At 44.2% G+C, this 576,716-nt stretch overlaps 2 protein-coding genes and 1 pseudogene across 3 annotated transcripts; 2 read left to right on the top strand and 1 right to left on the bottom strand.

Moving 5' to 3' along the window:
• Window positions 1-188,618: 188,618 nt before the first annotated feature.
• Window positions 188,619-285,423, top strand: CEP57L1 (centrosomal protein 57 like 1). Its single transcript, XM_033939520.1, has 11 exons — window positions 188,619-188,777; window positions 212,796-212,964; window positions 228,253-228,432; window positions 229,193-229,314; window positions 252,989-253,105; window positions 253,338-253,415; window positions 267,167-267,259; window positions 269,928-270,008; window positions 270,747-270,940; window positions 273,305-273,449; window positions 284,833-285,423. The coding sequence occupies exons 2-11, from the start codon at window positions 212,799-212,801 to the stop codon at window positions 285,049-285,051; spliced, it is 1,395 nt and encodes a 464-aa protein (XP_033795411.1). The 5' UTR covers window positions 188,619-188,777; window positions 212,796-212,798; the 3' UTR covers window positions 285,052-285,423.
• LOC117357729 lies at window positions 233,195-236,233 on the bottom strand (annotated as a pseudogene).
• Window positions 285,424-299,731: 14,308 nt separating the features above from the next.
• LOC117357639 lies at window positions 299,732-569,216 on the top strand. 2 transcript variants are annotated; one of them, XM_033938504.1, is made up of 49 exons: window positions 299,732-299,788; window positions 305,697-305,859; window positions 310,985-311,057; window positions 316,730-316,840; window positions 320,813-320,926; window positions 323,511-323,705; window positions 327,836-327,962; window positions 335,332-335,489; window positions 340,063-340,215; window positions 356,063-356,164; window positions 359,336-359,476; window positions 368,487-368,596; window positions 375,115-375,250; window positions 377,750-377,956; window positions 378,052-378,247; window positions 380,632-380,762; window positions 382,562-382,762; window positions 383,638-383,759; window positions 393,445-393,673; window positions 398,544-398,746; window positions 400,890-401,045; window positions 408,317-408,410; window positions 427,078-427,218; window positions 428,425-428,552; window positions 431,926-432,037; window positions 437,242-437,291; window positions 448,258-448,434; window positions 449,784-449,901; window positions 452,037-452,199; window positions 462,141-462,279; window positions 466,030-466,183; window positions 469,836-469,931; window positions 479,621-479,785; window positions 482,976-483,190; window positions 485,520-485,658; window positions 488,679-488,799; window positions 493,967-494,076; window positions 495,118-495,267; window positions 500,116-500,175; window positions 502,240-502,407; window positions 506,228-506,380; window positions 513,489-513,620; window positions 514,757-514,909; window positions 539,603-539,812; window positions 547,334-547,451; window positions 552,917-552,982; window positions 553,412-553,545; window positions 558,756-558,784; window positions 568,826-569,216. In XM_033938504.1, the coding sequence occupies exons 2-49, from the start codon at window positions 305,723-305,725 to the stop codon at window positions 568,866-568,868; spliced, it is 6,540 nt and encodes a 2,179-aa protein (XP_033794395.1). In that variant the 5' UTR covers window positions 299,732-299,788; window positions 305,697-305,722; the 3' UTR covers window positions 568,869-569,216. The 2 variants fall into 2 exon arrangements, with proteins under 2 accessions (XP_033794395.1, XP_033794394.1); XM_033938503.1 differs by lacking the exon at window positions 558,756-558,784.
• The last annotated feature ends 7,500 nt before the right edge of the window (window positions 569,217-576,716 follow it).

Below are 576,716 nucleotides of genomic sequence, written 5' to 3'. Positions count from 1 at the left end.
CTCTGTTTCCTACCCACTAACCAATTTCTGATCCATCTATGCACATCTCCATCCACCCCATGGTTCTTCAGTTTCCGGAGTAGACGTTCATGAGGCACCTTGTCAAAGGCTTTCTGGAAATCTAGGTATATGATGTCTATGGGGTCTCCTCTGTCCATCTGTTTGTTAATTCCCTCGAAGAAGTGCAATAAGTTGGTCAGGCACAATCTCCCCCTGCAGAAACCATGTTGGCTGGTTATCAGAAGTTCATGTTTTTCAAAATGTTCATCGATTTTTTTCTTTTATCAGTGCTTCCGCCATTTTCCCCGGAACAGAGGTCAGACTCACTATTAGGAACCTTAGTCACACCACGGAGAAGAATATTCAGGTGCCTGCTCCGGGGCCTTCCTTTTGCCGAGTCCGTCCTTGATAGAACTTCTGGTTTTGTGCTGGAGTTTGCAGCTTTATTCACAAGAAAAGATAAGTGCACAATTGATAAATTTACAAGCATATGATCTAGACCAGGTGTAGGCAATTCCGGTCCTCGAGAGCCATAGGCAAATCAGATTTCCAGGTTATCCACAATGAATATGCATGAGATAGATTTGCATCTCAAGGAGGCAGTGCATGCAGATCTATCTCATACATATTCATTATGGATATCCTGAAAACCTGACCTGCCGGTGGCTCTCGATTACCAGACTTACCTACCCCTGATCTTGAAGATAAGTGTTTCTTTCAATTATTGACAACAATTGTTTGTGGAACTTTTTGTGCTATGATTAGAACAGAAAGTGAACCACTGGTTTTTGTAACCGTTATGGTCGTTCCTGTGAACAGCCAGTCTATGAGCCAATCAAGATATTTATTAAATGTTGTGATTATTATTATTTTTTTTGTAATTTTGGTTAGATTCTGCTGCACGACTCATATTCCGTGAGAGCTGCTATTCTCACATTACCCCTCTCCTCAAGTCGCTTCATTGGCTCCCTGTCTATTTCCAAATACAGTTTAAACTCCTCTTGCTGACTTACAAGTGTGTTTACTCTGAAGCTCCCCCCACCCCGATATCTCTCTTCACTTATCTCCTCCATGCTTCCTCCCCCCCCCGTGATCTCCGCTCATCGGGCAAGCCCCTCTTATTTGTACCCTTCTCTTCCACTGCCAACTCCAGACTCCGTCCCTTCTTTCTTGCAGCACCGTATACCTGGAACAGGCTGCCTGAATCGTTACTTCCCTGGCAGTTCAAATCCAAGCTAAAGACCCACTTTTTTGAAACTACTTTCAACTCTTAACTCCCACTCACTGCTGTTAGATACCTAGACCCACTGTATCATTTCCTCTACCATAATCTCCCCAACCCTGTAATGTCCTGTCTAAATTAGATTGTAAGCTCTTCTGAGCAGGGACTGTCTATTGTGTGTTAAAATGTACAGCGCTGCGTATGCCTTTTCAGCGCTATAGAAATAAAATAGTAGTAGTAATTTTCATGTGAAGCGATTCTATTATTTCCTTTCAGATGGTTTTTTTAATCAATTTCCCCTAATTGGTTTTAGCTATTTTCACAGGTCTGCTTCTTTTTGTGGGTTTTCTCTTCTTTTTATACAAATGCTGTTTGAAGTAGTTTGTATTTTTTGCTTTTTAATTTTTTCCCTGGCCGTGACTGGAACCCACGTCTGTTTCTCTTCCCAGAAGCGCATCCCTCCCTTGCACTGATAAACACTGCCACTTCTGCCCAGATTTCTGTTTGCCACATGCTTAAACTGCTTTTTCCAGTTTGTTAAGAATTTGAGCTGATTGCCAGCAGCAACACAAACAGCCCACGGATGACGGAGGCTTTATTTATGCCTCTGTTGATCGTTCAGAGTGTTTTGGCCTTTCGAGAACTTTACAAAAACAGCTGCAGTACATATCCATTTTAATTTTCCCTTCAGTAAAAGGTGCTGGATGCAGCTCAGGAGAAGATGCCGAACCCTGAGGCCTTGTTTCTCAGTTCAGGCTATCCAGAAAGCAGTTATCGTTCAGTTTTAAACAGAAGCAGCTTCTTCAGGGATTAACCCAGAAAAACCCTTAGCTTGAAGGAGGAATTAGGGGTGTAGCCAGACATCCAACTCTGGGAGGGCCTCAACCCAAGTCGGATGGGCAGATCTCTCCCTCTCCTGCACAGGCAATCCAGCTTTTGCCCTTGCACTCTTGTACATAAGAACAGCCTTACTGGGTCAGTGGCCAAGCCAGGTCACTAGTACCTGGCCAAAACCCAAGGAATAGCAATATTCTATGCTACCGATCCAGGGCAAGCAGTGGCTTTCCCCAATAACAGACTATGGATGTTTCCTCCAGGAATTTATCCAAACCTTTCTTAAAACCAGTTACGCTATCCGCTCTTACCACAATCTCTGGCAATGCGTTCCAGAGCTTAACTATTCGAGTAAAAAAAAAAAATTCCTCCTATTGGTTTTAAAAGTATTTCCCTGTAACTTCACTGAGTGTCTCCTAGTCTTTGTAATTTTTTATGGAGTGAAAAATCGATCCACTTGTACCCGTTCTACTCCACTCAGGATTTTGTAGACTTCAGTCATATCTCCCCTCAGCTGTCTCTTTTCCTAGCTGAAGAGCTCTAATCGTTTTAGTCTTTCCTCATTTGAGAGCAGTTCCATCCCCTTTACCATCTTGGTTGTTCTTCTTTGAACCTTTTCTAGCACTATATCTTGTGTGTAGGCCATCCACTCCTGCCCTGGTGATTCACCCCTTTAGTGTCTCTAGGTGCCCCTATTTCACCCAGATGATCCACCTCCCTGGCACTCTGGCATCTCAAGCACGCTGCTGCATACCTTATAGAGAGCTGATTTTCACAGGCAGCTAGCAGTGTGAATGATACATGCTCCTCAATCCTCCCAAGCCTTCAATCTGATATACTCCGTCTATGCATCAGAAGGAAGGCTTTGGGGCTGGCGCAAGCAGCATGCATCAGTCACTGCCGACACAAATTGGCTCTCTAAAGCAGAAGAGATTTCAGGCGTTTTTAGCTGGTGGGCCTTGGAAATCTCCACCAAGTACATGTTGTTGGGTAAAGTTAATTCTTGGGCACAATGCTTTTTAAGAAACTTTAATTTCATATCATCAAGAATTATCCTAACAGTTGTGTGGCTTATTTCTGCTTCTCTTGCTATTTAGCGAGTTGTTCAGCGTGTTTGCGGCGCATCCTCCTGGCTCAGTACAAGATCATAAGATCATAAGAATAGCCTTACTGGGTCAGATCAATGGTCCATCAAGTCCAGTAGCCCGTTCTCACAGTGGCCAATCCAGATCCCTAGTACCTGGCCAAAACCCAGAGTAGCAACATTCCATGCTACTGATCCAGGGCAAGCAGAGGCTTCCCCCATGTCTTAATAACAGACTATGGACTATTCCTTCAGTGAAAAAAAAATTCCTCCTATTGGTTTTAAAAGTATTTCCCTGCAACTTCATTGAGTGTCCTCTAGTCTTTGTAATTTTTGATGGAGTGAAAAATCGATCCACTTGTACCCCGTTCGATTCCATTCAGGATTTTGTAGACTTCAATCATATCTCCCCTCAGCCGTCTCTTTTCCAAGCTGAAGAGCCCTAACCGTTTTAGTCTTTCCTCTTATGAAAGGACTTCCATCCCCTTTATCATCTTGGTCGCTCTTCTTCTTTGTGTGTGAATCGAGCGTGGTGGTCTGCTACCTGGCTTACGATCCACAGTGCCCATTGCTCGGATCTTGCATAGCAGTAGAGAATGATACAGAAACCATTTATCGTGGTAAATCGTGGTCACCACAGTAAATCCACAGTAATCGGGGACATTTGCAACTGGTTTACTGCAGGAATGGGGACAAGATCTTTCACTGCCCCGTGGAAGCGATGAAAAGACTCGCTTCTGTGGTAAAAAAAAAAAAAAAAAAAAATTGCGCACGTGTCAAACTCGGCATCTTCTCCCCAGCATCTTGGGCCTATTTTACTTTCAGGAGCCACCCATGCCACGATGAAGACAGAAGGAATCCAAAACCAAAGCCTGAGACCAATGTGATATGAAGAATAAAATTACCAGACAACAAAAGATAGAAATTAAAAAAATATATATATATAAAATATTTCAGATTTGAAATATGTATCCTGCTAGAGCTGGTATTAGACATAACTGGGAACTGCAAAGCCCAGGCTGTGCTTCTTTAGCTTCCAGCTGGCTTAGGGCTCTCTCTGACCAGTGGGCAGTTGCCCTAGTTGCTCTCCCCTAACACTATTCCTGCCATGTGTGACTGAAGTATTCTGTTAGCTTGAATTTTCTATGTAGCATTCTGTAGTAATTTGCTTTGTTCAGTTTTCACAATAGTGCAGGGGATATTTGTGAAATGAAGCGGAGACAGGGGTTTTATTGATACTTGCTCTGTATTATTTCTGTTTATAAAATGACAATTGTACAGAATAGTCTCTTTTTATACTTTAATAAAATAAGTTCAGTATAAAATCATAACTATTCGAGGCTTGGGCTGGTGGGATCTGGCAATCTGCAGGGCGGGGATGGGGACTGAGCTCGTGGAGACGGGGTGGGAACGGTGATAAACATTTTCCACGTGTCATTCTCTATTATGTAGCAGCACATCAAGGCTGTTTGTATTCAAATCTTTCTGTGGAAACTCTTTCAACAAATGACCGCTGTAACCTTTTAGCAGTACCAAGTTCTTTATCAGAATTCAGTCTTCTGCAGTGAAAACAATTTTGATACAGAGACTGTTTACAACCTATTGTCTGTTTCTGCGTGTATCCCATAGCAACAATTCATTTTCACAAGATAGTGTGGTATGGTGGGAAATATATCAACTTCATTCAGGGCACAACGCACTAAATTTCATAAGAATCGGACGAATTCTGTGGAAATGCAACAAAAAAACATTTTGTTATGGGTTTTTTTCAGTTCACATTATAATCTATCTATCTATCTATATGTACATCATTATTCATTTTAATTTAATGTATTTATTTGTACAGTTACCTCAGTGGTAATATAGTAAATGACAGCAGAAAAAAACCCTGAGTGGTCCATCTAGTCTAACCAACAGCCAAACACATTAGTAATATAAGAGAAGTTACATAGTAGGAAAGAGAGAGGATTTTTGGATTTAGTTCACATTTTTCAGTTATAGCTCAAGGGTTTAGTAAATATGATGAACACCACCAACTGTTTTAGTAACCTGCGTAAATTGCTTCATGTTTATGCTCTTTGTTGAGTGCTAAAAATATTTGAGACGCATATCATATGGGGAAACCACTGCTTGCCCTGGGTTCAGTAGCATGCAATGTGGCTGCTCTTTGGGGATCCACATGGAATGTTGCTACTATTTGGGATTCCAGAATCTTGTTACTCTTTGAGATTCTGGAATGTTGCTACTATTTGGGATTCCAGAATCTTGTTACTCTTTGAGATTCTGGAATGTTGCTACTATTTGGGATTCCAGAATCTAGTTTCTCTTTGAGATTCTGGAATGTTGTTTCTATTTGTGATTTCAGAATCTTGTTACTCTTTGAGATTCTGGAATATTGCTTCTATTTTGGATTCCAGAATCTTGTTACTCTTTGAGATTCTGGAATGTTGCTACTATTTGGGATTCCAGAATCTAGTTACTCTTTGAGATTATGGAATTTTGCTTCCATTTCGGATTCCAGAATCTAGTTATTTATTTATTTAATTAATTTGATTTCTATCCCATCCTCCTAGTAGCTCAGAACGGGTTACAAGCAAACATTCACAGTGGAATACATTTGGACAGTACAAAGACTATACAGCAACTTAAATACAGGTCAGGAAAGATGAGGAGGGCACAGAAAGGAGAGGGAATATAAGGGATGATTGCAGTTGGGATTTTAGTTGAAGAGGAGGGTCTTTACTGCTTTCCGGAAGATCATCAAGGAGTTCTGTGGTCTGATTTGCAAGGGGAGTTGGTTCCAGAGATGGGGCTTGAAGTAGTTGTAGGAGCGCTTGCAGGCGGTTTCTGATAGGAGGGACCTTCCTGTGGGGATGCATAAGCGTTTCTCCATTTCAGAGCGGAGGAGGCGGGTGGGGGTGTACAGGATTAGTTACTCTTTGAGATTCTGGAATGTTGCTTCTATTTGGGATTCCAAAATCTTGGTACTCTTTGAGATTCTGGAATGTTGCTACTATTTGGGATTCCAGAATCTAGTTTCTCTTTGAGATTCTGGAATGTTGCTACTATTTGGGATTTCAGAATTTTGTCACTCTTTGAGATTCTGGAATGTTGCTTCTATTTGGGATTCCAGAATCTTGTTACTCTTTGAGATTTTGGAATGTTGCTTCTATCTGGGATTCCAGAATCTAGTTATTTATTTATTTATTTAATTCGATTTCTATCCCGTCCTCCCAGTAGCTCAGAACGGGTTACAAGCAAACATTCACAGTGGAATACATTTGGACAGTACAAAGACTATACAGCAACTTAAATACAGGTCAGGAATGGCGAGGAGGGTACAGAAAAGAGTGGGGAATATAAGGGGGTCAAGGGATGATTGAAGTTGGGATTTCAGTTGAAGAGAAGGGTCTTTACCGCTTTCAGGAAGGTCATCAAGGAGTTCTGTAGTCTGATTTGCGGGGGGAGCTGGTTCCAGAGATGGGGCTTGAAGTGGCTGTAGGAGCGCTTGCAGGTGGTTTCTGATAGAAGTGACCTTTCTGCGGGATGCATAGGTGTTTCTCCATTTCAGAGCGGAGGAGGCAGGTGGAGATGTACAGGATTAGTTACTCTTTGAGATTCTGGAATGTTGCTACTATTTGGGATTCCAGAATCTAGTTTCTCTTTGAGATTTTGGAATGTTGCTACTATTTGGGTTTCTGCTAGGTACTTGTGACCTAGATTGGCCACTGTGAAAACAGGATACTCAATATAGCTGTTCTTATATTAAGTTGTTCACCAATGTTTCTCCATATTTAGAAGCCTGCTTTCTTCACTGGCTTTGGTCTTTCCACTATGGACAGAAGTTCAACATGTAAGAGTCAGGGGTGTAGCCACAGGTGGGCCTGAGCAGGCCTAGCCTGCCCAATTTGGGTTCAGACCCACCCACTCAGCAGCGGAGGACTTTTCCACACTGGCGTTGGGGGAACAGGCTGGGCTCCTGCTGTCGCTGCTCCACCCTCCGTTTGCTTTCTGGCTTCAACAGGTCAGTGGCAGCGATTCCTACAGGCTGTCTATTGCTAACCTGGAATCCTCCACTCTGCCACATCCCACCCCATCTGTCATAACTTCCTGTTTCTGCCAGGAGAGGACGCAACAGAGGAGGGGCTTCCAAGTTAGTGGCAGGCAGCCAGTAGGAATAGCTAACGCTGACCCATTGAAGCCAGAGAGTGAAGGGAGGGAGGTGCAGAGATGTTTTCCCCCGATGCCGGCAAGAGAAAGAGTTAGTTGTATGGTAGGGGAGGGATGAAAGGAAAGATGCTGGATACCAGTTGAGAGGGCAAGAGGAGGAGGACTGTAGGACATGGGGTGGAGGGGAGGAAGAGAGAGATACTACAAAGGGATGGAGAAGGTGAGAAAGGGGAAATGTTACATATGGGATGGAGGGGAAGGAGAGATACTGCAAGGAGAGGGGCAAGAGAGGAAGAAATGTTGGGGATTAGGGTTGGAAGGGATGAAGAGATAGTGCAAGGGGAGAGAGGAAGGAATGTTAGAAATTGTGCCCTGGGTCAAACATCTCTCCCTTCCACCATAAGGCAAGGGGAGCGAGATGGTGGATAGTGGAAGTGGCAGTGAAAGGGAGAGAATGCTGCATGGGGGAAGGGCAAAGGCAGCACATTACATCTCCTAAAAGTCATTGTTGATAATCTGAGTACATGAGCACAGATAAACTTTCTCAGACTTAACCAAGTAAAGACCAAGGTGCTGTGGTTTGGAGACTATGACTCACTACCTTGCAAGGGACTAGAGTTGTCCACAGATGAGAAACCTATGATAGAGAAATCCTCCAAGGCATTACGTTAGATTCCACTCTATCCTTCAGTGACCAAATTATGACCTTGGTAAAGAAATTATTTTTCAGAATAAGACAACTGAGAACAATCAGACCAACTCTGACCCAGGTCCCAGGACAGTTTTAGACTGGTAGTTCAGGCTGTTCTCCTACCATACCTAAAATATTGCAACTCCTTGTACTACGGCATTACAGAGAGGGAACTCAAGTGACTGCAACTACTCCAAAACACAGCAGCCAGACTAATTCACTACTGAAAAGTTACATTGGTTACCAGTGAAAAAGAGAATTCACTACAAGTTAGCTTGTATGGTTTACAGAGCTATCTATGGAGAGAACTCTAATGGACTAGTGCCCAATATTAAGATCTCACACGCTTTCCTCAACTCAAGATCTACACATCGCTTCAAGATACCCTTCCTGTCTTCTGAACAGGTATGCTGAAAAAAAGATGTTCGAATCCACCTTTGAGTTTCAAGGACCATTCATTTAGAACATGACACGGTCCAGGGGTACAGTAGACATCCAGTAGAAGGCAATTGTGTAACAAATAGACACGTATATCACAGAAGAGCAGAAATAGCATCTCTCCTGCAAAAGAACATGTGCAGTGTTTCCATTTAAAAGTGTCAGGTCTGCAACATAGATTGGTTTCAACACTTTGATCCAACACGAAACATAGACTGTTTTTAATTGTTCCTTCCCCACTTTGTCACGTTGCTTGCTTATCTTGGAGTCAAAAGCTGGAATGGATATGTCCAGGTCGGCATTCATACAATTCCAGTACTATTTTAGAAAAAAATCTGCTGATATAGAGTCTTATCTAAAATACAAGCCAGGAGTGGACGTGCAGTGGGAGCAGCCATTTCACAAAGGTACATGTTGAAATATTGAATGAAAGAAAATGGTTGACAGTTGAAGAGGCTGCCTTGGACTGGCACACTGAGGTAAAAACCCTATACAAAGGGCTAGTACTGGTCAAAGAGATCAAATACTATCCCCGCAAATACTCCTCCACCTGGTTTACCAACGACTTAAGAACTAAGAAAGCAGAACACCCTAGAGGCTAAAAAGATTTACTACTCCCAACAACTATTAAAGACCTCCAATAGATCAAAAAACCTTTTCAAACTAACAAAAAAAGATACTCACAATATCACAAGAAGACAATCGGTGCCTTAACACTGAACTTGACAGGGAAATGCTCTCAGACTACTTTGCAAACAAAGTAAACAATACAATCTCACCTCAACTCCTCTGCGCTACAGATACCATCCCCCCGTGACTCAGACAAGATAATTAAAACTACAACTGGAAACCTAACTCACTTCGAAACTGTCTCCCACAACGACATCACTGAGATACTAGACACTATTCGTCCATGTTGCTCAAACCTACACACCTGTCCACCAAGCCTCGTAGTGGTTGTGGAAGATGCCTTTGAATACTACATCCTTCCTCTCAACACTTCTCTACAAATAGGCAAAGTGCCCACAAACTGGAAGTTAGCAGTCATCAGACCGATCCTGAAAAAAAACACACTCGACCCTAACATGCCCTACAACTTTAGACCTGTCTCCAATATCCTGGAAAAAAACTGTTAAACCAATTACACTTTCATCGACAAACAATGAACCTTATTCGCCTTCCAATTGGGATTCAGGAAATTCCACAGTACCGAAACCGTCCTTCTTGACATCATCGATGACTACTGGAAACTCATGGATAAGGGTAATGATGTCCTTCTAGTGCAGCTGGATCTCAGCTCAGCGTTCGACACTATTGACCATCCTCTCCTCCTTGCACGGCTCTCTGAAATTGGTATTCAAAACATTGCATTCTTTCTTGATTAATAGAGCCCAAAGCATATGGCTCAATGATGTGCTATTGAAACCAAAACCGATCAAATACAGTGTTCCGTAGGGAGCTCTACTATTCCCCCTATTATTCAATCTCTATATTAGACTTGTCCTAGACATAGCCTGCAAATACCAAATACAGATTCATTCCTTTGTGGATGACATCCAACTATACCTACCACTAGGAGAAATCCATGATGCCCAGATCACAAATCCTAAACTGCCTCTCGAAAATCAAAAACTGGATGTCCGTCAACAAATTACAACTAAACTAAATGCCTCCAAAACAGAACTCTTTTGAATCCGCAAAGAACACTGTAATTACATCTGTCCCTCTCTACACTGGGACTCAACTACCATAACTGCAAAAGACCAAGTGCACAGCCTAGGAATACTCCTTGACTTCAACCTATCACTTTCAAACAACATCTCTCAGGTGGTATCTTCCTCATTTTACTACCTATGTCAACTCCATAAAATAAGGAACTACTTTTCTGAGTCTGACTTCACCCAGCTACTCTACGCCTTAGGATTACTGCAATGCGCTGTTCAACGGCCTCACGGCAAAGAACACACAACATTCAATGTGTACAATCAGATCTCTAAAAAAACCTCCATCCCCATGACCCTGTCTCCCAGATTCTATCATTGGCTCACTGGCTCCCCGTAGCCAGACGTTGTGTCTTCAAGGGCCTGATTCTTGCTTTCAAATCCTTACACGACATGGCGCTGGGCTACATGATGACTAACAAAAAAGCTCCTTCCGTACATGCCGAACAGGCCCCTCTGCTCCCAGGATGAAATACACCTCAAAATGCCCAGTTTGTGCCCTTCATCTGCAAACCCCTGAATGATATTCCTACTCCCACTTCATACTAAGCCAATGGAATTGACTGACCCTGCAGATCAGATCCCTTGAAAGACTCCTCAAGTTTAGGAAAGCAATAAAAACACACCTCTTCACTAACTCCCCCCGCCACGACCGATGGATTACAAAGAAATGTATATTGGTACTAGAGCCTCGGTATGTGTCACTATGACAAATTTAGCCTGTAAACTGTATATTATGGATCCCTAGTAGTTAGGATAAAAACTTGTACCAGACAAAAATTTGTACTGTAACAATGGCAAACTGTAACCTGTTCCAAAACTATATGCTCGCCAGGGCTCATAAGAGCTATATTGTTATGACCTTATTGGAAATAAGACGCCTCCATATAATACAAAATACAGCGATTAAAATCATCTTCAATGCAAAAAATATGATCATGTTTCCCTTCTTCTGTTCAACGCACACTGGCTACCCGTAGAACACAGAATCAGTTAGTAACCAGCCCGAGTTTATCGACAGACTTATTCCATATAACCCATCCAAACTCTTCGCTCTATGTCTCTGAATCTCCTTACTATACCATCACTGAGGCTAATTAACACCATGAGATCTAACAATTTCACTGCTACAGCACACACCCTATGGAATTCTAAGCCTAATCATCTACGAGCAATATCTGTATTGGATCGTTTTGGTTTTTTTTCCAATTCTTTATTCATTTTTTCATCCTACATCAAGTATACAATATTACATCAATTGAATCATACACATCACTTAAAATTCTTTCTATTGTCATTTTAAATACATAAAATATCTTCCTCCCCACCCACCCTTTTCACAGATATTATAATCAAAAAATAACACACATGTGCTATATTCATAGATATTGATTAAACCTATATTATAACTATATAACACCCCCCTCCCATAATTATAATTATACTTTCAATGTAAAAAGACATCTAATCATTACAATATTGATTTAAATCTAATCTAAAAACCTTTTAGTTCCAGGATGCATTTGGATAAAAACTGCCCTTCTAAGGACAAAACAATCCTCCTCTGATTTTACCCTCCCTATCATTCTTCCCTTCTGTGTTCTTTTTGTAAATATTGTAGTTCTTGCCCATTTCCTTATGTTTGGTGTATGTCCGTAAGTCAAGTAATTTGTTGTACTAACATCCCCTAGTATTGTCCATCTTTGTTACTTTTATAATTTGTTTTTATAGTATCTATTCTCTGTATTATTAGTATTATACACCGACTAGAAGCCTGAATAAGCGGTATAAGAAATTTGTAATAAACTTGAAACTTGTGCTTTCTATATTGTTCTTGCACATTGCCTTGGTATTCTTTTTTTGTACGGCTTATTTTGTCATCAATAAAATTGTTTTCACCTTAATCAAAACAGAAATATGTTTAAAACATGCCTAAATCGGCACTTGGACGACCTAAAACACAGGTCGTCCAAGTGTCAATAATCGAAATGGATTTTAGATGTATCTAGAGGCAGCTTAGGCCTTTTGACTGCCACTGTGTGCCCAGAGCGAAAAGGGGCATTTTTGGAGGAGTGGTTAGGGCAGGATATGGGCTGACCAAACTCACTCCAGGAATCTCAAAAACCTTAAAAAGCGACGGTCTGCTAATGCAGCTGTTTTGATAGCGAATCTAAAAAAAGCAAGACATTCTCAAAAAATCACGTATGCAAATGAGGTTGGCGGACAGCAGTGAAGATTCGCTAAATTTGCATGTGCCCATCGCTGGTGATAGCAATGGGCACATGCACAGAAAAATGTGTCAAGAAACCCTTCCCCTGCAGCGAGAGAGATGGCCACACTCTCCCGCTGCCCTAAAATCCCCGCCGTGACCCGACCCCCCTCCCCTTGCAGCAGGAGAGAATACCCACACTCTCCCACTGCCCTAAAATCCCCACTGCGACCTGCCCCCTGCAGTGGAAGAGATGCCAACACTCTCCTGCTGCCCTAAAATCCCCACCACAACATGACCCAACCCCTTCCCCCTGCAGCAGGAGAGATACTCACTCTCCCCCGCTGGCAAGTGACCCCCCCTCCCCGTCTCTGCTGTCCCTCCCCTTACCTCAAATAGATGCCCAAATTTACTAATAACCTTCTTACCCCTTATAATCCTTCTAAGATCGACAGCCAATAACCTTTTTTCTATTCCGTCACTGAAATATATAAATACAATGAGGTCCACTATCTTCTCTGTTACCGCCCCTTCTCCCTGGAATAGTATCCCAAATTACTTACGCGAAGCATCAATTCTTAATAATTTTAAGACGAAACTAAAGATATTTCTTTTTCTTGATGCCTTCAAGACCTAACTGTCCTTTTAAGAGCAATTGAGTTTAACATTATTTATAGCAACCCCTCTTATTGTTTTTTCCCTAATTGTTCTTTTTTCTTTGACTATTATAGTTCTTGTCTTTTTACCTTTTGTTCATGTTTGTCTTAGTTTTTAAAAATTTTTGTAAGTTATTGTTATTGTTTGGTGATGCATTGTCAGCTTAAACTTGTATTTTAGTTAAAGTATCTTTATGTTTTTATGATTTTGCATACCGCCTAGAAGGTTGATTGGGTGGTATAAGAAATTTTAAATAAACTTGAAACACGGAATCCCTTCTCCCAGTTGCCTGTGTCGTTTAAAATGGGCCTTCCCCTCCCCGGTGCATCTTGGGATGCACTGAGGAGGGGCCTGAGGCTCTGATTGGCCCAAGTTATTTAAGGCCCCTGGGCCAATCAGAGCCTCATTCCCCTCCCTGGATGCACCGGGAAGGGGCCCAAGGCTCTGACTTGCCCGGACGCCTAAGTCCCCGTCCCGGTGCATCCAGGTTGTGGCAGGGATTTTAGGGCAGCGGAAGAGTATGGGCATCTCTTCTGCTGCAGGGGGGGGTGTCTCTGCCATTCCGGGGGAGGGAGTGTTCACCGCCGCTGCTACAGGGAAGGGTGTTATGATGCAGTAGAGAGAATGGGCATCTCTCCCACTGCATCACAACACAGGGGCTTTCTATAGTCTCTGACACTGATCGGCACCCCTGGACCAGTCGCTTATTTTTGTCCTCAAAAGCTGACGCTGCTTCTTGAAAATGGCTCAGTATTTTTTAAGAATCTACCGGAGGGCTCATATCAATGTTGAAGAGCACATTTGCATGTCAGTGTTGGAGACTGCTAGACACCTCACTAAAGACAGAGATAATCCCTTTTGATAATCCGCTGCTAAACTGCGTACAGGCTAAACTGCCGGAAAGCAGTTTAGTGACGGGGTTAAAGTTTTGAGAATCTGCGCCTTAGTCATCCTGCATCGATAATCGAAAGTTTGACGAGACTGCCTAGACAAATCATATACATTGTGACTTAGGCAATCTAAAAACAGGTCTAAGTAACCAGAAGGTATCAAAATAACCAGATAACCCCTGCAGACATAAAGAACAGACCCCCAAACATTCCCCCAGGGATCACTGACCCCCACAAAGATCGGAATAAAAATGTACATACCTGCCTCCAGAACATCAGCACCTGGCATAGGAAAGCCTAGTAGAGCTGCACAGAGATGGCTTAAGTAGTCCAGGGGCTGGGCTAATGAACCATAGAGAGGAGGACCCAGGCTCATAAGCCACTCTAACCAGTATATTTATGGTGAAAAATGTGAGGCCACCAAAACCCTACTCTACTGCCATACAGGTGGCACCTGCAGCCATGAGGGCTATTGGGGTTGTAGACAGGTTGGGTTGTGGTGAGATGTTTATGTGGTACCCTTTTTGTGCCCCACTACTCTTTTGCCATGTCTGGGTGGCCAGTCCATCACTTTGCTGACCCCTGTCACGTTCAAAAGGTCTTTTTCTAGGGGTTTAGGACTTGGATGATTTTTTGGGTGAGAATGTCAAAATTTCACTGGCTTCCGGTGATTTCTAGGATTCACTTTAAATGTACCTGCCTACATGGCATTCTTCCTCCCCTAATCCCACTATCCTGGAATTCTTCGAGCTCTGACACTACCAGATCCACCCACATACTCAAACTATCTTTCCCCTCGTTAAAAGGTGTCATGTATGCAGGTGAATTAGAGAAATCCCTTTTCTTCAAATTCACTAAGCTTTGGAATAACCTCCCTGTCCCGCTGCGGAACCTAGGCTCATTCCAATTATTCTGAAAGCATCTGAAAACCTGGCTTTTCTCCAAAACGTAAAGCTAGCTATTTAAAATGTAAAGATAGCTATCCTCTTCATAACCTCTAATTTCTTATTATGTCCTTCTCTCATTTGTTGAATTTACCTGTAAACCGTGCTGAGCTCTATCATTATGGATGTGATGCGGTATACAAACTTAAAGTTTAATTTAGTTTAATGTGGTATAAAGATAGATGACTTAGCGGTCTGGCCAATCAAACGGTTGGATGTATAATTAAACGATTCTCGAAAAAAAAAAAAAATATATATATATATATATTTTGGATGTATTTTTTGAGACGCTGCAGACTTTGGGCAACTAGTGCTCTAGGTCCAAAATAGACTTTGACGCTTTTTTATTATGCCTCTCCATGTATGTTAACTTGTAACCCCCGTCCGGAGTTGCTGAAAGAAAGAAATGACTTGAGTAACGTTTTCATTTTGTATGCATACAGATGTCCAGAAAATTCCATACTTCACATGTACATCTGACATCACAAGAACCTTTGCCTACTACTACTTATCACTTCTATAGTGCTGAAAGGCGTACGCAGTGCTGTACAGTTTGACATTTATAGACAGTCCCTACTTGGAAGAGCTTACAATCTAACTTGGACAGACAGACATGGCATATAGGGTTGGGGATGCAGAACCCAAGGTGAGAGAAGTTAGGAGTCAAAACACTTTCAAAGAGGTGGGCTGACATTTATAGATGGTCCCTGCTCAGAAGAGCTTACAAACCAATTTGGACAGACAGACATGACATAGAGGGTTGGGGATGCAGAACCCAAGGTGAGAGAAGTTAGGAGTCAAAAGCACTTTCAAAGAGGTGGGCTGACATTTATAGATGGTCCCTGCTCAGAAGAGCTTACAAACCAATTTGGACAGACAGACATGACATAGAGGGTTGGGGATGTAGAACCCAAGATGAGAGGAGTTAGGAGTCGAAAGCACTCTCAAAGTGAATACTCTGAACAGAACAGAAATTTGCAAGAAACTGTCTTCCTGCCCTGTTCTTTCTATCCCCTTTCCCAGTTTTATTGGAAAAATGAGAAAACAAACTAATCTGAGGGGATTTCCATCACAAATAAATTCAAATTTTTGGACATGTAAACTGCTCTTCTTTATACAAGAGCTGCGTCCTTTCCTCTATCATTCTGAGCCTCCTCTTTCATATATGCCTCATGGAGAGCAGAGAACAAAAATAAACTTAAGTGGAACTAGGTCACAACCTAGAAATGTGAATTAACAGGATAGAATCCATTCAGTTTTCACTTGGCAAACGCATTGCTGTGTCTCAGATTACAACTTTTGGAACAGAGTACATGAACATCTGATGAACACTGATGTCCCAGCATTTAACCCTCACCACAAGCATGCTAAGCTTTATTTCTGTCAGAGCTGCTCCCATTCCTCCCCCACAAATGTTCAAAGGCATGGGGGGGGGGGGAGGAGGTATAGATAACTGGCATTATTGGCGATCCTCCCAGCATTTTATTTATTCCATTTTCTATACTGTTCTTCCAGGAGAGCTCGGAATGGTTTACATGAGCTTATTCAGGTACTCGGGCTCACAATCTTTCTAATGTACCTGGGGCAATGGGGGGGATTAAGTGACTTGCCCAGGGTCACAAGGAGCAGTGTGGGTTTGAACCCACAACCCTAGGGTGCTGAGGCTGTAGCTTTAACCACTGCGCCACACTCTCCCCTGGACACACTCACAGGATGCTTCAATAAATTAGAAGGCTTAGAGGTTTCTGAAATGAGCTTCAGTGTTAACAAGTATACAGTATGTAAAAATTCATTGACAACATCTCTCTTCGCCTTTCCCCCTTGCAGCTTTCTCTCCCTTCCACTGCCATGTCCAACATTCCTGCCTCTCTCCCACTATTCCTAGAAGGTCACAAGCTGGAATCCACCCAGCAAGAACTATGAGCGTAATCATCTCAAATGACCTCAAGGAGTATTCCTAACCACACATTAGGAAAGTGAAGGAAGTTATGCGATATGACACCCACCGACAAGCCTTCTCCGAAATAGCCCCCGCACTTTGGAATGCACTCCCTTCATGCAAGATTATCTTGCAAGCGAAGACGTAGCTCGTCTCCCGAGCCTTTAATGGAAGAAGCAAGTACTGGAACTAGTTATACACACACATAATGTAAGGCAGGATTTGCGTATCAACTCCTGCTCTAGCTGCTGTCATTTTGAAGCGCCTTCTCTGAGTTCATTTGCAATCTCTCCTGAAGTTAGTAACCCTTATTTTTTTATCTAACGTATGTTACCTTGTGTGTGGGGGGGGTCAATGAATTCAAAGCACTTAAATTGCCTGTGTGGGTCTATCAACTGACACTGAGTGGCAATTAACTGGGTCGTGCCACTGAATATCACCATAGACCACCAAACTGAAAGCCGACTATTATATCAGTGGTCCGGAGGCAGAGTCGGCCATTATGCAGTTAAGTGTCGATATTAAGCACTTAATTGCCTAAGTTAAGTAGCTAAAATAAGACCACATAAAACTCAATCCCATCTTGAAGTGGTATCATTTAGGTCAGTGGTTCTACAACTTCTCCTGTGGGACCTCCAGCCAGTTGGGTTTTCTAAATATCCCTAATGAATATGCATGAGGCCGATTTGCATGCCTTTTACCTCTATTATATGCAAATCGACCTCATGCATATTCATTAGGGATATCTTGCAAACCCGACTGGCTGGGGGTCCCCCACGACAGGTTGTAGAACCACTGGTTTAGGTGGCTAATTGTTGAATATCACATGTAATTGCATAAGAGTAATGAAGCAGTCGGTGGTGTAGAAAGAGGGGCAAGGGGCAGAGCGCTCCAGGTGTCAACTTGGCAGGGGTGCCAGCACATAACATTGTACTTATATACCACATAACCGTTAAGTTCAATGCGTGAACAAAAGATTAAAAATAACATAACCTAAGGATGATTTAAATTAGTTCGCTAAATATTTTGAAAAAAGATGAGTTTTCAATTGAGTTCTAAAGTTTCAAGTTTAATAAAAAATTTGATTTGATTGCAAAATCTTAATTTAATACAATTTACAAGTACTAGTAAAACTGGGGTAAAAAAAAGAAAAAACACATTACTCAAACCAAACAATTAAACAACTGTAGACCAGCCAAACACAAAAGGAAAAAATAAAAAAGGATTACCGGTAAATACAATTTGTAAATCAAATCAAGAAGGGCAAGGTGATGAAACAAAAGGATGGGGAAAAGGTTACCACTCAATTTGCGCTAATCAACCTTACTATTACTCTCACAAGCATACTGAGAATATAACATATGCATAAATCAATTAAAAGCCAGCTTTTCAGGAGACTTTTAATTTTTCTTCCCTAATATTGATTGGGAGCGAATTCCACATTTGAGGGACCTTGACGGAAAAGATCGTATCTCTCCTAGAATAAATGACTCTTAATGAGGGGACTAGGAGGAGCAATTTCTCTTCCGATCTTAAAGATTTTATAGGAATATAAGGAATTAAGAGTCTTTCTAAAAATGCAGGAGCTTTGTTCGTTAAAATTTTGTGTGAAAGTAATGCTATTTTATATGTGATTCTATGGTTAACCGGTAACCAATGCTTTTCCTTGTAAGAGCAAGCACTACGCAACTGTGGCATAAATTCCCTGAAATGCTAGTGTATGTTCCAAGGATTTCTTGCTCTTACAACCTTGAGCAGATGGAAAATTAAACAATGCATGTGATTTTCTCCTATAATTATGGAATGCTATGAGAAATCTATTGGTCATATAGTTTGGAGCAATACCATACGCAACTTTGTAACAAAGACAACCCAGCTTAAAGTGACTAAAATGGTTAAGGGGTTGGAGGAGTTGCCGTACAGTGAGAGATTAGAGAAACTGAGCCTCTTCTCCCTTGAAAAGAGGGGACATGATCAAAACGTTCAAGATAATGAAGGGAATAGACTTAGTAGATAAAGACAGGTTGTTCACCCTCTCCAAGGTAGGGAGAACGAGAAGGCACTCTCTAAAGTTAAAAGGGAATAGATGCCATACAAACATAAGGAAGTTCTTCTTCACCCAGAGAGTGGTAGAGAACTGGAAAACACCCTCCAGGGATTCAAGACAAGGTTGGACAAGTTCCTGCTGAACCAGAACGAACGCAGGTAGGGCTGGTCTCGGTTAGGGCACTGGTCTTTGACCTGGGGGCTGCCGCGTGAGCAGACTGCTGGGCGTGATGGACCACTGGTCTGACCCAGCAGTGGCAATTCTTATGTTCTATCTCCCCAGAACATCAGGACTTTAATTAGGCTTGGGAGTAAACAGAAATGGATGAGTGAGGGGGTTCTTTAGAAGGAGGGCTGCTCTTGTGGGGGTTAGAGAAGGGGTAAGTTCTTGGGTGGTGTTGGGAAGGGGAGGTTTGAAGTGACAGTGTGGGCTATTTCTCTTATTTTCACAACAATTCATCACTCAGACGGGACATGGGTAACACTACAGTCATCTACTAAGTTTTCTTTTTAAATTCAAAAAATGAGTTCTGAAGTCAGAAAAATCTACTCACAAGAAATCACACCCATAGTATAAGCCTTCACATCTATATATTAAACTGAGCAAATCCTTAACCTTAAACTAATAGTAACAGGGTAGGGAAAAGCCTCAGAATGGGGTCATGCAAACTGTCAGACCCTCCCCTTTTTTATAACTGGCTCCAAAAATCTTTGTCCAGTTTAAACACTGATGCTAATATTCTTCAATGCTGGGTCATGATGCTGAAAATAGGGTTATCAGATTTGTTGAAGCCAAAAAGAGGACACATAGCCCTGCCCAACCCCACCCCCAAACAGATCTCATCTCGTTTTCACTGAGCTCAGTGGTCATGTCTAGAGGGCCTCCAAGCATGCGCAGGTGCAATGTAATGACATCACATCATAAGAACATAAGAATTGCTGCTGCTGGGTCAGACCAGTGCTCCATCGTGCTCAGCAGTCTGCTCACGCAGCGGCTCTTAGGTCAAAGACCAGTTCCCTGAGACTAGCCTTACCTGCGTACGTTCTGGTTCAGCAGGAACTTATCTAACTTTGTCTTGAGTCCCTGGAGGGTGTTTTCCCCTATAACAGACTCCGGAAGAGTGTCCCAGTTTTCTACCACTCTCTGGGTGAAGAAGAACTTCCTTACGTTTGTACGGAATCTGTCCCCTTTCAACTTTAGAGAGTGCCTTCTCGTTCTCTCTACCTTGGAAATGTCATCGCATCACAGCACCTCCAGACGTGGCTCCAAGCTCTTGACAGAGCTAGGGCCTTCCAAAACCCAGACAAACGGCCAGGTTTCTAAAATCCATATGGACACCTGGACAATCCTCTAAAAGGTGGATATGTCCGGGTAAATCCAGACATCTGGTAACCCTAGCTGAAAAACAGCTCAGCATAATCAAAATAATTGGAAGGCAGCTTAATGCCACTTGTGGCTCATTTAGAGCACATTAAACAGCCTTCCAGATACTTTGATTATGCTGAGCTGCTTTTCAGCATCACAACCCAGTGGAAGCGCGGATTATTTTTAAATTTTGTTGTTTTTGCTACAAAGGAGTGTGTGGTGCAGTGGTTAGAGCTACAGCCTCAGCACCCTGAGGTTGTGGGTTCAAATCCCTCACTGCTCTTTGTGACTTTGGACAAGTCACTTAATCCCCCCATTGCCCCAGGTACATTGGATAGATTGTGATCCACCAGGACAGACAGGGAAAAAAGACTGAGTACCTGAATAAGCTCATGTAAACCATTCTGAGCTCTCCTGGGAGAACAGTATAGAAAATTGAATAAATAGTGTGAAAAGTTTCAACCTCCACAGATCCCGATGCATACTACTATTAACCATGTATTCTCCCTGGAAATGCCCAGGCCAACTCTTGTTGTAAACCGCCTAGAATTGAAAGGTATTGGTGGGATAGAAGACACCAGTGTAATGTAATGTAATAGAGAATTGCAAGATTCCGGAATCCCAGAGAGTAACAAGTTTCTAGAATCCAAAAGAGTAGCAACATTCTATGCTACCGATCCAAGGCAAGCAGTGGCTTCCCCCATGTCTTTCTCAATAACAGACTATGGACTTTTACTCCAATAAATTGTCCAAACTTTTCTTCTTCAATATAAGGCCTGTAGTAAAATGATCAGGGCTTCCAGTAGTTCTCTTTCCCTCCCTCCAACCCCCTCAACCCCACCCGTGGGTACTTTTCTTACTCTCTCTCCCCACAACTCCCCCCCTCCGGGTTCTCTCTTTCTCCCTCCCATGAGTTCTTCTCTGTCTTTCTCTCTTCCTCCCTCTAACCCCCACCCCCACCACAGGACAGTTTTTGTCTCTCCCCTGTACCTCACCTACCTCTGACTCTGCTGAAATATAATCTTCACTAGTCTTTAAGCCCGTTACATTAACAGGTGCTAGAGTAGATGTCTGTCTGTCTGCTTTTATTTTTTTCTTTGTCTCTCTCTCCTTGCACGCTGCCTGTTTGTCTGTCATTTTTTTCTGTCTGTGTCTCTCCCCATGTCCTTAGTGCCCTCAGTGCCTCCTTCCTATGTCCTTAGTGCCCCCAGTACCTCCATCCTGTGTCCATAATGCCCCAGTGCCTCCTTCCCATGTCCTCAGTGCCCCCAGTGCCTCTGTACTGTGTCCTTAGTGCCCCAGTGCCAGCATAGTGTCCTTAATGCCCCCAGTGCCTCCTTCCCATGTCATTAGTGCCCCTAGTGCCTCTGTCCTGCTTAGTGCCCTCAGTGCCCCTTTCTATGAACTTAGTGCCCCCAGTGCCTCCTTCCTATGTCCCCATCATTATCTTCCAGACTTTGTCCCCCCCACCCCCGATGCCAGCCTGCCTGCCTCCCATCCCCCTGAGCAGCATGTTTCAATTAACCCCCCCATGATGCCTGCCTGCCTCCCATCCCCCTGAGCATGTTTCCATTGAAACCCCCCACCCCTCCGATGCCAGCCTGCCTGCCTCCCATCCCCCTGAGCAGCATGTTTCCATTGAAATCCCCCACCCCCACGATGCCAGCCTGCCTGCCTGCCTCCCATCGCCCTGAGCAGCATGTTTTTAACCCCCCCCCCCCCGCGCCGACCCTACCCGGCACACCAGAAACCCCTGTTGACCCTCCCAGCTGACCCTACCACTGCTAGATCGCTGACAAACTTCGCAGCTCCAGCAACGTCCCAGGCACAGTAAACACGCTGCTTCATGGTCTTCTACTGGCCTAATTTCCTCTGCTGCGTCTCTGATGATGTCAGGTACTATGTGGAAAAATGAACTGTTCACTCTGTTAAGGTATGAATATTTAGATGTTAAGAACTGGGGGCCTGGTCGTTGGAGAAAGTTCCTGGCCATTTAGGCTCCTGCTTGGGATTGTCCCATGGAGCCTGAAATGCCCTGTTAAATTTTTGATTTTTTTGGTGTTTTGACATTAGAGTGCTGGGGAGGGTGGGAGGGGTGGGATTGGGGTGGGGGGATGATTTTTGACTTGTCTTGTTGAGTTTTTTAGTTTTCATGCAGAACCCCGCGGATGACTACCTTATCTTTACTTTTGTACAAGTTATCTACGGGTTCCGACTGTTGTATTTCCTTTGTATGTGACTTTGTTAAAATAAAAAATTTTTTGGGGAAAAAAAATCCTAATAAATTTGAAACCCAGACAAGGATGAAAGCCGTCCACACATCTGGATAGTCCTGTAAAAAGAGGACATGTCTTGGTAAATCCGGTAACCTTACATTATGATGCCATCATTTCACCTTCTGCTCTGAGAGAAGGGTGTTTGGTGATGTTTTCATGCTCATAGGTTTTCTCCAAGCTGTCTGCAGAACTGCTGCTGTAGCCTAACGTGGGCTAACGCTACAGGCTGGGACCTAGTGCTGTTTCCGTGCACAAACAATCTCAATATCAACTGCTGAAGCAGACAAAGCTAGGAGAGGCGGTGGTAGTCTTTGACAAGTCCCACTCAGGCTGCTAAGGGACTTCCCCAGTGCTGTTAAAAAGGTTACAGGAAGGTGGCAGAGGATTGTCTTTCTGGACTTTGTTCTTGGGTTGCAAAATCAACAATTATTAGTGCAAATAAGAACATAACATAAGAACATAAGCAGTGCCTCTGCTGGGTCAGACTAGAGGTCCATCATGCCTAGCAGTCCACTCACGCGGCGGCCCATCAGGTCCAGGACCTGTATAGTATTCCTATATCTATACCCTTCTATCCCCTTTTCCTTCAGGAAATTATCCAATCCCTTCTTGAACTCCAGTACCTGTCCTATCACCCCCTCTGGAAGAATATTCCAGGTGTCCACCACCCTTTGGGTGAAGAAGAACTTCCTAGCATTGGTTCTGAATCTGTCCCCTCTTAACTTTTCCGAATGCCCTCTCATTCTTGTAGTTTTCGAAAGTTTGAAGAATCTGTCCCTCTCCACTTTCTCTATGCCCTTCATGATCTTGTAAGTCTCTATCATGTCCCCTCTAAGTCTCCGCTTTTCCAGGGAAAAGAACCCCAGTTTCTCTAATCTTTCAGCATATGAAAGGTTTTCCATACCTTTTATCAAACGCGTCGCTCTCCTCTGAATCCTCTCGAGTATCACCATATCCTTCTTAAGGTACGGCGACCAATATTGGACGCAGTACTCCAGATGCGGGTACACCATCACCCGATACAACGACAGGATAACTTCTTTCGTTCTGGTTGTAATACCTTTCTTGATAATACCTAGCATTCTATTCACCTTCTTAGAGGCTGCTGCGCACTGTGCCGATGGCTTCATTGTCTTGTTCACTATTACCCCCGAGTCCTTTTCTAGGGTACTTTCACCCATTACCAGCCCTCCCATCGTATAGCTGTACTTCGGGTTCCTGTTTCCTACATGCAATACTTTACATTTCTCTACATTAAACTTCATCTGCCATCTCGTCGCCCACTCTTCTAGTTTGTTCAGGTCCCTTTGTAAATCCTCACAGTCCCCTTTAGTCCCAACTCCACTAAATAGTTTGGTGTCGTCTGCAAATTTTATTACTTCGCACTTCGTCCCTGTTTCTAGATCATTTATAAATACATTGAACAGCAGCGGTCCGAGTACCGACCCCTGTGGAACACCACTCGTGACCCTCCTCCAGTCAGAGTATAGATCCTTCACTCCTATCCTTTGCTTCCTATCCGCCAACCAATTTTTGATCCATCTATGTATGTCTCCTTCCACCCCATGGTTCTTCAGTTTCCGTAGTAGGCGTTCATGGGGTACCTTGTCAAAGGCTTTTTGGAAATCTAAGTATACGATGTCTATGGGGTCCCCTTTGTCCATTTGTTAGTTTATTCCTTTGAAGAAGTGTAATAAGTTCGTTAGGCACGATCTTCCCTTGCAGAATCATGTTGGCTTGTTTTCATCAGTTTATTCATTTCTAGATGCTCATTGATGCTGTCTTTTATCAGCGCTTCCGCCATCTTCCCTGGAACCGAAGTCAGACTTACTGGTCTGTAGTTCCATAGGTCACCTCTCGATCCTTTTTTAAAAATGGGCGTAACATTAGCTACCTTCCAATCCTCCGGGATCACGCCTCTTTTCAGGGATAGATTACAAACCTGATGTAGTAGTTCCACTATTTCCTCCTTTAGTTCTTTTGATATCCTAGGGTGGATTCCGTCAAGGCCTGGAGATTTGTCAGTTTTTAATCTATCTGTCTGTTTATGTACGTCTTCAAGGCTTACCTCCATGGATGTTAATTTTTCTGCTTGATCTCCTTTGAAGATTTTTTCAGGTTCCAGCATGTTTAATGTGTCCTCTTTTGTAAATACTGACGAAAAGAACATGTTTAGTCTATCCGCCACTTCTTTTTCCTCCTTCACCACTCCTTTCCTATCTCCTTTATCCAGCGGTCCCACCTCCTCCCTTGCCGGCTGCTTCCCTTTAACATATCTGAAGAACGGTTTGAAATTTTGTGCTTCCCTGGCTAGCCTCTTTTCATATTCTCTTTATGGTCTTCTAACCACGCGGTGACATTCTTTTTGATGCTTCCTGTGCTCTTTCCAGTTCTCTCCGGTTTTGTCCTTTTTCCATTTCCGGAATTAATTTTTCTTATCTCCTATCGCTTTCTTCACTTCTTTAGTTATCCACGCCGGGTCTTTTGTTCGGCTCTTTTTGCATCCTTTTCTAAATCTGGGGATATACAGATTTTGCACCTCGCTCACCGTGTTCTTGAATAAAGACCAGGCTTGCTCTACAGTCTGCGATTTCTTTGAGCTGTTCCTAAGTTTCTTCCTTACCATTACTATCATCACTTCGTAGTTTCCTTTTTTGAAGTTAAAAGTTGTCGCTGTGATCGCTGTTTCCCAACGGTTCCACTACTTCCACTTCCTTTGCAGGTCCTCTTAGCCCATTAAGGATTAGATTCAGAGTGGCATTCCCTCTCGTCGGTTCTCTGACAAGCTGCTCCATGAAGCAGTCTTGTATAGCCTCCAGGAATCTGGTCTCCCTAGCGCATTGGGAGTTTCCAAGACTCCAGTCTATCCCAGGATAGTTGAAGTTTCCCATAACAATTGTGTTACCGCTTTTGCATTCTCTCTTCATCTCGGCTTTCATGTCTTCATTGTTTGCTTCAGTTTGTCCAGGTGGACGATAGTACAGGCCCATCTTTATCTCGGGCCCTTTCCTTCCTGGTATTTTAACCCACAGTGATTCCAATTTGTTGGTCGTCGCTGCTGTGTCCACTCTGGTCAAATGTATGTTTTCCTTTATATATAGGGCTATTCCTCCTCCTTTCTGTCCTGACCTGTCTTCGCGATAAAGTTTGTACCCCGGCAGTGCTATGTCCCATTTGTTTTCTTCATTCCACCATGTTTCAGAGACCTCAGTGATGTCCAGGTTCTCTTTTTTGGCCATGACTTCTAATTCTCCCATTTTATTTCTTAGGTTCCTTGCATTAGTATACATGCAATTTAAGTCCTGGTATTTTTTTGTCTTCATTTTCTTATCCTGTGCTACGATCTTTATTTTCTTTTCCTGTGCTACGATCTTCTTATCATCCTCTTCTTGATCAGTCAACTCTTGTTTTTTGCCTGTTGTGTCTTCCCAGCATTTTTCCCACTCAGTTTCCTCACGGGATACCTTCTTCCGAATCGTCGACACTTGGTCGACTGTCGGCTTTCCCCTTCTTCTTAGTTTACAGCCTGCTCTATTCCTCTCCTGACGTTGTTTGCTAGAAGTCTAGTTCCCTCCACACTCAGGTGCAGTCCATCTCTCCTGAAGAGCTTGCTCTTGCCCCAAAACGTTGTTCAGTTCCTCACGAAGTGGAACCCCTCTTCCTCACACCATCTCCTCTCCATGCATTATTGATTGTAGTTCTGTCTGCCTCTTCACATTTGCCCTCGGTACTGGTAGGATCTCTGAAAACGCTATCTTCTGAGTCCTCATCTTCAACTTTCTTCCCAGAAATTAGAACTGTTCGATCAATGCATTCCTACTGTAGTCTCTCCTGCTGACATCATTTGTCCCGATGTGGATCATTACTGTAGTCTCTTCCGTCTCTGCTCCTTCTAGGATCTTTTCAATTTTGTCGACGACATCTTTTGCTCTTGCTCCTGGGAGGCAGGTCACTAGTCGATCCTCCCTTCCTACTGCTATGTGGCTATCTACTTGCCTTAGGATTGAGTCTCCCACTAGGATCGCAGACTTTCCCTTCTTCAGTTTTCGCTCCGGTCGCAGGTCTATGTCCTCGGTGTGCTTCGCTGCTTCCTCATCTAGGTATCGGCAAGATCTTGCCTCCCCTTCCTGCGGGATTCCTCTGTGGGTTTCTTCCTTGAAGTCATCTTCCTCTTGCTTTCCATTCCTAGTGGGTATATCTTCATCTTTCCTCTGATGTTCGTGTTCTTCCACCTTTCTCCGGTAGGCCTCCTCAATGAACTCCTCGAGCTCCCTGACTTCCTCCTCAATGTGTCTCTCTCTCATGAAGTTTTCAGCTGTCCTGATTGGGTCTTCTGTGATGTGAAGTCCTTCCAGTTCCTGTATCCTGTCCTTCAGTTGCCTAACTTCCTCCTTCAAGCTTTTCAGCTCCTGACACCGAGGGGAGGTAGTCAGTGGCGTACCTGGGGGGGGGGGGGAGGTCCGCCCCAGGTGCATGCCCCAAGGGGGTGCACAGGAGAGAGCTGGACAGGGGGACCCGCGGAGTTAAATACATCTTGAGCCGTGAGGCTTGTCTTCTGTTCCTACCTGCCCTGCTGCTCACATATAGCCGATCAGAAGTCTTCTCCAATGTCAGCGATGACGTCGGAGGGAGGGCTTAAGCAAAGCCTGCCCTCTGACATCAGCGCTGACGTCGGAGAATACTTCCGGTCGGCTATTTGTGCGCAGCATGGCAGGCAGGAAACAGAAGACAAGCCTCGCGGCTCGAGCTCCGTTTTGCTGAGAAAGTTGCAAAGATGGGCTGGGAGGCAAATGCGGAACACAAAAGGGGGGAGGGAGTACGTTTTGGAAACAAGGCATGAACTTGGGAGAGAGGAAGGGAGGGAAAGAGATGCTGAGGTGGGGGAGGGAATGTGTTTTTGGACACAAAAGGCATGGACTTGGGAGAGAGAAAGGGAGGGAAAGAGATGGTTGTGTACACGGGGAATAGAAGAAAGGAGAATTTTTGGTCATAGGGAGGGAGTGAGGTACAGATAGTGGCATACCAAGTTGGGGGGTGGGGGGGGAGGTGGTCCGTCCCGGGTTTACATCCCAAGGGGGTGCACAGCTGGTCACCCTCCAGTGTTCTCCCTAGGCTGGCAAACTGCAGCTCTTTAGCCACTTGAGTGCCATTGCTGCCATCGGGAACAGGCCGGCGCCGAGTTCTTCCTGCTTTTCCCTGTGGGGCCGACCAACTCTTGCCACCCACGTCAATTCTGACGTCAGAGAGGACGTTAGAATTGACGTCGGGTGGCGAGAGTTGGTCGGCCCCGTGGGGAAGAGAAGCAGGGCAAACTCGGCACCGGCCTGTTCTTGATGGCGGCAGTGGCAGCCTATTCCCCAGTGGCGGTGGCAGCATTTTCCCAATGGTGGTGGCATAGGGGAGGGCAGGAAGAAAGAAAGAAAGGGGGGACAGGGAGCCAGAAAGAAAGAAAGGGGGCAGGGTGAAACAAAGAAAAATGAGGCACGGAGAGAGAGAGAAAGACAGACATACAGAACGAAAGAGGGTATGGAGAGAAAGAAAGAAGGGGGCAGGGTGAAACAAAGAAAGAAATGGGGCACGGAGACAGAGAGAAAAACAGACATACAGAAAGAAAGGGGGTATGGAGAGAGAGAAAAAGAAAGAAGGGGCAGGGTGAAACAAAGAAAAAGTTTGGGGAGGGAATGAGGTCTGGAGGAGAGGAAGCATACAGGAGGCTGAAAGAAGGGAAGAAATATTGGATGCACAGTCAGAAGAATAAAGTGCAACCAGAGACTGATGAAATTACCAAAGGTAGGAAAAATGATTTTATTTTCAATTTAGTGATCAAAATGTGTCTGCTTTGAGAATTTATATATGCTGTCTATATTTTGCATTATGGCCCCCTTTTACTAAACCATAATAGCATTTTTTAGCGCAGGAAGCCTATGAGCGTTGAGAGCTGCGTGGGGCATTCAGCGCAGCTTTCTGCGCTAAAAACCGCTATCGCGTTTTAGTAAAAAGGGAGGGGGAATATTTGTCTATTTTTGTATAGTTCTTACTGAGGTGACATTGCATAAAGTCATCTGCCTTGACCTCTTTGAAAACCCGCGGAATATAAATGATAATTAACATTTTCCTTGCATACAGCGTGCTTTGTGTTTTTAAAATTTTATTGTTGGTAGATCATTTTGACTTGGCCACAAAGGTAAGGGGGAGGGAGGGAGGGGAGCTCCTGAAAGACATCTAGTAATCCTTGCAGGCTTGACTGTGCAGGGAATTATTTTTGTAAAATCATGTTTTGTTATGTGACTGGCATTATTTAGACTTTAATTTCTATGAATGAATAGAATGAAAATGATATAAATTACTTGCTTGTTTTTATGTGAGAGAGTGGGCTGAGGACGCTGAAGGGAAATGGGGAAGAGAGAGTGGGGAGAAGACGCTGATTTATAAATTGACAATTGTACAGAATATTGGAAATCCCTCCATCACTGGGAGGGGGGGTGGGGCAGAGAGGAGGAGAGGCACCAGCCAGCGCCTGTGCTGGTAGTGACAGGCTTGTATCTTGCCAAACGGATAATCTGGACACCTAGACCCATTCAGTTCCACCCATCCCCGCCCCATTATGCCAAAGTCCCGCCCCCAATCCTGCCCTAGCCCCGCCCCAGTCCCCCCCCCACCTGTACTCATCAGGCAGGAGGGCGTCTGCACATGCGTGGATGCCCTCCTGCCCGACGGTGATTTGTTGGAAGGCGTATTTTTATGCATATGATCTGGAGAGAAGGTTGGCTATATCTGGTGTGGTAGTCTTGATATTACGGGTTCTGGTATGGGTGTCACTTTCCCGCTTTGTAGGGAGCTTGGTCATTATATGCTTCTTTATAGCTGCTTACGGGTTGAATATCTGTGTACCCAGAAATTCAACGGTGGAACCCGGACATGGCTCAGCACTGAATTTTCAGAAATAATACCAGTGGTCATCAGCAAAATGCTAATCGCCGCCAACTGTTATTTTTTTCATGTACAAATAGTGGTACAAGAGGCCTTCCATGGACTGGCCCAAGAGTAGTGTAGAGGGAATGCCAGCCAGTCAAGGAATAACCCTTTTGACACGCCCTTTCATCATTTTGATGTTCACAAACAGGCGCAAAGTCTTTGTTTTTACAGAAACCACCAACACAGGAGCAGAAACTAGAACAGAAAGCACACACATATCATTTCAGAGCTTTAAATAAGGGATAGAAACCTCTCAGCCTTTAAAAAGTATCTCCTGGTATGTCTTAAACAAAACAAGTTAGAACCTAGGCAACATGATCCAAATAATCGCAATTAAACATGACATACTGTATAGGCTGAAAAGGCCTGAACTCTCATACAATGACGAAAGGAGTCCACTGACTCTACAGAGCTGGCCGAGGATGGGAATGCAGTTCTGTTTCTCTGGTGTTGAGTTGCAGGCAGAACCTGGCTTGGCAGGCAGTTGAGCTCCTACCAGGATTCCCTTAAGAGGTGAAGTTGTGGGGCTCTTCTGAATGGTCTCGAATCTCATGAATGGAATTCACAGACACATCACCTGCCAAATGCACAGCATGTGACATTGTCAACAGAGCAGGAACTTTATTTACAGTAACCTTTTACATAGTAACAGAGGACTAGATTTAGTAAGTGGTGCTGGTAAAAGTCCTAGAAAAACGATAAGGGCCCTTCATAGCAGTACACCTAATGGGTAGGGTTATCAGATGTACGGGAAAACACGGGCATGTCCTATTTTTACAGGATCGTCCAGGAGCATAATCACAACATACATCTAAGTATGATTTGGATGTAGGGCGCTAGTCGCCCAAAGTCGGCAGGGGACAAATGTCCAATCTTGAAAAATACATCTAAAATCGTCCATTTGTACGTCCAGGCGTTTGATCTTCCAGACCACCACTGCATCTATCTTTATACCACATTCTCGTCCAAATATTCATCCAAGTCCCAAATGCTCAGAACAAGACCTTTGGGACATGGGAAGGGCCAGCAATGTGATGGACTGGCCACCCAGACATGGCAACAGAGCAGTGGGACACCTTACAGGGCAATGCTGTGAACTTCACGAAAAGGGTGCGACATAAACATCTCACCAGAACTCCCATACAAGTAATGTTGAGCCCCCAAAATCCACTATACCCAAATGTCTACAACCCCAGTAGCCCTTACGGTGGCAGGTGGCATCTATATGGCAGTACAGTAGGATTTTGATTTTTTTTGGTGGGCTCACATTTTCCACCATGCATGTAGTGGTTAGAATGACTTATGGGCTTGGGTTCTCTTCTCTAGCCTAAACTAAACTTTAGGTTTGTATACCGCATCATCTCTACATTCGCAAAGCTCGACACGATTAACAAGAGTTAGGGTAGAAAGGAACTCCAGAGGAGGGAAGGATGAAGAGGAAATTTAGAGGACTAGAATAATCAGAGAGGGAGGAAGAGTTACATTTTTGAGAATAACCAGGTTTTCAGATGTTTACAGAAGAGTTGGAGGGAGCTCAGATTCCTAAGAGGGGAGGTAAGGTTGTTCCAGACTCAGTGATTCTAAAAGGGAGGGAGGAACCTAGTTTTCCTACAAGGGAGATGCCTTTTAGAGAGGGAAAGGAGAGTTTCAGTTTTTGGGTGGATCTGGTGGAATTGGGGTTAAAGGAATTCCAAGAAAGAGGAATAAAGGGGGGGAGGATGCCGTGTAGGATCTTGAAAGTAAGGCAGGCACATTTGAAGTGGACTCTAGAGATTATCGAAAGCCAGTGGAGCTTGGACAAAAGCGGTGAGACGTGGTCGAATTTGCTTTTTGCGAAGATAAGCTTAGCAGCGGCATTCTGAATCCGCTGGAGTCTTTGAAGGTTTTTCTTTGTTAGGCTTAGGTAGATAGAGTTGCAATAGTCCAGTCTGGAAAGGATGGTGAATTAGACAAGGACGGCAAAGTGTTTTTGATGGAAACAGGTTCTCACTTCCTCAGCATGTGAAGGCTGAAGAAACATTTTTTTATTAGGGAGTTGAGGTGATCATTGAAGGAAAGTGTAGAGTCAATGATGACTCCCAGAATTTTACTTGATCATTCAAGATGCAGAGTGGGGCCCGAGGACAGAGGTGGGCAGTTGGTCCAATTTTGGGCCGAGCCAGAGAAGTTTTGTTTTGGATTCGTTCAGTTTCATCTGCACAGAGTGGGCCCAGGATTGAAGGTTCGATATACATGAGGATATGTTCGCAGAGAGGTTGGTGAGGTTCCGGTCGGACTTCACAGATCGGATTCCAGGGGGAGGAAGAAGTGCCCTTCATGTTGACTGTGTAGGAGCGGGAGCGTAAGAACTTCGAGAACCAGTCAAGGACTGTGGAGTTAATGCCTATCTTGGTGAGTTGGTAAAGTAGGATATCATGATGGACGACATCAAAAGCTGCAGAGAGGTCGAATTGAAGAAGGACGGCGAACTTGTTGCGAGAATGGAGATGTTGAACTTTTGAGATTAAGGAGGTCAGAAGGGATTCGGTTCTGAAGTTGGGACGGAAGCCGTATTGGTAGGGTAGCAGAATGGTGAATTTTTCAAGGTAGAAAGATAGTTGAGTGGATATGATGGATTCTAGAATCTTGGTAAGGAGAGGAATGTTTGCTATTGGATGGTAGCTGGAAGGTATAGAGGGGTCTAGATCAAGTTTTTTCAGTAGTGGGGTTAAGGAGATATGGCCCATTTCTGGGGAGAATAGACCCAAATGGAGGGCGGAGTTTATGAGAATGGTAAGAGATGAGATGGCCTGAGGGGGAGTGTTCTCGTAAAGGTAGGCGGGGAAAGGATCCAAGGTACAATTTCAGGATTTCAATTTGAGGCAGAGATTATGGACCAGGGATTCAGAAACAAGTTCGAAGGAAGATCAGGATCTGTCAGCTGGGATAGGTAGGAGTCTGCAAGGATAGGGTTGGGGTCGATTGCAGGAGGGAAGGAGCGCCTCAAGGTGGAGACCTAGTCGCTGAAGAACTTTGCCAGAGAATCGGCTGAGGGGGAGGAGGGGAGGCTGGAGGCATTTTTGGAGGTTAAGGAATGCCAGATATTAAATAATGTGCTAGTCTGGTTATTAGATTTGGAGATTTTGTCACCGTAGAAGTTTTTCCCTGGTTTTTTATAGAACAGTATTGTAGAATTTAATATTGACCCTCCAGAAGTATCTGTCTGTAGGGGATTTAGATTTTTTCCATTTTCGTTCCAGAGTTCGGCATTTCTGTTTCAGTTCTCTGTGGTATGGGAGGTACCAAGGGGCTTTGTGGGAATAGGAGATGGTTTTAGTGGAGAGAGGGGCAAGGGAAAGGAAGGTGGACTCGGAGAGGGCGACACAGTTTTGCCAGTTTGTTTCTGGTTCTGCAGGTTTAGGGATGGGGGAGAATTTGTCAAGAAAATTGGTCCAGAACAGATTGCTTGAGATTTTTTTGCGGAAGGTAATAGAATTTGAGGTGCGGGATGGGGGCCCAAAATGTGACATGAAGATTGGGAGACAGAAAGCCCACCTCCCAGGCTACTTAAGTGATCTCTATTCAACTCTACCAGGCTTTCCTTTAACAGGTGCTGATGTTCCAGAGACAGGTATGTACGTTTTTCTTCCGATTTTTATGGCAGTATGAGGGGGTCAGTGATTACTGGGGGAGTGTGTGAGAGTCTGTACTTTGTGTCTGCAGTGGTTTTCTGGTCACTTTGGATACCTTCTGGGCGTTTAGACCTAGTTTTTAGATCGCCTAAGTCACAACATATAAGTTCCATGCAGGCAGCCTTGTAAAACTTTCGATTATCCCTGCAGTAAGACTAAGTCTAGGTCAGCCCACGTCCCACCCAAATCTCACCCTCACCACTCCTCCAAAAATGCCCCTTTTGGCTCTGGGCGCACAGCTACATTAAGAGACCTAAAATGTCCCTGGATAGGCCGTTTCGATTATTGGCACTTGGACGACCTGTCTTTTAGGTCGTCCAAGTGCCGACTTGGGCAGGTTTTTAGACGTATTTCCGTTTTGATTATGAGCCCCATAATATACAATAAGAACATCATCCACATAACCATAATTACTGAGTCCAAACAATTGAATTATGGTCAGTAGTGGAATAAGATAAAAGTTAAATAGGATCAGAGATAAAATTGATCTTTATGGGATGCCTCTATTGAGGTTGTAAGAGTCAGAGAGTGTTTGATATTGAAACCTTAAAAGAATGATTGGAGAGAAAAGATGAAAACCAATCAAAGTCTGCTTAACCCTTTAATTGGCAGATGGTGAAACGACTGCCTAACTTGATGTTGAACAGTGCCAAGTAACAGGCATTTGGAGATGCAGATCTCCCATAAGAGCCATTCAAGACACATTTTGCTTCTGAGCAACAATGTCAAATAAAGGGTTAATAAAAGATTGTGAGGCAGCACTAAGGTCAAGTGATTCACTCATAGTGCTACAGTCTTCATTGATTTTCTTGTATATTTTGCTCAATAGAGATGTTATGTGTTCAGATCTAAACCAGGGATGCTTCTAAATGAGATTGTAGTTGAAAAAAGACCATTCTTTCGATAACTTTGGATAAGTATGGAAGGTTGGAAACAGCACAGTATTTTGCAGGTAATGAAATATCGGTATGGGGCTTCTTAAGAACATCTGGAACCAAGCCAGTGGTTAAGCATTGTATAATAATATTGTAAACAAATGGCATGGATCCTAAGTTAAGCATTTTGATCTATTGTGATGGAATAGGGTCTGACAAGCAAGTGGTAATATTCATACTTGATAAGGATCTAACAAATTAATTGAAAGAAAGGATATGAAACGAGGACCAACGTGTGCTCAATGAAGATACTGTTGGAGAAGATGGAATGTTCAGTGTAGAGGATCAGCTTATGGAGTTAAACTAGATACTTGAGATTGACTAGGTGTGGTAAGACTGAAAATAAACAGAGAACAGTGTTTGATTAGAGTCAGCAGCTTTTTGAATAAGATTTGAATAGTAGGATCTGTGACACAGTCAGGATGAAACATGCCTCGGTCCAAGCTCCTGCTGTTCACAGGTCTCAGTATGAAAAGAAGGATTCTGCTTCACAACATCCACACTAGCTGACAAATGGCTCTTGGCTAGCTCTGGCCAGATTCTAAAACTTTCTTGGGAGGACACCCTTCCACCCTTTTTTATGGATCCTTTGGTTTCTCATTTTGGATTTGGAAACTCGCCAGTGCCTGGCAGGTTGTAGGTCATGGTACATTGGGAGGGAAATCCCCGGACAAGTACATTGTTTCCAAGTCTATGGCACCAAGCCCTGTCATTGTTGGGATGTCAAGCATGCCTTCCTGTGAGCTGGGAAATGCTGATACTGCAGAAAGCACTGCAGATTGATGTGAAGGACACATACAGGCCTGTCAGGACTTAACGGGGGAGGTGAAGTTTTCAGCAAATTGATTCATTTTATGAACTGAATGTAAAATCTCTGGTTTTAGGCATTTGCAACACTGTCTGCCTTGGATAACATAAAAATGAATATGTCTGCAAAATTACCCTATGCAAAAGTTATCTTAAGCAATGTAAGAAGCTGTCCTATGTCCACTCTTATCTACCAACTGTTTTCACAGAGACCACAGCTTGGAGACACCCTTCCTCTTTTTGTGCTATTCCTTGTTCTTCTCCAGTGGTGATTTTGTGCCAGGTAAAGTCGGGTCACTGACTTAAAACTTTTTAGTGTGATTAGCAGCATGGGCCAAGGTAAGAGGAAATAACAAAATCATGGGTACAAATTGCCACTAAAATGACTTGTGATATCACCTCCTCTCACATCGCCTCTAATATGGCTGTAATATCCAGACTGTCCTGTCCTCTTCCAGCTCTGCTATATCTTGAATCACCTCCAGATGAGCAATACCTACAAATTCTATGAAGCTATGTGCCCAAATTTCTGACGAGTGTAGTGTGCAAACTCGGGCATACGCATTATGCACGGTGTTTGGGTAAAAATGGGATTCTGGGATAGGCACGTGGGATATCTTAGAGAGCGGAAGAGATATAGTAGTAGATGACGGCAGATAAAGACTCGAAAGGTCCATCCAGTCTGCCCAACCTGATTCAATTTAAATTTTTTAATTTTTTCTTCTTAGCTATTTCTGGGCAAGAATCCAAAGCTTTACCCGGTACTGTGCTTGGGTTCCAACCGCTGAAATCTCCGTCAAAACCTACTCCAGCTCATCTACACCCTCCTTGAAGCCCTCCCCAGCCCATCCTCCACCAAACGGCCATACACAGACACTGACCGTGCAAGTCTGCCCCAGTACTGGCCTTAGTTCAATATTTAATATTATTTTCTGATTCTAAATCCTCTGTGTTCATCCCATGCTTCTTTGAACTCAGTCACAGTTTTACTCTCCACCATCTCTCTCAGGAGCGCATTCCAGGCATCCACTACCCTCTCCGTAAAGTAGAATTTCCTAACATTGCCTTTGAATCTACCACCCCTCAACCTCAAATTATGTCCTGTGGTTTTACCATTTTCCTTTCTCTGGAAAAGATTTTGTTCTACGTTAATACCCTTCAAGTATTTGAACGTCTGAATCATATCTCCCCTGTCCCTCCTTTCTACAAAAGGGCTGTACCCATGGATGGGACATGTCTTGTGATTGCATGCATAAGCTAGACCAGTGGTCTCAAACTCAAACCCTTTGCGGGGCCACATTTTGGATTTGTAGGTACTTGGAGGGCCGCAGAAAAAATAGTTAATGTCTTATTAAAGAAATGACAATTTTGCATGAGGTTAAACTCTTTATAGTTTATAAAACTTTCCTTTAACAGTTAAAAGGAAAGATATATAAACTACCTCATGCAAAATTGTCATTTCTTTAATAAGACATTAACTATTTTTTCTGCGCCCTCCAAGTACTCTATTTTTTCTGCAGCCCTCACATTTAAAGTTTAATATCTTTTCTTTCTCAAAACTGGCACATTTCAATCACTAAATTGAAAATAAAATCATTTTCCTACCTTTGTTTGGTAATTTCATCAGTCTCTGACTATGCATCCAATATTTCTTCTCTTCTTTCAGCCTCCTGTATGCTTCTTCTCCTCCAGACCTCATTCCCTCCCCCAACTTTTTCTTTCTTTCTCTATGTCTGTCTTTCTTTGATTCCGTGTCCCATTTTTTGCTTTGTTTCTGGCTCCCTGTCCCCCCCTTCTTTCTTTCTTTCTTCCTTCCTTCCTGCTCTCCCCCACGCCACTGCTGCCGGGGAATAGGCTGCTGCCGCTGCCGCCATCAGGAACAGGCCGAGATCTCCCTCTTTCTCTTCTCCACAGGGCCGACCAACTCTCGCCGCCTGACGTCAATTCTAACGTCGGAAAGGACGTTCCGGGCAGCCAGGCAGCGATTGGCTAGCTAGAACGTCCTCTCGATGTCAGAATTGATGTCGGGCGGCGAGAGTTGGTCGGCCCCGAAGAGAAGCAGGGAGATCAAATAACACGGTGCCAGCCTGAGAAGGGAAGGGAAGCAGGTTGGGCACCACTGCTCTAGACGAGCCGCACTCTAGGGAGAACAGTGGACCGCCCCCCCCTTGGTACGCCACTGGAGCAGCAGTGTGTCTGGCCGGCTCTTCCGTGGATAGCGCAAGGAGCCGCCAACCCGTGCCTTTGAACGGAACGAGCCGGTCAGACCACGCTGCTGCTCCAAAAGGAAGATAATGATCCAGTGTAGACCGCGGGCCACAAATAAAATCTGGAGAGCCACATGCGGACTTTGGGCCGCGTGTTTGAGACCGCTGAGCTAGACTATCACTTACATGTGCACACGTGTTATCTGTAGGCACCAACATGGTATACTAGCCTTTGACACGGTGTTAATCGTACTGAATCTACAAACTCTCCTCACAGTTTATGGTTATCAGTGTTAATCTTTTTTACAGCTTCTCTTCTTGATGAAAAATATTTGCTAACACGTGTTCTAAGCACAGTTCGAGACACCCTCTTTTGCTCCAAACACCTCTTGTGCCACACACAGTTTGCCTTGTTTTCTCCTTGCAATACAGACCAATCGCTTGTTCACTGGTCTGTGGAATCACATGATGTTTTTCAGTTTGGGATGGTAATCCTCTAAGAACTGGATTACAGACCACTGAGCTCATTAAATCAGAGCCTTTTACATATCCCCCTCCCTTTTTCTCAGAATTGCTTTTTTTCTTAGCATAAATCTAGGTTGTTGAAAATGGCAGGAGGGAAGCGAAAGAACAAATAAAAAAGTTGTTGGTTTTTAAAAAAAATTTATTTCTTTTTACCACAGTCATTTTTTTAGAAGTTGGAAATGCAGATGCAGGATACCAAGTTACTAACCCTCCAGAAATAAATCATGCTTCATTGAAAGTTTCTTCTGTCTTTTCAAGGACAGAGGTAAGACTCAAAGAGTTCTGAGAACGCTGTAACCCCCCCCCCAAGTCTGTTATTGAGAAAGACATGGGGGAAGCCACTGCGTGCCCTGGAGTAGCATGGAATGTTGCTACTCTTTGGGATTCTAGAATCTTGTTCGTCTCTGGGATTCCGGAATCTTGCTATTCTTTGAGATTCTGGATGGAATGTTGCTACTCTTTGGGATTCTAGAATCTTGTTACTCTCTGGGATTCCGGAATCTTGCTATTCTTTGAGATTCTGGATGGAATGTTGCTACTCTTTGGGATTCTAGAATCTTGTTCGTCTCTGGGATTCCGGAATCTTGCTATTCTTTGAGATTCTGGATGGAATGTTGCTACTCTTTGGGATTCTAGAATCTTGTTACTCTCTGGGATTCCGGAATCTTGCTATTCTTTGAGATTCTGGATGGAATGTTGCTACTCTTTGGGATTCTAGAATCTTGTTACTCTCTGGGATTCCGGAATCTTGCTATTCTTTGAGATTCTGGATGGAATGTTGCTACTCTTTGGGATTCTGGAATCTTGTTACTCTCTGGGATTCCGGAATCTTGCTATTCTTTGAGATTGTTCCTACTCTTTGGGTTTTGGCCAGGTACTAGTGACCTGGCTTGGTCACCGTGAGAATGGGCTACTGGGCTTGATGGCTCATTGGTCTTACCCAGTAAGGCTGTTCTTATGTTCTTATGAGCTGATCTTGCTGTACAGTAGAAGCTCAGCTGCAAAGTGTAAGAACTGTCATATTAGCTCCAAGGTCCATCAACCAAAGTATTCTGGCTTGAAGAAAGGTGAAATATTGCTTTAAAAGGGAGTCACCATTTGCCCAGAGTTCCTATATTGCTCTAAATATTGCAAACGGAGTTGTTTTTGAAAAGTGACTTGTTTCTAAGCCTGTGGTCGGTGTATTCTTGGGTTCCTTGCTGCCTCCTCCCTGCTGATGCCCTGGAATGTTTTCCCATATATATACTGATATTTGCCATATTTTTTGCTCATTTCTGACCCAAAGTTAAAGGCATTGCCTTCAAAAGCTAGTCAAAAATGTTATTAATGTCCTTTTACAAGCATTTTTTAGCGCAGGCCAGCTTCCGATGCTCATTGGAACTCTCCCCTCCGTTTGCAAAAGCGTAGCGTGGTTTTTAGCGCCAGCAGCAGCAGTAACAGCTCAGATGCTCATAGGAATTTATGAGCGTCAGAGCTGTTACTGTGCTATGCTTTTGTCTGTGAGTGTCGGGAGCAGCACCAGAGCATTCAGCGTGATGGCCTGCACTAAAAACCACTTCCGTAGTTTTGTAAAAGGGGGTGCAAGTTAGTCCAGTGAAAAAGATCATCTTATCTTCTTTTTGGTTTCATTTTTATATTCTGCATGTAACTATTTACTAAACCAGAATTATCCTGCAGCCTGAAAGATGAAGTTCTCATCAGAAACTAAAACTTGAGTTTATAACGATAAAGCTTGACTCGGTTTACAGTAAGTAAGATTGAAAAAGAGAGACAGTTGAAAAAGACTTTACAATTTGCAGAATAACCAAGTTTTTGAGTGTTTACAAAAGATGTGAAGTGAACTTAGTCCTCTCAGCCCCAAAGGGATATTATCCTATAATTCTGAAAGAGGACTTCCCCAGTTTGTGTCAGGGTTCATTGGCTCCTCAAGAAGGAAAATAACCCACAAGCAGGACTCGGGCTCTGAATCTATTGATCGGTGCTACAAAAGTCACTCGGCAGAGAACAGCCCTTATTTCAAGCTCCTGCGCTCCCCTCCCAGAAAAAAGAGACGAGATTGAAGCAGACGGAATCAAACTCTGCATTATGGCCCTGATACAGGGAGCACAGCCGTTTACTCCTGATTTAGTAAGAAATTGTAGTGTGGGAAGAGGTCGAAGTCTGGCTTCTGTGCTAAGTAAATGAAACACTTTTAAAAGAGAGAACAGTGATGTTTCTGGAATCAAGTGGATTGCAGCAGTGGCATAGCGAGGGGGTACGATCCAACCCAGGCGCCGGCACCCTTTCTCCTCTCCTCCTCCCATTCCTCCCCTCCACGCACACGCTCCCTTCCCTTGACCATACCTCTAGTTAAAGTTGTTGTTCGCGGCGTTCAATAACGTGCTCTTCGCAACCCCGTCAGCTCTCCCACTGACATCACTTCTGGGTGCCGCACATAGGAAGTGATGTCAGAGGGAGAGCCGACGGGGTTGCAAGGAGCACGTTGTTGACCACTTTGAGCAACAGTTTTAACTAGAGGTACGGGGGAAGGGAAGGAAGGAGCGTGCAGGGCAGGTGGGATCAGGGAAGGAGCGGGGAGCAGAGATGAGGGTGGGGGAGGGGCGCCTCTCACCCTCACTACACCACTGGATTGCAGGACCGGAGGCAACATGGATTCATTAGAGTTAGGTCTTGTCAGACAAATTTGATAACTTCTTGAACTGGGTGACTAGAGAATTGGATAGAGGATGTGCACTAGATGTGGTGTATTTTAGATTTTAGCAAAGCCTTTGACAGTGTTCCACAGATATCTGATAAATAAACTGAGTGCCCTCGGGATGGGTCCCAAAGTGATGGGCTGGGTCAAGAACTGGTTGAGTGGAAGACGACAGAGGGTAGTGATCATTTTGAAATCGCTCTGAGGAAAGGGATGTTACCAGTGGTGTGCCTCAAGGTTCTGTTCTTGGGCCTGTTCTTTTTAACATTTTTATAAATGATATTGCTGAAGGGTTGTCGGGTAAGATTTGCCTCTTTGCAGATGATACCAAAGTCTGCAATAGAGCAGACACCCAGGATGGTGTGAATAACATGAAGAAAGACCTGAGGAAGCTTGAAGAATGGTCTGAAATTTGGCAGCTAAAATTTAATGCTAAGAAATGCAAGGTCATACATTTGGGCTGCAAAAATCCGAGGGAATTGTACAGATTAGGGAGTGAAGAACTTATGTGCACAACAGAAGTACGGGACTTCGGTGTGATTGTATGTGATGATCTTACGATGACCAAACAGGTTGGAAAGGTCATGGTGAAAGCTAGAAGGATGCTAGAGTGCACAGGGAGAGGTATGGCTAGTAGGAAAAAGGAGGTATTGATGCCCCTGTATAAGACTCTGGTGAGACCTCATTTAGAATATCGGGTACAATTCTGGAAACCGCACCTTCAAAAAGATATAAAAAGGATGGAGTCGGTCCAGAGGAAGGCTACTAAAATGGTGCATGGTCTTCGTCATGAGGCGTATGGGGGCAGACTTAAAGATCTCAATCTATATGCTTTGGAGGAAAGGCGGGAGAGGGGAGATATGATGTTTATGTTGATTAAAAATCTGATAACCCATTATTGCTGCACACAGATCAAGGTGGCTCACAATTAAAAATTATACAACAAATATTTTTAGGATAGGAACGCAAATGTGTGATAGACAAAAAAAGCGCACATCATTCACAGACCGACAGACAAAGCTCTCACCTTGGAGACTGCCAAACACTTCAGATCAGCAACAGATACTCAACTTACAGAAATTGATAACACCTAATACAGGTGAATTGGGATACTAAGGCCAATTCAAAAAGTGGGGTTTTAATAATGCCTTAAATTTCAAAAAAATAACTTTAGCTGAAGGTAAGTCAGCAAGCAACTCCAAAGGATGGAGCCAGAGTGTGTTGATTCATAAGGAGCCTATTTAGGTGACGGTAGGACTAGCCCAGTGGTTCTCAACCCTGTACTGGGGAATCCCCAGCCTGTAGGGTTTTGAGGATATCCCTAGTGAGACAGATTTGCATACATGTCACTTCCATTATATGCAAATCTCTGTCATGTATATTCATTAGGATTAAGGATATCCTGAAAACCCGACTGGCTGGGGAGTTCCCCAGTACTGGTTTGAGGACCACTGGACTAGACGATTGGAGTTGATACATCGTAGAGCTCGTGATAATGTAACATAAGAACAGCCATACTGGATCAGACCAATGATCCATCTAGCCCAGTATCCTGTTTCTAACAGTGGCCAATCCAGGTCCCAAGTACTTGGCAGAAACCCAAAGAGTAACAACATTTCATGCTACTGATCCAGGGTGATGACAGATAGATAGGAGGGAGTGCCAAGGTCTCAAGTTTTATTAAAATTTTGATTCAATCGCAATATCATGATTTCAAAGCGATTTACAAATAAAAGCAGGGGGTCCATATTATTTAAAATACATTGGAGACAAAGACATTAGAAACTTACATGTAAGGGAAGTGGGAGAAACTAGAATAAGTGTAGAAAAGAAAAGAAGAGGTATACCCTAGAGGATAGGAGAGACAGGGGAGATATGATTCAGACGTTCTAATACTTAAAGGGTATTAACGTAAAACCAGAGGACATAATTTGAGGTTGAGGGGTGGTAGATTCAGGGGCATGGTTAGGAAATTCTACTTTACGGAGAGGGTGGTGGATGCCTGGAATGCGCTCCCGAGAGAGGTGGTTGAGAGTAAAACTGTGACTGAGTTCAAAGAAGCGTGGGATGAACACAGAAGATTTAGAATCAGAAAATAATATTAAAGATTGAACTAGGCCAGTTACTGGGCAGACTTGTACGGTCTGTGTCTGTGCATGGCCGTTTGGAGGAGGATGGGCAGGGGAGGGCTTCAATGGCTGGGAGGGTGTGGATGGGCTGGAGTAAGTCTTGACAGAGATTTCGGCAGTTGGAACCCAAGCACAGTACCGGGTAAAGCTTTGGATTCTCGCCCAGAAATAGCTAAGAAGAAAAAAAAAAAAAAAATTTAAATTGAATCAGGTTGGGCAGACTGGATGGACCATTCGGGGCTTTATCTGCCGTCATCTACTATGTTACTATGTTTAAAAACATGAGGAGGGTAAGACTTTGTTTTAGAAAGATGCACTAGGAAGTCTCGTATAGGTCAGAACAATGGAAGGATAAAAGCTTCTTTGTCACCTTGTTATTCCTCCCCAGATGAAGGACCTTGACCTAAATCTACTATTGAATTTCTAAATTTCTGCTAAGCATCCCAATTTGCTGAAATATTGTGACCTTCTTTAATGCGTTTCATATTGTTAATGTCAGTAACAATGACAATCACAGTTTTGATTTCTTCTTAAGAAGGTAAGCTGTAGCATTCTTGAATTCTTCTGACAGCCAAATCTTCACTATTTACTCAACCTTCTGAGTGCTGGTGGCATGCAGCTTCTCCTTGTGCATACCTTGAATCAACTGTTTTGATAACACCAAACAGTTTTTTGGGAGCTTTGCATAAGCTTTCAGCCTTGTCCAAACTTCCTTCTGGAAAGTGCTGTGAGGGAAAACTTCAGTCTTTGTGGATTAAATGGAGGGTTTTAAACTTGCACCTAAATTGAACTGGAAGCCAGTGAAGATGGATGTGGTGTTATATGATCCAACCAAATCTAGCAGAACAATTATGGAGTGTTTGTAAATGATGAATGAGGGAAGCTGAACGCCCACAATAAATGGTATTGGAACAGTCAATGCGTGAAATCTCAAAAGCATGAATAAAAGTATGCAGCGAATCAAAATCCAGAAAACGACTTGTTGCACGAATTCTCCTTAACCAAAAGAAGCCAGTCTTAACTATTTGAAATACCTGATGTACAAAAGTAAGATTGGAATCAAAGCTGACCCTCCAAATACCAGAACATTTGAACCGGCATAATATCTATGCCAAAGAGTGAAATGGGAAATGCTGGAACGGAGAGAGTGCCTTAAACCCTACAAAGAGTGGTTTTAGTAGGATTTAGGATGAGTTTGTGCATGTAAACAGGACTGAAGAGGAAACAGCTTAGGAGAAAATGGGTTGGCTGGATAAATCAGGAGAATAATAGATGAAAAGTTTAATGCCAAATGATTGAATAGCAAGGGTGACAAAACAGAACCCTGAGGGACACCAGAGCTTAAACATGGAAACAAAGAAATATGATGGCAGATAAAGGCCAAATGGCCCATCCACAATATTCATTATCTCCTCCTCTCCCTGTAGGCTAAGGCTCTTAACACTTGCATTGTGAGGTCATAGAGCTTAATGGTTATAGGCTAAGGGGCTCATAATAATAATAATTTAAAAAAACGTCCAAAAAGTGGCCTAAATCGGTACTTGGACGATCTAGTTCCGATAATCAAAGCTGGTTTTAGATGTAGGCCTTTCCCATGCCTCTGAATGCCTAGAGCGAAAAGAGGCATTTTTGGAGCAGGGGAAAGGGCGGGAGGTGGGCCAACCTAGACTTAGTCATACAGCAAGTATAACCAAAAGTTTAATGAGGTTGCCAGTCAGAACTTATACATTTTGACTTAGACCAAGTCAAAACAGGTATAAGTTCCAAATAGGGGCCGCTGAGCTGATCTCAGCTGCCCTAATCAGCTCAGCAGCCCTGGCAACCTGCCCACCTCCTTTCACGATTGCGATCCCCTCCCCACCAAACTGCCCACTCTCTCCTGCTGAGGCGCACCCCCGACACCCCCACCCCCTCAAATAAATGCAGGAGGGATTCCAGGCCCTCCTGCCCACGGCACACCCCCCACAAACCCCCAAACAGTCCCCCCAAACCCCCAAATGCCCCCTACTACCCGGCCCCCCCCTAACACAGGCCCCCCTAAATTACCTTAATGTTGGCCAGATGGACGGGTCCCCAGTCTGGCCGGCAGGCCCGTCATCCTCGGAATGGCGAGCCTAGGGCCTCATTGGCCCAGTTGCCTTAGGCCTCTCCTGTGGGCGGGGCTTTAGGCACATAGGCCTTAGGTGGGGGGTGTGTGCCGTGGGCAAGAAGGTCTAAGATCCCTCCTGCCCTTATTCGAGGGGGGTGGGGGTGTCGGGGGTATGCCGTGAGCAGGAGAGCTTAGGATCCCTCCTGCCAGTTTGGGGTTTTGTCAAGGGGGGGGATCGCGATCATTGCGGTAGGGGGTGGGCCAGTTAAAGGATTCTGTAATCAGCGTTGTTTTTTGACAGACGCCGGTTACAGAATCCAGCTTTTAGGCGAAGGACTGGCCCCTCCTTTGCCTAAAAGGTCTGGGTTTGGGCATTTGGGCGATTTTTTGGTCGGGAATGTGGTGTAGAGATAGACGTAGTGGCAGTCTGGGCCAGTAGATTGCTGAACGTGGAGGTAGGCCATTCTCAAAAAAAACCTCAATTTGGATGGTTTTTAATTTTTTTAGAATGGACATTTCCCTGCTACCCACTTCAGCGTCTACTGACTTAGGCCAAAAGGGGACTTTGATGTTTTTTTTATCTTGCCCCTCTATGGCTCTTTACACCTGCATTGTGAGGTCATAGAGCTTTATGGTTATTGGCTGAGGCTCTTAACACTTGCATTGTGAGGTCATAGAAGCATTGTGCTTATTGGCTGAGGCTCTTAACACTTGCACTGTGAGGTCATAGAGCTTTATGGTTAGAGAAACATGATGGCCCATCCAGTCTGCCCATCCACAGTAACCATTATCTCTTCCTCTCTCTAAGAGATCCCACATGCCTGTCCTACACTTTCTTGAATTCAGAAACAGTCTTTGTCTCCACCACCTCTAACAGGAGCCTATTCCACGCATGTACCACCCGTTCTGTGAAAAAGTATTTTCATAGATTACTCCTGAGCCTATCACTTTTTAACTTCATCCTCTGCCCTCTCCTTCCGGAGTTTTCCTTCATTTGAAAAAGACTTTCCTCCTGTACATTAACGCTAGGGAGATATTTAAATGTCTCTATCATATCACGTCTCTCCCGTCTTTCCTCCAGAGTATACATATTGAGGTCTCTAAGTTAGTTCCCATATGCTTTATGACAAAGACCACTAACCAATTTTGTAGCAGCCCTCTGGACCAACTCCATCCTATTTATATCTTTTTGAAGGTGGGGTCTCCAAAATTGCACCTAGTATTCTAAATGGGGCCTCACCAGAGACTTATACAATGGCATTTTCACCTCCCTTTTCCTACTGGCCATTCCTCTCCTTATGCACCCAAGCATCCTCTTGGCTTTGACCATTGCCTTTCTACCTGTTTTGCTACTTTGAGATCATCAGGCACAATGTGTAGAAAGAACACAAAAATTAGAGACAATACGGTAGTGTTTGGGTAGATTCAGATCTAAAGATGACACCTCTCCCTTTCCTCCATGCTCTATTTCTGTGAATAACACTCTCATCCTCCTTGTCTCATTGGCTTCCAACCTCCGGGTCATCTTTGACTCATCTCTTTGCATATTCTACAGACCGCCAAAATCTGTCATTTCTTTCTCTACATCAGGGGAGCCCACACTTTTTTGGCTTGTAAGCTTCTTTTAAAATGACCAAGTCAAAATGAGCTACCAACAATAAAATAAAAAAAAACCCCACAAAGCACACTGTACGCAAAGAAAATGTTAATCATCATTTGTATTCTGGGTTTTTTTCAGATGTCAAGGCAGATGACTTTAAAATATGCAATGTCACCTTAGTAACAACTATACAAAAATAGACAAATATACTTCCTCCCCTTTTACTAAACTGCGATAGCAGTTTTTAGCGCAAGGAGCTGTGCTGAATGCCCCTCGCAGGCTCCCTGCTCCGTCCCAGGAACTCCATTCATTGAGTAAATCTCTCTTGTTGTTACTCCTGACTCCATCCCTTCTACCTTGCAGCTGTATGCCTAAAACATCCTACCTGATTCAGTATACCGGGCTCCTTCTCTGGTAGTATTCAAATCCACTTTTTAAATAATAATAACAACTTAATTTTTATACCGCAGTAACTCACAGTCCCATGCAGTTCACAATAAAAAGAAAACTGTAAAACACAGCGACTTTACATCAAAGATACATAATTCATAAGATCATATTATAAAAAGGATTAACAGATCTATGTATACAAATTTATCAAACAAATACGTTTTTAATGATCTTCTGGAAGCCTGATAAGAAGAAGAAGTCAAGATCAAACCACCAAAGCTTTTATTCCATTTCCCTGCTTGAAAAGATAGAGTCCTATCAAGAAATCTTTTATATATGCAACCCTTTGACGATGGAAAGGAGACACCACGTATAGTATAGAAATAATGATTTCTAAGATAGTTTGGAGCACAACCAAAACAATGTTTTATAACATTGACAGGCAAATTTGAAAATTATTCTCGCCTCGACCGGGAACCAATGCAACTTTTGGCAATAAGGCGTTATGTGTTCCGATTTTTTCAAATTGAAAATGAAAGGTACTGCCGTATTTTGGATAATTCGTATCCTCTTGATAATTTTCTTGTAAGATCCTAATTAAACTAAACTAAATTAAACCTTAAGTTTATATATCGCATCCTCTCCATGAATATAGAGCTCGGCACGGTTTACAAGAGCTTAATAAAGGAAAAGAATAGCACATTGTTTGGTGGATTGAGTATAGGGGGGGAGGAGAGCGTTACGTTTTTGTGAAAAGACTGGTTTTCAGATGCTTACGGAATAGTTGGAAGGAGACCTGAGTCCGCAGTGGGGTAGTAAGGTTATTCCAAAGCCCAGTAATTCTGAAGAAGAGAGATTTTCCTGCATAGAGGATACCTTTTAGTGAGGGGAAGGGAAGTTTAAGTTTTTGGGTGGGCCTGGTATTGTCGGGACTCGGGGAGTTTCAAGATAGAGGGATTAGAGGAGGGAGGATGCCGTGTAGGATTTTAAAAGCTAGGCAGGACGCTGAGTTTAAATCCTAATCCAACCAACTTGTAAAGCACCCACATCTGTTTGTCATTCCCTCTATAGCTTCCTAACCTATCTATCTCTTCTTTCTGCTTGTAAGTCCCTACCTGAGCAGCGTTTATAGATTCACCCTATCATAATTAGATTGTAAGCTCTTTCGAGCAGGTACTGTCTCTTGTGTGTTTGTCGTAGAAATGCATCTCTTTCTATTTCCTTGTTTTTCTGCTACATGCAAGGCTGGCTTCTTGAAGTTTCAATTTAATTTCTATCTACATATTTCTATTTATAGTTTGTGGTCAGGTATTCTGTCTTTGGTATCTGTGTTCTGTTTGTGTGGCTGGGACTAGGTATTCTGCAAGCTTACATTTTCTATTTAGCAATCTGTAGCAATTTGTCTTGTTCACATTTCTTAAGAACATAAGAATTGCCATACTGGGATAGATCAAAGGTCCATCAAGCCCAGTATTCTGTTTCCAACAGTGCCAACCCAGGTCTCAAGTACCTACCTAGATCCCAAGTAGTAAGGAGAGTGTGGCGCAGTGGTTAGAGCTCCAGCCTCAGCTCCCTAATGTTGTGGGTTCCAAACCCTGTGCTGCTGGACAAGTCACTTAATCCTCCACTGCCCCTGTTAAATTACATAGATTGTGAGCCCACTGGGACAGATAGGAAAACAGCTTGAAGTACCTGTATGTAAACTGCTTTGAGTGTGGTTATAAAACTACAAAAAGGCAGTATACAATTGTATCCCTTCCCCTAAAACAGATTTTATGCTGCTTATCTTAGGAATAAGCAGTGAATTTTTCCAAGCCATAAGAACATAAGACTAGCCTTATTGGGTCAGACCAAAGGTCCATCAAGCCCAGTAGCCCGTTCTCACGGTGGCCAATCCAGGTCACTAGTATCTGGCCAAAATCCAAAGTGTAGCAATATTCCATGCTACCTATCCAGGGCAAGCAGTGGCTTCCCTCATGACTTCTCTAAGAACATAAGAAGCGCCATCTCCGGATCAGACCTTCGGTCTATCAAGTCTGGCGATCCGCACACGCGGAGGCCCAGCCAGGTGTACACCTGGCGTAATTTTTAGTCACCCATATCCCTCTATACCTCTCGTAAGGAGATGTGCATCTAGTTTGCTTTTAAATCCTAGGACAGTCGATTCTGCTATAACCTCCTCTGGGAGAGCATTCCAGGTGTCAACCACTCTTTGCCTGAAGTAGAACTTCCTGATATTTGTCCTGGACTTGTCCCCCTTTAGCTTCCCTCTTTATCCAAAACTTTTTTAAACCCTGCTAAGTTAACTGATTTCACCAATGAATTCCAGATTTTAGTTACATAACATTAAGTGAAGAAATATTTTCTATGATCTGCTTTAAATCTACTACTTCATTGCATGCCCCCTAGTCCTAGTACAGGAAAGACAAGAGGAGTGATACCAAGGAGCCGCAGAGTGGATACACCCACAAGCCAGCAAGAGGAGCACAAACTGCACGTGGAAACAGACAGGGAGCCAGTGAAGCAATCCAAGGAGCGGAGCAACGCGAGTATAGCGGCCCTAGCTTTAGCAGCTACTCTCAATGTAAGTGCGCCTAGGTTTCTCATTATAGACCGACCTTTCTGCATTAGCCAGGTATTTCTATCTTCTATGTTTGCTTGGGCTTAGTTAGGGCCTTCAGGCTGGACAGCTTTCTCCTCACAGGTACATCATTCATTCAGGAAGGCTAGCAGCCAAAACCAGATTTGAATTGTGCTCCAGACAGAGAATAACACCCTGCAGGAACTCAATTTTCCCATCCCCACAAGTTTTGCTGCTGTCCCTGCCCCATTCCTGTAAGCTCTGCCTTAACCGCACAAGCCTCAAACACTTAGGATTTTAAAGTGTTTGAGGCTTGTGCAGATGAGGACAGAGCTTGCAGTAATGGGTCAGGGTCAAGAAAAAGAACTGACCGTGAAAATGAGTTCCCGCGAGGGACGGGGGAAAATGTGTCCCCGTGTCATTCTCTAGCTCAGGACTTTATGCTCCTGGCTGGCTCCCTCAAAAACAAGCTTCCTCCTCCTCTAATGAGAACGCTAGTCACAGGGAAAAATACTTCTCTCTAGCATGTAGTGATGTCAGTCATGTAAACGTAGTTCATTTTAGTACAGCCACTAGGTGTCAGTCACTGTAAGCGGTGTCCTGAAGCAGAACCCTAGTATCTCGGGACCACAGCATCTCTCCATTAGTCTGCTGCAGTGCATTAGCCAGTCCAATACCTGTATTTTTCTGTGTAAGGATGCTGTGTGTACAACTGCTCATTCTAACTAAAGATCAGACTGGGGGGAGGTGGGAGATGTATTGCTCCCTCACAAAAACAGACTAGGCTCTTATGATTTCCACTTTATCCTCCACAGCTACTACAATGTGAAAACAGATCTGAAAGATGCAGAGAGTGGAATTATCACACATAGCAGCGTAGAGTAATTTGGAAACATCTGACGGCAAGGCTGAAATTGTTTTAATGTTTCCATGTAATCTAACCTATATCATTATGGGACGCCAAAAAAACAGAGTCACAGAAACATCAAAATCCACAAGACCATTGATAATGTCTCTATCCTTGGCGTGAACTTCACTACCTTAGGTGGTCGATCACCCGCTAGTTTACCAGGTTTGGACTGCTCGGTTTGTTAATGATTTCTCCAGTTTAGGAGAGCATCGAAAAACCAGGCCGAAATGAGGGCTTACTCCCAACCCCCTGCTGCGCTGATGGAAATTTTATCCATGGAGGCTCATCACATTTAAGATATGAGCAGATGCATTTGCGCAACCAGAATTTCTTTCTGGATAATTTAACTGGAAAACATTCTATTACCCTTTGAATGTCTGGAACCCTTTATGGTGCTGAATTCAAGGAAATGGTACAGTGTGTTCTTGTGGTATTTATGTGGCCTGGGACCCAAGACACATTTCACATTATACCAAAAAAAGACTGGGCAAATGCCACAAATAGCATTACTGAGGCAGGAAGCCAAAAGGTCAGAGAGTGTATGACCAGGAGAAAAAGCAATATTCACGATGTCCAGGGAGTGAATACAAGAGTAGCCTGCAATCCAACAGAAGGAAAAATAGCACCAAAACAATATTTTAAACCTGTCAGTGCACGGAGAGAGCAATTTTATTTTTTTTTTGTGGCTCTTTTTAAAGAAGTTTAGGGCTGATGTTCAAAAGCACTTTAAGCGGTCAGCAAGGGGACAATAATTTAAGCACTAAAAATAATAATAATAATCAACTACTTGAATGGATAATTCTGGACTTACAAGTCTTAATATAGACAAAATTATCCACCTAAAGGAGGTGGGTTTGGGAGTATACAGGGGGCATTAATACTTTATTTAGGGGTAATTTACAAAAGCCATATTTGAGGGAACACAAGGGCTCTTTTACTAAAATTTAGCACACGCTAATGGAATTAGAGATTCAGGGGTTTTTCTTCCCCAAAGCTGCAGTTATACCCCTGGGTAGCAGGGGGCGTTAGGCAAGCTGGGGAAAACTACATGTCCCAGAATGCTCTGAGCTTTGCAGCTCAGGGCTGAGATCCATTAAGGGATAGTTGTCAGGTCCACGGTTTTCTCACCCAGTTGGGCTACTTTGGAATGCTGGTTGCGGGAAATTTTGAGTAATAACTTTATAATAATAATAACTTTATTTTTGTATACCGCATTACCATGGAAGTTCTATGCGGTTAACAGATGAAGAGACTGTACATTACAGCGAAGTTACACATTTTTTTTTTTTTTTTGGCATAGCTACATTTACATTTTCGGCAACGCTACATTTACGGTGAAGTTATTTTTCAGGTCAGTTACAATTGCAGAGAAGTTACATTTGCTGTAAGTTGCATATATATAGCGGAGTTCATAGAGTAGTGTTACATACGGCGGTGATATATACTGCGGAGTTCGATAAAGCAGAGCAGAGGCATTTAGTAAGGGAGGAAACGAAGAAGAGGTGATTAGTTGGATAGGTTGATCCATTTTGTTAAGCCATTTGGTGGCTGACAGGATTGGAGGAGTCGAGAGTCTGAGGTAAGTCAAGGTCCGAGGAGGAGGCAAGGAAGAGGGGGGGAGAAGTTAGAGGAATTTTATCAAAAAGGAAGGTTTTGATTGACTTCCTGAACATTTGGTAGGGGGGGGGGGAATTGGAGATGAGTGCTGTGAGGCATTTGTTCCATTTGCCCGCTTGGAATGCAAGGGATCTGTCGAGAAATTTCTTGTAGAGGCAGCCTTTCAGGGAAGGAAAGGAGAACAGGTAGGTGTTACGAGAGGATTTGAAATTCTGTGACCGAGTGCAGTAATTGAGCCTTGATTTTGAATGTCCTGGTGGCCCTGACGCAGCGGATGGTCTTTAAAAAATTCCCGCGAAACGCTGGCCGCGTCAGCAAACAAACACTAGTGACTGTATTTCTCTGTAAAGACAAGTCAGCTACAAGCTAAGTCGTTTTTCTGGTCTATGTTTTTCATATCCTGGCTTGCACTTACATAATGTAACCCTGTAGGGGTTGTATCTATAGCTTCATTTAAATGCTTTTGAAAATTTCCTAAAAAAATTTATGTGTTGGCCAATGATTGGAGCAGGAGCGATTTCACTACGCAGATTATCCTCAGTTTGTGATTGTCACTGCTGTGCGTAGGCTCCAATTCTGAGGCCATTGCCCTTCAATTTTGTTGGGCTAATAACACTGATGTGTATTGCTGGTTATTAGCAGTATTTAGGTCTGCTTTCTACTATATCGTGTACGAGAGGGGCCAGCAATTTCAAGGTGCTCGGATAGGTAGATTGGAGAAGAGCCTGCTAGGGTTTTGAAGCAGAGGCAGGCGAATTTGAAGATGATCCTTGCCTCCACCGGCAGCCAGTGGAATTTAGTGTAATAGGGGCTAACGTGGTCATATTTTTTGAGGCCGAAGATGAGGCGGACAGCAGCATTTTGAACTATTTGGGCTGGTTTTAGAGTTTTGATGCTATAATTTGGGCTGCATCATGGCATGATATTCTCGACAAATCGGCTCAGCATTCAGCAAATCAGCACCTAGTGCAGACCATGTGTTCAGTATCCCACCAATGACGGCCTTTGCCCGCCCTCTCCCCACAGCCAATCATAATCAGAGCTTAGCCTTCTCCCTAGCTGAGCCCACGCACACTCTTCTTGTCATTTGTAGCTGTGGACGGAGCACAGAAGCCATGCGGACGCTTCCCTTTCCTTGCCTTGGTGCCTGCACATAGCCCGGAGCTGCCTGAACTGGTAGGGATCAAACAATGGGACCTTGGGGTGGCCTCTTGGTTGGGGCCCTGTGGGGTGTCGTTGGTGACTGAGCCACAATGGGGGAGATGAAGATCATTTACCACCTGGATGAGCAGGAGACGCCCTACCTGGCTACTTAAGACATTTGTGTGATGCTCTACCAGGGTTTCCCATACCAGATGCTGCTTTTCCAGAGACAGGTATGCACTGTTTTATTTAGAGTTTTGTGAGTGGGAAGGGGTCAATGACTACTGGGGGAGTTTGGGGAGTCATGATTTAATCTCTCCAGTGGTCAACGGATCAGTTTGGGTAACTTTTTGGCACTTAAGACACTTCTAAAACAGGTCTAGCCTAAAACGTCTAAATTCCATCCAGGACATTTTGGAAAAGGCTTGATTATCCCCACATGACGTCCAAGTCTAGCATGCCCACAGTCTGCCCACAGCTCGCCTAATGCACACCCATAATACACCTCTTAACATGCCCCTTTAAACTCTGGACACACAGCAGACAAAACACCTCACTAGACATTCAGGAAAATGGTTTTGATTCATCAGCACTTGGACTTCCAGGTGATTAGGATGTCCAAATGCTGACTTATGATGGTTTTTTGGACATTTTAGATTTTAGATTACTTATTCATTTATTTTGGCCCATCTTCCCAAAAGAGCCCTGAATGGGTTACAGGAGTACATACACAGTATAGTCAAGACAAATACGGACAAGACGTATTTGGAAAAGGAGTGGTACAATGACCGAGTTATGGTAAATAGAGAACATCTGAGATACATTAGGTAACTATACATGCTATAGTAGAAATAGACAGCCGAGGTACATTCATTAACTATGAGCCCCATAGTCTACCTCCCCTCTTGGGAATGTTACTGGCCTTATCTCTTGACATTGTCATGTAGAAGGGGTGTGGATAGTTTACTTCTCACCACATACCTGCCATGTCACAAAGCAACATCCAGCTTATGAGAATAAAGTCTAGAAAGAGGAAATGTCTCCAAGTAATGCTCACTGCTCAGACCATCTAGATTAGAGGAGATACTCCAGCCATTTCAAAGTGCAAACTTTTCTAACAACTCATCACTTGGAAAATATTATAGTAAGATGAATGAAATAATGATAATATCTTGTCTGGCCCACTCTACCTTTGGTATCAGTTCTGGAAAGATTCATTACCATTCACCTTTAGTATCCTGCAATAATAATCTAGGAACAGATACAGAGGGATTCAAATTAAATTGCATATATCTGTCCTGTCCAGGATCAAAATAGATTATTATAATGTTGAGAGCCTTCCAGCATGTACAAATATCCCAATTCTGAAAATGATCTCCTGTACAATGTACAAGCTGTTACAACCTAAATAATTTTGTCCAAATGCCAAAAACTGGCCTTCTGCTCACTGTGTGGCCTTGAACCAAAGATGGAATGACATACCATCTGTCGCTCTAGTGGGTTTGTGCAAATTGACTAGGCCAAGTCGCTTGGCAAAAAAAGATATAGAGCAGATACTGTGTTACTAGGCCTCACTCTGTCACACAGGACGTGCACCCATGATCATCAATCAGTTGATGAAATAAAGAAAACCTGCAGTGCATGCTGAGGAGGAATAGACTTCCTCTTTCAACCCAATTCATACAAATCTGTACTTATATTCATCTCAACTACTAAGTGCTGAACCTTTCAGTCAGGAAAAGAATCAGATACGTTAGTACATACATAGTAACACATTAAATGATGGCAGAAAAAGACCCTCATGGTCCATCCAGTGGCCAGAGTCGAGCCTGCCACTATCTACAGGCCCCAGTCACCCATGTTTGAGTGCCAGTGGTGAAGTCACTACCACGCCAACTATATAGGGGGCAAGAGCCAAACATGATGATGATGATGATGATAATATCTAAATATAATCAAGACTCCAAGTATTGATGACAGTATTCAATTTACCAGTCAACATAAGAATAGCCATACTGGGTCAGACCAATGGTCCATCTAGCCCAATATCTTGTTTCCACATTGACAAGTACCTGGCAGAAATCCAAATAGTAGCAACATTCCATGCTACCACTCCTAGGGCAAGCAATGGCTTTCCCCATGTCTGTCTCAAGAACTTGTCCAACCCTTTATTAAACCCAACTACGTTAAACGCTGTTATCGCATCCTCCTACTGGTTTTAATATTTCCCTGTAACTTCGTTGAGCGTTCCCTAGTCTTTTACATTTTTGATGGAGTAAAAAAATCGATTCACTTGTACCTGTTCTACATCACTAGAGGTTTTGTAGATCTTAATCATACGTATCTCCCCTTAGCTGTCTCTTTCCCAAGCTGAAGAGCCCTAACCTCTTTAGTCTTTTGTCATATGAGAGGAGTTCCATCCCCTTTATCTTCTTGGTCACTCTTCTTTGAACCTTTTCTAATTCCACTACGTATATCTTTTTTGAGATATGGCAACCACAATTGAATGCAATATTCAAGGTGCGGTCGCACTATGGAGCAATACAGAAGCATTATAATATACTTAGAGGGACATTTTCGAAAAGGATGTCTAAGTCTGAGTTTAATATTTCCCGCTAAACGTCCAAAGTTGGAAGCACAGAAACATCCATTTTTCCCCCGAAAATCACCTACTTGGACATCTTGGTCACCATAACATCTAGGCCAGTGTTTCTCAACTTCTTCAAGCCAAGTACTCCTTAAGCCTAACAAATACCAACTGAGTACCTCCACCCAAACTCCACCCCTGACCCCACCCCCATAATAATAGTACTGCGGATGGGCAGACTAGATGGGCCATTTGGCCTTTATCTGCCATCATGTTTCTATAATGGTATCCACAAAATTAAAAAAAAACACAAAGCACACTGTATGCAGAGAAAATGTTAATTATATTTGGGGGATTTTCAAGGAGGTCAAGGCAGATGACTTTAAAATATGCAATCAGTACCAACTATAGAAAAATAGACAAATATAGAGCAAAATATAGACAGCAGATATAAATTCACAAAACTAACACATTTTGATCACTAAATTGAAAATAAAATGATTTTTTCTACCTTTGTTATCTGGTGATTTCATGAGTCTCTGGTTGCATTTCCAATATTTCTTTCTTTCTGCCTCCTGCATGCTTCCTCTCCTCCGGACCCCATTCCCTTCCCAACCAACATCTCTCTCTCTCTGTCCCTCCATGAGTCCAACTTTTCTTTCTCTCTCCTCCACCCCTATTGGCAATATGTCTCCCTCTCTCTCTCTCTCTTTGTCCATCTGTCTTGACAGATCCAGGCATCTATCCCACTTCCTCTACTGTCACATCCAACATTTCTCCCTCTCTCATCCTCGGATCATGTGCAGCATTTTTCACCACTGCCCATCAGCTCCATGCCCATTTTTCCTTCTATCACCCCTCTCCAGCACCATGCCACATCTCTCCCTCCATCACTATGTCCAACAGTCCTCCCCCTTGAATCTGCCCTCTCCACCACCATATCCAACATTTCTCCCTCTCATCCTTCTATTCCCCATGCATCTTTACTTCACTCCTCTCTCTCTATGCCCAATTTTCCTTTCTTCCTTTCCCCATGTACACCATCTCTCACTCACACACTCATGCCCATCAATTATCCCTTTCTATTCCCTCCCTTGTGTCCAATGTTCATGCCCCTTCCCTTCCTTCTGTGTCAAGTTTGTGTCCCATCCCCCTCCCTGCCTTCCAACTTTGTCCCAAAATTAAGTTGCACGCCAGGTATCCCTGCCTGCCAAGCACGCACCCCCCCTTCCCCAAAGCCGACCCGTCCACAGAAGCCGCAGGTGCCGCTGGGAAGTATGTATCAGCAGATGAAACCTTCTGCCCAATGTGCGGCAGTGGCCAAAAAGCAAACAGGATGCTAGGAATTATTAAAAAAGGGATGGTTAACAAGACTAAGAATGTCATAATGCTCTTGTATCGCTCCTCATCTGAAGTATTGCATTCATTTCCGGTCTCCTTATCTCAAGAAAGATATAGTGGCACTAGAAAAGGTTCAAAGAAGAGTGACCAAGATGGTAAAGGGGATGGAACTCCTCTCGTATGAGGAAAGACTAAAACGGTTAGGGCTCTTCAGCTTGGAAAAGAGACAGCTGAGGGGAGATATGATTGAAGTCTACAAAATCCTGAGTTGAGTAGAACGGGTACAAGTGGATCGACTTTTCACTCTGTCAAAAATTACAAAGACTAGGGGACACTCGATGAAGTTACAGGGAAATATTTTTAATACCAATTAGAGGAAATATTTTTTTACTCAGAGAATAGTTAAGCTCAGGAATGCATTGCTAGAGGATATGGTAAGAGCGGATAGCATAGCTGGTTTTAAGAAAGGTTTGGACAAGTTCTTGGAGGAAAAGTCCATAGTCTGTTATTGAGAAAGACATGGGAGAAGCCACTGCTTGCCCTGTATTGGTTGCATGGAATCTTGCTATTCTTTGAGATTTTGTGTGGAATGTTCCTACTCCTTGGGTTTTGGCCAGGTACTAGGGACCTGGATTGGGCACTGTGAGAACGGGCTACTGGGCTTGATGGACCATTGATCTGACCCATTAACCCTTTCAGGACCATAAGGATCGTAGGCCAATTTTTGTGGTTTTGACGACATTTTTATGGTAAAAAGGGCTTGCAGATGCCAAAAAATTGATTTTTTTTGTGAAATATCATTATTTTTATTTAAAAAAATCACACTTCTGGCTTATGGACAGTGTGGCAAGTGAATCTTCTCGTCAATCTAGCAACGACGCTAATGAATGAATGTCGGAACCAGTTTGTTTACATAAAGGTAGTATCATATGGAATCCGTACATATCAAATTTAGAACTGTAGACTATCCCAATCAAAATTTATAGGATTTTAAAGTTATGGGACAAATATGTCCCTTGGTCCTGAAAGGGTTAAGGCTATTCTTATGTTCTTATGAACCTTTCCCTCACGAGTGGAGTGCCGCAGGGTTCAGTGCTTGGACCCGTGCTCTTCAACATATTTATAAACAACCTGGAAATTGGTACGACGAGCGAGGTGATAAAATTTGCAGACAATACAAAGTTATTCAGAGTAGTGAAGACACAGAAGGATTGTAAAGACCTGCAATGTGACACAAACACGCTTGGGGAATGGGCTGTGACATGGGAAATGAGGTTTAACATGGATAAGTATAAGGTGATTCATATCAGTAACAAAAATCTTATACACGAATAAAGGATGTCCAATGCAGTACTTGGAGAGACCCCCCAGGAAAGAGACAGGAGTACTGGTAGACAAAGTCAATTAAGCCATCCGCGCAATGTGTAGCAGCGGCAAAAAGGGTGAACAGAATGCTAGGAATGATTAAGAAGGCGATCACAAACAGATCGGAGAAGGTTATCATGCTGCTGTACCGGTACCATGGTACGCCCCCACCTGGAATATTGCATCCAGCACTGGTCGCCGTACTTGAAGAAGGACACAGTACTACTCGAAAGGGTACAGAGAAGATCGACTAAAATGGTTTAAGGGGCTGGAGTTGTCGTACAGTGAGAGATTAGAGGAACTGGGCCTCTTCTTCCTTGAAAAGAGGAGAGGGGACATGATCGAAACATTCAAGATAATGAAGGGAATAGACTTAGTAGATAAAGACAGGTTGTTCACCCTCTCCAAGGTAGGAAGAACAAGAGGGCACTCTCTAAAGTTAAAAGGAGATAGATTCCGTACAAATGTAAGGAAGTCCTTCTTTACCTAGAGAGTGGTAGAAATCTGGAACGTTCTTCTGGAGGCTGTTATAGGGGAAAACATCCTCCAGGTATTCAAAACAAAGGGCTCCTTTTAAAAAGGCGCGTTAGGGCCCTAACGCACAGAATAGCGCGCACTAAAATGCCATGCGCACTAGCCGCTACCGCCTCCTCTTGAGCAAGCGATAGTTTAACGGCTAGTGCGCGCTAATCCGGTGCATGCGCTAAAAACGCTAGCGCACCTTCGTAAAAGGAGCCCAAAGTTAGACAAGTTCCTGCTGAACCAGAATATACGCAAGTAAGGCTAGACTCAGTTAGGGCACTGGTCTTTGACCTAAGGGCCGCCGTGGGAGTGGATGCTGGGCATGATGCACCACTGGTCTGACCCAGCAGTGGCAATTCTTGTATTCTTAGAATCTCATTCTGTACAGATTTTAAAATTGCTGGAGAACAGTCATCCAAATGACATTGAGAAGTATTTCAATTTTTCAATATATGTTTCACTTGCTCGTTAGAAACATCCGAACCGCTGTTAGTTTTACTAACAGTTTCAGCAGGAAGATCCATGACCTCAAAAGAGAAAACATTATCCTCATCCTTCTTCTGAAAAAAATCAGCAAAATCTTGAAAATCTAAATTCAATTTTAATATATCAGATTAAGGAGATGTCAATTTCTTAACTAAGGCAAATCATTCCTGAAAAGATGAAAGTGCGTTAGAAATCATCTCCTAACTAACAAAGACTCACGCAGCGGGAGCGAATGTAGTCCCACATAATGCAGGCTCACGTCGGATAACTTAGATGCAGCAAGCAACGGTGTTCAGAAGCGGCAAAGAGTGATAAAAATGAAGTTGTCCAATAATGAAAGGTATAAGCTTCCTGATCAATGAAATTATTTGGAATTGAAGTAAAAGCTGCCGTTTCTGTGCAAAGCAGTCTGTGAAGATATATATCACCGATAGTTCTTTTACCGTCCTCAGTTTTCAGTCCTTAGTTGTTGAAAGAAGAATTGAATGAAGAGACTGTGAAGAATTTTAAATAATTTAAAAAATAGAAAAATAAAAGGAAAAGAAGTAAATTGATAGAATAAATTTAGAAAGCAAATGAGTTTTCAGTGTAGATATATTAGGTGGTCGGTTGGTAGCAGAGCCTGTGACATAAACAGGAGTGAGTGAACAGTGTTCACAAAAGGAAAACCCATTGTGGGTAAAATCAGCTCCAAATTCTGAGGCTCTCTTCCAATTAAAAAATAAATAAAAATAAAAGAAGTTTTCACTTTTTGGTTTGCAAAAAAACACCTGGGTCTTTGTTAGTTAGGAGATGATACTTTATAAGTTTTAGAAATCATCTCATCATAACACTTTCTTTTTTTCCTCAGATGTCCTTTTCTAAGTTCATCAGTAAATCAAGGAGCAACATTCTTACATCTATGAGCACAAACAACCGTACGCAACAGAGCAATTTGATCTGAACTATACATTGGAAGCCAGCTTACAAAACTGACCTTAAAGTGTTTGCTGTGAGAACCTACAACTTAACAAACAAATTGGATTTAGGTAGCAAGTAGAAATGATAGGACATAATGACAGGTAAAAGCTAAATGGCTCATCCAGTCTGCCCATCTGCAGCATTCACTATCTCCTTCTCTCTCTGAGAGATCCCACGTGTCTATCCCAGGCCCTCTTGAGTTCAGACACAGTCTCTGTCTCCACCACCTCTTCTGGGAGACTGTTCCATGCATCTACGACCTTTTCTGTAAAAAAGAGCCCATCACCTCTTAACTTCATCCTATGCCCTCTCATTGCAGAGTTTCCTTTCAAATGAAAGGCTCAACTCATGCGCATTTACATTATGTAGGTATTTAAACCTCTCTATATTTCCCCTCTCCCACTTTTCCTCCAAAGTATACAAATTGAGATCTTAAGTCTGTCCCATTCACCTTATGATGAAGACCACACACCATTTTAGTAGCCTTCCTCTGGACCGACTCCATCCTTTTTATATCGTTTTGAAGGTGTGGCCTCCAGAATTATACACAATATTCTAAATGAGGTCTCACCAGAGTCTTATACAGGGGCATCAATACCTCCTTTTTCCTACTGGCCATACCTCTCCCTATGCAACCTAGCATCCTTCTAGCTTTCACCGTCACCTTTTCAACCTGTTTGGCCACCTTAAGATCATCACATACAATCACACCCAAGTCCCACTCTTCCAACATGCACATAAGTTCTTCACCCCCTAAACTGTATCGTTCCCTCTGGTTTTTGCAGCCCAAATGCATGACCTTGCATTTCTTTTTAGCTTCCAAATTTCAGACCATTCTTCAAGCTTCACCAGGTGATTCTTCATGTTATTCACACCATCCGGCATGTCTGCTCTATTGCAGATTTTGGTATCATCCACAGAGGCAAATCTTACCCAACAACCCTTCAGCAATCTTCTATATATATATAAAATCGGAGGTATGTATGTGTGTATGTATGTGTGTGTGTATGTGCCGCGATCACGCAAAAACGGCTTGACCGATTTGAATGAAACTTGGTATGCAAATCCCTCACTACCTGGGGTGATATGTTCTGGGGGTCTCGCGGCCCACCTGCACACGTGGGCAGAGCTACAAACAGAAAATCAGATTTCACCCATTCAAGTCAATGGAAAAAATGTAAAAAGCTGTGGGACCGATTTGAACGAAACTTGGTATGCAGATCCCTCACTACCTGGGGTGATATGTTCTGGGGGTCTCGCGGCCCACCTGCACACGTGGGCGGACCTACAAACATAAAATCTGATTTCACCCATTCAAGTCAATGGAAAAAATGTAAAAAGCTGTGGGACCGATTTGAACGAAACTTGGTATGCAGATCCCTCACTACCTGGGGTGATATGTTCTGGGGGTCTCGTGGCCCACCTGCACACGTGGGCGGAGCTACAAACATAAAATCTGATTTCACCCATTCAAGTCAATGGAAAAAATGTAAAAAGCTGTGGGACCGATTTGAACGAAACTTGGTATGCAGATCCCTCACTACCTGGGGTGATATGTTCTGGGGGTCTCGCGGCCCACCTGCACACATGGGCGGAGCTACAAACAGAAAATCAGATTTCACCCATTCATGTCAATAGAAAAAATGTAAAAAGCTGTGGGATCTCCAGTTATTTTACTTAGCAACCTTGACCCACCAAAACTTTGCAATGGCACAAGGCTTTGTGTAAAGAGGTTACTGGCCAATGTAATTGAAGCGACTATCTTAACCGGAAAGGGACAGGGTGAAACCGTATTTATCCCGCAGATACCACTTATTCCAACAGATCTTCCTTTTCAGTTTAAGAGATTGCAAATTCCAGTGAGACTTGCATTCTCTATCACAATCAACAAATCACAAGGACAGACTATTACATACTGTGGAGTAGAGAGTTGCGCGGGGACAGAAATCCCAACCGTCCCCACCAAAGTCCCACCCGTCCCCACCCGTCCCCGTGAGGACTCCCACCCGTCCCCACCCGTCCCCACGAGGAATCCCTCCATCCCCACCCGTCCCCGTGAGGAATCCCTCCGTCCCCGCCCGTCCCCGCGAGGAATCCCCTACGTCCCCGCCCGTCCCTATAAACTACAGAAATAGTTATTTCATTTAATTATGCTACTGAATTAAAGGCTCTGGTAGAAACCCATTTAAAAATAAGCAAAAAGACTTTATTAATTTGGAAATATTAATTGGGAAGAATACATACTTTGTAAACGGGTTTCTACCAGAGCCTCTAATGTTTATAAATTTTTATCAACACAACTAATATACTACTTTATCCTTAAGCAAAAAAAAAATAATAATTTTTTTCCTACCTTTGTTGCCTGGTTTCTGCTTTCCTCATATTCTCATTCAATTCCTTCCATCCACTGCCTCTCTTCTCTCTGTGTCTTCCATTTGCTCTGTTACTGTGCCTCTCCCTTTCTCCCCCCTCCCAAATTGGTCTGGCAACCATCTTTTTCCCTCCACTCCCCCCATAGTCTGGCACCTCTGTCTTCTTCCCTGCCAGGGTCTTCTCCCCATTCCCTCTTCCCCATTTCCTTCCAGTGTCCTTCTCCCCCACCATCTTCCCCATGTCCTGTCAGGCAGCATCCTTCTCCCCCCTCTGCCTTCCCCATGTCCTTTCAGCGTCCTTCTCCCCTCTCTGTCTTCCCCATGTCCTTTCAGCGTCCTTCTCCCCCCTCTGTCTTCCCCATGTCCTTTCAGCGGCCTTCTCCCCCCCTGTTTTCCCCATTTCCTTTCAGTGGCCTTCTCCACCCCTGTTTTCCCCATGTCCTTTCAGTGGCATTCTCCACCCCTTTGTCTTCCCCAGTGCTTTCAGGGTCCTTCACCCCCCTGTCTTCCACATGTGCTTTCAGCATCCTTCCCCCACTCCTCCCGTTTACCCCATGTCCTTTCAGCGTCCTTCTCCACCCCTTTGTCTTCCCCAGTGCTTTCAGCGGCCTTCTCCCCCCTTAAGCGTCTTTTCTTCTCCACTCCACCTTTCCTCCCTCCCTGCCCCTTACCTTTGTGGCGTTTCCGCACCCGACTGACAACAGAACAGGCCCGGTCGGTCAAATCTCCCTGTCCTGTAGCCGCGAATCTAAATTACCTTCTTACAGCAGCTGGAGTATTGAAGCTGCTGTAAGAGGTAATTTAGATTCGCGGCTACAGGGCAGGGAGGTTTGTCGGCCGGGCCTGTTGTCGGTCGATCGGGGGACCTGATCGGCTGTGCACATTCTTCGGGGCGGACCGCCCCCTCCCCCCTCTTTCGTTCGCCATTGCCTTCTTCCTACCTGCCCTGCCGCATACAGCCGACCGGAAGTCTTCCTGATGTCAGCGCTGACGTCGGAGGAAGGGAGGGCTTTGTTTAAGCCCTCCCTCCGACGTCAGCGCTGACATCGGGAAGACTTCCGTTCGGCTGTGTGCTGCGACAGTGCAGGTAAGGAGGAGGAGAGTACCCTCGCGGCTCGAATGCACTGCGATCCAACCCCGCAGGAACCCCGCGACCCTCGGAGGTGTCCCCACGGGATCCCCGCGATCCTAGGGGGCATCCCCATGGGATCCCCGCGACCCTAGGGAGCGTCCCCACGGGATCCCCGTGACCCAAAGGGGGAACCTGCGGGTCCCGCGGGATTCCCGTCATCCCCGTTCCCGTGCAGCTCTCTACTGTGGAGTGGATTTAAGATCCCCCTGTTTTTCCCATGGACAACTCTATGTTGCTTGCTCAAGGGTGGGTTCACCCAAGAATGTATATGTTCTTGCTCCTGGAGGTGAAACTAAAAATGTTGTTTATAATCAAGTTTTGTGTTAGTTGTATTGTATTCATTTTGTCAAATATTTCACATTATAATTTGAATATTGTACTTTTTATAAAGCTGTAAAAAAATAATTTCATTCACCACTATAAAGTATCTTTATTTGAATCCATTTACAGTGTTATTGCTATAATTAAATACCCGTGCAACGCCGGGGCATCAGCTAGTATGTTTATAAATAAGGTGACAGCAAACACAAGTCCCAAAAAGCACGGTTAGCAAGATCTTACACAATCGCTTGCACTTTCACCCTTATAAGCTGCAATTGGTGCAGAAGTTACAACCTTCAGGCACTGCAACGCGACAAAATGACCAGGTGTTCCTCAAGTGGCCCCTGAGATCATTGAACATTACTGTTTGTGGCTTGGATGATCTGCAGGAACACATCACTGAAGCTAGAAACGCGATCACGCCGGATATGCTTCGGAGAGTCTGGTCCGAGTTCGATTATCGCGTCGATATTTGCCGAGTAACAGGTGGGGCGCACATTGAGTGTATGTAATCACAGATACCATATGAAACTTTATGAGCTGATGAAACTGTAGCCTCAAAGGTAAAAGAATATGCCAATAAATGTTGGGTTTGCAACCATTTAAAATCAAGTTTTTGTGGGCACCCTGCGGATTTTATGATGTCCATGTATGTCCTGGGCAGAGACACACATATTCACACCTTCTTTGTAGCAGGTGTAAAATTGTGCGCGGTCAGTGGGGATAGTGGTGGGAATCTATTAAATACAAACCTATATTAACTTTATAATAAACATGAAACTTGGCATAGGCCTCCTCATAAAATTACTGTCATAAGTAACGTGTGAATGAAAGCAGAGATGAAAATGGATCACACTGCCTATAATTTTGGCTAGCACATTTCTATAAGGATTATAAGCATCAGCTGAAAGCCTGAGAGTGTTCACAGCCAATATCAAAGACTGGTCCAAATCTTTTTCCCATTGCTTCTGCCAAGCAGAAGTCATCTTACAGGCTTCTGTATACAAAGGTCATAAATAGATTTCTCTTTTAATGTTTGATTGATTTATACACATTTGCTTCCACTCTGCTTAGCTGTTTTGATGAATGGATTCTAAAGATTTTTAAATAAATAAGTGTTCCAGCTGCCTTGGATTGCCTCTTCCTCTTTTGTCCGTAACTGAGAAATGTGTCCAAATCAGCCCGTTACCCATGCCAGGATACCTTGCAAAGCCCTGCAGCACATGCAGATTTGGAACACGGCTCTGCCATCGTTCTGTGCAAGCTGGATTTATCTCCCCTGGTAAGCCTTTTTTTACATATCTTGTCCAACAACCTGATCTCCATTTGTTCTGTTGAATAAAATCTAACAGCAGATAATGAACAGAAGGCCTGTTTGACCTGCCTATGTGCCCTTCCTGTCATATTACTGTAGCTCTCGCCCACTGAACAGACGGCATCTCTAAGACACCTATTCATTTTTCGTTGTCAGCTTATTTGGTTTTGCAGGTCAGGAACCTTGCAAAAAAATGTTCCACTCACTATTAGTGTATCGACAACAATATCTGGTGCTGTAACCCCCCAGGAGTGAGTAAACGTGTTATTTTCGGTGTCTGTGGCTATAAAATCAAAATCTCCAGCACCATCCTCTTCCCAAGCCCTCAGATCATGTATAAAGAGTCCCTGGGCAGGGACATGCGATCTACACCGGACAGAGGGCTAGATGCATGAAAGTCTCCCATCGTCTAACAATTGTTGCGAAACCGGTTTGACTGCTTTAGCCAACCTGCTGCACAAATTGCCTCACCACGTGGTTTTCCGTGCAATTGCTCATGCTCTGATTCTGGGATGCAAATGAGGGCATTAATATTAAAAACAGCCATCTGAATGATGCCCTAGCTCTGCATGCAGAATTGAATTGGAAATCTGACACTGACAGCTGATAGGTCTGCCTGGTTCTTCTTCTTTTTTTCTATGGGCACAACCCCAGTACCAAAAGAGGCAGGAGGGATCAATGGCATAGTAAGGTGGGGCGGAGGGGTGGTCTGCCCTGGGCGCCCTCTTGGTGAGGGCGCAGGCATCCGTCCCCCTCCTTCTCCAACCCCCACTTCGAAACCGCTTACCTTCCCCTGTACCTCTGTAACATTCCTGGTGCGAGCAGCAACCCCCAACCTGCTGTCACGCCAGCATCGGCACTTCCTCTGCCTAGGAAGTGACATTAGAGGAAGAGCTGACACTGGCACAACAGCAGCTTGAGGGTTGCTGCTCACACCAGGAATGTTATAGATGTCTAGGGGAAGGGAAGCAGCGTGCAGTAGGAGGGGGAGGGGAAGGAGTGTCTGGAGGTGGGGAGGGGGCAGAGAAGGGGCAGGGAGGGGCGCTTCTCACCATCACTACACAACTGGGAGGGATACATCGGCAATCTCCCCCATGCCAAACTTACTACCCCACCAGGTTCCTCCAACAACCCTCCCACGACCCCAGTACTAAAAGTACTCCTATCGCAGTGACTCACCCCCCACACCAGGCCCCCCAACTGATCCCAACCCTCCCTTTCCTGCTCCCCTTTGTTTAAAAAAATTTGGCAGGAGGAATGCCCACTCCCTCCTGCCACCGGATGCATCCCGGCCCCTCTGAACCCCCCCAGTACTTTGAAATTAGTTGACAGCAGGAGGAATGCCCAGTCCCTCCTGCTTCTCAGGCCCGCCACTGCAAAATGGTGGGCCTTCCCCTTTCCAGTGTATCCTGGATTGTACAGGGAGGGGCCTAAGGCCCTGATTGGCTCAATCACCTAAGGCCCCTCCCAGGAGGGCTCAGCCAATCAAGGCCTTAGGCTCCTCCTTGTGCATTACATACTAAGTTCAACAAAAAGAAAATCCAACGGAGTCTGCAGTGTACCAAACAGCAAGGAAAAACCAAACAAAAACTGCAGGCTATGTACAGGATGCAGGCAATGTTTATTGTACCAATGATAGAATGCAGTAAATATACAACCTTATTACCAACCAAGAGATCCGACACAGTCCGTGTTTCAGATAACATGCCTTCCTCAGGGGTCCATGGTAAATAAGGTATGAAACAAACCGCAAGAAATCCTCAGGATTTTATTTCGTGGATCGATTCATACAGGCATTTGTTTGTTATCCCCTTTTTTTGCGGTTTGTTTCATACCTTATTTACCATGGACCCCTGAGGAAGGCGTGTTATCCGAAACACGGACCATGTCGGGTCCCTTGGTTGGTAATAAGGTTGTATATTTACTGCATTCTATCATTGGTACAATAAACATTGCCTGCATCCTGTACATAGCCTGCAGTTTTAGTTTGGTTTTTCCATACTAAGAGCCCATACAATTGAAATACTTTTTCCACTTACCTGTTTGAAGATCTCAGAAACCAATATTCCCCCACTGCAAAAGATTTATTTCCTAAAAAAGACATTAAAAGACCAGAAAGATGGAGGCGAAGAAATGGAAGTTTCAGCTTTGTTAGAATCATCAGATTATAGAACTTTCCGGATGAGCTACACTTATGGTGTCTTTTCTGTTTCACCAAGGAGATGGTATTAAAACTTTATTATAACTTGAAACAAATCTCCTTTATAGGAGAATTTATATATTTCCATATGTCCCGAACTGGACACAAGTGAAAATGAAGGAATTTCTAGTACCATAATAAAGAGGAGACTGAGAGGGGACATGATCGAAACATTCATGATAATGAAGGGAATAGACTTAGTAGATAAAGACAGGTTGTTCACCCTCTCCAAGGTAGAGAGAACGAGAGGGCACTCTCTAAAGTTAAAAGGGGATAGATGCCATACAAATGTAAGGAACTTCTTCTTCACCCAGAGAGTGGTGGAAAACTGGAACGCTCTTCCGGAGTCTGTTATAGGGGAAAATACCCTTTAGGGATTCAAGACAAAGTTAGACAAGTTCCTGCTGAACCAGAACAAATGCAGGTAGGGCTGGTCTCGGTTAGAACACAGGTCTTTGACCTGGGGGCCGCCGCGTGAGCAGACTGCTGGGCGCAATGGGCCACTGGTCTGACCCAGCAGCGGCAATTCTTATGTTTTTACTTCTCTGGGTGCAGTATACCAACTGTAATTTCCATTTAAATGTTTCATTTCCTATCAGGATAATAGATATATTTTCTTTGGCCCAGTTCAATTGCGGGTTTTTTAGAACAGTGGTCCCCAACCCTGTCCTGGAGGACCACAAGGCCAATCGGGTTTTCAGGCTAGCCCTAATGAATATGCATGAGAGAGATTTGCATATAATGGAAGTGACAGGCATGCAAATCTGCTCCATGCATATTCATTAGGGCTAGCCTGAAAACCCGATTGGCCTTGTGGTCCTCCAGGACAGGGTTGGGGACCACTGTTCTAGAAGGTAAAGGGATCTCAATGACTACCCAGGAAGATGTGGTGTAACTTAAGTCCATATTTAATCTGCTCAATTTCTGTACTTGAATTGTTTTTCTAATTTCCTTTTCCTAGGATTTTTCTTTCTCTTGTCCTCTCATAATTGTGGACTGTATGAAAGATAAATAGTTTCCTATGTGTTACTTTTCCTTTACCAAATGTAATTGGTTGTAACTTTTCTTATATTTCTTGTCAAAAAATATACTTTGGATGTTAATTGAAAATTATAAATAATAAAAAGACTTTCCATTAAGGACCTTGACATAATCAGCCCGTGCTATAATTACAAACTATGTAATGTAGGAGGATTTTGGTTGCACCTCTGTTCCTGAAGGAAGAGGATCCAGCACCTCTCACTTAGAGATCATTGTATGCTGTGAAGATAGAAGACTTAAAAGTAGCCATAGGGGTTTCTGCTTCTTTGGGCTCAGGGCCTCCCAAAACTGCAGTCCTGCTCATTGCAATGGCTAGTAGGGATCCCCATGCTCCAGTACGGAAAGAGTTCTTCCTCCTCCAGTGGTCAGTAATTGTCCCCTGAGCCACTGCTGTGGCAGCAAACCCCCCCCGCCCCCATTTTGGATTCATTGCTCCCTCCCCCAAATTGAACATCTGGTTATGCAACTATAGGAGAGAGATTTGCTCACTTCTGAAGGATAGGAGATCAGAGTTTTCCAAATAGGGGCTCTGGAAGTGGGCTCCACTGAACCATCTCCCTCAAGTGGTGAAATAGTCTCCGTTGTTTTGGGTGCCATTGGCTTGATTAAAACAGAATTTTCAAGCACACCTGGATAAATTGCCTATTCTTTACAGTGAACCTTTTGTTGGGATGATGCAATACTGCAGCAAGTGTTAGCAGCAAATTTGAGAGATTGAGATCACACTCCACATACCCTGGCTTAGGAGTGATGTTCATTTCTGTCATGGGCAGCACACTGTATAAACTCAAACACTGTGTTTTTACAAGAATATGCAGTGAAAAGTTACTTCAAGGTACTTTTGGAATCACATTGCCTTGGTTTATTACCGTAGAGACTCCTGAGGCAGGCCCTGTGGCCGAAACCCATGCGTGTCAAGTCTTTGAAGTAGCAAAGTTCAAATTCTCTAATTGGTCATCTCCACTACTCTTCTCTGTGTGATATCATCTTCTGTTTGTGTGATTGCAATTGAGAGGCTGAGGAAATGGGAGAGATTCATTCTGTGTGATCCTCCTGTCCCAAAGAGCTTAGCTGAGTGTGGGGATCATTACAAAGTATGTGTCCTGTTCTTGCTTAGAAAATAATAGGTGAAAAAAAAGCAGGCTCCCTGGCCACCCTGTTTCATGAGATAAAAATGTTTCAAAACTGTTGCTTAGCTCAGAGCTGACCTTCTCAATGCAAACACATTACCTCATAGGGAGAATGGGTTTTATTTGAGCTTCAGAGAAAAGCAGAGGAAGAGACTCTGCTCTCAGTAAAAAACAAACAGCTGTGTGTGTGCACGTCCCATGGGTAGGGACGCTGGCATGTAAGAGGTTAACTCTGACACAGCTATACAGTCACTGAACAGTTCATCCAGAGACAATCTCTTAATTTAGGAAATAAACAGATTCCAGGGGTGTGTATGGCTTAGCCAATGGCAAGGCTCCTGCAGAATGACACGAGGTCCAGAGGGGGCAGGCTGTTTTTCTCTGCTCCTCTCTGGTACCAGTGATGGATGGCTTTTTCAGAGAAGGCATCAAGCTGCGGTCAACCTCAGGTTTGTTCCTAACGGCTGCTCTGGTGACTAAGCACACTCCCTGGTAAACAGGGCAGACGCCTTTCACAGCCCCTACTGGAGGGTCTCTGTTCTCCAGATCAGCTCTGAACTTCCTCTTGACTGTGAGAGCAAAGAGGCAGGCGGGGGAAAAAATAATCTTCTGAGATGCTGAAATACTGATCATGTTAGGGGAAAAGAATGCAAGCATTCACCTATTTGCCTGTATGTCTGATAGAAAAAAAAATACCAGAAGTGCAGAGGAAATCTAGTGATGCTGAACAAGCCAAAACATTCCTGTAGACTCTCTTCAAGTACAAATAGCAGCTCACTATAACCTCTCTTAGACCTCATAGCTTTTTCCTTGTGTATCTTGTCATAAAATCAGTGATGAGGTACCATGGCCCCTGGAAGTGCAGAGACCAGTCCCTGCTGGCCAGAGCTAATTTGAACTGGTGACCTCGAGCTGAAGGGGTCTGTAAGAATATACTTGAGATATCCTGTCTAGCCTCACAAGAGATGGACACTGTTTAAACACTCAGTGGAGCCCAGGAGGGAGTTATCTGCACATCCACTAACTCCGAGAATTTTAACAGTGATGTCAAATTTATGGGGCTTAGAAAAGTGCCTTACATATGGAGTCCAGAGCTATCAGAGTATCGCTTTGATTATGTGAACGTGGGATATTAAAACGGACAACAGGAGCTTTATTGGGAATTGCTTACCTGTAACTGAGGTTCTTCATGACATTTTGTGCTTAAATCTTTTTATGAAAGAATGAAAAGCTTACATAAAAAGCACAAGAAAATATTACTGATTACAAACTTTTCAGAATATCCTATAATCATTCCATCTGATATTACATATCCTTATTTATTGTCATGTCTGCCTATACAGCGGGTTCCATGGCATTTTAATAAGATGTTGTAATCTCAGACCTCTTTGATTGCCCCTGCCCAAATTCCTTAAGGTCACCAGAATCACAGATGTACAGTACACTGGGGAATCCCTTTGGGTAAATTTGGCCAGAGGGAAGGACAAATGCCTGTATCTTGCATAGTGTACAGACCCCCAAAACATCAAGATGACCTAGATCTAATCTAATCTAATCTAAACCTTAAATTTATATACCGCATCATCTCCATGAGTATGGAGCTCGACACGGTTTACAAGAACTTAAAATAGTAGGTAGAGAGGAAGAAAAAAAAAGGATTACATGAATTTATATGAAGAAGGGGGGGAGGGGAAAGGGGGTGAAGGATAGAGTTACAATTTGCTGAAAAGCCAGGTTTTCAGTTGTTTGCGGAATAACTGAAGGGAGCTCAGGTTCCGCAACGGGGAGGTGAGGTCGTTCCAAAGACCTGTGATTTTGAAGAGAAGGGATTTTCCCAGTTTGCCTGCATAGTGGATGCCGCGTAGGGAGGGGAAGGCTAGTTTATACCTTTGGGCAGTTCTGGAGGAGTCGGGACTGGAGGAGTTGAAAGACAGTGGGATAAGAGGAGGGAGGATGCCATGAATGATCTTAAAAGCCAGGCAGGAACATTTGAAATGGATTCTGGGGATTATTGGGAGCCAGTGAAGTTTGGCAAGGAGTGGGGAGGCATGGTCAGATTTGCGTTTTGAGAAGATCAGTTTGGCTGCAGTATTCTGGATTAGCTGGAGTCTTAGAATACTTTTTTTTGATAGATTTAAGTAGATGGCGTTGCAATAATCTAGTTTGGAGAGGATGATGGATTGGACAAGGATGGCAAAGTGTTGTTGGCTGAAGTAGGATCTAGCTTGCCTCAGCATATGGAGGCTGAAAAAGCATGATTTTGCCAAGGAGTTGAGGTGGTCATTGAGGGAGAGGGAGGAATTGATAATGATACCAAGGACCTTGCATGAGAATTCGAGCTGGAGTGTATCGCCTGTGAGTAGTGCGAAAAGGGTGGGCAGGTGTTCGAATTTTGGGCCGAGCCAAAGTAGTTTTATTTTTGATTCGTTTAGTTTCATCTGTACCGAGAGGGACCAGGCACGGAGTCTCATTATGCAAGCTGTAATGTTTTCGTGGAGGTTTGTGAGGTTCTGGTCAGTCTCAAGGAGGACAAGAATGTCATCTGCGTAAGTGTAGATTGTTTCCAGGGGGGATAGTTGAAAGAGTTTCAGGGAGGACATGTAGATGTTAAAGAGAATAGGGGAAAGGGGTGATCCTTGAGGGACACCGCAAGATGGAGTCCAAGGATATGGAACTAATTGGAGATATAGAGAATATCACCTTGCGGGGGGATACAATATTGGTAGGTGACTTCAACATGCCTGATGTGGATTGGGTCACACTTTCCTCTGCTTCCGGCAGCAGCAGGAAGCCATTATACTCTTTGAATGGAGCAAGACTCAGGCAACTGGTAATTGAACCAACAAGGGATCAGGCAATTCTGGACCTGGTACTTACCAATGGAGAAAGTATCACAGAGGTCTCGGTGGGTGAAACTTTGGCCTCCAGTGACCACAATATGATATGGTTCAATCTCAGGAAAGGATTCACGAAATCTACCACACTGACCAAGGTTCTCAAATTCAAGGACACAAACTTCCAAGACATAGGAGACTTCGTTCACCAGGCACTACAAAGCCAAACAGACACCGACAGTGTGGAAGAAATGTGGTCAACTTTGAAAGCCACCATACAGGAAGCAACAAACCGCTATGTTAAATCAGTAAGCAAACGGAGTAGGAACAACAAGCCACAGTGGTTCTCTACGGAGATCTCGGACCTCATCAAAGAGAAGAAAAAAGCATTCATTTCTTACAAACAATCAGGGATACAGGACTCTAGAGTAGAATATCTGGCCAAGTCAAGAGCCGTCAAAGCAGCAGTTAGGGAGGCCAAATTCCGCATGGAGGAGTCTCTAGCAAAGAACATCCAGAAAGGAGATAAATCTTTCTTCAGGTATATCAGTGACAGAAATAAGAACTCGGGCGGGATAGTATGTCTCAGAAAACCAGACAGAGACTATGTGGAGACGGACTTGGATAAAGCCCAACTATTAAATAAATACTTCTGCTCAGTCTTCACCCGCGAGGCGCCGGGAATCGGCCCTCAGCCACAAACAAGGGTTAAATCAGTTGACCCGTTTAGTAATTTCAAGTTTACACCCAGCAGCGTCTACTGCAAGCTGTCAAAAATCAAGGTCAACAAGGCAATGGGGCCTGACAACCTACACCCTAGGGTGCTCAGGGAGTTGGGTGATGTCTTGGCGGAACCGCTATCTGCGCTCTTCAATCTCTCCCTTAGTACAGGTAACGTCCCGATGGACTGGAAGACGGCTAACGTCATTCCACTCCACAAGAAAGGCTCCAGGATGCAGATGGCAAATTACAGACCAGTGAGCCTCACATCAATAGTGAGCAAACTAATGGAAACCCTAATCAAACGCCAATTGGATAGGATCATGGACGAGGAGAATCTACAGGATCCCCGCCAACGTGGATTTACTAAAGGGAGATCCTGCCAATCCAACCTGATCAGCTTCTTTGACTGGGTGACGAGGAAGCTGGATGCTGGCGAGTCCCTGGACATCGTCTACCTGGATTTCAGCAAAGCATTTGACAGCGTACCTCACCGTAGGTTGCTGAGCAAGATGAGTTCTTTAGGATTGGGCGACACATTGACCAAATGGGTTGGGAACTGGCTTGGAGGTAGGCTTCAGAGGGTAGTGGTGAATGGCACCCCCTCCGAAATGTCAGAGGTGATAAGTGGAGTGCCACAGGGCTCCGTCCTGGGCCCGATCTTGTTCAACATCTATGTAAGAGACTTGATAGAAGGGCTCTGAGGTAAAATAACATTATTCGCCGATGATGCCAAACTAAGCAATGTAGTGAGCAAAAGCACAACAGACAAAAATTCAATGGCAGACGATATGATGCATGACCTACTTCTACTGGAGCGCTGGTCTAGGTCCTGGCAACTCAGTTTCAATGCCAAAAAATGCAAAGTCATGCACCTGGGGAGCCGAAATCCATGCAAGGTTTACACCCTAAATGGCGAGATCCTGACAAGAACTGAAGCAGAAAGAGACTTAGGGGTGATTGTCAGGGAAGACATGAAATCTGCAAACCAAGTGGAGCAAGCTTCATCCAAAGCAAGGCAAATCATAGGTTGCATACGCAGGAGTTTCGTCAGCCGTAAACCGGAAGTCATTATGCCACTGTATAGATCCATGGTGAGACCGCACCTGGAGTACTGTGTGCAATTCTGGAGGCCGCATTACCGCAAGGATGTGCTGAGACTGGAATCGGTCCAGAGAATGGCCACCAGGATGGTCTCAGGACTCAAGGAGCTCCCATACGAGGAGCGGTTAGGGAAGTTGCAGCTCTACTCACTTGAGGAACGTAGAGAGAGGGGAGATATGATCGAGACATTCAAGTATCTCAAAGGCCGCATCGAGGTGGAGGAAGATATCTTCTTTTTCAAGGGTCCCATGGCAACAAGGGGGCATCCGTGGAAAATCAGGGGCGGGAAACTGCACGGTGACACTAGGAAGTTCTTCTTCACTGAAAGGGTGGTTGATCGCTGGAATAGTCTTCCACTCCAGGTTATTGAGGCCAGCAGCGTGCCAGATTTTAAGGCCAGATGGGATAGACATGTGGGATCTATCCGCAAAGATAAATAGGGTGGGTCATTAGAGTGGGCAGACTTGATGGGCCGTGGCCCTTATCTGCCATCTATTTCTATGTTTCTATGTGTTATCCCTCCAGTCATGGTACATGGGCTTGTCATGCCACTAGGGCTTGCGCATCAAATTTATACTGCCTGGCAATATACTGTGCAGTAAAACCTTGGATTGCGAGTAACTTGGTGTGCAAGCATTCTGCAAGATGAGCAAAACATTTTTCTAAATTTTAACTTGATAAGCGAGTGTTGTCTTGCAATATGAGTACGTACAGTATACATGCATGACAACTGAACCGATGGTTCTTCTCTCTCTCTGACGCTGCAGGAGTGAAGTGGCTGTTCCAAACGAGCAAGGTCTTGCAAGTGCAGGTTAATTTGTTTACTGCAGTGGTCTCAAACTCGTGTGGCCCGCCAGGTCCTATTTTGAGGCCCTCGGTATGTTTATCACAATCACAAAAGTAAAATAAAAGAGTTTCTTGATCAAGTGTCTTCAGCTATAAATTACAATATTATTATTAAGACTTAGCCAAAAGGGAAGATTTGTAAACTATAAAGAGTTCTACCTCATGCAAAATTGTCATTTCTTTAAGAAGACATTAACTATTTTTTTCTGAGGCCCTCCAAGTACCTACAAATCCAAAATGTGGCCCTGCAAAGGGTTGGAGTTTGAGACCATTGGTTTACTTTATACAGTACAGTACAGTATTTTGTATTAAAATTTTGGGGTTGTGGAATGAATTGTCTGAGTTTCCATTCTTTCTTATGGGGAAATTGCTTTGATATACGAGTGCTTTGGATTACAAGCATGTTTCCGGAACAAATTATGCTCGCAAACTAAGGTTTTACTGTACTTCTGTATTCTGCCAAGAAAACTTGAGGATGATAGTCCCCTAGGTTGGAAGGGAAGAGCTGATCATCACCCAGAGTATACCCAGTGTTTGTGAAGCTGACAGATCAAAGCAGTCACGATGTCCTGATACTGATGTTGCTGGACAGAAAAAGGAGATCAGAAGCTGTGACGTTTAGTGCTCTAATGCACCTTGATAACACCCCCCCCCAAGTGCTAGCTCTTAACAGTGCCTCTGTTGATGTTTAGGGTTCATAGTTACAAAATGGGTTCTGTTGCTGGATGCAGTTGGAATACATATGTCCATGGGTCCAAGTGGATCAATTTTTCACTTTGTCAAAAATGACAAAGGCTAGGGGACACTCAATGAAGTTACAGGGAAATACTTTTAAAACCAATAGCAGGTTGTTGTATGAGCGGATAGCGTAGCTGGTTTTAAGAAGGGCTTGGACAAGTTCCTGGAGGAAAAGTCCATAGTCTGTTATTGAGAAAGACACGGGGGATGCCACTACTTGCCCTGGATCAGTAGCATGGAATATTACTATACCTTGGGTTTTGGCTAGGTACTAATGACCTGGATTGGTCACTGTGAAAACGGGCTACTGGGCTTGATGGACCGTTGGTTTGACCCAGGAAAGCTATTCTTATGTTCATTCCTGCATGTATAGATGCTTTCCTAAAAGGAATGACACACCCTGACCTACACACCTGAATTCCAATTCATACATTCTTTCTAAAATCTGCCTTATAAGAACAAGAATTGCCGCTGTTGTGTCAGACCAGTGGTCCATCATGCCCAGCAGTCAACTCACGTGGCAGCCCTTAGGTCAAAGACCAGCGCCCTAACTGAGACTAGCCCTACCTGCGTATGTTCTGGTTCAGCAGGAACTTGTCTAACTTTGTCTTGAATCCCTGGTGGGTGTTTTCCCCTATAACAGCCTCTGGAAGAGCGTTCCAGTTTTACACCACTCTCTGGGTGAAAAAGAACTTCCTTACATTCATACTAGAGAGCTGCACGGGAACGGGGATGACGGGAATCCCGCGGGACCCGCGGGGATCCCGCGGGTTCCCCCTTTGGGTCACGGGGATCCCGTGGGGACGCCCCCTAGGGTCGCGGGGATCCCGTGGGGACGCCTCCGAGGGTCGCGGGGATCCCGTGGGGACGCCTCCGAGGGTCGCGGGGTTCCTGCGGGGTTGGATCGCAGCGGGGTTGGTCGAGCCGCGAGGGTAGTCTCCTTCTCCTTACCTGCCCTGTCGCAGCACACATCCGAACGGAAATCTTCCCGATGTCAGCGCTGACGTCGGAGGGAGGGCTTAAGCAAAGCCCTCCCTTCCTCTGACGTCAGCGCTGACATCAGGAAGACTTCCGGTCGGCTGTGTGCGGCAAGGCAGGTAGGAAGAAGGCAATGGCGTACGAAAGAGGGGGGAGGGGGCGGTCCGCCCCGGAGAATGTGCACAGCCGGTCAGGTCCCCCGATCGACCGACAACAGGCCCGGCCGACAAATCTCCCTGCCCTGTAGCCGCGAATCTAAATTACCTCTTACAGCAGCTTCACTACTCCAGCTGCTGTAAGAAGGTAATTTAGATTTGCGGCTACAGGACAGGGAGATTTGTCCGACCGGGCCTGTTCTGTTGTCGGTCGGGTGCAAAAGCGCCACAAAGGTGGAGGCAGGGGGGAGGAAAGGTGGAGTGGAGAAGAAAAGACGCTTAAGGGGGGAGAAGGCCGCTGAAAGTACTGGGGAAGACAAAGGGGTCTAAAAGAACGCTGAAAGGACATGGGGTAAACGGGAGGAGGGGGGGGGGAAGGACCCTGAAAGCACTGGGGAAGACAAAGGGGTGGAGAATGCCACTGAAAGGACATGGGGAAAACAGGGGTGGAGAAGGCCGCTGAAAGGACATGGGGAAGACAGAGGGGGGAGAAGGCCACTGAAAGGACATGGGGAAGACAGAGAGGGGAGAAGGACGCTGAAAGGACATGGGGAAGGCAGAGGGGGAAGAAGGATGCTGCCTGACAGGACATGGGGAAGATGGTGGGGGAGAAGGACACTGAAAGGAAATGGGGAAGAGGGAATGGGAAGAAGACGCTGGCAGGGAAGAAGACAGAGGTGCCAGACTATGGGGGGAGCGGAGGGAAAAAGATGGGTGCCAGACCAATTTGGGAGGGGGGAGAAAGGGAGAGGCACAGTAACAGAGTAAATGGAAGACACAGAGAGAAGAGAGGCAGTGGATGGAAGGAATTGAATGAGAACATGAAGAAAGCAGAAACCAGGCAATAAAGGTAGGAAAAAAATTATTATTATTTTTTTTTTTTGCTTAAGGATAAAGTAGTATATTAGTTGTGTTGATAAAAATTTATAAACATTAGAGGCTCTGGTAGAAACCCGTTTACAAAGTATGTATTCTTCCCAATTAATATTTCCAAATTAATAAAGTCTTTTTGCTTATTTTTAAATGGGTTTCTACCAGAGCCTTTAATTTAGTAGCATAATTAAATGAAATAACTATTTCTGTAGTTTATAGGGACAGGCAGGGACGTAGGGGATTCCTCGCGGGGACGGGTGGGGACGTAGGGGATTCCTCGCGGGGACGGGTGGGGATGGAGGGATTCCTCGCGGGGACGGGTGGGGACGGAGGGATTCCTCGCGGGGACGGGTGGGGACGGGTGGGAGTCCTCACGGGGACGGGTGGGGACGGGTGGGACTTTGGCGGGGACGGGTGGGGATGGGTGGGATTTCTGTCCCCGCGCAACTCTCTAATTCATACGGAATCTATCCCCTTTTAACTTTAGAGAATGCCCTCTCGTTGTCTCTACCTTGGAGAGGGTGAACAACCTGTCTTTATCTACTAAGTCTATTACCTTCATTATCTTGAATGTTTTGATCATGTCCCCTCTCAGTCTCTTTTCAAGGGAGAAGAGGCCCAGTTTCTCTAGCCTCTCATTGTACGGCAACTCCTCTAGTCCCTTAGCCATTTTTGTCTCGCCTCTCTGGACCCTTTTGAGTGTCCTTCTTCATGTACAGCGACCAGTGCTAAAGATGTACTTAAGTATTTATGTTATGCTGTTTAAGTGTGCCATGGTCTATAAGCCCCATATGGGGTACAAATTATACCATAGGAAATTGATCGGATTTCTTTAAAAAATATATATTTGATTAATATATCAAGAAAACTTGATCCATCAAAAGGCAATATAGTGATCTGAAAAGGAGATAAATCAAGGAGAAACAAGAAGAAGCATAATTAACAGATCACTGACAATAGTCCAGTAATAAGAGGAGAGGGGTGGAGAAGAGTCACAAAACACTGGAGTATGTACTAAGGAAAGAAAAACCAAGTGGCAGTAAACTCTCAGGAAAGTCCAGAGTCAGTCTGACTCAAATGTTTAATAACCAACACCCATGTATTAGCAGACCAAAAGATATATCTTAACCCTGACCTGCCTGTTAAGTCTACTTAGCGTCTTATCAGTGCTTTATTATGACACTTGGATTTTATCCAGTATCCCCAGTTTTAATATGTTTTTATGTAAATTTTATATTGTACACCGCTTAGAAACCTGATTAAGCGGTTTAAAAAATCTTTTAATAAACTTGAAACTTAACTTGCCACTGCCTCAGGTAAAAGCTAAAATTGTAATCCCTCCAGGAATATATAAATACATACTTTACATGAACATACACCATTTCAATAGCTTGCAAGCAAAACATAACATAAAATTTTATTTGTATACCGCAGAGACTCTAGCAAGCCTGAAAAGTCCAAACTATTCATTGCTAGTTGCCCTTGATATTGGTCTCTTAACATAAAATGGTCTCTTCTCCCCTCATGAAGAAACTCTATCGTATTCATAGGGGAATTGCTTCTGCAGGCACTAACATCTCCTAAAGACATTTTTTGCTTGATTGTCTAAATTTCTATCTTAATGTTGTAATAGTGACAGTTCCTGATTAAAGTTTCACTGAGAGCCTTTACAGCAGAGGTTACTCCCTCTAAAGCAGTTTTGCTGAATACAGCGATTTATTGGAATTTAAACCACTTGTAATGAAATTGGAAACACTAGCTACAGTGGCATCCTTGAAGAGTGAGTAGGAGGGTGCAAATGTCAATTCATTTCCGAAGAAGAGAAGGGATGCAAAGGATCCCCAAGGTCTTCTCCTCAAGAACGGCGGAGTCACCAATGACTAGGGAGCTGCTTGACCTGGTCAGTGGGACAGGAGGGAAATTTTCAGTGTAAGCCTAAGCCTCTTCTTCTAAAGTAAATGATTCTTAGCCTGCAGCTTCAAATTAATCAGACACAAAGACTATATTTGATTTATTAATCAAAATGGTAAATAAAAAGATTGTGTTTGTGCCTGGGAGTATAGTTACCCTTTTCTTCTGTCCCTATACTCTTAGGTTGAACTTTCAGACTATTATATTTATAGGTTTTTTTAATATCATATTTGCTATTTAACAATGTTAAATAACAGAGTAGCAAGACAGATCACATGATCTTAGCTAAGAACTGATTGTTGGAAAATGCACATCTGCAATATTTCCACTTCAAATTCCATATTAACATAAGCTTTTAATTATCTTATCTTTTATTTTATCTTGCCTTATATATTACTATAACTTATTACTTCCATAGCATTACAAACTTGTACATTATCACATCTCTTTGTTAGAATATTCTGTGTACACATGTGGAGGGGCATTTTTGAAACAAATGTCTAAGTTCAACTTGGATGTTTTCAGCTGAATGTCCAAAAGTTAGAAGAACAAAAATGGCCATTTTCGAATGGCAAACTGCTGGACATATAAATATTATTTTTTTAATTGTCTACTTAAGACATCTTGGCCACCGGGACATCTAACTTTATACCTCATTTTCAATTTAAAAAAACCCCAAAAACATCCAGGTTGAAAATGTCCTAATCCTCACCATTTGGATATGAGTAGGGCCAGGATAGTAATGGACTGACTACATAGACATCCCAACAGAGCAATGGGGTACCTGCTGTGAACTTCACAAAAAGGGTGCCACCTGTATCTCAACATAACCACCTTATAATTGAGGGTGAGCCCCCCAAAACCTACTATACCCTCCTGTGTACCACCCCAATAGCACATATGGCTGCAGGTGGCACCTTTATGGCAGTACAGTAGGGTTTGGAGGGCTCACATGTTCTACCATAAATGTAGTTGTTAGAGTGGTTCACTAGCCCACACACCAAGCTACTTAAGATACCTGTGTAGGCTTCCCCATACCAGATGATGCTCTTTTAGAGACAGGTATATACACTTTTGTTCTCACTTTTGTGGTGGAAGGGGGGTCAGTGAGCACTGGGGAAGTGTCTTACCTTGATGCATGCGGTGGTCATCTGGTCAGTTTGGGCACCTTTGTGGCACTTAGATTCTTCTAAAACAGGTCTCGTTCTATATGTTAAGTTCCATCCAGGATGTCTTGCAAAATGTTTATTGCTGCAAGACATCCATGTCTAACCCACCCTTGGGACTGCTCAAAGCCCGTCCATAACACACCTCCACCACACCCATCTCATGCTCTGGACATGCAAAGGCTGGAACACATACAGAAAGACAGTTTTGATTATTGGCACTTGGATGTCCTGGTGATTAGGATGTCCAAGTGCCGATTTAGGATGCTTTTTGGACGTCTATGTTTTTTGATTATGAGCCTGATAATCTTATACGAATGTAGATTAAAAAGTAAAGGCAAAATACATTTAATGGCTTTAATAGAAGTAATTGTGAAAAACGGAACATATCATGTTTCCACTTAGTCCTCATGCAAAACAACGCATTTGTTGTATTGTTCAACTAGCTTTTGCATTTCTACAGAGAAGAAAATTTTTGGCTGCCCTGAAGCCCGTTGATCACTGATTCCTTTACTTCATCATCAGAGGTGAATCTCCGACCTTGCAGTGTCTCCTGCGGTGGACCGAAGATGTTCAAACCCAGGCTGTTGCACTGTCTCTTCTGTCACTGCTGCTGTATGAGGACATGCAGCAGTCATGGTGCAGCAAGACTGTTTTGGATAACATTCCTCTTCTTTTGCTGCAAATTGCAGGGTTAAGTTTTTTGCAGTAATTTTCACTGTTTGCCCATGCGCTTGGAAATGCACAATAGGCCCCTTCATGTCCCAAAAGAATGTTAACATGATTTTCTTGGAGGAAGGCTGACGTTTGAATTTCTTCTTTACTGGAGAAGATAGATGTCTCCACTCCATGCTTTGTCTTTTACTGTCTGAGTTGTAGTGATGCACCCATGTCTCGTCGCTCATGACAATTATCTACAGAATACTCAGATCTTCTTCATACCATTTTAGGAACTAGGTTACAACCTCCATATGATGTTGCTTGTGCAGATCAGTAAACTGTTTGGGAATCCATCATGCGCAGACTTTCCTGTTTCCCAAGTCATCATGCATTATGGCAAATGCAGATCCATAGCCGATATCCAAATTTGCAGCCAAAAGAGACACCATTATCCGTCGGTCTTCTCTAATCAAGGCATCTGCCCTGTCAATATGCTCTTGTGTGCACAATGTTGATGGGCAACCAGAATGACGTTCGTTAGTTGCACCTGTTCTTCCCACTTTAAAACTTTTTACCCACTCATAAACCTTTCATTGATTCATGGTGCTATGTCCATACTGAGTCAATATCCAATGGTGAATTTAAGAACATAAGAATTGCCGCTGCTGGGTCAAACCTGTGGTCCATCGTGCCCAGCAGTCTGCTCATGCAGCGGCCCCCAGGTCAAAGACCAGTGCCCTAACCGAGACCAGCCCTACCTGCGTTTGTTCTGGTTCAGCAGGAACTTGTCCAACCTTGTCTTGAATCCCTGGTGGTTTCACTCCCTCTGCACAAAGTGCACTACTGCATGTTGTTCTTCGATGGTGCAATCTTGCAATGGAGCATCTATGCTTCTGACCTCATGGCTGCTATACGACTAAAGGCCAAAAACTGCAGTGTGTGTGGATGAACTATCCAACAGGCAATGTACGAGTACTTAAGAACATAAGAATTGCCGCTGCAGGGTCAAACCCGGAGTCCATCGTGCCCAGCAGTCCACTCATATGGTACCCTCTGGTCAAAGACCCGCGCCCTGAGACTAGCTCTACCTGCGTACGTTCTGGCCCTACCTGGGTACTACTACTACTACTAATAATAATAATAATTTTATTCTTATATACCGCCAAAGCCGTAGTAGTTCGAGGCGGTTTACAACGAAGAAGAGCTGGACAATCAGCGAATGTAGGTACAATGTAAAGTCATCAAAATACAGGTAAGCAGGATACAGAGGGTAAGGCATAAGAGATCTTGGGAAACAATTTGATTAGAGTTGAAGAGATGAGGCTTAAGAGGTCTTAGGCTAAAAATCGGTTAAACAAGTTTGTTTTTACTAATTTTCTGAAACTTAGGTAGGATGAAGAGTGCGTGATAATATTGCACAGCCATTCATTCAGTTGACCTTGGAAAGCAAGTATTCTGTTTAGGTATCTTTTGTAATGGCAGGCCTTTAGTGTTGGATGGTTAAACAGATGTACTCTGTGTGTGGGTCTGGATGAGCAATCTAAGTTAAAATGGGGAACAAATACATGGGGGCCGAACCAAGAATGGATTTGAAACAGAGACAGGCAAATTTGAACAGCACTCTTGCTTCAAGGGGCAGCCAGTATTTTTGGTAGTAGGGCGTTATGTGTTCCCATTTTTTTAACCCAAAAATCAATCGGATTGCCGAATTTTGGATGATTTAGAGTCTTTGAATGGTTTTTTTGAAAGACCCCAAATAAATGATATTACAGTAGGTCGAGTAAGCTTAGAATGGAGGATTGCACCAGTAAACGGAATGAGATTGCATCGAAGTACTTTCTGATGGTTCTTAGTTTCCATAAAGTTAAGAACATAGGAACTGCCATCTCCGGATCAGACCTTCAGTCCATTAAGTCCGGCGATCTGCACATGCGGAGGCCCAGCCAGGTGTACACCTGGCGTAATTCTAGTCACCCATATTCCTCTATGCCTCTCGTAAGGAGATGTGCATCTAGTTTGCTTTTGAATCCTAGAATGGTGGATTCCGCAACAACAGCTGCAGACAAGGGATAGCTCGGTAGACCCATTTCGTAATTTCGAGTTTACGCCCAGCAGTGTCTACTGTGAGCTGTCTAAACTCAAGGTCAACAAAGCAATGGGGCCAGACAACCTACACCCCAGGGTACTCAGTGACGTCTTGGCAGAACCGCTATCCACGCTCTTCATTCTCTCCCTTAGTACAGGTAGAGTCCCGTTGGACTGGAAAACGGCTAAAGTCATTCCACTCCACAAAAAAGGATGCAGGACGGAGACTGCGAGCTACAGACCGGTGAGTCTCATATCAATAGTGAATAAACGAATGGAAACTCTAATCAAATGCCAAATGGATATGATCCTGAATGAGGAGAATCTACGAGATCCCCATCAACATGGATTTACAAAGGGGAGGTCCTGCCAATCCAACCTGATCAGCTTCTTTGACTGGGTGACGGGGAAGCTGGATGTTGGGGAGTCTCTGGACATCGTATACTTGGACTTCAGCAAAGCATTCAATAGCGTACCACACTGCAGGTTGTTGAGCAAGATGAGTTCTATAGGATTAGAACATAAGAACATAAGCAGTGCCTCTGCCGGGTCAGACCACAGGTCCATCCTGCCCAGCAGTCCGCTCCCGCGGTGGCCCAAAAACAGGTCAAGACTTGTCTGAATCATCAGAAGGGGCTCCCTTGCCACCTTGGTTTCTCATTTAAGTCATGCCTTCCTATCGAAGTCCTAGCCCTCCGGTCTTGCACATGCATGACCAGGTTGGTTTATACTCAATACCTGGTTAACTTCCTATACTTGTGTTACATCCCAGCTCCTCCCTCAGTATCCCACGATCCCTTTATCCCTCAGGAATCCATCCAATCCCTGTTTAAATCCTTGTATCGTACTCTGCCTGATCACTTCCTCCGGTAGCGCATTCCAAGTGTCCACGACCCTTTGGGTGAAAAAAAACTTCCTTGCATTTGTTTTGAACCTATCTCCCTTCAGTTTCTCCGAATGCCCCCTCGTACTTGTTGTCCCCTTCAGTCTGAAGAATCTGTCCCTATCCACCCTCTCTATGCCCCTCATGATCTTGAAGGTCTCTATCATATCTCCCCTGAGCCTCCTTTTCTCCAGAGAGAAGAGCCCCAGCCTATCCAGCCTCTCGGCGTATGAGCAGTGTTCCAGCCCTCTTACCATTTTCGTTGCTCTCCTTTGGACTCTCTCAAGTACCGCCATGTCCTTCTTGAGGTGCGGCGACCAATACTGAACGCAGTATTCCAGATGTGGACGCACCATCGCTCGATACAATGGCATGATGACTTCCCGTGTTCTGGTTGCTATGCCCTTCTTTATGATGCCCAGCATCCTGTTGGCTTTTTTCGAGGCTGCTGCGCACTGTGCAGATGGCTTCAGTGATGCATCCACCAGCACACCCAAGTCTCTCTCTAGTCTGCTGTCTCCCAACAAAACCCCCCCTACTTTGTAGCTGAACAACGGGTTCTTTTTCCCTATATGCATGACCTTGCATTTGTCCACGTTGAAGCGCATCTGCCATTTGTTTGCCCAGTCTTCCAGCTTGTCTAGGTCCCTTTGTAGGTCCTCACACTCCTCCCTGGTCCTAACTCTGCCGCACAGTTTGGTATCGTCTGCGAATTTTATAACCTCACACTTTGCCTCCTTTTCCAGGTCATTGATGAATATGTTAAAGAGTAAAGGCCCCAGCACCGATCCCTGTGGCACACCGCTCGTGACTCCCCGCCAGTCAGAATATTGACCCTTTACTCCAACCCTCTGCAGTCTACCCGACAGCCAGTGCTTGATCCATCTGTGCACATCCCCTCCCACCCCGTGGTTCCACAGCTTCTTAAGTAGCCTCTCATGTGGCACCTTGTCGAAAGCCTTTTGAAAGTCGAGGTAAATTATGTCTATGGGCTCACCATTGTCCACCCGACTGCTTATTCCCTCAAAGAAGTACAGAAGATTCGTTAGACACGACCTTCCCTTACAGAATCCGTGCTGGCTTGTTCTCAGTAGGCCATTCCTCTCGATGTGCTCGCAAATGCCGTCCTTGATCATAGCTTCCACCATCTTCCCTATAATTGAAGTCAGGCTCACCGGCCTGTAGTTCCCGGGGTCACCCCTCGATCCCTTCTTGAAGATGGGTGTGACATTTGCCAATTTCCAGTCCTCTGGCACCTCACCCGTTTTCAAGGATAGGTTGCAAACATGTTGGATTGTGCCCGCTATTTCCTGTCTTAGTTCCTTCAGAACCCTTGGGTGGATCCCGTCCGGGCCCGGTGATTTGCCGCATTTTAACCTGTCTATCTGTTGGAGGACATCCTCCCTACTTACCTCTATGTGCTCTAATTTTTCAGCCTGTTCCCCACTCATGAGCTCCTCTGAGTCTGGTATATTAGATGTGTCTTCGCTCGTGAAAACCGAAGAGAAGAACGTGTTCAACCTCTCAGCTACCTCTTTATCCTCCTTAATCACTCCCTTCCTGTCCCCATCGTCCAACGGCCCTACCTCCTCTCTCGCTGGTCGCTTCCCCTTAATGTAACTGAAGAATGCCTTGAAGTTTTTCGCCTCCTTGGCCAGCCCCTCTTCGTATTTCCCTTTTGCTATTCTAACCTCCCGGTGGCATTCCTTTTGGCATTTCCTGTGTGCCTGGTGATTTTCCTCTGTTGGGTCCTTTTTCCATCTCCGGAAAGATACTTTTTTGTCCTTTATCGCCCTCTTTACTTCTATTGACATCCAAACCGGGTCCTTTGATCGCTTGTTCTTGCAGCCTTTCCTGAAATTGGGGACGTACATTCTCTGTGCTTCCTGCAGGGTGTTCCTGAATAGGGTCCAGGCGCTTCCCACAGTCTCCATCCTAAAGATGTTTCTGAGCTTCCTCCCCACCATTTCCCTCATAGCAACGTAGTTCCCTTTCTTGAAGGTCAGCGCAGTTGTTGCGGTCCTCCTAACTATGGGTGTCCCTCTTTCTAATGTGAATCTGATCATGTTGTGGTCACTGTTGCCTAGTGGTCCTCCCACTTCTACCCCTCTTGCAGGCCCCCCTAATCCGTTTAGGATGAGGTCAAGAGTAGTACCCCCTCGCGTCGGTTCTTTGACTAGTTGCTCCATGAAGCAGTCCTTCACAGCTTCTACAAATCCTGTCTCCCTAGTGCAGTTGGAGTGACCCGTACTCCAGTCTATCCCTGGGTAGTTGAAGTCCCCCATCACTGTTACACTTCCAGTCCTGCACTCCTGTCTCAATTCCGCTTCCAAGTCGTGTCCGACTCCCTCTGGCGTACCAGGTGGTCGATAGTACAGCCCCAGTTTTATGCCCGCACCCTTGTTTCCCGGTAATTTGACCCACAGCGATTCCAGCCCCTCTGCCTTCGTTGCCATATCCATCCCGACCGAGTGGATAGAGTCCTTTATATATAGTGCTATGCCTCCCCCCTTTTTGTGGGTCCTGTCCTTCCTATAGAGCTTGTACCCCAGCAGCGCTACATCCCATTGATTTTCCTCTGTCCACCAGGTTTCTACAATTCCAATTATATCTAGGTCCTCCCCTTTGGCGACGACTTCTAGTTCACCCATCTTGGCCGTGAGGCTTCTTGCATTTGCGTATAAGCACCGCAGGTCCCGTCGTTTTTCTTCCACCTCTGCATTTACCTGGGCCACTTGCCCTTGGATTTCTGGCAGTTTTCCCGCTCTCTGTGTTTCTGCTTTACCCTCAGCCTTTACCCTCTTAGCTTTCAGCTTCCCCACATTCCTGCCACCCCACTTTCCCGCCACCCCACTTTCCCGCTTTTCCTCTGGGATTTCTATCCCTACCGGCCCCCTCCTGGGCTGTCATCCCTTGAGCCTCTGTTTGATCCCCCTCGCCTTGTGGTACCTCTATATTACCCTCGGCTTTCGCTCTTATGCCACCCAGTCCCCCTGTGTCCCCATGCCCCTTTGTCTTCTCCCAGCAAGCTCCCTTTACCTGATGTTTCCCTCGCTGTCTGATTTGTAGATCTTCTGGTCCCTCTGTTTCCTCCCTGCAGTCAGCCCGTTCAGCATCTGTTCTGGATGCTGTTGTCCGAAGCGTCAACATCAGATCAGCTGTCGGCTTTCCCCCTCTCTTCAGTTTAAAGCCCTCTTGATCTCCTTCCTCAAATTGGTTGCCAGTAGTCTGGTTCCCGCTGTGCTCAGGTGCAGGCCGTCCCGCCGGTAGAGCTTGCTCTTTCCCCAGAAGGACGTCCAGTTCCTCACAAAGTGGAAGCCCTCCTCCTGGCACCATCTCCTCAACCATGCATTCACAGCTTGGAGGTCTGGGTGACACATTGGGTGACACATTGACTGCATGGGTTGGTGACTGGCTTGGGGGTAGACTTCAGAGGGTGGTGGTGAACGGGACACCCTCCGAAACGACGGAGGTGATCAGTGGAGTGCCACAGGGCTCGGTCTTGGGCCCAATCCTGTTCAACATCTTCATAAGGGACTTGGCTGAGGGGCTTCGAGGTAAAATAACGTTATTCACTGATGACGCCAAACTTTACAATATAGTAGGCAAGAGCACGACAGACAAAAGCACAGTGCCTGACAAAAACTCAATGCCCGACAGTATGATGCATGACCTACTCCTACTGGAGCATTGGTCAAGGACCTGGCAACTAAGTTTCAATGCCAAAAAATGCAAAGTCATGCACCTTGGCAGACAAAATCCATGCAAGACTTACACCCTTAATGGTGAGATCCTAGTGAGGACTGTAGCAGAATGAGACTTAGGGGTGATCATCAGTGAAGACATGAAGACTGCCAATCAAGTGGAGAAAGCTTCATCTAAGGCTAGACAAATTATAGGTTGTATACATAGGAGTTTCGTCAGCCGTAAGCCCAAAGTCATAATGCCATTGTATAGATCCATGGTGAGACCCCATCTGGAATACTGTGTACAATTCTGGAGGCCATATTACCGCAAAGATGTGCTGAGACTTGAGTTGGTCCAGCGAATGGCCACCTGGATGGTCTCAGGACTGAAGGATCTCCCATATGAGGAACGCCTGGATAAATTGCAGCTATACTCACTCGAGGAACGCAGAGAGAGGGGAGACATGATTGAGACGTTCAAATATCTCACGGGCCATATCGAGGTGGAAGAGGATATCTTCTTTTTCAAAGGTCCCACGGCAACAAGAGGGCATCCGTGGAAAATCAGGGGCAGAAATTGCATGGTGACACCAGGAAATACTTCTTCACTGAAAGGGTGGTTGATCGCTGGAATGGGATGTAGTCTTCCACTACAGGTAATTGAGGCCAGCAGCGTGCTTGATTTTAAGACAAAATGGGATCGTCACTTGGGATCTCTTCACAGAGAAAGGTAGGGGAGGGTCATCGGCGTGGGCAGACTGGATGGGCCGTGGCCCTTATCTGCCGTCAGTTTCTATGTTTCTAACCTCCTCCGGGAGAGCATTTCAGGCGTCTACCACCCATTGCGCAAAGCAGAATTTCCTGATATCTGTCCTGGACTTCTCCACCTCAGCTTCAGTCCATGTCCTCTTGTCCATGTCACATTGGACATTGTAAATAATTTTTTTTCCTGCTCTATTTTGTCGATTCCTTTCAGTATTTTGAAAGTCTCGATCATATCCCCTCGCAGTCTCCTTTTTTAAAGGGAGAACAATCCCAGTCTCTTAAGTCGTTCCTCGTATTCCAAGTTCTCTATACCTTTTATTAGCTTTGTTGCTCATCTCTGTACCCTCTCCAGCAATTTTATGTCCTTTTTTAAGTTTGGAGACCAATGTTGGACACAGTATTCCAAGTGTGGTCTGACCATTGCTCTGTAAAGTGGCATTATAACTTTCTCCGATCTACTCGTGATTCCTTTCTTTATCATGCCTAACATTTTATTTGCTTTCTTTGCCGCTGCCGCGCATTGTGCTGACGGTTTCAGGGTCCTATCTATCAGTACACCCAGATCCTTTTCTTGTTCGCTCTTACCCAGAGTTGCACATGACATTCTATAATCGTGTACCTTGTTCTTTCTGCCCAAATACATTACTTTGCACTTTTCCACATTAAACTTCATCTGCCATTTCTCCGCCCATTTCTCTAAATGACACAAGTCACTCTGGAGTTCCTCGCTATCCTTCTGTGATCTGATTGCCCGGCATAGCTTTGTGTCATCTGCAAACTTGATGATCTCACTGGATGTTCCTTCTTCTAGGTCATTGATAAAATATTAAATAAGATGGGCCCAAGTACCGAGCCCTGGGGCACACCGCTAGTCACTTTCTCCCAGTCTGAGAACTTCCCATTTATGCCCACTCTCTGCTTTCTGTTTTCCAGCCATTTGTCTATCCATCTTAGTATATCTCCCTCTATTCCATGGTTTTGTAGTTTCCTGAGAAGTCTTTCATATGGAACCTTGTTGAACGCTTTCTGGAAGTCCAAGTATGTTATGTCCACCGGTTTTCCACTATCAAAAAATTGAAGTAAATTTGTCAAACATGATTTTCCTTTCCTGAAGCCATGTTGACTGGCTCTCATCAGGTCGTGTGTATCCAAGTGCCAGACTATGCTATCTTTAATCAGTGCTTCAACCATCTTTCCAGGGACAGATGTAAGATTCACAGGTCTGTAGTTGCCCAGTTCTCCTCTTGATCCTTTTTTGAAAATTGGCGTGACGTTCGCTATCTTCCAGTCGTCCGGTATCTGTCCAGTTCTAATTGACAGGTTGGCAAGTTTTTGCAATAGTTCTCCGATTTCAACCTTCAGTTCTTTTAAGACTCTCGGGTGAATTCCATCTGGTCCAGGGGATTTGTCACTTTTTAGTTTGTCAATCTGGTAGTATATCTGGTCTAAGTCCACTTCTACTGTGGTGAGGCTGTTCTCTATTACTCCTTTGAACATTTTCACTGCTTCTGGTATTGTTGTGGTGTCCTCCTTTGTAAAGACAGACGCAAAGAAGGAATTTAGTCTGTCTGCGATTTGTTTGTCTTCCTTGATGTACCCTTTTATTCCCTGGTCATCCAGCGATACCACCGCCTCTTTTGCGGGTTTTTTCCCTTTTACGTATCTAAAGAAGGGCTTGAAATTTTTGGCCTCTTGCGCTATTTTCTCCTCATAGTCCTTTTTGGCATCCCTCACCACCTTGTGACATTTCTTCTGATCATCTTTGTGTTTGTTCCAAGCTTCGGTTGTTTTCGTGCATTTCCATTTTTTAAAAGAGTCCTTCTTTTCTTTTTTGGCTTCCTTCACCTCTCCAGTAAGCCATGCTGGTTCTCCCTTGCCTTTAGTTGTCCTTTTTTTGGAAATCCGCGGAATGTAGATGTTTTGTGCTTCCGTGATAGTATTTTTCAGTAGGGACCATGCATGATCTACTGTTTTAACTTTGTCTATCTTTTTGTTGAGCCGTTGTTTCACCTTGGCTCTCATGCTATGGCATCTTCCCTTTTTAAAGTTTAAGGTCGTGGTTAAGGTTTTGGTACGTTTCCCTTTCCCGATGTCAAGTTTAAAGTTGACCTAAACAATCGCCTAAATCGAAACCTTTCACCAAGAATTAGGAGAACCCAGACACCATTCTTGTTTAATTTCCTCTATCATTTCTGAGTCTGTCTCCTCCGTTTGTCCTGGGGGTCGATAGTAAAGGCCAATTTTGTGTCTGTGCCATTGTGTCTAGGAATCTTAGGGACTCCAGCTTCTCTTTCCTTTCCGTCGTAGTCTCTGTAACAGATTCTACTCCTTCTCGAACATATAGGGCAATACCTCCACCTTTCTGCCCCACTCTATCTCTTCTGTATAGTTTGTTTCCCTGTAGTACTGTGTCCATTTGTTTTCATCATTCCACCATGTTTCTGTAATGCCAATGATTTCCAGTTCATCGTGTCTTGCTATTGTCTCTAATTCTCCTATTTTGTTTCTCAGACTTCTAGCATTCGTATACATACATTTGAGCTCCCTTTGTGTTACCTTCTTGGACTTTCTAAGCTTAGCAGTCTCTACTGTTTCTTTCACGGTATCCTTTTCTGCTCCTGCGTTGTCTCCCTTATTTGCTTTGTGGTCATCCCCTCCTGTGTCTGAGTAGTTATCCGTAGTTCCTTCTTCAGGGCATCCTGTCTCCCGGGCCATCGACTGGTGGTCGACTGTCGGCTTTCCCCTGTCCTTTAGTTTAAAGCCTTCTCGATGGCCTTTTTCATGTTGCCTGCCAATACTCTTGCTCCTTCCTTGTTGAGGTGCAGTCCGTCCTTTCTATAGTACTTGCTTTTTCCCCAGAACGCCATCCAGTTACGCACGAAGTCAAAGCCTTCCTCTTCGCACCATCCTCTCATCCAGGCATTGAATGCTTGCAATTCCCCTTGTCTCTTTCCATCCGCTCTTGGTACCGGGAGGATCTTGGAGAAAGCCACCTTCATCTCCCTGATCTTCAGTTTTCTTCCGAGTGAGCAGAGCTGGCCCTTCATCTCTTCCCTGTCATACTTCGTGCGCTCACATCATTGGTTCCCATGTGGATAAGCACAGCAGTGTCCTCTCCCCCTGCGCTGTCTACAACATAACATAACATAACATAAGCAGTGCCTCTGCCGGGTCAGACCACAGGTCCATCCTGCCCAGCAGTCCACTCCCGCGGTGGCCCAAAAACAGGTCAAGACCTGCCTGAATCATCAGAAGGGGCTCCCCTGCCACCTTGGTTTCCCATTTAAGTCCTGCCTTCCTATCGAAGTCCTAGCCCTCCGGTCTACACATGCACGACCAGGTTGGTTTACTCATTTCCTGGTTAACTTCCTACACCCGTGTTACATCCCAGCTCCTCCCTCAGTATCCCACGATCCCTCTATCCCTCAGGAATCCATCCAATCCCTGCTTGAATCCCTGTACCATACTCTGCCTGATCACTTCCTCCGGTAGCTCATTCCAAGTGTCCACGACCCTTTGGGTGAAAAAAAACTTCCTTGCATTTGTTTTTAACCTGTCTCCCTTCAGTTTCTCAGAATGCCCCCTCGTATTTGCTGTCCCCTTCAGTCTGAAGAATCTGTCCCTATCCACCCTCTCTATGCCCCTCATGATCTTGAAGATCTCTATCATATCTCCCCTAAGTCTCCTTTTCTCCAGAGAGAAGAGCCCCAGCCTATCCAGCCTCTCGGCGTATGAGCAGTGTTCCAGCCCTTTTACCATTTTCGTTGCTCTCCTTTGGACTCTCTCAAGTACCGCCATGTCCTTCTTGAGGTGCGGCGACCAATACTGAACGCAGTATTCCAGATGTGGACGCACCATCGCTCGATACAATGGCATAATGACTTCCCGTGTTCTGGTTGCTATGCCCCTCTTTATGATGCCCAGCATCCTGTTGGCTTTTTTTGAGGCTGCTGCGCACTGTGCAGATGGCTTCAGTGATCCATCCACCAGCACACCCAAGTCTCTCTCGAGTCTGCTGTCTCCCAACAATACCCCCCCTAATTTGTAGCTGAACAACGGGTTCTTTTTCCCTATATGCATGACCTTGCATTTGTCCACGTTGAATCGCATTTGCCATTTGTTTGCCCAGTCTTCCAGCTTGTCCAGGTCCCTTTGTAGGTCCTCACACTCCTCCCTGGTCCTAACTCTGCCGCACAGTTTGGTATCGTCTGCGAATTTTATAACCTCACACTTTGCCTCCTTTTCCAGGTCATTGATGAATATGTTAAAGAGTAAAGGCCCCAGCACCGATCCCTGTGGCACACCGCTCGTGACTCCCCGCCAGTCAGAATATTGACCCTTTACTCCAACCCTCTGCAGTCTACCCGACAGCCAGTGCTTGATCCATCTGTGCACATCCCCTCCCACCCCGTGGTTCCACAGTTTCTTAAGTAGCCTTTCATGTGGCACCTTGTCGAAAGCCTTTTGAAAGTCGAGGTAAATGATGTCTATGGGCTCCCCATTGTCCATCCGACTGCTTATTCCCTCAAAGAAGTACAGAAGGTTCGTTAGGCATGACCTTCCCTTGCAGAATCCGTGCTGGCTTGTTCTCAGTAGGCCATTCCTCTCGATGTGCTCGCTAATGCCTTCCTTGATCATAGTTTCCACCATCTTCCCTATTATTGAAGTCAGGCTCACCGGCCTGTAGTTCCCGGGGTCACCCCTCGATCCCTTCTTGAAGATCGGTGTGACATTTGCCAATTTCCAGTCCTCTGGCACCTCACCAGTTTTCAAGGATAGGTTGCAAACATGTTGGATTGTGCCCGCTATTTCCTGTCTTAGTTCTTTCAGAACCCTTGGGTGGATCCCGTCCGGGCCCGGTGATTTGCCGCATTTTAACCTGTCTATCTGTTTGAGGACATCCTCCCTACTTACCTCTATGTGCTCTAATTTTTCAGCCTGTTCCCCACTCGTGAGCTCCTCTGAGTCTGGTATATTAGATGTGTCTTCGCTCGTGAAGACCGACGAGAAGAACGTGTTCAACCTCTCAGCTACTTCTTTATCCTCCTTAATCACTCCCTTCTTGTCCCCATCGTCCAACGGCCCTACCTCCTCTCTCGCTGGTCGCTTCCCCTTAACGTAACTGAAGAATGCCTTGAAGTTTTTCGCCTCCTTGGCCAGCCCCTCTTCGTATTTCTCTTTTTCTTTTCTAACCTCCCGGTGGCATTCGTTTTGGCATTTCCTGTGTGCCTGGTGATTTTCCTCTGTTGGGTCCTTTTTCCATCTCCGGAAAGATACTTTTTTGTCGTTTATCGCCCTCTTTACTTCTGTTGACATCCAAACCGGGTCCTTTGATCGCTTGTTCTTGCAGCCTTTCCTGAAATTGGGGACGTACATTCTCTGTGCTTCCTGCAGGGTGTCCCTGAGTAGGGTCCAGGCGCTTCCCACAGTCTCCATCCTAAAGATGTTTCTGAGCTTCCTCCCCACCATTTCCCTCATAGCAACGTAGTTCCCTTTCTTGAAGTTCTATGATCCTGGAGATCCTTCACTCTTGCTCCAGGCAGGCAGGTGACGATTCTATCCTCTCTCCCTCCTGCGGTGTGGCTGTCCACATGACGTATAATGGAGTCTCCTACGATGATCCCCATCTTCTTTATTTAGGGGTTCCTTGGGAGTCATAGATCCATGTCCATGGTGTAGGGCCAATCTTCTTCCTCCTGCGATATGCTTGAAGTTGTTTTCAGCTCTTTGTGTGCGGGGAGTCTTCATGCATTCTTTCTCTTTCTCCTGGTGTACAGTCATCCCCTATCTTAGCTTCAGTCTCTTCTGAATTTGTAGGGGTGTCTTCTCTCGTCTCATCCCATACTCATGATGTTGAAAAGCCTTTTCTGACCAGTGAGTCAGTGTGTGCTTCAAGGGTAAGGTAGCAGTCCAGAGTCACTCCCAGAATTTTTATGGAATCTGTAATAGGAAAGACTTGACCATTCAAGGAAATTGATGAATCTTTGATTTTGTTGTTCGGATTCGCCAGGAAGAATTTGTTTTTTTCTGAATTGAGTTTCAATTTGAATTCAGCCATCCATAGTTCGATTTGCTTTAAGATAGATGCCAGGTGATTCTTCGTCTCGGCAGTTAGGTTTGTTATGGGTAAGACTATGGTGATGTTGTCAGCATAGATGTAAAATTTGATTTTTAAACTTTGCAATATATTCCCCAGTGCGGCCAGGTAAATAAGGGGGAGCCCTGCGGGACTCCACACGAGTTTACCCAGCTGAAGGAATGAGTATTGTTACTGTAAACCTGGTATGATCGTTTACTCAAAAAACCCTGGAACCATTTTAACACATTACCAGAGAGACCAATTGACTCCAAACAGTCCAAAAGAATAGCATGATCAACTAAGTCGAAGGCATTACTTAAATCAAATTCCAGGACTAGTGCACTTGTTCCCTGGCTAAATAAGCTATGGAGGGAATCTAGCAGAGAAGCAATAATAGTTTCAGTGCTATACCCGGAATGAAAACCTGACTGGCTATCATTTAGTATGCTGAATTTATCCAGATAGGTTACTAAATCCTAGTTGACCAGACTTCCATCAGCTTTACAAAGAAGGGAATGCTCGCGATGGGTCTGTAATTTGATGTTAGCTTGATAAGATTCTTTGGGATTGTTTTTATAATCGGTGTGATCAGGATCTGGCCTGCATACATTCTGGCTCAGCAGGAACTTGTCTAACTTTGTCTTGAATCCCTGGAGGGTGTTTTCCCCTATGATAGCAGTGTTCTCCCCAGCGTTTTTCAGCCGGGCGCTCCGCCTAGCAAATTTAGATGCCCGCCCAGCTGTCATCTGCCGAATCCTGCTGCTTCCACTGCTTTACACGCAGCGTGAAGAGCCGCCAAAAGACTCCCGCCAGACTTAAAACAAAACCCAGCAAGCAACTCGAACCTGGCTTCCCTCCCGAAACCGGAAGTTACATTGGGGGGGGGGGGTAGGGAAGAGAAGCCGGCATGGACCATTAGAGCCCCGGAGCATGCGGGAGATAGGCCAGCCATGGAGGGAAGCTTACTTGCTCTTGCTTACTTCAGGCATTTCTCGCTGCCGGGTCCTGTCTACTTTCTGTTTCCGCGAAGGTAGGACCCGGCAACGAAAAAGGCCAGAAGTAAACAAGAGCAGCATGTTGTAAGCTTCCCTCTGTCGCTGACCTTTGGGAGATAGGTCAGCGACAAAGGGAAACTTGCAACTTGCCTTTGTCTGTAGCGAATCTGCCGGGTGTGTGAGACGGGGGGGGGGGGGGTGAATGGGAGGAGAAAAGCTGCTGTACCCAATTAGAGGGGAGTGTGAAGAGAAATGCTGCTTCTGCTGTACCCAATTGGGGGGTGGGGGTAAGAGAAATGCTGATAATACTGCTATACCCAATGGGGGGAGGGGGAAGAGTCTGCTACTGCACCCAATTAGGGGGGAGGGTGAAGAGAAATGCTGCTTCTGCTGTACCTAATTGGGGGGGGGAAGAGAAATGCTGATAATACTGCTGTACCCAATGGGGGGGAGGGGGAAGAGAAATGCTGCTGCACCCAATTGGGGAGAGAGAAGGAAAGAGGGAGAAGGAAGATCAGGAAAAGGAAGAAAGAGATGCAAAGACCATGGGAGGGAGGGAAAGAAGATACCATACCATGGAGTGGAAGAGAGAGATGTCAGGGCATATGGGGGGGGGAAGCAGGGCCGGATTAAAGGATAGGCCCATTAGGCAATAGGCACAGGCCTAGGGCCCAAAATGGTCAGGGGGGGCCCCCCAGTATTGTGCTTTGGGGCCTTACCCTTGCTGGATTCGCTGGCAGCAGCAGCCTCATCATCATCCCAGGCGCCCCCCCAACCCGATCTGACCCTCCTTTACTTCCTTCCCTCATCAGTGACGTGCCAGATGGAATCATGGCAGGAGAAAGCCCTGAGTAGAGCAGTGCTGTTTAGAGTCTCGTGATGGGAGGGAGGGAGAGATAGGAGGGTCGTGGGGGGGGGAGAGTAGCAGTCTGCCCCGGGTGCTCGGCCTGGTGTCATGAACTTCTTTGGCTAGCAACAGCATTTACAATTCACTGCTGTTGCCAGCTTCAGGCCTTCCTCTCTGCCGGGTCCTGCCTACTTCTGTTTCCATGAAGGCAGGACCCGACAGAGAAGAAGGCCCGAAGCTGACAACAGCAGTGAATTGTGAATGCTGCTGCCTGAAGAAGTTCATGATGCCAGGCCTTGGGTGACAGAAGGAGGAAAGGGAGCAGAGGGGGAGAGACTTGCTGCACCCAACTGGAGGGAGAAAGAAGATGAGGGAGGGAATGAAACGTGATGCCAGGGATTGGAGGGAAGGGAGGGAGGAAGAGATGCCAGGGCATGAAGGGAAGAAGGTAAGTATGCCAGACCAAGAGAAAAGGAAGGGGGAAAGGAAGGAGGAGATGTGAAAGCATAGAGGGGGAGGGAGAGATGGAAGAAAAGGAAAGGAGTGAGATGCCAGAGAATCAGGGAAGGGAAGATACCAGACTGTGGGGTGCAAAGGAAAGAAAGGAGAAGAGAGAGATGCCAGGGCATAGGGGACGGGGTGGTGACAGAGAGAGAAAAATGGAGAGGTGGCAGAGCAGAAATCAATCATGTACAAAGGAGAAGAGAAGGGGCACAGGATAGACAGTTTATTGAAGGAGCATAAAAAGAGGGAAGATGAAACGGGGAGAGGGCAGAGTGGATGGAAGGGGCTGATTCTACATGGAAGACAGAGCGGACAGATGCTGGCTAGAAAGAAGAGTGAAGACAAGATGATTAAAGCAGAAACGACAAAAGGTAGAAAAAAATTTTTTTGTTGCTTTACGTAGAATCAAGTAGTATTGTATCTATTGATTAAAGTTTATAAATAGGAAATGGAAATAAGGCAGTTTTTGGGGGACTAAACCCCTTTCCTCAGGTCAGAACAGGATACCATAACAGCAGGGGTGCCCAAATGGTCGAGTGCGATCGACCAGTAGATCGCAAAGGCAATGTGAGTCGATCACGTTGCCTTGCAATCTTTTTCTTCCTGCCTCCCTGAGCCAGGCCAGGCACGTACAAGCACCGGACTCACAAGACTTCACCTCCGACGTCAATTCTGACGTCAGAGAGGAAGTTCAGGGCCAACCATTCGCTGCCTGGCTGGCCTGGAACTTCCTCTCTGACGTTAGAGTTGACATCAGAAGTGAAGTCTTGTGAGTCCGGCGCTTGTACATTCCTGGCCTGGCTCGTGGAAGCAGGGAGAAATCGGCATGGTGGCTTAGGGGGTAGAGAAAGAATTGGGAAAGTGGAGAAATTGGCGCGATGGCTTGGGGGGGGGCAGGGGGAGAGAGACAGAAAGAAAAGGGGAGGGGCAGAAAGAAAAAAAATATTGGATTTATCGTCAGAAGAAGGAAGTGCAAACAGACTCATGAAATCACCAGACAAAAAGGTAGGAAAAATGATTTTATTTTCAGTTTAGTGATCAAAATGTGTCTGTTTAGAGAATTTATATCTGCAATAGCGTTTTTAGCGCAGGGAGCCTATGAGCATCGAGAGTAGCGCAGGGCATTCAGTGCATCTCCCTGCTCTAAAAACCGCTATTGCGATTTAGTAAAAAGGGAGGGGGTATATTTGTCTATTTTTGTATAGTTGTTCCTGAGGTGACATTGCATAGAATCGTCTGCCTTGACCTCTTTGAAAACCCAGCGGAATATAAATGATAATTAACATTTTCTCTGCGTACAGTGTGCTTTGTGTTTTTTAAAAAATTTTATTGTTGGTAGATCATTTTGACTTGGTCATTTTAAAAGTAGCTCACAAGCCCAAAAAGAGTGGGCACCCCTGCTGTAGAGCCATTTCTTGTATGACTGGGCTATATTTATGAAATATAAAAAACCCCAAGAAGAGGAGAGCAGAAAGGACTACAGGGTGAAACTGAAAGAAGCCAAGAGAGAGATACGTTTGGCGAAGGCACAGGCGGAAGAACAAATGGCTAAAAATGTAAAAAAGGGAGATAAAAATTTTTTCAGATATATTAGTGAAAGGAGGAAGATAAAAAATGGAATTGCTAGGCTAAAAGATGCTAGGAACAAATATGTGGAGAGTGATGAGGAGAAAGCAAATGTGCTAAACAAATACTTCTGTTCTGTGTTCACAGAAGAAAATCCTGGAGAAGGACCGAGATTGTCTGGCAAAGTTACACAAGAAAATGGAGTAGATTCTGCGCCGTTCATGGAGGAGGGTGTTTATGAGCAACTTGAAAAACTGAAGGTGGACAAAGCGATGGGACCAGACGGGATCCATCCCAGGATACTAAGGGAGCTCAGAGAGGTTCTGGCGAGTCCTATTAAAGACTTGTTCAACAAATCTCTGGAGACGGGAGTGATTCCTGGGGATTGGAGGAGAGTGGATGTGGTCCCTATTCATAAAAGTGGTCACAGGGATGAAGCAGGAAACTACAGGCCGGTGAGCCTCACTTCAGTTGTTGGAAAAATAATGGAAGTGTTGCTGAAAGAAAGGATAGTGTATTTCCTTGAATCTAATGGGTTACAGGATCCGAGGCAACATGGCTTTACAAAAGGTAAATCGTGCCAAACGAACCTGATTGAATTTTTTGATTGGGTGACCAGAGAGCTGGATCGAGGACATATGCTAGATATAATTTACTTGGATTTCAGCAAAGCCTTTGATACAGTTCTTCATAGGAGGCTGTTGAACAAACTTGAAGGGCTGAAGTTAGGACCCAAAGTGGTGAACTGGGTCAGAAACTGGCTGTCGGACAGACGCCAGAGGGTGGTGGTTAATGGAAGTCGCACGAAGGAAGGAAAGGTGACTAGTGGAGTTCCTCAGGGTTCGGTGCTGGGGCCAATCCTGTTCAATATGTATGTAAGTGACATTGCTGAAGGGTTAGAAGGAAAAGTGTGCCTTTTTGCAGATGATACCAAGATTTGTAACAGAGTAGACACCGAAGAGGGAGTGGAAAATATGAAAAAGGATCTGCAAAAGTTAGAGGAATGGTCTAATGCCTGGCAACTAAAATTCAATGCAAAGAAATGCAGAGTAATGCATTTGGGGATTAATAATAGGAAGGAACCGTATATGCTGGGAGGAGAGAAGCTGATATGCACGGACGGGGAGAGGGACCTTGGGGTGATAGTGTCCGAAGATCTAAAGGCGAAAAAACAGTGTGACAAGGCAGTGGCTGCTGCCAGAAGGATTCTGGGCTGTATAAAGAGAGGCGTAGTCAGTAGAAGGAAGAAGGTGTTGATGCCCCTGTACAGGTCATTGGTGAGGCCCCACTTGGAGTATTGTGTTCAGTTTTGGAGACCGTATCTGGCGAAAGACGTAAGAAGACTTGAGGCGGTTCAGAGGAGGGCAACGAAAATGATAGGAGGCTTGCGCCAGAAGACGTATGAGGAGAGACTGGAAGCCCTGAATATGTATACCCTAGAGCAGGGGTGTCAAAGTCCCTCCTTGAGGGCCGGAATCCAGTCGGGTTTTCTGGATTTCCCCAATGAATATGCATTGAAAGCAGTGCATGCAAATAGATCTCCTGCAGATTCATTGGGGAAATCCTGAAAACCCGACTGGATTCTGGCCCTCGAGGACCGACTTTGACACCTGTGCCCTAGAGGAAAGGAGAGACAGGGGAGATATGATTCAGACGTTCAAATACTTAAAGGGTATTAACGTAGAACAAAATCTTTTCCAGAGAAAGGAAAATGGTAAAACCAGAGGACATAATTTGAGGTTGAGGGGTGGTAGATTCAGGGGCAATGTTAGGAAATTCTACTTTACGGAGAGGGTGGTGGATGCCTGGAATGCGCTCCCGAGAGAGGTGGTGGAGAGTAAAACTGTGACTGAGTTCAAAGAAGCGTGGGATGAACACAGAAGATTTAGAATCAGAAAATAATATTAAAGATTGAACTAGGCCAGTTACTGGGCAGACTTGTACGGTCTGCGTCTATATATGGCCGTTTGGAGGAGGATGGGCAGGGGAGGGCTTCAATGGCTGGGAGGGTGTAGATGGGCTGGAGTAAGTCTTAACAGAGATTTCGGCCGTTGGAACCCAAGCACAGTACCGGGTAAAGCTTTGGATTCTCGCCCAGAAATAGCTAAGGAAAAAAAAAAAAAAAAATTTAAATTGAATCAGGTTGGGCAGACTGGATGGACCATTTGGGTTTTTATCTGCCGTCATCTACTATGTTACTATGTTATTTATCTTTTTTTTTAGTTGTTTAAATTCATGCAGAAATAAATGGCTAGATTGAACCTAATGACTTCATTAACGCCTTTCCCTTTTTAACCTCTATACCATTTGAAAGAGGGAAAATACTTCTTAAATTTAGTAAAAATATTCTGGCACAAGTGTCAAACCTTAAAAAAGGAAGTCATATTGAGCATTGGAAAATAATAATAATTAACTAATAAAAATATTACACATTTAGGGCTCCTTTTACTAAGTTATGCTAGTGGTTTTAGCGTGCGCTTAGCGCGCGGAGGAATTGCCACGCGCGCTAGATGCTAATGCCAGCATTGAGCTGGCGTTAGTTTTCCCACATAGCGCAGGGGTTTGCGTGCGCTAAAAATGCTAGCGCACCTTAGTAAAAGAGGGGGTTAATTTTCCCCACCACCAAATTTCCCCATCCCGCCCCACCTGGCTACTTTTTCATGCCACCCGGCTGGAAAACATTTCTGGGGAGAACACTGGATAGACTCCGGCAGAGCGTTCCAGTTTTCCACCACTCTCTGGGTGAAGAAGAACTTCCTTATGTTCGTACGGAATCTATCCCCTTTCAATTTTAGAGGGTGCCCTCTCGTTCTCCCTACCTTGGAGAGGGTGAACAACCTGTCTTTATCTACTAAGTCTATTCCCTTCAGTACCTTGAATATTTCGATCATGTCCCCTCTCAATCTCCTCTGTTCGAGGGAGAAGAGGCCCAGTTTCTCTAATCTTTTGCTCTACGGCAACTCTTCCAGCTCCTTAACCATCTTAGTCAATCTTCTCTGGACCCTTTTGAGTAGTACCGTGTCCTTCTTCATGTACGGCGACCAGTGCTGGACGCAGTACTCCAGGTGAGGGCGTACTATGGCCCGGTACAGCGGCATGATAACCCTCTCCAATCTGCTTGTGATCCCCTTCTTTATCATTCCTAGCATTCTGTTCGCCCTTTTCGCCGCTGCCGCACATTGCGAGGACGGCCTCATCGACTTATCGATCAGAACTTCCAAGTCTCTTTCCTGGGAGATCTCTCCAAGTACTGCCCCGGACATCCTGAATTCGTGCATGAGATTTTTGTTACCTACATGCATCACTTTACACTTGTCCACGTTGAACCTCATCTGCCCTGTCGATGCCTATTCCTCGAGCCTGATTATGTCACGATGCAGATCTTTGCAATCCCCCTGCGTCTTCACCACTCTGAATAACTTTGTATCGTCCGCAAATTTAATCATCTCACTTGTCGTACCAATGTCCAGATCATTTATAAAGATGTTGAAGAGCATGGGTCCAAGCACCGAGCCCTGCGGCATCCCACTGATGACGCTCTTCCAGTCCGAGTCCATTGTCCATTTACTCCCACTCGCTGTTTCCTTTGCTCCAGCCAGTTTTTAATCCATGTGAGTATTTCACCCTCGATTCCATGGCTCGCAATTTTCCGAAATAGTCGTTCATGAGGAACCTCGTCAAACACCTTCTGAAAATCCAGATACACAATGTCTACCGTGTTGCTCTTGTCTATCTGCCTGTTTACTCCCTCGAAGAAACATAGAAAATGACGGCAACAAAGGGCCATAGCCCATCAAGTCTGCCCACTCTAACAACCCTCCCCCAAGCTACACTCTATCAATCCTCCCCAAGCTGCCTTCCTCTACGCTACCCTCGTAGGGATCCGACGTGGGCATCCCATTTATTCTTAAAATCTTGTATGCTGCTGGCTACGATCACCTGTTCCGGGAGCTCGTTCCAATGGTCCACCACTCTTTCAGTGAAGAAGTACTTCCTGGTATCCCCATGAAATTTCCCCCCCCTGATTTTCAGCGGATGTCCCCTTGTGGACGAGGGTCCTTTTAGAAGGAAAATGTCGTCTTCCACCTCTATGCGACCAGTGATGTACTTAAATGTCTCTATCATATCTCCCCTCTCCCTATGTTCTTCGAGAGAGTATAGCCACAACTTGTGCAGCCTGTCTTCGTACGAGAAATCCTTGAGCCCCAGGATCATCCTGGTGGCCATTCGCTGAACCGACTCAACTCTCAGCACATCCTTATGGTAGTGTGGCCTCCAGAATTTCACACAGTACTCCAGATGAGGTCTCACCATGCTTCTGTACAATGGCATAATGACCTCAGGCTTCCGGCTAACAAAGCTTCTACGGATACAACCCAGCATTTGTCTAGCCTTGGATGAAGCCTTCTCCACTTGATTGGCTGATTTCATGTTTTCACTAATGATCACCCCCAAATCCTGCTCTGCTGCAGTCCTGGTCAAGGTTTCACCATTCAGTGAGTATGACCTACATGGATTATTGTTACCAAGGTGCATGACCTTGCATTTTTTCGCGTTGAAGCCCAGCTGCCAGGTCATGGACCAGTGTTCTAGTAAAAGCAGGTCTTGCTTCATGCTGTCAGACAAATCATTATTACTTGCAGTGCCACTCACAGAGTTACATAATTTGGCATCGTCGGCGAATAATGTTATTTTACCTTGAAGCTCCTGAGTCATATCTCCTATGAATATGTTGAAAAGGATCAGACCCAAGACTGATCCCTGTGGTACTCCACTGGTCACCCTCAATGTTTTAGAGAGGGTACTGTTAACCAACACCCTCTGAAGTCTTCCACTTAGCCAGTTGCTGACCCATGCAGTTAGTGTTTCACCTAATCCCATTGATTTCATCTTGCTCAGTAATCTACGGTGGGGGACGCTGTCAAAAGCTTTACTGAAGTCCAAGTACACGATGTCTAGGGACTCTCCCAGGTCCAGCTTCCTAGTTACCCAGTCAAAGAAGCTGATAAGATTGGATTGGCATGACCTACCCTTGGTGAAACCGTGTTGGTGGGGGTCGCGTAGCCTCTCCTCGTCAAGGATCGTGTCTAATTTGCGTTTGATTAGTGTTTCCATGAGCTTACTCACAATCGAAGTGAGACTCACCAGTCTGTAATTTGCAGCTTCAGCCTTGCAACCCTTTTTGTGCAGAGGAACGACGTTAGCTGTTTTCCAGTCCAAAGGGACTTTTCCCATACTTAGAGAGAGATTGAAGAGTATGGCTAAAGGTTCCGCTAGGACATCACACAGCTCTCTGAGCACCCTCGGGTGCAGATTATCCGGTCCCATGGCTTTGTTCACCTTGAGTTTTGATAGTTCACCGTATACGTCATTGGGTGTAAACTCGTGGTTCAGAAACGGATCTCCCGAGTTATGCTTCTGCTGTAACTGTGGGCCGGACCCTGGCGCCTCGCAGGTGAAGACTGAGCAGAAGTACTCATTTAGTAGTTTGGTTTTATCTGTGTTCGATTCTGCATAATTCCCGTCAGGTTTTCTGAGGCGTACTATTCCATCCATGTTTCTTTTTCTATCACTAATATACCTGAAGAAAGATTTGTCCCTCTTTTTAATGTTTTTCGCTAAGTTTTCTTCTACTCGGAGTTTGGCTTCTTTGACTGCCAGTTTGACAGCTGAAGACTTAGTCATATATTTTATTTTAGCCTCTTTACCCTTTGAGTGTTTGTAGTGAATGGATGCTCGTTTCTTGTCTTTAACGAGGTCTGATATCTCTGAGGTAAACCATTGAGGTCTGTTTTTTCTTCGCTGTTTACTTATGGATTTTATGTAACGGTTTGTTGCTGCGTGTAGGGTTGACTTAAAGGTTGACCACATAGCCTCCACATCGTTGGTCACCGCTGTGTGTCGCAGTGCCTGATGGACAAAATCTCCCATGCCTTTAAAGTCAGTGCCTCGAAAGCTGAGAACTTCTGTTGTCGTGTTTGATCTAGTGAAACCTTTTTTGAGGTTGAACCATATCATGTTGTGGTCGCTGGAGGCTAGCTTGTCGCCCACTGATACCTCCGAAACACTTCCTCCGTTGGTACCAAATCCAGTATCGCCTGGGCCCTAGTAGGCTCCAACACCAATTGTTTCAGTCGTGCTCCCCTTATGGAGGACAATAGCCTCTTACTTCCGCTGGTTGATGCTGAAAGTGTGTTCCAGTCTGCATCGGGCATATTGAAGTCCCCTAGTAGTACCATATCCCCCCGTAAAGTGATATTCTCAATGTCGTTGATTAGTTCTGTGTCTTTGTCTTCCAGCTGTCTTGGAGGTCTGTATATTACACCAAGGTACAGGAATTTTTCGTTGCCTCTGGCTAGGTTAACCCAGAGGGATTCCCCGGTGTACTTGACATCTGTGATTCTTGTAGGTTTGATGCCTTCTCTGGTGTATAGTGCCACCCCTCCCCCTACCTTACCCTCTCTGTCTTGATGAAGCAAGTTGTAACCCGGTATAGCCATATCCCACCCATGAGAGTCCGTGAACCAAGTCTCAGAAATTGCTACCACATCCAGGTCAGCAGAAGTGCAGCAAGTTCGTCAAACACGAACTGCCTTTGCTAAAACCGTGCTGACTGGTTCTCATCAGCCTGTGTCCGTCAAGGTGATCAATGATGCGGTCCTTTATAAGTGAGTCTACCATCTTTCCCGGTACCGAAGTAAGACTCACCGGTCTGTAGTTTCCCAGATCTCCCATCGAACCTTTCTTGAAGATCGGCGTAACAATCGCCACCTTCCAGTCTTCTGGAATCTTTCTTGATTCGATCAACAGATTGGCTATTAGTTGAAGCAATTCAGCTATAGTCCCTTTCAGTTCCTTGATGACCCTCGGATGGATGCCATCCGGTCCTGGGGATTTATCGCTCTTAAGCCTATCAATCTGCCTACACACCTCCTCTAGACTGACCGTCAATATTGTCAGCTTTCCGTCTTTGTTTCCAGCTTATAGCCTGATGGGTTCTGGTATGCTGTGTAAATCTTATATTGCATTTCACTAGCTTTGGTCTGATTATTGCATAATTTAACAATTGCCTTTAATTTTTGATTCACCCTCGTATGTTAGCTCCACCCTGGAAACTGATAAATGTTATTTATTTTATTTATATATTGCTTATCAATGTTGATTGTCTAAGTGGTTTACATTCAAGTACTCAAGCTCAGATTTCTAACCTATTCATTGCAGAGATACCCAAAGCAGGCCACTATTATTTGTCTAGTTTCTTCATTAGCGGATGCTTATCACTTGACTAAGCCAATCAATAGCAGAGTTAGATGTGATGTGCAAAGCTGTAAAATCATCAGACAGACATGTGAATGGGTATGCACTGAGGTGTGTTCCATTGTCTGACTGACTCCACAGAAGCAATGCAGATCACCTGTAAAAACGCCCCAATGTGTACAGACCACAGCCTGACTGATTTTGATTTAGCCATTACTACAATCAAAATGGAAACTGAAGAAACTTTAACTAGCTGAATCCCGTACAAGTCCAGAGTCATGAGTATTCATTGTTGACCCTCTCTTGTGCCCAGGGATGCACTAAATATTGAAATATTTATTTATTTGGTTTATAGCCTGTCCTCCCAGAAGATCTCAGAACGGGTTACATTGTTACATATATAATACCCAAACTATGAACCACATCCCCCATCTATCAGAGAGCTGGACGACCTATGGAACTTTTAGGAAGGCCATGAAAACCTTCCTCTTCAAAAATCCATCTCCATGAAAAGTCAAAGCCTAAATGATCTCAGATAATCTCATCAACCAGGCCATAATGCTAAGTTCCTCATCAACCACAAAATACACTCCAAAAGAAACTGCCACAACCTAAATTAGATACTCCAAAAGGCAGAATAGTCACAGGTTCAAGAAAGGGGTCGCTCAGAGGAAATGTTGTACCCCACAACACTAAACAGCAAAATAGTAAAATACTTTAGGGTGCCCTCAGCGTGAACGAGCAGCAACGGGAGACAAGCTCCAACGCTTCACAAGACAGGCAGAGGTCATAAACTCCCACCCGCACACCATCACTGGGCACCCAATGTGTGCAATAATTAAATAAAGTGAAAACACTCACAAGTCAAATCAAAAAGTCAATTAGGGTGAGAAACAAGTGAAACCTCTGAGCGGCCCCTAGCAGAACCAGTCCAGCCAGCTCCCCAGCAAAAATTAAAGAACCAAAAATGAAAAGCAGACTTGGTAACTGAATGTGATAAACATATCTGAAGCACAAAAATAAAACGCAACAGCGACCCCTTTCTTGAACCTGTGACTATTCTGCCTTTTGAAGTTCCTCATCAAAGCATGTATACTAAATTAGAGTATCTCGGATGTTTATAGCTACCAAAATATGTATACTTTACCTAATGTATCTCATATGTTCTCTATTTACCATAATTTGGTCATTCTACCACTAGCTTTCCAAATATATCTTGTCCATATTTGTCTTGACTGTACTGCATATGTACACCTGTAACACATTCTGGGCTCTTTTGGGAGGATTACATTACATTAGTGATTTCTATTCCGCCATTATCTTGCGGTTCAAGGTGGATTACAAAAGGAGTTATCTGGCCATTTCCAGAGGAATTGAGTAGAACAGGTTGCTTCAGAGAATTGGGACGAGTGTTAGTTTGTCTTCAAGGATTTCTTGAATAGCATGGTTTTTATTTCTTTTCTTAATGATTTGTAGTCTGGGGTCGTTATCAGTAAATTGGAAAGTTGGTAAAGAAGTTATGCTGCTTATGTGGCTGCAATGCCATCGTACAATTTTTTTCATTTGACGTCTCTGGGGGATGCGTAAATGGTGTGTGGGTTCTCCTATGTCTGGTTGTGGTAGTTTGGATTAGGCGATTGTTTAGGTAGGCTGGGCTGTCTCCGTTTATGGTTTTAAATAGTAGGATGAGCTAAATAAATACAGGTAGTCGTTGACTTATGACTGCAATCGGTTCCAACTGATAGTGTGGAAGACTGGTGGTGATCAACTGAGGAGTGAAGTAACTGGAGGGCCTAGTAAAGCTTGGGGTGACAAGGAGAGTACCCCAGGCTTGACGGCTGGCAGAGGGGCACGGTAAAGAGTATCCGGACCAGTGGGGACCTAAAAGGCCAAGGGACCGGTGTTGGCCCCCACAAGCAGTGGAAGAGCTGGAAGAGTTTAAGGCACAAAGGCTGAGGGGGACTGGCAAGTGACCCGCAGGACAGGTGGCAACCGATAAATGGTACCGGGAGCTGTCTGAGCACCCCTAAGAGGCAGCCTGATAATCCAGAGTGGTGGCCTGAGAGTGAGTGATTGGTGAAGAGATGGCCCAAGAGACCAGGGAGGTCATGTAGGTGTTAGAACAGTGTCCGGAAGAACAGAGCTGACAAGAAAGAAAATTGGAAGTGCCTGGGGAGTGGAGAGGTGATGGGTAATGACCGATCAGCCCAATCACAGTAACACAAATTATCTACACTGTGGAATTTAGCTGTGCATATACACAAATGCAAATTGGGCCCAGACTGATGCATAGTAGTTTACTACAGTATAACAGAACATTAGAGCACACACCCTCAAGGTATTCATAAATTCACCCTTTTGTTACCACCAACCTTAAGATCAGGTAGTTACATGACTTTAGTTTGTCAACTTCCAGAAGTGATTTTGAAAATGAAGGTGCAGTCTAAAGTGACCCCTAAGTACTCTGAATTTGGCTTACAGCACAAGAAAAATGTTAAGTTCTTTTGCTTCATTTGTCTCACTAGATGGTGCCATTTCATCACTTGCAAACAAGGACCTAGCTAAAGTTTTCCAGTCTGCCCAGAAAAGTGGCTAGGGTTGCATCTGCCACTCCGTGTGAGTTCACCTCGTCATACCCCCCATCAGTTTTTTTTATTTTTAGTAAGTCATTTATATTTTAATTGAGTGAAAATATTTCATACTTTTATTCCATCCTCTTCCTCATAAAGGGATCCTCTGTGCTCTTTTGAATTCCTTCACCATTTTCATCCCCATTAACTCCCACGGAAGAACATTCCAGGCATCCAACACCCTCTCCATGGAAAAGTATTCCCTGATGTTGCTTTTTAGTTCCCCCCCTCCCCTTTGTAACTTCATTTTATGTCATCTAGTTTTATAACCTCTCCATTTAATATGCAGAGACCACCCCCTGATGAGAGGCAATTGGCTAGCAGAATAAGACGCACAAAAAAAATCAAGCACGGGGAGAAAGTGATGTCACATGTTAAGATGGCAGCTTGAAGACAGAGCTCCGTCATAGTGCAGTTACAACTAATTCAATCCTTGTAATATTTGTGAAAATTTTTTTCCTTACATGGAGAAGAACAAGGCAATGTGGTCGACTCGAAAGATACTTGAGAAATACAAGATTGTTGCAATTGTCCAGGTCTCACCACATCTGGGTAGGAAGAACCAACATTTCAGCCATCATGCTGAAACGTCAGTTCTACCTACCTAGATGCAGCGAGATCCAGACAACTGCAACAATCATGATGCCAGCCCCGGAAACCAAAGAGAACATATAACCCAGCTCTACATTGTGAAATACATGTTTGTAGCGGAGAATGGAGACTGGAGAAAGTGGACCTGTCAGCAATCTCCGGAGATCAGAGGAAAAAAAATGGCAGTGGAGCATACTGCCTCTGAAGGCGAGGATACAAGCCAACTTGAGTCTCCTAATCAGGACATTTCTAAACAGGAAATCCTACAGTGGTTTCGGGAATTGAAGCAAAATATTTCTGGGGTACGTTGTGATGTTCAGAATGGTTTTGCTGAACTGAGATGGAAAAACTCCGTACTCTGATGAGCAAGCAGAAGGACAAATCGGAAGGATTAAGGAGGACCTGCAGGAAGTCAACATGGATTTGAGATATGACGCAATAGTGATTATGCAGGATCAAATAGAAGATCTTGAAAATAGTTCCAGCGGAATAATTAAGGGCTCATGCACTTAGACACACAAAGTACCATAGGTTTCTATGGTACTTTGTGCGTCTTAAGTTCTTTGAAAATGAGCCCCTTTATGTTTTAAAGGTAACCCAAAGGTGTCTTTGTATAAGGATTGCAGATCCATGGTTGAGATCTGTGTTGACTTGTTAAAGGAAGATCTTGAATATGGGGGTTTGGAATTTACTACCTTGTGGGCTCATTGCAGACTTGGTCAGCAATACAAGGGGGTCCCAAGAAACATTGTGGTATGTTTTGTAGATTACCTTACCAAAGAGAGAATTTTGAAAAAGCCCACCAATTGAAGGACGTGCAAAGGAAGGATTTGAGACTGGGAATTTTTCAGGATCTGGTGTGGATCACCCTGCTTAAATGGCGATCATTGTGAGATGTTACTCAGTACTTCCGTACTAATGGATATAAGTACAGATGGCTTTTCCCTTTGCTTTAAGGATCAAAGTAGTAGGAAAATCACGCAAAGTTAATACAGTGGATGAGGTCTGAGGTGTGCTAAAAGATCTGGGCTGCAATAATCTCCCAGCAGATTCCCAGCGACCTGCAGGGTTGCTCAAACCACCTAAGAACTCTACCTGGCAAAATGTTGTGGGGTCTCGTAAAAAATCCACCAAATATTTGGAATAATGTATTGGATCTGCCATTTGGATAAGACAGAGAATTTGGTTTTCTGTGGATTTTGAGTGAATGGGAAAGACGAACTCAGCTGCTCCTTGTCCTGAAGAGGTGCTGAGGATCTGCTAAGGGAAAATTAAACTCCATTGGACTATCCTACCTGCTGGCATTCAGATTTGGAAAAAGGTAAACTTGGGCTTTGGTAGGTTATATCATTGTCGTTCTTTTTTAGTTCAGTACTCTGGTTTTTCAGCAAAGTCAGTTTAGGCAACAGTGTAGCCTTTAGAGCAGTGTATCGCAAACTTTGTGCCCTGAAGGATTCCAGGTGTGCCCCAAGATGCTGGTGAGGAGAGGTGCCAGCTGACTGCTTACAGGCGAGAGGCACGTACTGTACCTAGTAAGCCAGCACCTGTAACTCTCCTCCTTGCCGGCGCCTCTGCTCCTTCTCGTCACCTCTGTTTCTGCAGCATTCCCCCCCCCCCCCACTGGCAGTAATAGGAGGCTTAGGGCTGCAGCTGGAGACACATCAGTGCATGTGCAGACATTGATGTTGTGACATCATGTCAACGCCTATGCATTTATGGGTGCCCTCCAGCTGCAGCCCCGAAATTAGTGTACCAGCAGCTTAAAAAGTTGGTGACACACTGCTTTAGAGGCTCTGTTAGGGCTTTATATAAAGAGAGGGTCATTTTCAAGTACGAAGTCTAAATCCAACTCGGTACATCTAGACTAGGAAGTCTAAAAAATAAAGATCATAATAAAAAAAAACTACAAAAAACAAGCCATTTTGAAAATCTAAGAAGTAAATATCTCTAATATATCCATTTAAAACACATTCTGTTGGATGTCCAAAAGTTTTGATAATAGGGAAAGTGATTTTGATGTTATAGTGGGTAATTTGGCATCCAGTAATCACCATATGGTGTAGTTTAACATTAACCAAAGATGACTCAGATATAATGAAAAAATCAACAATATATAATAACATTTTCAATTTCAATTGATGCTTAAATGTCCAATGGTATGATGTAAGAACAGCATAGGCTAATACCTAATTCAAACTGAAGGAAAAAGCCTCAGACAAGGGCCCTCCCACCTTCACCGAAGTGATTTGCTAAAGGTGGTTAGCAAAATATCTGGAAAGTTAAGAGAGGCTGGTCAAGTAACATACAAACATATGACGGCAAAAAAGGGCCATCGGCCCAACAAGTCTTCCCACTCTAAGAACTCTCCCCCCAAAGCAACGAGTCAAATGTAAGACAAAATATCAGACACAGTAAAACATAAGGACAGGATTGACGGTCAGTCTAGAAGAGGTATTGTAACAACCCTAGTCTTAAGGCTAGGCTTGTTACAGTCAAATCTCCTCCAAATCCTCCCCTTCTCTTGAAAAGGGCTGATCACTGCAGCAGGGTAAACTCGGATAGACAAACTGGGTCTCTGTTTCCTTTGAAACATCAGTCTACAGAATCCCAGGGAGTAGAAGAGGAGTGGGAGAACCGCCTGTTGCAGAGGGAGGAGACTTATTCAGAAGGACAGCCCAGGAGTCAGTGTCAGAGAACATCTAAGGAGCCTCTGCTGGGGCCAATTAAGGCTAAACTGAGAGGCCAGCAGAAACAGCAGGTTAGCCCTCCCCCTTCCAGGTCAGGGCGTGGCCATCTCAGAGCATTAGAGGCTGTGCTGAGGAAGAACAAATCAGTCTTCCCTGGGTCAGCCCAGGAAGCAGTCTCCAGGGACTGGGCTCCTGACTTTCCTATGAATGAGGATGTTGAAATGGCAGAGGTTTCCACTGTCCCTGGGGTGAACCAGCCAGCTTGCCAGGAAGCCATGGAATTTATGGATACTATTCAAGAACCAGAGGAAACTCAGATGGACCAGAGCTAAGTTAAATCACCTTTTTGATTGTGTGCTTTTGGAATCTGGTTGGCTCTGAGTTTGTTTGTTAACACCAGTCAAGTGCTGACAGGCTGAGCAGTGCTGAGCTAACTGCTGCAGCTGTACCTTAGGCTGGGACCAGAGGAAAAAGTGTGGAGTTTTTTTTTGTGTACATTTTCTCCTTTTGTTTTTTCTTCCCCTAATTTTGGGGGTATGAATGTATGGACAAGGAAGTAGTGGGGAGAATCCACAGAATATCCTCAGGGAGGGTTTGTGGGGCCAATTTTGTTGGCAAGCTTTTAAGCTAAAGTGGATTCAGCTACTCCCCTCCCCCACCAACTGTTTGTTAGGTTGGCTGGGGAGGCCTGTTAAGCCAGGCTTAGGCAATACATTCATTTGAGGGTGCAAGACATTTGGGAACAACCAGCAGAAACACTGGGTGTTCCAGTAGCCGTAGTACTTTGGGCCCTTTTTGGACTGTGAGACTGTGAGGGCAAGGCTACAACAGTACCAGTTTAAACTTACCTGCCAGAAAGGTGTATAGGCTATGTTTTTGCAAGCCTGGATTTTTCTTTGTAGTGATTTAATTCAAAGACTATGACTGTAGCAATTGCTACTTTAAGAATAAAGTCAGACACAAGTTACTCTAAATTTTGATTGTTCCTGACATTTATTTTGCTTATTATTGTGATGAGAGCCAGCAGGACCTTCAACATCCTTTGAAGGCACGGCGAGTTCGGCGTTGGTGAGCATTGACCGGTGGTCGGTTACAAAACCCGGCACTGGCAGGCTCACAGTATGCAGGCAGATCGATAGTGGGAAAGATGGTAGAGGCACTGATAAAGGACCGCATCATTGATCACCTTGACGGACATGGTCTAATGAGGACCAGCCAGCACGGTTTCAGCAAAGGCAGATCTTGTTTGACGAACTTCTGCACTTCTTCAAGGGAGTAAACAGGCAGATAGACAAGGGCGACCCGGTCGACACTGTATATCTGGATTTTCAGAAGGCGTTCAACAAGGTTCCACATGAACGACTACTTCGGAAAATTGCGAGCCATGGAATCGAGGGTGAAATACTTATGTGGATTAAAAACTGGCTGGAGCATAAGAAACAGAGAGTGGAGGGGGGGCGGTAAATGGACTGGAAGAGCGTCACCAGTGGGGTGCTGCAGGGCTCGGTGCTTGGACCCGTGCTCTTCAATATCTTTATAAATGATCTGGACATTGATACGACAAGTGAGGTGATTAAATTTGAGGACAATACGAAGTTATTCAGAGTAGTGAAGACACAGAGGGATTGCGAAGATCTGCAATGCGACATAATCAAGCTCGAGAATGGGCATCGACATGGCATATACCTGGACTTTAGCAAAGCATTCGATAGTGTACCACACCGCAGGTTGCTAAGCAACATGAGTTCTATAGGATTGGGCGAGACATTGACAAAATGGGTTGGGAGCTGGCTTGGAGGTAGGCTTCAGAGGGTAATGGTAAACGGCACCCCCTCTGAAATGACGGAGGTGTTCAGTGGAGTGCCCCAAGGCTCGGTCTTGGGCCCGATCCTGTTCAATATCTTCATAAGTGACTTGACAGAAGGGCTCCGAGGTAAAATAACATTATTCGCCGATGACGCCAAGCTAAGCAATGTAGTGGGCAAAAGCACAACGGACAAAAACTCAATGCCCGACAACATGATGCACGATCTACTCCTACTGGAGCGCTGGTCTAGGACCTGGCAACTCAGTTTCAATGCCAAAAAATGCAAAGTTATGCACTTGGGTAGCCAAAATCCATGCAGGACTTATACCCTTAATGGTGAGATCCTAACAAGAACGGTAGCAGAGCGAGACTTAGGGGTGATCGTCAGTGAGGACATGAAGGCTGCCAATCAAGTGGAGAAAGCTTCATCCAAGGCAAGACAAATCATGGGTTGCATACGCAGGGGTTTCGTCAGCCGTAAGCCGGAGGTCATTATGCCATTGTATAGATCCATGGTGAGGCCCCACCTGGAATACTGTGTGCAATTCTGGAGGCCGCATTATCGCAAGGATGTGCTGAGGATGGAGTCAGTCCAGAGAATGGCCACCCGGATGGTCTCGGGACTCAAGGATCTCCCGTACGAGGAACGGTTAGAAAAATTACAGCTATACTCACTTGAGGAGCGCAGAGAGAGGGGAGACATGATCGAGACGTTCAAATACCTCACGGGCCGCGTCGAGACAGAGGAAGATGTCTTCTTTTTCAAGGGTCCCTCGGCAACAAGAGGGCATCTGTGGAAAATCAGAGGCGGGAAACTGCGGGGTGACACCAGGAAGTTCTTTTTTACTGAAAGGGTAGTTGATCGCTGGAATAGTCTTCCACTTCAGGTGATTGAGGCCAGCTGCGTGCCTGATTTTAAGGCCAAATGGGATCGACACGTGGGATCTATTCACAAGGTAAAGGTAGGGGAGGGTCATTAGGGTGGGCAGACTGGATGGGCCGTGGCCCTTATCTGCCGTCTATTTCTATGTTTCTATGACAAATGAGGTTCAACGTGGATAAGTGTAAAGTGTTGCATGTCGGTAACAAAAATCTCATGAATGAATACAGGATGTCCGGGGCGGATGTCCTGGAAAGAGACTTGGGAGTTCTGATCGACAAGTTGATGAAGTCGTCCTCGCAATGTGCGGTGGCAGCGAAAAGGCGAACAGAATAAGATTGAATTGCATAACAAATATTTCTGTTCTCTGTTCACAGCTGAAATGCCGGGAACAGGACCACAGAAAACAAAGGAAACGGGAGTGGACTAGAGGTGTGTTAGACCCTGATTAATTTTCAGAGGATTGTATTCGTAAGGAGCTCACTAAAGGTGGATAAAGCAATGGGTCCAGATGAAGTACATTTGAGAGTACTAAGTAGGGTTACCAGACATACAGATTTTAGAGGTCATGTTCAGGCGTCTGGATGGCTTTTCAAAACCCAGCACTTTGTCTGGGTTTTGGAAAAGCTGGTGGGATTAGGGCCGGAGCTGGAGTGCATCTGCGCATGTGTGGATGTGATGATGATGCACTCCAGCTCCAGCGCAAAGAGACAAGGTTTGTGTGTGGCTGGGTTTGGAGGGCAGATTGGGGCAGGGCTGAGGACAGAGTGGGGCCATGACGTGTCTTTTACTAGATGGAAAATCTGGTAACCTGAGCACTGAGGGAAGTTCTGGTGGCTTCTGTAGAGATGAGAGTTTTACCAGAGGATTAGAGAAGAGTAGATATGGTCCTTCTCAACAAAAACAGAAGAAGTAGAGAACTACAGGCCAGTAAATCTAAGTTCTGTGGTAAGTAAATTAATGGAAGCGCTTTTAAACAGAGAATAGTGACATTTCTGGAAATTAATGGATTATAGTACCCGAGACAATATGGTTTCACTAGAGGCAGGTCTTGTCATAATCTGATAAATTTTTTTGACTGGGTGACCACAGAAATGGATAGAGGGTGTATTTAGATTTTAGCAAAGCCTTTGATAGTGTTCCACACAAGCGTCTAATAAATAAACTGAGTACTCTTGGGATTGGCCCCAAAGTGACAGACTGAGTCAGGAACTGGTTGAGTGGAAGGCTACAGAAGATAGTGATCAGTAGAGATCACTCTGAGGAAAAGGATGTTACCAGTGGTGTACCTCAAGCTTTGGTTCTTGGGCTTGTTCTTTTTAACATTTTTGAAAGTGATATTGCTGTAGGGTTGACTGGTAAGATTTGTCTCTTTGCAGATGTTACCAAAATCTGCAATAGGGTAGATACTCCAGATGGTGTGGAAAACATAAGGAAGGACCCAGTGAAGCTTGAGGAATAGTCTGAAATTTGGAAGCTAAGTCTTAATACTAAGAAATGCAAGGTCATGCATTTGGCTGCAAAGAAACCCGTAAAGGGGGTGAAGAACATTTGTGCATGAAAGAGAAATGCGACTTGGTGTGATAGTACGTGATGATCTTAAAGTGGCCAAACAAGTTGAAAAAGCAACAGCAAAAACTAGAAGGATGCTTGGATGCATAGGGAGAGGAATAGCCTTAGGAAAAAGGAGGTATCGATGTTCCTGTATAAGACTCTGGTGAGACCTCATTTAGAATATTGTGAACAATTCTGGAGACCGTACTTTCAAAAAGATATGAACAGGATGAAGTCGGTCCAGAAGAAGGCAACTAAAATGGTTGGTGGTATACATCATAAGCTGTCTGGGGACAGACAAAGATCTCAATATGTATACTTTGGAGGAAAGGTGGGAGAGTGGAGATATGAGGCATTTAAATACTTATGTGACATAAATATGCATGAAGCAAGTCTCTTTCAATTGAAAGGAGACTCCTGGGTGAGAAGACATAGAATAAGTTTAAGAGGTGATACTTCTTTAAAGAAAGGGTGGTAGATGCATGGAATAGTCTCCCACAAGAGTAGCTAAAGACAAAGACTGTGGCTGAATTCAAGAAAGCATGGGACAGGCACATGTGTCAAACACAAGGCCGAATCCAGCCCGCCTGGCCATTTTATGTGGCCCACAGTGACTGTACCTCAGCACAGGGCCAGTATTAGGGGGGCACAAACAGGGCAACTTCTATCCATGCTGGTCCGATGTCTTCTTCTCCTGGTCTTGAAGACACATCCATTTTTGTTACAGGGGGATGCCGTCCCTGGCATCGATTCTCAACTGCTACTTGCGGCCCCTCTCTATGCTTTCCTTTTGCCAAGGTTCATCCAGGTGGAAACAGGAAGTTGCGACATTGGGGACTGACCATGGCAGAAGGAAAGCACAGAAAGTTGCAGCAGCAGTTGAGAATTGCTGCCGAGACTAGTGGTCCCCTGCAACAAAAATGGATGTGTCTAAAAGACTGAAGGACGACATCAAACCAGTGCGGATAAAAAGGGGAGGAAATGCCAAGCAGGAAGTCCCCTGTACCAGCTTTTTAAGTAGAATGGGGGAGGCTGGGGTGGGAGAGAGGGAAAGGGGAAGAACTTATGATGCTGGAAACAAAAGGGAGAGAGAGAACGATAGTTGGCAATGGTGCAGAGTAGGGATGGAAATGAAGGGGAGAGAGATATGAGACTGCGAGGAGATAGCAGACCACAGGGAGGGTGGGGTGGAGGAAGGAAAGGAGGAAAATGAACCAAGGGAAGAGGGAGAGAAGGGAAGAAGGTGAGAGATATGCCAGACTGCAGGAAGAAGAGAGTGATTCCAGATCAGGGATGGAAGGAGAGAGATGCCAGACCACAAGAAGGGGGAAGAAGGAAAAGGAAGGGATAGAGATGCCAAACTGTAGGAAGGAGAGAAAATATATGCCAGACCATAGGAAGGGGAAAACAGAGATGTCAGAACATAGGAGGGGGAGAAAGAGGGAGAAGATGGTGCACAAGGATGGGAGGAGTGGAGAAGGGAAAAGAGATGGAAGAAATGCTGTTTAGGATTGATGGGAATAGAAGAAAAGGAGGAAGGAGATGGTGCACATGTATGGAGAGGAGGGAAAGACATGGAAAAATTGAAAAATGGAAGAAAGTTGAATGTTACAGGTTAATGCCAAATATGGATATAGAAATATATAACGTTTCTCCTATAATTCCAACCCAAAACCTCAAAGACAGTCAAGAATTACACATTACCCTGGCCTAATCATTGTAAATATGGATATAGGACAGAAAGTGAAGGAGAGAAAATCTCCAAATGGATAAGGTTTTGAAACAGAGTTAAGAGCACAGACAAAAGGAAGTGTAGCCAGACACTGGGAAAAGCTGGTTAAAAAATAAAATCAGAACACAACAAACAAACCGCAGACTGATATGTACAAAGATGCAGGCAATGTTTATTATACCAGATATTAATGCAGTTGATAGTACCACCTTATTACAAACCAAGGGACCCGACACGGTCTGTGTTTCAGAGAACACACCTTCTTCAGGGGTCCATGGTAAATAAGGTCTAAGATAAACCACAATAAAAGGTATATAACAAGCGCCTGTAGAAAACAAAAGTAGGAAAATGATTTTATTTTCAATTCAGTGATTCAAATGTATTAGTTTTGAAAATTTACATCTGCTGTCTTATTTTGCACTTTTCAGGTAGAAATTCATTTGTTTCTATTTCTCTGGTGTTCTACTGCATGCGCTAGATGTGGTGTATTTAGGTTTAGATTTTAGCAAAGCCTTTGAGAGTGTTTCACACAGACATCTAATAAAATAAACTGAGTGCCCTCAGGAAGAGCCCCAAAGTGACAGACTGAGTTAGGAATTGGTTGAGTGAAAGATGACAGAGGGTAGTGGTCAATGGAGTTTGCTCTGAGGAACATGAGAACGTAAGAAGAGCCATACTGGTCCATCTAACCCAGAATCCTTCTATTAAAACTAAGTATCTTAATAAAAAAAACTTCAGCCCGTGATTTAGCCTGTTTTAGATTTTGGCCTCTTATGTGATTGAGTTTGATACCCCTGTCTTAGGAAGAGGAGAAAGTGGATGCTGTGGATGGGCAGACTGGATGGACCATTTGGCCTTTATTTGCTGTTGTTTCTATGGATGGATGTTTTATGGTAATTTTTGGGACTGCCAATATGATGAGATGCCTTTTTCCTCTAGGGCAGCGGTCTCAAACACGCGGCCCACAGGCCGCATGTGGCTCTCCAGGTTTTATTTGCGGCCCGCGGTCTGGAGGCCATCATTCTCTTCCTTTTGGAGCAGCAGCCGGCTCGTTCGCTCAAAGCCGCAGGTTGGCGGCTCCTTGCGCTATCCACTCCTGCATCGGAAGCCTCTCTGATGTCACAACATCAGAGAGGCTTCAGACGCAGGCGTGGATCTCGCAAGGAGCCGCCACCCGCGGCTTTGAACGAACGAGCCGGCCAGACACGCTGCTGCTCCAGTGGCGTACCAAGGGGGGGGTGGTCCACTGTTCTCTTCCATGCAGGGCCGACCAACTCTGGCGGCTCGACGTCAGTTCTGACGTCGAGAGGACGTTATGGCTAGCCAATCGCTGCCTGGCTGCCCGGAACGTCCTTTCCAACTTTAGAATTGACATCGGGCAGCGAGAGTTGGTCGGCCCCGTGCAGAAGAGAAGTAGGGAGATGGCCTGTTCCCGATAGCGGCAGCAGCAGCAGCCTATTCCGCGGCGGCGGTGGCATGGGGGAGGGCAGGAAGGAAGGAAGAAAGAAAGAAAGAAGGTGGGGTGGGGACAGGGAGCCAGAAAAAAAAGCAAAAATGGGGCACGGAGGAAGGAAGAAAGAAGGAGGGGGGACAGGGAACCAGAAACAAAGCAAAAAATGGGGCACGGAATCAGAGAAAGACAGACAGAGAAAGAAAGAAAAAGTTGGGGGAGGGAATGAGGTCTGGAGGAGAGGAAGCATACAGGAGGCTGAAAGAAGGGAAGAAGTATTGGATGCACAGTCAGAAGAATAAAGTGCAACCAGAGACTGATGAAATTACCAAACAAAGGTAGGAAAATGATTTTATTTTCAATTTAGTGATTGAAATGTGCCAGTTTTGAGAAAGAAAAGATATTGAACTTTAAATGTGAGTGCTGCAGAAAAAAATAGAGTACTTGGAGGGCCGCAGAAAAAATAGTTAATGTCTTATTAAAGAAATGACAATTTTGCATGAGGTAAAACTCTTTATAGTTTATATATCTTTCCTTTTAACTGTTAAAGGAAAGTTTTATAAACTATAAAGAGTTTTACCTCATGCAAAATTGTCATTTCTTTAATAAGGCATTAACTATTTTTTCTGCGGCCCTCCAAGTACCTACAAATCCAAAATGTGGCCCCGCAAAGGGTTTGAGTTTGAGACCACTGCTCTAGGGGGATCTGATCTAGGGAATGGGTGATCGACATATTTCAGAGCAGAAGTGGGGGGGATGGAGAAGAGGGAGGGGAATGGGTGGCTTATCTTAATATGCTGTTAGTGGGAGGTTGTAAAATGCTGAGGAAGTGTAGCTACACATTCTAAATTGGTGGTGGGGTCGTGGAATGTCAATTGGCTCAATAATGCAGAGAAAGAGTAGGGTATTTTGGGATTGGCTAGATAAAAATGAGATATCATCTTTTTACAAGTAACCAATTGGAGTGTACGGGATTTTCATTTGTTCATCACAATAGATTTGGTCAAGTCCCATATGGGGGAGTAGCGATTTTATTTTGAAAAGGAATATGCAGATGTAGAGGACTGATGTTTGACAATTTCAGGTTTATATCACGGACAGGAACTGACCCTGATTAATCTCTCTCTACACTGAATACAGGACAGGATAGGATTTTTTCAGTAAGTCCAGAGTTGTCCAGACCCAATTGTTGAATTTTGTGAGGAGGAAGGTTATTTTAGGGGGTGTCCTGAACATTGCCCTTCTTGTCAGGCTGGGCCATTCTAAAGGGGGGGGGAGAATGAAAGCACAGTTACTTACCATAACAGGTATTATCCAGGGACAGCAGGCAGATATTCTCAACATATGGGTGACATCAACTTTGGAGCCCCGATGTGGACAGCTTTACAAGCAGACTTGCTTGAAGAACTTTTAGAAAGTTCGTGACTGCTGCCACCACGCATGTGCAAGTGCCTTCCCACCCGACGTAGGGCGTGCGTCTCCTCAGTTCACATAGCTAGCTAAGAATCCAACCAGGGGAGGCGGGTGGGTTGTGAGAATATCTGCCTGTTCTCCCTGGATAACACCTGTTACGGTAAGTAACTGTGCTTTATCCCTCTGACGTTAGAGGCAGGATCGCAGTGGAGGAAACAGCTCAAAGCACTGCAAAGACGCTGTAACCGCGATCTTCGGCTACAGGCTAAAGGTATAAGGTAAACGGTTCGGGGAGGCCAGGGGGAACACGGAGGCCTTCCCGGGGAGGGGAGGGGAGGTTGCGCAGTCTTTCGGGGGAGCAGTCTTTTGGGGGGCAGTCCTACAGGGAGTGGGGCAGGCCTTAGGGGGTGCATGCCTTCAAGGGGGGAACAGGCCTTTAAGGGGGGGGGGACAGGCCAGGGATGGTGACATAGGCCTTCAGGGGGGACAGGCAGGCCTTCAGGGGGGGACAGGCAGGCCTTCGGGGGGGAGGGGGGCAGCCCTTCAGGGGGTTGGACAAGCCTTGGGGGGGTGCAGGCCTTTAAGAGGGGGGACAGGCCTTCAAAGAGGGGACAGGTCAGGGATGGTGGCATACGCCTTCAGGGGAGACATGCAGGTCTTCAAGGGGGGGGACAGGCCTTCAGGGGGGAGGTGCAGGCCTTCAGGGAGGGACAGACCTTCAGGGGAGGGGGGCCCTGGTGTAGAAGTACATGGAGGGAGGGAAGGGGGGTTCAAAGAGACGTGCATATGCCGGACTTTGGGGGGGAAGAAATAATGGATTTAAAAATAGAGGAGAGGTAGAGAGATGATGGATAATGGGATTTAGGGAGAGAAGTTGGACACAAGGGATGGTGTGGAGGGGGGATAGAGATATTGGATAGAAGGGTAGTTGGGAAAAGAAAGGGAGAGATGGTGGACCCTGGAGTGGTGGGGAAGGAGGGAGAGATGCTGGATGAAAGGGTATTTAAGAAAAGGTGGATCTGTGGATGGAGACGAAAAAAAAGAAAGATGCCAGACCACCGGGGGAGGGAAGGGAAACGGAAGTGGAGGACAGAGATAGCAGATGGATGGTTAGAACGGAGAAAGAAGAAAGAAGGAGACCCTGGCAAGCAAATTATCAGAAGACAACCAGAGCCTGGGACCAACAAGATTTGAATAATGATCAGACAACAAAAGGTAGAAAAACTAATTTTATTTTCCATTTTGCAATTACAATATATCAGATTTGAAACGTGTATCCTGCCAGAGCTGGTGTTAGACCACAAACGTGGGCTAGGATTTAAGAAAGAGAGAGGAAAAGTGTTTTTTTGTTTATTTTGTTTACACCACAGCGCCATTGTGGTTAGGAGAAGGCAAAGGGGGTGAAGAGGCTATAAAATAAACCCACCAGGATTTTTGAAAAAAACACCTAATTGGGCAGGAAAATCGAATCGAATCAAAAAGCTAATTCAGTAGGCTGAATCAAATCAAAATTTTTTTTCCTGAATCGGTCAGCACTAGTATAAAGCCAAAGCACGCTTGAGGTCCAGAATATGAAGAGCTGTTTCTCCTGGGTGAGAATGAGGCTTTGGCAAAAACACTGGAAGTACAATGGATTGATTGAAATGAAATTCTGAAACAACTTTTGGTAAGAATTTAGGATGAGTACGGAGGACCACCTTGACATGATGGAATACTATGATAGGAGGGTCCGCTACTAAAGCTTGTAGCTCACTGACACTGCGAGCAGACGTGAAAGCAATGAGAAAAACCACTTTCCAAGTGAGATATTTGAGATGAGCTGTAGACATTGGTTCAAAGGGAGGCTTCATCAATTTAGCAAGAACCACACTGAGATCCCAAACCACTGGAGGTGGTTTGAGAGGTGGTTTGACATTGAAAAGTCCTTTCATAAATAGGGAAACCATAGGATGAGCAGAAAGAGGTTCCCCCTCTAGTGTCTGATGAAAAGCAACAATTGCACTGAGATGAACTCAAATGGATATTGATTTGAGGCCTGATTGAGATAAATAAAATAGGTAATCCAAAACTGAAGATAAGGAGGTAGACTGAGGCTCCTTGAGATGAAGGTTGCACCACACAGAAAATCTAGTCCATTTTTGGTTGTAACATTGTCTAGTGCAGTGGTTCCCAACCCTGTCCTGGAGGAACACCAGGCCAACTGGGTTTTCAGGCTAGCCCTAATGAATATGCATGAAGCAAATTTGCATGCCTATCACTTCCATCATATGCAAATCTCTCTCATGCATATTCATTAGGGCTAGCCTGAAAACCCGATTGGCCTGGTGTTCCTCCAGGACAGGGTTGGGAATCACTGGTCTAGTGGTAGGTTTTCTAGAAGCTTCTAAATTGTCTGCTACAGATTGAGAAAACTGTAGGTTGGCAGTTACGCTGAAAGCTGTCAGGTGCAGAGACTGCAGGTTGGAATGAAGCAGAGACCCCTCACTGTGTAAGCAGAGACGGAAAAACTGGTAGAAGTAGTGGCTCCCTGCTGCTGAGATGAAGTAGAAGGGAGAACCACGGTTGTCTGGGCCACCGAGGAGCTATCAAAATCATGGTGGCATGTTTGAGTTTTACGAGTGTCTTGAGAATTAGAGGGAATGGAGGAAACGCATACAGAAATTTGTCCATTCCAGGAGAAAAGCATCTGCCTCCTGGCGGTGAAGTGAGTATATCCTGGAGCAAAACTGAGGCAGTTTGTTGTTTTGGGAAGATGCAGAGATTTATCTGAGGGGGGTTCCCCACTGAGAAAAAATGTGATGGAGAGGCGACGAATTGAGTGTCTATTCGTGAGGTTGTAGAAGGCGACTCAATTTGTCCGCCAAAAAGTTTTTCTCTCCTTGAATGTAGACCGCTTTCAGAAAGATGTTGTGAAGAATTGCCCAATTCCAAATTTTCTGAGCTTCCTTGCAAAGGGGAAGGGATCCTATTCCTCCCTGCATGTTGACATAGTACATGGCTACTTGATTGTTTGTACGAATTAGGACTACTTGATTGTGAAGATGCTGAAAAGCTTTGAGAGCATTGCAAATCGCTCTGAGTTCCAACAGATTTATGCGACTCTGACGATCTATGCTGGACCAGTGCCCTTAAGTATGGAGTCCATCGAGATCAGCCCCCCAAGCATAGGTCAAAGAAGCTGTCATGAGGACCTTTTGATGAGGAGGCGTTTGAAACAGTAAACCTCTGGAGAGATTGGAAGAAAGCATCCATCAGTGGAGAGACTGTTTGAATGAAGGAGTCACTGCAATGTGCTGAGAGGATCGGAAGCCTGCACCCATTGAAACGCCAGGGTCCATTGAGGAATTCTGAGGTGAAGTCTGGCAAAAAGAGTCACGTGAACTGTAGAGGCCTTGTGACCTAGGAGAACCATCATGTGTCTCACTAATAGTGAAGTGAGGGTCAACACTTTTTGACAAAGTTGTATGAGAGTATCCTGACGTTGTTGAGGAAGGAATGCTCTGAGTTGCACAGTGTCCAGTACAGCTCCAATGAACTGTAGAGTCTGAGAGAGTTGTAGCTGGGATTTTGGAAAGTTTACTTTGAATCCCAAACTTTGGAGGAACCAAATAGTCCGTTGGGTCGCTACAATAACCCCCTGAGAAGTTGAATCTTTGATGAGCCAGTCCTCCAGGTACGGGAAAACCTGAAGACCATGGCTGCGCAGAGCTGCTGCTACTACTATTAGGCACTTGGTGAAAACTCTGGGAGATGATGCCTGGCCAAAAGGTAGCACTCTGTATTGAAAATGATGATTTCCCACCCGAAATCTGAGAAACCAGCGAGAGGCTGGATGAATGAGAATATGAGTGTAAGCCTCTTTGAGATCCAGAGAGCATAACCAATCGTTGTGATCCAGAAGAGGATACTAGAGACAGCATCCAAAATTTTTCTTTGACAAGAAATTTGTTGAGAGCTCTGAGGTCCAATATAGGCCGTAAATCTCCCGTCTTCTTTGGGACAAGGAAGTAATGGGAATAAAACCCCATGCTCTGCTGTTCCATAGGAACCTCCTCGATGGCTTGGAGATGAAGCAGAGCTTGAGTTTCCTGAAGAAGGGTGAGCTGCGATGAAATGGAAGAATACTTTCTTAAGGGGGAGATCTGGTGGAATCTGAAGGAATTGAAGAGAGTAACCCTCCCTGATTATTGTGAGGACCCTATTCCTGTAAACTTTTATGTAATCTCTGAAAACTTTTATGTAATCCGCCTTGAACCGCAAGGTATTGGCAGAATAGAAATCACTAATGTAATGTAATGATAAAAATGATGGAGACGACCCCTGATGGGAAGAGGGGAGGACAGAGGCAGAAAGACTGATGTTATGCTCTATGTTAGATGGTCAAAAAGGCTGAGTGGACTTGGGCGCAGCAGGAGTCTGAGGTTTAAGCTGCCGTTGTTGTTTTTGCTGTTGTTTCTTAGAAGGCGGCCTTGAATAAGGTGCTGACTTCTGAGGATAACGCATCTGATAAGATGGAGGAGGCCTATAACTCTTAGCAGTGGAAGGCTTCAGCCTAACCATAGAGGCAAACGATTTCTCATGCTCAGACAAGCGCTTTTTGGCTGCCTCGATAGAGTCATCAAAGAGCTCATTTCCCTGACATGGAATGTTGGCCAGTCGATCCTGCAGGTTTGGATCCATGTTCATAGTGCGTAACCAGGTGAGACGATGCATAGCCACCGAGAACGCAGTGACTCTGGAGAACATTTCAAAAGCATCATATGCAGCCTGAACCATATGCATGTGAAGTTGACCTAGAGTAGAATGCATATGCTAGAACTCTATTAGCTGATGTTTTGGGAGATACTTGAAGAAAGTTGACCCAATGCTTGAGATAGGATGTGAAAACAAAATTATAGTTTAAAATCCAATTCATCATAGAATTTTGATACAGACAACGGCCAAACTTGTCCATAGTCCTTCCCTCTCGACCAGGAGGGACTGACATAAACTTTGGCAGGATTGGATCGTTTTAAAGACTCCACGAGAAGAGATTGATGGGACAATTGAGACTTCTCAAATCCTTTACAATGAACCATCTTATAACAAGATTCTAGTTTTGCTGGCACTGCAGGAATTGAGTATGGAGTATCCAGATTTCTCTTGAAAGTCTGACAAAGAATGCCATTCATGGGTAATTTGAGAGAATCCCTAGGAGGATTAGGCATACCCAATTCTTCCAAATACTCCTTAGAGCAGGGGTGCCCACAATTTTGGGGCTTGCAAGCTACTTTTAAAATGACCAAGTCAAAATGATCCTTGCAGAACTTACACCCTGAATGGAGAAACTTTAACCAGAACTACGGCAGAACGAGACTTAGGAGTAATCATCAGTGCTGATATGAAAGCTGCCACTCAAGTGGAGAAGGCTTCATCTAAAGCACGGCAGATGATAGGTTGTATCAGGAGAAGCTTCGTCAACAGGAAGCCTGAAGTCATGATGCCATTGTCAAGAGCCATGGTGAGACCTCATCTGGAATACTGTGTGCAATTTTGGAGGCCACATTACCGTAAAGATGTGCTCAGAGTTGAATCAGTTCAGCGGATGGCCACCAGGATGGTCTCGGGGCTAAAGGGTCTCCCGTACAAGGAAAGACTGAGCAAATTGCAGCTTTACTCTCTCGAGGAGCGTAGGGAGAGGGGAGACATGATTGAGACATTTAAGTACATCACGGGACGGGTTGAGGTGGAAGATGATATCTTTCTCCTGAAGGGACCCTCGACCACAAGAGGTCATCCGCTCAAACTCAGGGGAGGGAAGTTTCGTGGAGACGCCAGGAAGTACTTCTTCACGGAGAGAGTGATTGAGCACTGGAACAAGCTTCCAATGCAGGTGATCGAGGCACGCAGCGTCCCAGACTTCAAGAATAAATGGGATACCTATGTGGGATCCCTACAAGGGTCAGCCAAAGGATAGGATCACTAGGGTATAGACTTGAAAGAGCGGATCAGTAGAATGGCAGTATTACAATTCTACTTAAAGGGGACATTAGACTTAAAAGGGAGGGTCGATGGTGTGGGCAGACTTGATGGGCTGTAGCCCTTATCTGCCGTCATCTTTCTATGTTTCTACCAACAATAAAATTTAAAAAAACACAAAGCACACTGTACGCTGAGAAAATGTTAATTATCATTCCTATTCCGGGGTTTTTTCAAAGAGGTCAAGGCAGATGACTCTATGCACTGTCACCTCAGTCACAACCATACAAAAATAGACAAATATACCCCCTCCCTTTTTACTAAACCACAATAGCAGTTTTTAGTGCAGGGAGCTGCGCTGAATGCCCAGCGGTGCTCTCAACGCTCATAGGCTCCCTGCGCTAAAAACCGCTATTGTGGTTTAGTGAAAGTGGGGCCATAGTGTAAAATATAGACAGCAGATATAAATTCAGACACATTTTGATCACTAAATTGAAAATAAAATCATTTTTCCTACCTTTGTTGTCTGGTGATTTCATGAGTCTCTGGTTGCACATTCTTCTTCTGACTGTGCATCAAATCTTTCTTCCCTTCTTTCAGCCTGTATGCTTCCTATCCTCCAGACCTCATTCCCTCCCCCAACTTTTTCTTCCTCTCTCTGCCCTTTCTTTTTCATGCCTCCCTTTCTTTTTTTTCTTTCTTCATGCCCCCTTTCATTTTTTCTGTTTCCCTTCTTTCCTTCTGTCTCCCTACCTGCTCCCTTTCTTTCTTTCTCCCTGCCCTCCACCAAGCCACTGCTACCACCATCAGGGAACAGGCCCCCAAGCCGCCACCACCGCCCCAAGTTCTCCCTGCTTCCCTGTGTCGGGCTGACCAGCATTCCTCTCCCCAACGTCAATTCTGCCATCGGAGAGGAAGTTCCGGCCCAGCTAGGCAGCGATTGGCTGGCCCGAACTTCCTCTCCGACGGCAGAATTTACGTCGGGGAGAGGAAGGATGATCGGCCCGGAAGATCGCCAAGGCAAAGTGAGTCTATCACGCGATCGACTCACTTTGCTTTGGTGATCGACCTATTGGACACCCCTGCCTTAGAATATTTCGAATCAGACTCCAAGGCAATGTTGAGATCTTTACTCATTTGAGAAAGGAACTTAGTAAAGGACACCGGATCAGAAGATGGATGACTCTGTTGAGGAGAAAGTGAACGAGAGCCCCTCGAAGTTCCCCTTACAGCAGAAAAAGAAGGCCTCTCTGGAATATTGGTAGTGAAGTACTGAATCCATAGGCAAAGATGTGGAAGAAAATCCACTCCTGGAATGAGGGGAAGCAGAACGCTTTCTTTTTGAGGAACAAGCCGGTGAAGAAAATCTCACAGAAGAATTCAATTGGCAAGAATCCTTTGGCTGCCGAGTATGAGGTTCCAAAATAGATTTCCTCGACAAGGGAGTTGTTGGCTTTGAAGAAACTGGATGCCTCGAGGAACGAGGTCTGCCTTGAGAAGACCTGGGTCTAGACCAGTAGACTCAAACTCGCAGCCTAGGGGCCACATGTGGCCCGCCAAGTACTATTTTGCGGCCTGCAGTCTGTACTAGTGCTGCCCGCTCTTTAGGGCATCCTCCGGCTTCCCCCCTGGTCTCCCACTCTTACCTTCAGATAATTACCGCAGCTTGCAGAGAGGATTGCCGGTGCTGTAGCGATCATTGCAAGCTGCCGTCGTCCTCAGCAGCACGTTTCCTCTGCCACGATCTTGCCCCCAACGTCAGAGGAGGGGCAGGACCACAGCAGAGGGAACATGTTGCGGAGGCTGATGGCAGCCTGCAAGGAATGCTACAGCACCGGCGTTCCTCCCTGCAGGCTGCGGTAATTGACTAAAACTAAGACCGGGAAGCCATGGGGGAAGCTGGAGGATGCTGCAAAGAAAGGGGGGAATATGCAGGCCTTCAGGGGGGAGAGAAGATTTATAAACTATAAAGAGGTTTACCTCATGCTTTCTTTAATAAGACAACTATTTTTTTCTGCAGCCCTCTAAGTACCTATAAATCCAAAATGTGGCCCTGCAAAGGGTTTGAGTTTGAGACCACTGGTCTAGATGAATGCCTCGACAGATGGTGTGGAGATGAACTATGCCTCGAAGAACGGGGCATTATCGAATCCAGCCTCGATGAGGAATGTTGAGGTGTCCTCGCCCTGTGCCTCGAAGAAGGCAATGCCTTATGCTGAGAGGTAGGACTGGAAGCTGAAGATCGAGACACTTGCAAGGACGCAGCTCCTTGTATAGGGTGTTCAGATTGACCTTCTTAAGACCTCTCAAGGACTCGACTCCTTGTAATACTGCTGAGTGCTCAGGCTGGACTGTAGGAAGCAGGGTCGAGGCAGGAGTCAATTTGGCAAGCATGTTACCAAACTACTAGGCAGAATAGTTTCCAACATATTCTGCAAAGCCGGCACCGAGACCACTGGAGCTGGTACAATTGGTGTGGCTATAGACTCTGAGGAAGACGACCTCGAAGAAGAGTGCTTCCTCGATTTTGAAACCCGCTTCTTTGGAAGCCTTGAAGCAACCCGTTCGAGCAAGGTTGTTGTTGGAATGGGCTGTGACTCCTGAAGGAGTGGCTTAGCTAACTGACCTGATGGAGACACTGAGGATAATGGCTCCTCCGGAGATGATTTTGCAGATTTCGCCAAGGATGAGGACTTCCCCATCAAGGAAGGCTTTAGCGAGGTTGAGGCTTTAAGCCCCGCAGAAGACATTGACAAAATCAAGGTCGAGGTCACAATCGGGGTTGAGGATTTGGCTGGAGGAAGATCCATGGCCTCGAAAATTTTTTTGATTTGAACACGTCGATTCTGAAGTGTAGCACAGTGGGAGCACGACTCCGGACGATGGTCAGGTCCTAAACACTGACACACCACTTAAGTGGGTTGACACCAGCTACACTTCTTGAACCGCGTGACCGGCAGGGACATGGAATAAAAAACAGCCACGACTAAATCAAAGCCCGCAGGCTGAGGCTGCGTAGTAGGCCCCGCCTATTTTTTTTTTTTTTTAAACACGTGTACACAAACGACCCTATAAAAGAAAGAAATAAACGAGCCGCGGTGTAGGAAGGTACAAGTTAAGAACTAACTTTCACGCAGAGCTTCGAAAAGAGGGCTTCTCAGCTCTGCGGAAAACTTAGAACTGAGGAGACACGCCCTACATCAGGCAGGAAGGTACTCGCGAATGCACGGTGCAGCAGTTGCAAACTTTCTAAAAGTTCTTCAAGCAAATCTGCTTGTGAAGCTGTCCACATTGGGGCTCCATGGTTGACATCACCCATATGTTGAGAATATGCTATCTGCTAGTCCTGGGATAATATAGTAAATCCCATAGGAAAGCCCTATCAGATTTAATAAGGCAATTAAGAACATAAGAATTGCCACTGCTGGGTCAGACCAGTGGTCCATCGCGCCCAGCAGTCTGCTCCTGTGGCGGCCCCCAAGTGAAAGACCAGAGCCCTAACTGAGATCAACCCTACCCACGTACATTCCGGTTCAGCAGGAACTTGTCCAACCTTGTTTTGAATCCCTGGAGGGTGTTTTCCCCTTTAACAAGCTCCGGAAGAGCGTTCCAGTTTTCCAACAAGTTCGTCAAGCAAGCTGGTGGATACTTGAAGGTCTCACCACCATAAAGTAACAGCAATTTGTTTGGTAGATAGTTTCAGTGTCTTCTCCAGACCAGGAAACAACTGCAAGTTCCAGGTTCACCGCTGATGCTGATCCAACATTCTCCCAACTCTTAAAAGAAGAGTGACCAGCTCATTCCTCCTAGCTTCAAACTGCATCACCACTGCTAAACTGATCCCATTGGCAGGGCTCCTCACTGTCTATATGCCTCTAACTGCATCCATGCCTCCAGATCTATAAGCTTGCAATGCAGCAGTGTGGAAAATCATTGCTCTGGGCTCAAATTGACCTCAACATTCATGGTCATCTTGAACTCCTATCTGCTCGCTCTTTCCTCCCAATGAGGATGCCAGAGTGGGGCTATGGTGCTAGGCTAAGTGTCTGTCAGCCTTGGACCCATGAAGGGGCAGGTGGAATCACCAGTTAGCAGTCCTTGCATTTTCTTTCCATAAGTAAAATTCAGGATTGCTGCCCATAGAACATTCCACTCACAGGCTTCTGCCATCTCTATCTTATGCTTATTTCCAAACCCCTCTAAGTTTAATGCAGTTATGGACTCAGCGGGTTTTGGAAATAAGACCTTCAATTACTGTCACATTAATATTTTTTTCAATAACCTATTTTTTTAAAGTATTCTTTGTTTTTATGGAGCGTGTTGCATTATAAGAAGTTGAGATTAGGGAGGTAGTATGAGCTCTGAACACCTGCCCTATTTCTGAGGTCTGGGAGTGTGGATAAGCATTTTTATCATGGTAGTATGAAACAGACGGGTGCACAGAGTCCCTAGAGAACAGGCTGCTGATAAATTCACCATGATTACAGCAAGAACATTTTGTTTTTAAACTGCTATCAGGGAAAACAAAAGATTAACCGTGGGCTGATGGGAAATTATTTAACCACACGTACTATATATGGAATAACTGATCTAACCACAGTTTTACCACTAACAATAATCCCTTCACATGGTTTTCTAATTTATATATTATCTTCATCTGCAGCAAGCTTCAGGAAACCACTTGATTTTGATTACCATGATCTGTGTTCATTACAGCAAACAGCCACATATCTGCCCTCAGCTTTCATTCTGCTTGTAAGAACTCAGGTTTTGAACAATTATCAAGGGAGTTCATATATCCCTTTCTTGCTTCTGACACAATTGCAAGTCTAATGTAAATTCAAGACAGAAATAAACCCTCTTAAACCTTCATTTATTCTGGGAAATCGAACACTGGTCATGACACTGGAAAAGATGGTATATAAAAAGTATCGTTCTGTTCGGCCCCAAGAAGCATTGCAGCCTGCCCTGGAAGTCACTGCACTGCTTAACTAAACTCTGGAAAATACTCATATGTAACAGACAGATGAATGCATCACTAGAAATGGATTGGTGCGGCAGGATTCCTTCTTGTGTGGCCTGGCTCCCTGAAACACAGATTACTCTATCTCTTTCATCAGAAGGAGCTGAGGTTCTTTATCTTACAAATTTCCTCCTCCCCTTGGATCTCAGAAATACTTACAAACGGGGAGAGCGTCTCGGAGGTCTCGGTGGGTGAAACGCTAGCCACAAGTGACCATAACATGGTATGGTTCAACCTTAGGAAAGGCTTCCCTAAATCACAAACAAAAACGAGGGTACTCAATTTCCGAGGCACTGACTTCGCACGCATGAGAGATTTCGTCCATCAGACGCTGCAGGATTTCAATTGAAAGAAGCAACTGATAATGTGGAAGCAATGTGGTCAACCCTGAAATTGACCCTACACGAGGCAACTATCCGCTACATAAAATCGGTAAATAAACAACAAAGAAACAAAAAACCACAATGGTTCACTGATGACGTTTCATACCTCGTCAAGGAAAAAAAAAGAGCATTTCTTTCATACAAACGCACGGGGAAAGGAGAAGCTAACATTGAATACAGGACCAGGTCTGCAGCAGTCAAAACAGCAGTCAGAGAGGCCAAACTTGCAGTGGAAGAAACTCTAGCAAAGAACATTAAGAAAGGGGACAAATCCTTCTTCAGGTATATTAGTGACAGGAAAAAAAACACAAACGGGATAGTACGCCTTAGAACACCGTACGGGAACTACGTGGAAACTGATTCCGATAAAGCCAAACTACTGAATGAATACTTCTCCTCGGTCTTTACCTGCGAGGCACCAGGGCACGGGCCACATCTGGACCCAATGTCAAGCGCGGAAGACCCATTTCAGAATTTTGAGTTCACACCAGCTGACGTCTACAGCGAACTGTCAAGACTCAAGGTGTGCAAAGCCATGGGCCCAGACGAATTGCACCCGAGAGTGCTCAGAGAGCTGTGCAATGTCCTGGCAGAACCATTAGCCATGCTCTTCAATCTTTCCCTAAATACAGGGAGAGTCCCCCTGGACTGGAAAAAAAGCTAACGTCGTTCCTCTGCACAAAAAGGGTTGCAGAGCAGAGGCTGCGAACTACAGACCAGTGAGTCTCACATCGATAGTGTGTAAACTCATGGAAACACTAATTAAACGTAAATTGGACACGATCTTGGATGAAGGGAATCTAAGGGATCCAAATCAGCATGGATTCACTAAGGGTAGGTCATGCCAATCCAATCTCATCAGCTTCTTTGATTGGGTAACAGGAAAGCTAGACTCGGGAGAGTCTCTGGACATAGTGTACTTGGATTTCAGCAAGGCTTTTGACAGCGTTCCACACCGCAGGCTTCTAAACAAGATGAAATCGATGGGGTTGGGCGAGACAATAACTGCATGGGTCAATGATTGGCTTAATGGTAGACATCAGAGGGTGGTGGTCAACGGCACCCTCTATGAAGCATCGGAAGTGACCAGCGGAGTGCCGCAAGGCTCAATCCTGGGTCCACTCCTTTTTAACATATTCATAAGGGACTTGGCACGAGGGCTGCAGGGTAAGGTAACATTATTCGCCGATGACGCCAAACTATGTAACATAGTAAGTGAAGGCTATTTGCAGGATAATATTACACAGGACCTTCTTGCGTTGGAAAACTGGTCCTCAACATGGCAGCTGGGCTTCAATGCTAAGAAATGTAAGGTCATGCACCTCGGTAGCGGAAATCCATGCAGAACTTACACCTTGAATGGAGAAACATTGGCTAAGACCTCAGTAGAACGAGATTTGGGAGTAATCATCAGTGCAGACATGAAGGCTGCCAAACAAGTAGAAAAGGCCTCATCCAAGGCAAGACAGATGATGGGATGTATCAATAGAAGTTTCGTCAGCCGGAAACCAGAAGTCATAATGCCATTGTACAGGACCATGGTGAGACCTCATCTGGAGTACTGTGTGCAATTCTGGAGGCCACATTACCGTAAAGACGTGCTTAGAGTCGAGTCGGTTCAGCGGATGGCCACTAGGATGATCTCGGGGCTCAAGGGTCTCTCGTACGAAGAGAGACTGAACAGATTGCTGCTCTACACTCTAGAAGAACGCAGGGAGAGGGGGGACATGATTGAGACATTTAAATACATCACAGGACGTGTCGAGGTGGAAGATGACATCCTTTGTCTCAGAGGACCCTCGGCCACAAGAGGGCATCCGCTTAAACTTAGAGGGGGGAAATTTAGTAGTGACACCAGGAAGTATTTCTTCACGGAAAGAGTGGTAGATCACTGGAACAAGCTTCCGGTGCAGGTGGTCGGGGCCACCAGCGTGCTTGACTTCAAGAATAAATGGGACATCTACATGGGATCCCTACGAAGGTCGAGTTAAGGAACTGGGTCATTAGCATTCAGACTTATTGGGGGTGGGTCAGAAGAGTGAGCAGACTTGATGGGCTATAGCCCTTTTCTGCCGTCATCTTTCTATGTTTCTATCTTTCTATGAGGTTTTGGATGGAGACCATATTTTGAAGAACCTCACAAGAATAGTTCTAACATAACAGAATCATGGGATAACTCTATTCACTACCACAGGAGTGGATGCTCTCATGACAGCAGTGACCAGGAAGCTGATTTCTTTGATGGAGAGATTGTTTTGAAGAACTCTTGGGATAGAAAGGTGGAGGTTCTCCTAAAGCCAGGCTCTGTGTCCAGGCAACAATATATGAGGGTTATGTGGCGGCCTCTCATGCTGCTTCGGCAGATCCATCAGCTACTGCAGAGTCCCAGTGTTGCATGTCTGTAATCAGGGGCAGGGTTGTATTTTTTAAGCAGATATTATCTGCTTCAGTTCTAGGACTATAAGTAGTGGTGAGAAGGTGGTTGTGGCTCTCCAGTCAGTAAGGTGAGTCAGCTTCCAAGGCATGTCTTAGTAAGAAAGCCTTGTTTTCTTGAGTTTTAAAAAAACACAGCCAGACTACAGTTTAAAGGTAAGAAAAATCTTTTCTTGTGTAGTTCAGATCAAAAACACAAAGGGGCTCATTTTCAAAAAAGATACACGTCTAAAAGATGGCATAAACTGATACATGGACATCTTACTAGTCAAAATGTCCAATTGGGCATTTATGAAATTGACTTTTTAGATATCATTCTGGTCATTTTGTCTCCAGTGTGTCTAATAATAATAATAATTTTATTTTGTATACCGCCATACCCAGGGAGTTCTAGGTGGCTCACAACAGTTAGATGAAATACAAACTATGCAATTGAAATAAAAGATATGAACAATGCAATCATAGAAGTCAAACTAGTTATATGTCTACAATTTAGAAGGGAAAAAAATACATAAAAGCCATAAGGAGGGAGCAACAATCTTAAAAGAATGAGAGGAGATAGTAATGAAGTACATTAAGGATTCGGTCTGTTGAATAGTTGAGTTTTAATCTGGTTTCTAAAATTGAGATATGAAGAGGCATCAAGCACAATTTGGGCGAGCCATGAATTTAGTTTAGCCACCTGAAAAGAGAAAGTTCTTTCGAAGAATCTTTTAAGATGACATGATTTTAGAGAGGGAAAAGCAAACAGATGTAAATATTCTAAATCTTAAGGGGGCATGTTAGAGACATGGTTTGGGTGGGATTAGGACAGGCTTAGCACTTGAACATTTTACAGTGATAATCAAACATTTTACAAAACTTCCAGGGCACAATTTGGACGTTTTGGCTATACCTGTTTTTAAAACAAATAAGAGCCAAAAAGGTACCCAAACTGACCAGAAGACCACTGGACAGATGAAAATATGCCCTCACACATTCCCCCAGTGGTCAATGACCTCCTCCCATCTCCCAGATATCTACATAAACAGTATACCTGGAAATTGGAACGACGAGTGAGGTGATTAAATTTGCAGATGACACTAAACTGTTCAAAGTTGTTAAAACGCATGTGGATTGTGGCAGACCATAGGAAATTGGAAGACTGGTCATCCAAATGCCACATGAAATTTAATGTGGACAAATGTAAAGTGATGCACATTGGGAAGAATAACCTGAATCACAGTTGCTGGATGCTAGGGTCCACCTTGGGGTTTAACACCCAAGAAAAGGAACTGTGTGTCATCGTAGACTATACGATTAAACCTTCTGCCCAATTTGCAGAGGCGACCAAAAAAGCAAACAGGATGTTAGGAATTATTAAAAAAGGGATGGTTAACAAGACTAAGAATGTTATAATGCCCCTGTATTGCTCCATGGTGCAACCTCATCTGGAGTATTGCATTCAGATCTCCTTATCTCAAGAAAGATATAGTGACGCTAGAAAAGGTTCAAAGAAGAGCAACCAAGATGATAATGGAACTCCTCTCGTATGAAGAAAGACTAAAATGGTTAGGGCTCTTCAGCTTGGAAAACAGATGGCTGAGGGGAGATATGATTGAAGTCTACAAAATCCTGAGTGGAGTAGGACAGCTGAAGACTTCATGAGCGAGAGACACATCGAGGAGGAAGTCAGGGAACTCGAGAAATTCATTGAGGAAGCCTACAAGAGGAGGGTGGAAGAGAACGAACTTCAGATGAAAGAAGAAGTTACACCAACATCGAAGGGAGAACAAGAAACAGAAGACCACAAAGAAGACACCCCCGGAGGAAAAACGCACGAGGGGGAGAAATTGGCCAGTTGATGCCCAGAAGAAAAAAGAGTGAAGCACACCGAGGACATTGACCTGAGACCAAAGCAAACACTGAAGAAGGGAAAGTCAGCGATCCTAGTGGGGGACTCGATCCTGAGGCATGTGGACAGCCACATAGCAGGAGGGAGAGAGGACCGACTGGTGACCTGCCTCCCGGGAGCGAGAACCAAGGACATCGTGGACAAAATTGGAAAGATCCTGGAAGGAACGGAGACGGAAGAGACCACAGTAATGATCCACATCGGGACGAATGATGTCAGCAGGAGAGACTATAGAAGAAACACACTGATAGAACAGTTCAAGATTCTGGGAAGGAAGCTGAAGATGAGGACCCAGAAGATAGCGTTCTCAGAGATCCTACCGGTATCGAGGGCAGATGTGAAAAGGCAAGAGGAACTACAATCAATAAATGCGTGGATGAGGAGATGGTGTGAGGAAGAAGGATTCCACTTCGTGAGGAACTGGATGACGTTCTGGGGCAAGAGCAAGCTCTACAGGAGAGATGGATTGCACCTGAGCGCGGCGAGAACTAGACTTCTAGCAAACAACATCAAGAGAGGAATAGAACAGGCTTTAAACTAAGAAGAAGGGGAAAGCCGACAGTCGATCAAGCGTCGATGATTCGAAAAAAGGTATCTCGTGAAGATACTAAGGAGAAAAAAGGCTGGGATGAAACAAGGGACAAATTGCTCTTCAAACACCAAATGGATAGGATCATGGACGAGGAGAATCTGCGGGATCCCCGCCAACATGGATTTACTAAGGGGAGATCGTGCCAATCCAACCTGATCGGCTTCTTTGACTGGGTGACGAGGAAGCTGGATGTTGGTGAGTCCCTGGACATCGTCTACCTGGATTTCAGCAAAGCATTTGATAGCGTGCCACACCACAGGTTGCTGAACAAGATGAGTTCTTTAGGTTTGGGCGACACTTTAACCAAATGGGTTGGGAACTGGCTTGGAGGTAGGCTTCAGAGGGTGATGGTGAATGGCACTCCCTCCGAGATGTCGGAGGTGATAAGTGGAGTGCCACAGGGCTCCGTCCTGGGCCCGATCTTGTTCAACATCTATATAAGAGACCTGACAGAAGGGCTCCGAGGTAAAATAACATTGTTTGCCGATGATGCCAAACTGTGCAATGTAGTGAGCAAAAGCACAAAAGACAAAAAAGCAATGGCAGACGATATGGTGCATGACTTACTTCTGCTGGAGCACTGGTCTAGGTACTGGCAACTCAGTTTCAATGCCAAAAAATGCAAAGTCATGCACCTGGGAAGCCAGAATCCATGCAAGATCTACACCCTAAATGGCGAGATCCTGACAAGAACTGTAGCAGAAAGAGACTTGGGAGTGATTGTCAGGGAAGACATGAAGTCGGCAAACCAAGTGGAGCAAGCTTCATCCAAAGCAAGGCAAATCATAGGTTGCATATGCAGGAGTTTCATCAGCCGTAAACCTGAAGTCATTATGCCACTGTATAGATCCATGGTGAGACCGCACCTGGAGTACTGTGTGCAATTCTGGAGGCCGCATTACCACAAGGATGTGCTGAGACTGGAGTCGGTCCAGAGGATGGCCACCAGGATGGTCTCGGGACTCAGGGAGCTCCCGTACGAGGAGCGGTTGGGGAATTTGCAGCTCTACTCACTTGAGGAGCGTCGAGAGAGGGGAGATATGATCGAGACATTCAAATATCTCACGGGCCGCATCAAGGTGGAAGAAGACATCTTCTTCTTCAAGGGTCCCGCGGCAACAAGGGGGCATTCGTGGAAAATCAGGGTCGGGAAACTGCACAGTGACACTAGGAAGTTCTTCTTCACTGAAAGGGTGGTTGATCGCTAGAATAGTCTTCCACTTCGGGTTATTGAGGCCACCAGTGTGGCGGATTTTAAGGCCAGATGGGATAGGCATGTGGGATCTATCCGCAAAGATAGATAGCGAGGATCACTGGAGTGGGCAGACTTGATGGGCCGTGGCCCTTATCTGCGGTCTATTTCTATGTTTCTATGTTTCTATGTAAATTACAGGAGTCGACTAACAAAGAAGAGGAAGTTAGAAAGATCGTAGCCAAAGAGAAGAATCTAAAGACCAAAGTACAGGGAAAGGAAATAAAGGCAACAAAATTCCAGGAGCTAAATTGCATATATACTAATGCAAGGAGCCTAAGAAACAAAATGGGAGAATTAGAAGCCATGGCCATTGCAGAGGACATAGACATCATTGGAATCTCTGAAACATGGTGGAATGAGGAAAGCAGATGGGATACAGCACTGCCGGGGTACAAACTCTATCGCCAAGACAGATTAGGACAGAAAGGCGGTGGAATAGCACTATACATAAAAGAAAGCATACAATCGACAAGAATGAACACAGCAGAGACGGCTAACAAGCTAGAATCGCTATGAGTTAAATACCAGGAAGGAAAGGGCCTGAAATAAAGATAGGCCTATACTATCGTCCACCCGGACAAACCGGAGATATCGATGAAGAAATGGAAGCCGAGATGAAGCGAGAATGCAAAAGCGGTAACACAGTTATTATGGGAGACTTCAACTAACCTGGGATAGACTGGAGTCTTGGAAGCTCAAGATGCGCTAGGGAGGCAGAATTTCTGGAGGCTGTACAAGATTGCTTCATGGAGCAGTTTGTTAGAGAACCGACGAGAGGAAATGCCACTCTGGATCTAATCCTAAATGGGCTAAGGGGACCTGCAAAGGAAGTGGAAGTAGTGGGACTGTTGGGAAACAGCGATCATAATATGATCAAGTTCAAGGTGGAAATAGGAATACTGAAAGGAAAGAGAACCATAGCGACAACTTTTAACTTCAGGAAGGGCAACTATGAAGAAATGAGGGGAATGGTAAAGAAGAAACTTAGGAACACTTCCAAAAAATGGCAGACGGTAGAACATGCCTGGTCCTTTTTTAAGAACACAGTGAGCGAGGCACAAAATCTGTATATCCCCAGATTCAGAAAAGGGTGCAACAAGAGTCGAACAAAAGACCCGGCGTGGATTACTAAAATAGTGAAGGAAGCGATAGGCAATAAGAAAAATTCATTCAGAAAATGGAAAAAGGACAAATCTGAGGGAAACTGGAAAGAGCACAGGAAGTATCAAAAAGAATGTCACCGTGTGGTTCGAAAGGCCAAAAAAGAATATGAAGAGAGACTAGCCAGGGAAGCACGAAATTTCAAGCCGTTCTTTAGATATATTAAAGGGAAACAGCCGGCTAGGGAGGAGGTGGGACCACTGGATGACGGAGACCGGAAGGGAGCGGTGAAGGAAGAGAAAGAGGTCGCAGAAAGACTTAACATGTTCTTTTCGTCTGTATTTACAAGCGAAGACACAACCAACATATCGGAACCTGAACAAATCTTCAATGGAAATCAAGCACAAAAGTTAACATCCATGGAAGTGAGCCTTGATGATATGCGCAGGCAGATAGAAAAACTAAAAACTGACAAATCACCGGGTCAGGATGGAATCCATCCAAGGGTTCTAAAGGAACTAAAAGAAGAAATAGCGGAACTACTACAGCAAATTTGCAACCTATCTCTGAAAACAGGTGTGATCCCGGAGGATTGGAAGATAGCCAACGTTAAGCCCATCTTTAAAAAGGGATCAAGAGGTGACCCGGGAAACTACAGACCGGTGAATCTGACCTCGGTTCCGGGGAAAATGGCGAAAGCACTGATAAAAGAAAACATCGATGAACATTTTGAAAAAAACGAACTTCTGATAACCAGCCAAAATGGTTTCTGCAGGGGGAGATCGTGCCTGACTAACTTATTGCACTTCTTCGAAGGAATTAACAAACAGATGGACAGAGGAGACCCCATAGACATCATATATCTAGATTTCCAGAAAGCATTTGACAAGGTGCCTCATGAACGTCTACTCCAGAAACTGAAGAACCATGGGGTGGACGGAGACATGCATAGATGGATCAGAAACTGGTTAGAGGGTAGGAAACAGAGGGTAGGGGTGAAGTGCCACTACTCAGACTGGAGAAAGGTCACGAGTGGTGTTCCGCAGGGCTCGGTGCTCGGGCCACTGCTTTTTAACATATTCATAAATGATCTAGAAACAGGGACGAAGTGTGAGATAATAAAATTTGCGGACGACACCAAACTATTTAGTGGAGCTCGGACAAAGGAGGACTGCGAAGAATTGCAAAGGGACTTGGACAAACTAGGGGAATGGGCAGAGAGATGGCAGATGAAGTTCAATGTTGAGAAGTGTAAAGTATTGCATGTGGGAAGCAGAAACCCGAGGTACAATTATACGATGGGAGGGATGTTATTGACTGAGAGTACCCAAGAAAGGGACTTGGGGGTAATGGTGGACATGACAGTGAAGCCGACGGCACAGTGTGCAGCGGCCGCTAAGAGAGCGAATAGAATGCTAGGTATAATCAAGAAGGGTATTACTACCAGAACGAAAGAAGTTATCCTGCCGCTGTACCGAGCAATGGTGCGTCCGCATCTTGAGTACTGCGTCCAGTATTGGTCACCGTACCTTAAGAAGGATATGGCATTACTCGAGAGAGTTCAGAGGAGAGCGACACAACTGATTAAGGGGATGGAAAGCCTTTCATACGCTGAGAGATTGGAAAAACTGGGACTCTTTTCCCTGGAGAAGAGAAGACTTAGGGGGGATATGATAGAGACTTACAAGATCATGAAGGGCATAGAGAGAGTAGAGAGGGACAGATTCTTCAAACTTTCAGAAAATAAAAAAACAAGAGGGCATTCGGAAAAGTTGAAAGGGGACAGATTCAAAACAAATGCTAGGAAGTTCTTCTTTACACAACGTGTGGTTGACACCTGGAATGCACTTCCAGAGGACAATATAGGGCAGAGTACGGTACTGGGGTTTAAGAAAGGATTGGACAAATTCCTGCTGGAAAAGGGGATAGAGGGGTATAGATAGAGGTTACTGCACAGGTCCTGGACCTGTTGGGACGCCGCGTGAGCGGACTGCTGGGCGCGATGAACTTCAGGTCTGACCCAGTGGAGGCATTTCTTATGTTCTTATGTTCTTAAGTGGATCAATTTTTCACTCTGTCAAAAATTACAAAGACTGGGGGACACTTGATGAAGTTACAGGGAAATACTTTTAAAACCAATAGGAGGAAATTTTTTTTCACTCAGAGAATAGTTAAGCTCTGGAATGCGTTGCCAGAGGTTGTGATAAGAGCGGATAACATAGCTGGTTTTAAGAAAGATTTGGACATGTTCCTGGAGGAAAAGTTCATAGTCTGTTATTGAGAAAGACATGGGGGAAGACACTACTTGCCATGGATCGGTAGCAAGGAATATTGCTACTCCTTGGGTTTTGGCCAGGTATTGGTGATCTGGATTGGCCACCGTGAGAATTGGCTACTGGTCTTGATGGACCATTGTTCTGACCCAGTAAGGCTATTCTTATGTTCTTATCTGTCTCTATGACAGCTGCAGATACTATGGCTAGTCCTTGTAGAGCTACAACAGGTCTCTGGAGCAGCCTGGTGGGCAGTGCAGTGGACTGCAGAGAAGGGCACCTAAGTCCTTATGCCACTCTAACTAGTACATTTGTGGTGCAAAGTGTGAGCCCACCAAAAGCAACCAAAAACCCACTGTAATGTTATATAGATGACACCTGCAGGCATAAGGGCTATTGGAGTGGTAGACAGGTGAGTACAGTAGGTTTTGAGGAAGTTTTGAAGCGCTCACCAAATAATGTATGGGGTTTATATAGATATGGGATGGAGGAGTAGCTCTCTATGTAAAGATCGATATCCAAGCTACTGAAATGCAAGGGACCTGGGGAGAGGAAGAAGCAACATGGATCGCTTTGAAAAGACAACATGAAACTTCTATTTATGTGGGTGTAGTCTACAGACCTCCGACTCAATTGCAGCAAATTGATAAAAATCTGATTGCGGATATCCAAAAGTTTGGAAAGAAAGAGAAGGTGCTGCTGTTGGATGACTTCAATCTGCCCGGTGCGGACTGGTATGTTCTGTCTGCGGAATCGGAAAGAAGTAGGGAGATTGTGGATGCCTTTCAAGAGGCTCTGCTCAAACAAATGGTGACGGAACCCACAAGGGAAAAGCGATACTGGATCCTCACAAATGGAGAGAGTATCTCTAATGTTTGAGTGGGTGCCCACCTGGGAAATAGCAATCATCAAACGGTTTGGTTTGATATAACAGCTAAAGTGGAAGGCAGCCACACAAAACTCATAGTCCTAGATTTCAAACGTACGGACTTTAGTAAAATGGGAGCGTACCTGAAGAAAGAGCTGTTAGGATGGGATGACATAAGGGAAGTAGAAAAACAGTAGTCTAAGCTGAAAGGAGTAAAAAAATGGCTACTGACCTTTATGTGAGGAAAATAAAGAAAATAAGAAAAAAGGAAACCGAAATGGCAGTGGCGTACCTAGGGTATGTGGTACCCGGGGTCCATCATTTTTTTGATACCCCCCATGTAAAAAAATATTTTTGGTAATAACCATGAAAGGAATAAATGGTCAGAATAGAAACAGGCAGTGAAAATTTTCTTTTATTGAACCTCATATATGTAACCATTATTCCAAACATAACATAACATAAATTATGTCTGAATTGTTATGACATTAGAAGTACATATGGAGTAGTTGCAGGTGATGCTTGGGACATTTCTGATTGAGTTAGTTCGGTTTTATGTGGTTTTTGAATAGAAGGGTTTTTATTTCTTTTTTGAAGGTTTTCTAGTCTGTGGTCGAGGTCAATAGGTTGTAGAGTTGGGGGTCGAATGTTGTAGCTCGAGGGGCTAGGTCACAGGTGTCAAAGTCCCTCCTCAAGGGCCGCAATCCAGTTGGGTTTTCAGGATTTCCCCAATGAATATGTATTGAAAGCAGTGCATGCACATAGATCTCATGCATATTCATTGGGGAAATCCTGAAAACCCGACTGGATTGCGGCCCTCGAGGAGGGACTTTGACACCCCTGGGCTAGGAGGTTGTTGTACACTTTTTTCTTTTGACGTTTTTGGTTGGAGGGTGTGTGAATGGTGTGTGGGTTCTCCTATATCTGGTTGAGGTGGATTGAACTAGTCGATTGTTCCAAAAGGCTGGGCTGTCTCCGTTTATTGCTTTAAATAGCAAGCAGGAAAATTTGAAGTGCATTCTCGCTTGTATTGGGATCCAATGTGAGTCATGGTATGCCTCTGTGATGTGGTCGAATTTCTTCAGTGAGTAGAACAGTCTTAGGGCTGTGTTTTGTATTGTTTGTAGTTGTTTTATCATGGTTGTGGAATCTTGACTGTTTTTCCTCCATTTTCTTTCTAGTTGTCTGCATTGTCTTTTTAGTAGGAGTAGTTCATTACTCTGGGAGTTGGTAAGTATGAGAGAGAAAGATGAATGTAGGCAAACTTGTTGGAGACAAAAGACTTTTCACAGGGTATATGAGAAAGAGAGGAGGAATAGAAATAATATTGGAAAGATGGCAATTTGAACCAGTGGGGTAAGAGTTAGGATTGGGACTGATAGCCCAAGCAGAGGAGAACAAACAAGAGAAAGAGTATGGAGAACAGAACGGAGATGGCTGAAAGAAAAGACCAGTAAAAGCCATCACATTGTTTCAGATCAACTGTGAAAAATATGATCTATTCTTTGGTATTTGCCAGCTACTTGTGATGCAGACTGCCCAAGGAACTTGGCTTGACATAGCATGGCTTATCTTAAGAACATGTGAGGATAGTGGATACTGGGAGGGGTGAAAGAAAGAGGAAGATAGGTAAAAAAAAAGAGACATTAAAAAGTCTGGGAACCTCTATTCTAGGGATCCTATACTGTTAGTATATCCATTTTTAATGGCCTGGCTTCTGAACACCACAGTAAACTTATTTAGCTGAAGAAATTAGTTACCCCCACCCCATTCCACACACATTAATTCTCTTCCATTTTTGTTCCCATTATAAAAAAAACATTGATAAATTCCCAGAAAAAGAAATACATTAAAATAAGAAGTGAAAACAAAGGCCCCTACAGATGAGAACATAAAATAAGAATAGCCTAACTGGGTCAGACCAATGGTTATGCTCAGTAGCCCATTCTCATGGTAGCCAATCCAGGTCACTAATACCTGGTCAAAACCCAAAGAGTAGCAACATTCCATGCTACTGATCCAGGGCAAGCAGATACTTCCCCCATGTCTTAACATACTATGGACTTTTCCTTCAGGAATTTGTCCTCAGGCAGATAGACAGACTAAAGAGCGACAAATCGCCAGGTCCGGACGGCATTCACCCAAGGGTACTCAAGGAACTAAGGAACGTAATAGCAGAGCCACTTCGCCAAATATGTAACCTATCCTTAAAGACTGGAGAGATCCCGGAGGATTGGAAAATTGCAAATGTCACACCCATCTTCAAGAAGGGTTCAAGGGGGGACCCAGGGAACTACAGGCCGGTGAGCTTGACCTCGGTCCCGGGAAAAATGATGGAAGCACTGATTAAGGACAGTATCTGTGAACACATAGAAAACAATGGACAGCTAAAGTCGAGCCAGCACGGCTTCTGCAAGGGTAGGTCATGCCTCACAAACTTATTGTACTTCTTTGAGGGAGTAAATAGACAGGTGGATAGGGGGGAATCCATTGACATCATTTACCTTGACTTTCAAAAAGCCTTTGACAAGGTACCGCATGAAAGATTGCTTAAAAAACTGTGGAGACACGGGGTGCAAGGGGAGGTCCACCGATGGATCAAAAACTGGCTGGCAGACAGGAAACAGAGGGTTGGAGTGAAGGGCCATTACTCAGACTGGCATGGGGTCACGAGCGGAGTTCCGCAGGGGTCGGTGCTGGGACCGCTCCTGTTCAATATATTTATTAATGACCTGGAGGCGGGAACAAATTGCGAAGTTATTAAATTTGCGGATGACACCAAACTCTACCGCAGGGTTGAAACCATGGAAGACTGCGAAGATCTGCAAAGGGACCTAACGACGCTAGAAGAATGGGCCAAAAAATGGCAAATGAACTTTAATGTAGGGAAATGCAAGGTCATGCATGTAGGGAAAAAGAACCCGATGTTCAGCTACAAAATGGGAGGATCACTGCTAGGGGTAAGTAACCTTGAAAGAGACCTGGGAGTGATGGTGGACACGTCTTTAAAGGCGTCGGCACAGTGCGCCACAGCCTCAAGAAAAGCAAACAAAATGTTGGGTATCATTAAGAAGGGTATCACGACCAGGACAAAGGAGGTCATCCTGCCACTGTATCGTGCAATGGTGCGACCGCATCTGGAGTACTGTGTCCAATATTGGTCGCCATACCTCAAAAAGGACATGGCGGTACTTGAGGGAGTCCAGAGAAGAGCAACTAAACTGATAAGAGGTATGGAAAACCTCTCATATACTGACAGACTGAAAAAGCTGGGGCTGTTCTCCCTGGAAAAGCGGAGACTTAGAGGAGACATGATAGAAACCTTCAAGATCCTGAAGGGTATAGAAAAAGTAGACAGGGACAGATTTTTCAGATTACGGGGAACCACAAGTACAAGGGGGCACTCGGAAAAATTAAAAGGAGACAGGTTTAAAACAAATGCCAGAAAGTTCTTTTTCACCCAGAGGGTGGTGGACACATGGAACGCGCTCCCGGAGGCTGTGATAGGCCGGAGCACGTTACAAGGCTTCAAAGAAGGTTTGGATAGGTTCCTAGAGGATAAAGGAATTGAAGGGTACAGATAAGAGTAGCGGTAGGTTATAGGGATAGTCTGGGACCATTGCTCAGGCAATGGGCCTGATGGGCCGCCGCGGGAGCGGACCGCTGGGCGAGATGGACCTCTGGTCTGCCTCAGCGGAGGCAACTTCTTATGTTCTTATGTTATGTTCTTTCTTAAAACCAGCAACGCTATCTGCTTTTACCATAACTTCTGGCCACTTCATTTTTAAGCTTAGATCTTTCCTTCCAAACAGAAACCTTGCTAGATGTCAAATTCAGAACAAGGCAACTTCACACGGACTTAGCTGTGCAGGAAATGTGAATCTCCTCATACACCCACCACATAGTGCAAAAATGTGCAAAGGTTTGTTTGTTTTTTCTTTCGATCACTACATAGCTTAATGCCACACAAACAGCACTGTTACAAACATATTCTGAAGGTCAATGATAAGGTTAACAAAGTTTCCTTTCTTGGACCATAAGGAGATACTGACAAACCACTGGAAGAGATCCCAAAACAACTACCTAGGCACAACACCCAAAGACCCACTTAGTGTGTGAACCAGTTGAGTGGAGTGGACTAACTGGGGTGTGTAAATGGGCCCGGAGTTTGCTCAGCAGAATTTCCCAGACCACCTCTTCCTCTCAACACATTGACACGCTGCCACCACCACTAGGAACACCTCACCGGGTAGGCCAGCAATGCTTATAAACTTTATAAAATGCATTATTATATTTTCTTATAAAGCACATATTTTAACTGAACTCTCTGACATCCTCAGCCTTGCCATTCACAAAAACAGAAGGAAGAAAATTTCCCATTTCCTGCTGTCTCATGTCCCCAGCCTATACAATATTTTTCTTATGCAAACCCTTCAAAAGTCTGACCAAATCCTCGTTTCACTTGCATTATCAAGTACTGAGGATGCCATCTCTCCCCATTCCCAGATCCTAAAGTCTAAGACAGTAGCGCAAACTAGTGCTGCCCGATTCAGGGAAAAAAATTTCGATTCAATTCAGCCTATTGAATTGGGTTTTCAATTCGATTCGATTTTCCTGCCCAATTGGGTGTTTTTTTCAAACATCCTGGTGGGTTTATTTTATAGCTTTTTCACCCCCTTTGGCTTCTCCTAACCACACTGGCGCTGTGGTGTAAACAAAATAAAAAAACAAAAAAGACTTTTCCTCTCTCTGTTAAATCCTAGCTCACGTTTGCGGTCTAACACCAGCTCTGGCAGGATACACGTTTCAAATCTGACATATTGTAATCACAAAACAGAAAATAAAATTATTTTTTCTTCCTTTTGTTGTCTGGTCAATATTCAAATCTTGTTGGTCCCAGGCTCTGGTTGTCTTGCTTGCCAGGGTCTCCTTCTTTCTCTGTGCTAACCATCCATCTGCCATCTCTGTCCTCCACTTCCGTTTCCCTTCCCTCCCCAAGAGGTCTGGCATCTTTCCTTTTTTTTCGTCTCCATCCACAGATTCACCTTTTCTCAACTACCCTTTCATCCAGCATCTCTCCCTCCTTCCCCACTACCCCAGGGTCCACCATCTCTCCCTTTTTATTCCCAACTATTCTCCTAACCAGTATCTCTATCCCTCCTCCACACCATCCCTTGTGTCCAACTTTTCTCCCTTTCTGTTCCTTCCCTCCCTAAATCCCATTATCCACCATCTTTCTCCCACTCCTCTGTTTTTAGACCCATTATTTCTTCTCCCCAAAGTCCAGCATATGTACGTATCTTTGAACCCCCCTTCCCTCCCTCCCTCCGTGTACTTCTACACGGAGGGAGGGACAAACCTCCCCTGGAGGTTTGTCCCCCCCCTAAGGCTTGTTTCCCCCCCCCCCGAAGGACTGAATCTCACCCCTGAAGGTCTGTCCCCCCTGAAGGCCTGCACCCCACCCCTGAAGGCCTGCACCTCCCCCCGAAGGTGTTGTCGTCCCTCTGCATCGGTCCCACCTCTTCTCTGATATCAGAGGCAGGATCGCGGCAGAGGGACGACAACTCCGGAGGCCTATGGCAACCTGCAAGGATCACTAAAGTACTTGCGATCCTTTCTGCAGGTTGCCTTCTGCTGCAGTCAGGTAAGCGAGGGTCAGGCCATGAGAAGGGAAGTTCCCGGGCCATGACTCCAAGGCCGGGAGCACCCCCCTCATGGCTTGCACCCGGGGCGGACCGCCCCCCCCCCCCTTGGTACGCCACTGCGAAATGGTTTTTTAAACTTATTGCGGAGAAAATAAAGGCAAAAGAGCTGGCGTTCATGAAATATAAAAATACCCAAGAAGAGGAGTACAGAAAGGCCTACCGGGTGAAACTGAAAGAAGCCAAGAGAGAGATACGTCTGGCAAAAGTGCAAGCGGAAGAGAAATGGCTAGGAATGTAAAAAAGGGAGAGAAAATTTTTTCTGATATATTAGTGAAAGGAAGAAGAAAAATGGAATTGAGAGACTAAAAGATGATATGTATCAATATGTGGAGAGTGATGAGGAAAAAGCAAACATGTTAAAAAAATACTTCTGTTCTGTGTTCACAGAAGAAGATCTTGAAGAAGGACCAAGATTGTCTGACAAATGGAGAATGGAGTAGGTACCCTGTCATTCACTGAAGAAAGTGTTTATGAACACCTTGAAAAATTGAAGGTGGACAAAGCGATGGGACCGGACAGAATCCATCCTAGGATATTGTGGGAGCTGAGAGGTTCTGGCGGGTCCTATTAAAGATTTGTTCAACAAATCTTTGGAGAAAGGCGTTGTTCCTGGGGATTGGAGAAGAGCGGATGTGATCCCTATTCACAAAAGTGGTCGCAGAGATGAAGCCTCACTTCAGTTATTGGAAAATTAATGGAAGTGTTGCTGAAAGACAGGATAGTGAAATTCCTAGAATCAAATGGATTACAGGATCCGAGGTAACATGGTTTTACAAAAGGTAAATCGTGTCAGACGAATCTGACTGAATTCGTTGATTGGGTGACTGGAGAATTGGATCAACGGCATATGCTAGATGTAATTTACTTAGATTTCAGCAAAGCCTTTAGCACGGTTCCTCATAGAAGGCTCTTGAACAAACTTGATGGGCTGAAGTTAGGACCCAAAGTAGTGAACTGGATTAGAAATTGGTTCACGGAAAGATGCCAGAGGATGGTGGTTAATGGAATTCACTCGGAGGAGGGAAAGGTGAGTAGTGGAGGCCCTCAGGGATCAGTGCTGGGGCCGATCCATTTCAGTAACTTTGTGAGCGACATTGCCGAAGGGTTAGAAGGAAAGGTTTGCCTTTTTGTGGATGATACCAAGATTTGTAACAGAGTAGACACCGAGGAGGGATTGGAAAACATGAAAAAGGATCTGCAAAAGTTAGAATAATGGTCTAATATCTGGCAACTAAAATTCAATGCAAAGAAGTGCAGAGTAATGCATTTGGGGATTAGAAATCAGATGGAGCCGGATGTGCTGGGAGGTGAGAGGCTGATATGAATGGACAAGGGAGAGGGACCGTGGGGTGATAGTGACTGAAGATCTAAAGGTGAAGAAACAGTGTGACAAGGCAGTAGCTGTTGCCAGAAGGATACTAGGCTGTATAGAGAGAGACGTGACCAGTAGAAGAAAGAAGGTGTTGATGCCCCTATACAGGTCGATGGTGAGGCCCCACTTGGAGTATTGTGTTCAATTTTGGAGACTGTATCTGGCGAAGGATATAAAAAGACTTGAAGTGGTCCAGAGGAAGGCGGCGAAAATGGTAGGAGGTTTGTGCCAGAAGACGTATGAGGAGAGATTGGAAGCCCTGAATATGTATATCCTAGAGGAAAGAAGGGACAGGAGAGATATGATTCAGACGTTCAAATACTTCAAAGGTATTAACGTAGAACAAAATCTATTCCAGAGAAAGGAAAATGGTCAAACCAGAGGACTTAACTTGAGGTTGAGGGGAGGTAGATTCAAGAGTAATGTTAGGAAATTCTTCTTTATGGAGAGGGTGGTTGATGCGTGGAATGCGCTCCCGAGGGAGTTGGTGGAGAAGAAGACAGTGACAGAGTTCCAACAAGTGTGGGATGAACACAGAGGATCTCTAATCAGAAAATAATGGATATACATTGAAGGAACTAAGGCCAGTACTAGGCAGGTTTGCACAGCCTGTGTTCTGTATATGGACATTCAGTTGAGGATGGGTTAAGGGTTTCGATGGCTGGGATGGTTAAGATGGGCTGGAGTGAGATTTGATGGAGACTCCAGTAGATGGAATCTAAGCACACTACTGGGAAGGGCTCTGGGTTTCTGGCCCAGAAATATCTAAGAAAAAGGACCATTTAAACTAAATCAATTATGGAGCATGTATGGTTGGGCAGACTGGATGGACCACTCGGGTCTTTATCTGCCGTCATTTACTATGTTACTATGTGTATCTGGGATCCTTAATGTGAAATTCACAGCAGTGCCCCCTAGAGTGCCCTAATGCTCTACTGGCATGTCTGTGTGGCCAGTCCAATAAAAATACTAGCCCTTCCTATGTGCAAATGGCTTGTTTTGGACTTTTTTTTTTTTTATAATGGCAAAAAAACTTAAGACATCATGTTGGACAAAATGTCTAGCTGGGCCATTTTTGAAAAAAACATAGGGTGTCTATCTGAGCCTTTAAAAAAAAAAGAGAGAGATATCATGCGGATCCGAAAATGGACATTTTCTCTACCAGATTTTTGGACTTTTTTTTTTCTCAAATTGTCTAAAATCAGACTTACCCCCTCTTCTACAAAGCCACGCGGCAACAGCTCCGAAGCCCTTTAAGTCTCTATGGGCTTCGGGGCCGTTACTGCGTGACTTTATAGAAGAGGGGGTTATGCTTATTTTGAGGAGCATTTTCAAAAGGAAGTCTATCTTCCAAGACTGGCTGTCAGCACAATATCTGGCCAAGAGCTAGTCAGCAGGAGTAAATCAGATAGGAGCCGCTCAATATTACACGCTACATCCCAGGATTTATGAACCTCTATATTCTTAATTTCCCAAGGAGTATTCATAAGAACATAAGCAATGCCTCTGCTGGGTCAGACCTGAGGTCCATCGTGCCCAGCAGTCCGCTCACGCGGCGGCCCAACAGGTCCAGGACCTGTGCAGTAATCCTCTATATATTTCTTATATTTTAAAGATCTCCCTGGATAAGGCGTTGGTGCGAGGAAGAGGGTTTTGACTTCGTGCGAAACTGGAATACATTCTGGGGAAAGAGCGGGTATTATAGAAAGGACGGACTTCACCTAGCCAAACAAGGAGCGAGAGTTCTGGCTGAGAACATAAGGAAGTTCATTGAGAAGGCTTTAAACTAAAGATCAGGGGAGAGCCGACAGTCGACAGCCGGTCGATGGCCCGGACACCAGGATATCCTGAGGAGGAAACTCCAAGCAATCATACAGATATAGGGCATGAATATGAGGACACTACAGGAGGTAATGAAAGGGATCAATTGGACACAAGAAAGGATGTGTGGACCACTAAATCCAGTAACTTAGCACTAACTGAACTTAAATGTATGTACACGAATGCCAGAAGCTTAGGAAACAAAATGGGAGAGCTGGAAGAGTTAGCAAGTAGACAACATCCGGATATCATAGGAATAACAGAAACATGGTGGAATGAAGAAAATGAATGGGACACAGCATTACAAGGATATAAACTATACAGAAGAGATAGGATAGGGCAGAAAGGGGGAGGCATTGCCCTATATGTCCAAGAAGAAATAGAGTCTGTTAGAGAAGGAGAGACAGAAGTAAATGGAAAACTAGAATCACTCTGGATAAAGATTACTGGACATAAAGAGGCTGACACACATATTGGCCTCTATTATCGTCCACCGGGACAGACTGAGGAAACAGATAAAGAAATGATGGAGGAAATTATTCGTGGATGTAAATCAGGCAATGTGACGATCATGGGAGACTTTAACTTTCCGGGGATAAACTGGAATTTGGGAACATCAAACTGCGGCAGGGAGATAAAATTCCTGGAAATGATAGGAGATTGCTTCATGGAGCAAATGGTAGGAGAACCGACAAGAGGAAATGCAGTCCTGGACTTAGTCATAAATGGAATTTCTGGAAGAGCGACTGATGTAAAAGTTAAGGCCCGATAGGGACAAGTGATCACAATATGATCTATTTTACCATTAGCATCGGAAAGAAGAAACCAATCAAGAATAAAGCCACGACCTTTAACTTCAAAAAAGGCAATTATGACGGCATGAGATCCATGGTTAGAAAACGGCTCAAGAAGAACAAAGCAGAAATCCAGACAGTTGATCAAGCATGGTCTCTGCTGAAAAACACCATCACAGAAGCACAGAATCTTCACATACCGAAGATATCTAAAGGAAGGCGAAAGAAGAACAAAGGAGAACCAGCGTGGTTATCAAAAGAGGTGAAAGATGCAGTGAGGGAGAACTCATTTAAGAAATGGAAACGAGAAAAAACATCAGAGGCTTGGAACTGTCACAAAAGAGATCAGAAAAAGTGTCATAAAGTGGTAAGAGACGCCAAAAAAGTCTATGAAGAAAAGATAGCACAGGAAACCAAAAGCTTCAAGCCCTTTTTTAGATATATAAAAGGTAAGAAACCAGCAAGAGAGGCAGTGGGCCCTCTCGACGATCAAGGAAAGAAAGGGGCAATTAAGGAGGATAAACAAGTTGCCGATAGGTTAAATTCATTCTTTGCCTCTGTCTTCACAAATGAGGACATTTCAACAGTGCCAGACACAGGAAAGATATTTACCGGAGGCATAGAAGAAAGACTCACAATAGTAAATGTGACGTTGGACATGATATACTTTCAGATTGACAAACTGAAAAGCGATAAATCCCCTGGACCGGATGGAATTCACCCGAGGGTATTAAAGGAACTTAAGGTCAAAATTGGTGAATTGCTACAATCTGTGGCTAATATGTCAATTAGAACCGGGCAAATACCAGAAGACTGGAGGATAGCAAATGTTATCCCAATTTTCAAAAAAGGATCAAGAGGTGTTCCAGGGAACTATCGACCTGTGAGCCTCACTTCGGTTCCTGGGAAGATAATTGAAACACTGATTAAAGACAACATTGTACAACATTTGGAGGATTACAACCTAATAAGGGCTAGTCAACATGGATTCAGGAAAGGGAAGTCGTGTTTGACAAATTTACTACAATTCTTTGAGAAAGTGAACAAACAAGTGGATAGTGGAGATTCAGTGGACATAGTTTACTTGGACTTCCAGAAAGCGTTTGACAAGGTTCCGCATGCAAGGCTTATGAAGAAACTACTAAGCCATGGAGTAGGAGGAGAAGTGCACAGATGGATCGGCAAGTGGTTGGAGAACAGAAAGCAGAGGGTTAACATAAATGGGAAATTCTCGGACTGGGAGAGGGTGACTAGCGGAGTGCCCCAGGGCTCGGTTCTTGGGCCTATCTTGTTCAATATTTTTATAAATGACCTGGAGGAGGAAACAACTTGCAATATAATAAAGTTTGCAGACGATACAAAACTATGTCGGGCTGTTGACTCTCAAAGGGACTGCGAGGAACTCCAGAAGGATCTGAACAAGCTAGAAGCATGGGCAACAAAGTGGCAGATGAATTTTAACATAAACAAATGCAAGGTGATGCATCTAGGAAAAAAAAACAAAGAACACAAGTATAAGATGTTGGGGGTGACATTAGCAAAATGTGAACAAGAAAGGGATTTGGGGGTACTGATTGACAGAACCCTAAAGCCTTCGGCACAATGCGCGGCAGCGGTGAAGAAAGCAAACAGGATGTTGGGCATGATTAAGAAGGGGATCACGAGTAGATCGGAAGATGTAATAATGCCACTTTATAGAGCAATGGTCAGACCGCAATTGGAATACTGTGTCCAACACTGGTCTCCATACCTCAAGAAAGATATAATTCTGCTGGAAAGGGTACAGAGGAGAGCCACGAAACTTGTCAAGGGATTGGAGAATTTGAGCTACAAAGAGCGCCTTGGGAAATTGGGACTGTTTACCCTCGAGCAGAGAAGACTGAGAGGGGATTTAATAGAGACTTTTAAATTAATAAAGGGATTTGATAAAATAGACCAAGAAGAAGCATTACTAACTTTTTCGGAGGTGACACGGACAAGAGGTCATAGACTGAAACTGAGAGGCAGCAGGTTCAGGATGGATATCAGGAAGTACTTTTTTCACACAGCGCGTGGTGGGAATTTGGAATGCTCTCCCGGAGGATGTTGTGACAGAGATTACTGTTCTGGGATTCAAGTGCAAGTTAGATGCACACCTTCTTGCAAATTGTATTGAGGGCTATGGTATATCTGGGTCTCCAATCAGGAGTACTTAAATGGGCCGCCGCATGTGCGGATCACCGGACTGGATGGACCTCGGTCTGATCCGGTGAGGGCTTTTCTTATGTTCTTATGTAGGATATGAAAGAATTAAAGAATCCTTTGAGCATGAGCATAAGGAATGGGTTATTAGAGATAACTCAAATAAAGTATCTTGTGGCTTGACCTTGTAAAATTCTGAGTACAAAAGTCCAAATTTTTTTTTTAAAGTAACACCATGTTTCACCGAGAGCTAGAACAAATTCATCACGAGATTACCCTAACAAATCTATACTCTTGAAATAAAGTTGTGATAACGTCACTGCTAGAAAAACCGGGCAAACATTCAGCCTCCTGTTGATCGCCACTCACTTCAGCGCCTCCCCCAGCTGTATTATCCATGGGAAAGTCTTCGGCACCCCAGCCGGCACCTTTGCCACTGTCCGGTGTCTAGTGTTTATCATTCCATTTTCCATGCTTTTCTCTGGCTTGTTTTCCTATTCCATGTTCCACTGTGATAAAACCCAAGGCTAATCTGACCCAGGTTGTTCTAATTTGAGACTCTTATGGTTTATCTTTTGAAAGATTGAAAATTATTTTCCTACACTCTCCACTCTTTTAATGGAGTTCCTTTGGTATTTTTAATTTGTAAATAACCTTGATGTTTGTTGAAGGGTGGTCTATACAAATTTTAATAAACATGAAATTACTTGCATTGTTCATTCAACCAGATAATCCTGCTAGAAAGGCCTGGAAGATATGAAGACCAGCATTTGATTTTTACACAGTAGCGTACATTAATAAATATGTACACCAAGTGAATTACTGTATAGTCATTTTTCAAAAGCTGGTGCAATGGGCAGGAGTGAGTGGGCATCACTACTACTCATTTTCCTACTGGACCACTAGGAAATGGGCAGGCAAGCCTATTAATGTGGGACCAGTGGCGTAGTAAGAGGGTTGCAGGGCAGTCCTCCCTGGGTGTGGTCTTCCTAAGGGCACGGCATTCCTCCTCCTCTCCGCCCCCCCTCCTCTCTAGGCAGGAGCACCCTTTGCATTCCCCCGTACCTTTTTTACTTCCCTAGCGCATGGTTGCTGCCTGCCTTGGCCTCAGCACTCTCTCTGACATAACTTCCAGGACCCGTGCCTAGGAAGTGACATCAAAAGGCCAGCAGACACTAACATAGACATGCTGCTCACACTGGAGAAGTTAAAAAGATACAGGAGAAAGGGAAGGGGAGCGCGCACGTGGCGGGGGATTGCCACTCACCCTTACTATGCCACTGCGTGGGAGAGTTGCATTTCTGGAGAGTAGGGAAAGAGTCTGAACAACAGCCGAGGATCACAAAAGCTCTGGTGGCTAGCACATGCTGAATTAGTCTCAAATATTCAATACTGGTAGCCAGCTATAACCCTACATTGAGTATTTTATTCAATTTTTTTTACCCGTCCTTCGAAAGGAGCGCAGAACATGCTACAAATCAGGCACTCAAGCATTTCCCTATCTGTCCCGGCAGGCTCACAGTCTATCTAATATACCTGGGACAGTGGAGAATTAAGGCTGAATTACTTAAAAAAAATTTCTATTCTGTGTTCACACCGAAGAAATGCTGGAAGCAGAACCACAGAAGACAAACATGAAAAGGGATGGAGTAGTGGTAGATCCTGATCGATTTTCAGAGGATTGTGTTCATGAGAAGCTAGCTAAATTAAAGGTAGACAAAGCAATGGGGCCGGATGGTGTACATTTGAGGGTGCTGAAGGAACTTAGGGAAGTTCTGGTGGCTCCGCTGACCTTTTCAATGCTTCTCTAGAAAATCGGGAGTGGTACTGGAGGACTAGAGAAGGGTAGATGTGATCCCTCTACAAAAAATGGAAGAGGTAGGGAATTACAGGCCAGTAAGATTGACTTCTGTGGTAAGCAAATTAATGAAAATGCTTTTAAAACAGAGAATGGTAAAGTTTCTGGAATCCAATGGATTACAGGACCAAAGGCAACATGGATTCACTAGAGGTAGCAGCTAAAATCTAATGCTAAGAAATGTAAGGGTTATGCATTTGGGCTGCAAAAATCCAAAGAAACTGTACAGTTTAGGGGGTGAAGAACTTATGTGCACGACAGAAGAGCAGGACTTGACTGTGATTAAATGTGATGATCTTAAGGTGGCCAAACATGTTGAAAAGGTGACGGCAAAAGCTAGAAGAATGCTAGGATGCATAGGATGAGGTATGGGCAGAAGGAAAAAAGAGGTATTGATGCCCCTGTATAAGACTCTGGGGAGACTTCATTTAGAATAATGTGTACAATTCTGGAGACAGCAACTTCAAAAAGATATAAAAAGGATGGAGTCGATACAGAGGAAACCTAAAATGGTGTGTGGTCTTCATCATAAGGTGTATGGGAGATCTAAATATGTATACTTTGGAGGAAAGGCCAGAAAGGGGAGATAAGATAGAGAAGTTTAAATATCTACATGATGTAAATGCGCATGAGTAACTTCATTTGAAAGGAAGCCCTGGAATGAGAGGGTATAGGATGAAGTTAAGAGGTGATAGGGTCAGGAGTAATTTTTACAGATTCTGCGCCGTTCACAGAGGAGGGTGTTTATGAGCAACTTGAAAAACTGAAGGTGGACAAAGCGATGGGACCAGACGGGATCCATCCCAGGATACTAAGGGAGCTCAGAGAGGTTCTGGCGAGTCCTATTAAAGACTTGTTCAACAAATCTCTGGAGACGGGAGTGATTCCTGGGGATTGGAGGAGAGCGGATGTGGTCCCTATTCATAAAAGTGGTCACAGGGATGAAGCAGGAAACTACAGGCCGGTGAGCCTCACTTCAGTTGTTGGAAAAATAATGGAAGTGTTGCTAAAAGAAAGGATAGTGTACTTCCTTGAATCTAACGGGTTACAGGATCCGAGGCAACATGGCTTTACAAAAGGTAAATCGTGCCAAACGAACCTGATTGAATTTTTTGATTGGGTGACCAGAGAGCTGGATCGAGGACATATGCTAGATGTAATTTACTTGGATTTCAGCAAAGCCTTTGATACAGTTCCTCATAGGAGGCTGTTGAACAAACTTAAAGGGCTGAAGTTAGGACCCAAAGTGGTGAACTGGGTCAGAAACTGGCTGTCGGACAGACGCCAGAGGGTGGTGGTTAATGGAAGTCGCTCGAAGGAAGGAAAGGTGACTAGTGGAGTTCCTCAGGGTTCGGTGCTGGGGCCAATCCTGTTCAATATGTATGTGAGTGACATTGCTGAAGGGTTAGAAGGAAAAGTGTGCCTTTTTGCAGATGATACCAAGATTTGTAACAGAGTAGACACCGAAGAGGGAGTGGAAAACATGAAAAAGGATCTGCAAAAGTTAGAGGAATGGTCTAATGCCTGGCAACTAAAATTCAATGCAAAGAAATGCAGAGTAATGCATTTGGGGATTAATAATAGGAAGGAACCGTATATGCTGGGAGGAGAGAAGCTGATATGCACGGACGGGGAGAGGGACCTTGGGGTGATAGTGTCCGAAGATCTAAAGGCGAAAAAACAGTGTGACAAGGCAGTGGCTGCTGCCAGAAGGATGCTGGGCTGTATAAAGAGAGGCGTAGTCAGTAGAAGGAAGAAGGTGTTGATCAAGTTTCAAGTTTCAAGTTTATTATGGGACTTGATAAATCGCTTAATCGGATATTCTAAGCGATTTACATTTAAAATTTACAATGTAAAAACGAAGAACAATAACAATGCAATACATTACAATACATACAATTTAAATAATGGCTAAAATACTCTAAATTTGAACATTGTTAAACAAAGGGAAAGGAGGGATGAAATACAATTTTAAAGTAAAGAAGAAACATTGAGGGAAAATACAAAAGGGATATAGTTAAAACAGGTTTAACCAAATAAATATAATTCATGAAGTATAAAATTATGTAGAAAAGGCATCTTTAAAAAGGAAAGTTTTTAACTCAGTTTTAAATTTTCCAAGGTCTTTCTCCTCCCGTAAAGTAATAGGGAGGGCGTTTCATGTTTGCGGTGCCGTACAAGAAAAAATAAATTGCCTCCTTGTATTAATAATTTTTAATGATGGGATCGTTAGCAGATTTTGTTCGCTAGAACGTAAAATTCTCTTTGCAGAATATGGAATAAGCGATCTATATAAAAAAGCAGGGGTCTTGTTAATCAAAGTTTTAAAGATAATGCCCCTGTACAGGTCATTGGTGAGGCCCCACTTGGAGTATTGTGTTCAGTTTTGGAGACCGTATCTGGCGAAAGACGTAAGAAGACTTGAGGCGGTCCAGAGGAGGGCGACGAAAATGATAGGAGGCTTGCGCCAGAAGACGTATGAGGAGAGACTGGAAGCCCTGGATATGTATACCCTAGAGGAAAGGAGAGACAGGGGAGATATGATTCAGATGTTCAAATACTTGAAGGGTATTAACGTAGAACAAAATCTTTTCCAGAGAAAGGAAAATGGTAAAACCAGAGGACATAATTTGAGGTTGAGGGGTGGTAGATTCAGGGGCAATGTTAGGAAATTCTACTTTACGGAGAGGGTGGTGGATGCCTGGAATGTGCTCCCGAGAGAGGTGGTGGAGAGTAAAACTGTGACTGAGTTCAAAGAAGCGTGGGATGAACACAGAAGATTTAGAATCAGAAAATAATATTAAATATTGAACTAGGCCAGTTACTGGGCAGACTTGCACGGTCTGTGTCTGTGTATGGCCGTTTGGTGGAGGATGGGTAGGGGAGGGCTTCAATGGCTGGGAGGGTGTAGATGGGCTAGAGTAAGTCTTAACAGAGATTTTGGCAGTTGGAACCCAAGCACAGTACCGGGTAAAGCTTGCCCAGAAATAGCTAAGAAGAAAAAATTTAAAAAAAAAAAAAAAAAATTTAAATTGAATCAGGTTGGGCAGACTGGATGGACCATTTGGGTCTTTATCTGCCGTCATCTACTATGTTACTATGTTATCATGTTTCTATTGCTGGGAGATGCAAACATATCTATTTGCAGGGTTTCCCAAATTGAAAAGATATGATGGAGAGTCAAACTGAGTGACTACTTGTGAGACTGAAGGAATCTGCTTAATTTGTCTGCAAGAGCATTTTGTTTGCCCGCTAGGTAAACTGCTTTCAGAAAAATGTTCCAGGGGCTCGCCCAAAACCTTATCTATATTGCTTCTTGGCAGAGAGCCTGTACCTCCCTGCTTGTTGATATAGTATATGGCCACTTGATTGTCCATTCTGATTAGAATGACCTGATTGAGGAGGCGATCTTGAAAGGTGCAGAAAGCATTGCGAATGTCTTAGAGCTCTAATAGGTTGATGTGGAGGGATCTCTCTTGAGTACTCCAGCCATTCTGATTGCAACGGCCGTCCAGGTGAGCTTCCCATGCATAATAATAATAATAACTTTATTCTTGTGTACCGCATTGCCATGGAAGTTCTATGCGGTTAACAGATGAAGAGACTGTACATTTACAGCGAAGTTACAATTTCGTTAATGTTACATTTACATTTTAGACAATACATATTCGGTCAAGTTACCTTTACATTCTAGACAATAAATATACGGTGAAGTTATTTTGGCAGCTAGATTATATGTTCAGAGTAGTTACATTTGCTATAAGTTCGATACAGCGGCGTTACAGATGGCGGTGTTACATGAGGCGGTAAGGGTCTAGGGGGGGAGAGGTCAGAAGAGAAGGGAGGAGGAGGGAGGATGAATCAGATAAAATGTCCTGTTTATTTGGCTTAACCTTTTCATTTCCAGATCTTGATTCCTTCTTTTGATCTGCCACCGCAAAGCGGTGGCGCTACAGATTCCACCCACTCCCGCAGGTTTGACCCATGATCTTTAAATTCTACTCTTCAGCGGTGCATGCCAAAGAAGAGAGCTTAAGGAGCAGGTATTGCTCCTTTATGCGCTCCTTCATGCAAATTTATATCACATTCTAAACTAAGAGCTTCTCATAAATATTGGAGCAAATTCCTTTCTCCATCATTTTCTACATTAGCTATAATCTTCTTGTTTCATATTAGTCTTATGGCCTATAATCCTTCCTATATCTCAACTTTCTGGGATTGGCGTCCTCAATCATGCTCAGCAAAAGTCATTTGACCCCCAACACTTATTGATATTAATCCAAGCAAAGATGCAACTAATCCCTTTAGAAGTACAAGTACTTAAAATTAGGGCTAATTAATACCAGGTCACTAAAGGAAAATACCACTTATTAAGATACATACTTAGCCTTAATCTAAACTTATGTTGTATAACTGAAACCTGGTTAGCGGAAGGCGAGGAAGGTTATCTATCCTTTTCATGTCCTCCGGGGTATTCTTACTTCTATAATCACCGACATGGACGCAAGAAAGGCGGACTTGCAGTGATTTATCGTGACACTTTAGTGGATAAAGTTAAGTACTCCCCTATCGGAGCTAATATCAAATTTTTACAACTCATCGTCAAATCCAACCCAGAACTTGACCTTCTACTACTCTATGCCCCTCCACCAATTACCCAGATTACGCTCACTCAGATCCAATCTTTGATTTATGACTTCAGTTCATCTGTCATTAACCCTATTATTCTCGGGGACTTCAACGTTCACTTTCATAACCCAAACTGTTCAAATACTGCTGAACTCTTTCTAACCACGGATCTTAACTTAACTCCTTTAATCTCAGGTACAACACATACAGCTGGACACACTTTGGACATGATCGTCGCTCTACAATCTCAAGTAATAACATGCTCAGACCATTCGGTCACTCTAGTTCCTTGGTCAGATCATTTCTTGATCACCCTAACCTTTAAATTGTCACACAAAAAGAATAATTCTCAACTAAAGAAGGTCTCTTCGCAATTTCAGTAAACTTCATTTAGCAACAGTCTCCAAACTTATTCCGCCCAATTTGTTGGAACAGGATCTAGCGACTTCAGACGAACAACTCGCTGACTGGGACTCTGCAACCCAAAACCTCTTAGATATTGCCGCTCCCCTGAAAACCAAAGTTTTCTCAACTCGTAAAATCCAAAATCCGTGGTATACCTTACATTACATTAAGGATTTCTATTCCGCCTATACCTTGCAGTTCAACTCAGGAACTTTTAATGTTAAAAAAACAACTGCATTCACTAGAGAAAAAATAAAACACCTATAAATTTGAAAAAATACTGTGATTAACATGTCAAAGAAAAACTATTATACTTCTAAAATACTGAAAGTAAAAAAACCATCAATTCTATATTCGATTCTTAAATCTATAGCCCCAAACGATCAAAGCTTGCACACAGAGACTATTTCTACACCAACGGCCCAAGAACTCTCCGACTACTTTTGTGAAAAAATTGAGACTATCAGACAACAATTTAATTTCTCTCCTACTACCGACTCTACTAGCACCTCTTTTCATCATTCTTTACTAACTTCAAAATGTGCCACATTTCATCACTGTCGGACATAGAGCGCATCTTTACGAGTCAATTTAAAGGGCTCTCAAACAGAAATTATACCACCTTTAGTCCTGAAGCGTCTTTTACCATCATTTGGTCCTTGTATACATAGGTTGATACTTAGCTTAAAAATTGGAATTCTACTCAAAAATTGGAAAAAAATAATAGTACATCCGATCTTGAAAAATTATTCTGTCAGTTCAAATTTAACCTCAAACTATTGTCCCATCTCAAATATCCCTTTTCTTGCCAAGCGGACTGAGAAAATCATCTTTAATCGAGTATCTGACTTTGTTGAATCCATCAATGTTTTACACCCCAAGCACATAGGCTTTAGGAAATACCATTCAACGGAATACTCTCTACTGGGAATGATCACTACTATCTTGTACCATCTAGACCAGACATAGGCAACTCCGGTCCTCGAGGGCCGGAATCCAATTGGGTTTTCAGGATTTCCCCAATGAATATGCATGAGCTCTATTTGCATGCACTGTTTTCAATGCATATTCATTGGGGAAATACTGAAAACCTGGCCTGAGCCACAAGACCACAACATAGAGCCACTTGGACCCCAAAGGCAGAAAAATCAAAATTCTGCTTAAGAAGGGCCTCCAACTTACGCTCCTCAGAGTCTTATAAAGCTGAGCCGCCCTCTACGAGCACCGTATGCTGCTTGGCGATAGCTGAGACCACTGTGTCCACTACTGGCGACTTTAAGATATCCTTATTCCCCTCTGGGATGGGATACATACGAGCCATGGAGCCCGCAAAATAAAAAGGCGCCTCCGGCATCTTCCACTGTGCCAGGACAATATCCCGAATATCATGATGCATGGGAAAGGAGCGGGATGCAGAGCGGATCCCCCGAAGTAGAGGGTCCACTACACGCGGGGTCTCCTGCATCTCTTCCTCAAAGTGCAACACCAAGGAGACTTGCAGAATCAACACCAGGAGCTCATCTTGCTAAAAAATGCCCACCACGGACGCATCCTTGCCGGTAGATAGAACTGCAAAGGCCCTGCTACCAGCATCCATCCCCCTGAGAGGATCCTGGAGGTCTCCCAGAAAGTCCAGGTCCTCATCCACTGAAAACTGTTCCTCAGAAACAAAATCTTTTCCAAGCGACCTGCGGCCGCTTGGAAAAGGGAGGACACGACTGGCGCTGAGGGGGGCCGAACCGGAGTGGATGCGGAGGGAAATCCCCCCAAAACCCCTGGGTGGGAGCAGGACCCCCAACCACTTGGAAGTAAGCCTTACACAAGGCAATAAGAAAATCAGGGGGAAAACCCCCTGGTGGCCCAATGGGACTCACTGCCAAAGCAGAGGTCCCACTAGAAACCTGCCCCTATCTTTCCAAACAGGGGAAAGGGCACCTGAGGCTGCAGACAAAATGGAGGTGCTTCCTGCCAAAAATTGAGAGGTTCCCGCCAAAAACGACCCCCTTCAAGGCCTGTAGCATCTGGGAAGCCTGAACTGTCCCAGACACTAAAGCAGACAATCCTTTTTACTCTGACTGTCAGTGGCTGGGGAAATCCCTGCGTGAGCGGTGAGGGAAGCCTGGGCTTCCCCACTCTTGGCTGCCGACTTGCGAAGCACTCACGAAGGGGAAGCCTGAAAACCTAATGCTGATGAAGTTTCCCCTTCGCAGCAGCCTGCACATTGCTTGCACAGGCCAGCCCAGTAAAAGTGCTCATTGTGCAATATGCGACCTAGCTGTAAAACAAAGTGCCAGTTAACAAAAAATACAATTACTCAGCACTGAAGAACCGCTTCAGACCAGCACTGCCTCAGGATTTTTATTTTTTGTTTTTACAGAACAAATTCCACAGGCTCTCAAAGCTATATGCCTTGTCTGTATTGGTTACAAGGCTTGCAGCTGAGTCACCTCTTCAAAATTTTGGGGAGGTAGAGGAAGGGGGGAGGGACCCTGCACGAGACCTACTGGATTTGACACCCCCAGGTCTGACAGATCCCTAAACAGGGTCCTTCCAAGCTCAGTCCAGCACCAGAACGATGACAAGGAGCTCTAAACAAATTCCAACAGCCCTAACAAGAGGAAATGGGTACAGTTCACCAAGACCAACACCTGCTGGAGATGGAGTGAAGACTGTTAGATAGAGAGAGGGACAGCTATTAAATACTATAACCAAAAGTTTGGTCTCAGTCTCCACCTGCTGGTCATGATGAGCTATTACCCATCAGTGAAGTCTGTACCGGTCTGGAAAGGTTGACAAAGAACGCTAATTCCTGTTTAAGCAGTTCTTGTGAGGATTGCAAAGGTACTGTGGCGTTGGGGACCTCAATGTAGAGGCACGCTTCAAGGGTAACAATCACTGTGTACATGGAGATCGAGACTGCTTTCAACGCCTTTTGGCATGCATTAACTTACTTGATGCTGGAGATGCCTGCGATGAATGTCGAGGAGAAGGACGAGAGTGTTTCTTAGCTCGTTTACTAGATAGTGCTGGTACTGATGATGCTGAAGTTGAGCGAGGCTGGGACACCATAGAAACATAGAAATAGACGGCAGATAAGGGCCCACGGCCCATCTAGTCTGCCCACCTTAATGTCCCTCCCCTACCTTTGCCCTGTGAATAGATCCCATATGCCGATCCCATTTGGCCTTAAAATCAGGCACGCTGCTGGCCTCAATCACCTGTAGTGGAAGACTATTCCAGCGATCAACCACTCTTTCAGTGAAAAAGAATTTCCTGGTGTCACCTCGTAGTTTCCCGCCCCTGATTTTCAACGGATGTCCTCTTGTTGTCGTGGGACCCTTGAAAAAGAAGATATCTTCCTCCGCCTCGATGCGGCCCGTAAGATACTTGAACGTCTCGATCATGTCCCCCCTCTCTCTGCGCTCCTCGAGCGAGTATAGCTGTAATTTGTCAAGCCGTTTTTCGTATGGTAGATCATTGAGTCCCGAGACCATCCGGGTGGCCATTCTTTGCACCGACTCCAGTCTCAGCACATCCTTGCTATAATGCGGCCTCCAGAATTGCACACAGTATTCCAGGTGGGGCCTCACCATGGATCTATACAATGGCATAATGACTTCCGCCTTATGACTGACGAAACCCCTTCGTATGCAGCCCATGATTTGTCTTGCCTTGGACGAAGCCTGCTCCACTTGATTGGCAGACTTCATGTCCTCACTGACGATTACCCCCAAGTCTCGTTCTGCTACCATTTTTGCTAGGATCTCGCCATTAAGGGTATAAGACTTGCATGGATTCTGGCTGCCCAGGTGCATAACTTTGCATTTTTTGGCATTGAAGTTGAGTTGCCATGTCCTAGACCATCGCTCCAGTAGGAGTAGGTCGTGCATCATGTTGTCGGGCACTGAATCTTCGTCTGTTGTGCATTTGCCCACTACATTACTCAGTTTGGCGTCATCGGCGAATAATGTTATTTTACCTCGAAGCCCTTCTGCCAAGTCTCTTATAAAGATGTTGAATAGGATTGGGCCCAAGACTGAGCCCTGTGGTACTCCACTAATCACCTCCGTCATTTCGGAGGGGGTGCCGTTCACCACCACCCTTTGGAGCCTACCTCCAAGCCAGCTCCCAACCCATTTCGTCAATGTGTTACCTAATCCTATAGAACTCATCTTGCTCAGTAACCTGCGGTGTGGTACGCAATTTTTTGATGTCCGACACAGTTGACATCGTGGAAGGCTTAGAAGACCTGAACAACTTATAAACATCAAGCATTCAGGGAGCATTTTTGAAGAATGGAACAATGAGCAAAAGGGTCGACTCCTGTTGCACCGGCCACACCTCTTGAAACCTGTGGAAGGCTTCAACATGGCTAGGGACACCACTGATGCTAAGTTAAAGGTCTCAATGGATACCGATGGTCGAGTAAAAAATAGACAGAAAAATGTTTGAGGCACCCCGCAGGACACATGGGCCTAGTCACGGAATAGTGGAAAAACTGAAAATCAAAAATTTTTCATAGGAAATCAAAGAAATTACAATTAAGAAATGAAAGACAAAGAAAATCATGGGAAGGCACAAAAATTGAAGGAAAAAAAGAGCACTTTGGAAGAACTCCAAAAAGTACATCTTGTTAGCTCCATGGAAAACTAAGAACTGATGGTCCCGCGAGTCATCAGGCAGGAAGGCATTCGTGTATGTGCGGTATGGGCCATCTTGAGACTTCTCAAGAGTTAAAGTGATACTATACTTTCAGACTGTCTGTACCAGGCTCTGCGGATGATATCATCCACATGTGACAATATACTGCCTGCTTGTCCTGGGATCTGGCATCTTGCAATCTGCTCGGGGGGGTCAACTTGCTTGGACAGCCAAACCTGGGCATGTTGGCAGTTGTTTGGAAAGTCCTCCACTTGTACACTATTTTCCAGACCGTGGAATGGCTATTGTCAAATTATTTCAAGATCTTTTTAAATCCCTTATCAGACCTATAAGCTGCTACAATCTTCCTTCTGAAGGCCTAAGACAGTTCTTTTGATCTCACCATGGTGTCCACTCACTGCAGCAATCATGAGCACACCAAACTAAATGTCTGAATTTAAGTAGGGCAAAAACCTTCTTCAAAATGCTGAGTAATGATATTCTAATCATGTGCACCTGATGTGATACACCTGTGTGTGATTTGAGCCACTTTAAGGGGGAGGATATGTGGGGGGTGTCCTAATTTATTCGTTAGAATAGATATTTTTGTGGCTATCTTTTGTTTCATGAGTAAATCAAGGAAATTTTTGTTGTTTACCTGCAATTACATCACTTTCTTTTCCATAGATAAATAAAAAAAGATTTGACATTGAAATGTTAACATTTCTTAAAAAAGAACTGAATATTTAATGGAGTGTCCTAATTTTTTCAGATAACTGTATACTACTGAATGCTTATCTCTGATAAAGCCCATCTGTTCCTCCACATTTAGTTTAGGAATAAACATGGCTAACCTGTCTGCAAATACCTTCACCATAAGCTTTGTTAAATCTCGACATCAAGATAATAATAATAATAATAACTTTATTCTTATATACCGCCAACAATCTTGCGACTTCTAGGCGGTTTACAATAAAAGAAACTGTAAATACAATCAAGTGAATACAATCAAGTGAATACAATCAAGTGTATATTTCGTACAACGAATTAGAGAATATAGCAGTGTACATCTGATAACATTAATCATGTTAACGTCAATTTGTGTGTTGCAAGGCCAGGAAGTGCCAAGTTGTTTACACAGAAGTGGAAATATTCCGTAAGTTCATAGAGTGTTCATATTTAGCGAATAGGGGTTGGGATTAGCAGTTTGCACGTTCCGGTATGTGGTGATGTTATGAGGGGGGTTGATGTTCCGGTTCGTTACCTAGGTATTTCAAAAATAGGTAAGTTTTTAGGTGTTTCCTGAATTCTTCATAGTTGTTTGTGTGCATAATTAATTTTTCTAGGTCTTTACCCCATATGGCTGCTTGATATGATAGCAATAAGACTTCTGGCAGGGTAAAAAACTTACTTGGTTTTGGAATCAAGGTTATCAAGGCTACATTTGTTATCAAATGGAAAATACATCCTGTTGCAATACCTGCTCTTTTTAAGATTTACAGTAACCCAGCAAGTTTTAATTGCAGAATTTTATAAAATCCAGCTGTTAGGCCATCTGAGCCAGGAGGTTTATAAAAACACAAATGTTCAATGATTTGCTGAGTTTCTGTAGCATGGATAGATGCACCTAATATTGTGAACTGAGCAGGGTCTAATTGAAAAAGAGTCATGTGTTGGAAGTAATCATTAATTTGAGTCAGAGACCATCATTCTGGGATTCAAGGGCAAATTGGACGCACACCTTCTTGCAAATCACATTGAAGGATACGGGTAAACAGGGTCTCCATCAGGGAGCACCTAGCTTGGCTTCCGCGTGTGCGGGTCGCCGGACTAGATGGACCTAAGGTCTGATCCGGTGAAGGCATTTATTATGTTCTTATGAGTCAGACCCATAGCAGAATCCTCAGTATACACCCTCTGAAATTTTTTTTTAAAGAGATTTAACAATATCCTACGCACAATTACTCTAATCTAATCTAAATCCTGGACTTATATAGAGTCATCCCTGAAAAAACAGCTTGACTTGGTTTACAATGGTTAAATGACATCATTAAAACTTATCTGATAAAAAACGCTGAAACAAAGCAGTTTTCAAGATTTTTCAGAAAATGTTTGCCAGTCTTGTTTTCAGGTGGACTTCCTGGGACACCAGGCCGCTCAGTGGTATAAATTAATATCTGGATTTTTGAATAAGAAACCAAAGATTGGTCTGCGTAACATCTGCAGCATTGAGATAAAGCATCAAATTACTGAGTCTCAATGGCCACGAATTTGGGCTTGGAGGATGAGATGTACGGCGTCGGCATCTGAGACAAACTTGGTTTTTTGTTACATAGAGCAGTTTGGACCCCAGTTTGTTTACAGAAATTAGATAGCTCTAAGACTAATAGATGCTGGTACTGTTATCTCGAAGCCGGGACATTAGATCATTTAATATTCTATTGTCCGTTGATACTTAGTTTTTGGAAATCCATTTGGGGCCAAGTGAATAATCTACTGGAAAATCCGGTGGCATTATCATATGACACTGTGTTATTTGGTATTTCCATGAGAGCCAAGAGTCAAATCTCTTCTAATAATAATAAACTTTTGCTCATCATGAGAAGGGTTGTCATTCAGCAAATTATGAAAAATTGGGATCTGCAGAATTATAATTTTTGGTGGAATTCGTTATGCCAAATCTTTAAAATGGAGCGGGTAATAGCCATACAGCAGGAGCATTTTAAGAAATTTAGGGATGTTTGGGAGCCATTAACAAAATATTGTACAGAATGAATATTATTTTCTCCCTTTGTTCATACACATCTATGATTTATTATGCTTAAGTACAATAGTTGGGCGGAGGGAAATTTGATATGAGTTAAACTTTGATGGTATATTAAGTGATGTTAAAGTATAAAATGATTGTATCTTATGCTACACTTGTTGAAAGTTTTAAAAATGAATAAAAACTTTAAAAAAAAAAGATTTTTCAGAAAACAAGATTTTAATACAGATCCATAACAACTTCCCATCCAATTCTTAAGTCTGACTCGCAGGCAGCTTCCCTGCTCTATTGCCAAAGCAATGAAAGTAGTATTTACTGTACATAATAATATTTTTCTCAATTTGCTAATGAAACAAAGAATTTAAGAAAATTTGAGTGGCCAAAAAATTGCCTTTATTGGCCTATGCAGGGTGAACAATAAGGTGCTTTATATTTTTTTGAGCTGAAATTCTAAGCAAATAATTTCCTGAGCTGCACTTTTTTCTGAGACTTACATAAGCTATTATACCCCTACACAGCACCACCTTAGCAGTTTCCCAGAAAATTATAGGATCCTCTACCTATTGGTAATTATTTAAATAAAAAATTTCTCATTTATCATAGAGGTATTTATGGAATCTAGTATCTCCACACAAATATGAAGGAAAATGCCAGCCACAGTTATTTCCTATAACCCAGGGTCCCTCCAACTCAATCCATAGCAGAGGATGGTCTAAGATTTCCAGGAGCCCAATTTCAGCTCATAAAATTTGAGCAAAGAAAAACTTGTCACAAAATAATGTAGTTAATGTGCAACAGTGATCTGGACAAGTGAGTTTATCTGGGCATTTGTATTTTTGGAACATGATTGATAACCCTTTTGATTTCCTCATGTTGCTTTTATTCAGCTTTTTCATTTTTGGAGATCACCAATAAAGTTGTTTTAATCTACAGCACTGTTCTTCAACTGCCGATCAGTGGACCGGTGTCGGTCCGCAGGAAATTTCTGCCAGTCCACGGAAGGTCGGCAAGATTGCTGCTGCTGCTACTAAACCTGACAGGAAATCTTCTTTCCGACGTCAATTCTGACGTCGGAGAGGACGTTCTGGGCCAGCCAATCGCTACCTGGCTGGCCCAGAACGTCCTCTCCGACGTCATAATTGACGTCGGAAAGAAGATTTCCTGTCGGGTTTAGCAGCAGCAGCAGCAGCAGGGTGGTAAGAGCAGGGGAAAGCAAGGAGGGAGGCTTTTTTTTTTTTTTTTGCCGGGAAGGAGGTAGTCAGGCAAGCAGGCTGGCTTTGGCCAGGGAGGGAGGGAGAGAGGTAGACAGGAAGACAGGCTGGCTTCGGGGGTGGGACAAAGTGTGGAAGGCAGTGAGAGGGACATAGGAAGGAGGCACTGGGGGCACTAAAGACAGGAAGGGGCACTAAGGACATGGGAAGGAGGCACGGGGGCACTAAGGACATGGGAATGAGGCACTGTTGGCACTAAGGACATGGGAAGGAGGCACTGGGGGGCACTAAAGACATGGGAAGGAGGCACTGGGGGCACTAAAGACATAGGAAGGGGCACTAAAGACATAGGAAGGGGCACTAAGGACTTGGGAAGGAAGCACTGGGGGCACTAAAGACATGGGAAGGAATGAGGGAGGGAATAGAAAGGGACAATTGTTGGGCCTGAGTGCAGAAAGAAAGGATACACAGACAGAAGGAAACACAACCAGAGACTCATGAAATCACCAGACAGCAAAGGTAGGAAAAATGATTTTATTTTCAATTTAGTGATCAAAACGTGTCAGTTTTGAGAATTTATATCTGCTGTCTATATTTTGCACTATATTTGTCTATTTTTCTATAGTTACTTAGGTGGCCGAGCTCGCGGAGATGGGGCGGAAACAGCGTTTTTAAATTTTAGTCCTAGTAGTGTGCCGGTCCATAAAATAATTCTTTTATTTCTGCCGGTCCACGGGTGTAAAAAGGTTGAAAAACACTGATCTACAGTACTGTAGAGACCCCTAGTGGCTTTACCAGGTAAAGGGGTAACCTTTTAATGCCATCCAGTACGTTACAGAATGAGTCCTCATGGTAGAAATGGCTGGTTGCTTACTTACAGCAGTGTTTCTCAACATGCTGTACACGTAACCTTGGGGGTACACAGTCCACTTGTTGGGAGTAGACGGCCTGGCCACCAATTCCCACCCGTCCATAGAGGCAGCCGCTGCCAGGGATCCCTCATTCCTGAAGCTGCTTCTGGTGATTTCTGCCTGCCCCCCACCTCCGAAGCCCACAGTTACCACCTTCTTCAAGCCGCACTCACTCCTTCGGTCTTCAGCAGCACTGCTTGCATGGACCGCACACACAGCAATCCACATGCTGCATGTAAGTAGCTGACCCAGAAATCTTCTCTCCGACGTCAGAGTTGACGTCAGAGGGAAGGCTTGTGGGTCAGCCACGTGCAGCGTGCGAATCACTGCTTGCGCTGTCCCCGCTGAAGACAGAAACATAGAAACATAGAAATAGACGGCAGATAAGGGCCCACGGCCCATCTAGTCTGCCCACCTTAATGTCCCTCCCCTACCTTTGCCCTGTGAAGAGATCCCATGTGCCGATCCCATTTGGCCTTAAAATCAGGCACGCTGCTGGCCTCAATCACCTGTAGTGGAAGACTATTCCAGCGATCAACCACTCTTTCAGTGAAAAAGAATTTCCTGGTGTCACCTCGTAGTTTCCCGCCCCTGATTTTCAACGGATGCCCTCTTGTTGTCGTGGGACCCTTGAAAAAGAAGATATCTTCCTCCGCCTCGATGCGGCCCGTAAGATACTTGAACGTCTCGATCATGTCCCCCCTCTCTCTGCGCTCCTCGAGCGAGTATAGCTGTAATTTGTCAAGCCGTTTTTCGTATGGTAGATCCTTGAGTCCCGAGACCATCCGGGTGGCCATTCTTTGCACCGACTCCAGTCTCAGCACATCCTTGCGATAATGCGGCCTCCAGAATTGCACACAGTATTCCAGGTGGGGCCTCACCATGGATCTAAACAATGGCATAATGACTTCCGCCTTACGACTGACGAAACCCCTTCGTATGCAGCCCATGATTTGTCTTGCCTTGGACGAAGCCTGCTCCACTTGATTGGCAGACTTCATGTCCTCACTGACGATTACCCCCAAGTCTCGTTCTGCTACCGTTTTTGCTAGGATCTCGCCATTAAGGGTATAAGACTTGCATGGATTCTGGCTGCCCAGGTGCATAACTTTGCATTTTTTGGCATTGAAGTTGAGTTGCCATGTCCTAGACCATCGCTCCAGTAGGAGTAGGTCGTGCATCATGTTGTCGGGCACTGAATCTTCGTCTGTTGTGCATTTGCCCACTACATTACTCAGTTTGGCGTCATCGGCGAATAATGTTATTTTACCTCGAAGCCCTTCTGCCAAGTCTCTTATAAAGAAAGAGCAAGTGTGGCTCGAACAAGAACTGTGTCAGCTTCGTGAGGTTGGGGGGATGGGCAGGAATGGAGGGATCACCAGTAGCAGCAGGAAGGCGGGTTCCCTGGAGATAACAGTGGATTTTACGGACAGGCAGCTATTTACATGCAGGGAGGGGGCATGAACTCGACACAGATGAAAGGGAGGGGGCATGAACATGGGACACAGAAAAGAGAGACGAAGAGGGCACTAACTTGGAACAATAGTAGGGAGGGAATAGAAAGGGAGAATTGTTGGGTTTGAGTGTGTGAGAGGGAAAGATGGTGACACGTGGGGAAAGGAAGAAAGGAAAATTGGTCATAGAGAGACAAGAGGGAGATGGCTGGGGGAGAGAAGAATGAGAGGGAGAAATTTTGGATATGGTGGTGGAGAGGGACAGACTGAAGGAGATGCAAGGGTGAAGAATATTGGACATAGTGATGGAGGAAGAGATGTGGCATTGTGCTAGAGAGGGGTGATAGAAGGAGAAATGGGCATGGGGCTGGTGGGCAGTAGGGAAAAATGCTGCAGGGAATGAGAGAGGGAGAAATGTTGGATGTGACAGTAGAGGGGGTGGAAGATATGCCTGGATCTCTCAAGACAGCTCTGACGTGCGAGAGGTTTCTGGGTCATCTATGTTCAGTGTGTGAACAGCTGCCGGCTGCGCATCCCCCCAAAAAAACACTCAAGGCTGAAGGAGCAAGTGCGACAAGAAGGTAACTGGGAACCTCCCCCCCACACACACACCCACATACTGACCCACATCAGCTCTGACATCGGAGGGAAGCCCTGTGGGTTGGCTTAAGGAGGGAGCAGGCAGGGATTCCCGGCAGCAGTTTCAGCAGGTGGGGTGGGCAAGGAGAGATCCCTGGCAACGGCAGCAGGGCTTTAATGGATTGGCGGGCAGGGAATATTCTCTGCGGTGGCCATAGCACATACCCCCAACAAGCGGCCTATGTACATACGTACTGCGTGTTGAGAAACACTGTACTATGGCAACGAATTCCAGAGCTTACCTATTCTTTGAGTGAAACAATACTACTACTATACATTGTTGTGTCCGACCCTTGGATACTCTGTAGGCCAGTCCTCACCATGCTTTCCTGTTTTCCCCAACTTCCCTCAATTGCTTGATATTCATTTCCATGTCATTCTTGATGGTATCAAACCAATGGGCCTTTGGTCTTCTCCTGTTTTAAAAATATTTCCATGTAATTTTATTGAGTGTCCCTTAGCCAGTAAGGAAGCCCCTCAGCGCCTAGCAGCAGTGCCAAATCATGCTCCTACTTGGTGCCACTCAGCAGCTGAAGAAACCTGATCTCGCGGCAGCCGTTTAGCAGCAGGGTAGGAGCTCAGAAAGCTCGCTCTTCCCGCTGCACCTCTGGATCACCAGGGATCAAGAGAGAAGGTACAATGGGCAGGGTGCAGAGCCTGGTGGCGGCCTGCAATAATTCTGAGAGGGAGCGCTGGTTCAAATATAAACCGGGACCCCCATTTTTAGGCCCAAAAATCCCGGTTTATATTCGGGTAAATATGGTAATTAAATTTGATGTCACAAAGTTGTTAATCGCAAGAGGATTGTGAAAAATTGCAATAGGACCTTGGGAGACTAGGCATCAAAATGGTAGATGACATTTAATGAGAACAAGTACAAAGTGATGCATGTGGAAAAGAGGAACCTGAACTATAGCAACATGATACAGGGCTCCATGTTAGGAGATACTGCCCAAGAAAAGGATCTAGGTGTTATCATTGAGGATACGTTAAAACCCTCAGCTCAATGTGCGGTGGTAGCTAAGAAAGCAAATAGAATGTTAGAAATTATCAGGAAAGGAATGGAAAACAAAGATGAAAATGTTATAATGCTCTTGTGTTGCTTTATGGTATGGCTGCACCTTGACTATAGCAGAATTAGAAAAGTTACAGAGAAGGTCAATAAAAGGGATGTGATGACTTCCCTATGAGGAAAAGTTAAAGCGACTAGGGCTCTTCAGCTTTGAAAAGAAATGGCTCAGGGATGGAGGTCCGTAGAATACTGTGAGGAGAGGAAAATGTAGATGTAAATCGCTTGATTACTCTTTCCAAAAATACTAGGACTAGGGGGCATGCTACTAAGTAGATTTAAAACAAACTGGAGAAAATATTTCTTCACACAATGTATAATTAGAAACATGACGGCCCATCTAGTCTGCCCATCCACAGTAACCATTATCTCTTTCTCTCTCTGAGAGATCTCACGTGCCTATTCCAGGCCTTCTCTCCGAGATCCCACGTGCCTATCCTAGGCCCTTTTGAATTCAGACACAGTCTCTGTCTCCACCACCTCTTCTGGGAGACTGTCCCACGCATCTACCACCCTTTCCGTAAAAAAGTATTTCTTTAGATTACTCCGGAGCATATAGCACAGTTACTTACCGTAACAGTTGTTATCCAGGGACAGCAGGCAGATATTCTCAACAGTGGGTGACGGTCACCGACGGAGCCCCGCAGCGGACAGCCTCGAAAACAGACTTGCTTGAAGATCTTTGTAAGAGCATCCGAGTGCTGCACTGCACATGCACGAGTGCCTTCCCGCCCGAGTCAGGGCGCGCGTCTCAAGTGAGGAACCTCAGTTCAGATACCTAGCTAAGAAGCCAACCAGGGGAGGAGGGTGGGTTGTGAAAATATCTGCCTGCTGTCCCTGGATAACAACTGTTACGGTAAGTAACTGTGCTTTATCCCAGGACAAGCAGGCAGCATATTCTCAACAGTGGATGACCTCCAAGCTAAGCCTAATGGGATGGAGGGAGAGTTGGCAAGTTAAGAAAAAAGATTTTGCAAAACAGATTGGCCAAAATGGCCATCCCTTCTGGAGAAAGTATCCAGACAGTAATGAGAGGTGAATGTATGAACCAAGGACCAAGTGGCAGCCTTGCAGATTTCCTCAATAGGAGTTGATCTGAGGAAAGCTACAGATGCCGCCATAGCTCTAGCTCTGTGGCCCGTGACTCGATCCTGCAGAGGGAGACCAGCCTGAGTGTAGCAGAAAGAGATGCAAGCAGCCATCCAGTTGGAGATGGTGCGCTTCGAAACAGGATGCCCCAACTTATTTGGATCGAAGGAGATGAAAAGTTGTGGGGCTGTTTTGTGAGGTTGAGTGCGTTGCAAGTAGACAGCCAAGGCATGCTTGCAGTCCAAAGTATGGAGAGCCACTTCTCCAGGTGCGAATGAGGCTTTGGAAAAAATACTGGAAAAATAATAGATTGATTGATGTGAAATTCTGAAACAACTTTAGGTAAGAATTTTGGATGAGTACGGAGGACCACTTTGTCACGGTGAAAAACTGTGAAAGGTGGATCCGCAACCAAAGCTTGTAACTCACTGACCCTTCGAGCAGACGTGAGGGCAATCAGGAAAACGACTTTCCAAGTAAGGTCTCGAGATGAGCCTTATCAATTGGTTCAAAGGGAGGTTTCATTAATTGAGCCAAGACAACATTGAGATCCCAGACCACTGGGGGTGGTTTAAGTGGTGGATGAACATTAAAAAGTCCTTTCATAAAGTGGGAAATCACAGGATGTGCAGATAGAGGTTTCCCATCAAGAGGTGATGAAAAGCAGCAATCACACTGAGATGGACTCGGATAGATGTAGACTGAAGTCCAGATTGTGATAAGTGAAGTAAATAATCCAAAACAGAAGCCAAGGGGTAGACATTGGCTCCATATGGCGAGTGGAACACCAAGCAGAAAATCTAGTCTATTTCTGACCGTAACACTGCCGAGTGGACGGCTTTCTGGAAGCTACCAAAATATTTTGTACTGACTAAGAAAACTGTAGAGAGTCTGTTAGTTTGAAAGGTACCAAGCTGTTAAGTGTAGAGACTGCAGGTTGGAATGTAGCAAGGATCCTTGACTCTGAGTAAGCAGAGAGGGAAAAACTGGTAGAAGCAGAGGCTCCCTGGTGCTGAGTTGAAGTAGAAGGGAGTACCATGGTTGTCTGGGCCACCGAGGAGTTATCAGAATCATGGTGGCATGTTCTGTCTTGAGCTTGACAAAAGTCTTGAGAATCAGAGGGAATGGAGGGAAGGCATAGAGAAAGTGACCCGTCCAATCCAGGAGAAAAGCATCTGCCTCGAGACGCTGGGGAGAGTATATTTGAGAGCAGCTTGTTGTTGAGGGGAGACGCAAACAGGTCTATCTGAGGGGTCCGCCATTGAGCAAACACCTGACGTAGAGGCGAGGAATTGAGGGTCCATTCGTGAGGTTGCAAAAGACGACTCAATTTATCTGCCAGACAGTTGTGCTGACCTTGAATATATGCAGCTCTGAGAAAGATGTTCTGATGGATTGCCCAATCCCACAGCTTCAGAGCTTATTGACAAAGGGAGTGAGATCCCGTACCCCCCTGTTTGTTGACATAGTACATGGCGACTTGGTTGTCTGTCTGAACAAGGACTACGTTGTCGTGAAGGAGGTGTTGAAAAGCTTTGAGAGCATTGAAAATCGCTCTGAGTTCTAACAGATTGATGTGAGAAAGACGGTCCGCAGGAGTCCAATGACCTTGGGTACAGATTCCGTCGAGATGAGCTCCCCATGCATAGGTAGACGAGTCTGTTGCAAGAACCTTCTGATGAGGGAGATTGTGGAACAGCAAACCTCTGGAAAGATTGGAAGAGAGCATCCACCAGTGGAGAGACTGCTTCAACAAAGGAGTTACCGTAATTTGTTGAGAAAGCGGGTCGGTAGCTTGTTGCCACTGAGATGCCAGGGTCCACTGAGGTATGCGAAGGTGAAGTCTGGCAAAAGGAGTCACGTGAACTGTAGAAGCCATGTGACCGAGCAGAACCATCATTTGTCTTGCTGAAATTGATGTGAGATGAGACACTTGATGGCAAAGGCGAATGAGGGTATCCCAATGTTATGGAGATAGAAACTCTGAGCTGGACAGTGTCTAGAGTGGCCCCAATGAATTGGAGAGACTGAGATGGGGTCAGCTGGGATTTTGGAAAGTTGACTTCGAACCCCAGACTTTGGAGGAACATAATAGTCTGTTGGGTTGCTGCAATAACCCCTTGTTGAGAGGGGGCCTTGATAAGCCAGTCGTCCAGGTATGGAAAAACTTGAAGACCTTGGGCACGGAGGGCTGCAGCCACTACACCAGACATTTTGTGAAGACTCTGGGGGATGAGGTGAGTCCGAAAGGAAGAACTCTGTATTGTAGATGAAGATTCCCCACCCTAAATCGAAGATATTTGCGAGAGGCTGGATGAATCAGGATATAAGTGTAAGCCTCTTTGAGATCCAGAGAGCATAGCCAATCTCCCTGATCCATCAGGGAATATAAGGTTGGTAAAGATAGCATCCAAAACTTCTCTTTGATTAGAAATTTGTTGAGGGCTCTGAGGTCCAGAATGGGTCGCAAATCCCCCATCTATTTTGGGGCTAGAAAATAACGGGAATAAAAGCCCTTGTCCCGTTCGTTCAGAGGAACCTCCTCGACAGTTCGAAGGCAAAGAAGAGTCTGAGCTTCCTGAAGAAGAAGGGGAAGTTGCGACAAATTGGAAGGACACTCTCTTGGAGGGCGGTCTGGAGGCACCTGAAGAAGTGAAGTGAGTATCTCTCCCGAAGGATGGTGAAAACCAAGAGATCTGAGGTGATAAAATTGGTGAAGACGACCTCCTATGGACAGAAGAGAATTTTGATGCAGGGAGGTTGGCATGCTCAGACTGGGAATGTCAAAAAGACTGAGCTGGTTAGTCGCAGCAGGAGTCTGAGCCTTCTGCTGTCGTTGTTGTGGAGGTCTACTAGGCGGAGGCCTGGAGAAAGCTGGTGTCGTTTTTTGGGGATAACGACGTGGTGGTTGCTTGTATGGCCGAGCAGGAGGAGTCTTAGGCTTCAGCCTAATCAAGGAAGCAAAACAGCACTCATGTTCAGAGAGGCGCTTTGTAGCAGCTTCAATAAAATCATCAAAGAGTTCTTTTCCCTGGCAAGGCAAGTTCGCTAGACGGTCCTGCAGATTGGGATCCATATCAACAATGCGGAGCCAGGCGAGACGGCACATGGCTACCTCAAAGGCCGAAACTCTAGAAGAGAGCTCAAAAGCTTCATATGTGGCTTGCAGCACGAAGAGGCGAAGTTGAGACAGAGTTCTAATGATCTGTTTGAATTCTGGAAGACTTTGTTCCTCAAGAGCCGGGTAGAATTTAAGCAGTAATTTGAGGAAATGGTTAAAATAAGCCGTGAAAATGTAGTTATAATTGAGAATTCTGTTTGCCATCATGGAATTCTGGTATAATCTGCGGCCAAACTTGTCCATGGTATGGCCCTCCCTGCCTGGAGGGACCGCAGCGTAAAGCTTAGATGGATGAGTTTTCTTTAAAGAAGATTCCACCACCAAAGACTGATGGGATAATTGAGATTTCTCGAAGCCTTTGCAAGGTACCTGGATTCCAGCTTGGATGGAATGGCTGTGATGGAATAAGGAGTTTCCATATTCCTTAAGAAAGTTTGCTTCAATACTGGAGTCATAGGAAGCCTCAAGGTCTCCTTGGGAGGATGAGGCAACTCCATATCGGCCAAGTATTCAGGTGTATACTTGGAATCAGAGTGGAGATCCAGTTGAAGAGCTTTTCTCATGTCGAAGACGAACCTTGCAAAAGAGGCAGACTTCGAGGTCGAGGCATCTTCCGTAGAAGGAGTGCGAGACCGAGGAACTACTGAGTAGGAGGGAGAAGCCTCTCTGGAATACTGAGACAGAGGCTCAGAGTTGAGGCGCACAGTGATTGAAGAAGCTGCGCTACCTGCGTGAGGAGGAGTCAGTGAGTGTTTGCACTTCAAAACCCTCAAATGGTGAAGTTCCCGGGGTTCGAGGAACAGATTGGGTCGAGGCAGGAGGAGAAGGCTCCCTCGGAGGCAATCTCGATGGAGGAGTCCTCGACCTCGATGGATTTCGAGGAGAAGCTATTCGGTGTAATAGCTTTGCGAGACTTATGTTTAGATTTGGAAGAAGTCTCAGTAGCCTTGGATAAACGAGGCATAGAAGTCTCAGTATCCAGAGAAGGCGAAGGTTTCTGTTGTATAAATGTCTCCTGAGAAAGCTTGGAAGTGAGGTGCCTCGAATGCCTCAAGCGATGCTTCAGTCGAGGTGGAGGAGACTGTGTCCGAGGAGTAGGTGAAGAGTCACTGGATGAGAACCGGCGAGACTTCCGAGGCTTGCCTCTAGGTGCTTCCACTGGGGTCTCAGACTGCCGCTCAAGCTGGCTCACAGGAAGCAGGGAGGAGTTGAGCCATGACCGAGGAAATCTGCATGGTCAGAATGGCTTTTAACATGTCCTCGAACATGGGCACCGAGACAAAAGGATCAGGTCTCGATGGTGCAGCAGTGCGCTCCAAGGAGGGCGACCTCGAGGTTGAGTATTCCCGATGCTTGGAGGCACGCTTAGCTGGAGGTCTAGTTGAGGCAGGTAGGCCGGCAGATATGACCTGGGATGCCTGTGACTCTGGAGGCTTCTTAGGAGTAGTACCTGAAGGAGAGACTGGAGACTTACCTGTCGAGGTCTTCAGAGGAGCTGCTGCCGAGGCCTTCGAGGCCGGAGTCGAGGTCGAGACCTTGGTGGAGGCAGAAGCCGGGGTCGAGGTCAAGGACTTAGAGGTCAAGGCTGTCCCCGAAACCGAGACCTTGTCAGTCGGCTGGTCCATCGTGCCAAAAAGTTGAAGGAGCTTGGCACGGCGCTGACGAAGGGCCCGAGCACAGCGTGAACAAGCGTCGGGACAATGTTCAGGACCCAGACAAACAATACACCGACTATGAGGATCGGTGATTGAAAGGGTCTTGTTGCACTGGCTACACTTTTTGAACCCAGTTAGAGGCCGGGACATAGATAAAACGAAGTCCGACGTACCGAACAAGGTAAGCGGCCAGACCTAGGCCGTAAGGCCACTGCCGGAAGAAGAAAAAATAAAAAATAAAAGTTTTTAAAAAAATTATTGGATAAGAAAGAAAGAACAATAAAACGCGAGCACAGCGACTAATAAAAATAACAAAAGCCGCGATGAGAGAAGGCAACGAAGGCTGCAGAGCTAAAAGAAGAGGACTTCTCGGCTCCGTGGAAAACGTTGAACCGAGGTTCCTCACAGGAGACGCGTGCCCCAACTCGGGCGGGAAGGCATTCACGCATGTGCAGTGCAGCACTCGGAAGCTCTTACAAAGATCTTCAAGCAAGTCTGCTTTCGAGGCTGTCCGCTGCGGGGCTCGGTCGGTGACGTCACCCACTGTTGAGAATATGCTGCCTGCTTGTCCTGGGATAACACCTCTTAACTTCATCCTATGCCCTCTGGAATTTGTTACTGGAGATTGTGGTGAAATCAGTTAGCTTAGCAGGGTTTAAAAAAAGGCTTGGGGAAATCCACTGCTTACTTTTAGGATAAGTAGCATAAAATCTGTTCTACTACTTGGGATCTTGCTAGGTTCTGTACTTGGGACTTGGGTTGGCCACTGTTGGTCTGTCCCAGTATAGCAATTCTTATGTTCTTATGATTGTCAGCTTCCACCACCACCTCCCCATCTTAGCTTAAAAGCTGCTGTATCTCCTTTTTAAATGTTAGTGCCAGCAGCCTGGTTCCATCCAGGTTAATGGCAACATGTTTCCTGGGTTTCCCAGGTTGGGACAGGAGCACCAGTGGACACACTGCCTTATCTTTGCTTACAGACTTGCAAGAATAAAAAACCTGTGAAAATATATCTGGGAAGCACACAGAGCACTCAAAGCAACAGCAAAGCAGGTAATTCTAATAATTAATGTTTTCTGCTCAGAAATAGAAAAATTTCCATTCCATAAAAAAAAAATAAATGGCAGGCTCAGCTCTTTTCCAGTTGTAAACAACCAATGTGAATCACGTATGGGTAACATCATCTGTTTTTTCATCCCAAAATGTGAAACACTCTGTATCCATATGAGAAGGACGTTTCTGTCGTTTCTGTGCCCTGTTGTACTTTTCCACTAGGGTCAGCAGAAGGCTAAAAGGGAAGCAGCTTAGCATCTGCCACAGGGCAGTATCTAAAAATAAAAGCATGGTATTTAAGCTTTTTTGACCCTCTCTAAGAGCAGCACCAGAGTTAACACAACATTAGATATCAAGCTGGGGGAGAAGGGGAATATTTGTTAGCTCTCTCTCTTGCCAAACAATGTCAATCATAGTAACAATGGGGATATTCTTCCTGCTTCTCACCAGTGAACTAATGATCTGCACAGTATATCAGAACTACCTCAGTGATCATTTTCAATAATACAATAGCTCAGAGAGGTTCCCAAATTTTTTCAGTTCACCACATCTAAGTAATTTTTTCACAGCACCCCTAGACCTAACCAACCTAACAAGCAGATTAACCATTCCCCTTAACTGTTTCTATGGCATCCTGTTTGTCTGTTTAGATCAGTGTATCGCAAACTGTATGCCCCGGAGGATTCCAGGTAGAGAATGACACGGTGACAAAATTCATTACCGTTCCCGTCCCCGCGGATAACCGCGGGAAACCATCTTCATGTCATTCTTTAAGGAGAGAGGGAAGAATCAGAGTATGAATGGCCACAACCACTGACCCGCAAGCTTTGCTTTGAAGAATGCTGGTGTAGAAGGACCGAGGTTGAAATAGACACTAGAAAATGACATGGGATTATTTCCCGCGGTTATCCGCGGGGGCGGGGACAGTGATGAATTTTGTCACCGTGTCATTCTCTAATTCCAGGTGTGCCCCAAGATGCCGATGAGGAGGAGAGGGGCCTGTGCCAGCTGACTGCTTACAGGACGTGCCTCTTGTAGTCAGTCAGCCGGCACATGCGCCTCTCCTCACCTCTCTTTCTGAAGCAACTCCCACTGGCGGTAATGAGGCTCAGGGCCATGGCTGGAGAACATCTGCGCATTTCCAGGTGCCCTCCAGCCGCAGCTCTGAGATTAGTGTGCCAGCAGCTTAAAAAGCTTGCGACATACTGGTTTAGACAGTCCTTGCTCGAAGGAGCTTACAGTCTTCTTCGTGACTCTATAAAGCACTGCATACATCTGGTAGCGCTATAGAAATCGTAATAGTAGTAATAGACCATACATTTCCTCAGTTTTTCTCCCCTCTTTTCCCCCACCCCAAGGCAGCACTGAGTCCTACCTATGGCAGGGATGCCCAAGCCCCTCTAGCTAAAGACATCTGCTGCTCAAGCTTCCCTGCCATACTGCCTGAGTAGGGAGAAAGTTGGGTTGGGGGGGGTTGTCCTATGAAAATGGAGTTCTTTTCTATAGATGTTACTAAGATGTGTCTGTTGTAGAAAAACTATTCCAACTTTATTATGACAAAGAGATGCAATTTCTTCCTTTTAACTGGGGAATTGGTGCTACAAATATTCCAACTTATCACTGTAATGGCACTTATTTGAATGTAAAAAAAAACCCCACACCAATAGTCATTACTAATACTAGTATTGCACAGAAAAAGGGCAAGCAATTTACCAAAAGTTGGCCCATGAACCAAACAAAAATCTTTCAGCACTGGATGCCTATGTGCTCTCACCCAGGGAACAACTTCTACGATGGTCATCATCGAGCCCAGTACCTGAAGATAATGTTAGGCCGTGGGCATAACTAATGCTAAGATCTCTGTGGTCTGCTTCCTGAGCTTCAGTTTGCTTGGCTTGGGAAGGAAGACATGGACTCTCACTGTGTTGAAGTGGACTCCCAGATATTCCAAGGTTCCAAGGACTGAGTCAGCTATAGTTGACTCTTCCTGAAGTTAACTATTCAACTGAGTCCCTGAAGAAGATCTACCACCTGCTGCACTGCATGCTCACCCTCCTGTCTTGAGTGGGCTCCGATTAGTCAATAGTTCAGGTATGGATGAACCTGTATGCCCATCCTGTGAAGGCAAGCCACTACTACCACCATCACCTTGGTAAAGCTGTGCAGGGCCGTGGCCAAACCGAAAGGCAGCGTCATAAATTGGAAGTGTCTCTGGAAAACAAGCAGGATCTCTCCCATTGACTGGGATTTTTGAGGTTCTCCTGTACTTAAAAACTTTTAAGGAAGCTAAGCTCAAAGCCCCCACCCTTTCCTCCTGCACCACATAGAACACAGCAGCTCTTCTGCCGACAACACTACGCAAAAGAGGCATGCAATAGGGGCAGATTGACCTGAGGAATCCATTACAGGTGATCCCTAGTCAAAATGAGGGCTTTTGGGGGGAAAATAGAAGCTTTTGAGAATAAAAAAGATTGATAAAAAAGCCAAGATGGCCACCACCAATAACATCACACCAAAAATGACCCATGGGAGCATTCCTGAAATCCAAAAAACTCAAGAAAGAAAAAGGTGTTTTAGAGGTGGGGGAACCTAACCCTAACCCCAACCCCAGAAACCCTCAGAACTACCTTTTGCTGAACACCCCCCCACCCCAATTTTCCTCATAGAAAATAATGGGAGTACTCATTGTGACTTCTTTGGTGCCTCTCAGCTTGTAGTATTCTGCCTGCATGGAAAGGATTTCTGCCTCAGAAACTGCTGGAAACTAATCCAGCACTCGACATCATCTAGCTGCTGGCCAGGAGGACTCTGACCAAAAACTCCAACCCTTGATAATCCATGGAGCACATTGGGGGGATGACACACAGCTGTGTCCCTGATATCCAAATAGCTGTTATACAGGGGCCCCACAGCCTACGTTCAAGCCTTTGATAAATCAGCAGGCGAGCAAGCTCCCAGACAAATGGACTCTGAGCTTCTTGATGGATCACAAAGCAGGCTGGCTCCATATATACTCCAAGAAATTGGCCTGCGAGCAGCAGCCCGCCCTCGCGGGTCTGCAACCTTTCCCCAGCGAAATAACTCCAAGGAGACCTCCAGGCACCAAAGCCAAGCAGAAAAAAAGAACTGATGGACAAAAATACCCGAAAATAATAAAATGAAGCAGAGCAGATCAGGACACACTTTCCCACCCAGTTCGCTTGCAAAAGGAAAAAATGAAGAAGGAGCTATTCTCCACTGGTAAATGGGAGGAGTTGAAAGATACAAGTGACAGAACTGCAAAATTAGCGACTAAAGGACGACAACATCTCTTCAATACAGAATCCTATGTCTTTGCAACAGAATTAGTCCTGCTATACAACTTGATACCAGTGTGTAGATGCAGCACCACCTTAATTTGAACATGATAATCACTGATCTGTTAGTAAATTTGCTGATGGTGGGTATGCAGGATGAAAGTGTCAGAATTATAAGAACAAAAGAATAATCTTAGTGGGTCAGATCAATGGTCCATCAAGCCCAGTACATTCTCATGGTGGCCAATCCAGGTTACTAATACCTGGCCAAAGCCCAAAGAGTAGCAACATTCCATGCTACTTATCCAGAGCAAGCAGTGGCTTCACCCATGTCCTTCTCAATAACAGACTATGGACTTTTCCTCCAGGAACTTGTCCAAACCTTACTTAAAACCGGCTAAGCTATCCGCATTTACCACAACCTCTAGCAATGCGTTCCAGAGTTTAACTATTCTCTGAGTGAAAAAGCACAGTTACTTACCGTAACAGTTATTATCCAGAGATAGCAGGAAGATATTCTAAACATGTAGGTGACATCCCCGTAGTGGACAGCCTCGCAAGCAGACTTGCTTGAAGAACTTTCAAAGAGTTTGCGAGTGCTGCACTGCGCATGCGCAAATGCCTTCCCACCGAATGTAGGTCGTGCGTCTCCTGTGAGGTACCTCAGTTCAGATAGCTAGCTAAGAAGCCAACCAGAGGAGGTGGGTAGGTTGTGAGAATATCTGCCTGCTGTCCCTGGATAACAACTGTTTCGGTAAGTAACTGTGCTTTATCCCAGGACAAGCAGGCAGCATATTCTCAACATGTGGGTGACCTCCAAGCTAACCAGAAAGGGATGGTGGGAGTGTTGGCAATTTAGGAGAATAAATGTTGTAAACCTGCCTGGCCAAAATGGCCATCCCATCTGGAGAAAGTATCCAGGCAATGAGAAGTGAATGTATGAACCGAGGACTAAGTGGCAGCCTTGCAGATTTCCTCAATAGGAGTTGATCTGAGGAAAGCTACAGACGCCGCCATAGCTCTAACTTTATGGCCCGTAATTCGACCCTGCAGAGGGAGACCAGCCTGAGCATAGCAGAAGCAGATGCAAGCAACCATCCAGTTGGAGATGGTTCCCTTGGAAACAAGAGGAGCACCTGTAGGGAGAAGGATTGGAGGAAGGGATAAGAGAGAGAGGAGCACTCATAGGAGAGAGTGATTGGAAAGAGAGAGAAGCACCTGTGGAGAGAAGGGTTGGAGGAAGGGATGAGAAAGAGAGCACTCATAGGAGAGGGGGATTGGAAGGAGAGAGAAGTACCTGTGGGGAGGAGGGTTGGAGGAAGGGTGAGAGAGAGAGGAGCACCCATAGGAGAGGGGTTGGAAGGAGAAAGAAGAACCTGTGGGGAGGAGGGTTGGAGGAAGGGTGAGAGAGAGAGGAGCACCCATAGGAGAGGGAGGGTTGGAAGGAGAGAGAAACATCTGTGGGGAGGAGGGTTGGAGGAAGGATGAGAGAGAGAGGAGCACCCATAGGAGAGGGAGGGTTGGAAGGAGAGAGAAACATCTGTGGGGAAGAGGGTAGGAGGAAGGGATGAGAGAGAGAGGAGCATCCATAGGAGAGGGATTAGAAGGAGAAAAAAAGCACCTGTGGGGAGGAGGGTTGGAGGAAGGGTGAGAGAGAGAGGAGCACCCATAGGAGAGGGGGTTGGAAGGAGAAAGAAGCACCTGTGGGGAGGAGGGTTGGAGGAAGGGTGAGAGAGAGAGGAGCATCCATAGGAGAGGGGTTGGAAGGAGAAAGAAGCACCTGTGGGGAGGAGGATTGGAGAAAGGGTGAGAGAGAGAGGAGCACCCATAGGAGAGGGGGCTGGAAGGAGAAAGAAGTACCTGTGGGGAGGAGGGTTGGAGGAAGGGTGAGAGAGAGAGAGAGGAGCATCCATAGGAGAGGGGGTTGGAAGGAGAAAGAAGCACCTGTGGGGAGGAGGGTTGGAGGAAGGGTGAGAGAGAGAGGAGCACCCATAGGAGAGGGGGTTGGAAGGAGAAAGAAGCACCTGTGGGGAGGAGGGTTGGAGGAAGGATGAGAGAAAGAGGAGCACCCATAGGAGAGGGAGGGTTGGAAGGAGAGAGAAACATCTGTGGGGAGGAGGGTTGGAGGAAGGGATGAGAGAGAGAGGAGCACCCATAGGAGAGGGGGTTGAAAGGAGAGAGAAACATCTGTGGGGAAGAGGGTTGGAGGAAGGGATGAGAGAGAGAGGAGCATCCATAGGAGAGGGGTTGGAAGGAGAAAGAAGCACCTGTGGGGAGGAGGGTTGGAGGAAGGGTGAGAGAGAGAGGAGCACCCATAGGAGAGGGGGTTGGAAGGAGACAGAAACATCTGTGGGGAAGAGGGTTGGAGGAAGGGATGAGAGAGAGAGGAGCATCCATAGGAGAGGGGTTGGAAGGAGAAAGAAGCACCTGTGGGGAGGAGGGTTGGAGGAAGGGTGAGAGAGAGAGGGGCACCCATAGGAGAGGGGGTTGGAAGGAGAAAGAAGCACCTGTGGGGAGGAGGGTTGGAGGAAGGGTGAGAGAGAGAGGAGCACCCATAGGAGAGGGGGTTGGAAGGAGAAAGAAGCACCTGTGGGGAGGAGGGTTGGAGGAAGGATGAGAGAGAGAGGAGCACCCATAGGAGAGGGAGGGTTGGAAGGAGAGAGAAACATCTGTGGGGAGAAGGGTTGGAGGAAGGGATGAGAGAGAGAGGAGCATCCATAGGAGAGGGGTTGGAAGGAGAAAGAAGCACCTGTGGGGAGAAGGGTTGGAGGAAGGGTGAGAGAGAGAGGGGCACCCATAGGAGAGGGGGTTGGAAGGAGAAAGAAGTACCTGTGGGGAGGAGGGTTGGAAGAAGGGTGAAAGAGAGAGGAGCACCCATAGGAGAGGGGTTGGAAGGAGAAAGAAGCACCTGTGGGGAGGAGGGTTGGAGGAAGGGTGAGAGAGAGAGGAGCACCCATAGGAGAGGGGGTTGGAAGGAGAAAGACGCACCTGTGGGGAGGAGGGTTGGAGGAAGGGTGAGAGAGAGAGGAGCACCCATAGGAGAGGTGGTTGGAAGGAGAAAGAAGCACCTGTGGGGAGGAGGGTTGGAGGAAGGATGAGAGAAAGAGGAGCACTCATAGGAGAGGGAGGGTTGGAAGGAGAGAGAAACATCTGTGGGGAGAAGGGTTGGAGGAAGGGATGAGAGAGAGAGAGGAGCATCCATAGGAGAGGGGTTGGAAGGAGAAAGAAGCACCTGTGGGGAGAAGGGTTGGAGGAAGGGTGAGAGAGAGAGGAGCACCCATAGGAGAGGGAAGGTTGAAAGGAGAGAGAAACATCTGTGGGGAGGAGGATTGGAGGAAGGGATGAGAGAGAGAGAAGCACCCATAGGAGAGGGGGTTGGAAGGAGAGAGAAACATCTGTGGGGAAGAGGGTTGGAGGAAGGGATGAGAGAGAGAGGAGCATCCATAGGAGAGGGGTTGGAAGGAGAAAGAAGCACCTGTGGGGAGGAGGGTTGGAGGAAGGGTGAGAGAGAGAAGAGCTCCCATAGGAGAGGGGGTTGGAAGGAGAGAGAAACATCTGTGGGGAAGAGGGTTGGAGGAAGTGATGAGAGAGAGAGGAGCATCCATAGGAGAGGGGGTTGGAAGGAGAAAGAAGCACCTGAGGGGAGGAGGGTTGGAGGAAGGATGAGAGAAAGAGGAGCACCCATGGGAGAGGGAGGGTTGGAAGGAGAGAGAAACATCTGTGGGGAGGAGGGTTGGAGGAAGTGATGAGAGAGAGAGGAGCATCCATAGGAGAGGGGGTTGGAAGGAGAAAGAAGCACCTGTGGGGAGGAGGGTTGGAGGAAGGGTGAGAGAGAGAGGGGCACCCATAAGAGAGGGGGTTGGAAGGAGAGAGAAACATCTGTGGGGAGGAGGATTGGAGGAAGGGATGAAATGGAGGAGCACTAAAAGGGTACATGGGGTGTGGGCGGGGTCACGTGTCCTCTTTTTTTTTTTTTGTCTGCTACTATTAACGTCTATGTGAAGCGTTAGTTGTTACCTCCCTCCCTTCTAACACGCCAGAGTGCGGAGTAGGCATTCTCCTCTCTAACTCAAGAGCAGCTCGACGGCCCTTCTGATCGGCGCTCTCGGTTGCTCTTTCTCGTGGGGTAACGGTAGCCGTCCGTCACGAAGCCACAGCCCGCCACCTGCGGCACGCGCGTGGCACTCAGCTCGCGCCTTTTTTTTTTTTTTTTTTTTTTTGCAAGGCCTAGTTTCGGCGCATGCTCCGTCGACTGGGGGCGCACTGCGCACACTCGCGACTCTAAAGCCGGCGTCGCGTTGCGTGAGCGTCGTTGCTCTGGTTGCCCGCGGTTTTTTGAGAGGCGTCGGCGGGCTCTGGAGGTCTTGGATTGGGCAAGAGGTTCCTCAGCGGCCAAGGTATTAAGTTGTTTAATTTGAAAGGGGGACGGGAAGACGAGCTCCGCTGGAGCAGGGGCGGAGGGGCTTATTTTAGAACTTGTCGAGGCGCCTCATTGGCTTCGCATGAAATAGAATCGACTCAGGTGCGTTTTGGAATATTCGTATTGATGTTGCAACATTTTGCTTCCGGTGGCCTAGGCAGCTGCCTAGACTATGCGTGGGATCAGGGCCGCCATCAGAAATTTCTGGGCCCCTTACTGAGCAATCCTATTGTGCCCCCTTCCCCCCCCCCCTCGACGCCCCCCTTCTTCCATGGGCCGAATACACATACTTTTCTGCTAATGTTCCACCTAAGCTAGTCCCGTAAAATCTTCTCACGTCCATTGGGTGATTTGGCATAGAGGAGATATTCATAAAAAGAACGTCCGTCAAGATCTTTACTCATAGACTGTGCCATTTGCTTTAAATCATCTTCCATCATTAATCCAAATTGCACAATTCTTTCTCTGTCTTTGTCCTGAATGGCATCTGGCCACATTGCTGGATCCTTCCAGTCAATAAATTTATGAGCAGGCGCGGAGAACGCATTTTTAAACAAATGTAGTTTATCCTTGTACTCCTTATGTAATTTTAATCATCTATGGATATGTTTATATGTTTATTGTTCAAATGGTTTTATTTATTTCCCCAAATTTATTTTTGTTATACGCATTGAAAATATTTGATATTGCGTTTAAATCAAAATCTCAATAAACTTGAAACGAGTGCCCGTGAGATTGTGGGAGGGTTAAATACTCAAAACTTAGAAGAATAACAATTTACTTAAAGTTTTTGCTACGCTAGCTTTCTGGTATCTTTACATACAGTGGCGTACGCAGCGTATGTAACACCCGGGACCCATCATTTTTTGCCCCCCCCCCATCTGTATGAAAAACATGATTTTTAGTAACAAACCACACGTCACACATGAGTACCTAGGAAAAGGCAGCATCTTACATATTGCAGTGAGCAATACATCAATACACCCATTGTAAAACTAAACAAGCCAGACCAATCAATCCTACACCGTCAATCCTAACAGAAAACCATGTCTTTCGAACACACAGAACACAAAAAATACCTTTGCCTAGTATGGAATATGTCATCACAAACTAACCCCTCACCCTTTTACAAAACTGTAGTGTGGATTTTAGCCACGGTGGTAACAGCTCTGACGCTCATAGAATTCTGAGCATCAGAGCTGCTACCACCACGGCTGGCGCTAAAAAACGCTCCACAGTTTTGTAAAAGGGGGGATAAAATAGAAATACACAGTTTCAACGCTCTAGCTCAGAGGTGCCTAATCTTTTTGAGCTTGTGAGCTACTTTAAAATGACCAAGTCAAAATGATCTACCAACAATAAAATTAAAAAACACAAAGCACACTATACGCTGAGAAAATGTTAATTATCATTCCTATTTTGGGTTTTTTTCAAAGAGGTCAAGGCAGATGACTCTATGCATTGTCACCTCAGTAACAACCATACAAAAATAGACAAATATACCCTCCATCCTTTTTATTAAACCACAATAGCAGTTTTTAGCGCAGGGAGCTGCGCTGAATGCCCAGCGCTGCTCTTGACGCTCATAGGCTCCCTGCGCTAAAAAACACTATTGCGGTTTAATAAAAGAGGACCATATTGTAAAATATAGACAACAGATATAAATTCAGAACTGTGCATAGTAAGTGAAGAGAAGTTTTCATCTCTGGGAATTTACCCAGTTAACTATTAAGTTATTTGAGCAAATTCCTTTGAAAACTGTGGTAATACTGCCTCCACTTTGCTAAATTTAAAATAAAATCATTTTTCCTACCTTGTCTGGTGATTTCATGAGTCATGAGTCTCTGGTTGCACTTTCTTCTTCTGACTGTGCATCCAATCTTTCTTCCCTTCTTTCAGCCTGTATGCTTCCTCTCCTCCACACCTCATTCCCTCCCCCAACTTTTTCTTCCTCTCTTCATGCCCCCTTTCTTTTTTTCTGTTTCTCTTCTTTCCTTCTGTTTCCCTGCCTGCCCCTTTTCTTTCTTTCTCCCTGCCGTTCCCCAAGCCACTGCCGCTGCCATCGGGGAACAGGACCCACCAATGGATAACAGGCCCCAAAGCCGACGCCGACGCATGCTCTCCCTGCTTCGGGCCGATCAGTCTTCCTCTCCCCGACGTCAATTCTGCCGTCGGAGAGGAAGTTCCGCCCAGCCAGGCAGCGATTGGCTGGCCCGAACTTCCTCTCCGACTGCAGAATTGACGTCGGGGAGAGGAAGACTGATCGGCCCGATAGATTAGATCGCCAAGACAAAGTGAGTCCTGGGTGATCGACTCACTTTGCCTTGGCGAGCTACTGGCGCCCCTGCCTTAGAACACTTCCTAGGACCCTGGGGGAGCCCGGGCCCCCTGTCAGCTCTGGGCCCCTGAATGCAGGACTGGTAGTACTGCCCTGATGGCGGCCCTGTGTGGGATAGTTGGACAAGGCGGGAAGGGGTAAAAAGCGGACCTAACGGATCTTCTAAACTTTTGTTTATAATAATGGGGGTTGCCATGCAGCTTACTTTAAAGAATTGGAAAAATTGGGATAGATTAAAGTTTAAACTATTCATTCTAGTGGGAATCCCTATGTTATGTCTTTAAAATGGAAAAGTTTATGGCTATTCAAAAGGGATATTATAAAAAATGTATGTAAGTTTGGGAACCATTAACTAAATAGTGTAAGGATTGATTTATTTATGTGAATGAGGAAACATACACATCCCGAGGGGAGGTAGGGGGGTATGTTTTGGCACTGGTTAAGAGGTATAGATAGGTTGTTTACAGGTAATTTTATGAGTTGGTCAATTGTAAAATTGGGATGATAGTGTCCGAAGATCTAAAGGCGAAAAAACAGTGTGACAAGGCAGTGGCTGCTGCCAGAAGGATGCTGGGCTGTATAAAGAGAGGCGTAGTCAGTAGAAGGAAGAAGGTGTTGATGCCCCTGTACAGGTCATTGGTGAGGCCCCACTTGGAGTATTGTGTTCAATTTTGGAGACCATATCTGGCGAAGGACGTAAGAAGACTTGAGGCGGTCCAGAGGAGGGCGACGAAAATGATAGGAGGCTTGCGCCAGAAGACGTATGAGGAAAGACTGGAAGCCCTGAATATTTATATCCTAGAGCAGGGGTGCCCAATACGTCGATCACGATCGACCAGTAGCTCAGGAAGGCAACGTAAGTCGATCGCGGAGCCCATCCCGGGCTCCGTGATAGACTCGTGTTGCCGTCCTGATCTACGGGACGATCAGCCTTCTTCTCCAGTGTTCTCCCTAGGGCCTTTTAGCTGGGCGGTCCGCCCAGCTGTCATCTGCCGCTGCTGAACATTAAAACCCCAAAAAAAACCGGCTTGGAGATTTCAGCCCGTAGCGAACTTATGCTCCGGGCTCTAATGTGTACGTGCCGGCTTCTCTTCTCTTCCCTCCAAAACCGGAAGTTATGTCCGGGGGGGGGGGGGGAGAAGGGAAGCCGGCATGCACATGTTGAGAGCCCTGAAGCAAGCGTTCGCTACGGGCTAATGCAGGAGACAGGTTAGTGAAGCATTTGTTCTTCTTGCTGCCGGGTCCTGCCTACTTTCTGTTTCCGCGAAGGCAGGACCCGGCAGCATTTCCCCCAATAGGTTGATCATGATCTTGGGCTGATCAGCCTTCCTCTTCCCGACGGCAGAATTGACGTTGGGGAGAGGAATGCTGGTTGGCCGAAGCAGGGAGAGCTTGGGGCCTTTTATTGGTGGCGTTTGGGTCCTGGTCCCCGATGGCAATGGCAGTGGCAGTGGCTTGGGGGAGGGCAGGGAGAAAGAAAGAAGAAGGGCAGGTAGGGAGACAGAAGGAAAGAAGAGAAACAGAAAAAAAAGAAAGGGAGGCAGAGAGAAAGAAAGGGCAGGGAAGAGGAAGGAAAAGTTGGGGGAAGGAATGAGGTCTGGAGGAGAGGAAGCATACAGGCTAAAAGAAGGGAAGAAAGATTGTATGCACAGTCAGAAGAAGAAAGTGCAACCAGAGACTCATGAAATCACTAGACAAGGTAGGAAAAATGATTTTATTTTACATTTAGTGATCAAAATGTGTCTGAATTTATATCTGCTGTCTATTTTTTACACTAAGGTCCCCTTTTACTAAACCGCAATAGAGGTTTTTAGCGCAGGGAGCCTATGAGTGTCGAGAGCAGCGCTGGGCATTCAGCGCAGCTCTCTGCACTAAAAACTGCTATCGTGGTTTAGTAAAAAGGGAGGGGGGTATATTTGTCTATTTTTGTATGGTTGTTACTGAGGTGATAGTGCATAGAGTCATCTGCTTTGACCTCTTTGAAAAACCCTGGAATAGGAATGATAATTAACATTTTCTATGCGTACAGTGTGCTTTGTGGTTTTTTTTAAATTTTATTGTTGGTAGATCATTTTGACTTGGTCATTTAAAAAGTAGCTCGCAAGCCCAAAAAGTGTGGGCACCCCTGCCCTAGAGGAAAGGAGAGACAGGCGAGATATGATTCAGACGTTCAAATACTTGAAGGGTATTAACGTAGAACAAAATCTTTTTCAGAGAAAGGAAAATGGTAAAACCAGAGGACATAATTTGAGGTTGAGGGGTGGTAGATTCAAGAACAATGTTAGGAAATTCTACTTTACGGAGAGGGTGGTGGATGCCTGGAATGCGCTCCCGAGAGAGGTGGTGGAGAGTAAAACTGTGACTGAGTTCAAAGAAGCTTGGGATGAACACAGAAGATTTAGAATCAGAAAATAATATTAAATATTGAACTAGGCCAGTACTGGGCAGACTTGCATGGTCTGTGTCTGCATATGGCCGTTTGGTGGAGGATGGGCAGGGGAGGGCTTCAATGGCTGGGAGGGTGTAGATGGGCTGGAGTAAGTCTTAACAGATTTCAGCAGTTGGAACCCAAGCACAGTACAGGGTAAAGCTTTGGATTCTTGCCCAGAAATAGCTAAGAAGAAAAATTTAAATTGAATCAGGTTGGGCAGACTGGATGGACCATTCGGGTCATTATCTGCCGTCATCTACTATGTTACTTTGTAAAATGTGTGGGGGAAAATAAGTATTGTCATTATTTCTATTAAGTTTATTGTGCTATAATGTTTATATTTTATGTAAATGTATCATCTTTTATGCACAATTGTAATTTTAAAAGTGAATGATAGAATTAAAAAAAATAAAAACCTTAATTTGTTGACAGCGGAGGTTTCCGATTTCATGCCTGCAGCCCCTCATTCCACCACTGTCTCTGACCCCACACATCTGTGCTGCCAGTCTTATTAAGAATAATTAATTTGAAACACTTCACAGCTTATTTTTATAAACATTTTTGAATACAGCTGAAGACTTATCTATTTTCCAAGTATTTGATTAATTAATGTTTATCATTAATAGTCTTTTGTAAACTGTGTTGAACTTGTGGTTACGCAGTTAACAAGCACAATGTAATGTAACTTCAGCTAAAGGAGATCTGCGTTTTAACCCAGAGCTATGGTAGGAAAATGTATTTTTGCTTCGTTCAACCTGGTCTTGAACTCAGATCAGCAGGGCCCAACCTCTAGGCTACCTTCTTAGTTTGTGAAATAATAAAGTTTTGCCACTTTTAGTCTTTATTATTCAAGCCCTTTCCAGCGCTCCTCTCTAAGTCACTTCATTGACATCCTATTCATTTATTGCCATTTAACATTTCTATAGCCCTGATAGGCATAATTAGCGCTGTACAACAACATATTTGAGAGACGGTCCTACAATCTAAATTAACAGACAACAGACCAAGTAGGGGCTTAGGAAGCTTCTCGGAGTGCTTAGGATGAAAGGGTTACGAGTTAAATGCATTCTCGAAAAGGTGAGTTTTTGGTCTAGTTTTGAATACTCCCAGGGATGAAGCCTGATGTTTCCAAGTTTTATTAAAAATTTGATTAAACACTTATATCATTTCTAAGCAACTTACATTCAAAATAAGTCAGGCCAGTGGGTCAGGCCAGTGGTCCATCGCGCCCAGTAGTCCACTCCCGCGGCAGCCCCAGATCAAAGACCAGAACCCTAACTGAGATCAACCCTACCTGCGTATGTTCCGGTTCAGCAGGAACTTGTTCAACCTTGTCTTGAATCCCTAGAGGGTGTTTTCCCCTATAACAGGGATCTCAAAGTCCCTCCTTGAGGGCCGCAATCCAGTCGGGGTTTCAGGATTTCCCCAATGAATATGCATTGAAAGCAGTGCATGCACATAGATCTCATGCATATTCATTGGGGAAATCCTGCCCTATAATAACCTCTGGAAGAGCGTTCCAATTTTCCACCACTCTGGGTGAAGAAAAACTTCCTTACATTTGTACGGAATCTATCCTTTTTAACTTTAGAGAGTGCCCTCTTGTTCTTCCTACCTTGGAGAGGGTGAACAACCTGTCTTTATCTACTAAGTCTATTCCCTTCAGTATCTTGAATGTTTCTATTATGTCCCCTCTGTCTCCTCTTTTCGAGGGAGAAGGGGGAAGAGAAATGCTGGTGCTTCTGCTTACCCAATTGGGGGGGGGGGGGTTAAGAGAAATGCTTATGATGCTGCTGCTGTACCCAATAGGGGGAGGGGGAAGAGTCATGTTGCTGCACCCAATTAGGGGGGGAGGGTGAAGAAAAATGCTGCTTCTGCTGTACCAAATTGGGGGGGAAAGAGAAATGCTTATGATACTGCTGTACCCAATGGGGGGAGGGGAAGAGAAATGCTGCTGCACCCAATTGGGGAGGGAGAAGGAAGATTAGGAAAAGGAGGAAAGAGATGCAAAGACCATGGGAGGGAGGGAAAGGAGATACCATACCATGGAGTGGAAGAGAGAGATGTCGGGGCATATGGGGGAGGGAAGCAGGGCCAGATTAAAGGATAGACCTAGGGCCTGAAATGGTCAGGGGGGCCCGCCAGTGCTGTGCTTTGGGGCCTCACCCTTGCTGGATTCGCTGGCAGCAACAGCAGCCTCATCATCATCCCGGGCGCCCCCCCCAACCCGATCCGACCCTCCTATCTCTCTCTCCTTCCCTCATCAGTGACGTGCCAGAGGGAATCACAGCAGGAGAAAGCCCTGAAGCAGCCTGCTTAGAGTAGAGCAGTGCTGTTTAGAGTCTCGTGATGGGAGGGAGGGAGAGATAGGAGAGTCGTGGGGAGGGGGGAGAGTAGCAGTCTGCCCCGGGTGCTCGACCTGGTGTCATGAACTTCTTCGGCTAGCAACAGCATTTACAATTCACTGCTGTTGCCAGCTTCAGGCCTTCCTCTATGCCGGGTCCTGCCTACTTCTGTTTCCATGAAGGCAGGACCCGACAGAGAAGAAGGCCCGAAGCTGGCAACAGCAGCGAATTGTGAATGCTGCTGCCTGAAGAAGTTCATGATGCCAGGCCTTGGGTGACAGAAGGCGGAAAGGAAGCAGAGGGGGAGAGACTTGCTGCACCCAACTGGAGGGAGAAAGAAGATGAGGGAGGGAATGAAATGAGATGCCAGGGATTGGAGGGAAGGAGGAAAGTATGCCAGACCAAGGGAAAAGGAAGGAGAAGATGTCAGAGCATGGAGGGGGAGGGAGAGATGGAAGAAAAGGAAAGGAGTGAGATGCCAGAGAATCAGGGAAGGGAAGATACCAGACTGTGGGGTGCAAAGGAAAGAAAGGAGAAGAGAGAGTTGCCAGAGCATAGGGGATGGGGTGTTGACAGAGAGAGAAAAATTGAGAGATGGCAGAGCTGAAATCAATCATGTACAAGGGAGAAGAGAAGGGGCACAGGATAAACAGTTTATTGAAGGAGCATAAAAAGAGGGAAGATGCTATATGGAACGGGGAGAGGGCGGACAGTGGATGGAAGGGGCTGATGCTGCATGGAAGACAGAGCGGACAGATGCTGGCTAGAAAGAAGAGTGAAGGAAAGATTATTAAAGCAGAAACGACAAAAGGTAGAAAAAAATTTTTTTGTTGCTTTACGTAGAATCAAGTAGTATTGTACTTATTGATTAAAGTTTATAAATAGGAAATGGAAATAAGGCAGTTTTTTGGGGACTAAATCCCTTTCCTCAGGCCAGGACAGGATACCATAACAGCAGGGATGCCCAAATGGTCGAGCGCGATCGACCAGTAGATTGCAAAGGCAATGTGAGTCAATCGCGTTGCCTTGGCAATCTTTTTCTTCCTGTCTCCCTGAGCCAGGCCAGGCGTGTACAAGCGCCGGACTTGCAAGACTTCACCTCCGACGTCAATTCTGACGTCAGAGAGGAAGTTCTGTGCCAACCAATCGCTGCCAGGCTGGCCTGGAACTTCCTCTCCGACGTAAGAATTGACATCAGAGGTGAAGTCTTGTGAGTCCGGTGCTTGTACATTCCTGGCCTGGCTCGTGGAAGCAGGGAGAAATCGGCATGGTGGCTTAGGGGGTAGGGAAAGAATCGGGGAAGTGGAGAAATTGGCACGATGGCTTGGGGGGCAGGGGGAGAGAAAAAGAAAGAGAGACAGAAAGAAAAGGGGAGGGGCAGAAATAAAAAAATATTGGATTTATAGTTAGAAGAAGGAAGTGCAAACAGAGACTCATGAAATCACCAGACAAAAAGGTAGGAAAAATGATTTTATTTTCAGTTTAGTGATCAAAATGTGTCTGTTTTAAGAATTTATATCTGCTGTCTATATTTTGCACTATGGCCTCCTTTTACTAAACCGCAATAGCGGTTTTTAGCGCAGGGAGCCTATGAGCATCGAGAGCAGTTCAGGGCATTTAGTGCATCTCCCTGCTCTAAAACCAAGTATTGCTATTTAGTAAAAAGGGAGGGGGTATAGTTGTTCCTGAGGTGACATTGCATAGAATCGTCTGCCTTGACCTCTTTGAAAACCCACGGAATATAAATGATAATTGACATTTTCTCAGCGTACAGTGTGCTTTGTGTTTTTTAAAAAATTTTATTGTTGGTAGATCATTTTGACTTGGTCATTTTAAAAGTAGCTCGCAAGCCCAAAAAGTGTGGGCACCCCTGCTGTAGAGCCATTTCTTGTATGACTGGATGAGCTATATTTATCTTTTTTTTTTAGTTGTTTAAATTCATGCAGAAATAAATGGCTAGATTGAACCTAATGACTTCATTAATGCCTTTCCCTTTTTTAAACCTCTATACCATTTGAAAGAGGGCAAATACTTCTTAAATTTAGTAAAAATATTCTGGCACAAGTGTCAAACCTTAAAAAAGGAAGTCATATTGAGTATTGGAAAATAATAATAATTAACTAATAAAAATATTACACATTTACGGCTCCTTTTATTAAATTACGATGGAGGTTTTAGTGTGCGCTTAGCGCGCGGAGGAATTGCCATGCGCGCTAGATGCTAACGCCAGCATTGAGTTGGTGTTAGTTTTCCCACGTAGCGCAGGGGTTTGCGCGCGCTAAAAATGCTAGCGCACCTTAGTAAAAGAGGGGGTTAATTTTCCCCACCACCAAATTTCCCCATCCCGCCCCACCCGGCTACTTTTTCATGCCACCTGGCTGGAAAAAATTTCTGGGGAGAACACTATGTGCATGCACTGCTTTCAATGCATATTCATTGGAGAAATCCTAAAAACCCGACTGGATTGCGGCCATCAAGGAGAGACTTTGAGATCCCTGCTATAAGGCTAGTAGTTTCTGGTATTTGTTAAATCTATCTGAATATCCCTGTAATTAAATAATTTCAACTGATTCTGAACTTAATGCTAAAAGGCATCATTAAATAGAAATGTTTTAAGAGCAGTTTTAAGTTTATCTAATTGTCTTTCTCCCCTTATGAAAGACGGAAGTTGATTCCAAATTTGTGGGGCTGTTACAGAAAAAAATCTCTGTTTGTCTCGTATTTATGATTTTCAACGATGGAACTGTCAAAAGATTTTGTTCCACTGATCTAAGCCGCGCTAGCGGTTTTCACATGCACCAGATTAGCGTGCACTAGCTATCAATCTACTGCCTGCTCAAAAGAAGGCGGTAGCTAGCGCATGTGCCAAGTTAGCGCACGCTATTCCGCACGTTAAGGCCCTAGCGCGGTGTTCTGCCACGTGTTTATCTAACAAGGGTATGTAGAAGTCACCTCCAACAAAGCTTCAGAGTAATATGATTCTTTATTGCATAAACATCAGATAATGCCAAATAATGCAGATAGACATCAGATAATATACAGGATATAAGCAAGATAATATCTTTATACACCAAATAGAATATTTCACTATGTCTGCCACATTCCGCCTGATCCTGATCGGGAATTTGAACGATTAATAGGTCGGTACAGTACATAGTTCCCAGGGCCAGGGCTGAATTCAAATTCTAAGATGTGACTCTCAGTCTTATATAGCACAAAGTGCTGAATTTTACCAGGCTGTCTCTTTCTCACAGACACTGCTGCTTCTGCAATAACAGGTGTCTCCCTTATTACATTACATTAGTGACTTCTATTCCGCCTATACCTTGTAGTTCAAGGCGAATTACAAAAGAGCTGACTGGACATTTCCAGTGACGTTACAATAGTTTGGTTTTTTTGGTTACAAAAGAGGTAAAATAGCTGGATAATTTCCAGAAGAACTTACAATTGGATAGTAAGATGACTGGACATTTCTAGGTAATATTACAAATAGGTTACAAATAAGATTACATTACATTTCAGGGATCTGTATTCTTGGTTGGTATTTTGAAGAGGAGGAGATTACCTAAGTGGAGGCTTTAGGAGGGGAATTAACCTGGGAGGAGGGGGAAGGGGGGGGAGGGTTATGATGGCCCTTCCTAATTGCAGTACCATGAGAAACTTTCCTCGGCAAGACATGAAACAGTATAAGAGATCTGATACAAGTTGATAAACAACTTGCTCTCAAGGAAATGCTGCCTAAATGTCTGGCACATATGTAAGGCAAAGATTGCAGCTAAAAAGTAAGCAGTCATGAAGATTCACACCTAATAGCCAAAGTGACCACTTGCCATGGCCTAGCCAGCCATGGGCATAACACGCGGCTTTCTAAAAGAAGCCCTAAGTGTTTGTGAAGGAGCATAGGGCAATAGCAGTCTGTCAAGAAAGATAGGTTGTTGTGTTTGCCAAATTTTAAATGTCAAAAGTGCTAATTTATAAATTATCCTGTGTGGAATTGGTAGCCAATGGGCACTTTTAGAAGGGGTGTGACATGATCAAACTTTTTTGAGTTGGTAATAATTTTTATTATCGCAGGACAAGCAGGCAGCATATTCTCTACATGTGGGTGACGTCATCTACGGAGCCCCGAGCGGACAGTCTCACAAGCAAACTTGCTTGAAGATCTTCAAGCTTGCGAGTGTACCGCGCATGCGCCTTCCCGCCTGAGTCAGGGCATGCGTCTCCTCAGCATGGCCTCAGTTCTTAGTTTTCTGCGGAGCCAGAAGCCCTGTTCCTCTGCTTTGTGTGATCGCTAAGTGCCTCTAGCACCGCTGCTTGCTCCTTTTTTGTTTTTAATAGGGTGAGTGGCTGTGCGGCGCGTTTCTTAAAAAATAAAACCCAAAAAACACAACTTTTTCTCTAATTCGTCCTTGACTCGGGGGCTCCAGGTCCGGCCGCAGCGGTGTTTTTGACCTTATGTCCCGGCCTCTTACCGAGTTTAAAAAGTGCATTCGGTGTGGTCGGATTATTTCTATCACCGACCCTCATCGTTGGTGTATTGAGTGCCTGGGGGCTGATCACCGAATTGAATCCTACCCGCGCAGTGCTACTTTCCAGCCACGGTACTTCGTAGAAGGCGGGCAAAGATCCACGATCTCTTTGGGGCCATGGACCCTTCGACCGGTACGGCCTTGACCCCGGCCTCCACTTCGACCTCGGCCTCGACCAAGAACCCACGAAAACAGCATGGAAAAAAACTAAACCAACAATATAAATTGAAACTAAAAGAAAAAAGAAAAACACACTACTCCAACCTAATAGGCAAAGAAACCCAAGACACAAAAAAATTATTCCTAATATTAAAAGAACTCACAGACACCAAACCCTATCTGGCCAACAACGGAATCCCTCCTCCCTCAGCTACACTTTTAGCAGAATACTTTAAAAACAAAATCACAACTGCCAGGTCCACCCTCTCCGGAAGCCCAACTGCCAGGTCCACCCCTCTCCGGAAGAGATCACAATGACCCCCACAGAAAGAGATTCTGCAGCGGCAGATAGAACTCGGTCCCACTTCCCCACAATACAATGGTATGACCTAAACAAACTCTACAAAAAATACAGCAATGCAACTTGCGATCTCAACCACTGCCCACCATACCTATTAAAAACCTCCAGCACCAAATTCCACGCTCTCCTCTTACAATGGATACAAACCATGCTCACAGATAATAATTTTGCTGAGGTCTTGCAGGAAAAGGCTGTCAGCACGATCCTAAAAGACCCTAAAAGGTGCAACAGACCAACTATCCAACTACAGACCCATAGCCTCAATACCACTCTATGTCAAACTAATGGAAGGCCTGTTAACCAAACTCTTCACCAACTATCTAGAAGACCACAACATACTCCATCCTACACAATTGGGCTTCAGAACCAACTACAGCACAGAGACTCTACTAGGTTCCCTCCTGGACACAGTTAGACAACACCTCAGCACAGGTAAAATAAATGCTGATTATACAGCTGGATCTCACTGCAGCATTTGACCTGGTAGACCACAACATCTTATTACAAATACTAGAAACAATAGGAATCACAGACAAGGTTCACACATGGTTTCAAGGCTTCCTACAATCAAGAACCTACAGAGAAAAGTTGAACAAAGAAAAATCAGAACCATGGTCCAATTCCTGCGGTGTACCCCAAGGATCTCCACTATCCCCAACTCTCTTCAATCTCTACATTGCATCCCTCGGCACCTGCCTGGACAAATTAGGCTTAACCTCCTATAGCTATGCAGATGACATCATCATTCTCCTTCCTTTTGACAAACCAACATCCTCCATGACAGACACTCTACACAGGACACTTGAAACAGTTGCAATATGGATGAATAATCAAACTAAAGCTGAACCCAGACAAAACAAAACCCATTCTCGAAAATAATAAAACCCCAACTATAACAAATCTAGTTATAAACTCAATCACATACCCTATACAACCCACTCTAAAACTTCTAGGAATGACAATTGACAGATGCTGTACCATGCAACCACAAATCAACAAAACAATACAAAAATCTTTTGGGGTCATGAGAAATTTAAGAAAGGTTCGAAAATTCGCGACCTAGGGGTGATCATTAGTGAGGACATGAAGGTTGCCAATCAAGTCGAGAAGGCTTCCTCCAGGGCAAGACAAATGATGGGGTGTATCCGCAGAGGTTTCGTCAGCAGGAGACCTGAAGTTATGATGCCGTTGTACAGAGCCATGGTGAGGCCTCACTTGGAGTACTGTGTTCGGTTTTGGAGACCACACTACCGAAAGGACGTGCTGAGGATCGAGTCGGTTCAGCGAACGGCCACCAGGATGGTCTTGGGGCTCAAGGATCTCACGTATGAAGAAAGATTAAAAAAATTGCGGCTGTACTCACTTGAGGAAAGAAGAGAACGGGGAGATATGATTGAAACATATAAAAGTACATCACGGGACACATCGAGTCAGAAGATGATATCTTCTGGCTCATGGGACCCTCGACCACCAGAGGGCATCCGCTGAAAATCAGGGGAGGGAAGTTTCATGGCGACTCCAGGAAGTACTTCTTCACCGAAAGAGTAGTGGATCATTGGAACAGACTCCCACTCCAGGTGATAAAGGCCAGCAGCGTGACGGATTTTAAGAGAAAATGGGATATTCACGTGGGATCTTTAAGGGAGTAAATTCAGGGGAGGGGATACTTGGAATGGGCAGACTTGGTGGGCTATAGCCCTTTTCTGCTGCTTTTTTCTATGTTTCTAACACAATTCCAGCTCTTGGTCCAGTCCCTAGTCCTAGGTCTTCTAGACTACTGCAACATACTCTTATCTCCCCTGACCCACAAGCATGATAAAACAACTACAAACTGTTCAAAACACGGCGCTAAGACTTATCTATTACCTGAGGAAACACGACCACATCACGGCGGCGTATCTAGATTCACATTGGCTCCCAATATAAGCAACAGTACAATTCAAATTCTACTGACTACTATTTAAAATCATAAACGGAGACAGCCCAGCCTACCTAAACAACTGCCTAATCCAAACTACCTCAACCAGACACAGGAAAACGCACAAACCGTTCACTCATCCCCCAATCAGAGACGTCAAATGAAAAAAACTGTACGACGGCCTTCTAGCCACTCAAGCAGCAAAACTAGACTACTAACTCTCCAATTTACTGATAACGACTTACAGACTACAAATCGTTTAGAAAAGAAATAAAAACCATCCTATTCAAGACATCCTTGAAGACAAACTAACACCACAAGACTCAGCCCAATTCTCTGTAGCAAATCGCTCTGCTATTCAATTCCTCTGGAAATGGCCAGATAACTTATTTTGTAATCCGCCTTGAACTGCAAGGTATTGGCGGAGTAGAAATCACTAATGTAATGTAATGTAACTTCAATGTTGAATCTTAAAGAGGTGGCCCACTGCTGGTGAGTGACATTTTTTGTAATTTGGGGGGTTTTACCGTCACTACTTTTTGATCTTGAGAGATGTTTAAATACCTACATAATATAAATGTGCACGAGTCGAGTCTCTTTCATTTGGAAGGAAACACTGCAACGAGAGGGCATAGGTTGAAAATAAGAGGTGATAGGCTCCGGAGTAATCTGAGGAAATACAGAACTTTTTTTTTTTTTTTTTTTTACAAAAAGGGTGTTAGATGCGTGGAAGTGTGTCCCGTTAGAGGTGGTGGAAACAAAGACTGTGTCTGAATTCAAGAAGGCCTGGGATAGGCATGTGGATCTCTGAGAGAGAGAAAGAGAGAATGGATACTGTGGATGGGCACACTAGATGGGGCATTTGGCTTTTAACAGCCGTCATGTTTCTATGTATTGTAACACCTCTACAGAAGCTCAGGCAAACCGCTCTGAATTGACTCCCCAGTCATTAGTAGTGGTATAGAAGCTCACAATAAACAATGCTCCAAGTGATCTACAGGCAATAGAGCAACAACCTTCATAACAAAATTCTCACTTTGGCGCAAACATCTTCCTTCCCTGGCCAGATCATTCTTTAATAATTTTCTCAGCTCCACAAAATAAAACCAAAAACCCAAAAACCATAACATAGAGATTATAATAAAATAGAAGAGATCTCAATACAAAAAAACCTTCACCTTAAACTTAGGAATATGTAGATTCCTTAGCTTAATTGAACAAACTACACTTTGGAATACAACCACTCTTAGACAACTTAGCCCCATTACAACAACTTACAGTCCCTGACAATTATACAACCCCTATATTACCTGAAATAAAACGTATACAAAACATGAACATCCAACGCAATAACTTAGAAACCATCCCATTCTTCTTACAAAATCTCTCTCATAACATTTAAAACAATTCATTCTAAACTGCCCCAATTTATTGATAAATATCTTATCCCATATGACCCACCCCCTCAGTCTTAGATCATCTAATCGTAAATTGCTGACGGTCCCCTCCTTCATATAATAGTAACCAAAAGGCATGACATTTTCTCAGTCGTAGCCCCTCAACTTTGGAATACCCTACCAGCTCTTTTTAGAGAAGAAGCTAATCTCGAACATTTCAAAAGCCTACTCAAGAAGCATTTATTTAAAGAAGCTTTTAACATTTGATTTAAATTTTACAAATATCCTTTTTAACTCCCTTAAGGAATTTTGCAGCAACGAGCCCTTTCCTTATTTGTCTTTCGTTCCTATACAAATTGTATTTCTAACCCTATTTCCTCTTGTCTCCCGTCTGTCTCATTTATCCCTTTTTAATATGCCAATTATTAGTTGATGTTTCTTTGTAATTGTTTTCTTTTTGTAAGTATTAATTGTATTGTTAATGGCATTTTTATTATGTTCATGCTCTTTTTTTTAAAAAACAAAAAACCCGAAACTCATAAATGATAATTAACATTTTCTCTGTGTTTCAGTGTGTTTTTAAAAAATTTTATGTTTACCATTATGAATAAGACAGTGTGTACATGAAAATTGAATGGAAAAAAATTGGGGGCGGGGCTAGGGTGGGATTGGGGGTGGGCTGAATATTAATAGATGTCCCGTTTTGATGAAAAAAATAAATGGTCACGTTAAATATACCCCTTCCCTTTTTACTAAACCGCAATAGCGGTTTTTAGCGCAGGGAGATGAACTGAATGCGGTTTAGTAAAAGAGGGCCAGAGTGTAAAATATAGACAGAAGATATAAATTCTCAAAACGGACTCATTTTGATCACTAAATTGAAAATAAAATCATTTTTCCTACCTTTTTGTCTGGTGATTCTATGAGTCTCTGGTTGCACTTTATTCTTCTGACTGTAAATCTAATATTTCTTTATCTCTCCCCCCTGCCCCCTCTCTTTATTTCTGCTTTTCTTTCTCTCTCTCTTCACCCTGCCTGTCTTTCTTTCTCTCTCCCCCTGCTCCCCCAAGCCATCGCGCCAATTTCTCCCTGCTGCTTCCCCGAGCTAGGCCAGGCACATACAAACGCCGGACTCACAAGACTTCACCTCTGATATCAGTTCTAACGTCGGAGAGGAAGTTCCAGGACAACCAGGCAGCGATTGGCTGGCCCAGAATTGACGTCGGAGATAAGTCTTGTGAGTCTGGTGCTTGTACGTGTCTGGCCTGGCTCGGGGTGGCAGGAAAAAAAAAAGATTGCAAAGGGAACGCGATTGACTCACATTGCCTTTGTGATCTTCTGGTCGATCACGATCAACCATTTGGGCACCCCTGCTGTTATGGTATCCTGTCCTGACCTGAGGAAAGGGGTTTAGTCCCAAAAAAACTGCCTTATTTCCATTTCACATTTATAAACTTTAATCAATACAGTTACAATACTACTTGATTCTATGTAAAGCAGCAAAAAAAATTTTCTAGCTTTTGTCATTTCTGCTTTAATCATTTTCTCTTTGCTCTCTTCTTTCTATTCAGCGTTTGTCCTCGCTCCCTTCCATGTAACATCTGTCCTCTCTATGCCCCTTCCACCCAGCCTCTGCCCCTTGCATCCATTGTCCACCCTCTCTCTGCCTCTTGCATCCACTGTCCACCTTCTCTCTGCCCCTTGCATTCAGTGTCCCCCCCTCTCTCTGTTCCATATGGCATCTTCCCTCTTTCTATGTCCCTTCAATAAACTGTATATCCTGGGCCTTTTCTCTCCTTTGGACATGATTCATTTCAGCTTCACCCCCTCCCCTATGCTCTGGCACCTCTCTCTTCTCCTTTCCTTCCTTCCTTCCCACTCCACCCCATGGTCTGGCATCTCCCTCCTCCCCCTCCCCCCATATGCGCTTGACATCTTTCCCTCCTCCATGGTCTGGTAGCTCCTTTCCTTTCCCTCCCTGGTCTTCCTTCTCCCCTCTCCTCCCCAATTGGGTACTGCTGCTGCAGCACTTTTATTCCCCTCCCTCATTGGGTGCTGCTGCAGCTTTTCTCTTCCCCCTCCCCCCCAAAAATGGATACAGCAGCGGAACATTTCTCTTCCCCCCTACCTTCCCCCATTCAGTGCAGCAGCAGCAGCATTTCTCTTCCCATCCCTCCCAGCTCACACACCCGTCGGCAGAGTCACTAGGCAAGTTGTAAGCTTCCCTCTATCGCTGACCTATCTTTCATAGGTCAGCGACGGAGGGATGCTTACAACTTGCTGCTTTTACTTGCTTCGGGCCTTCCTCGTTGCTGAGTCCTGCCTACTTTCTGTTTCCACGAAGGCAGGACCCAGCAGCGAGGAAGGCCCAAAGCAAGTAAAAGCAGCAAGTTGTAAGCTTCCCTCCGGGGCTCTAACGTGTGTGTGCCGGCTTCCCTTATCTTCCCTCTGAAACCGGAAGTTACGTCCCATTAGGGGGGGGGAAGAAGAGAAGGGAAGCTGGTCTAACAATGTATGCTTATGCAGACAATATACAAATTCTGTATCCAATAGACACCGAAAGCCCAAATGACATTTGATTTGAATGCAAAACTTAATCAAATTAGTTATTGGTTGAGAGATAATATGCGGGCTCTCAATCTCAATAAAACAAAAACAATGTTAATCCCTTGGAAGGATGGCCTTACACAAAAAAGTTCAATTATAATTGATAATTCTACTATTCAACCTGTTAGTTCAGTCAAAATCTTAGGCATCATTTTAGATTACAAATTAACCTATTATGATCAGACTAGTCTTATAGCCCGTTACATTAACGGGTGCTAGAATACATGTGTGTGTGTCTGTCTTTATTTCTTTCTCTCTCTCTCTCCTTAGCCACTTTCTGTATTTTTGTCTTTCTTTCTTTCTGTCTTTCTTTTTCCTTGGCTGTCCAACACCACCCCTTGCCTGCTCCCCCTGTCCATTCTCCCTTCCTTTTACCTCCCCTGTGTCCACCACCACCCATTCACTGCTCCCCTTATCCAGCAGCAGACCTTCTCCTTTTGTTTTACCTCCTCCCTATCCATCATCACCTCTTTCCTGCTCCCACTGTCCAGCAGTAGGCATCCCTTCCTTCCCCCCCCCCCCCCTGTCCATCAGCACCTCTTTCCTGCTCCCCCTGTCCAGCAGTAGGCCTCCCTTCCTTTTTCTCCCCCCTGTCTATCAACACCTCTTTCCTGCTCCCCCTATCCAGCAGTACGCCTCGCTTTCTTTTTCTGCCCCCCCCTGTCGTCAGCACCTCTTCCCCTGTCCAGCAGCACCTCTTTCCTGCTCCCCCTGTCTAGCAGTAGGCCTCCCTTCCTTTTTCTCCCCCCCCTCTCGGTCCAACAGCACCTCTTCCCCTGTCCATCAACACCTCTTTCCTGCTCCCCCTGTCCAGCAGTATGTCTCCCTTCCTTTTTCTGCCCCCCCCCCTGTCCAGCAGCTCTTCCCCTGTTCAGCAGCACCCTTATCTCCTCTCGCGTCTGCCCTCTGCCGACAGCCGCTTCAAGCCGCTGTGGCCTGCAGGCGCCGACAGCCGCCTCACCTCGAAGCCCTCCTCCCGGCAGCCAGCACCGCTCCGTGAAACCCTCCTCCTGGCAGCCGCCGCTCTGTACCGCCGCATGCGCCTGAAACCGACAGCCGCCTCTCTAACGTTTCCGCCATCCCTGCCACCGCGGAACCGAAGGCGTCCTGGTGTAGTGCATGTGCACTCTTGCCGCCACAGCCCGACAGATCAAGGATCAGGGAAACACGTCGTAAGATTGCGCATGCACGCTTAGCATTTTATTATATAGATTAGCTCTACCGTTAAAAATTGCTTCTTTAAATTAAAAATGATAAAATCTCTAGCATCCCTTAATGTGTTAATACATCCTTTAATGTGTTAATACACTGATTATTTCTAAATTGGATTACTGTAATGCTTTATACAATAAACTTGCCTCAAAAGGAAATACGTTTACAAATTATTCAGAACACAGTAAAGCACAGTTACCGTAACAGGTGTTATCCAGGGACAGCAGGTAGATATTCTCTACATGTGGGTGACGTTATCTGCTGAGCCTTGAGCGGACAGTCTCGCAAGCAAACTTGCTTGAAGATCTTCAAGCTTGCGAGTGTACTGCGCATGCGCGTGTGCCTTCCCGCCCGAGTCAGGGCATGCATCTGTGGCCTCAGTTCAGATAGCTAGCAAAGAAGCCAACCAGGGGAGGTGGATGGGTTGCGAGAATATCTGCCTGCTGTCCCTGGATAACACCTGTTATGGTAAGTAACTGTGCTTTATCCCAGGACAAGCAGGCAGCATATTCTCTACATGTGGGTGACCTCCAAGCTAACCAAAAAGGGACGGTGGGAGAGTTGGCAATTTAGGAGAACAGATTACGCAAAACTGACTGACCAAACTGGCCGTCCCGTCTGGAAAAAGTATCCAGACAGTAGTGAGAGATGAAGGTATGAACCGAGGACCAAATGGCAGCCTTGCAGATTTCCTCAACAGGCGTTGATCTGAAGAAAACTACAGACGCCGCCATCGCTCTGACTTTATGCCCTGTGACCCGACACTGCAGAGGGAGACCAGCCTGAGCGGGGCAGGAGACCTACCCCATCGAGGCGAGTCCCTCGGCCGCTTAGAGGGCGGATGCCTCAAGGACGAGGCAGACTTCGCCAGGTGCTTCGAACGAGGCTCACGGGTCAGGGATCCCAGCCTCGAAGCAGCAGGGGAAAATCCACTGGAAGACAGCCAGTGAGACCGATCCTGAGGGGCCTTAGGCGGATGCTCAGGCTGGCCTGCCGAGAGCAGAGTTGAGGCAGGGGTAAGCTGTCTCAAGTCCGATGAGATTTGAGTCTTCAGGATGGCCTTGAACATGTCCTCGAACATCGGCACCGAGACCAATGGATCTGGTCGGACAGGTGCAGCAGTGCTCTCCAACGAGGGTGACCTCGAGGAAGAGTATTCCAATTGTGTGGAGCACACTTGGAGGAAAGTCTCGACGGGGCTTGGACCACCATACCCACCTGAGACCCCAGGGAAGGCTTCTTCGGTAGCGCACCTGAGGGAAGAAACGGAGACTTACCCAATGCCGAGGGTCTCATCGGAGCAGCCACCGAGGCCTTGGTGGAAGATTAAATTTTTATCATGCAAACATCCAAGAACTCCTGTTATCTACTTTGTTCCGAAAATACATAAATCACTCTTAAACCCTTCAGGCAGACTGATTGTGTCGGGCATAGGGTCTATCTAGAACCACTATCCGCTTTACTAGATACTTACTTGAAAGACAGAGTTCCTTTAGACTCCTTCTTATGTACTTGATTCATCTAATATGATCAACATCCTAACACAATATCAGGATGTACCTTCACATGCTATTATCACATTAGATATATCAGCTCTTTACACTAATGTTCCACAAATGGAAGCACTGGATGTTTTATCAAATGGGAGAATGTTTGATTTTTCACGACTGCAACAATTTTTTGGCATTGCAAAGTCTCAAATTTACAAATGATTGCAGTTGAAGCAGGTCATTCAGAAGGGGTTCCCTGATTGAGGTAATCTAAAAAATCATTATAGCCTGCAGGTCCTGTGCTTCCAGACAGATTTCCTAGGGTATCAGGCCGCTCAATGGTATAAATTAATATCTGGTTATAAGAATAAGAAACCAAAAACTAGTCTTAGACATTTGGAGCATTGAGATAAAGCAGCAAATTTCTGCTACTCAATGGCCATGAATTTGGACTTGGAGGATGAAATGTACAGCGTCAGCATCTAAGAGACAAACATGGTTTTTCTTGTTACATAGAACTTTTTGGACCCCAAGGGTTCTAAAAGAGCTAAGAAACGAAATAGCGGAAACACTCCGACAAATTTGTGACCTATCCTTGAAAACGGGGGAGATCCCAGAGGACTAGAAAATAGCTAACGTCACACCTATTTTTAAAAAGGGATCAAGGGGTGACCCCGGGAACTACAGGCCGGTAAGCTTGACTTCAGTTCCGGGCAAGATGATGGAAGCACTGATAAAGGACAGCATCTGTGAGCACATAGAAACAAACGGACAACTGAGAGAGAGCCAACATGGCTTCTGCAGGGGAAGGTCGTGCCAAACAAACTTACTGCACTTCTTTGAAGGTATAAACAGCAAGTTGGACAAAGGGGAACCCATAGACATCATTTACCTCGACTTCCAAAAAGCCTTTGACAAGGTACCCCATGAGCGACTACTTAGGAAACTGCAAAACCACGGGGTGGAAGGGGATATATACAGATGGATTAAACACTGGTTGGCAGGCAGAAAACAAAGGGTTGGGGTGAAGGGACAATACTCGGACTGGCGGAGGGTCACGAGCGGTGTTCCACAGGGGTCAGTGCTCGGACCGCTGCTGTTCAATGTGTTTATAAACGACCTGGAAATGGGGACGAAGTGTGAAGTTATAAAATTTGCAGATGACACCAAACTCTGCAGCAGGGTTAGGACCGCGGAGGAATGCGAAGACCTACAAAGGGACCTAAACAAACTGGAAGAGTGGGCAAACAAATGGCAAATGCGATTTAATACAGAGAAATGCAAGGTCATGCTTATAGGGAAAAAGAACCCGATGTTCAGCTACAAAATGGGGGGATCGGTGCTAGGGGAAAGCAACCTTGAAAAGGACTTGGGTGTGCTAGTGGATACAACAATGAAATCAACGGCACAATGTGCAGCAGCCTCAAAGAAAGCAAATAGAATGTTGGGTATTATTAAGAAGGGTATCACAACCAGGACGAAGGAAGTCATCATGCCGCTGTATCGAGCGATGGTGCGCCCGCACCTGGAGTACTGTGTCCAGTATTGGTCGCCGTACCTCAAGAAGGACATGGCGATGCTTGAGCGGGTCCAGAGAAGAGCGACGAAAATGATAAAAGGCATGGAAAACCTTTCATATGCAGACAGGTTAGAAAGGCTGGGGTTCTTCTCCCTGGAAAAGCGGAGGCTCAGAGGAGACATGATAGTGACTTTCAAGATCATGAGAGGTATCGAGAAGGTAGACAGAGATAGATTCTTCAGACTAATGGGGCCCACAAGTACAAGGGGACACTCGGAGAAGCTAGGAAGTTCTTTTTCACTCAGAGGGTAGTGGACACATGGAACGCACTGCCGGAGGCTGTGATAGGACAGAGTACACTACAGGGTTTTAAAGAAGGATTAGATAAATTCCTGAAAGATAGGGGGATTGAGGGATACAGATAGAGGTAGAGATGGGATATAGAGAGAGTATAGATAGAGACCAAGGGGATTTAAGGGTTCAGACAATGATCACCGTACAGGTCATGGGCCTGATGGGACACCGCGGGTGCGGACTGCTGGGCGCGATGGACCTCTGGTCTGACTCAGCAGAGGCAACTTCTTATGTTCTTATGTTCTTAATAGAAGCTGGTACTGTCATCTTGATATAGGGATACTGGATCATCTGCTAATCTATTGTCCTTTGATACTCAATTTTTGGAAGTTGATATGGGGACAGATTAAAACTATACTTGAGTCATCAATTCCATTGACATATGAGTAGTCATATGTGGGATGATATTACATCTGAAGCCCTCATTGGACAGATATAAAGGTCAGCTTTTCCTTATTATGACCGGGATAGCCATGCAAATGGTTACTCGCAATTGGAAGAACTGGGATCGCCTTAACTTTACTTTTTGGTGGGCAGATTTATGTTTAAGTTATAGATATGAAAAGATGAATGTGGATATGCTGGGGCATACTAAGAGATTCAAGTTAATTTGGGACCCATTGACATCTTTTATGGATTCATTATAGTTGTCTTTTTTCCTTTATTTCTGTTGGTATAATACACACACACCCAGGGGGAGGGAGAGCGGGAGGGGAGTATTTCTTTTGTATGGTTCTATTCCCTTATGAAAATGTTGGTTGGGTGGGGTTTTTTAATGTTGTATAGATTCCGATTGATTATAAGTGCATATATGATGACTCTTATTTGTATAAATGTTGTATTATATTTTTGTTAGCTTTAGAAACTCAAAGATTAAAAAAAAAAATCATCACCAAGCCTACCCCACTATTCACTATGCTAATGGTATTCACTCCTAGTTCTCAAGGGCTCCTAAGGGGTCGGGTCTTCAGGCTATTTTTAATGAATATTAGTGCTTCAGTTCACCTTTCCCTTCTCTTACATTTTTGTGCTCACTTCTGATCTGCAAAATGAGCCAGCAGGAGATATTAACCTCCCTCGGATTGTGAGCTCCACTGTTGGCCCACAGCAATTCTGGGATTGGAGTTGATTGGAGGAGAGAGGCCTGCCCTGATGGCTTCTCTATTTCCATTAGCTTTTCTAAAAAGTATACTGTATTCTTGTGCTCCTTCGTGAGACTAGTAAGGAAGGATAAAACTACAGAAATCCCTTTTAATAGCAGTAGTACTGCAGTGAAGTATGCTTGACACCAGTGGCCATTATTTTATATTTAATTTCTTTTTTATTTTTCAACAGAGCATGGATTCCGAGTTAAACAGTTTTGTGGGGAGTTTCCATCAACCTCCAAACAGAATTTCTTTCTCAAACTTTGCCAGCTACAAGTGTTTTCAGAAGCCAGAGTCAATTGGCTTGGAAAGTCGAGCAGGTGCCACTTCTAACCTGTCTTCTGCATCAAATAATAAAGGTGATGTAAACACGCACAGAGAAACCCAAAATAAAAGTAGTCTAGTGCTTTCATCCTGTATAACTCAGAATAAGGACCACTTTATAAGGACCTTCACACTAATGTTTTTGGGAGTTTATTGATGATAGCTCAGATTTTTTCATATTTTTCTATATTTTCTTTTATTAATTTTCATTGTGTCTTCTCCCTTGATGGTAATGTTAATAAGGCATTTATCTTGTATTCACACTGATTAGAGTGATTATATTCAAATGGACTAAATGATGTATGGGGCAACTCTCATTTAGACTTATGCCTGGTGCTAGTCACCCATGAGGTACTGCCCGAGCCCATATCCTCTCGTTTATTTATGAAAGGCTCATACTGATGTCCATTATCTAAATGACTAGTTTCTAGCCCTTACATTCCCTTCAAGGGGTGAAGACCGTTTAGCCAATTCTTTATTTATATAACTCAGAATAAAGCATCTTAGGTAATGAAATGTGCTTTAATAGGTCTTTTGAAGAGGGCCTCTAAATCAAATTTCTTTAGGCTGCAAATCCACGATCATAGCTGCAATGACTCTTGTAACCTTTCCACGTCATGAAATAATGACATGTCTATATGTAGTGCCTTTCTGCCAAGCTCCTGACCCACAGTTTGGGAAATGCTGCTTTAAGACTTAGGTCAAGATGTTTGATATGTGTGCATGTGTAAGTGAGAGAATGAACTGTACTCATTTTGACTCTATAACTTGCCTTTTAAAGCAATATCAATGGTTACCTGTACAACAGCAGATAATATTACAGCATTTCTTCCCTTTAAGGCTTTTAGATTCAGTGCCCCAGACTATTTAGCCTAACAATTCCATACTGCTCGAAGTGGTTCACTACAGAAATCTCGGACCTTGTTAAGTTTCAAGTTTATTCGAAATTTGATGAATCGCTTATACATAAAATACTTAGTGATGTACATTAAAATCCAAATTTGAATGTGCAATAAAATACAAAATAATAATAACAAATAAAACACTAAGCGAATTACTATAAAATCCAAATCTGAACATACGTTAAGATACAAGGTAATAATAACAATAAATTTAAAAAAAGGGGGATTGATCTACAGACCAACAGACTCAACTGGATGGAAGGGAAGAGGGATTCAGGTTACAATATTAATCATTTTAAAAAGAGAGAAACATGAATGGAGAAAACATTAGGAGGGTTTTTTTTTTAAAAAAAAAAAAGACTGCTGCACTGCAATTATTCTATATAGGAGGTAAACGCATCTTTAAACAGAAGGGTTTTTAAGTTAGTTTTGAAACGACTGATATCTTTTTCGTCTCTAATATATTGGGGGAGAGAATTCCAGGTTTGAGGTGCAACTACTGAAAATATATCGTATCGTCTTTCAAAGAAGGGACTACCAAAAGACTTTGGCTTGATGAGCGAAGGGAGCGAGAAGAGTTGTATGGAATGAGTATCCTGTTTATGAATTGCGGTTCGTTTGTGGATAAAGTTTTAAATACCAAAAATAAAATTTTGAAGATGATGCGATGATTGATGGGAAGCCAATGTGAGGCAATCAGAAAGGGGGATACATGGTCATATTTTCTCCCGTTGTGAATTAATTTAACGGCAAGAAAAAAGCATTTGTTTCCTACAAACAATCAGGAAGAGGAGAGGCAAAAGAAGACTATCTGCAGGTCCAAAGCTGTCAAAACGGCAGTCAGAGAGGCCAAGCTACGAATAGAAGAGAATCTAGCAAAGGACATTAAGAAAGGGGATAAATCCTTTTTCAGGTACATCGGTGATAGGAAAAGAAACACAGATGGGATAGTATGACTTAGGAAAGCAGACGGGACTTATGCAGAATCAGATTCTGATAAAGCCGGACTACTAAACGAATACTTCTGCTCAGTCTTTACCTGTGAGGCGCCGGGGTCCAGTCCACAGTTGCAAGCAAGGCAAAGCTCAGAAGACCCGTTCTGGAATTTCAAGTTTACTCTCAGCAACGTCTACTGTGAACTATCAAGACTCAAGTGAACAAAGCCATGGGACCGGACAATCTACACCCCAGGGTGTTTAGAGAGCTGTGTGATGTCCTGGAAGAGACGTTATCCGTGCTCTTCAATCTTTCCTTGAGTACGGGGAGGGCTGCAGGACAGAGGCTGAGAATTACAGACCGGTGAGTCTCGCATCCATAGTGACTAAACTCATGGAAACACTAATTAAGCATAAATTAGATACAATCCTGGACGAGAAGAATCTACGGGATCCCCGCCAACATGGATTTACCAAGGGCAGGTCCTGCCAATCCAATCTAATTAGTTTCTTTGACTGGATAACAAGGAAACTGGATGTGGTGGAGTCCTTAGACGTCGTGTACTTGGACTTTAGTAAAGCTTTTTTGATAGCGTCCCACACCGCAGACTATTGAGCAAGATGAAATCAATGGGACTGGAAGAAACATTAACTGCATGGGTCAATGATTGGCTAAACGGTAGACTTCAGAGAGTGGTGGTGAACGGTGCCCCTTCAGAAACGTCAGAGGTGATCAGTGGAGTGCCGCAGGGCTTGGTTTTGGGCCCGATCCTCTTCAACATATTTGTAGGAGATCTGACTCGGGGGCTTGAGGGTAAAATCACATTCCCTAGCAACAGCAGCAGATGAATCCAGAGACCAATGGGATAGCTCACATCTACCAGCAGGCGGAGATAGAGAAACTGATTAACAGGTGGTCTTATTGGCTGGCACTCCTCCTGTTTATCCAGTATTCTCTATCTCCCAGCAGGAAAATGTCGCTATTCAACTAGCTCCTGAATTCTGGCTGTGGCTGGAACTTTATTTTCTCCTGTTGAGGTTTCTCTTCAGTGAGCTGGCAGTGCTATTTCTCCTGTTGAGATTTTCTCTTCAGTGAGACAGGGGTGTCTGGCTGAACGGTGCCGGCTTTAGAGGTTACACTTGGGCCCCCCCTTGTCCCTGCCTCACCCTCCCTCCATTGCTAGAGGGTCTGACTGGGTCTCAATTTTTTTCTTCTTTCCCTTCTCTGTAAAAAAAAAAAAAAAAAAGAGACCACAGTTGTTACATTCTGCCATGCTTTTGCTGCAAACTGGCTTCAACTGGCCCTAACAACTAGCTTGTGAGTATGTCTGGCTTTTACGGTTGTTTGAACTTCAGGTTCTGTTTGGGAGTCTTAGTACTGTGGGTTCGGTCATCATACATTTAAGATATGGATATTTTATTGAGGCTAAGTTTTATGACTAGAAATCCGTGGAGGGAGCCGGGACTTCCCGCCCTTTGCATGCACGCGCTTTGTTTCCTTGTTGGTTACAGCGCAGCAGTAGCGATGCGATTTCATGCTCGTACTTGTTCTCATTGTTGGGTTTCAATGCAGCAGTAGTCCTGTTTATTCTGAGGCTCTCTTTCATCAGTGTTTGTCACGGCCATGTGCAGCTGATTGTGCAGGTGCTGGTTTATAGCAGCGCGCATGAGATGGGATATGTTTTTTCCGGCGCTGTGGGCCGTTCTTCTGGTTATTCCCCGAGTCTGATTTTCTTTCTATGCAAATCGCGGCAGGGTAAATTTTGCGGGGCTCGAATCCGACTATGTTTCTAGGAGCGTTGATGCAGCGGCCACATGTCAGCTAGAATCAGGCATGCGCATGGGTCTCCGGCGATGGCGGGAGAGCTGCAGCGTTCCGGTAGTTTGTTTCCAGCTGACTTTGGTCAGGGTATGCCGGGGCTTCTCTCCTTTCCGGTTCAGACAAGTTGTATGTGTTTCACCAGCTTTGGAACAAGCTTGGGCAGCTTTATATGTCTATGTCTGTGTTCCTGCTGTACTCCCTTGAAGGAAGCTGCTTGTTTAATCGGACTCTGGGGTTAGCACTCAAGGGGTTTACCAGAGAGACTCTGACCTGTGCTAGGTCACCCAGTCTCGGTTTGTCTCCAGACTGGGGCGACATACGGCAACTCACGGCACAGTGAGATCAGCAGTAAGATAGTGCCCTGTATTTCACACAGGTATCTCATTGTCTCTCTTGGGGTCCCTGCAGATTGAGCCTTTGTCTATTGGTAACTGTCCTTATTTGGGCCTCTATGCTGAGCTGCATGTGTCTAGTAGTGGCACAGGATATATATGCCTAAAGGTAGTACAAGCAGTTTCCAAGTTCGGGCTGTCTCTATGGGCATAATGACACTGCGCATATTCCTGCGGCCAGGACTCTCTTTCTCTATTTCTGAGGAGGCCTGGACTTCAGATTTCCATACTTATCACGCTGGTTTCTCCTGTCACCATTTTCTCATGGCACATGCTAGACGGGCCCCCCGACCAGACAGAAAGGGCTGTACAGCTCCTTTTAACCAGGAGCCAGTTACCTATTCTATCAAACCCGCGGAGGATCACGCACTATGTGGCTGTTAGCCTCATCCCTGAAGCTCTCATTAACGATGTGAGCTTTGTCTGATACCTGTAAGGATGCTGTTGTTTTCCACGGGGCGGTAGATGCAGCATCTTGATTGAGTCTAGTACGTATTCACTTTAAAGGACATACGTATTTCGCTCATGTTGCATGGGGTTAGTACTGTTTTCATGGTTCCAGTATATTCCTCTTTACATTGTGAACCTTGATTTTTCCTAGGAGAATCTTCTTGCAGATCCTACAGTCTCATTCTGCCATTCCCTGACCTTCTGCACTTCATTCTGAGGGGATCTTGACTTCTTCCAATGACTCTTCAGGCTTTCTCATGAGGGAGAAGACACTATAATGTCAGGTCAGAGGGCTGTGAAGATTTTTCAGGATGCTTGCATCTTTGCATTCTCCTCAGGTTTTCCAGTTCGTTCTTGGAGTCTCTATGTTTTGTGTTTCCCTTTTCAGTATTACTGGTCCTCAGGACAGTTCTTGTAGTTCTTCGGGAACTAAGGGACGTTGTTCCACTTACTGCATGGTGCCCAAGATGGGGGTATTGGGCAGGCTGGATCCCATTCTGCTGAATTAGTTTCTCGGGGTTACACATTTCTGCAGACAACCTGGGAGTATATTTACATTTTCTCTAAGGACTCCAAATCGGCACTTGGTTTGCCTGCCTCTCTTGGAGCAGCGCTTTCGGTTTTGGCACATGCCATTTCGTCTACCCAAGGCTTCACGAACGTTTTAGGTGATGTGGGCGGTGGTACCGTTGTGGCGCTACCAGGCAATTCATCTAATTTCTTCTTGACTGCCTGCTTGATTCGGATGACTTCCAGTCGGGCCATTTGACTGACACGAAAAGGGTGGTATCTTTTCCTCAGTTCTTTACACGTGCATCTTCGAATTTGCACAGCGCTCTTTTCTCCTGTACTATTTATAGGTATATCGGGGTAATGTTTTTATTCATATAGGAGAGACATGTGTTTCTTTCTGGAGACTGGGGCGTGGGGTCTCGGTCTCAGATTGGTATTCTTCTTCGCTTACCATGACCAAGAGTATGGGATTCTGTACAGTTTCTGGGATCCATATTGCTGACTCCACTGGGAACTTCGGCTTGCTTTCCCCTTCTTACGCTACAGCAGTCGCTTTTGTTCCGGTGGTTCCCAGTATCTCAGGGCTCCAATTATTTGGTATGCTCCTCCTGCATCGCTCTGTATGATTTGGTGGCTCAGCGCGATTTCTCTTTTCAAGGCATGTCTCGGTCTTTGCTGGACTAGCTCATGACCACCGACCATCCCTGGCTGTCGGGTTGGGGGGCTCGGTGGCTTCCATCCTCAGCTCCAGGATTCTGGTCTTCAGAGGCAACTCAGTACTTGTTCATTCTTCTACTCTTGAGCAGGGTCAGGCTACCTTTCTGGAGCTTCAGATCATTCTTCCGGATTGCCGCTGAGGGTCCTTTTGGTCAGTATTAGGATGGGGGTATTTCTCTACAGCTTGAGCAGTAGGTGTTGTACTCAGTTGGCAGGTGAAGTTGGTCTGCTTCAATGGGTGGACTCTCATCTTCGTCTTCTGTTGGCAGATCCTTTTATGGATCAGGATAAGAATTTGGATAGACTTTCTCTCGGCGGAATCTGAGCATGGCCCATTTCTTGTATGTTATGCTCTGGAAAGTGTGCATGTTAGTAATAGTGTAATCTTCTGCATCCTGGATATTGAGATTTGTGGCTCAGGCGTTCTAGCTCCTTTTATGAACGTGAGATCTCCTTGACCTAGACCTCATGGTCTCGTCTCTCAATTCTAAGCTTCCTAGCTTCTTCGGCGGGCCCAGGGAGTGGGAGTTAGAGGGGGTAGCTGCATGGCTCCTTTCTCGCCTCTGCCTTCTCTTTTTCAGTGTTTTCTGCTGGCTGATGATGGCTTGGATTTGCCATCTCGAGCTCGTTTTCCGGGCACAGTATTCGTAGAATTTCTGGATTGGCGGCGCCATCCTTACTATGCGGATTTGATGAGTCTTTCGACAGCCGGACTAAGAAGTTTCCGGGTATCTCCGGCTTTGCTCGCCTAGGGTCCAATCAACATGGATATTTGTACTACTTTAGTATTACGACCTAGTTTTTTGAAAAATCTTGGCTGACGTGTAAGGGTTATGCGAAGCAGGTTGTTTCTTCTCTTATCCAGGTGCTACGGACGTCTTCTCCTGTGGCTTCTGCTTCCTTTTGGAGGTTTTTCCTTTCTTGGGTGCTTAGTTTGAACCACTCCAGAGTTCCTTTTTGGCACAAGTGTATTGCCGAGGGCTTAGCGTTCAATTCCCTTCAGCTTCTGGTGCCAGTCTTGGCTTGTTACAAGGGCTAGGTATATTGCTCTTTGCTTACTTCTCAGCTTCATGTAGTTCAGTTCCTAAACAGAGTGCGGTATATTCATGCGCCTCTTAGAAAGCCCGGTTTGGAGTACAATCTTCACGTAGTTCTAAGTTTACCGAAGGCTTCATTTCATCCTTGTCTTTTGGGACTCTAAAGGGCTGTGCCGTTGAACATGGGGTTTCTTGTGGCCATGGCTTCAGCTCTGCAGTTTTCTATGTTGCAGGCCTTGTGCAATGGGGATTCCTATTTCTGATTTCCGAAATATTGGATATCAGTTCGGATGGTACCACTATTTCTTTCTAGGGGGGTGTCATCCTTTCTTTTATGTCATGCTCGCTTTTCCTTCCTTCTTCCTAGGAGGAGAAATTGGGAGCAGTGCTTTTATTCACTGCATTTTTTGATATGTACGTAGCGTTCTCCGCGAGCTCGGTTTCTAACGACTTTTAGTTGTTTATATCTCCTTTTTGTATTCTTCAAGGGACGCCTCAAACGTATGGCGGCGTCCGAAGCCTCCATTGCTCAATGGGTCCAGGAGGACATTCTTTATGCTTGCTTGCTGGCAGGGAAGCGGGTGGCGAAAACTTCATGACCATTCTGCCGGAGCGATGGCTACTTCTTGGGCTCGGCCCAGAGGTTTTGTTTTTTTTTCCTTGGAGGAGATTTGTCTCGCGGCTAATTGGTCTTCCGAGAGTGCTTTCTCTCCGCATTTCTGCTTGGATGTGGGGGCGCATGCGGTAGGGACGTTTTGTGCTTCGGTTGTTGCGGAGGCAGCGTTTGCTTCCCACCCAGATTGAGGATTGCTTTGCTACATCCCATTGGTCTCTGGATTCATCTGCTGCTGTTGCTAGGGAAGGAAAAATTATGTTCTTACCTGTTAATTTTCTTTCCCTTAAGACGCAGCAGATGAATCCAGAGCCCCACCCTTTCTGGATATTGTCTCTCGGTTTTTTCTTTTGCAACTTTCGCAGTTTGTTATTATGGCAGGTTGTTTTCCGTATTATTGCATTTTGAGATTTGTTATGGGAAAGAAGTTTTTTACATGCTATGCCTATTGATGGTTACGGATGCTTGGGCAAGGAGCTATACTGGATAAACAGGAGGAGTGCCAGCCAATAGGACCACCTGTTAATCAGTTTCTCTATCTCCGCCTGCTGGTAGATGTGAGCTATCCCATTGGTCACTGGATTCATCTGCTGCGTCTAAGGGAAAGAAAATTAACAGGTAAGAACATAATTTTTCCTTATTCGCCGATGACGCCGAACTATGCAACATAGTAAGTAAGAGCACTTTGCCAGACAGTATGACGCAGGACCTACTTCTATTGGAACATTGGTCCTCGACTTGGCAGCTAAGCTTCAGTGCTAAAAAATGTAAGGTCATGCACCTTAGCAGCAGGAATCCGTGCAGAACTTACACACTAAATGATGAGACCTTAGATTGGACCAAGGCAGAACGTGATTTGGGGGTGATCATTAGCGAAGACATGAAGACTGCCAATCAAGTGGAGAAGGCTTCATCAAAGGCAAGACAAATGATGGGTTGTATCTGTAGAAGTTTTATCAGCCGGAAGCCCAAAGTTATAATGCCGTTGTACAGATCCATGGTGAGGCCTCATCTGGAATATTGTGTACAATTCTGGAGGCCACATTACCAAAAAGATGTGGTGAGAGTTGAGTCGGTTCAACAAATGGCCACCAGGATGGTCTCGGGACTCAAAGATCTCCCGTATGAGGAAAGGCTGAATAAATTGCAGCTATACTCGCTCGAGGAGCGCAGAGAGAGGGGGGACATGATCAAGACGTTCAAGTATCTTACGGGCCGCATCGAGGCGGAGGAAGATATCTTCTTTTTCAAGGGTCCCACGACAACAAGAGGGCATCCGTTGAAAATCAGGGGCGGGAAACTACGAGGTGACACCAGGAAATTCTTTTTCACTGAAAGAGTGGTTGATCGCTGGAATAGTCTTCCACTACAGGTGATTGAGGCCAGCAGCGTGCCTGATTTTAAGGCCAAATGGGATCGGCACATGGGATCTATTCACAGGGCAAAGGTAGGGGAGGGACATTAAGGTGGGCAGACTAGATGGGCCGTGGGCCCTTATCTGCCGTCTATTTCTATGTTTCTATGTTTATTGAGGTGGAGGATGATATTTTCTTTCTTAAAGGTCCCTCGGCCACAAGAGGTCATCCGCTGAAAATCAGGGGTGGGAAATTTCATGGCGACACCAGGAAGTTCTTCTTCACCGAAAGGATGGTTGATCATTGGAATGAACTTTCACTTCAGGTGATTGAAGCCAGCAGCGTGCTAGATTTTAAAAGGAAATGGGATACACATGTGGGATCTCTAGGGAGGTAAAATCAAGGGGGCTGGGTCATTAGGGTGGGAAGACTTGATGGGCTATGGCCCTTTTCTGCCATCATCTTCTATGTTTCAGGCTTTAAATGATTATCATCTGGTATTCCTGAACCCAAATTGGTGATACTAGATGCCACTGGACATAGTGTGTTTTATTTTTTGTCACCTTATATCTGGAATAATCTACCCTACCTATTTGTAGTAACCTCTCTTAAAAGTTTCAAAACAGATCTAAAAACTTGGCTATTTAGACAGGCATATGACAGAAAAGCCTAACTAGGGTTGAAAACTGTTAAAAAATCTAATACCTCTTCCCGTCTCCCTCCCCCTTACCCGTATCTCTTTCCATTTTAGTTTCCCCTTCTTCTGTCCTATTGAAAATGGCATTCCTTCTCTATTTTCTAATTTAGATTGCACACTGCAGTATAGAAAGTCTCAATAAAACTGAAAACTGCATTTCCTAGTAGCCTTGCAACCACAAACTTTGCTGTTTATATCTCTGATGGAACATTTTTTATTAGCAGGAAGAAAAATATCATGCATAGTAATGAACAGGAATGCATCATAATGAAATGTACACTATATTGGAGCATTCCTGTATGATTTATTTAGATTTTTATCCCGTCCTCCCAGTAACTCAGAACGGTTTACAAGTAAACATTCACAATGGAGTGAATTGGACATACAAGATTATACAGTAGATTTAAATACTTGGACATATGAGACTCTGCAGCAATGTAAATATAGGGACTATACAGCAAATTAAGAACAGTAGTTTAGATCTGTCTAAAGCTGCTTAAGAAAGGCTTTTCTCTCAGGCCTACTTTGTGTACTAAACAAAATTCATCCTCCTCGAAAATAACAAAATCCCAACTATAACCAATATAGAAATTAACTCAACCAATTACTCCATTCAACCCACCCTGAAACTACTAGGAATGACAATAGATGCTGCACCATGCAACCACAAATCAATAAAACAATACAGAAATAATTTGCAGTTATGAGAAACTTAAGACAGGTTAGAAAATTATTTGATAGAACACAATTCCGGCTCTTAGTACAATCCCTAATCCTAGGCCTTTTAGACTACTGTAACATTCTCTACCTCCCCTGCCCAGCAACAATGATAAAACAACTACAAACAATCCAAAACACAGCACTGAGACTCATCTTTTCATTAAGGAAACATGACCACATCACAGAGGCATACCTCAACTCCCTGTTCGGCAAGAATACTATTCAAATTCTACTGTTTACTATTTAAAACCATAAACGGTGACAGCCCAACCTACCTGAACAACCGCCTCATCCAAACTACATCAACTAGACATAGGAAACACCACACTCCATTCATGCACCCCCCAATCAAAGAAGTCAAATTGAAAAAACTATGATAGCCTCCTAGCCACACAAGCAGCAAAACTTGACAACCAAATCTCCAATCTACTAATTATAACCCCAGACTACAAAACATTCAGAAAAAAAATAGACTCTACTTTTCAAGAAATTCCTGCAAACGACATAACGCTAGCTCCTTCCCACCTCACCAATACCTTCCCGACTCCCCAAAACAACCTCATCTACTCTTTATCTCCTCTAGAAATTACCAGATATCTTCTTCATGTAATTCGCTTTTTGTAATTCTTTTGTAGTCTGCCTTGAGCTGCAAGGCAATGGCAGAATAGAAACCTCTAATGTAATAGTGATTGGAGTTCAGTATTTCCACTATGCTGGGCAGTGGGTAGTACTTTTGGGGGAGCCAGTTGGTTGCAGAACTCGATATAAAGCTTACTTCTAAATGTGTTTCTCTTCAAACAGCTGCAATGCAAACTCTGTATCACAAACCATATGACATGATTGGCCATATGCTTAAAACAACTGACTGGTTTCTGTACGAGCTGTCAATGTGGATGCTCTCAGAAGAGCCACAGTTCACTTTTTAGAATTTTAGTTTGTCCAAAGTTACCTTCATGGATGTTTAACAGAGCCGACTACCATCATTATCTGGGTAACTCCTGGCCTGCCCATTCTGTCCAGTGCTGATAAATACTCAGGAGATTGGCTCTGGCATTTAAAATGGATGCTAACTGTTGTGGCTTAATATTAGTGAGTCAGTAAATAACAGCAGATAAAGACCAAATTGGCCCATCTAGTTTGTCCAGCAAAACTTCTGTTTTGTGCCTCAAATTCCGTCACAATTTGTGTTCACTGTTCATTTTAGGAGAGCATTCCAGGCATCCAAAAATTCCTGCATTTGTATTTTATAATTTAGGCTTCATCTCCTGACATACATTTAGAAAGTGTTTTTTTTCCCAAATTATTTATTTATTTTATCATCTTACAACAAGTACACAGTATTACATCATAAAAAATAAATACATCACTTGAATTTCTTACTAATATCATCCTAAATATATAAATTAAACCCTCCCCACCCACCCTTCCCTTAAATATTTCAATCAAAAATATCATATAAATATTATAAACTTATTTAATAATTAACCTTTAAAAATAAATTTATACCATCCCCCCACCCCCCTATGTATAAATATACTATCAGTGAAAAATGTCTAATCATTACAATAATTTGCCAGTGGACCCCAGATCTTTTTAAAATTGTTGTTATTCCTATTCTGCAAAGCAATTACTCTTTCCATTTTATAAATGTGGCACAATGAATTCCACCAGAATGTATAATTAAGATTGTTATAATTTTTCCAGTTACTAGTGATATGTTGCATGGCAACTCCTGTCATTATCAATAAAAGTTTGTTATTACTTGATGATATTTGACTCTTTGTTCTCATAGACATACCGAACAAAATGATATCATTTGATAGAGCTACATGGTTTTCTAATAAACAATTTATTTGGGACCAAATTGATTTCCAAAAAGCCATGATATAGGGACAGTAAAATAATAAATGATCTAAGGTCCCTGCTTCCAGATTACAATGCCAGCATCTATTAGACTTAGAGCTATCCAACTTTTGTAATCGAACAGGGGTCCATAATGCTCTATGTAACAAAAAACACCAACCAAGTTTGTCTCATAGATGCTGACACTGTACACTTCATCCTCCAAGACCAAATTCGTGGCTATTGAGATGCAGAAATTTGATGCTTAATCTCAATGCTCCAAATGTCTCTAAGACCATTCTTTGGTTTTTTATTCATGAATCCAGATATCGCTTTATACCACTGAGCGACTTGGTGTCCCAAGAAATCCGCCTGAAAGCATAAGAACTCCAAACTATACTGATTATTGAGACTTTTCCATTCAGGGAACCCCCTCCTTCAGTTGCAACCATTTAAAACTTTGTTTTTTATTAAGACCAAATTTATGTTGCAACTGTGAAAATTCAAGCAGTTTACCATTTGAAATAACATTATTTAAAGTCCGTATACCTGCAATAATCCAATGCTTCCAAACCGATTTTAAATCCGCCAATTTGAATCTTGGAGTTTATCCATAACGATTGATTTGTTGATTTATTTATTGGGTTAGGAGTTAAATTACTAACACATCTCAATGTTTTCCATGTATCCATCAAAATTCTGTTTTCTTTATATTTCCTAGGCATATTGATACTGAGAACATGAGATAAATGTAGAGGAAACAAGAGTCGGCATTATAAATACAACCAATCCAGAATATTTTCCATGAGTTCTGGGAGGACCCAATACATACCCTGGCGTAAAATATAGGCTTGATGATGCCTATAAAAATTTGGAAAATTTATCCCACCCTCCGCAATTGACTTTTGTAAAGATACTAAAGCAATTCTCGGCATTTTACCCAGCCAAACAAATTTTGTAAGAATACCGTTTAGTTTTTTATAAAAGGACCCTTGAAAAAAAACTGGTATCATACTCGTTTGATAACAAACCACAGGCAATATCATCATTTTAATAGTTTGGACTCTCCCCCACCAAGAAAGATGTAAAGGACTCCATTGCTCACACATTTCTGTTACTTTCTTTAATAAAATTTTTTCATTCTCTTTTATTGTGTCTTCCAATGTATATTTTATTTTAATACCTAAGTATTTTAATCCATCTTCCTTCCATACAAATGAGAAAGAATCAAATAATCCTTTAGTACAATGCACATTAAGAGGAAGAATTTCTGACTTACTCCAATTTATTTTGTAACCTGAAAATTTTCCAAATGTATCAATCAGTTCTAACAAGCATGGAATGGTAGTTTCTGGATTTCTCAAATAAAGCTTAAAGAAAGTTTAAATCAGCCTTGACCATTTCCTACTGCTTGATTATCTTGTCCCATATTTCACAGTGCACTCTGTATTGCTGTTCTATGTGTTGCTGTGTTGTGGTTTTTTCCTGCCCGTCCATCCAACTCTACCTTTTTGATTTAATATTAGTTTCCCCAGTTATCTCGATCTGCTGAAAAACACATTTTTGCTTACTTGTAACCTAGGCTGCTTGTGTGCTAGTCCCATAATGTTGCTTCCCTTGAAGGTTTAATTTTTAAACCTCCTAGATTTTTAGCTTAGATTTGCAGTATGTAAAAAGTGAACTGTGATACTGTTTCAGCGTTGGCCTCCCAGCATCATATGTCCCCTAGTTCAAAAGTACTTTAATAACCTTCATGTATTTAAATAAATATTCTAGCTCTCCTCTCCCTCCTTTCCTTTGCATAGACATATTAAAAGTCCTCAAGTCTCTTCCCACAGATCTTTTCATGCAGACCACCATTTTTGGTTGTTTTCCTCTGGATTACCTCTAAACATACTGAAGTACAACCTCCAAAACACAACAGTGAGTTTGAGGCGAGGCCTCACCAATGGCACATAAAGAGACATTATCATTTTCTCTTTTCCGCTGGTTATACCTTTCTTAATGGAACCTAGCATTAGAGCATGATACAGGGACAAATTTTTCCCCATCCCCACAGGAACTCAATTTTGTAGTCCCATCTCTGTGAATTTTGTCATCCCTGGCCCTGCCCCATTCCTGTAAGCTTTGTATTAGCCGCACAAGCCTTGAACACTTATGAATTTAAAGTGTTTGAGGCTTGTGCAAATGAGAACAGAGCTTGCAGGAATGGGGCAGGGACAGGAAAAGAACTCGCTGGGATGGGAAAACGAGTTCCCGTGGGGATGCGGAAAAATTTGTCTCCGTGCCATTCTCTACCTAGCATTCTTCTGGCTTTGGACACCATGTTATAGTTTGCTACTTTCAGATCCTCAAACACTTGTCTTGTGCACAGGCCAGGTGAGAGACCTCGGCAGTCTTTCTAATCCAGTCCACTCCAGACTTGTTCCTCAAAGAAGATTCATGAATAAATTGTATCGGTTTTTGCTGGAATCCAAGTAGACTACACCCAATATTTACCTTTAGTCTAATTCTCCCATTTGATGAAATCAAATTGTTTGCCACAAACTACCGCTGTATAATCATACTGCTTCAGTGCTTGCATTCCACCATACTTAAAACCAGTGGTGTTCAACCTAGTTCTCAGGGACTCCCTGACCAGGTGGGTTTTCAGGATCCCCACAATGAATAAGCATGAGAGAGATTTGAATAAAAGAGGTAGTGCAGATAAATCACTCATGCATTTCCATTATGGATATCCTGAAAACCATTGGTCTAGATGGCTCAGTGTGGTTTCTTTCTACTGTTACTTTTTTCTTCTACCAAGGAAAGGCTTATCTGCCTTAGTTTTTCTGAAGGGGGACCACAGCCTCCTTTCTCCAAATATCTATTAAACACATCCTTCAGTTAACTTACTAAAATGCCTCAGGCTGTCTTGTATCCTAGAATATATCTTATCTGGTCCCCTGACTCTTGTCTAGTTTGCAAGTTCATGAAATCTCTGATTAATGAGCAGTGCAGTGTATATACTCCATGGTTATCTTTCAGGAATACTTGTAGAAGGACCATAGGTGACTATCAAAGGCCCATAGGCATACTGAGCTATCTAGACCACCCCAGTGGTATTCATGCTCAGTTCTTGATGTAAATGTGTACCTATTGCAGCATTGCATCCAGAACTATTCAAAGCCTTGATTTCCCCCAGCCCCCCCCCCCCAATAAATTATACTGTTTCCCAAATGGATTGTGGCAGGTGATTACTGTTTTCAGAAATAGTCTGAACACATCTTGTGGCAGCCTTTTTTTTATTTGTCTTATTCTTTCACATTGTTCTTTGATATGTAAACAGCACTCATGTTGGCCCTGAAAACACTTCAGGAGAAGATCAGGCGGCTGGAACAGGAGAGGCTGCGAGCTGAAGACAATCTAACCTGCCTATCAAGGAACACGGCTGAATACAAGAAGATCCTGGAGACCGGGAAAAACGAGAATGATCTGGTTCATCAAGAAGTGGAAAAACAGAAACATGGTAGCTGTCCTCATTTGTTTGGGGGGGGGTAACTTTTTTGGCTAGATTTGCAATTACCCTGTTTGCCCAGGTGTTTCCCCTAGCAACTTTGGACTATGGTTTCATGTATCTTTACTTACAGCTACCTAGAGGTTTTATCCATTTTGCTCACCAGTTGGCTATCTAGCCCGATTGTTTTGGCAGTGATTCTGGTCAAGGGTTCACAACCTGGCATGTATGCACCTTGACACTAAGGCCCTGATTCTATAAACTGTGCCTAACATCTAGGTGCTGAGGAGCTCAATTGTCAATCACCCACTAGGTGCTGTTTATAGATGCTATGATGGTGAGGTATGTGGTGACACACGGATTGCAGTATTGAACATTTTTTCATTCACTTGACTACACAATCCTGCACTGAGGTCTTCCTTTCACTTAAAAATTTATAAACATTTAAAATATCATTTATATTGATTGGGCAGCACTACAACATTTAAGTTATAGAACTAGTTTTTTTCAGCTTTTTATCATTGTTCTATATTAACTCGGGTTTTGTAAGCTTTAATCAATAGGCCATTCTTCTGCTCTAGATGGACCATTCAGGGTACAATGTGAAGACAAAATAAATGTGGAATTATAGTGGTGCTATGGGCTCTAGTGTAGGATGGGGGGAGGGGAACTGAGGTAGAGAGATGGCATGTTTCTTCAGGTCTACATCAGGCCTCGTGGCCAGCAACAGTACTGTAGTCTGACTGACCTCATGTCTTGCTCTTCTCCACAGATACAACTGCTCAGCTGAGTGCAGCCAAAGCCCGCTGCGTCCTGCTGGAGAAGCAGCTGGACTACATGAAGAAAATGGTCCAGGATGCCGAAATGGAAAGGAAGACTGTTCTAGAGCGACAGGTCAAATTCTGACATTTTATTTATGGTATATTTTAAGAAAAGCTTTCCACATGCTAACCCTTTCTTTTCCTCCAAACTGAGTAGATGTTTCCCAGCTATGTTGGATGAATGTGAGCTGGTATAGAAGCGGGTGAGAACAAGGTTACATTAAAACATTAATAAAGAGACAATTACCACCTTTTCAAAAACTGCATGCCTAGGTGGAGCTGCATTCAAACCTGGCCACTTTATTTGTCATATTTTAATATGATATACAAACTTTTGTACTATAGCATATCATACAGTTTTTTATATCCTGCAAATTTCAGCAAGGATTCAATTTGGTTTACAATAAGATTCTTAAACCATTTGTAAACCGCCTAGGTTTACCGGCGCTGTATAATTTTTTAAATAATAAATATGGTAAACCGTTGATAGGATTAAAGAGAGAAGAGGTATAATAATAACAACTTTATTTTTCTATACCGCCCTAGTCAGACGACTTCTAGGCGGTTCACATCGAAAGAAGGCTGGACATTCAGCGAATTACAAATGTGTGAGGGGAATGTTGCAGAAGAAAGGGGGGAGGGAATATAAGCGGGGTTGAGAGGGGAGGGGATGTGAGAGGGTTTGGGATTGCCTGAGAGATTGTTTCGGGTTTGTAGTGGGGAAAAATGCGTAGAGCGAAGATTGGTCTGTTTAGGTGATGAATTTCTCAAACAGAGTGGCTTTGATTGATTTTCGGAATGTGTTGTAGGTCTGTCCGGTTTTATTTATGTAGTTTTCCAGCCAGGATTGTTGTCTGTTAGCTTGGAACATGAAGGTTCTGTCAAGAAAGGATTTGTATTTGCAGCCAGTGATTTTAGGATAGGCCAAGATATTTTTGTTTCTGGTTGTTCGTGTGGGGTTCGGTAGAGTGAAGTGTGTTTTGCAGGTAGGAAGCATTTGTTTGAAGCAGATGCATGCAAATTTGAACTGTATTTGCGCTTCCATTGGTAGCCAGCGCAGTTTTTTGTAGTATGGGCTAATTTGGTCGTTTTTTCTCAGTCCGAAGATTAAGCAAACTGCAGTGTTTTGCACTAATCTCAGTTTCTTTATTGTTTTTTGTGGGATACCAAGGTAGACGATGTTGCAGTAGTCCAGGGTGGATAGGATAACCTGAAGGATGTTGTGTCAAAGTATTTTTTAATAGTCCTTAGCTTCCATAGTGTATAAAAGCATTTCTTCACTGTTAAGTTTGTGTGGTCAGCCATGGTCAAGTATGTGTCTAGTGTGATACCCAGAATTTTTCTCTCCAAATTCTTTATTCATTTTTCATCTTACATCAAGAATACAATATTACATCATTTAAACCTTGTAAACATCACTTGTATTTCTTTTAACATCTTAAAAACATACATTTATACCCTCCCCATCCACAAATATTTTAATCAACAAATATCATATAAATAATATCAATTGATCAAACCTTAATAAAACTTTATACCCTCCCCCCATGTATAAATGTACTTTCAGTGGAAAATGGTGTCTACCGTAATCATGGCAATAACTTATCAATGGCCCCCAAATCTTTTTAAAATTATTATAATTCCCTCTTTGTATGGCAATTGCTCTTTCCATTTTGTAAATGTGGCATAACGAATTCCACCAGAAAGTATAGTTAAGTCTACTGTAATTTTTCCAATTACTGGTAATATGTTGTATGGCGACTCCTGTCATGATCAATAAAAGTTTATTATTACTTGATGAAATTTGACTTTTTGTTCTCATTGACATACCGAACTTTATTGTATCATATGATAATGCTACATGGTTTTCTAATAAACAATTAATTTGAGACCAAATTGATTTCCAAAATGCCATGATACAGGGACAATAGAATATTAAATGATGTAAAGTTCCTGCTTCCAGATTACAATGCCAGCATTTTTTTCTTCTTTATTTGATGATTAAGACCATTAACATTTAATGAGAAAAGCTTAACCTCCATTATATATTTTGTTTTCTAGGTACTCAGATGTAGTTAATTTAAAATGAACAGACACCATTTCCAATATTTAAAAATTTTGCACATAAAATTCCCCTATCCCTAATATTTCCTTGCCTACCCTTCCCCCTACCCTCCCTCCACAAATCTTTAATAAAAGTGTTAACTTGGTGACACACATATTAGATCAGGCAATGATAAGCTCCTCCTAGACCCTCTCTAAATCAATATTCAAAAATAAGTCGCATAGGAAATACTTATTAGATATAATAATTCTTCATAACTTATTCTAGTTCATAAATTATACAGTATTATCTGTTTAATAAATTAGTATACATTTTAGAAACCTTTTAACTAATATCATATATTAGTGTCTAAACAATAAGTTATATTCCAATTATTTCACCCTATAATTAATATATTTTAATAATATGCTTATTCCAACTTAGTACCATTTAATACCTTACAAAAGACTTTTTTCATCTAAGATAGAAATCAGTATTAGATTCAAATCTCTCTTAGTTCACTTTAACAACTAATTATATAACTTATGATATAGAATTCACTAATTACCATCCAAATTTTATCATCCTCTTACATAAAATTTCATCATTAATCTTATTTTTCCCCAACTTGTATAATTTAATACTCGCAACAAATTTAAATTTATTGAATCTGCATAAGACTAAAAACATAACAACCATCTTTTGGTGAATATATTATATTACCTTTACTAAATATTTTAGCTGAATTAATTTATTTAATTAAATCATTTATTTCAATAGTAAGAATCCAATGAAAACCCATAATTAGAACTAAGCATATTTAAAACCATTCAGAGTCTATTTCTTATATTTCAATTAATATGAGATATAAATAAATATAGATTAACTTCTACCATTATAATACCCTCCCTTGAAAATCAGTTCACTCTTATGGAACTATTAGAACCTTTCTCCATCTATCAATAATAATAAAATGCTAGAGGTGCATGTGCTCTTGAAAATTCGTGAGCGGTGGCGCCGTGAGGTGTGCTTCTGTGCCAGTCCTCACGGCGCCTGCGCGTGACTGTGCAGAAGACACTAGCGACTCCTCCCTCCCGCTCCTCTTCAAAGCGGCCTGCTGAGGTTTGCCAGCCGCTGTAGCAAACCTCGCAAGCCGCTCTCCACCTCCGTGCAGAAGGAGTCGCTGTGTCACCTCCCGCCCTCACTCGCCGCTCATCCTCCTCTTCAGAGCAGCCTGCGATCATGGCCGGCTTTAAAGAACCTCGCAGGCCGCTCTCCAGCTTCAGTAGCATGCTCCCTCTGAGCACGGGATCGCGTCAGAGGGAACGTGCTACCAAGTTGGAGAGCAGCCTGTGAGGTTCGCTAAAGCCGGCCACCACGATCGCAGGCTGTTTTGGTGAAGAGGAGCAGGCCAGAAGACGCCTGGATGTTGGGAGGATAAGAAGGGAATCAATACCGGGAGCCAGGGGGAAAGGGGGCTGTTTTGGGGGGAGGGGTGTGCTGGGGGGAGACAGAAGAGGCCATGGAGAGATAGGGAGAGGGAAAGGGGGCTGCTTTGGGGGGAGGTGTGCTGGGGACAGACAGCTTTGCTCGGGGGGGGGGGGGAGAAGACGGAAGAGGGCCATGGAGAGACAGTTAGGGAGAGGGAAAGGGGCCTGCTTTGGGGGGGAGGTGTGTCCTGGGGGCAGACAGCTTTGCTCAGAGGGAGGGGGAGACAGAAGGATACAGACAGCGGCCAAGGAGAGAGAGAGATAAAGAAACACAGACAGACAGACACATCTATTCTAGCACCCGTTAATGTAACGGGCTTAAAGACTAGTATTCTATAATTGAATTACTTGTATTTATCTAAAGTATAGAAAAAACCAAAATTAATAAAATATATTTTTTGTTACATTTATAAATCCTCCTATGAAAAAATTCTCATAAAATGTTGTACTGTGAAGTCCCTCCTTCCAGCTGCATATGGAGAGCGATATCAAGTGTCCAACTCATAGCGTCCAAATAGATTCATCTTTATCATGGACAAGAGGACATGGGCTGAAGCTAAGGGGGACAAGTTCAAGACAAATACACCTAAGCAGCAACGGGACCAACCCACCAAAAACCCACAGTCCCGGTCCTGCAAAAATATGAGCTCCACCCTCCCTGCAGTTCGCTAGGAAAATCAACTGCTTTTACACCTAAGCAGCAGCAGGACCAGCCACCACTACCAAGAGCCCTTTGCCCCGATCCAGCCAGGCATGTGAGCTCCTCCCTCTGCAGTCCATTGGAGAGATCAATCTACCTGCTTTTAAATATCAGCAACAGTGGGAAATCAACTGCTTTTACACCTCAGCAGCAGCGGAACTATCCGCAACTACCAAGAGCACACAGACCCGATCCAGCCAAGAGTGTGAGCTCCACCTCCCCCTGCAGTCCACTAGGAAGATCAACTGTTTTTTACACCTAAGCAGCAACAGGACCAGCCACCACTACCGAGAGCCCTTTGCCCTGATCCAGCCAAACAAGTAAGCTCTTCCCCCAGCATTCCGTTGGAAAAATCAATATGCTTGCTTTTAAATATTATCAGAAGTAGGAGATCAACTGCTTTTACACCTAAGCAGCCTATAATAGGAGCCCTTGCCCCGATCCAACCAGGCATGTGAGCTCCTCCCCCTATATCCCGTTTAAGAGATCAATCTACCTGCTTTAAATATCAGCAGCAGTAGAAAAACAACTGCTTTTACATACAAGCAGCAGCGAGACCTACAGCAACCACCAAGAGCCCACAGACCCGATCCTGCCAGGAGTGTGAACTCCTCCCCCTGCAGTCCATTGGAGAGATCAATCTGCCTGCTTTTAAATATCAGCAGCAGTGGAGATCAACTGCTTTTACACCTAAGCAGCAACAAGACCAGCCACAACCACCGAGAGCACACAGACCCGATCCTACCAAGAGTGTGAACTCTTCCCCCCATGCAATCCGCTAAGAAGATCGACTGTCGGCTCCGGGCGGCTTTCCCGCAGAGGAGAGAATCCTGCATTCACCGTGGGCCTCATCTGGGGCAGCCTCCTTGGAGCGGCTGGGGCATGGGCAGTGTGTCTGGGAGGGAATGCATGGATGGGAGAACATCGCAGGGGAAGAGACATAGGCATCCTGGGACTGTCTGCCAAGTCTCTTCCCTGAAGAAGCCCTTTCTGGAAACGTCAATCGCTCCTCCTAAACTTACTTGCTCCACTTCATCACTGACGCTGAAACCGTGGATTGAAGACAAAGTTTTATTTTATTTTTCTTTCCAGCTTATGATTTATCTTTAATCTTATCTATTGTTTTGCCTTTTGTCTTTGTTTTGTTCTATTTCTATCATTTAAATTTCTCCAGAATTCTACTGTTCAACGGCTCCCCCTTCTGCTTCTATTCCTTTCTCTCCTCTCTTCTACCTTCCAAAGTATTTAGATCAATGCTGTCTTGTTAAAATGTTTATTTTATTTTTATTTTTCCTCTAACTCTACTTTTCACTTCTCTATTACCCTCCAGGTACTTTAGTTAGATTGTGAGCCTTCGGGACAGTAAGGGAAATTTTCAAGTACCTTTCTTATTTCTAATCTTAATGTATATTTTCTGTAAACCGCTTAGAACCTAACGGATGTAGCGGTATATAAGAAATAAATTACATTACATTCTGCTTCACACAACGAGTGGTGGACACCTGGAATGCTCTCCCAGAAGAGGTAATTGCGGAATCCACCATTCTAGGATTTAAGGGTAAGTTAGATGTACATCTCCTTATGAGTGGCATGAAGTGACATGGGTAGGGGTAGGCTAGATGCACTTCTCTTTACGAGAAGCTTGGAGCGATATGGGGACCAAAACTATGCCAGGGTACACCTGGCCGGGCCTCCGCATGTGCGGATCGCCGGACTTGATGGACCTAGGGTCTGTTCCGGAGATGGCGCTTCTTATGATACTGTCTTCCGTGATCTAACCCTGAAGCCGCAACTTCCTCAAGTCCTCTGATGCTCGAGCTTGAGCCCGACGAAATAGCTCCAAATCTTACTCACTGGTCACGTTTTCCAACACTGACTCTCTGATGTTTCCATGGCTTAAGAACATAAGAAGTTGCCTCCGCTGAGGCAGACCAGAGGTCCATCCTGCTCAGCGGTCCGCTCCCGCGGTGGCCCATCAAGCCCATTGCCTGAGCAGTGGTATATATCTATCTATACCCTTCAATCCCTTTTTCTTCTAGGTAAGGGCAGAATTTCTTTTCTTACGCAACTCAGTCACTTTTCCTTTATACCGCATTTGCCTTTCTGTAGATTTCTTGCATTCATCTGTAGACAAGTTATAATAGAGAGGATACCAGAGATAGAAAAATATCTTTCAAGTTTCCTGTTGGACGTCCTAGAGAATTGCAGCCTGGCATAGAACATTTCATATTGAAATTGTCATATTCATGGAGGTGGCGACACTTGGACCGAAGAGAAAGGTCACTGCCAAAGACCTTTAGCAACATGACCTTGACTATGTTTTCATGTGACATATTAGGACTAGAAATATCAATGTCGTACTCCAAGGATGGAGCATTCCTTGTTAGGAACCTTAGAGGAGATTCATCCTGATCAAGTGCATTTTTGTAACTAGTACAAAAATCAACCACTTGCAAGTTTCCAATTCATACGAGCGGGTCTGTCAGAGCGCTCACAGGGGTGAGCTGCTGTAAACTGCATGTCACCCTTTCGGTAGAATACACTAACTTTTCTGCACCAAACGATTGCAGATTGCGAACTGAGCTGGAAACTTGAGAGCTCCAACCAAACCCAGCCGAAGAACGGGTCACCCATGCAGATCGCTGAGAATTCCCATCACTTTACGAGCTGTCTGTGTGCTCAACATCGTGGAGAAATCAGACTCCTCTATTCCATCTAAACTGCTGCCTGCATTTCTCTTCCTGTGCGGTAATTCAGATCATTAACAGTTGCACAATCAGTCATTTTGCCTGCATATTTCCAGACGAGTTCAGGCGTTCCATTTCTGAATTTCAATCCAGCTCCAAACCTCAGAGGATCTTTGTGGAGAGACTCCTTTAAGATTATGTATTCTGACTTTATGTATTTCTATGGTTTTGGAAATCGGATATTCGTGGTCGTTTATTGTTAATGATGTTCTTGTTATTTTGTCATTGGGGCTTGCCAAGAAGACTTTTGTTTTCTCTGTGTTTAATTTCAGTTTGAAGTTGGTGGTCCATTTTTCAATTTTTTTATCATTGTGTATGAGAGGTTGTCTATAATTTCAGTTGAGATGTCATTTAAGGGGATTAGAATGGATATATTGTCTGCATATATGTAGTGTTTTAAGTTTAATTTTTGTAGTCGGTGACCTAAGGATGCTATGTAGATGTTGAATAATGTAGGTGATAGAGGGGAGCCTTTAACATGTTCTTGAAGTGGTAATGCGAGTTCAGTTGATGTAAATACAGTGGCAGATTATTCCAAACTTTGGGGCCTTGAAATCAAAAGTAGATTCATGATTCTTTTTCTGACAAACGTACCTAATGCAGAAGGAAAGGTCAACTTAAAACACTATCGATCTTGTGCTATAAAAGGAACTCATAATTGTGATCTTAAGAGACTAGTCCATTGGAGTTTTCTTTGTATATTGCTTTATGAGCCATACAAGCAACTATAAATTGAATTCTCTTTTTAATGGGTAGCCAGCTTAACTACCTCAGCAGTGGACTAACTCAAATTGGTTTAGCTCTTTGTAAAATATGTGGGCTCTATACAGAGTTACAGGGGCTTCTGTAGTGGTGTTACAATACAGAGTTATTAATTCTGGCATAATTATAGCATAATCATCCTACTTATGTTAACCGGCATATCAATTGTCCTACCTATATTCACATCTGATATTAGATTTAATATTGCAGCTAAGTACACAATATTTACACACCTTCTAGAGTCTGGCCTATTTAACTAAATATAGTCTATATACATAAGGACATAAGCAGTGCCTTGGCTGGGTCAGACCAGAGGTCCATCCCGCCCAGCAGTCCGCTCGCGCGGCGGCCCATTCAGGTCAAGGACCTGCATAGGACCCTTCAATCCCCTTATCCTTCAGGAATTCATCCAAACCCTTCTTGAAACCCTGTAGCATACTCTGTCGTATCACACCCTCTGGAAGCGCATTCCAGGTGTCCACCACCCTCTGGGTGAAGAAGAACTTCCTAGTATTGGTTCTGAAACTGCCCCCTCTTAACTTTTCCGTATGCCCCCTCGTTCTTGTATTTTTGGAAATTTTGAAAAATCTGTCCCTCTCCACTTTCTCCATGCTTTTCATAATCTTGTAGGTCTCTATCATGTCCCCTCTAAGCCTCCGCTTCTCCAAGGAAAAGAGGCCCAGTTTCTCCAATCTTTCGGCATATGTAAGGTTTTCCATACCTTTTATCAGTCACGTTGCTCTCCTCTGAACCCTCTCGAGTATTGCCATATCCTTCTTAAGGTACGGCAACCAGAATTGGACGCAGTACTCCAGATGCGGGCGCACTATTGCCCGATATAGCAGCAGGCTAACTTTTGCCGTTCTGGTTTTAATACCCTTTTTGATTATACCTAGCATTCTGTTCGCACTTGGACTATACTATTATGAACTTTATGAACTTCATTTATGCACCGTGTGGATTATATTAGCCTATTTATTGCAGATATTTTGGCATTCATTCATCTGGATACGAATTGTTTTTTATACTCAGAACGCATGATAGTAGGGCACAGCCTATGGTATTGTTTCAATTTTTGTAAAATTTTTTTTAACATGTTTGCACTTGCACTTTAATTCAAAACATCTTTTTAAGATTTGTCATCAATTTTTTAACATCTTTCAGCACTTTATCTTATCACGTTTTGGGAGTTAATTTATTCACTATTTTTCTGGACTTAGCGCCCGAGTATTTAATGAATTTTTTTATTTATATTTCTATTTATATTTTTTCCTGGAGTTAATGTTTGGAAGTGACTTAAAGCATTTTTTTTGATTACACGAAATACAGGACAATATGATGTATGAGGCATTCTTTGTTTAGACTTGTGTCTGGTGCTAATCACCTCATAACTACTGCCTGAGCCGCCAATTCCTTCTTGCGCATCTAGAAAGGCTCATACTGATGTCCATTATTTACAAGTTTACCATTTAAAGGCTTTTTGAGCCTTTCAAACATTTTCTCCAAGGAAAACCCTAATGTTGTCCAATTTTCTTTTGGATTTTAGGTTTGGGTTCAACCATACTCCTAGGTTTTTCACCCCATCCATGGAAGATTTTATGGTATTGTCTTGTTGGTATCTTGGACTATTTCCTCCCCTTTTGATAATTAGTCATAGTTCCGTTTTCTCCTTGTTGGTTACTAGTCCATTTGTTTGGAGCCATCCAAAGATTTTTTTCCTACCTCTAAAATCCTGTTTTCTAGGGTGGGTGGAGTTGTGTTTTTTTTAACTTTTGGATAAGTTGTTTGAGCCATTTTTGGCACTAAAACGCTGCTGCCGTGGCCATCTTGGATTTCCCAATTTTTTCCCCCCAAAGTTCTCCAAAACTTTCAAATTACCTTGTTCTGCCTCAAAACTGGCAGGGATAGAGTCCTCAGTCGTTTACCACTAATTCATGCTAGAGTTGTGCTGAATGGTCGCTTGAAGAGTACCTTGTGCCACGCAACATGTGAAAGGGAGATGGGAGCATTCGGCTTAGCCTCCCCTTTAATCTCTAGGGCTGAGGAACCATCAGGGGGTCTGTCTGCCAGGAGGAAATCCCTCACAGAGCGCCAGAACAGTGGCATACCTAAGCGTAAGTGTGGAGGCCATGGAGCCCAAGAGACGTAAGGCAGAGTTATCTAGTGCGGGGACTCATTGCTGCCTTTTCTCCTGAATTCATTAATTTGATGTGGAGAGCTTATTTGGATAGCTGGGATACTCATATGAAGTCTGATGACGAGCCAGGAGTCGCGGGGGGGGGGGGGGGCTTTGGGCTCCCAGGACGTATCAACGGCATTGCCAGAAGCTGACCAAGATTCTGTGGACTTCTGACTGGGATTCAGAAGGCGAGGGGTCAGGCTTGTATGTCTTTACTTTTGCAGAATATGTCCTTGCTGGGAGATATGGAATTGCATACAGGAGCAAGTATGCAGGATACAGTGGAGACTCTTGACAAGGGGAAGATCCCACTGTATGTTGGCAGTTCAAGCCTTCGGCGCTATTAGAGATCGCTACTGACTCCCTGTGGGAGTTAGGACTTCCAGCAGGCTCCTTCCACTTTCAGTGGAATGCAAGCACGTCCCACGTATCTCTTCCCTGCAACTTGATATGAGTGTATTAGTTACAGAGCACTGGGATGCTCCTGAGGGCTCTTTAAAGGTAAAAGAGGGAGGAACTGTGCCTGGTGCTTGCTCAGAAGAGCAATCACTAGCATAGCTCCTCCTGCCTATCACAAAAAAAGCAGCCTCTGCTCTCTCTGCCTGCCGGTTCAACTGATTGGAGTAGGGGAATCCACAATCAGCTGAACCAGCAGGGCTTCCCAAAGCCACCAATCGGTAGCTTCGAAGAGTCCTGCTGATCAGGGATTTCCTTGCTTTGATCAGCTGAACCAGCTTTTTTTAAATGGGTACAATAGCTGCGCCCATCAAAAAATAATTTTAAAAACATTACCCAAGCCTGCGCATGCCCCCCCCCCCTACGCTAGGACCCCCCCAAACTCAAATGTAAAGAAAAAAAAAATATCGGTAGGACGGATGTCCACTCCCTTCTCCCACAGGGTCAAGCCCCCCTCCCATGCTGGGTTCCCTGTCAACCCCCTGATTCCTCTCCGTACCTTACAACTGAAGTTTGGCAGAGTGGATGCCCACTCCCTCCTGCTGGCAGGTCTTCCTCTTCAAAATGGTTGGCCTCCTCCTTCCCGGTGCATCCTGAGATTCACTGAGAGGGACCTGAGGTCCTAATTAGCTCAGGTACCTAAGACCCCCTTCCCTTAGAACATGGCAACAGATGTTTGCTCAGAACTCCACATTATCAACCACCAGCTATCCATCATGCCCTAGGAATTTCTGACTTGTATAATGATAATCAGAACCATTACAGCCTTCCCAGGAAGGGTAGCTGTAGCAGAACAATATTTCTAGTAAAAAGGCATATGAATCTTGAACCAGTGGGTTATTCATCTCTAATCATGAGTTGTGTAGAAGGCGGCATTTATATTTTTCAGCTCTGCCTCTTTTATCACTGGGCTGGGCTGGGCTGTATTTCCTCAGTTTCTCTTTCTACATGCAAGTTTAAAGGTGTCTTTCTGATCTGCTTTGATTTTGGTTTGTTGTTCTTGGGTTTTTTATTCTGATTTTGAGGCTTCTCGGTGCTTCAGAGGTCCCCAGTGTTTCTTGGAGCAGCTCTTCCAGGGAGAAGACACACTTTCCTGATCAGAAGTCTGTAGCTGGGAGGGTAACTCTTTTACAGGGCACCTACCTAGCTAGTCTGCACTAAAACCTTTGGTGGCTCGGGGATCAGTCCCCTGGTAACCAGGCTTGCTTCTGGTTGTTACCAGAGCTTGTGCGCAGGCTGTTTGGCTCCGTCAGTCTTGAGGACTTTATCGGGTGCCAGCTGCATCTCCCCCACTCCATCCCCATCGATGTGTGTGAAGCTGTGAAGATCTGGGGGCTCAGTCCCTCTTATGGTCTGATTGGCATCTGACTATTTTTCCCTGCTTGCTTGAGGCAATAATCTTCTCCATCTTCCAGCTGCTGTTTCAGCTGAAGCAGGCACTGCACCACCAGAACTGAGAGTACTGACCATTGTGGTATATGGGAGAAATCAGAGGTAGTGTTTCTAAGTTCCTTTTAGGGGGTTTCTGTGGCTTGGATTTAGGTCCCTTACCTCCAAAAATACCTTTCCTGAATTATTTGAACTTTTTTTTTGGCTCTCCTGGGCTGTTTCTTAGCTGGAGCGAGGAAGCTACGGCTACACAAGATGGAGGACATGGGCCAACAGATGGAAGACAGGGGCCAACGGACGCCGAGAATGAAGTATCACATGGAAGATTCGTGCAAGCAGAGAGGGCAAAGACTGGCGGGTACCCTGAAAGAGAAGGACTAAACCACGCCGAGGATACAGATTTGAGACCAGTGAGGAAGCTGAAGAAGGAGAAATCTGCAGTCGTCGTGGGAGACTCAATCCTGAGAGAAGTGGACAGTCACGTAGCAGGAGGGAGAGAGGATCGGCTAGTGACCTGTCTCCCAGGAGCAAGAACGAAGGACATCTCCGACAAAATCGAGAGGATCCTGGATGGCGCGGAAACAGAAGAGACAGCAGTGATAATCCACGTGGGAACAAATGATGTCAACAGGAGAAATTACAGCAGGACTACGCTAATTGAACAGTTCAAGATCCTAGGAAGGAAACTGAAGCTGAGGACACAGAAGATAGCATTCTCAGAGATTCTGCCAGTACCGAGGGCAGACGTGAAGAGGCAGACCGAGCTACAAGCAATAAACGCTTGGTTGAGGAGATGGTGCGAAGAAGAAGGATTCCTTTTTGTAAGAAACTGGACAACTTTTTGGGGGAAGAACAAGCTCTTCAGGAGGGACGGACTACACCTGAGCAAGGCAGGAACGAGACTGCTAGCAAACAACGTCAAGAGAGGAATTGAGCAGGCTTTAAACTGAGAAGAAGGGGAAAGCCAATAATCGACCTGACGTCGACGGTTCGGACAAGAGTATCCAAAGAAGATACTGAGCGGGAAAAATGCTGGGAACAGGCAAGAGACGAACAACAGAAGCTGTTGACCAACAAAAAGGGCAAACAGATAAAATTAGAGGAACAGGAGAGATCAGGAAATCAGGTTGCAGACAATAAAGATACACCAAAACATGAGGAAGAAAAGATCAGAAAAGATACACCAAAAAATGAGGAAGAAAGGAACAGAAATGAGGGACTGGCAGCCCAACTAGGGGATGGTAAGAGGAGCAAAACACATGTAAAACCAGCAGAGAAAAGAAAAGACCAGGACTTAAATTGCTTGTACGCTAATGCAAGGAGCCTAAAGACCAAAATGGGAGAATTAGAAGCCATAGCCAAAAAAGAAAACCTAGACATCATTGGAATCACGGAAACATGGTGGAATGAAGATAACCAGTGGGACGTAGTGCTGCCAGGGTACAAACTCTATAGAAGAGACAGGACCCACAAGAAGGGTGGAGGAATAGCACTATACATAAAAGACACCATTCCCTCGTCCAGAGTGGATATAGAACCAAAGGCGGAAGGACTGGAGTCATTATGGGTAAAATTACCAGGAAAAAGTGGCCTTGACATAAGATTGGGTCTATACTATCGTCCACCTGGACAAACGGAAGCAAACGACAAAGATCTGGCAGCAGAACTGAGGCGGGAAGGCAACAACAGGAATGTGACAGTAATGGGAGACTTTAACTACCCCGGGATAAACTGGAATATTGGAAACTCAAACTGTGCGAGGGAAACAGAATTCTTAGAGGCTGTGAGGGACTGCTTTATGGAGCAGCTTGTCAAGGAACCAACAAGAGGATATGCCACTCTTGACCTAATCCTAAACGGAATAGGGGGACCTGCAAAAGAAGTGGAAGTAGTAGGACCACTAGGAAACAGCGATCACAACATGATCCAGTACAAATTAGGAGTAAGTACAGCAAAAGGGAAGAGAACCACAGTGACAACGTTCAACTTCAAGAAAGGAAACTATGATGCTATGAGAGCAATGGTTAAAAAAAAACTTAGAAACAGCTCAAGGAAAACAGAAACTGTAGAGCAAGCCTGGTCTCTATTCAAGGGCACAGTGCAAGAAGCACAACATATGTACATCCCCAGATTTAGAAAAGGGTGCAAAAAAAAACCGAACAAAAAACCCCGCATGGATAAACGACGAGGTGAAGAAAGCGATAGGAGACAAGAAAAAATCATTCCGGAAATGGAAAAAGGACCAAACTGGGGAAAACTGGAATGAACACAGGAAACACCAAAGAGAATGTCATCAAGTGGTTAGGAGAGCGAAAAGAGAATACGAAGAGAAACTGGCCAGGGAGGCAAAAAACTTCAAATCATTCTTCAGATATGTTAAGGGGAAGAAACCAGCGAGGGAGGAAGTAGGACCGTTGGATGATGGAGACGAAAAGGGAGTGATAAAGGAGCAAAAAGAGGTAGCCGACAGGTTAAACAAATTCTTCTCGTCAGTCTTCACAAGCGAGGACACATCCAGTGTACCGGAACCCGACGTGATCTTCCATGGTGACCAAGAAGAAAAACTGTCAGCAATAGAGGTGAGCCATGAGGATGTCCTCCAACAGATAGATAGATTGAAAAGTGACAAATCACCAGGCCCGGACGGAATCCACCCTAGGGTACTAAAAGAACTAAGAAATGAGATAGCGGAAATACTCCAAATAGTTTGCAACCTATCCCTGAAAACTGGAGAGATTCCGGAGGACTGGAAGATAGCAAATGTTACACCTATCTTTAAAAAGGGGTCAAGAGGAGACCCGGGAAACTATAGGCCGGTAAGTTTGACATCGGTTCCAGGCAAGATGGTAGAAGCACTGATAAAGGATAGCATCTGTGAGCACATCGAAAAAAATGGGCTGATGAAAGCGAGCCAACATGGCTTCTGCAAGGGAAGATCGTGCCAAACAAACTTACTGCACTTCTTTGAGGGGGTAAACAGCCAGTTGGACAAAGGGGAACCTGTAGACATCATTTACCTTGACTTCCAAAAGGCCTTTGACAAAGTACCCCATGAGCGGCTGCTTAGGAAGCTATGGAACCACGGGGTGGAAGGGGACGTATACAGATGGATTAAACACTGGTTGGCAGGCAGGAGACAGAGGGTTGGAGTAAAGGGTCACTACTCGGGCTGGAGGAAAGTCACGAGCGGAGTTCCGCAGGGGTCTGTACTTGGACCGCTGCTGTTCAATATATTTATAAATGACCTGGAAACGGGGACGAAATGTGAAGTTATAAAATTTGCGGACGACACTAAACTCTGTAGAAGGGTTAGAACTACGGAAGAGTGTGAGGACCTACAAAGGGACCTAAACAAACTGGAGGAGTGGGCGAATAAATGGCAGATGAAATTCAATGTAGGGAAATGCAAGGTCATGCATATAGGGAGAAAAAAACCTGATGTTCAGCTACCAAATGGGGGGATTAGTATTAGAGGGAAGTAACCTTGAAAGAGATTTGGGTGTATTGGTGGATACAACAATGAAGTCAACGGCGCAATGCGCAGCAGCCGCGAAGAAGGCAAACAGAATGTTGGGTATTATTAAAAATGGTATTATGACCAGAACAAAAGAAGTCATCCTGCCGTTGTATCGGGCAATGGTGCGCCCGCACCTGGAGTACTGTGTTCAGTATTGGTCACCGTACCTCAAGAAGGATATGGCAATACTTGAGAGGGTCCAGAGAAGAGCGACACGAATGATTAAGGGCATGGAAAACCTTTCATACACTGAAAGACTGGAGAGGCTAGAGCTCTTCTCCTTGGAAAAGCGGAGACTCAGAGGAGACATGATAGAAACCTACAAGATCATGAAGGGCATAGAGAAAGTAGAGAGAGATAGATTCTTCAAATTTTCAAAACATAAAAGAACAAGAGGGCATTCGGAAAAATTGGAAGGGGATAGATTCAAAACAAATGCTAGGAAGTTTTTCTTTACTCAGCGGGTGGTGGATACCTGGAATGCGCTTCCAGAGGACGTAATAGGGCAGAGTACGGTAATGGGATTTAAGAAAGGATTGGACAATTTTCTGTTGAAAAAGGGGATAGAGGGGTATAGATAGAGGATTGCTGCACAGGTCCTGGACCTGTTGGGCCGCCGCGTGAGCGGACTGCTGGGCGCGATGGACCTCGGGTCTGACCCGACAGAGGCATTGCTTATGTTCTTATGTTCACCAAAATGTTGCAGCAGCAGCCATCTTGGATTTCTTGATCTGATTTTAAAAGTTTCTGTTTGCCTCAAAAACACTTCAGTTTTGATTAAAATCATTAACATGGACTCCTCAGGTTGTTTTACCCCTGATTCATGCCAGATTTGCACTGGAAGGCCAGCTGAGTTTTGGTGTTCCATGTGCCATGGAAACACTGAGCTTAGCCCCCTCTAGGGCAGTGTATCGCAAACTGTGTGCCTCCTGAGATTCCAAGTGTGGCACGGCTCACAGAGGAGGAAAAGAAGCGCCGGCTAGCTGGCTTGCCTCTTGCCGCATAGCTCCCTGGACTCCTGCCTTCCGCATCTTCTCCATACCCCTGGAACAGCAGCTCAGTGTGGATTAATTTAGATGCGTTTTTCATCAACAGCCTCGGGGGGCCTTTTCTAGGCTGGCCCATTTCAATGATGCGACTTCCTCTTTCAAATGGATGGATGGGGAGGACAGAAAGATGGGAAGGAGAAATGTCACACTCGGGGGGGGGGGGAGAAGAGGGCAGAGAGTGAAAAGTTGGGACTCATGGAGGGCGAGAGAGAGATGTTAGGGGAGGGAAGGAGGACCAGAGGAGAAGCATGCAGGAGGAAGAGAGAAAAAAATGTTAGACTGGAAAGGAGGGAGACATGTTGGACTGGGAGGGGGCCAGAAAGGAGGAAGGGAAAGGAGATGGACTGCAGGGGACAGGAAAGAGAAATGGTACACTGGGGAGGGGGGTGGAGGAGAGATATCAGACCAAGGAAGGGAAGGAGAGGATTCTGGTAGTGCTATAGAAATAATGTTTGTAGTAATAGAGAGAGATGCCAGATTATGGGAAGGAGAGGGATACCAGACTGGGAAGGGGGGGAAAGGAAGGAGAGAGATGTCGGACCACTGGGGGTGGGAGATGTCGGACCATGGAAATAGGGAGGGAAGGAGAGAGAGATAGGAAGGGAAGGCATGGAAAAGTAGATTTTGAGAAGAAAACATTCAAATTGAAAAATTGAATGTTAACTTAATGCCAAAAATGGATACAAAATAACAAAATACCCCCCTCTCATAAATGCTGGGCAAGTCTCTCAAACTGGTTTCACCAAGAAACACTTTAAAGCTTTTTAAATATTAAGTGTGCTTATAAACTCTTCAGCAAGGCGCCACAGCAGCGATATGATGTTGCTGAGAAAGTGCTTAGATTTTAATCATAACATTAAATGGAGCAAGAAACTTGCTTCTGCTGGTGTGGCAGATGTTATAACTCTATAAGAGATATTTAAAGGTAGACCACTTATCTGAAAAGGTATTTTATCCCAGGACAAACAGGCAGCTATTCTCAACATGTGGGTGACGTCATCCACAGAGCCTGGATGCGGACAGCTTAGCAAGCAGACTTGCTTGAAAAACTTTTAGAAAGTTTGCGACTGCCGCATCATGCATGCGTGAGTGCTTTCCTGCCTGATGCAGGGCGCGTGTCTTCTCAGTTTTCCACGGAGCCAAGTAGCCTTGTTTTCGACGCTCTGCGCTAGACTTAGTTCTAAACTTAATGCCTTCTCTCACTGCGGCTCATGTTTTGTTATTTTTCAGGGTTGCTGTGTTTTTTTGCACGTTTTCATTTCTTTAAAAAAATAAAAAAAGACTTTAATTTTATTTATTTTGTCACGTGGGGCCTGCTTTGTGGCTTCAGCTGGCGGGTTTCAATTTTGCTGAGGCCGGTCACAGGCTTCAAGAAGTGTAGCCATTGGCAGCGCGCGATCTTCCTCGCTGGCCCAAATAAGTGGTGTATTCAGAGTTTGGGACCTGACCATCATCTGGAGTTGTGTACTCGCTGTGCTACCCTTCAACCTCGAGCCCACAAGTGTCGTCAAGTTCATGTTGAGAAACTCTTTGGCGGTATGGATCCCCTTGCCCCGGTCTCAACCTCGACGTCTCATCTGGTCAAGCTTCTCACAGGGGTTCTGCCTTCCGCCTCAACCTCGTCTTTGATCAAGCCTGCCTCGTTCAGGACCTTGTCCTCGAGTAAATCTGCTAAGTCTTCTCCTGTTGAGACGCTTGCCTCGCTATCTCCCTCAGGTCAGGTGCCAGCAGTGGTTATCAAGTTCTAAGAAGCATGTCTCCAAGTCAGAGTCGTTCTTCCTCGGAGACTGTTGCTGCGCCAAAAGTGCCAGATCCTTCAGTCTTGGAGTCATGTTTGGAGGCTCTGATCCAGACCATTTTTTTTTTTTTTAAATTAGGATTTTATATACCGCCTATCAAGGTTTTCTAAGCGGTTTTACAAATCAGGTACTCAAGCATTTTCCCTATCTGTCCCGGTGGGCTCACAATCTTTCTAACGTACCTGGGGCTATGGAGGATTAAGTGACTTGCCCAGGGTCACAAGGAGCAGTGCTGGGTTTGAACCCACAACCCCAGGGTGCTGAGGCTGTAGCTTCAACCACTGCGCCACACTCTCCTCCATGGGTAATTAATTATGAATCATCAGTTGGACAATATCCTTGCCAAACATACTCCCGCCTCAACTCTGCTTCCTGCAATCCAGCCTGAGCACTCAGCAGTAACACCTGGAGTTGAATCCTTGGCTGGGCCTTGAGCTGACTCTCCTCACTCTATACAAGGAGTGCCTCGAGAGGATTATACACTCTGTATGCAAGGAGGTGATTCTTTGCAAGTGTCTTGTCTGGAGCATAAGCACGATATTCAAGGAGTCCTTGTAAGTGCCTTGAGATGCCTTGACATCAGGAGCTCAATCTCTTGTGGTGTCTTGATCTCCAGCCCTTGTTCCTCGCATATGGCATCGCCCTTCCCAAGGTATAGGGCAAAAGACTCCTTGACTTTCTTCTCAGTGAGACCTGCCTGGTTTGAGGCACAGTTCTCCACATCAGTCGAAGCACAGATCATCTTCTTGAGACATGCCTCATCTCTACACCTCAAGGCTATTCAAGGTTTTCTACTCCGAAGTCAAGGACGCCACCTCCATCTGCTTCTCCTGCGAGGGATTCTTCTCCCAGTGAGTCATCTATACGTGCAGGATTATTATTATTATTATTATTATTATATTCAGGTCTCAGGTGTGAGTACTCCAGGGAAGCTTCGCCCTTATTCTCTGCTCTTCGAGGCGCTTTAAGGTCACCTTCCCCTCGAGGTCAGCCTACCTTGGAACAGATATCCTTTTCTTCTTTCCTACGTCAAATGAGTAAGGAACTCAATATTAATTTGTACTCTAATTCCAAATACACTAATGAGTATTTAGAAGAAATGGGTATGTCGTGACCTCCTGCGGAGTCTCTTAAATTACCCATTAATAGACTTCTTTCTCAAACTTTCAAGAGGAACCTTGAAACACCTTATTCCATTCCTGCTGTACCAAGCAAGTTGGAATACCATTACAGAATGGTCCAATGCAACGAAAACTCCCTAAATAACTTAAAAACAAATCTTAAAACATTTCTTTTTACAGATGCCTATCAATAAGCGGGGGAATAAAATAAAAAATTTTCCAAAGTTCTCCAGAACTTTCAAATCACCTTTTTCTGCCTCAAAACTGACAGGGATAGAGTCCTTCATAAGCATACAGTAGAATAGATGAATAGATGACATGTACATTGCGTACACAAGAGTCTGTCAATGTTATGAGCATCTGTACATAAGGATATAGCCACCCAGACAAGCATCATTCTTTGACATGATTGGTCCTTGAAAACTAACAGCAAGTATTTTTATTTTTTATGCAGTAGTTATCCTAACTTGAGCAGCAAAGCAATCGAGGCTTTGTTACTGTTGGATCTTCTTATCTTTATTAACTTGGATTTTCAGCTCTGACAGAAATTAAATCGAAAAAAAGAGAATGATTGCAGATGGTGGATGATGACATGTTTGCTTGTTGATTATTGAGCTGTGTTTTGAATTAAATTTGCACTCAAAAACAAGCACATTCACCGCATTGATTAGCAATTCTATTCTATCTACTTTAGTTTCACCGTTGTTACAATTACCCATTCTTAGCTTAAAGAACTTTAAATAAACTACGCCACATTCAAAAAAACCTAAACACTCACTTCTTTGACAATTAACTGTCTTAGTTTCTGTATAGCTCCCCCTACTTCTATGTTCACTCCTCTAGCTTCTCCATACCCCCTTCCTCCTTCTCTTTGATCTGTCGCCTTGAGCCTGTATAGGTATGTGCGACTCACAAATGGAAGATTAGATTAGATTAGGTCATTAAAATTATAATGTGCCACGAAAAACCTCTGCTCAGTTTAATGTGTTGGAGCTAAATAAAAGTTTGAGACACTGCTATAAACTCTTAACTTCATACTATGTCCTCACATTCTGGAGTTTTCCTTGAATTGAAAAAGGCTCGCTTGTATTAATGCCACAGTATTTATTTAAAAGACTGTCATATTCTCTCTCCTGCCTTTCTTCCAAAGTATACATATTGAGATCTATAAGTCTGTCCCCTTTCACTTTGATGGAGACCATGGACCAATTTTGTAGTGGCCCTCTAAACTGACTCCATTCTATTTATATTTTTTGAAGGTGCATTCACCAGAGCTGGGGAAATGTAGATTGGGGAAATGTCTGTGCATTGTGTTAACTGATATAGCCAGATGGCTGTTTTATTTTTGGGGGGGAACTGTCGCAGTTGGGGAAATTAGGGAAAGGAGGCAAACATAGAAACATAGAATATGACGGCAGAAAAGGGCTGTAGCCCATCAAGTTTGCCCACGCTAATGACCCACCCCCAGACTTCACCCGGCTAGAGATCCCACATACATATCCCATTTCTTTTTAAAATCGAGCACGCTGCTGGCGTTAATCACCTGCAATAGAAGTTCATTCCAATGATCGACTAACCTTTCGGTGAAGAAATACTTCCTGGCGTCGCCAAGAAATTGCCCGCCTTTGATTTTCAGCGGATGACCTCTTGTGGTTGAAGGTCCTTTAAGAAAGAAGATATCGTCTTCCACCTTGATGCGGCCCGTGATATATTTAAAAGTCTCAATCATGTCCCCCCTCTCTCTACGTTCCTCGAGCGAGTATAGCTGCAGTTTATTCAGTCTCTCCTCATATGGGAGGTTCTTGAGTCCCGAGACCATCCTGGTGGTCATTCGCTAAATCGTCTCGATTCTCCGCACATCTTTTTGATAATGTGGTCTCCAGAATTGAACACAATATTCAAGATGAGGTCTCACCATGGATCTGTACAGGGGCAATATGACTTCGGGCCTCCGGCTGACGAAATCTCTACGGATGCATCCCACCATTTGTCTAGCCTTGGATGCAGCTTTCTCCACCTGCTTGGCAGTTTTCATGTCTTCACTAATGATTACTCCCAAATCACGTTCTGCCCTAGTCCTAGCTAAGGTCTCACCATTTAGAGTGTAAGTTCTGCACGGGTTTCTGCTGCCAAGGTGCATGACCTTACATTTTTTGGCATTGAAGCCTAGCTGCCAAGTCGAGGACCAATGTTCCAATAAGAGCAGGTCCTGTTCCATACTGTCGGGCAAGGTGCTGTTATCTACTATGTTGCATAGTTTGGCGTCATCGGCGAATAGTGTTATTTTACCTTGAAGCCCTTGAGTCAGGTCTCTTATGTTGAAAAGGATCGGACCCAAGACCGATCCCTGTGGCACTCCACTGGTCACCTCCAATGTGTTGGAGGGGGTACCGTTAACCCCTACCCTCTGGATTCTACCGCTTAACCAGTCATTAACCCATGTCATCAATGTCACTCCCAATCCCATCGAGGTCATCTTGCTCAACAATCTGCAGTGCGGGACGCTATCAAAAGCTTTGCTGAAGTCCAAGTACATGACGTCCAGAGACTTCCCCATATCCAGTTTCCTTGTAACCCAGTCAAAGAAGCTGATCAGATTGGATTGACAGGACCTTCCCTTTGTGAATCCATGCTGGTGGGGATCCTGTAGATTCTCCTCGGTCAGGATCGTATCTAATTCGTGTTTAATAAGTCTTTCCATGAGTTTGCTCACTATTGAGGTGAGACTCACCGGTCTGTAATTCGCAGCCTCCGTTCTGCAACCTTTTTTGTGCAATGGAATGACATTAGCTGTTTTCCAGTCCATGGGGACTTTTCCGGTACTTAGGGAAAGACTGAACAGCACGGATAGCGGTTCCGCCAGGACATCACACAACTCCCTAAGAATCCTGGGGTGTAGATTGTCCGGTCCCATGGCTTTGTTCACCTTAATTTCTTCCATGGGCTCCAGCAAGTCTATAACACAGTTCTGTCCCAAAGGCTATGCAAATATAAATTAGGATGAAATGGGTCTAATTCACAGATCTCCTAAGAGATGGGTTAGAATTTTATATTTTTTAATTCTTTATTCATTTTTGTAACTTACAATAAGTGTATAAGCAAATAAAAGCATTTTTAACTTAAATACAACACTTAATAATCTGCAAAAAATCAATTTAGAATTTATTTCCCCCTTAACCAATAATAATCGTTGAACACATAAAAACATATTATAGTCCCCATCCTTATATTACATTACAGATTTCTATTCCGCCATTACCTTTCGATTCAAAGCGGATTACAAAAAGAGTTATGGAAGAAGGGTTACAACGTTAGATCAGAGAAGGTTTCCAAGAAAGGGAAAAGTAGGATCTGGGGTTAGGGAGGGAATGGTAAGAGGGGGGGTTAAGCTTTATCATGGTATTAAGCTTTATTAAGGGATTTCTTGAAGAGTATAGTTTTTATTTCCTTTCTGAACATCTTGTAGTCTGGGGTTGTTGTCAATAGGTTGGAGACTTGGTTGCCTATCTTCGCTGCCTGAGTGGCCAGTAGTCCGTTGTATAGTTTTTTCCGTTTTACTTCTTTGATTGGGGGGTAAGTGAATGGGGTGTATGTTTTTCTATGCCTGGTAGAGGTGGTTTGGATGAGGCGGTAGGTTGGGCTGTCCCCATTTATAGTTTTAAATAGTATACAGTAGAATTTAAATTGTATTCTTTCCTGGATTGGAAGCCAATGAGAATTGATGAATGCCTCAGTAATGTGATCATGGTTTTTCAATGAATAGACGAGTCTCAGAGCTGTATTCTGAATTGTCTGTAGTTGTTTAATCATTATTGCAGGGCAGGGGAGGTAGAGGATGTTGCAATAGTCTAGGATACTTAGGATTAGAGATTGTACTAGGAGCTGAAATTGTGTTTTTTCGAAGAATTTTCGGACTTGTCTAAGGTTTCTCATAACTGCGAAATATTTCTGTATTGTTTTGTTAATTTGTGGTTGCACGGCGCAGCCTCTTTCAATTGTCATACCTAGTAGTTTTAGGGTGGTTTGCAAAGGGTAGTTGATAGAGTTGATTTCTAAGTTGGTTATGGTTGGGATTTTGTTATTTTCTAGGAGGATGAATTTAGTTTTGTCTGGGTTGAGTTTCAGTTTGTGGTCTTCCATCCAAGTCGTAACTGTAGCTAGAGTTCTGTGTAGTGTGTCTGACATTAAGAGCATTGGTTGGTCGAAAGGAATGAGGATGGTGACAAAAAACAAAATCTACTTACCCTCTCCCCCACCACCTTAGACATGCATATTTAAGGGGGAAAATAGTATTCATTCATTACAATCATTTGTTATAGGCTCCCAGACATCCTGAAATTTACCCTTTCCATTTTATATATATGACACAAAGAATTCCACCAGAAACTATAATTCAATCTATTCCAATTCTTCCAATTCTATTTTGAAGAATCTGGCTATTGCTGGTTCATTGAGAAGTTGTCATGCCAAAAGATAATTTTGCTTGTTTTACAGACCTCATTTCAGAGAGAGAGAGAACAGGACCAGGAAGAAATTCAGGCAAAACTGGACAAGCTTGAGCTTTTGGAGAGAGAATGCCACAGACTGACAGTCACTCAGGTCCTCACAGAGGTAAGCCATTTGGCCAGGGCACACAGGTGGACATAGGCTGGGCAGTCTTTGCTAGGTGCTGCTGAACAAACTGGGCAAGTTTACTAGTGGAGAGTTCTCATCAGCCAGTGTCTGCCTATTTTCACATGGCAGTATGGATGACAGAAAAGCACAATCCAGTCCATCCTTAAATGTTAGATTCTTTAGCCTTCAACGAATAAATAAATGTGTGTCTGAACCACCTCTCTTTTAGAACAAGATCAGCCAGCTGACAGAGAAACTCAGTGAAGAAGAGCATCAACGGAAGCTAATCCAAGACAAAGCTGCCCAGGTAGATGTGATGCACATATCCTGAAATACCAGGGCTTGGGCCTGCCCTTCCCTGCTACCTGCTTCCCCTCCACCCCACGTTATGTTAGTTCCAAAAGTAGAAAGAAGGAAACATGGCACTCCTTCTGCTAAATAGTGGTTTGTGAAATGCTAAACTTTATTCACAGGCTAAAAATATAGCAAAAATCATGTTGAGAGCTGATCTGACCTTTGTCATACTCTGGTTTTACTTCAGCAGTAGCTTGGCATTTTCTGTCATTAACTGGTGGAAAGGTTTTATACCTTTTTTTTTAAAGTCTTGCCCTTTCTTTCCCCATTGTTTTCCTCACTGACAGTTTCATGTAGAGACCAACCAGCCACAAGCAGAAATTTCTAGGTGTAGACTAGAGAATGACACGGAGAAAAATTCTGTCGCTGTCACTGCCCCGTCCCCGCAGCATCCATACAAGCCTCAGTACTGCAATATTTAGCTTATTCTTTCCTTATAAATCAAAGTTCTGGCTGCTGAATTAGAGAAAGAGATGTTTAGCTGGCAGGGCTTTGTTTATAAATTTTTATCAACACTACTAAAATACTACTTTATCCTAAAGCAAAAAAAAGGAAATAAATAGAATTTTTTTTTTCTACCTTTGTTGTCTAGTTTCTGCTTTCCTCATCTTCTCATTCAAATCCTTCCATCCACTGTCTGTCTTCTCTCAGCGTCTTCCATTTGCTCTGTTACTGTGCCTCTCCCTTCACACACACCCCCCCCCATTTGGTCTGGCACTCATCTTCTTCCCTCCGCTCCCCCCATAGTCTGGCATCTCTGTCTTCTGCCCACTCTTGTCTTCCCCTTTTCCCTTCCAGCATCTTCTGCCCACCACCACCCTTCAGCACCCCCTCGCGCAGCCCAAGAATTCCCCTTACCTTTGCAGCATGTTAGTAAGGAGGAGGTAGGGAGGGAGATAGATTTGGTAGGTAAGAACATAAGCAGTGCATCTGCTGGGTCAGACCAGAGGTCCATCACGCCCAGCAGCCCGCTCACGCGGCAGCCCATCAGGTCCAGGACCTGTATAGTAATCCCCTATCTATACCCTTCTATCCCCTTTTCCTTCAGGAAATTATCTAATCCCTTCTGGAACCCCAGTACCATACTCTGTCCTACCACACCCTCTGGAAGCGTATTCCAGGTGTCCACCACCCATTGGGTGAAGAAGAACTTCCTAGCATTGGTTCTGAATCTGTCCCCTTTTAATTTTTCCGAATGCCCTCTCGTTCTTGTAGGTTTTGAAAGTTTGAAGAATCTGTCTCTATGCCCTTCATGATCGTGTAAGTCTCTATCATGTCCCCTCTAAGTCTCCGCTTTTCTAGGAAGGAGGGAGGGGGCTGTGTGCGATCGGTGACCACGAGCATTCCCTCCCTTAACTGCAGGGACAAGGCCATTCACCGCTCCAAGGGGTGGTGGATGGCCTTGTCCCCGTGCCCGCAGTGATCACTTCCCCCTCCCCACACCATTTTGGCAGGTTACCCACAGCAAGCCGTGGGTAACAGCCACCGTGTCATTCTCTAGTGTAGACAATGACATCACTGGGATAATTGGTATAGGACAAGCCCTATCTTTTAGCTCTTGGTAGCAAATGCCCAGTAACATCTCTGATGCATGCTGGCTGCAGGGGCTCCTGAGCCCTGGCATATTAGGGTATCCGCAAGAATCTGGGATGTTGGAACCAGGCTAAGAGAAAATAGATTTGACTCTTTAGAGGGAGACATTTCTTCTCCAGTGGTATTTTGCTAAGACCTAGGTGTTCTTATGTTAAATAAAAAGGAAATGGAGAACTCAATTCACATCCCCTTCTCAAAGTTTGCTATATAAAGTCCTGTGCACAGATGAAACTTGCAAAATACACTATCAAACACACAAGCATTCTTCTAATACTTAACCCTAATGAACACCTAAAAGATGTAGAAGATGTACAATGATCCCAGGGAAAAGTGTGGATTTCTGGCACTAAAGCTTTTTTTTTTTAGTAAATTTAAAAGGGGGGAATTTTGTAAAGTCATTTTTAAATATATAGTCACACTTATATATATTGGATTTTCAAATTTTTTTATGGCTACACATCTTAACATGTAAATAATTTGTTAAAAAGACCATTAAAATGTTTTTTTTCCATTTTACATGACTATTGCCCCCCTCTTCAGTTAAAGGTCTGTTCTTATAAGCAATTATTAAATTTTTCTTCTCATATCAAGCAGCATATGTCTGGAACAATTTACCTATGACCTATCTTTTTGTAAAAAAAATTAAACTTTTCCTTTATAACAAATTTTTTAATTGTAAAATTTTAGGATTCACAATTGCAATTATGTGTTTGCTTTTTATGGTAATTGTAATTCCTATTACATAAGAACATAAGAGTTGCCGTACCGGGAAAGACCAAAGTTCCACCAAGCCAAGTATCCTGTTTCCAACAGTGGCCAACTGATTATGGTTTAATAATGTCTGTATTGAAACCATCCCAGCAAATGCAAACTGTATTGTAACACCTTTACAGAAGCTCATATAAACTGCTCTGAATTGACTCCTCCAGTCATTAGCAGCACCTGTACATAGAAGCTTTCAATAAACAAGTACCTGGCAAGATTCCAAAGGGTAAAACATATATGTGCTTCTTATCTCAGAAATAAGCAGTGGCTTTCCCCAAGTCCATCTTAATAACAGAAATATGATGGCAGATAAAGGCCAAATGGCCTATCCAGTCTTCCTGTCTGCAGCATCCACCATCTCCTCCTCTCTCTCTCTCTCTAAAAGGTCCCATGTGCCTGTACCACACTTTCTTGAATTCAGTCGTCTATCATTTCTTAACTTCATCCAATACCCTCTCATTCCGGAGTTTCCTGTCAAATGACTTGCCTCATACACATTTATGCCACATAGGTATTAAAACGTCTCTATCATATCTCCCTTCTCCCGACTTTCTTCCAAAGTATACATATTGAGATCTTTAAGTCTGTCCCCATATACCTTATGACAGACCGTGACCATTTTAGTAGCCTTCCTCTGGACCAACTCAGTCCCATTTATCTGCCACTGGACAGTTGATTCTTACATCTAGCTGATGTCATTTGATGGAGTCTTGTGCAGATGCTACCAAGTGTTCTGTGCCTACTACTACTCATTCTGTAATGCCTTTAAGATGCCTGTGCCTTCCTGCCCAGCATCAGTCTTTTGTTTTTTCCCATAGGAAACAGCATCAATTAGAAACAAAACTAATGCAGTGTACAAAAGAGTACAGCACTTGAAGAATATGACAACCAGTAAAAACAGCCACAACACACTCAAAAGAACAAAGCAATACAGAGAAAATCCCACAAAAGCCAATCCACAACAATTTCCCCCCCAGGACAGATCACAAAACCCAAGTCACAGACAAATAGGCAGTCTCTTCCAACAAAAAGAAAATCCAAAACAGCGGAAGAGCATCTCCCCTCTACTCCCACAACCCAGTAGGCCAGACACATTCCACCTATCCCCAACCCTACTATAGAACCCTACATAGAGATCCCCCAGAAGTTTCGCCAAATAGAGGCATACCCATGCTGTTTGCCATGCTGCAGGGCCGTAAGGTAGTACAGAAGCTGCCATTTCTGCAGACGCTGATCCACCAACTGCCAGGTGAGAGGTGCCGACCGATTCCAGGCAACAACCAGAACCAACCGAGCAGCAGTGATAGCCAGCTTGCAAAACAGGGATTCTCCCCATTCTAGATCTAGCTGATGCCAAAACAGTAGGGCATGGCGCCAAGCAGCTGGGACCGGCTTACGAATAATCTGGGAGATATGAGCAAAAACCCCAGTCCAAAAGCCCTGCACCCTCCCACAAGACCACCACATATGGAGATAGGTACTCACCTCCCCACATCCCCTCCAAAAGAGCCCCTCCCCACCCCCTTGCCATTTAGCGAAAACTTGAGGGGTATAATACCACCGAAAAAGGACCTTATATCCATTTTCAACCAGCAAGGCCGCTATACCCCCTGTGGACACCTCCCTCCAGATAACCTCCCAAGTTTCTGGAGAAATAGCAGATCCCCAATCCCCTTCCCAGGCTTTCATATAAGGTAATAAGATAGCTCACCAAACATTAAGGCATCTATACAGGACCGACAACGCACCCTTCCGGAGCACCGGACCGAGCAACAACTCAAAAGATGTCTTTCCCCCAGTCAGCTCACCCAAGATCCCCGACATTTGTATATAGTGAAGAACTTGCAGATAGGGGAATAAATCTCTAGAAGGCAGCCCTTAGCGGGTTTGAAGTTCCCCGAATGACCGTACACGGTCACACAGTTGTCCCACACACACCAACCCCTGGGCCTCCCAGCGCGCAAACACCCCATCTCCCCTACCAGGCACAAAATTCGGATTATAACGCAACGGAATATACCATGAGTGGTGCCGTCCCGATAATATCACCTTCCGAGCCATCCGCCAAACCTTCAGAGAGGTGTCCACAGAGGACAAACCCCCCTCCGTCCTCATCCTCCCAGGCAGCCAGGGGCGATGTAACAACGGCTCTCCCACCACCAATTCCTGTGCTTGCCATTCCAAGAGAGCACGCAGCTAAGCAGCCTGATAATATTTCAGCAATTAGGGACCGCCAATCCTCCCTCTTTCCAATCCCCCAAGTAAAGAACCTGCCGACCCACCCGTGGTCGACATCCAGCCCAAATAAAGCGAAGGATACTACGTTGCATCCCCTCCAAAACCCGCTTACTAACCCATATCTGAAGCACTTGGAACAAAAACAAAAGACGAGGCAGTACCATCATTTTCACTATCTCAACCCTACCCAGCCAGGAGAAATATTGTCCCCCCCCTAATTATCCAGATCTGATTGAATGCGGTGAAACAATGTGGGATAATTAAGGTCGTAAACACTGGTATTGGACGGGCCAAAATAAACCCCCAGATATCTCAAGGAGTGCTTAATCCACCGAAATGAAAAACGTTTCCGAAAATACTCCACCCGATCATTGGACAGGTTCACATTAAGTAGCTCAGATTTACCTACATTCACCCGAAACCCTGAAACGACCCCAAAGGCCTCCAACTCCCGCTGAATAGCCGGCAATGAATCCTCTGGGTCCTCCACTGTGAAGAGGAGGTCATCGGCAAAAGAGGGTCAGTCGATAGTCCCTCCCCCAAGGCATAGAGATACCCCTAATGTCTCTATTCCCCTGCGCCAAAGGCTCCACCATCAACGCAAAGAGAAAGGGAGAGAAAGAGCACCCCTGGCGAGTACCCCGTGCCAAAGAGAAGGTGTCAGAATAACCCCGTTCACCTTAATGCAGCCCAAAGGATGAGTATAGAGGATATGAAACATAGAAACATAGAAAAAAGCAGCAGAAAAGGGCTATAGCCCACCAAGTATGCCCATTCCAAGTATCCCCCCCCTGAATTTACTCCCTTAAAGATCCCACGTGAGTATCCCATTTTCTCTTAAAATCCGTCACGCTGCTGGCTTTTATCACCTGGAGTGGGAGTCTGTTCCAATGATCCACCACTCTTTCGGTGAAGAAGTACTTCCTGGAGTCGCCATGAAACTTCCCTCCCCTGATTTTCAGCGGATGCCCTCTGGTGGTCGAGGGTCCCATGAGCCAGAAGATATCTTCTGACTCGATGCGTCCCGTGATGTACTTATACGTTTCAATCATATCTCCCCGTTCTCTTCTTTCCTCAAGTGAGTACAGCCGCAATTTCTTTAGTCTTTCTTCATACATGAGATCCTTGAGCCCCAAGACCATCCTGGTGGCCGTTCGCTGAACCGACTCGATCCTCAGCACGTCCTTTCGGTAGTGTGGATCAACTCCCTCATGCATGGGCCAAGGCCAATGGATTCCAACACCTGAAAGAGAAAGGGCAAGAGACCCTATCAAATGCCTTCTCAGCATCAATAGATAAAAAAAACCACCTCCTGGGCCTGGCCCCGGGCCCTCTCCAACAAGTTATAAACCCGCCGAACATTATCCCCCATCTGCTGCCCTACCACAAACCCCTACTGGTCAGAATGAATCAGCCGTGGGATCCAACTCATCAAACGGTCTGCAAAAATGCGCGTAAAGATCTTAGTATCAACCCCCAACAAAGAAATCGGATGGTAAGAGGCACACTGCATAGGATCCTTACCCTCCTTCGCCAAAACGGTAACCCCAGCCAACCTCATAAAGAAAGGGAGCACACTATCCCCTTCCAGAGAATTAAGGTAATGCAAGAGGCGCGGCAACAAAAAATCCTGAAAGCGCTTATAATACCGGGCAGTGAAACCATCCAGCCCAGGAGACTTGCCTAGTTTCATGGACCGCAAAGCCCCCCTCGCCTCAATCAGCGTAAGTGGGCAGTCCAACCGCCACACGTCATCCTCTGCAATCCGTGGCAACGACGCAGAGGCCAAATAGTGATCCCGATCCTGCTGAGTCCCTTCCGCCTCTTGAGTATACAGTTGAGAGTAGTAAGCCACAAACCGAGCTCTAATGTCCTCTTCCTTGCTCAAAATGGCCCCAGAGGCCGCCCGGATAGACAGAACATGATTGCGTGTTTGCCTAACCTTCAGGCAATGTGCAACCAACCTACTAGCCTTATTGAAGAACTCAAAATATTTCTGCTATAAAAGTTGCATATTGAAGCGCAAGCGCTCCAACTCCAAAACCTGAAGGTCGCTCCGAGCCTGTTGCAATTGTTTTCCCACCTCCACATTCCAAGGCTGATGCTTATGCATCCCCTCCAATCTCCCAATCTGATGTTTCTGCCTGGCCGAGGCCATGGCAATCAGACGACCACGCAGGGTGGCCTTCAACCCCTCCCAGATAGCCTCTGAGGAAGCCCTACACTCCAAATTTCAAATCCAGATATTCGCAAAGCCATTCCTCAATCTGAGCCACCACCCCAGGGTCATCCAAAAGACTATCGTTGATGCGCCAATTCTTCCGTCCCAAGCCACCCCCATCCCCCGCAAACTGCACCCAGATGGGTGCATGATCCGACCAAGTAGCCAGTTCAATACCCTACCCAGGTATATTAGATAGACTGTGAGCCCACCAGGACAGACAGGGAAAAATGCTTCAGTACCTGAATAAATTCATGTAAACCGTTCTGAGCTCCCCTGGGAGAATGGTAGAGAAATTGAATAAAATAAAATACTAACTACCCGCCGAAAGGATGCCACGTTTCACAAAAATGTAATCGATTCTAGAGTACAAGGCATGTGTCCAGGAAAAATGCGTATAGTCCCGTACCAAGGGATGTAGCCAACGCCAACCATCCTCCACATTCAAGGAAGCCAATGCTTCCCTCAACAATTTACGGTCTCGCTGGCCATAGCACCCAGCCCTCTCCAAGTTGTCTAAGTGAGGCATCGCAGTAAGGTTAAAATCCCCCACCAAAAGTCAAGGAACCCCCTTTAAACTGCAATATCCGGGGCACCAGCTCTCGAAAGAAGGCTCCCTGACCCTCATTAGGTGCATAAATGTTAACCAAAGAGTACAAACTGCCATCAATCAAAGCCTCCACCATGATATAACTACCCTGGGGGTCCCTCACTACCCTGCGTACCTCACAGCGCACCCCCTTACTAAACAAAGATCTCCACCCCACCCTTCTTAGTAGTACCCGCCCTGGATGCCCAAAAGGACTGGGGAAACCTAGAGTCCGGTACCAAGGATTCATGAGATGTCAGTAGGTGAGTTTCTTGAACAAAGCAAACTGCAACCTGCAGCCGTGTCAGCTCCTGGAAGAAGGCCCTGCGTTTGTGAGGAGAGTTGAGACCCCTAATATTGTAAGATACCAGCTTAAGCCCCGCCATAGGAAAAAATAGAAACACAGCGAAACCCCCCCCCACAACCATGATCTGCACCGCCTCCCGTACCTGAACCGCCACCACAGAAATCTCCGACTTGACCTCCTGAATCCATTTCTGCATATCAGCTTTGGTCAGCAGGTCAGGAGGCGGGTGCTCCGAGGCCGGTTCAGAAAGCATATCAGCAACCGCCGCAATGGCTCTTCCCAAGCTCGCGGCACTGCTCCCGCTCGACTCCATAACATCCCCGCCACATGCACTCTTGCTCAGCGCCTGTTCCATCGTGTGCTGCCCTGGTTTGTCACAGGGAAGCTTTCTGCGGGTCGCCATCCCTTCTGCACTCGGTATCTGCACCAGCCGCAAGCAATTAGGGCGTTCGCCTGCACAATTACACAGCCACAGATAGGGATTTGCTCAGGGCTCGAACGGAGCACCTAGTTCAAGCATCCATTCATACCGGTGACGTCACTTCCTTCCAAAGAGGTTGTGTTTCTGAACTCTTCAGCATGTTGAGCATTTTTCAATTTTGCTTTTTCTCAGAGGACAAGCAGGCCTTCATATTCTCACAGCTGAGTGATATAGAAACCTGATGGCAGATCAAGGCCAAATGGCTCATCCAGTCCTCATCAACAGCATCCACTGTCTCCTCATCTTAAGAGATCCCACACTTTCTTGAATTCAGACAGTCTTTGTTTCCACTACCTCTTCCGGGAAACTATTCTTTCCTACAAGCGAGAGAGTAAGAGCCAGTCTTTTATCCCAGGACAAGCAGGCAGCATATTACATGTGGGTGACGTCATCTGTGGAGCCCAATAAGGACAGTGTAAAAGTATACTGTCACTTTAAGCTTTAGAAAGCTTTAAGACTGCCCACACTGTGCATGCGCGAGTGCCTTCATGTCCGACACTGGCTTGCAAGGTAGTCAGTTTTTTGTTTTCTGCGGAGTGAAGATGATGTATCTGGACTTTGTCTAGTCGAGTTTGCCATCCTGCTTTTGTTTTTTCCATTATTTCTCTCAATTTTTCTTCTTAGTTGGTTTTTCTTTTAACTCCTTTCAATTTTTAATTAAATTTCTTAATTTTCACTTTTAGGGCCTGTGGGTGTTTTTGAAGCCTTTGTCCCCACTGGCGGCGCTGATGGCTTTTTGGCCTTCTGTTCACTCAACCCATGCTGCTTTCTCTTTCCTGCTGGATCTTTTCCCGATATTCCAGGGCTAAAAAAAACAGAGAAGCCCCAAAAGAACAAGAAGAATAAATGCTGATCCAAATATTTTATTCTTTTTATTCCTGCAAGAAGATATTGGGCCTGGGGTTGGGCACCCAGCAACTTGGACTTTTTTTGTGGTTTGGAGTTCTAGTGGTACCGTTGCATCGACATTGATCATCAGTCTTTGACCTCGATCATCAGCATCACAGGCATCTCTCACATAGTCTCTTGATGCATGCCTCTCCTTGATTGCCATCGATGCAGGCTGTTATTTCTGAAGTGTGCCTCCTTTTGGAGTTACCAATACTTTGACACCTTGCTGCACCTATTGAACCAGCTGAGTAGCCTTACACGGTGGTATCGATTCCCTTCGGTACTGGTAAGCAACAACAGTTTGATCGGCATCACGGGCATTTTTAGCATTGAGTCTCAATACATGCCTATCATCAAGCAGGCTGTCATTTCTGAAATGCACTACCCCTTGGCATTCCTAATGCTTCTACAGTACCAGCTTCACAGCCCTTAGTACCGGTGCAATTTCACACCATATGCAAGGGAACTGTATGGTGCATGGCTGGCCATGAGATCTCAATGTATTTGGCTTTGATTCCTTCTTTTTTCTCAGCATCGGATTCTGTTCAGTACCGACCCTTTCCTGTTTTGTGTTTTGCCTACATCAAGACTCTGTACTGATACTACATTCTACCTCAGTAATGTTGCTGCTCCTGTATCTTCAGTTCAGCGACCAGTACAGGTGCTTCCACTGTCTCCCTAGGCACTGGCCTAATCTCAGCATATGGTCATCAGCCTGCATACAGGTTCCTCCACTCCATAGTGCTCATCAATCCATGTTGATTTCAACAACTCACCCAAAATACTTTCAGTGTCTTGGTCTGGACCATCGAGTACTATGAACTTTCAGCGACTCTCTTTACCTTATAAAATCTTGTCCTGGACTTAACGTGCTGCTGATGAAACTTTTGAAAGTCCTTCAGTTCCAGAGACTATGCCACTGCACCATCAGGACTTGAAGGCTGTGCCATGGATAAGTTTAGACACTGTCTTTACTAAACCTCTGTGGAAAAACAGAGTTCTCATTTCAGCTTCTATATGTCCTTTTATCTTGAACAGTTCATACAGAAATTGGCTGATTTTGAGCAGTATATTCCATTTGGCTGCCTGCCAGAATTTCTGGACTCATAAGGAACCACTATGGCACATGTGCCAAACACAAGGCCCGCGGGCCGAATCTGGCCCTTCTGGCTGTTTTATGCGGCCCGCGGTTCAAGGTCAGCATTAGGGGGGAGTAAGCAGGGCTTCAAGATATCACCTTGCTTTCTGTTTTGGGCCCTCACCTTACGGCAACAATAGCACTCGTGGGCTGCAGTGATCATCAGCTTGTGCACGTTGGCAACACAACAAAAAAATTTAACTATGCCGACCCCAGTGACACACCCCATTGCTGGCCAGTAATTTATACCGCTGGTGTGATTGTCAACTTGCGCATGCCGGCAGTGCACCAGACATGAATTTAATTGTGCTGGCCCCAGCGACGCACCCCAGTGCCAGTCCAGCAGTAATTTAACAGTGCTGGCTATAATTTACACCGCTGGTGTGGTTGTCAACTTGCGCGTGCCGACAACGCACCAGAAATGAATTTAACTGTGCCGGCCCCAGCTGAGATGCATTGCTGGGGCCGACAGTTAAATTCATTTCTGGTGCGCTGCCGGCAAACGCAAGTTGACAACCACACCGGCAGTGTAAATTACTAGCCAGCACTGCTGAAGAGAGGAGGAAGCCAGACCACAAGAGAAATTGAGGCAGTGAGGGTGGGGGCGCTGATTATAACCGTAGGCTTGCCCTCTTGATTTTCACCTCCAGCTCTACCTCCCCTTCTGACTTCCTCCTCCAGCTCCACCTCCCTACTGGTCTGGCCCAGCGGTACAATGTGTGCAGGGATGGGGGAGCATGAGAATATTCTGCAAAGCCGTAGTGGTGAGGGAGGGAGACAACAAAGGTAGGGGGAATAATAATAATAATAACTTTATTTTTCTATACCGCCATAGTCAGGCGACTTCTAGGCGGTTTACAATGTAAGAAGGCTGGACATTCAGCGAATAACAAAGGTCTTAGTACAGTACAATGCTAATACAATACAATAAGTCCACATATAATACAATACAGTAAGTCTAAATACAATACTATACAATAAGTTTAAATACAGTACTGAACAAAGAGTCTAGATGCCGTACAATAGTCTAAATGGTAAACTTGCGTCAGAGAAAGGGCGGGACCGCCGGAAGACGAAGCAGCGCAGACGCAGGGCTCACAGAAGGGCCGGGACCGCCAAGAGGAAGCAGCAGGACACCGGTAGGAGCTTCTACATGATGAGGGGGGGGGGGGTCGGGAGGCTGTGGGGGTGCGAGCGGTCCTTCAGGGTGGGGGTGCGGGTGGGAGTGCGTGCGAGCGGTCCTGTGGGGGGTGAATCGGACGTCGGTGGGGGGAGCATCAGGCTTTCAGGGTGGGGACAGGACTTCAAGGGGGAGAGGAGAGTCGGGGCGGGCAAAAGGAGAGTCGGGCGGCGACAGGAGAGTCGGGGCAGCATGCGCGGTATACAGGTGTGCGCGGTATATAAAAATTTTTTTACATATATGTCGGTTTCCCGCGCGCTATACCCTTGTGCGCGTTTTACACGGGTGCGCGTTATCTATGAAAATATGGTAGATTGGAAACTGGTTAACTGACACACGACAGAGTAATAAATGGAATTTGCTCAGTGGAAAGGAAGATGAGCAGTGGCGGGCCTCAGGGATCAGTGCCAGACTCAATTCTGTTTAATATATTTGGGAGAAACATTGCTGAAGGGTTAGAAGGAAAAGTTGGTGGGTTTTTTGCGAATGACACAAAACTCACCAACAGAATGGACACCCTGGAGGGAGTAGAAACTATGAGAAAAGATATCTAAAAATTAGAAGACTGGTCTAAGTCATGCAATTTTAAATACGAAGGAAGTGCAGAATGATGCGCTTGGGGTGCAGAAATTCAAAGGAGATAAATGATAAAAAGTGAGTGATTGGTAAATACAGCTCAGGAGAGGGACTTTGGGGTGATGAAGTCTGAGGATCTCAAGGTGGCAAAACAATGTGACGAGTCAGTGGCCATGGCCAGAAGAATGCTAGGCTGCATAGCGAGGGGTATAACCAGCAGAAGAAAGGGGGTGTTGACCCCACTTGGAATATTGTGTTCAGTATTAGTGGCTGTATCTCACTAAGGATGTAAAAAGACTTGAAGACATTCGTAGAAAAGCATTCAAAATGGTTGAGTTTGCACTACAAGATATGAGAAGAGACTTTTTGACCTGAAGATGTGTACCCTAGAAGAAAGGAGATATAGGAGTGATATGATCCAGATATTTGAAAGGTATTGCTATACAAATAAACCTTTTCCAGAGATAGGAACATGGTAGAACTAGAGGATGTGAACTGAGGTTGCAGAGAGACCAACTCAGGAATAATATCAGGAAGTACATTTTTATGGACAGTTTGGATAACCAAAATACCCTCCCTTGGTACGTGGTGGAGATGAAAACAGTAACAAAATTCAAAAATATGTGGGGTAAACTCAAAGGAATCTTGTATGGAAAAAGACTGGTACCAAACAAACCTAGCGGTGCTTAGATGGCAACTTCAGTAATTGGGAAATAGTCAACTCCAAGTAGACTACAGTACTATAGTCTTTGCCCTGATCATGGCTGAAGAAATCTGGATGGGCTGAAGTGAGGCTTCAATGGGACCTCCAGTGTTGGGCAGTTTTCTACAGTCTGTGCCCTGAAAATGGCAAAGACAAATCAAGATCAAGTATGCATGTATAATATCACGTCATACCTTATGTATGAGGTTATCTTGTAGAACAGACTGGATGAACTGTACAAGTCTTGATCTGCTGTCGTCTGTTATGTTGCAATGATTCTGTTCAGGGCTTTGCAGCTTCCTCTAGCAGAGGCATTGTGGCTGCTGGAGAAAAAGTCCATACTCTGTTATTGGGAAAGATATGGAGGAAGCCACTACTTGCCCTGGATCAGTAGCATGGAATATTGCTACTCTGGGGATTCCGCATGGAATATTGCTGCACTTTGGGATTCCGGAATCTTGCTATTCTTTGAGATTCTGTATGGAATGTTCAGGCTCTTTGGGTTTTGGCCAGGTACTAGGGACCCGGATTGGCCACTGTGAGAACCCCAGTAAGGCTATTCTTATGTTCCTATATGCATTTTCATAAGACTACACAGCACAGAGCTCATGAGTTTAAACTTTAACCGGAAGAGAGTTAGATTAAGATGTTGGGAAAAATCTTATAACTGGGTAATCAAACACTGGAACATGTTATTAGCAGTCAGATAGTGAAATTGCTGTCAGGAAAAAGCTTATCTTCAAGGATTTAGGTACAGTGGATCTTGCTTGGAGGTCCAGAGGTCTCTTCTAGCCCTATTCTCCTGATGTGTGCTTTTGAAATAGAGAATCGCCAGCAGTAAAGCCCCTCTCCAGATCTGCAAGCCCTGTGGAAACACAGACCTAGATAAAGAGATCATGGAGATGAAGTTTTAATGAGTCTCACTCCGTCTAAGTTTTATTCCTGTATGATCACAAGATGTGATGTGACTGCTTTAAGACATCAAAAATATAATATTTGTTATTTTTGCCTTTTGGAGATAGCTTCAAACTGCACTTGAAGTGAACAGAATTGTGTTGTCCTTGGCTTCTGCACAGAACGGACCAAAGAAGAAAGGGAAGAAGCCATCCAGTAAGGTAGAAAATCCTGCAATGCTTTCCCGTATTCTTAACTGGGAATATCCTTTTCCCATTTTGTACATAGATAGGATCTTTTCTTTGATGCACAGCTCAATTGATTGAGAGAGTGGCTCACAGGAGCAGAAAGAATAAAAGATATTGAAACCAGCAGTTGTAAGATCTAAGGCAGCACAATTTTATTCAACAGACAAATCTGACCAGTTAGGATATGCAATAACTGATTTACTTGGATTTCAGCAAAGTTTTTAAGTGAAATCTTTTTTTATTGCGAGACCAAGAAAAAAATACAAAGTACAGTATATGAGAACAGAATGCAGCAAAGCATAACAAAGTCCACAAAACAAACAGGTCTCAAGGCATCCCCCCCCAAACAAGTTCTCATCACTTCACAGCAAATCACAGAAAATATTAGAACCAAACCAGAAACTCATAACCACAATCTAAAGCGAGGCCAAAAACTGTATATTCTACCAAATATGCACAGGAATAGAAAACAGCTGGACACAAATTAAAAAAAATATATATAGATACAGATATAGGGGCAGCAAAAGCCCGAAATGGGAAAGCTGAGAAATATGAAAAAATAGCGCCCAAGAAAGGGATCTGGGTGTCATTGTAGACAATAATAATTTATTTGTATACCGCCCTACTGCAAAGTTCTAGGCGGTTCACATACATTACTAACATTATACAATCAATGAATAGAAATACAATACTCTAAATAGTACTAAAATTATACAGTAAAAGAATAAAATACGATTTGCTAAAATACAATAGAAATCCACAAGAACATTCTGGCTATAAGATCAATATACAATTTGCCTGTAAATATTCTGGAACATCAGTTTACAAATTTATCAAATAGATCAGTTTTTAGTAATTTCCTAAAGGACATATAAGAGTAGGCCTGGAAGATAATAGTACTTAGCCATTAGTCCATTCTACCTGGCTGAAAACCGAGCAGTTTATCAAAAAATCTCTTGTATTGACAAGGTTTGATGGTTGGAATAACAAATAAATATTGCCCTCGAGTAATTCTATTAAGTTTGTAACATTCAAAGCATAGAGACAAGTAAGTAGGAGCCATACCAAACAACACTTTGAAACAGGTACAACCAAATTTAAAAAATATTCTAGCCTCAAAAGGCAACCAGTGCAGCTGTCTATAAGATGGAGTAATTTGATCATACTTTTTCAACTCGAAAATTAGACAGACCACAGTGTTCTGTATGAGTCTCAATCTCTTTTGGAGCTTTTTATGAGATCCCAGATATATTATATTACCTTCCATCCAATGTGCAGCGGAGGCCAAAAAATCAAGCAAGATACTAGGAATTATTTAAAAAGGGGACGGTTAACTAGAGTAAAGATATTATAATGACGCTGTATCGCTCCATGGTGTGACCTCACCTGGAGTATTGCGTTCAATTCTGGTCTCCTTATCTCAAGAAAGATATAGCGGCTTTAGAAAAGGTTCAAAGAAGAACAACCAAGATAATAAAAGGGATGAAACTCCTCTCGTATGAGAAAAGACTAAAAAGGTTAGGGCTCTTCAGCTTGGAAAAGAGACGGCTGAGGGGAGATAGGATTGAAGTCTACAAAATCCCGAGTAGAGTAGAACGGGTACAAGTGCATCGATTTTTCACTCCGTCAAAAATTACAAAGACTAGGGGACACTTCATGAAGTTACAGGGAAAATACTTTTAAAATCAATAGGAGGAAATATTTTTTCACTCAGAGAATAGTTAAACTCTGGAACTTGTTGCCAGAGGTTGTGGTAAGAGTGGATAGCGTAGCTGGTTTTAAGAAATGTTTGGACAATTTCCTGGAGGAAAAGTCCATAGTCTGTTGTTGAGAAAGATATGGGGGAAGCCACTGCTTGCCCTGGATCGGTAACATGGAATATTGCCACACCTTGGGTTTTGGCCAGGTGCTCTTATGTTCTTAATATGATAGTCCAGCAGACACCGGTGTCCCAATCCTATGGGGGGACTCCAGCATCCCACAGGGGGAGGTACTAGGGGGGTAGGGTGGGGGGGCCTTGTGGCGGAAGGGACTGGGGAGCTGAGAACCTATTACTGGTTTGGCAAGAAGGATTGGGCCACTGGTGTTTCTGTGCAAGTTCAAAACCTCATTGCGTGCTCTAGAGGAGAGAAAAAAATATATAAACCTCCCAGACCTGGAGAAAAGAGGTCTTGGGATTTGGAGTAAGTTTTAACATGAATTAACTTGAAGGTACTGGATTGGATTAAAAATTGGATGTCAGATAGATCAGTGATCCTGGAGTACCCCCTTAACAATCAGGTTCAGTCAGGTTTTCAGGATATCGATGTTGAATTTGCATAAACTTGATTTGCATACATTGCCTCCATTATATGCAAATTTCTTTCATGCATATTCATTGTGGATATCTTGAAACCCTGACTGGCAAGAGGGTACTCCAGGACAGAGTTGAGAAAAACTGGGGTAGATGACCAGAGGTAGTGGTTAAATAAGTGCACTCTGAAGAAGGAGGGTAATGAGCAGAGACTTCTGAGGGGAACTCATGAATGCAAATGTCATCTGTGCTGATTGCTAGCTCCCTGCTTTTAGCCTAACCACATACACAGCAGCACCTTCAAACCAATAACAACACGGATTCTATTTCTTCTTCTGCCCTGGTTAGAAAACATCTGATATAAAGACAGTTCAGTCCCCACGACAAGTTTTCTTGAAGACTGGAACCCTTCCATTTGTGGCAGGGAAGGTAAGTGACAAAGATTGTACTTGGATCAGATTTAAAAATTTGCCCCCTTCCCCCCATGTGTTTGCTTTGATTTGGACATAATTAGCATGGCCTAATCTGTTACCCAGGGATTTACATATTTGCAAGCTCAGGAAGGGGCAGAAACATGCTAGGAAGAGCTTGTGCAAAAGACCTTGTGAGATGTGCATAATTTTTATCTTTTTTTCCCCCTCTCCCTTGCCATCAAGCCCTGGATTCCTTAGACAAATGGACTTGCCCAGATCTTAAACTTTCCTCTTGAAGTAAATGCTGCTTTGTTTACCTCATTGGAATGACTACAAGACGGCATTGTATTTTCCAAAAAAACAGACAATATTTTTATTGTTAGTATAAAGACTTACAAAAATTACAGCAGCAAAGGCATAGCAGAAAGAAATATATTGTCAGTTCAGAATATGCAATGGAGAGTAGAACTTACACCCATATTGAGAGAGATTTACTTGCTTATGCCAGCGGGTGTGCTAGCCCCCTGTTCTACTCTCCATTGCATATTCTGAACTGACAATATATTTCTTTCTGCTATGCCTTTGTGCTGTAATTTTGTAAGTCTTTATACTAATAATAAAAATATTGTCTGTTTTGGAAAATACAATGCCATCTCGTAGTCATTCCAATGAGGTAAACAAGCAGCATTTACTTCACTCTGAAAAGAGAGAAGTGTATTTTCAATCCTGAATCTTGCCTTCCTGCTTCCTACAGTCTGTCAGTGTCAGTCACTCTGTTAGCGCAAATGTACAGAGTGTCCTGCATATGATGAAGCACCAAAATTCACACAGCAACCAGGAACACATAGGAACGGCCGTACAAAGAGTGCAGAAGCCCTTGTCCTCCACTGCTGATGGCCTCACTGACATTCTGCTGGCGTTGCAGGACGAACTGGGCCAAATGAGTTTGTAAGTATAAGGAATAATTTTTATTTTTACTCATTGAACTCGCTAATAAATTTTCTGTCTCAAACAGCTAGAACTGCTCCCTTAAAAACCCAAGGCTGGAATTACTAAAATCCACATAATAGGAGCCATCTGCTACTGAATGTTTTCCCCTTTAAAATGTAATTTTTATTCTGCTTAAACGATGTATGGGAGCACAATTTTTATTTATCCTTTTTCTGTTAAGAGTCAGAAACTCAAGGATTCTTAATGAGCCATCATAGTTCCACATTTTCAAGCATGGGCTGACATAAGTGATTCCTGAAGGCAGGGCTCTTTCAAGAAGTAATTACAGTTGCAGGCGAAGGCTTGAGGTGCCAAGATTGTGTTTGAGATCCTGGTTCTGAGTGAGCCGGGTGAGAAGGAACTATGGGCCCAAAAATGAATAAATTATAACCTGCTGCCAAGAATTCACACATGCTGCAGTTCACGTCTTAAAAAAAACAACCCAGTGCCAAGTGGTATCATAATGAAAACAGCTATACTAGTTTTAATGGAGCAATCACTCTCCTATATTTCAGTAGGGGAAAGTGTTTGGTTTTTCTAGTTCTCTCTTCACCATCACTTAAATTGAACAGGAGTCCATTACCTATAGTCCAGCAAGGGGGCGCTGTTTCACTATCACTTTTTGAATAGTTAGGCAAGCTCTGCAGGACTCCAGGGAAATCTGTCTCTAGTGATTGAAAACACAATATGTATGATTTTTGATTCGATTCAACTTTCCTGCCCAATTGGGTGGGTTTCTTGTTTTTGTTCTTTTTACCAAACATCCTGGTGGGTTTATTTTATAGCTTCTTTACCCCCTTTGCCCTCTCCTACCTACACTGGCGCTGTAGTGTAAGCAAAGCGAACAAAAAAGACTTTTCCTCTATCTCTGTTAAATCCTAGCTTACATTTACAATCTAATACCAGCTCTGGCAGGATACACATTTCACATCTGACACATTGCACCGTATTTTTCACTCCATAAGATGCACTTTTTTCCACCCAAAAGTGGGTGGAAATGTCGGTGCGTCTTATGCAGCGAAGATACCTTTTTTATTTTTTTAAACACCCCACCCCCACCCCGTCGTACCTTTTTAAATGCCCGCGCCCGATACGGCTCTCCCTAGCGTAGGTGAGCGCCCAGCTGTTTTCCTCGGCTTCCCCCTCAGCGGCCTCCGAATTCCTCCCTTTAAATGTGCTGGTAATTACGGCTGTCCAGATCCAACGTCCCGCCGGGGCCCTTGCGATGGGCGGGGCCTTATCTCTAAGCTGCTTCCCGCACCCAGCAAGAGAGGTCATCTTCCACACTGTGACCACCGCTGAGCTAATTACAGCAGCCTGCAGAGCGAACCTAGCAGGCTGCCTGACGTCAGGGACGGGACCATGGCAGAGGCAATGTGCTTCGGAGGCCAACGGCAGCCTGCAAGGTTTACTCTGCTGGCTGCCGTAATTAGCTCAGCAGTGGTCACAGTGTGGAAGACGACCTCTCTTGCTGGGTGCGGGAAGCAGCTTAGAGATAAGGCCCCGCCCATCGCAAGGGCCCCGGCGGGACGTTGGATCTGGACAGCCGTAATTACCAGCACATTTAAAGGGAGGAATTCGGAGGCCGCTGAGGGGGAAGCCGAGGAAGACAGCTGGGCGCTCACCTACGCTAGGGAGAGCCGTATCGGGCGCGGGCATTTAAAAAGGTACGACGGGGTGGGGGTGGGGGTGGGTGGAAGATGACCTCTCTTGCTCGGTGGTAAGGTCTCTCTTGCTTGGAGGTAAGGCCCTGCCCGTCACGAAGGCCCCGACGGGACGCCAGAAACCGTCACATCCCACTACTGTCTGGAGAATCATTTCAGATGGGATAAGTCAGTTCAGCCAAGCAGTTCTACAAAATTTATTCTCTGTTTAGATGCCAACTACCCACTAACCCTTTAGGTTTCAGCTAGGGAGTCCTACATGTGTGAATATACTGCTTGCTTGTCCTGGGATAAAGCACAGTTACTTACCTGTAAGAAGTGTTACTGAAGAACAATAGGCAGATATTCTGCCAACTCCCTAGTTGGCTTCTTAGCTTTTTTACTGAACTAATGGTCCCGTGAGCTCACATCGGGCGGGAAAGCACTGGCACATGCGCAGTATGGGCAGTCTTGAGACTTTTAAAGAAGTTAGTGACAGTACACTTTTGCACTGTCTGTATCAGTCTCTCTGGATGATGTCACCCACATGTGAGAATATCTGCCTGCTGTCCTTGGATAACACCTGTTACAGGTAAGTGACTGTACTTTATAGAGAGAGCACTGGAAATGGACATTAAGTTCTTCATATCTTTCTTTGTGCTGTGTGTCTTTTATGTAGTGAACATCAGGAGCTTTTTAAAGAGATCCAGGAAACCAAAGCTGATGAAGTGCGTGAGGACCTAGAGCGGGAATTGGAATGTTTGGTGAAGCAGATGGAAATAAAGGGTGACCAAATCCTAAAGCTGAAGAGATACCAAGCCCACGTGAGGGAATGTTTTTTTTGTTGTTTTCATGCATTGTGCTGGCTGGGTGGGTCATTGCCTGCTTGGCATATGCATTGTGGGATGTGAGGAAGAGATGAATCCAAGTTAGGTATATAAAAGCTATTGGAGCGCAAAACCCCCAAATTTTAGTAATTCCAGTGGGACATGAGCAAGATGATTTTCACAGCCATTTACCCAAACATATGTTTTGGTTGAAAGCACTTTTGAGAGAGGCTGAAAGGACAAAGGGTTTCCCTGATGTATGTACTTTTAGTCAGGGTGAAGAGAAGCGTTCCCAGGGATGTGTATATAGGTTGGGAGAGTGTATATGTGCATTTGATTTTCAATTCTACACACGTTTGGCACCCACTTGTTCACCAATGCAAGCAGAAAGTGTGTAGGTGCATTTAGCACACTCAGGGGAAGATTCTCAAAACTTTAATGTGGTCGCTAAAAAGGTTCAAGCTAGTTTAGCATTCGTATATTTTAGTGGTGGATTATCAAAACAGCTTCCTAGCAGTCTCTGACTCTGCCATGCAAATGTATTACAACAAGGTCATTAATATTTAAACAAGCACTCCAGTAGATTCTTTATTAACGCCAAGTGATCCCCTAACCTTGCTGTCTTATATTCATAATTTTCCAGCAAGTCTGAGCTGTCATAGCTTTACTTTCTGGTCAGTGCCTGAGCATTGGCTGGCTCAGGAATTGACAGGAAAGAAAGGCTTGACAGCTCAGACCTGCTGGAAAATTTTGCAAGCACCAAGCAACAACTCCCCCCCCCTCCCCCAGCAGCGGGAGAGATGCTCAATTCCTCCTCCCACCACTGTTTTACCCCGCCCCTTTGTTTATGAAGGTCAGCGGCAGGGTGTGCCTCCTACTTTCAGCCAGCAGACCTGCCTCTTCAAAATGGCAGGCCTTCCCCTCCCCAGTGCATACTGGGATGCTCCAGAGAGAGACCTAAGGCTCTGATTGGCCCAGGTTGCTTAAGGCCCCTCCTAAGGGTGAGCATTCTGCAAAATATGTCAATCACAGCTTTTCAACTCCTCCACAGTCTCTCCTGCCCTCTTCAGTTCTTCCTACTGCAGATGCACATGAAGATGTCATTCTGATTTGCTCCACTTATTTCTTTATTGGGGGTTTTTTTTTTTGGGGGGGGGGTATTCTTCTTTTTGTGTTTGGCTTTCTGCAGCTCATAGGACTGCTGTGCCTGCGTGGAGAGGAGCAGACTTTAGTCTTTTGATGGCAGGTGTATCCTTTGGGGACCTGTGCAGCCAACCTGCTGGAGATTTATGGAGCTCAGAGTTCTGGGCCTTCAACACTTGCTTGCTTCCTTGACTTGGCAGGAGCTTGAGTACAAGCTGTTAGGCATCAGAATTGTCCTTCAGGACACTCATGGTGCTGGCTGCAGTTTCACCTCCCCTTCTTTTCTGCCTCTGTCGCAGCGTGGGGTTAGAGGACCGAAGATCTTGGCTTGGCAGCTTGAGGTAGAGATTCCCTCCAAATCCAACTCACTTAAACAGCGCCCTAAATTGTAATTTTCCTGGAAATGTCCAGTTATCTTCTTTTGTAATCTGCCTAGAACTGCAAGGTACTAGCAGAATAGAAGTCACTAATGTAATGTAATGTAACTTAAGGAGCCGAAGCAGGCTGCAGCACCATTTCCCGAGTACAGGCTGTGACAGCCTATGGAGAAAATCAGGAGGGATCTTAAACTGTGTTAGGCTGTTTCTACAATTAGGTCTTTGTTTCCCCTCCTGTAAAATCCAATATTTTTTTTTGAAGTTTTGTTTATCCCTGAAGCATTTTTAAGCCATTTTGGTTTGGGGGTTTTATTTTTCCCTAGGTTTCCAAACTTCTTCATATGCCTCATTTTGCCTCAAAACTGCTAGGAATGGTTCCTCAGATCCTAATACCCCTATATTATGCCTTATTTGCACTGGATGAGCAGCTGAAGAGTGCCCTTGCACCACATGCTGTGTGGCACAGGATGGAAGGGCGGGAGCTTCAGGCTTAGCCCCTCCAGAAGCCTCAAGGGGTGGAGAAGGGTAGATGAACCCTTAGGGGGGAATGAAACACCTTCTGTAGCCCTGGGATAATAGCACTGCACCGTAAGGCTCCTTAGGGGGGAATGAAACACCTTCTGTAGCCCGGGATAATAGCACTGCACCATAAGGGCATAGATGCTTCGCAGCCCAAAAAAGGCATTTACTTCACCCTAATGGGTAAGAAGAGTTGCTTTCTCAGGCCTTTACCCCACAGTTCAGTAATCTGGCGGAAATGTGCTGGTCAGGTCCACAGGTGATTGGTCCAGTGTGCAGGCCTCTCTGGGTACTAAGAGTGCTTCTTCCCTAAGGGCAGAGGCTATACTGGACTATGATAGTCTATCAGACAGGGACTCGGAGGACGCGAGGGGTCAAATTTGGTCCTTTTACTGTCATAAAGTAAGGCTTCCCTGATGGGAAAAGCAGCCTCCCATCCAGAGGACCAGGGAGAGGATCCCTCTGTTCGCTGACTTTTGAAGTCCTCTGCTTTACTGGAAATCATTACCGAGTCCCTTCAAGAACTAAAAATAAGACACTCTGTAAACCCTGTTCTCTCAATATTCTCTCTGAGCGGAATCCAGATTCAACCCACATCTTTTCTGTGGCACCCAGACATGAGGATCCTAATCACAGAGCCCTGGGAGATCCCCCAAGGGCTCCATGAGGGTGGCTAAAACCATGGCTAAATTGTATCCAGTGCATCAGGAATTCCAGCAAATGTTTGCTGTACCTAAGGTGAATTCCCTGGTAGCCATGGTGACCTTATGCACTTCCCTTCCAAGTGAGGGGAGGCATGGTTTTAAAAGATCCACAAGACCACAGAGTGGCTATGGTCCTCAGGAGGCAGTTTGAGGCTCTAGCCTTAGTGATAAGGCTGCAGCTGTGGCCTCCTTTGTGGCACGCACATGTCATTCTAGGCTATGAAATTAGAATCTAATGGACTCTGAGCCCCTGCCTCAACTTGTGTTGGCGGGAATAGACTACATAGTGGATGCACTCTATGATATAATAAGAGTTATGGGGAAAATCTCAGCATTTTCAATCTCCACCCTCATATGCTCTGGATCAGGCAATGGGCGGGTGATTCAGCCTCTAAAGTGACACTAAGCAGGCTTCCATTCCGGGGCAGATGCTTTTTGGCAAGGACCTAGATGATCTTATGGCCAGTGTGCAAGATTGATGGCCACAATCTTTACAGGCTAGCAGATTCTAAGCAGCTAGAAGCCAGGGCCAGGGGTCCTTTCGTGGGTCCCAGTGCTCTTGTCAGTACTCCCAGGAACTCCTCTACCCAGAGAGCCTTTCAAGATTCCAGACTGAAATTCTCCAGGAACTGAAGGAACCAAGGTTCAGGCTCCATAGTGCCAGCCAAAAAGCCACAAGAATGCCAGCACTCAAGCCGCTTCTCTGAAGATTGGAGGTCTGCTGTCGGACTATCTGGAGACATGGGAACAAATAAACTCCAACTGCTGAGTCTTGGAGATTATCAGAGAGGGGTTACAAGATAGTTCACATACCCTATCTCTGACTGATTCATGAATTCACTAGCAGGCTGACCGGAGTCCAGGCAATGTTACAAAGGTTGCTAGATATTCAAGCCATAGAACCAGTCCCTCCAGAAGACTCACGCAGATGCTCCATATACTTTGTTGTGCCCAAGAAAGGATCAGAGGAGTGGATCTCAAATGCGGCCCTGAGGGTTCCTTGGTTCAAGATGGAGAACATTCGGTCTGTCATCACAACAGTGGAAAAAACACAAAAAGGCAACCTAGTCACATCAAGGTTTGTGTGGGGGACGCTCAAGACGCCAAAATTGGCTCGCAACTAACAAACTAAAATGGGGTGAATATAATATTGGGTGCTCTCAGTGTGATTTTTGCATGGTGATTTTTGATTTTGTTGTGTGAGTCGGGGGGTCTGGCTGGCAGGGTTTGTTTGGGGGTCGCTCAGGTTGTTTGTGTTGAGTTTAATTTACTCACTTTGATTGTTTGATTTGTTTGATTTAGTGGACTCAGGTCCCTTTAATTTCAGCACACTCAGGGTGCTCAATGATGGTGTGTGGGTGAAGGCTTACCGCCTTGACCCAGAAGTGAAGTGTCGGAGCTGTGCTCCTATCACTGAGGGTTCACACTGAGAGCACCCAATATTATATTCACCCCATTTTGGTTTGTTAGTTGCGAGCCAATTTTGGCGTCTTGAGCGTCCCCCACACAAACCTTGATGTGACTAGGTTGCCTTTTTGTGTTTTTTCTACTGTAGGAATTTTGGCAAATTTGGAGTGTATTGTTGTTGTTATCACAACAGTGGAGCCAGGAAAATTTCTGGCCACCCTAGATTTGTCGGAATCTTACCTTCACATCCCCATCTTTCCAGACAAAGAAAGTTCCTCAAATTCCTCGTGTTAGAAAATCACTATCAATTCTTGGCGCTTCCCTCTGAGCTGGCAACAGCACCCCGAACTTTCACCAGGGTTATGGTGGTGGTGGCTGCTCATCTCCGCAGGTGCAGCCATACTTGGATGATTGGCTCGTCAGCGCACCATCCGAAGCAGAGGGAAAAAAGGCAATAGCAGCAATTGTGGAAATGTTGCAGAGTCTGGGATGGATTGTGAACCTTCGAAAGAGCCAGCTGGTCCTGACAAAGTCCTGGAATATCTGGGGGTCTTATTCAACATGGCAGAGGGCCAAGACTTCCAGAAGCTCGCAAACAGAAACTTCATGGTCAGACTACAGACCTGTTAGTCAAGCCAGAGCCTACTGCATGACATTACCTTCAAATCCTTAGGTCTATGGCAGCCACGATAGATGGTGGTGCCCTGGGCAAAGGCGCACATGCACCCCTTCGAGGATGCGCTATCTCTCTGGTTGCACTAGAGAGACTCCCTGTAAGTTCACTCCCCTGGATAGTGTCAGCCGAACTCAGCATGAACTGGTGGCTCTGTCCACAGTCTCTAGCGAAAGACATCCAACTCCAGATCAATTCATGGGTCATCCTAACGATGGATGCCAGCTTGTTCGGCTGGGGGGGCTCATTGCAACGGTCACCCAGTTTACGGCCAATGAACACCATCGCAGCGGAAGTGGTCTATCAACGGGCTGGAACTCCAAGCAGTTTGGCGGTCACCAGCTGCAGTCTTTGCTGGGAGGCATGGGAGACATTTCAGCGCTGATGCAGCAAAGTTGGAGCTGGGCAACACCCCCATCATGTTGGTTCTAGCATTCCTCCGAAGGCCTTGACAAGGGATTGGCAGTGGCGTTCTTAGAGTTCAAGTAGCAGGGCTTTCATACTTCCAGGGCTGAGAAAACAGAGCTGAACTATAGCCTATCCGGACATAGGTTCCTGAAGGGCGCACTAAAACTATAGTCCCGATTCAAGACCCATTTCCATCCTGGAATCTTAACATAGTTTTAGAGACTCAGCAGAACCCCATATAGGCCTCCCTTATGGATCTGACAGTCAAAGCAGTCTTCTTGGTGACAATTACTTCTGCCAGGGGATTCTCAGAATTGCAGGCCCTATCATGCAGAGAGCCGTTCCTTAGGCTCATGGAACCATGAGTAACTTTGCATACGGTTCCCTCCTTCATACCAAAGATCATCTTGGCGTGTCATGTCAACCAAGAGGTTAGGTTGCCAGCATTTCACTCCACAGGGTCCAAGAAGAGCGACAAGGCCTTAAAGCAGGGGTGTCCAACCTTTTGGCTTCCCTGGGCCGCATTGGCCGAAAAAAATGTTTCTGGGGCCACACAAATGTGCAAACGCTGCAGCAAGACAGAGGAGGGAGCCGGCAAGACAGTAAATACCCAGGGGCAGCAGAGGAAAACACTGCATCGCCCTCAACCGGGGCCACACAAAATACTTCACGGGGCCGCATGCAGCCCTCAGGCCGCAGGTTGGACACCCCTGCCTTAAAGGTTTTGGACGTCAGGAGAGTCCTATTGCATTACCTGGAAATGACCAAAGAGTTTCATGTCTCAGATCATCTTTTTGTGTTAACCAATCGGGGCGAGATATCTAAAACTATGTTAAGATTCCAGGATGGAAATGGGTCTTGAATCGGGACTGTAGTTTTAGTGCGCCCTTCAGGAACCTATGCCCAGCTCCAACTCTAGATGGATTCGTAGATCTATATCTTCCACATACATCGGTTGCTGCAAACAGTTGCCTATCTCGTTGAAATTGCATTTGATAAGGAGTGGCCTCTTGGGTGGAAGCAAGGGCAATCCCTCCTGAGATTTGTAGATTAACGACCTGGTCCTCCCTTCATACTTTAACCAAATTCTACAGGGTGAACATAGCATTACAGTAAGATGATGTTTTTGGCTCCTCTCCCACTCTAGACTTTGAAGACTATTTAGATACGTCCCTACGGTACAGCATACCATCCCTATTGCACTGGAAAAAGAGATTAAGTTCTCCTCCATCTATCCCCCCTTGAAACACTTTACACTTATGCTGATGACATCCTTGTCCTCCTCGAGACTGACTCGAACCTCACTAACCTCTCCGAGAACATATCCTCATGTATAACGAACCTCCAATCCTGGGCCCTCACTGTACAAATGAAACTAAACGAGTCCAAAACAAAACTACTTTGGCTCGGTCCCATATTAGACCATTTACCTACCTCCATTCCTTGTCCTCTGGCCCCACACTTCAGCTCGAGTTCTCAAGCAAAGTTCTGGGCATCATCATGGACTCCTCACTATCCTTCAATGACCACCTCCACTCCTTAGTAAAAAAAAATGCCTTCATATGCTGAGGAAAGTGAGATCCTGTTTCCATCAAAAATACTTTGCCGTCCTTGTTCAATCCATCATCCTCTCCAGATTAGACTATTGCAACTCTATCTACTTAAGCCTAACTAAGAAAAGCCTCCACAGACTCCAGCAGATTCAGAATGTCGCGGCTAAGCTTATTTTTGCAAAAAGTAAATTTGATCACGTCTCACCACTTCTGTCCAAGCTTCACTGGCTTCCAGTAATCTCCAGGGTCCACTTCAAATGTGCCTGCCTAACTTTCAAGATCCTTCACGGCATTCTTCCTCCCGTTATTCCACTATCTTGGAATTCCTCTAATCCTAATTCCACCAGATCTCCCCAAAATTAAAACTATCCTTCCCTTCTATAAAAGGTATATCCCATGCTGGAAAAGTAGACATCCCTCCCCTTTAGAATCACTGAGCTCTGGAACAACCTTACATCCCCTCTCCGAAACTCGAGCTCCCTCCAACTCTTCCGAAAACATCTGAAAACTTGGCTTTTCTCAAAAATGTAACACCTCCCCCCTTTCTGGTACCCTAATACCCTCTATATCTTCTTTACACTTAATCCTATGGAGTTCCTTTCTATCTTAGCCCTGTAAACCATGCCGAGCTCTACGATTGCGGAGAAGTTGCGGTATACAAACCTAAGGTTTAGTTTAGTTTAGTTCTACCTTGATGATATATTTTCCATTAGCTAGGAATGGTATGTGAACCTCCACCCAGCACTGATAAAAGAAAACATTGATGAACATTTGGAAAGAAACAAACTTCTGAAAACAAGCCAACATGGGTTCTGCAGGGGGAGATCGTGCCTAACTAACTTATTGCACTTCTTCGAAGGAATTAACAAACAGATGGACAGAGGGATTTCCAAAAAGCCTTTGATAAAGTGCCACACGAGCGTCTACTCCGGAAACTTAAGAACCATGGAGTGGAAGGAGACATACATAGATGGATCAGAAACTGGTTGGCGGGTAGGAAACAGAGGGTAGGGGTGAAGGGCCACTATTCGGAATGGAGGAGGGTTACGAGTGGTGTTCCGCAGGGCTCGGTGCTCGGGCCGCTGCTATTTAATATATTCATAAATGATCTAGAAACAGGGACGAAGTGTGAGATAATAAAATTTGCAGATGACACCAAACTATTTAGTGGAGCTCGGACTAAAGAGGACTGCGAAGAATTGCAAAGGGACTTGAGCAAACTAGGAGAATGGGCAACGAGATGGCAGATGAAGTTCAACGTTGAGAAATGTAAAGTATTGCATCTGGGAAGCAGAAACCCGAGGTACAACTATACAATGGGAGGGATGTTAGTGAACGAGAGTACCCAAGAGAATACGAAGAGAAACTGAACAAATTGCAGCTCTATATTCTCGAGAAACGTAGGGAGAGGGGAGACATGATCGAAACATTTAAGTACCTCACAGGACGTGTCGAAGTGAAAGATGATATTTTCTTTCTCAAGGGACCCTCGGCCACAAGAGGGCACCCGCTCAAACTCAGGGGAAACTTCGTCAATTTCATGGCAACACCAGAAAGTATTTCTTCACAGAGAGAGTGGTTGATCATTGGAACAAGCTTCCAGTGCAGGTGATCGAGGCAGACAGCGTGCCAGACTTTAAGAATAAATGGGATACCCATGTGGGATCCTTACGAGGGTCAAGATAAGGAAATTGGGTCATTAGGGCATAGACAGGGGGTGGGTAAGCAGAGTGGGCAGACTTGATGAGCTGTAGCCCTTTTCTGCCGTCATCTTCTATGTTTCTGTGTTTCTATGGGGGTAATGGTGGACATGACAATGAAGCCAACGGCACAGTGCGCAGCGGCCGCTAAGAGAGCAAATAGAATGCTAGGTATAATCAAGAAGGGTATTACAACCAGGACGAAAGAAGTTATCCTGCCGCTATATCGTGCGATAGTGCGCCCACATCTGGAATACTGCGTCCAATATTGGTCGCCGTACCTTAAGAAGGATATGGCGTTACTCGAGAGGGTTCAGAGGAGAGCGACACGTCTGATAAAAGGGATGGAAAACCTTTCATACGCTGAGAGATTGGAGAAACTGGGTCTCTTTTCCCTGGAGAAGAGGAAACTTAGAGGGGATATGATAGAGACTTATAAGATCATGAGGGGCATAGAGAGAGTAGAGAGGGACAGATTCTTCAAACTTTCAAAAAATATAAGAACAAGAGGGCATTCGGAAAAACTGAAAGGGGACAGATTCAAAACAAATGCTAGGAAGTTCTCCTTTACCCAGCGTGTGGTGGACACCTGGAATGCGCTTCCAGAGGATGTATTAGGACAGAGTACGGTACTGGGGTTCAAGAAAGGATTGGACAATTTCCTGCTGGAAAGGGGGATAGAAGGGTATAAATAGAGGATCACTGCACAGGTCCTGGACCTGTTGGGGCCGCCGCGTGAGTGGGCTGCTGGGCACGATGGACCTCAGGTCTGACCCAGCAGAGGCATTGCTTATGTTCTTATGTGCCTAATTTCTTACTCAAGCTTAATGGTAAACTCCATAGCTAAAGATTTCACTGTCAGTCTGTCGAATGCGGAAGAGACTGTATATACGATTACAAGGGAGGAATAATTGAACTCCATAAATGTTCAGGATGTTTGTTTCTTGTCTAATTTGTATTTTCTTGCATTCATTGTTCATTTCCAAGGCATGTTAATATTTTAACTACATTCCTGTTTCCTCAGTGATTGTTTTAAATTCATTTGAGCAGATCAGACACCTGGGGTTGGGGGGAATTCCCCACCTCCCTCCTTCTCCTCCTGTAGGGCTGTTACCAGCTTTGGTACAAACTGAACAGGGCAGCAGAGATGGTGGAGAAGGAGGAGTTGAAAAGCTGTGATTGACATTTGCATAATGCTTGCAAGAGATAATGGTTACTGTGGATGGGCAGACTAGATGGGCCATTTGGCCTTTATCTGCCGTCATGTTTCTATGAACTATCCTATGGTTCAGCATACCATCCCTATCTACTGGAAAAAAATATTATCAAGGTAAGAACCTAATCTCTCTTTACCACAAGCTCTGGAACTCATTGCTAAGGATAACTCTTAAGTGAAATATTTTCTCCTCCTTGTTTTAAATGTACTACTTTGTAACTTCTTGGTGTGTTCCCTAGTCTATTTTTGAAAGAATAAACATTGATCCATATTTACCTGCTCCACTCCTCAGCGTTTAATAGACATCCACATTATCTTCCCCCTCAGTTATCTCTTCTCCAAGCCCCAACCTCTTTAGTCTTTCCTCATGAGAGCTGTTCTATTCACTTAACGTATTTTTCGCTCCATAAGACACACCTGATCATAAGACGCACCCTAGATTTAGAGGAGGTAAACGAGAAAAATAACATTCTGAACCAAATTCTCCCTGCCAGGCTCTGCATCCAACCTCACACTCCCTGCCAAGCTCTACACCCTGTCCCCCCTCTGGTGGTCTAGTGGTAGGCCGGGACAGGGCAAAGAAGGGCAGGCAGGCCTAGTGACTGGCAGGCAGGTAGGGACAGGGCATGCAGGTTGGCAGGCCTCCCAGGCAGGCAGACAGGCAGGCCTCCCCCCTTCCAGGCAGGCTCCCCTCCCAGGCAGGCAGGCAGGCCTTCCCCTCCCAGGCAGTTTCCCCATACAGGCAGGCAGTCAAGCCTCCCCCCTCCCAGGCAGCCCCCCCCCCCCCAGGCAGGCAGTCCCCCTCCTCCCAGGCCTCCCCGTAGGCAGGCCCAACCTCTCCCTGCGGCATGCAATCCCCTGCCTCTCCCCATACCTATGGAACGGCATGGCAGGCCCCGGCCTCCCTCTCCTCCCCCACCCCACCCTCTGTTACCTTTTTTATCATTCTGGCACTGTCCCTCGCCGGATGTGGCTGCCTGGTCCCCATGAGCAGTGACTGCTGCCATGGCTGCTGCTGAGTCATCTTCTTTTTTCTTTGTGGCAGAGCATCGCACAAAGCTGCCTGCCCGGTCATGTGCTGCTTCCCACGAGAACTCAGTTTTTTATAACTTTCTAATTCCACTATACCTTGAGATGTAGTTACTAGAATTGCATACAATATTCACCAAGGAGTGGTAGAGATATTATATTATTTTCTTAATTTTCTATTCTTGTCTTAATAATTTCTAACAGTTTTTTTGCGTTTTTGACAACTGCTGCTCATTGAGCAGATTTCAACCTATTGTCCACAATGACACCTAAATCCTTTTCCTTGGTGGTGACTCCTAATGTGGAATTTAATATTTTGTAGCTACAATCTGAATTATTCTTCCCAATCTATATCACTCATCCACATGAAATTTTATCTTCGGTTTTTGAAATTTAATAATGATCAGCTTAAGACAAGTGTTTTGTATGGTAAAGTAATAGTTTGTTTCCAGAAAGTGCTTTCTTATGAGATTGATTAGTTGGTACAGGGTAGAGATAATATTGATGAGTGGTTATGAGGAACATCACAACAGTACAGTATTTTATTTATGATTTAATTTTGATCATATTAACCAGAACAATATGCACAGGATATTTGACTCCATCTCCCCTCCCCTCTGTGACCTAAATCAATGTTTGTTATTCTGTCAGGTTCAGAAACTGAAGCAGAAAGCCCAGAAAATGAAGAAGCAGTCCTCTAGTAAGCTGAAGGATGAAAGGTCTGAAAACAAAAGTGCACCAGCCACGCCTGAGTGCAGTGCGAAAAAAAGCACAGTCGTCCAGAAAAGCAGGAGCTCGCTGCAACTGTTGAGATGTGCACAAAGTCTCCGAACTTCACTGAAAAAAGATGACATCATGTGGGAAAAATAACACTGTGTATGGTCCCTTCTATATTTATTTTAATTCTCATGCTTCATCCCACCATTCATCTTCAACGCATACCCAGTGTCACGGGGAACTTTTGGAGAGCTAGAAGTTGAGTCAGACTTCTGAACCAGCAAAGCTGTGAACTGCAGCTCACAGCACACCTCCAGCTTACCTGAGCTTTTCAGATTCCCAGGTCTTTAGCTTTTTATTAGTATCACTGTAGTGTGTTTTGTTTTGTCTTGTCATTGCTATGCTGTGTATTTTAAAACAGGGTAATTTACTGTAAGCCAATTTTCAGACTGCAGTTTTTAATAAAATTATTTTAATTGTGAATTATTTTTAATAAAGTTGAGCCTTATTCTTTTTACAATTCTCTATGTTGGAGTCTTCTTGTTTTTGTAGACTTTTAATAGTTCTAGTAAAAGCAAAATAAGGCTCGATGAGCAGGGCAGGATTAACCAATAGGCCAAAATGGTCAGAGGGGGCCCAATGAAGGAGGGCATTAACATTGTTTTTTCAAAACGGCGATGGACCCCTCCAGCATCGATTGGCAACGCGGCCCTCCCCCCCATCGACGGAAATAAGACAAGCAAGCAACGTGGGTAAGAAAGGCAACAGGAACTGTAATTGTGCAAGCAGTGCTGCTTGCCCAAAGTTTCCCTCTGACACAGCTTCCTGTTTCTGCCTGGGCTCATGGTGGGGTGGGGCAGGGGGGCCCAGTGTACTTGTGTGCCTAGGGGCCCTCGACGAATTAATCCTGCCCTGTCGATGAGTACCCCGGTTATTCTAGCCCAGATTTGGAAGTTATGATAATAATAGCTTTATTTATATCCCGTCAATCCTTTCAGTTCATGGGGTGGAAGGAGACGTACATAGATGGATCAAAAATTGGTTGGCAGGTAGAAAGCAAAGGGTAGGAGTGAAGGGCCACTACTTGGACTAGAGTAGGGTCACGAGTGGTGTTCCGCAGGGGTCAGTACTCAGACCGCTGCTGTTCAATGTATTTATAAATGATCTAGAAACAGGGACCAAGTGCGAAGTAATAAAATTTGCAGACGACACCAAACTATTTAGTGGAGTTAGGACTAAAGAGGACTGAAGATTTACAAAGGGACCTGAACAAACTAGGAGAGTGGGCGTCGAGATGGCAGATAAAATTTAATGTAGAAAAATGTAAAGTCTTGTATGTAGGAAACAGAAACCCAAAGTACAGCTTTACGATGGGTAATGGGTGAAAGTACCCAAGAAAAGGACTTGGGGGTGATAGTGGACAACACAATGAAGCCATCGGAACAATGCACAGCGGCCTCTAAGAAGGCGAATAGAATGCTGGGTACTATCAAGAAAGGTATTACAGCCAGAATGAAAGAAGTTATTCTGCTGTTGTATCGGGCGATGATGCGCCCACATCTGGAGTACTGCGTCCAATATTGGTCGCCGTACCTTAAGGATATGGCGATACTCAAGGGTCTCTCATACGAGGAAAGACTGGGCAAGTTGCAGCTCTACTCTCTGGAGGAGCGCAGGGAGAGGGGTGACATGATTGAGACATTTAAGTACGTCACAGGTCGTGTCGAGGTGGAAAACGACATATTCTTTCCTAAAGGACCTTCAGTCACAAGGGGGCACCCGCTCAAACTCAGAGGAGGGAGATTTGGTGGTGACACCAGGAAGTATTTCTTTACAGAAAGGGTGGTGGATCACTGGAACAAACTACCAGTTCAGGTGATCAAGGCCACTAGCGTACTTGACTTTAAGAATAAATGGGACATACACGTGGGATCTCTACGTGGGTCGAGCAGCACTCTGACTTAATGGGGTGGGACAGTAGAGTGGGCAGACTTGATGGGCTGTAGCCCTTTTCTGCCGTCATCTTTCTGTGTTTCTATGGTTCAGAAAAGAGCAACATGATTGATAAAAGGTATGGAAAACCTTTCATATGCTGAAAGATTGGAGAAATTGGGGCTCTCTTCCTTAGAAAAACGGAGACTTAGAGGGAACATGATAGACCTACAAGATCATGAAGGGTATGGAAAGTGGAGAGGGACAGATTCTTCAAACGTTCAAAAACTACAAGAACGAGAGGGCATTCAGAAAAATTAAAAGGGGACAGATTTGAAACCAATGCTAGGAAGTTCTTCACCCAAAGGGTGGTGGACACCTGGAATGCGCTTTCAGAGGGTGTGATAGGACAGAGTACGGCAGAGTACGGTTTTGGGGTTTAAGAAAGGATTAGATAATTTCCTGAAGGAAAAGGGGATAGAAGGATATAGATAGAGGATTACTATACAGGTCCTGGACCTGATGGGCTGCCACATGAGCGGACTGATGGGCATGATGGACCTCTGGTCTGACCCAGCAGAGGCACTGCTTATGTTCAAGACAGTTTGCAACAAGAGAGGCTGCAGGAATGCAGCGAAGTTGCATCAAGAGCGTGAAGTAGGAGTAAACAAACAGGTGTGTAACATAATTATTTATATATCAGAAGACAGGAGCATGCAAGTAGATGTAGAGAAAATCGTTTGAGAACGTTTAAACAAATTTGTCAAATAAATGGTTTTTAGTGATCTGAATGATTGTTATGACAATGAGTTAAGGAGTAAGGGCTAGATTCACTAAGGCAGGGGTGTCAAAGTCCCTCCTCGAGGGCCGCAATCCAATCTGGTTTTCAGGATTTCCCTAATGAATATGCTAGTTTTAGGGTGCTGCTCTTTGACCAAAGGGCTGCCGCATGAGCGGACTGCTGGGCATGATGGACCATTGGTCTGACCCAGCAGCAGCAATTCTTATGTAACATACAATGGAAGCAGTGCATGCAAATAGATCTCATGCATATTCATTGGGGAAGTCCTGAAAACATGACTGGATTGCGGCCCTCAAGGAAGGACTTTAACATCCCTGTACTAAGGCCATGGATCGAATCCGATCTGTGAGCAATCTGATCCATGGCCGGGGGGCTAATTCACGAAGCGCCCTCATGCAAATGAGGACATTCAGAATCACGCCCCAACCAACCGCCCAGATTGCTCTCCAGCGATCCCGATGCATGTGCAGACCATCTACTTTGCCTGTAGATAGTCTGCGCATGCTCACCACACTTGAAACTTTTTTTCTTTTTTTTTTTTTTTTAGTTGAGAGGAACTTTATTTTTTTTAACTTCGCAAGCCCGTGATTTTAACCCACAGGTTAAAACCATGGGCTTGCACTGTGGGGAAGGGCAGGAGAAGCGGGAGATCGGGGCTGGCAGAGAGCAGAAGGCAGGGCAGTCGGAAAAGACCTGAGCAACTGGTCCTCAGCAGTTATTTATTTTTGGATCGGTCAGCCCAGTGGTGTCCCTCATTTTGGTTTTTTTTAGTGAATTGCTGCCTGCCTACATTTGAATGCCATTCCCCCTCATTTGCATGCATGGATCGGAGAATGATGGTAACAGAGGTTAGTGAATTGGGCCTGAGGAAAATCAGGTCACAAAGGGGTTGCTAAGTGGTCGGAACTTGATCAGTTGGCTTAGTGAATCTAGCCCTAAATCACTTAGAGTATTGTTCCAGATTCCTGCTTGGAAGGAAAAAAGTGTCTTATCGAGGAATCTTTTGAATTGTCATCCTTTGGGATTCAGAAAGGCAAATAGTGTTCTGCATGAGAGGCGGAGTTTGTTTTGGAGAACAAAATGTTTCAGAAGGTAGGTGGTTGCAGTGTTTTATAGTATAGTATAGTGTTTTGAAGCATAGGCAGCCGAATTTGAAAATTATTCTGGCCTCAAACTGGTAGCCAGTGCAGTTTTTTGAAATGGAATGATGTGGTCAGATTTTTTCAGGTCAAAAGATACTCTCTTCAATTCTGAAACTTTTTCCTCCACCATCCCTTTGTGTAAAGAAATTTCCTAATGTTACTCTGCTGTACCACCTTTGAGTATCATTTCATTACCTCTTTTTTAGACTAAAATGAGGTTCAGTGAAGGAAAGTAAACAAAAGGAAGAAGAAAGTCGGACTGACTTTGTCTTTCAAAGAAGTCAGTAAAAATATGGAAGGTAGGTCAGTAAAGCGGAAATAAGTGAGAAATAGGATAGCTAAAGTGAGAGAAAAAGAAGATAACTGAGGTGATGAGATTAGTTTTACTTTTCCTGGATGTGCCAGTAAAAGGAAACAGTATTGTAAGACTGGAAAGTAGTGAGTACAAAACAGAATCATCAAACAAATGCTTGTGCCCTGCATTCACTGACAAAGAGAGATAAGAATAGCCTTCCTGGGTCAGACCAATGGTTCATCAAGCCCAATAGCCCATTCTCAGTGGCCAAAACCCAAGGAGTAGCAACATTCCTTGCTACCGATCCAGTGGCTTCCCCCATGTCTTTCTTTATAATAGACTATGGACTTTTCCTCCAGGAAATTATCCAAACCTTTATTAAAACCAGCTATGCCATCCGCTCTTATACATACTAAAAGGGAAACAATACTTATGAAGTATCTATGACCAAGACACCAGAGTAGACATGCTATGGGACCACCTCGAATACCCAAACTGGCAGCAATTCCTAAATTTATTTAACAAGTACACCAAATCTAACTGCCTACTTGATGCATGTCCCCCTAAAATCATGACAATTGCCCCCCTAGAATTTAAAAAGGAACTTTTTGCATGGCTAACATCCGCCCTTGCAAACGGAACACTAAACAAAAAAATGGGACATATACTAATCACTCCAATCCCCAAAGATCAAAAAGCCTCCTCAGCACTGACACCCAATTTCAGACCCATAGCAAGCATTCCCCTCTTCACAAAGATACAGGAAGGATTGGTCAACCTTCAACTAGTCAATTACCTGGACAAATTTAACCTCCTTAGCGAACACCAATCAGGATTCAGAAAAGGATACAACACAGAAATTGTCCTAGCCTCCTTGCTGAACCACCTTTATGATCTCTTTAGCAAAGGCAAAAGCGCACTGATCCTACAATTAGATCTCAGCAGCGCGTTCGACCTGGTAGACCACGAAATCATGCTACTGTGCCTTGAAGCAATGGGAATCTCGGGAAAGGCAAAGAAATGGTTCCAAGAGTTCCTAACAAACAGATCCTACCGAGTAATCAGTAATGGAAACTACTCTAAACCATGGAAAAACCCTTCAGGCGTGCTTCAAGGTTCCCCCCTATCCCCCACACTTTTCAATATCTACATCGCCTCCTTAGGTCACCTACTACAAAAACTAAATTTAATATACTACATCTATGCGGACGACATATCCATCCTTATACCCTTAAACGACATCACAAAAGAAACTGTAGATAATCTCTCAAACACAATGACCGCAATCGATAAATGGACCACTAATTTCAAACTAAAACTAAACGCAGAGAAAACAAAAGTCTTTCTGGCTAGTCCCAATGACAAAATTACGAAAACATCGATAAAAATAAACAACCACGAATACCCAATTTCCAAAAACATAAAAATACTGGGTATCACTCTTGACACTCACCTAACTATGACTGACCACACAAACTCACTTGTGAAAAAATGCTTTTATACGCTATGGAAACTAAGAACCATAAAAAAATTCTTTGACCCTTCATCATTCAGGTTGCTGGTACAGGCACTGATCCTATCCCTTCTTGACTACTGCAACATCATCTACCTAGGCATCCCACAAAAAACAATAAGAAAACTAAGATTAATACAAAACACCGCCGTTCGCCTAATTTTCGGACTTAGAAAAAACGACCACATCAGCCCCTACTACAAAAAGCTGCACTGGCTTCCAATAGAAGCGCGAATTCTATTCAAATTCGCTTGCACCTGTTTCAAACAAGCCTGGGGACTAGCACCTTCATACCTACAAACTCACTTCACCCTACACAACCCCACAAGAACGACCAGAAACAAAAACATCTTTGCATACCCAAAGACCACAGGCTGCAGATACAAATCCTTCTTGGACAGAACCTTTAAGTTCCAAGCGAACAGACAGCAAACCTGGCTGAAAAACCACATAAACGAACCAAATATGACTTATAATACATTCCGCAAATCGATCAAAACCACCCTATTCGCTAAATTCATTGACTAAAACGGTCCCCTCCCCCACTAAGACCCCCCTCATGGATGTTCTAAATCTTTCAGACACTCATTACCCTTAGATCTCCAATTAATATGTAAGTTTACCATTTAGACTATTGTATGGCATCTAGATTCTTTGTTCGGTACTGTATTTAAACTTATTGTATAGTATTGTATTTAGACTTACTGTATTGTATTATATGTGGACTTATTGTATTGTATTAGCATTGTACTGTACTAAGACCTTTGTTATTCGCTGAATGTCCAGCCTTCTTACATTGTAAACCGCCTAGAAGTCGCCTGACTATGGCGGTATAGAAAAATAAAGTTATTATTATTATTATTATTATTATTATATTATTATTATTAATAAGTACAAATCATAAGTCACATAACTTAGATAGGGTATTAAAAGAGCTAAGAAATGAAATAGCGGAAATACTCCGAGTTTGCAACCTATCCTTGAAAACTGGGGAGATCCCGGAGGACTGGAAAATAGCAAATGTTATACCTATGTTTAAAAAGGGATCAAGAGGTGACCTGGGGAACTACAGGCTGGTAAGCTTGACTTCAGTTCCGGGCAAAATGGTAGAAGCGCTAATAAAAGACAGCATCTGTGAACACACAGAAAAAAATGGACTAATGAAAGCGAGCCAACATGGCTTCTGCAAGGGAAAATTGTGCCAAACGAACTTACTGCACTTCTTTGAAGGGATAAACAGCCAGATGGATAAAGGGGAACCTATAGACATCATTTATCTCGACTTCCAAAAAGCCTTTGACAAGGTACCCCATGAGCGGCTGCTTAGGAAGCTGTGGAACCACAGGGTTGAAGGGGACGTGCACAGATGGGTTAAACACTGGTTGGCAGGGAGAAAGCAAAGGTTTGGAGTAAAGGGCCAATACTCAGATTGGAGGAGGGTCACGAGCGATGTTCCGCAGGGCCAGTACTCGGACCGCTGCTGTTTAATGTATTTATTAATGACCTAGAAACAGGGACAAAGTGTGAAGTTATAAAATTTGCGGATGACGCTAAACTCTGTAGCAGGGTTAGAACTGCGGAGGAATGTGAAGACCTACAAACTGGAGGAATGGGCGAAAAAATGGCAGATGAACTTCAATGTAGAGAAATGCAAGGTCATGCATATAGGGAAAAAGAACCCGATGCTCAGCTACAAAATGGGGGGATTAGTACTAGGGGAAAGTAACCTTGAAAAAGACTTGGGTGTGCAGGTGGATACAACAATGAAGTCAACAGCACAATGCGCAGCAGCCTCAAAGAAAGCAAACAGAATGTTGGGAAAGGTAGGAGTCAAACCAGGAGAGGACAGATTAATGGAATCCAAATGAGAAGAGCGTATCAAGGAGTAAGCTGTGATTAACAGTATTGAAGGCAGCAGACAGGTCAAGAAGGATGAGGATAGAGTAAAGGCCCTTAGATCTGGCCATGAACAAATCACTGCAGACCTTAATGAGGGCAGTCTCTGTGGAGTGTTGGGGGAAAAAACCTGATTGTAGAGGGAGAGCCAATATAGGCCATCACAATTTCAATGCTCTCCAAAGGAAGAAAGCAAGGACAAACAGATTTATACCCTATGTGACATCATTTGTAGTAATTATCATGCTTTAGAATACAATGGCACAGTTGATCACATGACTTCCTTTCCAAGAATGCCTTATATCAATTCGAGGTGGGGTAGAGGGTGGTTGGGGGCCATTCCCCGGATTGGTTTGTAGCGGAGGCAGGAGAATTTGGAAAGAATTCTGTTCAGGTTCTCCTGCTTTTGCTGCGGGCTGGTCTGGGAAGTGGCCCCCGGCTGCCTTCTACCCCACTTCGAATTCTACTCCTCCACTAGGTCTACCAGAAACCGCAACCTTTTTGCATACCCGAAAATCGTAGGCTGCAGATATCGAACCTTCCTGGACAGAACCTTCAAATTTCAAGCTGCCAGACAGCAATCTTGGCTAGGTTATTTCATGGATGTAGCTAGGCTGACCTATAGCGTCTTCCGGAAAGAATTAAAGACCACTTTGTTTAAGAAATTCATGTCCTAGCCAGACTTTCTCCCCGCGAACAACACCTTACCCTGAATTTCTTCTTCATATTAGGTATCCTATATTCTTTGTTTGTTAAAAATTTCCTCTCCACAATTGTTATCCAGCTACTCGCTGGTGTCCGACCATTTTCAATGTAATATGTATAATAGTTAATTCTTATACTGCAACCTATGTTTAGTTTTTCTTCTAACCACCTTGCACCTGTAATCACTGACCGCTCAGTGACCTCTTATCTATTTATTTACTGTAATTCGCTGATTGTACAGCTATTCTTCATTGTGAACCGCCTAGAAGTCGCAAGATTATGGCGGTATAGAAAAATAAAGTTATTATTATTAAGAAGGGTATTACACCAGAATGAAGGAAGTCATCATGCCGCTGTATCGTGCGATGGTGCGCCCGCATCTGGAGTACTGTGTCCAATATTGGTCACCGTACCTTAAGAAGGACATGGCGATACTTGAGAGGGTTCAGAGAAGAGCGACAAAAATGATAAAAGGTATGGAAAACCTTTCATACGCAGACAGGTTAGAAAGGCTGGGGCTCTTTTCCCTGGAGAAGCGGAGACTCAGAGGAGACATGATAGAGACAAGATCATAAAGGGCATAGAGAAGGTGGAGAGGGACAGATTCTTCAGCCTATTGGGAATCACAAGAACAAGGGGACACTCAGAGAAATTTGAAAGGGGACAGGTTTAGAACCAATGCTAGGAAATTCTTTTTCACTCAGAGGGTGGTGGGCACCTGGAATGTGCTTCCGGAGGTTGTGATAGGACAAAGTACATTACGGGGTTTCAAAGAAGGATTGGATAAATTCCTGAAGGATGCGGAGATTGAGGGATATAGGTAGAGGTAGAGATAGGATTATGAAAGGGTATAGATAGAAGGATAATGGGGATTGAAAGGTTTTAGACAACGGATCACCTTACAAGTCATGGACCTGATGGGCTGTCGCAGGAGCGGACTGCTGGGCGCGATGGACTCTGTTCTGACTCAGCGGAGGCAACTTCTTATGTTCTTATGATAATGTTTTTCTATGATACAGCTCCTATAGCCATGGGGTCAAATGCAGATATTAAATGGGAACAACGTGGGTGGTTCAGTATGCATTGGGATAAACAGATGGGAGGCTAAACTCAAGGTAAGTTGTTTATACAGTTAAACAGGTACAAATAACTGATTTAGGATGAGTGTATAGTCAGTCACCCTATGTATTAAAGGCTTTCTCCTGCTTCCTGATAGTTGGGTTAGAGTGACGGTAGCCCCTCTGGGAGTAAATTCTGGAGTGTGGGGGCTACTCCTGAGAAGACTCACTGGCAAATATCAGATTGTACAATTTGTTTTGATCTTGAGAGGTATTGACAATGTATAAAGGCTTAGCTTTTTCTTTAAGTATTCTGGCCCATTTTTTCTGAGGACCTTGAAAATCAAGGATAGATATTTAAATTTAGCCTTGTAAGGTACTGGTAGCCATTGTAGTTTGTACAGGAAGGGTGTGATGTGGTCACACCTCTTGCAGCCTTCTGTCAATTGTGCTGCAACATTCTGAATTATAATAGATGCAAACTTTTTGGTTAGACCAGTGTACAGGGCATTGCAGTAATCTAGTCTTGATGTGCTTGTGGTATGGGCCACTATGTGGTCAGACTTGGTTTTCAATATATGGAGAGAGATTTCTTAGCTACTGAAAATGATAGGGACAATTTTTAAAGGTAGATAAATTTGCAGGATCAGAGTGAGTGATGAGTCTAGCAGTATCCTGAGAACCCTGACCTGTGATTTTAAGTGAAGTTCATACTTCCCAAAAGATATTTGAAGTCAGGTATTTGTCCACTTGTGTTAGGAACCCAAAGAATCTATTTTGCTTGGGTTCAGGCAGAGTTTGTTGTTGTTTTGCCCATTCCTGATTTGCAGTTAGATGGGCAGTCAGTTGACTCAAAACTGGGTAGATCTGGTTCTGCCAGTTATGATCCAGGCTGCTGATAATCCAGCAACAGCAACACCGGTATTGAGGCAGATCATTGAGAAGGGACACAAAAAGTATGTTCTGTACTCGGGTCTGAAGTCAGGTTGACATGGGTCTAGCCCAGGGGTAGGCAATTCCAGTCCTCAAGAGCTGGAACCAGGTCAGGTTTTCAGGATATCCACAACAAATATGTATGAGATGGATTTGCATGCACTGCCTCCACAAGATGCAAATCCATCTCATGCATATTTATTGTGGATATCCTGAAAACCTGACCTGGCTCCGGCTCTCGAGGATTGATATTGCCTACCCCTGGTCTAGCCGATTACTTTCATTTAGCCAGTCATTGAGTTGAATGCAAACTATGCGTTGTATAAGTTTTGGCAGGAAAGGAATGTTAGACTTGTCGATAGTTTTCAACATTGTCCTCATCAAGCGAGCTCTTTGTCAGTAGGGGGCACACCACAGCTCTTTTTAGTGTTGGCAGCTGCCTTCCACAAAAGAGGAATTAACCATTTTAGTTGCCCAATGAGGCCTATTCTCACTTATTCTACTATCTTTGCTGGACAGGGGTTGAGAAAACAGGTTGTAGGCCTTCCAGGTGTTTTTCAAGAGCTTCTTCTGTGACCTGGTTGAATGAGCCCCAGATGTGGTAGAAAGTGTTATCTTCTTTAGCTGCTGGGAGCTTTGATGGAGACATTTAATTTTATTGGCAAAATCATTGCAAGCTAGTTGCAGCTGGGACGGCTGGTTCAGTTGTGTGGTTTGAAATAAACTGTTTTACTAATCGTCACTTGGTTGAGTTTGCAGCTTGTTACCATGATTTTGAAAATGCAAGCAGAAAAACTTTTCAAACTTAAAATGTTCAGATTTCAAATGCAGTCCTGACCATGGCCAGCATTTCACAGTGTTAGCACCACTGTCTCAGGGGAAGTTATCGAACTTCAGCACCATTCTAGTAAAAACACAAATAGTTTATCTAATTTTAAATAAATCACTGTGTGCTCTGTCTCAAGTTTCTCCTATTAACACCCAAAATGGTGTGTCAGTGTTTCTGCACATTTTTGTTAGAGAGAAGATCACCCCTTCGGAGTAGCTGAGGACTTTGATTTTATTTAGAAATAAAACAAAACATATGCAATAAGGTTATGTCCTTTTTATTGGACTAAATTCAGTTTTTATTAATTGTCAGAGATTGGATTCATTTGATTTGATATACAGCAATTCACATAAGCATTAGGTGGTATAAGATTACATAATATGTAAGGATCATAGTTAAAAATTACTAATATAGCACTAAACATAATTACAGCCTCCCTTAAGACAGTCAAAATAGCCTAGGCCAAGGCTCTCAAAGTCCCTCCTTGAGGGCTGCAATCCAGTCGGGTTTTCAGGATTTCCCCAATGAATATGCATGAGATCTATGCTTTCAATGCATATTCATTGGGGAAATCCTGAAAACTCGACTGGATTGCAGCCTTCAAGGAGGGACTTTGAGATCCCTGGGCCCTAGATGTTTATACAATACTAGTCTTTAAGCCCGTTACATTAACGGGTGCTAGAATATGTGTGTGTGTCTGTATTTCTTTCTTTCTCTCTCTCTCCTTAGCCTGTTTCTGTATTTCTTTCTTTCTTTTTCCTCAGCTGTCCACCACCACCCCTTCACTGGTCCCCTTATCCAGCAGCAGCCCTTCTCCCTTTGTTTTAACTCCCCCCCTGTCCAGCAGCACCTCTTTCCTGCTCCCCCTGTCCAGCAGGAGGCCTCTCTTCTTTTTTCTGCCCCCCCTCCGTCCAGCAGCACCTCTTTTCTGCTCCCCCTGTCCAGCAGTAGGCCTCCTTCCTTTTTCTGCCCCCCTGTCCCTCAGCACCTCATCCCCTGTCCAGCAGAACCTCTTTTTTGCTCCCCCTGTCCAGCAGTAGGCCTCCCTCCTTTTTTTGCCCCCCCCCCCCCGTCCATCAGCACCTTTTCCCCTGTCCAGCAGTACCTCTTTTCTGTTCCCCCTGTCCAGCAGTAGGCTTCCCTTCCTTTTTCTGCCCCCCTGTCCATCAGCATCTCTTCCCTTGTCCATCAGCACCTATTTTTTTGCTCCCCCTGTCCAGCAGTAGGCCTCCCTTCCTTTTTCTGCCCCCCTGTCCATCAGCACCTCTTCCCCTGTCCATCAGCACCTATTTTTGCTCACCCTGTCCAGCAGTAGGCCTCCCTTCCTTTTTTTGTCCCCCTCCTTTTTTTGCCCCTCACCCATCCATCAGCACCTTTTCCCATGTCCAGCAGTACCTCTTTTCTGCCCCCCCATCCATCAGCACCTCTTCTCCTGTCCAGCAGCAACCCTTACCTCCTTTATTTTTTGTCTGCCCTCCACCGACATCTGCCTAAAGCTGCCGCTGCCTGCAGGCACCGACAGCCTCTGCGGCCTGCTCCCACTCCCTCCTCGCCGTTGCTTGTGGTGGCTCCGTGCTTAGCCGCAGCGGCCTGCAGCTGCTGACAGCCGCCATGGTCTGCAGCCACCGACAGCTACCGCGGTCTACAGCTGCAGTGGCCGACAGCCGCCAGGGCTATTAGGCTTCCACCTCTCACTTTTGCGGGTCTTGCGGCGCCGTGTAGGGCGGAAGCGGGAGGCGGGACCTCAGCACCGGCCGGGCAGCTCGCGCCGCCGGCCCCCAGGAGCTCCCGGCCGGCGGCGGCGTGCCATGGTGCAGGAAGAACAGAGATCGGATCAGGGAACACGGCACCGTGAGAGCCGGGTGAGAGCTGCTGCCCTCAGCTGTTTTTGTTGTTGAAAGCCGCCACCGCCGCAATTAGGGTTCGCCGTCCGCCAGCGCTCAGCCGCACCGTGAGAGCGGTGACCCCCAGCTTTTTTTTTTTTTAATTTGTATTTGAAAGCCGCCGCCGCCGCAGCTCCTCTCTCGATCCTGGTGCAGTTCGAGAGAGGAGCTGGTACCATGCAGTTAGAGCCAGGGGTGAGGAAGACCGCCGCAGCAGCTGTGTAAGTTTTTTTGTTTTTAATTTGAAAGCCGCCGCAGAACTATGGACAGTGAGAGGCGGGGCCGCGCATGCGCACTCGTTTTTTCGCGACAGACCAGGGAACCCGTTTTTTTAGTGCGCATGCGCGGCCTATCATTTTATTATATTAGATTCCTGAAATAACACTTTTGACTAATTTCCAAAAAGCAGAATAAAAGAGGCAACCTTATTTCCTTTGTTTTATTTTAAAGATGAAAATAGAGAAATAAAAGTGGACTAACCTGACCACCCCACCATTTCACTCATGATTTTCTTTGAAAGATCTTGAAACTTGACAGTCATAGTTTGTTTTAAGCAATTGGAATTAATGATTGCTCTGACTTGATAGGGGCATTTTGCAGCAACTGTCTATATATTTTCACTCAAAGATGCATTTAAATATAATAAAGTGAACAATACAGAAAGGGGAGTACTGCAAAAACAAGTCTCCCCTGCCCTGAAAAACGGGGTGCGGAGCAGAGGCAGCTGAACCGGGCCAACCTACTACAAATTATTATTAGTGGATGGGAAGCCCTCAGTCTCACAGCTTGCAGTGGGGGAACATGTCCCTAAAGCTGTCAGAGTCATACATACAGATGGGTATTATTTGTGAAACATCCCTGGGCTAGTGCACAAGTATGCTAATAGTGAAAATGTGAAATAAATATGAATAATCAAAAATATATATGCTATGGAAGGTTCAACTGTCTGCCCCTCATCCAAGGGTCATGTGGTGTCCAAAATCAGCCAGGCTGGCTCAATCACGAGCAGCTCAAAGGTAACAAACAGTACTTAGCTCCTCCATAATAGTCCGGAGTGAAGAGTAACCAGCTTGGAATGAACCTGTCCAACGAGGCTCCGTTTCGAGGGAAAACCCCCCTTCCTCAGGAACCCGCTGTGAGTCCAAGTAGAAAGTCTGGATTGAAAATGGCGCAACAGAAGAGGATTAAGGAGTAGCGACTTCTCTGCAGGCTGCTTGGTAGGGAGGGGACAGAGTAGAATGCCCCCTGAGTCTGGAAAGTAGTAGAACTGTTCTCTCCCCCACCACCAAATGAGACCCTGGCTCTGCCAGTTTGCATCCAATAGCGACTGATACACAGAGATGCAATATAGTGTAGCAAAGTGTGTGATTTCTAAAGCTCTAGTCTGCTATGTCTATTCACAAATAATGCACCACTGGCAAGTTGCCTAGGTTCAAGAGGAAAGTTTGGAATAATCCTCAATGCCTCTCGATCCCATGATAGGATCTGTAGCACTGATTTCAATGGATAGACTCGGGGGCTACAGAATAGATCTCAGAATGTAAGTTGGAAAAGCAGGAAGGGCCAAAATGTGCCCCCCTGAAACCCTGCCCTAGAAAATCAGCCTCAATGTGGGCACCGGGAACCTTTTCCATCTTGCACCTAAATGGCAGAGCTGGAAGGTGTTTAAAGCTGACGTGGAGAGCTGCTGTGGGCGGGGAGCCTGCAAGATGGGAGAGCAGAGGCAGGCTGAGCTGCAGTGTTTGGTGTACCACAGTTACCTTGGTAACCCTGGGCACAGACAGCGCAGCAAGCACGAGATTGATGACCCCAGAGGGCTGGCAGAGCTCTTTAAAAAAAAGAAATGCTGAACAGGTAGGTAAGAGAGAGCCCAGCAGCTGCAGCTCAGGTGAGGTCGAACAGGTGGGTAGAGGTGTCTCCAGGGGACCTGAATTGGGTAGCGTGCATAGGCCATCCATTTTCTTTTCTCTGGCAGGTTGCCTGTTTGCTTGCTTAGCTGTAACTTAAGTCCATTTGCTACACACAGATTAAGAAATTCTCAATTGTTGAGAAACCCCTGATCCTAAGCTAAAATGTCAGAAGCTCTTCTTAGCAAGAAACTGCTCACGGACACAATGCCTCTTGCCAAATAGAGATGAGAAGCAGTTATGCTTATCAAATACAGCTAAAACACCCAGAAAACCCCAGTGGATCTAATGCACAAAGCAGTGGAGGTGCTTGTTACTTAAACCTTTTCATTAGATTACATAAACCAAGTTGCTGATGCCAAACACAGCACACACCTAATATACTTTTCATAGGTTTCAATATTTCTGTTCATTTAAGTAAAGCACAAGTGTATGTTTTCTGGTTTTTACATTGTTTTGGGAGATGTATCTCCAGGCATATAATGTGACAGGACATTGCAACTTCTGTGTTTTAAAGTATATACTGCATCTCTGTATTTCTTTCTTTAGCTTGATGAAAAGGTGAGGGGGGATGTAAGTGATAAAATCACGAGTAGATAGAACAGAGAAATTGGTTGATTGTTTAGGAAACACAGGAGTTGCTCTACTGCGTCAGACCAAAGATCCATCCAGCCCAGTACAGTAAAACCTTGGTTTGCGAGCATAATTCGTTCCAGAAGCAAGCTTGTAATCCAAAGCACTCATATATCAAAGCCAATTTCCATATAGGAAATAATGGAAACTCGGACAATTCGTTCCACAACCCAAAAACTTTACTATACACACTTGTATTGCAAGACCTCGCTCGTTTAGAACAGTCACTACACTCTTGAAGCGTCTGAGAGAGAAGAACCGTCGGCTCAGTTGTGATGATGTGATGCGTGTATACCGTATGTACTCATATTGCAAGACCTCGCTCGTTTAGAACAGTCACTACACTCTTGCAGTGTCCAAGACAGATGAACCGTCGGCTCAGTTGTGATGTGTGTATACTGTATGTACTCATATTTCAAGACCTCGCTCATTTAGAACAGTCGCTACACTCTTGCAGCGTCCGAGAGAGAAGGACCATTGGCTCAGTTGTGATGTGTGTATACTGTATGTACTTGTATTGCAAGACATTGCTTGTAGATCAAGTTAAAATTGAATCAAATGTTTGGCTTGTCTTGCAATCCAAGGTTTTACTGTATTCCATATAGTAACATAGTAACATAGTAGATGATGCCAGATAAAGACCCGAATGATCCATCCAGTCTGCCCAACCTGATTCAATTTAAATTTTTTTTTTTTTTTTCTTCTTAGCTATTTCTGGGCGAGAATCCAAAGCTTTACCCGGTACTGTGCTTGGGTTTCAACTGCCGAAATCTCTGTTAAGACTTACTCCAGCCCATCTACACCCTCCCAGCCATTGAAGCCCTCCCCTGCCCATCCTCCTCCAAACGGCCATACACAGACGCAGACCGTACAAGTCTGCCCAGTAACTGGCCTAGTTCAATCTTTAATATTATTTTCTGATTCTAAATCTTCTGTGTTCATCCCACGCTTCTTTGAACTCAGTCACAGTTTTACTCTCCACCACCTCTCTCGGGAGCGCATTCCTGGCATCCACCACCCTCTCCGTAAAGTAGAATTTCCTAACATTGCCCCTGAATCTACCACCCCTCAACCTCAAATTATGTCCTCTGGTTTTACCATTTTCCTTTCTCTGGAAAAGATTTTGTTCTATGTTAATACACTTTAAGTATTTGAACGTCTGAATCATATCTCCCCTGTCTCTCCTTTCCTCTAGGGTATACATATTCAGGGCTTCCAGTCTCTCCTCATACGTCTTCTGGCGCAAGCCTCCTATCATTTTCGTCGCCCTCCTCTGGACCGCCTCAAGTCTTCTTACGTCTTTCGCCAGATACGGTCTTCAAAACTGAACACAATACTCCAAGTGGGGCCTCACCAATGACCTGTACAGGGGCATCAACACCTTCTTCCTTCTACTGACTACGCCTCTCTTTATACAGCCCAGAATCCTTCTGGCAGCAGCCACTGCCTTGTCACACTGTTTTTTCGCCTTTAGATCTTCGGACACTATCACCCCAAGGTCCCGCTCCCCGTCCGTGCATATCAGCTTCTCTCCTCCCAGCATATACGGTTCCTTCCTATTATTAATCCCCAAATGCATTACTCTGCATTTCTTTGCACTGAATTTTAGTTGCCAGGCATTAGACCATTCCTCTAACTTTTGCAGATCCTTTTTCATATTCTCCACTCCCTCTTCGGTGTCTACTCTGTTACAAATCTTGGTATCATCTGCAAAAAGGCACACTTTTCCTTCTAACCCTTCAGCAATGTCACTTACATACATATTGAACAGGATTGGCCCCAGCACCGAACCCTGAGGGACTCCACTAGTCACCTGTCCTTCCTTCGAGCGACTTCCATTAACCACTACCCTCTGGCGTCTGTCCGACAGCCAGATTCTGACCCAGTTCACCACTTTGGGTCCTAACTTCAGCCCTTCAAGTTTGTTCAACAGCCTCCTATGAGGAACTGTATCAAAGGCTTTGCTGAAATCCAAGTAAATTACATCTAGCATATGTCCTCGATCCAACTCTCTGGTCACCCAATCAAAAAATTCAATCAGGTTCGTTTGGCACGATTTATCTTTTGTAAAGCCATGTTGCCTCGGATCCTGTAACCCATTAGATTCAAGGAAGTACACAATCCTTTCTTTCAGCAAAACTTCCATTATTTTTCCAACAACTGAAGTGAGGCTCACCGGCCTGTAGTTTCCTGCTTCATCCCTGTGACCACTTTTATGAATAGGGACCACATCCGCTCTCCTCCAATCCCCAGGAATCACTCCCGTCTCCAGAGATTTGTTGAACAAGTCTTTAATAGGACTCGCCAGAACCTCTCTGAGCTCCCTTAGTATCCTGGGATGGATCCCGTCTGGTCCCATCGCTTTGTCCACCTTCAGTTTTTCAAGTTGCTCATAAACACCCTCCTCCGTGAACGGCGCAGAATCTACTCCATTTTCCTGTGTAACTTTGCTAGACAATCTCGGTCCTTCTCCAGGATTTTCTTCTGTGAACACAGAAGCACATTCGCTTTCTCCACATCACTTTCCACATATTTGTTCCCAGCATCTTTTAGCCTAGCAATTTCATTTTTTATCTTCCTCCTTTCACTAATATATCTGAAAAAAATTTTATCTCCCTTTTTTACATTTTTAGCCATTTGTTCTTCCGCCTGTGCCTTCGCCAAACGTATCTCTCTCTTGGCTTCTTTCAGTTTCACCCTGTAGTCCTTTCTGCTCCGCTTCAAACAGTGGCCCAGGTTCAGTTTAAATTCTGACATCCAACTTTGCACCGTTGTCAGTCCCTTTCAATACTTAATAGTTCTAAAGTGGACAAGGAGGTAACTGGAATTATTACTGTAATATTGTCAGCTTAACTAAAATGCTTAACTCCTAAAAGCCCTTGCAGACACCATAAGGATTACTTGGGGGGGGGGGGGGGGCTACGTGACCTAAAAAAAAAAGTCACACCCAGATAGACCAAACGAATTCAAACATCGAAGTAAGAAATCATGGCCTACCATATCAAATGCACTGTTTAAGTCTAGCTTTATTTATTTAAAAATTTATATAGAAACATAGAAAATGACGGCAGAAAAGGGCCACAGCCCATCAAGTCTGCCCACTCAATTGACCCTCCCCCTTACTGTCCTCTTGGAGATCCCACCCTGATGACCCCTCCCCTTAACTTTACCCTCTTAGAGATCCAACATGTGCATCCTATTTATTCTTAAAATCCGGCACGCTGGTGACCTCGATCATTCCAATGATCAACCACTCTTTCGGTGAAGAAATATTTCCTGGTGTCACCATGAAATTTCCCGCCCCTGATTTTCAGTAGATGCCCTCGATACGACCTGTGATATATTTAAATGTCTCAATCATGTCTCCCCTCTCCCTACGTTCTTCGAGGGAGTATAGCCGCAATTTATTCAGCCTCTCCTCGTACGAAAGATACTTGAGCCCCGAGACCATAAAACTATGCAGTTAAAATATTGATTATGCATATAATATCCTAATTGCCCTTTAGTCGCATATATATAAACAAACAATAGGCGGACATCAATTAAACATAGAGAAATAAAACTGTAAAAGGTGCAAGACTAGATATTCGTTAGCTGAATGATTAAAGCTTTTAGTCCTCTGCTAAAACAGCATTGTCCAATAAAGCTTGACCAGTGATTATTTCCAAGTTTTCGTTGGTCCGCTGTCCACTCCGATTCTTCTGTTGTTAATGTCTTATTCACAGAGACCTTTTGCTCTGTTTCTTCTAAATTATTTAATACCCCTAAATAGAGATCAGTCAGAAAGTTGGAAGAAGCCATCTGCATTACGAGGGGGGCCACTGAAAAAGTTTTCAGCTCAACTAACAAAGTTGAGGGCTAGTATACACTTAGTCCAGCTTCCACTTTCTTCGTTCTGTATTTTTCTGATGGAATGAAAAAGTGGAACATAAGAATTGCCATCTCCGGATCAGACCCTGGGTCCATCAAGTCCGGTGATCCGCACACGCGGAGGCCCCGCCAGGTGTACCCTGGCATAGTTCTAGTGTAGCCCTAGAGACTGCTCCAAGTTTGTTGACTAGGTTGAGAATTTTTCAGCAGCCCCCCCATACTGTAGCAAGACATACATCTGAGCATATTGGACATACAGTTTCTTAAAGAGAGACCAATGCGGCTTCTTAAAAGTCAACCAGTTCATATTAATAGGACAAAATATTCAATTTTCTTATACAGGAGCCCATTATCTACAATTAAATTGTTGCCGGATCTTCCTAATTTACTTATCTTAGAACTAAAATATAAAGCCAGAGAATCAGGAGAGGGGGAAATCAGTTAGTTTAGTAACAATTTTAAACAGTTCCTTTGGGTATGTTATGTTTTTACCAATGAAATCTGAATATATCCTACATTTTTCTTCTAATTTTTTTCTTATATTCCCAAACCCTTCCTTTCCAAATTCCTCCACATCCCTACAATTATTTTTATGCCACGCTCTTTCTAATCTTCTTACGGATCATTCTAATTCAAGAAGCTCATCGTCAAATCATTTTGTCTGATTTCTGCATATGCTTTACATCTGGGTGTAAGAGGGCTAATTTCTCAAGAATTCCTCCCAAAATGATTTAAAATCAACTTCTGTTGATGAAGTATAGCATGCCCAAAAAACAGTCCCATCTATAGGGTCCCTCTTAAACAACTGAACTGCTGGCAAAGATTTTACAGCCTTCAGGTGCTGCCAATGTAAAGTGAGTTTGTGCAAATAGTGATCAGACCATAACGATGGTAACCATTCCATATCAGCTAAACAGATAGTAGGAAACAATGAGTCTTTAGTTGATAGGGAAATTACTACTACTACTAATTATTTCTATAGTACTACCAGACAGTCACGTAAAGGAGACAGTCCCTGCTTGAAGGGGCTTATAATCTAGATAGACAAGACAGGATGCTAGGGTAGAGGCCTCACTCCCAACCATGCACTTAAGCAACTGTCAGCGCTTCCTCCCCCATCTGAGCCGCTCTATCTCCTTTTCAAATATTAGTTCCATCCCAGTTAAAGTGGAATCCATCCTTTCATAGTAGGCTTCCCCTTTCCCAGAATGTTGCCCAATTCCTAACTTGACATCAGTCAACCACTCATAGTCTAATTACATCTTGAAATTGCATTCTAACTACATCCTTTTTTCTACCTAAATAGAGCTATGTTCAAGTAGTTCTACTGCAATGTTGTAATATTTCCCCTTGGGTCTGCCTGAACCAGGTTTGCACAACAACTTTTTTTCTGGTGGTAGGCTAATGAAACAGCAGTAAAGCAGCCATGAGTGACGTTTATCAGATTTCCTCCACGGAGCGGATTCAACTGCTGGAGAAGCAACTGGCTACTCAACTTGCCGAGTTAAAAACAGAGATAGAGGAGAATGGCGTGCTTCTGGGAACACCAAATCGAGTGTACAGGTAAGTGTGAGAAGGAATCTTGTCAAAATATGAATCCGTGTATGATGTGTTGGCCTTCAGATCGTTAGGACTGTACCCACTTCATATTGTGAAGGATACTAAGAATGTGAAAAGGGCTAAAAATTTAGGGCCTACTATTCAGACCGCAGGAGGCAGCCGGGCTATTTTTCCGTGGTTGGCAGCGAACCTGGAAATTCAATGCTGGGCCATATCTGGCGACTGGAATTTAATTCCAGCGCTTTTTTTTTTTTTTAGCCACTTTTGACATAGCTAGTTAAACCCATATTTATTGGCCAACCAGCTAACATACAGTATAATGGCGAAAGAAAGACCTGCTTTTTATCTAACAACTAATCTTTGCCTCTAAACCAGTGTCCCGCAATCTTTAATGGCCGGCGGCGCACTAAATGCAGTGCCCAGGCTGGAAGGCACCCAGAGGTCGACACGATGACGTCACACGCCAAAGTCCATGCATGCGCGGAGGCCCGTCTTGCTGCAATCCCGTTACAGGGATCTGGGAGGTGCAGGGAGAAGAGGAGAGGTGTCCATGCTGGCAGACTTCCTACAGGACGTGCCTCTCGCCGTGACAACTCTCCTTGCCAGTGTGTTGCGGCACACCAGAAATCTCAGGAGGCACACTGGTGTGCCACAGCACACAGTTTGTGATACACTGCTGTAAGCCAATGAATATTGACACTAACAAGTTTTAAGTTTTATTAAAAGTTTGATGAATCGCTAAATCGTAATGCAAAGCGATGTACAAGTCTAAAAACCATATAAAAACATTTTGCAATTCAGGGGGACAATCTGATTGATATACACTGAACAATAGACATCAACAGACCCAGAGGGAAAAATGGGGGAAGAAATACAATATATGATAGGAAAGAAAGGCGAAAAGAGAAAGAACGATAGGGAGGGGAATGATAACACTAACAGTCTAACTGATATTAACAAGATACTAATGTTTTAAGAAAAGAGAGAAAAATTAGCAGTTAAACGCATCTTTAAAAAGAAAACATTTTAACTTGCTTTTGAAACTGTTGATAAGACGATCTTCCCTTATATGTATTGGTAACGAATTCCATAGTTGTGGAGCAATAACAGAAAAAATATATTGCCTTCGGGTATTGAGAGATTTCAGAGTAGGAACGAAGAACAAGTGTTGGTTATTAGATCTGAGTGATCGGGTAGGAGTATTGGGTATTAAGACACGCTCAATAAAGGCCGGGGTTTTGTGAAGTATTGATTTAAAAGTTAATGGGCAGACAGTACCCTCTCCAATACGATGGAAGTGACCAGCGGAGTGCCGCAGGGCTCGGTCTTGGGCCCGATCCTATTTAACATCTTCGTAAGAGACTTGGCTGATGGGCTTCGAGGTAAAATTACATTATTCGCCGATGACGCCAAACTATGCAACATGGTAGGCAACCGCACAACAGATGAAAGCACAGTGCCCGACAAAAGCTCAATGCCTGACAGTATGACGCAGGACCTACTCCTGCTAGAGCATTAGTCAAAGACTTGGCAACTAAGTTTCAATGCCAAAAAATGCAAGGTCATGTACCTTGGTGGCAAAAATCCATGCAGGACTTACACCCTAAATGGTGAGATCCTAGCAAGGACTGTAGCAAAACGTGACTTGGGGGTGATCATTAGCGAAGACATGAAGACTGCCAATCAAGTAGAGAAAGCTTCATCCAGGGCTAGACAAATCATGGGCTGTATCTGTAGAAGTTTTGTCAGCTGTAAGCCCGAGATCATAATGCCGTTGTACAGATTCATGGTGAGACTCCATCTGGAATACCGTGTACAATTCTGGAGGCCGCATTATCAAAAAGATGTGCAGAGAGTTGAGTCGGTTCAGCGAATGGCCACCAGGATGGTCTCAGGATTCAAGGATCTCCAGTATGAGGAACGACTGGGTAAATTGCAGCTGTACTCACTCGAGGAACGCAGAGAGAGGGGAGACATGATCGAGACGTTCAAATATGTCACAGGCTGTATCGAGGTAGAAGAGGATCTCTTTTTCCTTAAAGGACCCATGGCAACAAGAGGGCATCCGTTGAAAATCAGGGGTGGGAAATTTCATGGAGACACCAGAAAATATTTCTTCACAGAAAGGGTGGTTGATCGCTTCCACAACAGGTAATTGAGGCAAGCAGCGTGCCAGATTTTAAGAAAAGATGGGATTGGCATGTGGGATCTCTTCATGGAGGTAGTTAGGGGGTGGGCCATTAGTGTGGGCAGACTAGATGGGCCGTGGCCCTTTTCTGCCGTCATGTTCTATGTTTCTATTTTATAATTTATTTGGTGTACTACTGGAAGCCAATGAGATTTTTCAAGAAGTGGGGTAACATGGTCAAATTTCTTTGCCTTCCAAATGAGTTTGATGGAAGCGTTTTGAACAAGTTGTAACTGTCTAATCTCTTTTTGAGGGATTCCTATGAACTGAGCATTGCAGTAGTCAATTCTAGATATGACTAGCGAATGGATCAAGATATTGAACGATTTGGATTCTAACCATTTGGAACGGATTTGTCTTAGTCTAAAGAATGTAGATTTGACCACACTGCTAATGTGTTCATGAAAGGATCATTTCTGATCAAAAATGACCCCCCCAGTATCTTGATTAAAGTGACCATTTGAAGAGTAGTACCAACTAATGTAATGGGATCATTAAGATTGATTCCCTCTTTCCAAGGAAAGAGCATTACGTTGGTTTTTTTGACCTAGAGTGCCAACCTATCAAGCTTTTCATTAATGGAAATAATTTCTATGGGATTTTCCACTAGGAGCTAATATTCAGTAGCCATCTCAAGCTGAATATTAGGACTCAGCTGGCTTAGCACTATTTAACCAGCCAGGAGCCATTCTTGGCCATTCAAATAGCACTGAATGTTGAATAGTTAGAGTAAGAGTTAAGAGTAAGAAGATTTTGATTAAAGAATGACACCGTGCCAAATTAGTCCCCATCCCCAGTTTTGTCCCTGCCCCATTCCTGTAAGATCTGCCTTAATTGCACAAGCCTCAATCACTTATGATGTTAAAGTGTTTGAAGCTTGTACAGATGAGGATTGAGCTTGTAGAAATGAGGCAGGGATGGGGAAAAATTTGTCCCCGTGTCATTCTTTAGCTTTGATCACATGGGATGGGCCTGTAAAATACTAGAAATAGTGGAGATAGACATCTCTTTGCCTGTAGAGATGTTTCCATAAGGGAAGATAGGAGGGGCTGAGTTGTGTTCTACTGCACGTAAACCAATTTCAGTGCTTGGCACTGTTGATTGCCAGATTGTGATGGCCAGATGTTGGAGGATGGTTTCTCTCCCCACTGAGATGGAATGGTAGGTGAAGATGGAGAAGTAACCTATGAATTAAGAAGCAACACAAAAAAGTTCTTAGAAATAAGGGAGCCACTCAAATTTTATAGTTGATTTAGAAGAACCACACATAGTGTAGTTCTGATTTGGCCACTATGAGGATACAGGAATGAAACTGTCCCAGAAACTCAGCTTGGCAATAGAATCTATCCTGTCGTCCGCGTGACTGAGTCTCTTGGATCCAACCCTTGCTGTCTCTTTACCACACTCAACACTCTACTCAAAGTTTCCTCACTTCAGACGTCTCCTTCGCTTTCTCCCCAGACCATGGCTGAGTACTTCCACGACAAGGATCACATGATTAACCTTGAGTTCTCAACTGAATTGTCTCCACCACTCTGACAACCCCTGCCGCCTTCTCTTCTCTCCAATTACTGAGGATGAAACCGCACAATTTCTTTCCTCTTCCAAACTAACTATCTACATAAGAACTTAAGAATTGCCATACTGGGACAGACCAAAAGTCCATCAAGCCCAGTATCCTGTTTCCAACAGTGGCCAACCTTGGTCCCAAATACCTAGCTAGATACCTGTTCTCTGATTCCATCCCCACCCATCTATTGATCAACATCTCTCCTACTGTCATCCCCACTATCTGCCATATCCTCAACCTATCACTCTGTACTTCAATTGTACCTGATACATTCAAACTGGCCATACCTCTCCCTGTGCAACCTAGCATCCTTCTAGCTTTTGCTGTCACCTTTTCAACCTGTTTGGCCACCTTAAGATCATCACATACAATCAAACCCAAGTCCAGTTCTTCTGTCGTGCACATATGTTCTTCACCCCCTAAACTGTACCATTCCCTTGGGTTTTTGCAGCCGAAATGCATGACCTTGCTTTTCTTAGCACTAAATTTTAGCTGCCAAGTTTCAGACCATTCTTCAAGCTTTGCCAGGTCTTTCTTCGGCGTGTCTACTCTATTACAGATTTTGGTATCATCCACAAGAAGTAGGCTACTGAGGGGGTGGCAGAGGACAGAAGATGCCTGTGGCAGGAATAAGTGGACATCTCTCCCGCCATCTTTTGTTTTAAAGGCATAGGGGGGACGGGGGACCCTGGCGGCAGGAAGGAGTGGGCATCTCTCCTGCCAAATGGGGGCCATCAAACAGCCTTGGGGGGTACCGGTGGGAGGGAGGGAGGAATTGGGGTGTTTGAGGGAGGGTCTGAGCTGTCAGTGCCTGAACCAATCAGTGCTCAGGCACTGACCGGTAAGTAAGTCTACAATAGCTCAGACCCTGCTATCACCAGCGACTGATCTCATGTAAATTTGGTAAACCTCATTTGCATGCGCGGTTCTTCGAGAATGAGTCTTCTTTTGAAATCGTTACATTTACGGCCGCTACATCTACTCGTCCTATTTTAGAGAACCTGGGCCTGAGTCATCCTGATATGTACAGACTGCAAGAGCATGGTGCCTTAAATGATATTCGTCGTTGATGCGACGTGCATGTCATATGCAATTTGATTTTATTTGTAAGTATGTAATTTGTTATAGTGTGTTTTTCTATTGATTTATACGACAAATGTTAATGTCTTATTTTGTATGTTAATATGTAACTCGACCTATATTTTCTTAAAAATCTTTGACATATTGCTTCTGAATTAAAAATCCATTCTGCCTGCAGCCTAATTCACACAAGTGGAATATGACAAAAGTGTAAAAGACCCAATCATTGCATTAAAAGGCACAATCTGCTTAGCATGTCTTTGATTTCTGTGTCATTGTTTTTTTTTTAGCTCCGTTCCAATCCCAAAGGATGTCTCCTATTTTAGAAGAGAGCGGGAGATGGTGCTGAGGCAAGGTTTACAGGTACCTGCAGTTATCATGAATTCAGTGCAAAAGCATTGCAACAAAGTTCACCCGTATCTTTAAGATGAGACAACTTTTTTATCCATTTCAAACATGGTCTAATTGTGAAGGTTTGACCAGCTGCCTTCAAGATCTATATGCAAAAGTCTTGATTACAGATCTGTATACAACCATACATCTCTGCACTACACCGTATGATATACGAGATCACTGCCACTTCCCCAAAGATCTTGCAAGAATTTTTGGAAATTTATAAACCGAGAAGAGAGCTTAGAGCTGTAAATGGGATGAAATTTAGGGCTCATTTTACGAAGGCGTGTTAGGGCCTTAACGCGCGGAATAGCGTGCTTGTGCTAGCCGCTATCGCTTCCTCTTGAGCAGGCGGTAGTTTTTCGGCTAGCGTGCGCTTTCCGGTGCGTGCGCTAAAAACGCTAGCGCACCTTTGTAAAAGGAGCCCTAAGTTTGGGGGGGGGGGGGGGGGGAAGAATGTCGACTATGTATGTTTGGATGGGAGCATCAGTGATATCTGTGGCTGGTGTAGAATTACGGAACGCCCTGCCTGGTATCTTGCGATACTGTATTGGGAGGATGAATTTTAAGAAAATGCTGAAAACGCAATTATTTGCCAATGCCTTCCTATCCTCTTTAGATTTCCCTGACAGTAATGTATGATTTAAAGCCTGTTTGTATTTCTGAATTGCTTGAATTAGACTTGCTTTGCGTGCAAATGTGAATTGGTTGGGCTACCTACTTTGGAGTCGATCATTTGATCTGACGTCTTTGCTTGTTTTTTTGTTTTTTTTTTTATTGTTCAATATTTTTTATTGAGTTTTTTGAAAAAATATAAGAAACAGTTCAAGTACATGGTATCAAAATATAAAACAAAACATTTAGAATAACAAATATTCAGTTACATTGAGCAATGTAGAATTGAATCGTTTTAAAAGATCTAAAGTACTAGGACTGTTCATGAAAAAATAATAAAAGAAAAGATAAGAGGAAAGAGAAATTGAAGGAAGAAAGAAAAAGAATAAAATGAGGAAAAAGATGAAGATAAAGAAAAAGAAGAGGAAGAGGAAGAGAAAGAAGAAGAAGAGAGGAGTGTCTATGAAATAGATTGAACATATGAGTCTAGGAATTTCCAGGGTGATTTACATTGTATCAAACTTTTGGAAAGTCGAATTATATTTTTCTTTTCATAAGCATATGATTCAAATTTATGATACATGCTCAAAGAATTCCACCAAAAGGTATAGTTTAGTAATGAAGAGGACTTTTGGTTGCTTTTTTAATTGGTGAATTTTGTTTTGACTTGATATTATGGTATTTTATTTGGGGGGGATGTTTATGATGTTGTCCAGACATGTCTACGTTATATGTGGAAATCGCAGGGAAACAAGATTTTATGTCTGGGATATGGAAACCGCAGAGTTGTATGCGGTTATAAATTTTTAAATAAATACTACCATTATTAATTATTTCTATAGCGCTACCAGACGTACGCAGCGCTGTACAGAGTCACAAAGAAGAAGAAAACAGTCCCTGTTCAAAAGAGCTTACAATCCCCTTGTGCTGAATTAAATTATGAAACAATTGTTTAATGCAAAAAGTGTAAAGAAGGATGCTACATTGGAGAAACAAGCCAGATGCTAAAGACTAAGATTCATCTACACAGAGGAGTGGTCTAATGGTCAGAGCAGCTGGCCTCGGCACCCTGAGGTTGTGAGTTAAATTCCCACTGAAGCTCCTGTGACTCTGGGCAAGTCACTTGACACTTCACTGCCCCAAGTAACAGAAAAAGCAATATATCAAGTCCCAAACCCTTTACCCCTTAAACATCACAATACCAACCAGGATATCACTTCTTTCAGATGAAAGCGAATCAAACAATGCACTAAGGCCCCCTTTTATCAAACTGTGGTTCAACTTTATACTGTATTACTATTAAGAAGGGGATCACGAACAGATCGGAGAAGGTTATCAAGCCGCTGTACTGAGCCATGGTACGCCCTCACCTGGAATACTGCATCCAGCACTGGTTGCCGTACATGAAGAAGGACATGGTACTACTCTCAAATCTTCCCTCTGTGATAAATTTCTCAAACCCCTCCCCTCCAAATAACTATACCCTACCACCTCTCCTCCCCCGATCTCTCCTTTCCTCCACCCCAATCCAATACTTCCTTCCTTCCCACTTACCCCTCCCCTCTCGACACCCTCCCGTAATTGATAATTGATACTTGTCATTTACCACTCTTTATCCTCGCCATACAAGTAACTATCTTTGCATAGTAAACCGCTACAACCGCATTATCCAGTCTCTTGCACTGTATCTTATTCTTTAAGTCTCTCGCACCACATTTCACTGTATAAATATCTCTGCTGTAGATGTACAGACTCCTGCACTGTAATTCTGCTTTGTTTTTCCGCTGTATTAACACCAATGCTAAATATGTACAGTCCCCTGCATTGTAAATTGCTCTCAACTGCATAGTATATTCCCTTACATTGTATCTTCGCTGTATATGTACAGTCTCTTATACTGTAAACCGCTCTGAACTGTTTGTGGTATTACGGTATACAAAAATAAAGTTATTATTATTATTACTCGAAAAGGTCCCGAGAAGAGCGACTAAAATGGTTAAGGGGCTGGAGGAGTTGCCATACAGCGAAAGATTAGAGAAACTGGGCCTCTTCTCCCTTGAAAAGAGGAGGCAGAGGGGACATGATTGAAACATTCAAGGTACTGAAGGGAATAGACTTAGTAGATAAAGACAGGTTGTTCACCCTCTCCAAGGTAGGGAGAATGAGAGGGCACTCTCTAAAGTTGAAAGGGGATAGATTCTGTACAATCGTAAGGAAGTTCTTCACCCAGAGAGTGGTAGAAAACTGGAACGCTCTTCCGGAGGCTGTTATAGGGGAAAACACCCTCCAGGGATTCAAGACCAAGTTAGATAAGTTTCTGCTGAACCAGAACGTTCGCAGATAAGGCTAGACTCAAATAGGGCACTGGTCTTTGACCTAAGGGCCGCCGTGTGAGCCGACTGCTGGGCACGATGGACCACTGGTCTGACCCAGCAGCGGCAATTCTTATGTTCTTATTTATCATTTCTATAGCGCTGAAAGGTGTACACAGCACTGTACATTTAACATACAATAGACAGTCCTTGCTTGGAAGAGCTGTACTCCAGCGAGGTAAATGCTCCAACGCTCATAGGATTTGAATGAGTGTCTGAGCATTTACCTTGCCAGTTCTACCACAGTTTGATAAAAGGGGCCCTAAATTAATCCAATAAAAAAGGTATTACCTCACACCTCCCCCTTTTCACAAAGCCACATTAGGCTTTTTTATCGCCAGCTCCAGCGCTAAAAGGGGGATTGGTTTTCTATCACATTACAAACCATAACATTATACTGCTTTATCATCCGACCATATGATTTTCTTGTCTCTGACCCACCCAACTCACCCTTTTTTCTCACCTTATCCTCCCCCTCCCTCTTCCTGTGAGATTGCCACTGGAATGCTCTTGTTCACTTATGTATTCTGATATTTGTCATCAATTGCTTATTTCTGGTCTAAAGGGTTAACTTCAGAAGCTAATCATAAGATGCATTGTTTTATTTTATTTCTATATATTACATACCAAACGTTCCTGTAAGGATGGACCCCCCCAAAATGTAAAGATGGAGGGGATATGTGAAGCGCCCTTACAAACGCCAGGTCCCGAGTTCAATACCCTCACAGAAGATTCACCAGGAAGTAAAATCAAATGACAAGCACAGCCAGAAGTGAGGCATAAAGAATATAATAGAGAAATAGAGAAAGGCAATCTTTAAAAAGATACTTAAGCTTTTACAAATACAGAGTGAATACAGAGACTGCTTCTGTGCTCCTGTGAATGAGAGAGGCCAGTCAAAGAAAGAGAGGCGTGAAATTCCCAGTAGAGCAAGAAGGAGAGAAGGGGGGGAGGCGATGGTCTAAGCTTCAGGTTCCAGAGATAGAGAGAGAGGTGTGTTGCAGAGAGGAGGCTTTTATAGTTTGGAATCTTATTCTGAATATAGAAACTATTGTATTTCCCAGTATCTTTCTCTGTTTGAAACAATGGTTAGTTTAATTGATAAGGAGGGTGTGATACTTGCAGGCATGGTAGATGGGATTCGTCTCTGGCTTAGCCTATCTTCTTGATAAACAATCCAGTCCGGCTGGATGCTTAATGTATGTGGATTCTGTGCAGGAGCATTTGGGGTCTAACTGCATTAACATTATAGAGTCAGATTGATATAATTTCCCATAGGCCTTTGCTGACATTGGTCAGGGCAACCAAAATGCCGATTGCTAGCAATGCTAGGCTGACAGTTCCCTCTAAGCAGATCGCGTGAGTAATCGCTAACAGATTCTAAGAGCGTCATTTACAGATTTTACATGGTCACTCACAAAATCTGGAACATTGTTGGTCTTTAGAACTTGTCACTCACCCCCCCAAAAAAAATGTTCGTGTATCCAGCCTATCCTTACAGGGATCATTGACCATATCCCGTCCTTAAAGAAATCCAAGCTGAGGAAGTAGCTGGAATACCAATAGAATGATGCAGACTTAGCTAAAATAGAGCCTGTACAATGATGTGGAATGTGACCTGCAGCCTGGGACACATTTGTCCTTGTCCCTGCGGCATCTCAATATCCCCGTTCTGCCCCTGTCCCATTCCTGCAAGCTCTGCCTTAACCACCCAAGCTTCAAACACTTATGATTTTGAAATGTTCGAGGCTAACGCAGATTAGGACAGAGATTTCGGGAATGGGGCAGGGACAGGAAGAGAACTCTCTGGAATGGGACAGGAAAATGAGTTCCCATGGGGACCATTCTCTACGTGGGAGAAAAGTATAGAAAATTGAATAAATAAATGGTGTGGAGAGTTTCAGCCTCTGATAACCAGAGCTGGTATTGTGCTGTCATAATGCCTCATTCCACCAATAAGAGCCAACCTCATCAGTGATGTCACAATGGCTGGATTGTCCTACACTTAGCTCACTTTTACTACATTTTGATTTATAGAGTGGTGCAGTGTAGAGAATGACAACGGGGACACATTTTCCCTATCCCCGCAGGAACTCCATTTCCTTGTCCCATCCCCGTGGGTTTTGTCGCTGTCCCTGCCCCATTCCTGTAAGCTCCGCCTTAACCGCCCAAGCCTCGAACCCTTATGATTTTGAAATGTTTGAGGCTAATGCAGATGAGGACAGAACTTGCAGGAATGTGGCAGGGACAGGGACGGGAAATTGAGATCCGGCAAGGATGGGGACAAATGTGTCCCCATGTCATTCTCAGCTCATCCTGACAAACACTTCCCTAGATTATATGGCCTTCTCTTTCATTTACTTAACAGTCAATATTCACTTTTAACCTCTGGGGACAGCATATGGTCCAAAACTACTGACACAAACAGCATTACAGCAAAAATTTTGACTGCGGAGAATCGGTGAATCTCATCCTAGGTAACGGTCAGTTTTAGATGTGGGATGAATGTTTGTTGAATCATGTCCTGCTTTTAACATCTAGAATTTTAGATCAGATTTATTACCTCAAGGCAATAAACCCGTTGTTCCATGAAGGAAGCTAATTGGTTATAACTGGATAAACGAGGCCCTGTGTTGTCTGATTATTGTTTGACAGGTAGCAGATGCAAAGTCTCTGGGTATTCAGGCCGATGTCCTGCAGAAAGAGCTGGAGAGTTGCCTGAGACACGAGTACACTGCGGAGAGTATGCCTCTCCTGCTACACCAGGTAATGGGTCCGTGTGGAGTAAGGTTCGGTGCTTTCAGCGCTGTTATTTAATATCTATATGGCTACCATTGGTCAGCTGTTTCAATCTTTAGGAGTTGAATACCGCATTTATGTGGATGACATTATTATTTTTTTCCCCAGTAAGTGTGTGGGGAGATGGGTTGGAAAAGTTACTGAGTAATTATATGAGTGAAATTACTGGGTGGATGGAGAAGCAGGGTTTGAGATTGAATGTAGACAAGACCGAGATAATGTTTGTAGGGAAACCAGACCATGTTAAATGGCCAAAAACATTAAAAGTAATGGATGAGGTACTACTAGTGAGGAAGTCCATGACAGTCCTGGGAGTAAAATTGGACCCAGGGCTTACTATGAATTGTCAAGTTGCAAAAACTGTGCAAGTATGTTTTGCACAAATACACTTACTGTACCGGGTGAAACCAATACTGTTATTATCCAACTTCCGTGTTGTTGTACATGCAATGGTCTTGTTACGGCTGGACTACTGCAATGTCCTGTACCTGGGAATAACAAAGACCAGGTGTAGGGTAGGGCATTGCAGGTGGTCCAGAATGCTTCAGCCAGGTTGATAACTGGAACATCAAGATATGAGCATATTACTCCATATTTTCAACAACTGCATTGGTTGCCAGTTGCGTTTCGAATTCAGTATAAGGCAATCATGTTACGTCATCAGTTTTTATATGGTACGATGCCTGAAATTTTTAAGAACATGATGTCTCGTTATCAACCACAAAGATCCCTGCGTTCTGCAGGTGCTGCATTGTTGAAAACAAAGGCCAACCCTACACATGTAGACATGAACGCTATGACTTTTACATGTGCAGGAGTTAAGTTATGGAATGGCCTTGTTGGCCAGATTCGAAAATGTGGAGAGAGGAATTCTTTAATGCATTTTTCTAACCAATTGGTTTATACTACATTGAACTTATGCTACACTGAATATGTTTTTTATTTTCTTATTTTGTATAGATTTTTAACATTTTATGTATGTAACCCCTTGTGAAACGTTTTGGATAAAAAAGGTATAGAAATAAATAAATAAGGCTACCAAATTTTATGATCGTAAAACCCGGACCCATGGCCCAGCCCCATGGCCCACCCAACCCTGCCCTGTTCTACCCAAGTCACGCCCTGTTCTGTCCCATCCCCACCCCAACCTCTTCTCATGCTTGGAGCCGCGTCAGGAAGGCATCTGCACATGGGCAGATGTGATGCGATAACATCACACGCATGCATGTGTCGTTACAATCAAGACCGGCATTCCAGTCACCGAAGAGATCCAGAGGATGGCCATGGCCTACGTGCAGACGGAGGACGACCCAGGACGGTGGACAGAGGTCTCTGTGCAGACCGAGGCTATCCCCCAGAAGAAGACTTCAGTCTCCATAAAGACAGATGAGGTTGGCTAGCTAGACGGAGACTTCCTGCAGGAGCTGAGGAGCCTAAGGGAAGAGGTGAAGCGCCTGAGAAGCATCTGGGAAGATGAGGCCTTCATCGACAGAGTCATCCAGGAGCTGGTGCAAGACAAGACCAACCTCGAGACGCCCAAACCGACCAAACTTATAACTTTGAAACCAATGATTGGGGTACAGGAAGAGGCTAGAGACACTGACTTCTGGCAGCTGGTAACCTCCTCTACAGGCAAACACAGAAGACCTTCCTCTTCTTCTTCTTCTTTTTCTTGCAAACAGGGCAGTTTTACTTCGACACCACAAATCACCTTGAGGAACAGATTCCAGCTTTTACAGGAAGAACCTGCCAATGAAGTACAGGAAGTTGTCCAACAGATGGCTCCGGTTCCGGGGGCAACGGATCAGCTCCCCCCGAAGAAGCGCAGAGTGGTAGTCATTGGGGACTCCCTGCTGAGAGGCACCGAGAGACCAATTTGCAGACCAGATATGCAATCCAGAGAGGTTTGTTGTCTACCAGGAGCCAGGATCCGGGATGTGACCGCCTGCTTAGAATGACTTAACAAGCCCCAAGACCACTTCCCCATTTTTCTCATCCATGTCGGAATGAACGACACTGCCAGGAACATCCCGGAGAAAATATCTGAAGATTTTGGAGTCCTGGGTGAGAAGCTGAGGCGGATGGAAGCGCAGGTGGTCTTCTCCTCGATCCTTCCAGTGAGAGGTAAGGGAAGAGCCAGGGAAGATCGTATCCAGAGGGCAAACGAGTGGCTACACGGATGGTGCAAAGAGATGAACTTCGGATTCCTGAACCATGGAGATGCATTACTAGGACTACAGGGACCAGACGGGCTCCACCTGACCAGAAGAGGTAAGAACGTCTTTGCTTCATAGGGCTTTAAACTAGGTAAGTTGGGAGAGTGTACCCACTCACATACTGGTGTGGTAACTATCCTGGTGGGGTAAGTTGCCACTCCATTTCTGAGTCTGAAGTAAGTACACACATGGCAAACAGTACTGTAGGAACCACACTAATTCAGGCGGGAAAATCACCACAGAGACCAAGCAAACAAAGTATGGAGGACTATGTACATTAATGCCCACAGTTTAGGCAATAAAATTCTGGAATTAGAAACAGAAATAAGGAACGCCGACCTAGATGTGGTTGCAATATCTGAGACCTGGTTCACAGATTCCCATGGGTGGGATATGGCTATACCAGGATACAACTTATTTCATCGAGACAGAGAGGGCAAAACAGGAGGAGGGGTAGCACTATACACTAAAGAGGACATCAAAGTTACCAGGATCGCATACGTCCCTTTGGGTGAACCTGGACAGGGGGAATGACAAATGCCTGTATCTTGTTGTTGTATATAGACCTCCAAGACAACAGAAAAACATAGATATAGAACTAATTGAAGATATAGAGACCATCACTCTGCCTGGAGACACGGTGTTGTTAGGGGACTTCAATATGCCTGATGCAGATTGGAACAAACTTTCTGCTACGACCAGCGGCAGCAGAAGGCTACTAATCTCCATAAAGGGAGCACAACTCAAACAGATGGTATTGGAGCCCACTAGGGATCAGGCGATACTGGACCTGGTACTCACCAACGGAGAAAGTGTCACAGAGGTTTCAGTAGACGATACGTTGGCCTCCAGTGACCACAACATGGTGTGGTTTCACCTCAGGAAAGGATTCACTAAGATCTAACACATCCACAAAGGTCCTCAACTTTAAGGGCACTAACTTCAAAAGCATAGGTGATTTCGTCTATTGGGCGCTGCAAAACCAGGCCGCAACTGATAATGTAGAGGTAATGTGGTCAGCTCTGAAATCTACCCTACATGAAGCAACCAACCTCTATATAAAAACAGTAAGTAAATGGCAGAGAAACAATAAACCTCATTGGTTCTCTGCGGAGATCTCGGACCTCGTAAAAAAGAAGAAAAAAGCATTTATCTCCTGCAAACAATCTGGGAAACGAGAGATTAAAGAAGACTATCTGGCCAAGTCTAGAGCTGTCAAAACAGCAGTCAGAGAGGCCAAACTCCGGATGGAAGAGAATCTAGCAAAGAGCATTAAAAAAGGGGATAAATCCTTCTTCAGGTATATTAGTGACAGAAAGAGGAACACAGATGGGATAGTGCGCCTTAGGAAACCAGACAGGAATTATGTAGAATCGGACTCCGATAAAGCCGAACTACTAAATGAATACTTCTGCTCAGTCTTTACCTGCGAGGCGCCGGGATCCGGTCCACAGTTACAGACAAGGGAAAGCTCGGAAGACCCGTTTTGAGATTTTGAGTTTACGTCCAGCAGCATCTACTATGAACTTTCAAAGCTCAAAGTGAACAAAGCCATGGGACCAGACAAACTATATCCCAGGGTGCTTAGGGAGTTGAGTGATGTCCTGGTGGTAATGGCAAAAACCCAATAAGCTAGAGATGTCTCCAGTAGATGGTTGAGAAGCACTGACTTAGATGTTGGTTGTTATTTCTCGTTAACTAACATGTGTTTGTCTTCTCCAAGTTTTTCACAGATAGGATTCCCCAGCTAGTTCAGAGCAAATATTTGCACCTGCTAAGATGGAGAAGATTTTGCCAGCACAGCAGCACCATCGAACACCTCTACCCTCTCTACCAGGTAAGAGATCTGAAGTACAGGGAGATGACTGCACACACTGCTGCGAATCACTGAAGTCTGAGGGCTCACCAGTGCACCTACTCCCTGCATTGAGACCATGTTTATGCTACTCATACTGACCAGGTTTTCACCTTCTCCTTCCAAACAGTGAAGAAGGTCATGAAAAGCTTGTGGACACCAGCATTTTCTTTCCTAATCATTTAAAAAGTTCACAAACCACAGAGTTGATCCCTTCCAATCAAAACATGTATTACACATAAGAACATAAGATTTGCTACTGCTGGGTCAGACCAGTGGTCCATCATGCCCAGCAGTCTGCTCACGCAGCAGCCCTTCAGTCAAAGACCAGTGCCCTAGTGCCCTATTTGACTCTAGCCTTACTTGCGTTTGTTCTGTTCCAGTAGGAACTTATCCAACCTTGTCTTGAATCCCTGGAGGGTGCTTTCCCCTATAACAGCCTCTGGAAGAGTATTCCACTTTTCCACCACTCTCTGGGTGAAAAAGAACTTCCTTATGTTCGTACAGAATCTTTTCCCTTCTAATTTTAGCGGGGAACTGAGACATTTCACTTTTCTTCATCTCTTAAAATTTTTCATGTGATGAAGATGTGTGCCGATACTAGACCCACACATTCATTCACCAGACTGAAACATTTCTGGAGCACGTGATCCCTGCTTAGTACCTGTATTCCTTCAGAATATCTGCAGCTTCTGCCCCTTGTGCATCCCCTCCCCCCCCAGCCTTCAGACAATAGAATAATATATGTTTTTTAGTTGGAGATAAAAACAATGACAGGGTCTTACCTTGTTCCTTAGGCCATAATGACTGGTGACAAACATACCATGATCAGCAGACCCCACTTCACCTTTGGGATTCTCTCGATTCTGCCTGTTGACATCTAGTAATTCTGATCAATACTCTTCCATAGTCAGATAAATAGACACTAGCTTAACTCAAAGTCTGTACCCATTGCTATCTCCTCTGGGTAATCCCAAGGTGAATTTACTCAGTAACGGGATTTGGCATTGCATTCTTTTCGTTTCATCTATAGTGATAGAGCCCTGAGTGAGCTGCACTCTCTCTCTGTTCCCCTTAAGGATGGGACCCCTGAATGAATTATACCATCTCTGACCCCCCCTTAGCAATGGGGCTCTGGATAAGGCATTGAACCACATTTAATTTATTGTAAACCTCTCTCTCTAGAATTTTCTCTGTTTGCCTAACCCAGGTTGCCTGCTACATTCTCAGCTTCTACTAGGACCTGTGAATGCAGCTGGTCCACTTGAATGGGGCATGTTGCTTCCAAAATTAATGATGAAAATATAACTGGGAACAAGACTTCTCAATATGTAAATCAAATAGTAAGGCTTAAATGTAGATGTTGAGAATATAAAGTAATACAATTTTTCACAAACACTCAGATTTGTGTAATCCGACCAAGAGCCAAAGCTCCTATAGTTGAACCCACCGTCCCATCACTGTGTATGATTTTGATGTGAGAAATAGTAAGTGAGGCTATTGATTAATAACTTTGTTCTCAATGGCAATGAGAGGAAAAGCCACTCCACTTAGCTTTAAGATGTGTTAGCAGGTCCCGACATGGACCATGTTTCGAGGGTCTGTTTCAAGGAACCCAAAGGAGAAATGCAAAACTTTGAATGCCAGAGAAATAGTTGCTATGTGAATCGGACAACAACTTGTGTTCATAAGCTGAAACGGTCTCTTCTAATTGTATGTGAAAAATTGTATTACTTTATATTCTCAACATCTACATTTAAGCCTTACTATTTAATTTACATATTGAGAAGTCTTGTTCCCAGTTATATTTTCGTCATTGATTTTGACCTCTCACCTCTGTATATTTTTGAGAGCATTTTCCTCACTTCCTATTATTTTTGACTTAGCTTCCAAAATTAAGCCATACCCTAATGCAGTGTCTTTCAAACTGTGTGCCACGAGAGATTCCAGAATCTTAGTTTATTTTTAAAAATTCCCTTCATAAATATTCACTAGAATAGATGACATGTACGTCATGTATGCAAGAGTCTGTCAATGTTATGAGTGTCTATGTGCAGAAGGATACAGCCGCCCAGACAAGCATCATTCTTTGATGTGATTGGCAAGTAATTTTATTTTTATTTTTTATGCAGTAGTTATCCTAACTTGAGCAACAAAGCAATCAAGGCTTTGTTACCGTTGGATCTTCTTATCTTTGTGAATTTGGATTTTCAGCTCTGACAGAAATTAAATCAAAGAGAACGACTGCAGATGGTGAATGATGACATGTCTTTGCTTGTCAACTATCGAGCCGTGTTTTTTAGCTCAATTGCATTCAAAAACAAGCTCCATTGATTAGCAATTCTATTCTGTCTACTTTAGTTTCATCATTGTTACAATTACCCATACATAGCTTAAAGAACTTTAAATATTAGCTCTAAAATTTAATTTTTTGTTGGTTTTGCAATTTTATCATTTCAATTATAATGTGCTGCGAAAAACATTTGCTCCATTTAGTGTGTTGGAGCTTAAAAAAGTTTGAGAGACACTGCCCTATTGTAATATCTTGTTGTTTCTTAAACCACAGAAGCAAGTCGGTTACATTATGCAAGAGTACAACGATGCCGTTCAGAGGGCTCAGAGACTCGCCATTGCACGAGAGAACTTTCTTACAGATCAAAGAAATGCTGCAAGTTTGGTGACCCAGGAGGACCTGGTGATCTACCTACAGTGGTTTGTGTGTCACCTCTACTCATTGAAGAACATCCATAACTACCTCAGAGTACGTAGGACACTTCCTTACCTTCTCCACTAATCTGGCTCTTTTCTGTCCTTTCTTCACTTCAAAGGGCTTTTTATTTATTGAGCTTAGGAGGCATGCGAGAAAAGAGATAAGAAGAGGCTTATGAATGAAGCTGTTCACCACTATAAAGTTGAGGAAAGACACTTAGTCATTTTGTGCTGGGTGAAGTTGCAATAGGGTAGAGAATGACACGAGGACAAATTTTTTCCCCATCCTATCTCCAGGAGTTTTGTCACTGTCCCTTAAGCTCTGCCTTAACAACACAAGCCTGGAATACTTATAATTTTAGAGTTTTTGAGGTTTGTGCAGGTGAGGACAGAGCTCGCGGGAATGGGGTAGGGAAAAGAACTTGCTGAGATGAGATGAGAAAATAAGTTCCCATGGGGATGGGGAAAAATTTGTCCCCGTGTCATTCTCTACAATAGGGATACCTTAGATGTGAGACCCACCAGACTGAACAATGGTCCGTGGAGGGACAGGGGAGATATGATTCAGACTTTCAAATACTTGAAAGGTATTAGTGTAGAACAACATCTTTTCCAAAGAAAGGAAAATGGTAAAACCAGAGGACATAATTTGAGGTTGAGGGGTTGTAGATTCAAGAGCAATGTTAGGAAATTCTACTTTACGGAGAGGGTAGTGGATGCCTGGAATGTGCTCCCGAGAGAGGTGGTGGAGAGTAAAACTGTGACTGAGTTCAAAGAAGCGTGGGATGAACACAGAAGATTTAGAATCAGAAAATAATATTAAAGATTGAACTAGGCCAGTACTGGGCAGACTTGTACGGTCTGTGTCTGTGCATGGCCGTTTGGAGGAGGATGGACAGGGGAGGGCTTCAATGGCTGGGAGGGTGTAGATGGGCTGGAGTAAGTCTTAACAGAGATTTCGGCAGTGGAACCCAAGCACAGTACCGGGTAAAGCTTTGGATTCTTGCCCAGAAATAGCTAAGAAGAAAAAATTTAAATTGAATCAGGTTGGGCAGACTGGATGGACCATTCGGGTCTTTATCTGCCGTCATCTAATATGTTACTATGGCTTAGTCTTGGCATGTAAGAGTCTGCAGCACATTGCTGGTTGGGGGTGAAAAGAACATACATAAGAGTCTCTCTTTACAGGACCTGAAACGACTTCAATTAATACTGAATATAGAAGTTAAAATATCGTAACTTATGGTGCTAAGAGGTTGGACCATGTGACACCTCACCCCCCCCACACACACCCCCACTATAGAAGGAACACTAGTTACCATTGGTCTGTACAATTCCCTTTAAAATGTTTACATTAATACACCAGATTTGCTTCTCAGAACTTCCATTATTTCTGTCACAACAATTGATTCTCTACACACCAGGCAGGACTCTATGTTCAGTAAGCCAGCATCTAATAACCATTCCCTCCTTCTGGATTTTGTGCCATGAAAACAGTAGGAAGCTATTGCTTTGGCCAATCAGGGGCTTCCTTAGTCTCAGCCCTAAGGAAGTCCCTGATTGGCTCAGGCGCCTCATGCCCCTCCCAAGGGGGAGGAGCCCGAGGTACCTGAGCCAATCAGGGCCTTAAGCTCCTCCCTGTGCATCACATGATACAATGGGGCGGGGCCTAAGGACCACATTCACATCAGGCAGGGCGGAGGAGAAGGAGCAGGAGGACTTTGCGGTTCCTCCTGTTCCAACCACTGGAGGCCTACGAAGCAGGAGGGACTGAGCACCCCTCCTGCTCCCAACGTTTAGGTACAGGGGGTGTTGGCTATGCTGGGTATGTGCCATGCTGGTTGTGGGTGTGCCAGGGGTGTGTGTGTGCTGGGCTGGGCGTGCATGGGGGTGTTCGGCACGGGGGCACTTTGTCGGGTAGGGGGAGGCTTTTTTTATAGGCCTGATATTTTGCAGCCTATATAAAAAAAAAAAAAAAAGGCCGGCAGAAGCCCTGACAGTAGTGACAGGAGGCTACTTCTCCTGTCACTACTGTCAGGGCTCTCCCAGATTCAATCCGATCCGTGCAGTCGGTTGGGGGCATGCCTCCGATCACCCTCATTTGTATGAAGATGGTTGGTGAATCGGTCGGCCTGCCTCCAATCGGACACGGATCGGAAGGTTAGTGAATCTAGGCCTTAATCTGTGTTGTACTTCCGCAGCATCTGAAACTATAACCTATAATAAGGTCTACTCAAAGGGCGCTTGTTGAAATTGACTCTCAACTGGATATTCCTTTTGGAAGATTGAACTGATGCCCTCTATGGGGAAATGGGAATATCTGCATTGACAGAAAATGCATTATATGGAAAGAAGGAATGGAATTGGGTATATATACAAAGTCAGCTATATTGCAATTAGATTGTTTCAAATCCTTTTCAGAGTTGCGTGCAAATCGTCGTGTCAGCTTTACACACAGCTTCAAGTGGTTACAACTTCACCATGCTATTGTTTGTTCAAAAATCCCAGTAAAATCTTCTAAACCAAGCATTCTTTCACTGTGTAAAGGGATTATGGGATTAGGTCATGAAGCATCTAATTGGTACAAAATATTAGTACAACTGGAACAAGAAAAACGAAATATAGATGGACTACGTGACATCTGGTCACGTGAATTATCTGTGCCTATAACTGATGATCAATGGAAACTTATGTTCCTCAAGCGCTGACGTGAGCAGTGGGTGGAAGGTGCCGGTCGTATTGGTGAACCTTTCAAGAGGTATGGGGGGAACACAAAGCACGGCAGAGAAGACTGAGGGTACACAGTACAGCGGGGAAGAGTGGAGAGGCGCATGGGGTGGTGACGACGGACACCACCGCCCCGAATGCCAACTTTCCCTGCTATGCCACTGATCTCATTCCCTCTTATTCCTCCTCTGTTGTTTTATATACTGCATAGATGGTCTTTCCAAAATGCACTATATCAAGAACTGGAACTGGAACCTGAGCTAGAATTCCCCCCTGTATGCTTTGGTCCTGGTACTCTCCATCCTGTCTTTGTCTTATTAATTCTGCTGACCAAAGTTACCACATTCTCGGGCAATGACTTCAAAGAAGGTAACTATTTTAACTGAACAATTGTTAAGCTCTGGAACTCGTTGCCATGGATGTGGGAAGATATGAAAGCTGCTAATTAGGTGGAGAAAGCTACAGCAAAGGCCAGACAAATGCTGGGTTGCATCAGAAGCAGCTTCATCAGCTGAAAGCCGGAAGTCATACTACCGTTATACAGATCCATGGTGAGACCTCACCTGGAGTACTGTGTCCAATTTTGGAGGCCACATTATCAAAAGGATGTGAAGAGGATGGAGTCGAAACAGAGAATGGCTACTAGGATGATCTCAGGACTTAAAGACATCCCATATGAAGAATGCCTGATCAGACTGCGCTTATATTCTCTGGAAGAGCGCAGAGAAAGGGGGGACATGATAGAAACATTTAAATACATCATGGGTCACATCAAAGTGGAGGAGGAAATCTTTTTTCTGAAGGGTCCCACGGCGACAAGAGGATATCCACTAAAACTTAAGGGAGGAAGATTTCATGGTGACACCAGAAAATCCTTTTTCACTGAACGGGTGATTGATCGATGGAATGATCTTCCCCGCCAGGTGGTCGAGGCCAGTAGCGTGCTCGACTTCAAGAGTCGATGGGACAAACAGGTGGGAGTACTAGAGTTATGCTCAAACGATAGATACTCCAGGGAAGAAGGATTCTTGAGTAGGCAGACTAGTTGGGAGGGAGGGTTCTTGAGTGGGCAGACTTGTTGGGCCATCGGCCCTTTTCTGTCATCATATTCTATGTTTCTATGCTTCTATGTGGTAACAGTGGTTAGCATATCTGGGATTTAAAAAATGCTTGGACAATTTAAGGACTTTTCCTCCAGGAAACTGTTATTGCGATAGAAATGGTGGAAGCCAGTGCTGTCCCTGGGACTGGTAGCATGGAATCTTGTTACTCTTTGGGACTTGTGACCTGGATTGGCCACTATTAGAAAGAGGATACTGGCCTAGAAGTACCACTTGTCTGACCCGGTAGGGCTAGTCTTAAGTTCTTAAAGTTGCTCTGAGACACTCTAACTCTTCCTGAGATACAATTTCCTTCATGATAGATGACTTTGTGACAACTCTCTCTTGCTTCTAGGTACTTCAGTACCTGCCTCTCTCTGACAGGGCAGAGGTGGTCATTGAGAAAGTGTCCAGAAAGGCTCAGGGCCATGAGGATGATGCGTCTGCATCCCCTATCATCCGTGACCTTCCAGCATCATATGGTAGGTAACAGAGAAGAGAGAGGGTAGGGACGGGCCCCTGCTGAACATGTACTGTCTCTCTGAGATTTCTAAGTTAGGCTGGGAGATTTCTAGGCATTCTGCAGAAAATCCTTCTTGGACCCTTAGCAAGTTATCCAGCAGGTCCAATTGCTTGGAATGATCAATGGAGTGAAATCTTTAATTTGCATCTTAGGAAAAAGCATGTGACAAGGTCATTGAACAAAGTTTTCTACAGTATGACTTAAGTAAGGGAACTAGGATTGAACATAGTTCCACTAGTGCAGGAGCTTCTGCAGGGGGGTTTCACATGCAGGCAGGATGACCCCATGACGTGACTGAGCCACAGTCATTTTACATTTCTCTTTTTCCTGCCCTCCTTTCTCCCCAAGTGGCCTTTTGTCAGGTTCCTCTGCCTGAGCGACATACAGAGGTTGCTCAGGAAGCTCCCATTTGCCCAAATAGAGGAATAGTTTCTTCTTTGATGAACACCCTTAGCAATATCATTGCCCAGTGGAACCACCATGGTAGCAGCAGCCATCTTCTCTTTTCCTCTGCTTTTGCCCCCTCCCTTCACTTCAATGGTGCACCGGGGCCAACCAGCCACAGTGGATAAATAAGCCCAGATACACCCCACTGTCCCTATAAGACTGCACATACCCCTCTCTCCTGCCTTTCTTCCAGAGCAAACAAATTAAAACATCGAAAAATGGATGCAGATATAGATCCTATGGCCTATCCAGTCTGCCCATCCATGCCATCTATTATCCCTCCCTCTCCCTTAGAGATCCTATTTACCTGTCCAAGGCTTTCATGAATTCAGATACAGTTTTCGTCTCCCAACACCTCTACCAGAGGCTGTTCCACGAATTCACAACCCTTTCTACGAAGAAGTATTTCCTCAGGTTTGAGTGGATTGAAATTTTATTCCATCAAAAATTACAAAGACTAGGGGACACTCGATGGGAAAAAATCTATATAAATGTTCAGAATGTGGAAAATATTTCAGTAATACAAGTAGCCCTCATAACTCATAAAAGAATCCACACAGGAGAAAAACCATATCAGTGTTCTGAATGTCCTAGAGCGATACATCACGTTGTACCTTAATGGTACCAAAGAATGAAGTCTAGGTCCTTCAGTAGTATCAAGCCAAATTTCAGTAACAGAAACTATAGCATAATTTTAATCCTCTTCCAGCTCTCAAACAATGTCTAACTTACTGCACATTGGTCTAGCATTAATCAAAAGGCAAGGCATCCGAATGTATGAGCTTGCAGGTTTTGCATAATTGGGTGTAATGGAGGACGATACCCTGGGACTGAATATATTACTGGTTTGAGTACTACGACTATTAATTATTTCTATAGCGCTACCAGGCGCACGCAGTGCTGTACAGAGTAGATATTACTTTTATATCTAATTCGACACGAAGTAACCAATGGAGGAGGACTTCGAAAAGAGCAGTCATTTACCAGCCCCCTTACAAAACCATAGCGCGTTTTTTAGCACCGGACGTGGCAGTAACAGCTCTGACACTCATAGGATTCCTATAAGCGTCTGAGCTATTACCGCCACAGCCGGCGCTAAAAACACTGCTACGGTTTTGTAAAAGGGGGGGGGGGGGTATTTATTTTAATAATTTCTATTCTGCTTAGAATTGCCGCTGCTGGGTCCATCGCGCCCAACAGTCCGCTCACGCGGCGGCCCCCAGGTCAAAGACCAGTGCCCTAACTGAGACCAGCCCTACCTGCGTTCGTTCTGGTTCAGCAGATTAGTTTTCAAGAGTACGAAATCTAGGTGGCTGGTATTAAAATTCCTACCAGACAACACAGATTAGTACACAACTAGCTGAGTACTAATTAATAAACTGCTAACAAGAAAACAAACAAACGTGGAAAATTGAATACAAAAAATCTAATTTTTGGATGTTTGGGAGCCATTAACAAAATTCTGTAAGGAATGATAACTGAACTGATCTTATTTTTAGCCCTTTCATCATACGCATCCAGGGCGGGAGGGTGGTGGGGTTTTTTGCATTATTATTTTAGGTTGGGTAAAATTATTGTAAGATTCTAGCTGGGCCCTTGTAGCCAAAAGTTCAAGTACCCATATGAGTCCCCAATTTGTAATTTTAAATCACACCTTTTTCTTATTGTTTTTTTTTTATTGGGGGGGGGGAAGGAAATACATTGTCCAGCCATGGAACAGTTTGAAGGGTCAGGACATGAAGGCAAGTGGAGACAGACACGACATCCTTCAATCTGACAATCGTCGTCATTATGGAATTGAGAGAAGCTATAATGGGTGGACATGCTGCAGCATTTCTCGACGTGCACACAGTCAAGGGGATTAGGACATTGAGCGGGAGGATGGGAACTATTAATACTAGGTTCTGAAGTAATGAGGGCAGGAGGGGTAGAACGGGGTGGAGGAAGATCCTTGCACCACGGATCTTTCGTAGATGAAATTAACGGGGGAATAGAAGGTTGAGTGAGTAAACGGGTGAGTATCGGAGAGCGGGCAAGTCTTAGGGAAACTTGGGTGGCTGCCTAGGGCGCAGGGGAAGGTTCTACAGGAGATATAGTGGATGCAGGTAAAGGAAGGGGGACAACGGAGAACGCAGGAGCTGAGGGAATAGAAATGGCATTTGTTCTGGAAAGTCTATTGGAGGGTGGAATGGCTTGTGCAGCTGCAGCAAAAAGCACAGCGGGACGATCATATGGCCAATGAATGGAAGGCCAAAGGAGAATAAGACCATCAAAAATGTTTTTATGTGGTGAATTAACAGTGCATGCTCCAGAAGCCGTGCAGTCATGTTTATCAGGACAGGAAGGCAAAAACCGGCAAACGAGGCATCCAAGTTTATCATACTTGCATTGCATGCCATCGTACATTTGGGCAAAACTAACATGGTCCTTAAGACCATGACACTCGTTGTAAAAACAATCGGCTGGATTAGGGCATCCATTCTTCAGGTTAGTGGGTGCTCTTGTGCTCATATGGGCACATTCTCGGTCGAAAGCTGCTTGTTCCCAAACTATGTTATCCTGGAGGACAAGATTAATACAAGAATCTGGACAAGGAGAAGGGGAAGTATTATGAGTGTAGGGGGCATTGGATCGGGGAGGATCCTTTGGTGGCAGCGGAGTTTTAAATACAATGGTGTCATTTTTCTGCCAGTGTACATGTTGAGTACTACTGGGTATCTGACTTTGTTGTGATGGAAAATTAGGAATAAGTAGGGGGACAGATGATGTAAGGGTGGAAGGAATATCAGTCTCTATTAAGGGTAAAGACGGAGAGTGAGAAAGTACCGGCATACTGGAAGGCGAGCTGACCTGAACTTGGGGAAATAAGACATTGTCAGGAATAGGAGACAAGTCTACAAAACCATTAATTTGATAAGAAGGGGAAACACCTAAAGCAGGAGGACAAGAAGGGTCCACCTGCCGGGATTTCTTAGTATCCGGGGAAATATAGGGGGCATAATCATATCCACTAGCGGGCGGCTGTAAGGAAGGATATAGGCCAGAAGATTGGGTATGGGGCGCAGAGAGGGCAGATGCAAGAGTATAAGGGGGTGGGTCCACAACCTCAGTGAGAATACAATCAGAAGGTACAGGGACAGGGGCCGAGGGGACAGTTGTTTCAGGGGTACATCTGTGGGAGGAGGGTCTATGCATTGGGCACGCCATAACTTCCGCATTTCTAAGTGTTCATCTTGTGATTTCCCTTTTTTATCGTTAAGAATAGTAGTGCGGAGAGAGATCAAATCATTATAAAAGAGTGATCCCTCTTCGGGCCATTTCCAATTCTTAGAATTTTTAGGACGATTTTTTGAAGTGTGTTTTATCCACTTCTCATGAAAATGTTGAAGGAGTTTATGTAATCCAGGGTGAGTTACACTTTTTAGGAGGGCTAGGGGAATCATAGTGAAAACAGTCTAATTAAGAATAACTATAATGAGGGCTCAAAATAATAAAACCTAACCTATATTTACTGAGCAATACGCTGACTGAAATAATTCTACAAGAAAAGATTTGTAAAGAAAGGGTACTTACCAACTGACGCACAAGAGCAACAGTAAAACTGATACCCAAGGATCACCTCTATCCCCGACTCTCTTCAATCTCTATACAGCCTCCCTCAGCTCTCACCTGGACAAACAAGGCATAACTTCCTACAGCTATGCCGATGACATTACCATTCTCATACCCTTCGATCAACCTGAACTCTCCATGACGAGCACAATATACCAAACACTAAAATCAATAGCAACCTGGATGAAAGATCACAAACTGAAATTGAACCCAGATAAAACGAAATTCATCCTCCTAGAAAACAACAAAATACCAACCATAACCAACACTGAAATCAACGCAATCAACTACACCATACAAACCACCCTAAAACTGCTAGGAATAACTATCGACAGATGCTGCACCATGCAACCACAAATCAATAAAACAATACAAAAGTCATTCTTAGTCATGAGAAACTTAAGACAAGTTCGGAAATTCTTCGAGAAAACTCAATTCCAGCTCATAGTTCAGTCCTTAATATTAGGCCTACTTGACTACTGTAATATCCTCTACCTCCCATGCCCTACAACCATAACAAAACAACTACAAACTATCCAAAACACAGGACTAAGACTCATCTACTCATTAAAGAAACATGATCACATTACAGAAGCATATCTCCAATTGCACTGGCTTCCGATCCCAGCAAGAATACAATTTAAATTCTACTGCCTACTATTTAAGACTTTATACGGAGACAGTCCAAACTACCTGAATAACCGCCTCATCCACAACACCAAAACCAGACATAGGAAAACTCACACCCCATTCTCATACCCCCCAATTAAGGAGGTCAAACAAAAAAATCTATATGATGGCCTCCTGGCCACTCAAGCAGCCAAACTAGACAACCAAATCGCCAATCTACTGACAGCATCCCTCGACTACAAGACTTTTAGAAAAGAAATAAAGACCATACTCTTAAAGAAAACTCTGAAAAAAGAAATAATACCACAAGTCTCAAACTCCACCTCTCACTAAAGCCAACTACCCCAAACAAATAATCTTACCCATTTCTCACTCTTTTTGAAAATGACCAATTTTTTTTTTTGTAAGTTCTTGTTGTAATACATCTTGGATAATTCTTTTGTAATCCGCCTTGAACTGCAAGGTAATGGCAGAATAAAAATCCCTAATGTAATGTAATGTAACTTACAACTAGCGTTAGCTAACAATTACTTACTTACTTACTTCCGTCTTTTTATGATTTATCTTCAGCTAACTATTCATACGATCAGAACCCCACTAGTGAAACCTAGCTACTAGTTCGTCTAAATTTCCATCAGTTAATATCAGAACCCCACTAGTAAAATCTAGCTACCGGTTCGTCTGAACCTCCACCAGTCAAAACTGGGTATTGGTTCCAGGGCCCAGCTAAGCCAGCGCTAGTGAACGGAACCCAGAGCCCCACCAGTTGAGGCCGGCTACCGGCGCCAGGAAGCCAACTAGTTTAAATATGGCTTCCAGGGTCCGGGACCACCCTACTTGGTACTAGCTACTGGCCCCGGAGACGCCACCAGGTAAACTGGCTCTCGGTTCCCGGAGTCCCACAAGTTACCGCTGGCTACTGGAACAGAAATTCTATCATATAAGGGAAAGAAACGAGGTTAGTAAGAGAAAAAGAAAGTAATGGTTAGGACGAACTGTATTGCTGGCAGAAAGGGGAAATAAAACAAAGCATTAATCATAAACAGAAGATGAAGGCAACATGTAAAATAGTGGAGAGGCTGGCTGACACGCAGATATAGGCCTCCAATCCACAAAAATTTGCTGCGCAATCCCCTCACATCGGGGTCACCACTGAGGTCGTGGCCAGCTGTTCAGGCCTACACCTAAGGAGAGACTTTACACTCAATATACTGTTGGTAATCAATAAGTATATTTATTAATAAATCAATAACAGCTTACTAGAACAAATCTTTCAGCATATAGAGTAACAGAGCGTGATCATCAGGCCTGAAGATCTTCCGGTGTCTGTTCTGTCTATTTCCTCTAAAAGGCCTGTTTTTATACATTCCTAGGTGGCCAGCACCACGCTGGTCTAAATCACATGATTAGTTTTTATTGGCTATCTTCCTCACATCATTACACTTGTTAATTCATTCATTGGTTTATAATATTTGTGTCATGTTATACGTGCGTCCTGTTTACCAGAAAAGCTATCTTTTCCCGCATATGCCGTTTTAATCATCATTGTCAGCAATTTCAAGCCATCGGCCAGTAAAAGCCTGTTTGTCACAAGATATTCTTGCAAAATAATGTACTTTTATATTCTTGACCAGGATGTTGATCAGGATGTGTCTTAATCCTTTTATGATATCATAGCAGATGTGGTGCCTGTTGTTTTGCTTATCATGAGTTTCGCTTGACTTGCTGCTCTCAGCAGGTTATTTCCCAAATATTGCACTACAGCTGACCATTATAATCAGAATGTTTTCGTGAATCATTTTTAGGCCTTTAATACAATGGTTTACTATAGCAGGGGTTGGAGGCAGGGTAGTTCTTCCATTTTTCTTCACCTTTAGTTTAGTTCTACCTAAAGGGCTTATTTCTATTCATCTGTATCAATACAAGGACTTACTTTTTTTTCCCCCCTCCTCTCAGTATTTGTTTTCTTGATTATTTATTAGGTGAGTGGGAGGGTCAAAATGATTGCTTGTATGTATCTATAAGATCAATGTGCTTTTCTTGTACTATTATTTGTATTTGTATTTTTGTTTTGCACAATGGTTGTTTGAAAATCAATAAATATTATTAAAAAAAAAACAAAAACCTAAATCAATTATATATGATCCCATAGAACAATACATTAGGCTCATGCAAAGAGTCAACGCTCTTCTCCAAAATTCTTTCTGGGTGCATTTCAAGGTTATCTTATCAGCTGTTTGATTTCCTGAAGCAGAGCACGAAACATGTTCACGTGAAACCAAGGAACCGAACTCTAGCTAAGTGATTTTTTTCCCTCATTTAACGCACTTGAGAGATTTAGAAGTTTACTGCATTTTTTTTGAAACTCTCTTTTAAAAAAGCTTAAAAATATGGAGAATCAAGCAATGATTAGGTGGTGAGGTGGTCAGGGTTTTTTTTTTGCCTCCAAAGGATCCCTCCGTGTCTCTGAGCTAATCCTATCACATGTAAAGTTTATATTTGTAAGTTGACATTATTGTCGATTAAGGGAAGTGTTTCTGGTTATATATACCCAAAGTTATCCCAGCCCAGCACACGCAGGCTGGTGTGGCACTGTGGGGTGACTGGATTAAGTAGATGAAGTTTTTTCTGTCACGTAGGATTGCTGAGCAGTGATCCGGCAAACCTTCTCCCCCAGCATCAGACAGAGACTGAAGTCCTCAAGCCACGTCTGCACGACCTGCTTGCTCACTTCAAGATCGCGTATGATGTCGCAGATCTGAAGAACACGGTGAATGAGATGGAGCTCCTATCTCTGGTAAGATAGAGATGTATGAAAATACCAATGCGCTATGAACTAAATTCTTTAAACAGCCCTCGGCGCAAGGAATCGCACCTAAACAAGAAACGGAGGAGGGAAAGAGAAGCACGCGCAGCAGGGGGGACGAGGAAGGAGTGGGAGGAGAGTGCTACACCCCCCCCCCTCCCGGCGCCTTTCACTCTTGCAATGCCACTGGTATACATAGTTTTTGTCAAACCAAATTTGCCAAGGTTGAAATGTCCATTTCTGGCCCTTGCAGTCAATAAGCATTGAGGTCCTGCTTTAAACCTTCCAAAATCCACACCCCTCTCACCCACTCTGTGCCCATGCCTTGGCTACAGTCCGCCCTATTTTTATGACATCAACAGATATCTTGATCATGTCAGAGGAAGTGATTTTGGCACAACCCACATTTTGGATGATGCATCCAAGATGGCAGCCTCCAGAAACCCATATAGACAGGAAGTTAGACTGCCGCCACAAATACCATGACAGTTCACAGGACAGGAAGTGGCATCATCAACACAGCTGCCTCCATCATGCATGGTGTGAATAAGCTACACACGTGCTTATTTCTGTTCTCTCTCTCTGATTGCCTGTCTGCTTCATTATTCCTGTTGGTTTTTTGTGTGGGGGTTTCCAACCCCCAATGAATATTTGTTTGTCCAAAGTCAGAATTTTTTTCTGTGGGATTTTTTTGTTTTTAACAGCCGGCAGCAAATTACACATGCTGCTCTTTCTTCAGACTGCTTCTCTCTCTCTTTCTCTCACACAGCGGCATATCTAGACAGAAATATTTGAGGTAGAGCAAATCAGACCCTTTTTTTTTCACCTCCCCACCTGCCACCCATCCTAGCCCCAGAACTCCTTAAAACCTTTTTAGGTCAGCTGTGGACACGGAACCGACCAGAATCAATCCAATCAGAACTGATGACAGATAGAAGCCACCAACTGGCGTGACTTCTTTGCAAAGGCAGGGGGAGCTTTAATTTATGGATTTTTGTGCTGTATAAACTAAACTAAACTAAACCTTAGGCTGATATACTGCATCTTCTCTATAAAAATAGAGCCTGGCACGGTTTACAGAAAATTAAAAAGAATACAATAGAGATAATATAGAGGGAAGCGAAGATCACAATTTTGAAAAAAAAGCCACGTTTTATCTGTTTGTTCCATCACGGAAACAGAAACCAACTAATATAGACTTTATCATAGAAATGCCCAGGTAATGCTTCGTTTGTAATAAGAGGACTATCCGAAGCGGCAGTGGCCACCCCAGGCGCCTTCTTCGCAGGGATGCTGGTGCCGTTGCCTCTCCTTCTCTCTGACCACCCCCCCACCTATGGTTACCAGATTTGTGTCCGAAGAAACACAGACACATGACCCTGGCCCCTTCTGCTTCTAGCCCCACCACCTGCCCCACCCTCTTTATTCTTTGAACCCTGGGCCGCGTCTGGAGGGACTCCGAGCATGTGCGGATGCGTGTGATGACATCTGCGCATGCTCAGAGGCCCTCCAGACACAGCCGTGAAGTCGGGGCTTTCCAAGACCCGGAAAAACTACCGGGTTCTGGGAAGTCCGTCCGGGCAGCAAGACAGTCCTCTAAAACGAGGACATGTCCGGGTTTTCCCAGATACCTAGTAACCACACCCCCACCCCATGTACCTCCTCACCAGCATGGGCAGCATCTTCCACTTGCTACTCACGCCAACCTTAACTCCCTTCTGACATCACGTCCTGGTTCTCCTCCCCTTTTCTTAAAAGAGCAATGAATCACACACCCCCTCCTTACCTGACAGGTCCCTTCTTAATCATTCCTAGCATTCTGTTTGCCCTTTTTGCCACCGCCGCACATTGGGCGGACGGTTTCATTGACTTGTCTACACGTACTTCCAAGTCTCTTTCCCGGGGGCTCTCTCCAAGTATAGCACCGGACATCCTGTATTTGTGCATATGATTTTTGTTACCGACATGCATCACCTTGCACTTATCCATGTTGAACCTCATTTGCCATTTCGCGGCCCATTCCTCAAGCATATTTATGTCTTTTTGTAGGTCTTCGCAATCCTTCTGTGTCTTCACTACTCTGAATAACTTTGTATCATCCGCAAATTTAATCACCTCACTCGTCGTGCCAAGTTCTAGGTCGTTTATAAATAAGTTAAAGCATCAAACCCTGCAGCACTCCATTTGTGACACATTTCCATTCTGAGTATTGTCCATTTATCCCCACTCTCTGTTTCCTATTCGCCAACCAGTTTTTAATCCATGTGAGTATATCACCCTCGATTCCATAGCTCACAATTTTTTAAAGTAGGCGTTCATGTAAATTCATTGACTTCCCTTTAGATTGAGAGTTTGATTCAAATATGCCTGTAGAGTTTTTAAAATCTTACACGGACTTTTTGTTCTCTTAATCCTTTTATCTCTAAACACCATGAGATCTTTGGGTACAAGAGCAATCGCATGTATAAGCTCTCTTTCCCATCCTTAAAAGGTATTCCTTTTGATGCGTTCAACTATACGTTACTATTGAGAGTTTCTTCTTGGATTTGACGTGAAACTTTTATATGTTATTTACTAGTGGTGGACTCCTGATGCAGGCACCCTAGTCGAAACACACCCCGCGTAGAGTCCATGTTCCACATTATACAGTACTCCCCCTGAAATTCACGGGGGTTCCATTCCAAGAACACCCGTGAATTTTGAAAAACCGAGACTGCAGTTTAAGGGGCTGATTGAAAGCAGGAGAGGCTGGAGAGGGCAGTTGGGGCGCCGGCGGGTGCTGAAAATCATTTGTGGTATTTTCCAACCGCCTCTTCCTGGTACTAAAGTCAAGCTACACCATTCAAGCACTGCTTTGACACACCAGATAGCATGTCAAAGCAGCTCCTGATTTGTGTAACCATGACTATAGTATCAGAAAGTTGCAGTCAGAAAATACCGCAAATTACTGAGTCTGCAATTCGCGAACCACAAATTTGTATATGTTTGTGTTTAGTGTCCATGTGAATTTTATGATTGGTTGCGAAGTTGAAGACCAGGCACGCTTTGTTCTCTTCTTCTGGACTTAAGGAATACAATCAGGCAGCAAAATTTCCCGTTCTTTTCCTTATCTATTAACAGCGATTTGGAACGAATTACCATATTTTATAAGATCTTGTTTAACTCTTCAGATTTTTGACAAAACCTTGAAAACTGTCTTGTTCCAGCATTTTTTAGCTAATAGTTCTGAGTGAAGATAGATTCCTGCTTTACAGTCTAATTATGTAAGAGCTTCTAACTCTAGGAGATGATCGTTATATAAGTCTAAGATTTAGATTAGATTAAACAAGTCTAATACCATCAAGAACAGCACCTGCCGTGCATATAATATTTTTTCTTGCTATATTTGTTGCCTTGTTTCAAAGAGTCATGTAACAACTGCTTTGGTATGTACTGGTTTCTATTTGTTTCTTAAAAATTTTTCAATAAAAAAATATTAAATGGTAAAAAAAGAACAGCACCTGCCTTCTACTGATATATCGTCCACCTGGTCCCCAATCAAGCAATAATACAAACTTGGAAGAAATTATCTCAAGTCTAGCCTGCCAATACATCAGACATCAATAATTTGACTCCTATACAATCTCAGCTACCATGACGCCATTACTCCACCGCTCTATGCAACTCACTGGTTACCAGTCAAAAAGTGATGTATTTTCGAAGCCCTGGTCATGACAACACAAGAGATTCTACTAAAAAAAAAAACAGCCTACATAGCATCCAAACTACGCCTATAAACCCCTAACTGCCCCCTCCGCTCCAAAGCAGAACAAATAATCAACATACAAACGATCCTACAGCCATTTCCTACCTCAGCTATGGAACCGACTACCCACACAGATCAGGTCGCTAGATTCACTAATGACCTTCCGCAGAGCAGTAAAGACATTCCTCTTCCTCCAATCAGGCCATTATAAACTGTCTCCTCAATAGACTTCTCCTAGTACTCTTCGCTATGACCAGTCTGGTCTCTAGAATAAACTCTGTTATTGTCTACTGTAACCTATTTGTTGTCATGACTAGTCTGTTTTCAAATGATTGTGAATGTCTATGTGTAACCTGTTCTGAGCTTCTGGGAGGACGGGATAGAAATCGAAATAAATAAATACTTATACTAGGAGACACAAATCTTCCCCTTGAAGCCTCTGATAAATAATGTCATTTGCTACTTCAAAATGTTGCTTGAAGACAGCCAGATAGATCTCAAAACATCAGGTCCAACACATGAAAAGGCCATTCCCTTGGCTTCAATACCTTCACACCCTCCTGTACCCTGGTCAGACCATTATCTCCTTTCATTCAACCTACGTCTCCACTTGGCAAACACAACCCACAATTCCTCCTCTATTAAACTGGTTAGCGGTAACAACGACTTGCTTGAGTCATGCAGAGAGAGTTCCAGAAGTGACTAATGACTCAGGAAATCTTTTGAAGTATAATGTGAGCAAGCCACTTCCTGCCAGTGAGAAGTGGCTGAGCCTCAGATGTCAGCAGTGTCTTAGCTCTGCTCTCTTTTCCTTTACAGGTTGTCAGGAGATTTCAAAGTGTTTTCAGCCAACAGCAAACCATGAGAACATTTCCAGGATACGATACTGGGGAAACACCTTCAGAGAACTGGGGCATGACGGTCCCCAGTAAGGCCTTGAAGAAAGATGCAAACTGGGTTCCATTCATAAAGGTACTACTGTGAGATCCCTTCTGTGTAGCTATCAGACGTCCGGATTTACCCGACGGCTTTTCAAAACTACCGTATTTTATCCGGGTTTTGAAAAGCTGTTGAGATCGGGGCCAAATCCGAAGTGCATCTGTGTATGCGCAGATGCAAGGTGATGATGTCACACACATGTGCACATGCCTGCGATGTCATCACGTCGCAAGTGCACTCCAGACTCGGCCCGAAGAGACAAGGTTTCAATGGGGTTGGGGGTGAATGGGGCGGGGCCACACATCCTGTTTTTACAGATGCAAAATCTGGTAACCCCACGTTCTGTGGTAAGTGGAAAGTGCTGCAGCTGAAAAGAGAAAAAGCTACCGCTTGGCCAGCAGGAGGCACTCTCCCTACTTCTGGATGATCAATGGACACATTTTCTCACTGTGCAGGACCTTGAGTAGTTTTATCTTCAGGGATATCGTATCCTTTACGCTAAAGAGTCTTTGACCATCCTCTGTAACAAGCGATAGATAAAACTTCAATATGGCAGAAAGCAATGCTTTAAGAGCTTCCTCTATGACGGCAGCACCACCCGGTAACCATGTGATAATGGTGAATAGAAATGCTGTGGAACAGGGGTCTCTCCTATACTAAAGGGAAATGCCAAGTTTTCTAGAACTGACAGGTTAACCGAATCCCCATAACTGCTCATATGTAAGGAAAGCTCTTCTGAAGCTGAGACCCAGAATGCTCCTTGCTTTTATTCAAAGGGAAGGCACATTTTAGCATCTTCCATCATCAGTTTGTCTGCTGTTGTACCGGAACCTGTTACCCGATTGCAGTTCTGAACTGGGTGAAAACCTGCTCCTCCTATGAAGGAATTTGTTGAAGGAATATACTTAACGTAGGGATTGACATTCGGACCGATTTAACCAGGCAGGAGAGACTCCTAACAGGTTAAATCGCTCTCCATGGCCCAAATGCTAATATTAAGAGGCTCTGACTACTGTGGCACTTCCAGCTACTGCCAGGGTGATTCAGGGGTGACATTAGAGCTAATGGCATAGCAAGGGAAGGAGGCGCCCAGCCTTACCATGCTCTGCATCATCCCTCCATGCCCCCTCCTCGTATACCTCTTCAAAATCTTTGATGGTAGCGTCTCCTAGCTGTGGCTCACAATGGTCTCAATGCTCCCTCTGATGTCGCTTCCTGGTCCCGGAACCAGGAAGTGATGTCAGAAGGATAGCCGAGGCCAGCGCGAGCAACAGCAAAGCGATGCTGCTTGCTGCAGTTGAAGAATTTGAAAAAGTGGGTGGGTGAAGAGGAGGAGAGATGCTGGCACCTTGCCAAGACCAGCACCTGGGGCAGTCTGTCCTCCCCCTCGCTGGTCGAAGCAGACCCGGAATCAGTGTATTTATTTATTTTAAAAAATGATATACCGCTTACAGTCAACATACAAAACTTGTTAAAAACAGTACATCTTCTGTCTTTCAAAAGTTACTGCTGCCCACATTGCGGACTAAAACCTACTTATTTACATAAAATTATCAATAGAAATTGTTTAAATCAGGGGTGTCCAACCTGCGGCCCCGTGAAGTATTTTGTGTGGCCCTGGTCGAGGGTGATGTAGTGTTTTCCTCTGCTGCCCCCGGGTGTTTACCGTCTTGCCAGCTCCCTCCTCTGTCTTGCTGCAGCGTTTGTGCGGCCCCAGAAACATTTTTTTCGGCCAATGCGGCCCAGGGAAGCCAAAAGGTTGGACACTCCTGGTTTAAAGCCTTCTTTTTAAAAAAAAATTATTTATTCATTTTTATAACTTACATCAAGTGTAACAAAAAGTAACATCATTTTATCTTAAATATATCACTTGAAATTCTATAATTAATCATACTCAATATATTTTATCACATTCCCTCCCAACTCTTCAATATATCATAACACATATATCATATAATAAAGACTTTCATTCAAAGCACCTGGTGAAAATTCAAAAAATTACCCCCTCCATTATTTAATTTGTACTAATAATAATAATAAAAACTTTATTTTGTATACCGCCATACCCAGAGAGTTCTAGGCGGTTCACAGCAGTTAATAAGATTACACACGAAAATAACATTGGAATTTACAATTTTTTTGGAATGTCGTTGAAGTTCACAGGAGTTTAACAATTTTTTTATTTTTTTTTGGAGAGTTCAGGTCAATGAAGTCGACATAAAATACCATCAGTAGGAATATACAAGGAATGTACAAGGAGTTTACAAGGAATATAATACAAGGAATATGCAAGGAATATACAAGGAATATAGTACATTCTACTATAGTACTAATCAGGGAAATGATATTTATTCATTGCAATAATTTGTTAATGGCCCCCTCTTGAAAAAAGTGTATTTGCACACTTAAAAATGAAGGATGTATGAATCCTTCTTTGATTTCCTTAATATTACCTTATGTAAAACTCTCTCCTCAAATAATGTGGGCTTGATGGGATTTCCTTTGTTGATGTAAGTTGTATATATAAGTTTGTATTCCCATTCCTGTATACTTGGCTGATATATTTGAAAAAAAAAAAATAAATTTTATCAATATAAACCATTAACAGCCTCAGCCCCAAAGTCCTTTAAATCTCTATGGGCTTCCGGGCCATTAGCGCGGCTTTGTAAAAGAGGCCGTAAATCCTCTAATTCTCAAAGGATATTAAAACTCTAATAAAACTAACTGTCATAAAAGGACTTTTGCATTAACGCATCAACAAATAAGTGTGTTTTTAAAAGCTTTTTGAAGATCACTCTCGACTTACACAATCGCAACTGCATATTCGTGAATTGCTCTGATTTACCTGTAATGAAAATGATGGATAATACTGAAGATTCCTCAAGTTATTATGTTGAATTAAATTATTGTATAACTAGTGTTTAAGCCCGTTACATTGACGGGTGCTAGATTTGCTCTGTCGTGTCCCTGATGACATCATCAGAGACGGGCAGAGCAAATCAGGGCAGTAGAAGGCCGTGAAGTAGCGTGTTTAGAGTGCTACGGCCGCTGCTGGAGTCAGGAGGTTTGTCGGGACCGCAGGAAGGGAAGAGGGGTGGCGGCAAGGGACTAAGGGAGCCGGCCAGACCGCGGGAAGGGAGGGTCAGACCGCGCTGGGAGGGTCGGATGGGAGGCTGAACGGGGATTCGGGTGTGCTGGGAAGGGGGGTGGGGGCGAAGACGCCGCTGCCGAAAACGAACTGTCTTACAGGAAAAAAAACCCTAAGCGCACATGCGCACTCCTGCAGTCACAGCCCAACAGATCAGGGATCGGGAAAGCACGCGGTAAGAGTGCGCATGTGCGCTTAGCATTTTATTATATAGATGGTATGCATATGCTGTTTTGTTTTTTATGCATGTTATCTTGGAAACTGCTGAAACTCCAGACGGTAAAACTAATTTTTAAATAAATAAGTACTAAATTTATTCTACAGATTCACACCTGCAGCAGGTAACATTGAATTTCTAACGCTTACAGGTGTTATGATCTTCTCCTTTTCAGTAGATAATCTCATGGTATTTTCAGATCTCAACACCTTTCTTGGATGTGATGGTAAATCTTCAACATGTCTTGACAACTCCCAGGTGCTTTATCATATAGCACTCTCTGAATTATCAAACCTTATATTGTACCCTTTGCTGTAAAGGAAGCCAATGGAGCTGTTTCAAAATGGGTGTAATATGGGTCATTCGTGAAACACCTGTAATCATTCTATCAGCAGAGTTCATCAACGCTTGCAAAGCTTTACTCCTAGTTTTTGCCACCCCCAGATACAGTGCATTACAGTAGTCTAATTTGCCAGTTTTTAACGCTAGCACCACAGTACAAAAATCATAGGAACATAAGAACATAAGAATAACCTTATTGGGTCAGACCAATGGTCCATCAAGCCCAGTAACCTGTTCTCACGGTTGCCAATCCAGGTCCTGGCCAAAACCCATAGTACCTGGCCAAAACCCAAAGAGCCTAACATTCCATACAGAATCTCAAAGAATAGCAAGATTCCGGAACCCCAAAGAGAGCAACATTCCATCACAGGGTGGATTCCTCACTGTGCATTTGCCATGAGTCGGTGGCTGACTTGGTGGCATAATCCATCCAAGTTTCCAAGTTTATTTAAAATTTGATTAAACGCTTATCCAAATACTAGGCGATTTACAAAGATAAAAAAAAAAATAAAGGGGGGACAAATTTAAAAACAAAAAACATACATTTAAAAAATGAAAAAACATATTACTATACATGCAATAACATATACATTATACGAAAGGTAAGGGGGTTGAACTACAATAAGTTATAGAAAACAGAACGTAAAAGAGAAAAACAATAGGGCTACACTTCCCCCTCCATATTTGCGGTTTCACCAATTGCGATTTCGGTTATTCGTGGTTTTTTGTTTTCAGGCTCCGCCCCCAAAATTGCATCAGAGAAAATTGGTCCTCCCAGTGTTGTACAGAGGAAATCGCTGTACTTTCTTCACAGGAACAGGCCAGGTTATTTGCGGTTTTAGCATATCCTGTAGGGTTTTTAAACAGAAAACCACGAATAATATATGAAAAGTTATTTGCGGTTTTTCTGTATTTGCTGAGTTGGTTTTTCCCTATCACCGCAAATACGGAGGGGGAAGTATATAAGGGAAAAATTTCTTAATCGCTGGATCCCTTGAAAATAGAGGAGAAATTCAGTATTCAAAGGCATCTTTGACTAGAAAGCATTTTAAGGCTCCTTTGAATTTGTCTTCCCCTTTATTTTTTTTAATCTTTGTAACTCGCCTAGTATTTGGATACACGTTTAATCAAATTTTAAATAAACTTGGAAACTTGGATGGATTATGCCACCAAGTCAGCCACCGACTCATGGCAAATGCACAGTGAGGAATCCACCCTGTGATGTTTCACGGCAGAGTACAGGAGTGGTTTGCCACTGCTTTCTCCTGCGCAGTGTGTGCCTTACCTATCTCGTGGGGGGGGATCTTATACTGAAACATAGGTGACAGTTAAAGCTAGAAGGATGCTAATTTGCATAGGGAGAGGTATGGCCATCAGGAAAAAGGAGGTATTGATGCCCCTGTTTAAGACTTTGGTGAGACTTCATTTGGAATATTGTGTACAATTCTGCAATCTGCACCTTCAAAAAGTTATAAAAAGGATGAAGTTGATCAGAGGAAGGCGGTTCATAGACAACGGCGAGAAAGACAAAAGCGCACGCTGACAATTGAGCGCAGTGCGGAGGTGTGCGCCGCACAAAATTACAGTTTTTAGGGGCTCCGACGGGGGGTTTTGTTGGGGAACCCCAGTTTACTTAATAGACATCGCGCCGGCGTTATGGGGGGTTTGAGGGGTTGTAACCCTCCACATTTTACTGTAAACTGAACTTTTTCCCTAAAAACAGGGAAAAAGTTAAGTTTTCAGTAAAATGTGGGGGTTACAACCCTCCACACCCCCCACAACGCCCCCACAATGCGATGCGATGTCTATTAAGTAAAGTGGGGGGGTTCCCCCCACGCCCCCCCCGTCGGAGCCCTAAAAACAGTAATTTAGAGCAGCGCGCACCTCCGCGCTGCGCTCAATTGTCTGGGCGCGCCTTTGTCGCGGCGCGCTTTTGACCTGACACCGAGGAAGGCTACTCAAATGTTGTGTGGTCTTCGTGATAAGTCGTATGGGGACAGACTTAACGATCTCAATCTGTATACTTTGGAGGAAAGGTGGGAGAGGGGAGATATGATAGAGATGTTTAAATACCTACGTAATACACTTATTCCTCCGTATTCATGGTTTCAGCAATTGCGGTTTCGATTATTCGCGGTTTTTAGCTTGCTGGCTCCTCCTCCCAAATTACATCAGCTTGCATAGAGAAATCGCTGATTCCAAGCGTTTACAGAGAAAAATCGCTGATTCCTGGCACTTTCTTCACCGTGTTTTGCCTCTCCTTCAGGAACAAGCCAGGTCTCCCACCATGTTATTTGTGGTTTCACCATATTCACGATGGTTTTTTAATAGAAAACAGCGAATAACATATGAAAAAGTTATTTGCGGTTTTTCTGTATTTGAGGTTCTGTTAATCCCCTATCACAGCGAATATGGAGGAAGAAGTGTATAAATGTGGATGAGTTAAGTCTCTTTCATTTGAAAGGAAACTCTGCAATGAGAGGGCTTAGAATGAAGTTAAGAAGTGATAGACTCCAGAGTAATGCTGCCCAATTCAGGAAAAAAAATTTTGATTCAATTCGATTTTCCTGCCCAATTGGGTGTTTTTTTCAAACATCCTGGTGGGTTTATTTTATAGCCTCTTCACCCCCTTTGCCTTCTCCTAACCACACTGGCGCTGTGGTGTAAACAAAATAAACAAACAAAAAACACTTTTCCTCTTTCTCTTAAATCCTAGCCCATGTTTGTGGTCTAACACCAGCTCTGGCAGGATACACTTGTCAAATCTGACATATTGTAATCACAAAATGGAAAATAAAATGATTTTTTCTACCTTTTGTTGTCTGGTCATTATTCAAATCTTGTTGGTCCCAGACTCTGGCTGTCTTCTGATAACTTGCTTGCCAGGGTCTCCTTCTTTCTTCTTTCTCCATACTAACCATCCATCTTCCATCTCTGTCCTCCCCTTCCATTTCCTTTCCCTCCTCTGGAGGTCTGGCATCTTTCTTTTTTTTTCGTCTCCATCCACAAATCCACCTTTTCTTAACTACCCTTTCATCCAGCATCTCTCCCTTCTTCCCCACCACCCCAGGGTCCACCATTTCTCCTTTTCTTTTCCCAACTACCCTCCTATTCAGTATCTTTATCCCCCCTCCACACCATCCCTTGTGTCCAACTTCTCTCCCTTTCTGTTCCTTCCCTCCCTAAATCCCATTGTCCATCATCTCTCTCCCTCTCCTCTATTTTTAGACCCATTATTTCTTCCCCCCCAAAGTCTGGCATATGCATGTCTCTTTGAACCCCCTTCCCTCCCTCCGTGTACTTCTACACCAGGGCCCGCCACCCCTGAAGGTCTGTCCCCCCCTCAAGGCCTGCACCTCCCCCTTGAAGGCCTGCCTGTTCTCCCTGAAGGCCTATGCCACCATCCCTGGCCTGTCCCCTCTTTGAAGGCCCGCAACCCCCCTTAAAGGTCTGCACCCCCCCCTTAAAGGCCTGTTCACCCCTTAAAGGCCTGCACCCCCCCAAGGCCTGTCCCACCCCCTGAAGTACTGCCCCCTCCCCCCCGATGGCCTGCCTGTCCCCCCTAAAGGCCTATGCCACCATCCCTGGCCTATCCCCCCTTTGAAGGCCTGTCCCCCCCTTAAAGGTCTGTTCCCCCTTGAAGGCCTGCCCCCCCAAGGCCTATCCTACCCCCTGAAGGACTGCCCCCTAAAAGACTGCCCCCCCTGAAGGACTGCCCCCCGAAAGACTGTGCACTTCCCCCCCCCTGGGAAGGCCTCCATGTTGCTCCTGGCCTCCCCGAACCATTTACCTTATTGCTGGAGCTTGCAGCCGAAGATCGCGGTTACAGCGTCTTTGTGCTCTGAGCTGTTTCCTCCACTGCGATCCTGCCTCTGACGTTAGAGGAGGGCGGGACCGCAGCAGAGGAAACAGCTCGCTGCAAGCTCCAGCAATAAGGTAAACGGTTCGGGGTGGCCAGGAGCAACATGGAGGCATTCCCGGGAGGGGGGGGGTGCGCAGTCTTTCGGGGGGAAGTCTTTTTTGGGAGGCAGTCTTTCGGTGGGGGTTAGTCCTTCGGGGAGGCCAGGAAGGAAGCCGGACTGCAGCACTTCCCGACTGACCCTCCCTCCTCGCCCTCTAAAACAGGTGCGGCAGCGGCCAGCCAGCAAGAGCAGCGCTGCCGTTCCTGCTTTAGGGGGCGAGGGGAGAGGGTCCGAATTGGGAAGCTGAGTTTTTTAAAAATTGAAATCGATTCACCCGAAGTGAATCAATGAACCGATTCAAATTGGGCAGCACTACTCCAGAGTAATCTAAGGAAATACTTTTTTACAGAAAGGGTGGTAGATGCAAGTCTCCCAGAAGAGGTGATGGAGACAGACTGTGTCTGAATTCAAAAGGGCCTGGGATAAGCACGTAGGATCTATCGGATAGAGAAAGAGATAATGGTTACTGCAGATGGTCAGACTGGATGGGCCATTTGGCCTTTATCTGCCAACATGTTTATATGTTTCTTAAGCAAGTAAAATGAGTAATTACTGGTTTGTTGCCTTGAGAATGAATGTGACTGTTGGACAGACTGGACGGACCATGCGGGTCTTTATCTGCCATCATTTCCTGTGTTGCTATGACATTCGATGCTGACTGGTTAAGTTGCAACAGGTAAAGACAGAACTGCTATTTAGGCGGTCCAATTTACTTGCTAAACTTTTAGCCGCTAACTGCGAATGTTCACTGGAGATAACTGATCTCTCGCTGCATATTCACGGTTAACCCTTTAAACACCATTTAACTGGTCAGCGACCGTTTCTGGCTGCTGAAATAGCTTTGAATATCAGGGAGAAAGTGACGCTGGTTTGGCGTTTACTTTTTGAGAATTAAATGCACGCCTATCATTTCACACTCCAAAATATGCTTTGATCTGGATAACCACCCCCTCCTTACAAAAATTTAAATTGCTTGTCAAGACGCCTCAGCCCCACCACTCCTCCGCAGAAAGTACCATTCAAATCGCGGGAAGTCATCGGTGGAACTTCATCATTGGCAGTCATTGATTTAGCTGTCTCAATATATTAATTATAAATATCCAAGTATCCAAAAGTTTTTATATATTTTTTTGGTTCTTTTTTTGTTTTATCTAAATAGTAAAGTTCACAGCTTCATTGCACTAAATTACAGTCCTTCTAGGATAATACTTAACTTTTAGCCAACCACGGGAGCCAGACCCAACATGTTTCGCACGACTACCGTGCTTTTTCAAGGGTCTCCCGAGGTACGCCACCTTGAGCTCTTTAACTTTCTGGAGTCGGATGACGGTGGCGTACCTCGGGAGACCCTTGAAAAAGCACGGTAGTCGTGCGAAACATGTTGGGTCTGGCTCCCGTGGTTGGCTAAAAGTTAAGTATTATCCTAGAAGGACTGTAATTTAGTGCAATGAAGCTGTGAACTTTACTATTTAGATAAAACAAAAAAAGAACCAAAAAAATATATAAAAACTTTTGGATACTTGGATATTTATAATTAATATATTGAGACAGCTAAATCAATGACTGCCAATGATGAAGTTCCACCGATGACTTCCCGCGATTTGAATGGTACTTTCTGCGGAGGAGTGGTGGGGCTGAGGCGTCTTGACAAGCAATTTAAATTTTTGTAAGGAGGGGGTGGTTATCCAGATCAAAGCATATTTTGGAGTTTGAAACTTATATTAGGTACCTGGATAAAGATTTTTGGTTAAGGCCAATATTTATACACGCCTATCATTTCACAGCACATCCCCACACGTGGCCCGTGTATACACGTTATGAACTGGTGTGTATAAATTCAAGATGGTGGTATTCAGAAATCTAGATATGTCATTTCTGACTAACCCCCCCTCCCTTTTTTTAACAAGCTGCGCTAAAGGTTTTAGCGTGGACCAAGTGCTCCGATGCGCATAACAATTCTATAAGCGTAGGAGCATTTACCGTGCTGGCTCATGCTTATAACTTCTAGCAGAGCTTGATGAAAGGGGCCCTAAGCTTTTGAAAAATCTAATCTAATCTTCCATTTGTGTGTCAAACATACCTATACAGGCTCTAGGCGACTTACAGAAAGAGGGGTTATAAGAGGGCAATGGGGACTAGAAGCATAGCATGACATCGTACTTCTTAACTGTGTAACCATAAGTTCTACGCGGTTTACAAAGTTGCATTTCTAAAGCAAGTGCCGTCAGCTCTCTTTGTTCAGATGATTCTGTTATAAACTCATCATTTAATCCAGCCGAAATTTCAAGCCTTCCTCTGTCTAAATGTTCAAGATTTAACCTACCCACCCTTCAGGATCTACAGAGAACCTTAAACACACTAAACATAAAAGGTGCTAAATCCGAGATTATTCCTCCACTCTTTCTGAAATGCTTTTTTTCACTCTTTGGTTCAGATATTTTAAATCTGGTATGTTCTAGCTTAACTACAGGAACATTTCCAAAAGCATGGAAAGAAGCAATCATTTACCCAATAATTAAAGACTACAAAATTACATAGAAACATAGAGTATGACGGCAGAAAAAAAGGGCCATCGGCCCAACAAGTCTGCCCACTCAAAGAACCTTCCCCCCTAAGCACTTCCTCGAAGTGAACCCACATGTTTATCCCATTTTTTCTTAAAATCGAGCACGTTGCTGGCCACAACTACCTGAAGTGGAAGATCATTCCAACAATCAACCATCCTTTCGGTGAAGAAATACTTCCTAATGTCACCGTGAAATCTCCCACCCTTGATTTTTAATGGATGCCCTCTTGTTGCCCTGGGTCCTGTAAGGAAAAAGATATCTTCTTCCACCTCAATACAGCCAGTAACATATTTGAACGTCTCTATCATGTCTCCCCTCTCTCTGCGTTCCTCGAGAGAGTATAGCTGCAACTTATCTAGACTTTCTTCATATGAGAGATTCTTGAGTCCTGAGACCATCCTAGTGGCCATTCGCTGAACCGACTCCATTCTCAGCACATCCTTTTGATAATGTGGCCTCCAAAATTGAACACAATATTCCAGATGAGGTCTCACCATGGACCTGTACAACGGCATTACAACTTCAGGTTTTCGGCTGACAAAACTTATTCGGATGCAACCCAGCATTTGTCTAGCCTTGGATGAGGCTTTCTCCACCTGATTGGCACTCTTCATATCTTTTTTTTCTTTCTTTATTATTTTGAAAATAAATGACTAGTAATACACTTGTTTAAGTAACACGATAAGTAATACATTAAAAAAAAGAAATATTCAATTAAAGAAAATACTTTACAATCTTTTTAGACCCCAAAACATTTGTGGGGGGAGAAGTCCTGAAAATAAAGAGACTTAATTCAAACATCAGGGAAAAAAAACCCCAAAAAGGAAATGGCTAAACGGGAACAGCTCCTCAATTCATAATCACACCCTTTAAAGACTGGAGATCTTCTTCATGTCCAGAAAACTCCGGAGATGTTCTGGAACAAAAAATGTCTATTTTGTCACCAAATATTTAATGAGGCATTTGCAAGGATATGCCAGTTGAAATGTTGCTCCTAAATCTTTGGTCTCTTGCCTCATTGTCAAAAATATTTTCCTCCTTTCTTGATTTGTTTTATTAACGTCGGGGTATATCCAAATACGTTGACCACAGAACGGAGTTTGCAAGTTATGAAAGTAGAATTTTTAAACAGCATTGAGGTCTTATTGAAACACGAATGAAACAAGTAAGGTAGCTCCTCCTTCCAAAATTAACATAGATGTTTCTAAAATGGCTGATGTATTTCCCAAGTTAAGAGGTTGATTCTGAGGACCTTGAGGATTTTCTTGAGTCTCACTCCCATTTTTCTTAGGAAAACCAGGTAAATAATAAATTTTATTCAAAGGAGGAATAGTCTCTGGAGTGAAACTTAAAATTTGTATTAAGTATTTCCTAAATAATTCCACTGGGGAACTCTTTGATGATCTAGGAAAATTCAATGGTCTCAGATTCAGTCTTCTATTATGATTCTCCAATCGCTCTATTTTCCTGTGTATCATTAATTTGTCTTTAATCAAACTTTCAGAGACAGATTTCAAAGTAATTATCTCCTGATTCACTTTATCATGTTTAGTTTCATTATCCATTTTTAAGTCATCGACTGTTTTTACCAATGAGTCACTAACACCTTAGTCACTAACAATAAAGTTTCCCCTGCTGTTTTCTGAATAGTAGTATCCATTCTCTGGAGTGTCTTCCAGACATCCAGTAAAGTTACCTCCGTTGGTGGGGTCAGGATATCACATTCGGCCCCTAGTTGGCTCTTCTTCCTCACGGCTCTGACCTCTGTCCTGCTCCCCTCTAGTGAGTCGGCTCCATCAACCACCTCGGTTGCAGAGCCACTCAACTGCCCAAACAGAGCGGCTGCGAGAGATGGAGGCACTATCGGGTCGGGAGGCGATAAAGAGACTTCCGGCTCCAGCACAGCAGCCAAGTCTTGGGACGCCAACGATTGCAAGCCTCACATTCCCGTAGTCAGAGGAGGAACACTGGCAGCTGCAAAATCCAGCGTAGGAGGAGCGCAGAGAAAGGGGGGACATGATATAAACTTTCAGGTACATAACGGGTCGCATCGAGGAGGAGTAAATCTTCACTCTTACGGGTCCCACAGTGACAAGAGGACATCCGCTAAAACTTAGGGGAAGAAGATTTCATGGGGACACCAGGAAATACTTCTTTACTGAGAGGGTGATTGATAGATGGAATGGTCTTCCATGTCAGGTAGTTGAGGCTAGTAGCACGCTCGACTTCAAGAGACGATGGGACAAACATGTGGGGTTGCTACAGAGGTATGATAGAGGATAGTTTCTCGAGGATGGAAGGGATCATGATTGGGCAGACTTGTTGGGCCGTCAGCCCTTTTCTGCCGTCATATTCTAAGTTTCTAGTCTGGCGCATCGGCATGGATGAACCGGCTGGTGGAGGTCCCAGATGGACCAAACCTTTGCGCTTCATATGCAGCATAACTCAAAGAAAAAAAAAGATCCCTCAACGCAGTCGGCTAGCAGCTCGCCAGTCCCACCGCCATCTTGGACCCTGCCCCCGGCAGTCTTCATATCTTCACTAATGATTACTCCTAGATCCCGTTCTGCCACAGTTCTTGTTAAGGTCTCTCCATTCAAGGTTAAGTTCTGCATGAGTTTCCACTGCCAAGGTGCATAACCTTATATTTTTTGGCATTAAAACTCAGTTGCTAAATTGTGGACCATTGTTCCAGTAAAAGTAGGTCCTGTGTCATAGTGTCAGGCACTGTGTCCTTATCCACTACGTTGCACAGTTTAGCGTCATCTGCAAATAATGCAATTTTACGAAGCCCCTGAGGCAGGTCCTGTACAAAGATATTAAATAGGATTGGACCCAAGACCGAGCCCTGCGGCACTCAACTGATCACTTCCGATGCTTCGGAGGGAGTACCATTTACCACCACCCTCTGAAGTCTGCCACTGAGCCAGTCTCTAACCCACGCGATCAATGTTTTTCCAAGTCCCAACGATAATCAATAATCTACGGTGTGGGACACTATCAAAAACCTTACTGAAGTCCAAATACACGACATCCAGGGACTCTCCCATATCTAGCTTTTTTGTTACCCAGTCAAAGAAGCCAATTAGATTGGATTGGCAGGACCTTCCCTTTCTAAATCCATGCTGGTGGGGATCCCTCTCGTCGTTCAGAATAGTATCTAATTTGTGTTTAATCAACGTTTCCATAAGTTTACACACTATTGATGTGAGACTTACCGGTCTGTAATTTGCGGTCTCCGACCTGCATCCCTTTTTGTGGAGCGGAATAACGTTAGCTATTTTCCATTCCAATGGAACTTTACCTGTGCCTAGAGAAAGATTGAAGAGCACAGCCAATGGCTCCGCCAGGACATCTCTCAATTCCCTAAGCACATGAAGTTTCAAATTACCGACCCATTTCAAATACCCCTTTCTTGGCTAAGCTTACAGAAAAAATAGTTTTCCGTCAAATCTCAGACTATGTTGAGCAAACAAATGTACTACATCCCCACCAAACAGGGTTCCGTCAATATCATTCCACAGAACTTTCGCTCATTGGGTTGACTACAAAAATTCTTTATCATCTCGATCACCACCAGTCCGTTTTACTCATTTCCTTAGATTTATCATCTGCATTTGATACAATTGATCATAAGCTCCTACTGGCCCGTCTGAAAGATATTGGAATTACTGACCAGGTCTTGGATTGGTTCTCATCTTTCTTTACAGATCGTTCCTCTAAGGTAGTGTTTAATAAAACTTCATCAAACCCAATTTCAACAGATTATGGTATCCCACAGGGTTCGATTTTATCTCCCTTACTTTTTAATATTTTTCTTGCACCCCTTTTAACATTGGGACAATCCATTGGCTTTATAATGTTTGCCTATGCAGATGATGTGCAATTAATTCATCCAATAGAGTTTAGCGATTTAACTGAAATAAATCTTATAAACAAAAAATTGGAAAAAATCAACACTTGATTAGACCTACATATGCTCTCTTTGAACACTGAAAAGTCTAAATTAATGATTTTTCCCAACAAAGAAGGACTCTCCCTTTTATCTCCCATTACATTTAAAACTCAATTTCTTCAAGTTGTGTCATCCTTAAAATTACTAGGCATCATTTTTGACAGTAAACTCAATTATCATCACCATATCAGCACAGTTGTTCAGCGCTATTTTCACCAGCTACGAATGATTAGATGTATATCCAAAGTGTTAGAGCCTACTTCTCTGAATATCTTGATCCACTCCCTTATGATTTCCTGTATTGATTACTGTAATGCGCTCTATAAGGGCATAACTAAAAAAGAAATAAGAAGACTCCAAATTATACAGAACACTGCAGTGAAGATCATATTTAACGCAAAGAAATTTGATCATGTTACTCCCCTCCTTTATAAAGCACATTGGTTGCCGGTGGAACATAGAATTACATACAAAATTCTTTTATAGACTTTTTAAACTAGACAAAATGGTCAACCAGAATTTATCAATAACCTTCTTCTAAATCTTTAAGATCTTCGTCTAAAAACTTGTTATCTGTTCCATCTCTGAAGTTTATCAATACTATGAGGTCTACCATTTTTTCTGTCAGCGCAACATCTCTTTGGAATAATACTCCGATCCACTTACGGGAAGAATCAAATCTTAACCATTTTAAAACGAAACTAAAAATATTTCTATTTCTTGATGCTTTCGAGACCTAAATGTCCTTTTTAGGGCTACGTAGTTTTAATCTATTTTTTGTTACCCTCCCTTTTGTCCTTTCCCTATATGTTCTCTTTCTTGATAAATTGTAGTTCTATCCTTTTTCCCATTTTGTTCCTGTTTGTTTTTGTAATGTTTCTAAATGTTTTGAATTATGACTATTGTTTTAAAGGACATATAGTTACCCCATATATGTTTATAATATAATGTTCACCGCCTAGAAAGCCGATTGGGCGTTTTATAAATTTTTGAATAAACTTGAAACTTGATTAAACTCAAGACAATTTGATAATGACAGAAAAAATGATTTGACCACGTATTTTGAAAAAAGATGAGTTTTCAAATGGGTTCTAAAATGTTTATAAGAACAAGATCCAAGCAATAGCAATCGAAATTCTCTATCATGGGAAGCCCCCTGGAATGCTAAAATATGGTCAAAAAAATCTTACTTTTACAACCCTGTATTGATGGAAAGGTAAACAGGGCCTGAGATCTTCTACTGTATTTATACGATGCTAAAGAAAATCTATTAGTCAGGTAAGAAGGAGCGGTACCATACTTAACCTTATAGCAAAAGCAACCCAGCTTAAACAGAGTATGAGCCTCCATTGGAAGCAGGTGTAGCTCAAAATAAAATGGAGTTGCATGGTCATACTTTTTAAGGCCTAGATCACTCTAACTGCTGTATTCTGAATCAGTGTAAGTATACAATATTACAATAATCCAAAAGACTCAGTAACAAAGATTGTACTAGAAGTTTAAAAGCAGAAAACTCAAAATAGGGTCTAATGGTATGCAATTTCTATAACGTATAATAACCCTTATATACCACAGCTTCTATCTGAAAGGAAGGGGAGGGGGAGGAGAGAAGAGAAGCATCAATATATCTGTTTTGAAGTTTTTACAATTCCTCTTGCTCTATTTTTTTTTTTAATTAATGCCATCCAGATTAAAGCGAAGCAAGACCCTTGGCAACAAAAGTTCCTGAGTAAACTCAAGCAGCAAAGGAAGGTGGATGAGTTGCTACGTCTTCAGTCACAGCTCTCAGAGGTAACCAGCCCTTCACATAATAACACCCTAGCACAGTATAAGGCGGTAGAAAAGACGGCAAATAAAGGCCAAATGGCCCATCCAGTCGGCCCATCCACAGCGTCGACTATCTCCTCCTCTCCCTAAGAGATCCCATGTACCTGTCCCAGGCTTTCTTGAATTCAGAGACAGTCTCTGTCTCCACCACCTCTTCCGGGAGACAGTTCCACACATCTACCACCCTTTCTGTAAAAAAAGTATTTCCTTAGATGACTCCTGAGCCTATCGCCTCTTAACCTCTGATTCTCACTTGAAAGAGAGCTCTGGAATTTGAAAGAGTCTCTCCTCTTGCACATTTATGCCACGTAAGTATTTAGATGTAGAAGAAAAGACGTGTTGATGCCCCCGTTTGGATTCTTATGTTCAATTTTGGAGGCTATATCTTGCTGAGGATGTAAAAAGACTCAAGTGGTTCAGAAAAAGTTGACAAAATGGTGTGCAGTTTGTGGCATAAGATGTATGAGAAGAGACTTGACCTAGAGGAAAGAAGGGCTAGGGTTGATATTATACAGATATAAATATTTGAAAGATATTAATATGCAATCAAATCTTTTTCAGAGATGGGAAAGTGGTAGAACTGGAGGACATGAATTGTGGCTGTAGGGAAGTCACATGGGAAGCACTTTTTCACGGAGAGGGTGGTGGGTACCTGGAATGCCCTCTTATGGGCAGGGCCGGATTTTCCTATAGGCTAACTAGGCTTCAGCCTAGGGCCTCAAGATCAAGAGGGGCCTACATTCAAATTGTTAACAAAATTAAAATTACACTATTCTAAAAACAGTGAACACTAAAACACTGAACCGAAAATAAGGAGAAATTCTACGCTTCGGGATCGGAACCGGCTCCGGCCACAACGGGGCGCCGACTCGGCTTCTCCCTTTCTTTTTCTCGCCCTGGGAGGAGGATCGGGGAGGGAAAGACGTCAGTCCGGAAACAGCTGGGCAAAGTCCTGCCCCGTGGGGAGAGAGGCAAAACGTGGATCTGTCAGGACAGGGCGGCCCAGACTAGCATCGGGGGGGGGGGGGGGGGGGGGGGGGGTTTAATGGAAGGCAGGCAGGCAGGATGGCGTTCGATGGAAGGGGGATGGGAAGCAGGCGGGCATCGGAGGGGGGATGAGGTGAGGAAGGACGCACTGGGGGCACTATGGACATAGGAAGGGGCAACGTTGTGTGTTATGTTTGATTAGTTATTGTTACAAGTACTATATATGGTGCTGAGAATAAATGTCCAAATAAGTATTCTTAACTTTTTTTTATTTATTATCTGTGTTACATTTTTTTATAAAGGTTAGTACCAATAACAACATGTTTCATTTAACTGTTACTGTTTCATTTAACATCACTACTGTGATATAATGATATATATCACAGTAATGATGTATTTTATTATCTCTCATGTAATTTACAAACTTAAAAATGGGAAGTGAAAGGGCCTCATAAGTGGAATAGCCTAGGGCCTCTTTTCATCTAAATCCGGCCCTGCCTATGGGAGATGAAAAGGGTAACAGAATCCAAAAATTAGTGGGATCAAATCAAAGGATCCCTATATGAAAAAGACAAACTTAGTGGTGTTTAGACAACAATCCCAGTAACTAGGAAATTATTCCAGAGCTGGGAAGACTTCCTACAGTCTGTTCTCTGATTATGGCTCAGATCTCGATGGGCTTCAATAGCAACTCCAGTGGTGAGCACTTCTAGGGTCTGTAGGCCTGAAAATATTAAGGATAGATTATATGACTGATTTCTATAGCGCTACCAGACGCTACAGAGTTACAAAGAAGAACGTCCCTGCTCAAATGATCTTATAATGTAAACAATCAAGACAGACAAACAGGATGCCAGGGTAGGGCTTACAGTCAGAAGGGATGGTTAAACTGCTGGCCAGGGTGGTGAGCAGAGGGCAAGAGGGGAGAAGAGTTATGAGTTGAACTTTTCAGCCTACTTTTGAACATGAGAAGGGGCATGGTAGACGGACTCAGGTAGTTTATTCCAGGCATATGGGGCAGCGAGCGTAATTGGAACTGGAGGAGAAGGGTACAGATAAATGCAATTTATCTGAGGAACGGAGTTCTCGGGGAGGTGCATAAGGAGAGAGAAGTGAGAAGAGATTCTGAGGGGCAACAGAATGAACACACTTGTAGGTTAGTAATAGTCCAGATTTCCCTGGACGGCTTTTCAAAACCCGGCACTTTGTCTGGGTTTTGAAAAACCTCCTCAAATCGCATCAGGCAGGCAGGAAGTCCACACATGCGTGGATGCCATGCAATGATGTCACACGCATATGCGCATGATGTCATCAAGAGCAGGCAGCAGGAGGGGGGGATTAGGGTGTTACAGGGATGGACAGAATTGGATGAGCTTGGGGGCAGGTCTAAGGGTCCAGATTTTCTGATTGGAAAATCTGGCAACCCTTTGTAATAGGAGCTTGAACTGTATGCAAAGGCGGATAGGGAGCCCCCAATGAAGTGATTTGAGGAGAGGTGTGAGGTGAATGTAGCAGAGTTTTGTACAGATTGCAGGGGGGAAGAGGCGGTTCAGCGGGAGACCTATTTAGAAGTAGATTGCAGTAGTCTAAGCATGAGATTACAAGATTATGGACAAGGGTCCGGGTAGTGTACTCAGAGAGGTAGGGGCAAATTTTGATGATATTGTAGAGGTAGAAGTGGCAGGCTTTAGTAGTCTGTTGGATGTGGGTAGAAAATGAGAGGTTGGAGTCCAAGACGACTCCAAAGTTATGAGTAGAGGAGACAGGTGATATCTCGGGTATAGTGAGGTAGATCTGGGACTCATCAGCATACAGGTGATACATCGAAGCCATGGGAAGAGATCAGGGCACCAAGGGAAGAAGTGGAGAGAGAGAAGAGGTTCTAAGACAAAGCTTTGGGGTACGTCAAGCTCTAGCAGGATAGAAGTAGAGGGGGACCCACCAATACAATGGGAGAGGTAGGAGGAAAGCCAGGAGAGGACAGATTTGCAGAATCGTATCACATCATATGCTATGTTTATCTTGTTGGGCAGACTGGGCAGCAGGTTTTTATCTATCATCTACTGTGTTGCTACAAGCTTAGGTTCTAATGCTGACTTATTAATTCTCCTCTTGCTTAGATATCAGTCTCTTTATGTTTGAGTTCAGGTTTCCACAGCAGAGCAAGTGATGGAAGCTCTGCAGGAACATGCTGCAGTTGTACTGGAAGCAGCTCCAGTGCGCTCGCTCTCAGCTCAGGACAGCATCCATGTCTGGACAAGGATATACCGGAACATGGACCATCAGCAGGTAGAATGCCTAGAAGCACACAGGTGACTCATAAGAACATAAGAATTGCTGCTGCTGGGTCAGACCAATGGTCCATCATGCCCAGCAGTCCACTCACACGGTGGCCCTCTGGTCAAAGACCAGCACCCTAACTGAGACTAGCCCTAACAGCGCAAGTTCTTGTTCAGCAGGAACTTGTCTAACTTTGTCTTGAATCCCTGGAGGGTGTTTTCCCCTATAACAGACTCCAGAAGAGTGTTCCAGCTTTCTACCACTCTCTGGGTGAAGAAGAACTTCCTTACGTTTGTACGGAATCTACCTCCTTTCAACTTTAGAGAGTGCCCTCTCATTCTCTCTACCTTGGAGAGGATGACCACATAAGCACATAAGCACATAAGCAATGCCTCTGCCGGGTCAGACCTGAGGTCCATCGTGCCCAGCAGTCCGCTCACGCGGCGGCCCAACAGGTCCAGAACCTGCACAATAATCCTCTATCTATATCCCTCTATCCCCTTTTCCATCAGGAAACCGTCCAATCCTTTCTTAAACCCCAGTACCGTACTCTGCCCTATTACATCCTCTGGAAGCGCATTCCAGGTGTCCACCACCCGCTGAGTAAAGAAAAACTTCCTAGCATTTGTTTTGAATCTATCCCCTTCCAATTTTTCCGAGTGCCCTCTTGTTCTTTTATGTTTTGAAAGTTTGAAGAATCTGTCTCTCTCCACTTTCTCTATGCCCTTCATGATCTTGTAGGTCTCTATCATGTCTCCTCTGAGTCTCCGCTTTTCCAGGGAGAAGAGCTCCAGCTTCTCCAATCTTTCAGTGTATGAAAGGTTTTCCATGCCCTTAATCATTCGTGTCGCTCTCCTCTGGACCCTCTCAAGTATTGCCATATCCTTCTTAAGGTGCGGTGACCAATACTGAACACAGTACTCCAGGTGCGGGCGCACCATTGCCCGATACAACGGCAGGATGACTTCTTTTGTTCTGGTCGTAATACCATTTTTAATAATACCCAACATTCTGTTCGCTTTCTTCGCGGCTGCTGCGCATTGCGTCGTTGACTTCATTGTTGTATCCACCAGTACACCCAGATCTCTTTCAAGGTTACTTCCCTCTAATACTAGTCCCCCCATTTGGTAGCTGAACATCGGGTTCTTTCTCCCTATATGCATGACCTTGCATTTCCCCACATTGAATTTCATCTGCCATTTATTCGCCCACTCTTCCAGTTTGCTTAGGTCCCTTTGTAGGTCCTCACACTCTTCCATAGTTCTGACCCTTCTACAGAGTTTAGTGTCATCCGCAAATTTTATAACTTCACATTTCGTCCCCGTTTCCAGGTCATTAATAAATACATTGAACAGAAGCGGTCCAAGTACAGACCCCTGCGGAACTCCACTCGTGACTTTCCTCCAGCCCGAGTAGTGACCCTTCACTCCAACTCTCTGTCTCCTGCCTGCCAACCAGTGTTTGACCCATCTGTGTACGTCCCCTTCCACCCCGTGGTTCCACAGCTTCCTAAGTAACCGCTCATGGGGTACCTTGTCAAAGGCCTTTTGGAAGTCAAGGTAGATGATGTCTACAGGTTCCCCTTTGTCCAAATGGCTGTTTACCCCCTCGAAGAAGTGCAGTAAGTTTGTTTGGCACGATCTTCCTTTGCAGAAGCCATGTTGGCTCGCTTTCATCAGCCCATTTTTTTTCGATGTGCTCACAGATGTTGTCCTTTATCAGTGCTTCTACCATCTTGCCTGGAACCGATGTCAAACTTACCGGCCTATAGTTTCCCGGGTCTCCTCTTGACCCCTTTTTAAAGATAGGTGTAACATTTGCTATCTTCCAGTCCTCCGGTATCTCTCCAGTTTTCAAGGATAGGTTGCAAACTCGTTGGAGTAATTCATGCTATCTCATTTCTTAGTTCTTTTAGTACCCTAGGGTGGATTCCGTCTGGGCCTGGTGATTTGTCGCTTTTCAATCTATCTATCTGTTGGAGGACATCCTCATGGCTCACCTCTATTGCCGACAGTTTTTCTTCTTGATCACCATGGAAGATCACGTTGGGTTCCGGTACATTTGATGTGTCCTCGCTTGTGAAGACTGACGAGAAGAATTTGTTTAACCTGTCAGCTACCTCTTTTTGCTCCTTTATCACTCCCTTTTTATCTCCATCATCCAACGGTCCTACTTCCTCCCTCTCCGGTTTCTTCCCCTTAACATATCTGAAGAATGATTTGAAGTTTTTTGCCTCCCTGGCCAGTCTCTCTTCGTATTCTCTTTTCGCTCTCCTAACCACTTGGTGACATTTTCTTTGGCCTTTCCTGTGTTCATCCCAGTTTTCCCCAGTCTGGTCCTTTTTCCATTTCCGGAATGATTTTTTTTTGTCTCCTATCGCTTTCTTCACCTCATTGTTTATCCATGCGGGGTCTTTTGTTCGGTTTTTTTTTGCACCCTTTTCTAAATATGGGGATGTACCTATGTTGTGCTTCTTGCACTGTGCCCTTGAATAGAGACCAGGCTTGCTCTACAGTTTCTGTTTTCCTTGAGCTGTTTCTAAGTTTTTTTCTTACCATTGCTCTCATAGCATCATAGTTCCCTTTCTTGAAGTTGAGCGTTGTCACTGTGGTTCTTTTCCCTTTTGTTGTACTTACTCCTAATTTGTACTGAATCATGTTGTGATCACTGTTTCCTAGTGGCCCTACTACTGCCACTTCTTTTGCAGGTCCCCCTAATCCGTTGTCTTTATCTACTAAGTCTATTCCCTTCAGTACCTTGAATCATGTCCACTCTCAATCTCCTCTGTTTGAGGGAGAAGAGGCCCAGTTTCTCTAATCTCTCCCTGTACGGCAGCTCCTCCAGCCCCTTAACCATCTTAGTCGCTCTTCTCTGGATCCTTTCAAGTAGTACCATGTCCTTCTTCATGTACGGTGACCAGTGCTGGACGCAGTACTCCAGGTGAGGGCGCACCATGGCCTGGTACAGCGGCATGATAACCTTCTCTGATCTGTTCATGATCCCCTTCTTTATCATTCCTAGCATTCTGTTTGCCCTTTTTGCCGCCGACACACATTGCGTGGACGGCTTCATCGACTTGTCGATCAGAACTCCCAAGTCTCTTTCCTGGCAGGTCTCTCCAAGTACCGCCCCGGACATCCTGTATTTGTGCATGAGATTTTTGTTACCGACATGCATCACTTTACACTTATCCACGTTGAACCTCATCTGCCATCCTTGTTCATGGGAAGCCCTTTCATCTTGTCACCAACAGCCCATTTGTCCTCTTCTATCTGATACATTACCTCCTCCCGAATAGTCTCTTAAAGGTTTTTTCAATGGGAGAGAAGGAGTTTGTGGCTTTATTTGGGCTAATTGTGAGACAATGGTGCAGCCTTTGCATGTAAGGCAACATTTCCCATTTAATTAATGCAAAGGGGAGCAAAAGCAATAAACCCCAAAGCTCTGTCTTAGGACCTCTTCTCTCTCTACACCTCTTCCCTTGGTGCTCTGATATCTTCCCATGGCTTCCAGTATCACCTGTACGCTGATGATTCCCAGATCTACCTCACTATATCTGAGATTTCAGCTAAAATCCAAGAAAAATCAATATGTCAAGACAAACTCCTGCTACAACCAGTATCCTTACTCCATCACCATACTCCAAATGTTACAACCAATAGCATCTCTGTAGTTTTCTGGAAATGACCAGAATCTCTTTATTTTTTAAAAAATGTATATACCGCATATAACTATGCAGTTTACACATTACGTACATATTATGCTGTGTACCTTATGATCACTACAAATATAGCTCAGAAAGACAAACTGTAGTCTGCCTAGAACCGCAAGGTATTGGCGGACTAAAAGAAACTAATATAATGTAATATATAGACACAAACACATAATCCCATCTAGACACACCCTCAAACATCTACATCCCCATAGCCATGTAAGAATTGCCCTACTGGATCAGACCAAGGTTCATCTAGCCCAATATCCTGATTTCAGCAGTGGACAATCCAGGTCCCAAGTCCAAAAAACTAACAAGATACCAGCCTACCAATCCCCAGAGATAAGCGGTGGCTTTCTCCAGACCTCCCTTTCTTGTTAACCATCTGATCCCTTACACCTCAACCAGAGCTACGCTCCAACAACCAGAAACGGTTAATAATTCCATCCACTCGCCAAATATTTTATGATTCCACCTGAAAATCCATTATTTCAGTAACTGCTCCTAAATTTTGGATTACTCTTCCCCTTCGCATTAAGCTAGAACCCTCCCTAGAAAAATTCCGATCCAGAATCAAAGCGTTCCTTTTTTTAAAGATGCCTCCAATACCTGAGCTCACCTTCTCTCCATTCAAGGACTTCCTATAGCACAGTTCAACAAATCGCTTCCATAGAAACAATCCCCTCCATCTTGTACCACCCTACCCACTTGTCCCCTTTTACATTTATTTATGTCTCAATTTATTTTTTTATTCCCTAATGTCCTTTCCCTCCTATCTGTCTTGTAACCCCTTCCTCATAGCGAATTTTAATTGTCATAGTTTGATTATTTTATTTTATATTACACATTTTTACACATTAATTCTTGTAAACTGTTTAGCTAATTCTTGATAGGCGGTATATCAAATGTAAAATAATCTTGAAACTCCCTTAATAATGGAGGAATAGCCTAGTGGATAGAGCCCTGGACTAACAACCATTGAAGCCGGGATTCAAATCCCACCACAGCTCCTACTAATCTTCCACAAGTCACATAACTGCCCCCCGCCCCCCCCCCCCCGAACAGGAAAACACCCAATATACCTGAATGTGACTCAACTTTGAGCTGCTACTAAAAAAGGTATGAGCTAACTGAAATCAATGGTTTATGGACTTTTCCTCCAAGAATTTGTCCAAACCTTTTTTTAAACCCAGCTATAATAACTACTTTTACCACTTGTTCTGGCAATGAATTCCAGAGCTTTTATGATAAATGAGAAAATATTTCCTCCTATTTGTTTTATATGAGGGTTGATTCATAAGTCATGGCAACTATTTTTTTTTTCTCTCGAAAATGCACCAACATTGGAACCAGATGAGAGATGAGTGCAGTTCTCGATTCCCTTTCTAATAAGTCCTAGAATTCTGATTGCCTTTTTGGCTGCTGCGGTTTGCTGAGCTGAAGATTTCAACATGACACCTAAATCCTTTTCCTTGGGGATGACTCGAACGTTGAATCTAGCATCATCATTGTCGCACACACAGAGCTAAATACCCACACAAGCTGCCATACACACAGATACACTTAACACTGCCTCGGCAAACTAGAACTTTATATTTGAATCTAATCCTTCGTTTTATATACCGCATCATCCCTGCAAAAGAAGGCTCAATGTGGTTTACAATAAGACTTTGCACAGTCCATTATTTTAAAAAGAAAATCCCTAGTCCGAAATAACAGAAAACAAGAAAGTTTTTAATCTATAAGAACATAAGAAGTTGCCTCCACTGGGTCAGACCAGAGGTCCATCACGCCCAGCGGTCCGCTCCCGCGGCGGCCCATCAGGTCAGTGACCTGTGAAGTGGTCTCTGACCATTCCTATAACCTACCTCAAGTTCTATCTGAACCCCTCTATCCCCTTATCCTCCAGGAACCTATCCAAACCCTTCTTGAACCCCTGTACAGAGTTCTGGCCTATCACATCCTCCGGAAGCGCGTTCCATGTGTCCACCACCCTCTGGGTAAAAAAGAACCTCCTAGCATTTGTTCTAAACCTGTCCCCTTTCAATTTCTCCGAGTGACCCCTAGTGCTTGTGGCTCCCCACAGTTTGAAGAATCTGTCCTTATTTACTCTCTCTATGCCCTTAAGGATTTTGAAGGTTTCTATCATGTCCCCTCTAAGTCTCCTCTTCTCCAGGGAGAACAGCCCCAGCATTTTTAACCTGTCAGCGTATGAAAATTTTTCCATACCTTTTATCAGTTTAGTCACCCTCCTCTGCACTCCCTCGAGTACCGCCATGTCCTTCTTGAGGTACGGCAACCAGTATTGAACACAGTACTCCAGGCGGGCGCACCATCGCGCGATACAGTGGCATGATGACTTCCTTCGTCCTGGTTGTGATACCCTTTTTGATGATGCCCAGCATTCTGTTTGCTTTCTTTGAGGCTGTCGCACATTGTGCCGATGGTTTCAGTGATGTGTCGACCATCACCCCCAGGTCCCTTTCAAGGTTACTCACCCCTAGCAGTGTTCCTCCCATTTTGTAGCTGAACATCGGGTTCTTTTTCCCTACATGCATGACCTTGCATTTCTCTACGTTAAAACTCATTTGCCACTTTTTTGCCCAGTCTTCCAGTCTCGTTAGGTCCCTTTGCAGGTCTTCACAGTCTGCCGTGTTTCTAACCCTGCTGCAGAGTTTGGTGTCATCAGCAAATTTGATAACCTCACATTTCGTCCCTGTCTCCAGATCGTTAATAAATATATTGAAGAGTAGAGGTCCCAGCACCGACCCCTGTGGAACTCCGCTCGTGACTCATTGCCAATCTGAGTATTGGCCCTTTACTCCGACCCTCTGTTTCCTGCCTGCCAACCAGTGTTTGATCCATCGGTGGATATCCCCTTGCACCCCGTGGTTCCACAGCTTTTTAAGTAGCCGTTCGTGAGGTACCTTGTCGAAGGCTTTTTGGAAGTCAAGGTAAATGATGTCTATGGATTCCCCCTTATCCATCTGGCTGTTTATTCCCTCAAAGAAGTACAGCAAGTTCGTGAGACATGACCTTCCCTTGCAGAAGCCGTGCTGGCTCGCCTTCAGTTGTCCATTGTTTTCTATGTGTTCACAGATTGTGTCTTTTACCATTGCTTCCATCATCTTCCCTGGAACCGAGGTCAAGCTCACAGGCCTGTAGTTTCCCTGGTCACCCCTTGATCCCTTCTTAAAGATGGGCGTGACATTCGCTATTTTCCAGTCCTCTGGGATCTCCCCAGTTTTTAGGGAGAGGTTACATCTTTGGCGAAGTATCTCTGCTATTTCGTTTCTCAGTTCTTTTAGTACCCTTGGGTGTATGCCGTCCGGGCCTGGTGATTTGTTGCTCTTTAGCCTGTCTATCTGTCTGAGGACATCCTCTTTGCTTACCTCTAGTTGTACCAGCCTTTCGTCGTGTTCTCCGTTTATAATCACCTCGGGTTCCGGGATATTGGATGTGTCTTCTCTGGTGAAGACTGACAAGAAGAATTTGTTTAACCTTTCAGCTATCTCTTTTTCTTCCTTTATCGCTCCTTTCCTGTCTCCATCGTCCAGTGGTCCCACTTCCTCTCTGGCTGGTTGTTTCCCTTTCACATACCTGAAGAAGGGTTTGAAGTTTCTTGCTTCTCCTGCCAGTCTTTCCTCATATTCCCTCTTTGCTTTCCTGACCTCTCGATGACATTCTTTCTGGTGTCTTTTGTGCTCTTTCTGGTTTTCCTTTGTTGGTTCCTTTTTCCATTTCTTGAAGGATGATTTCTTGTCGCTTATCGCCTTTTTAACTGCAGTTGTTATCCATGCTGGGTTTCTAGTTCGATTTTTTTTGCACCCTTTCCTAAACCTTGGGACACACAGGTCTTGTGCCTCGAGCACTGTGCCTTTAAGCAGTGTCCAGGCTTCCTTTACGGTCTTCACCTTCCCTGAGCTGTTATTGAGCTTTTTTCCTACCATTTTCCTCATGTCCTTGTAGTTTCCTTTTCTGAAGTTGAGTGCTGTCGTTGTGGTCCTTTTTACCTTTGATGTTCCCATGCTTAATTTGTACTGGATCATGTTGTGATCGCTGTTTACTAGTGATGCTAGTACCACCACTTCCTTTGCGGGTCCCTCTAGCCCGTTGAGGATTAGGTCTAGAGTGGCATCCCCTCGCGTTGGTTCCGTGACCAGCTGCTCCATGAAACAGTCCCTTATCGCCTCTAGGAATTTAGTTTCTCTCGTGCAATTTGAGTGCCCAATGCCCCAGTCTATTCCCGGATAGTTGAAATCCCCCATAACCACTACCCTTCCACTTTTACACACCTGCCTCAGTTCAGCCTCCAGGTCCAGGTCGTTTCCTTCTGGCTGTCCTGGTGGGCGATAGTACAGTCCCAATTTGATGTCAGCTCCTTCCCCTCCTGTCAGCTTAACCCATAGCGACTCCAGACTGTCTGCCCTTATTGTTGTTTCTGTTCTGGATGAAGGAATGGAGTCCTTTATATACAGTGCTATTCCTCCCTCCTTCTTGTGTGCCCTGTCCCTCCTGTAGAGTTTGTACCCTGGTAGGGCCACATCCCATTTGTTATCCTCTGTCCACCATGTCTCTGTGATTCCTATTATGTCTAGGTCCTTATTTCCGGCTATAACTTCTAGTTCCCCCATTTTAGTCCTTAGGCTCCTAGCATTTGTATATAGGCAATTTAATTCCCAGTTTGTTACCTTTTCTTTTGGATCTACTCTTGATTTGTTGTTCCTGCTGGTCTCCTCTCGTGCTGCCTCCTGTGGTGTGTCTATCCCATCCTCTGCCCGCTTCTTTGATCTTTGATAGCCCTCTGGTTCTAGTTCTAATTGCCTCTCGGGTCCCTGTGCTGCATTTTTGGGTTTATGTCCATAAAGTGTCCATTTTGTCTCTAGTCCACTATTGCCATTTTCTGTTTCAGTATCCTTTCTCGATACTGTGGTCTTTTTTGAAATATTTGATGGGTAGTGCCTGACCGCAGACTAATGGGTAATTCATTCCATAAAATAGTATGTTGAAAAGAGGAAGAACGGAAAACTTGACTTCTTGACTAAACACCTTTAAAAGATAGAAAAGACAGCTTATAAACAGTAGAAGCTCGATGGCCACTTTGTCGTGGCAGACCTAAAGGCAATGCTACGAATGAGTCACCTAATTGTCCATAAAATATTTGAAAAGCTAGACAGGTACATTTGAACTTGACTAAATAGGAAGCCAATGTAGTGATCTCAAGAGAGGCATGGCATGTTCACATTTATTTTTGTTACAAAAACATCTCACTTTCTATCTCTCTCATTCTCTTCCACCATCTCTCAGGGGCTGCCACTTCACGAGAGCACTGTCATGCTGCAAGAGAAGGAGATGAACGCAAACAGTGGGGATGTCTGGAAGCATCCCCTGTCTTCCGGGAAGATGCAGAAAACAGGGTGAGTCTGGGCTCTTAATATGCTTTAGTCAGTGTCTCCCAGAAATACCAACAAACTAGATCAAAAGCTCCACTCCCTTGATATATCAGAAACTGGAAGCCGATGAACAGTACGAGGGGTTTGGGGAGACTGTGAGGATCCAGTGGAGTAGTAAGGGGAAGGCAGCTTGTATTGTTTTTAAAATCCTATATGGTATTTTTACTCCTCTCTTTCCTTTATCTTGGAACGTTTACAGATTTTCCTTTGCAAGAGGTAATCAACTATTTAAATGATCTCTTCCTTCCAGGAAAGGGATAAAAGGAGTCAAGATTTTCACTCAATCTTTGATTTTTAAGCTTTCTCAACTTTGGAATGATCTTCCACTCCTTTTAAGGAGTTCCGTTCACTTCAACTTTTTCATAAATCTTTAAAAATCATTTTATTTGCTAAATACTTTGAAAATTAATCTTCCAAAACTTAGTCCCATTCCTCATGGTTTTTATTTGTAAGCTAACTATTGTAAACCGAACCGAGCTTTCTTGGACTGATGTCTCGGTATATAAAGCCAAGCCTTAGATTAGATTATCAGGGCTTTCCAAATCTGTCCTGGGAACCCTATAGCCAGATAGGTTTTCAGGATACCTGGCATGAATATGCGTGAGAAATGATTGCAAAAGGGGTGGGTGGGACACTGAGGGTAGTTTCTGTTTGTTTTTAATTGTATAATGTAACCGGCACTAGAGCCTAGCCACGAGACTCCACAGTGTCCCTAGTGGTTACAGTTAGAAAAAACTGCACCGGCTTGTGACTCAGTATGGAGTCACCCTGCAGAAACTGTATTAATAAGCAAAACAAATAGAAACCAGAACCAAAGCACACAGCTCCAGGGTTGGTTCTCTAAATGAATGGCAAAGTTCATGAATGGCAAAGTTCAAAACAAATAATGCAACTTGTAAACACAAAGAAGAAATATCCAAAAGGAAAAAAACTCTGGTTGCTTTCAGGATTTTCTCCTTATCAAAGTCAGTACTCTGCTCTGTGAACCTGCTCTCAACAGAGCTCCTTACAATAAGGCTTCCAAAAGTCCGCTCCTAGCAGGTTTCCTCAAAATGCAGTTCTCCTGCTATAATGTCTCCAACACACTCAGTCTCTGCACAAGCCTCCAGCTTATTTTATAGCACTGCTGGGTTCAGGGAAGTGTCTCTGGTTTGCTTGCAAAAGCACCAAACAGCTTTCAAAAATCCCTCCCGGTTTTTAGCAAACCTCTGCCTAGCTTTTTAAACAAACTGTGCTGAGAATCAGAACAGTGCAGTATCAAAATCTCACAGTTCAAACAGTCACTGTAACTGGCTGACTAAATCAAACACTCAGCCCAAAAATAGCAAACAGAAAAAAAAACCTCACAGTTCAGTCCCTGAAAAGGGTTGCCAAGCCTACTTCCATCAGCTCAGGGACCAGCTCTCCTTGCAACTCCAGTTGCATTTCCTCATCTGCTTCCAACAGCTCTGAAGTGGATCCAGCCTCTTCCACTTCCATGGGGTCACAAGTATGACCCTTGCTGGCGCTGGGAAGCTCCTCTTTAGGGACAGACCTGAGCTTCCTTCCTAACCTCCCCAGTAGCTTGCTAACCTCTTCTGGCTTTTCAAAAAGGGAGCCACACCCTGCTCTAGCTGAGCTTGCTCTCCCTTGGGCTTCTCTCCGGCTCCCCCGGTGGACATTAGGGAAACAGCCTCCCTGACTATTCCTGGAAGGAGGTTTAAAACCCCTGTCCCTAACCCTGCTGTGTGCATGGTAGTGAATGTGCGGGGTTTCCTCTTCCCCCTATTCTGGGTCGGTGGCATTCTCCAGCGGCTTCTCAGTACCCTTCCTTCCGGCTTTCCCCGGGACCTTGACAGGCACAGCGCTTGGCTGGTCACAATAAACCATTATGAGATTTTATGAGTTAATGATGGTATATATGATGAATGAATTAATAATACCTTGAGATAAATGGGCAATGCTACTGCTATTATTACTATTTAATATTTCTATAGTGCTGATAGACATATGCAGCGCTGCACTTTGACACATTTAAGAGACGGTCCTTGCTCAGTAGAGCTTACATCTAATTAACAGACAAGTAGGGAGAACAAGAGGGCACTCTCTAAAGTTGAAAGCGGATAAATTCCGTACAAATGTAAGGAAGTTCTTCTTCATCCAGAGAGTGGTAGAAAACTGGAACATTCTAATGGAATCTGTTATAGGAGAAAACACCCTCCAGGGATTCAAGACAAAGTTGGACAAGTTCCTGCTAAACTGGAACGTGCGCAGGTGAGGCTGGACTCATTTAGAGCACTGGTCTTTGACGTGGGGGCCGCCATGTGAGCGGACTGCTGGGCACAATGGACCACTGGTCTGACCCAGCAGCAGCAATTCTTATGTTCTTAGGAAGTTTCTCAGAGGGCTTAGGATGAAAGGGTTATGAGTTAAATGCATTCTCGAAGAGGTGAGCTATTGGTCTAGATTTTAAGACTCCCAGGGACAGAGCTTGACGTATTGACTCGGACAGTTTGTTCCAGGCCTATGGTAAAGCAAGTGAGAAGGAACATAGTAGAGGAGAGAGGTACAGATAAGAAAGACTTGGCCAATGAACAGAGTTCCCGAGGAGGAGTTTAAGGAGAGATAAGAGAGGAAAGAGATTGAGGAGCTAAAGAGCGAATACACTTGTAGGTCTATAAGAGGAGTTTGAAAGGTGATGGGCCTTAAGCGCGCGAGACAGGCGTGCACCGACAATTCAGTGCAAGACTTCAGCGTGCCGCAGGAAAACCTTCTTTTAAAGGGCTCCGATGGGGGGTGTGGGGGGAACCCCCACTCTACTTAATAGGGATCGTGCTGCCGTGTTGGGGGGTGTGGGGGGGATCACCCATATTATACTGAAAATTTAACTTTTTCCCTAAAAAATAGAGAAAAAGTTAAGTTTCCAGTATAATGTGGGGTTACAACCCCCCCCAACACCAGCACAATCACTATTAAGTAAAGTGTGGGGGTTCCCCACCAACACCCCCCGTCGGAGCCCTTTAAAAGAAGGTTTTTCTGTGGCGCGCGTCTGTCTCTCGCGCTTAAGACTATGAACCATTTGAACTGTATGCGGAAGTGGATGGACAGAAGAGGGATGATGTGAGCTTAGCAGCAGCATTCTGAATGGATTGGAGGGAAGATAGGTGGTTATGTGGGAGGCCTGAGAGAAGCAGGTTGCTATAGTTTAGGCGAGAGGTGAGGAGGGTGTGGAAAAGTGTTTTAGTAGTGTGCTGAGAGAGGAAGGGTCAGATTTTTGTGATGTTATAGAGAAAGAAATGACAGCTTTTGGTGGTCTGTTGGATTTGTGAAGAGAAGAGTCAAAGAGAACACCAAGGTTGAGCTAAGGAGACTGAGATAGTGGGAGGGGGGGGAGGGGAGAAGTAGGTCAATCTTAGCCATGTTCAGTTTTAAGTGGCAGTGGGACATTCTCATCTGGCTCTGTAGCAACTGCTTACTCTGCTGTACATGTAATGCATTATGCATGTCTTTGTAGGGACTGCAAGGGCTTCCACCTTTCCCTCTGAGTAGGGTTACATGATGTCCAGATTTACCCGGACATGTCCTCTTCTTAGAGGACTGTTGGGTGTCCGGATGGATTTTGGAAAACCCATCAGTTTGTCTGGGTTTTGGAAGGCCCTGTGTAAAAACCCCTAGTGGTGATATGATGCAATTACATTATAATTTAATTATTACAATTAAATGTAAGAGATGTTATAATCACGGTCAGACGTTTCAATAGGGTTTCCCCTTCAATTCACACCAACACAGAGGTTAAACATTTACCCCCCCTTAACAAAGCTGCACTAAGGGCTGCCGCTGTGGTAAATACCCTGAAGCCCATATGGATGTAAAAGGCTTCGGAGCTTTTGCTGTGCAGCTTCGAAAAAGAGGAGGTTAAATATTTGTATTTATTTGTTGCAACTTAAAAAATCCAATAACAATTGAAGGTGAAAGAAAACTAAAAAAGTATGTCCAATAATTGTTGTTATTAAATGTTTAAATGAGGTAAATTAAATTTAAATATAAATGAATAGTAAAGCTAATTTACCATTCACGTATAATCAAATTTACTTTGATCACACTATTATAGTTAGTGATAATATTCAAAGCTAAAACATGTCATGCCTTTCAGCCTAATACCAACTTTTTTCTAGGATATCCAAAAGCACAGGTAAGTATTTTACTAGATGACTCTCTTAAAACCAGAGTGTTTCTCAGCCCCAAAGTTCAATAAAATACAAAAAAGTGTATATCTGTGTGCGCACAAATTTTTTTAAAACCTGTTTTCATCAGTATTGCCACTTTCTTGTGTTGGGTACCACTGAGTTGTTATCCTATCACCTGTCTGGAACTAACAGCTTCTCTGAAGAATGTTTGCTACTATCTAAACTAAACTAAACTAAACTAAACCTTAGGTGCAGAGCTCGGCACGGTTTACAGAAGTTAAGAGGAAAGGAACTACAATGAAGGGATATAGGAGAGGGACTGAGAAGATAGAGAGGGACAGGGTACTGGAGAACGGGAGGTGATTAGATTTTTGAAAAGAGCCAAGTTTTCAAGTGTTTGCGGAAGGATTGGAAGGAGCTAGAATTTCTGAGCGGGGATGAGAGGTTGTTCCAGAGTTCTGTGGTTCTAAAGGGGAGGGATGTTCCAAGGTTTCCTGCGTGAGATATATCTTTTATAGAGGGGAAAGATAGTTTCAGTTTTTGGGAGGGTCTAGTGGAGTGTGGGTTTGAGGAATTCCAAAAGAGTGGGATAACAAATGAAAAGAAGCAAACCCTAACCTCTCTGGATGAATGCAGGCTAAAGTCAGTGCAAAAGAACAGATAATTCTTTTATTCCTAAATTGACCCACAAACACACAGAAACTCTGCAGCTATAAATCATTTCCTCACCAATAACTTGTGCTGCATTAAATTCTCTGCTTTCCTTTAGCTCACAGTAATGGTTCTGAGGCTCTTAATGATAGAGTTGCTATTATATGCAGCTTTCCCCAAGTTTACTGCTGCAGACTCTGTCTCTCATCTCTCTGCAGTTCACAGGCTCTATGCATGGACCCATCCCCCAAGCAGCTCACATTATTTCCCTAATCTAATCTAAATCTTGGATTCATATATTTATTTATTTAAGGCATTTATATACCACCTATCAAGGCTATCTAAGTGGTTTACAATCAAGTACTCAAGCATTTTCCCTATCTGTCCTGGTGGGCTCACAATCTATCTAATGTACCTGGGGCTATGGAGGATTGAGTGGCTTACCCAGGGTCACAAGGAGTAGTGTGGGATTTGAACCTACAACCTCAGGGTGCTGAGGCTGTAGCTCTAACTACTAGGCCATTCCTTCTTTCATCCCTCCTCCTTCATCCCTTAAAAGAAAGGACTTGATTCGGTTTACACAATTAGATTACAAAGAAAGAGAAGCATTATTGCTCATTGAGACTGTTGCCTAAAAAATGATGTAAGTGCTCCAAAATTATTTTTTTTTTTCTTCCTGTTACATCCGATTCTGCCAGAGCTTGGGGCTGCAGATATGACATGATGACATCACACACATGTTTGCATGCTTGTGATGTCATCATGTCACATGCTTGGAGACGAGGTTTGTGTGGGGACAGAAAGGGGTGTGGCGTGGCCACATCTCCGCTTTTTTACTTTAACAAATATGGTAACCCTACCTCTGAGCAGCCCAAATCAGAATTTATCTCATGTACATTCTTTGAGGGCATCCCTGGGTACCATCCTACGTCTGTACACATCCCAGAGCCAGGCTTCCCTAGACATGTACAGGCTTTATTCTTATGGTTCCAGAAACAGAAAGAGAAACTGAAACCTAAGACAACAGTAAAAAAAAAAAAGTACCTTCCCTTCTTTGGGAGCGGAAACACCAAGGGAGACCTGGTTACAAATATACTGGTTATGGCCATTTGAATTCTTTTTTTTTTTTTGAACTTTATTTAGTTTTTAATGCCAACAAAAAGTGCAATACAATTTATATACAAATAATGATAATCAACCAAGCACTTATAATCAATCAGTATCTATACAAAAGATAAAAATTCCCTCCCCCAACCATCATTACCATCAGGAATAATACCAAAGCAAAAGATATACCTCCCCCCCCCCCCATGCTCCCCCCCTGGATGTGTGGGTGAAAAAACAACGGAAAATAAAGATAAAGGACAACTATAGCAAATCTACAAAAGGCGTCAATGGATCCCAAACTAATTTGAATATCTTATTATGCCCCAGCATGTCAGCATTCATTTTCTCATATTTATAAGTTAAACATAAGCTCTCCCACCAAAAAGGAAAACTAAGGTGATCCCAATTCTTCCAATTGCGAATAATCATTTGCATGGCTATCCCGGTCATAATAAGGAAAAGCCGGCATTTGAATTCATTGGAAAATCGGGTCCCCAGGTATAAAGAACTCTCAGCTGCAAGATTTTGATATCATTCACCTTTTTCACTCTGGAAAAGGTACAGCTACCAGACCACCCTGCAGTTGCTGGGATTAGATGAGGAGAAACATGACGACACCAAGAACCCCGTTATGTTGCATGGGGCCTACCTGTCTTTCCTTTATCTGCGCCACCTGAGGATTCGAGAACTTCAGGTAAGGTGGAGAGAGGAATTTATTACATACTGTAGTTCTTTCAGGAGTATGTGAGGCGATTAGAGCAATGAACAAAACCCTTCCTCCCTCAGGCATTTGCTTATTTCTGATCGGAAGAAGAAGGGGTTACCTTTGAAGCTAATCATAAACTGCATTAAGTTGGTTCATTAAAAAAGTTATTGTTTTTCCTTTGCTTTTGTTTTATTTCTACGTATTACCCTGAAGAGTGTATTAACATGGTCACCATACCATTTCTCTGTGATACAGTGTTTCCCCGAAAATAAGACAGTATATTATATTAAGTTTGGGCCCAAAAAACGCACTAGGTCTTATTTTCTTCATGTACGATGATCATCTCTCCCTTCCTCTCCTTCACCCCAATTCTTCCTCTTTCCTTTCTCTCCTCCACATGTGCAGCATTTTGCCTTCCCTCTGCAACATCTTTCTATCCCTCCCTCCCATCCCCCTGTGCAGCAGAACCCTTGCACTGTGCACAGCATCTTTCTATCCCTCCCTCCCTCCCATCCCTCGTGTATCAGAACCCTTGCCCAGCTTCTATCCCTCCCTTCTGTACAGCTGCAGCAAACCCTTGAGTAGCCCTCCCTCCGCCATGCAGCCGAACCCCCGCTGACCATTCCATCCTTCCTTCTCTCCCTCTCATCCAAACCCTGCTGGCTGCAAGACCTGCATACTTCCCTCCACAGAGCAGCATCGGCAGCAATCTAAACAGGCTACTTTGCGGCCTTCTCCTGCTGGGGCCTTCTCTGCGCCATGTTGCTGATGACATCATCAGTGATGCAGCAGAGGGAATGCCCCTGCGGCTGTTTAGAGTGCTGCTGACGTTGCTTTGTGGAGGTAGGTAGTAAGTCTCATGGTTGGAGGGTCGGCAGGATTTGGACGGGAGGGAGAGAGAGGGAAAAATGCTTGAGTACCTGATTGTACAACTGCTTAGATAACCTTGATAGGCGGTATATAAAATCCTAATTAAAAAAAAAATATATATATATATGGAAAGATGGGAGAGTCAGCAGGGGTTCAGCTGCATGGCAGAGGCGGATGCAGGGGGAGGAGGGGCGGGGGGAAGTGCTGCTGCTGGCGAATCCAGGGATTAGGGCTTATTTTCGGGGAAACACGGTAATAGATAAACCTAGGTTTACCAGATGTCTGGATTTCCTCAGACATGTCCTCTTTTTGAGGATCTGTCAGAGGTCCGGGCGGCTTTTCATTTTAACAACTTTTGTCCAGGGAAACCAGACATCTAGTAACCCTGCAGCAGCTCAACCTATCTGGATTTGTGTTGCCTCTCCACCCCTATTTCCACACACCTATCCAGAGTCCTGTTGGTTCTCCAGTTCCTCCCCCCCCCCCTTTGCACACCTATCTGGAGTCATCCTCCCTCTCCAGCCCCACCCCGCGCACCTATCTGGAGTCCTGTTCCCTCCCTCCCCCACCCCCCTTGGGATCCTGTGCTTGCTCACCTAGCTCTTTTGTAACTCTTCAGCCATCAGCGTCAGTAAACTAAACATGCTGCATTCGCCAACCCGGAAGAGAAAAAGCTTCCGGGTCGCCAATGGCAGTATGTTTAGTTTACTGACGCTGATGACAGCTGAAGAGTTACAAAAGTACCGGGCGAGAGAGCACAGGATTGGGGTGGGGAGGGGTAAGAAAGCCAGGGGATGGGGAGGAAAGAGAAGGAGCAGATAGAGAAACCAGACCACAGGAGGAGGGGAAGGGAAAGAGAGAGATTTCAGACCACTAGATGAGGAAAGAGGTGGAGGGAAGAAGAGAGAGATGTCAGACCACTAGATGGGGAAAGAGGTGGAGGGAAGAAGAGAGAGATGTCAGACCACTAGATGGGGAAAGAGGTGGAGGGAAGAAGAGAGAGATGTCAGACCACTAGATGGGGAAAGAGGTGGAGGGAAGAAGAGAGAGATGTCAGACCACTAGATGGGGAAAGAGGTGGAGGGAAGAAGAGAGAGATTTCAGACCACTAGATGGGGAAAGAGGCGGAGGGAAGAAGAGAGAGATGTCAGACCACTAGATGGGGAAAGAGGTGGAGGGAAGAAGAGAGAGATGTCAGACCACTAGATGGGGAAAGAGGTGGAGGGAAGAAGAGAGAGATTTCAGACCACTAGATGGGGAAAGAGGTGGAGGGAAGAAGAGAGAGATGTCAGACCAGGGAAAGGAAGGACTCCGTAGTACCATAATTATGGGGTTGGGATCTGGGGCAGAGCTTGGGCACCCCCAAACAAAAAGTTTACATATAATATGTAAAGAAACCACTTTGATTGTCACCACAGAAGGGCAGTGTATCAAATCCCACCCCCTACGCCTATAAATTGAGTCTTGCCATTTGTTTGCCTAGATTTTGGAGCCTAATTTATGGGTCTAGTTTGGAAAGTCCTAGCTTCTTTTTCCTGCCTGCTGCCTTTAGCCTTACCCCTGCTTTTGATGATTCCTGACCTGTGACCACATCGTCATGTACTCTGCTTTTTGCAGCGTCTCTGCCTGGGGATCCTAAACTACTTCCGATCTGTTGAGCGGAGCTTGACCATCAGCATTTGTGGCCTCACGCTGAGTGCTGGGAAGCTGGTATCTACCCCTGGAGACCAACCCCGCTGGGTGGATGCAGCTCGAGGGGGCTCTGGCACTGCCGGAGGTCTGGGATCTCATCAGTATATGCACTCCACACCTGCTGACTTCCAGGTAGAGCCCGTCTTACAAACGAACCCAGGTACCGCAGTGCTTCTCTATGCTGAGGGACCCAAGGCCAGGTATGTAATTCTTGCCCTCCTCCCCAGGTGCAGAGTGCGCAGTTCATGGAGTTCTCGGAGGTGGACAATCACGATGACTATTACAGCGTGGATAGCGACAGCTGCATGCACACGCAGGACCAGCGGGGGGCTTACATTGTGTACGACGTGGCCTTGTGTGACCTGAAAGAGCTGGAAGAGCAGCTGCTGCTGGTGGCCACTCAGTACATGGAGAGCGAGAGAAGTATGGAAGGCGAAGGGTCCCCGTCTGTCCTTTAACGCAAATCCTTTGGTGTGGTATGGAATCTATAGTGGTTCAGAACCAAAACACTCCACAGATTTTGTATTTAGAAACAGAGAAAATGGCTTATCCAGTCGGCCTAGCCATGCCATCTACTATTCCTTCGAGATCGAATGTACTTATGCCAAGCTTTCTTGAATTCGGATACCTTTTACGTCTCCAACGAGAGGCTGTTCCACAAATTCACTATCCTTTTAGTGAGAAATACCGGCTACACTGAGCTTTCTTAGTCCTCATTGTGATGTCACCAGGCATTGTTAAAGGCGCCTTGCTATTGGTGGAACTAGAGCACATTGTGATGCCACCAGGCACTGTTAAAGCCTCTTTGCCATTGGCGGAGATAGCCTGATGTCACTAAGGCTCCCAGCCTGCAGTAAACACATCAAAGCCCATTGGGAATGACTGGGCTTCAGTGCTGGGGGTAAATATGTGTTATAGCTTCAGATAGGAAGTTTATTAATCTTTAGATATTTTTCCTTATTAAAAAAAACCTTTGTAGTTTTAAAGGCACACACCTAAGAATTCTGAAACATGTAAATGTATAAATATTATATAGTATAATAACTTATAAATACACAAACTCTTTTCAGAATGCAAAGTGTGAGCCCTTAATAAATCCATAATACCAAGCTAGAAAATAGAGCAAAGAGCATTTGGAGGAGCACAGCGGTTATTTGCCTCAACCCCTGATGCAACTCAGGGACTTGGGTTCTGGCGCTTGGATGTTACATATGAGAAGTGGAAATGTATCTTGATAAGGAGATGCAGTATTTGAAGGGACAGTATCTCTGTGCCTTTTCTCACATTTGGTCAATTGAGACTATATTATGCAAAAGTTTTTACATATTTGATCTTGCTTGGGTTTCATCATAACATCACAGCCATTATAACCCAAGGAGATTGCTCGGCCATTGTATTTAAGTGACAGTCAAGATTACAGCTTTGAATACAGCTGTGTTGATGGCTCATAAGTCTGGAATGAAAGAAACATAGAAACATGACAGAGGCCAAATGGCCCATCCAGAATGCCCATCCACAACATCTGCTATCTCCTCCTCTCCCTAACAGATCCCACATGCCTGTCCCATGCTATCTTGAATTCAGATACAGTCTTCATTTCCACCACCTCCCTCATCTACCACCCTTTCTGTAAAGAAGTATTTTCTTAACATTATTCCTAAGCCTATCACCTCTTAACTTCATCCTATGCCCTCTCATTCCGGAGTTTTCCTTCCTTTGAAAAATACTCACCTCCTGTACATTAAAGCCACAGAGATATTTAAACGCCTCTATCATATCCCCTCTCTCCTGTCTTTCCTCCAGAGTATTACAACACACACTCACAAAATGTCAAAAGCCAAAAACCCTAATACTCAAAAAGGATGAGACAAAGAAAAAATATTTTTTGGACTAAATTAATGACTCAAATTTTCACATTTTCTTCTTCATCGTCCTATAATTTATTCAAATTGATTGATCCTTTATCCTCTTCATACCACTCGTATTATACATTCATCATCAACTGGAAATCCACACTGCAGTTGGAATCATTTATAAAGATAACCCGGGGACAAGGTCAGGCACCAATGAATCATGTTGAGTGGGAGAGGGGCAGAACGAGCCGCGTTCCTAGCCTTCTATGGAAGGGCTTCGAGTAAATTTGATGTGATCAATCCGTTTGTACATCTCCTGATGAAGCTCAGTTTTCAGTGAAACGGAGACACTCCGTAGAGCTTGTGATCATCATCCCATTCGTAGTAATAGATCTGTAATCACTTCAACTGTTATAAGGAATTACTAACAAGCTAAGTACTTTTAATATTCATACAATGAAAGTTAAATAGAAGTACTGGTTGCTTATAGGGAGATTGTTGAAACCAGTGATAGCTCGCATTGGGCAGTTATGATTTAGTTCTAAAAGTCAAACTGCTGCGAGCACTTGAGGTTTCCTTATCCCCTGGTTATCTTTTATAAATGATTCCAATTGCAATGTGGATTTCCAGTTGATGATGAATGTATAATACGAGTGGTTTGAAGAGGATAAAGGATCAATCAATTTGAATAAATTATAGGAAGATGAAGAAGAAAATGAGAAAATTTGAGTCCAAAAAATATTTTTTCTTTTCCTCCAGAGTAGACGTATTAATCTAAGTCTGTCCCCATACGATTTATGACAAAGACCACAAACCAATTTTGTATCAGCTCTTCCAATTTTCACTTAAAATTATCAGTCAGCATAATGTTCAGGATTTTCTGTACACTGTTGCAATTGTATCCTGTTTTGGTAATAACTGACTGGACTCTCTTCCCTTTGGGTGTTGTGCAAGGCTTCCGATCACACAAGCGGGAGTCGGGGGATGAGGCAGTGGCGAGCTGGGCTCATGCTATGGTGGATCGTTTTGCAGTGCTGCTGGACCTGTGGTACTGGGAAGCCACTCTGCTCAAAGACAAGCAACAGGTACAGGGGGGACAGCCGTAAGGGCTGAGGTGATGTATGTGTTACACTATACCATAGAGCTTTGGGCACAGAGGCCTGGATTCTCAAAATGGTGCTGTTCACAAAGCACCTAAGTGTTTTAATTGGCCATTAACAGTGCAGTAATTGACTGCACCGTTAAAAAAAAAACAATTAAAAGCTAAGAAAATAAAATAGATGCCACAAGGCACTTATAAAAAAAAAAAAGCGCCTGAATCGCACCTACGTAGATGCTTACTGGCATCGAACGTCATAAGAGGCGTGGTTATGAGCAGGGTTGACGTTCGGCGCTGCTAAGCGTGATTCTTCATCGAATATAGGCCTTTAAAACGCAGCATCTAGCTTTGACACAGACCGCAGTTTTCAAAACGGCACTGTAGTTTGAGAAATGTGTGACCGGCGTCGGCCGATTCTGGTGCCGTTTTGAGAATCCAGGCCAGGTGCCGCTCTGGTCAATTATCAGTCAACCGCTAGGTGTCCTTTATAGTATCAGCCTATTGGTGCCTAAGTGTGCTTGTGGTAGGAACCAGTATATTAGGCCAGGGTATTCTGGGGGAAGGGCTGTGGCAATATTGAGACAATGATTTGTTACCGCTCCAGGTATTTATTTCATGCCTGTCCTGAACTCCCTCCCATCCGGCCAAGCCATCGCAACCGTCCTGGCTCAGGACACCACAGACTGCAAGCACCTCCTGGAGCTTGGAATTTCTGCATGCCAAGTTTGGCCATTAGGTGTCACTGTTGTGTGATGGCTGGGGTTCCCTCTCCCTGAGGGCTGTGGGCACTGTCTCTGCAGTATTCCCCACTCCTCCTTGTCTCAGTCTAGCTTGGGAAGTCTAGTAGGCCAGTTCCAAGGTTCCTATGATTAATCCCCCACACGTCACTTTCTCTATATATTGATTTATGTAGCCCGTCCTCCCAAAAGAGCCCTCAACGGGTTATAGGAGTACATACATAGCGTAGTCGAGACAAACATGGACAAGACGTATTTGGAGTTATGGAAAATAGAGAACATCTGAGATACACTAGGTAACTATGCTGTACATGCTTTGTTGAGGAACTTAGCGCTATGGCCTAGTTGGTCTTTTCATGGCCTTCCTAAAGTTCCATAGGACGTCCAGCTCGCCGATGGAGACATTTGGTTCCACAGTTTGGGTATGAAGTGCGCGTAGGCATGTCTGCGGGCTGATTCTGTTTTGAGGTTGCATCCAGGGGGTAGGGACAGTCATCTTTCTTTCTTCGTGTATCTGCCTCTCCCCCATCTCTTTTCTTGACATCTCACACTCTCTACTTCTTCCCTTGGTTTCTCTCCTTTTCTGTGGTATCTAGCTCTCTCCATCCCTCCTTTACTGTTGTTGTATTCCTCCTGCAATATTGCTCTGGGGATTCCCCTAACTGCTATCACCTTAGCTTTCACTGCCACATAGGAATTTTGCCTTCATCATCTCATGTATTTATTTATTTACAGGCAGGTTCTTCCTTCAGTTGTCTCTGACAGGGAGCTCTAGTTAATGAACACCATGCTAATGCCCAAGACCAGAGTTTATTTATTTAAAACATATATTACCTGCACTATCCACAGATCTAGGCAGGGTACAATTAAAACACCCATAAATTGAGAAATAAAAAGTTACAACAGCAAAAATGGCCTTCAAGGGTAGATTCTGCAACATTAAGGCCCCTTTTATGAAGCCGCCTTTGCCTGTCTAGATGACCTAAAGTATGTGGGTGACCCTGTTTCACTTTGCTCATGGAAGCCTGTCCTTAACCTGCCCTCTCAGCTTCTTGACAGCTATTACGAAGCTTACCAGCATGCCGTGGATCCAGAAGAGAGATTTGGTTTGGCACAAGTAATGACCAAAATCATGTATCGACGGCCACGCTTTGACTTTGGCAGGCGCTATTTTGTGAGTTCGTACCAGGATGAGTGCTTCTGCCTCCAGCTCCACCAGCAGCTCGTCAAGGATGTGTTAAACAAGCAGGTATTAGATAGCAGGGTTTGATTTATTCATCTCACAGACACGAAATACAGCGCAGTTTCCATAGCTAGAACTGTCATGGCACCCACTGCCTGTTTGTAGTTTTACAACCACACTCAAAGCGGTTTACTACAGGTACTTCAAGCATTTTCCCTCTCTGTCTCAGTTGTCTCACAATCTGTCTAATGTACCTGGGGCAGTGGAGGATTAAGTGACCTGCCCAGGGTCACAAGGAGCAGTGCGGGGTTTGAACCCACAACCTCAGGGTGGGTGTAGCTCTAACCATTTATGCCACAAAAAGGCTGTTGGGTATTTCTGGGTTTTGAACACATATCCCAAGGAATTGGGTTTTATAACAAATATTTCTCTGCTATGTCATAATCACTCATAGCTTATGGCCTAAATCTAAATGCAGAGGTATAAGAAAATGATTATTTTCTGCTAGGGTCCATGTGCGTGTCTGTTAAGGGCACTGAGAAGATTGAACAAAACAACTGGAAGGGTTATTAGGGATTCTACATAGAGAAGGTGGGGGGATTACATTACATTAGTGATTTCTATTCTACCATTACCTTGTGGTTCAAGGCGGATTACATAAGGTCCTGAAGGCGGGAGGTCTTCCCTTGCTATCTGAGTTTCGCCTTCATTGATCCTGGTGTTGAAGGAGAGATTAAACTCCTGTCCTTGCTGCCTTACCAACCAAGGATCTTGTCTTATCTGTTGCCACTTCTCCAAGTCACAGTCTTGGAGATGCATCAGGAAGAGGGACCTCCATAACTCTGATAAGAATTACAGCCATTTCATGGCCCCTGATTGAAAGGGTCTTAGGTATGTTTCAGCTTCAGCATCCACTTCAGCCATGTACACCATATTCACAGATTGATACCCAGCGAGAGTATGTCCAGAAGATTTGGCGAGGAGGGCAGAAAGGGGGTGTTGCAGAGTTTGGTCTTCCCCTGAACGTCATTTCTAAGCAACTGGTCTCCATTAACAACAGCCGGTAAGTCTATTCTCCCATCACTCCTCCAGAAGGAGAGTTTGATCTCAAGTGACTAGTTGCTCCCTGGTATTTCAGATGGATCCAGCAGATGAAATCTCTTTGTAGGCTTTGGTGGCGATGCCAGGCTGAGCAGGGTGCCCCAGAGGACAGCTGCGATGCTCTGTTCTCTGTTATATAGCTAGGATTGGCTAGGGTTGCCAGATTTTCCAGTTGAAAAATCCAGACCCTCTACACCAGCGGTCTCAAACACGCGGCCCATGGGCCGCATGCAGCCCCCCAGGGACTATTTTGCGGCCCACAATCTGTCTCCACAAGCGGTCTCCAATCTACTTCCCTTCCAACTGCCCTCCCCCAAGCCACCGCAATCGGGGAACAAGCCAGCGCCCGAGGTCTTACTTCTCCCTGCCCTCCCCCAAGCCACTACCATCGAGTAACAGGCCGCCACCGCCGCAATCGGGGAACAGGCCGCGCCGAGGTCTTAACTCTGGACTTAACTCTGGACAAAGTGCCAGGTTTTGAAAAGCTGTCCGGAATCACGGACATGTCCTCAAAAGGAAGACATGTCCGGGGAAATCCGGACGTCTGGTAACCCTAGGCTTGACTCCATCTTTCCCAATTCCTTTCTCTGTTCTCTTAATTCAGCAACATCTTCAAACCACCAACCCAGTGGCGTAGAGAGGGAAGGAGGCGTCTGGGGTGACAGTACCCAGATTCACTGCGCCATGCGCCCCCTGCCCTCCCCCTCAGCGTATCTCTTCAAATGACCGCCATCAGCGGGCAGCGTCTTCAGCTCTCCCTCTGACATCACTTCCTGGATGGATGATCATTTGAAGAAGTAGGTAGGTGGGTGGAGAGGAGGAGAGGGGCTGGTGCCCTCGCCAAGACAGCGCCCGGGGCAGTCTGCACCCCTCTCGCTACAACACTGCACTCCCAGCCCCCAGCCCCTGATTTTTAGCCAGTAGAGCCACACTTGCCAGACAACAGAAGCAAGAAGGATTGACCTCATCTTAGAAGGGTCAGTGGCAGCCATATCCTTTTGGCCCAGCAACCTCCTTTGGTGTCACTACCAGTGGCACAGACTTCTCTTCCCCCTCCCTTCCCCACCCTGTTTCCAGGTAGTCCAACCATTGCAAACCTTCAGTCAGGGGTCACAGATAAAAGGTTCCTTCGAGAGCCCAGCACGAGTGCATCCTACGTCTCACTAATAGGCATGATCAGTGTGCAGTATTTGTAACTCGCAAGGGTGATAGGCGCCCATCTTCCGCCCCTCCACCTCCACCTCCACCTTCTCCTTCCTTGCCCCATACCTCTGTAACTCCCAACCTTCTGTTGTGCCAGCGTCTGCTCTTCCTCTGATGTCACTTTCTAGGCACAGGTCCAGCGCCTCAACTGCCTCTCCGCTGCAGGGATCTTGGTCGGGATGGTGTGGGAGATGAACTTTGCCTCTAGACATCCCTAGCAGCGCTAAACTGAACGAGTGAAACTTCGAGCCTGAAAGGAGCTGTGCCCTACTTTGGTTCTCCTTATTCTAACTTGCATTTGCACTACGGGACAACCTATGGTGCACTTAACTTTTGAGCTGCTGCCACTGAATCTGATTTAGTGCCACCTGATTTACGGCTAATTTAACTATTAATTTAACTGCTATTGAATCCAATTTAGTGCTATCTGATTCACTGCTAATTAATTAACCTAGAAATTGGAAATAACAGAAACACCAAATAGCTACTAGGACAAGAAGGAGTCATTTTAATCTGCAAGCATGAATTTCCTACTGATTTTACTAATCTATTTAATAAGGGACAACATTAAGGATGTTAAGTAGAGAATGACACGGTGACAAAATTCATCACCGTTCCCGTCCCTGCGGATAACCGCGGGAAACCATCTTCATGTCATTCTTTAAGGAGAGAGGGAAGAAGCAGAGTATGAATGGCCACAACCACTGACCCACAAGCTTTGCTTTGAAGAATGCTGGTGTAGAAGGACTGAGGTTGAAATAGACACTAGAAAATGACATGGGATTATTTCCCGCGGTTATCCGCGGGGACGGGAACAGTGATGAATTTTGTCTCCGTGTCATTCTCTAATGTTAAGTCACTCTATCTACAGCTACACTCAGCCCATTATCCTGACCTACCCACCAGGCTTATAATTAACCAACAGGAAGACAGAGCAAACCATATTAATGTAATCTCGAGCAACGGTTAGACATCAACGTACCCTAAAAAAAAAAAGGATAAGGGAAATAAAACCCATCAGAACCACTACATCTACCAAACCTATCACATCCACTTCCGTTCCCTGTGCATATCTTAACACCAGATCTGTCAGGAATAAAGCATTTTTAATTAAAGATTGGATCATCAGCAAGCAAATAGCCTGTCTTTTCCTAACGGAAACGTGGCTATTGTCTGAAGATGACCCAATAATAAATGATCTCCTACCAGATAATTTTAAAATTCACACGCTAAATCGTGATGGAAGAAGAGGGGGAGGATTAGCAATTGTTTCTAAGGAAGGATTTATAGTTGAACTATTGGATTCCAAATTGACCAATCAATTAGAAATATTAGCCTGTAAAATTAGCAATAAGGAACTAGAAGATTCCCTTTCTTGTATATTATTCTATATTCCGCTGAAAAGCTGGCCAAAAGCTAAAGAGGATTTTTGCGAATTTGTCCTACATAACTCAATCACTTTATCACATAATTTAATTGCAGGAGACATAAATTTACATTTCGATGAAGTGGACAATCCAGAAGCGAAAGACTTTAAAAACTTTCTATTAGAGAATGACACGGTGAAAAAATTGGTCCCCGTCACCGCCCCGTCCCCGTCTCACCATCCCCGTCACCGCCCCATCCCCGTCTCACCATCCCCGTCACAGCCCCGTCCCCGTCTCACCATCCTCTTCACCGCCCCGTCACCGCCACTGCCACCCCATTCACCACCCCGTCACCGCCACTGCAATCCCATTCACTTTTCTTTATTTACGTATAAAAGAAACATTCTTTAAAACTTTAAAACTTAGTTAAATATTAGTTAATAACTATACAAAAACAAAACACGCAGAGAAAAAATTAATTAATATAAATTCTCAAAACTGACACATTTTGATCACTAAATTTAAAATAGTTATTTTTCATATAGTTTTTCAATCACTAATCTTCCACCACCCCTGGGGCTAGCAATGCAAAAACAAACACGACATGTACTTTAAATGCTTACAATGTTAGCCTATATGGTAAGTAGACGCGGCCGCTGTACCTAATCGCGGCAAAGATCTCCCTGCCGTGATTAGCATAGTGACCGCGGCTACGGCTGCAAGTCTCCCCTCCCCCCAGCGATCACGGCAGGAGGGCACCCAACCCCTCCTGTAGACCCCCCCCAACGGCCCTCCCGACAATCGCAGCAGAAGGGTACCCAACCCCTCCTGCCGGTCCTCCCAATGGCCTCCCCTAAGATCGCCGGCAGGAGGGTACCCAACCCCTCCTGCTGGACCCCCCCCCAACGAACCCTCCCACCCCGGAACCCCCTTAGTCTTACTTTCCAAGTTGGACCGGACGGCTCCTCACACGTATGGCCAGCAGGCTTGCCTCCGTCCAAATGAGGCGGGCCCGCCCCTACCCTGCCCAACCCACATGATCCTAAGGCCTGATTGGTCTAGGCACCTAAAGCCACTCCCGCTATAGGAGGGGCCTTAGGTGCTTGGGCCAATCAGGCCCTAGGATCCTGTGGGTTAGGCAGGGGAGGGGAGGGGCGGGCCCGCCTCATTTGGACGGAGGCAGGCCTGCTGGCCAGACGAGCGAGGAGCTGTCCGGTCCAACTTGGAAAGTAAGACTAAGGGGGTTCCGGGGTGGGAGGGTTCGTTGGGGGGGGGTCCAGCAGGAGGGGTTGGGTACCCTCCTGCCGGCGATCTTAGGGGAGGCCATTGGGAGGACCGGCAGGAGGGGTTGGGTACCCTTCTGCTGCGATTGTCGGGAGGGCCGTTGGGGGGGTCTACAGGAGGGGTTGGGTGAAATGAGGAGCACGGTGAAACACAGGTAAATAGCGGTTCCTAGAAGGGGGTACATTGGCCCGCGGGGACAAACCTGTTCACCGTTTCCGCGGTCGGTGAATGGCCTTGTCCCCGTCACCGCAGCGACTGCTAGTTTTCTTCCCCGTTTTCGGCGGTGACCCGCGGCTTAAATGCGGTGGCCGCGGGTAAACCGTCACCGTGTCATTCTCTACTTTCTATCTCTACTTAATTACAATCTCCCTTTACCCATATAAACACATGAAAAAGATCATCATTTAGATGTGGTAGAGATGTCCACAAAGGAGATCTTAGACCCTTCTACCTCTCTTTCGGACAGTATTTGGTGTCACGATATCTGATCTGACCATTTCACTTATTATTTCAATCTAAACTGGACTCAGCTAAAATCTAAGACTCATCCACGGACAAAAAGAGAACACCTTACAAGGGGCCATATCAATCCAGAGGAATATTGGTCACAATATGATCTACAAGCGAAGATAGAAGAAGGTTTTCATCGGGGAACACCTGGCTTGGCCTCCGCGTGTGCGGGTCACCGGACTGGATGGACCAAAAAGGTCTGATTCGGTGAAGGCATTTCTTATGTCTATGATCACTGGATGAAAACTAGCACATCCATTTTAGATAAAATTGCCCCTAAATAAAATAGTATAAGCTGCTCAAATAAAAATAACAAATGGTTTGACATCGAACTCCTAACAATGAAACAATCAGTAAGACGATTAGAAAGAATTTGGAAAAAAACAGGAAAACTGTCAGACCGAAACAACTGGAGATCCAACATAAAACTCTACAAAACATTTTACTCATCCAAAATTAACTCATCTAATACTAGCTCAAAAGGAGCTAATACAAAAGAACTGTTCAACATAGTTACAAATTTATTTGACACCACACACTTCACTCAACTCATGCATAATATCAAGCTACCCTCAGCCAATGATCTAGCACAACATTTCGATTCAAAAATTAAAAACCTAAGAAATATCTACTCGACAATTGTCGCATGTGAACATCAATCAATTGATATACATGGAAATGAAATACCAGCGGACATGATTTGGAGTTCCTTCCACAATTTAGAATGGAATAACTACATCAAGTTATATAGCAAACTAGTTGTTTAGCCCGTTACATTAACGGGTGCTAGCAGCCCTTCTCCCTTATTTTTACCTCCTCCCTGTCCAGCAACACCTCTCCCCCTTTCCCTGCTCCCCCCATATAGCAGTAGCCCTTCTCCTTTTATCTCCCCCTGTCCAGCAGCACCCCTCCCATTCCCTCCTCCCCCTGTCCAGCAGTAGCTCTTCTCCTTTATGTCCTGCTCCCCCTCTGTCCAGCAGTAGCCCCAGGAAAAGAGTGAGGATCACAGGACCAAAGCTTTTACTGACATCCAAGTAGGGGAAATCCACTCTCCCCACCTCCTTGCTCCTGCTGCACTTCCTCCTTGGCTATACACACGCGCGCGCACACACTTACATACAGCTCTCCGGCTCCTCGCGCCCCTCCTCCACATTCCACTTCTTCGGCGGGGGCCAACGTTTTCTTTATTTTGTTTTCTTTTCACGTGTTCCTCCTTCATGGAAAAACAGCACTACCGGCCAACTTAGTCCCTTGCCGCCCCCTTCCCACGCCGCACAACCACCTTTCTTTCCCTCCCTCCATCAGGTGCAGTGAATCCACCAATGTTAAAAGGAGCCACGTCGAAATCGGAGGCCTGCCACTGCCGTAGCACTTTCCCCTCTGCCTTGGCAGAGAGGAACGTGTTACGGTGGCGGCAGGGCTCCAATTTCAAAGCAGCTCCTTTTAACATAGGCGGAGTTGAACTGACCTGATGGAGGAAGGGAAGGAACGGTGGGGCAAATTTCGGCAACAGCAGGAATTGTTTGGCGGGCCAAGCACCGTGAAACTTTGTTTCTTTAGGCAGCCCCGGGGGGGGGGGGGGGAGGGGGTTGAATCGTCGATGTGCAGGCCGCTGAGACGGGAGTGAGCAGTTCGGCTTCCCCTATCTGGGGAAACCGGGGAAATCGCCGTGCCGAACTCAGCTGCGCATCGGGAGTGAGTTTTTCGACTTCCCCTATCTGGGGAAACCGCCGTGCCGAACTGAGCTGCGCATGGGGCCGTAGTAAGCGCGGGGCATGCTGCAGTCTTGGCGGCCACGGACATACGGATCATGGAAGCACGCTGATAAGACTGCGCATGCGCCGCCTACGGTTTTATTATATAGATACTCTAAATCATACTGTGTCCTGGACTCATGTCCCCCAGAAATTATGAAAGCAGCTCCATTAGACTTTAAACTATCTCTGTTGAATTATTTAACCAATAACCTAACCAATGGAAAATTCCTCACTAATAATGGTCATATCATAATAACCCCAATTCCAAAAAATCGCAAAGAATCATCAACATTAGTAACCAACTATAGACCAGTAGCATTCATTCCATTCATTGTAAAAATCATGGAAGGATTGGTACACACCCAACTGATGGAATATCTCGACCAGTTCTCTCTTTTGCACGAAACTCAATCTGGTTTTAGGCCTCTGTTTAGCACTGAGACAGTAATTGCGGCTATCATGGACAATGTGCGTTACTTGTTTAGTAAGGGCCTCAATGCCATAATCATGCAATTTGACATGAGCTCTGCCTTTGACTTGGTGGACCATGGGAAACTGTTACAATGCCTAGATGCAATTGGAATCAGAGGAGAGGTATTAAACTGATTTATCCTGCACCTACCAAGTCAGTTTTAATTACGATCTCTCTGATACATGGAACAATTCATCTAGCGTGCCACAGGGGGTCACCATTATCCCCTATGCTCTTCAATGTTTACATGTCCTCATTGGGTGCGCAATTGTCCCATCTGGGGATAAAACTATTTAGCTACGCTGATGACTTCATGATAATTATCCCATTCACTACCTCTGTCTCAGAAGTCACCCCCAAAGCAACAGAAGTACTAAATCAGATGAAACAATGGATGACTGAATTCAGACTAAAACTAAACTCGGAGAAAACAAAATTTTTCATAGCATCGCCACACCCACTTGACACTAAAGCATCATTGTGCATCAATAACCTTAGTTATTCCATTCAATCCACTATGAAGGTATTAGGAGTAACACTGGACCAGAGCCTGACCATGAAAGACCAGATAGACTCCTTGATTAGAAAGATCTTTCTCAGCCTTTGGAAACTTTGGTTCATTAGAGCTTATTTTGATGTCTCATCATTTAGAATTCTAGTACAATCCCTTATACTGAGTCAACTTGATTATTGTAACATCATCTACTTGGCACTCTCAAAGAAGAATATGCGGCGATTGCAACTGGTACAAAATGCAGTGGTTCCTATCGACTTCTACACTGGCTGCCGATGGAGGCAAGTGTGAAATTCAAGTTTGGTTGTTTTTGCTTCAGGGTACTTTACGGCTTAGCCCCCAAATATATAACAGACCTTTTTTCTTTCACAACCAACAAACATAGGAGAAGCTCACATCCGAACTTTGTTTGTCCACCGGTTAGAGGTTGTAAATTTAAAAGTCATCACCAACATCTTTTCTCATATCAAGCAGCACTATGGGGTAAAGACCTGGAACAATTACTCGTGCCTACTACTTATAGGGAATTCAGGAAACGCCTAAAAACACATCTGTTCCTGAAGTACTTAGGTAACTGATCTATACAATCTTAGTCCTCAACAAATGATCTTTAGAACTGTTATTCACTAACTCTGAACTTTGTTTATTCCACTCAATCTGTAATATCTTTTAATCATTGTAAACCGCATAGAACTTCACGGTCCTGCAGTATATAAACTGTTATTATTATTATTTATTATTATTATCAGAGGAAGAGCCAACGCTGCCATGACAGCAGATTGGGGGGTTGCTGCTTGTGCCGGGAATGTTACGGAGATATGAGGAAGGGAAGTGGCATGCATGTGCGGTAGTGGGGGGGGGGGGGGGTGAGGAAGGAGAGGAGGACCGGTGTCTGTGTCCTCACCAAGATGACACACCATTACTATGCCACTGCTCACAACATCTCCTGCCACCCACCCACCTCATAGTCTGGTGATATAACGAGGTAGATGGATTGCTTTTTCATATTTGGTTTAGTCTCAAAGCTGAAGCATCCTGAGCCTTCATTTATTTATTTATTTATTCATTCAATTTTCTATACTGTTCTCCCAGGAGAGCTCAGTACGGTTTACATGAATTTATTCAGGTACTCAAGCATTTTTCCCTGTTTGTCCGGGTGGGCTCACAATCTGTTTACTGTACCTGGGACAATGGGGGATTAAGTGACCCTGGGGCAATGGGGGATTAAGTGTCCAGGGTCACAAGGAGCAGTGTGGATTTGAACTCACAACCTCAGGGTGCTAAGGCTGTAGCTTTAACCACTGCACCACTCTAGAAATCAAAAAGTGAGCCAAGTATAGGACAATGAAGCCATTGTGACATCACTGGTGAGGTTGGCTCTTAGACATTGATGGAATGAGGCATTATGACATCACAATACCTGCTCTGGTTATCAGAGGCTGAAGCTTTTCACACTATTTATTCATTCAGTTTTCTCTATTGTTCTCCCAGGGGAGCTCAGAACGGTTTACATGAATTTATTCAGGCACTCAAGCATTTTTCCCTGTCTGTTCTTAATGTGCCTGGGGCAATGGGAGGATTAAGTGACTTGCCCAGGGTCACAAGGAGCAGCGTGGGTTTGAAGTCATAACCTCAGGGTACTGAGGCTGTAGCTTTAACCACTGCGCCACTCTAGAAATCAAAATGTAGCAAAAGTGAGCCAAGTATAGGACAATGAAGCCATTGTGACATCACTGATGAGGTTGGCTCTTAGGCATTGGTGGAATGAGGCATTATGATGTCACAATACCAGCTTTGGTTACCAGAGGCTGAAACCTTTCACCCTATACCCTTCTCAGAATGGTTTACATGAATTTATTCAGGTACTCAAGCATTTTTCCCTTTCTGTCCCAGTGGGCTTATAATCTATCTAAAGTATCTGGGGCAATGGGGGATTAAGTGACTTTCCCAGGGTCACAAGGAGCAGCATGTGTTTGAATCCACAACCTGGGGGTGCTGGGACTGTAGCTTTAACCACTGTGCCACTTACAACCTTCCCTGTGCTTCCTTCTTCTACAGTTTTTGTGTCTGATGTTGGCAGGTTGGTTGCTACAAGGGATCCTCAAAAAGTTTCCGCACTTTTAGTTTTTCTAACACTATTTATTAAATATCTCAAAAGCAAATCCCATCACCCTACGACATGCCCCAACCATTTCCCACATAAATATGAAAATGTGGAAACTTTTTGATGAACCCTCACATTTTCTCTGTCAGGCTCTGGAAGACGCAGAGGAACCCATCGAGGTTTTGCATCTCTCATTTCAGGGCACAAAGGCAGTATTAGGAATTTTCTTGGGTGATGAGCATTGATATAGTTTCTTCCATCGAAGCAGGACTGCAGTGTGCATTTGTTCAGAATGTCAAGGGATCATAGTAGTGTGCAAAAACTTTGAAAGGAAGTTCCAGAGAAAAGCATCATCCGATGTTAGAAAATTAGGTAAATTTTGTCCATGTTACCTGTATTAGAAAGATACATATATATTTTGTCCTTGTTTTGTAAGCCCTGCTTTAAAGAACATTTACCTCCTGGAGTTCCACACTTCGCTTGGCTTTGTGTCCCTGATCCCCAGGGCTCTGGAACATGTTTTCCAGGAGTTCGAGAAGATCTGCAGGCCACAGACAGCTAGTCAGGCTGCAAGCCTGGAGAAGGAGGTCCTTCAGCTGGTGCTGGATGAATGGCTGAACATGAAGCTGCCCCAGACTGCTTACAGCACACAGCTTCATAGAGATGTAAGTGTGGCCGCTCATGAGCTCTTTTTATATCAGCTCATCTAAGTCAGTGGTTTCCAACCCTGTCCTGGGGGACCACTAGCCAGAATATACATGACAATCAAACCCAAACCTCACTGGGACTTATCAAATTTTCTAGATAGCTCTATTAAGTTAAAGATAGCATAAGACTATAAGAATTGTCGCTGCTGGGTCAGACCAGTGGTCCATCGTGCCCAGCAGTCCGCTCCCGCGGTGGCCCTTAGGTCAAATACCAGTGTCCTAACTGAGACTATCCTTACCTGCGTATGTTCTGGTTCAGCATGAACTTGTCCAACTTTGTCTTGAAACCCTGAAGGGTGTTTTCCCCTATAACAGCCTCCGGAAGAGCATTCCAGTTTTCCAACACTCTCTGAGTGAAGAAGAACTTCCTTACGTTTGTACGGAATCCTTTCAACTTTAGAGAATGCCCTCTCGTTGTCTCTACCTTGGAGAGGGTGAACAACCTGTCTTTATCTACTAAATCTATTCCCTTCATTATCTTGAATGTTTCAATCATGTCCCCTCTCAGTCTCCTCTTTTCAAGGTAGAAGAGGCCCAGTTTCTCTAATCTCCACTGTACGGCAACTCCTCCAGCTCCTTAACCATTTTAATTGCTCTTCTCTGGACCCTTTCGAGTAGTACTGTGTCCTTCTTCATGTATGGCAATCAGTGCTGGATGCAGTACTCCAGGTGGGGGCGTACCATGGCCCTGTACAGCGGCATGATAACCTTTTCCGATTTGTTCGTGATCCCCTTCTTAATCATTCCTAGCATTCTGTTTTCCCTTTTCGCCACCACCGCACATTGTGCGGATGGCTTCATTGACTTGTCGACCAGTACTCCCAAGTCTCTTTCCTGGGGAGGTCTCTCCAAGTACTGCACCGGACATCCTGTATTCGTGTATAAGATTTTTGTTACCAACATGCATCACCTTACACTTATCCACATCCATGTCGCAGCCCATTTCTCGAGCGTGTTTATGTCACGTTGCAGGTCTTTGCAATCCTCCTGCGTCTTCAATACTAAAATACTTAACGTCTCAAATACTTAACATAATATACATTCAATCCATACATGTATAGAATCCACTCACAATTTCAATCATCCCAATAAAAAGATCAAATGTAAACTTCCTCTCAATGATCACCTGTATAAAAAAATGGCAGCAGTCACTGAAGTTTGTATTTAAATCATCAATGAATCAGCAGCAAAAAGAATCCATATTCCTTTTCTCATTCTTGTCTCCACTTATAGGAATTCTGTAATGTCCATTGCATTTAAGCTCGACATGATTTGGTGTTTCACCAAAAGGCGTCTTCAGGAACTTAATCTAGGAGTGGTTCCATTGCATCTATGCACACATCAATACTAAAAAATAAATTACCCATTATCATTCATACAGTTTACAAACCAACATAAATCACATATCATTGCTCATAATATAAACCAATATGTGAAAAATCATTATACGAAACACTCAACTCGTAGCTTGCTCGGATGAGACATCCAGACCAGGATCAAACAGCCAAACCCTGACATTTCAACTTCCGGTTTACTTCCATCATTTCCTGTATCCCTTCTATACTTTCAACATTTAGCAAAAACTACACCAAATGCCAGTCGATTTCCCTATTAAGACCCCTAGGTTCCACTGTGTCCCATGAGTAAATTGATCATGTGATTTAAACGTTATGGGCTCCTTTTATCAAGGTGCGGTAGGTGGTTAACGTGCAGAATACCACGCGTTCAACTGCCTGCCGCGCTAGTCGCTAACGCTTCCATTGACGAGGTGTTAGGTTTTTGGCTTGCTGAGGGGGTTAGCGCATGATGAAATGTCCGACGTGCTAACCCCCGTAGCGCATCTTGATAAAAGGAGCCCTATGACTGGACAGTGAACTCTAAAAAAAAAAAAAAAAAGGGGGGGGAGTCGTCACTCCCCATCAGAGTTCCATATCTCTGAGCGTTCAAGATAACAATTGATCAATCTACTGAGACATGGGGTGTGTTTCATAAGTTCTATTTGTTTATATCTCAGTATACATTATAGCATACTTTACTTATCTCCCTATACAAACTACAGCACTCTGTTCTATCTCTAGTTGACTATATCCATCTTTGGCATTAACGTTTAATGTTTAACATTTAACATTCTTCCATTTTTCTGCTTCTTCCTCAAATCGATTTACTTTTCCATGTCTTCCCTATCCATGCACACTGTCTCCTCCCTCTCTCTTCCATCCATCCATGTGTACTATCTCCTCCCTATTTCTTCTCCCCTATTCCCATCTATCCATAAACAGCATTTCATCCATCTCTCTTCCCTTCCTCACCCCTCCCATCCCTGTGCACCATGTCTTCCCTCTCTCTCCCCTTCTCCTCCATCCCTGTGTACCATCTTCTGCCTCTCTATCCCTTTCCAATAGTTTGATATCTGTCTTCTCCTTTCCCTCTCCTGCGATCTGGGATCTTTTTCCTCTCTTTCCCACAGTCTGGCACCTCTCTCCCCTCTTTCCTTTCCCTATCCCCCCCCTTTTGTGGTCTGGCATCTCTCTGTCTTTCCCTCCCCCCTGCCTTAGTCTGGAATCCGGCATTCCTTTCCCTGGTCTGGCATTTCTCTCTTCTCTCCCCCCCCTTCCCCATCCATCTCTCTCCTTCCCTTCCCCCCTCTGAACATGGGCATTGGACGCCAGCGCACTCATAAAGCTGCAGTTACCAATTACGCTGCTAGCTTTCACTCAAGGTGTGAAAAATAACAAAAATATGGAAAATGAACGCATAACGCAAGGTTCACCAAAATATAATTTTATTTATTGTTTTTATTTTTCCATTATGAAACTCAAAAGACTAGGTGCGTTAGCGGGAGGTTCGTTATAGTTGCCAAAATGCTGGCCTTCTGATAACGAGCTCAACTCGATACTTCGAAGCTCCTCCCCATTATATACCTTAAGTCCAGTATGACATCATTGGTCCGTAGGCCAATCAAAACTAACAGAGGTGGTCTTCAAAGTTAGACAAAGAAAATTCTTCTACATGTTCAAAAGTTTCAGAAATCATATTTGTTTTGTTTACATTCATTTCTGAATATACACTAACATTTTATTATATATCCAATATTCTTTCTGTCCCTTTCACAAAGGTATATTAAGAAAATCTGCATCTGTTAAGTGCTGATATATTCTCAGCCTCCCTGTCAGCCTTAGAGAAAAAGGAGAAGGAGGAGCTGTTTCCCCCTCTCCCTGAAACCTAACAGCTTCATATTACACCTAAAAACAGTGCTGAAAACTGGTCAGCCTTAGAGGAAAAGGAGGGGCTGTTTCCCCCCTTTCCCAGCTAGAGACTGCTACAGAATCAGATCTCTGATTCTAACTTAATCATTTCTTTTTAAGTACCAATTATTTTACAAATCCATTCATACTTGGGCCCCAAACATTCATAATTTCATTCATACCAGGTATTTCATTCATAATTAAACCATTTATATGTATCTCAGGTTGGGTTACATAATCTAATATACTCTTCCTAACCAGCCTGAGGCACATCTGGTATTAATTAGAACCACGATGCTAGAAGCGGGAAACCTGAACAAAGGCTGAACACAAAATGGAGTAAAACCAAACAGAAGATACAGAAAGACAGAGAACCAAAATGGAGTCCATGTATATCCTGATTTCCTCTATGATCTAGCTTTATAGCAAAGTACATAAAAAGAATATTATTATGCTTTTCCTTAATATTAATCTGTAGTGTGTTTTTCTGGCCTTGGCTACATCCATATTCAGATTTTTATTCACCAATTTTTCGTACGCTTCTGTTGGGTATGGCCTTAACTAACACATATGCTTGTACCTAACTAGAGTTACCCAGAATCATACGAAAAAACAGCATTTTTGTAGAAACATTCCACAAGAATACTGCACTATCATGTCCTGACGTCCATTCCATTACCGTCCCATAGACATCACCCCCTACTGGCCACGAGCCACTACTGCTCACCTCCCATGGTCTAGCATCTTTATCTGCCCCTTCCATTCGATCCCCTGGAGGTCTAGCATCTTTGCTTCCCTTTTCTTTCCATATCTGTGGTCCAGCATCTCTCTTATCCACCCCACGCTATTCTTCCCCCCTCCAGCCCCCCCCCCCCCCGGAATCCAGTGTTTGCTCACCCAGCATTGCTGTAAGTCTTCGGGCTGTCGGCAACCCAGAAATTTTCTTTCTGCTTTCTGCCTGTGCAGGGACAGGAAGCAGTAGCAGAGGAGGAGCTTTTGGGTCACCAAAGGGAGCATGTTTACTTCAGTCACGCTGCTGACAGCCCGAAGAGTTACAGCAGCGCCGGAAGAGCAAGCATTGGATCCCGCCAGGGGGAGTGGGGAGAGGGAGGGAGGGTTTGGGATAGGTGGGAGTGGGAGGGGGGAGAGGAAGGAGGACTCTGAATAGGTGCGTGAGCTGTGTAGGGGGTGCTAGATGTCCAGTTTCCCCAGACAAAAGTTATAAAAGTAAAAAGCTGCCTGGACTCCCGTCACAGTCCTCAAAAAGAAGACATGTCTGGGGAAACCCAGACTTCTGGTAACCCTACACTGTTGGAAACAGGATACTGGACTTGATGGACCTTTGTTTTGTTCAAGTATGGCTGTTCTTATGTCTTGTTGCGCTGGACCCCTCAGTATACAGTGTACCCAGCTTATGGAACCTAACTTGACTATGATGGCTGAGGTAGCCATCGTCTCCCACTCTCTCATTTTGGCTCTGGTTCTATTAAAATTCGACTATTGTAATTCTTTGTATCATAGCTTACTATACCTTGGTTCTGTCTGTAAAGTAAATCCTACCTTTCTCCCCCTGGCTTCCACAGCTGTTTGCAGATGTTCTAATAGAAGACCCACTGCTAATGAAAGAGCTGGCCTTCTCTATGGTGGAATCCGCAGCACTGGAAGGGGAATTATGGGGCAGAGAGAAACAAGCTTTGGTGTTGGATACCTTCTCCCGACTCCTGGAGATTATCACTCTGCGCCATCGCTTTGTGGAGGCTGCTCTGGAATCGGCACTCCTAGCAAGGTAAGTATACCACTGTGGATAAGGCCTACTGCCTTATGCTGTCTCCTGCTATGAGATAAAATTCCCTTGAGAGTTACATGAACTTAAGATATTAACATAAAGCAGATCCCTGTTTTTGATGTTGAATAAGAAGCTCATAATTCAGAGGTTGTGGTAAAAGCGGATAGCGTAACTGGTTGTAAGAAAAGTTTGGACAATTTCCTGGAAGAAAAATCAATAGTCTATTATTGAGAAAGAACAGGGGAAGCCCTGGATTGGTAGCATTGAATATTGCTACAGCTTGGTTTTGGCCAGGTATTAGGGACCTGGATTGGCCACTGTGAGAATGGGCTACTGGCCTTGATGGACCATTGGTCTGACTCAGTAAGGCTATTTTTATGCTCTTATGGACTTCTGAAGCTCTAACCTCCCAAGTTACCATGTGGAAACTTATACATATGGTGGACAGTTTTCTGAAGATCCAGATATACTCTATCAACTGGCTTTCCTTTATCTATACTTTCAAAAACGTGCAGCAGATTGGCGAGATAAGACTTCTTTTGGGTAAATCCTTTGAATGGCTTTTGAGAATTTCCTTCCCCATACACCTGTTTCAGTCAATCTGTAGGAGCTGCAGAGCATTGGGAGCAAAGTCAGCTGTGTTGATTGGGAGAGGAAGCGAGGCAAGATGACGAAGGTGGGATGGATACCAGCAATGTGACAGAGAGGAATGGAGGAAGGAAAAAGGAGAACCTGGATTGGCGAGCGGTAGAGACATTTATTTTAAGAGTACGTTTAAAATGTAGGGCCAGATTCTATAAATGACACCTCCACGCGGTTGTCAATCGTCCGTTAGGCTCTACGTACGTAATCATGCCTAGCAGCACCTGAGCAGACCTAGGCATCACTAGGTGCCACAGAGGACAGGTTTTATCTGGCCTAATATAATAATAATAATAATAACTTTATTTTTGTATACCGCCATACCCCGAAGAGTTCTAGGCGGGTCACATTAGTTAGACAGAGATTACAAGTGGTTACATATCAAATTGATCATACTGGTGCCTATCTCACATGCCTAGCAATGCCTATGTTGAGCACACCTATTCTCCACCCCTCATCATGCCTATTTTTCAGATATCTAGCTTTAGGCTTTGCTAGGTGTCACTAGACTGGTATTTCAGTATTTCTATCAAATCAAAGTCATAAGAGTTCCATGCAGAACTCTTCATTGGTAGATGCCTGGAACGCCCTCCCGAGGGAAGTGGTGGAGAGGAAAACGGTGATGGAATTTTAAAAAGTATGTGATAAAAATAGAAAACAAAGGATGTAAATTAAAGAACTAAGGCCGGTACTGGACAGAATATCCAAGGGTCGGACATGACTGAATGGATAGTAGTAATTATCCTCCAATTTCCAACCAAATCGTTCCATAACTTTACTCCTGCCACTGGTACTGCTGTAGCCCATGTACTAGCATATTTCACTTCCTGTATTCCAATTTACAAAAAAGTTTCTTATAGATTCTGAAGTTAGGTGTTGCTAGGTGTAGGGTTTTCTAAAGTATTGCCTGAATTTTCCTGATTGAAATGTACCTTTTTTTTTTAATAAATCTTTATTGATTTTCAAAGTTAATACAAAGTACCATAAATTATACATTAATAACAAAATGAACACTTAAATTCCATTAATAATAATGCAAATAAATAAAATCCCTCCCCTCCCGTCCAACAAGTAATCAAGAATGAACCAGAAATTTATCCCTCCCACCCACCCAACCTGTCCTGGAAATGTATAAAATAAACTTACATTTTAAACAAAGATAACTATGGTGAATTAACAAAGGATGTCAACGGGTCCCATACCAACTTTAATAATTTACTATTTCCTAATATATCTGCAATCATCCTTCCATATTTGTAGCCTAAACACAAACTGGCCCACCAAAATGGAAAGTTAAGGTGATCACAATTTTTCCAGTTATGGGTTATCATTTGACTGAAATTTATCTAATTGTGAAGGTTGATTTTAATTGCTGATTATAAGTTACTATCTGTTGTCTTTATTTATTTTTTGGGCTGTGAGTGAAGTGTATGGATGTGATTTGTAACTGAGATACATTTTTACAAGAAAAGAATGAGAAGAAATGCTTTGTATGTTTCAGGTTTTACAAGGTCTTTGCTGCGGAGATGGGCTACGATGAGTTCCACCTCTATCTGAGACCGGTACAGTTTGAGTTTGCTTCTGGAAAGATGCCCGAAGAGCATCTCCCTCCCACGTTCATTACTGCCCTCCTGGAGGACAACAGCAGTGTGGATAGGTGAGACGGGGGTCCGCCGGAGCATCCCAGGATAATGCTGTGATTCTGTGTCCCAGACAAGGTCTAAGCAGAGCTGTTCCTTTATGACCTGCTTTTCTTACTGATGTGTCTGTGTGTGTTGGAAATAGATGCGTATGATAGGAATGAGGAGAATGTATGAAATATTTAGGAGTTGCTGTACAGTGAGAGATTAAAGAAACTGGGCCTGTTCTCCCTTGAAAAGAGGAGACTGAGAAGGGACATGATCGAAACATTCAAAATACTGTAGGGAATAGATTTAGTAGATAAAAACAGACTGTTCACCCTCTCCAAGGTAGAGAGAACAAGAGGGCACTCTCTAAAGTTGAAAGGGGATAGATTCTGTACAATCGTAAGGAAGTTCTTCACCCAGAGAGTGGTAGAAAACTGGAACGCTCTTCTGGAGGCTGTTATAGGGGAAAACACCCTCCAGGGATTCAAGACAAAGTTAGATAAGTTCCTGCTGAACTGAAATGTACGCAGGTAAGGCTAGACTCAATCAGGGCACTGGTCTTAGACTTAGGGGCCTCCACGTGATCGGACTTCTGGGCACAATGGACCACTAGTCTGACCCAGCAGCGGCAATTCTTATGTTCTTTTTTATTAATCTTTATTGATTTTCAAACATTGACAGTGCGATACAATTAATTTAGATGTAAACAATACAGAAAAGGCACTTTAGCTACACAATTAATACAGAAAACAATCATTCCCCCCCCCTTCCCCATAATTCTTATGTTCTTATGACATTGTAAGTTGTGTCGTTGAAATATGACCGGTTTACAAAGGAGAGCAAGTCTCTGCCCTTATTATACCGTAAGATTTCAGTCCTTGTCCTTATAAACAGGTTACCTGTGTCCGGTAGAGTTGTATTTAAGGTGTTGAGTTTAGTTCTGTGGAGAAGCTCCCTGGTATTTATCACAAGCTCTGACTGTTCATCAACTTGCAATAGGGAAGGGAACTAGGCTTTGGTATACCTAGGGTTACCAGGTGTCTGGATTCACCCTGACATGTCCTCTTTGTAGAGGGTTTTGAAAGGCTTCCAGCTGGGGACCATGTCGGGAGGGCATCTGCGCATGTGTGTCATGTCATCGCCTCACACCCGCGCATGTGTAGTTTCCCTCCAGACGCAGCTCCAAGCACAAGAGTAGGATGAGGGGGTGGGACTTGGGTGGGCTTGGGGGTGGGGCCATGGTAACCCTAGGTATACCACCTTTCTGTGGTTCCAATCAAAGCGGTTTACATGTTATCTGCAGGTACTTTATTTTGTTCTTGAGGCAATGGAGGGGTTAAGTGACTTGCCCAGGTTCTCAGGCCATTTCCCTAAGCCCTAGGCTACTCCCCCAGTAGCCTAGACTTAGAAACGACACAGTCTAAGTCAATATGTTATGCTGAGACAGATGCCACTGAATTTTCATTGCAAGCCCTAGAATTTGGGCTGGTCTACCTGTCTACCTAAGCCTTGTTTCCAATATGGGACAGTTCAAGAAATGACTGAAGACGCTCTTATTTTGCTGTCGTAAGGGTGTTTTTTGAAATACTGTATTCTAGGACAGATGTTCTGCTGCTTGACTGTAGTTTGGGGTCTTGTGTTTTTATATTTGTACGTGGAAATCAGCTATGAATGTTTGTACAGAAAGATTATATGAATACAACGCCTTATAAAGACTAGTAAAAGAAAATTCATTTTCAATAACTTCACTCTATTCACACATTCTCAAGTCCTCAAATGATCCAAGACTCTATGAGTGAATTCAAAGAATAAACTTTAAACAAAATAAGAAAGCAGGTATCTGATGACTGATTCAAGGGCTTATATTTCTACTTTAACTAGCCGTTGTTTTTACTGTAATTGGCCTAGTTTTTAGGTGGAATATATGTTTTTTAAATAAATAAATGGGAGAGGACTGGTATGATTTAGGCCCCTTTTTCACAGTCTGAGCGGTTTGAGGACACTAGATGTTAAAATGTGTTTCCTGTGGAGCTGTCTGCATGCAGCTAAGCAATGGATGGTTCGTTTGTATTTAATGGGCTTTAATGTAATATACGTTTGAGAATAAACAATTACAAACAGCAAAAGTACATATTATTTTTCTTGTCTTCCATTCCTTAAGTAACAATGAAATTCAAAAGCTCAAAGTGTAACCAGAGACCTTTTCTTGTGCCCCAGTTACAAATACGAACCAGAGAATCGTAATACCACATCCTTACCCCACCCATTAAACTCCCCTCTTTCCTACAAACCTAATCATTCCCCCTACCCACATTGCTAAATCACTATCTGCAGATGACATCGGGAAAAAATAACGGTCATCTATATCAAGTATTGATTTCTCTCATTTTCTATTCCGTTGTCCCCAAAAAGTTCAAAAACAGGTTACAGGTTAAACATATATAATGTACAGTTAACAGATTATGATTTGCACTGGATTTGCCATAATTTCAGTACAAGTTTTCCTTATGTGACACATACCGGGTTCTGGTACCAATAGACATTTCTTTGTAGTCCATCGGTCGTGGGTGGGGGAGTTAGGTGAAAAGGTCTGTTTTTATTGCTTTCCTAAAGTTGAGGAGTCCTTCAAGAGATCATAGAAACATAGAAACCTAGAAATAGACGGCAGATAAGGGCCCACGGCCCATCTAGTCTGCCCACCTTAATGTCCCTCCCCTACCTTTGCCCTGTGAATAGATCCCATGTGCCGATCCCATTTGGCCTTAAAATCAGGCACGCTGCTGGCCTCAATCACCTGTAGTGGAAGACTATTCCAGTGATCAACCACTCTTTCAGTGAAAAAGAATTTCCTGGTGTCACCTCGTAGTTTCCCGCCCCTGATTTTCAACGGATGCCCTCTTGTTGTCGTGGGACCCTTGAAAAAGAAGATATCTTCCTCCGCCTCGATGCGGCCCGTAAGATACTTGAACGTCTCGATCATGTCCCCCTTCTCTCTGCACTCCTCGAGCGAGTATAGCTGTAATTTGTCAAGCCGTTTTTCGTATGGTAGATCCTTGAGTCCCGAGACCATCCGGGTGGCCATTCTTTGCACCGACTCCAGTCTCAGCACATCCTTGCGATAATGCGGCCTCCAGAATTGCACACAGTATTCCAGGTGGGGCCTCACCATGGATCTATACAATGGCATAATGACTTCCGCCTTACGACTGACGAAACCCCTTCGTATGCAGCCCATGATTTGTCTTGCCTTGGACGAAGCCTGCTCCACTTGATTGGCAGACTTCATGTCCTCACTGACGATTACCCCCAAGTCTCGTTCTGCTACCGTTTTTGCTAGGATCTCGCCATTAAGGGTATAAGACTTGCATGGATTCTGGCTGCCCAGGTGCATAACTTTGCATTTTTTGGCATTGAAGTTGAGTTGCCATGTCCTAGACCATCTGATCTATGGGGGCAGTTGATTCCAGTGGCTCTTTATGAAATGGGAGTAGGAACATTGTTTGGCAGTTTGTAGTTACAGGACACAACCAGGGGGCATTTTGAGGTGTATTTCATCCTGGGAGCGGAGGTACCGGTTCAGCACATACAGAAAAAGCTTAGCCATCACGTAGCCTGGTGCCATGTCATGCAAGGATCTGAAGACACAATGTTTGGCTATGGGCAACCAGTGAGCCGATGCTAGAGCCTGGGAGACAGGGTTTTTGTTCAGAAGCCTGATCGCCGCATTTTGAATATACTGGAGATGATGTACATTCTTCTCTGTGAGATCATTGAATAGCGCATTGCAGTAATCCATGCATAGAGTAATTGGGCATAGTCAGACTCTGAAAAGTACAAACCAGTGAGTCTAACCTCGGTACCAGGAAAGATGGTAGAGGTGCTGATAAAGGACTGCATCATTGATCACCTTGACAGACACAATCTGATGAGCACCAGCCAGCATGGCTTCAGCAAAGGCAGATCCTGTTTGACGAATTTGCTGCACTTCTTCGAGGAAGTAAACAGGCAGATAAACAAGGGTGATCCAATCTACATTGTATATCTAGATTTTCAGAAGGCGTTCGACAAGGCTCCACATGAATGACTACTTTGGAAAATTGTGAGCCATGGAATCGAGGGTGAAATACTCACATGGATTAAAAACTGGCTGGAGGATAGGAAACAGAGAGTGGGGGTAAATGGACAATACTCGGACTGGAAGAGCATCACCAGTGGGGTGCCGCAGGGCTTGGTGCTTGGACTTGTGCTCTTCAACATCTTTATAAATGATCTGGACATTGGTACGACAAGTGAGGTGACAAGTGTGGCGCAGTGGTTAAAGCTACAGCCTCAGCACCCTGGGGTTGTGGGTTCAAACCCACGCTGTTCCTTGTGACCCTGGGCAAGTCACTTAATCCCCCCATTGCCCCAGGTACATTAGATAGATTGTGAGCCCGCCGGGACAGACAGGGAAAAATGCTTGAGGACCTGAATAAATTCATGTAAACCGTTCTGAATCCCCTGGGAGAACGGTATAGAAAATTGAATAAATAAATAAAAATAAATTTACGGACGATACAAAGTTATTCAGAGTAGTGAAGACACAGGGGGATTGCGAAGATCTGCAAAGTGACATAATCAAGCTCGAGAAATGGGCAGCAACATGGCAAATGAGGTTCAATGTGGATAAGTGCAAAGTGATGCATGTCGGTTACAAAAATTTCATGCACGAACAGATCGGAGAAGGTTATCTTGAATGATCTTTCTCTTCTGACGGTGTAACCAATATAAGGCCGTTGTAACTTCATCATTGGGCTTCGAGTGACATAGCCGGTTTGATCTCTTCCAGAATCAATTTGTTAGCTCTTCTAGTGGTCCATGGCATGCATAAAATCCTTCTCCAGCACCAAAGTAGAGAGTTGCGCGGGGACAAAAATCCCACCCGTCCCCGCCAAAGTCCCACCCGTCCCCACCCGTCCCCGCGAGGAATCCCTCCGTCCCCGCCCGTCCCCGCGAGGAATCCCCTACGTCCCCGCGAGGAATCCCCTACGTCCCCGCCTGTCCCTATAAACTACAGAAATAGTTATTTCATTTAATTATGCTACTGAATTAAAGGCTCTGGTAGAAACCCATTTAAAAATAAGCAAAAAGACTTTATTAATTTGGAAATATTAATTGGGAAGAATACACACTTTGTAAACGGGTTTCTACCAGAGCCTCTAATGTTTATAAATTTTTATCAACACAACTAATATACTACTTTATCCTTAAGCACAAAAAAAAAAGAATTTTTTTCCTACCTTTGTTGCCTGGTTTCTGCTTTCTTCATATTCTCATTCAATTCCTTCCATCCACTGCCTCTCTTCTCTCTGTGTCTTCCATTTGCTCTGTTACTGTGCCTCTCCCTTTCTCCCCCATCCCAAATTGGTCTGGCACCCATCTTTTTCCTTCCACTCCCCCCATAGTCTGGCACCTCTGTCTTCTTCCCTGCCAGGGTCTTCTCCCCATTCCCTCTTCCCCATTTCCTTCCAGTGTCCTTCTCCCCCACCATCTTCCCCATGTCCTGTCAGGCAGCATCCTTCTCCCCCCTCTGCCTTTCCCATGTCCTTTCAGCGTCCTTCTCCCCCCTCTGTCTTCCCCATGTCCTTTCAGCGGCCTTCTCCCCCCTCTGTCTTCCCCATATCCTTTCAGCAGCCTTCTCCCCCCCTGTTTTCCCCATTTCCTTTCAGTGGCCTTCTCCACCCCTGTTTTCCCCATGTCCTTTCAGTGGCATTCTCCACCCCTTTGTCTTCCCCAGTGCTTTCAGGGTCCTTCACCCCCCTCTGTCTTCCACATGTGCTTTCAGCATCCTTCCCCCCCTCCTCCCGTTTACCCCATGTCCTTTTAGCGTCCTTCTCCACCCCTTTGTCTTCCCCAGTGCTTTCAGCGGCCTTCTCCCCCCTTAAGCGTCTTTTCTTCTCCATTCCACCTTTCCTCCCTCCCTGCCTCCACCTTTGTGGCGCTTTTGCACCCGACTGACAACAGAACAGGCCCGGTCGGACAAATCTCCCTGTCCTGTAGCCGCGAATCTAAATTACCTTCTTACAGCAGCTGGAGTATTGAAGCTGCTGTAAGAGGTAATTTAGATTCGCGGCTACAGGGCAGGGAGGTTTGTCGGCCGGGCCTGTTGTCGGTCGATCGGGGGACCTGACCAGCTGTGCACATTCTTCGGGGCGGACCACCCCCTCCCCCCTCTTTCGTTCGCCATTGCCTTCTCCCTACCTGCCCTGCCGCACACAGCCGACCGGAAGTCTTCCTGATGTCAGCGCTGACGTCGGAGGAAGGGAGGGCTTTGCTTAAGCCCTCCCTCCGACGTCAGCGCTGACATCGGGAAGACTTCCGTTCGGCTGTGTGCTGCGACAGTGCAGGTAAGGAGGAGAAGACTACCTCGCGGCTCGAATGCAGTGCACTGCGATCCAACCCCGCAGGAACCCCGCGACCCTCGGAGGCGTCCCCACGGGATCCCCGCGACCCTAGGGGGCGTCCCCACGGGATCCCCGTGACCCAAAGGGGGAACCCGCGGGATCCCCGCGGGTCCCGCGGGATTCCCGTCATCCCCGTTCCCGTGCAGCTCTCTACACCAAAGCTCGAAAAAGTCGATCTTCTTTCAGTCTTGTTTACCCGTCCTCTTCCAGGTTCATGTTTTCTCTTTTTATATATTCCCCTATCCCCCATTTTATAATTCTTGTAAACCATTTGAATAGTTTTCCTATGAATTTGCAATATAGCAAATAAAATTGAGCTTGAACTTGAGCTTGCTCTACTCTGTTGACTCTTTCTGGAGACCTATTTGCACACAGCAGTCCAGTCCTTTCTTCAGTCATAGAGAATATATTGATAGAAAAGCAATTTACAAGCTGGAATAAATATCACGTTCCTCTATGAAAATTTGATTTGATGATTCAGCTCATCTTTGTTGCAACTCACTGGAAATGCTGTAAGTTGTCCATTTTCTTGATTAAAGGAAAGGTCTCAACTGCTTCAGATTGTGATAAGGTGTAAATGGATTCAGATTTGCTTAGTCCATTGCATGCAGGGACTTGTAATCTTGCTTTTCTTAGGGAATGCAATGCAGAAAGCAGAACTTAAAGTCCTTGCATGCAATGGACTAAGCTCAAGACTGGATCAACCCTGTCGAGCAAATCTGGATCCGGTTGGTAACCCCTAGGTCATGATCCTAAAGCTTTCTGGATTTTGAATGCATAGCAGAAAACCTGAACTAGATTATTGACAAAGAAGTATAAACCAGGATAAGAAGCTTCCATCTTGCTCTATTTTGTAGATATGCTCCCTCCTCATTCCCACTGAGCATTCACGAGATCGATGAGAACCACATTGGGAAATTTAGTTTCTATTCACGAGAAGGTATGCTTCAGGTAAGTGAGATATCCTTAGGGGGCAGATACACAAAACTCAGGCACTGTAGAGCTACAATGCAAGAGAAATATTGGTCTGTGTTTAGTGACCGATACTCAACGCAAACATCATGCAAATTGTATGCGCACTATAGTCTTGAGCATTGGCTGCTAAGGGGGTCAGAACTTCCCGGGATATGCCCACAAGAACTGTGCGTTAGGTACAAGTATTGTGTTCATGTCCAGGGAACCCTAACTACCCCTAGAAAAGAAAAAAAATCAATGGTCAAGTGGATCATCCCCCCCATTCAATCCAACCCCCAGACAACAAAATATCCCCAGTCCCGTGACCAGGAAGTGACATCAGAATGGAGGCAAAGCTGGCATGAACTACAAATGGAAGATGCTGCCCAGCCAGTGAACATTTAATGAGGTATTTGGAGAGGAGGAGAGGCGCCGGTGTCCCCCCTCAAAGATGGCTCCTGGAGCAGTTTACCCCCCTCCTTTACTGCGCCACTGTTTGAGGTTTTTCCCTCTCTCCTGTGCCATGGAATCTTCCTATCAATGCAATACAGCTTCTTGTAGCCCACAATTTTCTTTTTTTTTGTTATTTTATTTATTTATAAGGTTTTAAATTACATACCAAGCAAATACTTGAATAGAAAGTAAGTTAGTAAAGATATGACTTATAACCAATATAAATCTCAGTTATACTTTTTAAGATAAATGATAATAAAGAAAATTCTTTTCAACTAACCCAACTCAAGTCCTCAAAATGTGGATCCAAGATTACAAATTAGCGAGCAGAAGAAAATTAATATAGCAAGATAAATTACAGACAAAACTGAGATATGAGCAGTTTATATAAACTATAGAGCTGTTGGTTTCTCTTTATCCAGTCGAAACAATGCCAGAAAAGCAGTTAACTGTTGAGGTTCAAAAAAGATATATTTGACTGAACAGTGGCAAATAATACACTTGCATGGATGTCTTAGATAGAAAGTCACTCCCAGTGAAGTGACTCCAGGTTTCAGTAAAAGAAATTCTCTACGACGCTTTTGAGTTTCTCTAGAAAGGTCAGGAAACATTTGAATTTATAGCCTGCAATTTTCAACAGGGAATCATTGCAGCTTACAGCAAAATGGTTACATTTGTGGTACATTGTTGTTGAGAAGCAAGATTAATAATGCCAGATAAGTCTAAGGGATGGCAGTCTGAGATGAAGAAGGCTGGAATGGAGTCTACTGGGGGAAGAGAGATGTTTTTAGATTTTTCCTGAACAGGAAGTCGTCGCAGGTAGGCTGGTAGATTGTTCCAGATATGTGCTCCTAGGAACTCGTAAGTGGAGTTGAACATCCTCAATAGTTTTCCTTCTGTTGGCTTCAGGTCTTCATCGCACTGTTTGAGATACTTTGGCCTTCTCATGGTAGTTTGGAGCCTTCAGGCCTTTGTTACTACTTTTGCCTCTCTTGGTGCCATGGGATGTTATCAGACCAAGTTATAATCAAGTTTCATTGTAAACGGATGAAAAAACCCATTATTACTCTCTTGGCTAGAATGGAAATAAGTGAAACAAATAATTTAGAATCCAAAATGAAGCAAATGAGTTGCTGACCTGAAAATAAACCAAATTGGAAATATTTGGCATTACAGCCCTATGAAATGAATCTACTGTCTATTAGCTCTGATATTTTTGTGTGCAATTATGAAATCCTTAATAAAAATGATTTCAGAATATGAGTCTGTGACTGAAAAGTGTTGGAAGGTGACAGCCTCACCAGTACCTCCTTTTTATGTGAGTTTGTCACATCTTTATACCTGATGAAATGGAGTCTCATGCCTCTATCAACTGGTGAGTCTACAAGTTGCCACCAGTGGCATAGTAATGGGGGGTGGTGGACCGCACTGTGCACCATGTCAGTGGGGGCATCAGCAGCTCTCCACCCCGCCTTTCCAAACCATGCCATGTTCATGCCATTCCTCCCCCCCCATCCCACACCTCTGTAGATCTTCACTAGTGCAAGCAACTTCTGCCTGTCGCTCACGCCAGCCTGGTTCCCCTCTGAATCACTTCTGGGTCACAGGGCCAGGAAGTAACATCAGAGGGAAATCCAACAAGAGCAAAACGAACAAGAGGAAAGGATACACACAGCTAGGACATGATCGCCCATGGTAGACAGAAGATGAGCTGTCCAGTTTTCTGCACCGGCTGCAGTATGTATGACTACCTCCCCTCGGGGACTAGGGCATACGTTTCCGACCGATGCATAGAGCTGGATAGCCTGAAACAGCAAGTTCGGCTGCTGGAGGGAACTGTGGCAGAGCTAGAAGAACTCCTCGCCAGGAAGGAAGAAAACCACATGCAGGAGAAGTTGCTAGAGGAGCCCAGCGCAAGCAAAGTGATTGAAGACTTGGAGAGATTCATCGAGGAAGCTCACCTGCAACACGTGATGGCCCCAGGGCTGGAGAGCAGTACCTATACAACAACTAAGGAAGAGGACCCAGGCGATATGGAAGGAGGCACCACTACTTTTGAAGAAGCGACTGAAATGGAGATTGAAAAAGATCACACACTTAGCAGTAATGAGAGCCAGTCTAGGGATGCACCACAAAAGAAAGAAGACAGGTCCTACACCATGGATACAGACTTGCGCCCCCCTAAGAACCACCGATTGAAGAAGTCTGGGATCATTGTTGGAGATTCCATTATACGCAATGTGGATAGCTATATCGCAGGAGGAAGGGATGATAGACTGGTCACATGCCTGCCTGGTGCAAGAGTAAAGGAAGTAGCCAGCAGGATCACTAGGATCATAGACAGCGAAGGAGGAGAGGATACTGCTGTGATTATCCATGTGGGAACCAACGATGTGAGCGGATGGAAGTATGACAGAGAAGAAATGAAGGGTCGACTACGCTCACTCGGAAGAATACTGAAGGTCAGGGAGGTGAAAGTGGCCTTCTCCGAAATCCTCCCGGTACCGAGAGCGGATGGAAGGAGACAGGAGGAGCTAATCTAATCTAATCTAATCTAAACCTTAAGTTTATATACCGCATCATCTCCATGAGAATGGAGCTCGACACGGTTTACAAGAACTTAAAATAGTGGGTAGAGAAAAAGAAAAAGGATTACATGAACTTATGTGTAGAAGGGGGGAGAGAAAGGGGGGAAGGATAGAGCTACAATTTGCTGAAAAGCCAGGTTTTCAGTTGTTTGCGGAATAACTGAAGGGAGCTCAGGTTCCGCAGCGGGGTGGTGAGGTCGTTCCAAAGACCTGTGATTTTGAAGAGAAGGGATTTTCCCAGTTTGCCTGAATAGTGGATGCCGCGTGGAGAGGGGAAGGCTAGTTTAAGCCTTTGGGCAGTTCTGGAGGAGTCGGGACTGGAGGAGTTGAAAGACAGTGGGATAAGAGGAGGCAGGATTCCATGAATGATCTTGAAAGCCAGGCAGGAACATTTGAAATGGATTCTGGAGATTATTGGGAGCCAATGAAGTTTGGCAAGGAGTGGGGAGGCATGGTCAGACTTGCGTTTTGAGAAGATCAGTTTGGCTGCAGTATTCTGGATTAGCTGGAGTCTTAGAATGCTTTTTTTTGATAGATTTAAGTAGATGGCGTTGCAGTAATCTAGTTTGGAGAGGATGATGGATTGGACAAGGATGGCAAAGTGTTGTTGGCTGAAGTAGGATCTAGCTTTCCTCAGCATGTGAAGGCTGAAAAAGCATGATTTTGCCAAGGAGTTGAGGTGGTCATTGAGGGAGCTGCGAGAAATCAGCGCCTGGATGAGACGATGGTGCGATGAGGAAGGTTTTGAATTCATACGTAACTGGGCGGCATTCTGGGGAAAAAGCAGATACTATAGAAAAGACGGCCTGCACCTCACCAAGCAAGGAGCAAGAGTCTTGGCTGAAAACATGAAGAAGACCATTGAGAAGGCTTTAAACTAAGGAACAGGGGAGAGCCGACAGTCGACAACCAGTCGATGGCCCAGGCATCAGGTGATCCCCAAGAAGAACTTACAAACAATTGCTTGGATAAAGGGGAAGAGCAAAGAGAAAGTGCGCAAATAGAGACAATGAGGGCTGCAAAGACTAAAAAACCCAAGAAGACATCTCAAAAGGAGCTTAAATGTATGTACACAAATGCCAGAAGCTTGAGAAACAAAATGGGCGAGCTGGAGGCACTAGCGAGACGAGAAAAACTTGATATCATTGGCATAACAGAAACGTGGTGGAATGAGGAAAATGAATGAGACACAGTACTGCAGGGATACAAACTATACAGAAGAGATAGAATAGGACAAAAAGGTGGGGGTATTGCCCTCTATGTCCAAGAAGGATTAGAGTCTATCGAAGGGCAGACAGAAGGAAAAGAAAATCTGGAGTCTCTTTGGATAAAGATACCTGGAAAAAGTAATGCAATCACAAAAATTGGCCTCTATTATCGACCCCCAGCACAGTTAGAAGAAGCAGACGAACAAATGATGAAGGAAATCAAACATGAATGTAGAACGGGTAATGTAACGATCATGGGAGACTTCAACTTTCCAGGGATAAACTGGAACCTAGGAACTTCGAACTGCGGCAGGGAGATGATGTTCCTAGAAACAATAGGGGACTGCTTCCTAGAACAAATGGTGGAAGAACCAACAAGGGGTTCCGCAACCTTGGACTTAGTCCTGTGACATTTCCGCTCCCCGAGACGGTCATGTCCGAGGGAAACCCCAGCCTAAACCCTTTGCCTGAGACCAGGGAGTGAACAAGAATGAACAGGCAGGGGATACTGAAAGCAGAGCTGCCTATCCTGAGCCATCTGAACCTGATCAGGAGCCAGAATACAAGGTAGCTCCACGGCTCAGTAAAAACCCCAGCTACATTAAGAGGTTTAATCAGGCTCCCAATGGTATTCTGCCCAGCAACTTGGAGGGGAGCCCAAGAGCACGAAAGCCAGGCACACACTCACCTAGTACAGGGTGTGGCCCAAAGACTCTTAAGCAGCTCTCCAAGGCAATAAGACAGGCTGCACATGAGGACCTGGCAGAGAAGGTTCTCCGGGCCAGGCAAAGGCCAGACCTCGCTCAGGAACCCATGGAGTGTGAGGATTCCATTGCTCAGGAGCCAGCAGAGCAACTGGGTATGCCAGAAAATATGGACACGGATGATTGGACAATGCCTGAAGCTGACATCGAGGAAGCCATGGATGTGAGCTTGGCAGCTTCTCACTAAGTACTGCAGGTACCGAGCTGTATAAGAATATAATGGTGAAGATTGATAGAAAACTATTTTTGTTTGGTGTGTAAAGCAAAGCTCAGAGCAGTGCTGCACCAGCTTGATTACGTTGCTGCACTCCAGCTGTGCAAAAGCCCAGAGAAACTGAAGAAAGTTTTCTGGCTTGTGAAGCAGTTTCCCTGTTAGCTATCTAAGTTCCAAGGACTTACAGAATTGGGGTAGGTGCCCCGAAGATCTGAGGGTTGTTAAAGCTGAGTAATAAAAAGGGGAACCAGCAATTCTGTGGCTCAACAGTGGGAAGGACTGAAACTGATTATTGCTGGAATAACAAGAGCCTGCAGTATGGCTTTATTTTTTTTTCTTTTCATGATTGAAGTTTGCTTTATAATGTGAAATGTGAGTGCCTGGTGAAGAAACTGGATTTTTGGATTGAAAGTCCAGGACTCAAAAGTATTCTTGAGGACTTCTTTTTGGGACTAGTGTTGTGTGCTCTTACTGAGACTGTGGTTCAGGGCAGGGTGAAGCCCTAGAACCTTGACTGTGAACTTACCTAACCTAAACACGGCTGTTCTTTCATTGAACTGTTTGAGAGATAAAAATCTGTTTTTTCTTGGAGAAAAAAAAGAAGCTTATGGGCTAGTGCTTCTTTATATGATTTTTGGTTTTCTAATCCTTGGGTTTTGGAGACAAATTAAACTTTGGACATTGTTTTTGATTTGACTTGGCTCGCTGTGCTTTATTGTTGCGAAGCCCAAAGTATTGGGACACCAGTGAGGTCTTCCACATTGGGAGCCACGCCAGGGTCGTGCTGCCACCTGTCGGTGGTCTTTCGCAAGCTTCTAGAGACCCCGGCAGGTGACAGTCCTCAAGGGCTTAACTGGGAGAACATCAGAGGTGGAAGTCAAGGTCCCCCTTGGGACTAGTGATCACAGCATGATCAATTTTAAAATTGGCATTGGGAAGAGAAAAAAAACCAAGACCCAAACCACAGCCTTTAACTTCAAAAAAGGGAACTATGACGGCATGAGAGTCATGGTTAAAAAACGGCTCATGAAAAAGACACCCGGAATCAAAACGGTCGATCAAGCATGGTCCCTACTAAAAAATACCATCACCGAAGCGCAGAATCTCTACATTCCACAGATATCCAAAGGAAGGCGAAACAAGAACAAAGGAGAACCAGCTTGGCTAACTAAAGAGGTGAAAGATGCGGTAAGGGATAAGAGGGACTCGTTCAAAAAATGGAAACGGGAACACACAACGAAGGCCTGGAATAGTCGTAAGGTCGACCAGAAGAAATGTCACAAGGTGGTAAGAGATGCCAAAACGGCCTATGAGGAAAAGATAGCACAAGAAGCCAAAAACTTCAAGCCCTTTTTTAGATATATAAAAGGGAAAAAACCAGCAAGAGAGGCAGTAGGCCCTCTCGACGACCAAGGAATGAATGGGTGCATTAAAGAAGACAAACAGATTGCAGATAGGCTAAATTCATTCTTTGCCTCCGTCTTTACTAATGAAGACACAACAACAATGCCGGAAACAAGGAGGGTATTCAAGGGTGACATAGAGGATAGCCTCACCTCAGTTAATGTGGAATTGGACATGATATACTATCAGATCGACAAATTAAAAAGTGACAAATCCCCTGGACCAGATGGAATTCACCCGAGAGTACTAAAGGAGCTTAAGATGGAAATTGGAGAGATTTTACAAATCCTAGCTAACATGTCAATTAGAACCGGGCAATTACCAGATGACTGAAAAATAGCAAATGTTATCCCAATTTTCAAAAAAGGATCCAGAAGAGAACCAGGCAATTACAGACCTGTGAGTCTAACGTCGGTTCCTGGGAAGATGGTTGAAGCACTGATCAAGGATAGCATAGTGCAACACCTGGAAAATCACGACCTGATGAGAGCTAGTCAACATGGCTTTAGGAAGGGGAAGTCATGTTTGACGAATTTACTTCAATTTTTCGAGAAGGTGAACAAACTAATCGACGGCGGAGATCCGGTGGATATAATTTACTTGGACTTCCAGAAAGCGTTCGACAAGGTCCCACACACAAGGCTTATGAGGAAACTACTAAGTCACGGAATTGAAGGGGATGTACTTAGATGGATAGGCAAATGGCTAGAAAATAGATTGCAGAGGGTAAGCATAAATGGGGTATTCTCGGACTGGGGGAAGGTGACTAGCGGAGTGCCCCAAGGCTCGGTTCTTGGGCCTATCTTATTTAATATCTTCATAAATGACCTTGAAGAGGAGACAACAAGTAATATAATCAAGTTTGCAGACAACACAAAACTATGTCGGGCAGTTGGGTCACAAAAAGATATTGAAGATCTCCAGAAGGATCTAGACCAGTGATGGCTAACCTTTTTGAGCCCGAGTGCCCAAACTGCCGCACAAAACCAAAGAATTTCCTCAAAGTGCCAGCACGTCAATTAAACCTTAATAACAAGATTTTAGTATCTAAAAACTCTTTATAAAGTTGCCTGAACTATGTAACATCATTTTTAAAGGTTGGAATCTTTGTATTGTCAGAGAATCAATTTGATTCACAATCCTTTGGTTTTCATTTCAATTTATTGGCAATTTATAATGTTTTAATGATTTCATTCAATTTAATGAATTTAGGGTTTTGATTGATTGTATACAGATGACACATCATTGCTATAGGTTATGTATCATGTACTGTTTATTTCTCCCTTTTCTTTTCCCCCTCCCCCCTTTTACACTGATATGGAATGTTGAATTCTTATTGCCTAGTTTAGGGCGTTGACTTGTGCATTTACTGATTTCCAGTACAGGTATTTTTGTCCAGATCTCTTGTTATGTATTAGTTTTGTTTTATTTTTATGTTATGCAAAATTTTCAATAAAACATACTGAACTTAATGAATTTAGGAAGAATTTGATTCAGTTACACAATATATTTTAAATGTATTATTCACATAACATGTCAAATGTATCCTGAGTAAAAAAAAAAGATAAACTTCTTAAAACTGTTAACTATGTCAAGACTCGGTGTGCATTCCCAAAGAGTCTATATATGTTTTTTTGTAAAATTTACAATCAAATTAGAAAATAGTTAAATCATTACATTTCTAATAATATGATGTAAAGAAAACAAAAGAGCTTTCAATTAAACCAACCGTTTTTATTGGAAATTCCAGATTGGAATACAACAGGGCCATGTAAAGTCCCTTTTTTAAATAACATCTTTAAATAATATTTAAATAACTTAGAAAGTGTCTTAACTGCAAACTGAAAACACTGCTTCATGTAAACATATGCATTGGGCATGCTCTGAAAAAAAGTAATGTGATTTTTGTTGTTGCATGCATGCTGATAACTTGTCAATCCTTTGCTCATAGTGCGTTAATTTCAGAGCAACACATGCAGCACTCATGTCATCCGTTAATCTGTTTCTAGCATCAGATTTTATATGATTCAAAGCCGAAAACAGCTGCTCACAAGCATAGGATGACCCAAACAAAGTAAGAAGAGCAATCCCAAGTGCTTTCATGGACTTAAAATTGTCTGGCAGAGAATTCCACGCTTTTAGGATTTCATTTTCAGAACTGCTAGCAGTGATTTCATTTGTCACCCTTTCACACTCAATACGTTCAAGAGCCGCATGCAGGTCATTGAATTTACTTTTCCAGATAAAGCTTTCTTGAAATTCCAGTAGCTCCATTTCCAAATTTTAAATATCCAACCACTGTAAGCAGGAAAGATCAAGATCTTCAAATGTGGACTTTTCTGGGGAAGTTATAAATGAAAGGGTTGTCTCCATCTTACGGAACTGAGAAAATCTTTTACTAAAATTCTCCTTTGCTTCGGCTACAATGGTGGAATATGCTTTGTGGATTTCTTGGTGTTTTTTATGACTGTCCACAAATGTAGAATTATCCAAATGTATTTTTAGGTTGGGAAAATATTTTAGCTGTCCACTCTCAAGGTCTTTTTCAAAAACATGCAATTTTCTCTCAAAAGCTTTGATGTCACTAAACATGCTTTCTGCTGTTTTTCCCATGCCTTGTAATTTTTTGTTTAGTACATTAAAGTGGTTAGTAAAATCTGTAAAGAACATGAGGTTGGTAAGCCAGGCCATGTTGGTGAGTTGAGGATAGTCTTCCCCCTTTTTGTTCATAAATAGCCTAACTTCTTCCAAGCAGGCCACAAATCTCTCTAACACTCGTCCTCTGCTCAGCCACCGGACATTATTGTACATCAGTAAAGTGTTATATTGTGCCTGAACCTCATCAAGAAGGGCTTGAAATTGTCAAAAATTAAGAGCACGCGCCATGATGAAGTTCACCATTTTTGTTACATCTTTGAGGACATCGTCAAGTTTTTTGCTGCTTTCTTTGGCGCAGAGAGCCTCTTGATGTATTATGCAATGAAATTGAATCAGTGGATGTTTTGCTTCCTTAGCAAAAAAATGAATGAATCCTGATGTTGTCCCCACCATGCTAGGTGCTCCATCGCTAGTAACTGAAACCACTTTTTCTGGACTTATGTCTAGTGATGAAAAAGCCTCCATCACAGCATTGTGGATATCTATCCCTTGTGTTCTTCCAGGCAAAGACAGCAGTTTTACCTGCTCTTCTCTCATGATGTCACCAGTAGCATAACGCAAAATGAGCGCCAGTCTTGCATGGTTAGTAATATCTGTACTTTCATCCAAGCACATGGAGTAGAAGGGTGCTTTTTGTAAGTCGCAAGTAAGCTGTTGACTAACATCAGCAGCCATTTGCAGAACCCTATCTTTTGCAGTATTTCTGCTTAGCGGCATCTCAGAGATGCGCTACACAATTTTATCCTTGTTTTGGAAATCATGGAAGAGTGAATTGCTCCCAGCCAAAATTGCCTTTTTGATAAAATCTCCATCAGAGAGGGGCTTACCATGTTTTGCCATGCACAGTGAAATTTGAAAGCTGGCAACTGTAAGATGATTAGTTTTTGAAAGATAGTTGCTAAAACTAAGAGACTGGGAGTGATATTTCTTTAATTTTCCTACAAGGAACTCTTTTCTTTGAGCTAAACCAAGTTCAGCAACACTGTTATGGTTGGTCTCAAAGTGACGTTTGACACTTGATGTGCGAGACACAACACTTTCATTACACATAATACACAATGCTTTCCCACTGCGTTCAATCACTCCATATGTACTCTGTTCAGGCCTCTTGGAATGGTCTTCCACTATCTGTTTTTGATTTTTTTGCTGTACTCATTTTCTTTGTTCAAGACTTCAAGTCTACAAAAAGATAAAATTTGTATAATAAAAAAATCTAATGAAGTGCTGTATACAAATCCGTCTCCATAAAAAAATATGTGATTGGGGAATTTTACTAATTGTAGACATCCGTTTTGGTCAAAAAATATACTGTCCGGGTGAAAACCGGACTTGTGCAACCTGAGTGTATGGGAAAAGGACTTCTATTTTTCATTATTGGAGCCTTTGTTATTTTATTATGATGTTTACAAAAGCACTGTGAAGGGCCACATATACACTTTATTGTTTTTTGCTATATTGAGTTTTCCATAAGGTACAGCGCAGAGGATTAATGTGTTGGTTGTTCACAGAGAGCCCAGCCCTCCTCTCAGCTTACTGAACTTCTCTATGCAATCATCATAAGCAGCTTTTTTATTTCCTCGAATTTAGCATGTCCCTCATGGAAGATATAGAGGTTTTTACAGAGGAGCACATTATTAGACACATTAACTTCCCCCCATATCCTCACCTCTCTAGCATGGGAGCACTAGGAACTGTTCCTGATTACAGATGTCACATGTGGAGTCACACTACAGCCTCACTGAGTTCCTGTGACAGACTCAGTGTGAAGCTTCTCTTCCTCCCCTCACTTCCCCCTCACACACTGCCTGGCTCATAGGATACTAAGGGGAAGACAGGCAGGCTAAACATCCACTCACAGGACTGCAGCCAGCACAGGAGGATGGGCCGCGGCCCACCGGGACAATGCCCGGTCCTCCCAATGGCCAGTCCGGCCCTGTTGCCAGGTGAGCTGCAAAGCAGACACCGGCACACTTGCCTCCCGCCACGCCGCATATCTTAATTGCGGACTAGAGAGTTGCGCGGGGACAGAAATCCCACCCGTCCCCGCCAAAGTCACACCTGTCCCCACCCGTCCCCGTGAGGAATCCCACCCATCCCCGTGAGGAATCCCTCCATCCCCACCCGTCCCCGCGAGGAATCCCCTCCGTCCCCGCCCGTCCCTATAAACTTCAGAAATAGTTATTTCATTTAATTATGCTACTGAATTAAAGGCTCTGGTAGAAACCCATTTACAAATAAGCAAAAAGACTTTATTAATTTGGAAATATTAATTGGGAAGAATACACACTTTGTAAACGGGTTTCTACCAGAGCCTCTTTTGTTTATAAATTTTTATCAACACAACTAATATACTACTTTATCCTGAAGCAAAAAAAAAAGAAAAAAAGGAATAGAATTCTTTTCCTACCTTTGTTGCCTGGTTTCTGCTTTCCTCATGTTCTCATTCAGTTCCTTCCATCCACTGTCTCTCTTCCTTCTGTGTCTTCCATTTGCTCTGTTACTGTGCCTCTCCCTTTCTCCCCCCTTCCAAATTGGTCTGGCAACCATCTTCTTCCCTCCGCTCCCCCCATAGTCTGGCATCTCTGTCTTCTTCCCTGCCAGCGTCTTCTCCCCACTCTCTCTTCCCCATTTCCTTTCAGCGTCCTTCTTCCCCCCCATCTTCCCCATGTCCTGTCAGCGTCCTTCTCCCCCCTCTGTCTTCCCCATGGCCTTTCAGCATCCTTCTCCACCTCCCCCGTCTTCCCCATGGCCTTTCAGCGTCCTTCTCCACCCCACCCCCCATCTTCCCCATGTCCTTTCAGCGTCCTTCTTCACCCCTTTGTCTTCCCCATGTGCTTTCAGCGTCCTTCTCCCCCCGTCTTCCCCATGTCCTATCAGCGTCCTTCTCCCCCTTCTGTCTTCCACAAATGCTTTCAGTGTCCTTCCCCCCCACCCCGTCTTCCCATGGCCTTTCAGCGTCCTTCTTCACCTCTTTGTCTTCCCCAGTGCTTTCAGCGTCCATCTCCCCCCTCCTTCTCTCCCGCCCCGGGTGCAGCACAGCCGGCCAGGTCCCCTTACTTTTGTGGCGCTTCCGCAACCGACAGACCGACAACAGCCCCGGTCTGACAAACCTCCCTGCCCTTAACCGCGAATCTAAATTTCCTTCTTACAGCTGCTGTAAGAAGGTAATTTAGATTCGCGGTTAAGGGCAGGGAGGTTTGTCGGACCAGGGCTGTTGTCGGTCGGTCGGGTTAGCGCCACAAAAGTAAGGGGACCTGGCCGGCTGTGCTGCACACGGGGCGGGGCAGACCGCCCCCCTCCCTTGGTAGCCACTCGAGCCGCGAGGCTACTCCTCTTTACCTACCCTGCCTGCAGCATAGAGCCGAACGGAAGTCTTCCCAACGTCAGCGCAGACGTCGGAAGGAGGGAGGGCTTTGTTTACCGACGTCAGCGCTGACGTCAGGAAGACTTCCGTTCGGCTCTGTGCTGCAAGCAGAGCAGGTAGGGAGAAAAGCCGCGCGACTTAGTACATCCAGCCCCGCAGGAACCTCGCGACCCTCGGAGGCGTCCCCACAGGATCCCCGCGACCCGTGCAGCTCTCTATTGCGGACATTCCCGCGTGCCAGCTGCAAGGCCTTCGCGTGCCACAGCTGGCACGCGTGCCATAGGTTCGCCATCGCTGATCTAGACCAACTGGAGAAATTGGCAGACAAGTGGCAGATGAAGTTTAACATAGACAAATGTAAGGTGATGCACCTGGGCAAGAAAAATAAGGAATATAATATTACCTAAATATTCCCATATATATAGAAAAGAGAAAAAGTGTGGCACTAATCATTTAACTCTATTTAAAATACATTTTATCTTATCTGGGAAGAGACCTCAGAAACGGAGCCCACGCACAGTCGTTATTCACAGACCGAAGAATTCAGCGTGGTTATACGCTCCCTTGCTCCAATCATTGGTCTTCTTCCCTCCCAATCTCTTATACCTATATGTGATCTAAGAAGATATAATTATTTTTTAATTTTTATTATTTATCTATGGAAACGTCTTAATAAATAATTTCTAAAATATTCATTTTAATCTCTATATTGTGTCTACACTCATTCCCTTGAGACTCAAACTAGCAAAAGTTTAACATATTTAATTTGTATTTGTTATTCGGTATTCTGATAGAAAAAGTACTTAGCATTGATTTTTTAGCATTTTTTAGCAAAAGTACTTAGCTTCAGCAGTGCTCATGTATCAACCGATACCAACGTGGCCAGCGTTTCGTGGATTTGACTTTATATCCACTGCTTCAGGGCCGTTTCACACATGTACCAAGCTAAGTACATGTGTGAAACGGCCCTGAAGCAGTGGATATAAAGTCAAATCCACGAAACGCTGGCCACGTTGGTATCGGTTGATACATGAGCACTGCTGAAGCTAAGTACTTTTGCTAAAAAATGCTAAAAAATCAATGCTAAGTACTTTTTCTATCAGAATACCGAATAACAAATACAAATTAAATATGTTAAACTTTTGCTAGTTTGAGTCTCAAGGGAATGAGTGTAGACACAATATAGAGATTAAAATGAATATTTTAGAAATTATTTATTAAGACGTTTCCATAGATAAATAATAAAAATTAAAAAATAATTATATCTTCTTAGATCACATATAGGTATAAGAGATTGGGAGGGAAGAAGACCAATGATTGGAGCAAGGGAGCGTATAACCACGCTGAATTCTTCGGTCTGTGAATAACGACTGTGCGTGGGCTCCGTTTCTGAGGTCTCTTCCCAGATAAGATAAAATGTATTTTAAATAGAGTTAAATGATTAGTGCCACACTTTTTCTCTTTTCTTTATATATGGGAATATTTAGGTAATATTATATTTGTTATTTTCCCATTGGGGGACTTTACTCAAGAAAAATAAGGAACATGAATACAAAATGTTAGGTGTAACATTGGCCAAAACTGAACAAGAAAGAGACCTGGGGATACTGATAGACAGAAACCAGAAGCTGTCGACTCAATGTGCGGCAGCGGCGAAGAAAGCAAACAGAATGTTGGGCATAATTAAGAAGGGGATCACAAGTAGATCGGCGGACATTATAATGCCACTTTACGTAGCAATGGTCAGACCACATTTGGAGTACTGTGTCCAACACTGGTCTCCTTACCTAAAAAAGGATATAGCCCTGCTGGAAAGGGTGCAGAGGCGAGCCACGAAACTAGTAAAAAGTATGGAAAATTTGAGCTACAAAGAACGATTAGGAAGACTGGGACTGTTCACCCTTGAGAAGAGGAGACTGCGAGGGGATATGATTGAGACTTTTAAAATACTGAAAGGATTCGACAAAATAAAGCAAGAATCATCGTTGTTCACATTGTCAAATGTGAAACGGACAAGAGGTCACGGACTAAAGCTGAGGGGCAGCAGGCTCAGGACAAATGTCAGGAAGTTCTGTTTCAGACAGCGGGTGGTGGACGCTTGGAATGCTCTCCCGGATGAGGTGGTGACGGAGACTACCATTCTGGGTTTCAAGTATAAGTTGGATGTATACCTCCTTGCAAAACATATTGATGGATACGGGTAACCAGGGTCTCCAACTGGGAGCACCTGGCTTGGCCTCCGCGTGTGCGGGTCGCCGGAATAGATGGACCTAGGGTCTGATCCGGCGTAGGCATTTCTTATGTTCTTATGTTCAATGTTGGAGCAAGGAGCATAAGAACATAAGATTTGCTGCTGCTGGGTCAGACCAATGGTCCATCGTGCCCAGCAGTCTGCTCACAAGGCGGCCCTTAGGTCAAAGACTAGTGCCCTATTTGAGTCTAGCCTTACTTGCGTATATTCTGTTCCAGTAGGAACTTATCCAACCTTGTCTTGAATCCCTGAAGGGTGCTTTCCCCTATAACAGCATCCGGAAGAGCGTTCCAGGTTTCTACCACTCTCTGAGTGAAGAAGAACTTCCTTACGTTTGTACGAAATTTTTTCCCTTCTAACTTTAGCGAGTGCCCTCTTGTTCTCTTCACCTTGGAGAGGGTGAACAATCTCTCTTTCTCTACTAAGTCAATTCCCTTCAATATCTTGAATGTTTCGATCATGTCCCCTCTCAGTCTTCTCTTTTCAAGGGAGAAGAAGCCCAGTTTGTCTAGCCTCTAGTATGGCAACTCCACCAGTCTCTTAACCATTTTTGTTGCTCTTCTCTGGACCCTTTTGAGTAGTACTATGTCCTTTTTCATGAACGGTGACCAGTGTTGGATGCAGTATTCCAGGTGGGAGGGCGTACCATAGCCCGGTATAACGGCATGATAACCTTTTCAGATTTGTTTGTGATCCCCTTCTTAATCATTCCTAGCATTCTGTTTGCCCTTTTCGCTGCCGCCACACATTGTGCGGACAGTTTCAGTGACTTGTCTACAAGTACTCCCAAGTCTCTTTCCTGGAGGCTGTCTCCAAGTATAGCTCCGGACATTCTGTATTCTAGTGCTGCCCGATTCAGGAAAAAAAATTCCATTTGATTTGATTCAGCCTATTGAATTGGTTTTTCGATTCGATTCAATTTTCCTGCCCAATTGGGTGTTTTTTTCAAATATCCTGGTGGGTTTATTTTATAGCCTCTTCACCCTCTTTGCATTCTCCTAACCACACTGGCGCTGTGGTGTAAACAAAATAAACAAACAAAAAACACTTTTCCTCTCTCTCTTAAATCCTAGCTCATGTTTGCGGTCTAACACCAGTTCTGGCAGGATACACTTTTCAAATCTGACATATTGTAATCATAAAACGGAAAATAAAATGATTTTTTCTACCTTTTGTTGTCTGGTCATTATTCAAATCTTGTTGGTCCCAGGCTCTGGTTGACTTCTGATAACTTGCTTGCCAGGGTCTCCTTCTTTCTTCTTTCTCCCTACTAACCATCCATCTCTGTCCTCCCCTTCCTTTTCCCTTCCCTCCCCCAGAGGTCTGGCATCTTTCCTTTTTTTCATCTCCATCCACAGATCCACCTTTTCTCAACTACCCTTTCACCCAGCATCTCTCCCTCCTTCCCCACCACCCCAGGGTCCACCATCTCTCCCTTTCTTTTCCCAACTACCCTCCTATCCAGTATCTCTATCCCCCCTCCACACTATCCCTTGTGTCCAACTTCTCTCCCTTTCTGTTTCTTCCCTCTCTAAATCCCATGGTCCATCATCTCTCTCTCTCTCCTCTATTTTTAGACCCATTATTTCTTCCCCCCCCAAAGTCTGACATATGCATGTCTCTTTGAACCCCCCTCCCTTGAAGGTCTATTCCCCCGAAGGCCTGTGCCACCATCCCTGAAGGCCTGTTTCCCCCTTGAAGGCCTGTCCCCCCTTGAAGGCCTGTCCCCCCCTTGAAAGCTTGTCCCCCCCTTGAAGGCCTGTCCCCCCCTGAAGGCCTGTCAACCCCCTTGAAGGCTTGTCCCCCCCTTAAAGGCATGTATCCCACCCCTGAAGGCCTGCATATCCCCCCTGCTTGCCTTGAAGGCCTGTCCCCCCTTGAAGGCCTCTCCCCCCCTTGAAGGCCTCTCCCCCCCTTGAAGGCCTGTCCCCCCCTGAAGGCCTGTCAACCCCCTTGAAGGCTTGTCCCCCCCACTTAAAGGCATGTATCCCACCCCTGAAGGCCTGCATATCCCCCCTGCTTGCCTTGAAAGCCTGTCCCCCCTTGAAGGCCTGTCTCCCCCCTTGAAGGCTTTCCCCCCCCTTAAAGGCCTGCATCCCACCTCTGAAGGCCTGCCTGTCTGTCCCACCCCCCACCCCAAAGGACTGCTCACCCCCCCCCCCCAGAAGGCCTGCATGTTCCCCCTGGCCTCCCACAGGTGTCCAGCTTCCCCCCTGGCCTCCCTGCACCGTTTACCTTTGAGGAGCAGCCTGAAGACAAAATCACGGTGCTAGCGATCTTTGCAAACTGCTTTGGAGCTGTTTCCTCTGCCGTGGTCCCACACCTCCTCTGACCTCGGAGGCAGGATCGCGGCGGAGGAAACAGCTCTGAAGCAGTTTGCAAAGATCGCTAGCATTGCGATCTTGTCTGCAGGATGCTCCTATAAGGTAAACGGTGAGGGGATGCCAGGGGGGGAAAACCGGACGCTAGCACTTCCCGACTGACTCTCCCCCCTCGCCCTCTAAAGCAGGTGTGGCAGTGGCCGGCCAACAAGAGCAGCGCTGCCACTCCTGCTTTAGGGGGCGAGGGGGGGAGGATCAGCCGAATCGGGAAGCCAATTTTTTTTTGTTTTAAATTGATTCGAATTGATTCACCCGAAGTGAATCAGTGAACCGATTCGAATTGTGAATTGGGCAGCACTACTGTATTCATGCATATGATTTTTGTTACCGATGTGCATCATCTTGCACTTATCCAAGTTGAACCTCATTTGCCATTTTGCTGCCCATTCCTCGAGCGTATTTGTTTCTTTGTAGGTCTTTGCAATCCTTCTGTGTCCTCACTACTCTGAATAACTTTGTATCATAGAAACATAGAAACATAGAAATAGACGGCAGATAAGGGCCCACGGCCCATCTAGTCTGCCCACCTTAATGTCCCTCCCCTACCTTTGCCCTGTGAATAGATCCCATGTGCCGATCCCATTTGGCCTTAAAATCAGGCACGCTGCTGGCCTCAATCACCTGTAGTGGAAGACTATTCCAGCGATCAACCACTCTTTCAGTGAAAAAGAATTTCCTGGTGTCACCTCGTAGTTTCCCGCCCCTGATTTTCAACGGATGCCCTCTTGTTGTCGTGGGACCCTTGAAAAAGAAGATATCTTCCTCCGCCTCGATGCGGCCAGTAAGATACTTGAACGTTTCGATCATGTCCCCCCTCTCTCTGCGCTCCTCGAGCGAGTATAGCTGCAATTTGTCAAGCCGTTTTTCGTATGGTAGATCCTTGAGTCCCGAGACCATCTGGGTGGCCATTCTTTGCACCGACTCCAGTCTCAGCACATCCTTGCGATAATGCGGCCTCCAGAATTGCACACAGTACTCCAGGTGGGGCCTCACCATGGATCTATACAATGGCATAATGACTTCCGCCTTATGACTGACGAAACCCCTTCGTATGCAGCCCATGATTTGTCTTGCCTTCCGCAAATTTAATCAGAAGCTACTCACGCTGGCGAAAATTTAGAGGTACGGGGGTAGGGAGAGCGCAAGTGTGGAGTGTGGGGCAGGAAGGTGCGGGGGAGGGAGCATGGAAGGAGTGGGGGCGTGGAGAGGAGAGTGCACCTCCTACCCTTACTATGCCACTGGTTGCCACCAGGCTTTTTGCAGTATTTTTAATAATATTTTTGTGCTTCAGATTGTTTGAATTATTCCTGAACCAGCAACACCATACGACTGCTGGAATTGGGAATGTTTGGCTGCTCTGACCTCTTCTGTCCTTGCAGCTTGTATCCAGGGCTGGCGTGTCAAACCTGCAGGTGGCTTTGGCCTGCCAGGTCACACAGAGAAATGCTTTGCTCGTCGCGGTTCAGCAGGCCTCATACTGTTCTACAACCCAGCTTCCTGCCCCAACCACGGATGCCAAGGTCAGTATTCTGCCCACATAAAATCAGTAATTTCTACATAATGATGTCATTTCTGTCTGTAGATGGATATAGTTTTTAATTCCTCACATAAAGCTCTTTCCTAAGCAGATTTTTGTGCATTTTGGGGCTTATAAAATATTCTAGCTTAAGAATAAATCAAAGCAGAAAATGGGATAAGATTCCCTATAAAGTGCCCTTGAAGGATCCGCTTTAGGGGTCAGATGCCAGACCACTTCTGCTCAGACTGCCAACATGTACACCCTATAATGTCCCTTTGCGTGGTGGCTTCTGACTGAGCTGGAGATTTTGCCTCTTGAAGTTAGTCTTTTTAGAGGACTGTCCGGGTGCCTGGATGGACTTTCCAAAACCTGGCAGTTTGTCTGGGTTTTGGAAAGCTTTAGTTGTGTCTAGAGGGCCTCTGAGCATGCATGGATGATGTCACATGTGTCTGCGCATGTTCGGAGGCCCCGGAGGGAAGGGATTAAAAGAAGAGGCTTGCTGGGGGGAGGAGCTGGGGGCGGAAAGGAGCGGGGTTAGAGACAGAATGGGACTTGGTGGTGCATCCGGGATTTTTGGATGCAAAATCTGTTAACTCTGGTTAGGCAGAAGCCACCACAGTCCATAAAGGGAGAAAGTTCGGTCTAATCTAACATTAAAAGTCAAATGTGTGCCACTTTGTGTGACCAAATACAGACAGCTCATAGTCGATGTATTGATGTAATGCTGATAATACATGGCTGTAAGACCAGCAGTGAAATTGTACCGAACTTGCCCATTTTAGGACTGTAAATCTTACTTATGTAATGAACAGTCTTCCAGTAATAAACTGTATGACAGCCTCTTAGCGACGAAAGCAGCAAAACTTGACCCCTCCGTATCCAACCTGTTGACCGCAACAACAGACTTTAAAGCATTCCGAAAAGAAATAAAAACACTACTATTCAAAAAACATATTCAGTTAATCTAACCTCCCCCTCCTCCTATACCCTCTGCAAATTTCCCGCAAACTACACACCCCTCTAGTAACTTCTTCTCTATGTCACAAAATATAACCTAAAACCTCATTATGTAACTTGAAACCAACTACCTTACAATGTAATGTAACTTCCTGGAAATGTCCAGTTATCTTCCAATGTAATCCGCTTAGAACCACAAGGTACAAGCGGAATAGAAGTCACTAATGTAATGTAATGTAATGTATTTTAGGAGAGAAGACACAGCATAAGGCGTCAAAGCAGCTCATTGAGAGACAAAAGTTCCAAATCTGGAAAAGAGATGGAAAGCCAAACTTCTTACCCTGCTGGGCATCCCTCACAGAGACACTGGAACAAGAGGTAGTAACATAAAAAAACTAAGAAGTTGTTTCCTGGTGTGTAAATGTTAGACTAAGGTATTTTCTGGCAGCAAAGGGTGTTGTGGATTAACCTTTGCCTGCCAACATGGAGCTAGGTACTCTCCATGTTGGCAACTTGCTAGGGACAATTTTCGAAAGGGCGACTATGATAAAATGAGGAAAATGGTAAAAAAAAGAAGCTAAAAGGATCAGTTGCAAAGGTTAGGACTATAAACTAGGCATGGATGTTATTTAAAAATACCATTGTGGAAGCCCAGACCAGATGTATTCCACGTATCAGCAAAGGTGGAAAGAAGAGGAAATGAGAGCCAGTGTGGTTAAAAGGTGAAGTGAGAGGCTATTAGAGTCAAAAAAAAATCCTTTAAAGAATGGAAAAAGGATCTGAATGAAGAAAATAAGAAGAAACACAAGCACTGGCAAGTTAGATACAAAGCATTGATAAAGACAGCTAAGAGAAAATATGAAGAGAAACTTGCAAAAGAGGCAAAAACTCCTAACAATATTTTTAGGTACATCAGAAGCAGAAAACCTGCGAGGGAATATGTGGGACCGTTGGATGATCAAGGAGCAAAAGGGATGCTCAGGGAGGATAAGGCCATAGCAGAGAGACTGAATGAATTCTTTGCTTCGGTCTTTACAGAAGAAGATGTAAGAGATCTACCTGAACCGGAAATGGTTTTCAAGGGTGCGAAGGAATTGAAAGAAATCTCAGTGAATCTGGAAGATGTACTAAGCCAAATCAACTAGTTAAAAAGTAATTTATCGCCTGTATGGGATAGTATACATCCCATGGTACTAAAAGAACTCACGATCCTCATAAGGTTAACTAAATTGATGGAATGCCTAAGCGAAGGAAAAGATCTCAGAACACCACACCAAGGATCATTGATTTCTCCTTCGGCTATATTGTGGATGGAGGTATCTTTAATCGATCAAAAACCTTCACTGCTAATAGACTGAATACATTATATCAGTTTTAACATTTATATCTACTTTTATTTTTTTATTTTATAGAAATTTTTGCAAAATGCTTTAAATTTGAATCAAGCACTTGACGTTAATGCAAAATAATCACTTCCTGGGTAAACGTGCACTCTTGCACTTATTTCAAAAGCAGCTTAAATTTACAACATACTGCAATGAGTAAGCATGAGATATCTCCACTTATCTTGTGTCCTGTGCTCCTCAATAATACCACTCTCCAGTGATAGCTTGTTAACAAAGCTTTCTGGTATAGCAAAATGCAGTATCTGAACTGTCCTGTCCGGGACCCGTTTCGCCTTATAATTTAGGCTTCATCAGGGTAAAAAGTCAGGTTTTGAGGTACAAGATCACTCTGCTGTTCACCTCTACAAGTGTGTTTATTCTGCTGCCCCTCAATATCTCTCCTCCCTTCTCTCTCCTTATACACCTCCCAGAGAACTCCGTTCCTCTGATAAGTCGCTCTTAATGTTACCCTTCTCCTCCACTGCCAATTCCAGACTTCGTTCCTTTCATCTAGCTTCCCCCTCTGCCTTGAATAAATGACCTGGGTTTGTCCATCAAGCCCCTTCCCTTGTTTGAAAACAGACTGAAAACCCACCTTTTTGATATAGCTTTCAATCCTTAATCCTACTCCTCTGCCCTCCAACCCTGCCAGAACATTAACCATTCCCCTTAACTGTATCCATGACATCCTGTTTGTCTGTCTTAGCTGTTTAGATTGTAAGCTCTTTGGAGCAGGGACTGTCTTCTTTGTGACTCTGTACAGTGCTGTGTATGTCTGGTAGCGCTCTAGAAATAATTCATAGTAGTATAGGCTCTTATGAAATAGTCAGAGGTTTCTTGGGGTTTGTTTGTTTTTTAGCTTGATAAACAGTGTAGAGAAAAGCAGAGAGAGGCAGTTGGAGTCCGAAGGGAAAGGAAGTATGGAGAAACAGTTTGTGTCTATCTGGTTAATAGCTCTGTGGGAGCTGGCAGAGAATTTCTCTAAGCAGCAGGCTACCTCTATACCTTAGCACTGGGGATCAGCGTCCCAGAACCCTGACTATACTGGTAAAGGGGGAATTTCTATTTGTCCTTTTTACTCTCCTTTACCTGATAGTGTCCTCCTGGCTTGCCTCCTGTGCACAAATCGACAAGTTAACCATCTTCAGGGTACAACTATAGGAAGCCGGGACCTACATAATAATATAACCTTATGTAAACCCAGCTACATTAACTGCTTTAACCACTGCCAATGAATCCCAGAATTTAACCACAGAATAAAAAGCTGTTTCCTTCCATGTGTTTGGCATGTAGTACCTAGTAACTTCATGGCATGTCTTTGTTCGGAACGGGGCGGGGCAGGCCTGGGGGCAGAGTTATGAGTCTGGATTTTCCGTTTGGAAAATCTGGTAATCCTAGACTAGGGGGCATGCAATGAATTTACAAGTAGTAAATTTAAAACAAACAGGAGAAAATACGCATAATTAAACTATGGAATTTGTTGCCAGAGAATGTGATGAATATGTCATGGATGTTTCAAAAAAACTTAGAAACATCCATGACATACCATATATGCTGTATATCTAAAGAGACCATATGTCCTGTTTTGAACGGGACCATCCTGATTTTAGATCCCCTGTCCCATTGTCCCCACGCACAGCTTCGGGATGCCGAAATGTCCCGTTTTCAGAGACAGTGTCCCGAAGCTGTGTGAAAGGACAACGGGACAGGCAATGGCTTCCCCTCCCTCCTCCCTGCTGCGTCAAAGCCAGCCTGCCTGTCTGCCTCCCTCTCTCCCTCCCTCCAGCGCCCGAAGCCTGGCCTACCACTGATTCAACACCCCCTGGTCTGCCGCCACCCGCTGCAACGGAAGAAAAGCAAGGTCCAGGCGCAGGCCCAGAAGCCTTCTTCCCGACGTCAATTCTGACATCAGAGAGGAAGTTCTGGGCCAGTCAGGGTAGGATGATTATACAATAAAGAAGCCCTCTTCGTTTCTCTTTATCCTTAGAGAATGTGATGAAAGCAGTTAGTTTAGCAGAGTTTAAAAAAGGTTTGGATATACGCGTGCGTACACACTCACTCAAAACAAAAGTTAAAAGCACGATGTGATGGAGGAAGGCAGATTGGGGCCCTGGAAAGTTAATTGAGTAGGGGCAAGGATGAGGGACTTAAGGCAGAAGGTTCGTCTGAGGTGCCCGCTATTCTTACACTGACCCTGCATTTGCACCTGTATGTAATTTGTTGTAAGGCTTCCTGGTACAGAGGCTATTTTAAATGCCTGAATATCAAGTTTCAGGATATGGGAAGCTGGAATTTGCAGCTGAGTCTTCGGGGCGGTGCCCCTCACCCTTGCTTGTCCTCTAAAGACTCCATTGTCTTTTTGTCAGGCCTCCAGAAGCTTTTGTCTCAATTCAGCTGGAGAAAGTGGGACCCCGGGACGTGATGCTGAACACATTCATTCAGAGGAGAGATGCAGCAAGCAGCAAAATGGTCAATGCGGTAAGAGTCTGAGTGCGGGAGGCATCCAGATCCATATGTACCATCTAACCTGATCACGCTACTTCCTGCTTCAAAAAATAGAGCCTGCTTTACCCACCTTCCCTTAGCTTTCCATTGCTAACAATCTACAAGGGGACTTAGAGAATGACACGGGGACAAATTTTCACCTTCCCCGCAAGATCTCTCTATCCCCTTCCCATCCCACGAGCTCTGTCCTCATCGGCACATGCCTCAAACGCTTTGAAATCATAAGTGCTCGAAGTTTGTGCAGTTAAGGCAGAGCTTGCAAGAAGGGGGCAGGGATATTGAAATCCTTCAGGGATGGGGCAAATTTGTCCCCGTGTCATTCTCTACGTAGGAGCCAGCTCTATGGCTGTTTAAGCAGCCCAACATGGAGCAAACTCCTTGACTGCGTCTAGAGAGGAGTACTTTCCCTTGGGTTTAATAATAATAATAATAACTTTATTTTTGTATACCGCCATACCCGGAAGAGTTCTAGGCGGTTCACATCAATTAAACAAGGTTACAAGTGGTTTACATCAATTGAGCGGGGTTACAAGCAGTTCAATATCAAATTGATCAAAGTTGCCAGGGGAGGGTGAGGGAAGGATGTAGAGGGGAGAGGGGTTGTTTAGATAGAAGGGGCGTTAGGATCCTGGTCTTGGAAGAGGCGGGTTTTGAGTAGTTTTCTAAAGCCGAGGTAGTTGGGGGCCTTGAGGGCCATTTGGGATAACCATGGGTTTAGCTTAGTGGCTTGGAAGGCGAGGGTTTTGTCGAGGAATTTTTTAGAGTGGCAAAGTTTAAGGGAGGGGTAGGCGAAGAGTTGGATTCTGCGGGAGTCCTTGATGCTGTGATTCAGGGCGAAGTGAGGGATGATGTAGCTTGGGGATAAACCAAATACTGTTTTATAGCAGAAGCAGGCGAATTTGAATAGCACCCCCAACATTTAGAAACGTTGACTCCTATGCCAGGGACACAGATGAGATGGGGCTTAACTTCCAGAATACTATTAAGTTATGGGCTAAAGGGCTGCATTAATGCACAAGAAGTTACACCTGCTGTTGACATGGCATAAGTAGGTGTTGGTGCATAGATGCCAACTTACACCAGTGTTTTATAATGGAATTTGGGCGTCCAGATGCCATTATGGAAATAGAGCTTAGCGCACTCTACCTTGGGCCTAACTTTCGGGGCCTTTTAGAGGACCTGCTCCCTCAGCATTTAAGTTTGTGGGCTGTTTCCTTGCATAAAATTGATTATATAAGGAATCCCCTTAGAAAATGTATCTCCAGACATCCCTACACCTCATTCTTATCCCGCCTCACTAATGGACCTTCTGGGTCGAGTCAATTTGGGCCTGATATTGAAAGGACTCCACTTCTAACTTTGAGAGTTATGTTCCTAAACCGGCCTCTTTGAAAATTTAATAGGGTGATTCCATCAGAATTTCATTAAACTAAATTTAGGACAGTTAGAGGGTAGTAACAGGGGTGGATTGATGAGGGTTGAGGGTAATGATTAGGAGCTTAGCAGTGATTTTCAGCATTAAGCTCATAAATCTAGTCAAGTTAATGGCAGGATTCAATTTACGGTTCACAATCGTAAGCCCGCGGGACAAAGCAACGCCGACATTTGAGAGCAGACAATTGAGCGCAAGACTCAAGCGCACCGCCATAAAAGTATATTTTAAAGAGCTCCTATGGGGAGTGTGAGGGGGGAACCCCCCTCCCCAGTTTACTTTATAGTGTTCGCACTGCCGTTGGGGGTGGTTTGGGGGGGTTGTAACCCTACTACTCTACTAAATATCAAAACCCCATATGGAAACAGATACCCTCTCTGCAACACTAAAAGGCCTTCCTCACACACAAATCTCTAATCACACAACATATAACAGCAGGAAAGAAAAAGAAAAAAGAAGTGGAGAAAAAGCCTCAGTTCTGCTTCATCTGGCAAAAAAAACTCCTGCACACCCTACAAAATGTAGAAAAAAGCACTATGATAGCCTGCAGAGTGATATCCAATAGCACGTCTGGCCTCACAGCCCAAAATCGTGATACTGTGAACAAATGAGCACTACAGCATTACAGTCCAGGATCTTGCATAGAAAACAGATAGAAAAACAACTTAGCTGCTATTGGCTTCCAGGATGTTCTCAGCCACAAAACCCAACGGGGAACCCTCCGTTTCGCTTCATTCGCTGCATCAGGGGTATCAATTTCCAGACCAACCACACTCCTCAGGCTCTCGTTCCACTTCTGCAGGCTATCATAGTGCTTTTTTCTACATTTTGTTTTTTCTGAAGAAGTGGAGTTTTTTTTGCCAGAAGAAGCAGAACTGAGGCTTTTTCTCCACTTCTTTTTTTTTTTTTTTTCTTTCCTGCTGTGATTGGAGATCTGTCTGTGAGGAAAGCCTTTTAGTGTTACAGAGGGGGTATCTGTTTCCATATGGGATTTTGATATTTAGTAGAGTAGTGAGTTTAACTGACTCTGATCCCGAGTTGAAGTGTTTGGGGTTGTAACCCCCCCATTATAGAGGAAACTTAACTTTTTTCCCTATTTTTTAGGGGAAAAGTTAAGTTTTCTGTATAATGTGGGGGGTTACACCCCCCTCCCCCGCCAGCGCAAACATCAGCGCGAACACTATTAAGTAAAGGGAGGGTTCCCCCCACACCCACCATCGAAGCCCTTTAAAATAAACTTTTACGGTGGCACACTGGAGTCTTGCGCGCAATTGTCTGCTCTCTATTGTCGGCTTGGCTTTGTCCATCGTGCTTTTGTCCCGTCACCCAATTTACAAGTATAAGACTGGTGTAGCTTTTGGTGGCAAAGTTTTGGCTCCCCACCAGCCATTTAATGAGTGTAGTTCAGGTCTGGAGTCCCCCCCCCCACCCCCCACCCCCAACTATATCACTATTCCAGAATTAAAAAAGGACATTGTTTATAATGGCTCTTTCAGACCAACCAAATCTCAATTACCTCAGTACATAGGCAGCCTCTTCTGGGGTTGAAAGTCAATTGTTTGCGTGACGGCTTCAAAGGAAGAAGGAACAAGATGGCTGTAACAACCCAGGCCCACCCATTCGTTTTGAATCTGTCTCCTATCAACTTTTCCGAGTGCCCTCTTGTTCAAACTTTCTAATAATAAAAGAACAAGAGGGCACTCGGAAAAGTTGATAGGAGACAGATTCAAAACAAATGCTAGGAAGTTCTTCTTTACCCAACGTGTGGTGGAAACCTGGAATGCGCTTCCAGAGGACGTGATTGGGCAGAGTACGGTAATGGGGTTCAAGAAAGGATTAGACAAATTCCTACTGGAAAAGGGGATAGAGGGGTATAGATAGAAGATTACTGCACAGGTCCTGGACCTGTTGGGCCACCGCGTGAGCGAACTGCTGGGCACGATGGACCTCGGGTCTGACCCAGCGGAGGCATTTCTTATGTTCTTATGTTCTCTACTGTCAATTCCACGGCCTCCCCATATCTGCCCTCCTATCATTGAAACCATCCCTCCCCGGTGTACCTTTCAGCAGCAATTCATTTTTTGTTGTCGGTGCCGACTCCTCCAGACGTCCCTCTGCTGTGTCCTGCTCTCACTGACATCCCTTCCTGTTTCCTCTCCAGCGGGACAAGGCAGGGGGAAATCCTGGAGGTGCCAGTGCCGGCAGCAAAAATGAATTGCTACTGGCACTAGGGACACCTCTGAGGTACATCAGGGAGGAACAGGGTTCAGAGATAGGAGGGCAGATGCCAGAGGCTGCGGAGTTGAGATGAGGAGACATGCTGGATGCAGTGCAGGTGTAAAAACATCTCAGGGGGAGGAGTGGTCGGGCCCATCCAAAACACTATGTCTGGCTACGCCACTGAACCCTAAGGGCACATATTCCACCATTTTTGTAGTCACCAGGGCCTCTATATTTAATGTCGGGCCATTTCTGTGCACTGGCATTGTGTTTGTCTATCTCTGTATGATTAACCACTTAAGCAGCACTGCATGTTTAAGCAACTATGTAAAAGGGGTGGGGTTAGGAATCTTAGTTTCCAACTGAAAATTCATCTTAATTTACAGTGTAGGTCAGGGGTGTCAAAGTCCCTTTTCAAGGGTCGCAATCCAGTCGGCTTTTCAGGCTATCCCCAATGAATATGCATGAGATCTATTAGCATACAATGCATGCAAATAGATCTCATGCATATTCATTGGGGAAATCCTGAAAACCCGACTGGATTGCGGCCCTCGAGGAGGGACTTTGACATCCCTGGTGTAGGTGCTCTTATCGGTTAGGGCCACTGAATATTCAAGGATAGCCCCACACAAGAGCCTTTCCTGGTCACTTAAATCACTTTGAATATCGACCCCATAATTTTTAAGCTCCTACACTGTAAATTAAGATGGATTTTCAGCTGAAAACTTACTAATTCCACCCCCACCTCATTTGCATAGCCACTCAGTAACAGCCCTGAAGTCCTTGAAACCCCTATGGGCTTCTGAGCAGTTACCGCAGTGGCCCACACTGCATGGCTTCATAAAAGAGGCCCTACATTTGGCTGAAAAAAGGACATATGTTTAGGAAGTCAATTTCTTTTTGAATGTCGGGTCTTTATCTTTGTGTGTCTCAGTTCTAATTCAAGCTCACCCCTTGGCTCTCTCTTTAACCTTTGACCTGTCACTGCCACTGGCTTGTGTCAGCCATCTTGTTCCTTCTTCCTTTGAAGCTGTCATGCAGATAATTGACTTTCAACCCCAGAAGAGGCTGCCCACGTACTGAGGTAATTGAGATTTGGTTGGTCTGGAACAGTGATATAGTCGTGGGGGGGGGGGGGGGGGCAGAGACTCCAAACCTGAATTACACTCATTAAATGGCTGGTGGAGAAGCCAAAACCTCGCCACCAAAAGAAATTCCCTGCGAAGCCCCTCCCCTAAAAGTTGTCTGGGTGCCTCTACCTAGAGGAAGGGAGAGGAGTGGCATGGCAGGGAATTTGGGGGGGCTGGCAAGGCTTTGGCATCCCCACTGCAAAGGAATTAGTTTTAATGCGATGGGGGGAATATGTTGCTCTCTCAATTCATCTTTACCTCCCCAAAATTGGAGGGTGGCTGTGCCTCTGCTCTGGAAATGCTTCTTTTTACCAGAATATTTGGGTCTGAAGTGTTTTCTTTATCACCAATCCATTCTGCTCATGAAGGCAATGCTTCTTCTGGTGTTATCACAGGATGAAATTGAAAAAAGCAAGAGGGAGCTCATTACCGAGTACTGTCACAGGTGAGTTACGTTTTACGCTTCAAAACAATTGCCAAACCTTTTTCCAAACTCAGAAAAGTTTGCATGGAACAGCACTTCTCAACCCAGCCTGCCTGGTTTTAGGGGATCCACGATGAATATGCATCAGATGGATTTACATCTGCAGCTTCCATTGCGTGACTGTTCATTGTGGATGTCCTGAAACTCCATCCGGCTGTATCCTGAGGACAGGAATGGAGCTGCTTGTTTAGGGTTTGGAAAAACTGCCTGAGCTGTAAACGTTGCACCTCAAAACGAGAGAATCTTTTATGATTTCCTGGAAGACCTGTCTTCATGCACTCCTTCCTAACCTAGATGCAATAATTCATTATCCTGACCCCATCCTAAGCTTTCCTTCTTATCCCCACTTCACCAAGAGGAAACGAGTTACACTCTAGGCAGCTCTAACCCCATTCACATTGGGGTCCTTTTACTAAGGCGTGCTAATCGATTTAGTGTGTGCTCAATTGGTTTGTGCACCTTAGTAAAAGGACTCCATTGTTAGCAGCATTAGAATTGCTTGAAAGGTTAGGTATTGCAAAAAATAAGATCAAGGCAGTCCAAGTTGTGCAAAATGCTGCGGCGAGAATGATTGCAAGGGTGGCATGGAATGAGCATATAACGCCGGTATTGAAGAGTCTCCACTGGTTGCCAATTCAAAGTAGAATTGGAACACAAAATTTTGATGGTTATTCACCAAGCGATCTATGGGGTAGCACCATGGTATCTAAAGCAAGTATTGAAACAATATATACCATCTAGAATGTTAGGATCAGAATCTGCCATGAAGCTATCAATAGAGGCGCTTGGTTAAACTCATTACAAGAAGACGCAAGCAACAGCCATTTCTGTGGCGGATGCTCTGCCAGGATGTTGGAGGTTATGTAAGAACAAGATGTCTTTTTAAGAAGCAATTAAGAACACATCTTTTTACTAGGTTAGATTTTGATAGCCTATTCTACTGAAGTTGTACTAGTTTTAGTAAATTAGATAACTGCGATGAGTCAGTGTATTATGTTGTTTTGATTATGTATGTTTTCTTTGTAAACCGCTTTGGTCTTAGGTGGCGTAGAAATTTTTTAAATAAATAAAGAAGTCACTTGTTTCTTCTTAATAGAGAACAGTTTATTCGTAATTTAATCCCTTCGTCTAAAACTACTAAGCAAAAACCCTACTCAACACACCAGATACACAAAATACATATCTATAACCTGAAAAGGATAAACCAAAATCACCGTAAATCCCAATAATAGGTGAGGAAGTACATTGAATTATACCCACAGAAGGAATCTGAACAGGTTCTTTGATCTCACATCATGCCCAAGAGCTTCTTATTTACAAAAACAGGCGAAATAAAAATTGGGGTTGGGACTTTGGTAAGTTTTGTTCTTTCTACCCACAGGTTCCAAAAGCTCCTCTAGTTACAATATGATTCGCTAAAAAGCATCACGCCTCCAAGGCTGCTGCTACTTCCATGAATACTTCTTCTGTTCCAGGAACACCCATGAATTTTGAAAAACTGCAAATATGGTTTTTCAGCTGATCGAAGGCAGGAGAGGGCAGCTGGAGCGCCGGCAGGTGCTTAAATTGTACTTACGAAGCCGGGCACCGCCTCTTCCTGGTACTAAAGTCATGGTTACACCAATCATGAGCTGCTTTGATACGCCAGATAGCGTGTCAAATCAGCTCCTGATTGATGTAACCATGACTTTAGTACCAGGAAGAAGCAGTCGGAAAATACCGCAAATTACTGAGTCTGTGATTTGCGAACCGCGAATTCACGGGGGTTTACTGTACATTGTACTTCTCCCCTCTTCCTTGATTGAAGTTTCAAGTTTAATATAAATTTAATTTGATCGCAAAATCATAATTCAATGTGATTTACAAATAATGATAAAATTGGGGTAAGGTAAAAAAAAAAACCACAAAAGCACATTAATCAAACCAGACGGTTAATACAACTGTAGACCAACCAAATACAAAAGATAAAAAATAAATAAAGGGTTAAATACAATTTGTAAACTAAAAAAAAAGGGCAAGGTGATGAAACAATAGGATAGGGGAAAGGTTACCCGCTCAATTTTCACTTCTCAGCGTTACTAGTACTCTAGCGATCATCCTGAGAATATAACATATGCATAAATCAATTAAAAGCGTCCTTAAAGAGCCAGCTTTTCAGGAGACTTTTAAGCTTACCAAGTAATTTTTCTTCCCTTATATCGATTGGGAGCGAATTCCAGATTTGAGGGACTGTGACGGAAAAGATCGTGTCTCTCCTTGAATAAATGAGTCTTTAGTGAAGGGACTAAGAGGAGAGATTTCTCTTCCGATCTTAAGGATTTTGAAGGAATATAAGGGATTAGAGGCCTTTCTAAGAATGCAGGAGCTTTATTCATTACAATTTTATATGTAATTGTATAATTTACCGGTAACCAATGCTTTTACTTCAGGAGGGGAGTCACTAGGGACCTGGATTGGCCACCATGAGAACGGGCTACAGGGCTTGATGGACCTTTGGTCTGACCCAGTAAGGCTATTCTTATGTTCTTAAGGTAGTGGTGGTTGGTGATTCCCTTCTAAGAGGTACAGAGGCGCCCATCTGGCAACCAAACATGATGTCAACGGAGGTGTGTTGTCTGCCTGGTGCAAAAATTTGAGAGGTAGCAAAAGTTTGCCAAGATTCAAGTCTAAGTAGCGTTATCCTTGTTGGCATTCCATTGACAGTATCAAAAGTGACTTCATGGCTCTGGGACTGAGGGTGAAGTAGGTGCACAGACGGTACTCTCATTGATCCTTCCTGTTGTGGGCAAAGAACGAATGAGGGAAAGTCACAGCCTGAAGCTAAGTGCGTGCCTGCGTGGATGGTGTCGTCAGTGTGAACATTTCGGTTTCCTAGACCATGGCGTGATTTTCCAAGAGCTGCCAAGCAGAGATGGTATCCATCTGGCAAAGAAGGGATGAAGTATCTTTCATAACAGACTGGCTAATGTACCGAAGAGGACTTTAAATTTGATAGGGATGGTTGAAAAATGCCCCAAGGTCATTAAAACTCGTAAATGTAAGACATCAAATACCGGTATTGAAATGAGACAAAGGGGTAATATCTAGAAAGGTCTGTATACCAATGCCCACAGTTTGGGAAACAAATTTCCAGACCTAGAGACTCTAATGGTAGAAACACTTTACTTTTATGCATTCACATTCTGCATTTCTACATAGCATAAAGGTGGCTGATAAGCAAACTGGGAACTAAAGTGACAGATTGCAGGGATTTGTCCTTGGGCCAGCTCTTTTTAACATCTTTGTGAGTGATATTGGGGAAGGACTGTCTGGCAAAGTTTGTTAGTGGATGATACCAAACTCTGTAATAGTGTGGACACCCCGGACAGTGTGGATAATATGAGGCGGGATCTAGCAAAGCTTGAAGAATGATCCAGAAATTGGCAACTAAGATTTAATGTTAAAAAAAATAAAGGGTCATGTACTTGGGCTTCAAATTCAAGAGATCAGAATAGTATAGGGGCAACAGAAGAGTAGGATTTAGGGGTGATTGTGTCTGACGATCTCAAGGTGGCAAAACATGTAGAAAAGGGTCAGTCGAAGCCAGGAGGATGCTTGGGTGCATAGGGAGAGGAATGGCCAGTAGGGAAAAGGAGGTGAGAGTGCTTGTACAATACTCTGGTGAGATCCCATTTGGAAGACTGTGTGCAATTTTGGAGACCTAATCTTCAAAAAGATATAAATAGGATGGAGTTGGTCCAAAGAGCTGTTACAAAATTGATTAGTGGTCTTTGTAATAAAGAATATGGGAACAGACTTGGAGACCTCAATATGTATACTCTGGAAGAGAGGCATTAATGTATAGGAGGTGAGCCTTATTCAAATGAAGGAAAACTCCAGCATGAAACATTGAAACATGATGGCAGATAAAGGCCAAATGGCCCATCCAATCTGCCCATCCGCAGTAACCATTATCTCTTTCTCTCTCTCTCTAAGACAGGGGTGTCCAATGTCGGTCCTCGAGGGCCGCAGTCCATTCGGGTTTTCAGGATTTCCCCAATGAATATACATGAGGTCTATTTGCATGCACTGCTTTCATTGTATGCTAATAGATCTCATGCATATTCACTGGGGAAATCCTGAAAACCCGACTGGACTGCGGCCCTCGAGGACCGACATTGGACACCCCTGCTCTAAGAGATCCCACGTGACTATCCCAGGCCCTCTTGAATTCAGACACAGTCTCTGTCTCCACCTCTTCCGGAAGACTGTTCCATGCATCTACCACCCTTTCTGTAAAAAAGCATTTCCTTAGATTACTCCTGAGCCCATCACCTCTTAACTTCATCCTATGCCCTCTCATTGCAGAGTTTCCTTTCAAGCAATCTGTTGTCATGTTTCGTATAGATCACCTTTGTTGTATTCCTCCACATGTAGGGTTTATGCTGTATTCATCCTATCAACAGTTTCCATGGAGCCAAGTAACAGTCAATTAGCAATAAGGAAGTGACTGAACAAAATATCAGAAATCAAGTTCAAAGTCCAGCTCAAAAAGGAGACGTGATATGGCTTATCTACAGCACAAGCAAACCACATGAGCCAATCTAGGAAAAAGCCAGGGAGATAAAGACCTCAGAAACCGGTTCTCTAACTTAACCACTGCATTATTGTGTTTAAACGTAGGAGTGGGTGCAATTTAAGGTTGAAATAAACTCCACAATCACTTGGAAAACTAAACAGCCAGTTATTGCAAACTGCCCAAAAGCTGCAAAATTTAAATCAATCAAAGTCTAATGGATGGTGGCATTGTCATCTTGATATAGGGACACTAGACCATCTATAGTTCTATTGTCCCTTGATACTTAAGTTTTGGAGGTCTATTTGGGGTCAAATCAATATGATATTTGAAGTCTCATTGTCATAACACTATTAATGCCCAAGAGTCCAATAAATGCAAGTAAAAATAGGTTACTTCTTATCATGACAGGAGTTGGTATGCAACTAATCACGAAAAAATGCGATAGAATAAATTATAATTTTTGGTGGGAAACCTTATGTCAAATTTACAACTCGTTACAATTGGGATACTATAATAAATTCAAAGAAATTTGGGATCCATTAACAAAATTTTGTACGAATTGATCATTAATATGACCCTTTGAATGAGTATTATGCACATCCGGGAAGAGTGGATGGGAGGGAGGGGAGGAGATAAATACTTATCTTATTATTTGATTGTAATAAGTGCTGGGGGGGGGTTCTTTGTTTGTATCAATTGTTGCTTAATCTGTTGCACTTTGTGTTGGTTTTTAAAATGAATAAAGACTTGGAAAAACCATAAGCAACATTTCAACAGAGTGATACTTTTAAGCAGACAAGTCTTCACAGAAACTTGGGGACTGGATTTTCTCTTTTTTTCTGGGAACTGTAACCTTAATGATATATTCAGTGATGCGTGAACCTTGGCGATGAACAAGATAATAGCTATATAAATTATACATACAATAGCATCAGATAAATAAACCTGTTATCAAATTAGTTAAAAAATACATCAATCCATTTAAAAAAACACCAAACATCAATCACAAACAATAATATTGGGTGGATGTATTTTGTGCTAGATTATCTCTGGAAACTCAAGTGAATATGATGGTAAAAAAGGTCTTTTTAATTTAAAGATGATTAGAGGAATATGTACATTTCAGACACCTGATCATCTGTTGAAAATTATGCAAGTTTTGATATTCTCTCATTTGGATTATGTAAATATTATGCTTTTGGGTTTGCCGGATAGGCAACGCTGTAGACTACAAGTTTGCAGAATGTAGCTGTGAAAATGATACGGAAGGGAATAGGCTGGTTCCAAAAAACAAGTGGGGAGTGGGATAGACTACGTCAACCTGGATTAGACACTCTTTATTTATGCAGATCAACTTAAAATATAATACATATTAAAACACAATACATTTGAAATGTCCAAGACAAAAGTCCTGTGAGCAATGACCCAAAGGGTCCGCTATCCAACAACCCAACACATCCGTGTTTCAGCCTCCAGAGGGGAGGTCTGCCTCAGGGGTATGATATGTCTGCCCACTAGATGTCACTGCAATGCTGGAAATACACTGTGATTGTGGGCGTGTGCACAGCTCTGGGCAGCCAATCCAAGTAAAAAGTGAAGCTCTCGGAGCGGCCACAAAAGAACGCGTACGCAAGGGTCCTCTGGCATTTTTACAAAAGCGCGGGAGAGGTTTTTAGCGCCAGCTGGTATGCTGAATGCTCTCTGCTCCTCCAGTGTTCACAGGGAACTCTATGACCATCAGAACAGCGCAGAGCATTTAGCGTGCCAGCCAGCGCTAATAACCTCTTCTGCACTTTCTAAAGGGGGGTTAAATTGGAGCTCATTGGTTGCCAATAAGGGCAAGAATTCAATATAAAGTTTTAATATTTGTTTTTAAAATTTTATATTTCAAAATGTTGTGGGTTATACCCTCTGAGATAAAGTTTGATCAGGGTCTGAAATTAAACTGAATGTCCCAATTTTATCAGAGATCCATTTGCAATCTACAAGGTAGAAAACTACAAGAGCGGTTTGAAAAGTTTTATTGATTGATTTTAGTACCTAAAAGCATTTCTTCCTGTCTGTCCTGGTAGGCTCACAAGGAACATGGGATTTGAGCCCACAACCTCAGGGTGCTGAGGCTGTAGCTTAACCACTGGGCCACACACTCAAACAAATATGTTATTAAAAAACAGGTCTATTTCTCAACAAGGGCTATACACATACCTCTTCTTTTACAAAGGTGCGCTAAGCGTTTTAGCTCAGATTTAGTATGTGCTAAATCAATGCGTGCGCTAACCGCTAACTTGTCCATAGGATAACACGCACGCGTTAGCATTTTGTGGGCGATAATATTTATCATGCGCTAAAAAGCATAGCGCACCTTAGTAAAAGAGGGGGTTAGTCCTGTGAGTTTCCAGTGTTTCCATCCCATTGGAAAAATTTTTAAAAACATTTGTTTAACTTGATTTTTTACCGAACTTTTCACACCGTCCTCTTTTGTGGAAGGCGCTGCCTAGGGAACTTAGAATGATAACATCTTATTAGTCATTTAGACAACAATTGAAAGCATATATAAGGTTGGATTAAATAACTGTGATTATCACCGATGTTGCTTAGAGGACTGGTAAACTGGATTGTATAGAATTGACTCATTTTGTTTAAGATCTTATCTTATGTTCTGATAACGCGATTTGCCTTGAAAGGTATATCCAAAGTGTTAGAGCCTACTTCTCTGAATATCTTGATCCACTCCCTTGTGATTTCCTGTATTGATTACTGTAATGCGCTCTATAAGGGCATAACTAAAAAAGAAATACGAAGACTCCAAATTATACAGAACACTGCAGTGAAGATCATATTCAACGCAAAGAAATTTGATCATGTTACTCCCCTCCTTTATTTGGCTGCCGGTGGAACATAGAATTACATAAAAAATTATTTTACTGACTTTTAAAACTAGACAAAATGGTCAACCAGAATTTATCAATAACCTTCTTCTAAATCTTTAAGATCTTCGTCTAAAAACTTGTTATCTGTTCCATCTCTGAAGTTTATCAATACTATGAGGTCTACCATTTTTTCTGTCAGCGCAACATCTCTTTGGAATAATACTCCGGTCCACTTACGGGAAGAATCAAATCTTAACCATTTTAAAACAAAACTAAAAATATTTCTATTTCTTGATGCTTTCGAGACCTAAATGCCCTTTTTAGGGCTACGTAGTTTTAATCTATTTTTTGTTACCCTCCCTTTTGTCCTTTCCCTATATGTTCTCTTTCTTGATAAATTGTAGTTCTATCCTTTTTCCCATTTTGTTCCTGTTTGTTTTTGTAATGTTTCTAAATGTTTTGAATTATGACTATTGTTTTAAAGGACGTATAGTTACCCCATATATGTTCACCGCCTAGAAGGCCGATTGGGCGGTTTATAAATTTTTGAATAAACTTGAAACTTAAACTTGAATAGAAAAGCAGGTGTTAAATGTAAGGTTTGTTAGTGGCCCCCACAATATATGGTTGGTGGGGTCACTTGAGAGGCGCCCTTACAAACGCCAGGTCCCAGGTTCAGTTCCCTCACTGAACATTCACCAGGAAGTAGAATCAAAAAGGCACAGCCAGAGGTGATTGTATAAAGAATATATTATAGAAATAGGCTTACAGAAAAGCAATATTCTGAAGCATTACAATTAAGTAGAGAGCAAAGCAGTTTCCCTGCCTTACAGAGTTCAGAGGAAAAGAGAGACATAGAAGCCTGAAGTTCCAGGGAAAGGCAGAGAGAGAGAAAAGGGGGATGGGGTGATGGTCCAAGCTTCGTGTTCCATAGATAAAGAGAAGGATAGACAGAGAAAGAGAGAGCTCAAGAGAAACAAGAGAGGACCAGAGTGCCAAGAGCCAAGAGATAGAGATTTTGTGTGTTGCAGAGAGGAGGCTTTTATAGCTTGGAATCTTATTCTGAATATAGAAACTATTGAGCTTCAATAGAAGTTAAATTTCCCTCTCCTTAGTAAACTTGTGCTAGACAGCCGAAGAATAGGCTATGGTCAAATGTAATTTCCAGTATGCCTCTGACAATAGTTTCTGATTAACTTTAGTTATCTGTGCACCTGGACCCATTGTCCTAAGCACCCTCTTAATCAGACATTAACACATTAACACCTTTTAGCTAATCATGATTTAATCAGAGCTACTTAAAACAGTCTTTTGGGGTTATATGAAACAGTCTACTTACACTCAGGGTCCATCTGCATTCACATGCCAAAGTCAGATTGATATAATTTCCCATAGGCCTTTGCTGATATAAGTAATGCCAACTGAAAATGCTGAATGCTAGCGATAGCTATGCTGACATTAACCACCCATCCTCTAGCGGTTTTAGCGTGCACTACATTGCCACGCGTGCTACATGCTAACGCCTCCATAGAGGTGGCGTTAGTATTTTCCGCGAAGCGCAGGGTTAGCACGTGCTAATCTTCAGCGTGCGCTAAAAAAGCTAGCGCAGCTGAGTATAAGGAGCTCTAAGACTTAGATTACTGCGACATGCTGGTGTTCAGCCAAATAATGGGTAATATTTGCTCGCTGACAAATTAGGGCCTAATAAAGCCCTGGAGCCTTCCTTCATGGGTTTGGGCTTCTATGAGCTCACACTGAGGATTCACATGACCGTGTTACACAAACCTTTTTTCCCGTTATATTGGGAAGAAGTGCTCCACTCAAGGGGGGTCTTTGTGATATTATCAACAGTAAAAAGTAATAATCTGGTAGCAGAAGCTGCAACAACTTGACCAGTCTTTCTTCAAACCATCCTAAAGCCATATTTTCAATTTCATCCTCCTAGTCAGGCTGAGAAGTTCATTTTTCTCTGCCATAGTAAGCGTTTGATTAGTTGAGAATTCTTCATTATAAGACGCTTTTTCAAATCTGGGCTCAAAACACAACGTTTGCTTTCTGTAATCCTACTGCAGAGAGAAACGTTTTTCCCTTTGCAAATTTCCTTCAAATTCAGACTTGCTATATATGCTTTTAGTGATAGGCATCCCTGTGCAGTTTGTATGGGATTGGAAATTTAGTCTCGATCCGTCCAGTCTGCCCATTAAGGTGGCCAGAGTTGCATCTGGTACACTGCCCAGGATCCATTTCTTCTGTCTCTGCCAATTTTGGGGCACCGGTCCTACTTCCCAACTGCTGGAGCTGCCATTGAAGCCCACCCCAGCCTCGATTCTGATCTCTTTTTTTTGTTTTTGCTTTGTACAGGACCCAGACTGTAGAGGTCTGCCCAGCATTGGTCTTGAGTCCTAATCTCTGAAGCTAACATCAAAGCTCACCCCAGTTATGAGGTCATTTTAAGTTTTCCTTCATTGGATTCCAACCTTTTTCCATCACCATTTTTGTCTTCACAACCTTCCACAAGAGGGCATTGCAGGCATCCGCAACCCTTTCTATGAAAAAGTATTTCCTGACATTGCTCCTAAGTCTCCCTCCTGCAACCTCAACTCATGACTTCAAGTTTTACAACTTCCCATCTCTGAAAAAGATTATCTTGTATAATAATACTTTTTAAGTATTTAAACATCTACATCATCTCCCCCAGTCTAGGGTCTAAATATTGAGCTCTTGAAGTTTCATCTCATGCGTCTTTTGTCCCCTTCTTTGGAACCACCTCAATTCTTTTGATGTCCTTAGCAAGATACAGCCTCCAAAACTGAACCCAGTATTCCAATTGGGGCCTCATCAATGACTTGTACAAAGTCATTAACACCTCCTTTCTTGTAGCTTAACTGACAAGCTGTAGTATGTGGACTGGTACCAGCCAATGTGTAGGTGGTCAACATTCACATGGCTTAAGCTGCTCTTCATTTCCACCTACTTATTTATTAGTTTCTTGATTATAGTACTGCCTTTCTGTGATATGACCAAAGCGGTTTACATATTACCATACATACAGGAGGCTCACAATCCAGGTTTTTCAAGGAGCTACAGTGAGAGTAGCCCACTGTGCTAACCATTACGATACTCATCCACTCCATCGTACTTTGTACGTCATCAAAGTACAATGAGGAAGAGATGATGACAGTAAGGTGCTGGTGTATTTTATTGTTTGTATTTTTTGCTTTGTGTGCAGGTGTATTTGTTGTTGATCTGGTATGTATCTTTGTATGTATTTTTGTATGTTAGTTTGTAAGGGTAAGGGTGGGATATAATTAATTAAATAAACCAAACCAACCTGAGCATCGTCTTCTGTGCGCTGTAATCCAACACAAGCCCCCAGCAGCCCACCCCGGCATTGCTTGATGATCTCCAGCAGAACCAGCCCATCAATCTGCACCTTCCATGCGCCTTCTGTGCATGGTCATGTTCAGGTCCTGTTCATATCTGTTATTCTCACTTTTAGGGTTAATAGTCGTATGTCCCAGTATTCTCTGCGAGGGCAGATCATTGCGTGCTGTACCGGTTTAAGAGCACTGCTGGAAGACTTTCCTACCATCAGGGATACATACTTCATGCTAGGACAACCCAATGAGAGGAAAGGGGACAGAGACACCAGTGAAGGGCAACAGGCAGACCCCAGGTCAGTATCACTAACTGGTTTCACAAGGGGAGCTCAGAACGGTTTCTATGAATTTATTCAGGTACTCAAGCTTTTTCCCTATCTGTCCTGGTGGGTTCACATTCTATCTAATGTACCTGGGGCAATGTTTTTCCCTTCAATCGTCCGTTTTCTGATCCAGCCATGCAAATGAGCTATTTAATATTAAAACCCCATGCAAACTACCTGAGTGATTGATGCACTAACATCGCTTGGCGATGCACAAAAAAAGTGATCAAGAGTTGTTCACCTGTCTTACCGGCATTTTTTTAAATGGGCATATGCTAAAAAATCACGGAAAAAGCCCCCCCCCTCCCCCAATGACGACCCTTCTCGATGTCTCCCCAATGAACCAGCACCGGGGACAGATCCCTTCCCAAACACCAGCGAAAATCAGTAGGAAGGAAGGCCACTCCCTCCTGCCATTGAATGCCCCCAAGGTGGGGGTAGGAGATGGTTTGGGGGGGCACCTGGCGTGGGGGAGCTGCTGTTGGCAGGAAGGCGAGGGCATCCCTCCTACTGATTTTTGCTGTTGTGTGTGTGTGGGGGGGTCATTTCCCAGTGCTAGTTCGTTGGTGAGGGCTATCATCAGTGGGGGGGGGGGGGAGTGCTTTTTTCATTCTTTTTAATGGGGCAGATACTGTACATGCGTAACATATGCCCATTAAAAAATAATGCCTGTAAATTTTGATCACTTTTTTTTTAGTGCATCAATTGCTCGGGTCGTTTGCATGGGGTTTTAATATTAAATAGCAAATTTGCATGGCTGGATTGGAAAATGGGTGATGATGTTGGCATGGTAACTCTGGCGGAATACAAGTCGTGCGGCAGAATTCTGAACTTAGTTACTAATAACCCATGTTAACATTAAAATAACACATCTTAATGGTAGCCCACATTAATTTCCCACCTCGTTGCTACTGAAGGTGGATGTTAACGGGATATGAGCTTCTCTTATCTGGATAACTCCCGCTGAATATGGATCCAAGCATTTTATACCGCCAGGAAATCCACATGAGAGGATGAATAATCCTCTGACCTGCAAGTCCTTTTCGAGGGCCACAATCCAGTCGGGTGTTCAGGATTTCCCCAATGAATATGCATGAGATCTATTAGCATACAATGAAAGCAGTACATGCAAATAGATCTCATGCATATTCATTGGGGAAATCCTAAAACCCGACTGGATTGCGGCCCTCGAGGAGGGACTTTGACAGCCTTTTACTAGACCTTGCCAAACAAGTGGAGGGTGAAGTTATTTATTCGAAATACGCTCATCTTTTGCTAGTTCATGTCAATTTATTTCTTGCATTTCCTTCCCTGGAGTATAGAACTTTCCAGAAGCGCCCCCGCAGCGTGTTGTCTGCAGATGGCCGATGCTTCCTCAACCTGTGGTTCGTGCCTCACTCCTCAGAGCTGCTGATCATGTTTAAGACACTGCCAGAAAAGGTCAGTACTTACTGGGCTCCTACAGGCTGATATTTGGAACTCCTGCGCTGTCCTGCACCATGCGGGAGAATACCGCAGGAACAACGCAAAAAAATAATTTCCTGATGATCAGCTACTAGGGGCAGATTCTATAAATGGTGTCTAAGTAGGCCGGTGCCTAGAACAATGTTGCCAGGCACATGTCGATCACACTTGGGCGCCTGAAATGTAGGCCAGGGTTTTAAAGGCCTCCTTTTCAAGTACCTAACTATTTGGAGAATCGCGCTTAGCGGCACCTAAATCAGTGTCCTAGAGGACCACCAGCCAGTCAGGTTTGCAGGACAGCCCTAATGAATATGCATGGGGTAGATTTTCATGCCTGTTATCTCCATTATATACATACGAAAATAAGAATAGCCATACTGGGTCAGATCGATGATCCATCAAGCCCAGTAGCCTGTTCTCACGGTGGCCAATTCAGATCACTAGTACCTGGCCAAAACCCAAGGAGTAGCAACATTCCATGCTACCGATCCAGGGCAAGCAGTGGCTTCCCTCATGTCTTTCTGAATAACAGACTATGAACTTTTCCTCCAGAAACTTGTCCAAACCTTTCTTAAAACCAGCTACGCGTTCCGCTCTTACCACAACCTCTGGCAACGCGTTCCAGAGCTTAACTATTCTCTGAGTGAAAAAAAAATTCCTCCTATTGGTTTTAAAAGTATTTCCCTGTAACTTCATCGAATGTCCCCTAGTCTTTGTCATTTATGAGGGAGTGAAAAATCGATCCACCTGTCCCCATTCTACTCCACTCAGGATTTTGTAGACTTCGATCCTATCTCCCCTCAGCCGTCTCTTTTCCAAGCTGAAGAGCCCGAACCGTTTTAGTCTCATGCATATTCATTAGGGGTATCTCAAAAACCAGACTGGCTGGTGGTCCTCCAGGACAGGGTTGGAGAACAGTGACCTAAATGATGCTCCGCCCACAGAAGTGCCCATTAGGCGTTAGGCAATAAGCGCGTATCTTTTATAGAATCGGACAGGCGCCTATTGCACAATAAAACCTTTTTTTTCCCAATTAATTGAGCTTATTGAGGGTATTTTGCCAATTAAGTTAGGCGTGCGGGTGGTGGATGGCTTCCAGCTGCACACGGGACTGGCCGTTGCAGGAAAAGCAAATCGCTTCGGATCTCTAGTCTGATCCTTTTCAGGCAGGAGCCGGAGGTAACCACCCAGCAGCGCCACAGGCCCCAATCCGCATCTCCCTCAGCTGCCTTTGCAACCCAGCCACCAGCTCCCTCCTCCTGCTTGCTGAAGGTCCGAAAAATGATAATAATTTTATTTCTTACATACCGCCAAAGCCATGGTAGTTCGAGGCGGTTTACAATAAGAAGAGCTGGACAATCAGCGACATAGTTACAATGTAGAAGCAATGAATACTAGTATATAGAATAGGAGAGATAATGAACAAAATTCTTAGGTAACAAATCAGTTGAATAGGATGCGGAGCGCATGATAATGTTACCTAGCCAATCGTTCAGTTTAGCTGCCAATCCGAATGCCATCAACAAGCTGGAGGGCGGAGTTTCTTTGAGGGCGCTGATTGTGAACATTGAGTGAGGATAACTAAGCCACTTCCTTGACTCTATTTATCTGCTATTCGCACAGATGTTCAGCACCCCTGGTGCTCCCTGCACTCATGCCCTCTGAACATGTGCGGAGCCTAACACCAGCGCTAGCTCCTCTGGCGCTGCCATTAGGTTCTGAACAAGCTCCACAAGGGAAATTAGATTGACCATCCCTTCGCAACTATTTGCCATGAAAAGACATTTCCAGCCACCGGTCTTAATTGATTTTTGGAATAAGCTACCTTGAGAGATCAGGGACATCACGTGCTATCAGTCTTTTAGAAAGGCCATGAAAAGCTCTCTGTTTTCCTTCTATTTAACGGACAAGTAGCTTGTGTCATTGTGTAACTGGAGAAATGATTGCGATCACTTTTGTACAGAGTGAATTACAGTCCCCGCCTTGAGTCAGTCTTGGTTGAAGCGGAATTGAAATGTTCTGATTAGATTAGATTTAAGCCTTGCATCTAAACAGTCAAAGTTCACCATATGATCTCGTGTGCCCTATTAACTATTTGTCTCCTGCTGCAGGCAATGTTCAGGGCTCTGTACCACACCCTTCAGATCTTGGCAGCTCTCCATGACATTGTGGCTTTCCTCTGCGGCTTTGCTCAGCTAGGAAACTCCTCAAGTAATCTGCAATTCCGAAAGGCGAAGACTCTGACGGCAGACTGGGGAGGCACCGAAGGCATAGGTAGTGTATATTGCTGGGCCCCACCCCCACACAACCTCATCTCCTCTTCTTCCCAGAGTTCACGACAGCGTCTGGAAGACCTCCGAGCATGTCATCACGTCACATCTGCTCATACTCGGTGGTCCTCCAGACGTGGCTCCAAGCTTTGGTAGAGCCAGGGCTGTCCAAAACCTGGACAAAGTGCTGGGTTTTCTAAGTTCTTCTGGACACCTGGACAGTCCTCCAAAAAGGAGACATGTCCTGGTAAATCTGGACATCTACCTGGCCTGGTGAACAGCAAGGACAGCTTCGCACTTCTTAGTTTAAGTTTTTTTTTTATTGAATTTTTTTTCCATTTAACAACAAGTGTCATAAATTTTCATACAATTATCTTAACAATACACTTGATATTTTTATGTTTAAATCATTTTTATTAAGAATAGCAAAAACTTATGTCAATACAGGTTTCAACACAATTAGATTTTCAGCATAACACCACACCAATCCCCCACCCACCCAACCACCCACCCCCCCTACCCACCCAACCCAGGTGGCAGCAGCGGCAATCAACTCAAGATAGAAAAGAAGTATGCAGGGGAAAAAGAAATTCTAAGCCTCCCAAAGTTGTTGTTGAACATAAGAGGTAAAAGTTAAACTAAAAGGCAGCCAGCAGAGGCGGAATAGCCGCCCCGCTTTAGAGGACATATTATCAATGTCTCTCCGTTCCAGTAACATTTGTTGTAACATTTGTGTTCTCCACTGTGCAAGCGAGGGAGGCTGCGCTGAGAGCCACTGTAACAGAATACACTTCCGTCCCATCAACACTGTCTTCCGGATGAAAGACGAACATCCAGGTCTAGGAGGATGAAGCCTAATCTGCAAGGTGAAGAGAAAGTTCGGATGTAGTCGCCAGGAACACTGCCAGAGTTGAGCCACAGAAGATACCACCTGGAGCCAGTAGGAAGATATCAAGGGGCATAACCAGAACATGTGTCCAATAGTTGCCAAAGGTTGAGAACATTTTCCACAACCATGTCCCGAACCAATCCCCATTAAATAGGCTCTCCGTGGAGCGTAGAACGCACGTAAAAGAAATTTATAATTCCTCTCCTTCTCCACTGTTGACAGAACTGCAGTATTGCCCATGCGAATACCCCTACGAAGCATCTCCTCCGAGATGGGCATCCGGAGATCCATTGTCCATTTCTGAGCCAGAGTAGCATAATCCAGGGTACCAGATAAGTCTTGTAAGAACTTATGATGAAACTTCAAAGGTATAATGTCCTGAGCCGTGAGGCCAAGAGCCTCCTGCAACTGATCATGAACTCTCTCCATCAGTATGCTCGGGGCCAAAGTTCGTAAATAATGTTGAAGTTGGCTATATGCAAACCAGTCAGTTGGACGAAGATGAAACTTCGCTTGTAATTCTGCGAAGGAGATAGGATGACCCTCACGAGTTACTGCTTGAGAGACATACTGTAAGCCCATCTTAGACCAACGACGAAACAAAGCAGAGTCCATTCCAGGTGTAAAGTCTCCATTACCCCATAAGGGAAGGCACGGCGTTGTTCGTGATGGGATCTTTAATAAGCGACATAACATCCGCCAAGCTACACGCATAGCAGGTAGTAGAGGGTGTGTAAGCAATTGAGGCACATCAGGCAAATGGAGAACATGTAAAAGGTAACTAAAGTGGTAAGGCTGAAAAGAAAAACATTCAATTTCAGGCATGGAAAAACAATCAGTATTGCAGAACCAATCATGAATATGACGTAATTGACAAGCAAGATTAAACCTATAAATACTCAATAAGCCCAGCCCCCCCTGCTCAATAGGAAGCATCAATTTGGTCAAAGATATCCTAGCCCGTTTTCCCTGCCACAAGTAAGCTGATAGGGTAGATCTGTGTTGAGATAAGTGTCATTTCGTTAACATTATAGGGAGTGTTTGTAATAAGTAAAGCCATTGTGGGAAAATCATCATATTGTATAAAGCTATACGTCCAGAAAGAGAAAGAGGATAAGTCCGCCAGTTCTTTAATGTTGTAGCAGTGCGGGTAATTAAGGGCAGTATATTAACGGTATAAAGCCTATCTAATTGTTGAGGAATGACCACCCCTAAATAAACCAGATGGGGGGATGCCCATTGTAGTGGAAACCCACCATTCCAGTTCTGGCGCACTTCTAGCGAAGTGGGAAGAGCAATTGATTTTTGTTTATTGAGAACCAGTCCCGAATATGTACTAAATTCATCTAAGATTTCCAGCGCCCGATACAATGAACGTTGAGGGTTGCCCAAAGCCAGCAAAAGGTCATCAGCAAATGCCAACACCCGCAATTGAGACTGACCCTCAGGTAATCCCATAATCTCATCGTCCCTCTGCAGTGTACGTAACAGCGGGTCTAAGTAGAGAAGAAACAGGAGAGGGGACAGTGGACATCCCTGGCGCGTCCCTCTTCCAATAGTAAACGAGGGCGATCTCATGCCATTAACTAACACAGAGGCAGTAGGATCCGCGTAGAGTGCTTGTATAGAAGCAAAATAACTAACAGGAAATCCCATATATTGTAAAAGCCGAAACAAGTAATGCCAATTGACCTTATCAAAGGCTTTCGCTGCGTCAAGCCCGACTAGAAGACCAGGTAAACGCAACTGTTGAGCACGGGAAAACGCTAGGAGTACTCTTCGTACGTTCAACACCGAATGTCGAGTTCGAACAAATCCCACTTGTTCAGGAACTATAAGAGACGGTAACAGAGGGGCTAACCGATCCGCCAGGATACGGGCAAAGATTTTTACATCTACATTTAATAACGATATCGGACGGTAAGATTCCAAGTCAGTCGGTGGTTTGGCCGGTTTAGGGATAAAAGTAATCAAGGCTTCATTGGCATAGCGAGGGAACATGCGTTGTGTCTGAATAGTCGTGTAATAAGCAAGAAGGGAGCCCCCAATAGAAAGTGATAAGATCTTAAAGAATTCAGGGGAGTAACCATCCGGCCCCGGGGCGGTACAAGATTTTAAGTTCTGAATCGCCCGAAGCACCTCCTGCAGTTGCAACGGGCGGTCCAGGCGTGAGATTTGAGCAGCCGTCAAACGAGGCATACCCGCATCTTCCAGGTAATCATTCACATCGGGGCCCGTATACGCCCCCGGGGACGCATAGAATGCCTCAAAATGTTTATAAAAACTCTCAGAGATAGCCTCTGCTGAAGTTAGTATATTCCCTGTCTTATCATGTATCATTGGGATATATCGAGAACCCTTCCAACTTTTAGTAATGGATGCTAGTAACTTCCCCACTTTATTACCATATTTATGGAATCGAAATTTACGATAAAACAATAGCTTTTTCGTACGTTCATGTATAAGGGAATTTAAGGCCACCAACGCCGAATGATACGCTTCGCGATTAGTGGCAGTGGGACTATGCAACAATTCTCTTTTTAACAACACCAGTTGTCGTTCAAGCGCTACAATACGATGTGCTATGCGTCGCGTGCGAGTAGTAATGTATGCGATAATGTCTCCACGGAGTACAGCTTTTGCTGTATCCCAAAACAACACCGGTTGATCAATATGTTGGTTATTGAAGGAGCAATAAGATTCCCACTTGTCAAGTAAGAACTTTTGAAAATGTGCATCTTGATGTAAATAAGAGGGAAATCTCCAGCCCGTCCCCGGTCCCACTGGTCCACCCACCGCCAGGTCAATCCAAATCATGGTGTGGTCGGACACCTCCAAGGGGCCTATAGTCGCCTCCGTAACCTTGGCGAATAGAGATTCTGACAATAAGGTGTAATCAATCCGCGAGAATGACCCATGTGCCCGAGATTGGTGTGTGTAGTCCCGCTCGGTGGGGTGAAGTAAGCGCCAGGGATCAACCAGCCCCAAAGCCCGACAAAGGTAAGGGACCCCTTTAGTACGTCTCGGCGGTGCTATACCCGACGTCCCGGATCGATCCATGGCTGGGTCTAATACTTGATTTAAGTCACCCACCAGGATCAAAGGACTATCCGAATCTTGTAAGCAAATGTTAACCAAATTTTGAAAGTATGAATGTTGATATCCATTAGGTCCATAACCCACCAACAATCGAAAAGTCCCCCCAGGCCCCTCAATCTTCAGTAAAAGATAGCGACCCTGGATGTCACGTCGTTGGACTCGAACAGTGCACGCTAGGCCCTTTCGGATAAGTATGGCCACCCCAGCCCTCCTCCCAGGGGCAGATGCGTAGTATACAGTACCAACCCAGCCTTTCTGGAGCTTCTGGTGTTCTAAATCAGTGAGCCTAGTCTCCTGGAGACACGCGATGTCTGCTCGATGGTGTTTCAGTTGGGATAGTATCTTAGTTCGTTTAGCAGGGGAGGTGATGCCGGACACATTCCATGAGATTATACGTAGCGTCCGGTCACCCATGGTACACCCTACTAGAATATCGCGAAACTGTCAACCCCCAAGGGTAGTGGGTCCCAGGGTCCCCAGCCTCACCCCAAGATCCCTTGAACACACTCCACACAAACCACTCATACTTCCCCACAAAGGTAAACTCCCAACAAAAGTTTAACATCAAAACAATACCCCAAAACCATGCCGCCGCTACCACCCAAAAACTAAACACCCCCCAACCCCCCCAAACAAGCCCAGAAGTCCCTACCGAGAGGGACCTAGACAGGGTACAAAGGACACTTGGCCCGAGGCCGCCCGAATAACTGTAAAGAGCCATCAGGACTGAATAGTGCTCCAACAAACCAGTAATCTAAGCAAACAGTAATTAGTGCAATAAAGAACAATGGGCAATAGAAGCTCATAGTGCAGTCAAGATTCTCCAGACGACTGGCTTTCCAGGATTTTTATGAAATCTGCTGCTGCCTCAGGTGATTGAAAGGATTTCCAGACTCCATTATGTTGAACTCGAAGCAGCGCTGGGTAGTTAAATTGGAACCTCCGTTTAAGCTCAACAAGTTTCGTGCAGAGTGGGTAGTACGGCTTTCTCTTTTCCTGTAAAGCCACCGAAAAGTCCTGGCTTATGCGGACCGGTGTGCCATCATAGGTAAGCGCATCCCGTTTGACTCTATATTGATGTAGAAGTTCTACCTTGTGACGGAAGTTTAGCAGCTTAAGTATAACCACCCTCGGGCGAGTCTCCAAACCCGGTCTGGATCCCAAACGGTGAGCCCGCTCCAATCTCAGGGGGCCCAAAGAGGGTGGGAGGGGTAGTTCGTCCTGTAGCCAGCGTTCCAGGGTATCCAATAAAAGCCGGTCCGCAATTGTCTCAGGAATGCCCATAATCCTCAAGTTAGAGCGACGGGAGCGATTCTCCAGGTCATCCAGTTTTTCTGCTTGCAAAGAAACTTGGGCCTGCAGTGTAGATATATCTGTGCCTCTGGTCACCGAGGAATCTTCCAGTGTGGAGACACGCTGCTCCAATTCAGTGGTACGAGCCGCTGCAGCTGATAGTAAAGTTTCAATATTTGAAATTTGAGTGGAGAGAAGTTCCATCTTGGGCCCCAGGACCTGCGAGATTGCTTCCTTAATGTCCCCCAGCGCGGTCTCAGTAAGGTGGGAGACCGATGCTGCAGGGCTCGACGCCATCTTGGATTCCCCTGGTCGCACACGTTCGCGCTCCTTTCGGGCCGCTTTGGTCGTCATGGAGTCCTGGGAGCGCGTTAAGTATTTGTCCATGCAGCGACACACTGATCCCGGAGCTGCACAAGCGTCAGGGAGCACTTTCGTCCCGCGAGTGAAACGCAAAAAATCGGGCGGCCTCGGAGCGAGCGAGGAGACGTCTTCACTCGCTCATAGCGTCACGTGACCCCTGACTTGATATTTTTATAATATATTTTATATATAACATTTCTTGTCTTATTTTTCTTATGGTTTTATATATCATATAATTGTAATTATTTTTCTTATAAAGTTATACAATATATATATTGTAATGATTTTATCAATTATTATTTAAATATGAACCTGCTCCTCCTGCCATGCTGTAAACTGGGGTGCACTCAGGCAAGCTCATTATCCGTCCCCTGAGGCATTGCTGTTCTGCCCTATGTTTCTATACAAATGGACCCAATCAGGACCTCTTTCCCTTTCACACCTCACGAATGATCCTGTTATAACACACGACTGGGTATCATACTAACTAAAAGGGCTACACAATTAATCACTGAAAAAGATTACTTTATTTTCTGGTACACTTCTATAGTAATCCTGACCGCTTAGAAGGTTAACTCTCCCCTTTGCCATACAGCATCTCCTTTCTCTCTCTCCCCCCCCCCCATCTAGCATTGCTTCTTTGTCTCTCATATATGCAGCATAGCTCTCTCTTCTTTAACTCATCTCTCTCCCTTCCCCCCTTTCCCATCTAGCATCACTTCTGTGCCTCTCTCACCCTGCCATCCAATATCAGCCTATCTCTCCCCCTACACACCACCATCACCCCGTATCACCTCATTTCTGTCTTCCTCTCCGTTCAGCAGCTCCCTCTCCTCTCATCATCACCACTATCCAGCGTTGCCCTGTCTGATTCCCCCCACACCCGTCCCACACACACTTGAACCATCCATCGTGATCCTTTCCTCACATGGTTGTCAGGCTTCCGCTCTGCTCAGTCGGCAACAACAACTAACTGAAGGCAGACAGATGCAGGGATATTTTTTGGGCATGCCGCCACTGGCCTTGCTGGGCCCCCCAAAAAGAAGTAATACCCTGTGCAAACAATTTTTCAAGGGAGATATCACATCTAATCCACACAAAAACACTTACATATCCCAAAATTACTTTAAAGAAATTTCTGTTGGACCATCAGGGGTGAATTCTCCTCATAGATCATCATCACCAAACTTTGCTCATCAGTCCAATTTTTTATCTTCTGACCTCAAAAGGAAAATAGCTTTTAAAATATTGTCTTAAGAGTTAATCACTTCAATATGTCATTTAAACTTATTTGCGAGCCAAGATATTGCGGGAAAATACAAGTTAGGTTCCAGCAGTAGACCTTCCTCCTCAAAAATTCGAAGAATAGGGAGAACTAGGAGAATAGGGTTAGCTTCTGTCCCCCCCACACCTGTTGCAATGCAGGCCTCATTTAGGCCTACCGTAAGCCCTTGCGGTCCAGCAGTGAATCGGGGCAGGAGCAATCTTTCTACATTCCTGCTCCATTCCCGCGAAATTATCGGATCTAATAGTATTGATGTAGTTTAAAGAAGGGATCGTTAAGAGATTTTGAGACGTAGAACGAAGGGCTTTAGATGGACAGTAAGGTATGATTAGACTGTTAATAAATTCAGGTTCATTACTTGAACGGGTTTTAAAAGAATTTTATAATTTATTCTATGCTTGACAATGAGCTTTTTGAAGAAAAGGTGATACGTGATCGTATTTTTTGGCATTGAATATGATTTTTGCGGAAGTGTTCTGTATGATTTGTAGTCGCCTGATTTCCTTGTTATGCCCTTAAACAGTGCATTACAGTAATCGATACAGGAAGTTACTAGGGAGTGAACTAGAACATTTAAAGATGCAGGTTCCAGGAGTTTGGCTAGCGATCTAATCATTCTTAGGTGATGGAAACAATGTTGAACTACCGTGCTAATGTGAAGGTGGTACGTAAGCCACTGGATCATTGGTAGGGGGAGGGGTGCCAATGCAAAAGTTGGCTCAGGGGCTCTGGGACAACATAAAAGTCAGTCAGCTGTGTATTAGCCAGCTCTGGAAGCCCAGAAGTCCAATGCCGATGGCCAAACTGGAATGGGATGTTTCAACGTGGCCGTTTCGGCATGGGACTTTTAATTGCAGCCATTTTAGCATGGTGCACTGATGATGAGAAAGAGAGATGGTCAGGTTCTCAGAAGCAAGTAGCGTTTTACGGTTTCTAAAGCCATAAAAATGCTACTGCTCTGTTCCCTCCTCCTTGAAACATCACAACGCTTTTACCTTTCGCGTAGACAATTCCACTACTGTCTTGATCAGATCTTCAAGAACCAGTCAAAGAATGTATTATGTTAGTTCGATTACAATATAAATCATGCAGTGGGGGTTTTTTTTCCTTTCTGGGATCTGGGAGTATTTTCACAGCACTCCCCTCCCCATAGCACTGAGTGACTGACACCTGACCTGACTCCGCCAGTCGGGAGCCCCCATGCCCATCCCCCCAAACTCTTCCTTCCCAGCTTTGGAGCCCCCACCCCCTTGATCTCCCAACCCATTGTGTCTTTCCATGCCACTGCCCCCGCCTCAGCCCCACCTCTAAGATCTGATCCCCCAAACCTCGCTCCCTGGAGCCCTCTGCAAGCAACGCCGTGCCCAAGAAGCAGGTGAAGCTGCGGCTCTGCCACTTGTTTCCACCGGCTTGGAGAGAAAGGCGAGAATGGGCGACGCATCGGCAAAGCGGAGCCCGGATCCTGAACTGAGGTGGTGGGACTGCGGGCTGGAGATCAACAGGGTGAACGTGGAGGAGGCGAACTAGCACCAGGTCTGACAAACCTTAACCTCAATCCTTACCCTAATCTTACCCCTTCCCAGGCCTCAAAGCCCTTAACCCCACACACGGAAACAGCTGCGATCAAAGGACCACGATAAACTGGGCACTGAAACGGCCTCACTGAACTGGCTGTAATGAATCATCATAGACCCTGCCCGGACAAGGTCCAGCACTGAAATTCCAAGTTTAACCCCAGCAGCAGTCAGCAAAACACAGATTCCTGTGGCTGAAGATCGGATCCTTAATAGAAACCTGATGGCAGATAAAGGCCAAATGGCCCATCAACTATCTCCTCCTCTCCCTATTGGCTACGGCTCTTAACATTTGCATCTCCTCTCCCTATAGGCTAAGGCTCTTTACACCTACATTGTGAGATCATAGAGCTTTATGGTTATAGAAACATAGATACATGATGGCAGATAAAGGCCAAATGGCCCATCCAGTCCACCCATCCATATCATCCACTATCTTCTCCTCTCCCTATTGGCTAAGGCTCTTAACATTTGCATCTCCTCTCCCTATAGGCTAAGGCTAACACCTGCATTGTGAGGTCATAGATCTTTATGGTTATAGAAACATAGATACATGTTGGCAGATAAAGGCCAAATGGCCCATCCAGTCCACCCATCTACAGCATCCACTATCTTCTCCTCTCCCTATTGGCTAAGGCTCTTAATATTTGCATCTCCTCTCCCTATAGGCTAAGGCTAACACCTGCATTGTGAGGTCATAGATCTTTATGGTTATAGAAACATAGATACATTATGGCAGATAAAGGCCAAATGGCCCATCCAGTCCACCCATCTACAGCATCCACTATCTTCTCCTCTCCCTATTGGCTAAGGCTCTTAATATTTGCATCTCCTCTCCCTATAGGCTAAGGCTAACACCTGCATTGTGAGGTCATAGAGCTTTATGGTTATAGAAACATGATGGCAAATAAAGGCCAAAAGGTGCATCCACTATCTCCTCCTCTCCCTATTGGCTAAGGCTTTTACCATTTGCATCTCCTCTCCCTATAGGCTAAGGCTAACACCTGCATTGTGAGGTCATAGAGCTTTATGGTTATAGAAACCTGATGGCAGATAAAGGCCAAATGGCCCATCCAGAGCATCCACTATCTCCTCCTCTCCCTATTGGCTAAGGCTCTTACCATTTGCATCTCCTCTCCCTATAGGCTAAGGCTAACATCTGCATTGTGAGGTCATAGAGCTTTATGGTTATAGAAACATGTTGGCAAATAAAGGACAAAAGGCGCATCCACTATCTCCTCCTCTCCCTATTGGCTGAGGCTCTTAACATTTGCATCTCCTCTCCCTATAGGCTAAGGCTCTTTACACCTGCATTGTGATGTCATAGAACTTTATGGTTATAGAAACATGATGGCAGATAAAGGCCACATGGCCCATCCAGTCTGCCCATCCACAGTAACCATGATCTCTTCCTCTCTTCCACTCCTTTTGTTTGATTCCAGGCACTGAGCTTGTCGAGATTCAGAGGCTGATTGACAGCCTCACAAACCCACAGGAACCCAAGAGGGTAGCTGAGCTCCTGCTTCTTCGGAGAGAGGTTCTGCTCCTGCAGTTCAGTGTGGCAGTCAGACATTCGATTAGGTAAGAAACAAAGAGGGGGTGGAGGGGGGGTCACAGCCCCTCGCCACCCGCCCAGTTCATTTGCTGAAGAGAGGGGGAGTCTTTGCCTTCTACAGGGGCCCCTTTTACCTATTCCTGGTTCCTCAACAAAGTATACTGTCTGGAGGCCTCATATAACACTGACATCAGATCTCAAAATGTTTGACTGCCTTGAAGTGAATCTGTGTTATATCAGTGCAATATGTAACAGGAGCAATTTTTTTAAAAACTGGATCCAGCGTTCTCAGCTATCCTCATTATATTTCGCTGCATTATATGACATCTACAATGTATTACACCAGGAGAATATAGGCCAGGGGTGGGCCGGAATCCAGTCAGGTTTTCAGGATTTCCCCAATGAATATACATGAGATCTATTTGCATGCACTGCTTTCAATGCATATTCATTGGGGAAATCCTGAAAACCCGACTGGATTCCGGCCCTTGAGAACCGGAGTTGCCCACCCCTGGGATAGGCACAAAATCCAAGTTTAGCCATTGAGTAAGGCAAAGGATCCAATAATATTCAAATGACTCAATCAGACCAGGATCAGATATGATTCATGTTTGGGCCAGCCCTGCACATACCTAACCAGGGAAAGATAGGACTGCATTTTATGCATTGTCAACACCGAGGGAATTAGGACACCGAAGAGCTATTTGCCACCCACAAGAGCGAAAAAGGTCCAGTGATTTCACGGTTAAACTAACTCTGGCAGAGGAGAATAAAGGCATCTAAAGAGGGTTTGTTAAGAAACAGGTGACCAAAGAAAGTGGAACACTATGACGTCCAAAGCACCTTTAATAAAGTATGAAAGAGTCCAAATCATAACAAGTTGCCATCTGGGAAAAAAGTCACTTTCTCTCAATTTCAAGCCGTTTCTTTCTCTCGCCATGGCCGTGTTTTGGCTGGTGCGCCTTCTTCATAAGAATATATGAATTGCCGCTGCTGGGTCAGACCAGTGGTGCATCCTGCCCAGCAGTCCGCTCACACGGTGGCCCCCAAGCCAAAGACCAGTGCTCTAAATGAGTCCAGCCTCATCTGTGTACGTCCCAGTTTAGCAGGAACTTGTCCAGCTTAGTCTTGAAGCCCTGGAGGGTGTTTTCCCCTACAACAGACTCAGGAGAAGTAAAATGCCTTACAAACTCACGGGTCGAGATGATATCAACTAGCTTCAGCTCATTTTGTGTGATTAATTCTCTTTTTGAACTGTGTTCTAAACATCAGTTGATAATCACTTCTCCTGATGAAGTGCACCAGCCGAAACACGGCCATGGTGAGAGAAAGTGACTGATCTAATCGAATCTTCTATATGTGCGTCGTGCTTACCTATGAAGGCTCAAGGCGACTTAATGGGGGAAGTGAGAGAGAGAGGGAGGATGAGAGGCTAGAAGGAGAGAGTGGGAATTGGATGAGAGACTGCTCTGAATTGAGTCTATTTTCCTAGACAGCAACTTGTTATTACTTGGACTGTTTTATGCTTTCTTAAAGGTGCTTAGAGGGGCATAGAGAGGGTGGATAGGGACAGTTTCTTCAGGCTGAAGGAGACAACAAGTACGAGGGGGCATTCGGAGAAACTGAAGGGAGATAGGTTCAAAACAAATGCAAGGAAGTTTTTTTTCACCCAAAGGGTCGTGGACACTTGGAATGCGCTACCGGAGGAAGTGATCAGGCAGAGTACGGTACAGGGATTCAAACAGGGATTGGACGGATTCCTGAGGGATAAAGGGATCGTGGGATACTGAGAGAGGTGCTGGGATGTAATACAAGTATAGAAAACTAATCAGGTAATAAGTATGGAAACCCAACCAAGTCGTGAATGTGCAAGACCGGAGGATTAGGACTTCGATGGGAAGATAGGACTTCAATGGGAAACCAAGGTAGCAAGGGAGCCCCTTCTGGTGATTCAGACAGGTCGTGACCTGTTTGGGCCACTGCGGGAGCGGACTGCTGGGCAGGATGGACCTATGGTCTGACCCGGCGGAGGCACTGCTTATGTTCTTATGTTCTTAGGACGTCATAGTGTTCCACTTTGTCCGTTTGTTGACATCCCGTGGAGCTCTTTTTGCTCCGTTTGTAAGAATCAGGACCAAGAAATGTAGAATGTGAAAGATGCTTGAGTTTAAAATGGATGATAGTGTTTAAAGGGAACCGAGAGCTACTAATCCATTGAGATTGTAACTGATTCAAAATACTGCTGTGAAACTGATTTTTGGGAAACGTAAATTTGACCACGAGTCTCCATTGGCCTCCGGTTTATTTCAGAGTTCAATTCAAATGTGTTGTTTTTAAAATCCTGTATGGTATTTTTACTCCTCTCCTTCCTTTATCTTGGAACGTTTACAGATTTTCCTTTGCAAGAGGTAATCAACTATTTAAATGATCTCTTCCTTCCAAGAAAGGGATAAAAGGAGTCAAGATTTTCACTCAGTCTTTGATTTTTAAGCTTTCTCAACTTTGGAATGATCTTCCACTCCTTTTAAGGAGTTCCGTTCACTTCAACTTTTTCATAAATCTTTAAAAATCATTTTATTTGCTAAATACTTTGAAAATTAATCTTCCAAAACTTAGTCCCATTCCTCATGGTTTTTATTTGTAAGCTAACTATTGTAAACCGAATCGAGCTTTCTTGGACTGATGTCTCGGTATATAAAGCCAAGCCTTAGATTAGATTAGAGTTTTAGGGTTCCTTTTATTAAGGTGCACTAGCATTTTTAGCAAACGCACAAGATTAGCGCGCGCTATAGCCGAAAAATTACCGCCTGCTTAAAAGGAGGCGGTAGCAGCTAGCGCGCTTTTGTTAAAGGAGCTGTTAGACTCTTTTCTTAACCAGGTCACAGTTGTTTTTATGGACCATTTGCCTATCTCTTCTTCTGAATATACTTGGACATTACCTAAGGGTAATAGCTACACAGCAGGGGTGGTAAAAAAAAAAAAATTCAAGATGTTTGGGAGCCCTTAACAAATTATTGTAATGAGTAAATACCTTTTTTCCCTTTAATTGTATATGTCCAAGGATGGGGGAGGGGTAGCTTTGTATAATTATAAGGAATGTTTAGAAGGAATTTATTATATGCTTTTAAGTGATTAAAAAATTGTTATGGAATGGGGGGAGGGGGGAGATAAGTTTTAAGATGGATTATTGAAGACTATTAAGTGTTGTATTTAAGTTAAAATGTTATTATTTGTTGTCACACTTATAAGATTTTAAAATGAATAAAGATTTTTTAAAAAAAACCTAAACCAACTTTGGGCAGTTGGCAGCGTTAACGACGCGATCCTCCTGCCCTGGAAGCCTTCACTCTGCAGCACTTCCTGTTACCGTAGAGGTGGGACACAGCAGGAGGATCGCAGCAGCGCTGGGATGGGGAGACTCACAAGCGCAGTAGCCAGCCAGCGTGGGGGCTGGACTGGAGAGAGTGAGTCCGAAACCCAGGAAACTGTCTAGACACCCGGACAGCTCTGTAAAAAGAGGACATGTCCAGGTAGATCCAGATGAGTGGTAACCCTAACTTCACTACATCTACGGACTTGTAATTTTAGGGATCAGAGCATGTCCATTGGTGCAGGAAAGAGGATGAAACTAGGAATGACCATGGGGTCTTCTTTTGAGACTGGGGGAAGAGTATTTTATCATTCCTTTATAATAAATCTCAGAAAAGAGCGCCTTCAGCCTGTGCTCTACTATATGGTTTTGCATTTACAACTTCATGGCTCGTTCCTTGTTGCAGAGAAGCTTTCCTGTCGGCGGGAAACATCACGGCCTATCAGAGGACTACAGACAACGCAGGCCATGGGCTGCTCCCTCTGAGTAATGCTGTGGCCAGGAGTGCCGTGGCCTCTCAACTTCCCCTTCCACAGCCACTGGAGCCACGGAGCCACAAGGTTAGAGCTTCGCAGGGCAAATGGTATATCTAGAAAAAGAGGAGGATAAGGCTGCCACCAGAGCCTCTCGCTGATTTGGAGATGTCATAATTTTTAAAAACACTAGTGAAAAAATGGTGCAATTTTGGGTGGCAAATCAACAACTAGTCTTAAATCAGGGGTGTCAAAGTCCCTCCTCAAGGGCCGCAATCCAGTCGGGTTTTCAGGATTTCCCATGAGATCTATTTGCATGCCCTGCTTTCATTGTTTGCTAATAGATCTCATGCATATTCAGTGGGGAAATCCTGCCAACCCGACTGGATGGCGGCCCTCAAGGAAGGACTTTGACACCCCTGCCTTAAATGTTGTGGACCTAGGAAACTATGCAAAACTACACAAATGACTGAAATATGGTTCATGAGAAGAATACACTTCTCCCTCTGTATTTGCTGTGATAGGGGATTAACAGCCCCGCGAATACAGAAAAACCGTGGCTTTCTATTAGAAACCATTGTGAATATGGTGAAACTGCAAATAACATGGTGGGAGATTACATTACATTAGTGATTTCTATTCCGCCATTACCTTGCGGTTCAAGGCAGATTACATAGGAAGTTATCTGGACATTTCCAGAGGAAGTGTAGAGTAGAGCAGGTTGCTTCAGGGGATTGAGATGATTCCTGTGGTGATTAGTTTGTTTTCAAGGATTTCTGGCCTGTTCCTGAAGGAGAGGCAAAACACGGTGAAGAAAGTGCTGGGAATCAGCGATTTTCTCTGTAAACGCTTGGAATCAGCGATTTCTCTATGCGAGCTGATGTCATTGGGGGGGGTGGGTGAATAATCAAAACCGCGATTGTTGAAACCGCGAATATGGAGGGAGAAGTGTAATCTGAAAACCAAAAGAATGATTGTAGAGTTCTGTGTTGGGGTTTACATGGTAAACTGGTTCAATATATTCAGTATATACCCTAAATAAACTACCCCGAGTGGTATCTCTGATCCAAATCACAATACAAAATCTCAATTCCACTCATCTGGAAAAGTGCATTCTATATAAGAAGAAACTTCTCAACATTATCACAGGAAAGGTCTCAGAAATGGAGCCTACGCACAGTTACATTACATTACATTACTGATTTCTATTCCGCCTCAACCTTGCAGTTCTGGGCGGATTACAAAAGAGACAACTGGACATTTCCAGGATAATTCCAGAGAGAATTCTGGTCATTTCCAGGAGAAGTTACAAGAAGAATGGAGCTGTATATTTCAAGAGCTACAAGATGCTGTACAAATAGGAAATAGTGCAGATCCAGTATATATACCGTTAGGGAAGCAGTTGACATGCTTGAGGCTAAAGAGAAGGGAACTGGTGAAGGGGGGAGTTGCGTTGAGGGGGGTCCGGTTGGGGTTAAGCCATCTGTATACATTTTTTGAATAGGTGGGTTTTGATTTCTTTGTGAAAATATTTGTAGTCGTTTGTTGTTATCAGCAGGTTGGAGATAGTGTGGTCCAGTTTCGCTGCATGCGTCGCCAGTAGACTGTCAAATATCTTCTTGCGCTGGGTGCCTTTGAGTGGGGGGGTAGGTAAAAGGGGTCTTAGTTCTTCTTTGCCTAGTGGTGGCGTTTTGGTACAGGCGGTTGTTTAGGTAATTGGGGGCTGTGCCATTTATTGCTTTGAATAATAGACAGTATAGTTTGAATTGAATTTGTGCTTGTATTGGCAACCAGTGTGAGTCCAGGTAGGCCGCGGTGACGTGGTCAAATTTTCTCAGTGAGTAGATTAATCTGAGTGCAGTGTTTTGAATTGTCTGTAGTTGTTTTATCATTGTTGCAGGGCAAGGCAGATAGAGTATGTTGCAGTAGTCCAATAGACCTAGTACTAGAGATTGGACTATTAGCCTATATTGAAGAATTTTCTGATTTTTCTTAAATTGCGCATGGTTAGAAATGCTTTCTGGGTGGTCTTGATTTGGGCCTGCATTGTGCAGCATCTGTCTATTGTTACTCCTAGGAGTTTTAAGGTAGGTTGTATAGGGTATAGGATATCATAGACTGAGTTGGTCGGCGTAGTCAGTTTAACTAAAAGGAAGAGTTTCACTTAACAGGTTTTTGGCCAATGACTGGACCAACTCAGTCTATGATATCATGACTGCATAGGCTCCATTTCTGAGGCCTTTTCCTGTGATAATGTTCTTATATAGAATGCACTTTTCCAGATGAGTGGATTTGAGATTTTGTATTGTGATTTGGATCGATATATTCAGTGGCATAGTGAGGGGGCGGTCTGCTCCGGGTGTCCTAGCGGGGGCTCTCGCACTCCTCCCCCCCTTCCTCCATAACGTCAACGTAGCCTTCATGACCACGTAGGCTCTCCCGCCGGGTGCCAAGCATAGGAAAGCTGCCGGGATCACGAGGAGCACGTTGAAGCTGATACTCGCAGCGGGGAAGGGAAGGGGGAGGCACAAGCGGGGAGGGAGCACCTCTCACCCTCACTACGCCACTGAATAGATCTTAAATACTAGCAATTGGACACTTTCCTGCACCTTCTATCCCTTTCTGGAAAGTCAGGAAGTTGGACAGTTTACCTGAAGGACCTACAGTGTCTGCTTTCCTACAAGAGGGTTTTATTCTATTGGAGGATTTAGGCAACACTCCTTACTATTGAATTCCTCAGGCTGCTAAGTTTAACACCACTGCTGCCTCACACAACACATGCAGGACAGCTTCGAAAATTTTGCCCCATAAAAGGGAAGGGGAACGTTTCCTTTTGTGCATTTAAATAGTAATAAGCTCCTTGCGATGCATTTGCATACGGTTCTCAGTGGTTGACACAAGGATCTTAGCTGCCAGGGAGAATCCCTTTGTGCATCAGGAGGACAGCTTCTGTGGCAGTAGGGCCAGGGTTACCAGATGTCTGGGAAAACCCAGATACGTCTCTTTTTAGAGGAATGGACTTTCCAAAACCTGGCATTTGTCTGGGTTTCAGAAAACCCCAACGAGCTCCGGCCGCATCTGGAGGGCTTCTGAGCATGCTCCAGGCCCTCCAAACGCGGAAGAAGAGAGGAAGCTTTGTGGGGGGTGGAGCTGGTGGTGGAATGGGGCGGGGCTGGAGGTGGAATGGGTGGGGTTGGGTGGAACAGAGTGGGGTCATGTGTCTGGGGTGTCCTGGAGAAAAATATGGTAACCCTAAGTAAGACTGCTTTAGCGAGCCTTACTGCCACAGAAAGCTTTTGTGCAACGGGATCTTGGTGACATAAATTCTACCCAGGCAAACTGTGCAGTGTAGGGAATCCAAGTCAGGAAAGAGAACCAGCAGCCCCCAAACGGCATGGATAGAAGCAAAGTAGGGTTAACATTACATTACATTACAGATTTCTATTCCACCATTACCTTTCGGTTCAAAGCGGATTACAAAAAGAGTTATGGAAGAAGGGTTACAACGTTAGATCAGAGAAGGTTTCCAAGAGAGGGAAAAGTAGGATCTGGGGTTAGGGAGGGGATGGTAAGAGGGGGGTTAAGCTTTATCATGGTATTAAGCTGTACTTACCTTTCAAATTTTGCTTCAGGACCTCCTGCCTTCAATAAAATGAACCCAAAGGCCACGTTCCATGTTATCCAGTTGTTTATAGATCTGGGGTGTTTAATGTCTTTGTCTCTGTGGATTTTATTTCAGGCCTTCATGCTTTTTCCATGGAGGACCTTCCTCGCAGATGGTGGATTGTTTCCCTTCACTATCAGCAGCCTTCACGACATAGACCATGATATGCAGGTAGTGGCTACTGGCCCTGTTCTCCGTACCTAGTACCATGTGTGTCCATAGCGCTGTGTGTGGCTCAATCTCGTAATCAGGGCTGCTCTACCAGGACTTTGTGGGAAACCACATATATGGCATTGCAATTAATAATAATATTTAAATGAGCCTGATAAGGGTGTGAGAAGGGGAAGGAAGAAGTTTTGGAAGAGAGAGTCTAGGGCAGGGGTTTTCAGGATTTCCCCAATGAATCTGCATGAGATCTATGTGCATGCACTGCTCTCAAGGCATATTCATTGGGGAAATCCTGAAAACCCGACTGGATTCCAGCCCTCTAGGACCGGAGTTGCCCACCCCTGGTCTAGGGGGGAAAACCAGACATTTCCTCTTAAGAGGACTGTCCAGGCACCCGAAGGGATTTCCAAACCCCTGAGCTCGGAGGCCACGTCTGGAAGCCTTTGTACAATTGCGTCTGTCACCGTGATGACATCATACACACGCGTGCTTGCGTGTGGCAGCATTGCATCGGCATCCACGCATGTGCAAAGGCTTCCAAATGCGGCTTTCGAGCTCGGGGAGGTTTGTTTGGGGGTGGGGCTGGGGAGGAGCAGAAGGCAGAATAGGGAGGGACTAGGGTGGAATTGGGCGGGGCCAGGCATCCTCTGGTTTTTTGAAAGAGGAAATCTGGCAACCCTAGGAGAGAGAGAGAGAGGCAGCTTGTTGTCGTTCTCAGCTTAATAGTTTTGTAGGAGCTGGCAGAGAATTTCTCTAAGCAGCTGCTACTTCTATACATAGCTCTGGGGATCAGCGTCCCAGAACCCTGAATGTACTGGTAAAGGGGGAATTTCTGTTTCTGCTTTTACCTGATATACCAGTGGTCTCAAACTCGTGGCCCGGGGGCCACATGCGGCCCGCCAGGTACTATTTTGAGGCCCTCAGTATGTTTATCATAAACACAAAAGTAAAATAAAACAGTTTCTTGATCATATTTCTCTTTAGCTATAAATCACAATACAGTACTCCCCCGAAATTCGCAGGGGCTCCGTTTTAGGAACCCCCACAAATTTCAAAAAACCGCAAATGCGGTTTTTTTTGCCTGTCAAGAGGCAGGAGAGGGCAGCTGGAGCGCCAGCGGGTGAAGAAAATCACTCATGATCTGCTCTGACCGCCTCTTCCTGTAGTAAAGTCGGACTGTACCAATCAGGAGCTGCTTTGATCCGCAGCTCCTGATTGGTATAGCCCAACTTTACTACGGTTGGAGCAGACTGCAAATGAGCGAGTCTGCGATTCGCAAACTGCGACTTCGCGGGGGGAACACTGTATTATTATTAAGACAGCCAAAACGAAAGATTTATAAACTATAAAGAGTTTTACCTCATGTAAAATTGTCATTTCTTTAGTAAGATATATTAACTATTTTTCTACAGATCCCAAATGTGGCCCTGCAAAGGGTTTGAGTTTGAGACCACTGTGATATACTGTAGCCCCATATTTTCTGTAGGTAGTGTAGGGCAGTGTTCTTCAACCTTTTGACACCTATAATTATTTTGTGGACCAGCAATTGAAGATCACAGGGCTAAGTCGTGTCCATCTCTACCCAATCTCCGCCCCCATAATAGTACTAATTGTAACACCATTTTTTCCATCCATTTTCCATATATACACACATACAATATAATCATATTAACAACACATAATGGTTAACCACAAAATTAAACTCCACAAAGCACACTGTATGCTTCTCAACATTCATTCCTACCAGAACACAGATAACCCCATGCAAATGCGGGACCAAAAACTAAAATACTAATATTCACAAACAAACCCTAAGATTCAATCCCAGAGGAAAAGAAACAAATGCATTTCTTCCTGAACAGACAGCAGATGTAAATCATTTACTAAATAAAAAAATAAAAGCATTCCTCCCCTAATGTTGTTGTCTCTCTCCCTCCATGCTGTGCCTTGCCTTATGACATGCCTCCCCCCCCCCTCCCCGGGATTACCACACGCTGTTTCCTGGTATTATGTTGGATTATTCTGAAACTGAATTGGAATGTGGCTTTTCTTTTTTTTTTTTCCTTCTTTGGACTTTGACAGGGAAGAGTTTGTGATTAAATTGATCACCCAGACAATTGCTTGTTGAGTTTGTATTCTGGAAAGCGAGATCAAGTTAATCAGCGAGACTCAGGAAAGCGTGCCCTTCAGCCTACCGGGATTTAGCCCAACCCCGACCTGTACCCAGCTCCAATACAGACTTTGTTTTGTAGATCCGTTAACGGGTGCCTCACCCAAAGAACCAGCTGGTGCCCAAAGACATTCAAGTGAGGCCAAAGTTACACAAATATATATAAAAATAATTATTTATGATCATTTTATTCTCCATGCCTATTGCATGAAATATAACTGAAGAAATCAAGAAAAAGCACAACATGCAAAAAAAAAAAAAAAAAAATCGAATAAAACCGAGACTTCCCTAGAAAGACACCACGTAAGATGCTTCTCCCCAGACCCTGCCGTGTGTCTACCCATTGTCTGATAGACGCTATGACCCTGATTCTGTAAGTGACGCCTACCGACGGACACTGCATCCAGAATCGCAGGACCCTAAGCACCAGAAACGTAGGCCAGAGTCCTTCCTGAATCGCGGCCAGCGAAGCATAGTAATGCCGCAGCCGGCGCCTCCCCTAACCACGCCCACTTCTGGTCTTTGGCATCACTATTGCCGCTAGCTGCCAGGGACCTAGGCGCCAGTCCCAGAGGCCACATAGCAGCAGCTATTTTTTTTTTTTAACGAGGGTTTAATTGGGTTTTAATGGCGGAACCAATTATTACGCCACTTAAATCCAATTAAACCAATTAAGTTAGGTGATGGTAGGGTGGCTCCCGCCCCCTAACTTTCAGGGGCTTTTGTAGAATCTGGCCCTATGTCTCCCCAGACCCTGCTATGTGTCTACCCATTTTAAGGTTTGCAGACCGCCGGTCACAGGATAGAAGTTCCCTTACAAGTATTTTTCTTCATTTGATTCATTTGGAAAAAGAGGCAGCCACTCTTAAAAATCCCCCAAGGAAGATCCATTAAGGATTGAAACGCCTTCACCATCAGGCGTCGGGCGTTTCTATTTACCAGTGCTGACGTTGGCTGGATCCACTTAAGATAAGATAAGATAAGGGGCGTCACGTGCCTGTTATCAAGATGGCTGCTTAGCGATCTTGCTCCGCTCCAGCCCGCAGCGAAAATCAGATCTTTCTGCCTCATCCGGAATAATTTTGGTCAGCACTCCACTGCCTTACCCGTAAGAATGTCCTCCAAATCGACTAAAGCCGAAACCGCCGCTACAGCGGGTATTTCCGCTGCGCACACCGCATCTAAGCGGTCTAAACACGAGCCGCCGTCCCCCATCAAGGCCTGCCCAACTGACTCCGCTGAGCATAACGCCTCTATAGCAGCTGATTTACATGTGCTCCGCGGCCTCATGCAGGAGAATTTGGCTGCCACAGCCGATATAAAAAACGAAATCGGCAATATAATGTCATAGCTTAAACAACATAATGCCCGAATTGATCTCACAGAGGAGCGAATTGATCTGGCAGCCCATGACTCCCAGCACCTAGAAATCCAACGTGAACTCCGCAAAATAACCCTGCTTCAAAGTGATCTGGAAGTTATCTCTAACCGTATGCGCCGGAACAATGTGCGCTTGATTGGCCTGCCAGAAAATTCAGAAGGTAAAAATATTTTAGAATTCCTCCATACCTTCATTCCTACCATCTTGAAGCTTCAATTTACCCCTCCATTAGAAATAGAGCGTGCACACAGAGTGCCATCTGGGCCTCCGGCTCCCTCCAAACCACCGAGGCCCATTGTTCTCAAAGTTCTCAGGTACCCCCAAACACTTCAGATCCTGCAAGCTGCAAAGACCATAAGAACATAAGAACATAAGCAATGCCTCTGCTGGGTCAGGCCTGAGGTCCATCTTGCCCAGCAGTCCGCTCACGCGGCGGCCCAACAGGTCCAGGACCTGAGCAGTAATCCTCTATTTATACCCTTCTATTCCCTTTTCCAGCAGGAAATTGTCAAATTCTTTCTTAAATCCCAGTACCGTACTCTGCCTTATAACATCCTCTGGAAGCGCATTCCAGATGTCCACCACACGTTGGGTAAAGAAGAACTTCCTGGCATTTGTATTAAATCTGTCCCCTTTCAACTTTTCCGAATGCCCTGGGTGAAAAGAGTGCATCTGTAGGTGTGCTCCCTTTTGTGGTTAGAGAGTGTTGGGAGCGGGAGGGGGGTATTGGGTGGTACGGGAGGGCAAGAGGGGTATCTTGGGAAATTCGGTCAATGTGAGGAGCGTCCTGAAGTTTTACAGCGCTACATGTGGGGACGTGCTTGTGGGGACCAATCCCTCCTTAACAGTAGAGGGCAAAAGGATTCTGTTTGTCCCTGACCTATCTAAATCTTCAGCACAGAAGCGCAAAACCTTTCTCTCTATGCGGCCCCGTCTCAAGAGCATTGGCGCACAATATAGATTGTTCTACCCTGCAAGAATGCGGATTACTTACCGCAATACTACGAAAAACTTTGATGATCCGCAGGAGCTGCAAAAATTCTTGGATGACAATGTCAGTGACATGACCTGACTGTTTTCACTGTTATACTGAGTATCCTCTTGAGGCTCAGTCTTTCTGCTTTTTCCACACTCGCCTGGGCTGGGCGTGAGCTCGCTGAGTGCATCTGATCAGCATGCGATCCCATTTTTGGATCTTTGTTTGTTCACTGTTCCTGAATTTATTCAGCATGAATCTTCGCTTTATTTTTATTTGTGTTCTTTTTCACTCCTCCAAAGCCTCTCTGCTCTGGTGTATACCTTTCAGCTTAATTCTGAACTTGATCCATCATCTACATTTGTTCTCATGGAACTCTATATCTTGCCATATGAGATTTTTTCCACCCGACTATGGTTAACATAAATATTGTTTCCCTTAACGTTAAGGGCATCTCTAGTCCCATCAAGAGGAAAAAAATTCTTCATTATTTTAAACATCTTGGAGCGGACATTTGCCTCATTCAAGAATCCCATCTTAGTCTGGAAGAAGCTCAGAAATTATCTGGAGGCTGGATTCAACACTGCTTCGCTGCTCCAGCCACAGGGAAGAAAAATGGTGTCATAACCCTATTAAGCAAGTCCCTCAACTTTCAACTTTCCTCTCACAAATTTGATTCTGGTGGTCGCTGGTCCTTCCTCGACGGATCTATTGATGGGAAACCTCTGAAACTCCTCAATATCTACGCACCGAATGCTGACGACCCCTCCTTCTTCCAATCCTTCCATACCATCTGCAAATCCGCTCTGTCGACGGATACCATAATAGCGGGAGACTTCAATTTCCCCATAGACCCATTTATTGATAGATCTTCCTCCTGTTGTCCATCCAAACTCAGAGTACGCTCGACGGTCTCCAACCTCATGACAACTTATGGTTGGTCTGACATCTGGAGGATTCTACACCCTACCTCCAAGGACTTTACATTTTATTCTGCACCTCACCACTCATTCTCCAGGATTGACTATATCATGGGCTCTAAAGACATTGTCAACATCACCACGTCTGCGAAAATACATGACATAACCATTTCGGACCATGCAGCAGTCTCTTGTTCCCTGAACTGGTCTATTCCCCCCAAATCAAGACAATGGAGACTGAATACCTTCCTTCTGCAAGACGACTCCTTCATCTCACACATCAAGAATGAATCTCAAGTCTATTTCCTTAATAACATCTCCTCTGTCTCTGACTTTTCTATCGTTTGGGAGTCATACAAGGCTTGGCTGCGAGGTGAGTCGATCAGTTTTGCTGCTTCTCGACTCAAACAGAAGAAAGCATCTTTACACCAACTTGAAACTGAAATTCACACTCTTGAAACCCAACTTTATCACAGATTTGACTCCTCCACCTACAAGAAACTACAACAACTGAAATTTCAGTATAATGAAATCTTTAGTTCACTAGCATCTGCCTCTATATTTAGACGTTCTGCAACATACTATGCATCCTCTAATAAATCTGGACACCTTCTTGCCATGTATCTTAAAGGCAGACGCTATAAGCACCGAATCACTCACACCAAAACTCCAACTGGTCAATTGCACACTACCACAAAAGACATCTTGGAAGACTTCCGTTCCTTCTACGAAAAGCTGTACTCATCAGAATCATCTTCATCTGAATCATGCATCATGGACTTTCTTCACTCTCTTGACCTCCCTTCCCTCACCATCTCTCAACAACATTCCCTGAGACAACCTCTTTCTCCCGAAGAAATTACTACAGCTATCTCTTCAATGCCTTCTGCTAAAGCACGTGGTCCTGATGGTCTACAAAACTCTTTCCTCCTTCTTGACGCCACACCTCCTCACCTATTTCCAACATCTGATAGACTCCCCCGATAATCTACACCGATTTCTGGAAGCGAACATCATCGTCCTACCAAAGCCGAATCGTGATCCTCAACTAGTGAAGAATTATCGCCCTATTTCCCTTTTGAACTTGGACTATAAAATTTTTGCTAAACTATTGGTTTTACATTTAGAACATGTCATGCCCAGCTTGATCCATAGAGACCAAGTGGGCTTCATGAAGGGGAGATATGGTGCTGACAATACTAGACTCTTGTGTCATATTCTCCACTCCGCTCTGTCGGATGCTCAGACTTCAGTAATTGTTTCTTTAGATGCGGAGAAAGCCTTCGACAGGGTGGAGTGGAAGTACCTTTTCTGTGTGCTGTCTCATTTTGGTCTCCCTCAAACATTTATTCATATGATCTCTCTATTGTACCATAATCCTATGGCTAAATTGGTAGTTAACGATGATGTTTCAGCACCCTTTACACTACACCGGGGAACCAGACAAGGTTGCCCAATGTCTCCGCTATTGTTCAACCTTGCCCTTGAACCCCTCCTGGCGGCTATCCGCCAATCCCCGAATATCAAGGGAGTTACAATTGCTAATGTAGAATTCAAGATTTCAGCTTACGCTGACGATGTTCTTTTGTATTTACCTTCTCCACAAACCTCACTTTCTTCTTTAGTCCATCTTATTTCTCTCTTTTCTACGATGTCTGGTTACAAAATCAATTGGGACAAATCTGAAATAATGCCTCTCCATGACTCCTGCATTCCCTTCCATAACCCATCATACCCCTTTACTTGGGTCTCCACTGGGATAAAATATCTGGGCCTACCATTTGATAAAGACATCGCATCCTCTTCTCACGCTATAGCCACCAAACTCCTTTCTCAACTCAAAGATACCTTAGCCTCTTGGTCTCCTTTACACCTATCTTGGTGGGGGAGGCTGGATACTCTAAAAATGATGGTGGTACCTAAAATTACTTACATCTTCAACATGTTTCCCCTGATGTTCCCTCTTTCTCTCTACAAACAACTTGAAAGCCTTATGCTCCGCTTTCTATGGAACAATAAACCGCACCGTATCTCCATCCAAAAACTAAAGGCTCCCAAGCAATCCGGAGGGGTCAATTTTCCAGACCTTCGCTGTTACCATAAAGCTTTCATCTCAAGACAGGGTGCAATGTGGCTTTCCTCCCCAAATGCTTCCGACCTTCCCAATTGGCTTTCCCTAGAAATAGCACTTCTACACCCTTACCCGCCTTTGAGACTCTTGGGCTCCACCCTTCTTCAACACTTCCCCTATAACCCCATCATTCAGAACTCTCACAAAATCCTCACTGAACTTGACAAAAAACTAGACATTCCTTGGTGCAAATCTGCCTACTGCCCCATCTGGCACAACCGTCAATTCCTAATAGATAAAAAACCTATTGCATGGCCTACATGGTTCTCTAGACACATCTGGTGTATAGAATCCATTTGCCACTCTGACGGCTCCTGGTTAACCTTTGAGGAGCTCATGACAAATTTCTCTCTTGCGGAGTCACAATTTTACAAATGGTTACAACTACGTTCCTCCATAAAGAAATCAGGTTTCCACTCCTCCGCCTCTATCCCGACATTGTTTACTCTTTCCAACCAATATTTAACAATTGGTCATACTGCTTCCCACTTTTATAAACTCCTTATGTCCTACTCTCCCAATTCTACCCTCCCTCTTTTAAAATCCTGGGAACTGGACCTAGAACAAACCATCTCTGATGACGACTGGTCACACATCTTCCGATCCACCTTTCACACTTCTAGGTCAGCATCCTTTCTCCAAAGCATGTTTTTTCTTTTGCATAGAGCTCAATGGACACCTATCAAATCTCATAATATAAATCCCTCCTACTCCAAGAACTGTTGGACCTGTCATAAAGAAATAGGTTCTTTGCAACATCTCCTCTTTTCCTGCTCAGCGATACGTTCCTTTTGGAATGATGTTTGGAATACCATTTGTTCCGTTTTCCACATTAACATTGCTCTCACTTATCAAATGCTTTTACTAAAATCTTCCGCCCTGAAGTCATTACTTACTGAGGATGACGCATATCTAATGGACTTTCTGATCTCCCTAGCTCTTAAAGTCCTCCTTAGTTCTTGGAAAGACCTTACTCAAGTCTCACACTCCCAATGGTGGAACTTAGTTTGCCTTACCTATCGCACTGAAGCCTACTTGGCTAAATCCACCTATAGATTCCCTCGATACAAAACCAGATGGAACTCATTGAGGCTATTTCTTCATATTCCTAATCCTTGATTTTTCTGACCCCTTTTTACGTTTGTTTTTGCCTCTTTTTCCCTCTATTTACAAAGGATTCATGCTGTTGAATTGCCTTTTTGTTTCTACCAGTTGTATGATTATGGGTTATACAAATGTTATCTACATCATTCATTTTGCTTTACCTTACTACTAATTTACTTATATATATCTTTATGCAACTTGTATAACTCTAGTTTTCTTTTGTCCTTTTGTATGTATACCTTAATTCAAAAATTTTTTTCAATAAAAACACCTTGACTAAAAAAAAAGATAAGTGTTGTCTTCCCTTCCAAGGGGTTTTTTGATCGTTCATAATTTGCATATGCACACGAAACAGTTTTTTGCACTAGTGTATAATTAATTTAAATGGTGGGAAGGAGGGGCAGAGGACAGATGATCACAACACCAAAATCAGGATGCGGACCTGAAATGATACATAGATCATAGGAGGTCCTATGATCTGATTCATTTGAAAATGTTACGATATGCTCACCTCCAAGCTGGAGTTAGAAATCCACGTAGAATTTTGTGATGAAAACTATTACATTGAAATGATTTTTTGAAAAACTTTGTGTATTTTTTAGCACCTTTGAACATCTCACAATTTTGGGAAACATTGTGGTACCTATTTTTTCTATACAATTTATACTGGGTAAGATGTATTTTTAGATCTATTTTCTTTGATATGTGTCTACCCACTGTCAGATAGACACTAAGTAAGGTGTGTTTGTATGTACAAAACAGCAGACGTCCTTACATATGTATGTGCCAACATTATAGTCTTGCATTTCTCCTTTTATTTGGATTTTGCCTTTTTCAGTAGTAGCGTAAGGTGAGTCATATTCAGGTGTACCAGGTATTCAGCATCTTCTTTCTAGAATGACCCTCTAAGTGTTTCTGCTCTGTAGTACCTTGGGTCTGTGTGCGCTGGTTTAGTTCTGTGTGGCTGAGTGGTCCATCAACCTCACAGCGCTCTCTTCCCCCGCTTGCAGCTCTGCCTGTGTGACCTCAGTGACCAAGAGCGAAGCATGGCTCATGGAGAGCTGGTCGGGGTGCAACTGCTCATGGAGGAGGTTCTCCAGGGAGGTCACGAGCTTATCTCCTTCCACCTAGAAGACAGAGATGGTCAGGACACCTCTTCCTCCAAGGGCAAACAGGTAATTTCCAGGGAAATCATGTCACAGGTTTCAAGGTCTCAGACAGGATGGATTTTTATCACAGCATTGAAGAAGCTACTGTCCTTTGTTAACTCGAAACTTATTTGGGGTCTATCATACTTTCCTTTGGGTTGAAAGAGCTCCATCAACATTTCAAAGAGTAGGGAAAGATTGTTTCAGGGGGATTAACCCTTCCTTTTGCAAAGCAACGGAAGTGTGCAAGGGTCTGAAGTAACAGTGATCTCATGTAGATCAGCCAGTTAGGCTTTCAGGATATCCACCAGATGAGACAGATTTGCATACATAGCCTCCACTGCATATAAAGTTACCTCATGAGCATTCATTGGGAATATCCTAAGAACCTAACCCCCAGGCAGGATTGAGAAGCACTGAGCTCCAAGAGAGGTGCTTCAGAGGATCTGAGGAGTCCTTGAAAAGACTTGTGTTCCAGAAGCCAATTTCAGTTGGGCTAAAAGCTCAGAGGAGGAAGCTGATGGCAGTGTGACATGGTGCTGTGCAGTACCACTGCCTCTCCAAAAAAGAGTGGTCGGGATGCAGAACATGGCGATGTTTGCACAGAAATACCACCACAGGGGTGCAGAGTGTCAGGTTAGAGTGCCGACTGCAGCATTCTCAAAGCCTGGGATGGACACTGAAGGTCAACGTCAGCTCCTGAGAGATTTATTTCTGTGTTTCATGGCAATTTGATAAGATGTAGGTGCCCTGATGACTTCCACTTAGGGCTATTTGTATAACGGCTTCGTGGCACCAAGATCCCAATAGAGACTACCAGGTGATCATTCAGTGATCGTAAGGTCCGAGCCGAAGAATGTGGGATAGTCAGTGACGATACATAAGCTTGGTGTAGGCTCTGGAGTAATCTAAGGAAATACTTTTTTACAGAAAGGGTGGTAGATGCATGGAACAGTCTCTCGGTAGAGGTGGTGGAGACAGAGACTGTGTCTGAATTCAAGAAGGTGTGGGATAGGCGCACGGGATCTCTTAGAGAAAGGAAGAGATAATGGTTACTGCGGATGGGCAGACTGGATGGGCCATTTGGCCTTTATCTGCCATCATGTTTCTATTACCATCAAGCTCTATGACCTCACAATGCAGGTGTAAAGAGCCTTTGCCTATAGGGAAAGGAGATAGTGGATGCTCTGAATGGGCAGACAGGGTGGGCCATTTGACCTTTATTGGTCATCATGTTTCTATGTTTCTCTGTGTACCTTGCCCAAAAGCCTTGAAAGTGAGAAAGAGAAGTGTAAAATGTATGCAACATTTTACTGGTAACCAATAGAAGTTCTTTAGTAAAGGAGCAGCATGATCCATTTTACACGAATGTCAGAGGAACCCAATAGCTGAGGAGGGGAGGGGGTGTTAGAGTAACGTTCTCTAAATCAGTGGCGGTTGTAAGTGCTGGCGTGAAACGTACAGTGTTCTATAAGTTACGCAATGTAGCACGGAGACACGCCCATGTCCTGCCCTCACACTTACACTCTAAACGATGTTGGCGTGTATGTTCTGGAATGATACCTAGCGCTTAATGCATACTTGCTAATTGGTGGCACCAATCCCGCACACACGGGCACCAATCCCGCACACACGCGCATAGTTTGAGAGTTGCTCTGAAAATGGGCAAAAAAGATCCTTGTAACTGAGGACCTCTGTAATCCCGCCACAAATGCCTTCTGGAGGTTTTGTCTGGCGTACGGACTGATAGACGCTCTGTGGGTTGTTAAGGAGTTCAGTGAAATTCTCTCTTACTAATTCATTACACAGACTTAATAATCCAGAAGACTGTAAATTGAACATTCAGTTCTAATAACATAATATGAACTCTCAAGAAGGAACTTACCACCCCCCAGACTCTATAAATGGCGCCCAAATTTGGTCCTGAGATCCGCCTGCAAATAAATTAGTTACTGCCATTAACCATCCATTATTGACATTAATTGGCTCCAGTCTGGCTTTCTACACAGATCTGGCTGCATACGATTCGAAACCCAAATTCCCTCATACGCAACCCCAAATGGGATATGTCTAGGGTTGCCAGATTTTCCAATCAGAAAATCCAGACCCCCCCTAGACCCGCCCCTCAGGCCCGCCCAGTTCTGCCCATCCAAGCCCTGTAACACCCTAATCCCACCCCCAGTCCCGCCCTAGCCCTGCCCCCCCCGCTGCCTGCTCTTGTCAGGTAGAGAGGAAGTCCGCGTGGATTTCCTCCCTACCCGATGCGATTTGAGGAGGCTTTTCAAGACCTGGATTAAGTGCCGGCTTTTGAAAAGCCATCTGGACCTCCGGACATGTCTGGGGAAATCCAGGCATCTGGTAACCCTAGGTATGTCTATGAGATGAGCATGGACCGGTCAAATTATGTTCCAGGATATACACCAGGTTACAGTTGATGTAATTCCCATATCCACTACTACTAATCATTTCTGTAGCGCTCCTAGACATACACAGCGCTGTACATCAAAACACAGGAGACGGTCCCTGCTCAAAGAGCTTACAAGACAGACAAACTGGACAAGAAGGTGCATCAGTACACAGTGCTGAGGTGGGGGAGCCATGTGCAGCTGTATTATGATGTCATCAAGAATTCTGGCTATGATCCAGCTGCATTGTGATGTCACTGAGCGTTCAGACGGCTTCTGCTACTACTAATCGTTTCTGTAGTGCTACTAGACATCAAAATACAGAAGAGACAGTCCCTGCTCCAAAGAGCTTACAATCTAGTCAAGAAGGTGTATCGAAACAGTGCTCAGGTGGGGGAATTACAGAGGGAATGATAAAACAGATATTGGAGTTTGGAACTGTTGAGCGTAAGACCCATGCTCTCCTCCCGGGGCACCCTTTATAGATTAGTGGTGAGAGCAAATTTTTCCCAGCACCTACTTTTCAGTGCTGTTTATTGAATCTGGCGTTATGCTCGCCCACTGCTCAAATGTAACTGCAGTGCCCAAATCATCCGTGCAATCTATAAAGAAAAACAAAATATAAGAGTTGCCACTGCTGGGTCAGACCTGTGGTCCATTGTGCCCAGCAGTCCGCTCCCGCGGCGGCCCTTAGGTCAAAGACCAGCGCCCTGAGTCTAGCCTAACCTTCCTGATTATATGCATACAAAATCTAAACAAAATGTAACACACATAAGCAAGTTCTTCTTTGATTCTCTCCTCCCAAATTTCAGCCTACTGTTGACGAAGGAGCTGAAGTGAGCACGGAGAGGCCCCAGCCGGAAAGGAAGCCTTCCACAGATCCCGTGACTGCCTACGCTTTGCTACAATCCTTCCTCATCATCTGGATACAGCTGGAGGTATTTAAGGAGGCCTGGGGCCGAATTAAGCTTCATACTGAGGACATCAACACCCTTCCTCTTTATAAGCAGTTTGTTGAGCTGTACAGGTGAGTTTCCATTAGCTCCCTTGGTTCAACTCCTTCATGCATGTCTTAAACTGCCTCTCCCTCCACAATCCCGGTAACATACTTCCCATTGTTTTAACAGTGCCCCTTTGGTGTCTCTGCCCAAAGCTGTGCCCCAGGGAAGTCCACACAATCATTCACCACTCGGTTTATAAAAACTGATTTCCATGAACTTTGCATGCAGAAAATGGTGTATAATATTACCTCTCCCATAGGTGTCCGAACAGGGACCATGGCCTCCACAAAAACTGGCGATCGACGGTTGGTGCCAGCCCTCCCACCATGTCCTTGTGTTGTACTTGATATCTTCGGGGCAGCTGCCTGTCCCGGAACCCTTCATTCTACTTCCGGGAGCAGGCCTGCTTGTTGACGCTGCGCGGCGTCTGCCCCAAAGATTTAAAGTACAACGTTGAGAGGAGGTAGGAGGTGGAGTCGGGAGCTGGTGCATCTCTCCCTACCTCTTTAATTTATTTTAAATCCAACTTAAAAGCAATATAAGCTCTTCTGAGCAGGGACTCTCTATTGCATGTTAAAATGTACAGCGCTGCATACACCTTTCAGCGCTATAGAAATAATAAATAGTGGTATTAGTAGTAAAGATGCCTTTGGTCTCTAACCGTCCTTATAAGGACGATCTCCTCTTTATTTTTATTTTTTTCATTTAGTACAGACTCTGATCCCTTTCTTTTTCGACGGAATCTACGTCTCCCCTCCCAATTGTGATTCCCTTTCCCTGTTCTTTTTTCCTATCAATAATGTAGTTCTACCTTAATTTCTTTTGCTCCTGTTTTGTTTTGTAATTTTATTTGCTTCGTTACTAATTTACTGGTTTTACTTTGTTTTTAGCCTTGTTACTCACATTATGTTATCCCTTTCAATGTTCTCTAAACCGCTAAGAAGTAGCTCTATCTATTTCAATATTTAATTCATATTTTAATGTGGAAATATTAAGTATTTTGACACCTACCAGACAGGATTTAACAGAGATCTGGGCTTTCTTTCCCCACTATAAAGACATTTAGAACTGCTCTGCCCCCTCTCTGTCTCCTGCCCTCCCTCCCTCTTCCTAGCCCTAAAATGCTTTCATGTTTTCCTCATATATACTGGTATTTGTCTACATTTGCTTTTTTCTGATCTGAAGATGAAGGGTGACCTTCGAAAGCTCATTATAAAATGCATTGATTTAGTCCTATAAAAAAGGTATCACTTTGGGGGTTGGTTGTTTGTTTTATTTCTTTATACTACCTATATTTAAATAGAAATAAAATCAATCCTAACAAGGAAAATAAGATGGTAACTTTCTACATTTTTCCACTAGCTTTGGAAGATCCCAACATTCTTCTTCAGGACAGTTTAATCAACTATGACAGTATTAGAATATATAAGTGAAAGGGAAGGGCGTCCCAATGACAGGCTCAAGGTGAGATGTAGGGAGATGGATGGGTGATCAGATGACAAATCAGTAATTTTATGGTAAAAACCATGTGATAGGAAACCCAGATCTTTGTTTACGCCCGTCTTTTGGGTGGAATTTAGGTATTTTAATAGATATATGCTGTTTCAGAGTTATTTGAAAGATATTTGCTTCAGTAAAGGTTATTGCACACATAAGAATAGCCCTACTGGGTCAAAGAAATGCTCCATCTAGCCCAGTGTCCTGTCTCCAACCATGGCTAATCCAGGTTACAAGCACTCAGACTGATTGGTGGCCAGACTTTCCACCACAGAGGCCATGGAAGAACATAAGAATAGCCTCACTGGGACAGACCGAAGGTCCATCAAGTCCAGTATACTGTTTCAACACTGGCCAACTCAGGTCACAAGTACCTGGCAGAAACCCAAGGAGTAGCAACATTCCAGAGCTGAGATTGTGATGTCATAATGCCTCACTCCACCAATAAGAGCCCACCTTATCAGTAATGTCACAATGGCTTGATTGTCCTATACTTGGCTCACATTAAAACAGAAGAAGAGCTTTACTGGGTTATACCAATGGTCTATCTAGTCCAATTCAGGTCACAAGTTCCCAGAAGAAACCCAAACAGTAGTAACAATGTACAACACGATTGACTTTGCTTACTATTGGAGCTGATTTGGGGAGTCTGTTTTATAAATGCCTGTTTCGAATGTAAAAGAGATCCCTTTCCACTTCTCACATAAGTCCCTTGTTATAAAATCAGACCCCTAGGGACTACACAGAAAAGTAATGCAGGATCGACTATTTAAAAAAATGCAACACAATGCTATTAGCATAATATGTCAGAGCGCTGGTGTCTCCACATTGAGCATATCCTGTGCTATGTCTCTCTAGGGTTGAAATCCTGGGCCCTGCCATGAAAACTGTAGCAAGGCATATGGGTCAAGAAATTGATCCTGACCGATTAGGAACAGCGGATCATTTTGAACTTCTACCACAAGGAGCTTCAGAGGTGGAGATCAGGCGTTGCCAGGTAAGCAATGCCCTCAGGAACCTTAGAGATGGAGTTCAGATAGCACTGCACTTTCATGCTCTTTCCTCAGTGGAGAGTGTGGCGCAGTGGGTAAAGCTCCGACCTCAGCACCCTGAGGTTGTGGGTTCAAACCCACGCTGCTCCTTGTGACCCTGGGCAAGTCACTCAATCCTCCCATTGCCCCAGGTACGTTAGATAGATTGTGAGCCCGCCGGGACAGAGAGGGAAAACTGCTTGAGTACCTGAATAAGTGCATGTAAACCGTTCTGAGCTCCCCTGGGAAAACGGTATAGAAAATGGAATAAATAAAAAAAATAAATAAATAAATGATGGCAGATAAAGGCCAAATGGCCCATCCAGTCTGCCCATCCGCAGTAACCATTATCTCTTCCTCTCCCATAGAGATCCCATGTGCCTATCCCAGCCTTTCTTCAATTCAGACACAGTCTCTGTCTCCACCAGATTTTCAGGAGAATGGTCCATGCATCTACCACTCTTTCTGTAAAAAAGCATTTCCTTAGATTACTCCGGAGCCTATCACCTCTTAATATCATCCTATTTCCTCTCATTGCAGAGTTTTCTTTCAAATGAAAGAGATTCGACTCTTGCACATTTTTATTAAATAGGTATTTAAACGTCTCTATCATATCTCCCCTCTCCCGCCTTTCCTCCAAAGTCTACAGATTGAGATCTTTAAGTCTGTCCCCATACGCCTTATGATGAAGACCACACACCATTTTAGTAGCCTTCCTCTGGACCGACTCCATCCTTTTTATATCTTTTTGAAGGTGCGGCCTCCAGAATTGTACACAATATTCTAAATGAGGTCTCACCAGAGTCTTATTCAGGGGCATCAATACCTCCCTTTTCCTACTGGCCATACCTCTCCCTATGCAAACTAGCATCCTTCTAGCTTTCGCCATCACCTTTTCAATCTGTTTGGCCACCTTAAGATCATCACATACAATCACACCCAAGGAATAGCAATATTCCATGCTACCAATCCAGAGCAAGCCACCATGAGATGGGCTACTGGGCTTGATGGACCATTGGTCTGACCCAGTAAGGCTATTCTTATGTTCTTAAGTTCCCATTCTTCTTTCGTGCACAAAAGTTCTTCACCCCTAAACTGTCCTGTTCCTTTGGGTTATGTAGCCCAAATTCATGACATTGCATTTCATAGCATTAAATTTTAGCTGCCAAATTTCAGACCATTCTTCAAGCTTTGTCAGGTCTTTCTTCATGTTATTCACACCATCCTGGCGGTCTACTCTATTGCAGATTTTGGTATCATCCACAAAGAGGCAAATTTTACCCGACAGCCCTTCAGCAATATCGTTTATAAAAACGTTAAAAAGGACAAGCCCAAGAACAGAACCTTGAGGCACACCACTGGTGACATCTCTTTCCTCAGAGTGATCTCCATTGACCACCACCCTCTATTGTCTTCCACTCAACCAGTTCCTGACCTAGCCTGTCACTTTGCGACCCATCCTGAGGGCACTCAGTTTATTTATTAGATGTCTGTGTGGAACACTGTCAAAGGCTTTGCTAAAATCTAAATGCACCACATCTAGCTCATATCTTCTATCCATTTCTCTGGTCACCCAGTCAAAGAAATTGATCAGATTTGTCTAACAAGACCTACCTCTAGTGAATCCATGTTGCTTCCGGTCCTGTAATCCACCAGATTTCAGGAACTTCACTATTCTCTATTTTAAAAGCATTTCCATTAATTTGTTTACCACAGAAGTCAGACTTACTGCCCTGTATTTCCCTAATTCTTCCTTACTTCCACTTCTGCCCTTCTCCAGTCCTCCGGTACCACTCCTGATTCCAGAGAAGTATTGAAAAGGTCAGTCAGCGGCGCCACCAGAACTTCATTAAGTTCCTTCAGCACCCTCAGATGTACAACATCCGGCCCCATCGCTTTTTCTACCTTTAGTGTAGCTAGCTCCTCATGAAGACAACAATCGGAAAATCGATCATGGTCTACCACTACTCCATCCCTATTCATGTTTGTCTTCTGCAGTCCCGCTCCCGGCACTTCAGTCGTGAACACAGAACAGAAATATTTGTTAAGCAATTGAGCCTTTTCTTTATCAGCTTTCTTTCTGCGTTATACCTTGGTACAGGGAGTTACAGTAATCGAGCTGAGAAATTTTAATTTGTAAAATCATTTCTGGACAACAGCGATTATCTGGTTGTGGAAAGATAGTTGTTGTTGGGTTTTTTTTATCAAGAATTACCCCCAGTAGCTTAATCTTCATGTTCATTTCTATTGGGGTGGGTTCAATACAGATAGGCAGGGTTAAATCTTCCTTATCTGTACTAGGAAGCAGAACCCCTTCATTTTTGGATGTTTATGCAAGCATTGCCATGAGCCCATACCCCAGACTCTTTTTAGAATTATACATTTGTGGGTCCTAAATATGGCATCGGGTGTCACTCCCAAGCAATGGCCAAGACCCTTTCCCCAGGAGCAATTCCATCTGACTCAGAGATCACAAGGTCTAATTAGGGGATTGAACTGGGGACTACTGAGCTGACCAACCTGATTTTATATTATTCAACCTCATGAAAATGGGCATGGACCTCTTGGACATTGTTCTGCTGAATAATCATATAATACGATGAAGATGTTGTCCCACAAGCAAATATGTCAACATTTGTCAAAAACATTTCTCCACTTTCTGATCATGAATTGAATATGTGGCTGGAGATTTGTGTTTCAAAATATGTCTGCATTTTAATGATGTTTCCAGGGACCTATCTAGAACTTTCTAACCCATCTCTCATAGATGTTTGTTGTATACTTTCATACCAACTCTATATCACTTCTCATTTAACTGTTCTGTTATCCTGGGGTCGGATGCTTCTGTGGGCTATATCTTGATGGTTTTTCTTTTGTAATCCACCATCAGCTGGTTTACTCTGTTTAAACCCAGACTACAAATGCCAAATTAATTTAAATTACAGCCTCCAATGATAGAGATTTATGAACATCTTTCTCATTCTAGCTGCAGAAGATTCTGGAGAGTTTGGAGGGCCACATGATCCATGAGGTACAGAAAAAACTCGCAAAGGAGATGACGCTGGTTATATCGGAAAGGGCAAAGGAAGGCCGAGGGCTGCCCACAGGTAGGTCTCTTCTTCCTGGAGAATATGCTTACACATCATAGGATCCAACATAGAGCTGACGGGCTGCACGGTCTAGATTTTATAGCACTGGTTGCAGGAATTGAGCCCATAACACCAGGATTACTCTGAGAGAAAGAGGATATGCTGGATGGAGAAAGAGAGAGAAGATACTCATCAGAGGAGTGAAAATAGAGAAAAGGTGCTGTACAGAAGGAAGGAAAGAGGTGCTGGAAGAAGGAAGAGTTAGCAAAACACTATAGCATAATATGATGGGGTGATGGAGCTGAAAAGCAGTAGGTTGATGTGGTTTGAAAAAAGGAAGATTGAACATTGAAAAGTAAGGAGAATAGAGAGGCAGAAAAATAAATGAAGGAGAGCTGAAAGGAAAAGATCAAAGTCAAAGATGAATATAGGAAGTGAAGAAGACAGGATGAGAGAAAAAAAAATGGCTGATGGACAGGAGATCTTGTAAGGAAATGTAAGAACGACAGAGGAAAGCAGGAACTGGAGACTGGGACAAACATGATTGGAAAAAAACCAAAACAACCAGGCAAGAAAGGTAGAAAGAATTTTATTCTTAAATTAATGAATGGAAAATGTTAACTTTCTCCATACAGTAAATTTCTACCACTTGCTATATATTCTGCAGAGTACGGGGTGCTTTTCTATTTCTCTAGGGTTGCACTGTCTGCAGAGTGTGATTTCTTGGGGTTTAAATGTAATTTTTGGCTACTCATACTCCTAATTTAACTTATTCTGTACCTGGTAAGGGTCTATTACATTACATTACATTACATTAGGGATTTCTATTCCGCCATTACCTTGCAGTTCAAGGCGGATTACAAAAGAATTATCCAAGATGTATTACAACAAGAACTTACAAAAAAAAAATAAAAAAATTGGTCATTTTCAAAAAGAGTAAGAAATGGGTAAGGTTATTTGTTTAGGGTAGTTGGCTTTAGTGAGAGGTGGAGTTTGAGACTTGCGGTATTATTTCTTTTTTCAGAGTTTTCTTGAAGAGTATGGTCTTTATTTCTTTTCTAAAAGTCTTGTAGTCGAGGGATGCCATCAGTAGATTGACGATTTGGTTGTCTAGTTTGGCTACTTGAATGGCCAGGAGGCCATCATATAGTTTTTTCCGTTTGACCTCCTTAATTGGGGGGTATGAGAATGGGGTGTAAGTTGTGTTCAGTGTTCGTGACCGGAGTTCATAGCTGTTTCTAGGATATATATCCCAGATCCCAGAGAACTATGGTCCATTTACCATTTGATCTATAAATACTAGAACAGTCTCATGAGCCTTTGCCTGAGATCCCACCCTTGCAGCTGCAGGCCTTGAGTTCTCCTAAACATGGAGTGAATGGCGGTAGGACTAGCTGCAATTTTTCAGGGATATTGCTCTCCACCAGACCTGCTAAGGTTTTCCTAGATTCTCTTTGGCTTGCTCTAGCCAACTAAGGAAAAATTTTGCTATCTCTAAATGTGTTGCAATTTTGTTTTTTTGGGAACCGATGCACTTGATATCTATGGAAAATTTTAAGTGTTCTGTCCACAAGCTGAATTTTTTCTTAAGTAATTCATATTTTTTCTCTATAATTTTCTGTTATGAGAATTGGAACTCCTAATTGGAACTCCTTATCTTCCTTTCATGAAATTCTTTCCTCCTCCAAACATGTTCCTCTGATCACATCCCCACCCATCTACTTACCATTATCTCTCCTATTGTCATTCCCTCTATTTGCTATATCTTAAATCTATCACTCTGCACCTCAACTGTGCCTTCAAGCATGCCGTTTTACACCATTCCTCTGAAAATCCTCGCTGGACCCTAGCTGCTCTTCCAACTATCATCCTGTCTCCCTCCTCCCCTTCTTAATCAAGCTACTTGAACATGCTGTTCACTGCCATTGTTTTGATTTTCCATCATCTCTAGCTATCCTTGACCTGCTTCAATTGGGTTATCACCCTCTTCATTCTACAGAAACTGCCCTTACGAAAGTCTCCAATGACCTGCTCCCGGCAAAATCCAAAGCCTCTATTCCATCCTCATCCTTCGTGATCTATCCGCAGATTTTGACATGGTGAATTGCCACCTACTCATCAATACATTGTCCTCACTTGGATTTCAGGGCTCTGTTATCGCATGATTTTTTTCCTATCGCAGTGTATCTCGGGGCTCTGTCTTGGAACCTCTTCTTTTTTCCATCTATATTTCTTCCCTTGGTGCTCTAATCTCCTCCTGCGGCTTTCAGTATCACCTCTATGCCGACAAGTCACAAATCTATCTCTCTACACCTGAAATTTCGACAGATGTTCAGTCCCTGGTTTCAACCTGCTTGTCTGTCATCACTACCTAGACGACTCGCCACCATCTAAAATTAAATATGTCTTAAGACTGAGCTTCTTATCTTTCCATTTAAACCTCTCTCCTCTTCCCCTGTTCTCTATTTCTGTGATGAAGACCCTCATCTTCCCTGTCTTGTCACCTCACAACCATGGGGTAACCTTTGACTCTTTCTCTTCACATATCCAACAGACTGCCAAAACCTGTTGCTTCTCTAAAATATTAGTAAAATCAGACCCTTCCTGAAATAAGCACAATGCCAAGACCCTCATCCATATGCTCATCATCTCTCGCCTAGACTACTGCAACCTGTTACTCATTGGCCTTCCGCTAAACCATCTCTCTCCCCTTCAATCTGTTCAGAACTCTGTTGCACACCTCATATTCCATCAATGTCACTGTGCCCACATTACCCCTCTCCTCAGGTCACTTCGTTGGCTTCATATCTGTTTCCGCATACAGCTCAAACTCCTCTTACTGACCTACAAGTGTGTTCGCTCCACAGCTCCTCCGTAGCTCTCCCCACACTCTCCTCTGGTCACTCCGCTCATTGGATGTCTCTCTTATCTGTACCCTTCTCCTCTACAGCCAACTCCAGACTCCGTCCCTTCTACCTTGCTGCACCATATGCCTGGAACAAACTGCTTGACTCGGTATATCAAGCTCCGTCTCTGGCGGTCTTCAAATCCAGACTCAAAGCCCACTTCTTTGAAGCTGCTTTCAATTCCAAACTCCAACCCTAAGCACTAATGTCTGTCTTCTAATTTCCTCTGTAATTCCCCCACCTGAGCGCTGTTTATAGATGCACCTTTTTGTCCAGTTTGTCTGTCTTGACTAGATTGTAAGCTCTTTTGAGCAGTGACTGTCTCTTCTGTATTTTGATATACAGTTTTGTGTATGTCTAGTAGCGCTATAGAAATGATTAGTAACAGTATATTAGAAGTAAACTGAAAAATACTGGCTATTTTCATAATATTAGGCTTTTTTGAATCAGTTTTTTTGTCCAAGTTTTGCTTGATTTGTTTTTCTTTGAAATTTCATAAATACAAAATTTTTAAAAATACTTTAAAAAAAATCTTGTTAATAGGGGGTGGAGCTAGGTAGTGGGGCTAGGCAAATAGGAGCAAAACGGGGTCTGGGGCCCCACTGAACTGATCTGCACAGTGCCCTGCAGTGGCAAAGGTCACCATTTTGAGCCAATCAGGCTTTCAGCCCCTCCCATTGCATCCAAAGATACAATGGAAGTGGGAAGGCCCATCATTTGCAGCATGCAGCCCTATAGGCAGAAGGGAGAGAGCTTCTCTCCTGCCGTTTTCTCATCCGTAGGTACGGGGGGATCCAGGGATGTGGGAGGGGGGCCCAGGAATGTTGGGGGAGGGGCGGAGATGTCAGGGGATTTCGGGGGAGGTCTGGGATGTCAGGGGGAGGGGCAAAGGGCTCCTTGGCTCAGCTGATCCTGTCAGCGGGAATCCCTATCAGCTGAGCTGCCAAGAATCCCCAAAACAGGCTCAGCTGATGGGAATTCCTCTGCCGTAATCAGCTGATGGGAAGCCGATAGGTTTGGCGGGGCTCTCTGGTTTGTGGGAGGGGTTCATGACCACTGGAGGAGTAAGGGGGGGTCATGCCTTAAATCCTCCAGTGGTCTTGTCAATTTTGGCACCTTTGTGGAACTTAGACATAACTCAAACAGGTCTAACTGCCGGCGTCTAAGTTCCCTCTAGGAAAGCTTTGATTTTATGGCTGGGGTACATCCAGGATGAAGCCCGCCCGATTTCCGCCCATAATACACCTCCGAACACATCCCTTTGCTCTCTGGACACACAGCAGCTTAGAAGTGCTGCTGCACATTCAGAAAGTTGGTTTTGATTACCGGCACTTGAACGTCCCTGCTATTAGGACATCCAAGTGCCGACTTAGGCTGGTTTTCGAACGTTTTAAAATTTTGATTATGAGCCCCTTAGGTTTTAAGTGAGATTTATTTATTTAATTCAATTTATATCCTATCCTCTCCAAAGAGCTCAGAATGGGTTTTAAGTTTTCTAAATAAATAAATACATTTTGGGTGTGGTTTCACTGAGGTGCCAGTAGGCATCGAACTCAGACATACTCATTTAGTTTCAAGTTTAATACGTATTTGATTAATCGCTTACTCAAATATCTAAGCGATGAACAAATCATTCAATTTTCAGATAATACAGGGGTTATAAAAGACAGATGGAGACTGAACAAAACATGTTAAATTAACGACTAACAGAATAAACAGAAAAGGAAAACAAAGGGAAAGGCAGGGTAATAAAATACAATAATAATGATAGAAAGAAGGACGATTATGGTGAAAAACAATAGGAGGGAAATAAAAGAAGTAGCCTTATGAAAATAAGCAAAAATAGGCTGGGACTCCTAAATATCATAAGCGTCTTTGAAAAGAAAGCTCTTAAGTTGACTTTTAAATTTATCTAAGTTCTTTTCTTCTCTGAGATAAATAGGGAGGGAGTTCCAAGTTTGAGGAGCTGTAACAGAGAAGATAAAGTGCCGCCGTCTATTAATAACTTTAAGTGAGGGCGTAACTAATAGATGTTGGTCAATAGATCTCAGTGATCTGATTGGGGTATAAGGGATCAATAACTTGTAGATGAAAGCCTAGAAAACCCTGGCCTATATGGAGCGCACCTAAGGGTTTCAGCACCTACCGGCATCTAAGATCACTTAGACACCACTAGGTGCAATTTTATAAATGGCGCCCAGCAGATGATTGACAATTGCGCTCAACGGTGCCTAGAAGTCCAACTTGTCTCTGCCTGTTCTGACATGTTCCCTCTGCAGAGCTCTGGAAGGCCCAGTGTATGAAGGAAAGCTTCTCGGTGCCAAGGCCACAGATCCTGGAGAAATTTGTGCAGCGGCTGATGGAGGAGTCCCAGCATCGGGATAACGAGGTAGAGCCAGGCCTTAGTAACGACACCATCCATTGATCAATGCCTTCCATGTGTCCTGGTGTGCAGAGACCCAAGTACCCGGCAATCACACCCAGAGAGATTGGAAGCCTGATTTGGGAGTCTCCCATCCCCACCAAATGCTCAGCTCTATAATCCCTTTAGTGCGAAGAGCTTGTATTACTCTTACCAGTGAAATGAGGCTCTATCGTGGCAAACAGCCCCTCCTTCCGATGACTAGAGCAGCCTTCCCATTGGCTGGAGCCTACCACAGCCCATGCGGTGGAAGGGGGAGGCATGGAGAGCTGCCATGGTCTAAACTCTGAAAAATATCCTCCCACTTAGCCATCCTTCTGGCTTTGAAATGGGTAATTTACAAGTTATTAGAATCCTGAAAAATTCTAGACAGTTGGCAATCCTAGCCTCGTGAATCCTGAGCACATCAGACAGGGTCCCCCTAAACCTTTGAGCCCGAGGCATCTGCTTAGTTTGCCTATGCCTTAATCCCACTCTGGCTGCCAGTGAGACACACTGTGGACCTGACCTGGAGTGGAGGAGTTCCCTAATGGTTAGGGTTACTAGATGTCTGGATTTACCCGGACAGCTTTTCAAAACTTGGCACTTTCTCCAGGTTTTGAAAAGCTTCTTCTGTGTGGATGCCCTCCCTCCTGACGAGAACAGATTGAGGGGGCGGGGGCTGGGGTGTGATGTGGGCAGAATTCGGCGAGCCTGAGGGTGAGGCTATGGGTCTGGATTTGATTTAACTAAAATCTGGTAACCCTAAGCATATGGGCTGAGGACCAGAGGAGCCCATTTTAAAAACTCCACAGCAGCTCCTCGTGACCTTGGGCAAGTCACGTAACTCTGCATTGTCTCAGGTGTAACCTCTCTAGGGAAAGAAAAGTACCTACTGTACCTGAATGTACACTGCATCGATGGCTGTCAGAAAATAAACAAACAACTTTCATGATTTGGGTAGACAGCCTTGTCTGAGGATGATTCTCCTGACTTGAGGTTGGCGTGTCTCCTGCTCTGTCTTCCCAGCTTGCTTTCAACAGAGACCATCTGCAGAGGTGCCTGACGTCCCTGGGCTGTGACATCATGGCGAGAGAGCGCAGCAACTTCGAGACCTATTCCATGTTTTATGAAAATGTGCTGCAGCAGGAGCACCGGCTGCTCTACCAGAAGGAGCAGGTGAGGACGCGCGGCAGAAAGCCCGGGCTTAAGGGAAGGGGGTGGAAAGGTAATGTGAGGAAAGAAGCTCAGCCTTGTTGGTTCCTCTCTGGAAGAACTTTACGGGCCTTCATTGCTGAGCACCAAAAAGGAGCAACTTGACATTTCCAAAGGCTTATTTGGGCCACGTTTCACTTCAGACTGCATCAGGGGTCTCTTATCACAAAAACATGGAAAATCTTAAAGTAAAATGCATAAAAGAATGGTGTCTTTGTGTACCTCTATCTTACAGGAACAATTCCATTCCAAATAAATTGATGTTTCACTTAAAATACATGAAATGAAAGTGTTATTCTTGTTATTAAGGATTCAAGTTGCAGTCTCCAAGCTTTATATTATAATTGAATTCCTGGGATCCTTTTACTAAGTCTTGACACAGGCCTAGGTTCACTAACCTGCCCAATCATGTCCGATCCAGGCAGTGGCGCAGTGGTTAAAGCTACAGCCTCAGCACCCTGGGGTTGTGGGTTCAAACCCACGCTGCTCCTTGTGACCCTGGGCAAGTCACTTAATCCTCCCATTTCCCAGGTACATTAGATTGTGAGCTCACCAGGACAGACAGGGGAAAATGCTTGAGCACCTGGGTAAATCCATGTGAACCGTTTTGTACTCCCCTGGGAGAACACTATAGAACATTGACTAAACAAATAGAATGAAAAGCTTCAGCCTCTGATAACCGGAGCTGGTATTGTGACATCATAATGCCTCATTCCGCCAATAAGAGCCAACCTCATCAGTGATGTCACAATGGCTTCATTGTCCTTTACTTGGCTCACTTTTACCACATCCCGATTTCTAGAGTGGCGCAGTGGTTAAAGCTACAGCCTCAGCACCCCGGGGTTGTGGGTTCAAACCCACGCTGCTCCTTGTGACCTTGGACAAGTCACTTAATCCCCCCATGGCCCCAGGTACATTAGATAGATCAGTGATTCCCAACCCTGTCCTGGAGGAACACCAGGCCAATCGGGTTTTCAGGTTAGCCCTAATGAATATGCATGAGAGAGATTTGCATATGATGGAAGTGATAGGCATGCAAATTTGCTTCATGCATATTCATTAGGGCTAGCCTGAAAACCCAATTGGCCTGGTGTTCCTCCAGGACAGGGTTGGGAACCACTGAGATAGATTATGAGCCCACCAGGACAGAGAGGGAAAACTTCTTGAGTACCTGAATAAATTCATGTAAACCGTTCTGAACTCCCCTGGGAGAACGGTATAGAAAAATTAAATAAATAAAAAAAATAAATAACAACAATATTCTAATGGGGGCAATCGGAGGAATGCCCCCATGCGCCGACACGGATCGCTAGCGTGCGATCCAGACGCATGCGCAGACCATCTGCTTTCCCTGTAGATGGTCTGCACATGCGTTTGTGTTTGTTTTTGGTGCGTTTTTTTTTTGTTTTGTTTTTTGGGGTGGCCCTGACTCTCCTGCTACCTACCATCAGTTTTCTTGAAGGGCGATCCGCAGGTTTAAAGCGGGGCTGCACTGATGAGTGCAGCCCCATTTTAAACACGCAGGCTTGCAATGCAGGGAAAGAGGCAGAAAGCAGGAGAGTTGGGGGCAGCAGAGATCAGTCTGGGCGGAGTTTGGAGTGGCAAAGTCAGGACTGAAAGGCAGGAGAAGGGCAGAGAGCAGAGCATACCGCAAACAGCCTAAGCAGACCGCTGCATAGCATCTAACTACTGCTGGCATTCCGATCCTCACTAAAATCCTTGAGCAGCTAGCCTCATACATAGAGCAACACTCCTGCCTTCACACATCCCAACATGGCTTCCGAAAAAAGCACAGCACCGAGCTCCTCATCATCACTCTAATCACTAAAATCAAACAGTTGCTAAGCTCGAGTCATCAGGAAATACTGCTCCAATTTGATATCTCTGCAGCCTTTGACTCAGTGGACCACCAATTACTCCTAACCAAACTCTCAGAAATCGGAATAACAGGGACTGTACTGAAATGGTTTGCCGACTTGGTACAAAATCGCAAATACTTGGTCAAAAGGCAAGAATCATACCCCAACCCTTGGAAGGCATTCTGTGGCGTCACACAAGGCTCCCCTTTATCCCCAATCCTATTCAATTTGTTCATGAGCTCACTGGGACACATCAAAATGGAAGACGAAACTGTTCTATCTTATGCAGACAACATCCTCCTCCTCATCCCCATAACCAATAACCATCCTAATATTGCCGAAAAAATCTCAGACAATATTGATAAAATTCAAACCTGGGCAATGAACAACAAGCTGAAACTGAACGCCACTAAGACTAAAGCCATTGGTTTCTGCACCGCACAACAGAATGTCATATCTAACCTCACTCTTTCCTCAGGTATCACTCTCGTAATGGAAAAATCCACCAAGGTATTAGGCTGCATCTTAGACGACACTCTCACAATGGAACCACAAATAGCTAACCTTCGGAAAAAGACCATCTACACTATGCATCAACTGCGACTCACAAGATCATACTTCCACCCACACCACTTGCTCTGATCGTTCAGATGATGGTCCTACCTCAACTGGACTATTGCAACTACACCTACCTTGACATCAATACTACTCTTATCCACAAACTGCAACTCATCCAGTACACAGCTGTTAGACTAATGTACAAATTAAAGAAATTTGATTCAATCACAACCTTGATCAGGCAACTACATTGGCTCCCAATATCATCCTGATTAATTTTCAAATCGTCATGTTTCCTACACCAGATTCTATACGGACACTCAGCAGCCCCTCTCATCCAACTATTCTCTACTGTTTGGTCAACATCAAAAAGAATCCTTAACAGAATCCAATTAAACTTGCCATCCACAAAATACCTCCACTACAAGCAAATTTTCCACTCTATGCTAACTTATCTGGGTGTAAAAACCTGGAATGACCTACCAGAAGCTATCAGGAAAGAGACTGGGCTAGATTCACTAAGCAAATAGATCGTGTACCGATCGGTTTGCGATCACTTTCTCGCCAATTGCTCGCAATGAGGGAATGGTAAGTAATTTACAGTCTGAAGTTCTGTGAAGGCGGGTCGGGTTGTGATGTCATGGCTTGATTGGCCTATATTTGGCTCATATAAGAACATAAGAATTGCCTAATTGGGACAGAGTGAAGGTTGATCAAGTCCAGTATCCTGTTTCCAACAGTGGTCAACCCAAGTCCCTGGCAAAAACCCAAAGAGTAGCAACATTCTAGAGCTGAGATTGTGATGTCATAATGCCTCCTCATTCCACCAATGCCTAAGAGGCAAACTCATCAGTGATATCACAATGGATTGACTGTTCTATACTCAGCTCATGTAAGAACATAAGAATTTCCATATTGGGACAGACCGAAAGTCCATCAAGCCCAGTATCCTGTTTCCAACAGTGGCCAACCCAAGTCACAAATACCTGACAGGATCCCAAAAGTACCTAGCAAGATCCCAGCAGAACCAACATGCAAGGCTGGAATGCTTTGTCCTGGGGAAACATAGAAACATAGAAGATGACGGCAGATAAGGGCCATAGCCCATCAGGTCTGCCCACTCTACTGACCCACCTCCAAGTCTACTATCCTAGGGATCCCAGTCCTGGTGACAGATTCCCTTGGCTTAACCTTCTAAGGGATCCCACATGGGCATCCCATTTGCTCTTAAATTCTTGCACGCTGTTTGCCTCGATCACCTGCACCAGGAGCTCGTTCCAAGGATCAACCACTCTCTCAGTGAAGAAATATTTCCTGGTGTCGCCATGAAATTTCCCGCCCCTGAGTTTGAGCAGATGCCCTCTTGTGGCTGAGGGTCCTTTGAGAAAGAGAATCTCGATACGGCCGGTAATATACTTAAACGTCTCAATCATGTCTCCTCTCTCCCTACGTTCCTCGAGTGAGTACAGCCGCAAATTTTTCAGCCTTTCCTCGTACGATAAATCCTTGAGCCCCGAGACCATCCTGGTGGCCATCCGTTGCACCGACTCTACTCTCAGCACATCTTTTCAGTAGGGTGGCCTCCAGAATTGCACACAGTATTCCAAATGAGGTCTCACCATGGTCCTGTATAATGGCATTATGACTTCAGGCTTCTGGCTGACGAAACTCCTGCGGATGCAACCTAACAACTGTCTGGCCTTAGATGAAGCCTTCTCCACATGATCAGCAGTTTTCATGTCTGCGCTGATGATCACTCCCAAGTCTCGTTCTGTTGAAGTTCTAGCTAAGGTCTTACCATTCAAGGTGTAAGTTCTGCACGCATTTCTGCTGCCGAGGTGCATGATCTTGCATTTTTTAGCGTTGAAGCCCAGCTGCCAGGTCGAGGACCAAAGCTCCAACAAATGTAGGTCCTGTGTCATACTATCGGGTGAATTGCCGTCTCTCACTATATTGCATAGTTTGGCGTCGTCAGCGAATAACGTTATCTTACCTTGAAGCCCCTGAGTTAGGTCCCCTATGAATATGTTGAAAAGGAGCGGGCCCAAGACTGAGCCCTGCGGGGAGGCAGTAGAAATGGTTAGCGCAGCCAACTGAGAAGCAGAGCAAAGATCAAGAGGTTGTAAGTTCAAATCCCACTTTAGCTCTTTGTCATTTTCTATTCATGGGAGAGGAAGAGGATAGTAGAGGGCATGAATAGTTTATATGGTCTTTATCTGCCTCATGTATGAACTTTAGAAAGCAGTTAAACACTTATTTGTACGATAAATTTTTCTAATTGACCATCCTAAACTTTGTAATTCGCTAATTGTTAACTGCAAGGATTCTCATGGTTTTGTGGTCTAGAAATGCTTTGGTGTTATGTTCCTTTTTCTCTTTTTGTGTTTCCTTACAGGAGATACAGGCAGCTGGAGGAGGACAGAAGGAGGGTTCAAGTGCCCATCACATCAGTCAGGTTGGTTTTTAGAGTGCAAATGTGCCTCGGACTCAAAGCTCCCTTCCAAGGCAAGAGAGCGCCTCTAAAGATCTTTCACAAAAACAGAAGAGGATGTCAGATAAAACCAGCAAGGTCCGTCTCAGTGTCATCCTCCCTCTCCCCCCCCCCCCCCCGTTAAGGATCATCTGTGCTCATTCAGGCTTTCCCTCACTCCCCCACAGAAACACAAACTTTCACATCCGTAGAATGAAATCATTATACACTGGACTATGAAAATAAACCAAACTCAGTTCCGGAAGACAACCTGTAATTAGGACCTTAATACCAAAAGCAAACAAAACTGCACTTAAATACACCAAGAAACTCAAATACCTAAATAAAAGCTACCCAAATGTTACCTATAAAGTCAAAAAATGACATGGGTCTGCTTGCTGTATTATATTAGATTAATAATATTTTGTGACTCCTTGCATTGATGCAGCTTGTATGTATCATGCCTTGTTAACATTTGTTGTACTTTTATATGCTAAAATCAATAAAAACTTTTGAACTTTAAAAAAAAACAAAAATTACATGCGGAAGGGCATTTTCAATCTGATGTCTAAATCCGATTTCGGGAAAAAATCCAGTAGAGAAAATGACCTTTTCCAAGCAGAAAACCATCTCTCTCTCTCTTTGTTTTGAAAAGGGCCATTTCCCAGTTATGTTTGTCCTCAGTGCAACTATCTTTTTGAAACATTAAAAAAAGAAAAGTCCAAATGAAAAAAAAACATACAAAAACAAGTCATTGGGAGGTGGCAGACCGGCCACACAGACATCCCAGTAGACCAATGGATCACCCTAAGGGGCACCGCAGTGAACTTCACATCTCACCATAAGCCCTCCAAATCTCACCCACAACTGTAACCAACTAATAGTCTTTATAGCAGTAGAAAAGTTTTTGGTGGGCTCACACTTTCCACCACAAGTGGGATATGGGTCTGCTATACCAACCACCAGGCTACTCCAGAGACCTGCAGGAGTGGCCAGAACATCCAAAGCTGTTATATAGGTTGAGATAATACTGTTTCATTCACATCTTTGGAGGGTGGGAGGAAGTCAGTAACCACTTAGGGGAGGACAGGGGGACCATGCCTTCATGCCTCCAGTGGTCATCTGTCATTATTGAAACACGTCTAGCCTTAAACGTTCAAGTTTTGCCCTGGAAGCATTATAGGAGAGAAATGTCCAAATCATTAGTCTGCCCTAATCCCACCCAAAACACGTCCCCTTGAGATTTAGACACAATTCAGACAAACAGCACAGAGAACTGTCTAAAAAAATGCAATTTGGACATTTTTTAACGTATTCCAGCTCTTCCCTTCCCACTCTTTCAAGATTGTTGCTCCCGCCATTTAACTTATATGCATTGGCTTCCTTCTCTTAAATTCAATGTTTTCTCTTACTGTATGCACTGTATATAGTCCTTCCCTCTCTTAATTATAAACCTATAACTAGTTTGACTTTACGATTGCTTTTTTATGTTCTTCAATTTCAACCGCATTGTGTGTATTTCATCTAACTGTTGTGAACTGCCTAGAACTCCCTGGGTATGGCGGTATACAAAAATAAAATTATTATTATTATTTTTAGCCAAACATCCAAAATGCCTCTTCATGCCATTTTTGGAATGTTTTTCTCTTGTGAAAATGAGCCCCAAAATGGTGCCCACAGGTCTAAACCCCTTTGTCACGCCTCTTCATTGGCAAGCCGGCAGTGGCGCATCATTGGGTTGGTGCCTTAAGAAAGCAAAGCAGCGCTTATGAGCAACATCACCTTTGGAGGCGGATCTTACCGTTCCCCGGGATTTTAAAGTGCACACTGCCTGCGATTCAGGATAGGAGACTGCAATATGGTGGTTCACATATGGCCACCCAAGTTTAATTGTGCATTCATTCTAGTGTTTGTGGTGGTTGATTTGGGTTTCGATTTTTATTTTCATTATGTATGTTTTATTGTAGTCCGCTTTGAATAAAAGTGGGATAGAAATAATAAATTATACATGCGCTTTTCTCTTTTTTTTCCTTCTCTGGTGTGGGACAGGTTGCAGACCTGAGCCACGGTATGATTATGGAAATAACTGCCTTGCGCACCAGACTCTCGGAATCCGAGGAAGAGCAGCTCACCCTTAAGGAGAGCGTGAGGAAGGACGCTCGGGCAGAGTATGAAGCCCTTGTCAGGATGCTTTTTGCCACCTGTGTAGATCTAAAAGTAAGTTTTCAAGAGAGATCCTTGGAAACGTGGTTGTCTTCCTCTTACATCTGGGCAGTGTTTGAGAGCTAGGAATTGAGACACACCTACACTGTCCTCTTACAGGTGATGGTTGTCAGTTTAATAGAATGTAAGGATGGTCGCACCCCCACAATGTTAGGTGGTAGGGGTTAAGTGAAATGCGCACTGACCAACGCCAGGTCCCAGGTTCAGTTCCCTCACCGATGACTCACCAGGAAGTAGAATCAGAGGCACAGCCAGAGGTTTTTGCATAAAGAATATATTATAGAAATAGTCTTACAGAAAAGTAATATTTATAAGCATTACAATTAAGTATTACACTTAAATAGAGAGCCCAGCAGTTCCCCTGCCTTACAGAGTCCAGAAGGAATTGAGTGTGAAGTTTCAGGGAAAGGCAGAGAGAGAGAGAGAGGGGGATGGGGTGATGTTTCGTGTTCCATAGATAAAGAGAAGGATAGACAGAGAGATAGAGAGAGCTCAAGAGAAGACCAGAGTGCCAAGCCAAGAGCCAAGAGATAGCTAGATAGAAAGAGAGAGAGAGGGCCAAGACCCCTCTCCTGATAGCTTGATAGGAAAAGAGACACCCATAGCTCCATAGAAAAAGAGAGATAACTTGATAGAGCAGAGAGCAGGCTTTTATACCTTGGAATCTTATTCTGACTAGAGAAAATATTGTATCTCCCAGTATCTTTCTGTTTAGAACTTGCAAACTGTTTGAGACAATAGTCAATTTAATTGACAAAGGAGAGTGTGACATCTGCAAGCATGGTGATGGGATTAAGTCTCTGGCTTGATCTGTGCACCATTGTCCTAAGCACCCTCTTAATCAGACATTAACACCTTTTAGCTAGTCATGATTCAATCAGGGAAACTTAACACAGTCTCCCTGCACTAAGGGTCTATCTGCCTTTTCATGCCAGAGCCAGATTGATATAATCTCCCATAAGCCTCTAGGCTGACAATGGTATTTAAGTAGCTATGTGTAAGACCCACCTGAGTAGGATTCCTGGGCCCAGGCTCTAACGCTGAAACGGTTTTACAGCTCCTGAGAGCCAGAAGGTCGTGGACCAGAAGCAACAGTTGCAGATCAACCACAGAATTCATTTCTACCAGGCTCCAAAGGAGGTGCTGCGGTGTGTGTTCCTGTGGGTCATTGTTACACCAGCAAGACCTCAGTGGGGTAGAGGGGAATATAACCTCATTATGCAAATATTAACAGGAGAACCCAGCAGAATATATTGAAGATTTCAAACTAATCTTGTACTCCCACTATCCACATGTCTCACTAGACGTTCTCCACTTCAAAAATGCTCTCAAATGGTCTTAATTAGCGTCTGTTTCCTATAAATCTATTCAAAAAGATATATATAGAAAAAAAACCTAGTGTAAAATTTTCACAGCTTTGGTTGACAAAGCTCATTGGTTGGAGATCATTAATCATTGGCTATTGTAAGAAAAAGAATAAACCCTCCACTCCATAATCCTGGACAAGCGAACGTCATAGCGTGTCAAAAAAGTTTATTCTGTCCAACTTAAATCGTTACTAGTGCAAACTAATTTATCAACACTTTTATAATATAATACATAGAGTTATCACTTACTTTGTTCATATCAGCCAGTCACAGCTTCATGAGATGCCGTCTTTCTGTCGTTACAGTCAAAGCAGTTTACATATTCTATACAGGTCCTTATTTTGTACCTGGAGCAGTGGAGGGTCGAGTGACTTGCCCAGAGTCACAGGGGATTTGAACCCAGGTCCCCTGGTTGTCAGGCCCCTGAAAGAAGGCTTGTAGAGCCCAGAAATGATCACCTTGGAAATACAAGAATTAAAAACAACCACCCATATTCAGCAGCTTTCAAAAAAATATCTGTACCATTGTCTGGATTGTGGGCTGTGCTGAATACCTGGTAAACTTATCTGGTTTGTGGCAACACATAGTAATCTCCAATCTACTGATAGCGACCCCAGACTACAAATTCAAGAAAAAGACCCAACACCACAAGTCCTCTTCCTTCCCTCCACTAACTCTCCAACTCCCAGAAACAACCTACTCTACTCTTTATTCTCCCTGAAAATGACCAGACATCTTCTGTAATCCGCCTTGAACCGTGAGGTAATGGCGGAATAGAAATCCCTAATGTAATGTAGATGACGACAGATAAAGACCTGAATGGTCCATCCAGTCTGCCCTGTAACCACAATTTCATGATTAAAGTAAAATGTCTTTCTTTGTTTTTTTTCTGGGCCATAGACCTTCAAAGTCTACCCAGTCCTGTCCTTAGGTTCCAACTCCTTGATTTGCTGTTGAAGCTCACTTCAGCCTCTCCAAACCATCTCCTTTGTAGGATTCAGACTGTGAAAATTCACCCATTCAGATTCTAGTTTGAGATCATCTCTATTCATCTCACTGTTTTCCTCCTAACTATACTCTAAGTCTACCACCCCTCAACCTCAAATTATATTCTCTAGTTTTACCAATTTCCTTTCTCTGGAAAAGATTTGGTCCTATATTAATACCTTTCAAATATTTAAATGTCTGTATCATATCACCCGTGTCCCTTCTCTCCTTCAGAGTATACATGTTGAGGTCTTCTAGTCTCTTCTCGTACCCCCTACCATTTTTGTCCCTTTCCTCTGGACCGCTTCAAGTCTTTTTATATCCTTGACCAGATACAGCCTTCAAAACTGAATACAACGCTCCAAGTGAGATCTTGCCAATAACCTGTACAAGGGCATCACGCTTCCTTTCTTCTGCTGGTTATGCCTCTTTCTATACAGCTCAGCATTATTCTGGCTACAGCCACTGCTGTTTCATTGCCTTCAGAACCTCAGATACTGTCATCACCCCAAGGGCTCTATCCCCATCCATGCATATCAGCCTCTCACCTCTCAGCACATATGGTTCCCTCAGATTTCTACTCCCCAAATGCCTCACTCTGCATGTCTTCACTTTGAATTTTAGTTGCCAGACATCAGACCATTCTTCCAACTTTTGCATTTCCTTTTTCATGTTTTCCCACTCCCTCCGGGGTGTTCACTCTGTTACCAATCTTGGTATCATCTGCAAAAAGGCAAAACCTTTCCTTCTAACCCTTCAGCAATATCGCTCACAAACATATTGAAGAAAATCGGCCCCAGCACCACTCCGTGTGGCTCTCCACTGCTCACCTTTCCTTCCTTTCCGAGCAAATTCTATCAACCACCACCCTCGGACATCTGTCCGTCAACCAGTTTCTAATCCAGTTCACCACTTTGGGTCCTAACTTTAGCCCGTCATGTTTGTTCAAGAGCCTTCTGTGAGAAACCGTGTTAAAGGCTTTGCTGAAATCTAAGTAAATTACATCTAGCATCATATGTATTCAATCTGAGTAACATAACGCACAATTTTATCTGCTCTAAGTTGTCCATTTGTTATCCAGTGTGCGGACAGGATCTTGCCACAATCCAGATAAGTTCCAGGACTCTCCTGACTCCCCTCATGCTCTGCCCCGCACTAATCATGTGGCATTAAGGTGGACGCTGGACTTTCACTGGCACTGAAAAGGTCAGTCAGCAGCATTTAATCTAGACAGCTGGTGCTGGTGCTTATTTATTTATTTATCTGAAAGACTTAAAAATGAATTACGTTCGGGTCAATATTCAAAAGTACTTATCCGCCTAGAACCAGAGGGTAGAGCAGTTTCTCAGATAGCCTAAAATGCAACTTCTAGCTTTGGGACAGACTGAAGGCTGAATGCAGACAACCTGAGGACACAAGTTGGGATTCATTGCTCTGGAAATGTTGTTTCCCCCTTTCAGTACCGTTTGGACCAGTATCATCTTAACATGCACAGGCAGGTGTATGAGCTTATCAGTGATGTGAGGAAAGAGGGTCTGGACAGCATCGCTGGGATGAAGAAGGCGTCAGCATCTACCAAAGAAGACCACGCAGAGAAAGATCGTTTAGCAAAAGTAAGTTTGTTGGGCCATGGAATGCTGTGACAAACAACATTAATAGTTTAACAGTCTCTGTCTCCACCACCTCTTCTGGGAGACTGTTCCACATATCTACCACCCTTTCCATAAAAAAGTATTTCCTCAGATTACTCCGGAGCCTATCTCCTCTTAACTTCATCCTATGCCATCTCATTCCAGAGCTTCCCTTCAAATGAAAGAGACTCGACTCATGCGCATTTACATCATGTAAGGATTTAAACGTGTCTATCATATCTCCCCTCTCCCATCTTTCCTCCAAAGTATACGGATTGAGATCTTTAAGTCTGTCCCCATACACCTTATGACGAAGACCATGCACCATTTTAGTAGCCTTCATCCTAATCTTTTTGAAGGTGCAGCCTCCAGAATTGTACTGGCCATACCTCTCCCTATGCAACCTAGCATCCTTCTAGCTTTCACCGTCACCTGTTCAACCTATTTGGCCACCTTAAGTTCATCACATACAATCACACCTAAGTCCTGCTCTTCCAAGTCGTGCACATAAGTTCTTCACCCTCTAAACTGTACCGTTCTTTCGGGTTCTTGCAGCCCAAATGCATGACTTTGCATTTCTTAGCATTAAATTTTAGCTGCCAAATTTCAGACGGTTCTTCAAGCTTCGCCAGGTCTTTCTTCATGTTATTCACACCATCTGGCGTGTCTACTCTGTTGCAGATTTTGGTATCATCCACAAAGAGGCAAATCTTACCCGACAACCCGTCAGCAATATCTTTTATAAAAATGTTAGAAAGAACAGGTCCAAGAATAGAACCTTGAGGCACACCACTGGTAACATCCCTTTCCTCAGAGCGATCTCCATTGATCACTACCCTCTGTCGCCTTCCACTCAACCAGTTCCTGACCCAGCCCGTCACTTTGGGACCCATCCTGAGGGCACTCAGTTTATTTATTAGACGTCTGTGTGGAACACTGTTAAAGGCTTTGCTAAAATCTAAATACACCACATCTAGCACCCTCCCTCTATCCAATTAAATATTTTAAATTCGAATTAGTGATTGTATTATCGAATGTAACCATTAAATAATTTTTTCCTTATGTTTCACTGTAAACTATTTAAATTACCTTTAAATGTAATGTAATATGTGTTGTTTGTATTTTAGATAATTGTTTGTTTAATTTAATAATTGCAAGTGTGTTACCAGCTATTTTATTTGTACATCGCCTTGAATTTTGAATAGGCGATAAATCAAAAATACCTAATAAACTTGGAATAAAACTTGGAAACTTGGTCACCCAGTCAAAGAAATGGATCAGATTTGTCTGACAAGACCTAACTCTAATGAATCTATGTTCCCTCCAGTCCTGTAATCCACAGGATTCCAGAAACTTCACCATTCTCTGTTTTAGAAGCGTTTCCATTAATTTGCTTACCACAGAAGTCAGACAACATCACATACAGTACATAATTTAAATAAAACACTCATGCATACATACTGCAAAATTTTCAGTGTAACATACATGAATGAGAACTTCACTACATTAGTCTATCTATCAGAAGGGAAGATAAGCTGATTACTAATCAGTTCAACAAAAGTCCATTTCATCTGGCAAAAAAGATGATGCTTCAATAGTTTCCTAAACTGACACAATCTTTCTGTTGTCAAAGATACGCTGGAAGCTTGTTCCATTCCATCAGCCCAACACAGGAGAAAACACTTTTCCTAAAGTTTAAAGCTGTAAAGTTTTATGAGATGTGAAATAGAGAATGACACGGGGACAAATTTGTCCCTGTTCTGCTTAATCTCAATAGCCCTGTCTTGTCCACTCTAATTTTGTCCCTGTCCCATTCTTGCAAACTCTGCCATAACTGTACAAGCCTCAAAGACATGATTTTAAAGCGTTCGAGGCTTGTGCAGATGAGGACAGAGCTTGAAGGAACAGGATCAGAGCTCGCAGGGACAGAACGGGAAATTAAGATCCCATGTAACCAGGTCAAAATGGCCCACAGAACACAGTCACCTAGATGGAACATATGGCACAACACAGTCATGTAAATATATAGGCAATGACTGATTCAAACTCAAATACACCATCAATAGCAGTTTATACCTTACTTGATATTCCAATGTCAACCAATACATCGAAATATAATGTGCAGTTACATGTTCAAATCTGTGAATCCCACACAGTAAGCAAATAATTGAATTCTGGGCCACCTGCAGGCCTCGCGTGCTGGCTCGCATGATCTTCCAACTAGCAGACTTGATGTTTATTTAGAACTTAAAGATAACTAACCCTGTCTTGTTTGCCCAATGTTCTTCCTGGTGCTAGGCAGCCTCCCCGAGCAGCACCTAGCTCCATGGAGTCTAGTGTCGCCTACTGATGTCAAAGCTCGGAAATGGGTGTGTTTAGGGGTGGTGCCGGGCTTCGGAATCACTAGGCGATGCTAGCCATGATTCAGGAAGGACCTTCGGCGCCAGAAATGTAAGCCTGTGAAACCCTGGCCTACACGTCCAGCGCCTAGGGTCCTTGGGAGTCATAATTCTGGATGCAATGCCATTTTGTAGCTGCCTGCCACTGCAGGTGCTGCTTACAGAAGCCAAGCTGTTTCACGTACAGTGCTGGGTATGTCTTGTAGCACTATAGAAATGGCAAAGTAGTAGTAGCAGAAGGGTATAGCTCAATATTCAGCTCACTCTGTTTTCCGTCTTCTTAGTGTGCCAATATCTTGAATAGCTAATCAGCACCAATATTTGGGCAATGACAATTATCGGTACTAATTAGCAGTAATTATAATCTACGTGCACGTCTTTATAGGCGTACTCTTTAAGGAGGTGCGCGTAAAGTGTACGGATCCGAGAAGGGAATGTGGCCATGGGAGGGTCAAGGGCAGAGCAGAGACGGCAAATTACAGACCGGTAAGTCTCACATCCATAGTATGCAAGCTCATGGAAACACTGATCAAACAGAAACTTGATACAATACTGGATGAAGAAAATCTACGTGATCCCCATCAACATGGATTTACCAAGGGCAGGTCCTGCCAATCAAATCTGATTAGCTTCTTCGACTGGGTAACAAGACAACTGGATGCCGGGGAGTCCCTGGACGTAGTGTATTTGGACTTCAGCAAAGCTTTTGATAGCGTCCCACACCGCAGGTTATTGAACAAGTTGAAATCGCTGGGATTAGGGGAAACACTAGCTGCATGGGTTAAAGATTGGCTGAGCGGTAGAATTCAGAGGGTGATGGTAAATGGTACCCCATCCAAAACATCGAATGTGACCAGTGGAGTGCCACAAGGCTCGGTCTTAGGTCCAATCCTATTCAACATATTCATAAGTGATATGACCCAAGGGCTCAGAGGAAAAATATCATTGTTCGCCGATGACGCCAAACTGTGCAACATAGTAGGTAAAAGCACTATGCCTGACAGTATGACGCAGGACCTACTACTATTAGAACAATGGTCATCGACTTGGCAGCTCAACTTCAATGCTAAAAAATGCAAAGTGATGCACCTGGGTAAAAGAAATCTGTGCAGGACTTAAACGTTAAATGGTGAGACCTTAGTTAGGACCACGGAAGAACGGGATTTAGGAGTAATCATTAGTGATGACATGAAAACTGCCAATCAAGTGGAAAAGGCTTCCTCCAAGGCAAGGCAAATGATGGGTTGTATCCGTAGAGGTTTTATCAGCAGGATGCCAGAGGTCATAATGCCACTGTACAGGTCCATGGTGAGACCTCATTTGGAATATTGTGTTCAATTCTGGAGACCACATTACCAGAAAGATGTGCTGAGAGTTGAGTCAGTTCAGCGAATGGCCACCAGGATGGTCTCGGGGCTCAAGGATCTTCCGTATGAAGTAAGGCTGAATAAATTGCAGCTGTACTCACTTGAAGAACGAAGAGAGAGAGGAGACATGATTGAGACATTTAAATATATCACGGGTCGTATCGAGGTGGAAGAGGATATCTTTCGTCTTATGGGACCTTCATCCACCAGAGGGCATCCGCTGAAAATCAGGGGAGGGAAATTTCATGGGGACTCCAGAAAGTATTTCTTCACTGAGAGGGTGGTCGATCATTGGAATGAACTCCCACGGCAGGTGATTGAGGCCAACAGCGTGGCAGATTTCAAAAATAAATGGGATATTCATGTGGGATCTCTGATGAGGTAAGGGCAGGAGGTTGGGGGAAGGGTCACTGGAGTGGGCAGACTTGATGGGCTTTGGCCCTTTTCTGCCGTCATTTTTCTATGTTTCTATGTTTCTATATAATTAGAAGGATCTGACCTTCTTTGTTCTTGGTGCTGGGGGAGGGTTCTGCTGGGGGGGGGGAGTAGGGATGCCTCTGTAACCCAGGAGGACATCAGAGTCCAGTCTTCTTGGGGGGTGTCCCTGTCTTGTATAATTTTAATTTCATGTCTGCCATTTTGCGTTTGTTGGTGTGTTATTAAAAACAGATTTACACTAATTAGAGGGATCTGCACGGGGGGCTCTTTGCCAGGTCCGCCCCCTCAATGTCGCAGTTCCAACTATTCTAGAAACCGCGCCTAACTTCCAGCACTCTAGAACAGCTTACGTTCACCAATTTCAGATGCTCTTTAACGACTTGGCCTATGAGATGTTTAGATGATTTGGCACCATACTCTCTGCTTCTGACGCTCTCTCCTCTCTCTCTCAGTTGCTTCTCTACGTGCATCTTTCCCGTTGAATACTGTAGTTTCTTTCCATTTTTCTATCTTAGTCTGTGCACCACTCGGTCAGTTTTTGCGATATCGAAAGAACGTAATAAAGAATGTGGGTGAATGCAGTGGTATACCAGGGGCGAGGGGGAGGGGGCAGTCTGTCCCAAGTGCAGGGAGTTCAAGGGTGCTGGAGTGGCTATGGGTCTGCGGTCTGCCAGCCCCCACACCCTCTGAAGTCGATTTTCTGTTCCGGGCTGGGGGACCAGCAGAGTCAATGGTCATGACCAGGGGGTTGCTCTGGCCAGGGCCAGGGACGCCACTGGGTAAATGTGGGAATATTGTTCTAAAAACAGACTTTTACCAGGAGATTGTACAGGCGTTCCCAGGGTGAGGATAGCTTGGAGAAGGCAAGAGGGCATCCGCTCAAACTCAGGGGCGGGAAATTTCATGGCGACATCAGGAAGTATTTCTTCACAGAAAGAGTGGTTGACCATTGGAATAAGCTTCCGGTGCAGGTGATCAAGGCCAGCAGCGTGCTGGACTTTAAGCATAAATGGGATGCCTATGTGGGATGCCTATGAGGGTCGATCTGAAGAATTGGTCACTAGGTATAGACTTAAGAGGATGGGTTAGTAGTGTGGGCAGACTTGATGGGCTATAGCCCTTTCCTGCCGTCATCTTTCTATGTTTCTATGTTTCTCTGTCTGTGGTTTAAAACTTTGCCTTGAATGAAAGTGTCCACACGAAACAAAGCACACATTTGTATGGGGCAAATAATCGCAGCTTAGATGATTTTGGCAACAGGTCCAATGTTATAAATGCTGGGCTTTCTGGATTGGATAGTCAGGCTTGGGTTTGACAGAGGACTGGGGATTGGGGGGGGTTGGGGGGGGGTATGGAGGGGTTGTAAACTGCATTTATTCTGAGCTCGCCATGTTGTTTGGCGCTTTCTTGTTACTTATTTCTGGCCAGTTTCATTTCTTTCTCAATGTTGGGGATCATAGGGGGGATTGTGGGGTTGTGAGTCTGGGGGTACCGTGTTGTGAGCTTGCTCTCTGTATTTCCCTTTTTGGCAATAAATGCTGGGGCTTAGACCTGAAATTCAGGATAGTCCCCAAAGCTAGGGTTACCAGACATTTGGGGAAACCCGGACGGACTTTCCAAAACCCAGCATTTGTCTGACCATGTCTGGAGGGCTTCTGAGTATGTGCAGATGATGTCACACCCATCCGTGCATGCTCCAGGCCCTCCAGGCGCAGCTGGAGCTCATCCGGAAGAGAAGAGGAGGCTTTGTGGGGGCGGGGCTGGAAGTGGACTGGGTGGGGCTTGAGGCAGAGCTGGGCAGGGGTGGGGTCGTGTCCAGGGTTTCCCGGAAAACATACGGTAACCCTATCCAAACCCCAGTAGTAAGTTGTGTCTCTATCAGATTTCAGGAAGCTTGAGCTGGGGGGGGGGAAAAAAAGAGGACCCAGGCCCCGCTCTATTCTGTCCCTGCCCTGCCCAGCCCACACACAGCCTCATCTCCTCCTCTTCCCAGAGCTCAGGGCTGCATCTGGAAGGCCTCTGAGCATGCGCAAACGTGTTGCAATAATGTCATATGCTCATGTATGTGATGTCAACATGTCACATCCGCACATGCTTGGAGGCCCTCCAGACTCGGCTCCAAGCTCTGGCACAGTCGGGGCCATCTTAAACCTGGACAAAGTGCTGGGTTTTCACAAACTATCTGAACACCCAGACACTCCTCTAAAAGAGCAGCTGCCCAGGTAAATCCAGACATCTGGTAGCCATATTTGGTAGGGTTGCCTTTTGGAAAATCAAGACCCTCCTAGCCCCGCCTCCAGGCCCACCTAGTTCCTCCCATCCCTACCCTAATCCCACCCCAAGCCCACCCTAGACCTGCCCCCCCCCGCCCCCCCGCGGCCTAGCTTTTGTCAGGCAGGGAGGAAGTGCGCGGATTTCCTCTCTGCCTAACACAGCATTTCAAAACCTGGACAAATTGCCAGTTTTTGAAAAGCCATCCAGACCTCTGGACATGTCCTCAATAGAAGGCCATGGCTGGGGAAATCCAGACATCTGGTAACCCTACTATTTGGGGCCTCTTGTCCTGTGGGAAAATGCCCTGGTTGCACTCTTCTAATACTGACCCACCCAGCTCTCCCCCCCCCCCCCGCCCCCACCCAGTTAAAGCGTAACCACAGATCCTTTGTCATTTCTTGTGGCCTCATTGCTGCTGTAGCCTCTACCCAGAAGAGCTTCCTACGCGTCCATCACCTTTTCACAAAAAAACTACTTGCTGACATTGCCCCTTGGAGCCATGTATTCTACCCCCTTGTTCTAGATCTTTCTTTTTCAAGTATTTGGACCGTCCCTTTTTCTCTCTTCTGTCATCCATGTCTCTCTGAGTAACTCATCCCTTCTGGCTGGCAGGAGGAATTGCAGGCTGTGCAGAAGGAGAATGTCCACCTGGAAGAGCTGCTGTGTAAGATGAAAGCTCTGGGCCGCTGGAAGGAGACCATCAAAGAGGGCCAGCTCCGAGCCCAGCTGAGAAACACAGAGGAGGTCAGCACATTCTTTTACCACCCATTGGGGTAGAAATACGGTCAGGCTGCAAGAGAGGCGGTTCTCCCCTGCCTAGATGAGCAAGGATTCCTACCTTGAAACCAGAAAACCATTAGCCTCTCCCTGTTTGCTGCACCCTTACCTTCCCTTTGAAAATCACCCTCTGGGATCGCCTTAACTTTACTTTTTGGTGGGCAAATTTATGTTTAAGTTATAGATATAAAAAGATGAATGCGGATATGCTGGGTCATACTAAGAGATTCAAGTTAATTTGGGGCCCATTGACATCTTTTATGGATTCATTACAGTTGTTTTTTCCTTTATTTCTGTTGGTATAATACACACACACCCAGGGGGAGGGAGGGCGGGAGGGGGGTATTTCTTTTCTATTCCCTTATGAAAATGTTGGTTGGGTGGGGGTTTTTAATGTTGTATAGATTCTGATTGATTATAAGTACATGTGTGATTACTATTATTTGTATAGATATTGTATTGCATTTTTGTTAGCTTTAGAAACTCAATAAAGATTAAAAAAAGAAAGAAAATCACCCTCCGGTATGTTCAGTTAGCCTGTGAACTTTGTGTCTGTTATTTGCCCAGGCTACATTTAACTGGTCAATAACATGTGCGTTTTTGAAAATGCAACTTACCTACTATTCCTTAATTGTGCCTAAAACAACTAGGCTGTTGCCTAGGGCAGCAGCTGAGAGTCCTACTAAGTCCAAGAACCACCAAAGTGTATTTGTACATACAGCAAGGGTGGTCAGCTTTCAAACAATCCACTTACCCAGACTTTCTGGACTTCACCCTCATTTGAAGTTTAGGTCAGCATGTCAGCGGGCTAATTTAACGCTCATGACAAGTGGGAGTGTGTGGCACAGGGGTTTGAGCTTCAACCTCAACACTCGCTGATCCTTGTGACCCTGGGCAAGTCACTTAATCCCCCCATTGCCCCAGGTACACTAGATAGAGATTGAGCCCACTGGGTCAGATAGGGAAATATAATAAAGGACTTTGATATTCCGATGTTTGAAAATTAACCTCTAAAGACTCCACCTCAAGTGGACTCGGTACTGCTCCGACAGGCCATTAGACGATCCAAGACATTTCTGGCTTTTGTTGTTTGGCATCAACAGGAGGCTATTAGGAGCAAGAAGGCGAGTCTGAAGGTGAAGATGCTGGCCGAACGGGAGACTTTTCTGCTGCAGGAGCAGCTAAAGGTTGTGAGGGCAACGCTAGCAAAATCTCAGGCTGAGAGCAGAAGGATCCAGAAACAGCTGGAACAGCAGGTAGAGTGGGATATCTGGAATCTGCTTTGGCACAGCAAGTGTGAGTTTGGGAGTGCAAATATATTGTTGAACTGGTCCCTCGTGGTAACCTTCTTCTCGCTCTTCACTGTAAGTAGTTATCATACTGCTGGCCATGAAGAGATTAAGGTATGCTGATCCTGTGCGATGGGGGTTACCAACAGACCTAGGCCAAGCCAAAGAAGCTCCTTCATATACATGGAGGTGTAGTCTGACTTCCCTATGAAACAAATACAGCGGGGATGTTTCAGGAAATTTCAAGATGTGTGGGAGCCATTAACAAAGTATTGTACTGATTAGATGACATTGGTTCCCTTAAATTTACAAGTTCAGTTGTGAGGGGGGGAGGGGTAATTTTATTATTACATATTGTACATTATTACATATTGTATTTGATTATATGATAGGAAAGGGTGGGAAGGGTAGGAGATAAGAGCATATTATTTGTACCATTGATGCTTATTAAGTGATATATTTATTGTTAATTTGTTTGGAAAAATTGTCACACTTATTGTAAGTCTGAAAATGAATAAAGAATTAAAAAAAAATAAAAAAGATGGCTGCTGCTGTATATGCATGTAAGAAAGGCAGGATTCACATGTACAAATTCTCTATGACAGGGGTCCTCAAATCCAGGCCTCGAGGTCCACAACTCAACCCAGTTTTCTGGATTTCCACAATGAACATGTAGGAGATCTATTTGCATTCTGGAGCCTGAGGGCTAATCTTGATGGACGACCTTAACAGGAGGCGGGATGACCCATGTTGGTTGCCCACCAAGACCTTTTGGTTAAGGGTCTTCCGAAAGGTTCAGGTGCACTAATTAGGGAAGTTAATAAGCAAGGAGAGGAGGTGGGGGGGGGTAGCGGGAAGGTTAGACGGGATTAGCTACACTTATAGTTTATTTGATACACCACATTTCTTAACAATTGTAGTCAAATCAAGGCAATTAATAAAATTAAAACCAATGGGTACAAGATTTTAAAAAAAGCCAGACAGGGGAAAGACCCAATACTGTAAACAAACTGGGACAAAAGTATATTCAGGGAAGAGATGAGTTACGATATTTATTAACTAAAGCTAGAGGAAGGGGGCGGGGTCTTCAGTGAAGGATTTAAATGGCCGCCCCTGGATCCCAGGTCTCTTCCTGTTCCTCAGAGGTGGGAAGTGAGCTTAGAGAATTGGAATTGGGGCTCTGCAAGAGGTTTGGGCCATGGAGGTCCCTGCCTACCCTTAGGCTCTAGCTGCCAGGGATCTAGTCCTGTTTGTACAGAGCTACTTTGTCAAGGCTATGGCCTAGTTTCTGGTGATGTTGTTAATAAAGAATTGTGTAAAGGGTTCGGTCGTAACAGGGCCATTCCAGACCCCAGTGTTATCACTGCTTCCATTGCCTGCAAATAGATCGCCTACATAGTCATTGCGGAAATCTGGGAAACTAGGGTTAGTAAAATCTGGACCCCCATAGACCTACCCCCCAGCCTCGCCCCCTGCTGATTTTGACAAAGTGCCGGGTTTTGAAAAACCATCCGGACCCCAAGACATGGAGGACATATGTCCAGGGAAATTTGGACGTCTGGTAACCCTATGGGAAACCAGGCTAGGCTGTGGACCTCGGGAACTGGATTTGAGACCCCCTGCTCTATAGTTTCAATCTAGAATGCTTCTGTCAAACATGAAAGGCCTGAATGCAACATGGGGGTAGGTTTGGGAGAAGCATTTCAGCAGGGTTGCCCATAGGTTATAAAGTAAACACCTTCTGCTGCAATCAAACGGCATCATTTGACCCACTTTCTCCTTTGCCCCTGCCTAATCATCTTGAAATTTTCTGGCAGGAACCATTCCCACCTACCCATCTCCACTATCTCCACTTTCGGGCTCTACCTTAGGACAGACATGGGGATCCGTAACATGGGTTGTTGCTGCTCTTTGAGATTCTGCCACATACTTGTGACCTAGATTGGCCACTGTTGGAAGCAGGAGACTGGGATACTGGGTTAGATGGACCTTCAGTCTGTCCCAGTAGGACAACTTTATGTTCGTATGATACACCACTCTTGAAAAGTAACGTCCAAGCTGTTGTAACAATCAACGTGACATACATTATAGTCGGTGATACTAAGTCTCAGTTCTGCCTCATAGTAAGAGAACAGGATTGTCCAACCTCGGCCCTCGCCAGGTTGGGTTTTCAGGATTTCCCTAATGACTAATAGTAGTGAAACATCTATCAGCTGAACGTTTGTGATTATCAGTATGGTTATTATTGGATAATTTCACCTTTGAATGCTAAAAGAAGAACTTTGACAGATTGGTGGATTATCCTTTGGAGTTCAAGATGGACAATTATATCATTGTGCTTGAAGTTTTTATGGTCACTAGAAGGGTTTTGTAGTATGAATGAGAGTGAATGAGTGGGAGTATTGTTTTGGATTATTATATTGAGTGATAAAGTGAAATTGAAATTGTGTTAATAGCTTTTTCTATCTTTAATAGCATAGATAATGAATATGTATGAGATCTATTTGCATACAGTGGAAGCAGTGCATGCAAATAGATCTTATGCAAATTCATTGGGGAAATCCTGAAAACCAGACTGGATTGCGGCCCTTGAGGACTGTAATAGAAGGAAACTGTGAACGCTATCCAAGATCCACATGGGCAGTATGCTAACAAGTACATGCCTATGTAATAATATTCAAACTATTTCCTTGTGCAATACTTGTGTGTTCTGCCTCCAGTAGAGTGTTCAGGCTTTCTATCCATTCTTCACATCGTAAATCTAAATCAGGGGCATCAAAGTCGGTCCTCAAGGGCCGCAATCCAGATGGGTTTTCAGGATTTCCCCAATGAATATGCATGAGATCTATTGCATGCACTGCTTTCATTGTATGCTAATAGATCTCATGCATATTCATTGGGGAAATGCTGAAAATCCAGCTGGATTGTGGCCCTCAAGGACCGACTTTGACACCTGTGATCTAAATAATGTATGTAATACTGCTCTCAGGATTTTCAGTGCTACTACTATCATTTCTAGAGCGCTAAAAAGTATTTGCAGCATTGTATGTTAAACATTCAGTAGACGATCCCTTCTCAGAAGAGCTTACAATCTAATTTGGACAGACAAACAGGACATCTCAGGGTTGGGGAGTTTCTGGTAGGAGGAATTGGTGCAATGGGTAAAGGTATCTGACAGCAGTGAGGGAGGGGGTTAAGAGTTGAAAGCAGCTTCCAAAAAAATGGGCTTTTAGCTTGAATTTAAATACTGCTAGAGAAGGAGCCCAACATAATGACTCGGGCAGTCTGTTCCAGGCATATGGAGTGGCAAGATAGAAGGGACAGAGTCTGGAGTTAGCGGTGGAGGAGAAGGGTATAGATAAGAGGGACTTACCAAATGAACGGAGTTCACGGGGGGGGGGGGAACGAAGGGGGAGATAAGTGAGGAGAGATATTGGGGGGGCTACAGTGAATGCACTTGTAAGTCAGTGAAAGGAGTTTGAACTGTATTCGAAAATGGATGGGGAGCCAACGAAATGACTTGGAGATGGATAATGTGAGTGTGGTACTTGCAGAATATGAGTTGTGCAGATTGAAGGGGTGAGAGACGGTTGAGTGGAAGACCTGAGAGAAGTACGGTAAATTGCAGTAGTCTAAGTGACAGGTGTGAGAGTGTGGATAAGAATTTTTGTAATGTGCTTGGTTAGAGCGGTTTGTTGGATCTGAGCAGAGAAGGAGAAAGAGGAGTCAAAGATCACCCCGAGGTTGTGAGCTGACAAGACAGGGAAGAGGAAAGTGTTATCCATAGAAACAGAGAACGATGGGAGGGGGGAAGTGAATTTAGGTGGAAAGATAGGGAGTTTGGTTTGAGCTGCTGCGGTAATGTGGGAGCAGTGCATTCTGGGTGTTGTAGTCCCGCATATGACTGTTGTCACTTTTGTTGTCTCATGCAAAGGCCTCCTTTGAGCCCTTTGTCATTTTCAGATCACCTTTACGCCCTGTGCTCTGATGGGTCTCCCTTGGTGTCCTCCTCTGTGGCCTGTTGATCCCGTTGCTCTCCCTGACCATGCAAGGCAGAATCTTGTCTCAGGATCACGTGCTCCCTTTCTATCTTCACTTTTTACCTATTGCGCAAACTCTGTATCCTCCTTCTTAACCTTCTTCAAATCATCTACCACATTGCTCCACCTCAGCAATTAAAACTTCTCTTCGGAACTCCATTGCGCTCTAATCATGGAGCAGCAAGCTTCTGATTTTTTTTTTTTTTAAATCTTTATTCATTTTCAAACTTACAATAAGTGTGACAGTAAGTTAAAACATTTTAACATTAAATATATCACTTAATATTCAGCAATAATACAAATCATCTAACCTTATCTTCCTCCCTTCCCACCCTTTCTTAACAAATATTTTTATATGATATCCTAAAAATTATCCCCCCCTGAATATTGAACTTATAAATTTAAGGGGAAAAAAATGGCATCTATTCATTACAATATTTTGTTAACGGCTTCCACACATCTTGAAATTTCCTTAAATACCCCTGCTGTGTAGCTATTACTCTTTCCATTTTATGTATATGACACAATGAGTTCCACCAAAAATTATAATTCAGTCTACTCCAGTTCTTCCAGTTACACAAGTAATTTGTTGTATGGCAACCCCTGTCATTATAAGCAAAAGCTTAATATTGTTCAAAGATATCTGACTCTTTGCCTTCATTGGCATGCCAAATAATATAGTATCAATGCCAAACAATATAGTCAATGCCACCGGGTTTTCTAATAAACAATTAATTTGGCCCCAAATTGATTTCCAAAAAGCCATAATAAATGGGCAATGGAATAATAAATAGTCTAAAGTCCCTGCTTCAAGATGACAATGCCAACATCTATTAGACTTAGAGCTATCCAACTTTTGTAACCGAACTGGGGTCCATAATGCTCTATGCAACAAAAAAAAAAAACAAGTTTGTCTCATAGATGCAGACACTGTGCATCTCATCCTCCAAGTCCAAATTCGTGGCCATTTGATGCTTAATCTCAATGCTCCAAATATCCCTCAGACCAGTCTTTGGTTTCTTCTTAATAAATCCAGCTATCAATTTATACCACTGGGCGGCCTGGTGTCCCAGGAAGTCCACCTAAAAGCATAAGAACTCCAAACTATATTGATTAAGATTTTTCCACTCAGGGAACCCCACCTGAATGGCCTGCTTCAGTTGCATCCATCTAAAACTTTGTGATTTATTGAGGCCATATTTATATTGTAACTGTGAAAAATCAGGCAGCTTACCATTAGAAATAACATCTTCTAATACACATATTCCTGCAATCATCCAATACTTCCAGATGACTTTAAATCCGCCAATTTGAATCTTAGAGTTTAGCCATATAATTTGATTTGTGAATTGGAATAGGTGTTAAATTACTTTCATATCTTAATGTTTTCCATGTATCTACTAATATTCTATTTTCTTTATACAACCTAGGCATTTTGATACTGAGAACATAGCATAATCGCAGAGGGAACATGAGGCGCCATTCCAACCATAACCAATCTGGGATATTCTCAATGAGCTCTGGGAGGACCCAATACATACCCTGGCGCATAATATAGGATTGATGATACCTATAAAAATTGGGAAAATTTACCCCTCCCTCTGCAATCGGCTTTTGTAGAGATACTAAAGCAACTCTAGGAGTTTTACCCAGCCAAACAAATTTTGTAAGAACACTATTTAATTTTTTATAAAAGGACCCTTGAAAAAAACCGGCAACATACCCATTTGATAACAAACCAAAGGCAAAATCATCACTTTAATAGTTTGTACTCTTCCCCACCAGGAAAAATGTAAAGGATTCCATTGCTCACATATTTCTGTTACCTTCTGTAATAAAAATTTTTCATTCACTTTCATTGTATCTTCCAGCGTATTTTTTTATCCAAATACCTAAATATTTTATTCCATCGTCCTGCCATAAAAAGGGGAATTAATCAAACAGATCTTTTGTACAATGTACATTGAGTGGAAGAACTTCTGATTTACTCCAATATATCTTGTACTCTGAAAATTTTCCAAATTTCTCTATCAATTCTAGTAAGCTTGGAATGGTTGTTTCCGGATTTCTCAAATGAAGTAGTATATTGTCTGCATAAGCAGAAACCTTATATTCCCGATCTGAATAAGGAATATCTGTATCTCCTTCGTTTGCTGAATAGCTAACAACAAGGGTTCTAATACAATATCAAAAAGCAAAGGAGATAAGGGACAATCTTGTCTAACCCCCCTCTGCAGACTAAAACGCTCTGAGAATTATTATTAATATACACTCTAGCAACAGGGGAGCTATACAATGTTTGAATCATATGTAAAAATCCTGAACTAGAAACATAGAAACATAGAAAAAAAGCAGCAGAAAAGGGCTATAGCCCACCAAGTCTGCCCATTTCAAGTATCCCCTCCCCTGAATTTACTCCCTTAAAGATCCCACGTGAGTATCCCATTTTCTCTTAAAATCCGTCACGCTGCTGGCCTTTATCACCTGGAGTGGGAGTCTGTTCCAATGATCCACTACTCTTTCGGTGAAGAAGTACTTCCTGGAGTCGCCATGAAACTTCCCTCCCCTGATTTTCAGCGGATGCCCTCTGGTGGTCAAGGGTCCCATGAGCCAGAAGATATCATCTTCTGACTCGATGTGTCCCGTGATGTACTTATATGTTTCAATCATATCTCCCCGTTCTCTTCTTTCCTCAAGTGAGTACAGCCGCAATTTTTTTAATCTTTCTTCATACGTGAGATCCTTGAGCCCCAAGACCATCCTGGTGGCCGTTCGCTGAACCGACTCGATCCTCAGCACGTCCTTTCGGTAGTGTGGTCTCCAAAACTGAACACAGTACTCCAAGTGAGGCCTCACCATGGCTCTGTACAACGGCATCATAACTTCAGGTCTCCTGCTGACGAAACCTCTGCGGATACACCCCGTCATTTGTCTTGCCCTGGAGGAAGCCTTCTCCACTTGATTGGCAACCTTCATGTCCTCACTAATGATCACCCCTAGGTCGCGTTCCGCCGTGGTCCTAACCAAGGTCTCACCATTTAGTACATAAGTTCTACGCGGGTTTCTCTTACCCAGATGCATTATCTTGCATTTTTTAGCATTGAAGCCTAGCTGCCAAGTAGTTGACCATTGTTCCAGCAACAGTAGGTCGTGTGTCATGTTATCTGGTAATAAGCTTTTGCCTACTATGTTGCAAAGTTTGGCGTCGTCGGCGAACAGTGATACCCTTCCTCTAAGTCCTTGCGTCATATCTCTTATGAATAAGTTAAATAGAATCGGGCCCAGGACCGAGCCCTGCGGCACTCCACTGATCACGTCCGATGCTTCGGATGGGGTACCATTCACCACCACCTTCTGAAGTCTACCGCTCAGCCAAATCCCCAACCCATGTAGTTAGAGTGTCTCCTAATCCTATCGATTTCAGCTTGTTCAGTAATCTTCGATGAGGGACGCTATCAAATGCTTTACTGAAGTCCAAATATACCACGTCCAGTGACTCTCCGGCGTTCAGTTGTCTAGTAACCCAGTCAAAAAAGATAATCAGATTAGATTGGCAGGATCTGCCCTGGGTGAACCCGTGTTGGTGTGGATCACGCAGTTTTTCTTCGTCTAGGATTGTGTCAAGATTCTGTTTGATCAGTGTTTCCATGAGTTTACACACTAAAGACGTGAGACTCACTGGTCTGTAGTTTGCTGTCTCTGTCCTGCAGCCCTTTTTGTGGAGTGGGATTATGTTGGCGGTTTTCCAGTCCAAGGGGACCCTTCCTGTGCTTAGGGAAAGATTGAAAAGAACAGATAATGGTTCTGCCAGGACTTCCCTTAACTCCCTGAGCATTCTGGGGTGTAGGTTATCCGGTCCCATGGCTTTGTTTACCTTGAGTCTTGATAGTTCGTCATAGACGCTACTGAGCGTAAATTCAAAATCTTGAAACGGGTCTTTCTGGTTATCTCCCATCTGCAGCTGTGGACCAGCTCCCGGCGCTTCGCGGGTGAACACTGAACAGAAGTATTTGTTTAGTAGTTCTGCCTTCTCAGAATCTGATTCCGCAAAGTTACCGTCCGATTGCTTCAGGCGTACTATCCCATCCTGTCACTAATATAGCTGAAGAAAGATTTATCCCCTTTCTTAATTTTCCATGCTAGCTCTTCCTCCATTCGGAGTTTGGCTTTTCTGACTGCTGTATTGACAGCTTTAGATCTGTCTAGATAGTCCTCTTTCGCCCCATCTCTGCCTAAATGTTTGTAGGTGATAAATGCGTCTTTTTTCTGTTTAACTAGGTCTGAAATTTCTTTACTGAACCATTGGGGTCTTTTGTTTCTCCTGCGTTTACTTACTCTCTTTATGTATCGGTCTTTTGCTTCGTGTAGGATGGACTTCAGAGACGACCACATATCCTCCACATTGTCAGATATTGCTTGTTTATGTAGCTCCTGATGGACAAAATCTCCCATGCGGTTGAAGTCTGTGCCTCTAAAGTTGAGAACCCTTGTTGCTGTGTTTGTCTTAGGGAAACCTTTCTTGAGGTTGAGCCATACCATATTATGGTCGCTGGAGGCCAGTGTGTCTCCTACTGAGACTTCCGTGACGCTATCTCCGTTGGTGAGAACTAGGTCTAGTAACGCCTGGTCCCTGGTGGGCTCCAATACCAATTGCTTGAGACGTGCACCCTTTATGGAGGTTAATATTCTTTTGCTGCTACCCGTAGTCGCGGAGAGTGTGTTCCAATCTGCATCTGGCATGTTGAAGTCTCCTAGCATTACTGTGTCCCCGCGCAGTGTGATGTTCTCTATGTCCTCGATTAATTCCATGTCTTTGTCCTCCTGTTGCCTGGGAGGTCTATATATCACCCCAAGGTATAGGCATTTTTCATTCCCTCTGGCCAGGTTCACCCAGAGGGATTCCCCGGCGTATCTAACATCTGTGATTCTGGTGGTTTTGATGCTTTCCTTAGTGTATAGCGCTACTCCTCCTCCCAATTTACCCTCTCGGTCGCAACGAAGTAGGTTGTACCCTGGTATAACCATATCCCACCCATGCGATTCCGTGAACCAGGTTTCAGATATCGCTATCACGTCAAGATCGGCGTTTGTTATCTCAGTCTCTAATGCTAGAATTTTATTGCCCAAGCTGTGTGCATTAACATACATAGCCCTCAATATCTGTGAAGAGATTCCTTTACGAGCTAGTGTGGCTCCTAAATTATCAGTGATATTTCTTCCTGAATTATTGTGGGTCAAGCTCTACAGGAGAGATGGACTGCACCTGAGCACGGCGGGAACTAGACTTCTAGCAAGGAGGAATAGAACAGGCTTTAAACTAAGAAGAAGGGGAAAGCCGACAGTCGACCAAGCGTCGATGATTCGGAAAAAGGTATCTCGTGAAGATACTAAGGTGTAAAAAGGCTGGGATGAAACAAGGGACAAATTACAGGAGTCGACTAACAAAGGAGAGGAGATTAGAAAGATCGTAGCCAAAGAGAAGAATATAAAGACCGAAGCACAGGGAAAGGAAATGAAGGCAACAAAATTCCAGGAGCTAAATTGCATATATACTAATGCAAGGAGCCTAAGAAACAAAATGGGAGAATTAGAAGCCATGGCCATTGCAGAGAACATAGACATCAATGGAATCTCTGAAATATGGTGGAATGAAGAAAGCAGATGGGATACAGCACTGCCGGGGTACAAACTCTATCGCCAAGACAGATTAGGAAAGAAAGGCGGTGGAATAGCACTATACATAAAAGAAAGCATACAATCGACAAGAATGGACACAGCAGAGACGGCCAACAAGCTAGAATCACTATGGGTTAAAATACCAGGAAGGAAAGGGCCTGAAATAAAGATAGGTCTATACTATCGTCCACCCGGACAAACCGGAGATATCGATGAAGAAATGGAAGCCGAGATGAAGCAAGAATGCAAAAGCGGTAACACAGTTATTATGGGAAACTTCAACTACCCTGGGATAGACTGGAGTCTTGGAAGCTCAAGATGCGCTAGGGAGGCAGACTTTCTGGAAGCTGTACAAGATTGCTTCATGGAACAGCTTGTTAGAGAACCGACAAGAGGAAATGCCACTCTGGATCTAATCCTAAATGGGCTAAGGGGACCTGCAAAGGAAGTGGAAGTAGTGGGACCGTTGGGAAACAGCGATCATAATATGATCAAGTTCAAGGTCGAAGTAGGAATACTGAAAGGAAAGAGAACCATAGCGACAACTTTTAACTTCAGGAAGGGAAACTACGACGCAATGAGAGGAATGGTAAAGAAGAAACTTAGGAGCACTTCCAAAAAATGGCAGATGGTAGAACATGCCTGGACTTTTTCAAGGACACGGTGAGCGAGGCGCAAAATCTGTATATACCCAGATTCAGAAAAGGGTGCAACAAGAGTCGAACAAAAGACCCGGCGTGGATAACTAAAATAGTAAAGGATGCGAAAGGCAATAAGAAAAATTCATTCAGAAAATGGAAAAAGGACAAAACTGAGGGGAACTGGAATGACACAGGAAGTATCAAAAAGAATGTCACCGTGTGGTTCGAAAAGCCAAAAGAGAGTATGAAGAGAGGCTAGCCAGGGAAGCACGAAATTTCAAGCCGTTCTTTAGATATATTAAAGGGAAACAGCCGGCTAGGGAGGAGGTGGGACCGCTGGACAACGGAGACCGGAAGGGAGCAGTGAAGGAAGAGAAAGAGGTCACAGAAAGACTTAACATGTTCTTTTTGTCTGTATTTACAAGCGAAGACACAACCAACATACTGGAACTTGAACAAATCTTCAATGGAAATCAAGCACAAAAGTTAACATCTATGGAAGTGAGCCTTGATGATGTGCGCAGGCAGATAGAAAAACTAAAAACTGACAAATCGCCGGGTCCAGATGGAATCCATCCAAGGGTTCTGAAGGAACTAAAGGAGGAAATAGCGGAACTACTGCAGCAAATTTGCAACCTATCTCTGAAAACAGGTGTGATTCCGGAGGATTGGAAGATAGCCAACGTTACGCCCATCTTTAAAAAGGGATCAAGAGGTGACCCGGGAAACTACAGACCGGTGAGTCTGACCTCAGTTCCAGGGAAAATGGCGGAAGCACTGATAAAAGAAAACATCGATGAACATTTTGAAAGAAACAAACTTCTGATAACCAGCCAACATGGTTTCTGCAGGGGGAGATCGTGCCTGACTAACTTATTGCACTTCTTCGAAGGAATTAACAAACAGATGGACAGAGGAGACCCTATAGACATCATATACCTAGATTTCCAGAAAGCCTTTGACAAGGTGCCTCATGAACGTCTACTCCGGAAACTGAGGAACCATGGCGTGGACGGAGACGTGCATAGATGGATCAGAAACTGGTTAGAAGGTAGGAAACAGAGGGTAGGGGTGAAGGGCCACTACTCAGACTGGAGAAAGGTCACAAGTGGTGTTCCGCAGGGCTCGGTGCTCGGGCCGCTGCTCTTTAACATATTCATAAATGATCTAGAAACAGGGACGAAGTGTGAGATAATAAAATTTGCAGACGACACCAAACTATTTAGTGGAGCTCGAACAAAGGAGGACTGCAAAGAATTGCAAAGAGACCTGGACAAACTAGGGAAATGGGCAGAGAGATGGCAGATGAAATTCAATGTTGAGAAGTGTAAAGTATTGCATGTGGGAAGCAAAAACCCGAGGTATAATATACGATGGGAGGGATGTTATTGACTGAGAGTACCCAAGAAAGGGACTTGGGGGTGATGGTGGACATGACAATGAAGCCGACGGCACAGTGCGCAGCTGCCGCTAAGAGAGCGAATAGAATGCTAGGTATAATCAAGAAGGGTATTACAACCAGAACGAAAGAAGTTATCCTGCCGCTGTATCGGGCAATGGTGTGTCCACATCTTGAGTACTGCGTCCAGTATTGGTCACCGTACCTTAAGAAGGATATGGCGTTACTCGAGAGAGTTCAGAGGAGAGCGACACGACTGATTAAGGGGATGGAAAGCCTTTCATACGCTGAGAGATTGGAAAAATTGGGACTCTTTTCCCTGGAAAAGAGAAGATTAAGAGGAGATATGATAGAGACTTACAAGATCATGAAGGACATAGAAAGAGTAGAGAGGGACAGATTCTTCAAACTTTCAGAAAATAAAAAAACAAGAGGGCATTCGGAAAAGTTGAGAGGGGACAAATTCAAAACAAATGCTAGGAAGTTCTTCTTTACACAGCGTGTGGTGGACACCTGGAATGCAATTCCAGAGGACATTATAGGGCAGAGTACGGTACTGGGGTTTAAGAAAGGATTGGACAAATTCCTGCTGGAAAAGGGGATAGAGGGGTATAGATAGAAATTTACTGCACAGGTCCTGGACCTGTTGGGCCGCCACGTGAGCGGACTGCTGGGCGCGATGGACCTCAGGTCTGACCCAGCGGAGGCATTTCTTATGTTCTTATGATCTCTTATGGTTGCCTTGAAAGCATCCCATAAAGTTTCCATGGACATATCTTCCATATTATTAAATTGGAAATAATTATTTATTTTTGACTGAACTTCCTCAATAAAAGTTGGCTCCTCAAACAGTGCATTATCAAATCTCCATACAGATCTACTATTATCTTGATCAACTATTTTAAATTCAATCCACACACCCCTATGATCAGACAAAATAATTGGATCTATGGAGGCTTGTGTTACCTGTTGAACAAATTGATTTGAAACAAATATATAATCTATTCTTGAAAAATATTTGTGAACATGGGAACAAAAAGAAAATTCCTGATCATCAAAATGAAGTATTCGCCATATATCTTTTAAATCACAATTCTGTACCAGATTATCTAATCCTAATGACTTCATAAGTTTACTAGGTTTTTTATCCAATAAAGGATCCATTACAGCGTTAAAATCCCCTGTCACAACTAAATTAGAAGCAGCCAGTGGTAGTATCAATTGTTGTAGAGATTTTAAAAATTCCAATTGATTCAAATTAGGTGTATATATATTAAAAAGCGCCAGCGTAATATTTCCCAGGCTCATATCCACATGTAACCATCTCCCTAAAGGATCAGCAGCAATCAACTTAAACATTGCAGTGCATTTTTTTATTCACCAAAATTTCAACAAGACTTCTTTCCCACAGCAGGGGCAAAAAAACAATGTTTTACCCAACCCCCTTCTAGTTTCTTGGACTCTAAAGCTGACAGATGTGTCTCCTGGACATAATATATATCTACATTTTGTTGTTTTAAAAATAAAAGTGTTTTCTTCATTTTAACTGGATGGTTGAGGCCATTAACATTTAGTGAAAATAGTTTATACTCCATTATGAAATTTTCTTTTAAGACGCATGAACTTCATCAAATACTGTAAATTATTATAATTTTTCTGTTCATACATCCTTTCCCCCAATTTAATATTTGGAATATAATATCTGACGCTCCCAACCCATCCCTTCTCAAATTTTCCCCTTCCCCCAATCCATTGAATATTATACTGCTAATATCCCAAAAACCCTTCCCTATTTCCTCCCACAACCTACCCTCCTTATTTCATGATAACTTGAAGACATAATTTCAGACTGGTAAGCATAACCCTACCCCAAGCACCTTACTTTAATACTTCCTCTACCCTATTATAATTAATCAACCCATGTTAATTAAAAAGATTTATAAATAGAGAATAGATATATAATCCTATTCAAGAAGTAAAACCCTTTAATATCCCCTTTAATATGAAAAATTGTCAATCAAACCTATAATCCGAACATATTACATTAATATCTGCATGAATTCTTTTCCAAAAAACAAATGAATAATTAAATGTTACAGTATTTTCACAAAATCAATCTAATTTTCTTAAATACATAAGAATTCCCTTTATAATTTCCCCTTGAGATTATTAAGTTAAATTTTGAGATATATGTGCATTTCAATATTCCTAGCCATTAAAAACCAATTGAAATAAGAATTCACCTTAATTCATTTATAAAATAATTAATTTTTAAAGTAGCTAAATTGAATATTTCATATACCTAAAAATCTATTACTCCCTTTTCATGAAATAGAATTTATCATCTCTATAACAGTAAATATTTCATAAATATCATAAATATATTAGTTTTATCCATTTATATAGGAAGAATAAATATATATTGAAGTATGTTAACCTCCTAAAATAAATAATTAAATTATATAAATAAATTAATTCAATTGATAAAGCCTCTCACACTAATGGAATGATGGACAATAAGGCATCAAGTGCTCCACGCACCCTCGATCAGAGACACTAATAATTAGATTTATACTCCATATTTTGTTTCTATAACATCATAGTTGTACACAGCACTTCTTAACATTCAGAGTGATTTGCAATTCTATGTCAGTGACAAACATACCCATCTCCTGGGTGCGCACTCGTATAACATATTTCCAACATCAAGCAGCTTCCAAGGGTAAAATATCTTGTTGCACCTATCTCAGATGTGTTAGCATATAAGATAGGTACTGGTGCTGGTAGGGCTGGGATTGGAACCTGTGATAGAGAAGCTCTTGATTCTGATCTTAGGGGCAGAGGTTTCTATTTAGGTGCTGCCTATTAGAGAATGACACGGTGACGGTTTACCCGCGGCCACCGCATTTAAGCCGCGGGTCACCGCCGAAAACGGGGAAGAAAACTAGCAGTCGCTGCGGTGACGGGGACAAGGCCATTCACCGACCGCGGAAACGGTGAACAGGTTTGTCCCCGCGGGCCAATGTACCCCCTTCTAGGAACCGCTATTTACCTGTGTTTCACCGTGCTCCTCATTTGTCAGATCAACCCTTCCTGCCAATCGCAGCAGAAGGGTACCCAACCCCTCCTGCCGGTCCTCCCAATGGCCTCCCCTAAGATCGCCGGCAGGAGGGTACCCAACCCCTCCTGCTGGACCCCCCCCCCCAACGAACCCTCCCACCCCGGAACCCCCTTAGTCTTACTTTCCAAGTTGGACCGGACAGCTCCTCGCTCGTCTGGCCAGCAGGCCTGCCTCCGTCCAAATGAGGCGGGCCCGCCCCTCCCCTCCCCTGCCTAACCCACAGGATCCTAGGGCCTGATTGGCCCAAGCACCTAAGGCCCCTCCTATAGCGGGAGTGGCTTTAGGTGCCTAGACCAATCAGGCCCTAGGATCCTGTGGGTTGGGCAGGGTAGGGGCGGGCCCGCCTCATTTGGACGGAGGCAAGCCTGCTGGCCATACGTGTGAGGAGCCGTCCGGTCCAACTTGGAAAGTAAGACTAAGGGGGTTCCGGGGTGGGAGGGTTCGTTGGGGGGGGGTCCAGCAGGAGGGGTTGGGTAACCTCCTGCCGGCGATCTTAGGGGAGGCCATTGGGAGGACCGGCAGGAGGGGTTGGGTACCCTTCTGCTGCGATTGTCGGGAGGGCCGTTGGGGGGGGTCTACAGGAGGGGTTGGGTGCCCTCCTGCCGTGATCGCTGGGGGGAGGGGAGACTTGTAGCCGTAGCCGCGGTCACTATGCTAATCACGGCAGGGAGATCTTTGCCGCGATTAGGTACAGCGGCCGCGTCTAATTACCATATAGGCTAACATTGTAAGCATTTAAAGTACATGTCGTGTTTGTTTTTGCATTGCTAGCCCCAGGGGTGGTGGAAGATTAGTGATTGAAAAACTGTATGAAAAATAACTATTTTAAATTTAGTGATCAAAATGTGTCAGTTTTGAGAATTTATATTAATTAATTTTTTCTCTGCGTGTTTTGTTTTTGTATAGTTATTAACTAATATTTAACTAAGTTTTAAAGTTTTAAAGAATGTTTCCTTTATACGTAAATAAAGAAAAGTGAATGGGATTGCAGTGGCGGTGACGGGGCGGTGAATGGGGTGGCAGTGGCGGTGACGGGGCGGTGAAGAGGATGGTGAGACGAGGACGGGGCGGTGACGGGGATGGTGAGACGGGGACGGGGCGGTGACAGGGACCAATTTTTTCACCGTGTCATTCTCTACTGCCTATGAGACTATACCACTGTAAAACTAGGAGTGTGCAATCATTTTCAGAGAAATGGTAAAATACAACAAGAAGGTGGTTTTTTGGGGTTGGTTTGTTTTTTTTAATCATAAATGAACAAAACGACTGATAAGGCATACTTAACTTTATCTCATTCGTGCCATTCAATTTTGACAATAAACCAGCTGAGGGTGGGGTGAGGGGACGAGTGAGGCATAAATGGCAGAGCCTCTTTGGGAAGTGGAGAAAGCTGTTAACTTTTTGTTAAACCGCTAAACATGTCTTTGGGCTGGATACACTAAAAATGATCGTTATGATTGTGTGGGTGCGCAGCAATCCCTCACTCTTTACAATCTTCTGCCTCCATCTGACTGTCTGGTGGTGGATTTGTGCGTCGTACTGCGGATTTTTCAGTGGATTGTTGCTTCCATCCTGCTGATAAATGCTTCTTGATTACACAGTCTCGGACCTTATCATTCATGTTGAAGCAAGGTATGCTCCGGGCCTTTAATCTTCTTTGACCGTCGCAACCCCTGTTTGTCTGTGTTTGGTTGGCATGCTGCTTCGTTTCACAGTGGTATAAGAGGTGATGTTAGTGAGTGACTAGGGCGGAGATTTGAGATCGCTGCTTTTCCTGGACGCAGGCCGTAGCTGGGTGGGGACTGGTTTAATGATCTGTTTGCCTGACCTGGAACCGTGCTATTTATCTAGGCTGTAAGGATATTGCACTCATTGGGCAGAGAACGAGTGTGCTCCAGCAGCCATTTACCAGCAGCCCCATCTCTACCTAGTCTTTGGCATGTTTGCGTCGGAGGTAGGAGGCAGGGGGGTGGAATAAAGTGCACCGTCATTTCTCACTGTCACTGGAGAATGAAAGGCATATCTTCAGATGATGCTGACCTCCACAGCCCCGCCCCTAAGTTAAGGAATCTTGTCGCCTTCCTCAAATCATAGTCAACTAAGCTTTTTCCAAAATTCATGTCCTGCCATCAAAATCAGCAGGCAAAAGAGTTCCAACCAAGCTTCATCCTCAATCTCCCTGGCTCCATATCGGAAGGAAGATTTTTCAAGGCCTCTTCTGTTTCTCCTCCCCTCCCCCCTTCATCATCTGCTTCTTCTGACGTCAGGTGACTATTTCAATATATTAATATATCAGCTGATTTTCCTTCTCAAGTGTAGAACCTTCTTCTGTTTTAAATGATGCCAATTCCAATAGTTCCATTACAGTTAAAAATCAGTTGATATCAAATAAAGCCAGTAACAAAAATATTAAGTTATGTCTGTATTTCTCAAAACTTTTCCAGATCAAGGTAAATGAAAAGTAAAAAAAAAAAACCCCAAAACATATTTTCCATCAATATAATAATCTTTAGTTCATAGGTGTTTCTTGAGATGACAGAAACTCTACACATTTTTCTGGATCTTCAAATTGATGAAATTTTTCTTTATATGTAACTCTCATCAATGCTGGATAATATAACCCATATTTAGCTCCAAATTCCTTTAATGGTTGTCTTAATTGTAAAAATTGCTTTCTCAGCTGAACAGTCTCTTTGGCAAAATCTGGAACAAAGAATAACTTGGAATCTTTATATGTCAAATTTTTTGTTTCTTTTGCAACTTTTAAAATCTCTAATACATGTTGAAATCTCAGTAATCTTACTATTACTGGCCTGGGTTTTTCTTGATTTTGAGATTTTCTCCCTGGGATCCTGTATGCTCTCTCTATTTCAACTGGCATTTTCAATTTGATAGGAAGTATTTTCGGTAATGTTTATTCTAAAAAGGACATCATATTTCTTCCTTCTGCCCCTTCCTTTAATCCAAGGATCCTTAAATTCAGTTTTCTTGATCTGTTCTCAAGATCTATCATTTTTTTACCCATTTCTTTTAGGATCTTATGATCATTTTTATGTTCATTTGCACATGTTCAATCTTTTCTATTCTATTTTCAATCTTATCCATTCTGTTGTTTACCAAATCCAATTTGCTATTCATGATGTTCATCTCCTTTCTCATCTCAATTAACATTAAATTGATATTTCTGAGTTCCTCCATTACCTCTATTACATCCAAGGCATCCAAAGGCAAAGTAATCCCATTAGGAGTCTGTGGATCTTCTTTTAATCTTTTTGTTTTTCCTGTAGATTTTGTGGGAGTTTCCTGCATCTTCTGCTTGTTAGATGCCATTAGTAGATGATTTTATAATAAAATAGAAGAAAAATTATATCTCTGGGGTCCAATAAATGATGCTCAGAAGAGGGAGCTTAACAGCTAGCCAGCCATCCACCAAGTCTCCAAGTTCCGGAATCTCGAACTTCTGATTTTTTACGCAATTGGTTACATTTATTTTCTAATAAGTGAAGTTCCAGAATGGAGTCTTCTGCTGGTCCTGATGTGCAGAGCTTATACTCTCAAATGAATTTTGCATCCTGTGTTGTGAAATTGCCTTCTGTGGGTCTGCTTGAAATAGACTGGTCTCCCATCCTAGGCCACCTGTCACAAAATTACCCTTCAAAATTACCCTTCAAGACTTTGCAATGCCACGGTTTACCCGTGGCAACTCTGATGGATCACTTGATAACAGCAGGGACTAATATTGCCCAGCATTGATTTTAAGGGCACAGAGCATGGTCTTGGACCTGGATTTTTTCCCACTGGGCTTCACGGATGCCTGCCCATTGGTTCAGGTCACGATTGGCAATCTTTAATGCCAGTGTTTGATTTTTTTTTTTTTTAATTCTTTATTCATTTTCAAACGTACATAAATGTATCAATATGTTAAAACAAATAAATCACTTAATAATCATCAAGAGTACACATAAAATTCTGTTAACCCCCACCCTTCCCATCCCATCCTATTATATAATCAAATACATTGTACAATATATAATAATAAAATAATAGAATTATCCCCCCTCCCCCTCATACTTGAAACTGTAAATCATGGGAAAAAATGTCATCTAATCATTACAATATTTTGTTAATGGCTTCCACACATCTTGAAATTTCCTAAAACACCCTCGCTGTATTGCAATAAATCTTTCCATTTTATAAATATGACATAAGGAATTCCACCAGAAGTTATAATTTAATCTACTCCAGTTTTTCCAATTATAGGTAATTTGTTGAATGGCAACCCCAGTCATTATAAGTAATAATTTGTTATTATTTGAAGAAATCTGACTTTTTGCTCTCATTGCCATACCAAACAGCATAGTATCATATGATAATGCCACTGGGTTATCTAATAACCAATTAATTTGGTCCCAAATTGATTTCCAAAAATTCATAATAAATGGACAATAGAATAATAAATGATCTAAAGTCCCTGCTTCGAGATGACAGTGCCAACATTTATTAGACTTAGAGCTATCCAACTTTTGTAATCGAACAGGGGTCCATAATGCTCTATGTAACAGAAAAAACCATGTTTGTCTCATAGATGCTGACATTGTACATCTCATCCTCCAAGTCCAAATTTGTGGCCATTGAGACGCAGAAATTTGATGCTTAATCTCTATGCTCCAAATGTCTCTTAGACCAGTGTTTGGTTTTGTTTTGTTTTTTTTAATAAGTCCAGTTAAGCATTTATACCATTGGGCAGCCTGGTGACCCAGGAAGTCCGCCTGAAAGCATAAGAACTCCATACTATATTGCTCACTAAGATTTTTCCAATTATTAAGGCCACATTTATATTGCAATTGTGAAAACTCAAGCAGTTTACCATTAGAGATAACATAATCTAATATACGTATTCCTGCTATCATCCAATGCTTCCAGGCGAGCCTTTCTCCGCCAATTTGAATCTTGGAGTTCAGCTATATAGATTGATTTGTAGATTTGTGAATTGGAATAGTTGTTAAATTACTGACATAACGCAACATTTTCCATGTATCAGCTAATATTCTGTCAGTGGCGTACCTAGGGTATGTGGCACCCGGGGCCCATCATTTTTTGACACCCCCCCCCCCCCCCATGTAAAAAAAAATTTTTTTTTTTTTTTTTTTTTGCAATAACCATGAAATGGAATAAATGGTCAGAATAGAAACAGGCAGTGAAAATTTTCTTTTATTGAACCTCATATATGTAACCATTATTCCAAACATAACATAACATAAATTATGTCTAAATTGTCATGACATTAGAAGTACATATGGAGTAGTTGCAGGTGATGCTTGGGACAGTTCTGATTGTGTTAGTTCGGTTTTATGTGTTTTTTGAATAGAAGGGTTTTTATTTCTTTTTGAAGGTTTTGCAGTCTGTGGTTGATATCAATTGGTTGTAGAGTTGGGGGTCGAGTGTTGCAGCTCGAATGGCTAGGAGGTTGTCGAACAGTTTTTTTCTTTTGACGTTTTTGGTTGGAGGGTGTGTGAATGGTGCGTGAGTTCTCCTATGTCTGGTTGAGGTGGATTGAATTATTTAGCTGAAGAAATTAGTTACCCCCCCCCCCCATTCTACACACATGTTCCCAGAAAAAAAATACATTAAAATAAGAAGTGAAAACAAAGGCCCCTACAGATGAGAACATAACATAAGAATAGCCTAACTGGGTCAGACCAATGGTCCATCATGCCCAGTAGCCCATTCTCATGGTAGCCAATCCAGGACACTAATACCTGGTCAAAACCCAAAGAGTAGCAACATTCCATGCTACCGATCCAGGGCAAGCAGACACTTCCCCCATGTCTTAATAACAGATTATGGACTTTTCCTCCAGGAATTTGTCCAAATCTTTCTTAAAACCAGCTACACTATCTGCTTTTACCATAACTTCTGGCCACTTCATTTTTAAGTTTAGATCTTTCCTTTCAAACAGAGACCTTGCTAGATGTCAAATACAGCACAAGGTAACTTCACATGGACTTAGCTGTGCAGGAAATGTGAATCTCCTCATACACCCACCATATAGTGCAAAAATGTGCAAAGGTCTGTTTTTTTCTTTCGATCACTACATAGCCTAATGCCACACAAGCAGCGCTGTTACAAACATATTCTGTAGGTCAATGCTAAGGATAACAAAGTTTCCTTCCTTGGGCCAGAAGGAGATACTGATAAACCACTGGAAGAGATCCCAACACAACACTCAATGACCCACTCAGTGTGTGAACCAGTTGAGTGGAGTGGACTAACTGGGGGGTGGAAATGGGCCCGGAGTTTGCTCAGCAGAATTTCCCAGACCACCTCTTCTTCTCAACACATTGACACGCTGCCCCACCACCACTAGGAACACCTCACTGGGTAGGCCAGCTATGCTATAAACTTTATAAAACACATTATTATATTTTCTTATAAAGCACATATTTTAACTGAACTCTCTGACATCCTCAGCCTTTCCATTCACAAAAATAGAAGGAAGAAAAGTTCCCATTTCCTGCTGTCTCATGTCCCCGGCCTATACAATATTTTTTTTCTGCAGACCATTCAAAAGTCTGACCAAATCCTCGTTTCACTTGCATTATAAAGTACTGAGGATGCCATCTCTCCCCAATCCCAGGTCCTAAAGTCTAAGACAGTAGCGCAAACTAATGCTGCCAGATACAGGAAAAAAAAATTTTGATTCGATTCAGCCCTATTGAATTGGTTTTTCAATTCGATTTTCCTGCCCAGTTGGGTGATTTTTTTCAAAACTCCTGGTGGGTTTTATAGCTTTTTTCACCCCCTTTGGCTTCTCCTAACCACACTGGCGCTGTGGTGTAAATAAAATAAAGAAACAAAAAGGACTTTTCCTCTTTCTGTTAAATCCTAGCTCACGTTTGCAGTCCAACACCAGCTCTGGCAGGATACACATTTCAAATCTGACATGTTATAATCACAAAACAGAAAATAAAATTAATTTTTCTACCTTTTGTTGTCTGGTTATATTTCAAATCTTGTTGGTCCAAGGCTCTGGTTTTCTTCTGATAACTTGCTTGCCAGGGTCTCCTTCTTTCTGCATGCTAACCATCCATCTGCCAACTCTGTCCTCCCTTTCCATTTCCCTTCCCTTCCCTTCCCAGGAAGTCTGGTATCTTTCCTTTTTTTCATCTCCCTCCACAGATCCACCTTTTCTTAAATACCCTTTCATCCGGCATCTCTCCCTCCTTCCCCACCATCCCAGAGTCCACCATCTCTCCGTTTCTTTTCCTAATTACCCTCCTATCCAGTATCTCTATCCCTCCTCAACACCATCCCTTGTGTCCAATTTCTCTCCCTTTCTGTTCCTTCCCTCCCTAAATCCCATGGTCCATCATCTCTCTCCCTCTCCTCTATTTTCAGACCCATTATTTCTTCCCCCCCCCAAAGTTTGGCATATGCATGTCTCTTTGAACACCCCCTTCCCTCCGTGTACTTCTAAATCATGGTCCCCCCCCAAAGGCCTGTCCCCCCTTAAAGGTCTGCCTGTCCCACCTTGAAGGCCTGCACCCCCCTTGAAGGCCTGTCCCTTCCCCTTGTAGGCCTGTACCCCCCTTGAAGGCCTGCCTGCCTGTCCCCCCCTTGAAGGTCTGCACCCCCCGAAGGCCTGCACCCCCCCGAAGGCCTGTCCCCCACTTGAAGGCCTGTCCCACCCCCTTGTAGCTTCTCCCCCCCCCCTTGTAGGCCTGTCCCCCCTTGAAGGCCTGCCTGCCTGCCTTTCCCCCCTTGAAGGCCTGTCCCCCCTTGAAGGCCTGCACCCCCTTGAAGGCCTGCACCACCCCCCTCGAAGGCCTGCACTCCCTTGAAGGTCTGCACCCCCCCCGAAGGCCTGTCCCCCACTTGAAGGCTTGTACCACCCCCTTGTAGCTTCTCCCCCCCTTGTAGGCTTGTCCCCCCCTTGAAGGCCTGCCTGCCTGCCTTTCCCCCCCTTGAAGGCCTGCACCCCCTTGAAGGACTGCACCCCCCCCCGAAGGCCTGCACTCCCTTGAAGGTCTGCACCCCCCCGAAGGCCTGTCCCCCCCTTGAAGGCCTATCCCACCCCCTTGTAGGCCTGTCCCCCCCTTGTAGGCCTGTCCCCCCTTTAAGGCCTGCCTGCCTGCCTTTCCCCCCCTTGAAGGCCTGTCTCCCCCTTGAAGGCCTGCACCCCCCTTGAAGGCCTGCACCCCCCCTTGAAGGCCTGTCCCCCCCCCTTGTAGGCCTGTCCCCCCCCTTGTAGGCCTGTCCCCCCCCCTTGTAGGCCTGTCCCCCCCTTGAAGGCCTGCCTGCCTTTCCCCCCTTGAAGGCCTGTTCCCCCCCTTGAAGGCCTGCACCCCATTGAAGGTCTGCACCCCCCCAAAGGCCTACACCCCCCCTGAAGGCCTGCCTGCCCCCCTTGAAGGCCTGCACCCCTTGAAGGTCTGCACCCCCCCCCGAAGGCCTGTCCCCCCTTGAAGGCCTGCCTGCCTGCCTGTCACCCCCCCCCCCTTGAGAGCCTGCTTGCCTGCCCGCCCGCCCCACCCTGAAGGCCTGATGCCCCGACCCACCCCGAAGGACCGCTCGCCCCCCTGGCCTCCCCGCACCACCTATGAAGCAGCCGCAGCAGGATCGCGAAGTCAGCGTCAGCGATCCCTGCGCTGCTTCCTGCGCCACGGTCCCGCCCCTCCTCTGACGTCAGAGGAGGGGCGGGATCGCGGCGCAGGAAGCAGCGCAGGGATGCTGACGCTGACTTCGCGATCCTGCTGCGGGCTGCTTCACAGGTGGTGCAGGAAGGTCAGTGGGGCGAGCGGTCCTTCGGGGGTGGCGGGGGACTGAACGGCAAGGCTGGGAACACCCCCTTAGGGCTGGTACCCGGGGCGGCCCGCCCCCCCCCCCGCCCCTCCCCCTAGGTACGCCACTGTATTCTGTTATCTTTACTATAACTAGGCATTTTGATACTGAGCACACGGCAAAGGCATAATGGAGACATAACTTGCCATTCTAACCACAACCAATCTGGGAGTTTTTCTATGAGCTCTGGGAGGACCCAATATATACCCTGGCACAGTGTTTGATTTTTTGAGCCAGAACCAATAGCAACTTGAGAACAAAGCATCCTGTTCCCCTTGAGAATCAAAAATTAAATCTACTCAGTCTAGAAAGTGAACGACAGAGCTGGTCAGTTACCAGTGTGACAATTTCACCCCCAGAGCAGCTCCATAAAGCAGGGCAGGGGAGTGATGTTAGCCAACTAGCAGGACTGGCTCAAGGAACTCTGGTGCCCTGAGCCAACTTTAGCATTGTCCTCCCACCCCCATAATCCGGTATCTCTCTCCTTTCCCCTTCCCTCCCAACTGTGATCCACTATCTCCCCCGCCTGCTGATCAGGTGAGACACCGGCTCAGGGCACTGATGTGAAGAGTGCCCAAATCCCAGTCTGATATCTATCCCTCTTGAAGTCTGAAGGCAGACTGGACTTTGGTGTACTTCATCACTGACGCCCTGGCCCTGGGCCTCACCTGGTCCATAGAATATGCCAGCCCTACCGACTATCCAGTCTCATCTTAACCAGGGTCAGTATTGTACAAGTTTAGTTTGATCAGGGAAATAGTGACCACAGAAATTGCCAAGGAGAACCCCATGTATGATGTAGAAACAATGAATACCATTGCTAATAATTGGAGCAGAGTTCTAAGGGCTTAGCCTGAGCACTGACTGGGGGGGGGGCAGCAAGATGAGCAGGAGGTTGCCTCGTTCTTCCTGTCCTAACAAAGTTTTATTTCCTCGCCTCAGAAACAGCTGCTGAAGAAGGTCGAGCACCGGGTTGCAGAGGACAACAGGAGTCGCCAGCAGCTGGACTCCGTGAAAACCTCCAGCATGGAGAAGCTTCTGGAAGATTTGAGCGCGAAAGATCAGCAGCTGCAATATCTGACAGAAGAAATGGAGAAATCCTCCAAGATCAGCCAGCAGCAGCAGGCGAAAATACACAAGGAAATTCATCAGGTAGGTTCAGCTGGAATTCTTTTCCCTCTAAGCTGCTGACTCGTGATGCTTATATTGATCCAGAATCAGCACCACACGCCTATCCTCAGCAATCCACAGTAAATTCCTCATTTAGTTATTTGCAATAAAATTGTTGGAAATGACGGAAGCCAGCCTTTCTGCATGAATGGTTTTTTTTAATTATTGTTATTTATTTATCAAATTTCAAATTTATAATTCAAGTATCCACTTGTACAGAAAGTTGAAGAAAGCAAACTACTAAAACACAACTAGCGCACCTGAAACACCTGACGCACTGTTGTTTCAAATACAAATTTATACAAGGAAAATAGAAGACTTAGCTTAACGTCAACTCAAGTCTTCAAATTAGATCCAAGATTAAATTTGCGAGTATGAACAAAATAATAGAAAACATCATAAAGAAAATAAGATCCCTCGACTGAGAGAGGATGTCCCTTAATATTTGAAACTGCACTCAGACTTCCCCTTCATCCATTCGAGCGCCAGCCAAGAAGGCTGTCAGCTGAACAGGTTCAAAGAAAACATATTTTTTTCATACGAAAATGTATTATGCATTTATATGGATGACGAAGAAAAAAATGTCCCTCCTCTTCTGTGTCCCGTGCCAAATCTGGAAACATTAATATTTTATGGCCAAGAAAATCTTTCTGTTTGTTCTTAAAGAAGAGCCGAAGCAACCAGTTTTTATCTGGTGCAAGGGCTACTGTAATGAGTAATGTAGCCACCACTGCGGCCTCTCGATCAGAAAGTTCCAGCATTGCTGATACATTGAGCGGTTGATTATCATCCTGTGGTTGCTGTTGCTGTTCCTTAATTTTTGATGGCAAATAGTAGACATGGGTAAATGGTGGAATCATATCTTCAGAGATTTCCAAAATCTAAACTAAACTAAACTAAACTAAGCCTTAAGTTTATATACCGCATCATCTCCACGGAAGTGGAGCTCGACAAGGTTTACAAAGTTTAAAAATATAGGAAGAGAGAGGAGAAAGATTTACAAGAGCATGTGAATAGAGGAGGATGTGGACAGGGGAAAGAGATGTTAGATGTTAGAAAAGAACCAGGTTTTCAGTTGTTTTCGGAATAGTTGAAGGGAGCCCAGGTTCCGCAGCGGGATAGTGAGATCGTTCCAAAGGCCCGTGATTTTGGAGAGGAGGGATCTTCCCAGTTTGCCAGCGTGGAGGATGCCGTGTAGAGAGGGGAAGGATCATTTATATCTGTGAGCGGATCTGGTGGTGGCAGGCGTCCGGACGAGGAAGGATAGAGGGATTAGGGGCGGAAGGATGCCGTGAATGATCTTGAAGGCCAGGCAGGAGCATTTGAAATGAATTCTGGAAAGTACTGGGAGCCAGTGGAGATTGGTAAGTAGAGGGGAGACGTGATCAAATTTTTGTTTAGCAAAAATCAGCTTGGCTGAAGTATTCTGGATAAGTTGGAGTCTGCGAAGACTTTTTTTTGTTAGGCCTAAATAAATGGCGTTACAGTAATCGAGTTTGGGTAGGATGATGGATTGTACAAGGACGGTGAAATGTTGTTGGTGAAAGTAGGATCTTACTTTCCTCAGCATGTGGAGGCTGAAAAAACATTTTAACATATCCCTAGGAGACACAGCTGCCATCCTAGGGAAATTAATCAATCGCAAGTTATCAATACACAAAAAGTTTTCTAAGGATTCCAATTTTTTATGTACATTTATATTATCTTTTACTAGTGTTTCACTAAGTTGTTTTGAAACTTTTAATTCTTGTTGGATAATCGCTATAGAGTTTTTTGAATCCCCCATTTCAACCCTCAAATTCCAGCAATGTCAACTGAGGTTTTATGGATGTAGCCAGATCAACCACGAGGTCCCAGATAGAGTCTAGAGTTACCTCCCTGGGCTTTTCAATAATATAGGTAGCTTTAACAACTTGAATATTCCTACCAGCTGAGAGCATTCCCGGCTGTCCCTCTCCTGGACTCGGTTCCCACCAGATTTGTTAGGTCCTCAGTCTCTCCTGGGCTCTCCTGGAAATGCAGGGAGTCCATCTCTCTACTCCCCTCTGCGCTCTTCCTGGCCTCCGAAGGGGGGTGCGAACCATCCACCGGCAGCTCCTCCTCTCGTGGAAAGCTAGTAATCCGAGGAGGTGTGGGAGGTGCCCTTGTGTTGGGGCTTAGTGATGTTTCCAATCCCAGGGAAGTCGCCTCAGTCTCGCCTCTCTGAGGTGCCTCCAATGGGGATACCAACGCTGCCGTTGCCAGGACAACCTGTATACGGCGCAGAAACTCTTCGATATTGCCGAAGGAAGAAACGCTAGAGTGCCGCAAGGCTCCAGTGGTGCTACGGCCTCTTCTCTTCGGCATAATAAAGTTGAAGAAAAGAACTCCCCGAAAGGGTTCACAGCACTAATCTGAGCGAGCTCCCACAACGTTCAGCTCAGCCCAACGGACCTTCGGCCATCTTGGATCTATATCAGTGCATGAATGTTGATTGGGTTTAACTTGTTCACTAGTGATCCAGCCAGCAAATATTGTAAGGACAATACAATATCCACAGTAGATATCCATGAGATAAGTTTGCATATCCTGGAGATTTGATATATATGAATCTATCTCATGCGTATCTGTTGTGGATACCCTGAAAACAGAACTGGCTGTGGGGCTCCCCTAAGTCCTGATTTCAGAACAAAATAAGTAGTGGAGGAGGTGGCCTAGTGGCTGGAGCTGCTGCCTCCGCACCCTCAGGTTATGAGTTCAATCCCAGCCTGCTCCTTGTAACTCTGGGCAAGCCACCTAACCCTCCATTTCCCTAGGTACAACAATTAGATACTGAATCCAGGATCTCCCTTCTTCTAGAAGACCCTGCAATAGGGATACCCCAATCAACATCTGGCATGTTAAAATCACCTATTAGTAAAACTTCCCCTTTTTTAGATATATTCTGAATGTCTACTATTAAATCTCTATCTACTTTTTCCATCTGTGAAGGAGGCCTGAATAACACACCATTGTAAATATATTTACCATTCCCTCTTTCCAAATTGATCCACAGTGCCTCTTCCTTGCCCTGCAGATCCTGCAATTGTGTGGCTTTAATATGATCTTTAACATATAATGCTCCTCCTTCCTCTTTTTCTTCCTACCCTGTCTTTCCTGAACAGATTATATAGCCTGTTATAACTGCGTCCCAGTCATGGGTCTCTGTGACCGCCACTCAATCCAACTTAACCTCTTCCATCACAGCCTCCAGATCCAGAACCTTGTTTCCCATACTTCAGTATATTGCTATACATAAGAACTGCCATCTCCGGATCAGACCTTCGGTCCATCAAGTCCGGCGATCTGCACACGCGGAGGCCCAGCCAGGTGTACACCTGGCGTAATTTTAGTCACCCATATCCCTCTATGCCTCTTATAAGGAGATGTGCATCTAGTTTGCTTTTAAATCCTAGAACGGTGGATTCCGCAATAACCTCCGCTGGGAGAGCATTCCAGGTGTCCACGCGTAACTATATTTGTCCTGGACTTGTTCCCCCCTTAGCTTCAGTCCGTGTCCTCTTGTCCGTGTCACATTGGACATTGTAAATAATTTTTTTTCCTGCTCTATTTTGTCGATTCCTTTCAGTATTTTGAAAGTCTCAATCATATCCCCTCGCAGTCTCCTCTTCTCAAGGGAGAACAATCCCAGTCTCTTAAGTCGTTCCTCGTATTCCAAGTTCTCCATACCTTTTATTACATTACATTACATTACATTACGGATTTCTATTCCGCCTATACCTTGCAGTTCAAGGCGGATTACAAAAGATTTGACTGGACATTTTCCAGTGAAGATACAATTTTTTTTTTTTTTTTTTTGACAGAGGAGAGATAGCTGGATAGATTCCTAAGGGGATTTAGGGGTTGGATAGTAAAATGACAGTGCCGAACTGTGTGATATGGACAAAGAGAATATAGTTAGAGTAGGTAAGATTACCATCTAATTTTTGGGGTCTGTTTGCTTGGAAGGTGTTTAGGTGGGTTATTTGGGGAAGTAATATCTTGAGGTAGGTGAAGAATGGTTAAGATATTTGGATGAATTTTTTGAAAAGCAGGGTTTTGATTTCTTTTCGGAATGTTTTGAAGTCGTCCGATGTTGTCAGCAGATTGGAGATGGTATGGTTGAGTTTTGCTGCTTGTGTTGCCAGAAGGTTGTCAAACAATTTCTTGCGTAGTGTGCCTATGAGTGGGGGAAAGGCAAAAGGGTTCGGGGTTCTTCTGTGTCTTGAAGTGGAGATCTGGTTTAAGCGGTTGTTTAGGTAGGAAGGGGAAGAGCCATGTAACGCTTTGAATAATAGGCAGTGGAATTTGAATTGAATTCGTGCTTGTATGGGTAACCAGTGGGAGTCTAAGAAGGCAGTAGTTATGTGATCATATTTTCTGAGTGAGTAGATCAGTCTGAGGGCGGTGTTTTGTACGGTCTGGAGTCTTTTTATCATAGTGGCTGGACAAGGAAGATAGAGGGAGTTACAGTAGTCCAGCAGACCTAAGACTAGGGATTGGACAATTAGTCTGAATTGTGCTGGGTTGAAGAATTTTCTGATTTTACGTAGATTTCTCATGGTTAGAAAAGCTTTCTGGGTCGTCTTGTTGATTTGGGACTGCATTGTGCAACATCTGTCTATTATAACTCCTAGGAGTTTTAGTTCGGGTTGTATTGGGTATTTGGTGTTTTTGATTTTCAGTTCTGTGATGGCAGGCGTTTTGGCCTGTTCGAGCAAGAGGAATTTTGTTTTTTCTGAATTTAGTTTTAGTTTGTGATCCATCATCCATTTTTCTACTGTATCTAAGGTTGTTTCCAGCTTTGTTGTGGTGGTGGTATCTGATGGGTCGAAGGGGAGGAGTATGGTGATGTCGTCTGCGTAGCTGAAGGATTATGACATTTAGGTTATCTAGAGTGGCTCCTAGGGAGGAGAGAAAGAGGTTGAAGAGCATAGGTGAGAGTGGTGATCTTTGTGGAACTCCGCAGGGGTTTGCCCATGGCTCTGATTTGATATCATTGTACTTTACCATGTAGGTTCTTGATTTGAGGAACCCTTGAAACCAATTGTAGACCTTGCCTGAGATCCCTATGGTGTCGAGTATTTGTAGTAATATGGTGTGGTCAACTAGGTCAAATGCTGCGGAGAGGTCTAGTTGTATTAACACCATCTTTTTTCCCTTACTGATGTGTTGCCGGGCTGTATCTAGAAGTGAGACAAGTAGTGTTTTTGTACTATGGTTAGTTCGAAATCCTGATTGTGAGGGGTGGAGTAAGTTATGTTTTTCCAGGTAGTTAGTGAGGTATTGAGCTACTAGACCTTCTATTATTTTAACGTATATTGGTATTGAAGCGATAGGTCTGTAGTTTGCGGGGCTATCTATTGGGCCTTTGTGATCTTTCATGATTGGGGTGATTAAGATCTCTCCTAGGTCCTGTGGGAATTGGCCTTCTGTCAATGTGGTTTGAATCCATAGCATGAAGTTAGTTTTGAATGTGATGGAGGCGTTTGATAACAGGTAGGTGGGGCAATTATTTAGGTCGCTGGAGGCATGGCTGTATTTATTGTATAGTCGGTTCATATCCGACCAAAGTAGGATTGGGAAGTTGGACCAGCTTCTGTCTGCAACAATGGCTTCCCCTGTTGATGGGTTTGTTGTTATCTTTTCGAGATGGGTGTGTGTGTTGATGAATGCGGTTCTGATGTTGGTGATCTTGTTTTTGAAATGGTCTGCTAGGTGGATTGCTGTCGGTGGGTGGATTCCTTGAGTGGCAAGGTAAGGTTTGGTATCAGTGAGGTTCTTTACTAGGTTGAATAGCTTTTTTGTGTCTGGGGTTTTTGTGCCTATCATTTTGGAGTAGTAGGTTTTCCGTTTTTCCTTGAGTTTGGTTTTGTATTGGTTAATTTGATTTCTCCATGCTGTTTTAGAGTGTTCAGAGCTCTTATTTTTTTTCCAGTCTCTTTCAAGTTGTCTGCATAGCTTTTTTTCTTGGAGAAGTTCGGAGTCGAACCATTTATCAGAAGGTCTGCATATTTTAAATTTTAGTTTTTCTGGGGCTAGCTCATTCAGGATGGTTTCGCTTATGGTTCGCCATTGGGTTGTAAATTCGTTGGGGGCTATGTTGTTGATGGCGTGGTCTGCTTTATCCCAGAATGTGGAGGGTTCGATTTTTTGGCGTGCTTTGAAGGAGGTTTTTATTTGAAGGTTGCTTGTTAATGCTTTGAGGCCAGTTGATGTTAAAGGTGTATTTATAGTGATCTGACCAGAGGGAGGGGTGCCAGGTCCCATTTGAGATATGGATTTCGGGTTTGTGAGGGTGTGGGTCATGTAAGCAGCGACATCTAGTTGGTGGCCTTTTTCGTGTGTGGGTTGGGGGTTGAGGATCTGGTAGTTCAGTGCTTTGAGGTATGAGAGAAAATTTAGTACTTGATTAGAGGTGTGATCTTCTAGATGGAGGTTTATTTCTCCTAGGAGTAGGTTATGAGGTGATGTTATGGAATTCTGGTAAATGAATTCTTCGAGAGCTTATTAGCTTCGTTGCTCGTCTCTGCATCCTCTCCAGCAGTTTTATATCCTTCTTTAGGTTGGGAGACCAGTGTTGGACACAGTATTCCAAGTGTGATCTGACCATTGCTCTGTATAGCGGCATTATGACTTTCTCCGCTCTACTCGTGATTCCCTTCTTTATCATGCCTAACATTCAATTCGCTTTCATTGCCGCCTCCGCACATTATGCTGACGGTTTCAGTGTCCTATCTATCAGTACACCCAGGTCCTTTTCCTGTTTGCTTTTACCCAGAGTCGCACCTGACATTCTATACTCGTGATTCCTTTCTTTATCATGCCTAACATTCTGTTTGCTTTCTTTGCCGCTGCCGCGCATTGTGCCGACGATTTCAGGGTCCTATCTATCAGGTCCTTTTCTTGTTCGCTCTTACCCAGAGTTGCACCTGACATTCTATACTCGTATTCCTTATTTTTTCTGCCTAAATGCATTACTTTGCATTTCTCCACATTAAATTTCATCTGCCATTTCTCTGCCCATTTCTCTAACTGACACAAGTCGCTCTGGAGTTCCTCGCTATCCTTCTGCGATCTGATTGCCTGGCATAGCTTTGTGTCATCTGCAAACTTGATGATCTCACTGGATGTTCTTTCTTCTAGGTCTCTTTCCGGTTATTTTCCATTTTCCCCATTTCTAACTTCCGGTCATGATCCAGAGTCCTGAAATTTCTTGCTGTCCTGTAATTTCTTGAAGCCTGTCAATAAATATTTTCCCTTCCCTTCCTTCTCCAGCATCTTATGTCTTCCTTTGTGTTGCAGGCCATACACCGCTTTATTAACCTTTCTCTGAACTTCTTCCATCCTCTCAATGTCTCCACGGTGCTGTAGCCTCCAGCACTGAACAGGCCGTGCTAGAAATTTTCTGAGCCTCAGAACCCCCTTTCCCATCTCTCTGCATCCACTCCCCTCCCCATAACAGAATTTCCTTCTCGTTCTCAGATGAAGGCTCAGCTGACACAGGAGCGCTCGTTAAAGCTAGATGCCTTTCAGAGGGTGGATGAACTGCAGGCCCAGGTCTATGATTTTGAAGTGGCATCGGAAAGAAACTCTTCTGCAGGTAAGAACTGAACAGTCGATATTTAGCCCCTGGGAGTCAGTATTTCTTTAACACTAACGGCCTCTTTTACAAAGCCGCACTAACGGCCCCGAAGCCCATAGAGATTTAAAGGGCTTCGGGGCTTTGTAAAAGAGGCCGTAACGGTCACTGGCTAATTTATACTCAAAATATTCACTGTTTTATTTTATTTATAACCCGCCTTTCTCAAGGCGGCTAACAATGTAAACATAAATGATAAAAAATACATGTAAAAGCACAAACAAAATAAGCGACCAGCGCTTACACAAGTGCAGATGCCTTAATGCCCATATTTCACATTACAAAATAAACGTCTCTTCAATAACTTCTTTAAAAGCATCAAGGTGACATTGCTTTCTAATGTGCCAGGGTAGCTGATTCCCCTACGGGATGGCACAAACAAATCGCCATGATGGACAGAGCGCAGTTTTGATAAAGGGACCTAAGCCTGAATAGTAGGCGCCAAACCATTCAAACGCAAGTAGACCATCGCCAGCAGTCTTCTAACTTTAGGATTGGGATTATTAGGATTTTATATACTGCCTATCTAAGCGGTTTTACAATCAGGTACTCAAGCATTTTCCCTCTCTGTCCCGGTGGGCTCACAATCTATCTAACGTACCTGGGGCTATGGAGGACTGAGTGACTTGCCCAGGGTCACAAGGAGCAGTGCGGGGTTTGAACCCACAACCCCAGGGTGCTGAGGCTGTAGATCCAACCACTGTGCCACACTCTCCTCTCAACTCCTCTTCAACCAGTAAAGCTTCACGTAATATGCTGTGACATGTTCAGTCCTTTCCAAGCGAAAAAGAGTTCCAATGATATGATCAGTATTCAGTATCCGATTAACTATGTAGGAATCAGCACTTTGTGTATCTCCCGTGTCTGGGTAACTCCTGGACCCTCCCCCTACTCCACCCCTGAACGACTCTGTTTCTAGAGTTACCAGATGTCCGGGAAAACCCGGATATATCCTCTTTATAGAGGACTGTCCCGGTTCCCGGACAGACTTTCCAAAACCCGTCACTTTGTCCGGGTTTTAGAAAGCCTCGATGAGCTCCAACCACATCTAGAGGGCGTCTGAGCATGTGCGGATGACAAAGGCAATCAACAAAAGCCCAAGGTTCCAGAGTAGCAAAAGGGAATCCCCCAAAAAGGCAAAAACTGTGGAGTGCAAAGACTGTAGCCTCTGCATCGCAGCCGCTCATATTATACTTCAGTTCTGCTTCGAGCAAGCTGCTTTTTTACTTGTATTTATATCCACCTCTTTGTATCCATCGAGTGTGTACTGACCTGGACCCCTGAGGAAGGCTTGTGTAAGCTGAAACATTGACCATGTCGGGTCCACAGTCATCATTTGGGCCAGCTGCTCTTTACAGTGGATGTTTTTAATAAATATCACATCAAGACTAAACTAAACCTTAGGCTTATATACTGCATCTTCTCTATAACAGTAGAGCTCGGCATGGTTTACAAAAAATGAGAAAAGAGAACAAATACAATATGGATTTGGAATAGTCTGGACAGGAGTGGAATTTACAACTTTGAAAACAGCCAAGTTTTCAGATGTTTTCAAAATGGTTGGAAAGAGCCCAGATCGCGCAGTTGAACAGGAAAATTATTCCACAACTCAGTAATTTTGAAAAGTAGAGATTTCCCTAATTTGTCAGTGTAGATCAGTGATTCCCAACCCTGTCCTGGAGGAACACCAGGCCAATCGGGTTTTCAGGCTAGCCCTAATGAATATGCATGAGAGAGATTTGCATATGATGGAAGTGATAGGCATGCAAATTTTCTTCATGCATATTCATTAGGGCTAGCCTGAAAACCCAATTGGCCTGGTGTTCCTCCAGGACAGGGTTGGGAACCACTGGTGTAGATAATGCCTTTCGACATTGGAAAGGACTTCCAAAACAGGGGAATTAAAGGGGGAAGGATGCCATGCAAGATTTTGAATGTTAAGCAGGTGCATTTATAGTAAACCATGGAAATTATTGGAAGCCAATGAAGTTTTTTGCAGAAGCGGAGAGAAATGATCAAATTTACTTTTTGCAAAGATCAGCCTGGCCGCAGTATTCTGGATCAATTGAAGTCTTTTCTTGGTCAGGCTTAAATAGACCGAATTACAATAGTCCAGCCTCGAAAGAGTGAGTGAGTGATTGATTGAACAAGAACAGCAAAATGTTATTGATGGAAACAGGATCTCACTTTCCTCAACATATGGAGACTAAAAAAGCTTTTTTTTTTTTCCAAAGAATTAAGATGGTCATTGAATGAAAGTGTTGAATCTATAATGACACCCAAAACTTTACTTGAGAATTCAATTTACAAACAGGCGGAATAGAAATCACTAATGTAATGTAATGTAATGTAATGAGGATCCTGAGGGCAACAGAATGGACAAAGATAGCTGCTCTTATTTTGGGCCAAGCCAAAGTAATTTTGTTTTGGACTCATTCAGCTTCATTTGTACAGTAAGGACCCATGACTGAAGTTTCGTTCTACATTCTATTATATTCCCAACGAAGTTAGTGAGATTCGAATCTATCTCAAGGAGAACAAAGATGTCATCTGCATACGTATATAGTGTGTCGCAGGGGGGAAAACGGAAAAGCTTCAAAGTAGTCATGTAGATGTTTTTTTATTTTAAAATTTTCTATACTGTTTAAAACTAAACGGTTTACATGAATTATATAAATTATAAAAGAACATAATAAAACAAACAATCCTAAAAACATATCTACAAAATAGCAGCAAAAGCTTAAATAAAAAGATCATGAATAATTCTTCAGCTAAACCAGAGAAGATTACTGACTAGAAAAAGGCATCTACAAATAATTGTGTCTTTAGCAATTTTCTAAACAAGTGATAGAGGTGATCCCTGTGGGACTCCACATCATGGCTTCCAAGAAGATGACATAGTGCCATTCAAGAATATTGTACCCCACAGTTATTTCCCTTTTTTTTGGCATGCGTGGATGACGTCACATACATCCACACATGCTTGAGGACCTCCAGATACGACTGGAGCTTGTCGAGGAAGGCAAGGCTTTGAGGGGCGGGGCTGGAGATGGAACAGGGTGGGACTTGAGGCAGAATTGGGCAGGGATAGAGGTGGATCAAGGCGGGGATGGGGCAGAACAGGGTGGGGCCATGCATCCGGGTTCGTCAGGCTCCAAATATGGTAACCGTACCTGTTACATAAGAATTGCCACTGCTGGGTCAGACCAATGGTCCATCGTGCCCAAAAGTCCACTCCCGCAGCAGCCCTTAGTTCAAAGACCAGTGCCCTAACTGAGACTAGCCCTACCAGCGCACGTTCTGGTTCAGCAGGAACTTGTCTAACTTTGTCTTGAATCCCTGGAGGGTGTTTTCCCCTATAACAGCCTCTGGAAGAGCATTCCAGTTTTCTATCACTCTCTGGGTGAAGAAGAACTTCCTTACGTTTGTACGGAATCTATCCCCTTTTAACTTTAGAGAGTGCCCTCTCGTTCTCTTTACCTTGGAGAGGGTGAACTACCTGTCTTTACTAAGTCTATTCCCTTCATTATCTTGAATGTTTCGATCATGTCCCCTTTGTCTCCTCTTTTCAAGATAGAAGAGGCCCAGTTTCTCTAATCTCTCACTGTATGGCAACTCCTCCAGCCCCTTAATCATTTTAGTCGCTCTTCTCTGGACCCTTTCGAGAAGTATTGTGCCTTTTTCATGTACGGCGATCATCCAGTGTTGTATGCAGTATCCCAGGTGGGGGCATACCATGGCCCGGTACAGCGGCATGATCACCCTCTCCGATCTGTTAAAGATCCCCTTCTTAATCATTCCTAGCATTCTGTTCGCCTTTTTCGCAGCCACCTCTACTATCTAGCAAATGTCATGGCAGTCAGAGTAGGAGTCTTAAAGGGCCACATGCTTCAGTTTATTCTTATACTGGTTCATAGAGGTTTCAAATCCCACAAAGAATCCAGTTTGAAAAATGTACCCAGAACATAGGGGTGTAGAAATTAAGGTAGTTTTGAGATTGCTGAGATGGAGTTCACGGGGGTTCTGGCATGGAGCTTGTAGGAATATAGAGATTTCCAGGGCTTGGAGATCACAGGAGCTTGGAATCCCAAGTGTGTGGAAGTCCTCTGGTCGTAGAGACTGCAGGAACACAGAGGTCCCAAGGCACAGAAATTCCTTCCAGAGATAATGGTGTAGCACAGTGTTTCCCAGTCCTTAATCCCCCCACCTTACCAGTCAGGTTTTCAGGTTGTCCACAATGAATGGGCATGAAAAAGATTTGCATATAATGGAGGCAGTGCATGCAAATTAATTTCATGTATATTCATTATGCTTATCCTAAAAACCTGACTGACAAGGGGGACTCAGGACTGACTTGGGAAACACTGCAGATGTAAAAAGTGTAGTTGGGACCTGGGTTGGCCACTGTTGGAAACAGGATTCTGGGCTTGATGGACCTTCGGTCTGTCCCAGTATATCAATTCTTATGTTCTTAAGTGAGTCAAATACAGGGCAATCAAGGACATGAAGGACATGAAGACTGCCAAGCAAGTGGAGAAAGCTTCATCTAAGGCTAAACAAATCATAGGTTGTATACGTAGGGGTTTCGTCAGCCGTAAGCCCGAAGTCATTATGCCATTGTATTGATCCATGGTGAGACCCCATCTGGAATACTGTGTACAATTCTGGAGGCCGCATTACCGCAAAGATGTGCTGAGACTTGAGTTGGTCCAGCGAATGGCCACCCGGATGGTCTTGGGACTCAAGGATCTCCCGTATGAGGAAAGGCTGAAAAAATTGCAGCTATACTCACTCGAGGAACGCAAAGAGAGGGGGGACATGATTGAGACGTTCAAATATCTCACGGGCCATATCGAGGTGGAAGAGGACATCTTCTTTTTCAAAGGCCCCACGGCAACAAGAGAGCATCCGTGGAAAATCAGGGGCGGGAAACTACACGGTGACACCAGGAAATACTTCTTCACCGAGAGGGTAGTTGATCACTGGAATGATCTTCCACTGCAGGTGGTCGAGGCCAGGAGCGTGCCTGATTTTAAGTCAAAATGGGATCGCCACGTGGGATCCCTTCACAGAGAAAGGTAGGGGAGGGTTATTGGGGTGGGCAGACTTGGTGGGCCTTGGCCCTTATCTGCCATCTATTTCTATGTTTCTATATTGTGACATCATTGTTTCTATATTGATGACTTTAGCTCTTAGGCATTGGTGGAATGAGGCTTTATGACATCACAATCTCAGCTCTGGAATGTTGCTACTCTTTGGGTTTCTGTCTGGTACTTGGGACCTGGGTTGGCCACTGTTGGAAACAGGAATATGGGCTTGATGGACCTTCGGTCTGTCCCAGTACGTCAATTCTTATGTTCGTATGTCTCTGAGAAGTTGCAGCAACAGCTATGGTGAAGTATTCTGTCTCTTTCTTCCTTCTACAGGTTTAAGGAAGAAATCTGCCTCCCTGATGCTGCACAGTCCCAACACTGCCAGAAACCCCTCAGCAGGTAATCTGTTTTGTTACAGTCATCCCCTTGCCTCCACCACTTCTGTACAGGTCTGCAGATTCCACTGCCTAGAACAGTGTTTCTCAATCGGGAGGTGTCTCATGTTGCCAGCCCCAAACAGCGTTTTTAAGGTTGAAGCCTGTTCTCTCCCTTCTTCCCTTCCCATGGATCCAGCAACCTCTACATCATCCTGGTACAGCCCCCCCCAAACCTTCTCTTCTTTGAGGGCAGCAGCAGTATCCAGAATGTATTGCCTGGGCTGACCTGGACATTGTAGGGCTGGAAATGGGTTCCTCATCATGTGTTCTTTTCTATTTCACGAACGCCACATTACACAGTCTGTTGTTCCAACTGGTTTCAGCACCCTGTCTGAGTACTTTACCCTGACTGTGGCCAGAACTGAAAACGATGTACAATATTATCTCTCAGGCACAGGGTTATGGCCTCAGTTTGCAGAGCAGTCAGAAGGTGGAAAGTCCAGGAGCCATCACCAATATTCCTTAACGCCTGAACCGCAAGGCATCAAGGCAGGAGGGGATCGAAGGTTGGAAAGGCCAAAGACAGTAAGTCACCCTAAGGGATGAAAGCGGTTGTTTTAGTGGACACTCTGAGGTTGTGAGTTCAAATCTTACACTGCTCATTGAGATCCTGGGCAAGTCACTTAATCCCCCCATTGCCAACCAGGACATACAGGGAAAAATGCTTGAGTACCTGAATAAATTAATGTAAACCAGTCTGAGCTCCCCTGGGAGAACAGAGTAAAAAACTGAATAAATCCAAATAAATAAATAGAAATCTAAATTTGCCTGTCTCATAAAAAGGCACCTTGTGCAGATTTCACCTACCCAGAGCTAATGGCATCTTATCCTGTCAACTCATCTTCATACTGGGAGAGTCTCCGGTAAGCTAAAGCTCTCTTTCTTTTCCCAGCAAACATCTGTTTCTCATCTTCAATCTGGACACGGGGGACAAATGTGTCCTCGTCCCCACAGGAAATCAATTTCTCCCTCCCATTCCTGTAAGCTCAGCCTTAACCACACAAACTTCGAACACTTAGGATTTTCAAGGGTTTGAGGCTTCTGCAGATGAGGACGGAGCTTGCAGGAATGGGGCAGGGACAGGAAAAGAACTTGCCGGAATAGGACAGGAAAATTTGTCCCCGTGTCATTCTCTAATCTGGAGTACACATGGGCCAACTTTCTCAGCCATCAGCATGGGTTCAGATGGAGGGAAAGGTCATAAATTTGATAGATTGCCTTTCTGTGGTACAACCAAAGCAGTTAACATTTCTTAAATACAGCTACATTTTCTGTCCCTAGTGGGTTCACAATCTAAGAGGGGATTTTTGTATCTCTTCACTGGGGGTATGATGTTCCTCTGCAGCTGCATGAGAATAACTTCAGCAAGGATGGCGTCACTTTTCCTTTTGCATTATTATTGTCTTCTGAATTTAGATACCTCTGCTTACTGGCTCCGAGTATAAAAACCTCTAGGATAGGCATGGTTTTGCCACAGCTACAGGGAAGTAAACTTCATTTTTAATGGTCCATAGTAGGTTTGTATGTCCACTCTCTCCTGCTGTCAGGCCCGGCTCTTGCTCCCCGAAGGAAAAAAATAACCCCACAAACGGCAGGAGGGATGCTCACTCCCTCCTGCCATCATTCTCCCTCTCCCTTACCTTTCCATTGGGAGCAGGAGGGGTGCATCCTGCTTCTCCGGCTCCTCGAGAGCACTGCAGGCCTTAGGCCCCGGTGCATCATGTAATGCACGGGGAGGGGCCTAAGGCCCTGATTGACTTAGATGCAGAAAGATGGGGTAGGGGGAGGCTGATGGCAGGAGGGAGTGGGCATCCCTTCTGCCGGGAGTGGGGGGAGGTATTTGCTGGTAGGAGGGAGTGGCCATCCCTCCTGTCATTTGTGGGGGGTTTTATTCCTTCTGGGAGTGGGAACCGGGCCCGAAGGAAGGAAAGATTGGGCATCCCTCCTGCCTTTTTCTGGAGGGGGGCTGCTGCTGCTACCGCGGCGTTTGTCTCAGAGGGGGGGTGTTTGTCGGGGGGCCATTAGCAGCAGTGGGTTGGGGGTTTTTTTTCTTTTTTTTTAATGGGCAGATATTTTGCTTGTGTAATACATGCAAAATATCTGTGCAATTAAAAAAAATAAAAACCCCAGCAGACCTGTCGGTAACACAGTTACGGACAGGTCTGCAGCAGTCAGTTTGTAGGATAGTAAAACCCAATTCAAAATAGCCAAGTAATTGTTAGTGAATCAGTCACTTGGCTATTTTGCGTGGGGTTTTACTAATTTGCATGGGAGGATCAGATCGGGTAGGAGATTGGTTGATCATACCATTCTTCTGGACTCGGGTTATGTCCTCAATTGGTTCTGTGGGTTTTTGGGAAATAGATCCTATAAGGTGTTTAAGGATGATACTTTCTCCTATGGTTGGGACATAGTAACATAGTAGATGACGGCAGATAAAGACCCGAATGGTCCATCCAGTCTGCCCAACCTGATTCAATTTAAATTTTTTAATTTTTTCTTCTTAGCTATTTCTGGGCAAGAATCCAAAGCTTTACCCTGTACTGTGCTTGGGTTCCAACTGCCGAAATCTCTGTTAAGACTTACTCTAGCCCATCTACACCCTCCCAGCCATTGAAGCCCTCCCCAGCCCATCCTCCACCAAACGGCCATAGACAGACACAGACCGTGTAAGTCTGCCCAGTACTGGCCTTAGTTCAATATTTAATCTTATTTTCTGATTCTAGATCCTTTGTGTTCATCCCATACTTCTTTGAACTCAGTCACAGTTTTACTCTCCACCACCTCTCTCGGGAGCGCATTCCAGGCATCCACCACCCTCTCCGTAAAGTAGAATTTCCTAACATTGCCCCTGAATCTACCACCCCTCAACCTCAAATTATGTCCTCTGGTTTTACCATTTAACTTTCTCTGAAAAAGATTTTGTTCTACGTTAATACCCTTCAAGTATTTGAACGTCTGAATCATATCTCCCCTGTCTCTCCTTTCCTCTAGGGTATACATATTCAGGGCTTCCAGTCTCTCCTCATACGTCTTCTGGCGCAAGCCTCCTATCATTTTCGTCACCCTCCTCTGGACCGCCTCAAGTCTTCTTACATCCTTCGCCAGATACGGTCTCCAAAATTGAACACATTACTCCAAGTGGGGCCTCACCAATGACCTGTACAGGGGCATCAACACCTTCTTCCTTCTACTGACTACGCCTCTCTTTATACAGCCCTTCCACAGGGCTCCCCTTTGTCCCCCACCCTATTTAACATCTATCTTGTTTCCTTAGGAAATCTCTTGCAGAGTTTAAAGCTCAAATTTTTTATCTATGTGGATGACATTACTATAGTCATTCCGTTAACTTGTTTTATATCAGAGTTTATAAATTCTCTGTGAACTTTTGATGTCTGCTTTTAGATTAAAGTTAAACTCAGAAAAAACTAAATTTTTCTTGGCAGCTCCTAATGATAAAATCAAGGAAACTACGAATGGGATGGATTATTATATTGAACAATCCTTAAAAATACTAGGAGTTACTTTAGATAAACATCTTACATTGGAGAAACATTCTGACTTAGTATTTAAGAAGAGTATCTCACTGCTTTGGAAACTCCGCACCATAAAAAAAGTACTTTGACGATGCCTCTTTTCGTTTGTTAGTACAATCTTCCATTCTGAGTATTCTTGATTATTGCAACATCATATATCTGGGCGCCTTTAAGAAAATTATCAGGAAATTGAGGATGGTTCAGAATATGGCCGTCCGTCTCATTTGTGGCTTGAAGAAATGGGAACATGTTACCCCCTTCTATCAAAAGCTACATTGGTTGCGTCTGTTACAAAACAGTATTTGGTATGTCACTGGGTTATCTCAACCCTCACTTTGAGTTATAACAATAAGAGTTCTTGAAGAATACATTTGTTTGCTTTTCCCTCATTAAAATTATGTCATTATAAAAGGTTCTTTGAAAGAACCTTTTCTTTCCAGGCGGCCAAACTAAATTCATGGCTCGCCAAAATTGTGCTAGATGCCTCTTCTTATCTTGATTTTAGAAAGCAGATAAAAACTCAATTATTTAACAGGCTGAATTCTTAATATATTTTATTATTATAATCTTTTATTCTTTTAAGATTGTTGTACCCTCTTTATATGGCATGTATGTATTTTTCTTATATTATATGCATATAATTTATTGATTTCAATGATTTGCATTGTTTATATTTCAATTAATTGTTGTGAACCGCCTAGAACTTTTTGGGTATGGCGGTATATAAAATAAAATAATTATTATTTATTATTATTGATCGGGCAGTAGTTTAGTGAATCGGGTTGGGGTCGAGGAACGATCGCATCGCAAACCAGTAAAACTGCTTTTGCGATCATCCTTACAGGAGTGGTAAGTTTAGTGAATTACATTACATTACATTAGGGATTTCTATTCCGCCATTACCTTGCAGTTCAAGGCGGATTACAAAAGAATTATCCAAGATGTATTACAACAAGAACTTACAAAAAAAAAAAAATTGGTCATTTTCAAAAAGAGTAAGAAATGGGTAAGGTTATTTGTTTGGGGTAGCTGGCTTTAGTGAGAGGTGGAGTTTGAGACTTGCGTATTATTTCTTTTTTCAGAGTTTTCTTGAAGAGTATGGTCTTTATTTCTTTTCTAAAAGTCTTGTAGTTGAGGGATGCCGTCAGTAGATTGGCGATTTGGTTGTCTAGTTTGGCTGCTTGAGTGGCCAGGAGGCCATCATATAGTTTTTTTCGTTTGACCTCCTTAATTGGGGGGTATGAGAATGGGGTCTGAGTTTCCCTATGTCTGGTTGCGGTGTTGTGGATGAGGCGGTTGTTCAGGTAGTTTGGACTGTCTCCGTATAAAGTCTTAAATAGTAGGCAGTAGAATTTAAATTGTATTCTTGCTGGGATCGGAAGCCAGTGCGATTGGAGATATGCTTCTGTAATGTGGTCCTGTTTCTTTAATGAGTAGATGAATCTTAGTGCTGTGTTTTGATAGTTTGTAGTTGTTTTGTTATGGTTGTAGGGCATGGGAGGTAGAGGATATTACAGTAGTCAAGTAGGCCTAGTATTAAGGACTGAACTATGAGCTGGAATTGAGTTTTCTCAAAGAATTTCCGAACTTGTCTTAAGTTTCTCATGACTAAGAATGACCTAAGTTTTCTTCTGTAGCAGCAAGCAGTAATTTAGACAGGCTGCTAGTGCCAGTCCCCAAGTCTTCTCTTTTACTTAACTTCCCACTTCTGCAAAGGCAGGAAGTGTCAGAGGGAAGGTTCAGGTTGGTGTGAACAGCTGTCGATGACTACTAGAGAATGACACGGGAACCAATTTTTCCCCATCCCCACAGGAACTCAATTTCCTTGTCCCATCCCCATGAGTTTTGTCACTGCCCCCATCCCTGCCACATTCCTGTAAGCTCCGCCTTAACCGCACAAGCCTTGAACACTTATGTTTTTAAAGTGTTTGAGGTTTGTGCAGATGAGGACGGAGCTTGAAGGAATTCAGAAAGGGACAGGAATGGTGGGGGAGAGTACAAACTATTAAGATGATGATTTTGCCTGTGGTTTGTTACCAAATGGATATGTTGCCAGTTTTTTTTTCCGGGGTCCTTTTATAAAAAATTAAATAGTATTCTGACAAAATGTATTTGGCTTGTGAAAAATGCGAGAATTGCTCTAGTATCTTTACAAAAACCAATTGTGGAGTGTGACGTAAATTTTCCCAATTTTTATAGGTATCATCAAGCCTATATAATGCGTCAAGGTATGTATTGGATCCTCCCTGAGCTCATGGAGCATCTTCCAGACTGGCTATATCTAGAATGGAAAATTATGTCCCCTATGCGACTATTTTATGTATTAAGTATCAGACTACCTAGATATGCTAAGGACAACATAATTTTATTGGATACATGGAAAACAATTAAATTTATTGATAAACTAACAGATGTTCCTATAATGAAATCTACTTTGCAGTCCTTATGGTTAAACTCCAAGAGTCAAGTGCTGGGATCGCCTGGAAGAATTGGACGCAGGCAGGTATTCAGACATTGGATGATGTTATATCTAATGAGAAACTGCTTGATTTTTCACGGCTGCAACATTCATTTGGCATTCTAAAGTCTCAGCATTATAGGTGGTTGCAGTTGAAGCAGGCCATTCGGAGTGGGTTCCCTGAATGGAAAAACTTTAAAACTTATTACAGCTTGCAGATCTTTTGCTACCAGATAGATCTAGTAGGGCATCAGGCCGCCCAGTGGTACAAATTGATTTCTGAATTTTTAAATAAGAAGCCAAAAAATAGTCTTAGAGATATTTGGAGCATCGAGATAAAACAGTATATTTCTGTGTCTCGTTGGCCACGAATTTGGACTTGGAGGTTGAAATGTACAGCGTCAGCATCTATGAGACAAACATGGCTATTTTTATTGCATAGGATTTTTTGGAGCCCAGTTCGTTTACAAAAAATAGATAATTCTCAATCTAATAGATGCTGCCATTGTCATATTAATATAGGGACTTTGGATCATCTGTTATATTTTTGTCCACTGATACTTAGTTTCTGGAAGTCAATTTGGGGACAAATAAATCTTATTCTTGAGTATCTATTCCCTTAACTTATGAAGCTGTAATTTGTGGTACGTTACTTCATGTTAAGCTTACTTTAGACAAGTATAAAAGTCGCCTTTTCCTGATCATGATGGGAATAGCTGTTCAACTGATCACACATAATTGGAAGAACCATGACAGGATTAATTACACTCTTTGGTGGGTAAATATGTGGACCACATATAAGTATGAAAGAATGATGGTGGAACATTTGGGGACTAGTAAGTCCTTTAATGATGTATGGAGTCCATTGACTACTTTTGTTGCATTACAGTAAGGGTCATGTTTCTTTCTTTTTCATTAGATTTCTTTACACATTCAGGGAGGGTGGGTGGGAAATGTACTTTGAGGAGTTAAATTATTAAATTATAATATTGAAATCACATCATATGTATTATTGTATTAATAATTAAGATGAGATAGGAGTAAATGACTGTTCAATGTAATAATTGTAGTGCGTTCTATGCAGTATTTATGATTTACCAATTGTATTGCACTATCAAAGTTTGAAAATCAATAAAGATTTAAACAGATAGGGACAGGAAAAGAACTCACGGGGATGGGACAGGAAAATGAGTTCCCACGGGGACGGGGAAAAATTTGTCCCCGTGTCATTCTCTGACCACTACAGAAGAAAACTTAAAGTGCCAGGTCGCTGGATGGAGAGGGAGTAGTTGTGTGAGGTAATTGGCTCTTGCTCGGAGCCCTTTGTACTGCAACACTTAACACAAACAAGACTTGCACAAAAAAACTGCTTCATACTCCCTGGATACCAGGCAACTTAGTAAGAAAGGTATGTTAGTGGACAGAAATTTTGGTAGAAAAGGCTTTTCTCTGTTATTCCTGTGAGAGTCGCACCAAATGTGCCTGTCAATTCATAGTCAGAGCTTCTATTGCTTCTGTTAAAGCCATGTGGCCACCAGACTTGTAGTAAAGGCCACTTGGAAAGCTTGAAAATAAAGGCTAACAAATATGTGGGTAATTCAAGTTATTTATTTATTTTAAAATTTATTCACCATCTAAACCTAGGCAGTTTACAAAAAAACATACATAATATAAAAAGCCAATACAAATAATAACCAAACAAACCATAAACTGCTCCTACAAAACCTACCTGCTCTTTTAACAATTCACATTTAATTAATTAATTAGGTAATAAAAAAGCAGTTGCATAAAAATGTACCACCTAAAACAATTTACAATCTTGTCTTTATTGAAACTTGATATTCTGCTAGAAGGCCTATGAGGCATCTAAGCGGTTTACAATATTAAAAAAAAAAAATACAACAAAAGACTTCGTACAGTGTTTAAGATTAGGAATTGTGAATGAGGCAAGAGAGATCAGTAGAGAAAGATATACTGGCTAGAGTCATCTTATCTTATGTGACGAAGAGATATGTCTTATGTGTCTTCCAGAGATGTTGAAAGCTTATTCCAATGGATGGAGTCTGGAATGCGAATGTGGACTCAAACATCTTTTTACGGCAGATTTGTTGAGGAGACGGGAAGGGGATCTTGAACCCTTGCGTTGGTCTAGAGTTGATTAAGGAGGGTGTGATCTTGATACTTGTGGTGAGTTTTCACCATATATAGCTTTGTGGATCAAGCGTGCTATCTTGAGTTGTGTTCTTTGCTTTCTCGGTAGCTAGTGTAGGTCTTTTAGAAGTGGGGGTGACCTTGTCCATTTTGCTGGCTCTGAGTATCAGTCTGGCCACTGTATTTTGAAGCGTCTGTAGTCTTTGAGTTCCTTTTTTGCAATAGCAGTGTAAAACGAGTTAGGACCAGCCTTCTAATTAGGTTTCGAATGACTGTATTAAAAGATGGATTTTAAGCACTCTCTTGAATTCCTGCAAAGTTGGTACTTTATGGAGTGGGTGGTGGATGCCTGGAATGCGCTCCCGAGAGAGGTGGTGGAGAGTAAAACTGTGATTGAGTTCAAAGAAGCGTGGGATGAACACAGAAGATTTAGAATCAGAAAATAATATTAAATATTGAACTAAGGCCAGTACTGGGAAGACTTGCATGGTCTGTGTCTGTATATGGCCATTTGGGGGAGGATAGGCTGGGGAGGGCTTCAATGACTGGGAGGGTGTAGATGGGCTGGAGTAGGTTTTAACGGAGATTTCGGCAGTAGGAACCCAAGCACAGTACCAGGTAGAGCTTTGGATTCTTGCCCAGAAATAGCTAAGAAGAAAAAATTTAAATTGAATCAGGTTGGGCAGACTGGATGGACCATTTGGGTCTTTATCTGCCGTCATCTACTATGTTACTATGTTACATTCTTGATTTGAAGGTGACGATCATTCCAAAGTTTAGGACTGAGGTAACTGAAGATGGGAAACCTGGAAGATGATAAGCCGACCTCCGAGAGTTGAGGAACATAAAGGTTGACGTGGAATAAAAGGCATGGTGGAGTGCGCAGGGGGTCAACAGAACCGAGTCAAACACAATATTTATGGGCCCAGGTTGCTTCACAAGTGAAGAGACACAATCAGTGACACCATCTTTGGTTTATTTCCAGGAAAGTGTGTGCTGGGGAGCTGGAAGAAGTGTCAGGATTACAGGTTCCTGCTAGAGTGGGAAAACATGTGTGAGGGAAGGGGGCAATTGACAATAAAGCCGACGGCACCGTGCGCAGCGACTGCTAAGAGAGCGAATAAAATGCTAGATATAATCAAGAAGGGTATTACTACCAGAACGAAAGAAGTTATCCTGCCGTTGTATCGGGCAATGGTGCGTCCACATCTGGAGTATTGCGTCCAATATTGGTCACTGTACCTTAAGAAGGTCAGTCAGGTTTTTAGGATAAGCATAATGAATATACATGAAATTAATTTGCATATACTGCCTCCATTATATGCAAATCTTTTTCATGCCCATTCATTGTGGACAACCTGAAAAGAAGGATATGGCGTTACTCGAGAGGGTTCAGAAGAGAGCGACGCGTCTGATACAGGGGATGGAAAACCTTTCATACGCTGAGAGATTGAAGAAACTGGGTCTCTTTTCCCTGGAGAAGAGGAGACTTAGAGGGGATATGAAAGAGACTTATAAGATCATGAAGGGCATAGAGAGAGTAGAGGGACAGATTCTTCAAACTTTCGAATAATAAAAGAACAAGAGGGCATTCAGAAAAGTTGAAAGGGGACAGATTCAAAACGAATGCAAGGAAGTTCTTCTTTACTCAACGTGTGGTGGACACCTGGAATGCGCTTCCAGAGAGCGTAATAGGGCAGAGTACAGTACTGGGGTTTAAGAAAGGATTGGACAATTTCCTGCTGGAAAGGGAGATAGAAGGGTATAAATAGAGGATCACTGCACAGGTCCTGGACCTGTTGGGCCGCCGCCTGAGTGGACTGCTGGGCACGATGGACCCCAGGTCTGACCCAGTGGAGTCATTGCTTATGTTCTTATGATATATGGCACCCTGAATTGTTAGCAAAGTATGAAAGCAGAGTAAGGGGGGGGGGGGGTTTGGAACAGGGCATCCTGCAATATTGGGAAAAGGGATAAAATCAGAGAGAGAAGATGCTGTATTATTTATATTGGCTTCAATGCAGTAACAGCTGTTAGTACCTACTACTGCTACTATTTATCATTTACTAACAAGATGGCGGCCGGTTAAGTCATCAATTGCACAGTCTCCTCTCCCTTTTTATTTTTAGGTTTTCTCTGTTGCTTGTTTGTTTTATTTTAGTAGCTCACTTTGTTTAATTTATCTTTATTAAATCATAGTTTTGATTTATATTGATTTATATTGCTGAGCCTCCACTTGTGAATTCTAGTCTGATAGCCACCAATTTGACCATTGGTTTCTGGTCTAACAATTTGAAATGCCAACATACTACCTGATACTCCTTGCACTTTAGGAAGGTTTGAGTTGGGCCTGACGTCTGGGCCACAGCGAGTAGTGCTGATTTTGGAGAGACACAAGGAGAGCATCGCTGAGGTCGGCGGGGTTGGCAGAGACTTCTTGATTCGGCTGGCTGTTGAGTTCGGAGGCGCCATGTCTGAGGTGGTTTGCATGACACTGGAAGTCAGAGAGGTGGCAGCTTCACGTTTTCTACTAACGGAGTGACACCATCAGGATGGGAGGTCCATTGAGCCGTCTCGTCTATCTGAAATTTCACCACGTCAGATTCTTGCCAGCCATGGGAGTGGTGTGATGAGAGGCGGTGTCGGCAGCTGCGGGGGCTAGCGGAAAGGATCACTACAGGACCTGGGAGCGGAGAGTTGAGGTCGGCGAGATCTGTGTGGAGGTTGGACTGTCCAGCGCACTGGTTGTCGACCTGGAAATTGAAAGATGTTTCTTTTCATCGGAAGAGATATCCTGTGGTTGGTGTACATCGGATGATAACAGCGGCAGATCGGATATAACGGCTGAAGTACTTGGGACAGTGATTTGTTGGTCTGACTGAAGTGATGCTAGTCCCTTCTGACTCTTATATCATCATGTTTACCATATCTTAATTTTACTGTTTTTTATTTATTTGTTTTATATCTTTATTTTAAATTTTTATTCAGAATTCCATTGCTCAACGGTTTTGTTTTTCCTCTCATATTCCCTTGTATTCATTCTTTTTCACATTTATTATGTCCATACATATTTCTTTTAAAACTTTTCATATTTAATTTTAATTCAAACAAATTTAACTCAATTTTATTAAGTTTACCCATTTAATTATTACTGAGATGTATACTTTACTTTAAAAGAATTATAGCCTTAGAGAGATCAGTGTACTCTTGTTAGAATGTTTCTTATCTTGTTTACTATTTCTGTCTTTATTTTTACTCCTACTGCTCAGTAATCAGTCTTCTAGGTACTTTAGTTAGATTGTGAGCCTTCAGGACAGTAAGGGAATTCCAAGTACCTATTCTTTATTTATTCTTATTTTTATTGTATCCTTTAATGTATATTTTCTCTGTAAACTGCTTCGAACCTAACAGATTTAGCGGTATATAAGAAATAAATTACATTACATTCTATAGCACTGTGCATTTGACATGTAATAGACAGTCCTTACTCTGAAGAGCTTACAATCTAATTTGGATAGACTGACAGGACATATAGAGGTTGTGGAGTTTCTTGCTGAGAGAATGATAGGATGGACATAGGTCATTTTATGGTGAGTGGGACTTGTTGAAAGCAGCATCACAAAAGTGGGCTTTTAGCTTGGATTGGAAGACTGCTAGAGACGAAGCCTGAAATGACTCAAACAGTCTGTTCCAGGCATATAGTACAGCAAGATAGAAGGGACGGAGTCTAGAGTTGGCTGCGAAGGCGAAGTGTATGGATAGGAGGGACATGCCCGATGAATGGAGTTCACAAGGTGAGGGGAGCGGAGCATAGGATAGGGGAAGATAAGTGAGGAAAGATATTGAGGGGTTGCAGAGTGCACTTGTAGGTCATTAAAAGGAGTTTGAATTGTATTTGGAAATGGATGGGGAGCCAATGAAGTCGCTTGAGGAGAGGGTTAATGTGAGGATGGTGGCTCTTGCGGAATATGAATCGTGCAGCAGAATTTTGCATGGATTGAAGGGGAGAGAGAAGGTTGAGTGGAAGACATGAGAGAAGCAATTTGCAGTAATCTAAGCAAGTGGTGATGAGAGTGTTAATAAGGGTTTTGGTAAAGTGTTCAGAAAGGAGAGGTCGGATTTTGGTAATATTACAGAGGAAGAAGTGATGGACTTTAGCAGAGGAGTCACAGATGACCTCGAGATTGTGAGTTGACAAAACATGGAGGAGGAGAGTGTTGGCCATAGAAATAGAGAATGGGGGAAGGGGAGGTGGGTTTAGGCAGAGAGAGAAGGAGCTTGGTCTTAGCCGTATTCAGTTTTAGATGGTGGTGAGACATCAGGCAGCAATGACAGATAACAGTGTTGTAAATCCCCGGACAGTGTGATCATACTTTCAGGTGGAGTGAGTCCTTGCTTTCTCATAGATTTAGGGTAAGATTTAAGGGGCATGGGTTCACAACTAGACATCTTTTGGGTAGGGGGGAGAGTGCGGCTACTGCAGGGGTCACCTCTATCACCTTTATTATTTAACTTCTATTTGTCATCTTTGAGGAATATGGTGAGGAAATGTGGATCCTCCTTCTATGCACAAATGGATTGTATTGAACATAACAACAGCCTTACTGGGCCAGACCAATGGTCCATCAAGCCCAGTAGCCCGTTCTCACATTGGCCAATCCAGGTTTCTAGTATCTGGCCAAAACCCAAGGAGAAGCAACATTCCGTGCTACCGATCCAGGGCAAGCAGTGGCTTCCCCCCATGTCTTTCTCAATAAGAGAATCCAGGAACTTGGCTAAACCCTTCTTAAAACCAGCTACACTATCCGCTCTTACCACTACCTCTGGCAATGTGTTCCAGAGCTTAATTATTCTCTGAGTGAAAAAATATTTCCTCCTATTGGTTTTAAAAGTATTTCCCTGTAACTTCATCGAGTGTCCCCTAGTCTTTGTCATTTTGGGAGTGAAAAATCAATCCACTTGTACCTGTTCTACTCCACTCAGGATTTTGCAGACTTCAATCATATCTCTCCTCAGCCTTTTTCCCAAGCTGAAGAGCCCGAACCTTTTAGTTTTTCCTCATACGAAAGGAGTTCCAGACCCTTTATCATCATGGTCACTCTTTTTTGAACCTTTTCTAGTGTTGCTATATCTTTCTTGAGATTAGGAGACCAGAACAGAATTCAGTACTCAAGGTGAGATTGTACCATGGAGCAATACAGAGGCATTATAACATTCTTAACCTTGTTAACCATCCCTTTTATAATAATTGTTTGCTCTTTTGGCTGCCGCTGCACATTGGACGGAAGGTTTCATCATATTATCTACAATGACACTCAGATCTTTTCTTGGGCACTCACTATTGAGGGTGGTGGGAGTGGCCAACAGCTAGTGATGTCAGAATGTATGGAAAGAGTGGGTTTATGGTTTAGACAGAGTAGATTAGCATGGAATATGACAAAGGCTACTATGTTATGTTTTGGAGATGTTGGAGTGGCATCTGGTTGAAAGTGAAAGCTGGGAATACTTCACCACTTGTTGACCAGCTAAAAGTTTTCAGGGTGATCTTGGAGAATGAGGGAATTGGCCATGATGAGGTTTACCTGAAATTATTGATTTATTTGCAAATTGAGGCCATATTTAAACAAGGAATTATTTAGGACTGTTGTGCAGACATTGGTGCTCTGCTCCTTCAATTATTGCAGTGCTTTTGATGAAGGGTTTGCCCGCAAGGTGGTTATAAAACCTTAAGATGGCGCAGAATGTTCTGGAAAGATTTTTAACTAAGAGCTCATAGATGGAAGAATCCAGTACATGATGGCAGATAAAGACCCTCAGGTCCATCCAGTCTGCCCAACAAGATGGCCACCCATCTAAATCTTTGATTTCAACCAGTCTATTCATGAAGCTTTAATTTTGCAGTTGATTATCTAATTTTATCTGACTTCTGACAAACACTTTTATGTATGTGATTTTTTTTAAGCTGTTCAGATTGTAACCAAAAAAACAAAACAAAACCCCAAAACTGTTGTAACTTCACTGGAAATGTCCAGTTAGCTCTTTTGTAATCCACCTTGAACTGCAAGGTATAGGCGGAATAGAAGTCCCTAATGTAATGTAAATAAATAAATAGGAATGAGTCAGTGTCAACCATCCTATATTTTGATTACACTGGTTGCGCTTGTGGGAGAAAAGTATGTTTAAAATCATGGTTTTGACTTTAACAATTTTGAGATTTCATGCACCTGGATGCTCAGTGTTCCTAAAAAAAAAAAAAAATTGGAGGGGGAAAAATGCATTTCAGCATCTAATGGCTGAAGGTTAGACTACGCCACCAGTAGAACATGGAGTATTCCTTACTGGGTTCCAGAAGGTGTTGAAAACATTCTTTTTTTTGTTGTTGCAGGGATAGAATGTTGTGATTTCACTTTTGTTCTGCAATTGTGATGTTTTGTGTTGTGAGAACCATCTGAAATGGGATTGCCAAGGAGAGGTTAAAGATTTTATAAGTACACTAGTTTTTTAGCCAGTTACATTAACGGGTGCTAGAATAGATGTGTAGACTTAGGCATTTCTTTCTTTCTGTCTCTCTCCCTGGCGTCTGTCTGTCTTTCTTTCTCTCCCCCCTGTCCAGCAGCACCCCTTCCCTGCTCCCCCTGTCCAGCAGTAGCCGTTCTCCCTTACTTTTACCTCCCTTTTACTTCCCCCCTGTCCAGCAGCACCCCTTCCCTGCTCTCCCCTGTCCAGCAGCACTGGGCCGTGGGTTGGCCTAGCAAATGCCCCACGGCCACACAGCTCCGTGGGAGTGAGAGTGGGGCCAGGCGTCAACGACAGAGGAGAGGCCGAGAAGCAGTAACACCAAATCTGACACTGCCATCTTTCCTCTCAGGGCAGGAACGATGCTGGGGAAACCGCCGCCCGCGTCGCAAACCGTCACAGGCTCCTACTGTGCATGTGGGGGCACGGAGCCACGGCTCACGGCTGCATGGAGATTGAAGTGCGCATGCGCGCTTAGGGTTTTATTATAGCAGATATAAATATTATACACTAAATTATATGTTTTGAACTCTTTATGCGTCCCGTCTGCTCTGCATCTCTCTTTTCACATTGACTATCCCTATTAGGCATCTGCTTGAACACAATTAACTTTTCCTGCTCCTTTGTTTCTACCTCCCCTCCCCCCTCCCTTGCACCTTATACTGCTTCTTGCATACTCAGCGGGGAAGGCCATCTCCTCCCCCCCCCCCCGCATACCTCTTTAAATGTTCATCTTCCACCTGCTGCTAGCACCAGCCTTGGCTCCCTTCTGACATCAATTCTTGGTCATGGCACCAGGACTTGACATCAGAAGGGAGCCAAGGCCAGTGCGAGCAGCAGGTGGAAAATGCTGCTCACACTGGTGAACATTTCGAGAAGTACACGGGGGCGGGTGCTCAGGCAGTGAAAAAGATCAGGAAGGTGCACAGTGCGGCAATGCCAGACACCAACTTCCCTAGCTACGCCACTGTGCATAGTTGATTTCTAATATATGTATTGTACTTAACGTTTTTTAAATATAATATTTGAAATACAGTAGATTGTGATGTTTTCAGCCACAGCTCATTTGCCTGTTTTCTCCGTGCAGTATGGTTATGCCTCTCTAGTTGCATGCTGTTGATGCATTCAGATCATCTATTCTCAGGTACCCAGCAGGTGCAGAAACAGAACTGGAACCAGCTACTTGACACAGCCAGAAGATGCTCGCCATGCCATCTTAACTCAGATGCAGGCGCTCAGGACCGAGCAACAGTGACATAGGCATGTCGGAGGAACCAGACACTGGCAATCTGTGGATGAACTTATGTTTGGAAAGAACTTAAAATCTTTTAAAGCATATTAGGTCACTTTAACACAATCTATACCTGTCTTCCTGCCCTATGAATTATTAGTTTTTACCCAGTGTATAACCACTAAAGCATTCTACAGTAAATCCATCTTCTACCCGAGTTTCTCAACCTGTGGTACACATACCCTAGGGCAGGGGTGTCCAATGTCGGTCCTCGAGGGCCGCAATCCAGTCGGGTTTTCAGGATTTCCCCAATGAATATGCATGAGATCTATTAGCATACAATGAAAGCAGTGCATGCAAATAGATCTCATGCATATTCATTGGGGAAATCCTGAAAACCCGACTGGATTGCGGCCCTCGAGGACTGACATTGGACACCCCTGCCCTAGGGGATACGCTGGCTGACCACCACCTGCCCGCTCCCTTTAATCACCTCCTGCTGCTGCTGCAACTCCGGGAAGAGAAGGACCAGGCACGTGCAACAAGTGCATGCCACCGGCCCTCAAGCCTTAGCCCCCAAAGTCAATGCTGACGTCAGAGAGAAGGTCCAGGCCAGCCAATCACTGCTTGGTTGGCCCAGACCTTCTGTCTGACGTCAGAATTGATGTCAGGGGGTGGGGAAGGCTTGTGGGCTGGCAGCGTGCAATCGCTGCATGTGTCTGGCCCTTCTTAGTTGCAGCAGCAGTAGGAGGTAATGAGTGAATGGGTGGCGACGGCAGACCGAGGGGGAGGAGGAATTGGTGGCAGGTAATCATGCTTCGGCGCAGTAGGGAGGACAAAGGCTGGAAGTGAGGAGGAGGGGGTACGAACTCGGGACATAGGAAGGAGGGAGGGAATAGAAAGGGACAATTGTTGGGCCTGAGTGTGTGAGAGGGAAAAAGATGGTGCACATGGAGAAAAAGGAAGAGTAAAATTGGGCATAGAGAGGAATGAGGTAGAGATGCTTGGGGAATAGGATGAGAGGGAGACATGTTGGATATAGTAGTTGAGAGGGAACAGAGGGATAGATTGAAGGGGATGCAAGGGGGAGGAATGTTGGGCATAGTGATGGAGGGAGAGATGTGGCATGGTGTTGGAGAGGGGTGATAGAAGGAAAAATGGGGCTGGTGGGCAGTGGTGAAAAATGATCTGTGGGAAGAAAAGTTGGACTCATGGAAGGACAGAGATGTTGGTTGGGGAATGGAATGAGGCCTGGAGGAGAGGAAGCATGTAGGAGGCAGAAAGAAAGATTGGATGCACAGTCAGACTCATGAACCAGACTCATGAAATTGCCAGACAACAAAGGTAGGAAAAATGATTTTATTTTTTAGTGATCAAAATGTCAGTTTTGAGAATTCTCTTATCTGATGTCTATATTTTGCACTATATTTGTCTATTTTTGTATAGTTGTTACTGAGGTGACATTGCATATTTTAGGCATCTGCCTTGACCTCTTTGAACTCCCGTCCGAATATAAATGATTAACATTTTCTCTGCGTACAGTGTGCTTTGTGGTTTTTAAATTTTGTGGTTACCATTATGTATTCATAAGATTATATTGTGTGTATATGAAAAATGGATGGAAGAAATTGAATTACAATTAGTATTATTATTATGGGGTCGAGTCAGGGGAGGAGTTTGGGCAGGAGTACTCGGTTGGTATTTGTTAGGCTTAGGGGGTACTTGGCTTGAAAAGGTTGAGAGCACTGCTCTACCCCATCTTGAGTTTTAAAACATTGACATAGGGCCCCTAAAAAGCCTAATAGCCAAAATGTGCTTCCATTGCTGGTGTGTAGAGACTACCCTGATTTGTCAATAGTGGGTGGATTCTGCTCATCCTGATAGAATAATGCTAAAATTAACAATTACCGCTTGTATAAGTAACCAATTAATTTAGTAGTATAATTTAAAGAGGTGAGATGTTACCTTTCACCCTCTTTCATGGAAATTTAGCAGTTTGTCCAGTAGGAATTTGAAGCCTAGCTTGGAGAGATCGTTCAAAGTGACTCAAGGAACTCAGCGCAATGATGCTTTATTTTATACACTGCTGGGCCCAGTGGCGTAATAAGGGTGATGGTGCTCCACCCCCCTCACCACATGCATGCCCCTTTCCCAACTTCTCCAGAGTGAGCAGCATGCTCACGTCAGTGTCGGTTTACCCTTTGACGTCACTTCCTAGGCGCATGTCCTGGAAGTGACATCAGAGAGAGCGCTGCCAACATGGGCTTTATACCAGGGAAGTAAAAAAAGGCATGGGGTAGCACGTGCAGCAAGGAGAGGAAGAGGGCTGCTGCACCTTTAGGAAGACCGCACTCGGGGCAGAAGGCCCCCTGTCTGGGACAGTTTACTGAGAGCTCAAGCAAAGAATGGCAAGTGAAGGCCAAAGAGGAAACCAAAACATAAGAAATCTCTGGCGCAGTGAGCACAAGCCAGGGAAAGCCCCCATATAAGAGCACCGTATACCCACCTCTTGAATACTGTGGATGGTCCGAGTTACCCCATCTCATAAGAGGACATAAAAGAGCCAGAGAGAATACCCATGCTAACAACTTCCATGCAAGAGACTTTAAACTTAAGCCCAATGGTGCACCTCCAAACGAATTCTTTGCTAGCTTTAGCTAGTTATAGTGACTTGACACAGGCCCGTTTCTTAGGCACTTCCTCGAATCAGCCGGGTGGGACCCGTAGTCTCTTCCAATATTACAGGTGTTAGGATTTGTCATTTGTTCTAACCGTAAGGCATTATCGGTGTCAGCTTAGGACGTATGGCTGTTAATCCAAGAATTAGAAATAAATTCACAACTTTTAAACATAGAACTATCAAGACAAGGATCGGGGTGTCTTTGTAGACAATGTGATGAAACCTTCCACCCAATGAGTGTTGGTGGTCAAAAAAGCAAACAGGATGTTAGGAATTATTAAAAAAGGGATGGTTAACAAGACTAAGAATGTCATAATGCGTTCAATTCTGGTCTCCTTATCTCAAGAAAGATATAATGGTGCTAGAAAAGGTTCAAAGAAGAGTTACCAAGATGATACAGGATGGAACTCCTCTTGTATGAGGAAAGATGGGCTGAGGGGAGGTATAATTGAAGTCTACAAGAGCCTGACTGGAGTAGAACCCACACTCTACCACCCAAGCATCATAGGCAAAAAAAACCCAACCAACTTTCGCTTGTAGTTAATTGTAGCAAGTGAGAACTTTATAAAACACTAGCTAGCCACGAAACAATCGGCCTATTCAGTATGCTTTTTTTAATTTGTTTTTTTGCTACAATTAACCACAAGTTTTTACACCTATGATGCTTGGGTGGTAGAATGTGGTTTCACCTCTCCAATTGTCCAAGGCTTTTTTCTTTCGTGGTTAATATTATTTTGGTATAAAAAGAGAAAACTAATCTCATGGAATAATACAAAACCTATCAACTTGTTTATATATCCAAAGGAAATTCACATACACTCAGAAGTGTATAATCTGGCCAAGAGCACTACTCAATTGCACTACATCATCCAATGTCCTTGCTTGTCACTCTACATCGGACAAACTACTCGGAGCATCAAATTGAAAATAACAGAACATCTAAGCAACATCCGTACTGGTAAGCTGCAAGCTTATTTAGTCCAACATTTGACTGACAACAAGCATGGTATTGACGGGCTCCGATTCTCCATTGTGGATATACCAGTATTACATAGAGGAGGACATCTGGCACATACCCTGTGGGTACACGAACAATGATATATTTTTAAATTGCATACTCTACATCCAGACAGACTCAACAGTGAATTAGAATGGCAGGCTTTTCTGTGAATTTTGGTTTTTACTGTATATTTTGTTTTGTGCATCAGTTTTTCAATTTTTGATAGTACATTGAGCTCAACTGTTTTTACGTCCTCCCCTGTTTGTGGGATGACATCACACATTTTGTTTGTAAAGTCGGTGGTGTCCTTTTTCCAACCGCCACATTAACGAAGCACCTTTGTTGGCTAACAAGCAGAGATTTTGAAACTTTCATGACATGTACCTTTTTACTTTGAAACCTAAAGTTATGTCTTAGAATAGCACATTATATGCATTTTGCTTTAAGTATTATCTATTTTGTCTTTTTTACATTTTAGAACTAAATGTTTTGCTACCACTTTGCCTGACACCCTTGGCGTTTTGAAGTATTAGAATTCCCCCATTTTGGGATCCTTGACAAAGTTTTTCAAAACATGGTCCATGTTGGGACCTTTTCACTTCTCAGAAGCTAAGTGATAGTTTTTTTCTACACTATAATTACAAAAAATGAACAAATGAATTTATCTGAAAAGTTATAACATTATTCCATGCACAGTGATTGGGAGGTGGGTTTGGCTATAGCTCAGGCTCTTGGCCAGATTACACACTTATGAGTGTATGTGAATTCCATTGGATACAGAAACAAGTTGATAAGTTTGGTATTATTCCATGAGATTAGTTTTCTCTTTTTATATCACAATTATTTTCACTATATCTCCTATTTAAAGTAACATTTGAAGCTTCCCTACACAACTTTATTTTTTAATATTATTTCAGTACATAACAGTTTTCTTTAATGGAGTTAAAAAAAATTTGTATTTTCCCTCCATTCCATATTTTTAGTTTTGTAGTTTACATAACTATTGTACACCAGTATTAAGTAATATAGTTCCAACTTGTCTCTTCAAAAAACAACTGTGCCATCTTCAGTTGATATCTGAAAACAGAGACTGATAAACACATTACCCATAGGGTTTCAAACACATCACTGTCAAACATTAGGATTTGGTATAGGCTTGGGCCTAGGGTATCAGTTACCAAGTATAGTCCATCCCACTTTGCTGTTCCAAAGGGAAGGTCTGGAGTTCAGTAGCACGACTTTGCGCCTGACCTTGCGGGGCCTTAAATCAAAACTTTTGTATGCACATCCTGCAAATAATCCCTAGATTTTTCAGTGTTAGCCAGCAGTGGGCTGTACTGCTCTAGATGTTCTTGCAGGGATTTCATCCACTCATTGGCCAAGAATCACGGTCTGATCTTCTAGAAGAAAAGGATACAGCAGATTTTCCCACTGTGGTACTGGCCTTCCCATCAAGGCTACATAAGGTGCAAAACCTGTGGACTTAAAAACATTAGCTCTGATATGCATTAGGGACCAAAGGGAGTCACCGTTCCCAGGTTTTTCTAATCAGATTCAGCACAGGATTGAACTGGGCTTTAATAGTTTGGTTCATTCTTTCTACCAGCCATGCTGCCTGTGGGTGGTAGAGGATGTGCAATTGCTGTTCTAAACATAGAAACATAGATGACGGCAGAAAAGGGCTACAGCCCATCAAGTCTGCCCACTCTGCTTACCCACCCCCTGTCTATGCCCTAATGACCCAATTTCCTTATCTTGACCCTCGTAGGGATCCCACTTGGGTATCCCATTTATTCTTAAAGTCTGGCACGCTGTCTGCCTCGATCACCTGCACTGGAAGCTTGTTCCAATGATCAACCACTCTCTCTGTGAAGAAATACTTTCTGGTGTCGCCATGAAATTTTCCGCCCCTAAGTTTGAGCGGGTGCCCTCTTGTGGCCGAGGGTCCCTTGAGAAAGAAAATATCATCTTCCATTTCGACACGTCCCGTGAGGTACTTAAATGTTTCGATCATGTTTCCCCTCTTCCTACGTTCCTCAAGAGTGTAGAGCTGCAATTTGTTCAGTCTCTCTTCGTACGAGAGACCCTTGAGCCCCGAGATCATCCTGGTGGCCGTCCGTTGAACCGATTCAATTCTGCGCACATCTTTACTGTAATGTCGCCTCCAGAATTGCACACAGTACTCCAGATGAGGTCTCATCATGGCCCTGTACAACGGCATTATGACTTCAGGCTTTCGGCTGACGAAACTTCTATTGATACAACCCAATATCTGCCTTGCCTTAGATGAAGCCTTCTCCACTTGATTGGCAGTTTTCATGTCTGCACTGATGATTACTCCTAAATCTCGTTCTGCTGAAGTCCTAGTTAAAGTTTCTCCGTTCAAGAAGTACATCCTGCATGGATTTCCGCTTCCGAGGTGCATGACCTTACATTTCTTAGCATTGAAGCCTAGCTGCCAGGTTGAGGACCAACTTTCCAATGTAAGCAGGTCCTGCGCCATATAATTCTGTAAACTGCATTCACTTACTATATTACATAGTTTGGCTTCATCGGCGAATAGTGTTATTTTACCTTGAAGCCCTTGAGTCAGATCCCCTATGAATATGTTGAAAAGGAGTGGACCAAGGACCGAGCCCTGCGGCACTCCACTGGTCACCTCTGATGTTTTAGAGAGGGTACCATTAACCACCACTCTCTGAAGTCTGCCACTCAGCCAATCATTGACCCATGCAGTTAGTGTCTCTCCTAACCCCATCGATTCCATCTTGCTTAGCAGCCTGCGGTGTGGGACACTGTCAAAAGCTTTCCTGAAGTCCAGGTACACGACGTCCAAAGACTCTCCCAAGTCCAACTTTCTTGTTACCCAGTCAAAGAAGCTGATGAGATTGGATTGGCAGGACCTACCCTTGGTGAATCCATGCTGACTGGGATCCCGAAGATTCCCTTCATTCAAGATCGTGTCCAATTTGCTTTTAATTAGTGTTTCCATGAGTTTGCACACTATTGATGTGAGACTCACCGGTCTATAATTCGCAGCCTCTGCCCTGCAACCCTTTTTATGCAGAGGAACGACATTAGCTAATTTCCAGTCCAGGGGAACTTTCCCCTTACTTAGGGAGAGATTGAATAGCTCAGCCAACGGTTTCGCCAGGACATCGCTCAATTCTCTGAGCATTCTTGGGTGCAAATTGTCTGGTCCCATGGCTTTGTTCACCTTGAGTCTTGCCAGTTCACTGTAAACTTCACCTGGTGTGAACTCAAAAATTCTGAAACGGGTCTTCTGTGCTTTGTGTTGCCTTCAACTGGGGACCGTGTCCCGGTGCCTCACAGGTGAAGACTGAGCAGAAGTATTCATTCAGTAGTTCGGCTTTATCGGAATCTGCTTCCACGTAACTTCCGTCCGGTCTTCTAGGGCGTACTATCCCGCCTGTGTTCCTTTTTCTGTCACTAATATACCTGAAGAAGGATTTGTCCCCCTTTTTAATGTTTTTTGCCAGAATTTCTTCCACTCGAAGTTTTGCCTCCCTAACTGCCATTTTGACCGCTGTAGACCTGGTCCTATATTCTATTTTTGCCTCTCTTTTCTCCGTGCGCTTGTAGGAGAGAAACGCTTTTTTCTTCTCCTTAATGAGGTGGGAGATCTCCGCGGTGAACCATTGGGGTTTATTGTTTCTTTGTCGTTTATTTACTGATTTTATGAAGCGGCTAGTTGCTTCATGTATGGTTGATTTCAGTGTTAACCACTTAGCTTCTACATCATCGGTCTCCGCTTGGTCCTGCAGCGTCTGATGGACGAAATCTCCCATGCGTGCAAAGTCTGTGCCCCGGAAATTGAGTACCTTTGTTTTCGTGTTTGATCTAGGGAAGCCTTTCCTAAGGTTGAACCATACTATATTGTGGTCGCTGGAGGCTAGCGTATCTCCTACTGAGACCTCTGAAACGCTTTCCCCGTTGGTACCAGGTCGAGGATCGCCTGGGCCCTAGTGGGCTCCGTTACCATTTGTTTGAGACGTGCTCCCTTTATGGAGGTTAAGAGCCTCCTGCTACCGCTGGTTGTCGCTGAAAATGAGTTCCAGTCTGCATCAGGCATATTGAAGTCCCCTAGCAGTACAGCTTCTCCT

Source organism: Geotrypetes seraphini, chromosome 3 (genome assembly GCF_902459505.1).
Source record: "Geotrypetes seraphini chromosome 3, aGeoSer1.1, whole genome shotgun sequence".
Classification (NCBI taxonomy): Eukaryota; Metazoa; Chordata; class Amphibia; order Gymnophiona; family Dermophiidae; genus Geotrypetes; species Geotrypetes seraphini.
This window is presented reverse-complemented; position numbering and strand designations above follow the sequence as displayed.

Coding starts and splice junctions, on each gene's coding strand:
- CEP57L1 (XM_033939520.1), top strand. CDS start 212,799: ATGGATTCCGAGTTAAACAGTTTTGTGGGGAGTTTCCATCAACCTCCA. Junction 212,965..228,252: donor TTCTGCATCAAATAATAAAG/GTGATGTAAACA, acceptor ATATGTAAACAG/CACTCATGTTGGCCCTGAAA. Junction 228,433..229,192: donor AGTGGAAAAACAGAAACATG/GTAGCTGTCCTC, acceptor TCTTCTCCACAG/ATACAACTGCTCAGCTGAGT.
- LOC117357639 (XM_033938503.1), top strand. CDS start 305,723: ATGAGTGACGTTTATCAGATTTCCTCCACGGAGCGGATTCAACTGCTG. Junction 382,763..383,637: donor AGGATGTGTTAAACAAGCAG/GTATTAGATAGC, acceptor CCATATTCACAG/ATTGATACCCAGCGAGAGTA. Junction 448,435..449,783: donor GGGCAACAGGCAGACCCCAG/GTCAGTATCACT, acceptor CCTGGAGTATAG/AACTTTCCAGAAGCGCCCCC.